At 40.9% G+C, this 576716-nt stretch overlaps 22 protein-coding genes and 1 long non-coding RNA gene across 50 annotated transcripts; 14 read left to right on the forward strand and 9 right to left on the reverse strand.

The window, feature by feature from the left end:
- Positions 1 to 859: 859 nt before the first annotated feature.
- Positions 860 to 17474, reverse strand: LOC147306948 (serine/threonine-protein kinase PAK 2-like). 5 transcript variants are annotated; one of them, XM_086274554.1, is made up of 15 exons: positions 17171 to 17474; positions 8721 to 8908; positions 8489 to 8592; positions 6840 to 6987; positions 6728 to 6744; positions 6518 to 6628; positions 6217 to 6337; positions 6049 to 6112; positions 5874 to 5922; positions 3927 to 4039; positions 3715 to 3832; positions 3524 to 3623; positions 3213 to 3409; positions 2080 to 2217; positions 860 to 1921 (listed from the first exon to the last, which is right to left on the reverse strand). In XM_086274554.1, the coding sequence occupies exons 2-15, from the start codon at positions 8890 to 8892 to the stop codon at positions 1835 to 1837; spliced, it is 1539 nt and encodes a 512-aa protein (XP_086130680.1). In that variant the 5' UTR covers positions 8893 to 8908; positions 17171 to 17474; the 3' UTR covers positions 860 to 1834. The 5 variants fall into 5 exon arrangements, with proteins under 5 accessions (XP_086130680.1, XP_086130675.1, XP_086130678.1 ...); XM_086274549.1 differs by having other exon boundaries at positions 8489 to 8595; XM_086274552.1 differs by lacking the exon at positions 17171 to 17474 and adding an exon at positions 13809 to 13931 and having other exon boundaries at positions 8489 to 8595.
- A 990-nt stretch (positions 17475 to 18464) lies between these two features.
- Positions 18465 to 29519, forward strand: hltf (helicase-like transcription factor). The gene is made up of 25 exons (XM_086274122.1): positions 18465 to 18590; positions 18890 to 19092; positions 19224 to 19390; positions 19774 to 19916; positions 20011 to 20096; positions 20306 to 20377; positions 20613 to 20804; positions 20907 to 20981; positions 21075 to 21135; positions 21207 to 21261; positions 22000 to 22067; positions 22173 to 22220; positions 22635 to 22745; positions 22868 to 22959; positions 23074 to 23217; positions 23383 to 23515; positions 24048 to 24183; positions 24761 to 24940; positions 25112 to 25227; positions 25581 to 25765; positions 25882 to 26004; positions 26455 to 26567; positions 27645 to 27825; positions 28704 to 28784; positions 28937 to 29519. The coding sequence occupies exons 2-25, from the start codon at positions 18892 to 18894 to the stop codon at positions 29078 to 29080; spliced, it is 2907 nt and encodes a 968-aa protein (XP_086130248.1). The 5' UTR covers positions 18465 to 18590; positions 18890 to 18891; the 3' UTR covers positions 29081 to 29519.
- Positions 29520 to 29902: 383 nt separating this feature from the next.
- Positions 29903 to 40279, reverse strand: gyg1a (glycogenin 1a). The gene is made up of 7 exons (XM_086274123.1): positions 40123 to 40279; positions 37237 to 37372; positions 36979 to 37153; positions 36661 to 36823; positions 35283 to 35409; positions 33403 to 33637; positions 29903 to 32129 (listed from the first exon to the last, which is right to left on the reverse strand). The coding sequence occupies exons 1-7, from the start codon at positions 40262 to 40264 to the stop codon at positions 31959 to 31961; spliced, it is 1149 nt and encodes a 382-aa protein (XP_086130249.1). The 5' UTR covers positions 40265 to 40279; the 3' UTR covers positions 29903 to 31958.
- A 7901-nt stretch (positions 40280 to 48180) lies between these two features.
- pls1 (plastin 1 (I isoform)) lies at positions 48181 to 75435 on the forward strand. Of its 2 annotated transcripts, none has more exons than XM_086273806.1 (16): positions 48181 to 48288; positions 48594 to 48684; positions 49423 to 49583; positions 49669 to 49798; positions 50676 to 50808; positions 51239 to 51320; positions 52052 to 52217; positions 52698 to 52840; positions 52917 to 53012; positions 53183 to 53378; positions 73705 to 73783; positions 74202 to 74316; positions 74412 to 74545; positions 74678 to 74801; positions 74879 to 75012; positions 75107 to 75435. In XM_086273806.1, exons 2-16 carry the CDS (start codon positions 48615 to 48617, stop codon positions 75243 to 75245), a joined length of 1902 nt encoding a protein of 633 aa, XP_086129932.1. In that variant the 5' UTR covers positions 48181 to 48288; positions 48594 to 48614; the 3' UTR covers positions 75246 to 75435. The 2 variants fall into 2 exon arrangements, with proteins under 2 accessions (XP_086129932.1, XP_086129934.1); XM_086273808.1 differs by having other exon boundaries at positions 48186 to 48277.
- A 1113-nt stretch (positions 75436 to 76548) lies between these two features.
- atr (ATR checkpoint kinase) lies at positions 76549 to 94063 on the forward strand. Of its 3 annotated transcripts, none has more exons than XM_086274912.1 (48): positions 76549 to 76758; positions 76909 to 77000; positions 78022 to 78174; positions 78299 to 79206; positions 79304 to 79446; positions 79557 to 79733; positions 79938 to 80104; positions 80274 to 80426; positions 80513 to 80711; positions 80825 to 81081; positions 81177 to 81373; positions 81529 to 81629; positions 81890 to 82061; positions 82274 to 82429; positions 82523 to 82717; positions 82829 to 82924; positions 83091 to 83180; positions 83420 to 83515; positions 83620 to 83750; positions 83887 to 84030; positions 84427 to 84520; positions 84634 to 84759; positions 85157 to 85363; positions 85492 to 85605; positions 85715 to 85830; positions 86047 to 86167; positions 86253 to 86390; positions 86729 to 86897; positions 87222 to 87388; positions 87575 to 87739; positions 88090 to 88181; positions 88286 to 88377; positions 88480 to 88657; positions 88738 to 88923; positions 89075 to 89234; positions 89425 to 89604; positions 89783 to 89925; positions 90273 to 90370; positions 90491 to 90720; positions 91320 to 91454; positions 91557 to 91757; positions 91861 to 92004; positions 92346 to 92496; positions 92598 to 92754; positions 92948 to 93101; positions 93245 to 93396; positions 93483 to 93588; positions 93746 to 94063. In XM_086274912.1, exons 1-48 carry the CDS (start codon positions 76706 to 76708, stop codon positions 93917 to 93919), a joined length of 7830 nt encoding a protein of 2609 aa, XP_086131038.1. In that variant the 5' UTR covers positions 76549 to 76705; the 3' UTR covers positions 93920 to 94063. The 3 variants fall into 3 exon arrangements, with proteins under 3 accessions (XP_086131038.1, XP_086131039.1, XP_086131037.1); XM_086274913.1 differs by having other exon boundaries at positions 79941 to 80104; XM_086274911.1 differs by having other exon boundaries at positions 91320 to 91757.
- Positions 94064 to 95250: 1187 nt separating this feature from the next.
- LOC147306953 (uncharacterized) lies at positions 95251 to 151132 on the reverse strand. The gene is made up of 4 exons (XM_086273767.1): positions 151059 to 151132; position 151022; positions 148914 to 150546; positions 95251 to 96005 (listed from the first exon to the last, which is right to left on the reverse strand). The coding sequence occupies exons 1-4, from the start codon at positions 151115 to 151117 to the stop codon at positions 95251 to 95253; spliced, it is 2448 nt and encodes an 815-aa protein (XP_086129893.1). The 5' UTR covers positions 151118 to 151132.
- On the reverse strand, positions 144920 to 148628 carry LOC147306954 (uncharacterized). 2 transcript variants are annotated; one of them, XR_015126313.1, is made up of 5 exons: positions 148546 to 148607; positions 147781 to 147846; positions 147275 to 147430; positions 146730 to 146822; positions 144920 to 146431 (listed from the first exon to the last, which is right to left on the reverse strand). It is a non-coding gene; the product is annotated as an uncharacterized LOC147306954 (long non-coding RNA). The 2 variants fall into 2 exon arrangements; XR_015126314.1 differs by lacking the exon at positions 147781 to 147846 and having other exon boundaries at positions 148546 to 148628.
- A 4375-nt stretch (positions 151133 to 155507) lies between the features above and the next one.
- LOC147306955 (endophilin-B1-like) lies at positions 155508 to 165125 on the forward strand. Its single transcript, XM_086273768.1, has 11 exons — positions 155508 to 155900; positions 156114 to 156504; positions 156663 to 156804; positions 158125 to 158253; positions 158499 to 158632; positions 158781 to 158873; positions 158987 to 159070; positions 159177 to 159200; positions 159481 to 159570; positions 159709 to 159809; positions 160764 to 165125. The coding sequence occupies exons 2-11, from the start codon at positions 156448 to 156450 to the stop codon at positions 161332 to 161334; spliced, it is 1425 nt and encodes a 474-aa protein (XP_086129894.1). The 5' UTR covers positions 155508 to 155900; positions 156114 to 156447; the 3' UTR covers positions 161335 to 165125.
- Positions 165126 to 166384: 1259 nt separating this feature from the next.
- Positions 166385 to 170394, forward strand: LOC147306956 (uncharacterized). 2 transcript variants are annotated; one of them, XM_086274662.1, is made up of 3 exons: positions 166385 to 166616; positions 167968 to 168147; positions 169085 to 170393. In XM_086274662.1, the coding sequence occupies exons 2-3, from the start codon at positions 168006 to 168008 to the stop codon at positions 169687 to 169689; spliced, it is 747 nt and encodes a 248-aa protein (XP_086130788.1). In that variant the 5' UTR covers positions 166385 to 166616; positions 167968 to 168005; the 3' UTR covers positions 169690 to 170393. The 2 variants fall into 2 exon arrangements, with proteins under 2 accessions (XP_086130788.1, XP_086130789.1); XM_086274663.1 differs by lacking the exon at positions 166385 to 166616 and having other exon boundaries at positions 167958 to 168147; positions 169085 to 170394.
- Positions 170395 to 171585: 1191 nt separating this feature from the next.
- slc35g2a (solute carrier family 35 member G2a) lies at positions 171586 to 176957 on the reverse strand. The gene is made up of 2 exons (XM_086275683.1): positions 176662 to 176957; positions 171586 to 173446 (listed from the first exon to the last, which is right to left on the reverse strand). Exon 2 carries the CDS (start codon positions 173422 to 173424, stop codon positions 172063 to 172065), a length of 1362 nt encoding a protein of 453 aa, XP_086131809.1. The 5' UTR covers positions 173425 to 173446; positions 176662 to 176957; the 3' UTR covers positions 171586 to 172062.
- A 6916-nt stretch (positions 176958 to 183873) lies between these two features.
- stag1a (STAG1 cohesin complex component a) lies at positions 183874 to 222409 on the forward strand. Its single transcript, XM_086274694.1, has 32 exons — positions 183874 to 184087; positions 208960 to 209154; positions 209635 to 209755; positions 209962 to 210117; positions 210271 to 210367; positions 210454 to 210530; positions 210773 to 210977; positions 211322 to 211473; positions 211594 to 211667; positions 211759 to 211882; positions 212059 to 212157; positions 212321 to 212400; positions 212809 to 212916; positions 213008 to 213122; positions 213253 to 213370; positions 213607 to 213710; positions 214753 to 214845; positions 215188 to 215481; positions 215579 to 215649; positions 215918 to 216086; positions 216542 to 216634; positions 216804 to 216978; positions 217107 to 217246; positions 217590 to 217691; positions 217802 to 217950; positions 218419 to 218547; positions 218746 to 218948; positions 219073 to 219241; positions 219358 to 219474; positions 219615 to 219729; positions 219830 to 219910; positions 220897 to 222409. The coding sequence occupies exons 2-32, from the start codon at positions 209126 to 209128 to the stop codon at positions 220918 to 220920; spliced, it is 3783 nt and encodes a 1260-aa protein (XP_086130820.1). The 5' UTR covers positions 183874 to 184087; positions 208960 to 209125; the 3' UTR covers positions 220921 to 222409.
- A 1033-nt stretch (positions 222410 to 223442) lies between these two features.
- pccb (propionyl-CoA carboxylase subunit beta) lies at positions 223443 to 230260 on the reverse strand. Its single transcript, XM_086275236.1, has 15 exons — positions 229974 to 230260; positions 229310 to 229429; positions 229149 to 229217; positions 229000 to 229056; positions 227725 to 227838; positions 227401 to 227511; positions 227109 to 227217; positions 225775 to 225895; positions 225615 to 225696; positions 225397 to 225520; positions 225204 to 225311; positions 224895 to 224995; positions 224479 to 224577; positions 224294 to 224393; positions 223443 to 224183 (listed from the first exon to the last, which is right to left on the reverse strand). Exons 1-15 carry the CDS (start codon positions 230217 to 230219, stop codon positions 224062 to 224064), a joined length of 1683 nt encoding a protein of 560 aa, XP_086131362.1. The 5' UTR covers positions 230220 to 230260; the 3' UTR covers positions 223443 to 224061.
- Positions 230261 to 232691: 2431 nt separating this feature from the next.
- On the forward strand, positions 232692 to 238663 carry msl2a (MSL complex subunit 2a). The gene is made up of 3 exons (XM_086274714.1): positions 232692 to 233749; positions 234961 to 236366; positions 236735 to 238663. The coding sequence occupies exons 1-3, from the start codon at positions 233608 to 233610 to the stop codon at positions 237035 to 237037; spliced, it is 1851 nt and encodes a 616-aa protein (XP_086130840.1). The 5' UTR covers positions 232692 to 233607; the 3' UTR covers positions 237038 to 238663.
- A 1492-nt stretch (positions 238664 to 240155) lies between these two features.
- Positions 240156 to 244336, reverse strand: LOC147306961 (tumor necrosis factor ligand superfamily member 10-like). Of its 5 annotated transcripts, none has more exons than XM_086274718.1 (6): positions 244051 to 244336; positions 242990 to 243100; positions 242653 to 242689; positions 242478 to 242549; positions 241126 to 241367; positions 240156 to 240587 (listed from the first exon to the last, which is right to left on the reverse strand). In XM_086274718.1, the coding sequence occupies exons 1-6, from the start codon at positions 244162 to 244164 to the stop codon at positions 240378 to 240380; spliced, it is 786 nt and encodes a 261-aa protein (XP_086130844.1). In that variant the 5' UTR covers positions 244165 to 244336; the 3' UTR covers positions 240156 to 240377. The 5 variants fall into 5 exon arrangements, with proteins under 5 accessions (XP_086130844.1, XP_086130843.1, XP_086130842.1 ...); XM_086274717.1 differs by having other exon boundaries at positions 242653 to 242692; XM_086274716.1 differs by having other exon boundaries at positions 242969 to 243100.
- A 3815-nt stretch (positions 244337 to 248151) lies between these two features.
- nceh1a (neutral cholesterol ester hydrolase 1a) lies at positions 248152 to 255112 on the reverse strand. Of its 2 annotated transcripts, none has more exons than XM_086274825.1 (5): positions 254877 to 255112; positions 252269 to 252524; positions 252012 to 252081; positions 251713 to 251884; positions 248152 to 250205 (listed from the first exon to the last, which is right to left on the reverse strand). In XM_086274825.1, exons 1-5 carry the CDS (start codon positions 255015 to 255017, stop codon positions 249585 to 249587), a joined length of 1260 nt encoding a protein of 419 aa, XP_086130951.1. In that variant the 5' UTR covers positions 255018 to 255112; the 3' UTR covers positions 248152 to 249584. The 2 variants fall into 2 exon arrangements, with proteins under 2 accessions (XP_086130951.1, XP_086130950.1); XM_086274824.1 differs by lacking the exon at positions 254877 to 255112 and adding an exon at positions 253746 to 254846.
- Positions 255113 to 265890: 10778 nt separating this feature from the next.
- Positions 265891 to 327051, forward strand: ppp2r3a (protein phosphatase 2, regulatory subunit B'', alpha). 3 transcript variants are annotated; one of them, XM_086274729.1, is made up of 14 exons: positions 265891 to 266080; positions 297048 to 297464; positions 297655 to 300574; positions 319164 to 319448; positions 319709 to 319812; positions 319909 to 320011; positions 320120 to 320194; positions 322280 to 322523; positions 322749 to 322797; positions 322894 to 322983; positions 323095 to 323270; positions 323414 to 323532; positions 323797 to 323903; positions 324007 to 327051. In XM_086274729.1, exons 3-14 carry the CDS (start codon positions 297806 to 297808, stop codon positions 324098 to 324100), a joined length of 4215 nt encoding a protein of 1404 aa, XP_086130855.1. In that variant the 5' UTR covers positions 265891 to 266080; positions 297048 to 297464; positions 297655 to 297805; the 3' UTR covers positions 324101 to 327051. The 3 variants fall into 3 exon arrangements, with proteins under 3 accessions (XP_086130855.1, XP_086130854.1, XP_086130856.1); XM_086274728.1 differs by having other exon boundaries at positions 297048 to 300574; XM_086274730.1 differs by lacking the exon at positions 265891 to 266080 and adding an exon at positions 266339 to 266449 and having other exon boundaries at positions 297048 to 300574.
- An 8341-nt stretch (positions 327052 to 335392) lies between these two features.
- Positions 335393 to 428603, forward strand: fndc3ba (fibronectin type III domain containing 3Ba). 2 transcript variants are annotated; one of them, XM_086274316.1, is made up of 27 exons: positions 335393 to 335517; positions 357105 to 357250; positions 360725 to 360800; positions 385690 to 385766; positions 387893 to 388124; positions 388297 to 388456; positions 389129 to 389259; positions 400883 to 400941; positions 401945 to 402096; positions 402201 to 402260; positions 402385 to 402523; positions 402949 to 403002; positions 403292 to 403416; positions 404127 to 404301; positions 405140 to 405226; positions 406183 to 406318; positions 406715 to 406789; positions 407560 to 407678; positions 408243 to 408348; positions 409042 to 409208; positions 409838 to 409951; positions 410720 to 410869; positions 412508 to 412788; positions 415695 to 415913; positions 419682 to 419848; positions 421741 to 421868; positions 424021 to 428603. In XM_086274316.1, exons 2-27 carry the CDS (start codon positions 357134 to 357136, stop codon positions 424330 to 424332), a joined length of 3618 nt encoding a protein of 1205 aa, XP_086130442.1. In that variant the 5' UTR covers positions 335393 to 335517; positions 357105 to 357133; the 3' UTR covers positions 424333 to 428603. The 2 variants fall into 2 exon arrangements, with proteins under 2 accessions (XP_086130442.1, XP_086130443.1); XM_086274317.1 differs by lacking the exon at positions 335393 to 335517 and adding an exon at positions 335730 to 335916.
- On the forward strand, positions 371649 to 374529 carry LOC147306965 (uncharacterized). The gene has a single exon (XM_086274834.1). The coding sequence runs from the start codon at positions 373672 to 373674 to the stop codon at positions 374527 to 374529; it is 858 nt and encodes a 285-aa protein (XP_086130960.1). The 5' UTR covers positions 371649 to 373671.
- A 2180-nt stretch (positions 428604 to 430783) lies between the features above and the next one.
- On the reverse strand, positions 430784 to 435038 carry ghsra (growth hormone secretagogue receptor a). The gene is made up of 2 exons (XM_086274388.1): positions 433275 to 435038; positions 430784 to 433047 (listed from the first exon to the last, which is right to left on the reverse strand). Exons 1-2 carry the CDS (start codon positions 434188 to 434190, stop codon positions 432734 to 432736), a joined length of 1230 nt encoding a protein of 409 aa, XP_086130514.1. The 5' UTR covers positions 434191 to 435038; the 3' UTR covers positions 430784 to 432733.
- A 2585-nt stretch (positions 435039 to 437623) lies between these two features.
- pld1a (phospholipase D1a) lies at positions 437624 to 471508 on the forward strand. Of its 3 annotated transcripts, none has more exons than XM_086274483.1 (26): positions 437624 to 437686; positions 450881 to 451096; positions 453118 to 453287; positions 453475 to 453617; positions 454237 to 454348; positions 454588 to 454653; positions 455129 to 455187; positions 455361 to 455453; positions 456207 to 456359; positions 456829 to 456978; positions 457760 to 457843; positions 460478 to 460559; positions 460973 to 461083; positions 461256 to 461447; positions 462077 to 462290; positions 462504 to 462632; positions 462931 to 463049; positions 463407 to 463520; positions 465566 to 465676; positions 466006 to 466094; positions 466434 to 466547; positions 466716 to 466765; positions 466891 to 467025; positions 467544 to 467697; positions 468892 to 469009; positions 469329 to 471508. In XM_086274483.1, the coding sequence occupies exons 2-26, from the start codon at positions 450913 to 450915 to the stop codon at positions 469551 to 469553; spliced, it is 3171 nt and encodes a 1056-aa protein (XP_086130609.1). In that variant the 5' UTR covers positions 437624 to 437686; positions 450881 to 450912; the 3' UTR covers positions 469554 to 471508. The 3 variants fall into 3 exon arrangements, with proteins under 3 accessions (XP_086130609.1, XP_086130610.1, XP_086130608.1); XM_086274484.1 differs by lacking the exon at positions 437624 to 437686 and adding an exon at positions 438633 to 438649; XM_086274482.1 differs by lacking the exon at positions 437624 to 437686 and adding an exon at positions 440452 to 440615.
- A 2066-nt stretch (positions 471509 to 473574) lies between these two features.
- Positions 473575 to 533222, forward strand: LOC147306968 (traf2 and NCK-interacting protein kinase-like). Of its 5 annotated transcripts, XM_086275269.1 has the most exons (35): positions 473575 to 473984; positions 484276 to 484341; positions 504645 to 504701; positions 505685 to 505810; positions 507133 to 507243; positions 508178 to 508268; positions 508618 to 508748; positions 508834 to 508888; positions 509362 to 509440; positions 509572 to 509747; positions 511366 to 511432; positions 511530 to 511728; positions 513329 to 513445; positions 514614 to 514700; positions 515700 to 515909; positions 516249 to 516791; positions 519660 to 519824; positions 519982 to 520248; positions 520587 to 520693; positions 520853 to 520968; positions 521533 to 521630; positions 522664 to 522732; positions 523700 to 523797; positions 523938 to 524040; positions 524183 to 524332; positions 524437 to 524533; positions 524686 to 524856; positions 524964 to 525107; positions 525372 to 525506; positions 526143 to 526243; positions 526472 to 526621; positions 527355 to 527372; positions 528263 to 528422; positions 529533 to 529672; positions 530379 to 533222. In XM_086275269.1, the coding sequence occupies exons 1-35, from the start codon at positions 473928 to 473930 to the stop codon at positions 530460 to 530462; spliced, it is 4545 nt and encodes a 1514-aa protein (XP_086131395.1). In that variant the 5' UTR covers positions 473575 to 473927; the 3' UTR covers positions 530463 to 533222. The 5 variants fall into 5 exon arrangements, with proteins under 5 accessions (XP_086131395.1, XP_086131392.1, XP_086131393.1 ...); XM_086275266.1 differs by lacking the exon at positions 516249 to 516791; XM_086275267.1 differs by lacking the exons at positions 516249 to 516791; positions 527355 to 527372.
- A 453-nt stretch (positions 533223 to 533675) lies between these two features.
- slc2a2 (solute carrier family 2 member 2) lies at positions 533676 to 544722 on the forward strand. The gene is made up of 12 exons (XM_086273868.1): positions 533676 to 533815; positions 538419 to 538514; positions 539382 to 539578; positions 539747 to 539871; positions 540085 to 540200; positions 540294 to 540456; positions 540956 to 541062; positions 541384 to 541464; positions 541623 to 541727; positions 541940 to 542041; positions 542462 to 542665; positions 542786 to 544722. The coding sequence occupies exons 1-12, from the start codon at positions 533801 to 533803 to the stop codon at positions 542975 to 542977; spliced, it is 1503 nt and encodes a 500-aa protein (XP_086129994.1). The 5' UTR covers positions 533676 to 533800; the 3' UTR covers positions 542978 to 544722.
- A 1007-nt stretch (positions 544723 to 545729) lies between these two features.
- Positions 545730 to 554249, forward strand: LOC147306970 (eukaryotic translation initiation factor 5A-1-like). 5 transcript variants are annotated; one of them, XM_086274837.1, is made up of 5 exons: positions 545730 to 545889; positions 546920 to 547100; positions 547231 to 547335; positions 550715 to 550846; positions 551235 to 554249. In XM_086274837.1, the coding sequence occupies exons 2-5, from the start codon at positions 546939 to 546941 to the stop codon at positions 551295 to 551297; spliced, it is 462 nt and encodes a 153-aa protein (XP_086130963.1). In that variant the 5' UTR covers positions 545730 to 545889; positions 546920 to 546938; the 3' UTR covers positions 551298 to 554249. The 5 variants fall into 5 exon arrangements, with proteins under 5 accessions (XP_086130963.1, XP_086130967.1, XP_086130962.1 ...); XM_086274841.1 differs by having other exon boundaries at positions 545751 to 545889; positions 546946 to 547100; XM_086274836.1 differs by lacking the exon at positions 545730 to 545889 and adding an exon at positions 546018 to 546179 and having other exon boundaries at positions 546946 to 547100.
- Positions 554250 to 576716: the final 22467 nt, after the last annotated feature.

Consider the following 576716-nt stretch of genomic DNA (forward strand, 5'->3'; position numbering starts at 1 on the left):
ACTACTTTTCAAAATTACGTTTGAACAGTTTTTGTGAGAAAAAAAAGACTTCATCATCGAGCTTACATAAGCCTGCAATTATTGATGGTATTTATTTTTTCTTGCAAGTTGGTAAGGGAGAACAGTTCTCATCACATGTATTTTGGTAAAATAAAAGGATAATAGAACATCCATCATGCAACATCAACATAATGAATATTAAATAAGGATGTAAAAAGGCAAGATTAATCCACTCTATAATACGGCCCCACCATGAAAAGTACGATGGGGAATCGCTGTTTGTCAAATTGCACACTGCCTAAACTTAATTATTTAACAATTTCTTTGTTTCTTGTAAAATTCTGACTGATTGCCCTCATATTCCAGCCTACCAAGCTATCTGGATCCAACTATAAGTATTTTTAGGTAAATAGAATTATATTGTAATTTCAAATAAAAAACACTAAAATTCCTTTTAATTACAGGTGAAAGACACCTTTAAATCGTGGGCCGTATTATATAGTGTTACTAATTTCTGAGCTCATAATTGCACAGTTCAGGAAACCAATGATGAGTTGATAAACAAGAAAAAAATTCTGGAAAAAACCCCCCTGAAATGCTCTTCTGTTATGTTAGTTACAAATATAAAACAATGTACATACTAAAAGCTGTTCACAATACAAGACACTACACAAATATACAAAATGTAAAAATAAAAAAAATCCTCCAGTTTAACGTTGTCAAACAACTGCATACAGCATTTCTGTTGCACTACTACCAACAATAAGGCATCAATTAGAAAAGACAAAGAGAAACAAAGAAAAAATGACGACAAAGCTTTCTGAGAAAAAGTGTGGCTGAACTGATAAGCTAAAAAGTATTGGTGATGCAGTAAACAGTGTTCAGATCCATAATCTGTAGGAGATCCTGCAGATGTGTTTTCATGGCAAAGCTGTATGCGTAATTTTGTTTTTTGGTGCCTGCAATACCCCCAACTACCAACAGAGGGCCGAAACATGAAGTGTGGACATTATTCATCTTCCAATTTAAGATAATTTAAAAAAGCAGACTGCAAACAAAAATATATAACAAAGACCCGACTTTACTGGAATGGGAATATTTTCATTCAGATACAGTACACTGGCCTTGTTTTTCACTCCATAAAGACTGCATTGTCCCATCCTCGGCCACAGTTTTAGCACACCATGATTTTTAAATGTCACATTTAAAAGTTTTGGATCCAGTTAGTCACAACGCACATGTGCAACCACAGCAGAAATAACCACAGAAACCAGCTGCATGGTCACATGGTAGAATGATAAACAAAACCATGTTGTGCTCCTGTCATAACACTGAGATCTAAAGAGAAGAAAATAATTTAAACGTGAAGCTCCTGGCATTTATTTTTCCATTTTAATTAGGATATGTCACTTTACTGACACAGTGTTCACAAATAAAAAGATCAATGTAAAGATAGCAATTTTATTAATTAAGCGTAAGGTTCACCTCTGTTCTGTTCTGGGCTTTTTAGTTGAACAAGTCGTAAACCAAGATTCTTTACGAATATGGCCCTCGGTGTCTAAATTAACAATGATAATGCATCGGTTATGCACAGATAACCAGTTTCAACATCACTTACATACAAACACAAAACAAATGGATAACATATTATGGCTATATGCAGCTTTAGAACAAGGCACAAAGGTAAGATAAATATCTGTGTGGAAACACCGGGAAGAGTGGAGCAGCATTTTATGCCCTTTTGGAAAAAAATCATTAACACTAACACACTGCAGATAGTCGTCATATGTGGACCAGCAGGAGATGCTGGCTTGGAGTCTTTGCAGGCCAGGATTTAGCGATTGCTCCTGATGGCTTCCTTGGCTGCCAGGATGAGCGGGGTGAGGCTGGATAGAGGCTTCGCCACCTTCAGGAATGGATGCTGAATGGAAAAAAGTGGATATGTGAAATTTTATAAGTTAGGGGGTGAACTTAGATAACGGTGTACATAATTCACTGAAATGCATAAGAAAAAAAAAAATCTAGATTCAACATTTAAAGACATCTTGAATTTGGGTCGGATGAATAGGTCTTTTCTACCTGCAGCAGCTGTCTGCCTGACCCTCGTTTCTCCACGTCCATCTCCAGACAAAGGTTAAGGAAAGATCTGAACACAGGAGACAGCTTCTCTGGGTTCTGTAGCTCAGGGGTCCCATTGGTGGCGATTAAATACAATGCCTAAAACCAGGATAATGGCAAAGTAAGAAATGTAGGGCAAAATATTTTTAAGCACTAGTCTTTAAACACAAATGTAATTTCTTATAAATTGGATTGGGACAGTCAAAACACCAGATTTTTACCTTCACGGTTATTGTGATAAATTTCACATTATTGAGGTTTTTTTAAAGCAATAATGCTATCAGTTCAGTTATTTCCTATCTTTGCTTACTGTGTGTAATCTTTTGTGGAAAATCAGTAAAAACTGCCATAACTGCACAGAGCTGGATTGGATAGAAGCCAGACTCCAGTCATTACAGCCCTGCTATGAGCTCTGTAAGCCTTTCATATTTGACCAAAACTGCAACAATAACATGCTTGCGCTGACACATGCTTAGTGATAAGAAGGTGTAATGTTCCCCATGTTCATCATTTTACTTTAGGAAAGATTTTCCCATAAATTACTGTGCAAACAAAGAGAATCATCAACCTCAAGGTGGTGCTATAGGAAAAGTCAGAATTCTTCATTAAGGAATTGTTTTAAAAAAAATGTTCCTGTCCATCTAGTAGATGCTGTCATATTTTTAGGTTTAAGTGAAGTGAAAAAGCGAACATCTATCCAAAAATAGAGGATCGCAAATGTCATCAGGGTTCAGCGTCTCAGCCACGAGGTTATAATGTAATGGTTTTCCATTCGGTAGTTGCTGAGGTATTTTAGCCTGGATCAACACGGTTGACGTACTGACCAGCAGAATGTGCACATTTCCATCCACAGAGCTGTGACACATGTTCTATTTCCAACATCTTAAATGTCAGGATTTTCTCCTTTTTCTGCATTATTTCATTCTGAAAAAAATAGACTAACATTTCCTTTTTTATGATTTTCAAGATAAAACTTTAACAAAAAACTTGCAGCTTAAATCTCAGGTTCACATATTGAACCTGTAGTGGAGGTATTAGTGTAGGTAACTGTACAAACATCACAACAGGCATTGCTGCTCCTAACACACACTCACCCTGAGAGGATTTTCATTTAGGTATGGAGGCTCTCCCTCCACCATCTCTATGGCCATAATCCCCAGAGACCAAATATCCACTTTGGGTCCATAGGCTTTCCGGGTTACTACCTCTGGAGCCATCCAGTAGGGTGTACCCACCATGGTGCTGCGCTTGCTCTGCTCTGGGGTAATCTGAGCACAGAAACCGAAGTCAGCTGCAAAGAGAGAGAAAAATAAATTGAGATTAGAAGAAAAAGCAGTGTGTTGTTCTGTTCGAAGTATATTATCAATCCGTGGATGTGTACACATCTGCGTGCGTTCTCACTCACTGAGTTTGACTGATCCGTCCATCCCAAGGAGAACGTTGTCACTCTTGATGTCCCTGTGGATGACCTGGTTTGCATGGAGAAACTCCAGGGCCTGAAGGACCTGAACGTATGTAGGTAGGAAGATTATAATCCACCAAAATTGCAATAGACAAACTGTTTTCATTAGCTCGGCTGTCTGAGAAAGATCCTACCTCTCTGCAGACAGCAGCAATTTGAGCTTCATCCATACAGGTCTCTGTCACAACATCGGTTAGCGACCCGCCGGCCAGGTATTCCATTACCACGAAAAGCTCGTCTCCAACAAGGAAACTATAAACACGCACAGACGGTCGGATTTACAGAGCGGTCCACTCACAGCTGGTGTTGTGAGGTGTATTGTATGTTTTTCTGTGCAGCATGTTACCTGTCTACGAAGTTGACAATGTTGGGGTTCTTCAGCTCCTTCATGACCAGGATCTCATTGATAATTAGCTCCTTCTTTGGCTGCTTCTGCAAGTTGATTTGTTTGATGGCAACCTGCAGAAGACAAGATATTGTACATTTGCTTCAAAACACACACAAAACCTATCTGAGCAATCACAAGGTGCAACTAATTTTTTCCTGAATTTGGACAGTCAAATCTAGGAGATGTAAAATTGTAAAAACAAAAGAAAAAATAAACTGCTTTGTCAGCCATAACTGCAATATGAAAAATGTATATTCTTCTGATAAGGACTAAATGCTGGGGTTTGAAGTCTTGGCACAGACCCGGTAGTGTACTTGTACTATTAAAACACAGATTAAACAAATTTCATTAGCGATGGCTCATTTTTATCAAATCTCTCAGCTAGCAATGAGTGCGACAGCCAGCACGCCCAAGACTCGGCAGCATAAACCGCTGTAGGCAAGGACAAGATTAAAAGTATGATAAGCTTTCTGGTTTCCAGCTGTAGTCTGAGATTGATTGATTAATCACAAGATTCACAAGTTGCAAATGTTATTTGCAACTTTTTACATCAGAAATCTCTATAAGCTAATTCAGCAGAATGCCAGAATCATGAAATTCGATATCGAAATTAAACAAACTAAGTTTAATACAGTCAGTGAAGTACCACGTGTGGCTTTTGTGATAAGGCATATCAAAGTGTGTGCTGTGAAAAAAAGCATTTTTTTCCACTGTGATCTCCTAATATCTTCTTGGGGAAAAACCTACAGGGTGACGGAAACAAAACAGCAATATTGCAACATAGTTTAGTGCTTCTAACATATTAAAACTAGTGCTGTCAAAATTATCGCGTTAATTGTTAAGATCAACGCGAAATGTTTAATGCATTAAAAAAATTTAACGCTGATTTTGTTTTTTTATTAATTTCCTGTAATCTAAGACCTTTAAATTCATGAGCACCTCTGGAGGAGGGGGCAACAGTGTGCTATGCTGGCGTTTGGCCTGACAGAAATGATTAGAAGAAGAAGAAGAAGTGACACCATGCTACTATCTAGCTAACACTAGCTAACACACGCAAGCATGGACGAGGGCGGACTTTTGGGTGGAAAGTTTCTCTTTAAGAAGTTGCCTGATGGCTTGTTGGACAAAACGAGAGTAAGATGCACAATTTGCAACGCTGAATTCAAGTACCACAGAAGCAGTTCATCACTAGCGTATCACCTGAGAGCAAAACACCCAACTGAATCCACCTCTACGGGACCTCGCCAGTCTACGCTTCAGGAGTATGGTGCTTGTGGACGAATAACAAAAAATGTGAGAGAAAAGGTAACCAATTCCTTGGTTGTTTGGATAGCTAAAAACTGCCGACCAGTTAGCATAGTAGAAGATGATGGACTGAGAGAAGTCATTCGTGCTGCATCAGGAGATGAGTGTTACAATCTGCCCTCGAGAGGAACCATTGTGTCGAGACTGCACACTTTGTATGGGGACCAGAGGGCTCAGCAGTCCAGCAAGCTTGTGCAAGTAAGGAATGTCGCTCTCACCGGAGACCACTGGACTTCGGTGAACAACGATAATTACTTAAAATATAAAGAATAAAAAAATATAATTGGAGCCAGGCTATTAATAAAGTAATTGAGATTAATCGCAATTAATAACAGAAAATTGTGAGATTAGTTAGTTAATTTTTTTTAATCTATTGACAGCACTAATTAAAACCACTGAAACTAAAGTGAGTATGTGCTGCGATTGTGTTTCTCTCACCTCAAGTAACTTCATGAACTAAAAAAACCCCACCAGAATGTGTTTCATAATATATTAATAACTTGTAAATAAATAATTAAATAAATAAATCCCAATCCAACTTCATTCTGAAAACTGAGGTAAATGTGAGGTAGACATTTTGGTAGTGGCTCCAACACTTACCTCTTGCCCTGTGGCAACATCGATGGCTGTGTAAACTGTGCCAGACGCTCTAGAAGTGAAAATTTCAACAATTACTGTACATAATTTATTCTACTAAACTTGTCATTTTGAACCAGCAACTTGCTACACATTCTCACATTTTTCAGTATACACAGTGGCCAGAATTAAAACTCACCCCTGACCGATCTTGTCATAGCGAGTGTATTTCTTCTTAGGATCTCCAATGCTCACAATCGTTCCTGAGAATCAGGAAAAAATAAATAAAGTGAATAGTGCTTCACCAGAGCCAAAAATACTGTTGGGCTGTGATTCATGATTTTTAGTGTGTGGGTGCTTTGCATACTTAGTTTTTCCATGATTTCATCATCAGTCATCTTTCTTGGCGTATTGTTCTGCTTGTCAGCTGCCTTAGAGGTGGCATTTCCAACTGGAGCTGGGATTGGTTCAACTGTCTTCGTGTACATCTGACACACACACAAAAAAATAAATAAATAAATAAAACAAACAAAAAAAACCCCATGAGTCCTGAATAAATACTAAACTTCGACTGAACCTGCTAGCAATTTTGACTATTAAATTCTTACAATATATTTATTTTAATTTACTGTCTAGTTTTAGTTGTGAAAACAAAACATCAAACTCACTGATTTCGTGTGTTCTGGCCGTGGTGCCACGATTGGTGGCGGCGAATCAGCTTCATCGTCGTCGTCGTCATCCTTGCCTGATGGGGAGGTTGCAGTACCCTGCTTGCCTGGCTGCAACAATAAACGCATAAATAGCACTTTAGTCTGAATTTGCTGATGCAAATAAAGGCAGTGAATAAAAGTAGGAAAAAAATGAATGGAGCTACTCACCGACTGTGATCCTTTGTCTGAAAGAGACAAAATAATTCAAAGTTTAAGAACAGAAAAGTGAGCCTGCACCAAACCGTGCTTTTATTTATCTGCTGAGAAAAAGAAAACTAACCCGCGCCAGAAAAACTGAGGTATTTCTGTTTTCCACTGGTGGAGTCGAAGAACTTGAGAACATCAAGGACGGCCTGAGGATTTTGTTTCTGTTCTGATTTACTGATGTTGGAAGTTTGAAGGAGACGGGCCCACTGCTCTGGCATGCCCTGCACAAAAAGACCCACAGATACAATTTTTTACAGTGAAGAGTATTTCATGCAGCTGGACATCCATTCTTTTTTAGCCAGTAGTTCCTTTCTCTCACTCTTACTTCCTTTAGCTTATGTCAATAATCTCTTTTTGAATAAAACAAGAACAAAAAACAAAAAAAAAGTCACCCGTCTTCTGACTTCCAGTTTTCAAGGGTTAAAGAATATAATACTTATGCTGACTCCACACAGAGGAGGGCATGAAATATTGCACGCCTGACCAAGAAATCTTACAGCAGCACAACAGGAAATTCCTGGGACTTTCCATGGCTCGTCACAGTGGAATCACTGGATCAACTTCTCTGGAAGCTCAGCTCCAGCTCTAGTTACACATGAGTGCACCAACCACCAAAAAACATCTAGAACATTTCTGAGTGAAGCTCCATGTGCAGGGGTCTTACAGTCAAATGCATGCTACAAATTCGTCTTCTTTTTTTAAAAATCTCAGACAGCTGCAGCGATCTCATCTTGTCCCAGCAAGCACTGCAGCTGACAATCTCACAAGTTATCTTATTTACAGCAAGTATTTCCTAAGTGGAGATTTACATGGTAAACAAAGCTAGTCCAAATAAACCAGATCTTACAGAGATTAACAGTAATAACTTTTGCATACCACACTGAACTAACTGACAAATCTGAAGTTAGATTGCTGACATACCTAACCTATAATGGACTGCAAGTAAAAGATGTAATGCGATAATTGCATCTTTTACACAGCGACAGTAACTTTTAACTGCTTGCCTAGTATAAATCAGAAATCACTCCAATTATTAGATACTGAACCTGTAATTAACATGCTATAATAGGATTAATGCCTAAAATGTTTACATTAACAAAATGAATCAGGTAATTTAGTTTCTGCTCATACTACTGACTCTGAATCCACATAAGCACATATTAATAAACCAACTATGTTTAGAAATTATTTACTATTAAAATTTGCCTGTTCAACCTGCTCACGTCAAAATGCCTCTCGATGGAAAATCATAAACTGATAAACAATTAGACCAAATAAATATATGATGTGGCACTGAGGAATGTAAAAAGATGACAGCATGCAGAGATCTCAGCTGTCTAATTAAGGGCTTTTTGCAGTGCTGGTGAAACTGGCACTGCAAAACCCGTCTCGCTTTGTTAGCCCTGTGACTGACTGCTAAGTGCCAACGATGGACGGATGGATGAAAAAAAAATTGACAACACAAACGTGTTTATTTTATTTTCATCTCATCATTTAACATTTTATCAATGAATAAGAAAAGCCATATTTTAATCAAGCCTGATGTTTACTCAAACATAAAAGAAGCATTCCCAGACTCTTCCTTAAAGATATGATTACAGTTCATTAATTTAACACTCGATGTACTCTGAAGATACCTTAAGCCAAGGTATCAGTGAGATCAGTGCATGAATTAAAATCTCATTTTGCAAGTGAACACTGGTCATTGTTTAAGGTACTTACCGTGAATTCTCCAGTAACAGCATCAAAACCCACATGGATGGTGTGTTCAAAGTCTGATGGGGAGGAGATTTCAGGTCTGTCCTTATCCCGGTCCTTTTTCTTGCCTGCTGCAGACAAAGGTCAGAGGTCAAAGTTACATTCTTCCATGGCCACTCGTGTGGTCTTTTATTGTGGTACTGTGCAGTATATTAAATGTCTGGGTTTACTTATGTGTGTGTGCTCCACGTCTCACCTTTCTCTCCAAAGATGGAGATGATCTTGTTTCTAGGCTTCTTCTCCTCTGGTGCAGACGGAAGTGGCCGAGAGTTGTGATTGGTCGATTGGGCGTCTTTGACTCCTCCTTGGCTGCTCATCCTGACAGGGGGGGCGGGGGGCTTATCCTCACACACTCCGCTGTCACACATCTACACTCACCTCGACCTGCAGAATCAGGGTCCACAAATTTAACAGACATCCAGAAAAATCCACAAATTTCACAAACATCCAAAAAGCGCAGTGCACACTAAAACTGCGGTCCTCTTCTTCCTGTTTTTTCACATGTCGCAATACTTCTATTGCACGTTAGGCCAAGCTGTTAGAGAGAAATGGTTGCTGCTTCGAATAAAGCTTAGCATACGCCACACACAGAAAAAGAAGTAGCCAAACAATACATTTAGAAAGAAAAAAAAAAAACTCACACAGACATAACTAATCCATCCATGCTGCAATGTGAGAATCGGCTCTGACTGTTGGAGCGAAGGGAACCAGCCAAATGTGAACAGGAAGCAACGCTGAACGGCAAAGTGACGTGCTGAGTCGGTTACAAATGAATGAGGAAGGAAAGCAGACAGAAAGAGAATAAGAGTGCGCAAATGAGTGTGACGCCAAATGGTATGACAAGTGTATAACAGGGGAAAAGACCAGCCCTAAAAAAGGGCCTGATCAGGGTAGTAGGGCCTAAAAACAGTGTTCAGACTGAACTTTAGAAGTTTGTTATTCCTTTCCTTATTTAGTTATATACTAGTCAAAAAAATAAATACATTTTATGTCATGAAATGTGTTTTCAACCTTTGTTTTGGTATGTCATTATAATCTCATAGAGAACCCAAACATATTCTGTTAGTTTGTTGTTTCAGTCAATTGGGTTTTTACTTTTTACCAAACACAAATGAACTCACTTGTGCAATTCAGAACTGGGTCAGTTTAGCACTTTATGTTGTCTTCAGTGCCACTGTGACTGACTCACATTAAAATCTGGTATTGGCATGTTGGCATGCTCAGACCGTTGCTGGTGGAATTCTGACTGGACAAAGCTACTGGGACGAGGTCTTCTAACCTATACTTCTGCCATTCATTCTGGATGACAAGCACATCCAGACACTTCCTGGCTAGCATTTAGTCTTGATATACCTCCTACTGAACACGCCTGAGATATGGCATGATGATATGTTCATTAGGGGCAGCCACGGCCCACGCCCACTGAACAGCTGCAGGTTGCATTCATCCAGTAATGGAGAGAAATTTGAGGAGTCCATGCACAGATAAAAGACAGTTTGGATCACATTCAGAAGAGGCTATACCATATATTTTCCATCATCAATATTTGAATAATATAGTGTCTATTTATAAAATCCATTTAAAACACAAACATGTTTCTTTTACATGTTGGATGGTCAAATTAACGACTGCCAAAGTCTCAAATGTTCAAGTACCTCCAGTGAGGCAAAAGCTCAGGATTCAGACTGTTCTAAGCACACCGTTTCAGACAGTTTCTGTACTCTTAGATCTGCATGATGTCAATGAAAGCACATGTCCTTATATGGTCATCTCAGACACACAAGTTGTCAGCACAGAAACCTTCTATTTGCAAGAAGCAGCCAATCAGAATAACGTTTAATGCTTCAGACAGAAGATGACCAAGGCTGTATATAATATAGATTAGCATTATTTTTAACTGTGAGTGATGCACTCAGAAAGTTATGCTGTTGAAGAATTCAAGAATATTAGTATTATAGAAAATGGGAGTAAGCAGAGGTACTGTACTTGTTAGGGCTGTTACGCTATGACAAAATATATCGGATGACGATATGGTAACATCCGTCGTTTCAAATTATACATTATCGTTTGCTTTGTTGTGTTGCAAAATACACTGTTTATGGCAATATTTTTTCACCAGGGCACAGAGAATACCAGCATAACCAGTGAAGAGGAGGCAGAACCAAGTAGCTCCAAACAGAAGGAACAGTGAAAACAAATCAAGGCCCTTATTCCTAAACGAGGGGCTACCTCTGTAGCATTGACATGGTTTGGTTATGAAAAGTCTGACACAAACCAGAAAACTCTACTATGCAAATTATGCCGCAAACCAGTCCCCACCAGACTCAAACATGACAAACCTCTTCTACCAGCTACGCAAGAATTACGTGAAAGACTATGGAGAGAGTTTACAGATGAGAAAGAAAAAAAACAGCCATCAGGTGCTCAAAATAAACCTTAGACTCAAATGTTAGAACAGGCTTTTCCTCGCAGCAGTTTCATGCATCGGTCAAAACACTCGACTCCGGGTACACGACGCCCAGCTGAAAACACTTCACACAAGTTGAGTTGCACGAGATGCACAGAATTTGGTCATATCGCACAGCCCTAGTACTTGTTTATACATCCATGTTTCAGTTTTCAGGGAACCTCAGAAAAAAATTAACTTTTCTTACACCACCACATCTGAAATGCACTGTTATTAGATACTTTTAAGATCAATATTTTGCATAAAAGACCATCTCTTTAGAAATAGTGTGCAATAACAAACAAACAGGGACTAGAAATTGATGTAAGAAACTTTGTTTTGCTTCTTTATTGGCATGTACAGCATGATCATTAATCATTAAGCATCTCTTAATCTGTTGCATGAATAAAGTCCCAAACTATATAAAGCAACAACCAATGTCCGTATTTAACATGTGGCAAGTGCAAATTGCAGCTGTATTTTCTGTCCACCCCCCAAGTACATCTGACACATTGGTGCATTCATGCGTGTACCTAAATAGTCTTTTCACTCACCCACACATGCACAGACACATGTATATCATGAGGAGGCACTCCTAACCATCTAACCATAAAGAAGTGGCAAAAAACTAGCCAATCCAAGGCACAGTAGTAGCCGGCGAGAAAAATGTTTGCTTGGAGAATCACAAAAGGTCATTTCAAACGCTGGCTACAAGAGTAAAAAGTTTCTTAGTCATCTCTGAATTGTATTAACAACATAAAATTGTCTTATATATTAAGATATTTATCGTAGGGCCAATCTTCTTATGCTCAAAATAGTCAATTATTTTGGTCCCAATTTAAACACTACCACTTCTTACTTCCCCATAGGTACACATACTTGGGTTTATCCTAATATGGTGAAAACTGAGATTGCAGACAGACACGCGCAAACACAGAAACCCTGAACCTCAAAAGCACCTTTTAGGCTCTTGCAAAGCAAGAAGTTCGATCGGCTCTGAGCTGCTGCTTGCATTCTTGATGACATCACAGACAGGAAATAGGAAGCAAACAGAGGTTTCCTCACTTCCTGCGTCTGACCGCAGATGACACAGCTCGTACTAAAACAATATAACAAACGTGGCTCAGCTAGGTATACCTATGACCTCTTCTTTACACAGAAACCCTCCCCCTTGCCATAGAAGCTCTGCAGACTTGACTCGGTTGTAAAGTAAAATCAAAACACAGAAACTAAATCACTGGATTTCAACACTGATCCATTTCCATGATACATTAATCAGAGCCTTTGTGGGTATAAAATTAGTTCTATGTAACAGCCAAGCCCTCAGGCCCCAACATGGATACAGGCTAACATTTAACTGTCAAGGCTAAATACTTCCCTTTCTGCATAATGTCTGAATCACTGTACTGTAGGTGAGAGGCTTTCTCCTCTTCAGAGTGACTCAATGGATGGCTGTGTGTTAACTCTAGTTGGTTTTCACACTTTAGGTCAAGCTTTCTATTGTGGCAAGAGTAACATCAGCAACAAAGTCCACAAAAGTCCACCCACTCAAAATGAGGCACCCCCCTTATGCTCTTTAAGCCCTGAAATCTCTTTAAGCTGTGAGCACTAACCTGTTTTGTGCTTCTTCTGCCCCTCAGAGAAGACCAGGTAAACAATAAAAACTGCTGTACTCCTAGTGGATCTGTGCACCTCTTTCTCTGGTGCTCATTTATCTACTTAGCTCTCGCCCTTTTCCTTATACCCCTCTCTCTATCTTTTCACCCTCACAGGGCAGGTCTTAGCAGGCTGCCTCATTCCTCAGTTATCCTAAAGTGGACAAGTGTATTCTTGCCCAAGCGGGAAAAACTAGACTCCATCCATCGTTGATATCCAATTCCACAGAAAATGTGTGTGTGTGTGTGTGTGTGTGTGTGTGTGTGTGTGTGTGTGTGTGTGTGTGTGTGTGTGTGTGTTGGGATGAATTTTGGGAGCAGGCTGTTCAGGCTGAGACACGTTGTCTCTCTGTAGGAATTCCATAGCCTGCAGGGCTGCAGCAGGAGCTGGGTGTGTTGCCCTGTTCATCACAAACACACAAGCCTTGTGCATACCTCACACACACACATTCCCTGCCCTAAAACACACCCTCCTTCTGCCAATAGACGCTTCAATAGAGCATTTGATCGTGTTTCATGTAGCTTTGGGGTAAAACATAATAGGGTGGAGGTAAAATATCAATATGTCAGTATCACACTGCTTCCTCTTGCGGTACAATAATAAAACACAATGGTTAGGAAGGACAGCCACTATAAACCCAACAATCTGACGTACTAGAGTTACTGCTCATTCGTGGTGGAACTTCTCAAATGAAAAAGAAAGTGAAAAAGTGAAAAGAAGTTCTAGTACAAAAAACTCACAAGGGGAAAGATATCAGCGGAAAACAAATCAGCATACTAATAATCTGACATCTTTTCTTCCTGCCTAGCAGCTCCATTTTCAGCATTCCTTTATCCAGTATATCGCCTACCTTTGCACATGTATAAACCCTCTCACCCTTCCCTCTTTAACTTAATCTTCAAACCATTAAACCTGAGCTATACCTCTGATGCACTCATTTCTAATCCTGTCCATACCGGTCCCTCCCAGGAAAATTAGCATCTTTCGGTTAATCTCACCATCTCTAAGCAATCGTATTGATCGCATCATAGCAGGCCGCGCTACCATCTTGTAAATCAACCCTTTCACTCTTGCTTCTTTCCTTCTGTCATAAATCACTCTCAATTCTTGTCTCAACCTGCGCTTTCTTCTTCACTGTCCATTGCTTTGCATGGTTAAACCCAGGCATTTAAACTCACCCACCTTCACTACCTCTTCTGCTTGACCTCAACTGTCAACGTGTCCATCACCATCGCAAACAAGAAAGGGCTCAGTGCAGATCCCACCTCGACCTTAAACCCATCTGTCACTCCTCACCACTGTCTCGCTGTTCTCCTACATGTCCTGCACCACCCTCGCAAACTTCTCTGCCACTTCCTGATATAGTAATACAGTTCCTCTCTTGGCACCTTACCATATGCTTTCTCTAGCTCTATAAAGCGCAACCCCTGACCTTTTCTATACATTTCTATCAACACTTTCAAAGTAAACATTGAAGTTACAATCACAGAATGGCTGTATTACAATACCAACACTATTGTGGGCAACATGCAGTGACATTGTGGTGAGTCTCACTCCTAGCATAAACTGTGTTTGCATTTAGCTTTAAGCCTTTCAGCATAGCTTCAGGTAGCTGCTATTAGCATTTGCATTGTGCAGACTACTGAAACACACGGTGCACTTGTGTGTTTTTTACATGGCGGCATTGAGTACTGTAGAAATAATAATTTTAGACAACAGCCCAGGATCTAATGGTATTGAGCTTGCAATGATGTGAAACTGAAACAAAGAGAAAACTTTCACATTTAAGAAGCTAGACCCAATTGTTTTGCTTTTATGCTTTAAAAAAAAAAATACAAAATTATTAAAACTAGTCAGGTTTTCTTTCACCCAATCACCTAAGTTTTTAATTGAGCAGTTATTTCAGCTCTATTGAAATATGTTGCCTTTAAAATCCCGCCAAGCCAGCAACATGCCTGTGCCTATACCATTTCTATTCCTCATTCCCCACTCTCTCACTACATCAGGGTACTTTCTATTCTCTGTGGTTGGCTGTGATCAAGGGAAGCCTACTTCCTCATCCTGGAACTCCCTGAGCCACAAAGGGTCACAGGATCACTCTAGCCAACCAGAGAGCGGAGAACGCGGCCAGCAAGATGTTTACAGGAAGTGGACAACAAGTCTTTTGTATTCAGCTTCTATAAAAGGAAATTCTGTGGAGTACTTCCTGGAAGGAGTGATAATGAGTGATGGAAGGAGTGATGAAGCCATGCACACACACACAGCTTTCTTCCATCTTCCTTTCATTCAGTGACATAAATATGCAGAAACATACAGTTAGATGAGAAATCACACATTTATGTGCACCACACAGACACACACACACACACACACACACACACACTGCATTTACGTTCTTCCTCTTCCCATTTACGTTCCTTCCCTGACCGTAAGTCTGACAGTAAATGAAGCATATACCCACATATGCCCAGCTGCACACCCACAATGAACACCTTATCCTGTTTTTCCAAACAGCTACTTCACCCCCGTGTCAACAGTTTAATGGCTCAAAATAATCAACCTGCAAGCAATCTGAGGGCTTTAGGCTTTGTATCAGGTACAGAACTAAACTCACAAATCAAAGTCGCAATGTTTTAGCTTCCTGCTCGACTACAAAAGTCAGTGTGGATGGAGAAATGACAGGCACAGATTTACAGATGTATAACACTTTTTGGCAAGCCCGGGTCACGTGACGCCCACATTGCTCCGATTTTCCAGGATGAAAGTTGTTTTGGCAAACACCTTTTAGAAAAAGTCATGTTTAGCTCTTGTTTTAAAAAAATGTCTAGAACTGACTATTTATAATTATCTGATTCATTTTTATACAGTCAGAATTGATCACGTGCTGGTTTACAGTGCAATGTCTACAAGTTTGTTAGAAAACTACTAAATTCGTGATTGTTCTTTATCAATTTTAATTAGAAACAACAACAAAAATACGTTTAAATGTCACAAAAATGCACTAATTAGGTTTAAATTTGACTTAAGTGTGTGATTTCTCTGCAAGTACAGGCTGTATTCATTTAAAGTAGGGCTGCCACAAACGATTATTTTGATAGTCGACTAGTCACCGATTATTTATGCGATTAGTCGACTAATCAGATCATCATCCACTGGACATAAAACTACAGCTTATTGCACCAGCAGCATCTGCTCTTATATAACTATCATTAGCTTACAGCTTTAAGCTTTTAAGGTGCTAATTAAAAATAAAGACAAGATGATAGTTTATTCAATTTTAATGAAATTTGCAGATTGTTTCGGTAAAGTTGAATAAACTCCTTGCTATCTAAAATATAACAGGACACCGGAGTATATTCTCCAGCATCTCACACTTCTGATAATCAGCTGTCTGCTTGACGTTTATTCAGCTGTGTAAAAACTATAACTTTAATCTCAGCCAAACCGATTTACTCAGGAACAAATAAAATACTAAAAAAAAAAAAAAAGCCAAACAACAACATTTTTAATTTATCTAAGTGACTCATATATATTTAACCTGAGTCGCGAAAGACAACGGTGGGTTTGAAAACAATTTGCCGGGAGTCCGGTGTTCTCACGGCGCTAGTGACCTAGCCCCCGGCTAGCTATCGAGCTAGTGGGTAACAGACGTCTCCGAAAACGTCGGAGCGCTTTTGAAAATATGTGGTGTCCTGATAAACTGAGCCGATATTTGAGGTTTACACAGCTACATTCTCGCCTGAAAATATGTTAAACGTTTATTTTGTGACCCAGAAAGAATAATAAGAGTAATATTAAAACTAACTAGCTACCGCCATTGTTGGAAACTAAGCTGGGCCGCGCTATGAATTCTGGGACACAGCTGCTTCTTCTTCTTCGGGGTTTAACGGCAGCTGGCATCCTTGTACATGCAGTGCTGCCATCTTCTGTTTCAGTCCGTTATTACACTCTTAAATCCTGCTATTATTCCTGCGTCTTTTGCGATCTTACAAAGCTTCAAACGACACGTCGACTATTAAATCAGTCGTCGACGATTTTGATAGTCGACGTAATCGTGACTAGTCGACAAATCGTGGCAGCCCTAATTTAAAGTCCATCTTACTTAAGTTAAAAATGTGGTCCTACAGATATAAACCACATTCAAGAGTGCAACTTCAACACCTCACTCTCGGTACCGTCATTACTAAAGCAGGTTTTGCTTATTTATAGACTCATTTTTGTAGAATACATTCCAGCGGTTTGTGTGAACACAGTCCCTGTAGACTGACATCACTTGGGTTAATTATTATATTGCTCTGACAATATGACAATGTGGCGAAGCCAGCCACAAACCCAATTCACACTGGTATTTTGCCTCCTGTACTTTATTACAGTTTTTTTTCAATCTCATCTAGTGATCAGTATGATCTAGTGCCTTCTCAGTAATTATGGAAGGAGATGCTATCCGGTTTGGGTGCTTCCTGTGCCAGAAAAAGATCTAACCGAAGCAAAAATGTTTAAGACAAGTGTTGCACTGACTAGTGAATGAAGAAGTCTTAACTTACCGGTTGCTCTCAACCGCAAAACTCAACCGCACTCCGGCCAAAACTACCGAAACTCCGCCCCGTGTCTGTTTGTTTTCAGTCCGTTTAAAGCCCCGATTTGACGCTGAGATTTCACGACAGTCCTCGCGGGTGCGAAAAACGAAGCCGTCTTTTATCACGCTACAGTTTGCCTTCTTTTCTCTCCCCGAGTGTTTTCAACTTGACTCCGTGCTCGGGCCGGGGAGGAACCTGACGGAGAGGAAGCGAAACAAACCGAGCAATCGGAACCACGCGGCTTCCGTAGTGTTTTTAGGGCAAAACTCAAAGGCGCGTAAACGCAGCTCCTGCGCAACATCCGTGGCAACCACACCGGAAACAACAGATCTTTAATTTTCAGAATAATACCAAAAAGGGCTGTTCTGATGATATAAACGTATTAATTTCTTTTTTTTAAAAAGGTGTTGATTAACTCATTCATAATTCTAAAACCTGGCACAATGATCAAAAACAAGAATTAGAATTTATTTTGTGGTTTTTGAAAAAAATGAACCCAAAATATACTGTCATTTGTTGTATTTTCTATGGTTAATAAAATATATTGGACTAAAATTATGATGAGATATTGAGCTGTCACATTAACAGTAAACGGATGTGTAAAGTAAAGTACTGTCTAGATCAAAGATTCAGGTTTTGATCCATCCCCCATTTTTTCATATTGTAAGAAAAAGGTGAAATGGTTTCTTTTAATTTCTTTAAAAATGCCATCAGGAATCGTTCTCCATGTTTCTTGAAGGACTTTCATGGCTCCTCTTTGGATAGTGGTAGATGATCCCACACTTTTTCAATAATGTTCTGGTCCAGGCTCTGGGGAGGCCAGCCCATGCTTTCTAGATGGTATTATTTGGTGGCTTAAAATCGGTTTGCACTTTTTTGTGTATCATAATTCTATAAATTTTGACAAGATCACCTGTACCACTGGGGACCAACACGCAGATCCTCCACTGTATTTTGCTGGTTTCGTTTCTGATTTCCTCTGTAGAAGTAGAGGGAAAAGAAAATATGTAGGCCCCAAAGCATGGTGGAACCTGTCAAGTGATGTGTATTATTTGGGTGTTTGGTTTTGGTGGTGGTAAAGCAGGATGTTGATACAGGATGAGAGGTGTCTTGAATAAGGTTATCGCTGTCTAATCGCTGTCTAATCTCTTTTTATTTTACAACTCATTTGATGACTAAACGTGAATGCTCTCATATAAAAATGTCTATTTATTGGGCGATCTTTTTAAACGAAATAATAATTTATTTTGAAAATTAGTACCGGATGTTATAGAGCAACTAAATCCGTTTTTACTTTTTGAATAAGCAGCGGATGAAAGTAGCTCAAACGTCAACAAAATACGTCAAAAACAACAAACTACAGTCTTCGCCGAGAGGAAGTTAAACAGTATGAACGATTTGTTTCATGTCGACACTCTGTAACAGTCTTTTATTTGTATGGACACACTACACATGCTAACTCTTAATAGCTTATAAGTCTGTGTGTAGGTATAGGTTGAGAAGCTAACTTTATTATATTGTTATTTATATTATAGTTTAATCCCACTGTTTACGTGCTATTTCTGCGTCTGCGTGTCTTCGAATTTAGAATGCGTATTTTCTGTCGTTACAGTCTGCAGCTTATCTTATCACATCAGTCCAGAGTACTCTGTTATCTAAACTCATGTTCTTTCATCTCTGCTGCAGTCATGCAGTTCAACCGCAGGTGGAAGTTTGGTTGGGGCAGGTTCAGTGAGGTGGACCTCTTCACAGATCGCCATGAATCCAATGCAGAGACTCTCTCACAGGCCATCAGAGCTGCAGCGTCTGAGGAGCCCGATGCAGACGGCAGCGTGCTGTTTGGTCAGCTCAAGGGAACCGTGGTCGGCCTCAGATATTACTCAGGGGTGGTGAGGATCAGTCAGGGTCTTTTTTTATTCCTCTAGTGGACAGAGGAGACAACACAGATCAGTTCTACCACACAGGTCAGAAACATGTGGAGAAACCTGAAAAGCAAAAGGTGTTTTTACTCTCTGGACAGGTGAACCAAGGGGAGATGGTCGGTTTAGTGCGGCAGCCTCAGAATCCATATGACCGCAACGCAGTGATGGTTGCCAACATTTATGGAAATCAAGTCGGACACATCAAGAAGGAGCTGGCAGCAGCAATGGCTTACATCATGGACAACAACTTAGCTAAAGTAGAAGGGTGAGCTGCTATGTGCCCGAAACTATTCTCCCTTTCAGAAAATAGGACTATCATTACTTGAACCCCTAAACAAAAGTACTCAGGTGTTGCAGACCACTAAAATCACATTATTAATCAAACCATTTACTCCTTTTTTTGTACATATATTCCTTATAGTGTACTGTTTTGGATAACAAATGTAGGATCCCTGGTTTGCTTCCAAGAGAAGAGACAAATCCCTTTGGGGTTGTGCAGGAAGGGCATCTTCCTGCAAAAATCTGCAAAACCAGACATGACATCGTCAAAGTGACATTGAGCTGAGGCGCATGTTCATTATTAGAGGATTAATGTTGGCAAATTGTAATTTCCTACATGTACTAGTAGACTTCTCATTACTTTTTCAGGGTGGTATTCTCAGGGACGAAAAACACCTACACCATGCCGGTGATGCTGTCCTTCTGGGGGAAAGAAGAGAGTAAAAATTCTGTACTGGAACAAATGTCACGCCGAGGATATAAGCTGAACACAGAGGGAGGCAAACTGAAAGGTACGCCCTGCACAATCGCTGGACTTAATTTACTCAAATTTAATGTGTGTGTATGCTCGTGGTTCTTCATTTACCTGCATGCGTTGGATTTCAGGCGACAATCAGCAGTGGTATAATAGTCAAGATGCTCGGGCATTTTCATCCAAAAAAGGTGTGACCACTGCACTAACTGCCGACGAGGTAAATAAATTACATTAAACGTTTTAGTAGTACTCTGTAAGCCTTTATAGCTTATAATAAAATAATAATAATAATTATACATTTTATTTATAGGTCCGAAAACACTCAAGGACACCTTACAAGCAAATAAATAACAAACTCATGGGATGGACCAACATGTATCTGTGTTGAAAACAATGTTTTTTTACTTATATTTTTTTTCCTTTCAGCTAAAAAATGCATTTGATAACCTTTTCGAAGGGTTGATGGAGAGTAAGGATGGAGAGAAAGAAGCTGCTGTGGTAGGTACTTAATCTGTTTATCTGTTTTTATTTATTACCTGCTTTTGTCTGCAATATGTTTGTTTTTAAACTTCATAAACAACAGTTAAATGCAATGATTGAGATCCATTTATTTTTTTTATACTGGAGTTAAGGAAAGAGTTTTGTATTTCTCTCCAAGCTGTCACTACATTTTGCTTTTCTTTATATGGGAGTGCAGCTTTAGTGTTTAACATACAACCGTCTCTCTTTCCAGTCTGTGGCTACTCCCCTCCTGCTCCATCAGAAGCAGGCGCTGTCCTGGATGTGCGCTCGGGAAAACAAAGCTGCCCTGCCGCCGTTCTGGGAGAAGAGAGGCGAGCTATACTACAACACCCTCACGTGTTTCTCTGCCAAAGAGCTACCAGAGAGGGTTCGTGGAGGCATACTGGCAGATGACATGGGGCTGGTAGGTGACACACAGATAGACATATTAAACTGCACACATCACATGATCATATTCTAACAGCATCCACAGTCAGCGTATATTGCACTGTTTCCTTTCTTTTAGGGTAAAACACTGACTGTAATTGCACTGATTCTCACCAATTTTCACAAAGGAAAGCCGCTGCCTGTGGAGAAATGTGTAAGTAGGCGTGTGTTGCAGTCTTTTCAGGCAATATGCTTCATGAGTAACTTGTTTTCACCAATTACAAAATGTGTGTTTATATGTGTGCAGGTTGAGAAGGTTTCGCCCATTAAAGCTAAAACGACGTCACAAATGGCCCTAACACTGGAAGGTACTGAAAACTTTTAACACATTTTATGATTTTGTCGAAATTAAATAAAAGATGTGGTGTGTTTGCTTCAGGAAGCAGCAGTGCAGTTGGAGCTGGAGTGAGTGGCACATCAAGTGGTTCTAACCTGTGAGTGTATTATTGATGTACATTTCACTCAAATTATACAACCTCAATTCCAAAAAAGTTGGGACTCAGCGTAAAATACATGTCTCAAAAATAAACTGGGACAGTGGGACAGGGCCATGTTTACCACTGTGGAGCATCCCCTCTACAGAACTGTAAACATCCATACACCTTTCAAATTAATGATGCCTTTCCCAATGTGCACGCTTCCAATTCCACAGGCACTAAATCTTACCCAAGTCCATGCATTGATTATAGTGGGAAAATAATGTCTGTTTTAATGCAGTGCCAGCTGAGGACCCAAAGATCACAGACTTCAATAACGATTTTTAGCCTGTGCACAGAGATTTCTCCAGATTCTCTGAATTTTTTGATGATATTATGTACTGCAGATAATGAGGTATTTAAAGTCTTCACAATTTTGCATTGAGGAACACTATTTTGAAGTTGTTCCACAATTTGTAGACAGTTTTTACAGATTGGTGACCCTCTGCCTCCCTAAGATGCTCTTTTTATGCCCAGTCATGTTACTGATGTTTTGCTAATTAACATAATTAGCTGCTAAATATTCCCCCAGCTTTCTTTTTAGTACCACTTGCTTTTCCAGAGATTTGCAAGTCATTGCATTGTGTTTTTATATACATTTTACACAGTGTCACAACCTTTTTGGAATTGGGAATCTATTTTCTGCACTATTATATTCTGTGTTAGCTCATGACCCAATTCCCCTGTGTGAATCAGTACCCAGGAGGAGGTGATCTGTGTTGATGAACCACATGCAGTGAAGGCAGCAGATAAGTCAGAGAAAAGTAAGAATTGTCATCTCCACATGTTTATTTTAAAACTTTTGTTTGTGCATTTGTGACTCACTTGCATTTTTAACCTGACTTAACCTTAACCTGACCACTTAACAGGTAAGAGCAAAGAGAAGATGAAAGCAACCAAGAGAAAACCAAGCAAAGGTATAACTGTAACCTGTAGAACTGTGTACTTGTGATGTGGCTCAGGAGGTATAGAACATCATCTGCTAAGTTGGTGGTTCGATCTATGGCTGCTCCAGTCTGCATGCAAAATTATCCTTGGTGTAGATACTGAACTCCAAGATACACAGATTTACAGACAGTGTATGTGAATCTGTGCAATGAGTGTGAATGTACGATAGAAAGAACTTTGGTAGAATGAATGGGCGAATGAGGCATGTTGTATAACTGTGAGTGCTCAGATAGAGTAGAAAAATGCTTTAAAAGAACCAGTCCATTTACTGGTGAGAAAGTAGATGCATGATTGCACTGAACTGATTTCTTGTTTTGCTTCTAAACACTCTTAATAATCATTTCTTGTGAGTAAAATTATTGACTTGTATGCTCTTGGTGCAGAGGGATCGGTGTTGTTTGAGGATCTGGACTTTGCTGCTGCTCTGAGTGGCTCAACATCTGGCACAGGCTCAAAGAAGAAGAAAACAGACAAGAAGTCCAGTCTCACTCAGAGTGAGTTCCAACAGTGCATTTTTATTGAGTGTTTTATGTTTCTGTTTCTGTTTAAAGAAATAGAACTTGGACAGTCATTTAATATTTGATTTGGGCTTCTCTTTATTTTTTTACATGTGCAGTTGCTGAATCCTCCATCGCTGAAAGCCCAGATGACTTAAAAGCAAGAACAACTCTCATCATCTGCCCCCTCTCTGTGCTCAGTAACTGGCTGGTAAGAAGGCACACTTTGAAAGAACTGTATTTTTGCATGCCATAATAATTGGCTACAATTAAAGTTAAGAAATGTGTAGTTTTTTTCATCATTTTCCTCTCTTCTTTTATGCAGGACCAGTTTGAGCAGCACATGGACCCTAATGTGAAGCTGAATGTGTATTTGTATTACGGTCCAGAGAGAAACAGGAGTAAAAAGTTTCTGTCCTCTCAGGATGTGGTGATCACCACGTACAATGTCCTCTCTTCTGATTTTGGGGTGAGTATATACACAAATGTGTTGCAGTGTGGACTGAAATATTCACACAAATTAAAACTGAAGATAATCCAGCCATTGGGTACATTTTTTTAAATAATTCATAAGTAACTGGACTGGATTTTTCTCCTAGGAGATCCCTAATGTACTATAATGATTTCCTTTCAGAATAAGAGTCCCCTCCATGGGATCAGCTGGCTGAGGGTTGTGCTAGATGAGGGACACATCATAAGAAACCCAAATGCACAGATGAGTAAAGCTGTACTTGACCTGAAAGCTCAGAGACGCTGGATTCTTTCAGGTATCCCATGTCTAAATACACACACAGATTTCAATAGATGACAGCGATGGTATTGCAGGGTTTCTACCGGTCATTTAAAAGTCTGAAATGAAACTCAAGGAGATACAAGTTTTAAAATATTTAATATTTTCTGTAAATTTGTTATAGGTATAACATTTGAAGATGAACTGTTTCAGACTCATAAAAATATAAACTTTGTTAAACCAGTTTTTAAAGTGTCTACTTGCATTTATTTGTAATGCATTTATTTTAATGTGTATTTTTGTAGACTGGCACAGTAGACAGCTCTAAACTAATACCATAATTGTGACTATTCTGTGCTGTTTCATTAGCGTCTTCATCTACAGAATGAAAATAACAGAAATTATGGTAATTTCTGTTACATCACAGAATGATATTGGTTTGATAGATCTTAATACCACAACTGTAAATACCCAAATAAACAAATCCTCGACGACATCACAGTACGCCATTATGTTTTTTGAATATGTAGTAAACAGGCACACTCATTCCTCTTCCTCCTTCTCTTCAGGTACTCCCATCCAGAACAGTGTGAGGGATCTGTGGATGCTGGTGGCCTTCTTGGGTCTGAAGCCCTTTGATACGAGAGAGTGGTGGAACAGAGTGATCCAGAGACCCGTTACGCAAGGAGACAGGGCCGGCCTGCAGTGAGTGCTCAGAGAGCCTTTAACTTCTAGACTGCAGCACCGCATCAATCCTGCAGAGGGTGCCATTCACTTAAGAGTAGCAATAATCTTTCTGTTTAAAGCCTATTTGCTTTGCTTGCGTCTCCTTACTTTAATTTTAATATTGTTTGTGTTCCCTACTCCTTGCTCATTGTTGCATTTCTTGACTTTTAAAGTTTTTCTTTGTCTAAAAAAAAGCTTAAAGCTCAAGGGTCTAATCTCTTGTACAGAGAGCCTCGTATCCAAGTTTTTAATCAGAATCACTTTGCCAGAATCACTTTCACGTTACTGTGAAAGATCCACGACAGACCTGACCACTCGTTCATGCTTTTCAGCATACTTTTACTATAGCTCTGCAGCTCACTGCTGGACATATACCAACAACAGTCACTCAGCACAGACTTTAAGCCGGCCTGGCGTGATTGCGGTTGCCATGCAGGTGCGCCCGCCTCCCCTGCAGTGGCACCGCAGATCATGCCCCGCATTTTATGTGAGGGTATGATAAAGTTGTTTTTTGTTTTTTACAGTATTAGTCTGTGATACTTGCTACTGTGTGCAGACACCTTCAGACACTAGTGAAGTGCATCACCCTGAGACGGACCAAGAACAGTGAGGTGAACGGGCGGCCTCTGGTGTCACTGCCTGAGAAGAAAGTCTACGTGGAGCAGGTAGAGCTCAGCCAACCAGAAAGGGAGGAGTACGAGCTGGCACGCACTGAAGGAAAAAACACCATTGGCAGGTACGTGTGGAGCGTGTCAGTGTACTTGCGCAAGCATGCTTGAGAGTGACGAGTGTTTTTGCTAAGACAGAAAGTACCTGTGTGAGATTATTTGACGGGACATGTGACTGTTGATTCATCCATTCATGTCAAATGTTATAATAAAATACGATTTTACGTTCATTTTTGCAGATATGTAGCTGAAGGTACAGTCTTGAGGAATTATGCTGATGTGCTTGCCATTCTCATGAGGCTCCGACAGCACTGCTGCCACCCTGACCTGCTGGCAAAGATGTCCTCAGATTTAGGTAAAATCTGAAATTTGTGAATTAACGAGATCAAAACTTTTGAAAACACCCGATGATCAACCTTATCAATGAGGAAACTCATTAGTGGGGATTTTGTTGTTTTTTGCTTGATAATTAGGATGTTTTTTACTTTGTTCTGCTGCTATCTTGAGCTCTAACGTGTTGAGTTAAAATATAAAGATACTTTAGGCAAACAGTTGACTTTGCTGGTAAAACCTTTTTCTTAACACTACCTGTTCTGAGATAATCAGTCAAACAAGTACTTGTATAATACAAACATTAGAAATGTTTCTCCTTTTTCCAATTACTTTGTTTGCTTATTTCTTTCCCTCCTCATCACTTTCTGGCTTTAGGTGCTGCAGCAACACCGGCAGAGCTGCGGGAGCGTCTCATAGAAAAGCTGCGGTTGGTGCTGGCCAGCGGCTCTGATGAGGAGTGCTCCGTGTGTCTGGACTCGGTCCGTCTGCCCGTCATTACACACTGCGCCCACGTATACTGCCGGCCATGCATCGCACAGGTCATCAGCACTTCGGGACAGGTATATGTGCATCAGGCATTTGTAAATTAGCTGTCATTCTACATAAAACAAATACATATTCAGTTTAATTTAAATTCATATTCCTCTCTTTGCTGATGCTCCATATGTTGGCACAGGAGGTGGCGCACTGTCCTCTGTGTCGAGGTGAAATCAAGACCAGTGAACTGGTGGAGTTTCCACAAGAGGAAATGGAAGAAGAGAATATTACAAAGCCTGAGAGGTGGAGGACAAGCTCAAAGGTACTCACTTTAAGTAGGAGAAAATAACAAACGCACTCAGTAGACCCTAAAACAGGAGCCATCCCTTAAGCTTAATTTTCAACACATGGTAAAGCTTCAGCTAGTCTTCGCTTGCTTTTGGTACTGGGTACTTTTATATCAAACAGAACATGAACACAAACACTGGAATATAACCAAGGTTAAGGTTTTTCTGATTCTCAGCATGTGGCTGTTCATCACACCTTGTGTCATTAAGCCCATGGTGCACACATGGAAACTCAAGTGACTGCTAATCTCTAAGCAATCAGTGGTCTGATATTTTGTATATAATAGAGCAGATTAGTTCTCTTTCACAACTTTAGCTGAGGTGGTGCCAAAAACTTAAAGCAAGCAGGTAGCTCCACGGTTTTGATTTGGCAGGGGTGGAAAATGGGTTTGTTCTGTGCCGTGTGAAAATCTGTGTGTTTGCAGGTGCAAGCGCTCATGGGAAATCTGCTCAGGTTGCGATCTAAAGACAGCAGCATAAAGTGTTTGGTCGTCTCTCAGTTTACACGCTTCCTCACCATCCTGGAGACTCCACTCAGGTAAACAACACTAAGATCATAGATTCAGGATTTGCAGTGATTGCTGTGGCTTTGATGGAGGACGGCAAGACAATAATGACGTAAGCAGTATGAGTGACAGATGGGATTAAGTTGGAGAGGGGCTTACATCAGGGATCAGCACTGAGCGCCATCTTGTTTGTTTGGTGATGAGCAGGTTGACAGATGAGATCAGGCGGGAGTATCCGTGGACTATGATGTTTGGACATTGTGATCTTAAGTGAGAGCAGGTAGCTGGTGGATTGAAAGTCAATGGAAGCAAAAAAGAATACATGTTCGTATTCTCGTATTAGAGGGAGGCTGGAGGAATGGTGAAGATGCAAGGAGCAGAGGTAGTAAAGATGGATGAGTTTAAATACCTGGGATCAACCCTCCACATCAACGCACTGCACATAAGAGAGTGTAAGAGTGAAAACAGTAGTGAGACATGCTTTAATGTATGGTTTGGTGACATTGGTACTAACAAAAAGCAGTAGGCTGAGCTAAAAAATGCCAAGATTTATATTGGCAGTGACCATAATGAACAAGAAATGGTTATATGAGAGCAGTTTGGAGACAAAGTTAGAGAAGTACAGTTCAGGTACTTTGGACATGTAGCTTAGTGGAGGGTTAGTGGATAAATTAAACAAAGGATGATGGATATGGAAGCAGGAAGAAAAAAGGAAGACCTGCAGAGGACATGCAGAGAGTTGGTGTGACAGAAGAGGATGCTGGGGTAGGATGAAAATGAGGCGGATGATCTGCTGTGGCGACCCCTAAAGGGAGCAGCCGAAACAAAAAGGAGTAGGAGCAGCTGTGGCTTTGATGACCAGGGAAAAAATACAGTGCAATAAATAAAATTTATGAAGGAAGCTCTAAATGTGTCTTCTATTTCAGTAAAATTCAGCTAATCATTTCAGTTACTTTTACTATTATTAATGATTGCTTTAAAGCCTATTGATTTATCTGCTACAAGACAGAAACTAGCACTGAAAACATACAGACTGTGGTGTAAATGTAATTGATTGTATTAAATATTTTATTTGATTGGTCATCATGGAAGTGTTTCCTCCTCACCAGAGAGCATGGCTTCAGTTTTGTGCGTTTGGACGGCACCATGACCCAGAAGAAAAGGACTCAAGTCATCCAGGAGTTTCAGAGCTCAGCGGCCGACAGCCCCACCATCATGCTCCTGTCACTCAAAGCCGGAGGAGTGGGGCTTAACTTGACCGCTGCCTCTCACGTTTTTCTCATGGACCCCGTAAGTACAAAGCCTGGTGGAAGCAGACATTCAACCACATAGGTTGGTGGCCAAAGACTAAGTTATGTAACAAATTGATAACATCTAGGAATCATGTTATCAAAGATTGAGATTTTCTTTGGTGTATGTAGTGGAGGTAGACTGACTGGAATAGGCGAGGAACAGGTCTCTGAACATTAATTAAAGTTTGTTAATCTTTTTTTAATCATTAAAAAAAATGAAAGGAAAAAAGAAAACAACACAAATACCATACATGGCTGTGTGACTAGGTCAGGACTTGGGCTCTTATCTCATAACTAAACTGATAGAACTGGTATGCATCAGGATCTGGCTTGCTTTACCACCTAAGGATAATGTTGAGGTAATGCTCACCGGTCATTACTTGTGCAGATGCCAACACTGTGCCACAATCATGTATATTCACACCGGATGGATGCTTGACTCACTGAAGTTTATTAATGATCAGTTCTGCTGCTTAAAATAATCATTAGTTAACTGAAATAAAGTGATGGTAGATTTTCTGCAGAACATCTGATCTTTTTCAGCTGTTGCAGCGGGGAATCCCTGTGGCTGCATTGATGTTTCACAGACTGACCTACTTGCACATTTGTACCTCCAGCCTAGCCCAGCAAGCTGCATTGGTTGCACCGATGTAGCTAGCAATGTCATGGGGGTTGCATCACAAGTCAAAATGGCATCAGAGTGCACCACTACTCAGCATTCATTACATCCCGTTAGATGTTTGTGCACAAGGATGACAAAGACGATCTCTAAGGATCTCGAATCTCGAAATCTATCTTGTCATAGAAGGTTTTCAGGAATAAATATTGCATATTTTCAGTTACCGTGAACTCTCTCTCTCTGTGTTTGTGTCTTAGGCATGGAACCCAGCTACTGAAGAGCAGTGCATTGACCGCTGCCACCGTTTAGGCCAGAAAAGGAAAGTTGTAGTCACTAAGGTCAGTAATTTGGCTCTCACTATTTATAGTATTGGAGAGACATATTTTGCTTTTTTCTGATTAGTGATTTTTTTTTTTTTTTAATTTAAAAAAAGATGCTAGATTACTAGAGAACTAATCATGTGACCATGTTTGTGTTTTTTTTGCTGCAGTTCATTGTGAAGGATTCAGTGGAGGAGAATATGGTGAAGATCCAGAGGAAGAAACAGGACCTGATGGAGAAGGCATTCGGATCCACCAACACTGACAGGAAGACATCTCGCATCGATGACATCGTAGCTCTGATGGAGCTGTAGACGTCTGGTACTGGACTTGAACTGAAGCGTTAACACGAGTTACAAACAATGATTTGCATTTGAACCGTAACCATCAGTTATTGTGTATTCGTTCGCCATGGTCAGGCATAGTTTCTGTTGATGATAAATGTGCTCAACGGTTTTTAAGTCACCATTTTGATACAAAGATGCAGGACGTACCACTTGGCAAGCATTCATATTATTCAGCTGTGATGTTTAGCAACTGCTACTCTTGATTTACATGTTTTAACAAGCCAATACTGTGCTGATTACTGGAAGCGGCTGATAAAGAGATTAAGGTTAATAATTAAAGGAGGTGAAGGTTGGACAAACCTAACTACCTTGTAACAGTTAACTTTTCAGTTTTCCCCATGCAAAACTGAACAGTTGTGAGAGTGTTTTTTTTTTTATGACTCTAAAATTAAAGAAATGCACATGACTGATGTAGTACATCTGTATCTGCTATATATAACTAAATACAACAGCTTCCAGATGTTAAATGAAAACTTAAATGAAGAAAAAAGGATCTGTGACACATCTGTTGTCACACCACGTAAAAGAAAAGTAGAACAAATGATGGCAGCATGTTCAGTAAACGTCTGAACCATCTAACCAACCTCTAAAATGGATTAGTTTCCAAAATAAAATGCAGCTTTAAATAGTTTCCAAATCTCTTAGTCAATATAAAACCAGACATTTTGGCTGTTTACACTTGATTCTCCACAGCCTTGACATTTGACAGAAATCAAATAGCACAGTTGCAGCACGACATCCAATAACAAGTACAGTAAAAATTAAACAACACAAGAGGTGGATTAAAGGTGGGGTTTTTTTGTTTTTTTTATTTGAGCTTTCAGAGGGATGTACAGCTAACAGCTGGGAAACAGGACAGATGTGCACTAACTCACAACCTAGAAAGCTACATATGGACTTCTCCCATAACCTTGCCAGCTTGTTTTAGGAGTGTTTTACAGCTGTGGGTAACAGTTTTGAGGGGCACTCGGCAGGATTGAAGCAAAGCGGGTATTGGCAACAGCAAGGGATGGAGTCAACGTTCAATCTGTTGTGCCACTAGCAGCAGTTACAGTAAGTGAGGTTTTGTAAACAGTGAACAGCAATAAGGCAGCTGGTTACACTACAGAAAGGAAGTAAAGAAGTTAAACCCAGTTAATGGCACAGACGCACTGATGCAAGTTTGACAGGGACGTACATGCAGGAGACGGATGGACGGTAACAGATGTCTGACGAGTGCGCTGTGGTTCAATCCCACGAAAACACAAGACAAACCTGACTGTTAACAAGATGTGGGTGGAAGCACCTCATTACTGATCCATGTTTTAACTCTGTGCCATGCAAATACAACACAACACGTCTTGCTCTAATACGATACCAGACAACACAAAGCTGAAGTCACAGGGAGCTGGTGAGTGTCAGAGGCACAGACAGGAACGCTCATCTGTGCACTCCAGTGAGGTGAACTGTCATGTAAAGCGGGATTTTAATAACTGTCTGCATATCTGCTTTAAAGTGGTTTAGACATAGAGGTTTATTGCCAGTAGGATAGATGGAAAAATCCTGAAGCGACTGCATTTCTGCTGAGCTGCTCAGATTTTCCAAAGATCAGGAAGACTCGGAACTGTGAGTCCGTTTTCAACAGGTGCACTTAAAAGGAACAGACATTTTAGGAAGTAGCTACAGCTTTTTTCTTTCTTGTCAAGAGTTTGGTGAGAGGATTTGCTCCACACAGCTGGATAACCTCGCTTAGCATGAAGACTCGAACTGCAGAAACAGCCAGAGCACAACTGACCAACCAGCACCTGGAGGTCCATCGATTGCAGTTCATTTTCTCATCATAAAATTCATCTGTGAACGCTAAAGAAAAAATAAAAATCAGCGTTTATGTATATATGTGGCTCAAGGTGCTTGGCCAAGAAAATTGATACGTTACAGGTTATAAAACAGAACCGTTGTTTCTTTACACTTCTGCTTTTGTAGGGAGTTTCCAATCAATCGCTAGTCTTTGTTAACTTTGGACACAGACTAGCAGCTTCCACTCAATATTTTTGACCTCGATACATCACTTGGCGATTGGGTCACATAACCTTGGGCAGGGAAATAGGATGGAAAAGAAAGTTAAAATTTAATTTAATTTTTTTTTAATTTCAGTTGTAAAAAGCATCTCCAAAGATATTTTATACAAATTAATACATGTTCAGTCTCTACCCAGACTTTTAAAATGTTTGCATGGGGTGAAGCTGATGTCCACAACCTCTGTCTTTCATTGCTAATGTAAGGGATTAGTGAAAATACTGGATTAAGCTTTGTTTTTTTCAACATAACAAATACTCCATTATACTACTATACTGTAATACTCCAGATAGACAATACACATCTCTAGGATTCTTTAAAATATCTCTCTCTACATATTTTTTGTACCGTTAGCAATGCAACTAAATTACATCTCAGAATATACACAGCACTTAATAACGGGATAATAACGACTATTTGCAGTCTCTGTGCTAAGGGAGTTAGTTGGTCAGCTGCTGCTATAGCTTCACACTTACTATAAAACCATGTGAATCTTCTCCCCTAACTCTCAGCAAGAAAGTAATTTATCCTAAAATGTCCAATTTTTCCTTTAAGAGGAAAAAAAAGTGGAAGGTGGAGTGCATGGGAATTTTGTTTTAGTCACACTTAACCCTCTGCACACTAACAGGATGCAGAGGTGGAGACCGAAATTTGCTCAGAAGCATTCATCCAGTCACCTGCCAATCAAGCCCCTGTGATTCACTGAGTGGTGGTTTACACTCCCACCTTCCACCCCCACCCAACCTCACAGAGCTTCAACTAGTGTCCGTCACGCTCCCTCGGTCGCCCACTACTTTAGGAAAGAGTTAAGTTTTTCCTCGATGTTGGCAAACGAGTCGTCACCCATGTAGTCGATCTGGCCCGCTTCCCAACGCTGCTTCCGCTCCGACGATGAAATCTTCTGAGGCACAGAAGGAGGAGAGGACACCGACTCCTCTCTTACATCCTCGTGAAGCTTACCCTGCATGACATGGAGAGTGAATGAATGAATCATCAAGTGAAACTAGAGCAATACTTTATAAGGACTGCTTTCCTCAAGCCCGGCCATGCTCCGCTGGAATTACCGCACAGAGGAATTTGCTCTTTTCTGGCCTTGAGACACGTTTGGTACGTGCAGGCATTTCTTAAGGACAGTAAAAATATAAACGAGACATTTTGCAGGAGATAAGAGTAGCACTATTTTCTGAGATAATTTATCATAACACTATAAAAATAAACAGTTCTGGATGTGCACTTAATAAACTGCATCAGGTGGAAGAATCAGGTAGAATTTATAACTTAAACAAATATTTTAATACCAGAAGTTGTTTCCTGATTCACAACAGTCTCAAATCAGTTTATTCCCCTTAATTTAGTTTTTTTGTTTGTTTTTTTTTTACACATCATAATCCTTTCAGACTATCATACTCATAGATATACAATTATGAGTATGAAGAGAAAAATCTTCAAATATCAAACTTTAAACATGCACTTTTTTAGTGAGATTTCTTGATACTGTCATTAATGCAGCTGGATCAAAAATTATGTCGAATTTCTACTCATCATTTAAAGTCTTCTATAAAAATGCCAAATAAAACAGATCCGAGTCCAGATCTAAAGAACTACACCACTATAGTCTTAAAAAGTTAGTCATAGCAAATGGAAAATTACGTTTCTCCTCCTGCTTGTCTGTATAAACATGTAAGTGTGACACAACATGGCACAGTTTCAGGCTGTTGGGCAAAGCCACAGGCTTTTGGCAGCGCTCCTTTGTGACAGAGCTATTTCACTACAGTGCTGTGACTTACAGACTGCACGACAACTTCCTGCTATTCTGTGTTAAACAGTTGAAGGTCCCAGCACGGCTCACTGATGACAGTAAGCTATTCATGCAGTTGTGGCACTGCTGAGAGGAATGACACTAGCGACAGACATCGTCTGGTGCTGAGGAATGTGGAACCAATCAGCTCTTATTTACTATCACTATTATGACTAAACCTAGCATTTTAAATGCAGCTTTACAAGAAATTGAAACAATTTAAAGATTTGGTAATTGCTCAACATGACGGAATTTCACACTTAAAAGATATGTACAATATAAAGAAGAGTTGCTATGCAATTAGAAGTTTTGAAACAGTCAGGAAATGCTGATTATGCAACATGCTACAACACCTAAAATCACATACATTCATAGTCATTAATGTTTCATCACATTCCCACCAGCCACACCCGAGACCCACAAACCGTTAACATACCTCATCGCTCTGCTCTATAAAGCCGCTGAGGAAGGGAGTGTCTCCGTAGGCCTTCTGCAGTAAAGGCAGCACAGATTTGGTGTACACCTGCCACCACATCAGCAGATAGTCAGGGTGCAGCACGCAGGGGTCAAGTGAGGACTGACCTTTGACCTCGCCACTCTGAGCATCGTAGGAGTAGTTCCACGGTTTCACTTTGCCCAGGAAGTGCACCACCTTTGCACCTTGGCCGTACCTGTGCAAACAAACAGAAGACCGTGAGAGGGGGAAAGGAGAGCGAGAGAAACATGCAGTGAGAGGGCTCTAAACACTTCATCCATCCATCCATTCTCTTCCACTTATTCTTGGGAGTGCTGGAGACTATCCCAGTTGGGATGGAGTGTTGTGAGAGATCAGTAGTCTAACACAGAGAGACAGACAACCGTTGACACTCACATTCACACCTATGTCCAAATTAGAATGTTGCACCAAATTTGCAACACACAAACTACAGTTTACAGCATGAGATTATTTCCTGTCAATTCTGGAAATGACCAGAATGCACAAGATTACAGATGAGTACATCAGAGGAACAGCTCGAAATTAGAGAGGCATGTGCAGATGAGGGATAGTGGCTATACTGGACAAAGGATGATGGATATGGAGCTGCAATGCAGGAGGTAAAGAGGAAAATCTAAAAAGGAGTTAATGGATATAGTGAAGGAGGACATGCAGAGAATTGGTGTGGGAGAAGAGGATGCTAGGGATAAGATGTGGTGAACATAGAAACTGTGGCTTTGCTGACAAAGAAGGGGGACAAGAAGAAGACATTTATTTTGAAGGGCTGAATTAAAATTATCACTGTACTTTTGTCCAGAGAATTTGTGAACTCCAGTAGGATTTTTTAAAAGTGGGAATGATCCAGTTTAGTCATACTGCAAACCAGTTTGAGACAACCTCCATTTCTTTCTCTTTCTTTCTTTCTTTCTTTCTTTCTTTCTTTCTTTCTTTCTTTCTTTCTTTCTAACTATTTGGACATGAACACAGCTTTGCTTCTGTGTATTGCTTCAACAGTGGTTTTGAAATGACGCAATGAAGAAGTGACTTAAGGGTGCTCTTAATTCACTTTTCTTAAATTCAAGAGAAAAAAGTCCCTAATTATTTTCACAAGTTTAAAAGTCATTAAGCAACAGACTGACAGTTAGCTGTTCATGTAAACTCTCAACAGGGACCTAAAAAGTGAAAAAACATTATTGTAATCAGACCTCCTGATAGTGGAAACTCTAGAAGAGGAGAAAAAAATTGACTTGGATGAAAACAGGAGAAATATCAAGCAATGAGAGGGTTTACCCCAAGATTCAAACCAGCATGATGGAGTTATGTCGTGTTAGGACATCTATGGCTGCTAATAGAACTAGATGTTTATTGATGATGTGACTGCTGATCAAAGAATGACCAATGGATTCTAAAGTGTGTACTTAAAAAGCTGCATGACACACATCCTGCAACGGTTTCTTGCCACATTCCTATAAAACTCTACTAAACAGCAATTACATTTGTAAATCCAAAGATATGAATCATGACGACACACTACATCCACCGATCTCCTCCAAAAGGACACATACGGTTCCGATTTAAATAAAACGGCATATATAGCTGCTCTAGTTCCTCTTATTCGAGCCAGGTTTTGGTAAAACTAGCGATCTGTTTCAGTGGCTTCTTGTAATTTAACCCCCAACCACTGACACACACACAAACACAAGACCTTTGAACTGACCTTGATGAAGTTTTATGTCACCTTAACCACATAATGAGTGCATTGAGTATTTCCTCACATGTTCACATCTACTAGTTTCTGCAGTTTTCAAAGAGAAACTGTGCGCATGTGCTTGCATACTAACTGTTTGAAAGCCGGTAGGTAGGAGTAGATGGCAATGCTGCTGAGGTTGTAGATAAAGGGGAGGTGTTTGGAAATATCTGCCGTCGCCCAGGTGTTAAAGTAACTGTTGAGAACTCCCTGATCCCCACCTGAAGGCAAAGACAAGCAGACAAGCATTATCAAATACACTTCACGATATAACGCTTTTAATTTAGTGTCTTTCTAATAAAGGATAAAGATGTTATTCAGTTTCTGGCATTTTCACCTCATCTGACTGCTCTTCTCTCACTGCTGTAATCCACACACACACACACACACACACACACACACACACACACACACACACACACACACACACACACACACACACACACACACACACACTATGGTAGATACAAGAATACCCACCACCATTGCATTCTGTACATTCCCACAGGCTGTGTCCTATCTGACATGTAAAAATAGAAGCTGAAAGGGTGTGCTGACAACGCTGTGGGAAGATACAATGAGTAACAACATATGGCAAAAGCTTTTTTAGATTTCTATGATTTAGCTATTTACTGAGTCACAGAATCAATTCTGATCATAGAAGTAGCTTTGATCTTTCGTCCACTTGATTTCTTTTTGTTTTTAATTGATTTGGGAATTGCTTTGGTTGCTACCTTAGCTAAATCATTGATTTTGATATGGGACTTCCTGAAACGACATAGTAAAATAAAAGTAAAAAGGTTAACAAAAATCTCTTCGAACTTAAACTATGCTGAAAACACTTATTCTGGTGCCATTTTCCATCACGTTCATACACTGTCCAAATAGTGGACAGTGTACGCAAACAGTTTATTCAGATACTCAAACTTGTTTATTCAAAGAAACCCTCTGCAACGAGTCATTCTGCAGACAGATAAGTCTGAGTTCCTATTACTTTCGAGAGGTGAGAGTGTTTAGTGTTCACACTAAATACCACCAGCCATTCCCACAAAAGGCTGCCTACAAGGCCACTAAGGAGACATTTGGAAACCACTTTTCACTGAAAAATATAAATATTTTTCTCCATCATGGTGCCAGGAACAGTGATCTCAACCATATAAGTTGTTAACAGCTACTCGATATATTGCAGCAGTGATTTATACAGATATTCATGATTCCCAGAGATTTACTTCAGGAATGGCTTCCTTTTGCTTGATGAGCATATAACTACAGCAATGAGGAAATAGCTCTCGTCACCTTTACTGTTGTTATAATTTGCAGATGAGCAGGTTAAATAATGGAAATTGTAAACTTTTTATCTGCAGTTTAGCTGTTAGAGTTTAAGCACGATAAGACAAGAAGGACCACAGCTGGCCCTTACTTTTCACTGTAGACGATATTATGTTTGGATGTATTTACACAGATTCACTTGCCATCAAAGCTGCCATTTTCACCACAGAATGTGATGAGCTTCTCGTGGGTCTCATTGGATGGTCTGAAGACAAATACCCCAGAGTTGAAACAATCTGGCCAACCAGGATCTGGAGCAGCAGATAACTCCTCTCTCTCAAAGAGTTCATCTATGTTGGACAGCACCTGAATGCATAAATATAGACGTATTAAGAATCATTTATAAAAACGGGAGAGGTTCGACAAGGAAAGTATTTTAGATGTCCACTGTGTCTTTACATTGCTACAAAAAAGAGCCAGTGCTGTGTGGTTTTTGTGCTGTTAACAGATCTCTTTCTCACCAGTGTGTCAGCATCCATGAACACACACTTGCTGTACTGCGTGAGCGTCCAGCAGTGCAGTTTGGTGAACGTCACCCCCAGGTCCGGACGCTTCATCAAGGCCAGATGAGCTGAATCGCCTGAATCCATCACGTCCACCATATGCACCTCATCAAAAATGGAGCGCAGCACATCTCTATAGAGCAGACGGTATGATTTACATCAGCATGTATGTCACCTCTTATCCTCCGGTAATGGCTAAACAGCTGATGCTGTTACCTGCAAGGTTCTGCAACATGTGGCCCCACGAGAGCGACCAGCTTCCTGGTTGTGTTGTGGCTTCGTAACGACTGGCCGAGGACCATCGCTCCCTTTGCATAGCTGTCATTTGTGGCCAGTGTCACAAAAGCTTGGTCTGTTTGCGGAAACACACACATTCACACACTGAGCCAGAAGAATAATGCATCATAACATTACTGCCATAACTTCATGTGTCTTTCAGTCACAGGCTAAAAACCTTTATACATTCCGACAACTTTAAATATGAATGTCTTCAATACCATCTTTCTGCAAAAAGACAGGAAAAAGTGCATTTTATTATGTCAACAGCAGGTCCCACAGGTCTTTTCATTCAACTCTGTATTAAATTAAGTAAGAGGTGAATTATCCTTGAAGACTGCATTTGATTTCGTTTTATTTTCTTTAGTTTCTTAAGATTCTGTTTTCTTTTTTAGTGAAGGCCTTAAAAAGCTGCCCTTTTCACCACAACATTTACATAAATGTATATAAAAAGTATTACTGCTAATAGAAGCAGTATTACTAATTTTGAGTAAAACCAACTAAACCCGTGGCCCCGCTTCCACTTTTCCTCTAAAGCAGACATCAATTGAAGCCTCATGATCCCCTTCTGCAATTACGGTAATCTCCTGCATCAATACAATTCATTTTATCGAATTTTATTCATCCTAAAACCAGTTATGCAAAGGTCAGCGTATGATGAGTCCCTAGAGCATAAATTAGCAACCACAGGGGGCAAGCAATGTTGAGTGAAAGCAGGCCTGGAGCCAGCTGAGAGCATTTATCAAGCTGAACGTATGAGCTGTCGGGGGGCTTCTGGGAAACCTGACCCACGTGGCTGTGTTGTACAGTTGCTAAGATCTTATTCAAGGAATTCTAAGCGGACTGTTTCAGCGTACAAGAAAGGCTTCTCTCACCTACAGGGCAGTACAGGAAGCATGTGTTGCATTCTCACAGGGTTAAACGTGGCTACATGAAGCCTCGTGACCTCTAGGTATGATGTGAAGAATGGTGATTACCCAGTTCAAAATGTGAAGTCTGCTCAAAAGCCTCCTTTGTTTACGAAAATCACATTTGTCTTTATTTGATATAAACTAATCAGAACTGTTGCAATCAATGTGCAATGATTATATTAGATGAAAACAAGTATGGCTTTCTTTTAAAGAACACGTGATCCCAAACCTTTGTGTTGCAGTTGCTTGTTTCATGAGTAACCTGTACTGGAAGCAGACAATTGCATACATATGTAACTGTTAGTGTTACAGTGTTGTACACACATTATAATAGTAATTATATAACTATATGGTCCATATTAAATCGTTAGCCACATTAAGACTTTCACAGTAACACACAGAGAGACACTAAAGATGTTTTAGTGTACTGACAGGAAGGGGGAGGGGACAACTTCAAGCCTACATACAGCAGCGCACGTCCACATTGAGAGTTTACTGAACAAAAACAGGAAGTTAACAATGTATTTCTAAAAAAATAAAAGCACACGTAAGACGCTGAGGGATAAAGTCTAGAGAAAATTGTTACCTGTTTGAGTAGAGGGGAGGGCAAGCCACAAAACAATCAAAAACAGACTGAAAAGGTTTACACGGCTTCTAAACAAGTATTACATTTTGCTGTGCACACTGATTTTTACTGAAAAAGAAAAAAATATATCTAAAAATGCAAAAAGCAGATTTGCAGATCAAAACTTGTTCAGTTTTCTGGCTATAGACTAATCACTGCATGGATACAGCCTCATGCTTCTCTACAAGTAGTTGTACAAACTTTTGGTGAAAAATAAAATACCAAAACCACTCACATTTGTGTACTGTAAATATGCCACCAGCTGGCTTTCAGTCTTGGTCCTAGGCTCATCCAACTCACTACAGTTTGTATGATGAAATCATGACTGTGGGTGAGGTAACACAGGGAATTCCCACATGCCCACCCTGTGAAATCCAGATGTACTTATCAGCTATGGGCATACTAATTAACACTAATAAACATCCATGTAAGACTAAAAATGTTAGCTGATAGGGAGCAACTACAGTAGTAATTGTATTTAAGGCTATATTTTGGTCTAAGCACCTCACGTCTCAGTATTCAATATCCTTATATTTATGCTGCTTGTATATATAAAGTAGCATAACTTTGAAGACCGATTGTTTTTAAATGACTTTAAAATTACAGTAAAGCAATAATGAAAAAACTGCAGGTGTCTCATCTTTTTAAGAATCCTTTTCATGCCTTACTGAGGCATATGTACAAATTTATGTGGCGTTTGAATGAGTCAATAAATTCAACAGTAAGAGCTTTGACTGTTATAACACGTGGTGACACAAGGTACACCTCCCGCTTTTCTAAACATTGTAACAAGTGTCTGCATATTTTGTGATAGTTTCGTCTGCTTGAAGTTTTTGGGTTGGTTTTTTTTTTTTATATATGGACTAATGTTGCCTGAAATAAAGGTGAATTAAAAAAACAACAACAACAACAACGGTTTGTTAGATCCGTAGTTGTTTGTACGTTTGTACCTTTCTAATCGCTTAAAACTACTCCGATTTTGAAGCTTGTGACCGGATGTGCTGCTTTTCACCATCGCCAGCTTTACTTTGGTCCAAACCTCTGCAGAAACTCATCAAAGCAACTCTATGACTACACAACCATTTAAACCACTAAATCGCAACTTCTGTGCACCACATGAGCGTGGGAGCGGGTGCTGCAGCCACTCTAAAGCCCCAGAGTTTGACAAGTACGCGTTGATATTTCGGAGGATGCATGCAGTTCGTGCAGCTCAGCTCCGGACCGGTCCGATGCGGTGCGACCGGGTTCCGATGTCAGTGTAACGTCTGAGAGAGTCGGCCAGTCCCTTACCCGACATGGTGTGCTTAGGAGGGTCTACCCAAGGGTCGGGGGTCGTGATGGGGAAGACGAAGGGCTTGCACTGCGAAGGGCAGAAGCGCAGCAGCTGGGAGCAGTCCAACACAGGAATTAAGCCCCACATTTTCCGGGTCATGTGACCACTGACAGCCGACACGGCCCCCTACGTTTGTCTCTTTCCGTAAAACTTTATTTGTGATGGTCTTCATCACAGACAAAAGCCATCTTTTAAAAAAAATTTAAATCAGTTAGGTTATTAAGGATGGGTAAAAGCACAGCGCCATTAGTATAAAAATAGATTACAAATTAACAGATTAATAAAGACTAGATTAGTGTGTACTTAACAGTATTCTGTTGTTTAGGTCATTATAAGGGTCATATTTTATTTATTTTTTGTAAAAAATAAAAAAATGTATGAACTATTAATATAATAATAATTAAACGGAAATGCGTTATTAGCTAAAGTACGAATACAGCACGCTGATTTTTCCCGATGTTGAGTTACGTTTTTTCATATGTTTAAAATAAAAATGAAATTAGAGAATTCATTTAAAAAAAATCAAATTAAATGGGGCAAACTATATAAAGTTTACAGTCTGACATTAATATGCAAAGGTGAAAGTGTAAGTCCCAAACATCATAAGTATTCCCATACGTCATCCTAAAGGAAAATTTAGCGTCCGTTGTCATGGAAACGATGACGCTGCAGTCCTTCGGGTGATGTCCATGGAAGAGCACCACTTTCACTTTGACATAATGACACCATTATACTCCCCTGCTGAGGTTATAAATGGGAACTGGCTTTAGTCGAAGGGCAGAGTTATTTCTGCCGAAATTCTCAGAGACAAAACTTCTGCTGAAATCAGGAAGTAACAGAGTTTTTTTTTGTTTGTTTGTTTGTTTGTTTGTTTGTTTGTTTGTTTGTTTGTTTGTTTGTTTGTTTGTTTGTTTGTTTGTTTGTTTGTTTGTTTGTTTGTTTTAGGTATTTTGTTCTGCAGCCTAAAACGTAGATGGCTGTGAATTTAAGCATGCATTAATTTTACGAATTTTGTGGGAAATTATGTATTTTGTGTGTTATAAGAGTATTCACCTATATATGCATTATAATATGCAATAATTATACCACTACACATTTCTTTTGTTGCTTTTAAATAAGTATATAAATATGTTCTCCACTTCAGTAATGCAGACAGACATTTGTTTTGCTGGAATTCTACCCTTGAGTATGACATGCTTAAGACTACACTCAAATGAGCAACATTTCATTACATTTCATACCTTAATAGAGTAACATTCATTAAGTTTATATATATATATATATATATATATATATATATATATATATATATATATATATATATATATATATATATATATATATATATATATATATATATATACATACTCCAATATTGTCAGGGCTAATCATGCCTGATTGAACAAATTGACTCTTAAGTACATTTTGGTGATAATAGTTTCCAACACACAGCTTTTACAGGAAAGAATATCTGCAGTAATCTTACCTTTGCAGGAAAATGATCTGGTGATTTATATAATTCAAGGACACAGGGTAGTAACACAACCTAATTTAGGCTAAACTTTAATTTTCCTTACAGTCCTGACTACAATCCAGATTTTGTTCGAGGCCTAATAAGCCTTAGAGTGTCAGAAATGACCTTCGCTATATTTGTCCATCTTTCCAACAAAAACAGGGAGATCCTTTGTACTTCAGCTGCTAAGTAGTTGAGTGTCAGATGTCAGATCATTAAGACTGAAGCAGCACTGCCTCACCGTGGTAACACATCCTCATTACAATGGAACAAAGCATGAAAGGCTCAAACGCACACCTTTAATGGCGCTACTACTGTAAAATGAACAAAGTAAAGTTTCTGTCTGTTTTGATGCAATACATGTCTGCAATACATTCAATAAACATAAGTAACTGTCTCTTCTTTGTACTGGCGTTTGGGTGTTTTTCTAAATTTCCTTTATTCTTGAGTGCTTGAAAAAAAGACAGCTGGACAGATTTTTTGGCTGATGAAGACCGTCCACCTCCCTTTCACCTTCTAAGAGGCTTCTTCATTTCTAAAAACAGCTGATGCAGAGTCTCAGGCATTAGTGCAGTTGGCCCTTTAGAGGTGGTCCTGAGGGTTGTTGACCCACAACTAAGCACATGAGCTGTAACATGAGCCAAAGCCTTAAAACAAGTGTGGGTCAGTGACCCCCAGGACATTATCCTAGTCAGGTACAAAATGCATTCGAATGAAACTGATAGGAGGCTTAAAATATTGTTCTAAGCATGAAATACGCTGTGTGTTTCACTTGATTCTGTTTTCATGCTGGGCTTCAGTTCAAGCACCAGTAGCAGTGAACAGACCATTTAGAAAATATCCACTTAAATAACTATTTCAAGCTTTGATCAGTATGTGTTTTGCCCCACTTTAATTAAAAAACTGTTTCTGTGTACAAGAGACAATTATGGGGAGAATGGTTGCTCTAATATGTCATATAATAGTCACACAAGTCAGTAAGCTGTCTCATTAGTGATACTTTCACAGCAACACATAAAAGTTAGTTACATTAACCCTTATGAGCTAATAGTCCAAACATGTAAGAGTGCAGAATGTTGACTGCCAATGCACTAATTACTGAAGGGACATTTTCAAAATTTGGCCAAAGGGACTGAACTTGTTTGATATACACATTAACATGTGATAGATTGGCAACTATTTAAAAGAAAATGATGACAAATGATTAGACTAAGTCTACAAAAAGTGAGATTTGAATCTTTTAGTATTCTGATGAGCAAAAAATCTGGATTTTTATTGGATGTTGTCATGCCTGCATTCTGTGTAACAAATGAAAGTTTGATGATCTTTAAGAATTTGGGGCCTTAAAATCAAGTAATAATACACACGTAGCTCTTAATATCATTAGCAAAACAATAACAGCTGCTAAAGTAAAAGCAGCCTATAAGCCGCATGCTCAAATAATGCAAATAATTTGAATTTTAAATGTACCCTGTATTATAACTCCAAGCTATTTGAGTCTCTCTGTGTACTTTTGTATATCTGTGTGGCTTTTACTTGGTTCACCTTTTTGTGTATGTGCTTTTAGATAAAGTGAATAATGCAGGAGGCCCTTGAGAAAGTCTTTGATGGCTGGTACACTTTTACACTACCAACTAAACCAATACAGCAGCTCATACGTCAGCAGCTGACAGAGGAGTGCTTACCTGAGAGTAACCGGAGAGCACATCAGAGTCACCGAGTGAAAACAGGCCGATCAAGTGTCAGAGGAAGAAAAGACTCAAAGGGGAAACAGAATGATGGACTCCTTGGTCTGTGTGGATGCAGGGAGTAAATACTGTATCTTAGTGATCAGAGATAAAAATGCATTTAGTTCATCTTAGTCAAGAAGGGAAGATTTGTACAAACTTGTCTTTGTTCTGCCTGATTATGACACCGTATAAGTCTTTTTGACTGATACGATGGGAGAAATGGTAGAAGAACAAGCTCAGAGGTAAACAAAGAGAAAAGGAGAGAAGGAAAGTTTTTTAAAAAAAAGGTTGCAAGGACAGAACGAAAAGGGTTAATAAAAAAAACAGAGGGTGAAAAAAAGTGGTGTGGAAAGGAGAACACGGAAGAAAGGAGTACAGAACTGACCCTCAGCAAGCTGATTTTCAACTCTGGCTTTGCTCAGGATCTTAAGCCCTTCAGCCTGCATGGGACTGGGAGTAAGCTCATTATTTTTGGTCTTTTCTCACATTATAATTACAATATGCGACAACATTCTCAAGTAGTAGTCTCAAGTGAATTTTACTGTTAAAGAAGTGCAATTATCTCCAACACTAGGCTCATTTGAAATGTGAAGCGAGGAACATGTTTTTAAAAATTTGCAAGTGACTGAAAACTTTTGTAAAGCTAAAAAAGCACCTAGTTGAACATGATCATTAAGACTGTTCGAGTCTCACTGTTTGAGAATCTTAAAACAGTTCCCTGTATAAGTTGTGGACGTCACTGCAAGGGATCCGAATCCTTTGTCAGTGAAAACAGTTCGGGGCTAAATCAAAAGTGATCCAGAATCAGTGCAGACTTCACTGAGCTGGGTCGTTTGACCTCTGACTAAATATTGGTGCTTCTTGAGGTTAAAGACACGATTAATCCTGAATGATATTTGGAGCAACATTTGCTGTTATCCAGTTATCTTGGTCAGACAATCATTTTCTCACCCAGTGAGAGTCAGGGTGCTAAACTGGCCTACATGTATAGTCCAGACTGATAAACCAGTGGAAATATGGGGTAAGCTCAGAAAAACAGAAAAAACTGAGCCCAGCTGAAATCATGAAGCAAGTAACAGTGGGAAGATTTGGCTTTCAGAACGCTTACAGTGTTGGTAGCACGATAAACACCTGTCCCAACTTTTTTGAAATGTCCTTTGACAAGACAATTAATTTTCTCAGTTTTAATGTAATGTATTTTGCAAATTATTTCATTCTTTTTTATATGTCATTTTTACACAGTGTCTCGGGATGAAAAAACATTGACTGGACTATAGCAGGTTAAATTTCACAAATTCTGCAGCAATTTATTAATATATAAAAAAGAAAGCAGAGATCTAAAAAGATATAGATAACGATAAAAGTGGAATAAAGTTGGAATGAGGAGGAGGTAGCAGTGTTGTTGTGACGTGGACCATTTTAATCTAGGTGATGCAGTTGGCTCCGTGCCTCAGGTTACAAGGCATTGTGTGGCAATGAAGCAAGCTGTGCGAGCCTCATGTTTTAAACATGTCTAACTTAAATGCTAAATGTGATCCTGCCTCCTTAAAAAACAGCTGCAAATGCAAAATATAGTCAACATTAGGCACACATGTTTCACATTCTTTTCTTTTTAAACATGTGTTACAATTCAGTTCATTGTGTGGCTTCATGCTTGGTGGCTTTGTAAAATAGCCTTTGGTAATAAATATGCTGATTTGTGCAGCTGTTTCAATGTGACTAAATTTAATGTTTATCTCCTCCTTGAATCGCTACCTTATTGTGGTAGAGGGGTTTGTGTGTCCCAGGGATCCCAGGGGCTATGTTGTCTGGGGGCTTTTGCCCCCTGGTAGGGTCTCCCATGGCAAATTGGTCCTGGGTGAGGGACCAGACAAAGAGCGATTCAGAAGACCCTAATGAAAAGAACATCGAGGGAACAGTTTACCTTGCCCGGGATAGGGTTACCGGGGCCCCGCCCTGGAGCCAGGCCCGGGGAGGGTGCCCGAGGGCGAGCGTCTGGTGGCCGGGCCTTAGTCCATGGGGCCCGGCCAGGCACAGCCCGAAGAGGAGACATGGGCCCATCCTCCCGCAGGAAGCGCCATAGGGGTCGGGTGCATTGTGTGCCGGGTGGCGGCCAGGAGCGGAGGCCCTGGCGGAATGACCCCCGGCTGCCAAGACTGGCAATAGGGACATGGAATGTCACCTCTCTGGTGGGGAAGGAGCCTGAGTTAGTGCATGAGGTTGAGAGAAACCGGCTAGATATAGTCGGGCTCACCTCTACGCATGGCTTGGGCTCTGGAACCAGTCTCCTGGAGAGGGGTTGGACTCTGTCTCAGTCTGGAGTTGCCCCTGGTGAGAGGCGGTGGGCGGTGGTGGGTATTCTATTATCCCCTCGGCTTGCTGCCGGTACGTTGGGGTTTTTCCCGGCGCCTTAGGGTCGGGGAACGGGTCCTGACTGTCATCTGCGCTTATGCGCCGAGTGGCAGTTCGGTGCTGGAAGGTGCTCCACCTGGAGACTCTGTTGTCCTGCTGGGAGACCTCAATGCTCACGTGGGTAACGACAGCGAGACCTGGAGACGTGATTGGGAGGAACGGCCTCTCTGATCTGAACCCGAGTGGTGTTTTGTTATTGGACTTCTGTGCTAATCACAGTTTGGCCATAACGAACACCTTGTTCAAACATAAGAGTGTCCATAAATGCACGTGGCACCAGGACGCTCTAGGCCATAGGTCGATGATCGATTTTGTAATCGTATCACCAGACCTGCGACCATATGTTCTGGACACTCGGGTAAAGAGAGGGGCTGAGCTGTCAACTGATCACCACCTGGTGGTGAGTTGGATCAGGTGGCGGGGGAGGACGCTGGACAGACCTGATGCACCTAAACGCGTAGTGAGGGTGTGCTGGGAACGTCTAGCAGAGGCCCCAGTCCGCGAGATCTTCAACGCACACCTCCGGCAGAGCTTCAACAGCATTCCGAGGGAGACTGGGGACATTGAGTCCGAATGGACCATGTTCAGCGTCTCCATTGCCGAAGCTGCTGCATTGAGCTGTGGCCGCAAGGTGGTTGGTGCCTGCCGTGGTGGTAATCCCCGAACCAAATGGTGGACACCAGAGGTGAAGGGAGACACCAGGCTGAAGAAGGAGTCCTATCGGGCTTGGTTAGCCTGTGGGACTCCGGAGGCAGCCAACAGGTATCGACAGGCCAAGCGGAATGCGGCTCGGGCAGTGGCTGAAGCAAAAACTCGGGTGTGGGAGGAGTTCGGAGAGACCATGGAAAAAGACTTTCGGACTGCCTCGAAGAGATTCTGGCAAACCGTCAGGCGTCTCAGGAGGGGAAAGCGGTGCTCTACCTGCACTGTGTATAGTGCTGGCGGAGCGCTGCTGACTTCGACTGAGAAAATTGTCAGGCGGTGGAAGGAATACTTCGAGGACCTCCTTAGTCCCACTGACACATCTTCCGAGGAGGAAGCAGAGTCTGGGGATGAGGGGAATGTCCCGCCAATTTCCGGGGGCGAGGTCACTGAGGCAGTTAAACAATTCCTTGGTGGCAGAGCCCCTGGTGTTGATGAGGTCCACCCCGAGTTCCTGAAGGCTGATGAGAGTGATGTTGGGCTCTTCTGGTTGACACGCCTCTGCAATGTTGCGTGGAGATCAGGGGCAGTACCCGTGGACTGGCAGACCGGGGTGGTGGTCCCCATCTTTAAGAAGGGGACGCTGAGGTGGTTCGGGCATCTGACAAGGATGCCCCCTGGGCGCCTCCTGGGTGAGGTGTTCCAGGCATGTCCTACCGGGAGGAGGCCCCGGGGCAGACCCAGGACACGCTGGAGAGATTATATCTCTCGGCTGGCCTGGGAACGCCTTGGTGTTCCCCCGGATAGGCTGGGGGAGGTGGCTGGGGAGAGGGAGGTCTGGGCCTCTTTGCTTAGGCTGCTGCCCCCACGACCCGGCCTTGGATAAAGCGGATGAAGATGGATGGATAACTAAAAATTATATACTATCCTACAACTAATGGCTGCTTATTAACCAAAGCATTAAAAAGTTAAATGTTTATTTTTAGTGATGTGAGCCACAATGGTAGCAGTCATAGTTTAGGCATAGCTGCTAAAAAAAAGGCCAGCCAGCAATGTGTGAAAGATAAAATAAAACAGAGCTTCCAAGTTATTAAAAGTACTTGATATCACTCTAATCTGATCAATAAACTGAAGATGAAAAGTCCAAAGTATAAAAGCAACAAGTCATGGTTTTGCAAGGTGTGCGCCACATTATCTCTGTACTAGGATGAGCTGAAATGCTGGGCAACTGTGCCTGCATAAAGCCAAGCTAACTGTTTGCCCATGCGTCCTTTCTTTGTGCTTCATGCTACATTTAAAGTCTTGTGAATTGAGACTGGTATTCAATTTTATTCAGGTAATTTAAGCATGCTTATCTATCACTAAGCAAACGTCAGCTCTAACAGAGAAGTCAGGGTAAAAAAAAAAAGTAATATTTCTATTGTCAAACTGCAGGCTGTGCATTTGGAAAACATTTATTTATATATGCATGTGTTTACCTTTTTTTCAGCTTCCACTACTCTGGGATGCACTGTAAGACAGGTGTGCGTTGACTGCAAATCAATGGCCCAGAAGGGGCAAACATTTGAGCTTCCACGACAGAGAATAACAGGATGAGGTGTTAAATGTTAACTGTCAGAAGACGCTTGTCTCAGGGTCCAGGCAGGCCAAAGGTCCATCGTGTGCCTCCACCTACTGACTCCTCCTAAAAGACATAATCAGCTCTCCGGTGACTCTACGATCCAGCTTCCTCTCTGTTCCGGTTTGAAACCTTGCAGAGCTCTGGAAGACTAGAGAGGCTTACTGCTCGAGACTCGACTGAGAGGGGAAACACAGGTAATGTGAAGGTAATTGTCCTTGACTTGTCTCACTTTGCCTTTTTAGTCCCTTAAGCAAAGACTCGGAGATTAATGAGGAATCTTTAACGTATTTTGGATGCTGATATAGTTATGGTTTGGACAAAGAGAGATGTTAGTTCAAATGAAACCTACTTTTTTAAAATTTTGATTTAAAGTGTATAGTAATTATATGTCTTTGCAGTAATAAAGTGTTACAACTCTCGTGTTAAGTTGTCAGGTTGATCAGACTTTGTGTCCGTTGCTGAAAACTGCCCTTGTTGTGTGTGTTTTGGGGTGGTGGGCGTGTATTTCAGGTGCACAAAGCTGCAGCTACTATGGACAGTCACATTATACAGATTTCCCGAGATGACTTGGAAGATCTAAAAGAAGCCTTCAACAAAATCGGTCAGTTTCGCACAGAGCCACGAACATGCATACACAAACACACAAACACAACACACACGCAAACTCTAACATGACCCTATAAAGGTACTGACAGTAATTCTGAACAAAGTAAGAGTTTTACTGCCATCATAAAATAAAAGACTCTTATGTAAGCCAGTTTTACTGCTTGTGTTGTACTTGTGTTTCACGTGTAATAAACGGTGCCAAATTTTATCAGTAACAATCACAGCTGCAGAGTTGCAAAGATCTTGATAATAATGAGTGGTGTAACAAAACAGACATTATCTTCCCATTTCTGCATGGCATAAAAATATCAAGCACAAAGGACAACAGGTCAAAGGCATCAAACAGCAATTTGGAGCAATTTAAAAATTATTTCTAACACCGTTCATCCTGGTCAAAGTTCATCTCTGACACTCATGTTTCTTGGAACCTTGAATGTCTGAACAAAACGCGAGAGAAATCCATCCAGTAGCTCCTTAGTTTTGACATCATCAGTGAAAACAACAAGCACCCATAAAGTGCCACAAATAGTTTTTGCCTCATTTTAGTAACAAACCAGAAGCCCAGGGGCCACTGACATGCAGCCCCAGTGCAATGAAATTTGTCCACATGAAACAATAAAGTTTAGAATCTATAGAAAAGAAAGTTTACAATAATAAACTTGTAATATGAATCTTTATTCTTAATGAAGGAAATGATTTGCCGTTTTTGTATTTTCTGTGTCTCTGTGTCCAGATATTGATAACAGCGGCTATGTGAGTGAATGGGAGCTTCAGGAGCTGTTCAAAGAGGCAAGCTTCTCCCTTCCAGGCTACAAGGTGCGAGAGATCGTCGAGACCTTCATTGCTGGAGATACAAACAAAGATGGAAAGATCAGCTTTGAGGAATTTGTCTCTGTAAGTTTTGGTACAGCCTGGGAGTAAATACACAAGTTTACACACCCGATTAGACATGAAGTAATGCATCATGTTTTGCTTTCAGATCTACCAAGACCTGAAGAGTAGACAGATCAGCGAGACATTTAAAAAAATTGTGTCACGGAGGGATGGGATTCGTTCTTTTGGAGGAACATCAGGAATCTCTAGCGAGGGAACCCAGCATTCCTACGCTGGTGAGGGACAGCAAGCTCTGTGTGTGTTTGCGTGCTTGTGCGTGTCCGTGTGTGTTAGTGATGAATTTTATCGCACCGGTGAACGATTTTTGTGTGCATGATTAGCTCCAGCTTGTAAAGCAAAGATGTTACTAAAAGCAAATACCTCAAATCTTAAATGACACCAACTGCTCTTCTGAAGGATATATTATATTATATTATATTATATTATATTATATTATATTATATTATATTATATTATATTACTGATGAAATCTCATTTTAGGGCCGTGTGAGCAGGTCTTTAAATCCACTTATAAGATATCCTTAATTGATCCTTAATTTAAAAGAATTATATAAAACATAATATATCAGTTATTACTGGATAAAAGGGTTTATAAATGTTAGCAACTGGACCTAATTTACTAGGAATTTATTTTCACTATACGGATTATTTAATTTTTATTTATAGCTATTCTGTATCTCAAACCCTTGGTTAGTTAGTTAGTTAAATACAGCATATCAAAAAAAAAAAAACTAAAGAGGAAGTTCTTGAAAAAAATTGAATTTTTGGCTGTAATGTAGATTATTAAATGAATTATAATTTAATGTAACAGCATGATAATGTTTATTTGAGGTGGCACAAAACAACTGTAGGCTTCCCTTCGATTTTCCTAGCTGTTTAATTATTATTTTTTGTCTATTAAATATCAGATAATAGTGGAAAAGGCTTCCCTGAGGCCTGTAGAGAGTTAATAGTCCATCTTTGTGATTTAACCGTTCAATCTAACACCATAATTTATTATAATAAACATCATAAACAGTCTACTAACCAGCTGAGCAGCTAATTGTTTACGCTCCTACATTACTTACTGCAGAAATTTATATGTGTGTTTAGATGAGGAGAAGGTGGCTTTTGTAAATTGGATCAACAAATCTTTGGCAAAAGATCCAGACTGCCAACATCTGCTGCCCATGGACCCTGATGATGAAAGCCTCTTTACCTCTGTCCGTGATGGAATCCTCTTATGGTATTAACACAAGCTCATGCACACAGGCAACCAAGAATAAGCGCCTCTATAAACATTTTTATTTTGCACTTTTATGTTGTAGCAAAGGTTAAAAGAGAAACGGTGTAATCTTGTTTTACTATTGTTTTATAGTGTTTCAGAGCGCCTTCCTGCTCACATTTTCTCAGTGGGTTTCTCTTTATTTTACACTTGTCTGCACAAGTATTTTACACTTGTCTTTATTTTACACTTTCACAGACGAAAGATAGCAAGTGAACTATCAGATGGCAGTCATAAACAGTAAATGCTGGATATAAAAAGGGGGAACTGGGAGCACTAAAGGGTCAGGAATCAAACTTGTGACTACCCAGTGCCCAAATCTGGGTATCTTAGACTAGATTCAGAATCAATTCATTCTTTTACTTGTTTAAAAAACAAAAATCTCTTTCAGCAAGATGATCAACCATTCTCAGCCAGACACGATTGATGAAAGAGTCATCAACACTAGGAAACCCTCTACCTTTCATATGAGAGTAAGTAGCAGTTCTTAGTGAGTGGGTAAATACATATATTCATATCACCAATCCATGTTATTTGCAAAGAAAAAAATAGCTGCACAATTTCTGCCAAATTTTAGCTGAGAGCATCTGTAAAACTATATCATCAGCTTGTTAACTAAATGCGGACTCAGGTTGCCAGATTCTGTGCAGACTAAAAGAGTCTGCTGTTGTTTTTTTTATAAGAGGCCAGCTTATGACCTTTGCTGCACCTAAAAAGTAAAAAGAAAGAAGAAGGTAGTAAAGGGAAATTCTCATTTAAGACACGACTACTTTAAAAGACCTGAATGTATTCGGTTAGATGTACTGTAGCTGGCACATGATAAGTCCTCTACTGAACATATGGATGTCAACTGAGATGACGATAGGTAGTAAATGTGTTATTGTGTTATTCTGAATATACTGATTCTCCCGGAATGTTGGACTTTGCAAAAAAGCCTGTAATATATTAACTTTTTACTGCATCGTCCTCTTCTTTTTCTTCTGCTGTGTTATATCTCATGAACACTTCTTCCTGGATGATATTTGTCCATCAGCAGTTCCATTTTCAGCTTCTGCTGATTTCTGCTTAGTTTCTTATTATTTGCAGGGTTCAATCTGTAGTCTTTATTTTCGCTGAGCTTTTAAAACAACAGAAACACTGCTGTATGACATGAGAGTGTTTCAGACTTTGAATTAAAAAATCTTGATGCAACGTGTGTTTGTAGGAGAATCTGGTCTTGGCCCTGAATTCAGCCTCAGCTATCGGGTGCACGGTGGTGAGCATGGATGCCCATGACTTGATGGCTGGAAAGCCCCACCTGGTTCTGGGATTGCTCTGGCAGGTTATCAAGATTGGCCTCTTCGCTGACATAGAAATCAGCAGGAACGAAGGTCAGCGCACACCTGCATGCAAACACACAACTTCACTTTTACAGCGCTCACCAATATGTGATGTAGTTCATGCAGGAGAGGTTTGAAATGTAAAGGTTTAGGCAAAACAGTGGAGCTTGTTAGGTTAAAACTGTATAACAGAGTGCCCATAACAGTGTTCATGATTATGTTTCTTTTCTCTAAGCATTCTGTAAGCATTTGGTGCTTTATTTGATTTTATTTTTATATGTCATATTATATTATCTGTAATCATACAGCCTCTAGGTACAAAAATATGTTACAAATTTTTGATTTTTTTGTGCTTTTTTTGTAACAAATTAGTGAATTCTTTTGCGCGTCTTCTTTACTTTGACCAGCATAACCACAACTGTATTACTTTTAATTGAGAGTATCTTGCTGCTTCTAGGTAAAAATGCAGTTTTTTATTAATTTCCTCTTTCTTGCTTTAACAGTTGATTAACTGCTGTTATGTGTTTTCAGGTCTGATTGCCCTCCTAGCAGATGGAGAATCACTGGAGCACCTAATGTCTCTCTCCCCTGACGAGCTGCTGCTCCGCTGGGTCAACTATCATCTACGCAACGCTGGAACGGAAACAATCAGCAACTTCAGCGAAGACATCAAGGTACCGTGCAGAATAAATACACACACACGTGAATACAGAGTCATCAGTAACCTCATCTTGTACTCTCCCACCGAAGGACTCACGGGCCTATTTCCACCTGATGGATCAGATCACTTCCTGTGAGGAGGATGAATTCCAAATGAGGATAAAAATTGACATGAGCGGTCTCAATGTGAGCCACAAACTTTTCACATAACAATGAGAAACTAATAAATAAAGCTAAATGTAAAGATAAACATTTCTGTTTGTCATTTTAACCTGTTTTCTTCACATTCTCATATTTACATAGCGTCTATACCGTTCTTCTATGCATACATGTCTCTGTGTGTGTTTGTTGTGAAGGAGTGGGATTTGGAGAAAAGGGCGGAGCTGATGCTGGAGCAGGCAGCCAGACTGGAATGCAGGCAGTTTGTTACTCCTCATGATGTCACATCTGGAAACAGCAAACTGAACATGGCCTTTGTGGCCAACCTGTTCAACATGCACCCCGGTCTGCAGAAGCTTCTGATGAACGGAGGCGATTTAGAGCACATAGAGAGTGAGATACATCCACCACTACATCTTGGCCTTACAATTACACGACAGAGTCATAAAATGCTGAAATGTACAGTACATAGAGGCATATTAGCCATAAAATGAGCATGGAGAAAACAGACGTAATGCTATGCTAGTTATACATGCCTGTCGCGGGGTCCTCTCCTAAACTTCTCCCGAACAAATACAGGCGTAGTCGGAAAGCATTCAGTGTGGATAATTTATTTATTTTGCCGGCCTCCCAGGTGCACAAAAAGTTATTTACAAAGAAAATAGAACTGACTTAAGTCAGCACAAACAAACATCTATATACAAAACACAGTCTGCATGTTACCCTCTCTGTAACAGCTCACTGGACAAAAGACTACAGGTGGGCCCTGACCGCCTTCTCTTATACCCCATAGCCCCTCCCACTAGGCGTAATAGTCATCTCTTTATTATTTCTTTTATCAAACCGTCTTTCCCCCTCAGCTTATTTCCTGCTGTAGTCCTACAATACATATATGTATATGTGGCGAGACGAGGTTGGGATATAAAGTAAATACTCTTCAGTTTTAAAGAACGACAACGCCACCCTGGGAATTTCACCCAGAGAATACTGGAAATGACACTAAATCACCAAAAAGGCACTTAGGTTCGCTATACTCAGTCCAGAGACGAGGTTCAATGATCAACAAATTCACAATTTATTAATAATTATTTAAAACACCATATAAAAGCACAATCATAAATATTCAAGTACAAATATGCTTAAAAAGGTATTCAGAGCTGAGGCTTACCAGTGGAGGGGCAGGGATGCCACACACAAACTAAAGAAAGAAAACACACCCAAAACACAAGTGCAGCACACTATCACACACTCACACTAATAAACTAAACAAGGCAGGTGTGTACACTCAAGGGATCCCACCACCAAGGCACCCTAGTCTCCTCCACGTCGGCACTCCGCCTCTGAATAAAAGAAACAAAGAAAATTTTAATATATTACAACAAACTAATGTGTAGCACCGGGGGATAACCCAACTGCAAGACCACACTGGTGATCCACAGCTAGAAAAAGGGCCTCCCACCAGTGGTGTAACAGAAAATCCAAACTACAAATCAAAAAGCAATAAAACAACATACAATCTGGATAAAACTCTAAAATCTGGAGCAAACGGAATCGCCGTACTGCTCCAACTTGCCGTCCACACGACGATAAGTTAACAGTCAATCAATATGCACGCCAGCTGACTCCGATAACCGGCATGCATATGGCCGTTGTCCACGCCGACGTCCACTGTAAAAGCTGACAGCAGCAGGGAAAGAATTCTCACAACGGGAACAGACAGTAAAAGCACAGCAAGGCAAAACAGCAGCACTTCAGTTCACGTAGCTTGGCGCAAAAGGCCCACACTTCCAAGTAAGCCGGGTCACAGAACGTAAGCAGAATAGCTCAGAGGAGGCTTCTATAGCTACGACCAGCCGCGATGGAGACTTTAGAGGAGTAACCCACAAACGATCTCTACCACACCGAGGAAGTCAGGTGACCAAAAAGGAGATCACAGGCAAACGATGCAGAGACACTCAAATGGCCACTATTTATACCAGCGCCCCCTAATGGGCCAGGCTGAAAGTGGGTTGGACCGAGGGATAACATTCATCCTGCCACATTCTACCCCTCCTTCTTGCATCGTCGCCCCGACGATGAATTACAAAGACACCCAGATTAGTCCCAAGGCCTAAAAAATGCAGAGACAGCATGTACCCTAGGCTCAGAAATAGAGTTAGCAGCCCCTTGTGCCACCTCCCCTGTTGGTCTTGGGAGATGATGGATGTTTGAATGCTGGCCAGCTGTGGACCGGGTTGTTTTTCGCACCACCACATTTCTTGTATCAGAACTCGTAGAGGGAGCAGGAAGAGAGCTAGATGGAACTGGTGCTACACTCGGAGTAACTGTACAAGTGGCTGGAACATCGGAAGTTCGGTCTTCTGGTGGAAGCAACAACTCAGGGCTACTTGGAATCACTGCCACTGGGCTGTAAGATGGTGAAACATTTACTTGAGGAGCTCCTATGCTCAGGAATAACAGGTCACTGTCACGTGATGAGTCATGTCCTGGTTCTGGGGAGGATATTTCTGGGCCATGTGAGCTACTGCTTGGAGCAGGCCCTTCTGATGGTGTAGCTGCCGTTACCACAGCCTTCAACAAGGTACGATGAACATGCTTCACACTGCTGGGATCATCTGCAGGTGCAATGGTATATACTGCCCCACCTCCTTTAGGTGCCTTCAGGATTCTATATACCACGGGTTTCCATCGATCTTGGATTTTACATCTCCCTCTTCCACTCAGATCGCGCAGGAACACCAACTGGCCGTTGTTCAATGGTGCCTCTTTCACCTTTTTATCATGGTGCCTCTTTCTGCGGTCGGCAGCCAATTGCAATCGTTCCTTGGCTCCTTCATGTACAACCTGTAGCCGGGCTTGATGCTCCTGAATCCACTCGTGCACATCTCCACTGATGGGGTCCGGTACTCTGCCCAACAGAAAGTCCACTGGCAACCTGGGTTCTTGCCCAAACATCAATAAGAATGGGGTTTCCCCAGTAGCCTGATGGGGAGTGGTATTATAACAGTAGAGTAACTGGGGCAAACATACATTCCAGTCTCTTTTTCTGGATACTGGCAGGGTCCGCAACAAATTGTGCAAAGTCCTATTAAAACGTTCACACTGACCATTTCCAGCCGGATGATAAGGAGTAGTGTGGGACTTCTCGATACCATAAAACCTGCAGAGCTGCTGGATCAGGGAGCTTTCAAAGTTACGACCCTGATCGGAATGGATACGCGCTGGTACACCAAACTTCGAAAACCACTCAGTCACGAGAACCTGGGCCACTGTAGCAGCACATTGGTCACGAGTGGGGACAGCCAATGTATACTTGCTGAAAACATCAGTCATCACCAAAACGTTCTCCAGCCCATTCCGGGAAGGTTCGAGCAAGGTGTAATCAATGGCCAAGATTTCATTTGGTCGAGAAGCCAACAAATGTCCCATGAAACTTTGAGCTGCTGGTTGGGTGTCTTTTGCAACTTGGCAACGTTCGCATCTCTGACACCAACGAGCTACCTCAGCAGACATACCTGGCCAGTAGCACCGTGAGCGGAGAAGCGCTAGGGTCCTTTCCACACCTTGATGGCCGTGCTCCTGATGAACATGAGTCAACACCTGCTCAATTAGTGCACTAGGCAGCAAAAGCTGAAGTACCACCTCGGCACCGTCAGGGCGATGAACCTGACGATACAGAACTCCTTCCCTTTCAATCAGACGATCCCATTGTCGTAGCAGCACCAGGGCAAGTGGAGCAAGCTGCTGCCGCTCCTCAAAGCTGGGTCGCTGCTTCCGTCTCCAGAACACCAAGATTTCTTTTATCACTGGGTCGACCTGTTGGAGGGTATGAAGATCAGGAGTAGTGAGATGGGGCAAAACTGTAATGGCAGCTTGTGATACCTCAGCTGGTCCCAGCCGCAAGGCTTGTTGAAGAGGTCCAGGCAAGGCTGTACCAGGAACCATGGCTTTAATCTCCTGAGGATCAGGTGGATGCTGGCGAGATAAAGCGTCTGCGTTCTTATTACTCCTTCCTGACCTGTACTTTAAGTCGAAGTCGAACGAAGCGAGCTGAGCTGCCCAGCGCTGTTCAGTAGCCCCAAGTTTAGCAGAAGACAAGTGACTAAGAGGATTGTTGTCGGTGTAAACAATACACTTGTGGCCCAACAAGTACTCTCTAAATTTCTCAGTCATGGCCCACTTAAGTGCCAAAAATTCCAGCTTCATGGAGCTATAATTTAGCATATTGCGCTCAGGGGGCCTCAAACCCCGACTGGCATAGGCTATTGGCCTCACTTTACCTCCCTGCTCCTGGGAAAGCACTGCCCCTAGGCCGGCATGGCTGGCATCCACTTCTAAAATAAAAGGCAAAGAGAAATCTGCATAAGCGAGCACTGGTGCTGTTGTCAGTTTAGTCTTTAATGCCTCAAAACTTTGAGCACACTCTGCAGTCCAGTTCTCCACGACACCATGCTCTGACCTCTTCTTTGATTTTCTGCCTCCCCACTCTGCCACCAGTCTATGCAGAGGTGCCGCCAACTTGGCAAAACCCTCCACAAAACGGCGATAATAGCTGGCAAACCCAAGGAAGGAGCGTAGTTCCGAAACAGTCTTAGGAGGCTGCCAGTTAGCCACCACTTCCACCTTGCTAGGGTCCGTAGAGACACCTTGATCGGAGATGACATGGCCTAGGTAGCGAACCTCCCGCTGGAAAAAGGCACATTTGGCAAGCTTGGCTTTTAAACCTTCCTGCTGAAGCCGACCTAGCACCACATCCAGCCGCTCAAGATGTTGCGATACTGTTGATGAAAAGATTACAATGTCATCAAGATAGAGAAGCAGAGACTGGCACTGTTGATCACCAAAAAGGCGTTGCATTAGTCTCTGGAAGGTGCTAGGGGCATTACAGAGCCCAAATGGCATTCGGTTCCATTCAAATAGGCCGAAAGGAGTACAGAAGGCAGTCTTGGGCCTATCCTCTTCCGTAACTGGGACCTGATTATAGCCACTTGCTAAATCCATGGTGGAAAACCAACGGGCACCAGTCAGCGCATCTAAGGATTCTTCAATGCGCGGCAGGGGGAATGCATCTTTCCTTGTCTTGTTGTTCAGTTGCCGATAATCAACACACATGCGCGGGCTGCCATCCTTCTTCTTAACGAGCACAATGGGAGAAGCATAGGGGCTGCTACTCTCTCTAATCACCTCGGCCCCTAACAACTGGTTAATATGCTCTTTCACAACCTCGTACTCTGAAGGGGGGATGCGCCTATAACGCTGCCGCACGGGGATATCGTCTAAGACTGGAATGTCATGGGAGATCAAGTTAGTGCAACCCAAATCAGTGTCATGAGCAGAAAAGACCGAGCTGTATTTCTTAAGGAGAGACCTCACCTGTCCCTGTTCCTCTGCTGACAGTTTAGACAAATCAATCCCTTCCATCTGATCCTGCACAGTAGGAGTGGCGGTGTGAGATGCCATTGTGGCTACGTTAGGGAGTACTTCTGTCACACCAGCGGGCAAACTGACCACATGAACATCTTCCAGGGTCCCTATAACGGTCCTAGGGTAAAGCAAGACCGCCGTAGTCCCTACATTAACAACTGGTATGTATGCAGTACCTCTAACCACTCGAACCAATGCAGGGGACGCTAAAAGTCCAGCAGGCAAGTTAACATCAGTAGGTTCAAATAACACAGTGGCACCTGAATATTGCTCAGAACAGGTGGCGGCCACTACTTTCATTACACCACCTGGAATGCAACATGCTCGCTTACCCCTCACTCTCACATGGCCAGACAAATCCAGTGGGGCTCTTATACTAACGTCATGGCACTTTTGCAGCGCCTGCACGAGGGGTTTAGGGGCCTCTGTGACAAAGCCCAAACTAAACAATGCTTCACCGTGTTGCCCAAAAAGCTCGTGGTAACACTTCCGAATGACATTCATCCCCAATACACCCGGAACCGTGGAAGGTCCTGCACCTGGAGGATCTTTAACGACCAACACGCCACACTGTGGAAGAAACTTGTCACAGAGCTCTACACTTAGCTCGATATAGCCAAGGTAAGGAATGGACAACCCATTAGCCGCTTTAAGCTGCAACCAATGACAAGCTTGGAGACGCTCTTGACCCCAGGACTCAAAATGCTGGCGGAAAAAACTTTCAGTAATGGTAGAGACCATGGACCCCGTATCAACCAAACAAGGTACTTTTATACCGCCCATGTCCACATCTATATGAGGACAGGATGAAATTAATTTCGAGACTGCCTCTGGACCATTAGAAACAACCCTTGAGCCAATAGACACCCCACCCGAACTGTGGCTCGGCAATACGGAGGGTGCTAGTTTTCCGAAGCCGTATTTAAAGGAGAGTGCCTGCGATTATGCAGAGGGGCCTGCGAAGGAGGCCGGGAACGAGGAACGCGTTCCCCATCACACTCCCGAGCAAAATGTCCAGGTTGCTGACAACGACGGCATATAATGGAGTCGCCCCGTCCTGAGTGAGGCATTCGATGGGGGCCCTGCAATCGAGCAATGCTCTGAGTGAGCTGATTAAGTTGCTCCTGCTGGCACTTTAACAATTCCTTCATCTCGCTCATCTCAGACAAATGGGTAGACTGGGCTATTCCTGAAGGACCGCTATGGACCCCATACTGAATGCCATAAACAGAAGGGACAGAACTGCTTCTATGCCTAATGCCACTAGGCAACCCTTCACGTTCCCACCTAATAGCTTCCCCTCTAATCTCCAGCAATGTCAGTGTGGGCTGCCTCCTTACTAGCTGCTTTAACTCCCGCCGCAAGGTACTATCTAAGACCTGCTCAACAAATTGATCTCTTAATAAAACGTCAGCATTGGGCATGCCATTGGGGGCACTCGATTTAACTTTCTCCATAAGACCCAAGAGAGCGAGGGAAAACTCTTGCAGTGTCTCACTTTCCTGCTGTTTTCTAGAGAAGAAAGCTTCCTGCAATGCTACATAGGATTCTGAACAGCCATAAAGTTCTTGCAATATAGTAATTATCTTAGCAGGATCAGTCCTCTCTGCACTAGAGCGATATTTAATCTCCTCACGTGCTTCTCCTTCTAGGTGGTCAAACAGGAAAAATGCTTTATCAGCCAAAGACAAATGACGTGCTCTAGCACAACCTTCTATTTCCTCCAACCATTCATTCAACCCTATACCTGATTTTCCTCTAAACATAGGGCATTTTCTGTCACGGGGCACAAAAACTAGTCTCTCTGCTACAGAGACACCAGCCGTTGGGGGGGGTTCACAGATGATGCAGTTGAAGTAGAAGGTGTAGCACTAGTACCTGACCCAACAGCCCTCTCCTGACGCAGCCTCTCGTTGTCTGCTTTCAGCTGCACGATCAAGTCCCTGAGTTCCTGTAACTCTTCCTCCATCTCTGTAACACAGCTGTGAAATCCCACACCAAAGTAGCTGCTGCTTTGCCTTTATTCTGTACAAAATAATATAAAAAAACAATTTACGTTACACCAAACAAAAAAAGAAGAACACACGTCTCTGTTTTAAAGAGTATATCCTGTCGACAACAACGCCAAGTTTGTGGCGAGACGAGGTTGGGATATAAAGTAAATACTCTTCAGTTTTAAAGAACGACAACGCCACCCTGGGAATTTCACCCAGAGAATACTGGAAATGACACTAAATCACCAAAAAGGCACTTAGGTTCGCTATACTCAGTCCAGAGACGAGGTTCAATGATCAACAAATTCACAATTTATTAATAATTATTTAAAACACCATATAAAAGCACAATCATAAATATTCAAGTACAAATATGCTTAAAAAGGTATTCAGAGCTGAGGCTTACCAGTGGAGGGGCAGGGATGCCACACACAAACTAAAGAAAGAAAACACACCCAAAACACAAGTGCAGCACACTATCACACACACACACTAATAAACTAAACAAGGCAGGTGTGTACACTCAAGGGATCCCACCACCAAGGCACCCTAGTCTCCTCCACGTCGGCACTCCGCCTCTGAATAAAAGAAACAAAGAAAATTTTAATATATTACAACAAACTAATGTGTAGCACCGGGGGATAACCCAACTGCAAGACCACACTGGTGATCCACAGCTAGAAAAAGGGCCTCCCACCAGTGGTGTAACAGAAAATCCAAACTACAAATCAAAAAGCAATAAAACAACATACAATCTGGATAAAACTCTAAAATCTGGAGCAAACGGAATCGCCGTACTGCTCCAACTTGCCGTCCACACGACGATAAGTTAACAGTCAATCAATATGCACGCCAGCTGACTCCGATAACCGGCATGCATATGGCCGTTGTCCACGCCGACGTCCACTGTAAAAGCTGACAGCAGCAGGGAAAGAATTCTCACAACGGGAACAGACAGTAAAAGCACAGCAAGGCAAAACAGCAGCACTTCAGTTCACGTAGCTTGGTGCAAAAGGCCCACACTTCCAAGTAAGCCGGGTCACAGAACGTAAGCAGAATAGCTCAGAGGAGGCTTCTATAGCTACGACCAGCCGCGATGGAGACTTTAGAGGAGTAACCCACAAACGATCTCTACCACACCGAGGAAGTCAGGTGACCAAAAAGGAGATCACAGGCAAACGATGCAGAGACACTCAAATGGCCACTATTTATACCAGCGCCCCCTAATGGGCCAGGCTGAAAGTGGGTTGGACCGAGGGATAACATTCATCCTGCCACATTCTACCCCTCCTTCTTGCATCGTCGCCCCGACGATGAATTACAAAGACACCCAGATTAGTCCCAAGGCCTAAAAAATGCAGAGACAGCATGTACCCTAGGCTCAGAAATAGAGTTAGCAGCCCCTTGTGCCACCTCCCCTGTTGGTCTTGGGAGATGATGGATGTTTGAATGCTGGCCAGCTGTGGACCGGGTTGTTTTTCGCACCACCACATTTCTTGTATCAGAACTCGTAGAGGGAGCAGGAAGAGAGCTAGATGGAACTGGTGCTACACTCGGAGTAACTGTACAAGTGGCTGGAACATCGGAAGTTCGGTCTTCTGGTGGAAGCAACAACTCAGGGCTACTTGGAATCACTGCCACTGGGCTGTAAGATGGTGAAACATTTACTTGAGGAGCTCCTATGCTCAGGAATAACAGGTCACTGTCACGTGATGAGTCATGTCCTGGTTCTGGGGAGGATATTTCTGGGCCATGTGAGCTACTGCTTGGAGCAGGCCCTTCTGATGGTGTAGCTGCCGTTACCACAGCCTTCAACAAGGTACGATGAACATGCTTCACACTGCTGGGATCATCTGCAGGTGCAATGGTATATACTGCCCCACCTCCTTTAGGTGCCTTCAGGATTCTATATACCACGGGTTTCCATCGATCTTGGATTTTACATCTCCCTCTTCCACTCAGATCGCGCAGGAACACCAACTGGCCGTTGTTCAATGGTGCCTCTTTCACCTTTTTATCATGGTGCCTCTTTCTGCGGTCGGCAGCCAATTGCAATCGTTCCTTGGCTCCTTCATGTACAACCTGTAGCCGGGCTTGATGCTCCTGAATCCACTCGTGCACATCTCCACTGATGGGGTCCGGTACTCTGCCCAACAGAAAGTCCACTGGCAACCTGGGTTCTTGCCCAAACATCAATAAGAATGGGGTTTCCCCAGTAGCCTGATGGGGAGTGGTATTATAACAGTAGAGTAACTGGGGCAAACATACATTCCAGTCTCTTTTTCTGGATACTGGCAGGGTCCGCAACAAATTGTGCAAAGTCCTATTAAAACGTTCACACTGACCATTTCCAGCCGGATGATAAGGAGTAGTGTGGGACTTCTCGATACCATAAAACCTGCAGAGCTGCTGGATCAGGGAGCTTTCAAAGTTACGACCCTGATCGGAATGGATACGCGCTGGTACACCAAACTTCGAAAACCACTCAGTCACGAGAACCTGGGCCACTGTAGCAGCACATTGGTCACGAGTGGGGACAGCCAATGTATACTTGCTGAAAACATCAGTCATCACCAAAACGTTCTCCAGCCCATTCCGGGAAGGTTCGAGCAAGGTGTAATCAATGGCCAAGATTTCATTTGGTCGAGAAGCCAACAAATGTCCCATGAAACTTTGAGCTGCTGGTTGGGTGTCTTTTGCAACTTGGCAACGTTCGCATCTCTGACACCAACGAGCTACCTCAGCAGACATACCTGGCCAGTAGCACCGTGAGCGGAGAAGCGCTAGGGTCCTTTCCACACCTTGATGGCCGTGCTCCTGATGAACATGAGTCAACACCTGCTCAATTAGTGCACTAGGCAGCAAAAGCTGAAGTACCACCTCGGCACCGTCAGGGCGATGAACCTGACGATACAGAACTCCTTCCCTTTCAATCAGACGATCCCATTGTCGTAGCAGCACCAGGGCAAGTGGAGCAAGCTGCTGCCGCTCCTCAAAGCTGGGTCGCTGCTTCCGTCTCCAGAACACCAAGATTTCTTTTATCACTGGGTCGACCTGTTGGAGGGTATGAAGATCAGGAGTAGTGAGATGGGGCAAAACTGTAATGGCAGCTTGTGATACCTCAGCTGGTCCCAGCCGCAAGGCTTGTTGAAGAGGTCCAGGCAAGGCTGTACCAGGAACCATGGCTTTAATCTCCTGAGGATCAGGTGGATGCTGGCGAGATAAAGCGTCTGCGTTCTTATTACTCCTTCCTGACCTGTACTTTAAGTCGAAGTCGAACGAAGCGAGCTGAGCTGCCCAGCGCTGTTCAGTAGCCCCAAGTTTAGCAGAAGACAAGTGACTAAGAGGATTGTTGTCGGTGTAAACAATACACTTGTGGCCCAACAAGTACTCTCTAAATTTCTCAGTCATGGCCCACTTAAGTGCCAAAAATTCCAGCTTCATGGAGCTATAATTTAGCATATTGCGCTCAGGGGGCCTCAAACCCCGACTGGCATAGGCTATTGGCCTCACTTTACCTCCCTGCTCCTGGGAAAGCACTGCCCCTAGGCCGGCATGGCTGGCATCCACTTCTAAAATAAAAGGCAAAGAGAAATCTGCATAAGCGAGCACTGGTGCTGTTGTCAGTTTAGTCTTTAATGCCTCAAAACTTTGAGCACACTCTGCAGTCCAGTTCTCCACGACACCATGCTCTGACCTCTTCTTTGATTTTCTGCCTCCCCACTCTGCCACCAGTCTATGCAGAGGTGCCGCCAACTTGGCAAAACCCTCCACAAAACGGCGATAATAGCTGGCAAACCCAAGGAAGGAGCGTAGTTCCGAAACAGTCTTAGGAGGCTGCCAGTTAGCCACCACTTCCACCTTGCTAGGGTCCGTAGAGACACCTTGATCGGAGATGACATGGCCTAGGTAGCGAACCTCCCGCTGGAAAAAGGCACATTTGGCAAGCTTGGCTTTTAAACCTTCCTGCTGAAGCCGACCTAGCACCACATCCAGCCGCTCAAGATGTTGCGATACTGTTGATGAAAAGATTACAATGTCATCAAGATAGAGAAGCAGAGACTGGCACTGTTGATCACCAAAAAGGCGTTGCATTAGTCTCTGGAAGGTGCTAGGGGCATTACAGAGCCCAAATGGCATTCGGTTCCATTCAAATAGGCCGAAAGGAGTACAGAAGGCAGTCTTGGGCCTATCCTCTTCCGTAACTGGGACCTGATTATAGCCACTTGCTAAATCCATGGTGGAAAACCAACGGGCACCAGTCAGCGCATCTAAGGATTCTTCAATGCGCGGCAGGGGGAATGCATCTTTCCTTGTCTTGTTGTTCAGTTGCCGATAATCAACACACATGCGCGGGCTGCCATCCTTCTTCTTAACGAGCACAATGGGAGAAGCATAGGGGCTGCTACTCTCTCTAATCACCTCGGCCCCTAACAACTGGTTAATATGCTCTTTCACAACCTCGTACTCTGAAGGGGGGATGCGCCTATAACGCTGCCGCACGGGGATATCGTCTAAGACTGGAATGTCATGGGAGATCAAGTTAGTGCAACCCAAATCAGTGTCATGAGCAGAAAAGACCGAGCTGTATTTCTTAAGGAGAGACCTCACCTGTCCCTGTTCCTCTGCTGACAGTTTAGACAAATCAATCCCTTCCATCTGATCCTGCACAGTAGGAGTGGCGGTGTGAGATGCCATTGTGGCTACGTTAGGGAGTACTTCTGTCACACCAGCGGGCAAACTGACCACATGAACATCTTCCAGGGTCCCTATAACGGTCCTAGGGTAAAGCAAGACCGCCGTAGTCCCTACATTAACAACTGGTATGTATGCAGTACCTCTAACCACTCGAACCAATGCAGGGGACGCTAAAAGTCCAGCAGGCAAGTTAACATCAGTAGGTTCAAATAACACAGTGGCACCTGAATATTGCTCAGAACAGGTGGCGGCCACTACTTTCATTACACCACCTGGAATGCAACATGCTCGCTTACCCCTCACTCTCACATGGCCAGACAAATCCAGTGGGGCTCTTATACTAACGTCATGGCACTTTTGCAGCGCCTGCACGAGGGGTTTAGGGGCCTCTGTGACAAAGCCCAAACTAAACAATGCTTCACCGTGTTGCCCAAAAAGCTCGTGGTAACACTTCCGAATGACATTCATCCCCAATACACCCGGAACCGTGGAAGGTCCTGCACCTGGAGGATCTTTAACGACCAACACGCCACACTGTGGAAGAAACTTGTCACAGAGCTCTACACTTAGCTCGATATAGCCAAGGTAAGGAATGGACAACCCATTAGCCGCTTTAAGCTGCAACCAATGACAAGCTTGGAGACGCTCTTGACCCCAGGACTCAAAATGCTGGCGGAAAAAACTTTCAGTAATGGTAGAGACCATGGACCCCGTATCAACCAAACAAGGTACTTTTATACCGCCCATGTCCACATCTATATGAGGACAGGATGAAATTAATTTCGAGACTGCCTCTGGACCATTAGAAACAACCCTTGAGCCAATAGACACCCCACCCGAACTGTGGCTCGGCAATACGGAGGGTGCTAGTTTTCCGAAGCCGTATTTAAAGGAGAGTGCCTGCGATTATGCAGAGGGGCCTGCGAAGGAGGCCGGGAACGAGGAACGCGTTCCCCATCACACTCCCGAGCAAAATGTCCAGGTTGCTGACAACGACGGCATATAATGGAGTCGCCCCGTCCTGAGTGAGGCATTCGATGGGGGCCCTGCAATCGAGCAATGCTCTGAGTGAGCTGATTAAGTTGCTCCTGCTGGCACTTTAACAATTCCTTCATCTCGCTCATCTCAGACAAATGGGTAGACTGGGCTATTCCTGAAGGACCGCTATGGACCCCATACTGAATGCCATAAACAGAAGGGACAGAACTGCTTCTATGCCTAATGCCACTAGGCAACCCTTCACGTTCCCACCTAATAGCTTCCCCTCTAATCTCCAGCAATGTCAGTGTGGGCTGCCTCCTTACTAGCTGCTTTAACTCCCGCCGCAAGGTACTATCTAAGACCTGCTCAACAAATTGATCTCTTAATAAAACGTCAGCATTGGGCATGCCATTGGGGGCACTCGATTTAACTTTCTCCATAAGACCCAAGAGAGCGAGGGAAAACTCTTGCAGTGTCTCACTTTCCTGCTGTTTTCTAGAGAAGAAAGCTTCCTGCAATGCTACATAGGATTCTGAACAGCCATAAAGTTCTTGCAATATAGTAATTATCTTAGCAGGATCAGTCCTCTCTGCACTAGAGCGATATTTAATCTCCTCACGTGCTTCTCCTTCTAGGTGGTCAAACAGGAAAAATGCTTTATCAGCCAAAGACAAATGACGTGCTCTAGCACAACCTTCTATTTCCTCCAACCATTCATTCAACCCTATACCTGATTTTCCTCTAAACATAGGGCATTTTCTGTCACGGGGCACAAAAACTAGTCTCTCTGCTACAGAGACACCAGCCGTTGGGGGGGGTTCACAGATGATGCAGTTGAAGTAGAAGGTGTAGCACTAGTACCTGACCCAACAGCCCTCTCCTGACGCAGCCTCTCGTTGTCTGCTTTCAGCTGCACGATCAAGTCCCTGAGTTCCTGTAACTCTTCCTCCATCTCTGTAACACAGCTGTGAAATCCCACACCAAAGTAGCTGCTGCTTTGCCTTTATTCTGTACAAAATAATATAAAAAAACAATTTACGTTACACCAAACAAAAAAAGAAGAACACACGTCTCTGTTTTAAAGAGTATATCCTGTCGACAACAACGCCAAGTTTGTGGCGAGACGAGGTTGGGATATAAAGTAAATACTCTTCAGTTTTAAAGAACGACAACGCCACCCTGGGAATTTCACCCAGAGAATACTGGAAATGACACTAAATCACCAAAAAGGCACTTAGGTTCGCTATACTCAGTCCAGAGACGAGGTTCAATGATCAACAAATTCACAATTTATTAATAATTATTTAAAACACCATATAAAAGCACAATCATAAATATTCAAGTACAAATATGCTTAAAAAGGTATTCAGAGCTGAGGCTTACCAGTGGAGGGGCAGGGATGCCACACACAAACTAAAGAAAGAAAACACACCCAAAACACAAGTGCAGCACACTATCACACACACACACTAATAAACTAAACAAGGCAGGTGTGTACACTCAAGGGATCCCACCACCAAGGCACCCTAGTCTCCTCCACGTCGGCACTCCGCCTCTGAATAAAAGAAACAAAGAAAATTTTAATATATTACAACAAACTAATGTGTAGCACCGGGGGATAACCCAACTGCAAGACCACACTGGTGATCCACAGCTAGAAAAAGGGCCTCCCACCAGTGGTGTAACAGAAAATCCAAACTACAAATCAAAAAGCAATAAAACAACATACAATCTGGATAAAACTCTAAAATCTGGAGCAAACGGAATCGCCGTACTGCTCCAACTTGCCGTCCACACGACGATAAGTTAACAGTCAATCAATATGCACGCCAGCTGACTCCGATAACCGGCATGCATATGGCCGTTGTCCATGCCGACGTCCACTGTAAAAGCTGACAGCAGCAGGGAAAGAATTCTCACAACGGGAACAGACGGTAAAAGCACAGCAAGGCAAAACAGCAGCACTTCAGTTCACGTAGCTTGGCGCAAAAGGCCCACACTTCCAAGTAAGCCGGGTCACAGAACGTAAGCAGAATAGCTCAGAGGAGGCTTCTATAGCTACGACCAGCCGCGATGGAGACTTTAGAGGAGTAACCCACAAATGATCTCTACCACACCGAGGAAGTCAGGTGACCAAAAAGGAGATCACAGGCAAACGATGCAGAGACACTCAAATGGCCACTATTTATACCAGCGCCCCCTAATGGGCCAGGCTGAAAGTGGGTTGGACCGAGGGATAACATTCATCCTGCCACATATATACAGACATTTATGGCCACTTCCCGGCAGCCTACAGTGTTTCACAATAACACCAAACAAACCAAAAGAATAATGCAGTTCACGTGACTCTTCAAGCGCGCGCGAACCCACTATTTAAACCCCGGAACCCCATACCATCGGCTTGCATAACCCCCGTATAATTCGGCGATCATAGCGAGTCTCCGCGACCGGCTTTATGGAAGGTAAGTGGGAAAATACGTTGGCCACCTTCTGCGCTGCTCAAACTATACCTCTCACCCCTTTTTGTTTATCTGCCCGGTCGCCGAAAAGCCGCGCAGCCCCGGTAATTGTAAAAACTAATGGTGGTGGTGCGGGTATGCGCCCAGATCAGCTGTCGGCGGCTCGGGACGGGGTGACTCCGTCACATCATCCCCTTCCACCCGGAGGTTGGCGTTGTGCGGCAACCTGGAGAGATAATCTGCCACTACATTGAGCTTGCCTGGTCTGTGACGGATGATGAATCTGAAAGGCTGCAGTGAAAGGTACCAGCGTGTCAGTCGGCTGTTATGGTCCTTCATGGAATGGATCCAGGTGAGCGCTCGATGATCAGTTTCCAGCTCAAACTCTCTTCCAAGTAAATAATACCTGAGTTTCTCCAGTGCCCACTTAATGGCCAAAGCCTCCTTCTCCACCGTTGAGTAGTTGGTTTCCCGTGGCAGCAGCTTGCGGCTCAGGTATAGGACCGGATGCTCATCTCCCGGGTCCCCTTGGGCCAGCACTGCTCCCAGGCCACTTTTGGAGGCATCCACCTGGACCAGAAACTTCTTCCTGAAGTCGGGGCTCCTGAGAACTGGAGTCGTACACAGGCAGGTTTTCAGCCCGTTGAAGGCTTGTTCACATTCCGCTGTCCATATGACAGGATTCCGTTGGTCTTTGCTGGTCAATGCAGTAAGAGGGGCCGCAATAGTTGCAAACTGGGGCACAAATCTTCGGTACCAGCCAACCAGCCCCAGGAAAGACCGGACTTCCTTTTTTGTGCGAGGCCGAGGGCAGTTCTGGATAGCGTCCACTTTATCCATCTGCGGGCGCACCTCACCTCGGCCCACTTGGTAGCCAAGGTAGCGGGTCTCCTGCCGTGCCCACTCACATTTAGAGGGGTTGAGGGTCAATCCTGCCTTATGGATTCTTCCCAGGACTTCGGACAAGTGCTGCAGATGCTCCTCCCAGGTGTTGCTGAAGATCACTACATCATCCAGGTAGGCAGCACTATAGGGGTCACACCCCTGTAGTAATTTGTCCATCAGCCTTTGAAAGGTGGCCGGTGCCCCATGTAGGCCAAATGGCATCACTGTGAACTGGAACAGGCCGGCAGGGGTCCTGAAGGCGGTGTACGGTCGAGAAGACTCCTCCAGTGGCACTTGCCAGTACCCTTTACACAGATCCAAGGTGGTGATGTACCTGGCCGCTCCGATCTTCTCCAGCAAGTCCTCGATTCGAGGCATGGGGTAGGCATCAAACTCTGAAATAGAATTTAGCTTCCGGAAATCAATGCAGATGCGTAGGGAGCCATCCTTCTTGAAGATGATGACCACCGGGCTACACCACTCTGAGCAGGACGGCTCTATCACCCCAAGCTCCAGCATCTTCTCCACCTCCTGTCGCAGTTTCTCCACCAAGTGTTGTGGAATCCGGTATGGCCGTTGGCGGATGGGATGTCCCTCCTTTAGGCGTATCACATGTTCGACAAGGGTGGTCCTGCCGGGGTTAACTGAACACAAAGAGGGAGTCTCCCGAAGGATTTGGAGTAGCTCCGCCGCCTGCTGTAGGGGGAGATGAGTCAACACCGGAAACATCGGATCGGCTCCCTGCTCGGGTTCGGTCTTCCCTTCTCTTGGCACTTCTCTTGCCATCAGAGCTTTCGCAGGGGCCTGGTGGGGACGCTCTTCCCATTCTTTCAGGAGATTCACATGGTAAGTCTGCTTCTGTTTTCTCTTTTCAGGATGATGAATCTCATAGGTCACTGGCCCCATTCTGCGAAGAACTGTGTATGGCCCTTGCCATTTCGCCAGCAGTTTACTGTTGGCTGAGGGGAGAAGTAACAACACCTTTTGACCAGGTTGAAACTCACGTTGCCGGGCCTGTTGGTCATACCAGGTCTTCTGGCTTCGTTGAGCGTCTCGCAGGTTGACCTCGGCCTCTTCATGGTATCTCCCCAACCGATCTCTCATTTCCAGCACAAATTGCACCACTCCTTTCTCATTTGCAGCAGAAGCAGGAGACTCCCAACCCTTCTGGAGGAGATCCAACGGGCCCTGCACATCCCAACCATAGAGTAGCTCGAATGGTGAGAAACCAGTGGAAGCCTGGGGAACTTCTCTGTACGCAAACAGCAGGAAGGGTAGCCACTGGTCCCAGTCTTTCCCAGTGTCTGACACAAACTTCTGCAACATCCTCTTCAAAGTTTGGTTGAACCTCTCCACCAACCCATCTGTCTGTGGATGGTAAGGCGACGTCCTGATGGCAGAGATGCCTAGCTGATTGTGGAAGAGCTGCATCAACCTAGAGGTAAAGTTAGTCCCTTGGTCAGTCAAAATCTCATCTGGTATCCCCACCCGGGAGAACAGCTGTACCAGTGCACGCAGAACATTGGGTGCCGTGAGCGTACGCAGGGGGAAAGCTTCCGGGAAACGAGTCGCATAATCACACACCACCAAAATGTACTGATGACCCCGACTACTTTTTAGCAGAGGACCCACAATGTCCATAGCTATCCTACGGAAGGGGGTGGAGATGACTGGAAGTGGCTGTAGCAGAGCCCTGTCAGACTTGCGAGCTGGACATGTTTTCTGGCAGATAGGGCATGTACGGCAATATTTCTGTATGTCTGTGTACATTGACGGCCAAAAGAAACGTGAGCTAACTCGCATATAGGTTTTTTGGCGACCCAAATGACCTGCCCAGGGGAGGGTATGTGCTAGGTGCATAATGAGGGGTCTACAACTAGAAGGTATCACAAGCCATTGGTGGTCACCGTCAACTGCATACAACACATTTTTGTCAACAATGAACTTCTCTTTCCCTCCCCATTTCCCAGTTCCCCCTTCAGTCACATTAGCAAACAAAACTTTCAACGTTTCATCCTCCCTTTGCAACAAAGTGATATTTTCTGGCACATCCCATTTCATGTTCTTAGTGTCCGGCCCCTTTGACCATAGCTGCTTTTCAAAGCGGCGTTGGTGGGCTCCATTTCCAGCCGGGGTGCATAGCAGGCACCAGTGACTTTAGCCTTCCGGATAGGGCATACCGAGGCTTTATGACCTGGCTGCTGGCAATAATAACAAAGAAAGTCCTTACCCGGCCCTCGTACGTTGAATACCTTGGGGTTCCCGGGTGGCTCTGGGTTGCTCTCCCTCTTCAGAAGACCCGATGATGGGAGTGGTGGTCGCTGTGGCGTCCCAGATGAGCGTGCAGGTGGTGCTCCTTTACGCGCATTGAAGTACTGTGACACCAGCTTAGCGGCGGTCAGTCTATCTGCTGGCTCATGCTCCCTCACCCAGGTCCTCACCTCCCCTGGAAGTACGCGGATTAGCTGCTCCAAAATAATCGCTTCTCCCATCTCGTCCTTCGTATGCTGCTCTGGTCGAAGCCAGCGCCGGTACAGTCCTTTCAGCCGGTAGTACGTCTCGGTGGGGCTCTCCCCAGGTGGAATAATATTAGAGCGAAACCGCTGCCGATACGTCTCCGGGGAAATGTCAAATTTAACTAACAAGGCAGCTTTTAAATCCTCATAACAGTGGGCTCTTTCTTCATCCATTGCGGTATAGGCCTCCAACGCCTTCCCCGCTAGCAACGGAACTAGCCGACAGGCCCATTCATTCTCCGGTCATCTCCAGGTTCTGGCCACCCGCTCAAAGCGCAACAAATAGTTCTCAATATCTTCCCCCATCTGGTACGGTGGAATCTTTGGCCCCTCCGATCGCCTCCACTCTCCGCCCGTCTGGTCGAGGCTGCTTGTCGTTGCCAGGGACTGGCGAGCCGGTTCCTCCAGTAACGACGGCCGGTATTCTCGCTGCCGGGCCGGGGTAGGCAGCACCATCCTGGGGCTACTTGCTGTTGCCGTGCTTGGCGTAGCCGTTGCTGCCGTGGTGCTAGCTCCAGCTAGTGCGGGACCTGGGCTTTGCTGACCAGCCACATCTGCGGGCAGCGGCGCATTAGGAGGGGAAACGGTCCTCAGTCCCCTGAGTTCTGCCAATAACACCGTCTCTCTCCTTTGCTGTCCCGCCAGGAAGTCCCTCATCATCGCAATCAGTTCTCCATCACGTGCTGCAGTCGAGGTTGTAGGCAACTCCGGACCAATCCTGCCGGAAATCTCCTCCTCCTCTGCTGAAGAAGACGACGCCGGCACTGTGTCCCACGCCAGCTCCTCTGCTGTCTTCTCCCCCGGAAGCTCATGCTGCTGGGACCGCAGCCCTGTGCGCTTCGCTGGGAGGCGCGTTTTCCTCTTCCGACTAGCCATCCCACTTCTGACACCATATGTCGCGGGGTCCTCTCCTAAACTTCTCCCGAACAAATACAGGCGTAGTCGGAAAGCATTCAGTGTGGATAATTTATTTATTTTGCCGGCCTCCCAGGTGCACAAAAAGTTATTTACAAAGAAAATAGAACTGACTTAAGTCAGCACAAACAAACATCTATATACAAAACACAGTCTGCATGTTACCCTCTCTGTAACAGCTCACTGGACAAAAGACTACAGGTGTGCCCTGACCGCCTTCTCTTATACCCCATAGCCCCTCCCACTAGGCGTAATAGTCATCTCTTTATTATTTCTTTTATCAAACCGTCTTTCCCCCTCAGCTTATTTCCTGCTGTAGTCCTACAATACATATATGTATATACAGACATTTATGGCCACTTCCCGGCAGCCTACAGTGTTTCACAATAACACCAAACAAACCAAAAGAATAATGCAGTTCACGTGACTCTTCAAGCGCGCGCGAACCCACTATTTAAACCCCGGAACCCCATACCATCGGCTTGCATAACCCCCGTATAATTCGGCGATCATAGCGAGTCTCCGCGACCGGCTTTATGGAAGGTAAGTGGGAAAATACGTTGGCCACCTTCTGCGCTGCTCAAACTATACCTCTCACCCCTTTTTGTTTATCTGCCCGGTCGCCGAAAAGCCGCGCAGCCCCGGTAATTGTAAAAACTAATGGTGGTGGTGCGTGTATGCGCCCAGATCAGCTGTCGGCGGCTCGGGACGGGGTGACTCCGTCACAATGCCATAGACCAATAATAAGCCAGAGATGATAATAGGTGCTTGAGTTTGTGGCAGACGTCCAGACTATAGATGAAGTCAACTGTATGATAACATGTATGATGTCTTCATATCATTCTAGGGGAGACCAGAGAAGAAAAAACATTTCGCAACTGGATGAACTCTCTGGGTGTTTCTCCACATGTGCACCATCTTTACCAGTATGTCATCAGTTATAAATAATCATGTTGACCATATTAGTTATTTAGGGTGAATGGAGCTGTAAATCAAGATCACGGCTTCATTTAATGAGGGTGAGAATGGATTAGCATGTGTCCTCATTTATCATTTCACTGAAGACTCCACAAGAGTAAGATATGGGCTTAGATATCCTAAATTTTAACGCTTTCCTCATGCAGACAGCATTGAAAATAATAAATCCCTCATTTAATTATAAGTGTAATTATTACTATTTGTTAGCTTTAAAGCACAGTAAAACATGAACTCCCCCTAAGGCTGCTAAAAGTCCATATTTCAACAAAAATAGAGATGACATGCTCTAAGTGTTCTCAAAGGTGGTCTTTTTTTTTCCTTCTTCTTCTATTGAAATCCATTATCTGTGTCATTGTTTTTATCCAGTGACCTGTGTGACGGCTTGGTGATTCTGCAGCTTTATGATAAGGTCAATGTGTTTGTGAACTGGAAGAAAGTCAACCGCCCTCCTTATCCTGCTCTGGGGGCCAACATGAAGAAGGTACTAGACGCTAACAAGCAGAGCTGTCACAATGACAGGAAAAGCACAGCAGTGGGAAATATGAGAGATGTTTTGTTTTTTTCCCTGTATCCCAGCTGGAAAACTGTAACTATGCTGTGGAGCTGGGCAGGGATGTCGCCCGCTTCTCCCTGGTTGGAATTGGAGGAGTAAATCTAAACGAGGGGAGTCGTGTACACACCTTAGGGCTGGTCTGGCAGCTGATGAGGAGGTATGTGCACGCAGAGCTGCAGGATGTTTTGCTTGCTGTAGTATATTGTTTGGTGAAAACAGATAGTCCATGCTTTGGCGACTGCTGCTCCTTGTATAGTTTCAGTTACCTGTACTTCTTACAATCCGCCAGGTACACAATTCAAGTTTTGTCTGATTTGGGTGATGGAGAGAGGGTGGTAGATCAAATCATCCTGGACTGGGTCAACAAGATGCTGAGTCAGAATAGAAAGGACACACAAATCACCAGCTTCAAGGTGTGTATCTTTGTTTGTGAAATGGTATGATATCAAAAGACTGTGTGCTTTAAACCCCTTTTTCCTGTTTTCTGCAGGACAAGCTGATCAGCACCAGCCTGCCAGTGATTGACCTGATTGATGTAATTGCTCCGGGGATGGTCAAGTTCCCCGTGGTGGCAAGAGGAGAAAATGGAGTGCTGAAGAAAGATGATAAAATCAACAATGCCAAGTAAGAAAAAAAACGTTTTTAAACTCCCAACCTCTTTGGATTTTTCGCTCTTTTCTAATTTCCTTACTCCTCTCTCCTTTTTTGCTGCTCTTAGGTATGCAATTTCATTGGCTCGTAAGATTGGCGCTCGTGTCTACGCTCTGCCTGATGATTTGGTGGAGGTCAACCCCAAGATGGTGATGACTGTGTTTGCCTGCCTCATGGGGCATGGTATGAAGAAAGCCAAAAACTGAAGTAGGCACAAACAACACTGAATGAAGATGGAAAAATATATTTGTATTTTACTTTTAAAAATTTTCTTTAAGTTTTAACCTTGCCGTGCGTACAAAACAAAAACAGTCTAGCATTCTCTATTATTCGTTTGCAAGAAAAGAAAGCTGTAAATCTTTTTCCATCAATAAAGATTATTTTTTTTATACGTGATTTTATGGAAGATTGTTCTTTGCTTTAATAAACTTAACCAATTCTATTTACTTCTTCTGCAATATGAGCCAGAGATCCGGCAGAAGAAAAAGCAGAATTATACACACATCTGTTCTGTCAAATACATTTTATGTCTGTAAATGTTGTGCATTGAATATTGCTATTTAATTAATAAAGAGAATCTATCAAATGTACAAAGTACCTGTGAATTTTTTCTGTATCAAAACACAAGTAAAGAGCAAATTGGATATAACATGTATATTCAGAAGTGCATGAAATATAATTGAATCAAAAGCCATTAAAAGCAAAAATCTGGCTTTTCTACATAGCTTCTAAAATGAGCATAACTAAAAACTTTAAGGTTAAAAATACTTGAAAGATGGGAGGTGACAATAAACTGACATTACTTGATATTTATTTATTTATTTACTTATTACCCATTTTCAAATATGTTTCAGTCTCCCCTTTAGATAGGGGGGAGCATCTTATACATCTTAAGTGTTTTTAAAAAGCTGCATGGTGAATAAAGGGACTGAAACACTTGTGTTTCTCTTGTTCTGTTGTAGTTTCTTTACCTTACAATATAAAGTGTTTTAATGTGTCTTTTGTTGTGACTTTGTACTATATAAATGCCATTTAACTGATTTAAGGAATTCTACTGTAATTTTGAATTTAGCAACTTAATTAAGATATACATTAAATTCTAATCACAAAATACATACAAATGCCTCATGAATAGTTAAGTAACACATTTGTAGGTAGGCATACACAGTTTCACAAATATTTACATTGTACTATTTTGTATTATACCCTCTTGTTACATATTATTTACTACTGCAATTGCACTACTCTTTTGCACAGTCTCAATTAGATTTTTTATTTCACCTTTTTTACTTCTCCTTTAAAAAACATCACTGTTGTGTATATTTTTACCCTACCTACTTTTTAAGACCTTTACTATGGGCCTGTGGTACCTTTACTATTAACATTTTTTTAACAATTTTTAAAAACATTTTCCTGCCGTAAAACACATACTTTAACGTTACTTTAGCGACCAGAGGGAGCATTTACTAGTTTGCGTTTTGTTTGAGCTTATAGACCCTCGCTGGCTTCCGTATCAAAACAGAAACGTCATTTTGGAGCGAAAGTTTTGGAAAGACTTGACAGGCAGAAGGAGACGTGGAGATGTGTACTGGTTAAAATGATTAGACAGAGCTATATATTAATGTATTAAAGAGTTTTATCGAACAGCGACACAAAAAGTTTAAAAATGGAAGGTCTGGAAATGTCTGCGATGATACCGGCTCTTCAGGAGCTAGCTAGGTGAGTACACGGCTAAAGTTGGCTAAGAGCTAAGTAGTTAACAGTACCACTTATTTGGGCTAAAGTGAGTCCTCGTCTTTACTTATTGAAGTCGATAAAAACCTTTGCTTCGTCATGTCTCTGTGAATAACATCGTGCTGATATTTGCAGTGCGAGCGCTGCAGAGTACGGCCAGGTGGTACAGAAACCTCGACAGATTCTCTGCCAGTTCATCGACAGGATACTGACAGATGTGGATGTCGGTAAGCCGGGAATATCGACACATACTAGGGGTGGTCACCATAATAAAAGCCTCTGAAAGGACATCAATAAAAAACAAACAAACAGCTTTTTGGTGCACACTGTCAGACTTATCTGCTGAAACATTCCCTGAAGTTGTTGCTTACCATGACTACTATTCCCTCTTGTTAATATACTTCGCTGATTTCTTTTCCCTTTTTTTGTATATTTGTCAAACGTGCATGTTTTAGATCATTAGACAAATTTTAAAAATAGACAGAGATGGCCTAAGTAAATGTAACATGCAAATTATAAATTCCTGAAAAAATCCTGTTAAAAATAAATAAATAAAGATTGATGATGATGATGATAAAAATAGGAAAAAGAACCTATCTAAACCTGTGTGAAAAAGTAACTGCCCCCTAAACCTAATAACTGGTTGTGCCAACCTTAAAAGGAAGAACTGCAATCAAGTGTTGGTGATAAGTTGCAACAAGTCTTTCACATAACATCAGCCATAATGGAAGTTTTTCAAGCATGAGCGGTCTGTTTAAGGTCATGCCAAAGCATTTAAATTATATTTAAGCCTGTACTTTGACTAGGCCACTGCAGAACTTTCACTTTGATTTTTATGGGTTTTTTTTATGCATTTAAGACTTCCTGGTGGGTGTGGGATCACTGATCATTATTCGTGGTTCTTTTGTAACTTACTGGATGAGTTGTTGATACACTCTCTGAGCAATTTTGGTTGGCTGTCCACTCCTGGGAAGGTTTTCCACTGTTAAAAGCGTTCTCCATTTGTGGCTCATGGTTCTCGCTGTGGATCACTGGAGTCTCAAAGCCTTAGAAATGGTTTTGTAACCCTTTCAAGATCGATAGATGTCAATGACTTTCTCAGCAGATTCTTTAGATCTTGACATGATGTGTTGCTTTTTTAAGCTTTTTATCATTTAGTGACTTTTCAAGTTAATATTGCAAGAATATTTGACTTATCCTCTGTATGTGTACCAGCTCTTTTAACAAAGCAGTTGTCTTTTCTTCCAGTTGCTTTAGGGCTAAGTAAGAAGTCCACCTCAGAGCCAGCCTGTGTGATGCTGCTGGACTTTGTGCAGCACATAGTTAAATCTTCATCTCTGATGTTTGCCAACCCTGCCTGTCAGCCTGCTGAATACCCAGAAACAACACAGAGCTGCACTGGTAGGAAATTCTTCTCAAAATGCTGCCATAAGTGATTTCAGAAATTAGAGAAAATAAAGCTGAACATGTTTTGCCTTTTTAGTTTAGTCCTTTAATATCTTCTCATTCCTTGTCTTGATTTTAGACTTCAGTAAGTGGGTGGCGGTGCGTTTCCTTCGTGTGGCAGCAGCTCCAGGCTGTGATATCATCCATGGACGGGTCTCTGCTGTGTTGTGCTCTTTATTTCACACTCTGAGAGTCCGGGCACCATTTATCTTTAATTGCCTCATTCAGGAACTCATATTTCTGTCCCAGGAACTCAGCCATAACCTGTATGCACATATTTGCACACTTGCAGGACAGGGACATGTTTTGGACATTCACACAAAGAACCAGTGGCCTATAAACCTCAAGTGCTTCAGTTTATCCCCCCTCTGTGCCTCCTCATACCTCACCCCCTCTGCCCTTGTGCTCTCCTCACCTGCTGCCTTGGAGTCGCTGACACTTGTAACGATCAACATCATAACTGAGTCTCTGAGGGGAGTCATCTCCCGTCGTGACCTGAGTGTAGCCTGGGAAGCTGCATGCTTCATCCTGTCCAACGGGAACATCAGGCTGAGGAAAGCCTCCATGGTGATGCTGAGAACACTGGTGGAGCTCAGAGGATTTCCTGAGATGCAGGGCCACGAATTCTTTGCAGCCTACTTCCAGTTGCTGGAAACACATTCCTACTCTGCCACAGCAAACATAAATGAGAAGCAAGCTTACGAAGGAGAGCTGTTAAGCCTGACCCGCTGCGTGTTTCAGCAATCGTATGTTTCTCACTCACACTTTGAGCCCATCCACCTCTCACAGATGTTCGAGTGTGTTTGCACTCTTGCTGGAGCTGGTGTCAAGTTAGGTGTAGAAGTGACCGAGTCACTTTGCCTGCTGTTTAGCTTCTCGCTATCTGTAGCACCAGTTTATGAGAGCGCCGCGTTGCTTAGGAGGCAGCGGGTCACCGAAGTCTGCGGGACACTAGCATGCACCGTGGGGACAGCAAATCAAGCTGAAGTACAACTCTGTTCTTTGTGTTTCCTTTTAAATTATCCTTTTGATATCCATACAGTGTTTCCCTCTTTACAATATGTGCTATGCTTGTTGTTCGCAGTGTGCAGAAGGGTTTCTCCGAGCTGCCCTGAAGGCTGAGACAGCTTTAGTGCTGCAGGAGTGTAAAGATGGAGCAACACCTGCCAAGAAGTCTTGCAAATCTGCCACCAGTTCAGTCGGTAAAACTCCTAAAACATCCTCAAGGTGAGTGCATCAACATTTACTATTTGGCAATAACCATGAAAATCTCAAACAATTTTTTTAAAAATGTCTCATATGTCGTATTGAAGTAATGTCTGTGTCTCTATCTTAAGCAAAGTGGACATGCGTGTTCACAGTAAGGTTTGGGCTGCGTTAAACAGTCGGCTGGAGGAGCTGCTGATGCTTTTGGACTCCAGTTCTGCTAAGCCTGAGACCACCCAGAGTGCGTCTGCTCTGCAGGGACTGGCCCTCATTCTCCATCAGGCAGCCCTCTGCTCCTCACCCGTTAGGTAATTCCCAAACATACACCCGTGCTCTTACACAAGCCCTCTCCTTTTTATCTTTTTTCTGCCTCTCAGAAAAACTTTTTCTCTAGTTTTTTATTTTAATAGTGTTTAATATTAGAGATTGCTTACTTTCCTGGCTCCAGTTTGACATATGTCGTTCACAGTGATTAATAGCATATTATTCACCTCAACATCTCTTTGTTATAGCAGCTTGTCACCTCTCCTTTGGGTTCCCACTGAGACGCTGAGCAGGGCCCTGAAGAGCTGTCAGTCAGTGTTAGAAGGAGGATCTCAGCCTGTGTCAAATCAGAGCTACTTTCAGTCTGCTGTCCAGATCACTGTCAGGGTCCTCGACTCTATACTTTACCTGACAAGTAAGGATCTAAATACAAAAATACCAGATGTTTTTGGTTTAGTTTGTTGTCAAAATAAAAGTTGATGTATTTTCCATATTTGTTTGTGTTTAATTTGAAGATAGAAATCAAGCCAGATACACATCCTTTATTATAATCATAATCTTCTTTTTTTTCTTTTTTTTTTTAGTGAGCAGCCAGAATGATGACAGGCTCCAACAACATGTGTGTGCTCTGTTGTCTCTTCCTTGGGTGTGTGAGAACAAGTCTGTCTCAGCCTATAAGACTTCAGGCTTCCCTTCCTGGTTGCTAGCCTTGGCGCAGAGACTCGGTTTCTGCTACTGTGAGTGTTCCTGTGTGCTTCTTTTTCTTTTAATGAAAACCTAAACGACTGCTTTAAAAGTCATTTAAAGACGTCTTTCTTTCCAGCACCTGAGGTCCAGGCCGATTGCGTGTCGCTGCTGGCCTTTTTACATGGTGGTGTGTGCGAGACGTGGCGCGTGTGTGTGTTTTCAAAGGCGCTGCAGAGTCAGGAGGAGGTGGTGAGAGTAGCAGCAGTCAAGGCTTTCCCTCTTCTTCTCCACCATCTGGGAAACATGCACTACAACCTCATTGGCACTACTTTGCTGTATGGAAACTCATACATTACTTAGTACTTGACCACTGATATTTTCTGTCTTTCTTTCATTGATATCATCAGTTACTTTGTTATATTTCATGGCGTATGTTTGATAATTGTAGTTCCAAGCTGGAGGACAGTTCGGAGCAGGTGAAGAAGGAACTTGCCAGGATCATTGGTCAGCTGAGCTGCCTCCAATCAGAGCTCTCCAGCCTTAGTGACATCCACACAGACTCCACTTGTCTTCCCAAAATCCTTTGCCTCTCTTGTAGTCTTGAAACAGATCATGCTGGGAAAGCAGTGCCATCCCTCAAGGCATCTGTTGTTAGACCCTTCCTACCATTGCTCAGACCACAAGCTCCAAGCACCGTGAAACAAGGTACCTTTTAACCATAAGTTTTTCACAACAGCTGATGCATTGAAATCAGTTCACAGCTGCTGTTTTCTTAAACATTTTATACATTTCACTGCCAGCTTTCCTAGAAGCTCTTCCCCACCTGTGCCAGCATGTGAATCTCACTGGTGCAGACAGCGATTCCCAAGCCGTACTCTGTACCCTGATTGGTCTAATGGAGGATTCCGATCCTGTGGTTAGAACACGCTTCAGCCAATCAGTGCGTTTCCTGCTAGCAGAGACCACTAGAAACTCTGAGCAGGGCTCTTTGAATGAGGTGAGCAATTCTGACTCCAGTTTTTCTTATATTTTTATTATTATAACCTAATTATATTTTTATCAGGGTAAAATTTCACCATATTCCCCTCAATCAATATAGTTTAATGTTGCATGTTTACTTGTTTTTTGATGTGGTGTGTGTCACCATCACAGCTCCTGGTTGCACGTCTTAAAGAGGCATTCAGCACTGCTAAACTTAACAGAGATGATGACCTGCGTAACACTCTGATCCTCACCACTGGAGAGATCGGCAGGTATATAAACAGCTTTTTTTTTTATTCCACAAGCTGTATGAGTTATAGTAATTGTTTTTAATGAATAATATGTTATAAGATGGGAGATAAAATTATTGACCTTATATACAGAAATAAAATGTTGTGTTGCTAGTTGTTATTAGTTTGTATTATTTTCATATCCACTTAGATGTAGAAAACAGATGATTTCTTTTGTTAATACATTTAAAAAGACTACTTAATGAAGGAAATTTCTTCATTCCCCTTTCCTCTTCTGTCAGAGCCTCTCAGGGTAGTTTGGTGTCGTTCTCTCTGCTGCGTCTGCTCCACTGTCTCCTGTCCAAGTCGTCCCAGGTGTCTGTAGCTGCTTACACTCAAATTCGAGCCCTGGCCACCACTAAAGGCTTGAAACTGCAGACACTCTTCAGTCAGTACAAGAACCCTATCTGCCAGGTATCTAGTCTTTTGTTTAAATTGGACCAAACCCATCCTATTCACCTGCTTATTATGAGTTAGATGACTTGCTCTATAATACTGTTATTCATAGTATATATGTGGATTTAATGTTTGAAAATTGCATTGGTTTAGTTTTCATTTGGTCTGTTTTAGATACTGTTTTTTGTGGAAAATCTACAGTCCATTACTATATCTTCTTTGCCTTTTAGTTCCTGGTGGAGTCACTACATTCGCGCCATGCGTCAGCCCTGCGGAGCACACCAGATCAAGGAACCGAGTCAGCCAATCAGAGGGAGCTGGCTCTGGATATTCTTGCTCAGATCGCGCACGCTTTTGACTTTCCAGACCTCCACCGCTTCCTCACCGTATGTACAGTCATGCACACGCATCCACACACAGATAGTAAGCACTCTTTATGTGATGTACATTGGTGCTTTCTTGCATGTTTGTTTATGCAGCGGACCCTCCAGGTGTTGCTGCCTTACCTAGCAGCAAAAGCAAGCTCTACAGGCTCTGCTCTCATTCGAACTTTGGCCATTGAGTTGAAGGCAAACAGGAGAGAGATCCTGATCAACAACTTTAAGTACATCTTCAGCCATCTGGTCTGTTCTTGCACAAAGGAGGAGCTGGAGAGGGCCTTTCACTACCTACAAGTATGAACAACTTTACTTGCATTTTACAGCTGAAACATGATTTAGAGTCATGTACCTGAAGAGGTCATCTTAAAAACAAGTTTATTTTTCTTCTCCTTCATGTTCTTTCAGAGTGAGACAGAAATTGAACTGGGATCTCTGCTACGCCAAGACTTCCAGGGTCTTCATAATGAGCTGCTGCTGCGTCTTGGAGAGCACTACCAACAGGTTGACACACATATGTGGAAACAGATTTTCTAAACATTAAATCTATTTCAAAATATGTGGCTTTGAGGAAATTATTCTGCACAAGGCCTCCTCTTGAATAAAACTCACAAATGATCTAAAACACAGACTCTAGTTTCTGTTCTCATAAGTGTTTATTTCTTTGCAGGTATTCAATGGCTTGGCAATCCTGGCCTCCTTTGCATCCAGTGATGATCCGTACCAGGGACCCCGAGACATCACCACCTCAGAACTTATGGTACTTGGCATCCTCTGCATTTCATATCAGTGTTTTAGTTTCTTGTCTTTTTGACATTTGACTAGACAAAAATGCTTTATGAAACAATTTAGGCTTCAGAATCTGTGAGATATGTTTTATGTAATTAATTTAAAACAAAAATGTAATTTTTCTATGCAAAAAAAAAAAAATTAAAGAGATAATAAGCAACTAATCATCTGCTAATTATCCATTAATGAATGTCTTGTTTTTATCTTTAGGCTGACTACTTACAGCCAAAGCTGCTGGGGATTCTTGCCTTTTTCAACATGCAGCTGCTTAGCTCCAGTGCAGGAGAAAAAAACCGCAAGAAACTGGTAATTGATCCTCTAAAATACCAGAATTTTAAATCTGATTGGTTAATTGTCCAATAAAGATCTCCTTGGCTCAAAGTGAACATGTCTGCCTGTTCTTCGTGCAGGTTTTGACAAGTGTGATGGCTCTGATGCGACTGATGGGCTCCAAACACATCAGCTCTGTCAGAGTGAAGATGATGACGACATTACGCACCGGCCTGCGATACAGAGAGGACTTCCCTCTCCTCTGCTGCCAGTCAGTACTTGTATACTTGCACATAAAGTCACATATTGTGATGCATTTATCTTTATTATTCGTTGGCATTTGCTCAGACATCTGTTTCTAATTCGTTTTTTTTTTTTTTTTATACACTCCCTTTTCCTCTGGGTAGGACATGGGATTGTTTTGTGAGGAGTGTGGAGCCTGCACACCTGGGCCCCCTACTGAGTCACGTTATTGTTGCTTTGCTCCCCTTGATTCCACTGCAGCCCAAAGAAACTGCCGCCATCATCCGCTTCCTCATCCTGGACAACAGGTAGCAAACATAAGCACAAATGTGCACATTTGATCAGCGTGCAAACACAAAGACACATCTTTCGGTTACAGTTTTAACTTCCCTCATTAGTTAAACTGGTCAAAATGGTTTTAGAGTATGCAAAAGGATTGTGAATAATGTGGGAAAAGGATCTTATTCATTCCCATCTCATCCTCTTTTCAATCAACCAGATTTTTCTTGTGCACAACTGGTCTTATTTCCTTTTTGTGCTGAATGGACACTTGTGTAGACATACACAACAATGTGTAAAAGGGTACACATGGATGAGTATGTATGTATGCGTATGTAGGTACTTGAAAGAGTGTGTTTGTATATGTACATAGGTGTGGGTGTATGTGCGCTTTTAGATGCCTCACTTCTGTCATTTAATTACAGGGAAGAAGTCAGTGACTACCTCCATGAGATTTACTTTCTACCAGACCATCCAGAGCTAAAAGACATCCACACAGTAATGCAGGATTATAAAAAGGTCTGTATGAAGGGCACAACAGAAAGTAAAATGAATGTGAAACAAAAGGCTGGTTGACAGTGATCATACGTACAACACATTGTTGTGTTGTATTTTATCTTTTCTTCTTCCAGCTGGCGGCCAGCAGCAGTGACTTGGCTGCCGCACTGCAGCTCTCCATGAGAGCCGTCCAGCATGAGAACGTGGACGTGAGGATCCACGCGCTGACCAGCCTCAGGGACATGATGCACAGCAACCAGGTACACACTCAATGAAGTGCTACAGTGAAGTAACAGCTCCATGTTTGCAAAGAGAACTCAGAAAAGAATGCAAAATATATATAATGAAACCATTAGACTGCATCATTCCAAAATCACCGGCTGTGTTATCTTTTTCAAACGATTTGTTGTTGTGAAAGGTGTAAGCCTGAAAGTTGGGTCATTAGCATTAAGAATTATGTACAATGGATGTGTCCATAAATTAACATACTATAATACATCTTAGCACCTAAATTGGTGTTTCAGTTCTTAATTCTAATTCTTAGTTCAGTTCTTACTACACTTCTAGCATAGCCCATGTTAAATCCTCACCGTTACCCACAAATTTACTTTAACTTAACACATCTATAAATATGTTCCTCTGTTTTCTGGAGTGCAGGAGTGGCTGCTGCGGCAGGTTTGTGCGAGTGAAGCAGTGGAGCCGGTCATCTCCAACCTGGTATCAGTGCTGCTGAAAGGCTGCCAGGATTCATCCCCAGAGGCCAGGCTTCTCTGTGGGGAGTGTCTGGGGGAGCTGGGCGCCGTGGATCCGGGACGCTTGGATCTGTCGCAAACACACACCCACGGCAACCGCAACATCTTTGTGGTAAATAACTAACATAGATTGCAAATGTAATGATAATTATATATGTGTGTGTGTGTGTGTGTGTGTGTGTGTGTGTGTGAAGCAAAGATAACTGAACTGTATGTTTGTTTGTTTTTTCTCTGTGGCAGAGCGGAGTGGATGATCCTAACTTTGCCTATGATTTGCTGACCGAACTGACCAGAACATTTCTGGCGTACGCTGATGATGTGAGAGCCCAGGACTCTGCTGCTTATGCAATTCAGGTACGCAACAGCTTTAATTATTTGTGTTTGTTCCTCTATTGTATTTATTTATTTTTGCGGGGTGATGTTGAAATGTTTGTTTGTATTGGTGATTTTATATCCACTGTAGGAACTGCTTTCCATATTTGAGTGTCGCGAAGGTCGAACTGACTCAGCGGGCCGACGTCTGTGGAGAAGATTCCCCGAGCAAATTCAAGAAATACTGGAGCCTCACCTCAACAGCAGGTCTAAGTTTACACCTTCGTACACACATAGTCTCGTTTGTAATGGTCTCAGAATTCAGGACTTAAAAATCCCTCAGACGACAGTTATTTTTCCTCTTCTCTCCTCCCTTCTCCAACATTTTATCTTCTTGCCTGCAATCTTTTAGTACTCACTAAGTCCTTCCATTTTTTTAACTTCTCTTTTTGTAAATCTGTTATTTTCTACTCTTACCTGCAGATATAAGAGCAGTCAGAAGGAGGTGAACTGGTCTAAGCTGAAGAAACCTGTGTACCTCAGCAACAGAGGCAGCAAATTCTCTGACTGGTCAGCCACCTGGGCTGGATACCTCATCAGCAAGGTTAACCCATCTCTTTTTGAAGTTTTTCCCCAGCTTTATCTTGTTTTCCAAGCCAGAAGTTAAGGGAAGTTTCTTTGCTCTCCAGGTGAGACACGAGTTGGCCAGCAAAGTGTTCAGATGCTGTAGTTTCATCATCAAACACGACTACAAGGTCACAATCTACCTGCTGCCTCATATTCTGCTCTACATGCTGCTGGGCTGCACTCCTGCAGAGCAACAAGAGGTGAGGACACATCTGAACCACCACAGTAGTTCAGTTGCCTCCATCTCACCTGATCCCTACCATCCTCCTCTGTCACACCAGCCCCTCTGCATGGCCTCATTCACTGCATCCATGAATCCTCTAATTTACTTCTTTCCTCCTGCCTGGCAGCTTCATATTCAGCATCCTTTGTCCAGTATATCCACTATCCCTCCTCTGCATATGTCCAAAACCACCTCAGCCTTGCTTGTCTAACTTTGTCTTCAAACCGTTCAACCTGAGCTGTCCCTCTGATGTCTTCAGTTCTAATCTTGTTCTAATTCTCATTCCTTGTTGTTCCATTCTTGTTTCTGTCAAAGGTTACAGAGGAAATGCTGGCTGTGCTGACAGAGGGAGATGGACAAGCCGAGGGGCTTGCCCAGAAGACGGCCTCCAGCCTGTCACAGCTGAGCACTCAGACTGTGTTCAGCATGCTGTCACACCTTACACAGTGGAGTCGCCACATCCTCTACTCCAAACCCAAACATGGTAAGAATTCAGTTCAGTTCAATTCAGTTTTATTTATCCATAACAACAGTCGCTTCAAGGCACTGTATATTGTAAGGTAGACCCTACAATAATCTACGGACTAATGAAAAGATGCATAGCTTCAGTCACTGTTGAAAAAGATGTATTTACTCAGTCAACTCTATAGCAATTTATATTGCTATTATTTACATGATAATATTGAGGCTTTTATGCATTATTTGCATTGAACTGTATAAGAAAATAACTAAATAAAATTCAGTTCTCCTCATTGTTCACTCACCTTGTTGCTTTAATAAAGTAAAGAATTATAACATGATATTGCAGAGAGTGGGGATTATCAGCGCGTGGTGGCCTTCCTGAAAGATATCCCGCAGGATGTCCTGGCCAAGGCCTCTCTACGATCCAAAGCGTACACTCGTGCCCTCATGCACTTTGAAGCTTACATCCTGGAAAATAAAGAGAACATACAAGACCATCTCTCATTCCTGCAGGTCAGAAAACAATTTGGTTATTAACCATTAAATAAAAGATTGACTCAGGACTTTTGACTGCATTATAAAAGTTATCTTGACAGCAACGAGTCCAATAGTACAAGTGCACTTGTCTTTTAACCACTCATCCAATTAATCTCTGTGGTGAACTTTAAGCTCTGTGATGTACGTGATTGCTTGCCACAGACGCTGTACGCTGCAATGCACGAGCCGGATGGAGTGAGAGGTGTCAACGCTCTGAGGAGGGAGGAGCCATCACTCCAGGAACAGATACTTGAGCATGAAAGCATCGGCCTGCTCCGTGACGCCACCGCGTGCTATGACAGAGCCATACAGCTGGAGTCAGACCAGGTACCCAAACACATGTAGTCCATAAACATGTACACCCAGTTGGTGCGACTGAGTATTTCAGTGGTGTGTTCAAAGCCACTTTAATCACCTTTCTCCTTGATTCTGATACTTGGTTGGGTTGAAATTGATCTTGTGTACCTGTCTAAATGCATTGAGCTGCTACCATGTGATTGACTGATTAGTTATTTGCATTTAAAATAACTGACATGCTTAATAAACCGGTATGTGTACATATACTATGCCAGTTTTATATGTTTTCTTACAATATGTTATTTATGATATCGACATAAAAGATAATTAACTCACTGTTTTTTCTTTCTTGATCATTTCAATTATCGCTTTGTATAAAGATCGCTCACTATCATGGAGTGATGACCTCCATGCTCGGCCTGGGACAGCTGTCCACAGTCATCACGCAAGTCAATGGAGTACTGGCCAACAAGTAAGAAAAATACATATCAGTGTACATCTATTTCTTATTAAATGTAATTTTTAAAATTTAGGTTAATATAGGTTTGCCTAATGTAGCATTGTATGTCCATTTAGGCACCAGTGGAAGTCAGAACTCAACACCTACAGAGTAGAGGCAGCCTGGAAGCTTGGAAAATGGGACCTGCTGGAAGATTATTTGAGTTCAGGTAGTGCAGAAACACAGCATGTATTTGCAACATCTGAAATCACTGGTGACTACATGATGCATGGATCTTCTTAAAGCATAGTTTTCTATTCTGTGTCTCCAGACCAGCAGTCCAGCACATGGGGTGTGCGGCTCGGCCAGTTGCTGCTCTCAGCTAAGAAGCAGGATGCTGAAAATTTCTATGAGAAGCTGAAGCTGGTGAGGAAAGAACAGGTCGTCCCTCTGTCTGCTGCCAGTTATGAGTGTGGAACCTACCAGAGAGGATACGAGTATATTGTCAGGTCTGTGGATGTCAGCTCAGTTTGGAGTCAAGTGTGTTGTGTTTTAATAACTTTCTAAAAAAGCTTTTACGTGTGTTTAGACTCCACATGCTCAGTGAGTTGGAGCACACCTTCACTGAGCTGCTGAAACAGAGACAGGGATCCGGGTCCAACCTCAGCCAACTGCCTCCTCATTGGTCAGATCGGCTGGAGATGACGCAAAACTCTTTCAGGGCCAAGGAGCCAGTCCTGGCTCTCCGCCGTGCCCTGCTCAGTCTGGGAACGCAGTAAGGAAACATCACTTTTTAGTTGCACAGATTTTAACATGCTGTTTTTCTGAAACACACACATTAGAGAAATCAGTTTAAAATTTCTTCTTAATACAACATTTTCAAATCTTTCTGAACTCACATCTGCATGCATCATCTCACTCTGCAGACCTGTATGTCAGGAGCTGGTTGGGGAGTGCTGGTTACAAAGTGCCCGGGTTGCCAGGAAAGCAGGACACCATCAGACCGCCTTTAACGCCCTTCTCAATGCAGAAAATACAAATCTTGCTGAACTGGTCACAGAGAAGGCAAAGTGGCTTTGGTCTAAGGTATAACCAGGCTACAAATAAAACCAGCATTCAATATATGATGCAAAACTGTATGCAAATTATTCACATTTGTACAGGACCAGAAAACGTATTTTCTTTAGTGTCTTCCTATCTGCAAATTAGATTTTCATACATGTGCATAATCAAATTAAACTAATGTAGCCTAATTTGTCTGCCTGAATGTCATCAGGGCGATGTCCACCAAGCCCTGATTGTCCTGCAGAAGGGTGTGGCTCAGTGTTTCCCTGAAGATCAGCCCCTGACAGATCCTCGCAGTCTCCAGACTAAAGGCAAAGCCATGCTGCTGGTGGGGCGCTTCATGGAGGAGACGGCCAACTTCGAGTCTAATGCCATCATGAAGACATACAGGGTTGATATATCTACACACTTTTAAACTAGATTCTGAAAATGTTTCATAAAAAGACAAAAAAGTGAAAAATGCAATGATGCAAATGTCAGAGATCACCCTCACAGTGATGTGGCACCAAAGCAGATTTCTGCATCACTTGTCCTTACCTTATGTGTTTTTTGTTTTGTTTTGTTTTTAGGATGTGACTAACCTCCTACCAGAGTGGGAGGATGGTAACTTCTACTTAGCCAAATACTATGACAAAGTCATGCCAATGGTGACAGATAACAAGCTGGAGAAACAGGGTAATCTGATCCGTTACATCGTCACATTCTTCGGGAAGTAAGTTCTTGTTCTTTCTGCTGATTTGCAGCCCTGTAGACCCAGAGTCTCCAACTCCAGTTCTCGGTCCTGCAGCTTTAATATGCATCTCTACTCCAACACAGCTGAATCAAATGGTTGGATTAATTCTTCAGCATGCCATCAAGTTTGCCAAAGGCCTGATAACAAGCCATTCATTGATTCAGGTGTGTCGGAACAAAGATGCATCTAAAAGCTGCAGGACAGTAGCTCTCGGGGACTGGAGTTGCACACCCCTGCTGTAGACTACAATCAGAGCTTCTATTAGCTACTTCACAGCTGTTAATTTCTTCATCAAACAACACACTTATCAACTTTCTCCCTCCTAGTGCTCTGCAGTTTGGAAACCAGTATATCTACCAGGCCATGCCTCGCATGCTGTCTCTTTGGCTGGACTATGGAGCTAAAGTGTGTGAATGTGAGAAAGGTGGGCAAATCACACAGGGCAGGGAGATATTTCTAGTTTCAGTCTAATTAATTTGCAAATTTTTAGCATTTCATTGGCTTTTCATTAACACTTGATATTATACCTATTCCTTCACCTCAGCTGGGCGAGCAGACAGACAGATGCGACAGGAGCTGAGTAAAATCAACACAGTAGTGAGCGAGCACTGTGCTAAGCTGGCGCCGTACCAGTTCCTGACCGCATTTTCCCAGCTGATCTCCAGGGTGTGTCACTCCAGCGATGAGGTCTTCAATGTCCTCATGACCATTGTGGCCAAAGTGTTCCTCACATACCCCCAGCAAGCTATGTGGCTAATGACTGCGGTGTGCAAGGTGAGAGAAATGAGCCACCCCTCATTTAAGGTTGATGGTGATTTCTATAAACATGGAAATATAGCCTTTGTAATTCTAATGAGCTTGAAAGTCAGTATTTGATATGACCACTTTTATTCTTCAACACAGCCTGAACTCTCTTAGGCAAGTTGTTTTGTCATTTCATTAGGTAGGATTAGGAATATTCAGGAATAGTTCTCCAGGCTTCTTGGAGGACATTCAAAGCTTTTCCTCGGATGTTGGCTGCCTTCCATAACAGATAATAAATGCATCTCTTCTTTTGTCATCCACTTATGTAGTAGCCACTGTCCAAACAAACCCTTTGAAATCCCTCCAGAAAGCCTGGGGAACTATTGCTCAAGACCACTTTAAGAAATTACTAGAAGGTCTGGGTCTTTGGAAGCAAAATATAAACAAATGAGGGGTGACTATAAAGTTTAACATTTGCAAGTCTGTTTATGTGGGTTTTTTTTATTTGAAATGTTATTTAGCAGATCAGTTCAAATCAAAATTACAATTTCTCTGTTAGTTTTTGTAATCAACTGCTTCTGCGTCCAAAATACAGCATTTATTTATGTCTGCTTTTCTTTTCTTTCCAGTCATCCTACCCCATGCGCATGAATCGCTGTAATCAGATCCTTAAGAAAGCCGTCAGTCTTAAACAGTCCCTGGAAAAATTCATTGGAGATGCCAACAGACTGACAGACAAGCTTTTGGAGCTTTGTAATAAACCGGTATACACGCCCATGCACAAATACACTTCAATAGTCTATGACTTCTCAATCCTTAAATCATCTTTAGGCAGGAGTAGAGATGTTTCTATATGTGTCTTACAGGTGAATGGTAACAGCACCACCCTCAGTATGAGCATTCACTTCAAGCAGCTAAAACGTTTGGTGGAGGAGCCGACATTCAGTCAGATCCTGATCCCTCTGCAGTCTGTCCTCATCCCAACGCTGCCCTCCACAGGCGGGGAAAACACACAGCATGATGCTTTTCCTGGACACTGGGCATACCTGGATGGTTTTGAAGACAGTGTAAGAGAAAGAGGGTGTTAACTATTCTGACCGGCCGCCACGGTATGTTTAACATTCGGCAGGAGTTGATTGACAGTTACAGAAAATAATCTTGTTTGTGTAGGTGGAGATCCTGGCCTCTTTGCAGAAGCCAAAGAAGATAAGCCTGAAGGGTTCGGATGGTCGGGGTTACACCATGATGTGTAAACCTAAAGATGACCTGAGGAAGGACTGCAGACTTATGGAGTTCAACTGTCTCATCAATAAGGTATCTGGGAGATTTCATTCAAACTAAATGGATATATAGTGAGTTCTGGCCATAGAGCGACTTGCATGTTAGGTCAGAATAAACAAACTTACTAACTTTTAGAGGTTCAATCTTATTTTATGTGTTGTTCTGGCCTCAAAGTTAAAATGAAATATTAGCCTCTTCTCATAATGTGAATAAAAACTGAACCTTTTTTTTTTCTTTGCAGTTAGGAGCTCATTATGTAGCAGAGCTGTACTAAATCAATCAATATGTGTGCAAATTACATGACAATACTTGAGAAAATGTGAGAAGAACAGCATTTATATGTGCTTGTTTGTACTGTGTGTGTACTGTTGTAGTGCCTCCGTAAAGATGCTGAGTCCAGACGGAGGGAGCTACACATCCGGACTTATGCTGTGATTCCCCTCAATGAGGAGTGTGGCATCATTGAATGGGTTAACAACACTGCCGGGCTGCGGCACATTCTCACAAAGCTGTACAAAGAGAGAGGTATCCCTTACTTATAACACCTACAATCAAAAACCTTTTCTTTTTTTTTTAAGTGAATGTTAGGAAGTAATTAAGTTGTTCACCTTTTCTGTGTTTTTAAGGTATCTACCTATCAGGTAAAGAGCTCAGGAAGCTTATTCTTCCCAAGACAGCTCCCTTTGAGGAAAAACTGCGAATCCACAAGGAGGTGCTGTGTGCTCGACACCCCCCTGTCTTCTATGAATGGTTCCTCCGGACCTTTCCTGACCCCACGTCATGGTATGACTTTCACTACAACACTGCTATAATTATACTCCTGGAAGTCACTGCTTTACCAGAAATGTTAGTCATTTTCATTTAACATCTTGACCACATTTGAAAGAAGTTATTTCAATTCAGAATTTTTCAAAAATCTGCTTCAAGTGTAACTTAAATCCAAGAATAAATCTTTGGAGTATTTGTGTGTTTACAGGTACAGCAGTCGTTCAGCATACTGCCGCTCCACTGCTGTGATGTCCATGGTGGGCTACATCCTGGGTCTGGGAGATCGCCACGGAGAAAACATCCTCTTTGATTCCTTCACTGGAGAATGTGTTCATGTAGACTTCAACTGCCTCTTTAACAAGGTTTTATTTTATTTTTTGCCTTAGATTCAATAAAATATTATTTAGGAATATTCATATATTTATTATTTATTATATGTATCCTTAACACCAGTGCATGTTGTTGCTTTTAAGTTTGCCTGTGCTTTTCTCTCCTTTTCCACTAGGGGGAGACATTTGACGTGCCAGAGGTTGTTCCCTTTCGTCTGACTCGAAACATGGTGCATGCTATGGGGCCCATGGGCATCGAGGGCCTCTTTAGGCAAGCCTGTGAGGTTACGATAAGACTAATGAGAGACCAGAGAGAGCCACTCATGAGGTACATTCACATAAAAAGTATTAATGTCAAATTCAACCATTCATAAATATTAAAAATCTGTTTTTGTTTTTAATTTTTCCTGCAAGCGTGCTGAAGACCTTCCTTCATGACCCACTGGTGGAGTGGAGCAAACAAGCCAAAGGACTATCAAAAGCTCAGGCCAATGAGACAGGAGAGATTGTTAATGAAAAGGTGGGCATGTTTCTTGAATTTTTACCTCTTAAATTATATTTACTTGCAAATCTAAACCAGAGAGACTTTATTAATCCCAGAGGAAAACTGGGCTAAATACAGCACATTCAGGTTCAATAACACCTAATAATGTTTGTTCTTTACATTTCTCTGCTAGGCTAAAACCCACGTGTGTGACATTGAGCAGCGCCTGCAGGGAGTGATTAAGAGCAGGAATAAAGTGCTGGGTCTTCCTCTGTCAATTGAGGGGCACGTCCATTACCTCATACAAGAAGCCACGGATGATAAACTACTGTGTCAGATGTATTTAGGCTGGGGTCCTTACTTGTAGAAAGAAAAAGCACTCAATTCAGAAGATTATAATGCAATCCAAGCACTTTTGACTGTTTGTTCCTGAGCCTTTTTCCGTTTTGAAAACATTGAAAATGCAGCACTGTTGTACATTCCCTTGTAATAAATTATTTTGTTGGTTAAATGTGCTGTAGTGTGTATCTTCTAATCTCTTAACCCTCAAACTCTCAGAGCTAGACAGGCTTGTCAGCTGATTGTTTTAATCCCCTGTCTCCTGCTGCTTCTTCACTCCTGATTACAGCCAACTGGCCCAACTTTTTACATAAAAGCACCACTTAGAATTAAATGTCTGCTTAAAAAGCTGAAAGTGGACTGGGTGAAGGTGTGAGTAAGAAGTAGGTAGTAATTTGTTTTTGGCTAGCAATATTTTTCTTATCTAGTGATGAGTTCAGGTAGTCAGAAAATCACTGTATATGTAATTATTACTTTTCTTTTTTGTTAATGCTTGGTTGTTGTTGCAGCTGGCTTTGGGATAGATCAGGATGAACTTGGTTGTATTTATGTATTTGCATATTTTTAGTGGGAAAACACTTTCCAAGATAATTGCATGAGAATATACTTTTATTCGGAATAATCTGAAATGGAAATGTATTTGTGATAATATTTATTATCACTTGTAATCTGTTGCTGTTGTCAGAGACGACCGGTTTAGCTCGACGATGCTGTTATTTTCCACGGTTCTGGAAACTCATATTAAAGACATCCAGCTCGACAGAAGAAGCGCTCGGGATTGTGAGGAGGATAAACTGTCAACAGACTCTAACCCTATATCAAATTCTACACTAATACATTAAAATACCAGTACTGATGACCAGAGTACACACCTGCAACACTTTTTTTTCTTTCGTGGTTAACATCAAGAACAGACAACAAAAGTCAACGTGTTTTTAATTTGGATTTTTTATTTTTATTTCATTGTAATGACAATTAACTACAAAGTCTCCTGGAGGTGTTTTGAAATTTAAGGTGGAGGGCCTGCAGGACCTCTATCTTAAAGTTCAAAACACCAATTTTAGAAAATTCCAGCAATCAAATGATCCCTTATGAGCAAGCACAAGGCGACAGTGGGGAGGAAAAACTGCCATAAAAAGCAGAAACCTCCAGCAGAACCAGGCTCATGTAGGGGCAGCCATCTGCTGCGGCCGGCTGGACTCGATGGAAAACAAAAAGGAGACACAATGAAAATATAGTTTTTTAGGAAAACTATAAAGGAATTTGATTTGACACTATGATTGATGATTCAAGACCGTTTTTGGATCACTTCTGCTTCGAGATTTTGCGAGAAGCAAGGCAGTGGAAAAGTCAAGGTCTTTAGTCATCGCTGCCCATAAAACAGCATCTGAAGGGTTTCATTAAAGCTTTCTTCAATGCTGAAAAGAACCTGGAAACTCTGGACTTTTGGCGATAACTTGTGGGGACACCCAAATGGATTTTCAAGAGCTTCAAAATAGCCTCGTCAAATGAACTATCACATGCCAAAGCAGCATCCATGATCCTTTCTGGGGAGCCAAACTCCTTGATGAGTCCTTTAACCAGTTTTTTGGTCAATCCTCTCACGTCATTTTCCAGACGTGTTGTAGACTCCGCGCTGCTGATTTCTGGTTGCACCAAGTTTTTGAGACGCTCAATGATGTCAGCTAGTGTTACGCCATCTGGAGGAGTGAGACGGCCTTTTCGCCTGTTTTTGGACTTCTCGAGAAGTCCAATTAAAAGAAAGTAAACAAGGTTTTGGGATACTTCCTCCACTTGAGCAGATGACACTGACGCTTCTGAGAGCTTTTCCTCTACGTTTTCTGAGGGTTTGTCCTCAGAAACTCTGTCCTCTGACTTTTCAGACACTTTCTCATCTGTGGAGGGTTTCTCCTCAGACTTCTCAGAGGGTATGTCCTCATGTTCTTTGGAGAATCTGTCCTCTGACTTGTCAGACTGTTCCTCCTCATCCTTTTTGGAGAATTTGGCCTCTGATTTTTCAGGCAGTTCTTCCTCCCTCCTCTCGGGAACAGGTGTTGAACTTAAACGAGAGGATGTTGAGCATTTCTCTGGAGACTTGGCCTGCGTTTCCAATGCTTAATTAGTGTGTAAGAATATTGCAGAATCTGCTGTGCTGTGTACTTTGTAAAAACCATGAGAAGGGCTGGCTGAAGAAGAAATGATAAATGTCCTTTTTTTTTTCAAGCCTTCTCTCGGCCTGGCTTGGGGGGCAGGGAGACGTGCACTCGCCTTTCCCTTTTGCCTTTTCCTGCTCCAGCCAAGTCCTCCGCCTGCTCGACATCTCTCCTATTACCTTTTATTAGGCTTGCACTCATGCCTTTGCCTTTCACCACTTCAAAACTGCGCCTACTTCAATATTACCTTCATATGCTCTCTTTGCTTTTCGCCTTCCTCACTACACTAAGTACCATTTTTTAACGCTGTGTACTCACTCTTGCTAAGTACATGTGAACAGATCTTGAAGAAAAAAAACAAAACAAAACATACTTTTCTTTTCTCTTTAATTCAAACCACTTTACAGAAAGTACAATTGTTTACAATGAACAAAGAAGTAGGTAGGTTTCCAATGCTTAATTAGTGTGTAAGAATATTGCAGAATCTGCTGTGCTGTGTACTTTGTAAAAACCATGAGAAGGGCGGGCTGGCTGGCTGGCTGGCTGGCTGGAGAAGAAATGATAAATGTCCTTTTTTTTAACCGTTCTCTCGGCCGGCCGTTTGGCGTATGATGTGTGGCAGAGCACTCTGGTACAGAGCGCCGCCAGTTCGAACCCCCACGATCTCGCTGCCACGGCCCTGGCTTGGGGGGCGGGGATGCGCATTCGCGTTTCCCCTTTTGCCTTTTCCTGCTCCAGCCAAGTCCTCCGCCTGCTCGACATCTCTCCTATTACCTTTTATTAGCTTGCACTCATGCCTTTGCCTTTCACCACTTCAAAACTGCGCCTACTTCAATATTACCTTCATATGCTCTCTTTGCTTTTCGCCTTCCTCACTACACTAAGTACCATTTTTTAACGCTGTGTACTCACTCTTGCTAAGTACATGTGAACAGATCTTGAAGAAAAAAAACAAAACAAAACATACTTTTCTTTTCTCTTTAATTCAAACCACTTTACAGAAAGTACAACTGTTTACAATGAACAAAGAAGTAGGTAGGTTTCCAATGCTTAATTAGTGTGTAAGAATATTGCAGAATCTGCTGTGCTGTGTACTTTGTAAAAACCATGAGAAGGGCTGGCTGAAGAAGAAATGATAAATGTCCTTTTTTTTTTCAAGCCTTCTCTGGGCCTGGCTTGGGGGGCGGGGAGACGTGCACTCGCCTTTCCCTTTTGCCTTTTCCTGCTCCAGCCAAGTCCTCCGCCTGCTCGACATCTCTCCTATTACCTTTTATTAGGCTTGCACTCATGCCTTTGCCTTTCACCACTTCAAAACTGCGCCTACTTCAATATTACCTTCATATGCTCTCTTTGCTTTTCGCCTTCCTCACTACACTAAGTACCATTTTTTAACGCTGTGTACTCACTCTTGCTAAGTACATGTGAACAGATCTTGAAGAAAAAAAACAAAACAAAACATACTTTTCTTTTCTCTTTAATTCAAACCACTTTACAGAAAGTACAATTGTTTACAATGAACAAAGAAGTAGGTAGGTTTCCAATGCTTAATTAGTGTGTAAGAATATTGCAGAATCTGCTGTGCTGTGTACTTTGTAAAAACCATGAGAAGGGCTGGCTGAAGAAGAAATGATAAATGTCCTTTTTTTTTTCAAGCCTTCTCTGGGCCTGGCTTGGGGGGCGGGGAGACGTGCACTCGCCTTTCCCTTTTGCCTTTTCCTGCTCCAGCCAAGTCCTCCGTCTGCTCGACATCTCTCCTATTACCTTTTATTAGGCTTGCACTCATGCCTTTGCCTTTCACCACTTCAAAACTGCGCCTACTTCAATATTACCTTCATATGCTCTCTTTGCTTTTCGCCTTCCTCACTACACTAAGTACCATTTTTTAACGCTGTGTACTCACTCTTGCTAAGTACATGTGAACAGATCTTGAAGAAAAAAAACAAAACAAAACATACTTTTCTTTTCTCTTTAATTCAAACCACTTTACAGAAAGTACAATTGTTTACAATGAACAAAGAAGTAGGTAGGTTTCCAATGCTTAATTAGTGTGTAAGAATATTGCAGAATCTGCTGTGCTGTGTACTTTGTAAAAACCATGAGAAGGGCTGGCTGGCTGGCTGGCTGGAGAAGAAATGATAAATGTCCTTTTTTTTAACCGTTCTCTCGGCCGGCCGTTTGGCGTATGATGTGAGGCAGAGCACTCTGGTACAGAGCGCCGCCAGTTCGAACCCCCACGATCTCGCTGCCACGGCCCTGGCTTGGGGGGCGGGGATGCGCATTCGCGTTTCCCCTTTTGCCTTTTCCTGCTCCAGCCAAGTCCTCCGCCTGCTCGACATCTCTCCTATTACCTTTTATTACGCTTGCACTCATGCCTTTGCCTTTCACCACTTCAAAACTGCGCCTACTTCAATATTACCTTCATATGCTCTCTTTGCTTTTCGCCTTCCTCACTACACTAAGTACCATTTTTTAACGCTGTGTACTCACTCTTGCTAAGTACATGTGAACAGATCTTGAAGAAAAAAAACAAAACAAAACATACTTTTCTTTTCTCTTTAATTCAAACCACTTTACAGAAAGTACAATTGTTTACAATGAACAAAGAAGTAGGTAGGTTTCCAATGCTTAATTAGTGTGTAAGAATATTGCAGAATCTGCTGTGCTGTGTACTTTGTAAAAACCATGAGAAGGGCTGGCTGAAGAAGAAATGATAAATGTCCTTTTTTTTTTCAAGCCTTCTCTCGGCCTGGCTTGGGGGGCAGGGAGACGTGCACTCGCCTTTCCCTTTTGCCTTTTCCTGCTCCAGCCAAGTCCTCCGCCTGCTCGACATCTCTCCTATTACCTTTTATTACGCTTGCACTCATGCCTTTGCCTTTCACCACTTCAAAACTGCGCCTACTTCAATATTACCTTCATATGCTCTCTTTGCTTTTCGCCTTCCTCACTACACTAAGTACCATTTTTTAACGCTGTGTACTCACTCTTGCTAAGTACATGTGAACAGATCTTGAAGAAAAAAAACAAAACAAAACATACTTTTCTTTTCTCTTTAATTCAAACCACTTTACAGAAAGTACAATTGTTTACAATGAACAAAGAAGTAGGTAGGTTTCCAATGCTTAATTAGTGTGTAAGAATATTGCAGAATCTGCTGTGCTGTGTACTTTGTAAAAACCATGAGAAGGGCTGGCTGAAGAAGAAATGATAAATGTCCTTTTTTTTTTCAAGCCTTCTCTCGGCCTGGCTTGGGGGGCAGGGAGACGTGCACTCGCCTTTCCCTTTTGCCTTTTCCTGCTCCAGCCAAGTCCTCCGCCTGCTCGACATCTCTCCTATTACCTTTTATTACGCTTGCACTCATGCCTTTGCCTTTCACCACTTCAAAACTGCGCCTACTTCAATATTACCTTCATATGCTCTCTTTGCTTTTCGCCTTCCTCACTACACTAAGTACCATTTTTTAACGCTGTGTACTCACTCTTGCTAAGTACATGTGAACAGATCTTGAAGAAAAAAAACAAAACAAAACATACTTTTCTTTTCTCTTTAATTCAAACCACTTTACAGAAAGTACAACTGTTTACAATGAACAAAGAAGTAGGTAGGTTTCCAATGCTTAATTAGTGTGTAAGAATATTGCAGAATCTGCTGTGCTGTGTACTTTGTAAAAACCATGAGAAGGGCTGGCTGAAGAAGAAATGATAAATGTCCTTTTTTTTTTCAAGCCTTCTCTGGGCCTGGCTTGGGGGGCGGGGAGACGTGCACTCGCCTTTCCCTTTTGCCTTTTCCTGCTCCAGCCAAGTCCTCCGTCTGCTCGACATCTCTCCTATTACCTTTTATTAGGCTTGCACTCATGCCTTTGCCTTTCACCACTTCAAAACTGCGCCTACTTCAATATTACCTTCATATGCTCTCTTTGCTTTTCGCCTTCCTCACTACACTAAGTACCATTTTTTAACGCTGTGTACTCACTCTTGCTAAGTACATGTGAACAGATCTTGAAGAAAAAAAACAAAACAAAACATACTTTTCTTTTCTCTTTAATTCAAACCACTTTACAGAAAGTACAATTGTTTACAATGAACAAAGAAGTAGGTAGGTTTCCAATGCTTAATTAGTGTGTAAGAATATTGCAGAATCTGCTGTGCTGTGTACTTTGTAAAAACCATGAGAAGGGCTGGCTGGCTGGCTGGAGAAGAAATGATAAATGTCCTTTTTTTTAACCGTTCTCTCGGCCGGCCGTTTGGCGTATGATGTGAGGCAGAGCACTCTGGTACAGAGCGCCGCCAGTTCGAACCCCCACGATCTCGCTGCCACGGCCCTGGCTTGGGGGGCGGGGATGCGCATTCGCGTTTCCCCTTTTGCCTTTTCCTGCTCCAGCCAAGTCCTCCGCCTGCTCGACATCTCTCCTATTACCTTTTATTACGCTTGCACTCATGCCTTTGCCTTTCACCACTTCAAAACTGCGCCTACTTCAATATTACCTTCATATGCTCTCTTTGCTTTTCGCCTTCCTCACTACACTAAGTACCATTTTTTAACGCTGTGTACTCACTCTTGCTAAGTACATGTGAACAGATCTTGAAGAAAAAAAACAAAACAAAACATACTTTTCTTTTCTCTTTAATTCAAACCACTTTACAGAAAGTACAACTGTTTACAATGAACAAAGAAGTAGGTAGGTTTCCAATGCTTAATTAGTGTGTAAGAATATTGCAGAATCTGCTGTGCTGTGTACTTTGTAAAAACCATGAGAAGGGCTGGCTGAAGAAGAAATGATAAATGTCCTTTTTTTTTCAAGCCTTCTCTCGGCCTGGCTTGGGGGGCGGGGAGACGTGCACTCGCCTTTCCCTTTTGCCTTTTCCTGCTCCAGCCAAGTCCTCCGTCTGCTCGACATCTCTCCTATTACCTTTTATTAGGCTTGCACTCATGCCTTTGCCTTTCACCACTTCAAAACTGCGCCTACTTCAATATTACCTTCATATGCTCTCTTTGCTTTTCGCCTTCCTCACTACACTAAGTACCATTTTTTAACGCTGTGTACTCACTCTTGCTAAGTACATGTGAACAGATCTTGAAGAAAAAAAACAAAACAAAACATACTTTTCTTTTCTCTTTAATTCAAACCACTTTACAGAAAGTACAATTGTTTACAATGAACAAAGAAGTAGGTAGGTTTCCAATGCTTAATTAGTGTGTAAGAATATTGCAGAATCTGCTGTGCTGTGTACTTTGTAAAAACCATGAGAAGGGCTGGCTGGCTGGCTGGCTGGCTGGAGAAGAAATGATAAATGTCCTTTTTTTTAAACGTTCTCTCGGCCGGCCGTTTGGCGTATGATGTGAGGCAGAGCACTCTGGTACAGAGCGCCGCCAGTTCGAACCCCCACGATCTCGCTGCCACGGCCCTGGCTTGGGGGGCGGGGATGCGCATTCGCGTTTCCCCTTTTGCCTTTTCCTGCTCCAGCCAAGTCCTCCGCCTGCTCGACATCTCTCCTATTACCTTTTATTACGCTTGCACTCATGCCTTTGCCTTTCACCACTTCAAAACTGCGCCTACTTCAATATTACCTTCATATGCTCTCTTTGCTTTTCGCCTTCCTCACTACACTAAGTACCATTTTTTAACGCTGTGTACTCACTCTTGCTAAGTACATGTGAACAGATCTTGAAGAAAAAAAACAAAACAAAACATACTTTTCTTTTCTCTTTAATTCAAACCACTTTACAGAAAGTACAACTGTTTACAATGAACAAAGAAGTAGGTAGGTTTCCAATGCTTAATTAGTGTGTAAGAATATTGCAGAATCTGCTGTGCTGTGTACTTTGTAAAAACCATGAGAAGGGCTGGCTGAAGAAGAAATGATAAATGTCCTTTTTTTTTTCAAGCCTTCTCTCGGCCTGGCTTGGGGGGCGGGGAGACGTGCACTCGCCTTTCCCTTTTGCCTTTTCCTGCTCCAGCCAAGTCCTCCGTCTGCTCGACATCTCTCCTATTACCTTTTATTAGGCTTGCACTCATGCCTTTGCCTTTCACCACTTCAAAACTGCGCCTACTTCAATATTACCTTCATATGCTCTCTTTGCTTTTCGCCTTCCTCACTACACTAAGTACCATTTTTTAACGCTGTGTACTCACTCTTGCTAAGTACATGTGAACAGATCTTGAAGAAAAAAAACAAAACAAAACATACTTTTCTTTTCTCTTTAATTCAAACCACTTTACAGAAAGTACAATTGTTTACAATGAACAAAGAAGTAGGTAGGTTTCCAATGCTTAATTAGTGTGTAAGAATATTGCAGAATCTGCTGTGCTGTGTACTTTGTAAAAACCATGAGAAGGGCTGGCTGAAGAAGAAATGATAAATGTCCTTGTTTTTTTTCAAGCCTTCTCTCGGCCTGGCTTGGGGGGCGGGGAGACGTGCACTCGCCTTTCCCTTTTGCCTTTTCCTGCTCCAGCCAAGTCCTCCGCCTGCTCGACATCTCTCCTATTACCTTTTATTAGGCTTGCACTCATGCCTTTGCCTTTCACCACTTCAAAACTGCGCCTACTTCAATATTACCTTCATATGCTCTCTTTGCTTTTCGCCTTCCTCACTACACTAAGTACCATTTTTTAACGCTGTGTACTCACTCTTGCTAAGTACATGTGAACAGATCTTGAAGAAACAAAACAAAACAAAACATACTTTTCTTTTCTCTTTAATTCAAACCACTTTACAGAAAGTACAATTGTTTACAATGAACAAAGAAGTAGGTAGGTTTCCAATGCTTAATTAGTGTGTAAGAATATTGCAGAATCTGCTGTGCTGTGTACTTTGTAAAAACCATGAGAAGGGCTGGCTGGCTGGCTGGCTGGCTGGAGAAGAAATGATAAATGTCCTTTTTTTTAACCATTCTCTCGGCCGGCCGTTTGGCGTATGATGTGTGGCAGAGCACTCTGGTACAGAGCGCCGCCAGTTCGAACCCCCACGATCTCGCTGCCACGGCCCTGGCTTGGGGGGCGGGGATGCGCATTCGCGTTTCCCCTTTTGCCTTTTCCTGCTCCAGCCAAGTCCTCCGCCTGCTCGACATCTCTCCTATTACCTTTTATTACGCTTGCACTCATGCCTTTGCCTTTCACCACTTCAAAACTGCGCCTACTTCAATATTACCTTCATATGCTCTCTTTGCTTTTCGCCTTCCTCACTACACTAAGTACCATTTTTTAACGCTGTGTACTCACTCTTGCTAAGTACATGTGAACAGATCTTGAAGAAAAAAAACAAAACAAAACATACTTTTCTTTTCTCTTTAATTCAAACCACTTTACAGAAAGTACAATTGTTTACAATGAACAAAGAAGTAGGTAGGTTTCCAATGCTTAATTAGTGTGTAAGAATATTGCAGAATCTGCTGTGCTGTGTACTTTGTAAAAACCATGAGAAGGGCTGGCTGAAGAAGAAATGATAAATGTCCTTTTTTTTTTCAAGCCTTCTCTGGGCCTGGCTTGGGGGGCAGGGAGACGTGCACTCGCCTTTCCCTTTTGCCTTTTCCTGCTCCAGCCAAGTCCTCCGCCTGCTCGACATCTCTCCTATTACCTTTTATTACGCTTGCACTCATGCCTTTGCCTTTCACCACTTCAAAACTGCGCCTACTTCAATATTACCTTCATATGCTCTCTTTGCTTTTCGCCTTCCTCACTACACTAAGTACCATTTTTTAACGCTGTGTACTCACTCTTGCTAAGTACATGTGAACAGATCTTGAAGAAAAAAAACAAAACAAAACATACTTTTCTTTTCTCTTTAATTCAAACCACTTTACAGAAAGTACAACTGTTTACAATGAACAAAGAAGTAGGTAGGTTTCCAATGCTTAATTAGTGTGTAAGAATATTGCAGAATCTGCTGTGCTGTGTACTTTGTAAAAACCATGAGAAGGGCTGGCTGAAGAAGAAATGATAAATGTCCTTTTTTTTTTCAAGCCTTCTCTGGGCCTGGCTTGGGGGGCGGGGAGACGTGCACTCGCCTTTCCCTTTTGCCTTTTCCTGCTCCAGCCAAGTCCTCCGTCTGCTCGACATCTCTCCTATTACCTTTTATTAGGCTTGCACTCATGCCTTTGCCTTTCACCACTTCAAAACTGCGCCTACTTCAATATTACCTTCATATGCTCTCTTTGCTTTTCGCCTTCCTCACTACACTAAGTACCATTTTTTAACGCTGTGTACTCACTCTTGCTAAGTACATGTGAACAGATCTTGAAGAAAAAAAACAAAACAAAACATACTTTTCTTTTCTCTTTAATTCAAACCACTTTACAGAAAGTACAATTGTTTACAATGAACAAAGAAGTAGGTAGGTTTCCAATGCTTAATTAGTGTGTAAGAATATTGCAGAATCTGCTGTGCTGTGTACTTTGTAAAAACCATGAGAAGGGCTGGCTGGCTGGCTGGCTGGAGAAGAAATGATAAATGTCCTTTTTTTTAACCGTTCTCTCGGCCGGCCGTTTGGCGTATGATGTGAGGCAGAGCACTCTGGTACAGAGCGCCGCCAGTTCGAACCCCCACGATCTCGCTGCCACGGCCCTGGCTTGGGGGGCGGGGATGCGCATTCGCGTTTCCCCTTTTGCCTTTTCCTGCTCCAGCCAAGTCCTCCGCCTGCTCGACATCTCTCCTATTACCTTTTATTACGCTTGCACTCATGCCTTTGCCTTTCACCACTTCAAAACTGCGCCTACTTCAATATTACCTTCATATGCTCTCTTTGCTTTTCGCCTTCCTCACTACACTAAGTACCATTTTTTAACGCTGTGTACTCACTCTTGCTAAGTACATGTGAACAGATCTTGAAGAAAAAAAACAAAACAAAACATACTTTTCTTTTCTCTTTAATTCAAACCACTTTACAGAAAGTACAACTGTTTACAATGAACAAAGAAGTAGGTAGGTTTCCAATGCTTAATTAGTGTGTAAGAATATTGCAGAATCTGCTGTGCTGTGTACTTTGTAAAAACCATGAGAAGGGCTGGCTGAAGAAGAAATGATAAATGTCCTTTTTTTTTTCAAGCCTTCTCTGGGCCTGGCTTGGGGGGCGGGGAGACGTGCACTCGCCTTTCCCTTTTGCCTTTTCCTGCTCCAGCCAAGTCCTCCGTCTGCTCGACATCTCTCCTATTACCTTTTATTAGGCTTGCACTCATGCCTTTGCCTTTCACCACTTCAAAACTGCGCCTACTTCAATATTACCTTCATATGCTCTCTTTGCTTTTCGCCTTCCTCACTACACTAAGTACCATTTTTTAACGCTGTGTACTCACTCTTGCTAAGTACATGTGAACAGATCTTGAAGAAACAAAACAAAACAAAACATACTTTTCTTTTCTCTTTAATTCAAACCACTTTACAGAAAGTACAATTGTTTACAATGAACAAAGAAGTAGGTAGGTTTCCAATGCTTAATTAGTGTGTAAGAATATTGCAGAATCTGCTGTGCTGTGTACTTTGTAAAAACCATGAGAAGGGCTGGCTGAAGAAGAAATGATAAATGTCCTTTTTTTTTCAAGCCTTCTCTCGGCCTGGCTTGGGGGGCGGGGAGACGTGCACTCGCCTTTCCCTTTTGCCTTTTCCTGCTCCAGCCAAGTCCTCCGTCTGCTCGACATCTCTCCTATTACCTTTTATTAGGCTTGCACTCATGCCTTTGCCTTTCACCACTTCAAAACTGCGCCTACTTCAATATTACCTTCATATGCTCTCTTTGCTTTTCGCCTTCCTCACTACACTAAGTACCATTTTTTAACGCTGTGTACTCACTCTTGCTAAGTACATGTGAACAGATCTTGAAGAAAAAAAACAAAACAAAACATACTTTTCTTTTCTCTTTAATTCAAACCACTTTACAGAAAGTACAATTGTTTACAATGAACAAAGAAGTAGGTAGGTTTCCAATGCTTAATTAGTGTGTAAGAATATTGCAGAATCTGCTGTGCTGTGTACTTTGTAAAAACCATGAGAAGGGCTGGCTGGCTGGCTGGCTGGCTGGAGAAGAAATGATAAATGTCCTTTTTTTTAACCGTTCTCTCGGCCGGCCGTTTGGCGTATGATGTGAGGCAGAGCACTCTGGTACAGAGCGCCGCCAGTTCGAACCCCCACGATCTCGCTGCCACGGCCCTGGCTTGGGGGGCGGGGATGCGCATTCGCGTTTCCCCTTTTGCCTTTTCCTGCTCCAGCCAAGTCCTCCGCCTGCTCGACATCTCTCCTATTACCTTTTATTACGCTTGCACTCATGCCTTTGCCTTTCACCACTTCAAAACTGCGCCTACTTCAATATTACCTTCATATGCTCTCTTTGCTTTTCGCCTTCCTCACTACACTAAGTACCATTTTTTAACGCTGTGTACTCACTCTTGCTAAGTACATGTGAACAGATCTTGAAGAAAAAAAACAAAACAAAACATACTTTTCTTTTCTCTTTAATTCAAACCACTTTACAGAAAGTACAACTGTTTACAATGAACAAAGAAGTAGGTAGGTTTCCAATGCTTAATTAGTGTGTAAGAATATTGCAGAATCTGCTGTGCTGTGTACTTTGTAAAAACCATGAGAAGGGCTGGCTGAAGAAGAAATGATAAATGTCCTTTTTTTTTTCAAGCCTTCTCTGGGCCTGGCTTGGGGGGCGGGGAGACGTGCACTCGCCTTTCCCTTTTGCCTTTTCCTGCTCCAGCCAAGTCCTCCGTCTGCTCGACATCTCTCCTATTACCTTTTATTAGGCTTGCACTCATGCCTTTGCCTTTCACCACTTCAAAACTGCGCCTACTTCAATATTACCTTCATATGCTCTCTTTGCTTTTCGCCTTCCTCACTACACTAAGTACCATTTTTTAACGCTGTGTACTCACTCTTGCTAAGTACATGTGAACAGATCTTGAAGAAAAAAAACAAAACAAAACATACTTTTCTTTTCTCTTTAATTCAAACCACTTTACAGAAAGTACAATTGTTTACAATGAACAAAGAAGTAGGTAGGTTTCCAATGCTTAATTAGTGTGTAAGAATATTGCAGAATCTGCTGTGCTGTGTACTTTGTAAAAACCATGAGAAGGGCTGGCTGAAGAAGAAATGATAAATGTCCTTGTTTTTTTTCAAGCCTTCTCTCGGCCTGGCTTGGGGGGCGGGGAGACGTGCACTCGCCTTTCCCTTTTGCCTTTTCCTGCTCCAGCCAAGTCCTCCGCCTGCTCGACATCTCTCCTATTACCTTTTATTAGGCTTGCACTCATGCCTTTGCCTTTCACCACTTCAAAACTGCGCCTACTTCAATATTACCTTCATATGCTCTCTTTGCTTTTCGCCTTCCTCACTACACTAAGTACCATTTTTTAACGCTGTGTACTCACTCTTGCTAAGTACATGTGAACAGATCTTGAAGAAAAAAAACAAAACAAAACATACTTTTCTTTTCTCTTTAATTCAAACCACTTTACAGAAAGTACAATTGTTTACAATGAACAAAGAAGTAGGTAGGTTTCCAATGCTTAATTAGTGTGTAAGAATATTGCAGAATCTGCTGTGCTGTGTACTTTGTAAAAACCATGAGAAGGGCGGGCTGGCTGGCTGGCTGGCTGGCTGGCTGGCTGGAGAAGAAATGATAAATGTCCTTTTTTTTATCCGTTCTCTCGGCCGGCCGTTTGGCGTATGATGTGTGGCAGAGCACTCTGGTACAGAGCGCCGCCAGTTCGAACCCCCACGATCTCGCTGCCACGGCCCTGGCTTGGGGGGCGGGGATGCGCATTCGCGTTTCCCCTTTTGCCTTTTCCTGCTCCAGCCAAGTCCTCCGCCTGCTCGACATCTCTCCTATTACCTTTTATTACGCTTGCACTCATGCCTTTGCCTTTCACCACTTCAAAACTGCGCCTACTTCAATATTACCTTCATATGCTCTCTTTGCTTTTCGCCTTCCTCACTACACTAAGTACCATTTTTTAACGCTGTGTACTCACTCTTGCTAAGTACATGTGAACAGATCTTGAAGAAAAAAAACAAAACAAAACATACTTTTCTTTTCTCTTTAATTCAAACCACTTTACAGAAAGTACAACTGTTTACAATGAACAAAGAAGTAGGTAGGTTTCCAATGCTTAATTAGTGTGTAAGAATATTGCAGAATCTGCTGTGCTGTGTACTTTGTAAAAACCATGAGAAGGGCTGGCTGAAGAAGAAATGATAAATGTCCTTTTTTTTTTCAAGCCTTCTCTGGGCCTGGCTTGGGGGGCGGGGAGACGTGCACTCGCCTTTCCCTTTTGCCTTTTCCTGCTCCAGCCAAGTCCTCCGTCTGCTCGACATCTCTCCTATTACCTTTTATTAGGCTTGCACTCATGCCTTTGCCTTTCACCACTTCAAAACTGCGCCTACTTCAATATTACCTTCATATGCTCTCTTTGCTTTTCGCCTTCCTCACTACACTAAGTACCATTTTTTAACGCTGTGTACTCACTCTTGCTAAGTACATGTGAACAGATCTTGAAGAAAAAAAACAAAACAAAACATACTTTTCTTTTCTCTTTAATTCAAACCACTTTACAGAAAGTACAATTGTTTACAATGAACAAAGAAGTAGGTAGGTTTCCAATGCTTAATTAGTGTGTAAGAATATTGCAGAATCTGCTGTGCTGTGTACTTTGTAAAAACCATGAGAAGGGCTGGCTGGCTGGCTGGAGAAGAAATGATAAATGTCCTTTTTTTTAACCGTTCTCTCGGCCGGCCGTTTGGCGTATGATGTGAGGCAGAGCACTCTGGTACAGAGCGCCGCCAGTTCGAACCCCCACGATCTCGCTGCCACGGCCCTGGCTTGGGGGGCGGGGATGCGCATTCGCGTTTCCCCTTTTGCCTTTTCCTGCTCCAGCCAAGTCCTCCGCCTGCTCGACATCTCTCCTATTACCTTTTATTACGCTTGCACTCATGCCTTTGCCTTTCACCACTTCAAAACTGCGCCTACTTCAATATTACCTTCATATGCTCTCTTTGCTTTTCGCCTTCCTCACTACACTAAGTACCATTTTTTAACGCTGTGTACTCACTCTTGCTAAGTACATGTGAACAGATCTTGAAGAAAAAAAACAAAACAAAACATACTTTTCTTTTCTCTTTAATTCAAACCACTTTACAGAAAGTACAATTGTTTACAATGAACAAAGAAGTAGGTAGGTTTCCAATGCTTAATTAGTGTGTAAGAATATTGCAGAATCTGCTGTGCTGTGTACTTTGTAAAAACCATGAGAAGGGCTGGCTGGCTGGCTGGAGAAGAAATGATAAATGTCCTTTTTTTTAACCGTTCTCTCGGCCGGCCGTTTGGCGTATGATGTGAGGCAGAGCACTCTGGTACAGAGCGCCGCCAGTTCGAACCCCCACGATCTCGCTGCCACGGCCCTGGCTTGGGGGGCGGGGATGCGCATTCGCGTTTCCCCTTTTGCCTTTTCCTGCTCCAGCCAAGTCCTCCGCCTGCTCGACATCTCTCCTATTACCTTTTATTACGCTTGCACTCATGCCTTTGCCTTTCACCACTTCAAAACTGCGCCTACTTCAATATTACCTTCATATGCTCTCTTTGCTTTTCGCCTTCCTCACTACACTAAGTACCATTTTTTAACGCTGTGTACTCACTCTTGCTAAGTACATGTGAACAGATCTTGAAGAAAAAAAACAAAACAAAACATACTTTTCTTTTCTCTTTAATTCAAACCACTTTACAGAAAGTACAATTGTTTACAATGAACAAAGAAGTAGGTAGGTTTCCAATGCTTAATTAGTGTGTAAGAATATTGCAGAATCTGCTGTGCTGTGTACTTTGTAAAAACCATGAGAAGGGCTGGCTGAAGAAGAAATGATAAATGTCCTTTTTTTTTTCAAGCCTTCTCTGGGCCTGGCTTGGGGGGCAGGGAGACGTGCACTCGCCTTTCCCTTTTGCCTTTTCCTGCTCCAGCCAAGTCCTCCGCCTGCTCGACATCTCTCCTATTACCTTTTATTACGCTTGCACTCATGCCTTTGCCTTTCACCACTTCAAAACTGCGCCTACTTCAATATTACCTTCATATGCTCTCTTTGCTTTTCGCCTTCCTCACTACACTAAGTACCATTTTTTAACGCTGTGTACTCACTCTTGCTAAGTACATGTGAACAGATCTTGAAGAAAAAAAACAAAACAAAACATACTTTTCTTTTCTCTTTAATTCAAACCACTTTACAGAAAGTACAACTGTTTACAATGAACAAAGAAGTAGGTAGGTTTCCAATGCTTAATTAGTGTGTAAGAATATTGCAGAATCTGCTGTGCTGTGTACTTTGTAAAAACCATGAGAAGGGCTGGCTGAAGAAGAAATGATAAATGTCCTTTTTTTTTTCAAGCCTTCTCTGGGCCTGGCTTGGGGGGCGGGGAGACGTGCACTCGCCTTTCCCTTTTGCCTTTTCCTGCTCCAGCCAAGTCCTCCGTCTGCTCGACATGTCTCCTATTACCTTTTATTAGGCTTGCACTCATGCCTTTGCCTTTCACCACTTCAAAACTGCGCCTACTTCAATATTACCTTCATATGCTCTCTTTGCTTTTCGCCTTCCTCACTACACTAAGTACCATTTTTTAACGCTGTGTACTCACTCTTGCTAAGTACATGTGAACAGATCTTGAAGAAAAAAAACAAAACAAAACATACTTTTCTTTTCTCTTTAATTCAAACCACTTTACAGAAAGTACAATTGTTTACAATGAACAAAGAAGTAGGTAGGTTTCCAATGCTTAATTAGTGTGTAAGAATATTGCAGAATCTGCTGTGCTGTGTACTTTGTAAAAACCATGAGAAGGGCTGGCTGGCTGGCTGGAGAAGAAATGATAAATGTCCTTTTTTTTAACCGTTCTCTCGGCCGGCCGTTTGGCGTATGATGTGAGGCAGAGCACTCTGGTACAGAGCGCCGCCAGTTCGAACCCCCACGATCTCGCTGCCACGGCCCTGGCTTGGGGGGCGGGGATGCGCATTCGCGTTTCCCCTTTTGCCTTTTCCTGCTCCAGCCAAGTCCTCCGCCTGCTCGACATCTCTCCTATTACCTTTTATTACGCTTGCACTCATGCCTTTGCCTTTCACCACTTCAAAACTGCGCCTACTTCAATATTACCTTCATATGCTCTCTTTGCTTTTCGCCTTCCTCACTACACTAAGTACCATTTTTTAACGCTGTGTACTCACTCTTGCTAAGTACATGTGAACAGATCTTGAAGAAAAAAAACAAAACAAAACATACTTTTCTTTTCTCTTTAATTCAAACCACTTTACAGAAAGTACAACTGTTTACAATGAACAAAGAAGTAGGTAGGTTTCCAATGCTTAATTAGTGTGTAAGAATATTGCAGAATCTGCTGTGCTGTGTACTTTGTAAAAACCATGAGAAGGGCTGGCTGAAGAAGAAATGATAAATGTCCTTTTTTTTTCAAGCCTTCTCTCGGCCTGGCTTGGGGGGCGGGGAGACGTGCACTCGCCTTTCCCTTTTGCCTTTTCCTGCTCCAGCCAAGTCCTCCGTCTGCTCGACATCTCTCCTATTACCTTTTATTAGGCTTGCACTCATGCCTTTGCCTTTCACCACTTCAAAACTGCGCCTACTTCAATATTACCTTCATATGCTCTCTTTGCTTTTCGCCTTCCTCACTACACTAAGTACCATTTTTTAACGCTGTGTACTCACTCTTGCTAAGTACATGTGAACAGATCTTGAAGAAACAAAACAAAACAAAACATACTTTTCTTTTCTCTTTAATTCAAACCACTTTACAGAAAGTACAATTGTTTACAATGAACAAAGAAGTAGGTAGGTTTCCAATGCTTAATTAGTGTGTAAGAATATTGCAGAATCTGCTGTGCTGTGTACTTTGTAAAAACCATGAGAAGGGCTGGCTGGCTGGCTGGCTGGCTGGAGAAGAAATGATAAATGTCCTTTTTTTTAACCGTTCTCTCGGCCGGCCGTTTGGCGTATGATGTGAGGCAGAGCACTCTGGTACAGAGCGCCGCCAGTTCGAACCCCCACGATCTCGCTGCCACGGCCCTGGCTTGGGGGGCGGGGATGCGCATTCGCGTTTCCCCTTTTGCCTTTTCCTGCTCCAGCCAAGTCCTCCGCCTGCTCGACATCTCTCCTATTACCTTTTATTACGCTTGCACTCATGCCTTTGCCTTTCACCACTTCAAAACTGCGCCTACTTCAATATTACCTTCATATGCTCTCTTTGCTTTTCGCCTTCCTCACTACACTAAGTACCATTTTTTAACGCTGTGTACTCACTCTTGCTAAGTACATGTGAACAGATCTTGAAGAAAAAAAACAAAACAAAACATACTTTTCTTTTCTCTTTAATTCAAACCACTTTACAGAAAGTACAACTGTTTACAATGAACAAAGAAGTAGGTAGGTTTCCAATGCTTAATTAGTGTGTAAGAATATTGCAGAATCTGCTGTGCTGTGTACTTTGTAAAAACCATGAGAAGGGCTGGCTGAAGAAGAAATGATAAATGTCCTTTTTTTTTTCAAGCCTTCTCTCGGCCTGGCTTGGGGGGCGGGGAGACGTGCACTCGCCTTTCCCTTTTGCCTTTTCCTGCTCCAGCCAAGTCCTCCGTCTGCTCGACATCTCTCCTATTACCTTTTATTAGGCTTGCACTCATGCCTTTGCCTTTCACCACTTCAAAACTGCGCCTACTTCAATATTACCTTCATATGCTCTCTTTGCTTTTCGCCTTCCTCACTACACTAAGTACCATTTTTTAACGCTGTGTACTCACTCTTGCTAAGTACATGTGAACAGATCTTGAAGAAAAAAAACAAAACAAAACATACTTTTCTTTTCTCTTTAATTCAAACCACTTTACAGAAAGTACAATTGTTTACAATGAACAAAGAAGTAGGTAGGTTTCCAATGCTTAATTAGTGTGTAAGAATATTGCAGAATCTGCTGTGCTGTGTACTTTGTAAAAACCATGAGAAGGGCTGGCTGAAGAAGAAATGATAAATGTCCTTGTTTTTTTTCAAGCCTTCTCTCGGCCTGGCTTGGGGGGCGGGGAGACGTGCACTCGCCTTTCCCTTTTGCCTTTTCCTGCTCCAGCCAAGTCCTCCGCCTGCTCGACATCTCTCCTATTACCTTTTATTAGGCTTGCACTCATGCCTTTGCCTTTCACCACTTCAAAACTGCGCCTACTTCAATATTACCTTCATATGCTCTCTTTGCTTTTCGCCTTCCTCACTACACTAAGTACCATTTTTTAACGCTGTGTACTCACTCTTGCTAAGTACATGTGAACAGATCTTGAAGAAAAAAAACAAAACAAAACATACTTTTCTTTTCTCTTTAATTCAAACCACTTTACAGAAAGTACAATTGTTTACAATGAACAAAGAAGTAGGTAGGTTTCCAATGCTTAATTAGTGTGTAAGAATATTGCAGAATCTGCTGTGCTGTGTACTTTGTAAAAACCATGAGAAGGGCTGGCTGGCTGGCTGGCTGGCTGGAGAAGAAATGATAAATGTCCTTTTTTTTAACCATTCTCTCGGCCGGCCGTTTGGCGTATGATGTGTGGCAGAGCACTCTGGTACAGAGCGCCGCCAGTTCGAACCCCCACGATCTCGCTGCCACGGCCCTGGCTTGGGGGGCGGGGATGCGCATTCGCGTTTCCCCTTTTGCCTTTTCCTGCTCCAGCCAAGTCCTCCGCCTGCTCGACATCTCTCCTATTACCTTTTATTACGCTTGCACTCATGCCTTTGCCTTTCACCACTTCAAAACTGCGCCTACTTCAATATTACCTTCATATGCTCTCTTTGCTTTTCGCCTTCCTCACTACACTAAGTACCATTTTTTAACGCTGTGTACTCACTCTTGCTAAGTACATGTGAACAGATCTTGAAGAAAAAAAACAAAACAAAACATACTTTTCTTTTCTCTTTAATTCAAACCACTTTACAGAAAGTACAATTGTTTACAATGAACAAAGAAGTAGGTAGGTTTCCAATGCTTAATTAGTGTGTAAGAATATTGCAGAATCTGCTGTGCTGTGTACTTTGTAAAAACCATGAGAAGGGCTGGCTGAAGAAGAAATGATAAATGTCCTTTTTTTTTTCAAGCCTTCTCTGGGCCTGGCTTGGGGGGCAGGGAGACGTGCACTCGCCTTTCCCTTTTGCCTTTTCCTGCTCCAGCCAAGTCCTCCGCCTGCTCGACATCTCTCCTATTACCTTTTATTACGCTTGCACTCATGCCTTTGCCTTTCACCACTTCAAAACTGCGCCTACTTCAATATTACCTTCATATGCTCTCTTTGCTTTTCGCCTTCCTCACTACACTAAGTACCATTTTTTAACGCTGTGTACTCACTCTTGCTAAGTACATGTGAACAGATCTTGAAGAAAAAAAACAAAACAAAACATACTTTTCTTTTCTCTTTAATTCAAACCACTTTACAGAAAGTACAACTGTTTACAATGAACAAAGAAGTAGGTAGGTTTCCAATGCTTAATTAGTGTGTAAGAATATTGCAGAATCTGCTGTGCTGTGTACTTTGTAAAAACCATGAGAAGGGCTGGCTGAAGAAGAAATGATAAATGTCCTTTTTTTTTTCAAGCCTTCTCTGGGCCTGGCTTGGGGGGCGGGGAGACGTGCACTCGCCTTTCCCTTTTGCCTTTTCCTGCTCCAGCCAAGTCCTCCGTCTGCTCGACATCTCTCCTATTACCTTTTATTAGGCTTGCACTCATGCCTTTGCCTTTCACCACTTCAAAACTGCGCCTACTTCAATATTACCTTCATATGCTCTCTTTGCTTTTCGCCTTCCTCACTACACTAAGTACCATTTTTTAACGCTGTGTACTCACTCTTGCTAAGTACATGTGAACAGATCTTGAAGAAACAAAACAAAACAAAACATACTTTTCTTTTCTCTTTAATTCAAACCACTTTACAGAAAGTACAATTGTTTACAATGAACAAAGAAGTAGGTAGGTTTCCAATGCTTAATTAGTGTGTAAGAATATTGCAGAATCTGCTGTGCTGTGTACTTTGTAAAAACCATGAGAAGGGCTGGCTGGCTGGCTGGCTGGAGAAGAAATGATAAATGTCCTTTTTTTTAACCGTTCTCTCGGCCGGCCGTTTGGCGTATGATGTGAGGCAGAGCACTCTGGTACAGAGCGCCGCCAGTTCGAACCCCCACGATCTCGCTGCCACGGCCCTGGCTTGGGGGGCGGGGATGCGCATTCGCGTTTCCCCTTTTGCCTTTTCCTGCTCCAGCCAAGTCCTCCGCCTGCTCGACATCTCTCCTATTACCTTTTATTACGCTTGCACTCATGCCTTTGCCTTTCACCACTTCAAAACTGCGCCTACTTCAATATTACCTTCATATGCTCTCTTTGCTTTTCGCCTTCCTCACTACACTAAGTACCATTTTTTAACGCTGTGTACTCACTCTTGCTAAGTACATGTGAACAGATCTTGAAGAAAAAAAACAAAACAAAACATACTTTTCTTTTCTCTTTAATTCAAACCACTTTACAGAAAGTACAACTGTTTACAATGAACAAAGAAGTAGGTAGGTTTCCAATGCTTAATTAGTGTGTAAGAATATTGCAGAATCTGCTGTGCTGTGTACTTTGTAAAAACCATGAGAAGGGCTGGCTGAAGAAGAAATGATAAATGTCCTTTTTTTTTTCAAGCCTTCTCTGGGCCTGGCTTGGGGGGCGGGGAGACGTGCACTCGCCTTTCCCTTTTGCCTTTTCCTGCTCCAGCCAAGTCCTCCGTCTGCTCGACATCTCTCCTATTACCTTTTATTAGGCTTGCACTCATGCCTTTGCCTTTCACCACTTCAAAACTGCGCCTACTTCAATATTACCTTCATATGCTCTCTTTGCTTTTCGCCTTCCTCACTACACTAAGTACCATTTTTTAACGCTGTGTACTCACTCTTGCTAAGTACATGTGAACAGATCTTGAAGAAACAAAACAAAACAAAACATACTTTTCTTTTCTCTTTAATTCAAACCACTTTACAGAAAGTACAATTGTTTACAATGAACAAAGAAGTAGGTAGGTTTCCAATGCTTAATTAGTGTGTAAGAATATTGCAGAATCTGCTGTGCTGTGTACTTTGTAAAAACCATGAGAAGGGCTGGCTGGCTGGCTGGCTGGAGAAGAAATGATAAATGTCCTTTTTTTTAACCGTTCTCTCGGCCGGCCGTTTGGCGTATGATGTGAGGCAGAGCACTCTGGTACAGAGCGCCGCCAGTTCGAACCCCCACGATCTCGCTGCCACGGCCCTGGCTTGGGGGGCGGGGATGCGCATTCGCGTTTCCCCTTTTGCCTTTTCCTGCTCCAGCCAAGTCCTCCGCCTGCTCGACATCTCTCCTATTACCTTTTATTACGCTTGCACTCATGCCTTTGCCTTTCACCACTTCAAAACTGCGCCTACTTCAATATTACCTTCATATGCTCTCTTTGCTTTTCGCCTTCCTCACTACACTAAGTACCATTTTTTAACGCTGTGTACTCACTCTTGCTAAGTACATGTGAACAGATCTTGAAGAAAAAAAACAAAACAAAACATACTTTTCTTTTCTCTTTAATTCAAACCACTTTACAGAAAGTACAACTGTTTACAATGAACAAAGAAGTAGGTAGGTTTCCAATGCTTAATTAGTGTGTAAGAATATTGCAGAATCTGCTGTGCTGTGTACTTTGTAAAAACCATGAGAAGGGCTGGCTGAAGAAGAAATGATAAATGTCCTTTTTTTTTCAAGCCTTCTCTGGGCCTGGCTTGGGGGGCAGGGAGACGTGCACTCGCCTTTCCCTTTTGCCTTTTCCTGCTCCAGCCAAGTTCTCCGCCTGCTCGACATCTCTCCTATTACCTTTTATTAGGCTTGCACTCATGCCTTTGCCTTTCACCACTTCAAAACTGCGCCTACTTCAATATTACCTTCATATGCTCTCTTTGCTTTTCGCCTTCCTCACTACACTAAGTACCATTTTTTAACGCTGTGTACTCACTCTTGCTAAGTACATGTGAACAGATCTTGAAGAAAAAAAACAAAACAAAACATACTTTTCTTTTCTCTTTAATTCAAACCACTTTACAGAAAGTACAATTGTTTACAATGAACAAAGAAGTAGGTAGGTTTCCAATGCTTAATTAGTGTGTAAGAATATTGCAGAATCTGCTGTGCTGTGTACTTTGTAAAAACCATGAGAAGGGCTGGCTGGCTGGCTGGCTGGCTGGAGAAGAAATGATAAATGTCCTTTTTTTTAACCGTTCTCTCGGCCGGCCGTTTGGCGTATGATGTGAGGCAGAGCACTCTGGTACAGAGCGCCGCCAGTTCGAACCCCCACGATCTCGCTGCCACGGCCCTGGCTTGGGGGGCGGGGATGCGCATTCGCGTTTCCCCTTTTGCCTTTTCCTGCTCCAGCCAAGTCCTCCGCCTGCTCGACATCTCTCCTATTACCTTTTATTAGGCTTGCACTCATGCCTTTGCCTTTCACCACTTCAAAACTGCGCCTACTTCAATATTACCTTCATATGCTCTCTTTGCTTTTCGCCTTCCTCACTACACTAAGTACCATTTTTTAACGCTGTGTACTCACTCTTGCTAAGTACATGTGAACAGATCTTGAAGAAAAAAAACAAAACAAAACATACTTTTCTTTTCTCTTTAATTCAAACCACTTTACAGAAAGTACAATTGTTTACAATGAACAAAGAAGTAGGTAGGTTTCCAATGCTTAATTAGTGTGTAAGAATATTGCAGAATCTGCTGTGCTGTGTACTTTGTAAAAACCATGAGAAGGGCTGGCTGGCTGGCTGGCTGGCTGGAGAAGAAATGATAAATGTCCTTTTTTTTAACCGTTCTCTCGGCCGGCCGTTTGGCGTATGATGTGAGGCAGAGCACTCTGGTACAGAGCGCCGCCAGTTCGAACCCCCACGATCTCGCTGCCACGGCCCTGGTTTGGGGGGCGGGGATGCGCATTCGCGTTTCCCCTTTTGCCTTTTCCTGCTCCAGCCAAGTCCTCCGCCTGCTCGACATCTCTCCTATTACCTTTTATTACGCTTGCACTCATGCCTTTGCCTTTCACCACTTCAAAACTGCGCCTACTTCAATATTACCTTCATATGCTCTCTTTGCTTTTCGCCTTCCTCACTACACTAAGTACCATTTTTTAACGCTGTGTACTCACTCTTGCTAAGTACATGTGAACAGATCTTGAAGAAAAAAAACAAAACAAAACATACTTTTCTTTTCTCTTTAATTCAAACCACTTTACAGAAAGTACAACTGTTTACAATGAACAAAGAAGTAGGTAGGTTTCCAATGCTTAATTAGTGTGTAAGAATATTGCAGAATCTGCTGTGCTGTGTACTTTGTAAAAACCATGAGAAGGGCTGGCTGAAGAAGAAATGATAAATGTCCTTTTTTTTTTCAAGCCTTCTCTGGGCCTGGCTTGGGGGGCGGGGAGACGTGCACTCGCCTTTCCCTTTTGCCTTTTCCTGCTCCAGCCAAGTCCTCCGTCTGCTCGACATCTCTCCTATTACCTTTTATTAGGCTTGCACTCATGCCTTTGCCTTTCACCACTTCAAAACTGCGCCTACTTCAATATTACCTTCATATGCTCTCTTTGCTTTTCGCCTTCCTCACTACACTAAGTACCATTTTTTAACGCTGTGTACTCACTCTTGCTAAGTACATGTGAACAGATCTTGAAGAAAAAAAACAAAACAAAACATACTTTTCTTTTCTCTTTAATTCAAACCACTTTGCAGAAAGTACAATTGTTTACAATGAACAAAGAAGTAGGTAGGTTTCCAATGCTTAATTAGTGTGTAAGAATATTGCAGAATCTGCTGTGCTGTGTACTTTGTAAAAACCATGAGAAGGGCTGGCTGGCTGGCTGGCTGGCTGGAGAAGAAATGATAAATGTCCTTTTTTTTAACCGTTCTCTCGGCCGGCCGTTTGGCGTATGATGTGAGGCAGAGCACTCTGGTACAGAGCGCCGCCAGTTCGAACCCCCACGATCTCGCTGCCACGGCCCTGGCTTGGGGGGCGGGGATGCGCATTCGCGTTTCCCCTTTTGCCTTTTCCTGCTCCAGCCAAGTCCTCCGCCTGCTCGACATCTCTCCTATTACCTTTTATTACGCTTGCACTCATGCCTTTGCCTTTCACCACTTCAAAACTGCGCCTACTTCAATATTACCTTCATATGCTCTCTTTGCTTTTCGCCTTCCTCACTACACTAAGTACCATTTTTTAACGCTGTGTACTCACTCTTGCTAAGTACATGTGAACAGATCTTGAAGAAAAAAAACAAAACAAAACATACTTTTCTTTTCTCTTTAATTCAAACCACTTTACAGAAAGTACAACTGTTTACAATGAACAAAGAAGTAGGTAGGTTTCCAATGCTTAATTAGTGTGTAAGAATATTGCAGAATCTGCTGTGCTGTGTACTTTGTAAAAACCATGAGAAGGGCTGGCTGAAGAAGAAATGATAAATGTCCTTTTTTTTTTCAAGCCTTCTCTGGGCCTGGCTTGGGGGGCAGGGAGACGTGCACTCGCCTTTCCCTTTTGCCTTTTCCTGCTCCAGCCAAGTCCTCCGCCTGCTCGACATCTCTCCTATTACCTTTTATTAGGCTTGCACTCATGCCTTTGCCTTTCACCACTTCAAAACTGCGCCTACTTCAATATTACCTTCATATGCTCTCTTTGCTTTTCGCCTTCCTCACTACACTAAGTACCATTTTTTAACGCTGTGTACTCACTCTTGCTAAGTACATGTGAACAGATCTTGAAGAAAAAAAACAAAACAAAACATACTTTTCTTTTCTCTTTAATTCAAACCACTTTGCAGAAAGTACAATTGTTTACAATGAACAAAGAAGTAGGTAGGTTTCCAATGCTTAATTAGTGTGTAAGAATATTGCAGAATCTGCTGTGCTGTGTACTTTGTAAAAACCATGAGAAGGGCTGGCTGGCTGGCTGGCTGGCTGGAGAAGAAATGATAAATGTCCTTTTTTTTAACCGTTCTCTCGGCCGGCCGTTTGGCGTATGATGTGAGGCAGAGCACTCTGGTACAGAGCGCCGCCAGTTCGAACCCCCACGATTTCGCTGCCACGGCCCTGGCTTGGGGGGCGGGGATGCGCATTCGCGTTTCCCCTTTTGCCTTTTCCTGCTCCAGCCAAGTCCTCCGCCTGCTCGACATCTCTCCTATTACCTTTTATTACGCTTGCACTCATGCCTTTGCCTTTCACCACTTCAAAACTGCGCCTACTTCAATATTACCTTCATATGCTCTCTTTGCTTTTCGCCTTCCTCACTACACTAAGTACCATTTTTTAACGCTGTGTACTCACTCTTGCTAAGTACATGTGAACAGATCTTGAAGAAAAAAAACAAAACAAAACATACTTTTCTTTTCTCTTTAATTCAAACCACTTTACAGAAAGTACAACTGTTTACAATGAACAAAGAAGTAGGTAGGTTTCCAATGCTTAATTAGTGTGTAAGAATATTGCAGAATCTGCTGTGCTGTGTACTTTGTAAAAACCATGAGAAGGGCTGGCTGAAGAAGAAATGATAAATGTCCTTTTTTTTTTCAAGCCTTCTCTGGGCCTGGCTTGGGGGGCGGGGAGACGTGCACTCGCCTTTCCCTTTTGCCTTTTCCTGCTCCAGCCAAGTCCTCCGCCTGCTCGACATCTCTCCTATTACCTTTTATTACGCTTGCACTCATGCCTTTGCCTTTCACCACTTCAAAACTGCGCCTACTTCAATATTACCTTCATATGCTCTCTTTGCTTTTCGCCTTCCTCACTACACTAAGTACCATTTTTTAACGCTGTGTACTCACTCTTGCTAAGTACATGTGAACAGATCTTGAAGAAACAAAACAAAACAAAACATACTTTTCTTTTCTCTTTAATTCAAACCACTTTACAGAAAGTACAATTGTTTACAATGAACAAAGAAGTAGGTAGGTTTCCAATGCTTAATTAGTGTGTAAGAATATTGCAGAATCTGCTGTGCTGTGTACTTTGTAAAAACCATGAGAAGGGCTGGCTGGCTGGCTGGCTGGCTGGAGAAGAAATGATAAATGTCCTTTTTTTTAACCGTTCTCTCGGCCGGCCGTTTGGCGTATGATGTGAGGCAGAGCACTCTGGTACAGAGCGCCGCCAGTTCGAACCCCCACGATTTCGCTGCCACGGCCCTGGCTTGGGGGGCGGGGATGCGCATTCGCGTTTCCCCTTTTGCCTTTTCCTGCTCCAGCCAAGTCCTCCGCCTGCTCGACATCTCTCCTATTACCTTTTATTACGCTTGCACTCATGCCTTTGCCTTTCACCACTTCAAAACTGCGCCTACTTCAATATTACCTTCATATGCTCTCTTTGCTTTTCGCCTTCCTCACTACACTAAGTACCATTTTTTAACGCTGTGTACTCACTCTTGCTAAGTACATGTGAACAGATCTTGAAGAAAAAAAACAAAACAAAACATACTTTTCTTTTCTCTTTAATTCAAACCACTTTACAGAAAGTACAATTGTTTACAATGAACAAAGAAGTAGGTAGGTTTCCAATGCTTAATTAGTGTGTAAGAATATTGCAGAATCTGCTGTGCTGTGTACTTTGTAAAAACCATGAGAAGGGCTGGCTGAAGAAGAAATGATAAATGTCCTTGTTTTTTTTCAAGCCTTCTCTCGGCCTGGCTTGGGGGGCGGGGAGACGTGCACTCGCCTTTCCCTTTTGCCTTTTCCTGCTCCAGCCAAGTCCTCCGCCTGCTCGACATCTCTCCTATTACCTTTTATTAGGCTTGCACTCATGCCTTTGCCTTTCACCACTTCAAAACTGCGCCTACTTCAATATTACCTTCATATGCTCTCTTTGCTTTTCGCCTTCCTCACTACACTAAGTACCATTTTTTAACGCTGTGTACTCACTCTTGCTAAGTACATGTGAACAGATCTTGAAGAAAAAAAACAAAACAAAACATACTTTTCTTTTCTCTTTAATTCAAACCACTTTACAGAAAGTACAATTGTTTACAATGAACAAAGAAGTAGGTAGGTTTCCAATGCTTAATTAGTGTGTAAGAATATTGCAGAATCTGCTGTGCTGTGTACTTTGTAAAAACCATGAGAAGGGCTGGCTGAAGAAGAAATGATAAATGTCCTTTTTTTTTTCAAGCCTTCTCTGGGCCTGGCTTGGGGGGCAGGGAGACGTGCACTCGCCTTTCCCTTTTGCCTTTTCCTGCTCCAGCCAAGTCCTCCGCCTGCTCGACATCTCTCCTATTACCTTTTATTACGCTTGCACTCATGCCTTTGCCTTTCACCACTTCAAAACTGCGCCTACTTCAATATTACCTTCATATGCTCTCTTTGCTTTTCGCCTTCCTCACTACACTAAGTACCATTTTTTAACGCTGTGTACTCACTCTTGCTAAGTACATGTGAACAGATCTTGAAGAAAAAAAACAAAACAAAACATACTTTTCTTTTCTCTTTAATTCAAACCACTTTACAGAAAGTACAACTGTTTACAATGAACAAAGAAGTAGGTAGGTTTCCAATGCTTAATTAGTGTGTAAGAATATTGCAGAATCTGCTGTGCTGTGTACTTTGTAAAAACCATGAGAAGGGCTGGCTGAAGAAGAAATGATAAATGTCCTTTTTTTTTTCAAGCCTTCTCTGGGCCTGGCTTGGGGGGCGGGGAGACGTGCACTCGCCTTTCCCTTTTGCCTTTTCCTGCTCCAGCCAAGTCCTCCGCCTGCTCGACATCTCTCCTATTACCTTTTATTACGCTTGCACTCATGCCTTTGCCTTTCACCACTTCAAAACTGCACCTACTTCAATATTACCTTCATATGCTCTCTTTGCTTTTCGCCTTCCTCACTACACTAAGTACCATTTTTTAACGCTGTGTACTCACTCTTGCTAAGTACATGTGAACAGATCTTGAAGAAACAAAACAAAACAAAACATACTTTTCTTTTCTCTTTAATTCAAACCACTTTACAGAAAGTACAATTGTTTACAATGAACAAAGAAGTAGGTAGGTTTCCAATGCTTAATTAGTGTGTAAGAATATTGCAGAATCTGCTGTGCTGTGTACTTTGTAAAAACCATGAGAAGGGCTGGCTGGCTGGCTGGCTGGAGAAGAAATGATAAATGTCCTTTTTTTTAACCGTTCTCTCGGCCGGCCGTTTGGCGTATGATGTGTGGCAGAGCACTCTGGTACAGAGCGCCGCCAGTTCGAACCCCCACGATCTCGCTGCCACGGCCCTGGCTTGGGGGGCGGGGATGCGCATTCGCGTTTCCCCTTTTGCCTTTTCCTGCTCCAGCCAAGTCCTCCGCCTGCTCGACATCTCTCCTATTACCTTTTATTACGCTTGCACTCATGCCTTTGCCTTTCACCACTTCAAAACTGCGCCTACTTCAATATTACCTTCATATGCTCTCTTTGCTTTTCGCCTTCCTCACTACACTAAGTACCATTTTTTAACGCTGTGTACTCACTCTTGCTAAGTACATGTGAACAGATCTTGAAGAAAAAAAACAAAACAAAACATACTTTTCTTTTCTCTTTAATTCAAACCACTTTACAGAAAGTACAACTGTTTACAATGAACAAAGAAGTAGGTAGGTTTCCAATGCTTAATTAGTGTGTAAGAATATTGCAGAATCTGCTGTGCTGTGTACTTTGTAAAAACCATGAGAAGGGCTGGCTGAAGAAGAAATGATAAATGTCCTTTTTTTTTTCAAGCCTTCTCTGGGCCTGGCTTGGGGGGCGGGGAGACGTGCACTCGCCTTTCCCTTTTGCCTTTTCCTGCTCCAGCCAAGTCCTCCGTCTGCTCGACATCTCTCCTATTACCTTTTATTAGGCTTGCACTCATGCCTTTGCCTTTCACCACTTCAAAACTGCGCCTACTTCAATATTACCTTCATATGCTCTCTTTGCTTTTCGCCTTCCTCACTACACTAAGTACCATTTTTTAACGCTGTGTACTCACTCTTGCTAAGTACATGTGAACAGATCTTGAAGAAAAAAAACAAAACAAAACATACTTTTCTTTTCTCTTTAATTCAAACCACTTTACAGAAAGTACAATTGTTTACAATGAACAAAGAAGTAGGTAGGTTTCCAATGCTTAATTAGTGTGTAAGAATATTGCAGAATCTGCTGTGCTGTGTACTTTGTAAAAACCATGAGAAGGGCTGGCTGAAGAAGAAATGATAAATGTCCTTGTTTTTTTTCAAGCCTTCTCTCGGCCTGGCTTGGGGGGCGGGGAGACGTGCACTCGCCTTTCCCTTTTGCCTTTTCCTGCTCCAGCCAAGTCCTCCGCCTGCTCGACATCTCTCCTATTACCTTTTATTAGGCTTGCACTCATGCCTTTGCCTTTCACCACTTCAAAACTGCGCCTACTTCAATATTACCTTCATATGCTCTCTTTGCTTTTCGCCTTCCTCACTACACTAAGTACCATTTTTTAACGCTGTGTACTCACTCTTGCTAAGTACATGTGAACAGATCTTGAAGAAACAAAACAAAACAAAACATACTTTTCTTTTCTCTTTAATTCAAACCACTTTACAGAAAGTACAATTGTTTACAATGAACAAAGAAGTAGGTAGGTTTCCAATGCTTAATTAGTGTGTAAGAATATTGCAGAATCTGCTGTGCTGTGTACTTTGTAAAAACCATGAGAAGGGCTGGCTGGCTGGCTGGAGAAGAAATGATAAATGTCCTTTTTTTTAACCGTTCTCTCGGCCGGCCGTTTGGCGTATGATGTGTGGCAGAGCACTCTGGTACAGAGCGCCGCCAGTTCGAACCCCCACGATCTCGCTGCCACGGCCCTGGCTTGGGGGGCGGGGATGCGCATTCGCGTTTCCCCTTTTGCCTTTTCCTGCTCCAGCCAAGTCCTCCGCCTGCTCGACATCTCTCCTATTACCTTTTATTACGCTTGCACTCATGCCTTTGCCTTTCACCACTTCAAAACTGCGCCTACTTCAATATTACCTTCATATGCTCTCTTTGCTTTTCGCCTTCCTCACTACACTAAGTACCATTTTTTAACGCTGTGTACTCACTCTTGCTAAGTACATGTGAACAGATCTTGAAGAAAAAAAACAAAACAAAACATACTTTTCTTTTCTCTTTAATTCAAACCACTTTACAGAAAGTACAACTGTTTACAATGAACAAAGAAGTAGGTAGGTTTCCAATGCTTAATTAGTGTGTAAGAATATTGCAGAATCTGCTGTGCTGTGTACTTTGTAAAAACCATGAGAAGGGCTGGCTGAAGAAGAAATGATAAATGTCCTTTTTTTTTTCAAGCCTTCTCTGGGCCTGGCTTGGGGGGCGGGGAGACGTGCACTCGCCTTTCCCTTTTGCCTTTTCCTGCTCCAGCCAAGTCCTCCGTCTGCTCGACATCTCTCCTATTACCTTTTATTAGGCTTGCACTCATGCCTTTGCCTTTCACCACTTCAAAACTGCGCCTACTTCAATATTACCTTCATATGCTCTCTTTGCTTTTCGCCTTCCTCACTACACTAAGTACCATTTTTTAACGCTGTGTACTCACTCTTGCTAAGTACATGTGAACAGATCTTGAAGAAAAAAAACAAAACAAAACATACTTTTCTTTTCTCTTTAATTCAAACCACTTTACAGAAAGTACAATTGTTTACAATGAACAAAGAAGTAGGTAGGTTTCCAATGCTTAATTAGTGTGTAAGAATATTGCAGAATCTGCTGTGCTGTGTACTTTGTAAAAACCATGAGAAGGGCTGGCTGAAGAAGAAATGATAAATGTCCTTGTTTTTTTTCAAGCCTTCTCTCGGCCTGGCTTGGGGGGCGGGGAGACGTGCACTCGCCTTTCCCTTTTGCCTTTTCCTGCTCCAGCCAAGTCCTCCGCCTGCTCGACATCTCTCCTATTACCTTTTATTACGCTTGCACTCATGCCTTTGCCTTTCACCACTTCAAAACTGCGCCTACTTCAATATTACCTTCATATGCTCTCTTTGCTTTTCGCCTTCCTCACTACACTAAGTACCATTTTTTAACGCTGTGTACTCACTCTTGCTAAGTACATGTGAACAGATCTTGAAGAAACAAAACAAAACAAAACATACTTTTCTTTTCTCTTTAATTCAAACCACTTTACAGAAAGTACAATTGTTTACAATGAACAAAGAAGTAGGTAGGTTTCCAATGCTTAATTAGTGTGTAAGAATATTGCAGAATCTGCTGTGCTGTGTACTTTGTAAAAACCATGAGAAGGGCTGGCTGAAGAAGAAATGATAAATGTCCTTTTTTTTTTCAAGCCTTCTCTGGGCCTGGCTTGGGGGGCGGGGAGACGTGCACTCGCCTTTCCCTTTTGCCTTTTCCTGCTCCAGCCAAGTCCTCCGTCTGCTCGACATCTCTCCTATTACCTTTTATTAGGCTTGCACTCATGCCTTTGCCTTTCACCACTTCAAAACTGCGCCTACTTCAATATTACCTTCATATGCTCTCTTTGCTTTTCGCCTTCCTCACTACACTAAGTACCATTTTTTAACGCTGTGTACTCACTCTTGCTAAGTACATGTGAACAGATCTTGAAGAAAAAAAACAAAACAAAACATACTTTTCTTTTCTCTTTAATTCAAACCACTTTACAGAAAGTACAATTGTTTACAATGAACAAAGAAGTAGGTAGGTTTCCAATGCTTAATTAGTGTGTAAGAATATTGCAGAATCTGCTGTGCTGTGTACTTTGTAAAAACCATGAGAAGGGCTGGCTGAAGAAGAAATGATAAATGTCCTTGTTTTTTTTCAAGCCTTCTCTCGGCCTGGCTTGGGGGGCGGGGAGACGTGCACTCGCCTTTCCCTTTTGCCTTTTCCTGCTCCAGCCAAGTCCTCCGCCTGCTCGACATCTCTCCTATTACCTTTTATTAGGCTTGCACTCATGCCTTTGCCTTTCACCACTTCAAAACTGCGCCTACTTCAATATTACCTTCATATGCTCTCTTTGCTTTTCGCCTTCCTCACTACACTAAGTACCATTTTTTAACGCTGTGTACTCACTCTTGCTAAGTACATGTGAACAGATCTTGAAGAAAAAAAACAAAACAAAACATACTTTTCTTTTCTCTTTAATTCAAACCACTTTACAGAAAGTACAATTGTTTACAATGAACAAAGAAGTAGGTAGGTTTCCAATGCTTAATTAGTGTGTAAGAATATTGCAGAATCTGCTGTGCTGTGTACTTTGTAAAAACCATGAGAAGGGCTGGCTGGCTGGCTGGCTGGAGAAGAAATGATAAATGTCCTTTTTTTTAACCGTTCTCTCGGCCGGCCGTTTGGCGTATGATGTGAGGCAGAGCACTCTGGTACAGAGCGCCGCCAGTTCGAACCCCCACGATCTCGCTGCCACGGCCCTGGCTTGGGGGGCGGGGATGCGCATTCGCGTTTCCCCTTTTGCCTTTTCCTGCTCCAGCCAAGTCCTCCGCCTGCTCGACATCTCTCCTATTACCTTTTATTACGCTTGCACTCATGCCTTTGCCTTTCACCACTTCAAAACTGCGCCTACTTCAATATTACCTTCATATGCTCTCTTTGCTTTTCGCCTTCCTCACTACACTAAGTACCATTTTTTAACGCTGTGTACTCACTCTTGCTAAGTACATGTGAACAGATCTTGAAGAAAAAAAACAAAACAAAACATACTTTTCTTTTCTCTTTAATTCAAACCACTTTACAGAAAGTACAATTGTTTACAATGAACAAAGAAGTAGGTAGGTTTCCAATGCTTAATTAGTGTGTAAGAATATTGCAGAATCTGCTGTGCTGTGTACTTTGTAAAAACCATGAGAAGGGCTGGCTGAAGAAGAAATGATAAATGTCCTTTTTTTTTTCAAGCCTTCTCTGGGCCTGGCTTGGGGGGCAGGGAGACGTGCACTCGCCTTTCCCTTTTGCCTTTTCCTGCTCCAGCCAAGTCCTCCGCCTGCTCGACATCTCTCCTATTACCTTTTATTACGCTTGCACTCATGCCTTTGCCTTTCACCACTTCAAAACTGCGCCTACTTCAATATTACCTTCATATGCTCTCTTTGCTTTTCGCCTTCCTCACTACACTAAGTACCATTTTTTAACGCTGTGTACTCACTCTTGCTAAGTACATGTGAACAGATCTTGAAGAAAAAAAACAAAACAAAACATACTTTTCTTTTCTCTTTAATTCAAACCACTTTACAGAAAGTACAACTGTTTACAATGAACAAAGAAGTAGGTAGGTTTCCAATGCTTAATTAGTGTGTAAGAATATTGCAGAATCTGCTGTGCTGTGTACTTTGTAAAAACCATGAGAAGGGCTGGCTGAAGAAGAAATGATAAATGTCCTTTTTTTTTTCAAGCCTTCTCTGGGCCTGGCTTGGGGGGCGGGGAGACGTGCACTCGCCTTTCCCTTTTGCCTTTTCCTGCTCCAGCCAAGTCCTCCGCCTGCTCGACATCTCTCCTATTACCTTTTATTACGCTTGCACTCATGCCTTTGCCTTTCACCACTTCAAAACTGCGCCTACTTCAATATTACCTTCATATGCTCTCTTTGCTTTTCGCCTTCCTCACTACACTAAGTACCATTTTTTAACGCTGTGTACTCACTCTTGCTAAGTACATGTGAACAGATCTTGAAGAAACAAAACAAAACAAAACATACTTTTCTTTTCTCTTTAATTCAAACCACTTTACAGAAAGTACAATTGTTTACAATGAACAAAGAAGTAGGTAGGTTTCCAATGCTTAATTAGTGTGTAAGAATATTGCAGAATCTGCTGTGCTGTGTACTTTGTAAAAACCATGAGAAGGGCTGGCTGGCTGGCTGGCTGGAGAAGAAATGATAAATGTCCTTTTTTTTAACCGTTCTCTCGGCCGGCCGTTTGGCGTATGATGTGTGGCAGAGCACTCTGGTACAGAGCGCCGCCAGTTCGAACCCCCACGATCTCGCTGCCACGGCCCTGGCTTGGGGGGCGGGGATGCGCATTCGCGTTTCCCCTTTTGCCTTTTCCTGCTCCAGCCAAGTCCTCCGCCTGCTCGACATCTCTCCTATTACCTTTTATTACGCTTGCACTCATGCCTTTGCCTTTCACCACTTCAAAACTGCGCCTACTTCAATATTACCTTCATATGCTCTCTTTGCTTTTCGCCTTCCTCACTACACTAAGTACCATTTTTTAACGCTGTGTACTCACTCTTGCTAAGTACATGTGAACAGATCTTGAAGAAAAAAAACAAAACAAAACATACTTTTCTTTTCTCTTTAATTCAAACCACTTTACAGAAAGTACAACTGTTTACAATGAACAAAGAAGTAGGTAGGTTTCCAATGCTTAATTAGTGTGTAAGAATATTGCAGAATCTGCTGTGCTGTGTACTTTGTAAAAACCATGAGAAGGGCTGGCTGAAGAAGAAATGATAAATGTCCTTTTTTTTTTCAAGCCTTCTCTGGGCCTGGCTTGGGGGGCGGGGAGACGTGCACTCGCCTTTCCCTTTTGCCTTTTCCTGCTCCAGCCAAGTCCTCCGTCTGCTCGACATCTCTCCTATTACCTTTTATTAGGCTTGCACTCATGCCTTTGCCTTTCACCACTTCAAAACTGCGCCTACTTCAATATTACCTTCATATGCTCTCTTTGCTTTTCGCCTTCCTCACTACACTAAGTACCATTTTTTAACGCTGTGTACTCACTCTTGCTAAGTACATGTGAACAGATCTTGAAGAAAAAAAACAAAACAAAACATACTTTTCTTTTCTCTTTAATTCAAACCACTTTACAGAAAGTACAATTGTTTACAATGAACAAAGAAGTAGGTAGGTTTCCAATGCTTAATTAGTGTGTAAGAATATTGCAGAATCTGCTGTGCTGTGTACTTTGTAAAAACCATGAGAAGGGCTGGCTGAAGAAGAAATGATAAATGTCCTTGTTTTTTTTCAAGCCTTCTCTCGGCCTGGCTTGGGGGGCGGGGATGCGCATTCGCGTTTCCCCTTTTGCCTTTTCCTGCTCCAGCCAAGTCCTCCGCCTGCTCGACATCTCTCCTATTACCTTTTATTAGGCTTGCACTCATGCCTTTGCCTTTCACCACTTCAAAACTGCGCCTACTTCAATATTACCTTCATATGCTCTCTTTGCTTTTCGCCTTCCTCACTACACTAAGTACCATTTTTTAACGCTGTGTACTCACTCTTGCTAAGTACATGTGAACAGATCTTGAAGAAAAAAAACAAAACAAAACATACTTTTCTTTTCTCTTTAATTCAAACCACTTTACAGAAAGTACAATTGTTTACAATGAACAAAGAAGTAGGTAGGTTTCCAATGCTTAATTAGTGTGTAAGAATATTGCAGAATCTGCTGTGCTGTGTACTTTGTAAAAACCATGAGAAGGGCTGGCTGGCTGGCTGGCTGGAGAAGAAATGATAAATGTCCTTTTTTTTAACCGTTCTCTCGGCCGGCCGTTTGGCGTATGATGTGTGGCAGAGCACTCTGGTACAGAGCGCCGCCAGTTCGAACCCCCACGATCTCGCTGCCACGGCCCTGGCTTGGGGGGCGGGGATGCGCATTCGCGTTTCCCCTTTTGCCTGCTCCAGCCAAGTCCTCCGCCTGCTCGACATCTCTCCTATTACCTTTTATTAGGCTTGCACTCATGCCTTTGCCTTTCACCACTTCAAAACTGCGCCTACTTCAATATTACCTTCATATGCTCTCTTTGCTTTTCGCCTTCCTCACTACACTAAGTACCATTTTTTAACGCTGTGTACTCACTCTTGCTAAGTACATGTGAACAGATCTTGAAGAAACAAAACAAAACAAAACATACTTTTCTTTTCTCTTTAATTCAAACCACTTTACAGAAAGTACAATTGTTTACAATGAACAAAGAAGTAGGTAGGTTTCCAATGCTTAATTAGTGTGTAAGAATATTGCAGAATCTGCTGTGCTGTGTACTTTGTAAAAACCATGAGAAGGGCTGGCTGAAGAAGAAATGATAAATGTCCTTGTTTTTTTTCAAGCCTTCTCTCGGCCTGGCTTGGGGGGCGGGGATGCGCATTCGCGTTTCCCCTTTTGCCTTTTCCTGCTCCAGCCAAGTCCTCCGCCTGCTCGACATCTCTCCTATTACCTTTTATTACGCTTGCACTCATGCCTTTGCCTTTCACCACTTCAAAACTGCGCCTACTTCAATATTACCTTCATATGCTCTCTTTGCTTTTCGCCTTCCTCACTACACTAAGTACCATTTTTTAACGCTGTGTACTCACTCTTGCTAAGTACATGTGAACAGATCTTGAAGAAAAAAAACAAAACAAAACATACTTTTCTTTTCTCTTTAATTCAAACCACTTTACAGAAAGTACAATTGTTTACAATGAACAAAGAAGTAGGTAGGTTTCCAATGCTTAATTAGTGTGTAAGAATATTGCGGAATCTGCTGTGCTGTGTACTTTGTAAAAACCATGAGAAGGGCTGGCTGAAGAAGAAATGATAAATGTCCTTTTTTTTTTCAAGCCTTCTCTCGGCCTGGCTTGGGGGGCGGGGATGCGCATTCGCGTTTCCCCTTTTGCCTGCTCCAGCCAAGTCCTCCGCCTGCTCGACATCTCTCCTATTACCTTTTATTAGGCTTGCACTCATGCCTTTGCCTTTCACCACTTCAAAACTGCGCCTACTTCAATATTACCTTCATATGCTCTCTTTGCTTTTCGCCTTCCTCACTACACTAAGTACCATTTTTTAACGCTGTGTACTCACTCTTGCTAAGTACATGTGAACAGATCTTGAAGAAACAAAACAAAACAAAAAAAAATACTTTTCTTTTCTCTTTAATTCAAACCACTTTACAGAAAGTACAATTGTTTACAATGAACAAAGAAGTAGGTAGGTTTCCAATGCTTAATTAGTGTGTAAGAATATTGCAGAATCTGCTGTGCTGTGTACTTTGTAAAAACCATGAGAAGGGCTGGCTGGCTGGCTGGCTGGAGAAGAAATGATAAATGTCCTTTTTTTTAACCGTTCTCTCGGCCGGCCGTTTGGCGTATGATGTGTGGCAGAGCACTCTGGTACAGAGCGCCGCCAGTTCGAACCCCCACGATCTCGCTGCCACGGCCCTGGCTTGGGGGGCGGGGATGCGCATTCGCGTTTCCCCTTTTGCCTTTTCCTGCTCCAGCCAAGTCCTCCGCCTGCTCGACATCTCTCCTATTACCTTTTATTACGCTTGCACTCATGCCTTTGCCTTTCACCACTTCAAAACTGCGCCTACTTCAATATTACCTTCATATGCTCTCTTTGCTTTTCGCCTTCCTCACTACACTAAGTACCATTTTTTAACGCTGTGTACTCACTCTTGCTAAGTACATGTGAACAGATCTTGAAGAAACAAAACAAAACAAAACATACTTTTCTTTTCTCTTTAATTCAAACCACTTTACAGAAAGTACAATTGTTTACAATGAACAAAGAAGTAGGTAGGTTTCCAATGCTTAATTAGTGTGTAAGAATATTGCAGAATCTGCTGTGCTGTGTACTTTGTAAAAACCATGAGAAGGGCTGGCTGAAGAAGAAATGATAAATGTCCTTGTTTTTTTTCAAGCCTTCTCTCGGCCTGGCTTGGGGAGACGTGCACTCGCCTTTCCCTTTTGCCTTTTCCTGCTCCAGCCAAGTCCTCCGCCTGCTCGACATCTCTCCTATTACCTTTTATTAGGCTTGCACTCATGCCTTTGCCTTTCACCACTTCAAAACTGCGCCTACTTCAATATTACCTTCATATGCTCTCTTTGCTTTTCGCCTTCCTCACTACACTAAGTACCATTTTTTAACGCTGTGTACTCACTCTTGCTAAGTACATGTGAACAGATCTTGAAGAAAAAAAACAAAACAAAACATACTTTTCTTTTCTCTTTAATTCAAACCACTTTACAGAAAGTACAATTGTTTACAATGAACAAAGAAGTAGGTAGGTTTCCAATGCTTAATTAGTGTGTAAGAATATTGCAGAATCTGCTGTGCTGTGTACTTTGTAAAAACCATGAGAAGGGCTGGCTGGCTGGCTGGCTGGCTGGAGAAGAAATGATAAATGTCCTTTTTTTTAACCGTTCTCTCGGCCGGCCGTTTGGCGTATGATGTGTGGCAGAGCACTCTGGTACAGAGCGCCGCCAGTTCGAACCCCCACGATCTCGCTGCCACGGCCCTGGCTTGGGGGGCGGGGATGCGCATTCGCGTTTCCCCTTTTGCCTTTTCCTGCTCCAGCCAAGTCCTCCGCCTGCTCGACATCTCTCCTATTACCTTTTATTACGCTTGCACTCATGCCTTTGCCTTTCACCACTTCAAAACTGCGCCTACTTCAATATTACCTTCATATGCTCTCTTTGCTTTTCGCCTTCCTCACTACACTAAGTACCATTTTTTAACGCTGTGTACTCACTCTTGCTAAGTACATGTGAACAGATCTTGAAGAAACAAAACAAAACAAAACATACTTTTCTTTTCTCTTTAATTCAAACCACTTTACAGAAAGTACAATTGTTTACAATGAACAAAGAAGTAGGTAGGTTTCCAATGCTTAATTAGTGTGTAAGAATATTGCAGAATCTGCTGTGCTGTGTACTTTGTAAAAACCATGAGAAGGGCTGGCTGAAGAAGAAATGATAAATGTCCTTGTTTTTTTTCAAGCCTTCTCTCGGCCTGGCTTGGGGGGCGGGGATGCGCATTCGCGTTTCCCCTTTTGCCTTTTCCTGCTCCAGCCAAGTCCTCCGCCTGCTCGACATCTCTCCTATTACCTTTTATTATGCTTGCACTCATGCCTTTGCCTTTCACCACTTCAAAACTGCGCCTACTTCAATATTACCTTCATATGCTCTCTTTGCTTTTCGCCTTCCTCACTACACTAAGTACCATTTTTTAACGCTGTGTACTCACTCTTGCTAAGTACATGTGAACAGATCTTGAAGAAAAAAAACAAAACAAAACATACTTTTCTTTTCTCTTTAATTCAAACCACTTTACAGAAAGTACAATTGTTTACAATGAACAAAGAAGTAGGTAGGTTTCCAATGCTTAATTAGTGTGTAAGAATATTGCGGAATCTGCTGTGCTGTGTACTTTGTAAAAACCATGAGAAGGGCTGGCTGAAGAAGAAATGATAAATGTCCTTTTTTTTTTCAAGCCTTCTCTGGGCCTGGCTTGGGGGGCGGGGATGCGCATTCGCGTTTCCCCTTTTGCCTGCTCCAGCCAAGTCCTCCGCCTGCTCGACATCTCTCCTATTACCTTTTATTAGGCTTGCACTCATGCCTTTGCCTTTCACCACTTCAAAACTGCGCCTACTTCAATATTACCTTCATATGCTCTCTTTGCTTTTCGCCTTCCTCACTACACTAAGTACCATTTTTTAACGCTGTGTACTCACTCTTGCTAAGTACATGTGAACAGATCTTGAAGAAAAAAAACAAAACAAAACATACTTTTCTTTTCTCTTTAATTCAAACCACTTTACAGAAAGTACAATTGTTTACAATGAACAAAGAAGTAGGTAGGTTTCCAATGCTTAATTAGTGTGTAAGAATATTGCAGAATCTGCTGTGCTGTGTACTTTGTAAAAACCATGAGAAGGGCTGGCTGAAGAAGAAATGATAAATGTCCTTTTTTTTTTCAAGCCTTCTCTCGGCCTGGCTTGGGGGGCGGGGAGACGTGCACTCGCCTTTCCCTTTTGCCTTTTCCTGCTCCAGCCAAGTCCTCCGCCTGCTCGACATCTCTCCTATTACCTTTTATTAGGCTTGCACTCATGCCTTTGCCTTTCACCACTTCAAAACTGCGCCTACTTCAATATTACCTTCATATGCTCTCTTTGCTTTTCGCCTTCCTCACTACACTAAGTACCATTTTTTAACGCTGTGTACTCACTCTTGCTAAGTACATGTGAACAGATCTTGAAGAAAAAAAACAAAACAAAACATACTTTTCTTTTCTCTTTAATTCAAACCACTTTACAGAAAGTACAATTGTTTACAATGAACAAAGAAGTAGGTAGGTTTCCAATGCTTAATTAGTGTGTAAGAATATTGCAGAATCTGCTGTGCTGTGTACTTTGTAAAAACCATGAGAAGGGCTGGCTGAAGAAGAAATGATAAATGTCCTTGTTTTTTTTCAAGCCTTCTCTCGGCCTGGCTTGGGGGGCGGGGATGCGCATTCGCGTTTCCCCTTTTGCCTTTTCCTGCTCCAGCCAAGTCCTCCGCCTGCTCGACATCTCTCCTATTACCTTTTATTAGGCTTGCACTCATGCCTTTGCCTTTCACCACTTCAAAACTGCGCCTACTTCAATATTACCTTCATATGCTCTCTTTGCTTTTCGCCTTCCTCACTACACTAAGTACCATTTTTTAACGCTGTGTACTCACTCTTGCTAAGTACATGTGAACAGATCTTGAAGAAAAAAAACAAAACAAAACATACTTTTCTTTTCTCTTTAATTCAAACCACTTTACAGAAAGTACAATTGTTTACAATGAACAAAGAAGTAGGTAGGTTTCCAATGCTTAATTAGTGTGTAAGAATATTGCAGAATCTGCTGTGCTGTGTACTTTGTAAAAACCATGAGAAGGGCTGGCTGGCTGGCTGGCTGGCTGGAGAAGAAATGATAAATGTCCTTTTTTTTAACCGTTCTCTCGGCCGGCCGTTTGGCGTATGATGTGAGGCAGAGCACTCTGGTACAGAGCGCCGCCAGTTCGAACCCCCACGATCTCGCTGCCACGGCCCTGGCTTGGGGGGCGGGGATACGCATTCGCGTTTCCCCTTTTGCCTTTTCCTGCTCCAGCCAAGTCCTCCGCCTGCTCGACATCTCTCCTATTACCTTTTATTACGCTTGCACTCATGCCTTTGCCTTTCACCACTTCAAAACTGCGCCTACTTCAATATTACCTTCATATGCTCTCTTTGCTTTTCGCCTTCCTCACTACACTAAGTACCATTTTTTAACGCTGTGTACTCACTCTTGCTAAGTACATGTGAACAGATCTTGAAGAAAAAAAACAAAACAAAACATACTTTTCTTTTCTCTTTAATTCAAACCACTTTACAGAAAGTACAATTGTTTACAATGAACAAAGAAGTAGGTAGGTTTCCAATGCTTAATTAGTGTGTAAGAATATTGCGGAATCTGCTGTGCTGTGTACTTTGTAAAAACCATGAGAAGGGCTGGCTGAAGAAGAAATGATAAATGTCCTTTTTTTTTTCAAGCCTTCTCTCGGCCTGGCTTGGGGGGCGGGGATGCGCATTCGCGTTTCCCCTTTTGCCTGCTCCAGCCAAGTCCTCCGCCTGCTCGACATCTCTCCTATTACCTTTTATTAGGCTTGCACTCATGCCTTTGCCTTTCACCACTTCAAAACTGCGCCTACTTCAATATTACCTTCATATGCTCTCTTTGCTTTTCGCCTTCCTCACTACACTAAGTACCATTTTTTAACGCTGTGTACTCACTCTTGCTAAGTACATGTGAACAGATCTTGAAGAAAAAAAACAAAACAAAACATACTTTTCTTTTCTCTTTAATTCAAACCACTTTACAGAAAGTACAATTGTTTACAATGAACAAAGAAGTAGGTAGGTTTCCAATGCTTAATTAGTGTGTAAGAATATTGCAGAATCTGCTGTGCTGTGTACTTTGTAAAAACCATGAGAAGGGCTGGCTGAAGAAGAAATGATAAATGTCCTTGTTTTTTTTCAAGCCTTCTCTCGGCCTGGCTTGGGGGGCGGGGATGCGCATTCGCGTTTCCCCTTTTGCCTTTTCCTGCTCCAGCCAAGTCCTCCGCCTGCTCGACATCTCTCCTATTACCTTTTATTAGGCTTGCACTCATGCCTTTGCCTTTCACCACTTCAAAACTGCGCCTACTTCAATATTACCTTCATATGCTCTCTTTGCTTTTCGCCTTCCTCACTACACTAAGTACCATTTTTTAACGCTGTGTACTCACTCTTGCTAAGTACATGTGAACAGATCTTGAAGAAACAAAACAAAACAAAACATACTTTTCTTTTCTCTTTAATTCAAACCACTTTACAGAAAGTACAATTGTTTACAATGAACAAAGAAGTAGGTAGGTTTCCAATGCTTAATTAGTGTGTAAGAATATTGCAGAATCTGCTGTGCTGTGTACTTTGTAAAAACCATGAGAAGGGCTGGCTGAAGAAGAAATGATAAATGTCCTTGTTTTTTTTCAAGCCTTCTCTCGGCCTGGCTTGGGGGGCGGGGATGCGCATTCGCGTTTCCCCTTTTGCCTTTTCCTGCTCCAGCCAAGTCCTCCGCCTGCTCGACATCTCTCCTATTACCTTTTATTAGGCTTGCACTCATGCCTTTGCCTTTCACCACTTCAAAACTGCGCCTACTTCAATATTACCTTCATATGCTCTCTTTGCTTTTCGCCTTCCTCACTACACTAAGTACCATTTTTTAACGCTGTGTACTCACTCTTGCTAAGTACATGTGAACAGATCTTGAAGAAAAAAAAACAAAACAAAACATACTTTTCTTTTCTCTTTAATTCAAACCACTTTACAGAAAGTACAATTGTTTACAATGAACAAAGAAGTAGGTAGGTTTCCAATGCTTAATTAGTGTGTAAGAATATTGCAGAATCTGCTGTGCTGTGTACTTTGTAAAAACCATGAGAAGGGCTGGCTGGCTGGCTGGCTGGCTGGAGAAGAAATGATAAATGTCCTTTTTTTTAACCGTTCTCTCGGCCGGCCGTTTGGCGTATGATGTGTGGCAGAGCACTCTGGTACAGAACGCCGCCAGTTCGAACCCCCACGATCTCGCTGCCACGGCCCTGGCTTGGGGGGCGGGGATGCGCATTCGCGTTTCCCCTTTTGCCTTTTCCTGCTCCAGCCAAGTCCTCCGCCTGCTCGACATCTCTCCTATTACCTTTTATTACGCTTGCACTCATGCCTTTGCCTTTCACCACTTCAAAACTGCGCCTACTTCAATATTACCTTCATATGCTCTCTTTGCTTTTCGCCTTCCTCACTACACTAAGTACCATTTTTTAACGCTGTGTACTCACTCTTGCTAAGTACATGTGAACAGATCTTGAAGAAAAAAAACAAAACAAAACATACTTTTCTTTTCTCTTTAATTCAAACCACTTTACAGAAAGTACAATTGTTTACAATGAACAAAGAAGTAGGTAGGTTTCCAATGCTTAATTAGTGTGTAAGAATATTGCAGAATCTGCTGTGCTGTGTACTTTGTAAAAACCATGAGAAGGGCTGGCTGAAGAAGAAATGATAAATGTCCTTTTTTTTTTCAAGCCTTCTCTCGGCCTGGCTTGGGGGGCGGGGAGACGTGCACTCGCCTTTCCCTTTTGCCTTTTCCTGCTCCAGCCAAGTCCTCCGCCTGCTCGACATCTCTCCTATTACCTTTTATTAGGCTTGCACTCATGCCTTTGCCTTTCACCACTTCAAAACTGCGCCTACTTCAATATTACCTTCATATGCTCTCTTTGCTTTTCGCCTTCCTCACTACACTAAGTACCATTTTTTAACGCTGTGTACTCACTCTTGCTAAGTACATGTGAACAGATCTTGAAGAAAAAAAACAAAACAAAACATACTTTTCTTTTCTCTTTAATTCAAACCACTTTACAGAAAGTACAATTGTTTACAATGAACAAAGAAGTAGGTAGGTTTCCAATGCTTAATTAGTGTGTAAGAATATTGCAGAATCTGCTGTGCTGTGTACTTTGTAAAAACCATGAGAAGGGCTGGCTGAAGAAGAAATGATAAATGTCCTTGTTTTTTTTCAAGCCTTCTCTCGGCCTGGCTTGGGGGGCGGGGATGCGCATTCGCGTTTCCCCTTTTGCCTTTTCCTGCTCCAGCCAAGTCCTCCGCCTGCTCGACATCTCTCCTATTACCTTTTATTAGGCTTGCACTCATGCCTTTGCCTTTCACCACTTCAAAACTGCGCCTACTTCAATATTACCTTCATATGCTCTCTTTGCTTTTCGCCTTCCTCACTACACTAAGTACCATTTTTTAACGCTGTGTACTCACTCTTGCTAAGTACATGTGAACAGATCTTGAAGAAAAAAAACAAAACAAAACATACTTTTCTTTTCTCTTTAATTCAAACCACTTTACAGAAAGTACAATTGTTTACAATGAACAAAGAAGTAGGTAGGTTTCCAATGCTTAATTAGTGTGTAAGAATATTGCAGAATCTGCTGTGCTGTGTACTTTGTAAAAACCATGAGAAGGGCTGGCTGGCTGGCTGGCTGGCTGGAGAAGAAATGATAAATGTCCTTTTTTTTAACCGTTCTCTCGGCCGGCCGTTTGGCGTATGATGTGAGGCAGAGCACTCTGGTACAGAGCGCCGCCAGTTCGAACCCCCACGATCTCGCTGCCACGGCCCTGGCTTGGGGGGCGGGGATACGCATTCGCGTTTCCCCTTTTGCCTTTTCCTGCTCCAGCCAAGTCCTCCGCCTGCTCGACATCTCTCCTATTACCTTTTATTACGCTTGCACTCATGCCTTTGCCTTTCACCACTTCAAAACTGCGCCTACTTCAATATTACCTTCATATGCTCTCTTTGCTTTTCGCCTTCCTCACTACACTAAGTACCATTTTTTAACGCTGTGTACTCACTCTTGCTAAGTACATGTGAACAGATCTTGAAGAAAAAAAACAAAACAAAACATACTTTTCTTTTCTCTTTAATTCAAACCACTTTACAGAAAGTACAATTGTTTACAATGAACAAAGAAGTAGGTAGGTTTCCAATGCTTAATTAGTGTGTAAGAATATTGCGGAATCTGCTGTGCTGTGTACTTTGTAAAAACCATGAGAAGGGCTGGCTGAAGAAGAAATGATAAATGTCCTTTTTTTTTTCAAGCCTTCTCTCGGCCTGGCTTGGGGGGCGGGGATGCGCATTCGCGTTTCCCCTTTTGCCTGCTCCAGCCAAGTCCTCCGCCTGCTCGACATCTCTCCTATTACCTTTTATTAGGCTTGCACTCATGCCTTTGCCTTTCACCACTTCAAAACTGCGCCTACTTCAATATTACCTTCATATGCTCTCTTTGCTTTTCGCCTTCCTCACTACACTAAGTACCATTTTTTAACGCTGTGTACTCACTCTTGCTAAGTACATGTGAACAGATCTTGAAGAAAAAAAACAAAACAAAACATACTTTTCTTTTCTCTTTAATTCAAACCACTTTACAGAAAGTACAATTGTTTACAATGAACAAAGAAGTAGGTAGGTTTCCAATGCTTAATTAGTGTGTAAGAATATTGCAGAATCTGCTGTGCTGTGTACTTTGTAAAAACCATGAGAAGGGCTGGCTGAAGAAGAAATGATAAATGTCCTTGTTTTTTTTCAAGCCTTCTCTCGGCCTGGCTTGGGGGGCGGGGATGCGCATTCGCGTTTCCCCTTTTGCCTTTTCCTGCTCCAGCCAAGTCCTCCGCCTGCTCGACATCTCTCCTATTACCTTTTATTAGGCTTGCACTCATGCCTTTGCCTTTCACCACTTCAAAACTGCGCCTACTTCAATATTACCTTCATATGCTCTCTTTGCTTTTCGCCTTCCTCACTACACTAAGTACCATTTTTTAACGCTGTGTACTCACTCTTGCTAAGTACATGTGAACAGATCTTGAAGAAACAAAACAAAACAAAACATACTTTTCTTTTCTCTTTAATTCAAACCACTTTACAGAAAGTACAATTGTTTACAATGAACAAAGAAGTAGGTAGGTTTCCAATGCTTAATTAGTGTGTAAGAATATTGCAGAATCTGCTGTGCTGTGTACTTTGTAAAAACCATGAGAAGGGCTGGCTGAAGAAGAAATGATAAATGTCCTTGTTTTTTTTCAAGCCTTCTCTCGGCCTGGCTTGGGGGGCGGGGATGCGCATTCGCGTTTCCCCTTTTGCCTTTTCCTGCTCCAGCCAAGTCCTCCGCCTGCTCGACATCTCTCCTATTACCTTTTATTAGGCTTGCACTCATGCCTTTGCCTTTCACCACTTCAAAACTGCGCCTACTTCAATATTACCTTCATATGCTCTCTTTGCTTTTCGCCTTCCTCACTACACTAAGTACCATTTTTTAACGCTGTGTACTCACTCTTGCTAAGTACATGTGAACAGATCTTGAAGAAAAAAAAACAAAACAAAACATACTTTTCTTTTCTCTTTAATTCAAACCACTTTACAGAAAGTACAATTGTTTACAATGAACAAAGAAGTAGGTAGGTTTCCAATGCTTAATTAGTGTGTAAGAATATTGCAGAATCTGCTGTGCTGTGTACTTTGTAAAAACCATGAGAAGGGCTGGCTGGCTGGCTGGCTGGCTGGCTGGAGAAGAAATGATAAATGTCCTTTTTTTTAACCGTTCTCTCGGCCGGCCGTTTGGCGTATGATGTGTGGCAGAGCACTCTGGTACAGAACGCCGCCAGTTCGAACCCCCACGATCTCGCTGCCACGGCCCTGGCTTGGGGGGCGGGGATGCGCATTCGCGTTTCCCCTTTTGCCTTTTCCTGCTCCAGCCAAGTCCTCCGCCTGCTCGACATCTCTCCTATTACCTTTTATTACGCTTGCACTCATGCCTTTGCCTTTCACCACTTCAAAACTGCGCCTACTTCAATATTACCTTCATATGCTCTCTTTGCTTTTCGCCTTCCTCACTACACTAAGTACCATTTTTTAACGCTGTGTACTCACTCTTGCTAAGTACATGTGAACAGATCTTGAAGAAAAAAAACAAAACAAAACATACTTTTCTTTTCTCTTTAATTCAAACCACTTTACAGAAAGTACAATTGTTTACAATGAACAAAGAAGTAGGTAGGTTTCCAATGCTTAATTAGTGTGTAAGAATATTGCAGAATCTGCTGTGCTGTGTACTTTGTAAAAACCATGAGAAGGGCTGGCTGAAGAAGAAATGATAAATGTCCTTTTTTTTTTCAAGCCTTCTCTCGGCCTGGCTTGGGGGGCGGGGAGACGTGCACTCGCCTTTCCCTTTTGCCTTTTCCTGCTCCAGCCAAGTCCTCCGCCTGCTCGACATCTCTCCTATTACCTTTTATTAGGCTTGCACTCATGCCTTTGCCTTTCACCACTTCAAAACTGCGCCTACTTCAATATTACCTTCATATGCTCTCTTTGCTTTTCGCCTTCCTCACTACACTAAGTACCATTTTTTAACGCTGTGTACTCACTCTTGCTAAGTACATGTGAACAGATCTTGAAGAAAAAAAACAAAACAAAACATACTTTTCTTTTCTCTTTAATTCAAACCACTTTACAGAAAGTACAATTGTTTACAATGAACAAAGAAGTAGGTAGGTTTCCAATGCTTAATTAGTGTGTAAGAATATTGCAGAATCTGCTGTGCTGTGTACTTTGTAAAAACCATGAGAAGGGCTGGCTGAAGAAGAAATGATAAATGTCCTTGTTTTTTTTCAAGCCTTCTCTCGGCCTGGCTTGGGGGGCGGGGATGCGCATTCGCGTTTCCCCTTTTGCCTTTTCCTGCTCCAGCCAAGTCCTCCGCCTGCTCGACATCTCTCCTATTACCTTTTATTAGGCTTGCACTCATGCCTTTGCCTTTCACCACTTCAAAACTGCGCCTACTTCAATATTACCTTCATATGCTCTCTTTGCTTTTCGCCTTCCTCACTACACTAAGTACCATTTTTTAACGCTGTGTACTCACTCTTGCTAAGTACATGTGAACAGATCTTGAAGAAACAAAACAAAACAAAACATACTTTTCTTTTCTCTTTAATTCAAACCACTTTACAGAAAGTACAATTGTTTACAATGAACAAAGAAGTAGGTAGGTTTCCAATGCTTAATTAGTGTGTAAGAATATTGCAGAATCTGCTGTGCTGTGTACTTTGTAAAAACCATGAGAAGGGCTGGCTGGCTGGCTGGCTGGCTGGAGAAGAAATGATAAATGTCCTTTTTTTTAACCGTTCTCTCGGCCGGCCGTTTGGCGTATGATGTGAGGCAGAGCACTCTGGTACAGAGCGCCGCCAGTTCGAACCCCCACGATCTCGCTGCCACGGCCCTGGCTTGGGGGGCGGGGATGCGCATTCGCGTTTCCCCTTTTGCCTTTTCCTGCTCCAGCCAAGTCCTCCGCCTGCTCGACATCTCTCCTATTACCTTTTATTACGCTTGCACTCATGCCTTTGCCTTTCACCACTTCAAAACTGCGCCTACTTCAATATTACCTTCATATGCTCTCTTTGCTTTTCGCCTTCCTCACTACACTAAGTACCATTTTTTAACGCTGTGTACTCACTCTTGCTAAGTACATGTGAACAGATCTTGAAGAAAAAAAACAAAACAAAACATACTTTTCTTTTCTCTTTAATTCAAACCACTTTACAGAAAGTACAATTGTTTACAATGAACAAAGAAGTAGGTAGGTTTCCAATGCTTAATTAGTGTGTAAGAATATTGCGGAATCTGCTGTGCTGTGTACTTTGTAAAAACCATGAGAAGGGCTGGCTGAAGAAGAAATGATAAATGTCCTTTTTTTTTTCAAGCCTTCTCTCGGCCTGGCTTGGGGGGCGGGGAGACGTGCACTCGCCTTTCCCTTTTGCCTTTTCCTGCTCCAGCCAAGTCCTCCGCCTGCTCGACATCTCTCCTATTACCTTTTATTAGGCTTGCACTCATGCCTTTGCCTTTCACCACTTCAAAACTGCGCCTACTTCAATATTACCTTCATATGCTCTCTTTGCTTTTCGCCTTCCTCACTACACTAAGTACCATTTTTTAACGCTGTGTACTCACTCTTGCTAAGTACATGTGAACAGATCTTGAAGAAAAAAAACAAAACAAAACATACTTTTCTTTTCTCTTTAATTCAAACCACTTTACAGAAAGTACAATTGTTTACAATGAACAAAGAAGTAGGTAGGTTTCCAATGCTTAATTAGTGTGTAAGAATATTGCAGAATCTGCTGTGCTGTGTACTTTGTAAAAACCATGAGAAGGGCTGGCTGGCTGGCTGGCTGGAGAAGAAATGATAAATGTCCTTTTTTTTAACCGTTCTCTCGGCCGGCCGTTTGGCGTATGATGTGAGGCAGAGCACTCTGGTACAGAGCGCCGCCAGTTCGAACCCCCACGATCTCGCTGCCACGGCCCTGGCTTGGGGGGCGGGGATGCGCATTCACGTTTCCCCTTTTGCCTTTTCCTGCTCCAGCCAAGTCCTCCGCCTGCTCGACATCTCTCCTATTACCTTTTATTACGCTTGCACTCATGCCTTTGCCTTTCACCACTTCAAAACTGCGCCTACTTCAATATTACCTTCATATGCTCTCTTTGCTTTTCGCCTTCCTCACTACACTAAGTACCATTTTTTAACGCTGTGTACTCACTCTTGCTAAGTACATGTGAACAGATCTTGAAGAAACAAAACAAAACAAAACATACTTTTCTTTTCTCTTTAATTCAAACCACTTTACAGAAAGTACAATTGTTTACAATGAACAAAGAAGTAGGTACACTCAAAAAAATGAAACGTTGACTTTAATTAAAATTATTTTGTCAACAGGTTCCACGAAATTGAATTATGTTAGTTTAAAGCAAAAATCTTTAGTTCATCTAATTTAAAAAAACTACTTAAGATTAACAAGACATATTTAAGACTAACTAAATCAAGTTATGTTGTATGAACATAGATGATATATTTTCAGGTTAGATAGTTTAGATTAGTTACTTCAACACATTTCTTATTTGTGGCAGTAAAATGTTAAATTTAAGTTAGATTAATTCAAATATTATATTTTCAGCCACCTTGTGCTTTATTAATTAGTTTTACATAAATCTATTTTGTCAACAGGTTCCACACAAATGAATTAAGTACATCCAACTTATTTTTTAAAATTTATTTTATTGCCAACACATTCAGTGAGCATTTGTGTAAACCCAGTCCAAAATAAAACACAACAGCTCATTAGGGTTAGTAATTAACAGTATGTAGACAGATGCAACATCAAGACTTTAAATTAAATGTCTGTATCTACCAGAAATAGAAGAAAAAAAAAAAAACGCATTGAAGATCACATAACACATTGATAAGATGACACTTGAGTTATGCACATGTGATGCTAGTAAGGTCTGTGAGTGTTTTTTTTCTTTTAGTGTCTAAAATGGATAGCAAAGTTGCTATTTGCAATGATTGCTTAGGGTCAGTCCAGTAACACAATGCCAATGAAGTGCTTTCCTTTAACAATGCAAAGTGAAGTGTCCACCTCAACAGCCACAATTTAAAAAAAAAAAAAAATTATGTAACAACAACAACAACAATAATAATAATAAATAGTCCACTGATATTAGCAATCAAAGAAAATTACATCACCATCCCAAATAAAACTTTAACAAAACATGCCAAGATTATGGTCTAACAATAAAACAGCTTGTCAGCGTTCAGTTTTTTTGCAACAGCACAGCAGTAACCATTTAACACTTGCCACTGTCAACATTTATTTTACCAGTGTTTGGGCAAAAAACTTCAGATGTAAACATTTTAACATGGAAACAATTGTTCGTCTTTAAAAGTCCACAAAATATACATTCATCCTGCATTCCCAACTTGGATGATCTGATATCCTCGTGTTGGTGTTGTTCCCAGACCATCATGAAAATGTTGTTCCAGGTTCAACATTGCAAGTGACCAATCACATTGTTGTGACGTTATTCTATTCCAAGCCATTTGTGCATTTATGAAATTCCAATGTTGCAAGGACAATATCAATTCTGCTTACTGTTTATTAAAGGGTTAGGGTTAGGGTCAGTTGATCGGCGGACAGAGGCGGTTTCACGCAGCTTAAGTACAGTTTTTTGTTTTACGCTGGTTTTTCCCGAAGTCGCAAAAGTATGACGTCACAACATTCTGATTGGTCACTTGCAATGTTGATCCTGGAACAACATTTAGTATGATGATCTGGGAACAACACCAACACGGGGATATCAGATCAACCTCCTAACTTACCCTTATTTTTAGTATGTATTGCAATTACCTTTACAATGCACACAATGTAACACAAACTGAATATGAACATATTTCCACCTCATAACAATATGCCTTGAACGCTAATATACACACCACCCTTCAACATTTCTGGTGCAGTATCATCTCTCAATTAAATCCTTTAAATCTCAATACTTTTGATTGTCTCTTAGCTTTCAGTCTTGAGGTTAACTGAGATTCAGTGCATATATCCCACCCATTAAGAGTGCACATGCAGAGGCCAGGTCTTCCAGGTCATGCAGGACACACTAGATGGTTATACCCACATCGGCTGGAGGAGTGCTGGCATCAGCTCTTTCGATGGTAAAGATAGCAAGGGTAATTTGTTCCAGCTCCCTCTGAACAGCTGTAGCTTAGACACAAAAACATAGAAAAATGGCATCCAGTTTTAAAAAAAAGAAAGAAAAAGGGCCAAAGCTACCCTTTAATGACGTAAACACAATATTAGGAACATGCACCCCAGTGCGCCACTATTTCAGACTACAGATTCAACGATAAATATAAATAGTTTGGGTATACAAGAAGATTTCCCAAAACATTTAAACAGGTTCCATGCAAATTACAACAACAACAACATTACAACATGCAACAACATTAGTTATTCAAAATTAGTTTTTTATCTGTATTAAACCAAAACTAAAATTACCAACCAATTATTCTTTGAAGAGGATGCTTGGGTCTTCATTCAGGTAAAAAGGTAGTGCCCTGAGGACACACTCCCTCCCCTTTTCAATGGTTTCCTTCTGTAGAGAGTGGCAGAGATACAGGAAGAGAAAACAGAAATACTTTAGGATGACAGAAACTCACATTATACGCAAAATGAATGACATAGCCACTGCACAGATAGACATGTACACAAGACCAACTAATCATCACATGGACATGAATAGTTAACCTGTTGGGAAGGGTTTCCACCACATTATATATGTCCATAATGGAGGTAAAGACAAACTAATACATCATCTTTTTTGCATTCAAAACATAACATAAAAACATTCACTTCTGGTTTAACCTAAATCAAGGGATCAGATTTTACATATGTTTAGGTAATTTAAATTTTCCAACGTTTTGAGTACCAAACTTTGTCTTGCTTAATATAAATGTAAGTGCACTGTGCAGCTACCATACACTAGCTGTTTAAATTTGAAAATGATCTTATTAGCCATAATATTTTGCTACCAACAGAATAACGCACCTGTGTGGCTGGGGCCAAAGTTTGTCTAATTTTCTTCCCTGCAACGCCTCCTTTTTTCTTGAAGACTTTTATGAGCTGGTCAGTGTATTGGTCAAGTTGTGTAAAAAGCCTTGGAACATGTGCAGCAGTAGTAATCCTCACATATTCTGCTTCCACCTGAAAATATGTCAACAAACACAACATACTGTACTGTAAATATGCATACTATATGTACACATATACAAACTAAAACTAATGTAGAAAGACCTCATTAAAGCTATAATTTTAACACAAACATTTACACAAAATGCTAATAGAGCCATTACAGCTTTTATTGTTATTTATCAAGTTCCAAAAAATATTGATCACAGCTGATCTGAAAAGAATTTCATGCCTCAGGCCCTTGAACTGCAACCTTTACCATGGTTCAGATGTGGAGACGAAATAACAGGGGCATGGGATGGGTCACAAAAGAAAACTTAACTTATAAAACAGTTTTGTTTTTAAAAGTATAACAGTTCACATACCACATACAAGCTCAGCAGTACCACATACACCACATCAGTATAGGAGGGAGCAGGTAAAGGCAGGATCTGAGATTTATAAAGTAAAACAAGAAATTCATTACTTAATTTCAAGAAGCAAATTATTGTTTGAATTACAACTAAATAAAATACTACTCAGAAGAAAAGCAAGAGATTGACACTGCCATGTGCTAACTTTCTATAGAAGCAATTATCACCAGGTCTGTCGTCCTCCATTGTCTGTCCACTCATATGTCTTGAATAATTTTATTAAAAAAATTAAGTGTGTACTTTCACAAACTGTAATTTATAACTACATTGATATGTATAACTCCGCTAGGAAACATGCTGTATTTACAGACCATTTTTACATAATACAGATTACTGATAGAGCAGAACAATGGTGTCACAGTGGCTTTCGCCCTTGACTTTTTGGATTTTAAATGTCACTTTATGCTATCCTTGCTATCCTATTCGATATTTCCGACTCTCGGATTACAGAAAAGGAATCCCAAGAAAGCAAATGGAAAAATAACCCCTTGAAAGAATAACCCCATGAACCCCTGTAGCTAATCCCTTAATAAAACAAAAAACAATAAAAATGTTTCTTACACAGTCCACAAAATAAGCATGTCCAGGACCCAGTAAAACTAATGTAAAACAAGCACACGCAAACGATATAACATGTCTTGTAAGACAAACGCAAAATATAACCATGCTGGACATATAGATACTACACAACATAGTCAAAGAAAAAAGTGGTCTTACCTCTCAAAGAAACAGCAGCTTGGCGCCAAAACAGCCTTTTTCAGTTAAATTTGAAGTCTTGCGCATGAGCAGGCACAAGCCGTGAAACCTTCTTGTTCTGCGCGGTTTCATTACAACTGTTTTTGCATTACTGCCACCTTGTGGATATACAAGGTATATCGATCCTCATTGACTTAACTTAAATGTTATGCGATCAAGTAACACATTAGTATTATGTACGTTGAATAATAGACACAATTACGTAGACTTGATTAGAAAAACATATGTTAACTTAACAAAAACATATATTTTAAGTAAAATGAAAATAAATAATTAATATACACTGAACAATCCACCTCATTCATTTTTTTGAGTGTGTCTTTCTGGAGATGCTGGTCTAGAATGACAGGGTGTTCTAGATTCTCTGCCACTTTTTTGAGAAGAGTCTGACTCTGTATCTTTTGCCCGTGTCTGTGCTGTTGCAAGGAAGTTTTGGATATCTTTAATAGCATCGGACACTTTTTCGCTCTGAATAATTACATCAATTGCTTCATCATCAACCAAGAGCAGAATCTTTTGCAAAAACTTTGCAACTGCGTCTTCTATGATTACATAGAGGACTTCGGGAGAAAAGGAAACTCTTGATTCAGCTGCTGTCAGTGGTGTACTGGAGATAACAGAGTCTGATAGACTTCTACCCATAAAAGTATTGGGAATTTGGTATATACGACTTGTCATTAAATGGTCGTACATTTTCTCTGTTAATTCCCTTGAGAAATTTTTGATGTCCTCGCTTATTCTAATGTTCTCAAAGGTTTTTTGGATAATATAATGTTCTTCCTCTTTTGTGAACTTGTATATGTCAATAATTTCAGATCTGATGACATTAAAGTTAGCTGGAGTAGAACATTTTACCATGGTTTCCAGAGTAAATGAGCTTCTTGAAGGGGAACCCATTCCCTCAGTTTCAGGGGAGTGGCTTAGGTTTAACAGACTAATCAAATGTCTTTTGCTCTCCTCCACTGTGTTTTTCAGCCCCTCTTTCATCTTTTCATAATGTTTTTGTGCGAACTTCAAAAAATGGTGTTTGCGGGATTTTTCTGGTGCGCAAGGAGCACGTGAGTTGAAAAACTCTCTCACTTTATCGAAGATGGCTCCCATAAATCCAGATTTGGGTGAGATACATTTCTCACTGTGGGAAGAAGAATCAGTGTCAGAAGAAAGGAGATTGTCAAATATAATATTGACAATGTCAGCTGCAAATTTTTCTACTGTGGCATCAGGTTCCAAACGTGCCTGCCTTTCAGCTTCTGCACATTCCCCACTTTCTGAACTTTCTTTCTTTTCTGAAAGTTGCTCTATTTTAGCAGGTGACTCAGTTTCTATATCTTCGTCGTCATCTGATAATTCATCATCTGCAGAATATGATTCTCGACTATATCTGGTCAGAATATCACTAACCTCCCTGATGGCGAATTCGCGTGAGATGCCGGACTCACTGCTGTCTGTGCTGGATTCAGATTGACTTGAATCGCTTACCGATATAATGCGTGAGCTTCGCCGTTTTATTGCGTATAATTTCAAGCATGAGAGAGCAAGAGAAACCATGACACGGAGTCTTCCAATATTCGGAATTTTTCCGCTGATGTAAACAGCAGGGTTTAGCGGTAAATTGCTCTGCCTGACCACGGTGGCAATCGACTTTACCTTATCTGAAATCTCCCTCTCAATCATCATTGTCAGCTGTGTAACACTCACACAGTACTGCTCAGGGATGCTGAGCGCTTTAGCAAAAGTGACTGAGATGGAGTCACCAAGAAATGGATTTTTTTCTAAATCCGTAGATGCACCACGCTGAATGGCGGGAAGCGCAAGTATCAAGATTTTGGCTCTGGCGATCTGTATGATTTCAGAAATCATGTCGGCCAAAACTGCTTGAACATCAGAATCCAAAAGTCCATTTTCTATTAAGATCCACTGTTCGTCAGAGAGCTTGTTGAAGGCATTATTGATAGTCGGTAACTGTCATGGTCCTGCGGCCATGACTGAGTGACTTTGTGTTTGTGTCCCTTATTGTTATTATTCTCTTTATTATTCATGGGCTGTTTTGGGATGGTTTGTGTTTTGGGATTTTAGATACTGGGTTCTGGGTTTGTGCTCCCTCTGTTGGTCCCTGGTGTTAGTGTTCCCCTGTCTCGTCAGGTTAATCAGGTCCAGCTGTTTCCCCCACCTGTGTGGGATTTCCCAGTGTCTCTTTGTGTACTTATAGTGTGTGATTTCCTCTGCTCCTCGTCGCGTCGTCTGTGTTCATACCTGGTGTAATCCCCTGCGTGCTCTCCCTGCTGTTCTCCCTTCATGCTCAGGTTTGCTATTTCTTTGTGTAGTTTCTCCCAGTTAGTTCATCCTTAGTTCTGTTTTACCATCACTTTATATTTGATATTATCAATAAATCACCCTCACACCTGAATAAGTGCTGCGTTTTGAGTCCTCCTTCCACTCTCCACACGGCCGCTGCCCCGGACCGTGACAGTAACAGCTCATCTGGTGATAGGACCAGAGGAATATGAAAATTAGAATCCGGTGTTTGAGACATTGTTGTTCCACAGGGATTCCCTCTGTTAAAATCTTCCTGAAATGCTAAACTTTCTGATTTGAAAGACTGGGGAACGTTTCACGTGTATAAACTGCCAGGCGAACTCTGGAAGCTGTAACCTTTTGACTTAGCTTGGGTCCTATTTGAGGACTGTCCCGGATCAAAGGCAGATCAGACTTTTTTTTTTTTTTTTTTTTTTTTTTTTTTAATTAAACTTTATTTACAAACAACAGTTTAACATACAAGGCACCATCATTAATCCGATTATGTTACATCCTCGGTTGAGCATTATAGCAAAACAAACAAACAAACAAAACGAACAAAAAAAACAACAACAATAAGCACAAAGTTAAAAGAATTAGCACAAAAATAAAGAACAGTCATTGAAGGATTCGAACCAAAGGCAAAAACTAACGTGCAAAAAAAGGGCAGTCGTGATTATAAAATAGGGAGTTTTTTGTTTTTTTTTTAACATAGGTTAAACTCTTTAAATAAAACAACAAGTTTATGGGCTTTCTTGTTATTCACAAGTTTCAGCGATTTAGCCCAGAGTCTAAAGTCATTCAGCCATCTGTTTATACATGGTTTAGCTTTAAAGTATCTGCATTTGTGAATAAAAAATTTTCCCATTAACAAAATCGTCCTAATCAACAGGTCAAAATCTGCATTCTCAGCAAGTATTCCAAATTTTATTACTGTCACCGTCAAATGTGGTAACTGAATTCTCCTGGACTGTAGCCAGCTCCACATGTCAGTCCAGAAGGAGTGCACTGATTCACAGTTGAAAAACAAGTGATCCAGACTTTCAATATCATTTTCACAAAATGTGCAGGCGTTCACATCTAAATTAAATTTCCGTCTTAAGAATTCATTGGTTGGATAAACCTCATTAATGATTTTAAAGTGAACCTCTTTTGCTTTAGGGGAAAGAGGAAGTGAAATATACTTTTTTCTTATCAAAGGCAGATCAGACTTCTTCTGTGACGGCACTTGTTCGAATGCACGAATATTCACGCATGCGCAAAAGCACCCGAGTTCCAGACACGTCATAAAGGGTGCGCAATCTCGGCAGATCATCGCGCAAATAAATCTGCAACTGACAATGAAGTCCATTTTCTGAGAATGAGAAACTATGGTGCAGTGAGCTCTCAAGCCAGCCGCACTTTGGATTTTGTTGAATTTTTTTTTTCCTTAATACGGTATGCGAGTTACTCTGAAACTACGGAGCTCCGCAGGGGACATGGGAGAAAAAAAAATTAAGACGGACTTTTGCGAGATCCCGAGTTTGTTTTGCGAGATCTCGCAAAAGTCTGTCTTAATTTTTTTTTCTCCCATGTCCCCTGCGGGGCCCCGTATGTATGAAACACAGCAGAGGTCGTTTTTTTTTTTTTTTTTTTTTTTTTTTTTTTTATCCTGCAAGTCTTTTCCTTATTTACTCCGGAGTGCAGCAGATGTTTTGCTGTGTTAACAAACACAATAGACTATAACCCTTACTTTAAATATTATATATATTTAAAAAACTATGTTAAAAATTCTTTAAGAGGTGACACAAATTTCACATTTTTGTAACGTGGCAATATGCTGAGTGGCAGCTTTTTCCTTCATCACTTCCACAGTTTTTCTTAATAAGTTAGGACTGTAACAACTTCCAGAATAACCACTGCCAATTTTATCTATAAAAAAAGTAATGTCACATAAATCAATCTTTATTTGTATTTATTGACAACATCAAGTAATAAAACACAGCTTTAGTGGTTTGCTGTGGAAATTAAAACATTTTTGTCACTGTATACAGAAAACCAAACAAAATGCAGTCCTTTGCTCAAATTACTGCAGCAGTTCAGTACCGCAGCTGTACATGTGTTGAGTTTGTCGAGTATGCCTTTGTGCTTGTCCTTTTCTTTCCATCAAGTTTGCCAATACGAACACACACACACTTGATTTAAGATGGTGTGTGCTCAGTCTTCTAGCAGTATGTCCAGTTCTTCTAAAGGCAGTCGCACACTCTCACTTCTTTCTCTGTCAACAGGTCTACAAACCCCTCAGCTGATCGGGGAACAGCTGAATTGTATGTACCAGTATACATACATACTGATTTAGTTTGCAGAAGCGGTAACTACAGCAGGGTGATAAGTGTAATTGGTCAATTTGGTAAATATGTGCTGAGCAAGGCAGGATATTGATCAAGTGGCACCATCTTTATTTTTTATTTCTTTTATTTAACCAGGAAGATTCCAATGAGATTAAAAACCTATTTTTCAAGGGAGACATTTAATGAAATCATCTAACAAATAGTGTCGCCTACTGTGTGATTATTTGTTCTAATGTACCATCAAAGAAGTGCGTTTCAGTAAAAGTTTAAACCCTGTCTCATCTATAGTCTGTTCATCTTTTATATACAGGTTATCTTTTTACTGAATTGTAACCAAAAAAAAGATAAGGAGGAGTGGCTATCAGCTACTGATTCTTGTTATGCTCCTGTTTTCTCTTCACCTCTCTCAGTTGTCCGTCCCTAAGCTTAGTCCTTTCACAGGTTTCTTCCTCTCAACAGTCGCCAAGTGCTACTCACTAGGGATCCTCTCTAACACTGTTGAGATTTATACATATACACATTCAATGGTTGCACCCTTAACGGTTACTGGTATATGTAACATGACCACTTCTGTTTTCTTAAAAGTAAAATCATAGTCCTCAAAACACTAATGTTAAGGTTTCAAAGCCATTTCCTCTTTTTTACAAATCTGAGCACCCCTGTATAAAGTCAGTTGGTTGGTAAAACGAGCTGTTGTTCGTTATTAATTAGCTCAGTTTCTCTCGTATAACCGCACCTAATGAGTCTGCAGGGACTATAGCTATAAATTGAGTTTTGGGAAATATCACTTTCACAGTATGTGTGTGCCTCACCAGGGGACCAGGGGATATTCTGTAAGGCCTTGAAGAAGATTACTGTGGCTTTATCCACTTTTCCTTCAGACACCTACAAATTCAAACTTACACACTTTACATATACAATGTAATCACTGTGATATTTGTGTATCCACAGCCACAGAAGCTGTTCTACACTTCTGTCTCCATGTTCAATATTTGTAAACTGCGGACAATTCAGTCGTTATTCCTGAAATGCACATATTAATATTCTCCTTCTTTTTTAATGATACTGACGCTTTCAGAGGCATCATTTCTTTTTCTTATTTAAGCAAGATCAGGTCTCTACTTTCTTCCTAACAGGTTTAGTGCTCCAGAGCAGAAAACAGCATCAACGTGAGTTTGTATGACCGGTCTCAACTAGAAGGTGTACATCCTCCAAAGTAAAGAGCAAAGAGCCCCGGTTTCTGTTGCTATGGCATTTTCAAAAAGTCCACGGATGCGGTTGCTGAGGCCATTCTCTGGCCGGACAGATAAGGGATCATCATGGAAATGTGATCTATAAATATTGCAGACATGTACAGTAAGTGCTAAGTATCGTTTGATAATGTGCAACCCTGTTTCTATGAAAGCTGTATTAAGTAAAACTAAAAGCAAGACTGCAAATCACTTAAATCTGCATTTAAACAACATTAAACACTGGGACTTTTTGAGATGCTCATCTTTCATCATGCTACTAAATCTTATTTGTGTTGTGATGTTCCATCAGATGTATTTATTTAATGCTTTTGAGCATTAAACAACTTTTCCAATTTTTGTTGTCCCTCACTGGACTTTTCTGAAATGTAGTTTTTTGTAAATACTTTCGAAATCATCACCTTCTGTTTTTATTTGCAGTTTTTTGGGGAAACAAGGATGTAAATTATGTGAATTTTGATGTGATCCTGCTATCTGATGCTTGTGATTATCGTCTGTTACCTTACCTCTGAGCTGCATCTACCAGCTGCTTCCTTTGCTATTCAGCAACTATGGCAAAGAGGCGCGGCACCAACTGCTGCAGTCTCTGGTTACAGAGTGAAAAAAAACGGCGAGCCCAGCGAGCAGTATGGCAACGGTACTCCACCTGAAGCACACATCACATGGAGGTCAGCCAGACCAAAATAAACAAATAAGCTTAGGGCTCAAAAAGCTTTGAGAAACACATCTAGAGAAGAATGGGGAAAAGGAGCTTTTATTAGCCTGGCCTGTACATAAATGCTTCAAAGAAGGGCGCTGGTGGTCCAGACTGAGAGGGCCGATGGCAGTACTAACACCTCACACTGTGCCAATGAGACAGGAGAGATTGTTAATAAAAAAGTGGGCATGTTTCTTGAATTTGAGTTATCTAGAAAAACATTGAAAAACGCAGCACTGTTGTACATTCCCTTGTAATAAAGCCATTTAGTTGGTAAACGTGCCGTAGTGTGTATCTTCTAATCTCTTAACCCTCCTTAGACTCACAGAGCTAGACAGGCTTGTCAGCTGATTGTTTTAATCCCGTCTCCCGCTGCTTCTTCACTCCTGATTACAGCCAACTGGTTCAACTTTTTACATAAAAAGAAATCGCCACTAAGAAATGTCTGCTTAAAAGGCTGGGTGAAGGCGTGAGTATAGCAGTAGTTTCCTTTTCAGCTAGCAATATTTTTCTTATCTAGTAATGAGTTCAGGCAGTCAGAAAATCACTGTATTTGTAATTATTACTTTTCTTCTTTTTGTTAATGCTTGGCTGTTGTTTCAGCTGGCTTTGGGATAGATCAGGATGAGCTTGGTTGTATTTATGTATTTACTTATAGTGGGAAAGCAAGATAAATACATAGGAATATGCTTTTATTTTGAATGATCTGAACCGGAAGTGTGGATAAAGGCGCTCTCTTATCAGGTAAATCTTTTCTTTTTTTTTAATATACTAATAATTTTACTGAATTTTCGACACCTATAAATGTCCAGTTTAATTTATGTAAAAGCTTAATATTATTTAAACCTGTCGGTATTCAAAATAATCCGTTTTATCGTTGTAGTGAAGCTTTGAAAAAAAAATCAAAAACGCTAGCTAATATTTAATATCACTGTGAATCTGTTGCTGTTGTCAAAGCCGACCGTTTTGGATAGCCGATGCGATGCTGTTATTTTCCACGGTTCTGAAACACATGTTAAAGACATCCAACTCGACAGAAGACGCGCTCAGGATGCGGAGGAGGCTAAACGGTCAACATACGCACTTGCTTCGTCCTCTTGGGCTCGGCTGCTCGGTGTTAACGGACCGTAATCTTGCCAGCAGAAAGTGGGGCGGTTAGCCGGGAGGCTATGGCGAGGTCTTCCTCTTGTTGTTGGTTAGCTGTCTTTTCATAGCGTGGTTACCCCGGTCCTGCTTGGCCGCTGATTGTCAGTTGGTCCGCCGGAGACGACGCGACCTTGGGGACGCTGTCATGGATTTGACTCGGTTGGCCGTGGATGCTGGTCAGTTCATCAACCGCGCTGTTCAGGTAATAATAATAATAATAATAATAATAATAATAAAGGAAACTATTATGTGTTTTTCCTGGGCTTTAATCTCAACCCCAAATCAGCGACTGCCCTTACTAAAAGAAAAGTGCGCAGTTAAGCAGTTTGTTAATCAATGTTACCCTGAAATTCGCTCCAGTACACTGGAGAGAGTCTAGGACAGGCCGAGAGGACTGAGTTGGATCCCGGACTGGAGGAGCTTTTATCACGGGCGGACGCCACCAAGACGTGGACGGACCAGATAATCTCCCAGACTGAGGCTTTACTGCAGCCAAGCCTCGGTAGGAGAACATGAATTGATTTAATGAAGCTGCCCTGATTCATTGAGCAGTTACAGATGTATACATACCCACTTCACTAACAGTTGGTCCTGTTTTTGCCACAATTAGCCCTGTTTTTATGATCCTGAACTCTAACCTGTTCACTGTATCCAAATATATAAAAGGTGAGAAAAAAGATCTGAGCATTTACTCTTTTAAAGTAAAACATCATCTCATTAAGAGTAATGGAGATGGTTTCCCTCTTCCGAGGAAGGTATTCTATGGAGTATTTTTAAAGACATTTACAATGAAGATGAGAAATATTTAGATGACCTGTAAATATTTATGAAGAAAATGCATCTGGGATGATATCAAGCAATTTCCAGCTGCCAACATACAGATAAAAGCAGAGTCATCAAATCCCATCAACTTACTGTTGTGGTCCTGAGTTAGCTGAGAGTCTTTACCTCTGGGACCAATCGTTTCAGCTCTCTTTGTCCTCCCACAGTACATGCATACATCTTCCTTGATGTCTCTTGTTTACTTTGGTAGCAATTGGCCTGTTCGGATGAATAGAGATGCTAAAGTTATTTATTTCATATTCTGTATAGTTTTTCATATTTATATCCTGTTCATATCCTGTACATAGCTTGTACTCACTACAGCCTGTACATACTTATAGTTATAGAATATTCACAACATACTTCATACCGTGTACATTATAACATACCATAATAGACCCATTTCTGTAATATACTCACATATCTATATTATTGCTAATATATATTGTAATATATCTATATCACTAAAAGCACTTCTGGATGGATGCAAACTGCATTTCGTTGCCCTGTACCTGTGCATGTGCAATGACAATAAAGTTGAATTCTAATTCTATTCTATTATTCTTTAGCCTGTTTGAATCCAATTACGTTTTCTAATGGAGTTATGAGTGGATGTGGTCTGCAATCTATCAAATAAAAGGTACATTCAGCTGCCAGATGCATCCAGGATACATTTTCAGGTCATGTCTCGCTGAATTTATCTTCCAAGGGTTTATAGTCTTCTTGTAAAATCATTTTTACAATGATATTTATTATATGAAACATTATTTTAGGACCTTCTCCTTGTGGAAGAAACTATGAAACCAATGCATTACAGTTTAAATCACAGGGATGAACTATGTTTTGAGAGGTGTTGTGTGTGTATTGTTTATTACCATTTTTATTAATTGTATTGTCACAGGTGCATCCTTTAACAAATGTACATGATAAAAATTGTCACATGGTGTATAGAAAATGTAGCCACTGAATTTTGATGTGACCTTTGACCTCTGATACACAGGAGTGCGGTTAGAGGACCGGCTGTATCAGCATCTGGAGTGGAGCGTCCCACCCCGGCCTCGTGCCGTTGAGTTACTGGGAGATCAGATGACTCAGGCCGGGCTGGAGATTGGATCAAACACACCTTATGGTGAGTACACACTCACCAGCCATTTTATTAGGTACATGCAGTTTGCCAATACAGGGTTGGTTACCAAGCAGTTGAGCAGGAATACCTAATAAAGTGGCTAATGAGTACGTGCATTTTATTGATCTGCGAGAAGGATCTCAACTATTTTCACATGTTCATTTCTTTGCTTATTCTTGTCTTTTTTGTGTTATGAGTATATATTGAAAAGTTGTCACTGTGTTGTATTTTTATGTTTCTCTGCTCAGGTACTGGATTGATAAGGTGTGGAGAGGCTCAGAAGCAGCTCGGCGAGGCAGAGAGGAAGTTTGTCCAAAGCACTAACGTTCACTTTCTCACTCCCCTGCGGAGTTTCACTGAGGGGGAATACAAAGCCATACAGGTAAACACATGCCTCTGTATCACATGCACACAAACTCGCACCTTTATTGTGATTATCACAGCAGTGATTAGGTTATTTTACGCTGTCACCCAAAATAATATTTAGTTTATAGGTTATTTGTAAAGTAAACAAGATCGCTTGTTCCTAGAATGAACGCAAGATGTTGGTGAATAAACGTTTGGACTTGGATATCACTAAGGCCAGGCTGAGAAAAGCCCACGAGGCTGAGCAAGAGGCCAGAGTGAGTTACACCTTTACATTATTACATACTTTTCAGTTAGTCATACTCTGACTAAAAGCTAAACATGTTGATATTTGACATTACAGTTCTTGTATCTTCTGTCTTTTTGTCAGAACCTAAATGCCAACCCACTGGAAGATGACTACTTGTCTCATGTCTCCTACATGTTCAGCTTCCTGCGTGTTAAATGGCTAAAGGTCAGCAGTTCTGTGTAGGAACGTGCATATTAACAGACGCAGATGAAATTGTTGTTCAATCTTCAAATAAGGCATTGGTCTTCTTATGTCTCTTTCATGCAAACAGATCTGGGCTCAGGAAATCTCACAGGTGAGTTCCTTATCAGTTTAAAGAACACAGGATCTGAAATGGTCTTCATACAGTATATCAGTGAGGCTCTCAGCAGTAATTGATATGAATATGGAGCTGCTGTTAGCACAGACAATATTTCCTTTCTGTAGTTTTCTGTTTGTTTAGACTTGAGCTCATTTTAAATGTTGTATTATTTCGGCAGCCATTTTTAGAAAAATAAGAGAAAAACCATACAGATGTGTGTGTGTGTGTGTGTGTGTGTGTGTGTGTGTGTGTGTGTGTGGGTTTGTATGTGTAGGCAGAGATGGAGCTGAGGATTTGTCAGAGTCTTTACAATCGACAGTCAGAAATCACAAGAGCTGTTGTGGAAGGACTCAGCAACACACATGTACGTACACTTAACGAGTTCAAATTTGTGTTTGTTTTTTTTTACTATCTGTTTCTTAAAGGAACTGTTGCTTTTTATATTTAATGCTTGTGGCTCTTTACCTTGTTGGATATGTTTTCCTGCTATCTACCTCTACAGACCAACCATATGCGGAGCCTCACTGACTTTGTGGATGCTCAGGCTAGCTACTATGCTCAATGCAACCAACATGCTCAGGAGCTGCAAAAACAGCTGGCCAGGTCTGTGTAGTCTCATTTCCATCTTCAGAAGAGGAAGAAGAATAGCTTCATTTGTATAGCGCTTTTTAACACACAGTTCCAAAGTACTTCACAGTTCGAATTAAACCATACATGTACATGTTTCAGCATACAGACACACAGTCAGGCATACAGTCTTATGCCCGACTGGCCAAAAATAATGGGAGAAAGCTTAAGAAAAAGCAGTTTTTTAAAACAAATGACTCTTTTGCCTGACCTGACAGGGCGAGGAAGACTGTTCCAAAATTTAGGCTCTCCAACATCAGAAGTGTGGTCCCCTCTGGATTTAAAATAAGAGCAAGGAGCAGTTAAGATACATTGATAAGATGATTAGAGAGGCCAACTAAGGTTATAAGCTCTTGGTAGCTGAGCTGTATATACAGGAGCCTGGCCACGTAGGGCTCTGTATGTTATTTATTTCACTAGAAGCCAGTGAAGGAAAGCAGAAAGGTTGCATAAAAGGTTTCAAGATTTCATTTTTGCAGTGTTTCCTAGAAAAAAGATTGGATGAGCCTTCTGGTGTGAGATTAAATTTCTGTTTTTATTATATTTATACCTTGAGCTGTTTAGGTTTGTAATTTTTCATACAGCACAATGAATCTCCAAATCATGGCTGTCTAAGAAAACATGTATTTTCAGTTTTGGTGTTTAACAGTTATTTTATAACTACAGTGTGAATAAAACAGGTTATTTGCAAAATTTCTTTAAAAAAATACAGTTTGTAGTGAGATTTGGGTCAAATCCATTATATTTTTGTATCGTTTTTCTTTTAATTGAAACTGAATAAATTAGAAGTTTTAACGAGCAGATTATATAACTTCAGTACAAAGTAGAAAATATTCAGGACATTTGGTCTTCTAAAGAAACCAGGACTACAAAGAATACTTTATGATTTGAACATGAGTGGATTATATTTATGGTTTTATTTCTCTGCAGCATTCCAGCTGTCTTCTGTTCCAATAACTGGCAGTCTGCAATTAGTAATCCCGTTGGTCAGCCATCAACAAGCAACCACGAGGCGAATGAACCCATCAGTGCAAATCACGTCACTCCGTTACCTGTGCTCGTCCACCAGCTTCCAGATTTCGACCAGGACTCGTGGACTTTAAACTCACCACCCCAAACTGTGAAAACCACAGCAGATTCATCTTTCAGTGCACTTCTGACTCACCAGACAAATAACAACAATAACAACATCATCATCTCCACCACCAGACAAACACCCAGCAACCATGCACCAATCTACAGCCAGTCAACAACTGTTCGAGCGATTGATCGTGTCTCTACACCAAACCAAACGGATCAGCTCCAAGCACCCGGCAGGACGGCCAGGATGTCTGATGCTTCTCCTGCTTCTACCCAGGTACTAACATTCAATACAACATCTTCAATAAGCAATGGTGCAGCAACAGCAGCCTCCCCGCCTTTACAACCCAGTGCAACCTGTAGCATCAATGAAGGAGATGTCCAGGAGTCTTCGTCAGGCCATCAGGATGTGGGCCAGTAGAGACGGCAGGTTGGGAACATGGCATCAACCCAGAGTATTTCAGCTTTGACTTTAGGAATATACACAGTGATTATATCATGTTCCAGTTTAATTAATCCCTTAGGGATTATAATGTGAAGTTGTTGAAGTTGCTTATTTTTTAAAAGCGTAATATAGTGCCACAATCATTTTAGACTTGAGCTTTATCCATGTATTATTCATGCTGTGTGAACATGATGATGGTAGATGTAAAGTCTGTTCTGTGTGTAACATTTCTTGGTTTCAGGCTGGAAGACGAAGCTAACAGACTGTTATCATTTTGCAGTGTAAAGTTGTTTTCAGTTAGTGTCTGTGAAACTGATCTTTTTTTCTTTCTTTTTTTTACGTTCTGGTCAGTGAGAACTAAGCAAGCTCTGTGCCAAGTGTATGTGTTGGTGTGAATACATGAATTTTACTGTGTCTCAGTGACCGTGTGAACTTGTGGTAATACTTTGGCCCAAACATGTGACACCTTTAGAAAGAAGTGTATGTGCATATATGTGACTGCCACCTTCTGACTCTTGTTTGTTAAACATGAGGTCATTTTCCATACGAAACACAGTTTCACTTCTGTCTGAGCGCATTTGCATTGGGGAACCCAGAGGTGACTGGACCTTTGTGCTTCTTCATACGCGCGCTGGGTGTTTTCCCACGCATACACTCATTTTTCACCCTTTACCTTCTTAAAGCCCCCATTTGGTCAAATGGGTGGAAATTTCCACGTCCAGATGTTGTTAATTTTCTTCATGAGGGCAGACCTGCCTAACGTGGGTCTACTCTGGAGGGACTCTGGATGGAAACAAATATTAATGTAGCACTGGCTGTACTGAAATAATTGCCTACAAGCTCAATGCTTTTGTCCCAGTATGTAAAGATGTGTGTGGGTTTGTGTAGTCTTCATATCAGAGCTGCTGCCAGTTTCAAACTACACGCACGCAGTCATGATTCAGCCACGAGTCGTTGAGCTGACGTCAGTGTGGGTTTGAGTTTGCGCTTGATTCATGTGAAGATGTGGAAATAAATATGCAAACAGTGATGTCATGCCGGTCTAAATCAAGTGTGGCGTCTATCTTTGTTCTCCAGTCAAGGTGTTTCTGTAATTTCCTTGTTAAAACTACAGTTCATATAGCTCACTTTCCCATCATACCAGCCATCTGTCTTAGATTTACACGCAGTGACAATATTTTCAGACTGAGGTCTTGATCAAGCCTCCAAAAAATTCTGTTTGTTTCACTGTTTCTGACTCACTGCCAAGCTTGCAGTTAAGCTGGATTCGCTTCACTTTTTCTTTTTTACACAAGAGTGAGATCTCCTTTTGTTTTACATGAATCACAGCCTTTCAACACATGCACACAAGCTGTAATAGTTACCCAGAATTGCTGACAAAAGTGTGTATATGTGTGTCTGTTTTTCACTCCCACTTAACCTTTTTCCTGTCTAGAGCTGTCCAAATAGATTAGATCAATTAAGAGCAGTTGGTGTGATACTGATCAAAGCAGAGCCTGCGGTTCATTAACACTATAAACAGTTATATCTTACGTCTTTACAGGGGCTGAGGTGCAGCCATCGCTGAATGCAGATTCAGTTCTTGCTATTTTTTCCCCTACAACTCAGCAAGGAAAAATAAATCTGTCCCTAAATGTTCATGAGCGTTCTTCCTCTGCACCGACAAAACAAGTCCCTGTCACAATTCCAGCATATTTTTATATTTCCGGTTCGCACTTTGTCCTTGAGCAGATCTCTCATAAGTCTTGGTATGAATCTTTTGTTTGATACAGGAAGGAAAGGGACGCTTTGTTCATGATGAGTGAGTTGGGGAAATGGATAAAGGAAATTTTGATTTTTTTTTTTTTTTTTTAGCTTATTTGGTTTCTTCTGATGCTACCTGAGGGGCACATGTTACAGATGGGTGCAAACCCTCATAGTTTAGTCTGTAAAGGCCTCATGCTAATGCATTGTTATTCAAAAATATAATTGAAATTCACTAAAGATAAAGGCCAGATTTTCCTACCCATGCTTAATAAAATAACAATAAAAAGAAAACAATCTGCATAATACATTTATTATCTTGTTATTTCTATCACATGATTTGTCTTCCCTTAAAAATATAAATGTCCCCAGTGTCTGTAAGAGCCCTCCTTATCTACATTCACCACGAGTTTGATTGCGAGACCAAGCAGAGAAAAATAATGAAGGTGGACTGATGTTTATTAGAAGATGTACTGATATTCAAAGCATCATGTCATCTGTGCAGTAAGAAAATCTAAGTGGACTGAGCTCATAACCTGGAACTACTCACCCAAGTACAGTAAGGTGCTCTAATTACTTTGATATTATTTTTAAACTATCTTAGCTATAAAGAAGATTGTTAGATAACCTATACATTAAAAAAAAACCTTTTAAAACAAATTCTAATGAAACCCCATCTACCTTGTTTTACATTTAGATAACTACACCTTCAGGTGAACTACAAAACATGACATATTGTTCAGCCATTGTTTATCCAAAAAATAAGCCAAAATGCAGAAGCAGTGTGTGGAGAAACTAAGTACAGCCTTAAAGCTTACACAGCAATTAAGACCGTAAACAGCAGCCAGGTGCTGTTAATAAAATGCACTTGATTATCGATCATTAGCTGCTCTAGAAACGCAGACGTTTTGGCAGCTTGCATGTCTGAAACATTAAGGTCTGTGTCAACACGGTGCCATGAGGAAAGACATGAGCAGTGATCTTAGACATTTTTTGCCCGTTATTCTGGAAGAGTTATTTGAAGTCCATCATTCTATAGTAACAAAGATTATTCACAAGTGGAAAACATTCAACACAATTGCCACCATTCCTTGGAGTCGACCTCAGAGCAAATTCACCCTGAAGCCAGACCATGTAATGCTCAAAGAAATAAAATAAAAAAAATGAAATAAGAGTAACATCTCAGACTCTACTGGCCTCGGGTAGCATGTTAAATATTAAAGTTCATGACAGTACAATTAGATAAAGACCAAACAAGGATGGCTGTCAAGCGAAAACCTCTTCTCTTTTTAAAAAGAAGCAGCAGAACATCTGAAGTCTCCAAAGTTGCATCTGAAAAAAGACTTCTGTAACAATGATCTTTGGACAGACGGGACCAAAGAGGTCATAATGTACAAAAGCAAACACAGCACATATAAATGCTCTATCATGGTAGAGCAGGAAGGAATGCTGAGCGTGCTTTCTTTTTCATTCAATGCTTCTGTATTTTGGCTTAGTAAATATTAACATGGTGTAATATGTCGCATATTTTTGTTCACGCAAAATTGTATTTACCTAATTTTAAAACCCGCTAAGGACCAGATATTTTTTTATTATGTCCTGATATGTAAACCCTTGGATCTAGTTTATTTTTAGCATCACTGTATCCTGTGCGGTGTTTTATTAAATCATGCAATGATGACTAATGCAATCATTTTAAATGATTAGACACTATTATAAGTCTGCTATATGATTTCAAGGACTCTACTGTTTTACGGCATGCTCTATTTTAATAATAGCGCCATATTTGCATGTTTTCCTTCCCTCCCTGTCCCACATATTGGTAACAAAAAGCGTGTACACCCAATAATAACACTCAGTTCTCATAAAATGGTCTGTGTGATTTTGCACTGTTACCATGTGGTTTGCGCAACAGTGAAGTCCTGTTGCTGTTTTACATTGCCTGTTTAATGCAAGCTTAGCTGACAACACCCATTGTCCCATTTTCCCTAACAGCCCTGTTTCGTCAGAATGAGCCAAATCACAGGATCTGTTTTCTTCTAATTTCCCGGCTCTGAAAATTAGAGTCAGGAAAATTAGAGTGAGAAAAGCAAAAAAATGGGGGGAAAATGCTTTAGAAATCTAAGTCATCACCATCTTTCTCTCACTCTCTCCCTTCCTTTCCATCTTTTCCCACATCTCTGTATTTTTTGTCCTCCCTTCATCTCTCATCACCCCCCCCCCCCCCCCCCCCCCGTTGCCAGCTGGGAGTGTTTGCTGATAAATGTAACTCCTTTCTGATGATTCATGTGATGGCTTACATGGAAAGATGACCTATAAAGAGGAAAAAAGAAGTGGAAATCCTTTAGACGGGATCGAAGAAGGAAGATGAAAATAGCGACACTATCGGTTTCATAAAGCTCAGTTGTTAGTTCTAACATGTAACTCTTCCAGGGAGCTTATTCAGTTCTGTTTTACAGAAATGGGACAAGGAATTGCATACGCAATAATGACGAAAGACAAACCTGACCTTCTGTACGTTTCCTCGCCCACAACTCAAAGTCTTTCATCTTTTTCTAAATCTTCAATCCATCTTTTCCTGCAGGTTCTCTATTTTCCTGAAATAAATGTGCCAGCTTCACAGTTGTTGCTCCCACTGCTACAATTATAGCCGCCCAGACAGAGACTATCAGGAATAGAGACCGGCAGACGTGCTGACATGTGCAGTAAAGCGGTCACTCTGGAGGTCTGCAGGGAGAAGAGTCAGGGTTTTTCCTTTGACCTTGACCTGTCCTACTTCTGCTGTTTAGCCACAACACCTGTTGATCAGAGACCTGAACATGCAGCTGGTTTTACTAAGAATGCAATAATGCTATTTCACAAGCATATAATGAAATCCAGACCATTCAGTGTTGCAACTTTTCCACGTTAAGAGGTCTGATGGTTGTGCAAACTGTACATGGGGACTCAGTCTATCCATAAAAAAGGTACGTTTTACTAAAAAACACAGAGAAGCAAGTTTCTAGGAATGCCTTCTTCCACTTGCTCAAGGTCCCTGGGGGGGTTAACTCAGTGAGGCACTGAAAAAGGTTAGTCTCTGTGGAGCCTTGTTGGCTAAAATGACCTGTTCTACAGCCCAGCTGCTGTTGTAGACATGTTGTATATGCTTATCTGGACAGTTGTTATTGTGAGATTAAAATTTAATACATATGTTTATGTATTCATTGTTAATAGGATGTCCTTATAGGTCCCTGATGAGCTCCAAAATGCTGCAATGTTGGAATACTGACCGATCGCAAAGAGATCATGTTTGTCCAGTAGTAGTGTCTCTTCACCAGCTGCCTGAAAATCAAAATAGAATTTGCAATTTGTGGTCTTACATACAAAACTCTTATTGACAAAACTCTGTATTTCAGAGACATCATAGTACATTACCCTGATCTATGAACTGTTAAAGCACCAAGGGCAATAAGGGAGGCAGAATCCTCTTCAGTGAAATCGGTTTTCAATCTGTGTTCAGAAGATAGCTATTGGAGGTAATTTAAGATGAAAACTTTAGGCTTATCTTAGTTGACCCTGAATTCCCCCTTAGTCGTGCTGCTATAGATGTTCAGGCATCTGGATACCTGCGCTGAGCACCTTCCCTCTGCTCTGCTTTGCATTTATGTCTCACTACTGCACACTTTCATCTCTATGCTTTCTCTCTGATTGTACCTGATATTTACCATGCTGTGTTTACTACATTTAAGCCATTTAAATTTTGTTTTGCTAGTTTAGAAATATTTAAAAATATTATGCATGTAATATTTTTATTTCAATTTATACTTATTTGATTTTATTGTATTTATTTTGACTTCAGATGAGTTTTTCCTTATTAGGTAGTTATTATGTCATATGTACACATATGGCATTCTGCTTCTGCTTAACTTGTTATATTTTTGTTGTAAATATAACAATATGACAGCTGCCTAACTCTGGGAGATATAAAATATATCTTCTGCTGAGGCAGATAATTCACCTCTCTGATTTCTGCTTCATTGTTGTCACTGGGAGTTTGCTCAGTGAGGACCACTGAAGGTCTTTATATAATATGAGCGAAAGTCATGGTGCTACACATATAAAAGTGAATTAAATTAGAAGAGCATACAAATATCTCTTCAAATCAATTTAAATATAGCCATGATGATGTAATGTCGTTGTTAATGAATAAGAATTTGAAGGCTATGCATTTATCTGGCAATAATTACACTGAACCTGGACATTTATACACTTAGATATTTTATTATACTACTGGTCTGTTATATAGAAAAAATATATATCAGTAAGATATCTTCTCTATCTATAGATATATCTTATCTATAGATATCAGTAAAGATATCTTCCATATCAGACTTTGATTAAACAAATAATATGATATAATAATAATATAATAAATAATAAACTGAGTTGGGAGACAAATTTTAAAATGACACAACGTCTGCCAAATGGCGTAATTGGAGTTATGTTAAATGTCAAAGCTACTGCAACAGTGTAAACGTGTCATTACATCAGCAGACTGACTCAGAGTCTAGAGATGGCTTAACTTTAACAAGCGCACATAGCCTGTCCATCTCCATCGTGCATGCTTTTTGTCAGCCCCTGTGAATTATGACATATTACCTCCGCTGGAGCATTACTCACTCATTCAACAGAACCAGCTCTGCCCCACCCCTCCCCAGCTTGGTCCCCCCTCCTTCCTTCTCTCAGGGTTTATAACCCAGCAGCTCCAATAGTTGGCTAACTCAGAGGTGCTCTACATATAGTGAAGTAGGTGACTAAGTAAAGACAGAGCAGCTGGAGTGTGCAGGAGCAGGAAAACTTGCTGATAGAGGATTCTGATGTTTTCAGATATATGCGCTGCAACCCAACAAATCTTAAGAAAAAACATGCATAAGAACTCCATCATGCATGTGTTTTGGATCTGCCTGGTACTGTGTACGGGTCCATCGTTGTGTATAAATGACATCAAGTATGAAAGAATCTATGAAGACAGCTATGACAATGAGATCCCCCTGGACCAGCAGGAGGGTGAGTTTTATTTCTTTCTCTTTTTTTTCTCTTTTCTGCTCCCTGCTTGTTTGAACAGATAGATATTGTGATGAATTTCTCTTCAGTTTTACTACGCTTTACTAAACCGAGCTAATTAAAATTTTTACTGTTTAATTAAATTTTTAATAACACACTGATTTAGATATGTCTAAAGGTCAGCAGTTGTGTTTATTAAATTTGGTCTAGAGTATTTCTTGGTCCAGTTTACTATAATGCACCATATTTAAATATTTGATGTTGTAAAGTATATTTTTACTCAGATGATACCATCTTTGGCTTTCACAGTTTTATCAGGTGAGCATCAGACTTAATGAAACAGACTTACCAATAACTGGAACACATACCTCATACCGTGAACACAGAGCACAGGCAATAAGCAACCTCTGTGATTTGAGTCCACGTAAAGAATGCAAACTGGTAGCCTCAAATACCTACAGAAGGTGGACATTTCACAGTTTAAGCCCCCTCTGATGTTTGTCAGGTCCCTTTTGCATCGGTTTTCTTCGAGCGTCCAATCTCAAAGACTTCGTTGCTGTACCCCTAAATTAATGAGGTCCCCTGATGTCATTTTGGGATTGTAGCACGTGTATTTTATGTGTTCTTCATGACCTTTACATCTGTGTTGAATAACTCCCCAAAGCCATTTTCATACTTCACAGTGTGTCCAAACTTAAACTGGCATCATATCTGTGAAATACATCCAACTCTAATTACTGCTGTATGTTTAGCAGAAGTTCAGTTTTAACACCTTCTTGCCTTCTTTCCGTGTACTCGTTTCACTGATAAAGTCCAGTCAAATTATGACAATAAAGTAAATCTCCTTTTTTGGGGTTATATATGGCATGTGTTAATTCTATGTAATGCTTAAATTGCCTTTTGGAATGAATAATCGATGCATCTATGTGGTTGTGTGCAGGTGAGTCTCCAACTGCAGCATGCCAAACAGATTTCTCCCGCTGGGATAAACTTTTTATCGCTCTAGAGGACTCCAACATGAGACAAAACATGCTGCTGGAATCTGTGGAGCAGTGCTGCGGGGGAACGGCGTCTCTTAAGACCCAACTGGAGAAGCTGACGAAGGGGATGTGTCAGCAGTGTGCACCCAGCTTGGAAGCAGCTTGCAGGGTACATGCAGAGCAGGCAAGTCTTAGGCTGCAAAAGAGTTTGGTGGATCTCAGGGATGAGGAGGAAGAGAGGGAAAGAAGATTAAATGCAACCTTGCGGATGCTCCTACATGGTAGGCACCAGGACGATGCTTGGCTGAAGAGGCTAGAAGAAATCATTTCATCTGCATCTGCTGACAGCAGCATGAGAGACCAGCCAACACCAACACCTGACGGTTTGGGAATGAAGCTCTTCACATCTGGCCTGAAGGAGCAGGAAGTGACCTCGCCGGTGAACATAGTCACCGTGGAAAGTGCTCTGGCTGCCATAGCAACAGAGCTTCAGAGGATTCATAAGCAGCTGAACAAAGTGATAGAGCAGGTAGGCACGCTGGGAAAGGGCAGAGGAGACACATGAATTGCCCAAAGGAAAAATAAATAGTAAAAGCTTGACTGGAAAACTCCTATTGCAGATGATGATTTTGCACATGTTGTTTGTATTTCTACCGCTCTGCCTTTTTATAAAGCCTCTGTTACACATGAGATCGTTTTTGTCTGGTGACAATGAGTTTCAATGTACCATAAATGTCATGGGTTTGCTATAATGAATAAAAATTAACTAAACAACTGAGTCAGCCTCGTGGAAAGGTTTCCTCCCTCCTCCCACACAGTGTCACTTAATTTTAAACTGTGTATTTATGTTCACGTCCATGCCCACTCTTTCATTAGTCTAGGTTACTACATGTGCTTTATCTACAAGTGCCAAAGTTTGCACCACTTGCCTTGGTGTTTGTGTAGTTGTGGTGTGGTCTGCAAATCCCCAAACCCACAAGAAGGTGTGTCAGTGATTTGGGATTTTTATTTAATTCATAGCAGGTCTCTCCCACTCATTAACTGCTTTAAAAGTGTCTGAATAGAAAGAGGCCACGACTTACGATGCTCGGAGTGTTTATGATTTGTGAAACCCTGCCAGAAGTATTACACTGCCACCAGTGCCTCCTACAGCTTCATACACACACGTGAATGCGTGCTCATTATTAAAAACCACAAAGACTGACTGTTGTTATGGCTAAAGGGAGTTTCTGTATACTTTACAGTGTCTGTGTATCCGTTTTTGGTCTTAAATCCTATTTTCATTCATTTTTTTAATGTACTTGCACTTCTGTTTGGATGTTTTGTTAAGATGAAAGAGGAAATTAGGCAAAAGGTACATCAGTGCAAATTAAAGTCATACTAACCAAATACGTTTTATTGTTAGCTAAATTTATATTTAATTTATAGTCGGTGTGGTTCAAAAGCACTCCTAGGTGATAACAGCAGCATTTAAATTTGTAGGTGATCATTGAGCTTGAAATCCACCATCCATCGATGGATCAGTAGTAGGGCAAAACTAACTTGTTTCACAGTCCTCTTAATATGATATTTGTATATAAAATCACAGTCAGTCAAGTAAAAATTAAAGCTAGCAAATAAATTTAGCAGAACATGAAGCACTTTGTTTTTCTATGGTATTTACTAGTGTAGAATTAAAAGGCAGAAGAAGAATGTAAACATACGTTAAGTTTGTCCTTTACACAGTGCTTACTCACACTAAAGCACTGAGCAAAGTGCAGCAACAGAGTATTTTAATGAGGCCAACACACTGACATCACAGAAACATTTCACTAGTGAAACACTCATGAATGTCTTCAGATGCCTACTCCCGTTCCCAAGTGTTTGTGGGCATGAAAGCTTCTTTTTAAATCTACAGCTGCCTCGAGAACTAAATGCAGGATTAGACTGTTTTTGGGGGGCGTTTCCTTGGATACAACTAACAAGATGGAGAGGAGTGTAGAAGTTATATCTCCTATCAATTCTTTTACACCTGTTTCACAGCGGTACCTGGCATACGCACAGAGACACGCTGGTCTGTTCAGTGTGGAGGCACCTGTTTTAATTAAAAGTCTCCATCTGTGCGATGTGTGATGGGGGAGTTTGGTGAATGGAAGTTATATCGAGAGAAAAAGAGCAACAAAGAGGAAAGCAGGAGGTTAATGATGAGGAAAATAGACGAGGAACGACACAGAAATGTAGTGATGGTGCTTATGTGTCATGCAGATCGTTATTAGACATAATAACCGTTCCCCAACACACGAAACAGTGTTTTTATCAGCCAGCTGGCCAGACACGCCACAATAACCAACCACCATCAGCCCTGCTTGCTACCCTGACATCCTCTCATTCTGCTGCTTCCCTTTCATCTCTGCTTTGTCATCGGCCATCACCCCTCCACCGCCCACCCACCCGCTCCTTATCTGTATGCCAATCCCATCATCTTCTCTCCCTCTGTCCCCATTTGTTTTCCTCTGATTGTGTGTCTTGCCCCTCTCCCGAGCCTCCAATCTTCCAGGGTTTTTTCTGTTCTTTTCTCTAAGTCTTGCTGGCAGCCAAGAGGCAAATAGATGGCAGCAGTCCTTGGCCGAATCTCAGTTGGCAGCAAAAAGTGACTGACATCACATTGATTGTTAAATGTACTCAGTACACACACACACACGTGGGGTGGGGGGAAAAGAGGGTGATAGTGATTACAAGTGGCTACAGAAATGTGCTGTGTTCATCAGAGATTTTAATATCACATCACTTGGTCACTGTAACAGACAACACCATGTTGGCACTTTTCCAAAAGCAAAGAGGATGATACCAAAAAAAGCTTCAATAAACACTTAGAAGTCTCTCGTGTACACTGGAAACAATCTCATGAAGGAGCAAGTGAACGATAAGAGTGACAGTGCTGCAAGGTGAGAGGAGGTGTCTATTTGATGGGAGAGTCCAGAATCTCCTCATACTCCTCCCTCTGCCGACGCCCACCAACTCGAGAGGGGAGCAGCTTCATTGCTACCAGCCAACCGACACTCAGGATGACCATCACGCTCCCCACGACCTCTGGTGCAGTGGGAGCCAGTGGCAGTACAGCCAGATGCAGGAGCATGGCGATGGGTATCTCCAAGCTCTGAGAGGCGGAAACCAGAGCCGGGTGGAGTCGGGTGAGAGCGTGCGTCATTCCCAGGAAGGCTACGACCGAGCAGGCTGCGAGGCCCAAGACCAATAACCAGGCTTCAACACTCATTGGCCAGGACCAGCCCTCTTGTAGCAGGGCCAGAGAGGCTGGGGCAAGTAAGCAGCCTGTCCAGCTTACTGTGAACAAAGCAGTCCCAACTCCCACCCTCTCCTTCAGGGAACGATACCCAACCAACGCTAGTGCCATCCACAGCCCTGCAAGCGCTGAAAGAGACCATCCAAATGCACCCCTCCAGAACACAGCCGGATCAGTTGGCGAATCTGAATTGGTCTCATCTACTGCAGGAAGTAACACAAGCCCCAAGCCACACAGCCCTGCAGCTATGGTGATCCCATCAGCCAATCCCAGCCTCTCTTCTAAGAGCAGGAAGGCAAGGGTCGCTGATAGTGCTGTGGTCGCCAGACGCCAGGTTGTTGTAGCATTTCCAGGAGAGACGAATGTTAAGGAAGAGTAGGCGCAACAAAGGGAGAGGGAGTAGGCGATGCCGTAACAGAGTAGACGTAGTCGATAGCCCTCTGGCCCAAAAGGGTTCTCCCCCCTGTGCAGTGGTACAGCCAGAGACAGGAGCTGTACGATGGACCGAACCAAGAGTAGAAACAGGGGGCCGAGGCTGAAGCGTTCGGAGGCCACTCGAGTCAGAACAATCAAGCTGCCATGTGCCAGCGCCGCACCGAGCAGGCCCACCCAGGTGAGTCGAGATGCAGACACAGAAGCCTCACCGAAACTGGCTAGCTGTTCCCCAACCCCTTTCCCAGACCCCTTTGCTGCTTTGGCACTACCCTCACTCCCTTCTCCTCCCCCCACGGTTTGAAGTTTGTGGGCTGTATCTTTGTCGTTGTGTCTTGAGCCAAAAAGAGTCAGGGGCCACTTCCTGCTCTCTGTCAGTTGTTTCTTATCTGACGTCTCCTCCACGAATGAGCCAAAGTCCTCAAAAGACGGAGCATCGTCATAGCCATCATCCCCAGGTTGGGGAAAGTGTGTGTGTACTCCTGGCTGGGGGGCATAGGGTGTGTGGGTGGCATATTTGGCTGTAACAGTGTGAGGGTGGATCTTTACTCTCTTCTTAGAGCCACCCAAGAGGTGAGTGGACTCCATTTTGAAACTTTAGAGAAGACACCTGTAAGGAAAAACAAAACACTTTTAGCTCAGCACATAATATATAATTCACACGTGCACAAATCCTCTCTCCTCTTTCCCCTCTCACAACACCCCGCTGTGAGATTCTGCTTGATATCTCATATATCTTTAATATCCGAGATAATAATAGCAGTGACTCACATCTTCCCGTGTGCCTGCGTGTTTGGCAGGGAATGTACGTAAGCTCTACCCATGTGACCAATCATGACTTTATTGTTTTCTGTGTGGTGATACTTTGAATTATATAGAACAATTATGTCCTTGCAGCACTTCTACATCCTCATGGATAGCTCGACCTTCGTGGGGGCTCAGAGAGTGTTATGGCAATGACAGTTACATAAGCAAGTGCTTCCTGCCTCATTTGTCTTCAGTCTTTCTCTCTCTAATGACTTTTGCCTCATTCTGTCGCTTCCCATTGTCCTCCCTCACTCACTCTCGTTTGTCAATTTGTGAAAAATATTACGCTGGCATTTAAATAATGTTTGTTTATTTCCTTGTTCATAACATCATTTAACCACCCGCTTCGCCACCTTTTTATTTCTCCCTCTCTCTTTAACTCTCTCTCCAGGCTACACATATTTTTTTAGGGCTTTTTGGCATTTATTGTGTTAGGACAGTGGAGAGAAGACAGGACTGAGAAAAGAAAACAGGGGGCAGACATGCAGTAAATGCCCTCGGGGTGGATTTGAACCCAGGCCTGCCTGAGCGTTATGGTAAGCTCCACAGCCTCTTAAGTGTTGTGATTACTGTGGAACAATATTGCTATGCAAGTGCAAAAGCATAGAGAGCATATGGCTCAGTTATTTCCCAAGAGATATGATGCAATTGTCCCCAAGTAAGTTTACAGTAATAAAATGACTCTTTATTTTGGTGTATTTTATGAATAAAGCATCAGACAAGTATTACTAAGTATTACTGTACCCGCTCATTCAGCCTCAACCAGCTCATCTAACAAAAATGACTTGTGAGCACTGTTGACACAGACTGTAGGAGAATCACATTTCACAAATGACATTTTCCCTGCAAATTGCACATAAAATTGAAGTTGGCGCACGATTCACAGGTTTCTACAGCATCTGATTGCTTGGATGTGAAATATTATCAAAACTCTGATTTAAACAGTTGTTTGTTTTGTTATTTTTTATGGCAAAAAATAAGCAGTTTCTTTTAAAGAAATGAACTATATATGGACATATATATATATGATTATTTTTTCTTCATTATGTTAAATGTCATTTTATATCACTATATTACAATAATGATGTGTCGGAATGAAACAAAAAAGGCCATTTATTGATAAATTAACTTAAGATAATTGTGTTTGGTTTTTGGTTATTCTGGTAATTTCTCCCAAATCAAGCCGATTTTAACCCTCTGACTCTGGCACCAAACAGTCCTGCAGCAGATGACATAATTCACCAGGAGATGTCAAGAGGAAAACTACCATCGGGTAAACCACATGACAAAAGAACATCTCTTCAGACCAACACAAACTACATTTCTGCATGACAAACGTCCTGAGCTCAGACTATAAAAAACAGCATTTCACTATTATTATAATTTCCTACTAGCAGACGGACTCAAAGCCAGTCGTTTTGGCAGCTCGCTGTTGTTTCTCTCATCATCAGTGATGCAGTCATTTCAATTTGGTAGTAGCAGGGGGAATTTGTTAATTTGTGGTTATGTGCCCTTCGTGCACTCTCTCTTCATGTATACAGATTATTCCACAGAACCTAACATGAATTGGTGTGTTTTAAAAACAGCTGGGGGGTTAAGTAAGGGCTGTTTTTTTTAGCTGTTTGCATCTCTCTGGTTAATAGCAATTGCCCATAAATAATTGAATATAAAGTGCTTTGCATATACCTTTTTTTTAAAGATGATCTTTGGAGCTTGTATAACATAAGTAAACTATACTTTAGACAAGTCCCAGGAATATGGCGAGAATATAGACTGAAATGAATGATTTCATGATTTCCCTATGTACTTCACAGTTTGCTGAATCAGGCAAAAAGCCACATATGTAAAGTTGTTCTGCTGATATTTTAGAAGCTCTCTTATCATGTATGCTAACTGAAGGTTATCGGTAACCTGATCAGCTCCTCTGTGAAAACACAAAGAGCAAAAAGAGATCCGGATATATTCCTGTCTGCCTTTTCTCTTTTCAGTCAGTTAAATATACTCTGCTGGATGATGCAGCCAGCCACTGCAATGCTGCTGCTGCTCCTGCTGCTGCTACTCCCAAAACCTTGTTTTACACCTTACACAACCATTAAAGTGGTTCGCTGAAAGACCTGCAAAATCTGAGAAAGGAAGCAATTAAGCTTGCATTTCCAGAGAGAGAGAGAGAGCCCTTCTGATTCAGTCTGACGGAAAAGATAAATCGTGCACAGTCCTCTCTGTGCATCTTGTGTATTTCATTTGACATCATCATCTTCTAAGGGCTTAAAATCAATAGTATCTTTGAAACTGACTATTTATAGAACAATCACTTAATGGATGGCACTCTTATACTGTAACTAAACAGACTGGAAAGCATATGCAGCTGTCAAAGGTAATACAGTTAAAGTATGACTGATAGGCTGCTTAATATTATAGAGGAGGGAATAAATGGCTTTGTGTTATTTTCTTAAGGGTTCATGAATGCTGGACTCTCTGTAACCTATGCTTTTCTCAAGGTTAGGCTCATCGATGATGCGCCCCTGTGACGCCAGAAGGTTGAAAAAAAAAAAAAAAAACACGGGCGCGCACACACTCACACACACACGTACACAGAGTCATAGCGAAAAGCAGAGGGTTTGTGCTACCGCATTTAAAGCCACTTAACCAATTCCTTTCACACTATGAAACACTATGTCCCTGCTTGTTCCGACATCATAAGCTGCTGTCAGCAGCTCCAGGGACGACTGCTCGATTCTTGGACCTGACGCAAGGAGATATTTTGGCCTACATGCATCAAAAATCTCAGTCTACCTTACAATGACAGCCCGACCAGTGACCCACGGCCAATTCTTGAATGGGGAGAAGCGCGCGCTCGCTTACACACTCTGCGTGCGCTCGAGGATTGGCACAACACAACCGAATCGATGTCGACTTCCCAATTAGCGGTTTACTCTATTCCCGGTAATAATGGGCTATAATTAGTAACCACCAGGTGGGTTATGCGTATTTTAAAGCTTTAGAAACACCTCGACTCACCTGCTTTCCCTCAAGCCAGCTGACCACCAGGTTGAACTTCACTCTCGGGCAATCTCAGTCATTTACTGAGCACCTCCAACACTCCATCACCTCGTCTTGGCCATTTGTTCATCTGTTTCTTCCTCCCTCACCTCTCCTCTTCTTTCCCTTGGAGCAAACGGAATTTTCCGCAATGGCACCTGCGGTCCCTTCACCTCACTCTGCAAGCGGAAAACGCGTGTTTTATAACAACCTGCTGCCCTCCATCACTCTCTACACTGATACAGATGCTCCTCCTCGGCTTGTTCAAAGAGAGAGCGAGGGAGAGAGAGAAAGGTCTAATCATAACGTCTGAGCATGCGTGACATTCACCGCACATCTGATCAGTCTGTTACCCGTGAGAGATAGAGACTGGCAGGAAAATAATTTCATCGAGCACAATTATTATAAAGTTACGATTATGCTAATGATCGATTAATCGATTATTCAAGGCTATTTACATTGTAAGGTGAAGACCCTTCAATAATAGAGAGAAATTATCATCAGCTTCACCCATCTTTTCTGGCTGGATGAGAGTTATTCCCCGGAGCTCCATTAAAGCCTTCACAGACAAGCCTAGACTTTTAGCATATTAATGGATTTTGGAATAGTATGTCAACATTTATAGATGGGTGTCTGACCACATTTTTAAGGTCTTGTCACGCATTTTAAAATTTAAAGTAATGATGATGGTAATGAAGAAAAAAAGATTAAAGAAGGTCAGCACAGTTTTCCTCCCCGCCTTTTTAATTCAAACGTTGCACAACCTCGCACATTTTCATCTTTCTGCAACCTGACAGTAATTGCTTTGACATTTTGCTGCAGAAACACTTGTGTGCTCTGTTTTCTTTTGAGCTATATTAACCTTTAGCAAATGTAGCTGATGTTGTATTGGATCTTCGTATTGTTTAAGAAAAAAGCCTCCAGCTGCTGTTTCGTTACACGCAAGGAGGATCCACTGGGACTCTAGGGTCAATATTAAGGTCAAATACACTGTGTACCCTATCTCCATGTTCACTAATTGACTCAAATTTTTAGATTATGGACATGACGCAGCCCAAAATTGGTCTCTTTTCTACTTGCCTCATTTTGTTCCTTTACTTTGTGATGAGGATGTGTGCGAAGACTTAAACACTAGTCTGTATGGTGCTATTGGATAGCTGCAAAAATCTGTTAAACTGTGATGCAGATTATTCTCTACTATTCACTGTTGCTGTAATTAGTCCTTTATTGCAAAGCTGCGATAGACGTTACCTTCTATTTGGATGCTTTTCAACCACTTGACGAGTAACAAGAAAGCAAAAACAATGCCGTGAAGCTAAACGCTTCAGAGTTAATGATAGCAGATTCAATGTAGTTTGTTGCCACCAGCAACAGTAACCATATTACACAAATCATTTGATCCACAGTTATTTATATTCATGTGATTACTTTTAGTTTTATTTATGCATAACTGCAGACTCAAGGACAGTTTTTGTTGCGATTCACTGAGTGTGTCATGTATTTGATTGCACTGAAAGTTAAGGTTCAGTTTCTCAGACGTGGATTTAATGTAAAAAGAAATTTCACTGGACCTAGTCATTATATTTGTCTTTTAGTTTAGCACTAGGTTTAGCCAATGTCTTGGAAACTGGCTGTAAGAGCTTTGATTTCTTTCTCCTCAAAGAATGTTTTTGTTTTTAATTTAATGCACCCGCCCATGTGAAAAGCCAATTACCAGCGCAATATTTTGCCATGTAATAATTCATTTTTAAACATCATGTCTAGCTGGAACAAGCTGGACCGCACACAAAATTTTAGCTTGGTCTCACTGGCCCTGCTCACATTAAAAGTCATAAACAGCTCCATGAAAATCTAATCATTCAGACTGCAAATTTGTAATGTTTATTCATTAAAAAAAAAACAAAAATTATGCCCAGATAGCTCATTAAAATGAAAATAACAAAGCCAAATTGAGCCGTGGTTCTAAAAGTTAATTTTCTTTTACTGTTTTTTAAATTTTGAAATGTCTCTGTAACTGTTTTTATAGTGACCTCTTTTCTACTTTCTTTCTTTCTTTGACCCTCTCTTTCTCCTCACTCCTCTATGCATCTGGTTTAGGCTGTTTCACTGAGGATGAGGAGGACTATCTAGTGTTTCCATGGTTACAGTGAATAAGAGTGGATCGGACGCAGCTATTTGGGGCACTGTTTGAATCCAAAGGACTGCAGGTTTTGGGAAAAGGTTCATGATATCCAAAGACCTGCCCTCCAGGGAGGAGTTGGTGTGATGAGATGAGAATATGCTAAGAGAAGAAGAGCTGAGCTGACAGCAGGGAGAGCATAATGGGTGAGGGGTAGCTGGGTTTGGTGGGAGCAGTGAAGCAGAGAGAAAAATTTGGGGATGATAGAAGGATGGAAAGTACAGGAAAGGATATATATATATATATATATATATATATAGGGGCGTGCTGGGTGTTGTTTTTATATATATATATATATATATATATATATATATATATATATATATATATATATATATATATATATATATATATATATATATATATTAGAATTGATACACATGTGAGAGGCAGATTCAAGGAGCTCTGCACTGTCTGTCTCTCTTGCTCCATCTCTGGACAAGAAAAAATTAATTATAGAGTACAGGGAAGGAGTGGCAGCAGAGGACGGAAAGCTCACTTTGAGTGCACTAAACTTGGGTTTTGCATTCTGGAAGCAGTCTGTCTGCTGCTTCCTTCTATGTATTTTCCTGTGAGAGTGTCTTTTTTCTCAGTCTCCCTTTTGAACACATATTCTCTCCCTCTGCTTCTTTATTAGGCTCATACGCACTCTCACACACACATTTGCACATTATGCCACATGTCTGCCAATTTCACAGTTTGATTCTCAGTCAGTTATTCTCCTTGGTTATTCCACAGACATTACAGTTCCACTTTGTAACAGTTTAATCCACAACTCGCATCCACAGTAAACAAACAAAAAATACTTCAGCATTAATCCTTCTTCCTCTTTCTCTGTAGACTAGGGCTCTTTTTTTTTAGCCTTGGCTGTTAATCGGCATGTCATTATTCAAAGCTAGGTTTCTTCGATGTTTGACAGCTTCGTATTAAACCCCGGCCTAATAAGTGAAGCACATCACCAGACAGGACACATTCATCAGCAGACCCCTGGTGTAGAGAGGACAAATGGGGTAATTAAAAAGAAAAATGGGAAAAAATCTTCAACTGAGATTCAGATGGGGATAAGATGCAAGAAACTGGGAGCCTGGGCTGTTGGTGTATGACACACAGGCTGCAGCAAAAAACCTTGGCTGTGTCCACTACCATCTGTGTGTGTGTTCCAGCGACGGAGGTGGATGTGACGGACGATGACGGCCTGATTCACAAGCGCTGTTGTGATAGACTCAAATGTTTGCTTTTTCTACTCAGCAAATATAGCACTCAGCCTGTCATACATTTTGCATTACCACAGTGGCGATAGAAAGAAAAGAGTAAGGGAGGGTGGGGATGACATGAACATGATGAGATAAGGGGCAAAGGATGAGAGGCGTTTGGAGAGTCTGGAAATGGATGTCAGAGAGGCAGTGAGTTAAATAAAATAGCTTCAGGAGTGAGAACGCTACAAGCAAGGTCAGAGGAAATTAAAAATAGGACAGGCGTACAGGCAAAGAACAGCCATATAAAGCTTTTCTGTTAGTCAGCCGCCCTAGAGATGAGATGAGACAGAGCTAAGAGTAAAAAAATGTCTTTGCATAACTCAATACGTCAAATGATTACGTCTCGGTCTAAAAAACATTCACCCTTGAAGCGCTCGGATTTCCAAACAGATAGAGATGCTTGTCACTGCTATTGGATACTGGTGTCATAACCTGAGATTACCTTGACAGTCTAAAAGGGTTTTCTCAACCGATGCTGCACCACACAGCCTCTGTTTCCATGGTTACAGCCCCAGAAAAAGTTTATAGATTATGACGGATGCTGTTGTCGGGTGTGTTATGAGTGTGCATCCATGTCGTGTGCGCGTATAGATACTAGTTACCAGACGTCCGTTGGTTATGTAACACAACACTGCGCCATGCATACAAAGGTTTTTCTCAATGACACAGCTTAAATATGGCAAAGATTTGAACTGGAATAACCCTGGCAAACGTCTGCACAATATGTTGAGATTTCTAATGTTGAGGATTTGGGCGGCCCAGAGGAGGAAAAAAAACTTGAAAAGCCAACGAAAAGAAATGCAATACGGTGCAACACCCTTCTCATACAGATATAATGTGAGTTTTTTCTGAAAAAAAAAGAAAAGGCTTAATACTCAGGGCAAATCAGCCAGACAGTATCTCATTTGTGGTGTTATAGTGTGTTTATATGTGTGTGCTTGCTGCCTGGCCTAAGATAATGCAGGAAAAAAACATAAGTAAGACATTGAATATCAAATAATTAGATTTTGAATGTGGAAGACTGTCATTCATCACTTCCTGTGTTCATTCACATTGAGCCAGTGCTGAGAAAAATAAGCAGGTCAAAAGGCAATGATGGTCCTGAAACCTCCTAAAATTAAACACACATCAGTTGAAACAATTGTACTGATCATATGTAGATTATATGCAAACTCAAAATAAACAACACAGTGAGAACATAAATTTGTTTTCTTTGTGGGCATCCACTGAAAATCTGAAGTTAGCAAAAATATGACATAGTATGCTGCTTCGCATCTCAGAAGCAACTGAAGGAAATCTGGATAATGACTGCCCCTGATCTGAGAGTCTGAGCCTTTGTAAGCAAAGAGTCATACACAGCAATAGTGAATATTGTACTTGTGACCTTTGATTGGTGTTTAATGCATGCTTGGGGTTATTAGATATACTTTCTTGCATTTTTTTTCTCAAAATATGTGCACATATTTCAACATCTACACATTTATGAGTTTTATTTTGAAAAATCTGAAAAGCAATAGTTTGATTATTTGCATTGGCCTTTATCTTTGTACTCATTGTACCCCAGAGCAGCTTTATGATTGCATTGGCCTTTATCGTTGTACACACTGCACCCATGAAATTCCTCAAATTAAGAATAATAACAATAACTATGATGGGATGTTTGTGTGGGTGTACTTGTGTTCTTTATCTGTCTTTAGGAGCAAAGTTTTGGAGTGGAGAGTTTTTGGAAAAATAAACATCTTTTAGCTTCTTCCTTAGTTTTCACACTCCTTCAGTTGTTAGAATTAGCTTCTATCCATCCATGGATTGCACAAAAGATGGCATATACCCTGGAGAGGTTGCCAGTCTATCATAAGGCTAACAATAGCTTTATAAAGGCTGGTGTTTGTTTATCCTGATGCACACGAGTGTTCAAAGGTATTCTGTCTCATCTTTCCCAACCATACCTAATTTGTGTATTCATTCCTATCATAAAAAGTAATGTAAAAACAATCAGTGACAGGTCTATCAAAAACCATAAAGCCTGTGATGAAAACAGACATAATTCATTAAAAAAACAAATACGTGAATAAGCAAGACTGAAAAAACAGTGAGCTTGATTTAGAGAGAACAAGGTAGATGCAGTTATTTTGCCTGAAAGCAGTTAAGTGAAAGATTAAAGTCATGCGCCTTACCATCACCATTTTCATTTGGGTCAGCCTATAACTGATTTAGGTTATTTTTTAAATAAATACACAAAAGAAAAATGGTATTAAATTTATGTGTGGTTACATGAAAATGGAACTGATTTAAATTTGGAAGCCTAGAATGAAAAAATATATAAATGCATTAAAACATAGAGCGAATACGAGATATAAATGTAGCATGCTGTTGCACAGAATCTACAGAACGCTCTTTTTTTAGTCTGTTTGTTGAGTTTGGTGAGCCACATATGCAGAGCTTTCTTGCATTACCTGCTGGCCAGGGTTAGATTGTAGGCCTCTGATGATAAGAAGCTCCATAAAGTGCTGCAGTAATTCTGAAACAAAAGACACCCTTCCCAATGCATCCCAAGTGTTGTTAAGGTCTGAAAGAAAAACTGAGGCCTTTTGGGTTGGTTAAGGTTAGGGAATGTATTATGTCAGTGAATGAGCCACACAATCATGAGTGTGTGTATGTGTTTGTATGTGTGTGTCAAATAGCCCTGAGGGGAGGATCTTGCTACAGCTTTTATGGGCAAGATGTGGCGTTGCTATGGCAAACAGTGCATCCGTCAAATGAATAACCAGTTGGTCTGTTTGTGCGTGTGCTCTTGCGTCTATCTGTGCATTTGCAGACGCATCACTGCCCTATCTTAAAAGATGTAATAAAGGTTAAGCAGCCTTTCTTTTTGATTTATGCACTCACTCTCTAACTCTCACACACATGCAGTATGCACTGCTGGTGTTTGATATCCACTTAAAGACACTGATGTGGGAATAATATAATTAACTGAAGTAATTTCTTTTTCTGTCTGTGTGTCTCTATCACCCTCCCTTTCTGGCAATATCACGCCATGTTGAGCTGGAGTGAGTAATGTGAGTACATCCAGACTGTAATTGGGTTTATGCACATCCAATTTCAGCCCAAGGACCTGCTGTAGGAGTTCGGCCATGTGCACATGCACACTCTTATTTTTGTCACTCTCCATCTAGGATGTGAGTCTGAAAAGCATAAAAAAAATCTACAAGCCAAAGGTCATTAATGTAGAAGATTTATGCATGTGTGGCCTTGTCACACTTTGTCAACTTTAGAAACTAAGAAGTATCGTAGTCCCTTATCTATAGAGAATACACCCTAGAGTTTATCAGACTGCTTGTCAGCCAAAAAAAAGGATAGAAAAAAGGCTACTCTGGGCTCTGAAGAAAAAATGCCTGTCACTCACTTTTACTTAGGTGTACTGAATAACTCATATTTATTAAAAATAATTATAAGGAAGAAAGGAACTACATAAGGGTTTTGTGATGTAGCCTATTTGAACACAGAAAGGTGTAATGTATAGCTGTAATATTCCAGATGACAACCAGTAAGTGCTTGTAGTTTGTAGAATTTTAAATGGCTTCTTATATGCAATTCTCGCCAGACAAGCCCTTCAAAGTAGTAACTCAACTGGGAAAGAAGCGGGGAGTCTCGCTGCTCCTGTGCGCGTCCCCGTCAGCGATGTGTTGGCGGGGTCCCTCCCTTCTCCCCGCTCGCCCCCGGAGGCTCGTGTCCGCCGCAGCTCGGTGTGTCCGCCAGGGGGCAGCTGTGTCTCGGTCTGAGGCTGCGCCGCTCCCGCTGCATCACAGAGAGGAAAATACCACCAGATGGCGGTTTAGGATTGCTGCTCTTCTCTCAAGGCGCGGTTCCGCTCGCTCGGCCAACTTTCAATATTAAAATACGCACGATATTAAAACGAAAATCGATTTTTTAGTTCGGAAGGTGATAATCGATTTGGCGATGGTCGTTAAAGGTGAGTGTCTTGTGTTTTTGTCGTGTTTTGTGCGGTGGGAAGTGAGACGGAACACAGATTAAAGATGGTGGACACAGACAGGGAACACTGGTTGGTTGGGGGATGGGCGCTAGCGGCTAACAGAGGTGAATGTGCTTTCTCTCTCTTCCTCACTTACATTGTAGCCTAGCGGAGCCGTTAGCTTGCGAGCTAGCCCCAAAAATTTTCGGCAAGACAACTTGATGGAAGGGCAAGTGTGTGCCGCAGCACCGGCCTGTTTTGCCAACGATTTCCACCCGGCGGAGGAGTTTGGCTTGTCAACAAATAAAGAGCCATGCGGTGTGACGTGTTTTCATGGTCTTTGCAAGGCAGGATTCAGAGCATCACCTTCTCTCATTTGCAGAGCCGTATTATGATTGTACAGTATTGCCCTCCTGCCGTGCGCTGCTTTCTTTGCTTTGGTTTGTCACCAGCTCAAACGCTACTTGCCACGTTGTTGTTGACATCGTTGTTATCAACCAATTGGCAGTTTTTCCTTTTGCATACGCACAAGATACACAACGTGAGATATCCCAGTTTCTACTTTTTTCTTTTTCTTTCCCACCCCCTTGTGTCAACATCAGCATGCCTTCAAGTTCCTGGGAGTCGTGGTGACTTTCCAAGCAGCAAAATAAACATGTTGCTTTATTAGTCAGTGACAGCACATGCATGCTTTTCAGTGCAAACATGCAGGACGGACTCCTGCATGTTTTACATAATTATTATGGCGCTTCTTCCCCCCTTTCCTGCCCCCTTCTGTGCGGGAAGCAGGCAACATTGAGCGGGGAAACATGAGTCACATAAGGGGGGGGGGGGGGGGGGGGGGGATGGGCTCCACCAGCTACCCCTACAGGTTTAAACAGGCTTCGGTCCTAGCTTCCCTCCAACACTGACCCCTGTGCAGCTCACCCAGTGCAGTCTAGTTAGGCGATCGGTTATAGTGGGTCAGAGTGCCTGCTGGCAGTTTGCATGAATCTCAGATTGTTGCATAACTGCTTTGTTTACAGTCAACCATGTGATTTCTCATGCAGGCTGTGTTGGTTTGCTATCTGCAGCCTGCTTGCCTTCCATTATCACACTGCAGAAATATACACTACGAACAAATAAAACATGATGGGACCTGGAAAGGGTTTTAGCTGTTAGGCTCTTGACTCATTTTTCACAATAAACCAGTGTAACAAGTATATCATGGTCTGTTGTCATCTGCAGATGTTAGGCTAGTTTTATTTATTTGTCTAAAATCCAAGCACATTCTGGGTAGACATTTTAATAGCAAAACTCCATAATATTGTCTATATATGTGTATTTCATAAAATTGTCATGCATATCGTGCTGTATAGTTATAATAATCAGTCGCTAAAATATCTTATAAATCTTTTTTTTAGGACTAACCAACAAGTGAGTACCTGGGAGATTGTGTATATCATAGCATTAATGCAAAAATATTTCTGTAAGTGCTTCTTCCATTGATTTGAATCATTGTTAATCATCTATGTTTGGAGAGTTAGCCTTCAAGCAGTCTTACAAATATTATTAGATTGATATTAAACTAGATTTTTATTTGTGGCGGTGGGTGTTCTTTATCATTTTCATGCTGCCACCAGACAAGTGGAATAGGGAAACTACCACTTCTGTAAAAATGTATTTAGGCAATTTATACAAATGTACTACTTGAAATTTTGTGGGGAAATGCAGCTGACGGCTGCATTTATTTGACTCTGTGCTATGACTATATCTGCCTGACTGAAAATCTGTCCCAGCTCTGTTTGTGAAATCCTGAGTACATTCCCAATGAATGTCCTCACAAATTACCTCTTGATTACATTATTAGGTTGCAGTTTTGTGGTAATGTACATTGGGAGCAATTTTCTTTTAGTGAAATGCACATACCAGGGTTTTTCCTGTTTAAGAAAGGTCCATTGGGGTGTGATTTTGTGTGTAAGGTGAATTGGTCAGGACAGTTTTGGGTTTCTTGTTGTTGTTTTTAATGAATGTGCGATACCTTACCTAACATAAGTTGAAGGATTTTCCTGTGATTTATGGCTATTTAATAAACAAAAATGTCTTTTATCATTAAAAAAATGAACTTAAAAATGGTTACACATATTTCTATTACAATCCTAGAGATTTTCCTTCAGAGTGAGGCCCAAACCTGTTTGCCAAAATTAAACACACATGCACACGCATAACCACACACAATCACACTTCCCTGTAAGGCCTCACAGACAAAACATGTTTCAGTGGTATTTGCACTACAGAGTTTGTTTACTTTTCCAGCAGAAGAACCCATATAGGCTGTTGCCTGTTCCTGTACTATCCTAACACACTAAAACACATTGTAGCTGTAGTAGTAGTACAAGAGTGTTCCTAGAACGTAAATAGGAAAAACTGTTCTTATTTGATCCCAAATTACTGGTTAACTTGTATCCACCTTAATGGAATGTGTTTAAATGGTGTAATACTAGACACAGAGGTGCTCTGTTTAATAAAAAGTAAAATTTTAATGTCCATAAAATTGTCATTTCTATTTGCGGAATTCAGTGAGTGCTAAAATATATATCCTTCCCTATGGCTTCAGAATACAGCAATTCAAAGCTGACACTGGGTGACATTTCTTGAGCATGTCATTGTTTAAACCTTTAAATAACAGAAGATTAAGGGAAATGGTGAATAATCCTTCCTCTGTTCCTCGAAATCGCTTGGCTCTTTGCCCTAGCTAGAAAGCCAAAATAAAAAGGACTTGGATATTAGTTGTAATTAGTATTATGAACACATAATGCTGCTTGTTGTAATTTTTAAATTATGGCAAATGTGTTGCAGAACGATTTTACGTCTACACTGATCTTGACGATAAGATACTGTAATAATTCAAGCATATCAGAGTTTTGTTTTAGACCTTGAATCAAATTGTAAAGAGCAGACCTTGATTTATGTTATGAGCGCTTGATCATTTCTTAGCCAGAGGCTTTCACCACTCAAGTGCAGCGTGCTTTTTGTTAGAGCCATATTCCTATAATGTTACAGCTCAGGGGATTATTTAATGGCTTTGACATTTGTCAGAGCTTATTAAATGGTGACCTTGATTTAAGATGCTGGAAAAAAATGGCACTATCATTGAAAACCAGCTTTCAGTGGTTTGCAAGAGTCAAAAAAAAGAAGAAGAAAAACAAGTAGTATTGTCATATGTGCAAACTCTCAGCGATTAGCCATGTAACACCTGAGAAGTGAGAACAGCACTGATTTATCGTTTCACATTCACAACGATGTTTTACTGAAGATAATGGAAGATCTTTTATAGGTGTATTTGGTTCAAAGTTCTGAATGAATTCATCCTATCAGCAATCGCAGAAGTCTTTGTTTTATTACTTTTATTGCTATGGTGATAGTTGACATATTTACTGTAGTAGAATTCCACTGTGCACACGTTACACCTTATTTTTTGAAGCGTAAGTTGTGTCACTGTGGTTGTGCACTATAAGCCCTGCAGCTTGCTCCTGTCAATATGGAATAAACCTTTGGAAAGCTTTTGAAATAGTTTTGTCACTGCTGGTTCGTTGCAGGCGTTCCTTTTGCGGTTTGCTGGATTGTAATTAGCCTCATTGCTGTTGTCAGACCTGTTGACTGTCAAGTAGAATGATGTTCTTTCAAAGCCAAGCTGAATTTATAGCGTTATGGCACAAGGGTGCAGGCAATGTGGGCCTTTTGACTGGTTGGCAATAGACAATGCATATCTGTATTTTCTAAAAAGTAAGTAAGTAAAAAGATGATAAATGTTCAATTTCTAAGTAAAAGTAACAAAATGAGATGCAGACAGAGCAGAGTACACACATAGGATTACCTGTATTAAAAACACTTAGGCTTGCAGAGCAGCACAGGTGACTCCCTTTTAGCTTAGCATGCACCTAACAGTATACACTAGATATATTAGTTGGCCCTTTTTAACTCTATGACTAACTCTAAAAAATTGCAAAATTAACTAAAGTTAGTAAGTTAAAGGGTGGGGTCCATTTGGTTGGAAAAATGCATGCCTGTCAGTTTTCTGTCATGCCACATGGACTTGTCCATACAGACTTCAGTGCACCAACTCTGCTTGCACCCATCAGACAGACTTTAAATGAGTATAACAGGAATGACTAGTTGGCTCTGAAGTTTCCAGCTGTTCATATCCACAACAGAATATAATTGCCACTGTCACAGGCGGCGAGAGTAGGCGGGGTCATGCAGAGTGCGAAAGGGGAGAGATTTAAAAACTGGCATGGCTTTATAGAGGAACTGCTGTGTGTTTGTGGACATTTGTAGAGGTGGGGGGTATATGCATTTATTCACAAACTTTGACACATCAATTTTCCTTCAAAGATTTATTATGTAATATAGTTTATAAAGTGCTCGTCTGGAAATACTTAACAACCAAGGTCTCTTAGGGAAGTTTCTAGTTTAACCTGATCCAACCCTACACTAGTGTCTTGGCTTAGCATCACTGAGTTCATGGTGGCAACACATGAACTGGCTCTCTGCCTGCTGAGCCCTTAACATTGAGAACAGGAAAAGGAGTGATGTCACGAGTTGCAGTTCAAGACTGTGGCAATTGAATCTGTCCAACCAAGGGATGAAAGAGTTTTCGGTCAGGCAGCGGAATGACCCTCAATGACGGCCACAACGCGACCTGCACACCCAGCCAGTGGGGAAGTTCAAGACTGCAACGACCGGGTTGGCTGGTTAGCAGCAACTGAACTTTGAGGGAAGAGATTATGATTAGAAAACAATCCAGAGGGGAATAAAATAATTGTATTTGATTGTCTGTTAATATACAAAGTCTCCCACCCTAGTAAAGTTTATGTGAGCAATAAAATGTCTGTAATGTCCAAGTCTAATTTCAGCGTGGCTCTGGACATAAGATAGATAAGTAAACAAAGTGAAATCATGTTAATATTTGAATATACCAACTGGACTTAATATGTCAAATGGCACAGTGGGTTTTGTTTTTTGTTATAAAATTACTTACTGGAGTCTGGAAGTAACAGTGAGGAGTCTAAATAGGCTAGAGCATGATCATAAAGAACAACTGTACATCTTTTGTTATGGGTTATGTAATGCAATATACATGGACATGGAATGGCACTGCATCGATTGCCGGTTTGATTACCCATTACACATGCACAAGGAAAAATGTTTTGAAAGGGTCTTGCATTGCATAGTGTTTTCTTCTTGAATGAAATAACAAAGAATTGAGCTGCTGGCTAGGAGTAAGCTTTATTAACATAGAAGTGTGTGCTTGGGCATGCTGATGGCATTTTAAATAAAGATATAGAAGGCCATTAGTCGTTTCAATATTCAGGGAGCTGTAGAGATATCAAAGCCCACACTACAAGTGAGGAAATCTGGAAAAAAAAATTACAAGTCAAAGCACAGAAATATGTAAAGTATGTGTTTGCACTATCAACAAGAAACAAGAGATTTTTTTTGAAGAACTGTTGCTTTTGTTTGTTTGATTTTTAACTATCCTAGCTCACATTAAACCAAGATGTTACAATACCAGTCGATGTATATGTATATTAACCCAGTATTTTTCAGTATTATCTATTCCCTGATATAGTGCGTACAAAGGAATACTAGGCTGAGTATCATTGCTAGACTGTTTGAAAAGGAAAATGGCATGTTTTATAAATAATATAGTAATGCAATCTTGACATAATGATGGGTTTAATGAGATGATGTCAACTCATGAGGTCTTTACCATAAGGCAGCAAAATCTGTATTCAGAATCTATCTGTTAAAAGCTCCTCGGTTGTCAGGGTGAGCACTAATGAGAGGAGATGTGCTTTGCTCTGTGTATGCGTGAGAGAGAGTGTTTGTGTGTGTTTTTGGAGGGTTGTGATCTCTCACTGGTATTACTATATAGTGGCTCAGTGCTTGCTAGCCCGAACAAGCTGATTTTACCTCCTGACATGCAAGCGTGTTTGCTGACACAGCTCAGCTGTTTGGCTGGCACTGGCTGTCAAGAGTCAAGAGCACAGAAAATAGTATAAACCATTTATTTCCAAGAGTCAAGATCTTAATTTTTCTTTTCAGGAAGAAAAATTGTATTCCATCCTGGATCTGAAAGGTTTTCTTTGCAGTGTTTCAACATATATAACATATATTTAGGCTATTTTGACTCCCTGATATGGGACTATTATAGTTACCCTGACAGTGTTTCTACATCAAAGGTTTTTCAGCTGTGTTTTACCGTCATCGATGTCACAGCTTAAGTGATGGAACGACAGGCTGAGTAATAGTTTCCATTTTACTGGCACTACCTGCCTGCGACTTGACGGCTGTTTTTTGAGCTTCAAGTCAGTTTTTCTGATTTTTTATTTTTTTAAATTTTTTATGAATAAGCTATTCAGCTGTTAGCAGCTGTGACTCTGCTAATGTTCTAACAGGGCTAAGGCTTCTGATAGACTCAATTTTCCACTCTTAGTGAATAGTGGAATGTATTATTTTCTCAAATAGGTCACATTTTAATACTCATCTGTATCTTTTGCAGGTGACTCAAATATATTTGTATTCTATGACACTTGGTCTATTGTCGATAAAGGTTTTACAGTGCCGGACGTTGGTTGTTCTTTGTATTTCCTGTTTTAATTTGACATTTTAAATCACCTCAGATTTTCCATTCTGTTTCCTTCCAGACTTTTGTGCTTGGTCTCCCCAACCTTATTCATTTAACCTGTGTTCACATAGCTTGTTACAGTTGTAGCCTTTTTGTTTTTCAGTTTCTGCCCTTCACTCTTAAGTGTATTTTTGCATTAAAGTGTAATTATGCTTGCTACTTCTACTTACCTAATGGATTTAATAAAATTTAAATTGGTAAATAAACTGTAAAATATGAATAACCTTTTACTTTTGATACATAGAAGATTGTAGTAGATCACAAATATCAACTGCATGATTGCTTGCTTCCTTATTTTTCAGTCAAGCTCTATCAGTGATGTGAAAATCCATAGAAACATGAGACAACAACAGCATAACAATGTGCCCCCGAAGTTTCCTCTTGCTGGAGGCATAACAGGTGAAACATTGTTTTATTTCCATCATTTAAAAAAAATATCCAGCAACAAAGTGGGGGTGTTTTTGTCACCTTTTGCACATCTGCAGTAATAGTTTGAGATTATTTCTGTGGGGGCTGTTAAATATTAAAAGTTCATAAACATTAAACAGCTAGATGACATTTTCAATACGGGCCATATTTTGCAGGAGGAGTAAAGAGGAAATCAGTTTAAAACATCATCTAATTTCCCACTCTATCACCTAGAATTACACATTGTTTAAGTAGATGTTTTGGCGTGCGTCATCTGTCTTCTGCTGTTAGGGCAGACGATTTTGTTCCTGTCTGATTGGATTTCTTGCTCTGCTGAAACTGACAGCAGTTCATTTTACATCAGCAATGTAAAGTCGAGCTTTGTGGACTGGAACACCTTATTAAAAACCAAGCCTCTGACAGCCAGCTTGAAGAAATGCCTGCCCACAGCACTTCTTCTCTCTCTGAATGCAGCAGAGAGTTCAAGGTGGCATTAAAAAGTAGTGCAAGCAGTGATTTCTATATGGTGGCTATCTTATGAGTAAATTCCCCAAAATTATAATAAATAACTAATAATATGTAATAAAGAAAAGTTGTAAACATTTGCGTGACCTACCGATGCACAAACAAGCGTATGTTTGCTGGTCTACTAAAAAAGTAGGGCAACACTGTTATGTAATGGAGAAAAACGATATAGAAAACATCACAGTTCATAGTAAATTCTAGGTTAATATATTTGTAACAAGCTGCATATAATTGGAATATATTTTTTAAGAACATTTATTTTGTGCTTCTTTTTCTTCAAAAGAGGCATAGATTGTTTTCACACAAGTTGCTGGTAATCAAATTGCTTTATAAGTGACTGGCTAGTGATAATTAGGCTGTAAAAATAAATGATGCATGTATGAATAATAAATAAATCAACTTTTTAAAAATTAGCTTCCAATTTTATCTTAAAAAACATCACCAGGTTAAGCTATGTTCGTATCCCCCAGGCAGCTGTTTCCACAGCTCAGGGCATAAAAAACAAAAATAAAAAAGAAGAAAAGCTTGCTGCACCGAATAGTCTGCGTTTCTCAGTTCCCTAATCCCTGTGTGAAAGATTTCTTTTAAAGCAATAGCCAGCAGTATAATAAAGAGAAAGTCCTGGATGTGCATAAACATTGATTGAGAGGTGTGAAATGTATCTGCGGCTCCTCCAGGACTGTAGTCCATAAAATGAAAAGAGAGGTTATGATGCATTATTGACTCGTTTTGAGGCATTTAGTCTAACCTCTGTTTTGCTTCCTTGCTGTCCGGGACATGAGTAAATTCCCGCCTCGGCCCGGGGGGGGTATTTGATTTGTTATTTACATTCAGAGCAGTCCGATCTAAATTTGACACCAGACCAGACCTGCAAATCCTTAAGGTGTCATTTATACGACCGAGGTTAACAACCAGCTTCAAGCGAGAGCAAACACCACCTCCTCAGTATCAGCTGCGGAAGTGTTTGTCTCAGCGGTCAGTGCTATTTGTACACAGTCTTACTTAATATTGATTCCCTGGCTTGTGCCAAGTCAATTCTCTGACTGTAGAGGGGGAAATTAAATGGTCACTACAAGACAAGAATTGCAGCAACGTGAACTAATAGAGGGAGCTTTCCTGCAGGGTTGGAAGCTAAAACTAGTTTTAAAACCATGAAAAGTATTTTAGAACTTAAAAGTAAAAAAGTTATGGATTCATCCCTGCTTTAAACTCAACTGAGGCCTATAAAGAATCGAGATGTGACAGAAGATCTACTAATAGACGTTTGTTTGGTTTTGTTCTTAACTCTGCACTCATAATATTGGATTCCCATCTGCTCTGTGTGCTCTGGATTAGGAGCTGCCCTGCCCAATCTAGCTGATTATTTACAGATTATTTACCTGTAAACCTCTTTTTTTTTTTTTTTTTTATAAATTTCCCTGCACATTGTCTTCCCAGTGCTGTCCACATACAAACCAAACCATCCAGTTCAGGCTCAGACAAACATTTCATGAACTGTTTCCTTAAACTTTTCAAATTTGTACTTGGACATGCTTGGATTACTTTGTATCAGCCAAAATGTCCAGGTATGGTCAGTGTTTAGCTCAAAACTCAATGTCAGTGAGCCCAAAAAAACAACAATAACAAAGATTTTTGAGTATAAAATCTAGTTTTTAATCTTTGCATGTAAATACAATGACAGTATATTTCTGAGTTATTCATTTCTTTGTTGGTAACTTGGTGGTGTTTGAATTCTTAATCTATCCTTATTTAAAAACCACAGATAAGAAAACGTGGCTGTTTTAAGTTCTGAACAGCAAATCTTCACATTTGAGGACAGTATTTGCCAGCTTTGCTTGTTTAAGCATGTAACCTTTCAAAAATATTGCAGAATGTGATTTATCCAGAGGTTCACAACCCTGAGCTCTAGTTCTGATTTACCAGCATGTGTTTTTCAGTACACTTTGATTTTCATCCTGGGCTTCTTGAACAGGATTTACTGGGCGGTCTCCCTTACTTGGCTTTGTGCTCAGAGCCCAATCAGAGCTGCCAACCACTACTAACAGCAATACGTTGTATGGGAAGAGCAGTGTCCTGAGGAGAAATGCAGCTTTTCCTGAAGCGAGAACACAACTAGCAAATGCTTTTAATAAATGTTCATACAGTTATTGACACAGTTATTTTATAAATTCATTCACAAATCACTATATCTACTATAATTGTGGTCATTAGATAAAGAACAGGAAAATATCATATATATATATATATATACCGGGTATATATATATGAATGAGAGAGAGAGAGACTTTAAAGCTTTTCAGCTCTAAATCCAAGGGCTCTCTGAATGCATTATTATCTACTTAATCGTTTTCAAAACCACTGAAAAAACATCAACTGAAAGCCTGCACACTGTTTCTTTAAATAGTTTGTCGATGATTGCCACAAATACCAATGGCACAAAATGAAAAATCATTAGTTCTGCTCTTAGCAGTCATATAAACGAGCTATTGTCCAAATGTTGTCAGTAACGCGTGTCTGCAGTTTGACTTGCTGCCTAATGGACTTGGTGGCAGCACAGATATAAAGTAATGATCTCTTTATTATGTGTTTTCTAAAACACTCCACCGCTAGTAGAGAGAAAGCTTCTGTTCTTTTCTCAGCTAGTCTAAAAACATTATTGAATATACCACTGAGTACGAATCCAGCTAGCTGCTCTTTTCTTTGTGTTTTTGTTTTAAATGTCTATGTCTTGACATTTGTGTCAGACACCTGGCTGAGATTTACATACTCTACCTCCTTGAAGCTCTCTTTTAAATCGGCCATCTGCTTCAGTCAAAGCTCGCTAGCCTCTTCTTCTGAATCACTTAGCTGCAGTCTGTATCTGGGCAGTCATTTTCTCCTCAGCTGCCTGCACGTTATTGCAACATTACAGCATTTTTTTTCTTCCTTTTTTTTTTTTCTTTTTCTTTTTCTTCTTCTTATTTTTTTATTTGCTTTGACACACCTGCCTGCTTAGATTAGCAAGCTTCTCACTCCTGTGAAGTGTTCAACATGCCACTAGGATGATTAGGAAGTAATAATAGTTATCAGAACTAATAGCTTCCATAGGTTGTGTGTGTGTGCATGTGTGTGTGTCCTGCGCCTGTCCTGCTTTTCTTTCCCACTCCATCAGAATATGAAGTATAGACTGTAAATCTGGGCCAAGGTGAGAGAGGGTGCCCAGACAGATGAGAGAAGAACAAATTAGACACTGTGCTCCCCTCCCTCTCCCCCCTCAGCACTGCTGTCACACTGTCTCCTTTTTTTCCCACCTTACCCCCTCCTCCTGTTTGCCCCCTGATCTCCCCCACCCTCTGTCCTCAGTTTCGTGGCTCCATTTTGCGTCCGCTACAACCGAGCAGGCAGCCATTGCACGCACAGAGGGAGAAACATTTATTGCCTCTTCTCTGCTTCATCTGTCTCTCTTAAGCTGTTCCACTGCCATGCACCCTCCCCCCTCTTTTTTTTTCTTTTCTTATGATCGGTTTATCCTTTATTCACAGAGGTAGTTCTCAGGAGATTGGGAAAGAAAATCTATTTTTCAGCAGAGATCTTATCAGCGAGTGCTGTTCACACAGCATCCTTCCCCTCCCCTCCTCTTTGCTAGGTTTAATCTTTGTGTGCTGCAGAAAACGAGCATACAGTAGTTTGTGGCAATAACAGATGGCTGTGCATGTGTGTGCTTGGTGACTGTGTCTCTGTGTGTGTGCAGGAACATGACCATGACTTTCTATGTTGGATAATGTCTGGTAATCTCCCGTGTGACATAATCATAATCTGGTTAAACCAGACAGCCACAGTTGGCCTCAAGGCTGTTCCGCATTATAAGGCCATGGCTCCTTGCTCTCAGTATGTATGGAGCCTGGCAGCATGATAAAGTGCAGTTATTGTCCTGGCGTTTCAGCTTGTAGACGTGGCCCACGGGGACCAATTTTGGTTTAAGCTTAAAAGTCCGGGGCTGTTTGGCCATCACTGGAGAAGTTTTAAAGGCTTGGGAGCTGCTGCTTTTGTCTTTATTGTAGCTGAGAGCAATAAAAAAAAATCACTTTTTGTTTACTTCTTTGACACTGTGATTATATGCTGGGCCTTATTCCCACAATCCTTGAGAGAACAAAAGCAGAGAAAAATCAGTAGGTGAGAAACACACTTCTATTCATCACTGTAAATCAAAAGAATCTCAAGGTAGCTGTATTTGTTAAAAAAAAAAAAAAAAAGAAGATAGTTTTCTAAATCCAATGTACACTACCTGTCCTACAGTATAACAGATATGATTACCAATCCTCTGGTGACACTGTGGAACAGTATAGTCATATGGGACAAAACAAAAATGCTACAAAATTGGTTAAAATTTCATTAAATTTGATTAATCTACTAGTTTTACCTCAAGCACACCCACCTCTGTTAACAATTGTTTGATAATAGTAATGGCTCAAACATCAGCCTAATGTTTTTAAAATTAGGATGTGCTGTGCTTGTCAAATTTATTTGACCATCTGTCATGAAAATAAGAAAACACATGTTGTCAGAAATATGACAAAAATGTGTTTTTAACTGTTTGTACCTAAACTCAGAGAAGTCATAAATTGGTGTCATTTATTGATTTCAAAATGCAAACTCATAGCATACTGTTGAGTGTTAGTGAGGACACACTGTTTAGGTGCCAGCTCACATGAATTAAAAGTGTTGCTTGTACGCGTTGTACATGGTGTCGGCTTTTGCTTTGCTGAAACTACACATTTGTTGTTGGTTATTGGGTACGGCACGTACGGATCATGCAGGTTACTGCCTGCTGTTGTCATCCTTTGTTTATCTTCCTTGTTTTTCTTTTACAAGCATAGTTGTGTCTGGTCTGCCAGCGTACTTCCAGAAGAGTGGCTCTCTGTTTTATTTTCCATCTATCATAATTGTTTCTCGACTTTCGCTCTGGTGTTGTCTTGAATGCCGTGCAAGGTAGTAATTTAAATTGTAGAAAGCCAGCAAATTGGCATATTAAATCAAGGCGCAGCATTACTTTTTAAAAGATGAACTTTGTTTCTCTTTGCACCTCACACAGATAGATGTTTTCTGCTTTTGGTTCCTGTTTGAGGCCAGATTAATTTAGAAAATACCAAGGGAAATAAACGAAAAGTAATAGCTGTTGTAAAGTAGCCACAGTTACTTCAGTGCTTCCACAGTTCTATTTTTAGTGGTGGTAACTGCTACTTTTAATCACAATAAAAATACATAAACCTGGCTCTCTTTATATTTTTCATCTCATGTTTTATTATTAACATAACAGTTGCTGCAGAGTAGCACGTCTTTCTGTTGCTAATAAAGTATTAATCTGCTTTCTCCTTCTTCTGTCATAATTGTTTCTTGACTTCATCTTGTATTTCACACCTTAAGTGTGAGAAGCTGGCAGACTGGATTAAATTAAGACTTAGCTTTACTTATTACAAGGCGATGATGGCTTTAAGGTCTGTATTTATCACAGAAACTTGCACCTCACACAAAAAAGATCTCATTTGAAATCTGATAATATCATAAATTTAGAAAATACCAAGAGAAATAAAAGATGTTTATAATTTCCCAAAAGTATTTGAGCAAACCCAAACCCCAACTTTGTAACGGATGTTTGCAGAAATGAACAGTGAGCTGCTCTATTGCGATGAGGTACCAGGGTATAGAAGGACTCCTCTATCTGATGCTCACTGAAGCATTTTCAGTAACAAAAAATAACTATTGCTGGGTCTGACAAGTAGAAGAGGTCTGGGCTAACTAAAATATTTAAAGCTGACATGTTTTCCTAATCATAATGTTGCATGGGCTCACTGGCCCTGCAGCTGCAAAGTCTTAAAACTGAGGAGCTTATTCAGAGTTGAACTGTTGACTGGGTGTTGGCCACTCGCCAAAATGTTTTGTACAACAGAAAACACCTCGTATTTACCAGATTTCCTCCAGTGGTTTGTAATTGCAGGCAATATGACGTTCTGTTTAATTATCCATCATACAGTACGTCAGTTACAACCGCTTGTTGCCATTCACAGATGACGCAAGTCGTTCCTGTAAGTGCTTCTCTCTTAATTACATTTGGGCTGTGTCTCAAAGCTTCTCACTGATCGTTGCATGCATTAGTCTTATGACCTTAGCCAATTAATGATTTTCGTCACTGCAGCTACTTGTACAGTGAATCTGCACTTCAAAAAATGCTTGTTTTTGGAATGATTATATACGTATCCTCAGCGAAGTCCAGTGGACTTTGAAGCAAAGTGAGCTAGATCTGCGCTAATGTTATTTTAATGGGTTTTTCATTTACCCACATGTCATCTCTCCTCTAGGATTTATGAAATTTTCCATTATGGTTTTTGCTTAGTGTTTCTGATTAAAAATAAAGACTTCAGCTCCATGATAATGTCTTACTTGATGCAGAAGAATGAAAGATCAGAAAGAGCAAAAAATAAGAAGATAATAACAAGATTAAGCAACTGACAGCTGTGAGAAAACGGGCACTTCCTCATTCTCTTCTCCAACTTAGAATGAAGCTGTCTGACTTGATGCAGGCTATTTGTCTTACATTCACCTGCTGCAGTATACTTGACACGTGCATACTGTAGATGTTTGCAGTGCTTTATGACACCGTCCCAGATCATCTAGGCAATTTGTCTACCTTGTATATTTTCAGGTGCTTGTAGGCAACAGCTTAATCAGCTCAACAGACATCAGGAATTTGTTATAGCCCTTTGGTAAAATCAGCATTTCATCAGTTCGTAGTGCTGTATGCACATTTTGCTTAATTTAGCAAAAGTGTACACACATACAGCCAAGCTTGTGAATCACATTTCTCAGTATGTTAGGACGCTTGTGTTACTTTGGTGTGCCGTCTGGGGGATTGACCCTCTCATTTTCCCATCATTGGATGATCCCTCAGGCCACTAGGTCCACCAAGATTGAAGTTAATTGAATCCATTTAAACCCTGCCTGACTAAAGTAGACCAATATCCTTGAGCAGCCAGCATTCACCCTTGACACTGCTGTAGGACTCTTCAGGGATAAATCACGTATGACTAAAGAGCAGAGATACCTCACTGTGCCACTTTCTCTTTATAGCGTCTGCTGTCATAAAAAGTGGTGTCAAATGTATATTGTAGAGACCACATTCACGCAGAGAGGAGACACTGATGATGGTTTACAGTTAGAGATCACCGCTGAGGTGAATTTATAGGCCACATTCTTGCCCAAATTGAATCCTTTTTTTTTTTTTTTACAAAATAATTAAACTGCTAAACGGTCGTTGAGCAGAAAATTACTCTATTCCGAAAGCCATGTAGAGATCAGTGCTTTGCAGTCGTTGACAATTTGCATATACATAACAGTCCATTCAGTTTTAATAAGGCAGCATGCCCCACATTATTGTACAGACCAGTTTTGAACATAGTAACAGAAAGAAGTGTAAAAGCAAATCCATTTCAATCCGAGCTCTGTGTAACGGTTGCTCAGAAGATCAGTTGCTATAGTATACTGAAGAAACCAAGTTAAGCTGTTTGTCAGCCTGTTGCATAGTAGTGTGTTCGCTGAGCATTTGGCTGTAATATAAACAGAGAAAAACTCCTCTCCTGCTTCCTTCAGCTGGATTTTCTACTGTAAGGCTTAAACAAGATAGTTGACAGTCTTGTCTTGGCTTTGTCTTGTATACAGCATTTATTGATTCAAGAAGAGCAGTTTCTATTTTAATAGAAATTATGGCTTAAAATACGCCTAAATTGTTTATTAAAGTGATGTTAAATGCACCTTTTTACTTTTGTTTGTTTAGAAGTAGATGTGAGTTTGATTCGTTGAAGGCCACGGTCAAAAACGGAGGTAATAAAAGTCTTTTTAATTGGCTTGGTCCACTCTTGTCATCATAAGAGAGTCTAAAAATTGATCTAGAAGTGTCTGTGGTCATCATTTGTCCGGCTTTTTTATTTCATGGAGCTGGAATTATATATATATATATATATATCATTGTTTCTAATATTAGTGGATGAAATTGCTTAATGACACAAAGATTCTGTTTTAATGCTCTTGCCTTCGCTGCTCTCTTACAGCCATAGCAGAGGCATTTTACTCAGGTTCTGGTGCCCTGATAATAGTTCATATTAACTGTTTTACATTTAACTCATAAATAGTATAGCAGTTGAAATGTTAAAAGATGACTGAAAAGTACATGAAAGTACATTTTTGAAAGTACAAGTATGAATGGATTTTTTTAATCAGTAAGGACAAACAGGTTATAAGAAATGTCTAAGCTTTTGCAGAGCTTTCTACTTGTTGGTCAGCCAGGTGTAGTTTTGGAAGCACGAGGAATACCGATTATGTCAGGAGAAATTAAGCCATTATGAACTGATTCAAATGGCATGAGCTGGGAAGTAACCAGAGAGGAACTCTTAACTTCATACTCTGTACCTTTCAAATTGTTGTTTGACATCATTTAATGGCCCGGGCTTAATCTGTGAACACATGTCAACATAAAACGTAAACATTGTGATTGCAATCAGTCAGCTCAACAACCATTTTAAAATGCATTTTGTTGAGCTCCAGTGCCTTAAAGTAATTTCAGCCTAATCTTCATTCAAACATTCACCTCATCTCCAAAATATAAACTGTAACAGTACTTTTTCCATTGCTGCAATCCTGTGGATGTCTTCGTACTTTGACAAGCCACTTACTTTGTTTTGTTTCTTCCAGCTGTATATTTAAAGTGACAGAACCAAGATTTAAAAAAAAAAAAGGGGGGGGGGGGGGTATTATAGGTTTTATCTTAATTAAGGTGAGATTTAAACCCCATTGACTTGCAAAATACCTTGAATCGCTTTCTGTTCTAATCACTGAATTAACTTAAATTCTGTTCTATTCTACAAATTACCTGTTCTTTCTTTGTTTGCTAGTGATGCTAATCCTATTTGTGAAATTGACATATTTCTCTCATCAGTGGGCCCAGCGAGATGCGAGATGTGTTAATAACCTGCACCTCAATCCCTGAAATATCTCAGAAATTGTAATATTGACCTCGGCCGCTCACTCAACAAGTTGTTCTCCATGCCACATTAAAGCAGTATGTGAATCCTCCAGGACATTCATTTGTGGACTAGTCTCATGAACATATATATATTTATTTATTTATTTATTTTTGAGCATAGAGACAGAAATAGCATGCAAGGCTGGATTGGTTATATTGGCTATATTATATTGGTTATATTATATATTCAGGCACTGCTCACAGCTCACGAGCAGTGAGCAGTGCCTGACAAGCCAGCCTTTATTTCTTTCATCCTGATGTTAGTAGTAGGAATCCAGTCTTGCTTTTTAAGTCTCATTGTAGCCTAGAGTGTTGGAAACTTGTCACATTATGTCTCTGGAGATAATGGCCAATTATAGCAGACACAGTGCAGGTTTTAGCTGCCAGAAGAATCTCCCAGCAGGGACCACCGTGGCAGTAAGGTGTATGTAACGCTTCTTTAAGTTTTTGGAGAAATATTTAGACTCTCTCAGTTGAGGTAAAAGCAATGATGAACCCAACTGTTAAAAACGGTTTTAAAGGCCCATAAACAATTAAAAGTGTAAAGAAAAACTTTTTTTTTTTTTGGTTCTATGAAAATACTTTAAAGGAGCAACGGAGAAAATCATTATCATAGAACAGTTGGTGCATAACAGAAAAGAACCTTTGTATTTAGAGAAGTGTGAGTGCTTCTCAAATTAATATATGGAGCAAAATAGTGCCATATTTCTGTTGTAACATCTGGGTTGACTCGCATTGAAGCCTCAAGTGGCCTTTTGAGGAACTGCATTTTCTGACACATCATTGGCTTCCTTTACTTTTAAGCCCTGGAGGATTCCTACCAGATGTTTATCTGTGTGATAAGTGGAAGCACTTTTTCTTTTAGCTATTTTATGTGAACTTATTTAACATTTACATTTCATTTGTGTGGAAATTTTATACGCAGGTGGTAAAAGTGCTGACATCCACACTGCTGAGTGATCATTGTAACAAGTTATTACAAATCATTACCAGCTACACAGAGACTGGCCTTGCACTCTTTTATGTTGCTGTGGAGAAAACAGTTAAATGGAAGGACAAGTTTTCTCTCTCTCTCAACCCTTACATGCTGTTCATATGTCATGCTTTCACGGTATGGCCTTTACCAGTTTGGGCATGGGCCAACTGTTCCCTCATAACTGTCTATACCAAATTTTAAACTACAGATGTATTTAGAATATATAAATAGCACATCTAACATTAATACATGGATGATTAACCCTTAAAAACACTTCAGAGAGCAGGTAGAGTGCTTTGTTTGGCTTTGTTTTAGGCCGCACAAAACTCGTTTTTAGAGAAAATCTTCTACTGATGTGTAATAATATGACCCAAGACATGAAAACATAACCGCCATAATGATTCACATATTGTAAGTGAAAATGGCAAACTGCCTGGGTTTATTATGTAATGATTACAACTGTTAAACACTACTCTCACTTCTGCCTCATATAAAAATCCTCATTTTGATTATCTGTAATGAGCAATACTAGCATTAGCTAACATTAATTGACACTGAAAACACAAAACACACTTAAAAACAATTCATTAAAAAGTGATCTATGCAATCATAGCAGTGGTTGGAAAATTTCTGTGCGTGTATGTCCTGGACACGTGTTTCTCGCACTCAGTGTAATGGCAGCTGTAGTGCCTTTATTATATTATGACACCCACCCAAAAACCTCTTTATAAATCCTGTTTTAATGTCAGTGATCTCAGAATAAATAGATTCTTATTTGCTTATTTGGTTATCCACTGCAGGCGCTAACAGTTCTTGCATTTGTTTAGCACTTTTCTGGTCTTTCTAAGCTCTCAAAGTGTTAACAATGGATTCATAAACCCTCGCGGGCATCGAGAGAACATGCAGAGTTTACCTAAAAACAGCCAGTCAGGATTTAAACCAGGAAACTTCTTACAGTGAGTTAACGCTGCCAACCCCTGCACCACTGTGCCACCCTAATACAGAGAGTATGTGTGAGAACACCATCTGTTCCTTGTGTGCATCATGTATGATCACTCCTATGTTGTTTTACCATTTTATTGTTTAAAGATTCCCAAAGACCAATTGGTCCCTGTCCCCGTAGAAACCTGGCCAGATGTGGAGACACAGTCAGTTGAACTCTAGCAACACGGTCCCATTAAAAAAGACACACAGGCATGACCTGTACAGTTTCAGGATTGTTCTTGATTTGACCCAAACTAGTAACTTTAAAGTCCGTCTGAGTAGATACAAATTTAGCCTGGAACAGGCTGACTGTACAAAAATTTGTAGCACCTTTTACGACAGTATAAAATGTTTTAATCTTTTCCGTTTTTGTGTATTTGGGGGAAAGGTAATCGAATTTCATTCTAAAAGAATGACATTTATGATATTTTTACTGCTGTCAGATGTCGAACTGAACCACATTTCACCTGAAAAATATGTAAAGGTTAATTCTTCAAAGAACATAATAAGTTTTCTGTTGTCATGGTATTTCATAAGACACTCTTCTGATGTTATGTAACATTGGTCATAGTAAAAGTGTTAATTAAAAATAAAAATCTTTCCCAACAGGCAGGTAAAAAGTGACCTCGAAAAACATTAGTTTGGAGAAAACTGCTTTGTGAAGCTTTATTGATGCTTCTCTGTCAAGGTTTTCCTCGCTGTAGTAGTCTCTGGCACTGGAATTGATTTATTACTCTATAAATTATACTAATATGATTTCAGCCCATCACTCGCTGGATGGGCTGTACGTTTTCTGGTTAAATTGTGCATCTGTTATACTTGGTGTAGTTGTGTTTTATGTTCTTTTTTTTGTGCAAATCGTCTGTTTTTGTAAGTTACAGAAACAGTGGGACACAGATCCTGCTAATCTCATATTGGTAAGGTGGAAGGGACATCCTTACAAGCAGTTTGGACAGAGTAGAAAGCCAGTTTATCTGCGCCTTATCAGAGAAAACGGCTCAACTTGAGCCGTTTACATGCATGAGTGCTTCGGAGAGGGTGTATGGCTTCAGGCACCGAGATCATACAAAAAACCCAGTTAGATGTCAGAAATATGCTGTATTGTTTTTTTTCACATGCATTTTTTCTAATCATTTAAATTGCAGTCTCACCAAATCAACCTAAAAGTTTTATTAATAAGGAATTGTAAGGCCATGCTGTGGTTTCCACATCCACATATTTACAGCGTGGTCTGCTCTGTGCAAAAATAAACTTTTAATCGTTTGCCCAAGTCTTTGCTGCATTATGAATGAGACTGAAAGCTGCCCATGAGGAAGGAGACGTCAAGCTTATTTTATGTGTGCGAGGGTACTTCAAAGTAGATGTCCCAGGGAGGGAGAGGCTAATATCAGAACAACTTTAACCAACACTGGAAGAGTGCTGAAATAGTCTTTAAATCAGATTTCATGGAGCACTCACTGGATATGTAACTGGTCCCGTTCTATTCTGCTCTCCCCTCTTAACTATGGTCCCTCCTGTCTCCACGCAGCCAATCAAATATGCCATCACCGCCGGGCTTATGACCCACACTAGTTGCTATAGCAACGCCGGCCTGCCTCCTAGAGAACATGTCATGCATGTTAAGTGGTTCTCAGATGCTCGCTCGTTGTCTTTCTGTCTCACACTCACTCATAAGTTCACACACACACACACACACACACACACACACACACACACACACACACACACAGAGTGTTGCACACACACACAGAGTGTTGCGCGCACACTGAGGATAAAGTCACTTAACAGACCATAATTGTCTCTGGAGTAGAAGTCTTTACTTTATGGTTTTAGCGGCTTTACTTACATCCTGAATATGTTACATGTGTGTAGTTTTGTTTTGTTTGTTTTTGTTATTATTTTCCTTCTACGATAATTATACGTGATGTTCATGTTTGCCATGACGTCAATTTTTATTGTTTTTAAACTAGCATATTCTTATAGGGTGACCACCACCTTGTCCAGGAGCTCTGTAAGGGTTGTTCGGTACTTCTAAGCAGCAACTTTGAAAACCTCAACAAAAGTATTGTCAGACATTGTAATATTTAAGTTATTGTGTGGAAATACTTACAAAAGTTCATTACAAGAACTATGTTTATTGCAAAAAAAGAACAGTAAAAAATTGGCAACAATTTGTTCCCAGTTGTTGGGGGGTTACAATTTAAGGTTTTCATTGTCATGTGTACTGTCCAGTCCTGTAGACCTTGCACCACCTCTCACCTGTCCTGATGTCCTGCAATGGAAATCTGGCCACTTTTCCATTCCATGATCTTCCAGTTTACCACTAATACTTAAGGTCTCCTAGAAAATTTGTAAATGTCTAGTTTCCCCATTTTTGGAAGCTGTTTAATATATGCTCAACAGATCAAAACAAAGCTGTTCATACGTAATGCATTTTGAAAGGAGACGTCACTGTTATCTTGCATGGCTGTTATGGCTGGGTCAGAATTGCAGGTCGATTTGAAGTGGCTAGTAACTACCAAGTCTATTCCAAGCAAGGACAATCATTTAATGAGTAAATGACTTAAATCCGTTTAAGCTTCACCTCAAAAAAAAAAAAAAAATCCCCTTGGCAACATCTTCATATGGTTTGCAACACCCCCACAGAGGACCTTATCAGGCAGCTGGTTATAATGTGGTGGCTAAGTGGTGTTTGCAGAACACCAAGCGTCATGGGACTAATCAGTGCCACTATCTCCCTGTAGTTAGCCTGCAATGGAAAAAATACTCATAACAGTTCATGCTGCGTACATTTATACATTTATTGTCTAAGTGGATTTCAGGAGAGAGAGAGGGCGGGATGCTGTTGGCAGCTTCTTTCGCGTCCTCCAAAACAGAGTAGTTGAGGAGACTCGCTGCAAATTATTCATAGTCTACTGTTGAAGTGTCTGCACTCTTGGGTGCATCTGTGTTTGTGCGGGTGTGAGAGACAGAGTGCAGAGAAATTGAGGAGCAAATGTGCATTGAGGATTATTTAGTTGTTGGTCGATAGTGGGTCAGGCAGGCTCCCAGCTCTCAGTAACACACACACACACACACACACACACACACACACACACACACCCTTTTCCTCTTCCTGACTGTATAGCTCACTGAGAAAAAAACATGACAAGAGGATTGATTCAAATGAAGTTGGCTTCTGTCCCTTCGGAGGAAGATAATCTGATGATGAAAGGGAAGGAAAAGCATGTTGGGGTTTGGAAAAAAAAAAGAAGAAGAAGAACTAACAGCTGAGACATAACAGTCTGTGAAATTCAGAGGGACTGAGGTGGAGGTGGGGTTGGCGTCTCCGACTCTAGAGGGGAGAGTTGTTGGGTGGGGCAGCGGTGAAGTTACATAAGAGCAGTCCTGCTTTCTTTCTTCTATGCTCTGTCAGTCTGGATGTGGCTGCAGAGCTGTTACCTCGCTACATTTTGTGATCCCTTAGTAATAATAAGCTATATTTAGTTCCACTGATTACAAGTCTCAAGTGAAAAATAGCCTTTGCGGTGCACATCAGCGTTTTGATTATTTTCAGCTTCAGCTGGCACTCTGAATGATGTGAAGTGTTGTATTGAGATTAATCTGCAAATTAAAGTCACTCAAGATGATTGCGCTAAATTAAATAACAACTCATTAACGCCGCCGTCTTTGGTCAGTGCCCTGTCAATTACCGTCAGATTTACTGTCATACACCTCACACATGCCCATAAATGGTGGGGTTCCGTTTTTATTTTGCTCACAGCTTATTTTTTGCATTATTCCACTTGAAACCTTCAAGCACTTCATACCTAATGCTAAAGATTATAGGTGGAGATCGCCAGACAGCCCATGACATGAGGTTATCACAATACTTACAATACTCACAATATAATGTGATTTTTAACATTTAGTGATATGCTGAGTATTCATATAACATGTATTTATTTTCACCTGCAAAGTATATAACAAGATAAAGTCGTACTCTTAAGTTCTTTTTTGATGTTGAGTTGTCGTACATACCAACACTGTCATAAATGTTGCCATAAGATGGAGTTAGTATGACATCAGCAATTGAATAGGGTCAAGTTGGCAATTACGTGCAATCTGTTTCTGAAAATTCAGCAATTAACTGTTAAAACATTGAAAATCACATATCTGTTGCTGTCCGCATAGACAGAAATTCACATGGTAAGTGTATTGATCCTTATGTAGTGCTTTTCTACTCTCCCAGAGCACTTAAAGTACTTTACACAACATACCTCATTCACACACATTCATTGGCTGCATGGGAGAACAACTGGGTTTAGTATCTAGTCCAAGGATATTTGCAGACTGGACAGGGATTGAACCGCTGACCTTCCGTTCAGTAGATGACCTGCGCTACCTTCTGAGTTACAGCTGCCCCATTACAGCGCGTACACATGAATACAGATCATTTTATACTATTCCATTCTATCAGTTGAAAGCTTATGTGCATGCAAGTATATCGAATACATATTAATTTAAATCATTTTATGCTATTTAAATCTATGGAGAGGAAACATTTACTATTTTGTAAGTTTATAAGTACTCCTTTTTTGTATTTGCATGCAGCATCTGACTTTTGCACATTAATTATAAATTTACTTTTACAGGATTTGCTTATCTAGATTTTTTTCAGCGTTTGCGTGCAAAAAAACGTTCAGGTAATTTATATGCACAATGATATGAACAGAATTAGGCTTCTTTTGTTTTGCTGTTCTGCGCCTGTGCAGCAGGAACGCAGAAGGCCAGAATCAATTAAAAGCTTATGTGCATGCAAATGTGCATGTAAATTCCCAGCTGTTAAAAGGCTTTGCTCACTGCTGTCTTTTGAAGTGTTACTATGTGTATTATATTTTGCAGCTAATTAAGCTACTTGGAGGGTTACACATTATCCTTATTTAGTTATTAAAATCCTTATTTGGCTGATCTAAATCAGCTGGTCTGTTTCTTGCAATTGTACAGTTTGTTCAGATCAGTGTGTGTGTGTATGCGTGTGTAGTTCATCATGGGGAAAAAGGGGGCTCTCCTGCCCATGCTATTCCACAGTACAAACACTGTGTGGAAGACAGTATTTAAATACACACTCTCTTAGCCTGCCCCCTACTGTTGCCCAGACCTACTTTCAAACACACATGTATGCGTTCACACACACTCTAAGGAAAATAGATCACTAAAACACTCTGTAGATTAACTGAACTAGATTGGAACTGAGCTGTGACTTAAATGAGTGTCAGTTGATTTTTCTCAACCCACTTTTCCCAGTTTAAACACAGTCAGGCAGTCTGGAGATAGATGCTGGGCAGAGGACTTTGTGGATCATACTGCCTCTTCAGGTTGACAGTGGTATTGCTCACCCTCTGCTCTTTGCTCTCATTAGCATATGAACAGGTCAACAAATAATGTTATAATTCACTTAGCTGCCTTCCTTCTGAATGAGGATCTAGCTTAGCTGTCAGCTCATGAAAATGAAATGAAAAGCATTTTTGGATTATTTGTTTATCTCCATCATTCACTGAATCCCAGAGGTTTTTTTTTTTCCAATTTCTGCCATATTTTATTTGACATCATACTTTCCCCAGCTTTTGTCAAAAGACCATTTTTCTTTAACTAGAGGGTAATACATCATGTTTCTGCAGTGTTTTTAACATAACTCACAGAATTTAGGAGTTTATAAAGTTTTGAGCTGAGCTTTTCTTAAGTCAGTAGAAGATGTCCACTAAATTAATGAAATGCTCATTCTTTAAGTGTCAGTGGGTTGTGGTTAAATTGTTTGACAACAGCACTGTGTACAAATCTTTTCCACCCAACTTGAGATTTTGCTGTTGTTGTTCTCAAGTTGACCAGTTGGTGTCTTCCTCTCCCCGTTTCCACACTGACAGCTCATTTTCCACAGCAAGTGATTGAACAGCCTCTCTCAGGATTCAGTGACATTTTATAGTTGACTCTCTTTGGACAATGAACACTTAGACATCGTATAAAAGTATTCAGTGATTTAATATTCAAACCATTTAGATCCCGGTTCTATTTAATGAATCATAACTGAATGAAGCAATCACTTTAGGACCTCATCAGTATTGTGAGAGCTACCCTTGAATAATGCCTGAATGTTGCATATATGTATTTCTATATCTACACCAGAATGTCTGTCATTAATAGCGGTTACTGGTTAACAGGTTATCAAATCTGTATTATAACTATAACCATAATAAATCTCTCTTTCTCTTTCTTTTCAGGAGCTGAAGAAAGTTAACTTCAGTCCGTCCTGGAGCCTCTCCTCTCTGACCTTCCAGATCACCCCCCTTCCCTCCAACCAGTTTTGTCATATTGTACCACCTCCGTCACACCTGAAGAGACCCATAAGAAGAATTGCACGGGTCATCAGTCCCCCTACTGACCAGGATGATCACCTCAGAGCTCCCTGTCCTGCAGTGAGTTTTTATAAAGGGCAACTGTCAGTTTGGCAACAATCCAGCATTAAATTTGTTTTTTTAATTGGTTATTTTATCCATTCATCATCCACTCATCCAGAATCAGGCTAATTTAAAAGAATACAAGAGTAATTGTTTTAGATTTTTTTTAGGCTACCTGGCCTGGAAGTGAATAATGATTTCTTTTAGATTCCATGTTTTATCACATTTGGCCTTAAAGGTTTGTTTCCTGTAGCTGATGAAAGATATTTGTAGGACTGGATGCTACTTTAAAACGATCTTTGGGAAGACATGTTTTTGATTGACCTTTATAGTGTTCTAAACTCAAAGTGACAAGTGCATTAGTGGGTTTTTTTTGTTTGTTTTTAACTCACCCAATTCATTTGTTTGCCTGTCAGTGGAATTGAATATTTAATTTGACTAATGAATACAATCATTAAACGCTAATGAATGAAATGCATTTGTGATTTGCTCTTTCAGGGACTCATCCAATGAGTCTGGGGCAACAGACACTGTGGGAATAAGTATGAGCATAAGTGAGATGGAAGATCCAGAGATGAAAGGAAAAAAGAAGAGAGGGAGACCTGGCAAACAAGCACCGGTACAAGAGTTTGTTAAGAAAGGGGAAACTTGTGGAAAAAAATCTGGTTAACAGACAATGCATGTCTCTGATTTTGTCTGGTGGTTTTGAAGTGTGTGATGGGTGGTGTAGGAAGAAGCTGTTATATTTCCCATTGTGTGCAAGTCTGTGTTTGGGGATGGGTGTACATACAACGGTTTCTTTAACTGACATTTCCCTGATTTCAGACATCCAATAAGAAGCCACGGAAGTCGCCAACAGACAAGACTATGAGTGTGGCCAGAGGGCGAGGGAAAGCCAACGGTGTGGCTCAACATAACGGAGATGGGGGAGACCCAGTCACTCTATTTGAAGTGGTCAAATTGGGAAAGAGTGCCATGCAGGTCAGTGAACACAGGTTTGATTTCATAAGCACCAGTTTAAATAAAATATTTAAGTATGTAATCAGATATTATAATGTATTATATCTGTTTGAAGCTTTGTAAATTTATGTTTCTCACTGTCTTTGTCATTTGATTATTATTTTCTGTATACAGTCAGTAGTGGATGAGTGGATTGAGTCATATAAACAGGACAGAGACTTGGCGCTGCTAGACCTGATCAATTTTTTCATCCAGTGCTCAGGTTGCAAAGGTAGGCGTGTTTTACTTAAATCTGTCATCCTGTGTGCATGCATTATAGACAAGACTACCAAATCTGCTGTTTTTTGTTGTAACCAGGCACCGTGAGGATTGAGATGTTCAGGAACATGCAGAATGCAGAGATCATCCGTAAGATGACCGAGGAGTTTGATGAGGTAATTGTCTGCTAAAATAAGCAGAAATTAACATGATTTAAATAGTTGTGAGCGTGCTATTATTTAGTTATGCACATATATTACACTCTGTTGAAGACGTGTGGACAAATTTGATGATATCGAACTGACAGCTCAAATCAGTTTATTGTTGTATCGTGTTTCAGTTGAGCAAAAAAAATAAAGAACAAGAAGTTAAAATAACTGTAATCTGTCTGTTATTTGTTTTTGTCTTTTTTCAACAGGATAGTGGGGATTATCCTCTCACCATGCCAGGACCTATGTGGAAAAAGTTCCGTTACAACTTCTGCGAATTTATCAGCGTTTTGATCCGCCAGTGTCAGTATAGCATCATCTATGACGAGTACATGATGGACACTGTGATCTCCCTCCTCACTGGACTGTCTGACTCTCAAGTGCGAGCCTTCAGGCACACCTCCACGTTGGCGGGTACCAACAACATGATATTTGTTTGAACTGCAAGCAGTAATTGTTCCAAAAATACCTCCACATGGGCTGATAACACAAGTAATATTACAGTGGGAGATAATAATTACGTTTGCTTAACACCGATCAAAATAAGCTCGTTGTGGTGATAAAGACAGAAAAACAACTAATAATTTGCTGCGTCGAGGTCTGTTTTGTGTCTTGTACTAACAGTTATTTATTAACTTTCTGCTGCTTGACATTGCACAGCTTAATCTGGACTTGTGCACACTTTTGTTAGGTAGATTGAAAGTGTATTTCCTAGGACGAAATGTCTAAAGGTTTTGAATGCTGTTATCTCTCCATAGCAATGAAGCTGATGACAGCACTGGTAAATGTAGCGCTGAACCTGAGCATTCACCAGGACAACACCCAGAGACAGTACGAGGCTGAGAGGAACAAGATAGCTGGCAAACGTGCCAACGAGAAGCTGGAACTGCTGCTACAGAAGAGGAAGGAGGTGCGTTTGGGTTCGATATCACAGGATTTACTTTTTAAGTGTCTCAGATTATCATAGGTGGTTGTGTGGTACTACTTAGCTGTAAATCCGAGTGTTTAACTTAGAGTCTTTCTTGTACAGCTCCAGGAAAACCAAGATGAAATAGAGAACATGATGAACTCCATCTTCAAGGGCATCTTTGTGCATCGTTACAGGTACACACTCTAAATGTTCCCTTCCTTAGTGATGAGGATTTAAGAGCAATATTGAAAGTATTTTGGTGATTCTGTTTTTCTTACTTTGTAGGGATGCGATCGCTGAAATTCGGGCCATCTGTATTGAGGAAATCGGCGTGTGGATGAAGATGTACAGCGACGCATTTCTTAATGATAGTTACCTAAAATATGTTGGTTGGACTCTACATGATAGAGTAAGCAAATTTAGGAGTTTTTGTACAACCCTTGGCTGATATTTACCACTGGATTTAATGTAAGGGGATGAATGATATTTTCACAGATACAGAATGGTAGATGTGTAGTCCACCACAGCAGGATTTTATTTAAGATGTTTGGCCTGCTTGAACCAATTTATTTGTTTTTTTTCTAGCAAGGAGAAGTGCGTCTGAAGTGCCTGAAGGCTCTGCAGAACCTGTACACAAACCGAGAACTGTTCCCCAAACTAGAGCTTTTCACTAACCGCTTCAAGGTAACGCTAGCAGCGAGAACTGAGGCTGCTTTCTTATAGCTCCACAGTAGACATGGGCAGTGTTTAGATTTTTTTTTTAGTTTTCTGAATTCTCTTTTGTTTCTCCTTATTTATTCTAGTTCTCTGCAGTTGTTTCTCTGCTCAACTTTATCTGTTTTGGCAGGACCGAATAGTATCAATGACACTGGATAAGGAGTATGACGTGGCTGTAGAGGCCATTAGATTGGTCACACTCATTCTGCAGTGAGTAGCTTTGATCTTTCTCTGTATTTTTGCATGCCTACATATGAAACTCTTTTTTTCTTTTTAGATTCTGGTCAGCATTTTAGCATAAGATTATATTTTGGCTATCATCACATGCTTAAGACGAGGATTATCATGTACTGAACACTCAGTTCCTGGGTTACTTTAGCTGAGGAGAGGATCTCAGTCACACTCACAAATAGATTTGGTAGTTTACTGTGAACTAGTTTAATAGTTTTTGATTGCTATTTCCTTTGACTTCTTTTTATATGCAATATTTTGTTAATTTTTAATTATTGCTTTCATCCTCTGGGCGTTTTCAGTTATTTCCCGTGTTTAATATTGTTCTCACAACCAGCTCTGATTGATTTAAACTTGATTAACCTGTGTGCAAATTGTCTGCTGCAGGGGCAGTGAAGATGCTTTGTCCAACGAGGACTGTGAGAATGTGTACCACCTGGTGTACTCTGCTCACCGGCCGGTCGCTGTTGCTGCTGGAGAGTTTCTTCACAGAAAGTGAGTCTAATTAGGGCATTTATGGTGTAATAACATTGTTAGTCTTCAATTTGTAAAACTCTTATTCTGTCTGTTTCTCACTCGCTGACAGATTATTCAGTCGCCATGACCCGCAAGCAGAAGAAGCGCTGGCTAAACGCAGAGGGAGGAGCAGTCCCAATGGGAATCTCATCCGTATGCTAGTGCTGTTCTTTTTGGAGAGTGAGGTAACGCTCATGAAAACACACATCTTATCAGCATACTGTGTGTTTTAGATGTTGGGCACTCACAAACACAAAGTAGTTCCAGAATGATGCCTGCAGATTGAAGTCTCTTTCAATGTGATTTTGTGTGTAGCTCCACGAGCATGCAGCTTACCTTGTCGACTCTCTGTGGGAAAGCTCTCAAGAGTTGCTGAAAGACTGGGAGTGTATGACTGAACTGCTGCTGGAGGAGCCCGTGCAGGGAGAAGAGAGTAAGGCACACAGTATTTCACACTGATCTTATTTCCTTTGGGAGAAGCTGAATCAAATAAAATACAACCGCTGAGAACCAGAGAGACGAGATGATGTAATAAAATCTTGTTCCCTGAAACTCTTCGCTCCCTTAATCCTTTTCTCTGTTTCCGACCTTTGCTGTCATTCGGTTTCTCTTTTGTTTCCTGTGTCTTTGTCTCTCCTCTGCTCAAACGTCTTCTGTTTTTCCCTGTAGTGTTGTCTGACAGGCAGGAGAGTGCGCTGATCGAGCTGATGGTGTGCACCATCCGACAGGCAGCAGAGGCACACCCACCTGTTGGCAGAGGCACTGGCAAACGGGTGTGTAAAGTATACACATATCATACTCCAGAAACACTCAGAGTATTCACTTTGAATGTTGCAGATGAAACCTTATACAGTCATGTGATAACCTTTACTGCTTCCATATGAGTTAACGGGGAGAGTACGAGCCAGGTGCTATTAATCAGATCCACTTGATTAATGGGTCATCAGCAAGTTTGAGCACATCTATAAAAGCTGAACATCTGGTAGTTTGCAGGTCTGGAGAATATGAGGTGTGTGTTAACGCTGCTGCAGTCCTCCCAGGATTGGGCATTCCAGAAAATTCATCCCAAGGTCACAGCATTCAAATCTCAGAGAGATTTCAAAAATTGCAACTCTAGAAGTACATCACAGGCAAAAATCGACAACACAATATGTAAAGACGTCTACACCTCAACTTGAATGAAATCCTGTGGCAGGATCTCAAGAAAGCTGTGCATAAAGAAATACCCGCAAATGTTAATGAACTGAATAAAGATCGTAAAGACACGTGGGGCAAAATTCCCACACGGAAAATGATTGCTTCAAATTACAGCTGCTAAAAGTGTTTCTACAAGCTTTTGTATCACAAAGTGAACTTAGGGTTTCACAGGACTGTATGGAGTCCAGTAAAAACCTGCTTTTTCACATGACTGTACCTGCCAAGTGGGCATGTTGAAGAGGAATTCACTGTGATCTGAAATGTGATGATGTATTATACTTAAGTGTAAAAGCAGCCACCTTATTTACCAGAGTCTGTGTTAATGTGCTCATCTGTACTTTTGATTCTGTTGTATTGAACTTTTGTTGTTCTCCACTTTTTCAGATTTTTTTTAAAATATGTAATTATGTGCATAAAACTACAGCAAATAATTTTAGCAAGACGTTATGTGAATATGTTATGTTGTTAAACACAGAAATAGTAAGAATTTTCCTACTCATTAGTACCTTTTTTGGTCATATGAAGAGGGGAAAATAATTCAGTTTTTGGTCCCAACAAAAGAATCATTGATGTGTGTATGTATGTATGTGTATATATATATTTTTTTTTTTTGTCCAGGTGCTGACAGCAAAGGAGAGGAAGACCCAGATAGATGATAAGAACAAACTGACAGAGCACTTCATCATGGCTTTACCCATGCTGTTGTCCAAGGTAAGGCTTTTCTTAGCTTGCCCATGGCCATCAAGGGAGAGACCAGTGATAAATGACCTGGCTAGAAGACCGATCAGTTTGTCAAAATAAATGATCTGCTTGTGAGAATTGCTGCTGAATACTTTGCGCCCTCAATCTCTTAAGTCTGCTGGCTATATGTGTAAAATGTCACTCACTATTTCACTGAGAAACAGAAGCCAAGCGTTGCATGCTGATTGATGGGTCTTTCTTTCCCGTTTTAGTCCTTCTGTGCTAGTTTTGTAACTTTTTTTTCCCTCATACACTATTTTTTTTTTTTGTCATCTTTATTTAATTCTCATCTCTCCGTTACTTTGCCCAAAGTACCAGGCAGACTCAGAGAAGGTAGCCAACCTGCTGCAAATCCCCCAGTACTTTGACCTGGACGTGTACAGCGCTGGGCGTATGGAGAAGCACTTGGACGCCTTATTAAAGCAGATCCGTCTGGTTGTGGAGAAGCACATAGAGGCCGATGTGCTTGAGGCCTGCAGCAAGACATATAGCATCCTCTGCTCTGAAGAGTACACCATCATGAACCGTGTGGACATTGCCCGATCACAGCTTATTGACGAGATGACCGATCGTTTTGCACACTCGGTCGAAGAGCTGCTGCAAGAGGTATCGGGCAAAGTAGCTGGCTGGGTAGACTATTAGAAACCGGGCACTATTTGTGCCCATTTGAGTCTTGTATACTAACAGATGTTGGTTATTGCAGGCTGAGGAGGCAGACGATGACGATATCTACAATGTGTTATCTACACTCAAGCGACTCACAGCCTTCCACAAGTATGATCTGCAGCTGTTTCAAGATAAAAATATGGATTATTATCATTGGTTACTTTGGCTGACAATCATTACAGAATCTGAGATTATTAGCTTAGCATACCAGATAAGGTTTGTGTAAATCTGTAGGGAGACATTTAGTTCGCATTTTTGTATTGTAAGAATTATTATTCATTCATTCATTCATTCATTCATTCAGTGTTTTGGAAGAAATTTTCCACCAAATAAATGTGATCATTTCAGTGTGTGCTCTTCTCGTTTTCTCCTTCAGTGCCCATGATTTGACACGATGGGATTTGTTTGGGAATTGCTACCGGCTGCTGAAAGCGGGCATCGAGCAGGGCTCCATGCCAGAGCAGATAGCTGTCCAAGCCCTGCAGTGCTCCCACTACTCCATCCTGTGGCAGCTGGTCAAGATCACAGAGGGGGTTCCCAGCAAGGTGCTCAACCGGCCTCACTAACAGACCGCACTCAGAGTTTAGCTTTATCATTGGTCAGTGGCTCAGAGTGAATGCTGCCATGTCTAAGCATCAGTGGCCCAGAGGGACAAGAGCTTATCTGTATTTCTGCAGAGCGGGGTGGCTTAGTGTAGAAATCCATCTCACTGTCAGACAGCCCCAGTCCTCAGTCTGGGACTCACCCCAAATCTGTCTCATTTAACACTTAAACACCTTACCAAGACTTCAGCTCCCATTATAGGATATAACTTATCTGGAACATTGTTGAAAACATCAAAAGTGTTGCTGAATTATTATTCATAATATTCCTTCATTCATACTGATAGGATGACAAAGACAGCTAGCCTGACTGTCACAGCTGTTCATTAGCGACTCTTGCTAAAGTACTCATTATTTTGGCTGATTATCAATGTCTGTGTGATGTTCCCTGTGTGCAGGATGACCTGGTGGCTCTCAGGAGAGTGGTCAAGTCTTTCCTGGCAGTGTGTCAGCAGTGCCTGTCCAATGTCAACACACCGGTTAAAGAGCAGGTAACAGATGCTATTGTGTCACGAGTAACAGAAGAGCTTTGAAATCAACGTTGTCTCTCGATTTATGTAAAGGATGCATGTTTTCTGTTATCTCTACATATCATTATTTTGTTTTTTGAAATATTGACTCTTTGGTCAAGCTGTGACAATATTGCTGTTTCTTGTTTAGGCATTCATGCTTCTCTGTGACCTGTTGATGATCTTCAGTCACCAGCTGATTTCTGGTGGCAGAGAAGGCCTCCAGCCACTGGTGTTTAACCCAGACAGCACTCTGCAAAACGAGCTGCTAAACTTCGTCTTAGACCACGTCTTCATCGACCAGGATGATGAGAGTCAGAGCATGGGTGAGAGAGAAGTTAGATCGGATCATGTTGTGGTTTCTGTTTCAGATCCAAGAAGATTTTAACTGTTAAGGTTGAGAGAAGGTAGGGAGCTTTGTCATTGTTGTCCACTACTGTCTTTGTGCCTGCAGAGGGAGATGAGGAGGATGAAGCCAACAAGATCGAGGCTCTCCATAAGAGGAGAAACCTGCTTGCAGCTTTCTGTAAACTCATCATCTACGACATTGTAGACATGCCTGCTGCTGCTGACATCTTCAAACACTATATGAAGGTTTGTGTGTAGCATGCATGCTGAAAAATAATAACCAGCTGATAGTTTAAAAGAGAGAAAACTTTGGAAAAAAACAAATATGGTGAGATAAAAAGCCATCACAACAATTTCAGTATTAGTAACAATATCTTTGTTTCGCTCTGACACTTATGTTAATGTTAGCATTATGATATAAATGTGGCTACTTCTGAGACAACAATGGAGCTGATTTACTGTGGAATTGAAAAAAAATGGTTTTAATTCACCTAAATTTACCTTTGATGCAAATCTGAGTGTGATATGAGATTCAGTGCATTAATTCAGACAACTTGGGCGAATTAACAGTTTCGTTTCTCTGCCTCAGTATTATAATGACTATGGCGACATCATCAAGGAGACTCTCAGTAAAACCAGACAGACGGACAAAATCCTCTGTGCCAAGACACTCATCCTCAGTCTGCAGCAGGTGAGACAGTGATGGTGCTTTTTACACAGCTTCCTTCTGTGTACTTCTGTGTTACAAGTGCTCTCCTGTGCATACCCACTAACTCCTATGCACTCATATGTGTGTTGCAGCTGTTCAATGAGCTGCTGCAGGATCAGGGTCCCAACCTGGACCGAACGTCTTCTCACGTGAGCGGCATCAAGGAGCTCGCCCGGCGCTTTGCCCTCACCTTTGGCCTGGATCAGATCAAGACCAGAGAGGCTGTCGCCACGCTACACAAGTGAGATCACGAGCGCTGTGGTGTCTCTGTAAACGGAAGCTGTAGATTGATACTTGTAGCATAAATTAAAAGAGTATGAGTGATTCCAATTTGTCTTTACATTGAAATACCAATAATTGATGCAGGATTTTGGTTAATTCTTGCATGTTCGGGATGTGAAATTAAATAATTTTAACAACTTATTCAAGCCTGCGAGCAAAACGTTAAGTAAACTTTTACCGACCAGTTTTAGAATCACATAGGAAGCATAAAGCAGACACAAGTTTTTATTTGCTTTTAAAGTTACATGAATTAAGTTAGTACAAAAAATACACCGTTAATAATTAATCAGGGTAGATTGAGGTTAAAAGAGTCTTTGTTATATACACCAACTGTTTGTAAAGTTGTAGTACTCGTGTAACTTTGTGTTGCTTTCTTTATTGTCATCTCTCATTGTTTCTCCTCTCTGTTGTCTTTCCATTGTGTCAGGGATGGAATAGAGTTTGCATTTAAGTACCAGAATCCTCGAGGACCAGAGTTTCCTCCTATAAACTTGGCCTTCCTGGAAGTCCTGAGTGAATTCTCCTCGAAATTAATCCGCCAGGACAAAAAGACAGTGTAAGTACTTCAATCCAATTTATCATCAGCTAATACTCCAGCTTTTATATACCTATGTTGCCCTGCTCCACCACAGCTGGTAGCTCCACATGTTTGATTCGGCACAGTTTTTATGTTGGATGGCCTTCCTGACAAAACCCCAACGGGATTTGTGTCAAAGAAAAAGGATAATGCTATAAAATGCTGCTGCCTCCACAGCCACTCGTACCTGGAGAAGTTCATGTCAGAGTCGATGTCAGAGCGTCGGGAGGACGTGTGGCTGCCGCTGATTTCCTACAGAAACAGCCTGCTGACAGGAGGAGACGAGGACCACATGTCTGTTACGTCAGGCTCAAGCAGCAAGACCGGCTCAGTCCGCAGCAAGAAGGGTCGACCGCCACTCCACAAGAAACGTATTGAGGGTAAGCAGAGATGAAGGATTGCCCATTTTATTGGGGTGGCCTAACTGAACTTGATCTCTTAAAGGAGATGAGACACTTACTCCTGCTGCTGAAACTGAAATTACTCTGTTTGCTTCATATTCAGAGGAGAGTAGCGTAGAGGGCTCGTGGATGATGCGCAATGACACCCTGCAGACACCCGGGGCACTTCAGACTCCTCAGCTCACCTCAACAGTCCTCAGAGAGAACAGACCAGCAGAGCACATGCCTGACCCAGACTCAGAGCCAGGATCAGAGAACGATTACGTACACAAGTGGGTTCATGCACATGTTGTCCGTAGGTGCACATGCACATAGAAACGTTAGCCCAGTTTTTAAAGTTACAAGACAGCAGCAGAACTAATGGACATGTGTCTTCGTTTGTCCTCAGTCCTCAGATGCAGATGTCATGGCTCGGCCAGCAGAAGATAGAAGAGGTGAATAGGAAGGACCGAACAGGCATGAACTACATCAAGTCTCGCAGCAATCAGGGTGTCCGGCAGACTGTGTAAGTGTGTATTTTGCTCATAAACCGTAAGCGTACTGTGAAGATGTTGGGTAAAAGTGGAAACACAAATTCTGTCCAAACCTTTATCCACCCTAAAAGTCACAGTAACCAAAATATCGTAACCTGGCATTCCCTTTCAGGCGTGGGCTGATGGAGGATGACGCAGAGCCAATCTTTGAAGATGTGATGATGTCATCGCGGGGCCAGCTGGAGGACATGAACGAGGAGTTTGAAGACACCATGGTGATCGACCTGGTCAGTTATAAACTATTCATTTAGTTGATACGAGGTTTCAGGGGTTTTTTCTCGTTCTGGTTGTGACATGGCTTCTTACAAAATATTTGACCTTTTACAGCCACCTTCAAGGAACAGACGTGAAAGAGCGGAATTAAGACCGGACTTCTTTGACTCTGCAGCGATGATTGAAGACGAGTCGGTAAGTTATGATTTGCCAACTAAATATCGAAAAGAAAACTGAACAAAATAAAAATAAAATAGTAATAAGTTAGACTATAGGTAATGAAGGATAAGAGGAGAAATTAAGCATTCAAAAGCACAGAAAAACTGATTTAAAGAAGTCCTTTCTCTAACCAATTTCAGCTTCTGTTTAAAATATATCTGATTGGCTAACATTTCCAAGATATATAATTTTTTCATACGTTACACTCATGTGCATTAATCACAGATTATAAGCTTATGTCTTCTATGTCATCTGTTTATGGTTACTTGTTTTTTGTTTTTCTTTTACTTCAGCTGAGCACTTAAAGTTTTTTATGTAGTTTTATTAATTCAAACAAGGGCTTTCAATCTAACAATGCACACACAATATTATGACATATAGACATGCAGGTTTCACTTATAGATGTTCCACAAACAGACTATTTAATGATGAAAAGTATTATATTAGTATTTTTAAAAAATAAGTACTGTAAATTTGCACCAGCGGATTTCAGTTCCTGCTTCTAAGAAGGTCAAATCCAAAGCCAGAGTAGAGGTCAAATAGATGCATTTCATCAATCAGCACAATTGTTGGATGGATAGTTTCTGAAAAGTTGCCATTGGAACAATAACACCTGTTAACATTTGGAATATTTTTACCAAAATTCTGGCATCAAAGTGTATTTTAGTTAATTCTCGTGGTAATTAAGAACTTTTGATCTTAGAAATGGCTAAGCAAACCAACAATTTTAAGCATCAAAATCAGTTTCACTGATTAAAAATTAATTAAGTTATTCTGAAAGCATTTTGGCTTTTTCACAGTACAGACATAAAGGTGAGATTTTAAAGTCCCTGCATATAAAGTGAACTTCAGTAGCAAAAGAGCAAACACTGCCGCACTTTTTATATAGAGCATGTACTTTTTCTTCTTCTTCTTTTTTTGGGGGGGAAGGTTTTCTGACTTTCTCCTCTTCATTGTTCCAGGGATTCAGCATGCCCATGTTCTGATCTGGAAACTGGAAAAGATCCTAAGATCAGGATGCTAATCAGGAGTAAACGGAAGAGGAAGGTTTAGCCCAGATCACCTGCCAATCAAGACTCGTAAGATGAAGAAAAAAATCATTTTTGAAGTACTTTTCTTTCTCTGTAAGACATGATGGAAGGATGCTTTTCAAGAGGATCTTCTGAAACTGCAGGATCTCACCTGGAGGCAAGGATCCGCCCTCTTCAGTCAGGCGGATCGGAGGATCCACAGTGTAGTCTGAACTATTCAAGAGCCTTGTCCTGCTTGTATTCTTCCTCCTCTTCCTCTTCAGCCTGTTGGTTTAGCATTTGTTAGCAGTACCTCTGATGGCGCTCTGGCTGCATAATCCTGCAGCCGGCCGACAAGTACTCGCAGTTTTTACAGCCCTCCCCCCTCGCCTCCCCCCGTTACACACATGTACAGTTGTTTGCTTCGGCTCCCAGTCTGCAGCGTAACACTCTGTACAGCCCCCACCCCCCTCTTTTGGTGTTGCACTTCACCCCATCTTAAATCCAACTAAATGTTCTATATCTTTGCTCTTAATACCACCCACTGCCCCGTCTCCTCTCTCTGCCATCTCTGAGTCGTCGTATGTGTTGGTGCTGGTGCGTGATATGCGTGTGAAGTGTTGGTGGTGACCTCGGTTAGGCAGTGGGATGTGCACACAGAGGTCGACAGCTGTACACCGACCTGGAGGACGTGATGCAGCTGCCGTGTGTGCATGTGGTGTCAAAGCAAAGAGAGAGTTGTTATTTAACAGTGAAGATGCACATCTGACCGACCACGGAGAGAATCCACACCTTAAATCTTCTGCACACACAACCCTCCAACCCCTAAATAGCGGCTTTTTGAACTAATTTTAAAAAAGTTAAAAAAAAAAAAAGACATATTTTCAATTCTGTAGCTTTAGTACTAAAGTTTTAAATCAAGTGTGTTTTTGTTTTTGTCTGATGTTTGTACAGCTCTTTCTTGAATATGTACCTTGTTTGTTGCCAAATTGTGGCCTACATACTAAAAAGTATATTCTAGCCCCTCCCCTTCACACCTGTAAGTCATATCCAACGGATACCGATGATACCAGCTTCCAAGCGCTGTAGGTCTGATTGCAATCGTTTCGCAGTTCACTCTTCAGTTTGTTCATTTTACAGGTGAAAACATTTTGCTACCTGCAATCAGTGTTAACAGACTCAGAAGATGGAAAACTTGTTGTTCATATCCAGTGCAGTGATGGATCTTTATGTATGACAGATTTGTTTGAATGTGTTTTGAATGTGTTCAGCCATGCCGCCACCACCCCAGTTCAATATTTACAACCTTTATTCACTGGCTGGTTTGCAGTCCTGTAAAAATCAAAGACAATTGGATCTTTTCTGCAGTGCAGTTGACATCATTTGCCCCAAAATACTGTAAAAGCCTGTTTGTTTTTTTTCTGTGAACCTAAATTCTTTTTAATAAAATAAAATCTGTAATCAATTCATGGGCTGGTGTCTGTTGTTGTCAGATACAGTTTTCCACTTGTGTGTTTAATGTGAAGAATGAACAGTTAACCTTCCTTAAAACCACAATATGGATTTCTTTTTTTTAGATTATTGAATATATTAGGCCTTTGTCAGAGTCCTAGTTTTATATCTTATAGGTCTTCTGAATAGGCACACATTAACCGAAGGTACAATATATAGACAAGTCTTAAGCCACCTGAGCATGACTTTTTTGCCCATTCATCTAGAAGAGCATTTCCGAGGTTGGACCTGGATGTTAGACGAGACGTCCTGGCTGACGGTATCCATTCTAGTTCAAGCTGAAGGTGTTTGATGGGGGTTGAGGTCAGAGCTCTGCATGGGTCAGTCCGGTTCCTTCACATCAGACTCATCCAACTATGCCTTTATGGACCCTGCTTTGTTTAGTAGGTTACAGTCATGCTACAATAGAAAATGTGTCTCCTCAAACTGTCTACACAAAGTTGGAAGGATACAATTGTCCATAATGCCTTGGCAAGCTGAAACGCTAAGATTCACTGGAACATAGAGGCCAAAGCCAAAACGGTGACCAAGAGCAAGGTTATTATAGTTAACTAAAATTAGATTTAAAATATTTTAGCTAACCCATATCCTTAATTTTAGTATTTGATAGTTTAGTAAAAATGTTATAGTTTGCCTGATGAGGTATTGATGGACACAAAGTTGACTATGGAAACTGAAACTAAATTAAATAAAAAACAGAGTCAAAATGTATCGATTAAGTGTAGTTCATCAATTTTGTACACAGGCTGGCCCTCAGACTTTATGCCCTTTAAGTCGTTGAAAACTGTGACCGGTTCAGCTATGACCATTTACCCTTAAACTATGAGACTACACCAGCTCCATCCCATTGTGTGTCTGTTGTGGGAGCTGGATCTGATCATGCACACTTAAAAGAATGGCTGAGATTCCACTAGATATGATCCAGCGTCTCTGGCAATAATGACTTTTAAAACAAAGAAAATGAATAAACACGCAGAATATTGAGGCCATGATTTATTTTACAGATGACAGTACAGAGCCTGCCACAGAGAAAAGGCACAGTTCCTGTTGGTAAGGACGTCTCCTTGACCTAAATGGAGGACATCAAATGCTTTAGGTGCCTTTTGAAAGCACCGAACTGTAAAAAAACTGATATATAGTATATGAACAACTCTGAAAACATTGCACATGATAACAAACTTTAGTTTGTTTGCATTTGCTGCTAACACTAAATCTCTGGCCTCTTAGATAGCCATATCAACAGTAGTTGCCAATATGACCACTGTGTGTGACTACGGGGTCATTTATTTCAGATGTTTTTAGGGATTTAATATAAACTATAAAGTAGTAAAGATACACATTCTGATTTTGTTGCAAGTGCTCCAAATACAAAATCAATTATACTTAACAGAAATCAGGAGTGATCTTCACTTGCTGCTTTCAGTGGAGTGGTAAACTAAATCTAATAGACAGGCTCCCAATATCACGGGGTACCGTTAAAGGTGGGTGAGAGAAAACAGTGAAAACTGAGTTTGCTGATCTGCTGTCTGCAAAAACCCCCAATTTCATTTGAAATGTAAAAGTCAATACAAATGCCTTTCCATAGCGTTAGTGTGGAGAACATTTTCACAGAGGAATGTTGGCATGCTTCTTCCAGGGGTTGACCTGCTTCTTGCTGGCTAGCACCTCTAGATCTTGGCAGATCTTTTTGCGAGTTGTCGCTGGCTCGATGATGTCATCCACAAAACCTAAAACAAGCACAGTCGGATAAAGATGTACTCGGTTTGTTGCCGCATACACTGTCAGCAGATAAAGAGCAGGAACAGTCAAAAAAAAAAAAAAAAAAAAGCAGATTTACCTCTGACAGCAGCTGGGAAAGGGTTAGCAAACTTCTCCACGTATTCAGCCTCTGCTTCTGCCTGGTTCTCCTTTCCTCTGAAGATAATCTGAACGGCACCCTGAGGAAAAAAAAGAAATTAAAACTGTAAAAATAAAGGAAGCAGAGAGAAAGGGACAAACAAAAAACCTAGAGGTAATGTGTACCTTGGCACCCATGACGGCGACCTCAGCTGTAGGCCAGGCGTAGTTCACGTCTCCTCTCAAGTGTTTTGAGCTCATCACATCATAGGCTCCTCCGTACGCCTGGGATGCAAAGACCAAAATAAAAGGATTAATTCAGCAACAAGCAGCATTTCAGACAGTAAATGAATGCAGATGTAAAATAATCAAAACTGATAAAATGCTAAGTTAGCTGTTTGTTTTTTTGTAGCCGATTCAGACAAAAGATTCCAGTGAAATTATTACAGAGGCTTTTATTCTGAAAAAAAAAAAACACTGGGGTGTTGAGTTATCATCACTGCTCGCAGTTCAACGTGGCAGTGAACTTGGAGGTGCTTTTTGTAGGCAGGGCATTATACAACAAACAGCTGAGCCAGATGTGCAATAGAAACCTCACACACCTTTCTGGTAATGATGGTTATTTTTGGGACTGTGGCCTCTGCAAAAGCAAAAAGCAGTTTGGCTCCGTGTCGGATGATGCCTCCGTACTCCTGAGCTGTGCCTGTTGAGAGAAAACACAGCAGTTCTATTGGATAGGGGTTCAGACTATCAGATTTTCTACAGGTGGTCTGTTCAGTCTCATCCAACTCACCGGAGAATCACTGGTCGTTAAACTAAACCGATTAAATCATGAACTTCAGCATGGCAAACATGCCCTGCACATAACTGCAGCCTGTGTGTACATGCATGAGGATATTATCCAAGAATACCTGGCAGGAAGCCTGGCACATCCACAAACGTGATGATGGGAATGTTGAAAGCATCACAGAAGCGAACAAATCGGGCTCCCTTCACTGAGGAGTTGATGTCCAAACAGCCTGACAAACAAGACAAGTACAAAATGGATTGAATGGATTGAGGGTTTTTTTTTTTAACTGTTAGTTATTCACATATTTTTCTTACCTGAAGCTACTTTAGGCTGATTACCCACAATGCCCACAGTGCGTCCATTCATACGGGCAAATCCCACCACAATGTTTTTGGCGTAGTTGGGCATGATCTCAAAGAATTCCCTCTCATCTACTATCTGATTAAGAAAAAGAACTTTTTTTTTTAAACACACACAAAAAGGAAATGAGATGTTGTGGTACATATTAGAAGGTGTATGTTTGTGCGCATACTGCATGAATTATGTCCAACATGTCGTAGGCTTTAGTTGACTCTAAAGGGACGATGTTGTCCAATGATGGTACCAGACGGTCGCTGAAAAACAAATGAGACATCAGACAAAAAAGGATGGGATTTGTGATTAGTTCAATGAGGGCAAAGGTTACTGCCTACCTAGAGTCATGGGACTCCCTGATAGGTGCGGGATCCTGATTGCTAAGTGGCAGGAAGTTGAAAAACTCTCGCAGGTTGAGCAAAGCCTCAATATCATTCTCAAAAGCACGGTGAGCCACACCTACGAAAAAGCAATAAGACATTTTTACCAGAGTTTCTCTCAGACGAGTTAAACACCCTGACTTGAGCAGTAATGCTTGATTAGATTTCATTTGCTAAACAGATTTAAAAAGATGCTGTGAAAAAGTCTTAAACCACCCCTCATTTCTGTATATTGTGCTGGGAAAATAGGCAAAAGAAACATGCAAACAAGAATGAAAACTGCATAAAGCAAAAGCAGGTTTGCACAATTCTAACAAGCCTGAAAGTCAATATTTGGTATGACTACCTTTATTTTTCCAACACAGCATGAACTTAAGTAAGGTTTCTTTAAGTAGTCTTCAGAATTCCTGAAGGACATTCAAAGCTCTTCTTTGGATGTTGGCAGCTTTTTGTTCAATTCTCTGTCAACATTCTCCCATACTCCTTCAATAAGGTTGAGGTCCAGCTTCCATTGTGTGTTGGCAGGGATCACTGTTGTACTAAAAAATGAAGTTCATGCCAATCAGATGCTTTCCAGATGGTCATGTACGATGGATCATGAACTACATTCTTTTTCTGTGTTCATAATTCCATCAATCCAGACAAAATCTCCAAAACCACTGGCTGAAATTCATCCCCAAACCACGAAAGATCCTCCACTGTGTTTTACAGATGGCTGTAAACTGTGTCAGGTCTCTTTTTTCCAATTTCTTAATGACTTTCACATACAGTTTATTTGCAGCAAATAGTTTTTAGGCCTGTTATTTCTTGTTTTGTTCTACACTTATTCAGTTTTTGGAAATCACTTCTTAGTGCAAAACATAGAATTTTATGCATGCCAAAGTGTTTAAAAGTGTTTAAAAAATTCACACACACATTCACACACTGGTGATGGCAAGCTACATTGTAGCCACAGCCACCCTGGGGCGCACTGACAGAGGCGAGGCTGCCGGACACTGGCGCCACCGGGCCCTCTGACCACCGCCAGTAGGCAACGGGTGAAGTGTCTTGCCCAAGGACACAACGACCGAGACTGTCCAAGCCGGGGCTCGAACTGGCAACCTTCCGATTACAAGGCGAACTCCCAACTCTTGAGCCACAATCGCCCCAAAGGTGGAAATGAAGGGTGGCTCAAGACAGGCTCACACTGGTAAATATGACAAACCTAAAGCCAGTGCTGGTAAAGCACCAGTGATTGCTACAGCTTAGTTTACAAAACTCTTCAACATCCACACATCTAAAAAGAGTCTGACCGGACACGGTGGTATGAGTTTTGGCTCCACCAAGCTCCTCCTGAGTCACATCTTCATTGGTGACAGACTTGACAACATCAGGCCCTGTGATGAACAGGTATGACGTGTCCTAAACACACAAACACAAATGTTTCTGTGCTTATTGGAATTGAATGCATCTCTTCTCTAAACACAAAATAGCATTTGCGTGCCAGTTTGGAAATATTTCAGGACTTTTTCATATTTCTTGCAGCTTAAATAGCATAAAACTAATATTTTACCTACAGTGGATTTTACTGTGTCAGCTACATACCTTAACCATGAAGGTGAAATCTGTGAGAGCAGGAGAGTACACGGCTCCTCCTGCACACGGACCCATGATGAGGGAGATCTGAGGGATGACTCCTGAAGCCATCACGTTCCTCTGGAAACAAGAACACGTACAGTGTCAGAAATACGACACCAGCTGTTGATGATGAGTTTACGGACATGACTCCCGCCATTTATGTGGAATGTTAAACCGAAAAGAATTTAGGGCTTCAAGCTTCTGAGCTCAAAAAATCGTCAGGTGCAAAACTTGACATTTTAAAATTGATTTACATGAAAAGGTCTGCACAAAAATATATAAATGAAATACCAGGAATATATCTGCATATCCAGCTAGAGATTCCACTCCTTCCTGGATCCGAGCTCCTCCAGAGTCGTTCAGCCCGATTACCGGAGCCCCGACCGTCATGGCCTGGTCCATGATCTGACCACAGATTTAAAAGTGGCACATCAAATGAGGAAATGACCAAAGACAAACACACCCATACAGATGCTAACTTGCTCACAGCTGACAAACACGATGTTTAATGTTACTGTGAAACAGAGATGGGCAGTAACGCGTTACCTGTAACGCGTTACTGTAATCTTATTACTTTTTTCAAGAACGAGTAAAGTAAGGGATTACTATTGCAAAATCGGTAATTAGATTACCGTTACTTTCCCGTAGGAACGCTGCGTTACTGCGTTACTAAAACCGTGATTTTTTTTGCGAGAATGTCTCATGACAGTGACGTAAGCAAGTGCGACGTTGGTGACAGCAGCTGTGTGCAGATCAACAATGGATAATATATCGAGTGCGGGAGAGAGTATGAGCGTGCAGCGTTTAAAGTGTGGAAGTACTGACCTTACTTTGAGTTTGATTCCATAAAAAGTGACAAAAACATTAGCGTCCATCGTGCGTGGGAAGAAAACTTCTTTTTACAGCGAAAAAACCCCTAAACTTCCGAGCAAGCACCGAGTAGCTACGACGTGATGGGAAACTCACAGAGACACTCGCGCAGATTCTTCAACTGACCGCAGCACACCTACACCAGGGTAACCCTCCGCCTACCCTGCTCCTGCTTTACAGGTGAAAATAGAGCAAAAGGACCGCTGAGTCTTTGACTTTATTTATTTTCTGCTGTGTTTTACTTGCATCTGTTTGAAAGAGTGAGTGAAAATACAAAAAATATTTTATTTTATGTGCTGGAATGTGTAGAAAATAGGTTTAAATGTTAAACTAATTTATTCAAGTCAGAGAATGTTGCATAATTAAATGTTTTGCTTGATGCATAAAGTTAAAAGATTAAAACTGATAAAACAAGTTAAAAAAAGAGACTTTTCCATTTGATTACATTTTGTATGATGGATTATGTAGAAAAAGTAGAATTGGGCTGAAAGATCTATCACTTTATCACCTCTTCAGGTTGTAAATCGTGTTTTTAAAAAGTAACTAAGTAACTAAGTAACTAAGTAATTAATTACTTTTGAAAATAAGTAATCAGTAAAGTAACGGGATTACTTTTTGGGGGGAGTAATCAGTAATTAATTACTGATTACTTTTTTCAAGTAACTTGACCAACACTGCTGTGAAACATCTGTATACCTTACATATCTTCTGTGCGTGAGCTCCAGACAGACTTCCGCCAAAAACTGTGAAGTCCTGCAAAAAACACAGAGTGCAAGACAAAGAGATTGTCACATAAAATCGAGTTGCCACATATAGTTTTTCTGTACAATGAATGAACACTGTACCTGACTGAAAACATAAACGAGCCTGCCATTGATTCTACCTCGGCCTGTCACAACGCTGTCACCGGGGAACTATGAGAGAAAAAAAATGATCAAAATTCACTGAAAATGTCGCAAAATAAGAAACACGCTGCTGCAAGAGGTATTTGTGCACGACCTGATACCTTGTTTCTGTCCTGCTCCATGCCGAAGTCGGCGCAACGGTGTTCCACAAACATGTCCGTCTCTACAAAGGATTCAGGGTCAAGCAGTAGTTGCACTCGCTCCCTGGCTGTCAGCTTACCCTGGACCGCATCACAATGGTAAATTTATTACAGTCATGCATCAGATATGTCACCGATCAGAAAGTTTGCCTGCCACACTGCAAAAGCTATGGTTTTGAAATGTCTGGTTGCTTTAGATCAATGTTTCAAGTGTTGCATACCATAAGCAAAGCTGCCTCTTTATAGGAGTTTACTTCCCTAATTTGTCAGGTCTTATTATTTAATCCCTTACCAGTTTGTGAGCTGTTTAATTGTCAGAGGTTTATCCCAATCTCATAAAATAAATCATTACATATACCTTAAAAACATTTGTTATTGTGAAGTTTGTTGTTTAAATAAAATTAACCCTTTCAGGGCTAAAACAAATAATAACAATGATAATAATAAACTTTTGTTTAAGAGGTGTGAGAGAGACCAGCAAAACAAACAAGCCCCTGCGCCTGACATTTAAAGCACCAACCTCCTGGCTGCCAATGCATTTGAAGCATATGATATTATACAATTAAAAGAAATATGTGTTAATATATAAAACATAACAGCCTCGGTCTGCGATAGCTGATTTTACCCTTTTATGTTGTGCCTCTATCCTTTGCTGACCTCCCCCCTGCAGTGCCGCCTCTCGCTTCTGGTCAATCCTCTCTTTAACGGACAGGTGGCTGACGGAGTACCAGCGGCACGACCGATGCAAACTCGTCTGCGGTACTGTTACCGATACTGCGCCATATTTTACTCGCGCCACGCTCCTTAAGGACACCTTAAAACCATTTATCAGTCCGCAACTGCTTCGAGCAACACTGATGGCCGCCATCATTGCTGTTCGTGTAAGCTCTTCTTCTTTAGTGTTTAATGTCTGTTGACAAGCCAGCGTTGGGGCGCCACCAAGTGGAATGGAGTGTGGCTCGGGAGACGATCAATAAAGAGGGAGGAAAACCCCTTTCTGAGCTTAATTTTAAGTTAAACATGTTTTTTTTTTCACATCTTACTTGCTGTTTGTTATATCCGTTTACTTCAATAGAACTGTCAGGGGATATAGTGCATACTAACAAACGATCTGCTACACTGTTCTTATGTATTTCACTAAATTCATAGGAGCCATCTGTCAGTATCAAAACACTAGGCCTGCAGAATCTATATAGTTCTGAACTATGCACTAGAATCAGGAAAGACTGAAACCATTGAGCTATACTTGTAAATAGCACAGTTTTTGCTCTTTGCCTTTATATCACCCCAAACAAATGAGGTTTTATCTTAAGATGTGCCGAAGCCTTCAAATACTCCTGAGATGTGTCACAATAACATCTGGAATATAACTCAGTAATTCCATCATTTAATTTAAAGGATTCTTAAAGGGGCCTTTGTGTTTAGTTTGCATGTCTGAGTGACTCTGCAAGCCTCCAACTCCAGTTCAAAAATAGGCATGCTAGCTCAGCTGGTGTAGTTGTGGATGTGAAGGTGAATGGTTTCCTGTCTCTAAGCATCAGCCCTGCAATAGACTTACAAATGTCCTCTTGCTATAGATGTGTGGGAGAGAGTGTCCTGCTTTTCTGCATTATTGTGTGGCATGGGAGCTTCTCTGTGGTAGAGAGGAAGGCTCTGCTGAGGGTGGTGAAAGCTGCATAGACTATTGTTTGTAGCAGCTGCCCCCACCACCACCACCACAGACGTCACCAGCAGATGCAGGGAAATTGCTTCCTCTTTCTTGAAAGACTCCCCTTCAGGCAGGAAGCTGTGATCTAGAGCAGAACCACCAGACTAAGGAAGGATCTTTTTCCCAGAGGCTGTAAGACTTTTAAACTCTGCTGGTGCTCTGTAATCTCTGCTACAGCCAGAGGTAACAGATGTGATAAATCACTTGTGTCTTTGCACTACCCTCTTCACATGTTTGTTTTATGTCTTATTTGTACTTAATATTTCCTATTTAAAATAATAAAAAGAAAAACCTGACATGATTGCAAATTTTAATTTCAGCTCATGAGAATACATGTGCTGGAAATACAATGAAAACCCTATAAATCCTTAAATCCTTTGCCCGATAACAGCTGGGATAGACTCCAGCCCAGCTGCAATCCTGACCTGGATGAGCAGTAGAGAATGGCTTCTTAAAAGCTTCCCCCCCCTATTTCCAGGTGTATCCCTGAAACCCCAGAATAAAGTATATATTTTATATTTTGACATTTGTTCTCAGATTATTTATATAGTCCACTATATTAAATCATATGACACATAGATGTCTATACTTGCTCAAATGCTGTCCATGCCCCAAATAGGGAAATTTTTGTGATCTTCTGCTGCCTTGAAAAACAGATGACTTGAGGATTTTTGGTTTAGTTATTTCAGTTTAAATCCCCATTTGTGTGCATATTTTTTACTTCATCTACTGCAGCTGTGAGCTGATTTTTCTTTGTCGTGTTTTATACACTTTGCTCAACCTGGGAAAATAATGTAGTTGGTCATTATTTTCTGCAAGTTCTAGCACAACAGCGGGCGGGGAGTCAAATGATGAAATTTTGACCAATAGCGAAAGGAGGGCGAGCTCGTGCAGCCAATCAGAAAACAGAAAGTCCTCGCAACAGCTGGTGGGCAGGAGCTCTGCCCATCTTGGATGTCATGTTACAGGGAGTTTATATTGTAAAGCAGACCTTCCTGCCAGCTTTAGCGCTGTCACTCTACAATTGCAGGGTTATTTATGTCTCAACCACGAATTTGAAAATAATGAATTCACAAAATACATAAAAATTATACCTGCCCTAAACGTAGTTTTTAAGCGATTCCAAAATACGATTTAAATACAAAGTGGCATTTTTCTCTTACCCCCAACTTCATGATCACCAAATTGCATGTCAAGTATAACAGTTAAAATAAGTTGTAAATCCACCTTTTCTGTTTTTGTTTTGTTAATACATGTCTCTTCGAACAGTTACATACGTTTTTTTTAACATCTTCATATGCTCTGCACCTTGTGTATATGCGCATTCCCGTAAAACGAGGAGACAAAACAGTGAGATGGCACGACAAAGAAGAAGCAATTTGACATGAGTCTTGTGCTAACACCACGGGTGTACCAAAGGTCAGTCATCTTTGACATATTTTGTATTTTTAGCTATATCTTTTCTGACTCGACTGAGTGTGACACTCTAACCTTAAGGAAGTTTTTCCACCCTCTTATTAAAATAAAAATACATTTTAAGTAGCGTGTTGCTACGTAGTTTATGACCAATTATAATCGTTACAGTGAGGAAATAAAGCGATGGAGGACACGGGAAAGGCGCTGCGGTAACCACGGTAACTAGTGGAAATCTCGCGTGATGATCATGCCTGTCGATAGGGGTTTATGCGAGGAAAAGTGGAAAATCGAATGATTGATGCATTTGCAAAACGGCAAGTTAGCTATGTTTCGGTCACCTCTCTCCGAGCATTACAGCAAAACGTACCAAAATTGCAGAATTTTTCTTAGCCGGTCGCATTTTGCTCCTACGTGCGACGTATAAAGCCACCCAGGGGGGTTAGTGATACGGTTGACTCTTCGCTAGCTAAATCGACTAGCCATGCTAACGCTAGCTGGTTAGCTTTGTTTACATCAAGTGCGCGCCTGGAATCTGTTAACGGATTTCTGACCCGGCGAATTCATGATCTCGCCAGTCCGTTGTTCAGTTAAACATCGACGAGGATACTGGGTTGTAGAGTAGATTGGCTCTATGGCTATCATCGATGATCTCTTGTGCAAAACGTCCGGCTGATGCAGTAAGCTAATGTTAGCTACGTAATGCTAACCTTTTAATTATGGGTGATTTGCTCATTCGAGTCAGCGTTTGCCCTTAGACTTTGTTGGAGATGAGTATAATTATAACTCTAATAGGTCCGAATTAACAGGAACTGTAACTGCGATATGAAAGAGTTCGCTGGTTAAATGTAATGACTGCGAACCGGTGATGCTAACCTTAGGTAGCCACCTGCCAAGCTAGCTAACGTGCTCGTTTAGCGATAACCGCCTCACCATGGTCGTTGTTTCATATTGTATATATTACTGATTCATGATTAACATCTCTTTTGACACACTGGAGTGACTGATTGTTGCGTCGCTAGAACAATTTGCATCCCCTCCATCACCCTGAGGCTGGGCTCTCTTTACGTTGCGACGAGCCGCTGGATTTTTTTCCTTCCTCGGACCGTGTTTCCCTGAGGCTGCGGAGCACATCGCCATGAACCCGGTTAATGCAACCGCTCTCTACGTGTCTGCCAGCCGGGCCGTGCTGCAGTGCGACCCGCGGCAGCCTCATTCCTTCGCAGAGATGTACAAACTACTGCCCTTCTTCCGAAAGTCCCTCGCATGTCTTGTCTGTGGTAAGTGATTTGAGAATATTATAGCAACACAACACACTTTCAGTCCAGCTTTAATGTTATTTGCGACACTGTATTCAGTTTTGAGCCATACATTGGCTGAATTGTATTAAAAAATAATTACCATTAATATTGACTGAAGTGTCCGTGGGTGTGCGTGTGATCGCAGCAGTTGTGACACGATTTGTCGCTCTTGTCTCCGTGGTCTCCTTGGCAACCGAGGCTGGAGCACCAGTCATCCGTCCTCTTGACAAGACAGATGACTGCTCCGTTGTTGTGCCTGCTGCAGAGCCATGTGTTTCTTATTCATGCTTTATTTACCAGCCCGCTTAGCTAGTGGAATATATGAGCTGACACAGCTTGCACTGAGGAGACGGGCAATATTGACAGCTATGCGCGACAACATTTTTGACCTTTCCCTATTATTTGACAGTGGTTTTGCTATGCTTAATTCTCCTGTGAAATATTCAGTCAGAATTACATGTTTGGTTATGTAAGCAGTAAATATCAATAATATTTCTGTTAAGCTCATTTGGTTCTTATTTGCTTGGTGCAGATATGGTTCTGGCTAGTTCAGTTGATATCTAGATTCCGAACAAGTCGTTGATAAATTGGTAAAAGTTCATTAACTGAACTTTTTATCAAATATTTTGATACCAACTTAATCAATTAAGCACTTGTTCCAGGTTTTTCACCTTTATGAATTGCAGCTTTCTCTGATTCATTTCACTTTGACTGGATCATTTTTTTGGGTCCTTGACTGTTGATCAGACAGAGCAGGATATTTTCCATCTCTGTGATGTTGTGGTAGTGATATATCATTATAGGATATAATATATGCTTATGCTGCTCCCTTGTCACATTTTTAATTTGGCAAAGCCGGTGCCTTTCCTGACCCAACCCCAAAGGGATTTGACTTTCCAGCTGGAATTGAACTGGGGACCTTTTGCTTGCCAAGTGAAAATCCACTATGCTATAGTTGTTAGTTTATAGCTGTTGTTGCTTTAAAAAATCACAAATGTATCTGTAAGAATTATAATTAAGAAATGGTTATTGTAGCTAATTGAGAATACAGCTGTTTCTATAAAGCTATGATTACGTGAGGTGGAGCTGAGTATAAATGTCTCATGGCCAGCTATATACTGTGCCATAGTAACTGTGCCTTTGTTCAAAGGTACTAAACAGGTGGATTTTTTTTCTCATTTTTTTCTCAGGTAAACTGCTTCAGGATCCGATTTCTCAGACACATCCAGAGTGTCAGCATTATGTCTGCTTGGGCTGTAAAGGCCAGAAAATGCAGATAAGGCCATCATGCAGCCGTTGTAAGGACCACTCCTCCTTCCAGGAGAACAAACAGCTCTCTTTACTGGTGCAGTGTTACAGGAAGCTCTGCTTCTATGTAATTCATTCACCGTTGCTGTTGTGTGTCAGCAACCATGTAGGAGGGTCTCCAGAGGTAATGGCTTTGCTAGAAGAGGTGCTATTGTCGCACAAAGACGAGATGGAAGACCCAAGTCTAGTGCACGAAGATGTGAATCCCTCAGCTCCTGAGTCCCTTACGCCCACAGAGGCACCACCTGCTCCTGCAGAGCTCTCAGCTGTACCTCAGAGCTCTTCCTCTGATCCTCCCTGTTTCAACGGACCACAGGAATGCAATGGAGACGTGCTGGAGGATGTAGATCCCTCTTCTCCTGAGCTGGAGGTATGCGAGCTGGTAGAGGAGCAGGCACAGGCAGGCCTGTCTGTATCCAATACCGGTTGTGGAGGACTGGAACTGAGTCTGACCACTGGACGTTTAGCCCCAACACCAGGCACTGTGTGCTCACTCAGGGATGGGGATTCAAGTAGCAGGGAAGTGGAGGAGGGGGAGGTGTTGCTCCTCAGTGTGGAAGAGGTGTTACAGACATTGGATCCCCTTCAACCTGGTCGAGACTCTCTTCATACACAGCCGGTTAGGACACATACTCACACACACACAGCTATGGACAGAGCACACACTCAGATGTACATACAGCTGGATGCAGCTCACAACTACACACAGATTCAAACAGGCAGGACTAATACAGTGGCAGGCCATGGTGCTCACACACATACATCTTCCTTTGACCCTCCTTCAGCCTCCAAGCCCCCACCAGTCCGCCTTAACCGCAAACGATCTCATTCAGAGAGTGACAGGGAAAAAGTGAAACCTCTCCCGATTGCTTCTATCCTGCAGGGCTCTTCCTCAAACTCACACACTCCTAATCCCTCTCACACATTGCACACACATCCACCCACGCCTTCCCTAACAGTACCAGCACACACATACTCATCGCTTCCCAACGGAGCACCTCCTAAGCCCAGTCGACCTGCGCCGAACCACAATAAAGGTGCCAGGAAACATCCGGAGCCAAGCCCTAAGAAGCCACATGTCAAGGCTCGCACTGGTGGCGCTTCCAAGACAAAGGAAAGAAGCAAAGACCAGCGGTTGATGGCAGGCTGCCTGGTACCTCCAGCACCTGCGAGGCCTCCATATAAGAAGCCAGTGGAGAAGAAGGGCTGTAAATGTGGAAGAGCCACTCAGAATCCGTCTGTGTTGACCTGCAGGGGACAGCGTTGTCCCTGTTATTCAAACCGCAAGGTAAAACCATTAATCTATTAAATGAGCACATTATACGCTTAAAGATTAATGCTGTCATTATGTGAGTTTGTGTAGATTGTTCATGCTGCTATTTTATGTGTTAGTGTAAACATATGACAACGATGTTTTAGTACTTTTGTTTCTAACCCAAAGAAAACAAGTAATGGAAAAAATAGATGATGTATTAGTCTGCTGTTAGATGATATATTCATGATATATGATATATATAAATATTCAAACTTAGTAAAGGCAGGTTTTTGTATTCTTTTGTGACAGTATCAGAAACTGAGAGCTTTGCATCGTTTGTGCCACACTGGCCCTGTGTAGCTAGAGTAACGCTGTTGTCTGTTTTCTCTGATCTTTCGCAGGCATGCTTGGACTGCATCTGTCGAGGTTGCCAGAACTCCTACATGGCCAATGGTGAGAAAAAGCTCGAGGCCTTTGCAGTGCCAGAGAAGGCCTTAGAACAGACGCGGCTTACGCTTGGTATCAACCTCACCAGCATCACAGCAGCCGCCGCCCTCCGCAACCCGGCAACCACCAGCATCCGCGCAAACACCCTCCTCAATGTTGCCACCGCAACAGGGACCCCCGTTTCGACAGCTTTCCTGTCCCCCAGCCCCCCACAAGAGCCCAACTATGAGGAGAGCCTCGAGTTGCTGATCGGCTGAGAGGCTGGGACTCCAAAAATAGACAGCATGGTGCTGATAGAATGTGACAACTCATCATTGTCTGTCAGAAAACGTGTACCTACCCCATTGAGGGGAAGGAAATCTAAGGCAGCTATGGGTCTGTCCTGTCCTGTAATCTGCTTTCCTTCTGTGTCAGAAAATGCTGAGTAGTACGACTAGCATGGGTGTGCCAAAGCCTCCTGTATTGTGCCTGTGTGCCAGTGTTTATTGTTGCCTGTCTCTAGTTAACACTTAAACTCGGTTCTTAGGCTGTTCTGTACATCACAGGTGCTTTTTTTTTTTTTCCATTCATAGACCAGACATACTCTAAGAGGCAATAGAAACTTATCATAGGTTTTGTTTGTGTGTACACTCACAAGTATTCGAGTATCTGTGAATCCCCCCTACCCCCCACATTTGGTGCAACAACAACTACATCATCATCATATCAAGGTTACAGCATTTTTCATGTTTGAGTATTAGTCCTTAAGCTTTAGAAATACATAATTTGTGTCAGGACAGCCCTTACTAATCTTTAACCCTCTGTGTGTTCACACCATAATTGTGAAGGACTCTTGTGACTTATATATGTAGATCGTATGTCTCACACAAGACTGTATGCCTTTTCTAGCTCATTAATTCACTCAATCCAAGTACTGTCGGATGTTAACGAATTTGTCTTAATGAACTTGACTGATGCAGGCATTGTACAGGCAGCAAGATAATGTCAAAGCACTTGGCTGGTTCCACAGTTTGTGAGTGTAAGTGTGTGTGTGAGTGAGTGTGTGTAAGTGTTTGTGTGTATGTGCCTGGTGAGATTTACTGTAATGTCAGTGGGGAGGCGGTTGTTGGGTTGTGAGGACTTAGTCTGATTGATTGGCCAAATTACAACTAAAACCGTTCTTAGCATAGCAATAGGAGCACCAACACGGAGGTTCCCAGCTCCAGTGCACGCACACACAGTTGTTTACAGTATTGCCGTTTTAGACTTCAGCTGACTGTCTTCAAAAACAGTTACTGTTATGCTTTGGTTATGGGATTGTACATGACTCTGTGTGTATAGATAAACCGAAGCCATAGGTCGTCATTTACAAGATAAAATATGCTCTGTCCATGGATTTTTTTCCCCCACACACTTGTAGTGTTCAGACTGATCGGAGACCAACTCAGAGACTATTTTTGATACCAAGCGTTTAAGATTTGGTACCACTGTCTTTCCTTTTGGTTAAATCACAATGAAGCCCTCCCATAACTCAACATGCTGTGTTGTCCGCGTTTGTGTTTACTGTCTCGGCTGTAACTACAATATGTTTGTTAGTCCAGTCCAGTGACCAAAAAGAGACTGCAGGCCACCCACACACCTTGGTGGTTCTTTATTGGCAAGAAATTAGAAGGCGGATTATAATATGACCTATCTTCCTGTGTGTGTGTGTGTGTGTGTGTGTGTGTCAAAATGTATTTCTTTTGGGCATTACTTGAACCCTGATTAAGTTTTTGGTATTGATTTTTTTTTTAACTGTAAAAACTCTTGTTTGGGGAGTGACTATTATTGCTGAAACATTCACTGCCATATTATGGAAACATGTACTACAACATGAATTAAACGATAGTTTTTTACTTTTTCAGTATTGTCTTAAAATTTAATTAACCATGAACGTCTTCACTAACATTTATTGGCAATCCATCCAGTAGTTTTCAGGATACATGTAGTGATATAGTATGTGGGGATCACGATTTGTGTTTTACACTTTAGTGTAAAAATGTGTTGGAAAACACTTAAAATACAGTATAATCTGACACATCTCACATATTAGAATATCATGAAAATTCTTTTTAATGGTAATTTATTTTAATAGTGCGGGTTGCTACTAAAACTTGCTGCATCAGTGAATGAAGGGATTCATTTTTGTCACTGCTGAGGTGTTCCTGAAGATCAGGTTACTTTCATAGGAGCCTTCAGCTCATCTCTTGGGTATGCTATCTCCTACCGTTCTCTTCTTCCTTCTGACAATACCCCTGCGGGGTTTGGGTCAGGCAAGTTGGCTGACGAATAAGTCACAGCACTGACATGGTCAGCAAACTATTTTATAGTCATTTTGGAACTCTGGGAAGATAAGCCCTGCTGGAAATGAAAATCTGAAGCTCCATAAAGCTTGATTGAAGCATGAAGAGCGTTAAAATCTCCTGGTAGATCACCACCAGATCACTTTACACCCCAAATCGTCACAGACCACATAAAGTTTTGAGTGGACTTAGAGCACCTTGGATTTTTAGTTTTTCCAGACTTTAGGATCTTAATTTTCAAATAAAATGCAAATTTTACTTTTAGCTGAAAACTTTGGACCACTGAGCAACTTTTTAGCTCAGGTAAGTTCCTTTGATTCCGATGTGATTTGATATTAGGATTGAGAAAGCTGTAGTATCTTTCCAGAAGACACCTGCATGTAGTGGCTCTTGATGCAATTCCAGCCTCAGTCCAACACTTGAAGTTTTTTCACCGTTTTCCCTACTTTTTCCCTTACAATACACTTTCTATCAATAGGCTTTACTACAAAACTCTGTGAACCTCCAGTTTTTACAGGAATGACATCCTGGCTTATCCCTTTTGTAGAGAGTATCAATGATTATCAGATCATGACTGTCAAGTCAGCAGTTTTTCCCATGATTATTGTTGGGTGTACTAATTCTAAAGGGTGTTCTCATTTTCTGAGATACATCTGTGTTTTTGTTAAGGCATTGAGAACTTCAGAATCCCTTCATCTCTTTAATACCACATTGATTCGCTAGATTGCACAGCGATGACATAAACGAGTAGGAAGTTTCATTCATAATATTCAACATGTAAAATCTTGTCAGAATTTTTGATGTAAGACCTCTCATGTGCCCAACATCACTGCCCTTTCCAGTGACTGATAACTCAGCTGGGAACTGTTTCACCTGCAGGCAAAACGGATTGGTTCAATAGAGGGCATTCACGCGTGACATTTAAATCTCTATCTATTGAATGGTTCCAAGTGCACCTCTATCTATCCGAATGCAAAACATAATCCATGTTTGCTGCCGTACATCAAGCTTCCATGAAGTTTCTCAGGCTTGAAAACGGAATTCATATCCTGCGTTAGGTCGACCAATTAAAAGGCCACTGATGGATTTATTTCGATGACATTATTTCCGGAATGTCATACATGACCCGCGGTCCCGAAGAAGTCCTTTTGCTATCCTTACAGTCTTTTCTTCTCTTCCAGTCCTGTTCCATCCGACTGCCACTTATGTTATCAAGCAACATTCTGCTTCACCTCTGCTCATGCCTTTTTAAAATTTCAGTCCTGGATGCTTATTTTTAGCTCACGAGGAAGGCCCCAAAGTAGTTTGCCCGACCGTCCATCTCTATGACACTAGCATTGCTAACAGTAATGAAGAGGCGATCTGCAGGCTGTAGAAAGGCAGTGCCAGCCTGATGCAGAGAGAAGAGGCCAGGCTCCTGACCCCGGGGCCAGCAGACACTCCTAATCGATTTCATCAGTAAGATAGGTGCCGTGTAGGAACTCATCTGTGGGCAACACCAAAAAGAAAGAAAACATGAATAAAGCATGGCATTATATATCAGCACATATCACTGATTTGTAAGCGTTCTACCTTTCGGTTTAAATTTACAGGCTATACTGACTTAGTTTCATTTTATCCTGATTGACACTGAGGTTATTTAAACCAACTCAAACTCAAAGGAAATCCTGTAAGGATATATGCATCTCAAACAAGAGCAAATAAAGTAACTTAACACTTGAAGGCTGTGAGCTTTAAATGTTCTTTAATGTATTTGAAAGAAAAAGGAAGTGTGTACTTTTAAGAAGCCTTAAAGGACACAACACTACTTAAACGGAGGGACAGAGATATAGATATTGGAAGAAAACTAAGTAATATGGTTAATGATTTCTTGGATTAAAAGGTTTAGCTGCCTTTTTAATTCCATCTCTCACTTGAACATCATGAAACCATATTTATTCGCTAAAACACTAATAGTATAATTTCTAATTATAGCTATAGCTAACCATCACCAGTTATCCTTTAATAAGTAAAAAAGCTTTGACCTTCTTGTAGATATACTGGACAAGCTGAGCTCCTTGCTCCTCTCTTGTTTCCCCATCCATCTCCCCCATGGACGGGAGTTTGAAGTAGGTCTGGGCGTAGATGTAATAGAGGCCTGCTCTGGGTACCAGCAGCTCTCCTCCTCTCAGCTCTATGTTCTGCAAGAAGGACAGGCCTCTCTGGCCTTCCCACACTCTGATGCGCTCTCCCAGGTACCCCTTGCTGCTCTGTAAACCTGGAACAGCTACACGCGCATACAGAAAGTAAGACATAGTATATATGCATAGAAAAAGCACTGAAATACAAAAACACTTAAAGCTTCAAGACTGAGTTTTATTAAACACTGTTAAAACAGTAACTGCTAACCAAATTATAAACAAATGTTCATGACATGTACAGTGGGTAAGTAATGTTCACAGATGTGCCCACAGACCAGCAGCTATCCACAACTGCTTCTCTAATAGATTAAAATAATGTTCAGCCATGTATTGGTGCTGCATACTGTGGAACAATTATTTTTCCTCTAACATGGTGCCTAATCTAGAACTACTAAACCACTATTCAATAAATTAGACTGTCAAATAAGTCGTGCATCAGTCAGACACCTGCACCACATTTGAGTGGCTCCCTCTAGTGGTAGCATGGAAAAAAATAAGACAAAGTAATGCATGCTCCTAGCCTGTTTCCCCGTCCTCCCCACTTATTTACTGCGGAGATGTTGTTCAGCACAGTTATTAACATAAAGACCGCACCGGTTTTAATGCACCTTGCTGACCTAACATGCAAAAGTCCCTGGGTGGGCTGCATCCGGCGTAAAAGTCCACGCCAAATCAAAAACATGCAGATCCCTCCACTGTGGTTGAAAAAAAGAAGATGAGCTCGCCATTTTTAAAGTTGCTTTTTTGAAGAGTCACAATGAAGGTACAAATGTGATTCTACACATAGTACCTTTAAAGTGAATTCCTTTCGCATGCTTCAAAGCTTTCCTTTTACATGCTATTCCTCTCAGCGGGTCTGTGTACACTGGATCTATAGTCCATTGCATACAATGCTTGGAAAGTATCTACGTGGGCAATATATGAGCTTTTTTTCTTTTTCATTTCTCAGACAAAGACTAATGACTCATCTCAAAAACACCATAGGAAACTCCAGGGTATGAGAGAGCGGTTGTACAAGCCCTGACAGACATGTAGGTGTGAGGAGGTAACAAAATCTGAAAGGAGCCTCGGAAGCCTGGAAGCAAAATTCTTAACCTATGGCCTTGAAAAGGTAAAGCAGTGTGCACACGTGTTATGTGTTTCAGGTGTTTGTTATGCATTTCAGAATTAAATGTAACTGATAAAATGATCCTCACTCTCTGAATTTGGAGGCTCTGCTGATGAGACAACACCAGTCACATGTGCACCAACTTTGGGAAGAGAGACCCCTGTGAAAAATGAAACAGAATACACACACATACACACGGGACATTTTCAGTGTAAGAAGCCATGCGTGACAGTGTGATTGACATTGAATGGTATGGTTCTTACTTCTCTCTGGAGTAGGTATCTGGAATCTTTCAGCAATCTTCTGACAAAAACAAAACAAAACAGAGGAATAATAAGAGAGGAGGAAGTGAAAGAGATTACCAGTTATGTAAAATACAAACATACAGAATCACTAAACTAACGCAATCAGAATCAGCAAGGAAGTCACCACCGTGAACCCCTCAGTACACAGTCTGCTTTAACCCAGCTGCGATGGCAGATGTCCTTTTTAAGGACTTCCAAAAGTGAACAATCAAAACAGTCAAATTAGAAGTAACCAACTCTATCAAATTTCAGCTGAACAAAGATCAATAAAAACCTTCTTTAAGTAGTAGTGGACCTGTTGCGTGACCTGCCAGCAGGGGTCGCTCTTCTTTTCTGCCGCGTCCAGGAAGTTCAGATTCGGGTTTACAAGACAGGACATGCTGCTCCTGGAAAAACTCTCCTGCATCTATGAGAGTAAAACAACAAGTAGAACAGGGTGAAACTAATCAGACACATGTGCAAATTCTTCTTACCTACCAACTGATCTGTAAATATAAAAGTTGAGGCACTGGGTATTAGGTTACATGTTCTCCCGGTGTAAGTGTCTGTGGCATAACCATCATTGATATACATGGACTGCGCACATTGGCTTCAAAATACCTGTTTTGGACGCAGCTCCATGAGGTGAACAACAGTGCTTAGAAGGCTTTTTAAAAAATTAACAGCTTTAAGTCTGCTGTAATCACCATAAGACATACTGCGTGTGTATGTGCGTGCTTGACAATTTGCTGGAAACATCATTACAACTAAAAACATAATGTCAGCAGGCTGCCCTTGCGCCACAGGTGTGTCTGAGCGGAGACGTGTGTGTGATTCCCGTGATTATGATATTTTAGAGGCGTTTTCAGCTCGTCACAATGTCTACCCGTCTCTGAAATGCGTTGCTTTAGGGTGTCACAACCCATTTCCTCCAATTGTTTAATGTTATCTCGCCCCAACTTTCTTCGCTCTCATTGTCCGGCGCTGGGTGCAGAAATTCCCGCAGGGATTATTACGGGACTTTTAGGAGTAACCTAAATAACCTTTCTAAATTTCTCTTTAAAAATAGATATTCCCAGCGCATTTATTTCTATTCCTTGTTTATTTATGAGGCAATTAAATCAAAGTGGTAAAGCAATTTTAATGTTTTTCTGACTATATCTGCGGTCCACAGGTCATTTGGAGTTCATGTTTTAATATGCAGTTCCTCTGTCCTCGATCATACTTATCTTGTTCCACAGGTATGAGCCGCATGCCTCAATGAAGATCTGTGTTCTTAGTAAGCTTAGCTTGTTCCCATGAAGCATGTCAGGACACCATGTTTGACGCCTCTCACTCACTCTCATGCGTTCCACGCAAACCAAACGCATTTCTTACCGTGTTCAGGACTTTGTTGAAGTACATAAAACTGACGGCGACCGCGATGGTCTGGAGGAGGACTGCTGCGAGTAAGATGAGCCCCAGACTCTGGACAGAAATGGACATGGCCATATCACACAACGACTGAATTCACCAAGAAAAAAAGTTAAGGATCAAGAAAGCGCTTGAGTGAGGCAGATCAAGCTCTGTTGCATTTCTTCTGTGTAGGACAGAAAGAGAGAGGGAGGGAGGAAAAGTGTGCAGGCGTCTGTAGGTGGAGCAGAAGGGAGGTATGGAGCATTACAACAGCCTCAAGATGTCACTGTTATTAGATAGAAAGGGGCAGGGAGCTGCTGCACATGCAACTTTAGGATGCCTTCAGTCAGTGTCGGAAATGTCAAAACTTGCTTCCTTTTTTCAATAAAATCTCCTTTTTGTCCCACTTCAAACATTTTTTTTTTGCTACTAATAAAGTCACGTACTGTATATTATGATATAATAAAGAAGGTCACAATCACAGACAGAAAAGTATGTATATGCTTAAACCATATAAAACTATATGCAATCTTGAATTAGTTCAAAATAGAGCCTAAAAATTCTTTCTTTGCATGACTCAGAATAGCTTTACGACATTTAATCCCAGTGTCCTCAACTTCACCCATATTTCACAACTCAATAAATCTGTCACTGTGTCCAAGAAGCAACTAATCAGTGCATTTTTACAACTTAATTCCCCAAATGTGGGGATAATCGAGGACAACATGAAGGCCCTGGAAACAGTCAGCCGTAACATGTGTTGTGGTTTATGTAGCCATGAAGCAATTTTGTTTTGTCTCTCTTTTATGATAGAAATAAGTTATCCTGCGTGTCTAACTGTTAAACAGCTGCAGGTGAAGTCAGTTAAGGAACCTTGGTTTGCAGTTATCCTCTTGGCCTTGCTTGCGTGTTGCTTGATGAAGGAAATAAAGCGGTTATTGTTAAAACATGTGCTGTATGTCACATGTGTCGCAAGTAAGAGACTGTGCAAAGCAAATCAAAGCAGCAATAGGCTAACACTGTGAGATAGTTTTGGATAGAAGTACTGCGCAGGTAGCAGATCATCAGCATCTGAAAGTAATCTCCTTCCTGCTATTGTGTGGTGATCTGAGAGACTTCTATTTGATTAGTGCTGAATGACCTGCCATTTTTAGGGCTTCTGCGTACCCACATAGTATTTGTCACAGGGGAGTGATTTAATCGGGAGAATTTAACCTTGAGTAGTTCCCGTGCTTTCATTCCATCACCTCTAACCCTTGCTCTATTGTCAGTGTCAGGAAGTGAAAGTGGGGCTGAAGGAGTTCACAGCTCCAGGATGTGAGTGACCCTCCCAACAATCAAACGCTGAGGGAAAGCATGCAAAGCCCATTCAAAGCCGCACGCATGTAACTTTAATCTTCACACGTTTGCACATCACTGAATATTTCCCAGCAGGTTCACTAAAGCAGGCAGCACCAAAGTACATTCAAATATACTCAGAAGTTTAAATGAGGATCGCAGCAGAGATTAAAATATCAAAAATGCGGAAGGCAGAGTAAAGACTAATGTGATTCCCAGGCTTGTCAGAGAGAATGAATGGAAACGGTGAGTGATACCTGAAGACTATTTGGCCTCAGGCAAGCCAGACGACACCCTGAGAGACATACCTGTCAAAACTTCAACAGCAAACATGCATTTAAACACGCATTTTTATCAGCCTTTTTCCATTTGTCTTATTGTTATTTCTTCTCCTTACCTTGAGACATTTGGTGACCTTTGACCTGTGTCAGCTATTTTCTCATGCAGGTCTTGGCTAGCTTTAATCCTCTAGCAATTCGATGCCTAAAGGAATAGTCAGACATTGTGGGAAATATGCCCGTTTTCTTCAATGAGTGTAATCAGTAGTTTCACCTTCTTGTGATCTCTTTGTATTTCTATTCATGAAGGTAACTCTTGAGTGTAGACTTGGACAATGATACATCTACTTGCTCCAGCATGATCCTGACTTGGTTAGACTGTGGTAAGGAGTTTTTCTTAACCAACGAAAGAATTCAGCAATAATCCACTTAAGCTGTCTTCCTGGTCTTTTAGTGTTGTTGGTGGGGACAACTAAGCAGTAGAGTTTGCACAAACCAAACAGTAATAACAACTAATCACTGTGCAATCGACTGACAATAGCTGAAATACTGTGACATTTGGCTGCTATATCTCATTAATGAGTATATTTAATTGCTTATTTGGTGTATTTATATATGTATTATATGCTATATTTATGCTTATATTAATATTCAAGGCATATGAACAAGGAACTTGCTTTATCTGATCATGTAAATGTTTGTCAGTTAATTTTCTACTTCGGAAAAGCTCAACAATTAATGATCATGTGGAAGATGTATATTTATATATACTTGTACTTACTAACCTAATTTATATAAGTTACACTTCAACTATTGTATTTTTAGTCAGTTCTTTATATGACATTTGTTGCTGTATAATTAATTAATTTGCTCATTTGGATGTAATTAATTACTGGTATATTTTATTATATACTACCCAACGGTAAAGGTTAAATCAGGGACTTTACTTGTATTTACTGTTTTGCTAATTTAAGAGATTTACTATAATGGAAAAGCATATAGCATTTATCATATATCCTTTCTTAGTAACCAAATTTAAAAGATATTTGATCGTAACCCTTACACTCATTTATAGTCATAGTGATAGTGAATTGCATGTTAATCTGTGTATCAGCTCTGTGTCTTTGTTCTTATATTTAGATGCAGTAGGTTCTTGTGAGGGGAAACACCTTTCTACGGAAGCCAGCTAAATCACTGGTGTCTCGATGCATTGTTCGACACTTTGTTTTCTGAGCAGCTGTAGTCCTCAGATGGGAATTTAGGGAGATTCCATGACTTCACTGAGAGGAACGCAGGGAGGAGAAGCCTCAGGGGAGGGACAAGACAAGTAGAGTGCAGAAGGGAGTAGATGGAGTGTCCTTTAAATCTATAAGTCTAAGCTTTGCTTCAGAGCTTTGCCCCATTTTTCTCATAACTGTCACAGTTTTATAACACCATGTATTCCTCACAGAGAGACAGATGTTTTTTCCCTCAGTATTAACTAGTAGGTTCCATTTGAGGTATTTGAAGTTCAAATCCAGATGATTTTATTCAATTAATGTTTTTGCAGTTTATGGTCAAAATTTATTCAGCAATGCCATTTTCCTTTTAAAAAAAATTGTCATCAGACAAAACAAATGAGTAACATCATGTTAAATGGGTGCTACTACAGAAGAGAAAGATAGTCTTGTAGTCCAGCAGGGGGCAGGATCACACTGATTATTAGGGCTGTAACAAATTATTTGTGTGGCCACCCAAAATATTCACTCAGTTCTCTTGAAACTAATTAAGATGCATGCATAGGCCGTCTTACTCCTTGTATTAATCGCACGTCTGGATAAATGAAGAGGCTATGTCACGAGCGGCGTCTAGTATAAAATCTTTCCCAAATCAGACACGTGGATCCAGACAAGAGATGGAGCAAGAGGCAGAGAGATTTTAAGATTTCGCTGGAGGGACAGGATTAGAGGTTAGTATGTCAGAGGAACATCTGAGGTTCAGTCTGGAGACAAAGTAAGAGAGGCAAGGCTGAGATGGTCTGGAGATATGTAGAGGAGGGATAGTGGATAAATGGGGCAAAGAATGCTGAAGATGCAGCTGCCAGGCAGGGGGAAAAAGGACATCCACGAACCTTAGTCTATCCCAGAAGCAGGGTACACCCTGGACAGATCGCCAGTCTGTGGCAGGGCGAGGCTATCTCTTAAAGTACAGAATATTATATGAGTATGTAGACTGGTTGACCATTCACATAATATTTGTGATTTCCAGCTTATAGTTTTGGCAAAAGGAAACACAATGAGTACATTTAGTCAACCTGATAATGCCCCATGTTCAACAGAGAAGTTTTTTTTAATTATATATATATATTTGTTTTGGTTTTCTGCAATAATCAGTGCAGTTCAGTCCAATGATCAGAACTTATGTAACTCAAGCTGAACATTAAGTCATCCAGAAAAACAACAAATGTGAATAATGAGACACACGGAAGGAAAATGCACCAAAATCATACTGTATTTATTGCACATCACAGGCTGATGATGTATGCTGTAGCTGTGAGCTTTAATTTAAAAAAGAAAAAAGGTTTAAAAGAAGGAGAAAATTAGAACTCGAAGCCTGCAAATGCATTTTATATACAACAATCTGGTCAGGATCGTGATGCTATCCCTGCACCTGGCATACATGCAGCTGCTTTCGGTTAACTGCTTCTGACAGGCAAACAAAATACCTTTCAGTCATTTATATAAAACCAATGAATTACTGTAAAAATACAGGAAGATGAGTGTAAAAATAAACAGTCATCAGACTAAAAGGAAATGTGCATTTTGTTAGCGATTGTCAAGAGCCAGAACATGTCAGACATTGTGTTCTTATGGTGCAAGCTGAACTCAAGAAAGGCAGTGAATACCTACTGAATACCTTGCTACTTAGATACAGCTTTGCTTTGAACTTAATACTATGCAAGCAGGCTAATATGCACGATCAGATCAGATTCATTCTTCAGATGAATACAGTGAAATGCTCAGATTTCAAATTTGGTATAAAATACAACTGAGGCTAGAATTTTGTTAGCTTTGCAGGTATCTGACCCCAAACATGTAGGATTCTACAAATTTATTTGGTTATGGTGATGATACAAAATCTAAATATAGCATTGTTATTATAAAGTATTGTGAGGGAACATGACCGTCTATACAAAATACCTTAAATATTAATATTTAAGGAGACAGTTCATTCAAAACCCAAAAAGTAAACCCCATAAAATTGCCAGACTAATTTTTATCCTTTGGGGTGCATGACAGTTTAAAAAATTCATGGCAGTCACTTTGATAGTCATTGAGCAACTGCAATATGAATAAAAGCGGCAGATCTACTGTATACCAGCCAACAGGGTAAAATACTGAGCACTGCTGAAACTGCTGACCTGACCTTAGCTGTTTTTAGTGAGAGGGGAAAAAAACACCACAATTCAAATGATTGTTTTCGACTTTGGGGCCTAACTTGTGATGCTTTTGTTTTAATAGTGGAGTATAAATTAAAAAGATCTTGTGACATTTATTACTCATGTGTTTTTTGTGTCGCTACAAAACAGCACATGCACGATCCTCCGTATTGGAAACAGGCGATGAATGAATCCATTTAAGCAAAGCTATTGGCTGTCAAAGCACTTTAATGACTTTATAAAGTATCTTTATTAGTTGGTCACAGTGTTAGCTATGCTGATGTTGCCTGCAGATTAGACTGGTTCTAAGTATCACAAAACCTTCACATGTATTGAGCGTGTGCAGGTACACAAGGGCCCTGAGCTTAGATGTCAGATTTTTAAACAAAGAGTACATTTACTAGGCCTTCAGCCAAGCCTGTGATTCACAAAGACAAGGGCTTCCAACCATTACTCACTTGCAAAAACACACATACACACTTCTACAGGTTGTTCTGCAGCCAGCTGAGGTAACCCCTGAGTGCCTTCTTCCCAACGTCAAATTCAAGTGGCCAGGATGTTAAACTGAAACATCCATGGAAGCCATCCTCATAGTGGTCGCTGGTAACAGCGACCCCTGCATCCTGTAAGCGGCGAACATACATCAGCCCATCATCCCTCAACACGTCATGCTCACATGTTAGAATATATGCACGAGGGCATTTTGCCAACACTTCTGGCCCAGCCAGCAGTGGTACCGCTCGCACATCAAGCAGGCCTGGCACCCTCTTCAGAAACCCCTCAGATCCCTTTTCCACAATAACAGGCTTGTAGTTCTTCTTGTACTTCTGAGTAAGTAGCACATTCCAGTCAAGTCTTGACCTCAGCTCTGGGGTGAGTGAAGAGTGTTGCAAAGCGCTGTGGTTGTTCACTAAAAACTCGGGCATAAGAGAGAGGTCAATGTTCAGATACTGCAGCCAGAACTGGATCATGCTGGTCCGGTAAAGGACGGGGATATATTGGTTCTGCAAATAGGAGGGTGTATTGAAATCCAAAGCCTGGAGCACTGGATAGATCAAAGCCTGGACACTGAATTTCACACTCATGCTGTCATCTACAGAAATCTGAAAAAACAAACACACAATATGAGTAATGGCTGTGTACATTGCAATGCAGACTGTGTGGTGATGTCAAATGGTTGGTTCTCTCCTTTTCCTTACAGCAAGATGAACGTGTGTTTTTCTTCTTTCTTTCAACTCTAAATTACAACCAACAACAATGTGGTGTTGGACTTTTTTTTGTCATGTTGCATATTAGAGCCAGGTAGTTCAATTAAATTCATTTTGTTTATTTATTCGCCTCAAGGCACTTTATATTGTAAGGTAGACCCTACAATAATACATACAGGAAAAAAAACAACAATCATATGACCCCCTATGACCAAGCACTTTGGCGACAGTGGGAAGGAAAAACTCCCTTTTAACAGAAAGGAATCTCCAGCTGAACCAGACTCAGAGAGGGGCGGCCATCTGCTGCGACCGGTTGCAGTGAGGGGAGAAAGACAAGACATGGTGTGGAAATAACAGCTTTGTAAAGATAGCTTTGCAATGCAACTAATTTACAGTGCTGTGAAATAGCATGTGCACACATCCTGTTTTCAACTAGTTCTGTGTGAAAAACCAATGCTCCTCCCTTGTTAAATAATTAATTAAATATCATGGATAACTTTTTATAGAAAGCTGAGTTCAATTTCACCAGCCACACTCGGCTGCCAGACCTGTTGAATCAGACGAAATTACTTTAACAGAACCTGTCTGAGGTGAAGGGTTTTGAAGCCATTTCTAATTCTTTGGTGTTCCAGCAAACCATTGTGAGATCCATTATTATATTAATGGTGAGCCTTAAAAGGAGTGGACAGCTTACCAAAATTACTCGAATAGTGTATCGACAACTCATTCAGGAGGTCACAAAATAACCAGAACAACATCCAATGCCCTGCGAGCCTCACTTGTCTCAGTTAAGGTCAGAGTTCATGATTCAACAATAACACTGAGCAAAAGGGCTGCTTTGCTGCTTCAGGACCTGGATGACTGCCATAACTGATGGAACCATGAATTCTGTTCTCTGCCAGGATCAGTTTGTGTACTGAAGCTCAAGTTCACTTAGATTTACAGCATGACAATGATCTTGAACACACCAGCAAGTTCACCTCTGAATGGCTCAAAAAATTAGGGTTTTGCATCAGCCTGGTCGACTTAAATCCAATTGAGATGCTTTGGCATGAACTTAACCAAGCTGTTCATGTTTGAAAACCATTCAAAAACAATGCTGCAAAGAAGAGTGAGACAAAATTCCTCCACAGCAACTTTTTCCCTTAATAAATTAAAATCATGATTCATAAACTGCATTTTGTATTACCTTGGGTTATTTTTGTCTAGTATTAAAAACTGTCTGATCACTTAAAACATCTAAGAATGACAAATATGGAAAAACAAAGAAATCAGGATATATGTCATGATCCAGAGCATTATACTAGCAGTCGTGGAAGGCATTTTATGAATTAAAACATTTGGCATTTGAGCTTGATATACGAATTGTCGCATGCATGCAGAAAATAGCCTCTGCCTTTACCTCCTGAGCAACTGCAGCAGCAAGGTTTCCTCCAGCGCTGTCACCTGCCACAGCCACACGATCTGGGTCAATAGAATACTTGGCAAGAACCTCTGGAGACAAGAAGTGTTTGGCAGCAGCAATACAGTCTAAATATGGCACTGGAAAGTGCACATCTGGATACAGACGATACCTACACACACAGAGGGTTCAGATGTAATTTACTAGAGGTTTAGAAAGCTTTGGAGTATATAATTAAAGGGACACTCCACTGATGTTGTGAATGGAGACTACAGTTTTGCAAGAGGAAACACACTTACTCAACAGAGACCACAACAGTATTCAGCTCATCTGACACCATTCGGTTGGTAATATCATATGGCCCCTTCTCTGAGGAATTGAAAGAGTGAGAGACGGTTAGATATATGCCTATTGTGTTATTGACACTTAAGAAACTTTGCACCTAAAAAGCAAAGACAGCTATAATTATCACAAGTAATGTCTCAAAGTCTATGATTCTGTTTAAAGTAGGCATATTATTTTTATTTCTAACTAGAGAAAGCAGTTAGAGACTCACTGGTGGTGCCGAGGGCCCAGCCACCTCCGTGGAAATACATCAACCCTCTCCTCAGATGACCCTCCCCTCCAGCCGGGGGCTCGTAAACTCGCACTGGGATGCCAGCGAAAGAGATGTCACTGACCTTCACACCTGGAACGGCCCCTGCACTGGACTCAGTACTCAGAAATTCCTTTAATATCCCTTCAAAGCCAAATGTGAACTGCCTGAAAGATCTAGTGTGATGGTCAAATCCCAGCCATTGCTTCAAAGAGGCCTGAAGACAAGAGTAAACCAAACTCCAGCTCAAACCCCTTGATTGGTACTTGTTTGTTTCAGGACACACATTAAGAATTGAATACATAGATTGAAAGGAAATTAGTGGAAACAACAGAAAGTCATAGGGAATTTGGCAAAAGGCAAAAATGTAGTCATCTCTTGGCAGGATTTTGAGACACAATTTCTCACAGTCACCTTTCTCCTCCTACACTATGCATTACTGATATGTCTGCCCTTTCCCTCACTTAGAGTGTCACAACAGCAGTGCTGAAGACACTGTTGCACTGTCACATGTGCAGATATCACATTTTCACTCTAATGAAGGATAAAGTCAGTTTCTGTTATGCATCAGCACACTGTTCACTAGTGGGTTTTAAAACTATTTAACAATATCAGTCACACTTGAGCACGTTCTTGTGCATAACGTCTGCTGTAGAAACAATGAAGCAATGCAAAATTAATATTAGTGATGTTTTCTTAAACAGTGTCCTCAAACTAGATAATAATGACTGTTTTAAATCTTAAAATAACACAAAAAACCCCACAATAAATCCAGATTTTTAGTAAACTCTCGCTCTGAGGATTAGTCTCGGCCAGCGTGTTAATAATCTAGCCATCTATTGTCTGCCATTTTCAAAATGTAGAACACAGGTGAGGGTGTAAAGTTCATGATCCTCTCACAGCCCCAAAATAAAAGTCTCAATAACTTTTGAAATCACACAGTGGGATTACTAAATGAGCTCTTTCACAGACTTGGTGCATTTCAACCCTGCTGTGAAATCAGATTTCATGACACAAGCATGAAAAGTCCTCTGGATATCTGGTCATCCAGTAAAACTAAAAACTGGACTATAGATACCTTGAATCCATGACATCCGTATTTATTTCAACAGCATATCATTTTGCACTGTTACACTGAATATCAACACCAAACGTCATATTCTAGCAAAGAAAGATGGTACCTTTTTCCCCCCTCTAAATAAACACAAGGTTCAAAGTCCAAGTCTGTGTTTGACTATGTTTTGTTCAGAGCATGTTTTTAATAATGCAAGCTTTTCAAAGACACAGTGCATGCAGCCAACCTGTAATAACACATTTAATTAAAACTTTGCACATAGAAAAGTCAAGATTCTGTCTAATGCGATCCTTCTCATTCGTCTCTTTTTGATGCCTTACGTGCACCAGCTTTTCTTCCTAGTGAAAATATCTACTCTCTTACCACATGAAATGCTGTCCTTAAATAGGCATCCAGTATCATCAACTTCCACGGCTGCTGAATGGCATCAGGGAGCGGGATGTAAATATAATAAGCAAGTGCCAGCGTTAATGACACAGTAAGCAGTAAGCATTACTGATATGTCTGCCCTTTCCCTCACTTAGAGTGTCACAACAGCAGTGCTGAAGACACTGTTGCACTGTCACATGTGCAGATATCACATTTTCACTCTAATGAAGGATAAAGTCAGTTTCTGTTATGCATCAGCACACTGTTCACTAGTGGGTTTTAAAACTATTTAACAATATCAGTCACACTTGAGCACGTTCTTGTGCATAACGTCTGCTGTAGAAACAATGAAGCAATGCAAAATTAATATTAGTGATGTTTTCTTAAACAGTGTCCTCAAACTAGATAATAATGACTGTTTTAAATCTTAAAATAACACAAAAAAACCCACAATAAATCCAGATTTTTAGTAAACTCTCGCTCTGAGGATTAGTCTCGGCCAGCGTGTTAATAATCTAGCCATCTATTGTCTGCCATTTTCAAAATGTAGAACACAGGTGAGGGTGCAAAGTTCATGATCCTCTCACAGCCCCAAAATAAAAGTCTCAATAACTTTTGAAATCACACAGTGGGATTACTAAATGAGCTCTTTCACAGACTTGGTGCATTTCAACCCTGCTGTGAAATCAGATTTCATGACACAAGCATGAAAAGTCCTCTGGATATCTGGTCATCCAGTAAAACTAAAAACTGGACTATAGATACCTTGAATCCATGACATCCGTATTTATTTCAACAGCATATCATTTTGCACTGTTACACTGAATATCAACACCAAACGTCATATTCTAGCAAAGAAAGATGGTACCTTTTTCCCCCCTCTAAATAAACACAAGGTTCAAAGTCCAAGTCTGTGTTTGACTATGTTTTGTTCAGAGCATGTTTTTAATAATGCAAGCTTTTCAAAGACACAGTGCATGCAGCCAACCTGTAATAACACATTTAATTAAAACTTTGCACATAGAAAAGTCAAGATTCTGTCTAATGCGATCCTTCTCATTCGTCTCTTTTTGATGCCTTACGTGCACCAGCTTTTCTTCCTAGTGAAAATATCTACTCTCTTACCACATGAAATGCTGTCCTTAAATAGGCATCCAGTATCATCAACTTCCACGGCTGCTGAATGGCATCAGGGAGCGGGATGTAAATATAATAAGCAAGTGCCAGCGTTAATGACACAGTAAGCAGGAGTGACAGCAGCCTCATCTCGCAGCTGTGGGATGATGTTTCTTCAGTTACTGACTGGGCGGAAGACTGAGACAGACCCCGCCGCTTCAAGCTGTCTGATTCTTAATTTGTCACTGGCGCTTGGCACCAGAATACGTGGGCAATTAAGCACTTCCGCTGGAAATCTTCAAAATAAACCTACATTTTGAAAGTGACGTTTCTTTTAAAAATAAAACGTTTTGAATAAATCTATTTTAGTCACATAACTTTGAAATTGGAAAACATGAAATAGCCGTGGTTCATCTGGTCATATGCAGGCAGGTCGTATGAAAAATAAAACAAATAAACTAAAAAAACAACAACAACAAAACAAAACAAATACATTGAGGTAAAAATACCCTAGTAAAAATAAGGCATCACAGTATTTTTATTGCGCGATTTGCATGACTGGATTAGGGCTTTTATTTTGAAAGCTGGGTGAAAACAGCAGCGAATGGGCATCTGGGAAGTGGGAGGGTTTGTTTTGAACAGCTGTATGCGTGTGTAAGTTGTATTACATGTTTGTAACCACCGAGAGGCACAATGGAGCTGCAGTCCATTAGACATTAGATTAGTGTGGGCAGATTTTGGAATCACATTTTAAAGGATGACAAACAGAATGGTATTATATGAATTGCTTCTGTATTTTAGGCCTAATCAAACCAACTAGACGGAAACCGAGAAGAGAAAATAGCAAAAAGAACTAAATGCTTTTCTTCAGGAAACTCAGTGTTAATCCTTGAGATGTAATTTTTTTTTTAAATTCCTTTTGGATTTGGAAAGGGAGGATTTGCAGTTTGGGGTGGAGTCATGTTCCTGTTCAAACTAGGAGCTCCTTTCTCGCTGATTATTGATGCCTTTTTATCTGCAGACATCAGTGTTAGACCAAAGTCTCACTGGAAGGTATTAGTGGTGCAATTATGTTTAAGTTGGTATGAATCTTAGAATACCTAGGGTGCAGCTAAATCTGCATCAGATTGCCAGAAAGGCCCAGTACAGTCAACAGTGCCGCAGACTTCATTGCAGATTGGGGAAAGCGTCTTCTCCTGTCTCACTTTCTCTTTCTGTGCTATATAACTCTGTCTCTTCCCATGGTTTAATTTTAAATGGCCACTGTCTGTCCCTGGTGGCCCGGTGTGAGAATGTAAACAAACATCATGATGATGAGGATCTGACCTCTGCGCTGAGCTGATTTTCCAAAACATAGTAGCAAGACCACCTGACCGTGTCAGCTTAGTCTCTTGGAGGACCAGCGTGGGGTTGACAAGGTGGCTGCAGGAGGTGATACAGGAAAGCTGATTAGTAAACAGGGACACAGTAGATCAGCCTGCTTGTTCCTCCAAAGCTCATTAATTAACACGCTGTCGGAGCAAATTGAGAAAACGACAGGTTGTGGTTTTATTGCCTCACTATATTTTCATTCTACAGTGCTAATTATGACCTCTTTCTCACATTGTACACATGTTTTTGTTCCAAATGATAATTTGAGCAACTGGTGCATAATGAAATCACTACCTTATGCAAACCGCTTCATCTGTGCTTTACAAGCCTGCCTAACGGAAGGTATAGCCAGAGCACAAAATGTGATGCTTTTAATGCAGATTTCGTTGAACCATCACGCCAAAGATATGGATGAGCAGCAGAAAGCAGATTATACAGCAAAATCAGTTGCATATATATATTTTTTGCACATCATGGTAATTTGATACCTTTGCACCTAGTTAAGTGTAAATGCTTCTACTGTTACTTGTGATGGACTTTTTTTGCAGTCATCTTGACATCCTAAATCCTGCGGTGTCAGTGTTTCACACTCAAAAGAACACTTAAGCCAGACACAGATGCCACGCTTGCTTACTTTTCAAAAATCCCTCTGAATGAGAGTGTCAGCAGAAAGCTTAAATTGTATGTGTGACATATGCACTTTTGTGTGTGTATGTGTGTGTGTGTGTGCGTGCGTGCACACAAACGTGTGTGGTATAAAGCGTGTACATTAAAATTCCCTTTTACTGCCCCCTTCCTCCCTCCTGTGTGTTGGCTTGGCGTCTCCCACCAGTCTGTGGTATGGAGGGCAGAGAGAGGGCCCCTCTCTCATGTCACTGACTGGAATTACACTTATGGTCATATAACAAGACTAAATGCACGAGGCAGAAATTGAGGTTTTCCATTTCAGGCAATGCTGCCTCATTGCTCAGCCTGGGTCTGACATTGCCTTTAGATATATGTAGAAATTATGGTACTTGAGCGCTGGATCTAATATACTTAAAGTGTAGGAGTTAAAATTGAATTGCTTTGTTTAACAAGTTGTGTTTTAAAACAGAGATGTTTTTAAAGCAATCTGTTACAGGTACTTGAAACTCATATTAAGAAAGTGAGCAGGCAGTGATTTTCAGTCTGTCTGAAGCACAGATGCATGCATTATCTTGAACAGGATATTTTTAACTTCACTACTTTTGTTTTCTTTCATGATTCAAAAGAGGCTTAAGCACTCCTGCAATTTACAGGATGTGGCTGTGTGTTTGAAATCAGGAATGTTGTCCCTTTGATATGCCAGAAAGAGAAACAGTTCAGCAGTGATGCTGAAGGGACCCGGATGACACAAGTGAGTGGACACACATATGTAGGATTTGAAAACTGTTTCTGTGAGTGTGCATGTGTGCATTGCAGTAATGAGTAAAACATCAGGATCCAGGTAAAAAATCTAAATAAACAGCTTCTGTGAAAGCACTTGAGTTCATGACAAATTTTCCCAAGTGGGCAATAAAGTATCGTATCGTATCGTATCGTATCGTATCGTATCGTGTCGTGTCGTGTCGTGTCGTATCGTTCATTTATAGCAAGGGAATACACCAGAATTTCTCTGAATATAGCTCTTTTCACATTGAACTTGGGTGGAGTGTATTTCAGTTTCTCTTGAGACAAACAAACATTACAGTGAATGAAGACTGAATTCCATGTATCTGAGAAACTGTCATTGTTGACACCTGTGCTCTTTCTGCTAAGATAAGTCAGATCATCTGCTATGAAAGCTGAAATTTGGATGGATCGATAAGAACTGAGGATTTCCAAACAGGGTAACCTGCCACGAGTGGAAAGGTTTATAAGCAGTTTAAAGGAAATGATGTTGAACAACTTCAAAAATATTTAGACAGTAACCCATTTTAATTTGTCATTAAAAAAAAACTTTCCATACTTTTTAATTTCAATCATCTCACATAAGGAAACAATGAAGTGTGTGACTGGGCAAACACACTTACATGCAATGTCATTGTATGGTATTTAGGAATGTCATGGGGCCAGTTGGTGGTCGCGATGCTTCAGTTGCAACACAGACTATTTCTGAAATGACAAACAACAATCTGTTGTTATTATGTCTTCCCCAAAGCAAGGCGTCATATCAGAAAGAATGGCAACAGAAGCAGCAGGCTCGTGTTTTTGTTGGGCGGCATGCTGTCGTTGACATTAGGCGTTCAAGTACACAGTGTTCTTAATTGGCTGAATAACTGATTATTTTGCTCTGCTGGTGATGAAACGCTGGAATCATTTCAATCTCTTATTATAATTATTCATCTGTTGCTGTGCTTCTGCTCTTATCGGCACATGTCTTGAAATTGGGTTTATCTGGGTTTTCAGCTACATGAAGCAGTAGCGTGGTTCTTGACATGTTCTGCTACTTGGGTATTATTGTTGTAGCTTAAGAGTATATGTGGAACAGCTGCAATCCCTGCTGCAGATAGATAGATATCAGAACCACCTTTAGAGAGTGTATAACTTGAAGTTTTTTGTATTGTACTATATTAGTGGAGGAATTTTGACCACTCTTTTTTTTTCTTTTACAGCGTTGCTTCAGTTCATTGAGGTTTGCTGGCATTTATTTATTTGTTTTAAGGTCCTACTACAGCATTGCTGTTAGGTTGAAGTTTTCACTGGCAGAGTCCATTGCAACAACTTGAATCATTTTAGGCCATTCCTTTGTAGATTTGCTGGTGTGCTTGGGATCACCATTGTGTTGCATGACCCAACATGGACTAAGCTTTAACCGTCAGACAAAAGGACTCACATTTGACTCTAGAATATTTTGGTATTCAGAGAAGTTCATGGTCAACTCAAGGACTGCAAGGTGCACAGGTCCTTTGACTGAAAAATAAATCATCACCCCTCCACCACCTTGCCTGACAGTTGGTATGAAGTGTTTGTGCTGACATGCTGTTTGGTTTCTGCCACTCATGGTGCTATGCTTTATGGCAGAACATCTTGTCAAACACTTGGTCATATCTGTCCAAAGGATATTCTTTCAGAAGTCTTGTGGTTTGCTCAAATGCAACTTTGCAAACCTAAACTGTGCGACTGGTATCTGCTTAGAGAGAAGAGGATTTCTTCTGGCAACTCTTCCAAACAAGCCATATGTATTTAGTCTTTTTCTAATTGTATTGCCATGAACTTGCTAACTGAGCCCTGGAGAGTCGGAGAAGTAGCTCTTACAACCTTAGGATGAATTTGCTGGGAAGACTGTGGCATTGTAGTAGACTGTCACTTATACAGAACCTCTCTACTCAAACTTTTTAGTCATTCTTCCAATCAAACACAAATTTATATAGTATTTTTACCTATACCTAAGTACTTTTATCTAACATGAACACACAACAGATACATCAGAGATAAGTCAGGGTTTAATATGTTGCTCAAGAACTACTGCCTACCTTCATAGACGGCCTGCTCTACCACACGACCTGAATGCTCCAGACCAGTAAACTGCAAATACGTCTGCTTTAATAGATATGTTCACACACTTGCTGTTGATCCCTGAAATAAATGCATTTGATAAGCAGTATTTGGGTGCTACTTACTTTGTGAATTGCTATGAAAATAGTAAGTTTTTCCACAAACTGTGAAAACTTTTTTCTTCATATGCTTTTATACCTAAACAAGATCCAAACACATATATAAAGGTATTTAAAACACATTAACAAGTTAACAAACATAAGTAATTTTTGTATGAAAATAAAATTTTCCCTTACTAATTTCTTACTTCACTTATGTCTTAGTCATAGTTTAATGTACTGCATTAAATGGCCACACAAAAATTATGAACTAAGGATTTAATTAAAATCTTAGTAAACTGTAAATGATTGTTCATCTGATCCCTGCCAGGTAGGCATTTGTTGATTTATTAAATTGGAGGAGAAGAGATTAGATACTCACTCTAGTTTATAATTACTCATCTTTTTTTTTTCTCAGACCCCCTCCTTTCATTTTCAAGCAAGTCTTTCCACCCATTAATAGCCAGCTCATTTCTTGTTCCTGTCAGACTCAAGTTTTCCCCTGGTCTCCTGGGGATCTTGCACCGAAGAAGGCAGATGGTATAGTCCTTCCACTGCAGTCAGCAGGAGACAGCACATCAGTTTCCTCGATTTATGCTTCCCACAGTTTGGAAAAAGCATCAGGCTGGCAGCTGTCCTGGGCAGAGATGAGTCAAGGGTCAAGTGTCACACTGATGTGGGCAACTGCATGGCTCAGCCCTGACCTTTAACCTAGACCTGCACGTGGACAGCCTTGTACTGTTATGTAGAGGAGAAATGCAGCTGTGCAACCAAACAAAAAACCTCAGCATGGCTCTTTGATGGAAACAGCGGTGAATATAAGCAACCACATTAGAGACAATACAGCAGAGCAACAAGGCAGCAGGGATTAACATAGCATCTATGATTAAACAACCATTAGAACATGCAGATCAACATGAGCACACACATGACCTCCCACTTCCTCCCTGCCATATCCAGCCAACGCCCCATCAGACTCCCACGAGCCTGTCTCTGGTCTAAATGGGATCCTGATGTTCTGTTAAAGAAACCCCCACACCCACTCCCTGCCTTGCGTTCCCCTTAGCCAGAACCAAGGCTGTTAAATGCGGTTTTGCACTCCTCCCCTCGTTCTCAGCTGCTGCCGAGCGATGTTGACAAGAGGCAGCTGTTGTTGTGGTGAGAGGGTGCGAGTGATGCAGCAGGCAGCAACCAGAGGAGATACATAGATAAACCTGCAGATAACCAGACATATGGCCGGGGTCACCTTCAGCATGCGGGTATTAAATATGTGAGCGATTGCCTTTTTATCGGCACATAGGTCTGCGGTTGCGGCTTGTGGGGAATCTATTAGCTAATTAACATACGAGGATGAGAACATTTGGAAACAGGAGCTGCAGCTAAAGACCCTGACATGTTGAGAAGCTGCAGAATGTCTGCACACAAGCTGAGGAGCCTGCCTTAAAAGACAGGAAGGGGGTGTCTGGGTCGAGAGCTGGGAGCCAGTTTAGACAACTGGTATCTTGTAACGCTCTAATAAAACTCTTCCCTTTTTACTAATGTTTCCCCGTGGAGACAAGACCCAAACTGAGACCGAGAGTTTGGCAAGCTTGCTGATAATAAGCACACACAGACACACATACACACACACACAGACACACACACGGCCAGAAGTAATATGGAGACAGGTAGGCTCACAGAGTAAAATATCTGCAATATCTTTTTTTTTTTCAAACTCTCCTTGGTAATAATGATTAATAGCTGAACGTAGCATGTATGTGCTGGGGTGACCCCACTGTCCCTGGCTTTATATGTGACGCTGTATTTCTGGCATCTGTTGCTTTCAGCAGAAGCTCAGATCCAGGTGTCTTGTCCTTAAGGCAAAGTTCTCATGTGCAGCACGTATTTGTAGTTTATCTATGCTGGTGTATGAGGTGCTGAGTGACACTCCCTGTTCCATTTTGTCAGGATGTGTCAACACCCTCATTGCCTCTACTTTTTATCCCTCTACACCTCTCCCTCCTGACTCTTTTTTAGATGTGTGTTGCAGCTCTCACAAGGATGACACTTATTTTTTTTTCTTTTCTTAGTCAAGGTGTTATTCTATCTTCAAGGCGAAGGCTAACTGAGAATGAGTTGAGTGAATTTCATGGAGAACACAAGACTTCAAAGTGGGTAAAGGCCTAAATGGTCAAGTTACATGCACTCATACAAAACAGATTCCTTCATGTGTGAGTGATGGAATGCAACATTTTGATGCCCTTTACCCAAACCCTTTTGGATCCATTGTTGAAAACATGATAAGATTAAATAAATTATATCCATCTAAGGGCAGTCGCGGCTCAAAGAGTTGGCAGTTTGTCTTGTAACCGGAAGGTTGCCGGTTCGAGCCCCGGCTCGGAGTCTCAGCCGTTGTGTCCTTGCCGCCTACTGGTGATGGCCAGAGGGGCCGATGGCGCGATATGGCAGCCTCGCTTCTGTCAGTCTGCCCCAGGGCAGCTGTGGCTACAACTGTAGCTTGCCTCCACCAGTGTGTGAATGTGAGAGTGAATGAATTGTAAAGCGCTTTGAGGGTCCCGAAAAGCGTTATATAAAAATGCAATCCATTATTATTATCTATTTCTGAGAAAAGCCAACAGAAGGCTTTTTTCTCGTTTTAGTGGTAAGGAGTGGTGCTGAAGTAAATGCATCCAAACTACATGAAACAGATGCACAAATCCTGAGAAAATATCTTTTTTACAAAGTAGTTTTATAAATCACTGAAGCAACACATATGCCTCAGACACTTTTAGTGCAACTGCAACACATTCATTCGTTGCAAACATTTCAGATCATTCAGTCACAGGGGAATACGGTGTGGGTATGATTTCATTTATCACAAATCCATTGGCTCCTTCAGTGCAAAACAGGAATATAGCTGCAATAAATTTTCAAAAAATGGAAAACAGAGAATAGTCTGCACATGCAAACTATAGAAATTACACAAGAAATGGACTGAAAATCAGTAGCATGACGTCTTATGGAGTGATGAATCCAATTTGGAATTTTTTTTTTTATTAAAGTGAGTCTCTACAGCAGGGATGCCAATACTCTGGGCCACATCCAGCCCAACATGTTCAACATCTGTAAAACATGGTGGAGGCTCTGTCCTGATTTGGGGCTGCATTCTAGCCAGTGGTGTTGGAGATCTTGTCGAAATTGATGAAATTATGAACAAAAACAAGTATCATCAGCTTTCGATCCACCATGAAATATCTTCTAGAAAGAATCTGATTGTCAGCAGCCTAATTCAAACACACTGCCAATGCAGTAAAAGCATACCTGGCTAGAAGAACACATAATGGAACACCATCAGTCACTGACTGGCCTCCACATTACTGAAACAGTATGAGATCATCTTGACAGAGAACAGAACAAAAGGCAGCCAACATCCAAAGAAGAGCTTTGAATGTAATTCCAGAAGCCTGGAGAACTTTTCCTGAAGATTTCTTAAAGAAATGACAAGAAAGCTGAGTAAGAGTTAATTGTGGACATACCAAATAATAACATTCAACCCCATTAGATTTGTACAAATTCAGTTTTTTTCCTTTTATCCTGCACCTCCATTTTTGACATGTGTAAAAAAAAACAAACCTGCCGTACCTATTTCTCAATAAATAGAAGCTTTTGTGTAGCACTGCATATACTGCTAAAAAGCTGTTTCCTACTCTTTTTCTTATTTGTAATTTGGGTGAATTGAGATTTTTATATTTCACATTATTTTTTGTTGCTCACCGAGCATGAAAGATGTGTTAACCCAGATTTCCAAACACAGTAAACAAAATAAAAAGCATAAAAAAAAAACATAGACTGCCGCTAAAGCTACATTCTGCTCTATTCTTTTATCAGCGACTTACTGCCTAAGTTTCGTGACATGTTTAAGGGACTTACTGTTGTCTCTCTGGCTGTTCTTCTTCTGCTGTAATTCTGGACTGGCTCCTTCACTAATTGAGTGAGAGTACTTATTTGTATCCTGTTGGCCAAACAAGGTGCTGTCACACACACAAAGACTTGGAAATATATAGCTGTACACACACATGGACACACAAAGTGGCTCCACTTGTCATGTGATGCAAACCTTGTGATAGCTGATATTGTTACAGGAGACACATTCCAGTAGGACTTGTTGGGAGATCTTAGGTGTGAGCGTGTGTTTTTGTGTGTGTATGCAAAAAGATGAGCTCCTTTAAACCAGTTTGTCCATCAGCAGGTCTCAATGGCATAACTTCACACCTTCAGCAGCAAAACCACAGAATACATCCTATTACTGCTATTTTTTGCCCCTTTGAGTCATCTGCTAAAATTGTGGTTTCCACTATCAACTAGCGTCTGCAGCCTCATCAGCTCTTTTAACAGCAATGGAGGACACTGAAGTCCCATCAGCTGCTTTGACCATGTGGCTCTAATAACAGAGGTTTTTATATGTGGAGCTGGGGGAAGGGTCACTTGTTATCAAAAAAACAAGAAGTGTGGAAGGGCTGTGGGGAGAGTTCTCCGCTTAAATTTTCTGCATGGGTGTTACTGCCAGCCATCTGACTAACAAAAAAAATCTTCTTGTCTGCATTTATAAACTCGAATTGAGTCATAATCTGCAGTTCGTCATTGAAGCCGACTACCTGGTCTCCATAGAAACACAGATTTTGAGCATATTAATCTTGCACTTCACCAAATTAATTGTGTGGTTAATACCTGCTGCCTTATGTAAACACTATATTTCAGTTTTATCACTTATGAATTATTCAAAATGAAATGTATTATTAAAAGAGGCCCACAGAAAAAACATTCTTATACATTTAGACTCAGGCTGAACAACACTATCCCCAAATTATTCATGAAAAGGGGCCCTAAAAGCTCCACATTAGAGCTCATACACACAAATAATGCTGATATATTGTAAAATGGAAAAACTACCTTCCCTGCACTTGTGAGGAATAACAAAGAGAAAGGGATCTTTAAATCTAGTATATGATTATAATTCTTTGTGGATTCACTGTGAAGCCTCCCTCTCTGAGTACCAACCTTTTAGACTCCTATTTGTAAAAGGAAAGGGGGTTGGGGCTAATTTCTTGACTTCATTTTAGAAGTCTATCTTGGTTTGTTCAGTAGGTCTTAAGGAAACTGTTTTTTCATAGAATGTAGATACTAAAAAGTGAGGTTATTGACTCTAAACCCCACCCAGACTAATGCGTTATTCAATGTATCTTGAAATTTTATATGCTAGACCAGTGATGTCAAACTCATTTTAAATTGTGGGCCACATATAGGGGCCCACTCTGAAATTATGTGGGCCAGACACTATATGATAAATGTGTAAAATTACACTGCAATGACTGACCTGTAATTATAAAATATAAGGTTCTCATTAATTCACAGAAAATGTCCTTAAAGAAACAAAAAACAAAACACAACAAAAAACTGCAGTCTCACTGTAATAGTGGAAAAACAGAATTTTCCTGTTATTTAATTGTTTATCTGTTAGTTAATTACTTTGTTTAAAAGTTAAAAGTTCAAAATCTATGCACTCCCTCACATGAAGCTGTCCAGTGGACCGGATTGGAATCGTTGTCTGGCCCATTCTGGCCCTCGGGGCTTATGTTTGACTTTCCTGCGCTACCCCAAAGCATTAATCAGCTAAGAAACCTATCAGCATATGGATCATAAAAATACAGTGTGGTTTCAGCCCTGATTAAAAATGGGTATTATAATAATAATTTGTAATCTCATATGTTTTAACTATAGGTGCACATTAGATATGCAGAAAAGTGATAAAATACAGAAGAAAAAGAAATACGACGTAAAACAGCACACGTCAAAAGCAGATGCATGGATACTGCGTATACTTGGGTAAATACACGTATCCTGGCTACTTTTGAACGCTGGTAACCTGGGTTACTAATATCCTATCCAGGCTGCTAAAGAGCTGCAAACGTAAGCCAGCCGTCACTCTGCCGGAGCCTCCGCCCCGCCGGTATGTTCACGGGAACTCCCCCCTAAGTTCCCCGGCTCTCTTCTCTCTGCTCATTCTCTCCATGAGCGTTCACACACGCATACACACAATCCCTCTCTGTCACACACACGGAGCCTCTGCGTGTTGAAGCAAACCTCCGTATGCTTTCTCCGCTCTTCCCCGGCTACCCGAAAAGCGGCTGTTCGGTTTCGCAGTCTGCGTCGAGCCTTGTCGTGACAGAGTTTGGAAACGGCTGAAGGAGTTAAGGAGGGGAGACGAAGGTAAGCGATGCGGTCAGAATGAGCGCTTTCCCTTGTCCCTGTTTGGAAAACTTTACCGTGCGATTACCGCCGTCCCCGCTGCATTGTAAGGGTGGTGAGGGGGGGGGGGGGGGGGGGTCGCCTGTACCATCAGCTGCGGGGTTTTTCATAACTGGGGCGTGTTTATTGGGGTATTTGTCTTTGCGCGCGCGTAATGGTGCGTGCAAATTCGCACAAGTGCCCCTTCACTTCAGTGGGGGATCCTCCAGTCGTGTGAAAGGAAGTTTGGAGATTGGACGCGCAGATTGTAGCGGATCTTTGAACCTGCCCGCTGCAAACAGCACGGAAGCTGTGAGCGAAACCTTGCGGGAAAGCTGCTGAAGCGCTCAGGTAACTTGACTTTGTGGCGTAAATGAACTTAACGTCTGGATTTAAAAGCAATTCTGTAAGTTATTTTGATCGTATTTATGATGCTCTGGGTACTATAAACGATTTCCCCCACGTTGGGAGTCCAAGAGCCTCACAGAGAACGACTAATTAAAGGATTTATGTAAAATGCCTTTTTTCTGAGTGCACAGTGCATAATTGTTAAATAAATGTTTACTCCTATAGCACCTTCCACGCGGAAATACACGCGTGAAACATTTTTAAACCAAAAATTGCTGTTTATTACTATGTGTCTCCAATATGGAAACGACACTCCCATAACGTGTTTGTTTGTGCGCATATATGTTTGTGTGTCCGTGCCACTGCGGCGATATCCTGTCATATCGTGTGAGGTGGGGGTCAGTCACAGGGTCTCTCCCCCGGTATTCTCCTAGAATAGATGTGACACACACACACATGCACATAAGCACACACACTATGAGAGGCATCTTCTGTTATAATTCCTGCCTTTTCTTTTAGTGATGACCCGTAATGACCTCAGTTCTTAGATTTTTGTGCCCTTTGAAGCCCGCTGTAGCTTACACACCTGAAAGACACTTTATTTTAAAAACCCACAAATAGCACTTTCCCACCTGTGACATTGTCAGTGTGTTTTTTCTCATTGATGCTTTGCAGTACATGCGTCATCTCCTTGCATCTACTTCACCATTTGATTTCAGTCCCGGCTATGCACGAGTGTGTAATTGTATTATCTTGTTTTCTAAGTAGTTCTATAGGTGTTTATCAAAATACTGATTCAACTTATTGCTGGAAGTGAACAGCTTAGATATAAAAGTGAATTAGTCACAGCAGAAAAGCTTTTATTGTTATATTCCTTATTCCAGGCTTTGAAAATTATTATTTCTTCATCCCTATGAGCACAGAGATGCTCATAGGGATGCATTTCTGAAGGACTGTATAAGCAATCAACACAGTCCAGGGCTTGACATATAGCCTGTCAGTTGTATAGCTATTCCTTTTATTGTAGAGTGGAGAGTGGTAGGAATGAGTCAGAGAGGGGAGCAACAAACCAATTCTTTCTTGTGGCTCCCTGGCCTGTTCACTGGATGTGTCTGTAAGATGATGGATGTAAGAATTTGTGTTTGTGTCTGTTTGTGTGTGTGTGTCTGTTTGTGTGTGTGTGTGTGTGTGTGTGTGTGTGTGTGTGTTAGAGAGAGAAAGAGAGAGGGAGAAGGAATGAGAGGATCTTGTCTGCCGTAACTCGAGCCTGGCTGGACACACTGACTCTTTAAAGGCCACAAAGACTGCTCTGCTTGAACTCTTGGGAATGTGGATGTTTGGGTGTGTGTGTGTATGTGTTGCATCACCAGACCATGTCACATTTTCACATACTTATCTTGTTCTAATCATCAGTGACAGATGTAAAATATTTGTTTTTCATATATATCTTTTTAATTTAAGTTATTGTATTCAGTAAGTAATTGACTCCTTAAGAGTCTCAGGGCTTGGCTTTTCAAATGTAAAGATTTCCTGTTTTTTTTGTGTGTGTTGTGAATGGAAAGGAGGCACTAATTCAGCTTTTCCTTTCTATGCTCAAGCAGATTTCGAAACTCCTTTAATGATTTAGTAAGTTAAGGTGAAGAAACACTAGCCGACCGCAGTAAATTCAAAACAGAACCGCACAGCAATGTTGGACTCATAACGTTTGGCAAAAAAATGTGCAGTATATGCACGAGATTCCTTTTGTGTTCAAATTTAGTTGGCATAACTGTAACTAAGCAGACCGGGAACTAGCAAATTTAGAAAGGACATTGATTTTTTTTAATTTTAAATATGAATTGTTCTCGTCTGATACTTGATCTGTTTCAGAAAAGAAGAGTCTGACTATTTTTTAGGGAGTTAAAGTTTATCGATACATTGGCCGATGTACCTTTGAAACATGCATGCACGTTGTTATAGTTATATGTGAGAGAGAAAATTGTGGAGTCATTCTTTTACTTTACAGTAGTTTCTTTGTCATACTAATTAGCAGCTGTACACACTGAGATTGTGCAATAACATAAATTACTTCTAGTGTCTTTTCCTGCATCTTCTTTTGTTGAAAAGGTTCACAAACAGTTTTTATATTAGCATGCATTGGACAGCATATACATCAATACTATATATCTGTGACAGACCAGTGTATTAATTTAGGTCTAACTGGGACTGCAACAACGCATCACTTTGCTGATTTAATAAACAATATTTTTCATTTGTTTCAAATAATTGTTGAGTTCATTTTTAGAGCCAGCACATCAATTTATAACGTATCTCTTGTGTAAGCGTGTGTGTTAGAACACATTTAATAGAATGAATGCTATTGAGAGAACAAATAAAATTTGCATGTGCATGTTTTTCTTCTTGTCACCAGTGGGCTGAGCAATGCTTTCCCCTTGTGAAATGTGATGTTAAGTTAGCTCACGGCCTGAATCAATGGGTAAACTTACACTACATGCACAAAAGAACTGGGCCACCTACACATTACATGTACACGAGCTGCTTGGTCTTGAAAACCCGGAGATTTGGAGCTCTGTAGTTGTTGGGTCAGCAGTGATTTAATGACTTTTAGACACTATATGCCACACCACTCACTCTGAACCTGCTCTGCAACTTTACATGGGCTGCCACTTTGTGATTAAGTTGATCAGGCTTCTAATCACTTCCACCTTGTAATACCGCTTATTTTTGATCATAAAATATCTCGGAGGGAAGAAATTTCATGGACTATTACAATCTCTTTAGAATGGCCCTTCTTTCACAAATGTTTGTAAAGGCATTTATGATTTTATACAACTGAGGCAATGGGCCTGAAAACACCAACATTGGAAGATTAAGAGGTGTGGTCAAATACTTTTCAAATAGTGTGTCTGAGTCTCAACCCACAGGAGGATAATTAGTACATTCACACTTAACAGGGGAATAATACTTTATACATAACAGGTACTTTGTAACCACAGACCCTTTTGAAACCCTGCACTATAACCTGACATGTACCTCCCTAGAAATGTAGCTATATGTTAGCGTCAAAGCCTGCACAGGTATGGCATCAGAGTAAACTGCATCGCAGGCTCTACATATATTCACCACTAGTATAAAGTAAGTGTGAGAGCGTGAGAGAGGCCGAGCAGTTTGGGTTCTTCTCTCTTCACTGATTAGCGACGGTTGTTTCCTTTTATATTAAATGATTCCAAAGTGTTACAGTTCTTGATACTGAGAAGCTGAGATTTCCTGTCCTATTCTTAATCCATCATTTGAAAGTGTACATTTGATGATTATTCAAGTGAATACAGTCCTGGTCCCTTCCTCTTCTTTCCTTTCACCTGCATATTGCAAAGGAGATTGGTTTGGTTTGTTATTATTCTAACTATTAATTATTTTAACTTCTCTGTAAGTTGATCACCTACTTTGAGTGGAACGGTGGGCGGATAGGCGAGAGAGAGTTTGGAACTGTATTTATGCGATTTCTCACCTCACAGATGTGTGTCTTTTCGCAGGTGCCTGTGTGTGTGGATCTTTGCCCGTGTGTGTGTGTATGTATTTTTGTGCGCACTACTAAGGGTGTGTGATATTAATCTGGTTTTCGTCCAGCTCTCACATAGGCGTAGAAGGACAGTAAGTGCCTAGCAACAATATCCCCATTGGAGTACTTTGGGAGTGTCCTGATGTAATTTAGTAATGAATGTGGTTGTGGTGGGTTCACACAGACAGATGTAGCTTGGCTCAGTGGGCTGAGTCACAAACTGCAGACTCACACTGTCCTGTTTGATTCTTGTTCATGTTTGGTCTATTTATAGCTGTTTTAGGTATTAAGTACAACATCTCTTGTTACCAAGGCAAAGGCAACAAATAACAGATTAACTCTGAATATAAATCACCTGTGGGAATTTGACAAAGAGAGTTTGATGTGAGCATATGATGTTTATATATGATGCTAATATTCCATATGTCTGAAAAGCACAAATATGACTACTAATTGTGTGAATTCCTCTACTTTCATTGATTATGTCTGTGCTTTATGAGCGATGCAATTATTATTATTTTTTACAGTACCTTGTTTTTTTCCATTGTTAGAGAGGATTTTTGAGGAACTCGTCATTATCAAAGCTGAGGATGGAAGGTGCTATTTTTGCAATTTGTTGAAAACTCAGATTTGCATTTGGGGATTTGCGCTATATAAAAATATGCAACTTTATTTGATTAAACTTGTCTCCGGGGCTAGATTGGATTTTAGGATTGTTTATTTTCAGAGGTGTGGGATGTGAGTGGGGTGTTATATTACCTATAAGTGTGTGTGGTTTTTTTTTTTTGTTTTTTTTTTTTAACTTTCTTTTCATTTGACTTTTTTAACAATGCATTCAGTGGGAATGTCCATTAAACCTTCATCAGGTGTCATGCGCTGTTCTTGTGCTGTTACTCTAGGGTTATTTTTGCCTCTTTCAGCTCAGGAGGGAGATTTTAGAGCTCTGAGAAACTAACCTTACTAATTTCATCAAGATTTAACTGAATTAGGATTTGGAGGCCTCTGCTGCAAAGTAAGATTGTGGAATTTGAGTAGCTCAAGGCATTCAGTAACCAGAAAGGTCTAAATAAAGGTGCTCCTGCAGTTTGGGGAAGCCTTTGTATCCTGTGTTTTAAAGAGAAAAAGTAGAAGTGAGGGTCTTTCAGTCTTTTGACTCTGTTTTGACCACTGGTTCTTTAACCCATCCATCCATGCATTCATCCATCCATCCATGGACAGGCTGTGGGGTTTGAGTCAGAGTTATTCCTACACCACCCTAGGGATTTATTCTCCAGGTTGCCTCCTGACTGAGGTGAGTCCAACTGGGTGGAGACCCTGGGGGCAGAACCAGGACACGCCTGTTCTTTAATCTGTTTTTTATAACTTTGTGAAAATACAACACGTTAAAGCATATTTTTTTAAAAAGTAACAGTAACACTGATGGACATAAAAAAATGTGTATTGCACATTGCAGTTTTTCACTTTTGTTGTTTCTTCTCATGCAGAATTCTGTAAACCTACATCTCTTTTTAATTAGTGTTTTGTATTGTTAAATAGTGAAATTACCTCCAATAGTAGACACTGTTCTCTTAACAACATGCACTCAGTAAATGCATTTGTTTGGTGACTCTGTGAATGCTAAATCCTCACAAACATGCAAGATGGTATATAATAGGAGTCTAGTTGGTTATGTAACAGGAAAGAAATACAAAAGAAAACTGTGTTTGAACTAACATAGGCATGCAAAAACTTTTTTAAAAACGAGATCCTCATCCAGTGTTCGGCTCTCTGTCAGACAGCTGCTGTGTGCGAATCACAGTTTTTAAGCCATATAAAGAGAAGAAAGAATCCAGTGGCATGAAAATGTTAATCACATTTCATTTTTGGATTACTTTCATGCAAAATTATCCGTTGCATCACATCCACACCCAAACTCTCTGAGTGTTTGTGTCTGGCTTTAAGTCTAGATGTGTGTGAGTGTGTGCGCGCACGTGGTGGGATGGTGAGGGTGTGGTGTGTCTGTAGTCAAGCCAACATTAAACCGAGTACCAGGACACCGACTGCTGTTGGCCTTCTCACATTTATGCTTTCTAATTGATTCTGAGTGTGATTTATGTAGCTCTCTGCACCCACATGCGCTTGCCTGCCCTTGGTTGTGCAAGCACACACACCCACGTGCACACACACTAACACACAAAGCTGTGTAACTCATCATTGTAGCACAAGGCCGTATTGTATTGAGTGTCTTCATGGCCTTTTTTGTGACACATTCATTCACATTTCCCAGAAACATGTGTCTAGTGTGTGTGTGGGTAGGTGGGTGGTCGTCTCATATTCCGTGTAACACTGCCGGCTGCTAAAAATTAAGACATGACAGGGAAAGTGTGAGTGTGATAGTGAGAAGTGGGTGTGGGTGTTTTGGGGAAGCTGCATGTCAATAAGCTGAAGTTACTCAGTTTAGTAACCACAGCCTTTTGCCTTCAGGTGCTCAAGTGCCGCCCAAATAGTTAATTGTTTTTTGGGTTTTTTTTTGGAAGGCATACAATTATTTTATGGCTTGATTTCTGAAAGCTAGCAACTCAGAGAAATGAGGAAAGAGAAATCCAGATAGAAGCAACTGAGGAGATTGCAATCAAAGGGGTAAAGGTAGGGTTATACCAGCTACCGGCAGGTTTGTGTTATGGTGTAGTGTTTCCATGACAGTGGTCGTTATAATTAGACAACAGTATAATTACAAAGTTGATAACAATACTCGGTAAACCTTTGTGTGACTTAAAAAAAAGTCCTATATGCATGCAACTAGATTTTAACTTGGTCAATCTTGCGATACACATGGTGATATGCATTATTTACCTGTTTCTTATGACTGTTCAAACGGGGAACAACAATAAAAACAAAAACATAATTAGCATGTGGTTGTCAAAATAAGGCCAAACAGAAGAGTTCTAAAATTGAAAACAGCGTTAGGAATAGAGCACAGCCACAATGGAGTGATTCATGCACAAGCGAGTGGGAGGTGGACTGTGCCCAGTGGCCTCTCCTAGCTACCTTTAACCACTGAGAGATCCACCCTGGGAAAAAGGAAGTAGGACAAAATAAAAAGAGGTTGAGGGAGAGAGGATGAAGATTAGTGAGAAAGTGATGAAGATCCTGACACGGTAATTCAGAGATCTCCCACAATCACTCTACAGCCCCATTGACTGGCTCCATTGTAGCCGCAGTAAAGCACGCTTGTGCTCATTGGCTGGTTGGTTCTGAATGTCGCTGCTTCTCATCTGTGAACTCTGGAATTTGTGTGTGCGTTTGTGTGTGATGAGTTAATGGCTATCCATTGAGTGGTTGATTGTGTCCTGTTGTCCACACTGGAGCTCTTTGTCCAGACTCTATGCACTGTCACACATACGTGCATTTACACGCACATCTGAATACAAACCAGGCATTCCTCCAGTGGCAGGGCACTTGCCAAGCGAGAAAGTAAAAGAGAGACTAACAGGACCATTCATAGTCATGGTGGTGTGGTTCTTCTTGGCCCTAGTTCCAGACATGAATGGGTTTGAGGCTAAAAATATTTTATTGCAGCTTTTTATGCTTGTTTTGATTCTCCTGCTCTTTTCATTACCTCTCCTCTTTTAGGTTCTCTCACAGTGGAAACAATTGAAGCCTGTGCTGCATTAAGGTGCATTTATGAGAATTGTTTTGAGTTTATAGAGTGGTTGCACTCATTCAAGGTGTAAATTTGTTGAAATGACAGTCTTGGAAGGTAAACAAGACAGAGCAGGAAAAGACTGTCAAAATGTCATGAGGCACATCCGCGTCCGTGACATCATGAGGAGACTTTGTGCACCTTTGCCCCTTCATTCAGTGCGATGGCTTGGCCTGCGATACCCTGAGCTGTATAGCAGACAGGCTGACTAAGTGACAGAGGCAAAGGGGTGTTTAACTGGTCAGTGTGGGTAGACCATGCGTCTCACTGGCTACCACAGATGGACAAAGACAAGAGGGGAAAAAATGGAGAAATGGCGAGTTAGAAAGAGAAGCACAGAGACCTTAAGGAAAGGCTGCCAGAAAAACTCACAGGGTGAGGGAATTGGAAAGACAGAAATGTGGGTAAATAATTCGATCCACCATTGTGAATTTGCTTCCCCACTAAAATACCACCAGGGAACTAGGGGGAGAGATTATTTCAGGCTCTTGTTTATTATGCCAGCCTGTGTCTTGGGACAGAGTTAAGGTCCTGCAAGCTGTAAGTACATTAACATGCAAGTTTGGAAGAGAAGAAGGGGAGGAGGAGAAGGGCGGCAGTCTTTCTGAGGAAGAGACAACTCAAATGCACCAGTGCCCGCTCTTGTTTTTTCCCCTCAGTTTAATCTAAATCCATTCAAGAAGCTTTATTGGCAAGATAAGATCGCTCTGACATTGCCAAGGCTTAAGTGCACCTCTCCCTCTTTCTAGTTGTACGGAGGCGGAAGTAGGTTGGTGCTGAGAGAGGAATGACAGCCTTTATCCCGGTCAGTAAACACAAGCCAAGGGAGTCCCTATATTGTTTATAGTGTGTCTCTAACTCTCCACTCCCGTACATAGACACTTAGGACGCCAGCACAGTGACTCAGTCAGAGACACACACAGTAAATATAGATATCCAGGCCTGCGTACACACACAAATACGAGGTCGCATATACAGTAGGAGCGCATAGATAGACATGTACAGGCACACACACTTTGAGGTCGTGGTTGGATGAAGCAGGGGTATGTGTTTTAGTGTACGTGTGTGTGTGGTGGATTTTTGGCAGCCTGTATACGGTAAACTGGTCAAATCTCAGCACATTCAAGCTTCTTTCCTGCCTGCCAGTCTGACCACTAGTGGCTTTAAGTGTGTGTGTGTGTGTGTGTGTGTGTGTGTGTGTGTGTGTGTGTGTGTGTGTGTGTGTGTGTGTGTGTGTGTGTGTGTGTGTGTGTGTGTGTGAGAGAGAGAGAGAGAGAGAGAGTGAAACAGCTTCATAACAAAGTAATCTTTAGCAAACATTAGATAAACTCATGTAGATCTGCTGATTTTATGGCATTTAGAAAATATTTTACGTGACTTGATTTGCAGCAGCTGCGTTTCTGTGAGGAAAGGGTAAGCCTTCATTTCTAGACAGTGCTTGCATAATTTCCATCTGCTGGAATTTTTGCGTATATACAATTCAACTATAGCATCATGTTTTCCGTCTTATTTCACAATACAAAAAAGCTACTAGTGACTAAGGCTCCAAAATCCTCATTTATGTAAGCCATACGTCACATTTGTTGCTTAAAGTGTACCACTCATTTCCTGGCCTTTCTATGCCCGCTATATACTCTGACCACCTCTTTGCAACTTCAGCACTTAATTTGGTGCCTCCTTTTCTTCCTTTCTGTCTCACTTCTCACACTTCTGTCTTCCCTGTTGTTTTCACTGCTCTTATTGTCCTTAACCAAATCATTTTCCCACCTTCATAAAACCCTGTAGCTATTTTAATTTGACTGATTGACTCTTATACAGTATGTTGTGCAAAATGGTTTGTTTGCTACTAACAGAACTGTGTTGCCACAGCATTTCTGCTCTGTGAGGTAGAAGGTTATTACCTCTGTGGCTCATTTTTCTTGGCTGGGGTTCCCGGGGAGAAGTTTTTAAGGTTGGGTGGCTGTAGCTGTTGCTGTGGGTACATAACTACAAGTGAGCTGGTTTTAGAAAAGCAGGGGAAGACTGGGTGAGCAGAGTAAACAGCCATAAAGTAAACAGGTCAAGATGCCCTTGAGCTACTCGTTGAACTTGAACAACCCTTGTGGAGTTGCTTCTTTGCCAGCAACGGAGGACTCAGCACTTGCATCAATGTGAAGCAGAGCTGCAGGAGAAGCACGAGAGATCATCCTGCCATCCAAAACAAATATGGTTCTAAAGTTTCTTTTAATACAACAAGTAAAGCGGCAAAGTCGCAGCAGACTCTCGAGGACACAAAATGTGACTTCGCTGTTACTTTGATCATTGGATTTTCCTTGTGAGTGTGCGTACGTGGTTGGAGGGAGGGGGGCATCTGTATAATAGTGCTATGACTGTCAGTGCTACATCCTTGTGGTTTCCATGGCTACAGACAGTGCTGGATCCCCACTGTGAGACAGACTTGCACAGACACCAGACAGATGAGAGCAACTTCAACTGATAGTTAGAGCTGTGTCGTGCTGAGAGCTGAGACCCACAAAATCCTCAAATCCTTTTTTTGTTTTCCGTCTTCCTCTTTCTTTCTAATGTATTGGAAAGCCATCAGAAGCGCTTCCCCGACTCTGTTAAGCAGAGCTACAATTTGGATAAAATCTTACCAGTGGTGGAAAATATTTTTCAGACTTTAAGTGGATTCATTTTAAAAATTAGATGGTTTGGTGTGATGGGTAGCGCGGTAAGGCTCCGTTTTGCAAAAGCCCTGAAATTTCTTGTGATTTTTGCCTTTCACACTATTAAAAAAAAAACTCTGAGATGGGTCACACCTGTCGTTGCTTGCTTCTGTAAGTGTGCCTGGAAATGTGCCCTGGAGTTTCTTTGATTCTTAAACCTTTTTTCCTGAAATAATGAGTGACATTTACTGACAATAAAACACAATCTCAGCTTTTTTCTGTCCTTTTTACATTCAGGAAGCCTGTTTATTCGCTGGAGTCCATCTGTTGGGAATGAGGCATTTTAGCCTTACGGTCTACTTAAAATTCTCTTGGCAGCTGGATGATAGCTTGTCACTCCCATTTTTCTAGTTGGTTTACTGGTCTTGAAGCAGACTTAACAGATAAAAGGAAAGAGGACACACAAGTTTAACTGATTTCGACTCATTTTATATGAGTAACCATGTCTGCTATGCCCTTTGCTCTCTCACTCTTTCGCTCTCATTCTGTCTGTTTCCCCCCCTTTCTGTGCTTCCTCCTGCTTTTTTATTCTGTCTCCCACATCTCCATCATCTGTTTTCTGACTGAACACTGTTAGTCCATTTAAAAAAAAAAAAAATTCACCCCATATCTTCTTCCTTTTGACTTCTCATCTGTCTAGGCACAATCCCCTTAGGGAGATAAACAGCAGAGACCTTACAGTCACTGTCTTTGATCCAAGCTGAATAATGGTATGTGTGTATGTTACAATATCTGTCCATGTACAGTAGGGGATGTAAGAACTGCTGCACATACCTGCACCCATTCTCTTAATGCTGGTGTAAATATCTCCATGCTTTCACTTTTTTTTTCTCTAAGAACTCTCAGTTTATTGTGTGTGTGTGTGTGTGTGTGTGTGTGTGTGTGTGTGTGTGTGTGTGTGTCACACCTGGGAGAGCCAAGATGTGGTAGTTTGATATCACTGGCGCTCTTTCATCAGTGAGGTGATTCTCCTGCTATGTGTTTGAACTGCAGTGAATCAAAGCTTGTTGTACATCTGCAGCTGTGGCTGTATCACCTGCACACTCACTGTACAGCCTGTACAATCTTTCTTTGCTGCCCATCTTTCTTTCATTTTTTTTGATTTCTTTGTAGCTTCATTGGCTTTGTTCTTTGTTTTTTTTTTTTTCTTTTTAGGACGCATGATGTGGAAGCCAAATTCAAGCAGATCACCCTTTTATCTGTAGTCAGCCATTGTCACTCTTTGCACAGTTAACAGTACAGCTTGTAATATATCCAGTCCCAGCTGCAATGTGCAACAGAGAGTTTTGCAAACTCCCTCTTTGCTTAGTGTTTGCTTGCTGACTCATAGGGGAGGCATATTAACACAAAGGGAAGATTTTGTATCCACATCTGTTATTTGGAAGATAACCACTGGAGCTGTCTAACTGAGCTTTTTCCACACAAGACCTGACTTTATCAGTTTCTCACATCATTGTCAAGGAATTTTGGCCCACTCATCTTTACAGCACTGCTTCATTCCTTACAGTGGGCATTCGTTTATGCACGGCTCTCTTAAGGTCCCTTTACATTTCAGTCAGGCTGAGGTCTGGACTTTGACTGGGCTGTTGCAACACCTTAATTATTTTCTTTTTCAGCCAATCTTTTGTAGATTTCCTGGCCTGTTATGACCCGGTTGGGACAAAGCTTTTAAGCTGTCAGACAGATGCCTTCACATTTTATTCTAGAATACTTTGGTTTACAGAGAAATTCATGATTGACTCAATGACTGCAAGATGCTCGAGTACCGTGGCTGCAAAACAAACAGTCAGTTGTTGATTGGTATGAGGTTTTTATGCCGATATGCGGCGTTTGGTTTTCACCAAACATGGCACTGTGCATCTCTATTTTAGTGGTCATCTGTTCCTTCCAATCAAACCATAATTATTCAATCTTTTTCTGTATGCACTGTCATCAGCTTTTACATTTAACATGTGAACTCAGGCCTGTAGAGTCTAAGATGTAGTTCTTGATCAGTTTCTTTGAGCATTGCGCAGACTGACCTTGGCGTAAACTTCCTGTGACTCCTGGGAAGATTGTGACATTGTGTTAACACACACCTGAATGCTTCAGACCAGCAAAACGCCAAATCTGTATTGCTGATGACGTTTTTCTGGATCCCACTTACCCTTTTAATTCCTGTAGAGGCAGCAGAGGTGTAGAGAAGCATATGAAAACTTTCTTTTTCACATGTTGATAATTAATTTATATGTGCTCACAATATTCATGGAGCATGAAGGTTACAGCAGTAATATACACTAAGTATTTTCTCTGTTGTTATCAACCCTTCAGTATATCACCTGGTATTAAATACTAATTCAAAGTGAGGGCTCTAATTTACCCTAATTTAAATACTTCTGCCACATTTTGTGACACTAAAAGCTTGCTGTCCCTCGCAGCTGTTTGTAGCCATTAATAAAGGGAATTAGTGGCATTTACAGAGGCTTTTAATGTTGGACAAATGTGCGCACTGATCCTTTAGGAACAATAGACCTATTTCACAGCATGAAATTATAGGTAAAGACAGATGTGGCTAATCACATTAGCAGGGTTTTGTACCTAAATGGAACAGATCCTACATTAATGTCATTAGTAACACCTGCGTTTACCAATTTTTCATGCCAGCATGGCTGCAGCGAAATAGTTCTTTAAGGCTAGCAAAGGTTTTGTGTTTGTGGTTAATTAGCAACAGCTTCTTGATTGAAAACATCTAGATTTAGTTTTAGCCGTACTTGTTTTATGCAATAGTGTGCACATAAAATGGCTCTGTTTTTGATCAGTCATGTTTAGTGCCTTTTAGTTTAGTGCACAGACCCACTGCGGTAATTTGTAAAGCTAGATTGCAAAAGTATGTTTATAAGTCACAGAGAGTGTGGCATGCATACATACTAAACATTAAAATGACCTACAATTAGAATAATAATACAACCCCATGTACTGGCTTTGCCAGTCTCTACTTTCTCATTGCAACCTGATTAAAGACTGAGTTCTGAAGCGTTCATCTCAGAAACACTGAAGTGCATGTTGACTACATTGATGTGGCCCGTGTGTGTAATTACTCTGCAATTTCGTCATGGTAACGTTGTGATTAAGCAGTGATATATGGGTTTATTTGTAGCAACATTGTATAGAGTTTCACAATAGAAACCAACACAATCTAGTGACAGTATGCGTGGGCAGAGTGCTCATGGGAACCAGAGTGGCTTTTAACATTCATTTCCTCAGGGAGGGCTTGGATTGCCTCGTCGTTGTTGTTGTTGTTGATAAACTCATTCCCATAGTTCAAGGCCAAAACACACAAATACACAAAGAAAGAAAGTTCCTACTTTCCCTCGCATGCACTGTACTCATACAAGATGACTCATCATAATGTAAACTGTAAAGATGCTTAAAAATTGTTTCGGCGTTTAAAATTCAGGCTCCTTCACATAATTCGTACAGTTTGTGTTCACATGCCCTGGAGTTCAGACAGTGTATGTTTAAGCACACGCATGCATATATGAATACAGCCAAACAAATGAAAGCTGAACTTTATTGTTAGGGGTCGGAGCGAAGAAACAGTCGAAACAGAAGATAGAGCCTTCTCATTTTCCGGCTCGTCTCCATCAACTTTCAGATCATCATTTCAGTTGAAAAGGGAATTTCTTTTGCTCTGCAGGTTGAAGGTGTTTTCTCAGTGTTGTATGTTGAATTTTTGTAAGATCACTCAAAACTATCTGGGTGAATTTGTATGTGTTTCTAATCCTTAGGAGTATAAATGTGTGTGAATGGGTGAATGAGGCAAGTTGCGAAAGTGCTTTGAGTACTCAGAGTAGAAAAGAGCTATATAAGAACCAGTGCATTTACCACTTACAAGGAAAATTAATTAAGCACTCAGCATTTTTATGCATTATTACTATTTACAAAGCCCAGAGGCAACATTAAAACTGCAGCCTAACTAGTCAAACCCACTGGAGTCTGTACACAAGTTGTCTGGGGGGCCCAGCGGTGTCTGGCACTAGGATGTAGCATATCTTTCATCAGACTTTCTCCAGCACATCCAGGATCCTCGATCAGATTGGGATCTGTGGAGCCTTGAGGCCAGGTTAATGCCTTTGGCAGACTTGCTAGCTGCTACCTTGCATGCCAATACATAGTCCTCGATTCACAGCAATACACTTCAACCCCACATCCAATTTTCAAAAGACAGGTGGACAATAACTGCAGAGGCAGACTGTTTTTATATTTAATGTGCGTGTCTTTGATGCTGTGAAATCATCAGAGTGGATTTTAATGGTGAAAAAAAACCTACCAGCTAGAGATCAATTTTGCATGCAGTGCTGAGGACACAGAGCAGCTAAAACTTGCCGTAGTCATTGTTGCTGGTCGAGAAAATCATCAACGGATAAACTTACAACAAGAGCAGTTATTAGTTTCAATCCTGATTTGTGTACCCAGCTGTGTAACACGTCGTGAATATGACCTAAACTAGAAAATAAACAAGATGAACAAGAAAATATTCTTATTTTTCCTTTGTTTTTTAAATAATTGAAGAAAAGAATTGACAGTCTGTGCAATGGGGAAAATCCATTGTATCTCTTTGTTTCTGTTGCATGTCTAGAAGAATGGGAATCGAACTGTATATTTTCTGGCTTGCATGGGTTTGAAGGGGCAAAGGAGGTGAGGATAGAAGTTGAGTGTTAAGATTCCCCCTCTGGCAAGGCAAGCTGTTAAGAAGTAGAGACCATGACACTGAGTGTAGGTATCTAAGATATCCATCATTTAAGCTGCATCAGTGGAATGCAGACCACTTTACCCCCAGGCATCACAGCTTTTATTTATATATATATATATATATATATATATATATAAAATATGAATATGAGGCTGAGCACTTGAGGATGCCGACGCTGCCCTCTGGATGCCCTCCTTTTCCTCAGCCTCCAATGGATGTGACATAAACTTAGAGCATATTAATCACACCCTAGCGCACTGTCAGACTCTTTTCTCATAAGTCATGTTATAGTGGCTTGCACACAAAGTCTTCTGTCTTTGTTGTTGTCTGTCTCCGGGAATCCAAAACCTTCCCTTTTTAGTCAAGATGAATGATTATAGATTGCCTCTGTTTAGCCAGTGGGTTCTCTTTTCATCCCTTCTAATTTTGCAATCTTTAGAGGTAAAGAAAAATAAACTGCATTGCTTTCTTTCTTTCTTTCTTTCTTTCTTGCATTTGCAGCTGTTTCTGAAGGGATATATGAATACATTAGGAACTGAGTAGCTATGACAAAAAGAACTGCATGTGTCGTTTTTTCCCCCTCAAAATGTCAGAGTACCTCTCCTTTCCTTTCTGTTTCTCTAAGCATGATGGACTACCTCTATTTCGCAGTCGGAATATCTCTTTTTGCTAAAACCCAGTCTTAATCCCAAACAGTGCAGTGTGTCATAGGGAGAAAGAGCTGAAATGATGGGAAGCTTTTATAGACTGAAACGAATGACTGATGCTTTTGAAGTGAGCCAGTATTTCCTAAAAGAAGATGAAATCTTTGGACTTAACTTGACACAAAGGCCCAAGGCCTTTTTGAATAGATCACTTTAACTAGAAGTTCCCCTCTTGACTTTATAATGAGGCTTTTTGGAAAGCTTCTCTGTAGTTGCAAAGTGAGGGGTGGAGACTGAGCGAGAATCGAAGCCAGTTTCCCAGAGGTTTACTGACTCCTGACTTCAAAGGCTAAAACAGTCACACTGTAACTGTTGCTCAAAGAGCCAAATCCTGAGGGACCAGAAGTGTGCGTTTGTGACTATACATTTCCAGTAGTGAGAAATTACACCTCAAGACTGTTAATGTATAAGGGAAAATGTGTAGAGTGTATACCTTTGTTTCCTGTTTACATGAATTTGAATACAAAGAAATATATATAAAACTTGTCATTCTGCCTGATTAATTTGCTTTTTTATACTTCTAAAACTCAGAAGTAGACACAACTTCAGCTGGGAGGTCGAGTCTTCTCCTCGATTTTAAGTGTTCAAAATTCATTTTCAAACTCCTTATTATATTTATTTGTAAATATTCACGCTCTTTTCTTACTTGCAGCTTTGGTCCATGAACTTGTGCGGGCGGTTTATGTGGGGTTTGCAGACCTCTCTTGCAACAAACTGTGCAAGTGTAGGTGTCAGTGTGTGCTTGTGCCTTTCGTACGGTCCGCTGCTTTGTCTGCGTGTGCTTGCATACGTGTAACAGCAAACAGATGTGAAGCATGCACTTGGAAGACTTGGCAGTATACTCACAGGATGACTGTGTGTCTGCCTCCAGTGTCTGTCTGGAGCTTAGGAACACTGACTGGAAATTTCGGAATCATAGTTCTCACTGCCTGTTCATGTTATATGGAAAGGTAACACGGACTCATTTACATTTATAGCATTTACTGGCAGCTAATATTTTGGGAAAGACAGGGATACGCCTACTTGACATATTGCATTTACTGCCTTCTCAACTTTTATGGGAACATGCGCACACACTTGCACATGTTGAAGCATTGAGGCATAAACCAACAACACGTCTTTGTAGTAGTGCACAAGGAGAGGACTTGACTTAGCTGTTAGAAACATTTGCTACTTGTGTGTGCTGCACTACTCCGGATAAGGGAGAGTTAACAAGTCTTCAGTGTGGTTAGTCGTTCTCTGACCTACCTTACGCAGTAGCTGCACACTGCAGAGCACGTCATTCCTCATAGTGATTCCAAATAGTGACACTTACTTCATACTCTTTGAGGTTTATATTTCAGTCCTTCTTTTTGTAGATTTTATTGCCAATTAAAAGCAGTAGAGTCGTCAAATAATGTTAAGAATTTAATGGTAAAATCTATTGATTTAATTCATAAATAATTGGTACAGTAGTGCAATAAAGTACTGCACGTGCAACCTCGTACATATTCACATTTTAGTCTGTGGTTGGTTAATCATCAGAGTTTTAAGTTTCACAGAGACTGGAAGGCTTCTTCCTTTGGGGAATGTGAGGTCTCTATATATAATTTAATCTTAGTGTCCTAGTTGCTGGAAGATCGGTCAAGGAGATCATTAAAATGATTAGGATTCATCCGTTGCCTATGATTATCCACAGCCCTGCTGAAAGACTCTTGGATGGATAGGATGGACCAGCACTGACAGTTCAGCCGGGGATTCAAGTGTGTTACGCCAGTAAATGCTAATGTAGCCTCTAGCTGCTCCCTCAAGCGAGGGGCTACAGAGGTCTGGTAAGCTCACACCTTTCTCCATACCCAGTCTAATTCTAAATTCAATTAAAAATACTGTCTGTCACTTTCAGAGCTGTACATGCTGGTGCTACATTTTACTGCATGTTACCTAGTTACTACAGCTCTATTGTGGTACAGTGCTCTGAGAAAGGTTTGCAGGGGGTTTAACTTTATAGACTTGAAAATAGAGTTGGTGAGCTTTTGAGGTCGGTAACTCACTCCTACTTCACTTAAAAGAATCTGCTCAAGAGAAGCTAATTTACATGTATGTATATATTTTTTGCATTAGCTTTCTGTCTGCAGTTTAATGTTATTTTCATCTCTTATGGGTTTTTTTTGTCTAAAAAGATCTGCAAATCAACTTTTTATCTGAGCTCACTAAGCTCATGACTTGACACAGTCGCTTGCTGATGATCCACCGAGGCTATTCTATAATTGACATCACTGTTGGCAGGCAATGTGACTGTGTGCATGACTGTGTTGCTGGGCTGTTGGTCAGCGTGTAAGTATGATGAATTGTGACAGTAGTCACTGTGATGACACAGGCTTTAAGCCAGTTAGAGCCATAGTAACAGGACAGCGTTCCCACTTTGCCTTTGAACTACTGCTATGCTGCTATAATGAGGGAATTTTCTTTTCGGAGCCTAACCCAAGGGAGGTTGTCTGTGTGTGTGCATGTGAGTCACACATGCTGTAGCCATTGTCTTTATGTCTTGCTGGCCCATAACCAGAGGCTTTGTTGTTTTCTTCAGCCTCCAGGTGACAGTAAGAAACAGGAAGTGTGTGTGAGTGTGTGTGAGTTGCCCTTGATGCTGAACTTTTCTCATGTACAGAGTAGTCTCACATGAAATGACCTCAACTTTGTGAGCCTTTGCCTGCAGGACTGGGTAGCCTGTCAAAAAATTGTGTTTGTGAACACTTGTATGTCCGTGCGTGTGTGTATGTGTGCCTGAGGACAGCAGAGGCAGGTAGCGTCCCTCCTTAGCTCTATTTTAAGTCCTGGTTTGACATTGTTGAGGTGTAATAAGCCATAGTCAAGTCAGCTCATGTAGTAAATCTTTGCTTATTGTGCAGCCATATTACAACTAGATATGCACACACATGCACAAACCTACGCACACATGCGTGCGCTCGTACACACACACACACACACACACACACACGCACATACACTAGTGATACACATAAATGCAGTCTGCAGCTATATTAGGAAGACAGGAAAAATAGCGCTCTCAGCCTCTCCTTTTCTTATGTTTACTCTGAATCTTTGGTGTGACCAACCCAGTTTTCTAAACTGGTTGGACAAACAAGCTCATTGTGTGTTATTATATTATCTTTGTGTGTTTTCTTTGTGTGGGTGGGTGGGTGGGTGTTGGGGTTTTATTCTCTGTTTCTATTCTGCTTCAACCTTCTTGCTTTGAGGCACAGTTTTGCCTCTTTTACTTATTTGTTTACTCACCTGTAAGAAAAATCACAGTACTTATAACATTAATTTTCCTTGAAAGTAAAGAAATGTTTATGTAACGTTGAGGAAATGATCTAATGAAAAGCAAAAACGTGATACGTGCTTATATTTTGCAATTTCTGCTGATAATTGCCAAAGATTGCAAATAAAAGTGGCAAAAATTATTTTTTAATCTTCATTTTGAATGAATGTGCAGTATACGTCCCTCTGTGTTTCTCTCTGCATAAATGAAAGTACAGTTAATATGTCCAGTCAGTTTTCACCGTCGAAAATGGGGATCTATGTATAAAAATGGAAGCTATTTGTAAACAGTTTTTGTAAAACCCCCTGAATTACAGCTTAAAGTCTGCATTTCAATCACATCTTGATTGTTTAATGTAAAACCCACTGTGGTGGCGTCTATGCCCAGCATGATTCAAACTGAGTTGTATATTTATACCGTGGCAAATGCAATGTACAGTAAAGGAGGAGCTGCTTCTGAAGTCTAGACCTAAACCCTGAGCTTTGCCTCAGCAGCTCAACCACATGCTCAGATAAAGCCATATTCCAGCCAGCATGTGTTCCACTTGGCAGCCACTGAGGGTTCAGGGGTAAGTGAATGAAAAGCCCTGCTGCTGGTGTGCGGCTTCCAAGCAGATGAAATAAAATATCAAGTAAGGCCCCAGAAAAACATGAAGGAAGAGTGGACAGAAATGGAAAGATACTTTAGATTTTTAAGTTGTCTTTAAGGACTTTAAAGGATAGATAACACTAAAGAGAGGTTTATATGACAAGTAAAGGAGAAGGAGCGAGAAGGAAGTGGAGGTAGTAAGCAGGAGCTGGGAAGAAAAAGGGAACATTTTTATGTAGCTGTGAATGACGATTTTGAAAATTTATATGGATTTAAATGCATAAACATGGCCTTGTTTTTGCTTGATGCACTTACGTACAGAAAAACTCACAAACATGCGCTCTTGAGATGAAAAGGCATTCGGAGGGGTCACATACACAAACATGACTCCAAGAATAGACTCTAAACACTAGGGAAGAAAATAACCTGGTAACAGCGGATGTGGCGTGCATGTGTGTGTGTGGCTGTGTGTCTGTGTGTGAGACGGAGGCAGATTTGGAATTTTTTTTTATGTGTGTTTGTGCCAAAACATTTATTTTTAGGGTTAATTCCTTATAAAAGAGCAGTTCAGTTGCTTTGGTCCTACTTTCATCTCCAGCTGTAATGAATCCTGTAAGCTGTTTAATATCTGTTAATTCCTCATGTAGTGTCTTTATTGCTCCCACTACATGCACTAATTTCTTTTTTCTGTCTGTTGAGGTTTTGCACAACCGCTGGTTTAATAGAAAGGAGGGAGAAGGGTTGAGAGAGAGGTGAAGAGAGTCCAGTTTTATAGTCTCGCTTGTGTGTCGGGTTGTAAATACCCCCCTCCCTCCTAACAGGCTTAAAGTGACAGCTTGCCACTTGGCGCTAGATTCTGGTTGTGCTGAAAATGTGCAGCTAAACACTTTTTGGCACACCATAGATGTGGAAAAACAGCTGGACGTTACATCTTTGTGGAGGATTTACTGTAAGTCTGAAGATTTTTTTTATTAATCCAAAGAACAGCAATCCCTTTAGCTAATAGGTCAGTTTATTAATGACTCTTATGTAGAGCGGTTAGTCAGGGTCCTACCGGCTGACATAATCCACTAAATGATAAATTAGAGGATCATTTATATAATTTATACCACATTTGCCTTCCAAGTATGCATCATGGAAATCTTGATTATAGGTTTGGTAAAGTATTGTGAGGTGTGTTTAAAAAGGAAACCTTAGCCATCCTGTCCAAGCCAAAGACTCATTTGAGTTTTCATCTTGGGCTCATAGTATTTGGAAGGCTTCACAGTAAGATACCAAATTCCCTTCAGACATAAAATTATACATTTTTAGAAAATTAGACTACATCATAATTTTTTATTTGTGTATTTAATTATTAATGTGTCTGATGGTTCTTTCTACAGAGTTGGTCACTTACTAAATGGTGAATAACTTTAAACAAATGAAACAATGCCTATACAGAATAATAAAAATGGGAGAATCGGGCCAGGATGCTGTTCGAGGTGCTCCTTTCTCACATGTAGCGCAGTGCGGGAGAAAGTCCACATCCAATGCGATCTCACCATTGGGAATACTCTGTTTGATTTAAGAGAGGGTATTAGCTGGCTAACACAGGAGACATATTGGCCACTCGCTCGATGTGAATTCACTAGACAGTTCCCATGAGCACAATCGGGCATTGTACAGGCTTTTTGCTCTAGAGCGGACATAGCAAAGGGTTGCAATGCATGCATGAAAACAGTTTTAGTTGTAGTCATACTTTAACTAATGGCAGTCATCAGTTCTGGCTCAAATCGACTTGTTGAAATGTTGGTCTTGCCGAATGGTTGACGAACATGGGTTGTACCACTAAGTCCTGATTTAGATGTGGGGTTTTCTGTGTGTGCGTATTGGTGTGCATGTAGCGAGATGAGGAGGGGTGAGTCACCGGTGGTTCGGAACACGATGACTCCTCGCTGACTCGTGACGTCGGGGTTGTGGCGACAGGGATTTGCGGTTAGAAACCCTAATCTGCTCCTCATATGACCCTCTGATGGACAGGGACAGCAGTCAACACACACATACACACACATAAGCGCACATACCTACACACATAGACAACCCTCAGACTAGTTAGTCTAACTCTGGCTCTTCAGTCTAAACATGCACTTATATGGATTTCTGTTAAAATCTGGAGATCTCTACTCTTTCTCTCATTATAAACACAGTCGTGCTGCCTGCATGTATCGACCTAGATGAGCGCACAAATGTCTCAAAGACATTATGTTTGGACATCCAGAAGATGTCTTGAGGAAAGTGAGAATATATTGTTTTGTTTTGTTTTTTTAAATTATTTTTTATGTCTGCCTGTGAAATTATATACTTATATATATAATTATATACTTTACACCACTGATTTTATGCCTTTAAGATCCTTTTTTTGAGTCTATACTATATTTCCATGAAAGTCATAATGACAGATGTGAACTCTTTTGAAGGCTTTTTAAAGAGATTTGCAATTAACATTTAATATTTTGTGATTTTTAAAAAGCCGTGGGGTGAGCTTTAAAATGAATTCTAAGAACGTATTTAGTGAAAACATAAAATTTTTATTTCATTCTCTAATAAATCCACATTTTTTAAAAGCCAACTGATTTCAGTGAATTAGAACATCTAACACTATTGATAGTATGTTACTACTAAGTTTTAGGTGAATATAAAAGAGAAGACACTTATGTAAAGGGGGAAAAATAAATAAAAAATGAAAGGTGGTTTTATGTGGTTTGTAGCTTTTGCCTTTTGTTCACTGAATAATGGCGAAAATGATTGGAAATCAAATACCTGGCAGGATTTGAAAGTCTGCTTTTGCCTCTCCCTCACTTTCTCCTCTCTCAAGTCTGATTCACACTCACTAATGTGTGTGCTAATGTACAAACATGTCATTTCAGAAGCGCTAAAGGCACACCTCTCCACAACACCTATCACCGTAAGTCTATACTCAGCAATGGGTCATGCTGACCTCGTCACAATTAGCCAGTTTGCAGTTTAAGCTTTGGACTCTCATATGATGGTTTTGAGCTGTGTGTGCCTGCTGTGGCTTATTTGGAGAGATTTGGTCATTGTGTCGTTGTTGAATGATATTTGTTATTGTAGAAACACTCTGGTATTTGGGGAATGTCTGAGTTCAGATGTTTCTTGAACAAGAAATTTATATCCAACCAGCGTTGGGTCTGGGAATGGGCTTGGGACTGGCTCCATGATGTGTAGTTTTGGACTGCTCCAAATATATATGAACACTCAGCTCCTCTTAATGACTGGCTATTTTTGTAGTGGTCTAGCTTTGATAATGCTTTACTGCATAGTAACACAGTCTCCATCAAGGTCGGCTAAAGCCTCTGTAAGCAAATAAAGATTGTTTGAGGCCAGTTAACTGTTCATAACAACTTCCTGAACACAGAATATTCATGCTGGATATCCTTGAGCTAGTACAAGAGTACTGAGTTTAACTACAAAACATTTAAACATTGATACTGAATTTGTAAACTTGATATATTTGGTATATATAAGCCTATTCTTTGGACCATTTGGGCTCTAAAAAGTTAAAAAGTTGCAAACTGAAATAACTAAATATGTTCACTAAGTGTTGCTTAACAAATTTTAATGACACATAATAACCTGAAAAACTGCAGTGCAAATGCATTGGGTTTTCTAATTTTACATTAAGCTTACTTTTTGGTATTATTGGGGAGTATATCAATAATCAATGACAAGAGGAACCTGGGCGATTCTGGCATTACGTTCACTGGCAACGTTTCAAAGCTTTACAAAAGAAAGAAGGAAAAAAGGGACGCAGAGACAAAAGGAAAAAGGAGAAAAAAGCAAAAACAGTGATCCAGCTGTGTGTGAGATTGTAATAAACAAACTACTTCACTTGGATGCTGTTTTCCCACTTTACACCGACACTCCTACACAGATGGAATGAATTTGGTTTGAGAAGTCGCTTCATGTGTAAGGAATAAGCCAGAGATACATTACAGTGTGTTGTGTATTACTGTATTATTATTAGTAATAAGGGTAAAATGTGCAGTTTGGTTAGGATATATTCATGTTTTAAGTAAGTGATTTTAAGTCCTGTTGCTCCAAATGCAAAACATTTTCCTTTTCATATTATTTCCTTTGGTTTGTGTGTGATTGATGTTTGTGTTCAGCTGCCAGATTTCTTGTTGGAAGTAGGTGGTGTAAGCTAGTTGCCGTTGGGTCTTGGGCTGCAGGTGGTAGCAGGAATAAACTGACGACTAGTGAAATCCAGGTCAGCTGTCTTGGCACATTACATTACATTTATTTATGTGTCCTTTGTCTTTTTATCGTGTGTGTGTGTGTGTGTGTGTGTGTGTGTGTGCGTGCGTGCATGCCTAATGTCTGATTTATGTGACTCCTTGTGCATTAGCAAAATCCAGCCAAAAGTGTGACATCACTACAAATGTGTTTGTTAAATAAGTGGCTATACAAGGACTGGGTCATTATGGGTTGCAGGCAAGGCATAATGGACAGGTGCGTGCGTGTGTGTGTGTGGTGGTCTATGTGCATCTATGCATGGATGTATTTGTTTGTTTGCATCTATTTTACACAGGTATATTTGACTGTGTTTGTTGGTATCTGCAGTTTTTGGTGTTTTGAAGCTGATGCCAGCTTTCATCATCTTCTCATGTGGGCTACAGTGTTGAATATTTACAGCTTGTTTTTTCTGCCCTCTGCAGTGGAACAGTAAGGTGTTCTTGTGTGTGTTTGTGTGAGAGAGAGATCAAGACTGTGTGTCTTAGCCTTATAAGGTCAAGCTGTTTTAACCAGGAAACATGTAAGGATAAGAGAAGATGTGAGTCACCGTTTTCCTTCATCTGCTCAGAAGCACAAAAACATCCTCTCCTCTGCCCTCAACACCTTCCCTAAGGGGCTATACAGTGCATGTGTGTATGTGTGTGTGTGTGTGTGTGTGTCCGCGTGTCCTGGGGTCCTAGTCGTTTCTGTTTTGTTCCTAATGAGGCGTCAAGCTATTCACATATCCCCCTTTCATGAGAGATGCAGCTGGCAACAGCCGGTGCAGCACTGGAAGAGTCGGTGGAAGACTGGAGTGGAGTGAACCTTGCAGTACTATTGGACTTGATTGAGTATTTATCTCCTTAGTTGTATATGGTGGATTGATCAGAAAAAAAATAGTTACGTTTCAAATAATGTTATTCAGATAATTTATTTATTATGAATATTAGAATAACTAATGTCTTAAGTAAAATCAGATTGTATGACTCTGTGTACCTATGTGCGTGCTTCTATAAGGAACTGGCCAAAATCTTGTCTTTAGTGGTCTCAGACAATCAGCAATGACTCTGCAGAGAAAACTATCCAACCCTTACATGTTCATTAAATCTTATTTAATCTGCATTAACTATACAAACATGCTTCACAAAAGAAAGATGTTGGAGTACATACTGCCATGATATTATTCAAACCTATGAGTCAGCTGGTTATTGAACAACTAATATTTACTATTTCAAGCTCATGCCAGGACTTAAAGCTGTGTGTCTATGGTAAGAACACCAAGTAAGACCCTCTCGCAGCCGTCCATACTCTTACCTGCTTATCCCATTCAGGGTGGTAAGGGGTGGCTGGAGCCTATCCCAGCTCTTATTGAGTGTGGGTTTATTCTGTGCCTTTACCTTACAATATAAAGTGACTTTAGGCAGCTGTTGGCATCCAACAAATCCAGACATCCCTTCAGTTGATCCATCTACTGTTCACTGAAACTTAACCAGAAATGGTCTCAGTGTAGGGGTGGCTACCAAAAAGAAAGGGAAATGGGGAGAAAAGGTGGAATTACGCAAGAACTGACTGAAAATAAGTGGCAACAGGTCTTATGGAGTGGAAGAGAGTGAGAAATTCTTTTGTTTGAATCATTAATATTTACAGAGGAGGTCAGGAGAGAGGTAAAACAGCGAGTGCATGCAGCCATCTGTAAAACACTGTGGAGGCTCTGTCACGTCTGCACGCCAATGGTGTGGAAGATCTTGTCAAAGTTGGTGGAATTGTAAATGCAGAAACACAGATTTTAATCCAGCATGCAAAACCATCTGGAAAGCATCTGATTGGCAGTGGATTCATTTTTCAGCATGAGTTATCGCAAACACACTGCTAATGAGGTAAAAGCATACCTTGATAGAAAACAGTGGAGAACAAAAAGTCATCGATCGGCCTCCCCAGAGCCCCGAACTCAACATTACTGAAGGAATCGACTGTAATCTTAATATAGAAAAGAACAAAAGACAGCCAACATCCATAGAAGAAATTTTCTTCAAGATGCCTGGAGAACTATTTCTGAAAACTATGTGAAGCAATTACTTGGGAAAAAGTAAAGAAATGAGGGGTGGCTCAAGTTTTGCACAGTAGTATACTCTGGAACGATCTACTTTTTTTCTTAGTCTTGCTCCTTGTCTACACAATCAAACATTATATATATATATATACTAGATACACTACCAAGTGTTGGAAAAAGTTATCTTGGTAAATATTTGGTCCTTAGAATTTGTTACCTAGTAGGTCAAAGTAATCGAAAGCAAATTGATCAACTTTTGTCATATTATTAAGATGAATGGCATTATGTAACTATAAACCAAAGTATAACCAAACTATAAGCCTTTCTTTGTGCTCCATTTCCGCTCCCCGTTGAGGAAAAAATACGCATTCACAATGGAAACTCCCCCTACCTGAACCTGAGCAGGATCTTCTTGCATGCAGCTTACTTCTTTTCAGCTCTAGCTGCTGTTTTGACCTGTAAAAACCAATGCTGTTATTCTGGGACATGCTGTATCAAGCCTGCAGATGCGGTTTCGTATTGACAGCTGTATGTGCGTTTTTGTTTGTCTAGAGTGCAGTGATTTGTGCTGTAAGCCTGGTTCTCATCCAGACAATAATTTCGGCAGACATAACAAGAGAACCATCAAGTCTCTGCCAGATAGCACATACCACTTTACTCCTTCAAATTAATTATATACAATGTTGAAAATGAACACATGCTCTTTACGTGGTTCCTTTTCCATTTTCTCCTTTAAGAGCCTCAACTGTGTTGTGTAGGAGCGTTGGAAAATTTCACAAACTTTCTCCACAAATTAAAAAGCATCTCTGTGTTTGTCTGAGTTATTCCTTATACATAAATGTATGAAAACACTATCTTTTATTTAAACAAGCAGATATATTCTTTCTAACTTGAGGGCTTTGGACGCAAATACCTTAACTGTCCCTTAATCATTTATTGTCTCAGATATCCTCGGATTCTTCCCCTGTGTTTTGGCTTGTTTACAGACATCTGGTTTACATAGTATATCTTTTTTACAGCAACGAACTGGATCATTTTTTTTCTCCATGCTCTAGACCATCAAAACACCAGCTTTTCTCAAGCTAATGGTCTTATGCTTCTGGCACAATCAGCAGAAATCTCCTGCTGTGTTTTACATATCTATATGTCACATTTAAAACATGCAGTATAAGTTACTGTAGATTTTCTTATTAGAGAAAAGAGTTTAAAGTTTATTTCAGCTTTAATTAATACATGATGTCCCATTCTTTGCAGCTGACACAGAAAATGATAACTGAAAATGTAGCCAAGACTTTACATGGGCACTGCTGTCTGCCAGAGTATCTATTTGTCTCCACCTTTGTGCTCTTGCCAGAACATTACAGTTCAACAGTTGACTGACGCAGAGCTGATGAACAAATGTGGATACAGAATAAGTTTGATTCTCTTTTCAAAGACATGACTCTGTAACTTGTGTGTGTGGATTCAAAGAGTTAGAGTAAATAATTTATGTGAGGATTACAGAGGGAGGCAAAGAAGTGGGTCAGAACTGCATTTAGTTTATTAGACATTTGCAAAGATCAAACAGTGAGTGAAATAGATGGAGACAGAAATTACAAAACAGGGAGTGGAGCAGGGGGTGTTTAAAACTGACACTTTGAACAATTAATCACATGTATTTATGCATGTGTTTGTCATCTTTGCATCTTTGTGTGTTTATGTTTCTGTGTATCTCATAGGGAAGTTATATTTTAAAAAATTCCAGTAACTCCTCTTTATTAGGCAACTGTTGTTCCTCATGGGGCAGAAGTCAGTACCCACACTAATCTGTCTCTCTCTCTTGTGTTTAGTATGAGTGTGGCATACCAGAGGTCTGTTCTCGCTGTGTGATCTCAATAACAACACTGAAATTGTGCCTCAGGATGTGTATGTGTGTCTGTGTAAGACCCACTCCCCCAGGAGGCCCCTCGGGCCTATTGCTGTGACAGCCAATGACAGCACATGCACCCACACAGACAGAAAACAGTGGTATATTACACATGGGATAACAAATGAGGATTAGAGAGTGTGACAAGAGATTTAATGCTTCCTGGTGAAGGTCAAGTTGAAAAAATAACTATGTTAGGTGGAAGAAGGAGATGGGAGGAAGAGCCAAAGAAAGTCAGAGAGGATGGGAGAGAGAAAAGTGGAAAAAGGCAACAGGTTGCCACAAACATAAGGACTCAAGTTCATTACTTTCTACTTGTTGTGCTTTTTAATGCATAGGCCAAACAAACACAACAATCTAATCTCAGAAAACTTAAACTTGAGGGTTGTTCTTACCCTCAACTGAAAACATCATCCGGACTAAGATATTTCTCTATTTATAGATTTAGCATGGAAAAATAAAGCACCTACTTGCATTTGGTTAATATTTTGTAATCTTGTTTTTTTCCCCCTCAAGATGTTCAAGACACTTTAAAAACAAACCCACACTTTTCCTGTACAGATTTTGACTCGGAGCTTTGGCTTGTTGATTTTGAGCTGGAAGCTGGCAGTGTACCTCTGTGCATCCTCTGCTACCTTGCCTCTAAAATATGTGCAACAGAAAAAAAATATTTAGCTAGTGATAAATCAGAGCAGGCCTCGAAAAAAACTAACACAGAGTGTGTGTGTGTGTGTGTGTGTGTGTGTGTGTGTGTGTGTGTGTGTGTGAGAAAATCCTCTTTTTCTGAAATATGTGTCAGTGAGGCATGTGAGGACACTTGTGGGTGGGTGTATTCACATCCATGTATGTGTGCGCGTAGGCTGGTCAGTGTTATAAACACCAGCGGAGTTTGTTTACATGCTCAGTATCAGTTTGGGAAGCTGTCATTTACCAAGCTATACACACAGATATTTAACACAGTGTGCACAGTAAGGAGTGTGAGTGGACATGTTTGTGTGGATGTGTGTGTGTGTGTGATTGTCATCCTGTAATCATGTTTTTCTAACTGACTGTCCACATTTCAAGAGCAGCTTGCCAGGAAATGTAACTTCCTGCCCAAGAGACTGATTCAGCAGCATCCAGCTGTTGCATGTGTATGGTTAGAAACACAGGAGAGGAAAAAGTAAGACAGAGGTGTGTGTGTGTGTGTGTGTGTGTGTGTGTGTGTGTGTGTGTGTGTGTGTGGAAAGGGGTGGAAGGGGATTGCCTGTTTTTGTTTTTTGTTTTTCCCATACAGTTTCTTAATTGTTGTTTACCCAGACACCGAACACCCCCTCCCCCACTCTCCCCTACACAGAAGCCCACCTCCTTCTCTTTCAGTTGTTGTTGTTGTTGTTGTTGTTTTTGTTTTTGTTTTTTGTTTTTGACAGATTTAAGTAGGAAACTCCATCTCCTTAAGAACCCATTAAATATCATGTGTCTGCACACTCAGTCTAAGTTATTCTAACCTTTCTGTGCTTTTCCCCTCCTGTGGTCATTCTGAAAATCTTGAATCCCACAAGTATGCAGTCCTGAATTCACAAACGTGGGGTTTTGAGACACTGTTTTCATGTATGCTACGAATGCTTGTGGTTGTGACTGCAGCAGCACTATACTACTATTAAATTTTATGTCCGGACCATACAATATGTATGAGTACATATGTGTAAGATGTAATGCCTCTAAGCGATGTTCTTCTAGCACGGGAAAGAAAATGGAGAAATAGAAATTTGTGCATTAAATACAGAAACTAAGACATCTAAAACTAGAAAAGCGGAATGTAGAAAATGGAGTGGAGAGACAGAAATAATACTGAGCTGGGTCTTCACATGCCAAGTTATTTTCACTCTTGTGCATAGTCTTCAAATGATTTTAACAATCAGCCTTGTTTGCCATCCTACTACACAGTATGTTTGCTTTCTGAGACTGGTATTTATTGCTTGACTTCCTTTACTGTACAGATCAATGTCTCCAGTAGCTCTCAAATGCAGAGATGAGCTGAGTTGGGTTTTTTTTGTTTTGTTTTGGGGTTTTTTTAAGAAATGTTCCCAAGCAAATATGTTGAATATGAAGCAGGGAAACGGAGAACATAACATCCCATTTTCAGGAAGATGATGAAATGAGCATATCACATAAAATATATGTGAAAATTAAAAAAAATGGTGTATATATATCTATATCTATCTATATCTAGCTATCTATCTAGCTATCTGTAGAGATATCTGTCTATAAAATAAATGTTTTTAAAAACATATGTGTTAATAGTTTCTGTATGTGTGACCATGCAAACTTTTGCTCATTATTTAAGGAGAAGAAATGGTGCATACAGATATATGTGTGGATATATACATGCATAATTAAGATTACCAAGATGTATATCTTAGTTTAAAGAGTTCAACCTTTATTATTATTTCATATTTAATATTTCACTGTAAGGTTTAAATAAACAGTTATAGTCACTAAAATAAATCAGTCTGTCCTGTTTTATTTTTTTCATTTTAAACTCCTTATTAATTGTAAATATCCTCTGGAAATGCAGTGGTGCGTCTTTATTTCCTTGACAAACATGCAATTTGTGCCCAAGAATGGAGAAAAACAGCAATGGAAACATGAAAGCGCCAGGTGTTTTCTCCCCCGTACAACACCTGCTTCTCTTTAGCGGAGTTGTGATTTCTCAGCAGGGTCATAGTAAAGTCTTTGTTGATCTTCTCTGACGAAACAGGGAGTCACGACTGTCTGCTTTAACATTCTGCCCTACTTTTAACTTGGGTATGTCTGGTACCTTTCTGCACCGTTATTTTAGAATGGCGCTTCAGTTCAGATTTTACTGATATAGCCAATTCACGACAAGAATTATTATATTACCTTATTTTAAAGCAAAGATGCTACAGCTGGATACTAACTGGAAATTGTAGCATCTTGCACACACAAAACACCTAATATGTGCACATGTATGGAAACACTCAAATACACAGTTGTCTACTTCTTGATTATTGTCGTAATAATTTACTTTTTCTCATGTTTTCCCTTTCTCACCCTGACTCCTTTCTCCTCCCTCTTCCCCCTCTTCTCTTTGTTTACTCACAGGTGGTGTCCTCCTATCCAAAACACATGCTCATCCTAACAAATTGCTGACAGAACAAGACGGACGGGGTAAGGGAGTACGGGAAAGAGAGATCTCCCAGACGCACACTCATAAAGAGAAAGGGGCCATTGGCCATCTGTGGTCAGTCCCCTGCTATTTTGCAGCTGCGTTGGAGTCAGCGAATGGTCCTGAGCTCTGATAGGAAAAAGAGTTTTTTCTCCAACGTTGCCCAGGGGATGAGCCCAGGCTAGGGCAATGTTAAAGCCTCGCTGGCCTTGGATTAAGCCCCTTGGGCTATTTTGTGTAGGGATGGGTGATACCCCAGCTGGATCCTCTGCTGTCACTATTCTCCACAGCTATCATTAGTGGCTAATGAGCTGCTGCTAGAGAGGAAACGGGGAAGGTGCCTGCGGAGAGAGGTGAAACATTACAGCTCTTATTAAGAGGCCCACAGAGAATTCTTTGCCTATTTAAAGCTTTGACTAGCATGACTTTGCCATTTATTATTGTAGGCATTTCTTTATATATTTTGATAGCCTTTTTTGTTACAGCATAAAAATGGCACCTAGAAGTTGAAAGACTTTTTTTTTTTTTTTTTTTTTTTTCCAGGAAGATGATTCAGTGTTTGGACATAAATTATTTTTCTCATGAAGCAGTTTCAAAAATATATTTTTATTCAGGAGGAATTTTGGTAGATTGTTTTTGTTTTACTCTTCCCGATAATTTTGACCTTCCTATTCCCTGAAGATCATTGGTCACCATGGCAGCAGCCTATCGTGTTGTTGTGAGCAGCGTGAGCTGTTACAACAGTGTGGTAGTAGACCGACGCACTCACTCCCATGCAGTACACTACTGCTCAGGGCCATGTGGAGCACTGTCCCAGGGCTTGGACTGCACTGTTGCACACCGTGGCACCTGTTCTGAGCTCCTTGTTGCACCTGACCCTCAATACAATGACCTTAACAGCTCGCCCATACACTCCCGCAACATTATTGCTCAGCAGCTTCCTAACCATGCTAAAGTTTGTCTTGCCATGGATAGTACTCATAATGGGAGCCTAGAGAGGGCAGGCAGCAGTGGCAATTTATCTTTAGGAGAAGAGAGCCCAACATGGCGTGGTAAGAAGACCTCTGGTGGTGGAGCATCGACTGGGAGTATGACCTCCTCTGGCAGTCTGAAGGATATTACCGAAGAAGCCATCAACCTGGCCAGTGGTAAACTCAAGGAGTTTTCATTTGATAAGCTCCGCCTCTCATCCTCCAGCCACATCACCTTCCGGAAAGGCCGTAAAGTCCGTCCTGACTCTTTTAGTCGTCGCTCCACCGACCTGGAGATTATTTATGGCCACTTCAGCTCCAACCTTACCACAAATGCAACTACTAACGGTATGACAAATGGCACGGCTTCTTCTAATGATGAGAACCTGCCACCATTTGTGCAAGGGAAAGGAACGGTGCTAGAGGAAACGAAGATTAAGGGCAACCCAGGCACCATGTCGTCCATCACCAAAGTTGCTGGTGGCTCAACAAACAGCCTCACGAGTATTGGGTCATTAGACCAAAGTCTGAACACAGTGGCCTCCCTGTACCGCAACACCCTAGGAGAAGAGAACTTAATTGCCCGTCTGCTGGAGAAGACGCGAGCGGAGGCAGCTACTGGCGGAGCAGGTGGCGAAGACATACGTGCCTGCCTTGATATTCTGCTTAAATGTTCTGAAGACCTTAAGAAATGCACTGACATAATCAAACAGTGCATCAAACACAAAGCTGGTGGAGGCCCAGAGGATGGGGAAGCAAGCCCTGACAGTGTGTATCGGGCTGTGATGACTCGTCTCAGTTCCTATCTTAAGAGATTGCCTCTGGAGCTGGAAGGAATTGGAGGTTTTGGAGGCTGTGGACAGGGTGCACCTGGAAGCGGGCACAGTGATTTGGCTGAACTGGTTAACACTCTTCACTCCATCCAGCAGGGACCTTATTCGCCGATATTTGGCAATGAACAACCTCCTCGCTATGAAGATGTGGTGCTCTCTCCTCCAATCCCAAAGACTGTTCCACATTCTGTTTCTGCTCCATCCTCTGTCTCATCTACTTCTTTATCTCTAAAATCAGATTCCATCCATACCAAACCAGTTCAGAGCTCAGCCCAGCTTAGAGCTACCCCACTTACTAATGGAGTTATCCAACATCCACATACTTCTTCTTATACACAACATACTCTCTCTCCTCCAACCATTATATCCTCTTCATCCAGCTCCTCTCCAACACACTCCTCCTCCCCTCTTCGTAACTCCCCGACCCCAGCTTATACACACACTCCCCCAGCATCTCCCATGGAGGCTCTTTATATTGAGGAGGAGGAAGCAGATATGGGAAAGACACCAGAACAAATCTCACAGCAGACACACACTCCATCTAGAGGGATGAACAGCAGCCAGAGCAAAAGTGGGACTATGATGGGGCAACACATGCACCTGTCCCAAACACACACGCTCTATAACTCTTCAAATAATTTGCCAGTCAGCTCTGGCTATGGCTCAAATTGGCCTTCCTCTGCGTCACTAACAGTCTCTGCACCCAAAGCTGCTGCACACAGGAATGATGACATTGACAAGCTGCTCATGGACTTGGAGAATCTCTCTCAAAGTATGACTCATCCCAGAAAGACAGAGCCTCCACTTCCAGCCAAAACCAGGAAGAGAGATGGGAGCCAGGGGATCACCTCCAGTGAGTCCTTCACTCAACCCAAAATGGCTCTGTTCCAAGTCTCAAAGCCAGACAGCCACTTAACCATGAACGGCATTAGCTCCAGAACTCCCCAGAGTTTCACTCCTCCTAAAGAAGAGAGGAGTGAAAATGTGGCAGGAGAGGAGGAGGATGGGGCATTGTTGCTGAGAATCCTTGAGAGCATTGAGAGTTTTGCCCAAGAACTGGTGGATTCCGGAGCAGGGAGCACAGGGAGTGCTGAGAGGAACAGTGGAAAGGAGCGGGAGGTGATGAGGCTCCTGCAGGATACACTGGCCACCGCTGGCAGGGCTGATACTCCTCTGGAGAGCACAAACCCACCAGCTGCTCCCACCGCTCCAACTGTACATACAGATGCAATCTCAGATACACTGATAAAACACACCTTGGCAAATACACCTGAAGTTTCACCTGCCCCAACACCTGCAGTATCTGATTCTGAAAGCAGTGCTTCAGCTGAACAAGCACCTAAATCTACACCTGAAAGTGCTCCCCAACCTTTGCCTACACCTACACCTGACCCTCCAGTCGAGTCTGTGGATAAAATTCCAGAAGCGTCTACAGATGAGGATGACTCAAAACCAGTCTCTGTCCCGATATCCTCTGCACCTGCAAACTTGCATTCCTCTACGCTTTCCGATGAAACCATACCTGTGGCCGCACCTGAAACTCCAGCTCCTGTTGCTACGCCAACAACAGCAAGTGCTACCGTTGCTGTTGGTGAACATACTGCTTTGAGAGATGCTGGCTCAACCCTTCTTATCCAGCAGACTCCAGAGGTCATTAAAGTAAGTGTTCCAAAGTCACACTCACAAATGCATAATCTAACAGACAATCAAAGACATGAACATTTCAGAAAATAGTTTATTGGTGCTGTGAGATTTGTTTTATTATTATTGCATTTCAAGCTGCTGCTAGGAAATAAAGAAATGGGTGTTTCAAGGGCTTGAGTAATATGAAGTACTTATTCCAAGACGGTGCCATTACAGGTGCAGTCCACTGATTGGGAATTTGTCATGTTGGAAAGATTGCTACATGCAGTGCAACTCTGGGTTAATTTATGTTCATTGATGTATATAAAAATGTGCCATCTGTGCTTTTAAATGTTACTGTTGATCCATTTAGGTGCAGTATGAGGGCGCCTGACTGAGGGATAGACATAGAGGGACCACACAGGCTGATTAGCATTAGACTGAAAATAAACTGAGGATTTCATTGCTGTGGCACAACCGGACTGATGCTGCTGTAATTGGTGGTATTAATTAGCTCTAATTAACATGCTGTTACAGTTACTCTATCTTGGCTTGAATCAAAAAAGTTGAGGCTTTGGATCACAGAACAGAATAGCTCCTTGTTGTGGAGTGGCTCTTTGTTGGCTTTTCCTGGTTTTGAACTTGTTTTGTTCTGTAATTGTATGTGTGTGCAGGCGTATGCATGTGTGTAGACTTTGTTTTTCTTACTGTGGAAAATGTAACGGTAAATTGCAGTTGTGCTACAGAGGAAAAGAGAAGGGAACTAGAACTTGATAATTTTTTTGTCTGTGTCTGCGCGTAAGCTGGAGTTAATGATGATAAAAAGGCAGTGTTACCTCAGCCAGTCCCTAATGTGGATGTTCTACTGCAAATTGTAGATTTAGGTAATTATGCATGCCAGACAAACGCACATTATCATCAACACAGAGGAATCAAATCATTGTTGTCATTTATTCCCCTCTATATTTGACATTTTTCTCTTACTAATTTATTTTTCCTCTCTCGCTCCAACCATCCTTCTCCTCATCACGCTTCCTCTGCTGTTTATGTGTGTTTATTTACTGAGCTGTGTAACCTTATGCCCTGCTGATATGTAGGGCACCTATTTATGAGGTTACCATGGTAGCTGCCACAGTAAGAACGGAACAGCCAGCACCCGAACACATCATTACACAATCTCCTTCCTCCTCCATCTTCTGTGTCCCTATCCATCCCTTTTTTGTTTTTGTTTTTTCTGCTTATCTGCTTCCACATTTCTTGCAGTTAAACTCTCTCCGTTTTTCATTTTTCTGGCTTATAGGTCTACTTTTGTTTCTCTTCTCAGTGTCCTTCTTTCACCTGCGGTCAAGGATTATGTCCGTACTGATCACTTCTTGTCTTCCAACCCTGTGATTGGCTGTTGTTTTATTTTGGGAGAGGTGAATAACTGTTGTTGCTGCGTGGAGAGCAGAGAAACCCAATGGGAGGTGCTCATTGGAGCACTGGAGGAAGTGGGGGGAGGGTTGGGTTGTTGGCACAGCAAGCGTTAATGGTATCATTACCCTACAACCCCCTCCACCCCTGGCACAGCTAGGTGTGAGGGAGACCTAAATCTGTCCACCCCTCTGTACTATGGCATCCCGTTAACAGACTCACTGTCGCCACAGTGTAAATGGACCGGCATACGTGCATGTGTGTGCATGTTTGTGTGCGTGTAAGCATGTGAGCATGTGTTATGCACACCTAGGCTTTATTACATGTCCAGATGTTCATACATGTGTGCATTTACATGTGTGTTCATGCATGCATTAAATTTGTTTGAGTTAAACGTGATGAATATTGGAGTCTGATCAACTGTGCGTGTGTGCATCTGTCTGGCTGTCTGTTTGTTGGCCCATGGGTAAGATGACCCGGTGCTACTGTGGGTCACAGCTGAGTTTGGAATAGCTCTTCGACACCCAATACCAATTCTGGCACTCTGGGAATTATGTTAATATTCCTCAGCGCCAACCCCGCCCTGCAATGCATTAAACTGCCAATCAAACTGTAAACAAGACAAGCCCCCTCATGCACAAGTGAGAAAATGCACTCACACAACTGCAATGAACCACACACTCCACGTTGAACATTTGTAGCTTTGTTTCGCTTGGCACTGCCATAGCTTCACTGGGAAGTTCTGCTAAGCCCTCTATGGTGACGCAGGCCCCAGGCAGTAGTATCTTCATCTCTGCTTTACGCATGTTTATTGTTGATTCTGCTGCTGACAGACTAATACAGGGCTTTCTGCACCTGTCAGAACACACCCATTAATCTCCATCATGACAGGAAAGCTGACTGATATAAATCAGAGGCAAAGCCGTAACACTCATAGTGGGGAGATGTGATGGTGAGAGTCAATTAACTTTAAGGGCAATGGGCTTTGAATGGGCTTTCTTTCTATTCCTGTCTCTCTGTTTTTAGGTAATATAATAAAAGCTGCTTTCGGCTCCTCCCTTGTTCACAATGGGTTGGCCACAGTGAACGTTTGATTTGGCAGATTTTTACACTGGAAGCCCTTTGTTTCTCCTCCCATATTTAAACCAGAGGTCTTTTGCTTGTTAGGCATATAAGTAAACCACTACAGTATGGAGCCAAATTTTAGGTAACATGGTAAGATGTATTTTAAAATGAGACAACATTCACTGGTGGGTAAATGTAACCTAATTTTTGTTCTAGTGGCATTGCTTCAGTACAGTTAATGGTGGAATTGCTTGCAGACACTGACTGGATCTATAGCTGCCACTCTGATAGTTTAATTAACACACTGCTGGTTTAAGTAGTTTTACCAACTTCTGCAGATGTGTCACAGATTAACAAGATTAACATTGGTCTTTAGCTCATTTTAAATTTGATGGCAACAGTATGTCTCAAAAGAGTTGGGACAGAGCAATTTACCACTGTGTAGCTTCCCCATTCAGTTCAGACTTCTGGGAACTGAGATCAGCTGCTAGACTTTTTAAATAGGAATATTGTCCCATTGTCCCACTCTGCTATAGGATTTTGGCTGCTCAACAGTCCTAGATCTTCTTTGTCCTATTTTTTGTTTCATGATGTGCAGAATTTTTCAACATGGTCTGGACAGCACCTGGACTCTTCTACCATGAAGCCTTATTGTTGTAATAGTGCATTATGTGGTTTAGTATTGTCTTGCTGAAATTTGCAAGGCCTTCCCCGAGAAAGGCATCATCTGGATGGAATTCCAGTATTTCAGGATTGGCATGCTGCCAATTCCATAGCCATTAATACATCCTCATATCATCACAGATCCAGGCTTTTGAACTAGGCACTGATAACAAGCTGGGTGGTCCCTTTCCTGAGTATGGAGGATGCTAGATCCAAAAGGAATATTAAATTTCGATTAGTCTGACCACAGAACAGTTTTCCACTTTTCCTCAGTTCATTTTAAATATAGTTTGCAGGAAAAGACTGGACATTTCTTTGCTAATGGAGCTTTAACCTGGATTTCCTTATGGCACAGTGAACTGTGTTCACAGACAGTGAATTCTGGAAGTGCTCCTGAGCCCATGCAGTAATTTCCATGACAGAATCATTCTTGTTTTTCCGTGCAGTATTGTGTGAGGGCCTGAACATCCCAGGCATGTGCACAGAGTTTTCTTTCAATACTTGGTATCTTTTGAAAATATTACATACGGTAGAAATATTCAAAGTCTTCACAGGTTTTTAATTTTTTTAATGCACCTTTGGTCTGAGCTATATGTCTCCCTATGTATACAGTAGTTCCCAAAAGAAAAATCAGTGGGTCTAATGGGGTAAGATTTGATCGGTTTCTTCTTGACCCTTTTCGAGAGTCCTTTGATTACTGGACAGTCTCAAAAAATATGTGAGTGGTCTGGTTTTCCCACATTTCCTCCAACACAGTTCCACTTTAATTTCTTTCACATATGATGAGATTATGAGAGGTGTATTTAAATACCACATTTTTAGTTTAAAGTCAAATTCTTTCCATAGTAGACTATTACTTTCTCTATGCCAGATTGTACACACCTCTTCCCATACTTTGTAGAATTTAGTCATTTTCCCTTAATATTTGCCATGTTTTGCATGGTTTCATTTATAATCTATATTCTTTGTGATTTTTACTGACCATTTACTGACTTTCTTTATGACTTGAATTGTAAAACGTCTTATCTGAATGAATCCATTTCACAATTTATAAATGCAGATTTTGCAGATTTGTGAACTTGTGCTTAACTCTCTAAGATGCTCGTTTCATACCCAGTCATGTTACTAATCTGTTGCCAATTAAGCTAATAGTCGCACAATGTTCCTCCAGCTGTTTCTTTTTAGTATCACTTAAATTTCCAGACAATAGTTGCCTCCATCCCAACTTTTTGAGTTGTCTCACTCCTGTCAAAATGAGCTAACATTTTTAATGGAAGAGTATTGTGGATAAAATATGGCTTTATGACACTTGTGAATCCTTGCATTCTGTTTTAATTTACATTATACATAAAATGTAAAATGTCCATCCATCCATCTTCATCCGCTTTATCCGGGGCCGGGTCGCGGGGACAGCAGCCTAAGCAGAGAAGCCCAGACCTCCCTCTCCCCAGCCACCTCCTCCAGCTTATCCGTGGGAACACCAAAGTGTTCCCAGGCCAGCTGAGAGATATAATCTCTCCAGCGTGTCCTGGGTCTGCCCCGGGGGGCCTCCTCCCGGCGGAACATGCCTGGAACACCAACCCCAGGAGGCACCCAGGAGGCATCCTTGTCAGATGCCCGAATCACCTCAGCTGGCTCCTTTCGATGTGGAGGAGCAGCAGCTCTACTCTGAGCCCCTCCCGGATGGCCAGACTTCTCACCCTATATCTAAGGGAGAGGCCAGCCACCATTCGGAGGAAGCGGCGGACCGGTGCAGCGTCCGCATTACTGCAGCTGCAGCCCCAATCCGTCTGTCGATCTCCGGCTCCCTTCTCCCATCACTCACGAACAAGACCCCGAGATACTTGAACTCCTCCACTTGGGGCAGGAACTCATCCCCGACCTGGAGTGGGCACTCCACCCTTTTCCAGCTGAGAACCATGGCCTCAGATTTGGAGGTGCTGATCCTCATTCCCGCTGCTTCACACTCGGCTGCGAACCATTCCAGTGCGAGCTGGAGGCCCCCACCCGATGAAGCCAACAGAACCACATCATCCGCGAAAAGCAGAGATGAGATTCTGAGACCACTGAAGTGAAAGCCCTCCGCCACTTGGCTGCGCCTAGAAATCCTGTCCATAAAAATTATGAAAAGAATCGGTGACAAAGGGCAGCCCTGGCGGAGCCCATCACCCACCGGGAACGAGTCCGACTTATTGCCGGCAATGCGAACCAAGCTCTTGCAACGGTTGTATAGGGATCGAATGGCCCGTAGCAATGGGCCAGACACCCCATACTCCCGCAGCACCTCCCACAGGTCACCCCAAGGGACACGGTCGAATGCCTTTTCCAAGTCCACAAAACACATGTAGACTGGTTGGGCAAACTCCCAACTCTCCTTTCCAGCACCCTGGCATAGACTTTCCCAGGGAGGCTGAGGAGTGTGATCCCCCTGTAGTTGGAACACACCCTCCGGTCCCCCTTCTTAAAGATGGGGACCACCACCCCGGTCTGCCAGTCCAGGGGTACTGCCACGCAACATTGTAGAGGCGTGTCAACCAGGACAGCCCTACAACGTCCAGAGCCTTCAGGAACTCGGGGCGGACCTCATCAACACCAGGGGCTCTGCCAACAAGGAGTTGTTTAACTGCCTCAGTGACCTCGCCTCTGGAAATTGGCGGATCATTCCCCTCATCCCCAGACTCTGCTTCCTCCTCGGAAGACGTGTCAGTGGGATTAAGGAAGTCCTCGAAGTATTCCTTCCACCGCCTGACAATTTTCTCAGTCGAAGTCAGCAGCGCTCCGCCAGCACTATACACAGTGCAGGTAGCGCACCGCTTTCCCCGCCTGAGACGCCTGACGGTTTGCCAGAATCTCTTCGCGGCAGTCTGAAAGTCTTTTTCCATGGCCTCTCTGAACTCCTCCCACACCCGAGTTTTTGCTTCAGCCACTGCCCGAGCCGCATTCCGCTTGGCCTGTCGATACCTGTCGGCTGCCTCCGGAGTCCCACAGGCTAACCAAGCCCGATAGGACTCCTTCTTCAGTCTGGTGGCTTACCACCACGGCAGGCACCAACCACCTTGCAGCCACAGCTCAATGCAGCAGCTTTGGCAATGGAGACGCTGAACATGGTCCACTCGGACTCAATGTCCCCAGTCTCCCTCGGAATGCTGTTGAAGCTCTGCCGGAGGTGTGCGTTGAAGATCTCGCGGACTGGGGCCTCTGCTAGACATTCTCAGCACACCCTCACTACGCGTTTAGGTGTACCAGGTCTGTCCAGCGACCTCCCCCGCCACCTGATCCAACTCACCACCAGGTGGTGATCAGTTGACAGCTCAGCCCCTCTCTTTACCCGAATGTCCAGAACATATGGTCGCATGTCTGGTGATACGATTACAAAATCGAACATCGACCTGCGGCCTAGAGCGTCCTGGTGCCACGTGCAGTTATGGACACTCTTATGTTCAAACAAGGTGTTTGTTATGGCCAAACTGTGATTTGCACAGAAGTCCAATAACAAAACACCACTCGGGTTCAGATCAGGGAGGCCGTTCTTCCCAATCCCGCCCCTCCAGGTCTCGCTGTCATTACCCACGTGAGCATTGAAGTCACCCAGCAGGACAACAGAGTCTCAAGGTGGAGCACCTTCCAGCACCCCACCCAGGGACTCTAAGAAGGCTGGGTACTCTGAACTGCCACTCGGCGCATAAGCGCAGATGACAGTCAAGACCCGTTCCCCGACCCTAAGGCGCAGGGAACAAACCCTCTCATCCACCGGGAAAAACCCCAACGTACCGGCAGCAAGCCGAGGGGATATTAGAATACCCACCCCAGCCCGCCGCCTCTCACCAGGGGCAACTACAGACTAAGACAGAGTCCAGCCCCTCTCCAGGAGACTCGTTTCATTGCCCAAGCCATGCGTAGAGGTGAGCCCGACTATATCTAGCCGGTACCTCTCAACCTCACGCACTAACTCAGGCTCCTTCCCCACCAGAGAGGTGACATTCCATGTCCCAATTGCCAGTCTTGGCACCCGGGGATCAGTCCGCCAGGGCCTCCGCTCCTGGCCGCCGCCCGGCACACAATGCATCCGACCCCTATGGCACCTCCTGCGGGTGGTGGGCCTGCGGGAGGATGGGCCCATGTCCCCTTTTCGGGCTGTGCCAGACGCTCGCCCTCGGGCACCCTCCCCGGGCCTGGCTCCAGGGTGGGGCCCCAGTAACCCTATCCTGGGCAGGGTAAACTGTTCCCTCGATGTTTTCTTCATAAGGGTCTTCTGAATCGCTCTTTGTCTGGTCCCTCACCCAGGACCAATTTACCATGGGAGACCCTACCGGGGGCAAAAGCCCCCAGACAACATAGCCCCTGGGATCCCTGGGACACACAAACCCCTCCACCACAATAAGGCAGCGATTCACGGAGAGGAATGTAAAATGTGTTTTTGGAATTGGGGGTTGTATATAAACTCATTCGCTGACAGCACAGTTAACATACTTAAAATAGGCTTGTGATTAGACTGGTGTTATGAGTACTCAGCTCAGTGTATGCAGATGGGAAGTAAAAATGCAATATTGCCTGCTATTCAGAGCCTTTGTGAAAGTATTCATCAGAGTACCGCTCAATGGTGATTCACCATATATCAGCTTATTATAAAGAGATGGCTGAGTGTTCCTATCTGACTTTTTAGCCAGAAGAGGAAAGTGCACTGTTGACCTTTTAAAACAGAAATCGGCAACTTCTTTTGGTTCAGACAGTTTTGAAAGAGTATGGAAGGAACGATAAGGAGAAGCATGGAGATATAAAGTAAATTATTTTTTGGTTTCCTGAGCAGTTGGCTTTGGGAAGGAGAAATGCAAAGTGCATCTAAAGTGGGGGGGAGGGGGATCTGCAGCTCCCAGTTGTTGACTCTGGGTCAGCAGAGAGTGACATCATTCCTCAGCTCCTTCCACAGGAAATAAGGTCACAGCGGGGACCTTGGCCAAGGTGCACAAGCACACAGTTGAATGCTTTCATTTAAGCACGCATACAGTGCTCTTGAAAGACAGGATAATAGGTTGCTATGTGTAGGAAGAGTTTTCCCAATACAGTTCATACCACCAAGGTATAGACAATGGAATCAGATCATGTTCATACTATCAACTTGGTGGAGCTCATTTGGCTGGATGATCCTTTTTTTTAGTGCGCACATATGCACAGGCATACACACACTTGCACAGAGAGCACTTTTAAGCATCTGACATCATAATTCACCACTCCCTAGTGCAAGGTTGGCTGTGATCCAAGTGCTTTTGTCAGTGTGATGTCCTCAGCTGCAGTGTGCGTGTTCATTTGCACACATACGCACCAATCCACACGCCTGACTTTTTTAAGGAACTGTACTTATTCATCTGAAAGGTTTTAATCTCAGCAAGAGTCACCAGTGTGCAAGTTTTTGGGCCTCCTGCCGGGTCACCATGAAAACCAGCACAACATGTTTATTAGTATTAGGTAGGCGGTGGGATTCCCCTACCCCAGAATATCAGTTCTGCAGTGCGATTGGCTAATGGGGACTCCCTCTTAGAATCATGGCACCAGGGGGAGATTTAGGTTTATGTGACTGTGTTGATGTGGGTGTGACCGTGTGTGTGTGTGTGTGTGTGTGTGTGTGTGTGTGTGTGTGTGTGTTTCTTTCCTCTTGAAAGAGTTTGCCAATGTTCCAGAACACCATGACTCGGTGGGAGCTTGGGTGTCACCTACCCCCACCCATCTACTTCCAGTCTACCTATTTAGCCCCCACTCTTCCCCTCCCTCATTTTCCTTTGAACTCACCCTTCACCCAATTCCACCCAGAATGTCCTGTGGGATTTCTCCAGAAAACTCCCTCAGCGCTAAAATACTCTCACCGCTTGGCCAAAACAAACATGTTTGGATGTCTTCACTGAAAATGTATGTGTGCTTGTTAAGTCAGGAGGCACAGAAGGAATTCAAAAAGAGTGGAATGCAACCCAGAGATGTGTAGTATAACTGAGTTATTGGACTCCTTTTTCTTCATCCTGACCTCTAACTCCATCGGGTCATTTCACACATTTTGAAGCAGAGCCAAGAAGGTCAATGGCAGCAGAAACAAGCATCTTCTGTCAGGTGCATGGTCACAGTCTAATTTAAGTGACAAACTGCTCACAAGTGATAACCGTTAGACAGCTGCTACCCCCTAGTGACTGTAAGGCCCAACCATACCATAAAGTACTTTGTAAGCTTGCAGTCTGATTTCACCCTGGTTTGTTGAAATTAATAAGGCCTATAGCATCATCTACAGGAGGATCTGTGAACTAACTGATATATACAACTAGAAAATTAATTTACCAATGAAACTGCTATACTTAACTATTTTTGTTGCAATATTGCTTCTTTTTTAGAGAAAACTGCTCCATGTTTAAACATAATCTCCACTGATTGCGACATTTTCACAGTTATACAGTTGGAAGGACAGTGGTGCAATATACTTGGTATGAGAGAAATGTTACCTTTTGTCTGATATTATGTCGACACAGACTGATATATATATTTTCTTATGTTGCATGTTAGAAGAAAGCAGTTTCCTTTTCGCTAATGTTTCTTTGTTGGTTTTTAAATGAGCTGCAATTTAGGATTATATCCGTTGTGTGCATGCTATAGTGCTATCTGAGTGTCATGTACAGAGTTTTGTTTTTAATATTCCAAAATATTATATATTTAAATAATTATAGAGGAAGCAGGACTGATCTTCTCTGGTATTGGTGGTTTGAGGTCTCTTGCTGCACTCTAGTGACAGCTCCCTCACTGTAGCTCCATGCTGAGGACCAAAACTATTGCTGATGTAGGATTAGCTCACTTGCTCTAAATCCTAAGATAGCCATGGGAAATGTAATGCAAAACCTGCCCTGTTAGCCATATGTATAAAAATAAATGCCAGTGAAGGACTGGAGTTTGTTGTTATTAAGCATTAGTTGTTGACAGGCGGTTTTCCCAGATAAGGGAAATGGTTCACTGTGTAATTTTTCAGATGTAGCTTGTGTCTGGCAAGTTTCCCAGAAATAAGTAAAAAATTGACACTAAACCTCTATAAATATTTTCGTAACATTAGGAGTCCCCTTCTGTGACCACTCGGGCAGTTTATATTGAGTTAAAATTGCATGCTAATGTTTTACATTTCCATGCCATGTAACCATTTAGCGAGAAAGTGCATATAAGCATCACAGATCTAACACGTGGAAAATTATCTCTTTGTATCTTCTTTAATATCTGTTTATGAAGATTTGTAGACACTCAGAATAGAAAATATAGGGCTCTATTTAGTTTATAGGTAATCTCAGACATATCCAAATCTTATAAATACAAGTCCCTGTTATGTACGTATTAGGATTTATTATTTTTTTTTGTTGACAAAAAATAACTGGACTTTTAGCTGTGTAATATCAGTGTCAGTGTCTGATTCCAGTCAGACAATTAGAGCAGCTGTGTTTTTAACTGCTCCCATGTTGCCTTCCTGTGATTGGGATGTGAGTTAGACCGTAGCCAGCACTGATTAACTTTGTCTATCACAGAAGCGGGAGTTTAACTCGGTTCATTCTTCCAAGTTTAGAGAGGAGGTTCCCAAGGTAACTGTATGTGTGGGCGCGCATGTATCAGTGTGTTTGTATGCATGCGTGTGTGTTCTTCTTGAGAGGAAGAGAGAATGGGTGTAAAGAATAGAGCAGCGATGTGAACTCTGCTTTCCACTGTTGGCACGGGAACCCTGGGAGCATTCCTCCCTACACTCGATCCAGGGAAAGGGTTGTCACCATGGAGATGGCATTTGGCAGGCCTGGTCTAAAGTGAGTGTGTGTGTGTATAATCAGATGGATGGAGAGGCGATAGTAGCCTGTTCCATGTGTATCGGGTTCAAGTTGAAACTTTATTTGTCCTAGTTGGTTTCATTGCAAGAATTAGAAATAACATTACATAAAATTATGAGACTGGTATGCATAACTGTGCACACTTGCCAATGATAAAATAATTGCTTTAATTCTCCTATGTACTTAAAAGTGTGCATGGATATTTCAGTAATTTAAGCCTTTTTTTAAATGCTGTATAAAGAACTATAAGGTCATTATCACATTATTATTATGATAGTAGTAAATTGTGTCAGAACATTTCCATATTAGAATATCTAAGCAGTCCAGTTAAACAGTAAATGGTTGGCTATAGCTTTACAAGTAAATTTAATTTTGACTTGACAAACATGTCTTTCTCAATGTTTGTTGTCGTGTGTGTGTGTGTGTTAAGTCTGCCTGGTGCCTGAAGCAGAAATAAACGTGAAATCGGTGGCTATATTTACACAGATAATTTTACACAGCGGACAGGCAGTTTCATAGAGCAGGTGTGTGTGTGTTTAGGAAGTTGTCATGTTCACACTATTAAGCTGCTCTGAAAGACTTGGTTCCTGTTAAGTGAACACATCAAGGCGCACGTCCACACCCGCACACAACCACATGTGTAATATGCCCTGACAAATTAGAGACATGTATCAATGCACTAGTAAAGACTGCAGGAGCACACGTGTGCGTGTCAAGTGTGCCAACAGTCGGATGAAGGCGGCAGTTGTTGTTCGACAGCTGACCTGCTGTGCTTCCCATCGTGCATTTATTTGATCAGTGTTGTGAAGGCTGCTGACTCACCTGTTTCTGTGGCTGTGTGGCTGGATTAGATCTGAGGGGTGGGCAGAGAAAAGCTTGCAGACATAACACACACACACACACACACACACACCCACACACACCTGTTACGTTGCCTTTTGTTCCTGTTAAACTTCCATCAGCCGCCAGTTTTTCTTCACTATTATGCTTCTTTTTCTCCTGTCTGTGTAAGAAAAAGTAGGTTCGAACCAAATATATTCAGGAAGGATGCAGGATGCTCAACAACAACAAATCCTTTTTTTACAACTTAGAACATATTCAAAGTGACATGTAAGGGGCTATGAGTAGATTGCTGATGTGCAACATACTTGATAAGATGACCAAATAGTCTTTCCCAATGGATCATCCTGTTGTCAGAGCAGTCTGTCTGATCTAACTGGTCCCACTGTTTGAGTTCAGAACCAGGTGGATACATTCTCTATTATTGCATTCATCTGATATTGAGTCAGTGTCAGAAGGATACATCTGATATATAGTCGGTATCAGATGTTTTGGTCCAACATGAGGGAAACATTTGCTTGTTTAGCTCCTTAATACTCAATTAAGTTCACCAGCTATTTGTTTAGAATATTGTGGTGTAATGAATACAATTTAGCTGTTCCTTTTTTAATTAAAACAACTAAATTAAAAGATGTTGACATGCTTGGAAAGAGAAACTACACAAGCACATTGTCTTGTCTATGCTCAGTTATCAGATCCATTTCATATAGATTTTCATATTCAAGCTGATTATAAGTACAGCTTGAATATGAAATTCTACGCTATTTAATTATTTAATTTAAGTTGAGTAATTAACTAGTCAAAATTCTGCCTTGACGTTGCATTTCTGTTGGCCTCATGTGTCCCTTCTTGTAGGAACAGTTTGTCCCAGTGAGTGTTTTCATGTCACCTGAGCTCACTAACTTCATACGTACTGCCATGGACCGTCACTGGAGTTTTACAGTTTGTATAGCTTAGTAAATTGGTTGTTTTTATTCATTTTTTCTGTTATTTTTTTTTAATCTTTAATAGCAGGCTAATCATCACAGAACATTCAAGATTCCAGGAGGAAAATTGAAGATTTAAGAACAAGGGTTTTAGGACCAAACGGAGCAATTTTGACAGGGCAGGGTTACACTGACTGTCAGTCACAGGAAAAGAGCACACAGCTGCCTGGTGGCATTCCTTTCTGGCTCCCATTACACTCTCACACAAGTACTGTAACTCTTTATACAGAGATTTATGATAACACAAGCTCATTGCTACAGCTGAAGAGGTTGTGCAGAGGAAGTGGAGAGAATGAACTCCCTTTCATTGACCAGGATGAAAGAAAGTAGAAAAAAAAAAAGAAGAAAGGGTCAAAAAGCAGGGTGGGATTTCACATGAGATAATAGGCTGGTGAGACTCTAGTGCACATTTGTTGAGTGATACAATATATTTGCTGTATAATGTTTCCCTCTGAAGAATGGAGGTAATAGGTAGCTAGCATTAGACAATGTGTGCATGTGACAGTATCTGTATCTGTGTGTGGGATCGGTATGCAACCCTGGCTTCAGTATGGATCCCAGCTGTTCCAAAGAATTCAGCAGGGCACACAGGGATCTGAGAGGAGTTACCCTAAAATACAAGGTGACTCATTTATTTTTCTGGAAAGCTACTCACACACATGCATGCACACTGAACCTTTCTGTATGCAGTATGGCTCAAACTGGAAGAAACAATAGTGTCACAAATGGAACAAATACAATAGTAGAAAAACGGTTAGTGGCAGTCATGATGCATCAAGTACAGTATGTGCAGATATCTTGTGTACTGTCCTAGACTTCTAGGTATTTGAGCTGGACAGATTTAAAATGGGTCACCCTGTACATCCTGAGGGATCCCCTCTGTGTTCGGCTTCAGATTGGTGTTGCTTGGCATCGAAAGGGTTTTAGCTCAGCCTTGGTAAATTTAAGGGAAGCCTTTCAGGGAGCATTCGAGGACACACTGCTGACAGTTTATGCTCTATTTATTCTCACTGTTAATTAGCTATTACCATCCGAGGAAATTTGTCTGTACTGTCCATGTATCTATTCAATCGCCATTCAGGAGCAGTAATGTGGTTTGATATTTCACATTTGGATATTGCTACTAACCGTTGGTGTCCATACATTAAAGAGCATAGAAACAGACAGCAGTAAATCTATTACTTCCAAAAATTCAACTGCTACTTCTGCATTATTGATTGCAGAAAACTAGATGCAGAGGTGATTACTTTAATACAATTTGATAACTGAAATCTTGGTTCCTTGTTTTTACTACTTCTCAAATGTAAGGATTTACTGTTTTGTTTTTTTTATATTAATAATTCATCTATTCTGAGAATCTGTAAGTCGAGTAAAAATGCCGAACGGTTCCTTTTTCATCCTCTCAGTTCTTAAGAGGAGCTACTGTTTGTTCTTTCTTTCATGTGACAGTAAGCTGATGATTTTGTTTGAGAAACTTAGCGGGATAACCACATCACCTTGTATTATGGAAGATTGTCAGTAGTTGCTTTGGATTTGTGATTTTGTTTTACTGACAAAGGGCTGGATGAATGATTTAAACTCAGAGCAGTCGTGCTGTTAAGAGGGAATGTCGGAGGTGGAAAAAGGATAAACTGCATGTATCATTTCAAATTCTAAAAGACTGCTGGCATCGCTACCAGAACACTGTTAAAGAGGCAAAAAGGGAATATTTTGCAAATATTATTTCTTCCAACTGTCATAACCCACATGTGTTATTTAGGACCATTGACACTGTTCTTAATACTCTTTTGAATGCCTGTTTGGAAGTTTCTCCTGAGATTTGCAATGATTTTCTGAACTTTTTTTATTGAAAAGGTTGTCACCACCAGGGCTCTTATCACAGCTCCTGACTCTGACCCCTCTGTCTCTGTCCCTTGCGCTGCTGTTTTCACTCAGTTTGAGCTTGTGACGCTCTCCACTTTAGAGGATGTGGTTCACCATATTAAGCCCACAGGTTCCCCACGGGATCCTGTCCCTCCACAATTCTTTAAAGAAATTTTTTCTAGTATACAACAGTATGTCCTTGACATTATTAACAGCAGTCTGTCTTCTGGTATGGTTCCTGCAAATTTCAAACATGCAGTAGTACAGCCACTGCTTAAGAAACCTGGCCTTGATCACAGTTTTAGCGAACTATAGGCCTATTTCCAAGCGGCCTTTAGTCTCCAAGGTTTTAGAGAAAATTGTTTTTAGTTAACTGAAAGATTTTCTAGATGAAAATGGAATCTTTGAGGTTTTTCAATCAGGTTTTAAAACCCTTCACAGCACAGAATCTGCATTATTAAGGGTTTTTAATGACATCCTTCTGGCATGTGATTCTGGTAACCATGTTGTTCTTGTCTTGCTTGACCTAACTGCTGCCTTTGACACTGTAGACCACAATATTCTAATTTCTCGATTACATGATGTAGTGGGTATTGGTGGCACTGCACTTAATTGGTTTAGGTCTTATTTGTCAGATAGAACTTTCTCTGTCAGCCTTCTCTGTTACGAATCGTCTTCTGCTCCTCTGTCATGCGGCGTCCCACAGGGCTCAATTTTAGGGCCACTGCTCTTTTCACTGTATCTATTGCCTCTGGGTTCTATCCTTAGAAGGCATGGGATCTCATTTCATTGTTATGCCAATGACTGCCAAATTTATTTGCCACTAAAACACAAGGATGGCATCTCCATAAAACCTCTCTTGACATGTCTAGATGACATTAAAGCTTGGTTGGCTCTAAACTTTTTAAATTTTAATGAAAAGTAAACAGAAGTGTTGGTGTTTGGACCCAGTGGTACCTCTGAGTCCTCCTCTGTTGTTTCAGGATCCCTGGAATTCTATTTTAAATCTGTTGTTACTGACCTTGGTTTTAAGTTGGACAGTGATTTTAAATTGGACAACCAAATCAGAGCAGTGGTGAAGTCCAGTTTTTATCATTTAAGGCGACTAGCAAGAGTAAAATCTTTTCTTTCGAGGCAGCACCTTGAAACAGTGATCCATGCTTTTATTTCTTCCCGCCTGGACTACTGTAACTCACTTTATGTGGGGGTCAGTCAGTCATTGCTCTCACGTCTGCAGCTGGTTCAAAATGCGGCTGCACGACTCCTAACAGGAACTCGAAAAGGAGAGCATATAACCCCCGTGCTAGCCTCTCTGCACTGGCTGCCTGTGTCTTTTAGAGTTAATTTTAAAATTCTTATGTTTGTTTTTAAATGCCTTCACAGTCTTGCCCCGCCTTACCTCTCTGAGCTTCTTCATCCCCACACACCCTGTCGGTCTCTCAGGTCAGCTGACCAGCTGCTCCTGGAGGTACCGAGATCCAGGAGGAAGCTCAGAGGGGACAGGGCCTTCTCTATTGTGGCTCCAAAATTATGGAATAATTTGCCCATGCATGTTAGAGAGGCCCCTTCACTGTCCACTTTTAAATCACGTCTTAAAACCCACTTTTATTCCTTGGCTTTTAACCTCAGTGAGACTTAGTTTCTCTTTTAATTGAAGTAGTTATTTAATTAATGATTTCACTCTTCTTTTATTTGGTTTTTATTTATATCTCATGTAATTTTATTTTACAGTTCCAATGTACAGCACTTTGTGTCAGCTGTGGTTGTTTTAAAGTGCTTTATAAATAAAGTTGATGATGATGATGATGATGATAAACTCTTTTTATTTAAAAAAAAACACACCGACTGGCTCTGAAGCAGGGTGACACTTGTGGATTTTCATTATGTTCAAAAGGGAATGCTGCTTTGAGTCTTTGAGCTAGCCCAGTGGAAATTCTGTCAACAGATATAACGACAGGTGTCCCGCCCGCTGATTCAACACTGCCTCCCAAATTACCGCTATGAAAATATTTCAGCTTGCTTGTCCAACCCACTCACCCTGAAGCACCAACTTAAGCTTCCTGTCTGCAGTGAAATTATTTCAATCACAGTCACTTTGAGTTGTAACTTCCCACTGGCTAACTTTAGTCGGCAGGAGGAGGCAGGAACAGAGGAGGGCTCATATCCTGCAAAGCACTACGCCAAGATATGCGACATGGTTGCACTTCCCCGCCTCCCACCACCCTAATGCTCAGGACAGCCGGTTTGTTATATGTGTGTGCTTTGCCAGGCATGGCTCATGTTTCTCAGTGCAGTTTGTCAGAGCCCAGCTTGGAACAGCAGGCACCAGTGAGGCTACATCAAATACATACATTCAGAGCTGACAGGGGGACACCACAATGTTTCTTCCCCAGAAAGAAGCTACGATTTGGGATTGCATTGGGCCATAAAACAGCCCGGTACCATGTTTTTGCCTCCCGTCCTGCACTGTAGCACAGGACGTCTAAGGATCATCTTTTTACATAGAAACACTGCTGGATTACTGCCCCACAGGACAAAGTGTTGGGAGCATGAGTATAAATGTGAAGTTTGAAGGAGACCGATTTTGAGTGCAAATAATTCCTAAGGGACACTTTGCATGAAATGCCACACGTGCTGGATATTCTTTGTTTTCCTGAAGTGGTTTTCCAGTTTTGGCTCCTGGATATCTGAGCTGTTGGGTAAACCTATCATAGTCAATCCCTTTTCTTATCACTTGCTGGGCAAGCTGGTGAATCTGTAGTCGCCCTGTCGTTAGCCACATCAGTGTCCGTGTCTGGTGGGGTGTTGTGAGCCTCAGCCTCCACCATGATGATCAAGGAGGCATCGTTACGGAGGGACCCTGACCTCAGGGGGGAGCTGGCCTTTCTGGCCAAGGGGTGTGACTTTGTCCTCCCCTCACGGTTCAAGAAAAGAATCAAGTCTTTCCAGCAACAACAGGTCAGTCAGTTCAACAAGCAAGACAGGCAGGGTACAAGTGTGCATGCAATAATAATAAATAATAATTATAAGCGCATAAAGATGTGCAGATGCAAATGTATATCTGTGTACACACACATATATTAGATGCATCTGGTTCTCTAACACACACAGAGTGACATGCCAGGGACGACAAACTATTCTGAGGCAGATACCAGCTGGGTATTAATAGGCCAGGAGGTGCAGGAATAGAGTGACAGAATGAACGGTGTGAAGGAGAAGACTGCTACAGCTGTCCTGCTCAATACACAGAGTATGAAGGCCCAAGAGAAGAGACCAGGAAGTCCCTATGGGAACACAATGACTTTTGATTTAAGATGCAGTGTTGATTAAGCTCCAGTTTTGGTCTTCATATTTTAATAAGTAGCTCTGGAAAATTGGTTGCGTATCACATTTAGGATGTAGTCTAATATTGGGGTCTTGGGGTAAATTTGACCATGTAAGTTATTTGGTAATAAATTTTTTTCTGAGGACTGACTGTATGGATGTGTCTTCTGCCACCTGGAACTTTTCTTGCCAAAGGTTAAAATAAAAGTGCACTTGTGACCGCTTTTTACTCATCTATGACTAACAGAATGGCAGGAAAAAATAGTCTCTTGTGTGTTGTTTATGAGTCACTTTGAGTTTCCAGTTCAACCTTTTACGTAGGTTCTCTATCATACTACAGTGAAGTTGTATCTTATCTACAGCTCTGGGGAAAGTTATCTATGACAGTGATTAAATTCTTCATTCTTATTTGTGCTTTTCATTAAAATGCATACAAAGTTAAGGAAGCAAGGTACGTTTTACATCTAGACTAAGACAGGTAGTTTGAATCAGTAAGCCACCAAGACTGCAGTGTTTCAGTCATTGGAACATTGTCTCAAAAAAAGCTGAAATATGATGTTTAAAGTTAGGACCACAAACAGCTAATTAACACCCATCCATGCTTGTCCTTTCCCACACATGATCTCCCTTCTCTCTTTTCAGATCCAGTCGAAACCAGAAAAGAAACCCGGAACGCCTCCTCCCGCTCCAGTTGCAACCACAGCCACACCAGCCCCCACGCCACGCTCACCCAGCCCTCCTCCAGCTCCGGTGATAGTCACCCCTCCTCCTCCTGCCATTAACATTCCCAGGTTCTACTACCCTCGTGGGCTTCCTGCCCTGGGCCCGGCTGCCAACCACGATGCAGAAATTGCTGCCATTGAGACAGTCTTCACCGAGTTTGAGGAGGAGAAGGCTGATATTTATGAAATGGGCAAGGTCGCGAAGGTAAAATCACACCTTTCCCCCAACCTGTTTTTCAGAATAGAACAATCTACATTTAATTCCAGTAAGGCAGTTGAAATGCCAACGTCCATATTGAGACTTGAGACTTCTTTACATTTCCCAGAAGGCTTTTGTTTTTCCTGAGAAATCACTGTATGTAGTGGCCTTGTTAAAACAGTGCTCTTTCTAAGCAATGCAACTCTAGGAAGCAAACATGTTGTTCAGAGTAAGGTCATACAGGCAGTTGTTGTGTTTCCATTCAGGCATGCGGGTGTCCACTTTACTGGAAAGCACCCATGTTCTACGCAGCAGGTGGTGAGAGGACAGGCTTTGTGTCTGTTCACTCGTTCATTGCAACTTGGAGGAAGTAAGACACGTGCATATTCTTTAAAGCCTTACAAATAGAATAAAACAGATGCAACTGGGCTTTGATATCATACGTCTCTCCTCTCCTTTCTTGCAGGTTGTTGCACAGTTGCCATGACGATGCCTCAAAGTTTGTTTACTTGCTGGCTAAACCTGGCTGTAACTACTTGGAGCAGGAAGACTTTATTCCTCTACTGCAGGTAAATATCGTACCAATATAAATGAAATAAGCAACTCTGTTATTTCTGTGCTACACTATATTGTTATGACAACTCTATATACTAATTTTTTCCTGTTTGCCTTATTAGGACATTGTAGATACACATCCTGGGCTCACGTTTCTGAAGGATGCACCTGAATTCCATTCACGCTACATAACAACGGTAAATGGCAAAAACCAATGAGATCAGCTGTGTTTTTTAAAAAATATATTTATTTGTAAGATTGTGTTTTAGCGAATCTCACAAGCTCTGTTAACTGAAAAGGAATAGCAGTTCTAGACTAAGCGCCACAGTAATGAGGAAGCTCTTTATGGCCACATGTATCAATGACCTTGTTTGTTCAATAAATGTCCAAAGCTCATGACCAAAGGCAAGTAATGGAAACTAGATTAACTGGCTTCAAGATGAGAAAACTTCAAAAGTACAAGCACATTACCAGTGAATAACAGAAACATTTAAAACGTGACTGTAACAGTGAACAGCAATTAACTCTCTCAAGATCTTTTCTGTTTAATGACACTTTAATATTCTGTCCTAGGGGTGCCATTATAGTTCACCTGATTGAGTTATAATGACCCTTATACTGAAGGCTAAAGTCCTTCCTGCAGCAGCCTGAATTCACGTCTGTGCCAGACTCTGCTGTGAATACTATTCTTCCCACCTTACTATCTAGCCTCCTCTTTCATGCCAAATAAAAGCTAAAACATGCCCCAAATAAAATAATATTTTTCCATAACTACCATTTGGTCTAAAAATGATCCAATTATCCAAAAGAAATCGCTTGATGAGGTTATAAAATACAAAAAAAACCCAACAAATCATATATTCTTCCTTCACCTGCTCCTTTTCCTTATTCTTATGCCTCTGAGCAGCCCATATAGGGGTTGCCACAGTGGACATTTGCCTCCAACTCACACTAGCCTTAGCATCTTCCTCCATTATGTCAACCCTCTGCATGACCTTGATCTTTTCTGTGGTTTTTGTCTCATCTTCAACATCCTTTGACTAATATATCCACTCACCCTCCTCTGTACATGTCCCGACCATATCAGCCTTGTCTGTCTAACTTTGTCTCTTAACCACTCAATCTGATTAGCATTATAGTCTTATCCATTCTGGTGACTCTCAGCCAAAATCTTAGGTATTTGAGCCCTGGTATTTGAACTCATCTGTCTTCACTATCTCTGCTCCTTGCAGGTTCACTGTTCCACCTGCCACCCTCTTCTGTCTTGCTTCTACTGGCTTTCATTTCTCTTATCTCTAGAACATACCTCCACCTCTCCACACTCTCTTCCACCTGCTTCCTACTCTCACTATAGAACAGTATCCATAATCTCCTCTTAAGTTGTCAGCAAAACAGCTTCTGTGTGCCTCAGCTGTGGAATATTAACAGTAGAGCATGTGAGTCTTTGAATGTAGACGGGGACAGCTGTGCAAGCTGAGGGTTTGCTTTTTAAAACTACTGAGATTTCACTGCACCGATGCGTCAGCCTACGGTGACTTCACGGAAACACTGATGCATTCCCTACCATCCCTTTCCATAGAGACACCCCCTGCATTCCCATTTTATGACACTTCCTATTCAGTTTAGACCAGCTGACGTGCTACTGTATGAGACGTTAGTAACCCATGGAGGTCCATGTACCAGAAAATGGATGATAATCCAGTGTTGTGGGTCTTCCTCTTGGCTAGATGGGGAATATTTTTAATATATCTGGATGACGGGGCTTGTACAGACCTCGTGAAAATGTCATCAGTTTTATTTTTAGTTTGACAGTTTCAGTTTTAGACCTTGCCTTGATTTTAACTTTTTAGAATCACCAATACAAAAACCACCAGATGTCAAATACATAAATTAAATTGGACAAATTAAGTTTCTATGATTAATTGAAGACAGCAAAGGCGATTGTAATTACTAAATAGGTTTATTAATAATTCTGTTAAAAGCCTTATCAAGAATTAATAATTCTCTACTCCACTGTTAAGGATATATTAATCATTCTTTGGTTAAAAGTTAATGTAAAAATTTCAGAAATTATGAAAGATGTCTCTCATAATTTAATAAACTCACCTCCTTTAGAAATATAGTGAGGTCTTGTTATTTGGAAGATATTGAATTATAGGATTAATCATGAAAAGTTTTCACATTAATCATGAGGCTTTACTTTCGTTTTATTAGCGCATTTTATGAAAACTATTATATAATAGAATTGTCTTTGTCGCTATTCTACTATAATGTCATCACAGGTGATCCAGCGGATATACTATGTAGTGAACCGGTCATGGAAAGGTCGTATCACAATGATGGAGCTACGCCGGAGTAATTTCCTTCAAACTCTGGCCCTGCTGGAAGAAGAGGACGACATCAACCAGATCACTGACTACTTCTCCTACGAACACTTTTACGTCATCTACTGCAAGTTTTGGGAGCTGGACACTGATCATGATCTGTACATTGACCCCAAAGATCTGGGGAGATACAACAACCACGGTAAGAAAACAAATCTCAGTTAAGGATTTACTTCCCCCAGCTGAAAGAGCTCCATAGCAGTTCAATTGGGGTTTTTCTAATCCTTTATATGAGCACTGAGCCAAAAATCTAATTGTCTGAATCAGTACTTAAGTGTTTGATTTTAATGTGCTTTCACTGATTTACAAATAGTGTCATCTTGTTTCTGTGTATTTACTTCGTCTTTTTATTCTCCCATTTTAACAGCATCCTCAAACAGAATCATTGAGAGATTATTTTCAGGGGCTGTTACTCGGTGAGTAAAACCCACACGTGAACAAGCATACGTAGCCAATTACTTTACTGTAATAACTGTAGAGCATCTAAATGGTTCTGCCTCTTTTCTTTCCAGGGGTAACGCTGTGCAGAGAGAAGGCAGGATGAGCTACGCTGAGTTTGTCTGGTTTCTGATATCTGAGGAAGACAAAAAAAATCCCACCAGGTATTTCAAAAGTTGTTCCGATATGTGTGTGATTGTTTAGATTAGTACACTGCAGGTATGCAACAAGTAATCTGAGTCTGTGCGTAACACATTTGTTACCTGTCTTTCCAGTATAGAGTACTGGTTCCGCTGCATGGACGTGGATGGTGATGGTGTCCTTTCCATGTTTGAGTTGGAGTATTTTTATGAAGAACAGTGTGAGAGGATGGAAAGAATGGGCATCGAGCCTCTACCCTTTCAGGATTTGCTCTGCCAGATGCTCGACCTGGTCAAACCTGAGAACCCAGGTTAGTGCTCAAACTTTCTTGCCCTTAGTCTTTTTTTTTTTTTCTTATTTCACAATTACGTTTTAATCAGTAGACGGCCAAACACAACCCATTGTGCTTTTGAGACATTACACCTGCATGTGTGTTTGTTTTATTTCCTTTAGGTAAGATAACTCTGAGTGACTTGAAACGCTGCCGGATGGCTCACATATTCTTTGACACTTTCTTCAACCTGGAGAAGTACCTGGACCATGAACAGAGAGACCCATTTGCTGTGCAAAAGGTGCAAATCTTCAAAATGTATTTATAATATTCAACTATAACTGTGGATCTTCTTGATATTGTGATGATCCACTCGAAGGCATGCTTGTTAGGTTATTAGTGATTCGAAATTGTGACTCCCCACAGTGTATAATCTGGCTGGATTTTTTTCTAGTGCCATATAGCTTCTTCGCTTCTTCTTCTTATTATTATTATTTTTTTTAGTTTTATGTATTTTATCTAAAGCTATAAAACACCAATATGTATTGTGTTTGTGGCGCTCCAGGACATTGATAGTGAAGGTCCAGAACCATCTGACTGGGATAAATATGCCTCAGAGGAGTATGAGATACTAGTGGCAGAGGAGACTGCAAATGAACAGCTGCACGAGGGGTAAGGCGTAGACACGTTCACACTCATTCACGTTATTAACTAAAAGTTTATCATTTTTATTAAGAATAAAGGTGTATATTGGTTCTCTCTGTTGTGTTCCCAGGTCATTTGATGATGACTATGAATCTGAGGAGCTTCAAGTTCCTGGAGAAATTGGGAAAATGGAAAAACTGGTCATATCAGACCTGTCTGCATAAAACTTGGAATTCTTGGGCTTCTCTTTCTGGTAAACAGAAAGCAGCAAGGTGATGGAGAGCCACTCTGGATATATGCATCCATACATGGATCGAAAGACAGACAGAGAAAGGAATTCTGGCTCCTGTCTCATGATTTCTCTGTGGAGTTATTGTATTGTATGTGTGTGTGAGTATGGCCATAAACCAGTATTGTTCTGGTGTCTGGTGCAATAATGCATCTGTATTCACACAAAAAAGAATGTCCCTGCCTCCAGCTTTTTGCTCCACAGAAGCCAAAGACAGAAGTTTGGTAAGCTCAAGAAGGACTCAAAGAAAAACACTTAACTGTAAAATAATGTAATTATTGTGAATTCTCTACTGACAATCCTGCCAAAGGACAATCTTTTTAAGAATTTTGCTAAGCTCAAGTTAGACTGACGGGAAGCCTGCCATGCACACAAGTAGGCATCTAGTGGGAGAAACTGGCAGGTAGAAAAAATAATGACAATGATAGACACTGCCATTGAAGAGCAACAGTCCACTGCTTAAAAATATGACACACACTGCCTTGAGAAACCTGCTGTGTGAGCATCTTGTCACCATGTTTCTCGTAAAGGAAGCTGTTAGTCCCTTTAACTAGAGGTCATAGAACAGCTTGAGCGGTTATATCAGCACCTCCACTTAGTGGCCAGTATGTGGTACTGCATGCCATCTGTGGCCTGCACAGTGCTTGATGGCTGGCTGTCATTTCTGTGAAGGAGTTTAGTTCACCGCACAGCCTGAGCTGTTCTTTATTGTTGCAGCACTATCAGCGCTCCACCTCTGGACGCTCTCTGGAGTCATGGACAGTTATTTTCAAGCTCTACAATTTCAATGTATTAATTCTCAATCAGATAATGGTGAAAGATATGGGATATGCACATCAAGTGATGCACAATGCCAGTCATATCAAACTCTCCGGTAGAGTTGCCCAAACATTTTTAATGAAACAATAGATGTGCCTACGATTTGTAAGTTGTTCCTGCCAGTCTCATGCAACATCTCACTGTATGTTTTCCCACATCCTTCTTTTCTTTTCTTTTCTTTTCTTTGTTAAACCTTTATTTTTTTTATGGAATTTTCAATTTGACAAGCAGAAGTGTAGAACAAAAACATTGGGCTTGAGTAAGCTCAGCGCACATCCAAGACAGACGCACCGATACAGTACATTACACAGAAAGCTGAGCTTTATTGTTTTAAGTTAAAAAGAGAGAACTGGGAAAAGTCATTCTGTCTTTTCATCATCAGAGTTATCTTCTCCGTTTATTCTCTCACATCCTTTTTTGAATTTGTGCACTGCCTTCTAATTCATGTGAACTGTTACTGTCGTTTAGTCTCTGCAAAAGTATCCCCTTTTTACATACCTGTTTACATCTCATCACTATTGATCATTTGTTTATCAGCGTTTCTGAAGTCCACTCTACCTATAACACACAAAAACACACCACTAAAGATGCCTTTTAATAAGTAGGTTGCCTAAAGCAAATTTTAAACTCACATATGTAGTGGTATCATGCCGGCAAACCATTACGTAGATACGTTTGAGATTTCAAACAGCACTTCACTACAGTGTTTGTGGCTTTTAGAAAAAATGATTCTCTGAGCACGTGTCCGTGTTATTCAAACAACAGAAGACATGCTGAAGAGTTTCCAGTAGAACTCTCTGTAGTGTACATTGTCCTGACACTACAGTTTGTGCTTTATAGAGACTAAGATGCATAGATGTGTCACTGCTCAATTGCTGTATAGATATTCAGAAATGTCCATTCTGTACTGATATGAAGCCTTTTTTTTTTTTTTTCAGGCACATTTTTCTTAAAATCTCTTAAAACCAGTTGTTATAGTACAACCCAATCAATGTTTATGGTTAGATGCCACTATGTGAGTTTGGTCTGTGAACCCTTTAACTCCTTTATTTACTGTAATAGCTAGGAGTGTGTTTGCACTGATAGAAGAGTGTGCTTTAGGAGCCTGTGTTGTGTAGCTCTGTTTCAAGCCGTTTTGTTGCCATGGGGATTGTGCTCCAGGATCGGTGGATGTGTGTGCCCTTGTATAACTCTGTAATTAGTAGTAGTCCTCAGTGGCTTTAAATTCACCGATATATATACATCCTTTTCTGGCATTTGCTGTACAGACTCACCATAGTATAGTTGCAGTTGAAGGGTAAAAAAGACAGCTTGCGGATGCTGCAAGGTTTTAAGGACCTTGATCACCCCACTTCTGCTTTATATTTGTTGTAAATCTCTCTAGCTTTGTAAGAAGCAATATTATAATATTATTAACAGTAATAATGAGCCATTATGGACATAACAACTGTAATATGATGGTTTGTATTACTGTGCCACTGTGTGGCTTTGGGATGGGGGGTAAATTATGTTAGCTGTGTGTATGCTTGTGTTAGACGTGCAGTGGATTTTATCAGCAGAAGTGGGTGAAATCCTCTTTTCTACCCAACCTGACAATCACAAAATTTGTAGATACAAGATATCATCTAATATAGAAACTGTTGAGACAGATTTTTCACTGCTGTGATCACATTCATTCACTCTTAAAGAGATTTCTTCACCTATACGGTATACAAGAAAGAACTAATTATGGTGATGAGACATCAAGTCTGGACGACGACTTTTTGGTTCTATGCAAAGTATCCTGGTGCTCACGCTCCAAGCATCAGGCAAGGAGCAAAGCCATGCAGGAGTTTTACTTTACTTTTAGAGGTAGAGAAAAGAGTTTATTTTTGATCTGTGCACAGAAAACTTGAGTAGGCTGAGATGTGATGCAAAGTCTGGTGGTTATTGTATTGGCATGGTTTTCCCTCTTTACATCCATCAATTCTTTCTTTTAGTCTTTCAATCTTTCTTTCTTTTTTCTGTCCTGTCTCCTGTTATTTGTTGCTTTCATTTTAAGTTTAAAAGTTTAAATAAAGATGTTTAAAAAAATATTTCCTCTTTGCTCTTTATGGTCTTATTCCATGACACACGTGTCACATTCAGACATCGTTATTCCCTCCTGTGTACACACACTTTGTGCTCTTAACGTGTTTGCATGCACTGGTGCTCAATTTTTTCATGTTGTTGTTTAATTTCATCTGTTGTAGTTATTTTTAACAAATAACATTTGACCCTATATGGCTTGTATGACGCTGCAGTGAATCAATATGCTAGCATCGGAGCCTCCATGACAAGAGCAGGAGCTAAACAGGAAGTCTGTGGTCAATGAGTCACATTGTTGAGGTTTTTTTTGTTTTGTTTTTTTCTTTTTGGATATTTATGAGATTCCCAAATTGGCAACAACCAAAAATCTAGGGTTTATTGTGATTGTAGATTACATCAGCTGAGCTGTTTTCCAAGCATACTGTTTTTGCTGCCCCAGCTTAGAGGCATGATTATACAGGTGACAAGTAAGCCAATGAGCTACACAACCTTTTTTTAATCTGTAGTAGCAAAGACAATCTCCATTGAGCTTACAGTGTCATTGTTTCTGCTCTCAGCGAGTGTTGCATTGGCTCAAATGTGTCTAAAATACTGTAAGCAATACCTAATTTTATACAATAGAACAATGGTAAGAAATGCATTCCATGAATCAAAATTAGAATACTTTATTAATTCCTTAGGAAATTATGTGACTTACAGTTACTCCAAGACAGTAACAGATTAAACTATTTAAATAATACAATATGTTACAGAGTTTACAAATTTAATAAATGGCATTAATATATACAAATCGCTCAACTAAAAATATAAAGAATATGCAGGGTGGAATATATATGATTGACATTTGACTCTAACCTGTGAACTTTCTCATTTGCTATTTTACAGTAGCGCATGTGTAGGTATTGCATTGTTTACAGTGTATTAGATGAATAAGGGTGTGCAAATGAGTATGAAAAGAATATGGGTCTCTCTCTCTCTCTATGTTGGCGCTATGGTGGCCCCCAGCAACACTGAACTGGATAAGTGGTTAAAAAGATGGATGGAAAATGACATATATAAATGACATAGGCTTTGAACCCCTTGAATGCCATTTTGACAGTTATATTTTCATCAATTAAAAATTTAATAAACTAAAGTTTCTACAGTGATGCCAATCGCAGTGTTTGAGTTACAATGGTAACCAGCTCCTTAGCATGTTTGATGGCACTGTTGAAAAATGAGGTCAGCAAGGTTATTTTGTCATCCTTTGTGCTATATAGGTCTGTACCATGGCTCTCAAGTTGTCATGATATTGGACAAATCAGCAAAGTGACTGAAGATGAAGATGCATTTGAGAATGCAAGTATTTCATGCATCCCACTGAACATTGAAGGGTCTTTACCCTGCCAACTTCCTACTACACAGACTGATCTCTGATTGCAACCTTGTGTGAAAAAGATGGAGTTGTATCTCCTGGACATCCTACCTACCCAGTTAGGTTGCCTAAAACAGCGGTCCACAACCCCCGGGCCTCGGACCGGTACCGGTCCGTGAGTCGTTTGGTACCGGGCCGTGAGAGTTGAGGCTCAGGTGTGAAATGTATGGTTTTCAGGGTTTTTATCGGTTTTCAGCGTTATTTTGTTATCGTTTTTATCGTTAACTCTGTTTTCCTGGGTCGCAAAAAAGGTTGGAGACCGCTGGCCTAAAACGCACGAGAAAAGACATTTTTGGACTATTCCATGTACCCAATTCTTCTAATGTTTTTAAAAGTTTGTGAAAATGTCAGGAGGCTTCATCTTGTGGGGACCATAACTTTTAATTATAATATTGTTTTAATTCACAAGTTGTGATCACACAAATTAATTGCTTCAGCTAACTGTGCTTTTAGATGAAACTGTTTTTACAGTGTTTTAGTTCCACCCCTCTGTTTTCACCCATCTTGATAAAACTGATTTGTGTAAATAGCACTTAAGAAAACGTATGTTATATATTTCTGTGGGGATGTAATTCTTGGCAAAATGAGGGTGATTGCAGGCACCGTTTCTTCTGGGGGTTTATTGTTCTGAATGCACTGATTGTTCGAACAATGGTGTAATAGCTGGCACGGTGTCACATTGTGATTTGCTCACGAGCAATTGGCCTCCCAGCGAAGGTCAGAGTGGACTGGTCATTGTTTAAAATGGCACTCTGCTTGTTTTCCACAAATGTCAGGGACAAAGAAATTAGCCAACCAGATCGCTGGCCCACCTTCTTGAGTCACAGACATTCCATGGCTGTGATTGCCAACGCCCACCACCCTATGGTGGGGTGACCCAGCCAGTGTGAAATCCCCACCGTGATGTCATGACTGGAAGGTATTCTTTAAGATGGAACATATGACATGATTGGCAAAGATGGAACAAATACAAATCTCATCTAAACACTGTGTGGGGATAAAGCTGACTGGGAAACCCACAAAATGGTGAGGCGACAACTGGAACCAATTGATCTCATCAACGAGAAGTGCATGGGCACTGTAAGGCCTTGATTAATGTAGAGTGCGGTACTTGTTCCATGCATACCAGTGATGCCAGAAACATAAGCTTTGGATAAAGCTGTCTGAGAAAGTCCTGAAAAGAGGAAGGAAACAACTGGAAGCAATTCATCTTATCAAAGCGAGACAAAGAGATGAGCTTGGGCAAAGAAAGCCTTTGAAATCGCTTCTTGTTCCAGATGCTCCAGAGATACTAAATAGAATATTAATACTATCTATTTCAAGCCAAAAGACCCCCAAAACAAGCCTAAAATGGTAAAAGAGTCCAAATAAGAGAAAAGATATAATTTGTTTTAACATTATCAAATCAAATCACTTTTATTGTCACATCACATGTGCAGGTACATTGGTACAGCACATGTGAGTGAAATTCTTGTGTGTGAGCTTCACAAGCAACAGAGTTGTGCAAAATACAATAATGTAAACAAGCAAAATACAAGAATGGCTACATCTGAAACTAATAAATATATGTACAATATATAATAGTATATGCATTTCTGGATGTGTATACTAAATATTTTTCTACGTGTGTGTGTGTGTGTGTGTGTGTGTGTGTGTGTACACATATTTTACAAATTAAATAGAGTAAGCAATAAATAAAATATATAAAATAAAATATACAGAGTGAGACATGTGCAAAACAGTGGCATTACTGTACAGTATGGAGTGCATAATGTTAAAGTTCCAGTAGTGAAGCTGAGGTGTCTATGACGTGTTCAGTAGTCTGATGGCCTGATGGAAAAAGCTGTCTCTCAGTCTGCTGGTACGGGACCGGATGCTGCAGAACCTCCTTCCTGATGGAAGTAGTCTGAACAGTTTATGGCTGGGGTGACTGGAGTCCTTGATGATCCTCCCCGCTTTCCTCAGGCACCGCTTCCTGTAGATGTCTTGGAGGGAGGGAAGCTCACCTCCAATTATCCGTTCAGAGCACCGCACTACTCGCTGGAGAGCTTTGCAGTTGTAGGCAGTGCTGTTGCCATACCAGGTGGTGATGCATCCAGTGAGGATGCTCTCAATGGCACAGTGATAGAAGGTCCTGAGGATGCGGGGGCTCATGCCGAATCTTTTCAGTCTCCTGAGAAAGAAGAGGCGCTGCTGCGCCTTCTTCACTGTTTTGTTTGTGTGTACTGACCACGTAAGATCCTCAGCCAGATGTACGCCAAGGAACCGGAAGCTGCTCACTCTCTCCACAGCAGCGCCGTTGATGGTGATGGGGGTGTGTACTTCTCTGCACCTCCGGAAGTCCACTATCAACTCCTTTGTCTTTGCGACGTTGAGGGTGAGATGGTTGTCTTGACACCAGTGGGTCAGGGCGCTGACCTCCTCCCTGTAAGCCGTCTCATCACTGTTGGTGATAAGACCCACCACTGTAGTGTCGTCCGCAAACTTCACAATGATGTTGAAGTTGTTAGTGGCCGTGCAGTCGTAGGTGTAGAGTGAGTACAGGAGAGGGCTCAGTACACACCCCATTAGTTTCTCTTTCTAGCATGTCATGTTGGTAAATTTGTATTTAAATTCTCACTGCATTACATATATATCCTGATGTAATGCAGTGAATTAAAAACCATAGATTAAACAGTGTCATGTGTACAAATAAGAAGTTAGCAAAGAACCAATTGTAGAACCAGCTGCATTTCTTTAGTTGAAATTATAAATAATCCCAAAGATTACGCAGTTTGACACACAGGTATTAGCCAAAAAATGTTATATCTCACCATGGCATGCATTGTTTCCTTAAAACATTGAGGAAACTGGACAAGTGAAAAACAAAAGGAGATGAACGTCGTGTCCTTAAAAAAACAGGACAAAAACATCCAGCAAACACCTAACACGTGACCTGGGAGATGCATCTCACCATTCCATTTATCCACACACTCTTCACTCAAACCTCATCAGGAATGGTCTCAGTGGAAGGCTGCCTGTCAGGAAGTCATTCTTAAGGACGGGAAGCAGGAGGGAAAGACTGAGGTATGCCAAGTTACACAAGAACTGCAATGATAATCAGTATCATAAAATTGTCATCTGTGTGTATGGACGAAGTCAGGAGGCTTTTGATTGATCGTGGAATACCATCTGAAAAGAATGATCGCAAACAAAAAGGCCAATGCAGCAAAAGCATACACAATGGAACACGATTGGCTGAAGAATAAAGGTGGCAATATCAAATATTGATTTAAAAGGTCATTAGAAGTCTAAAAAGTCTGTTTTTGCCTTGTATACTATATTTCCATGTATTTTTGCACATCTTTTAATAAATCACTGCAACTATTACTCATTCGCCTTGCAAAATATGAAGAGCTCAGAGGTAGTTCAAGATTTTTGCACAGTACTATATTCCAATTAAATGCACAATTTAGGTCATGGAGGTACAAACACATGTCAGAGAAATCATTTTAGTATATAACGGTCCAACCAGCTGCCCTGCATACTGAAAAAGGAGGAAAAAAAGGTTTGGAGGGGGCAGAGAGAGGTGGGAGACATGTCTGCACTTGCTGGTTTGCTGAGAGCCTTGGGTTGACTCTTTTGAACTCATGATGAGGTAAATTCCATCCTCACATCTTTGGAAAGAAGTACCTCACATGCACACACACATGCACGCGCCATCATATTGCACCTCTCTGTTCCAAGGCGCCGATTATCAGCCCATTACCCGCTCTTAGACCAGCATTTCTGATAATGTGTACACAAACACTACATATGTACACGCAACATACACCCATAAATGCATACATAAACACACACACGTGCAAGATCTAAGAGTGGAGTGAGGGCATAATTAACATCTAGAAAACCACACTAAAGAGCTGGCTGCTGTCCAATAATCTCATTTCCTGCTTTCCCTTCTTTACTTTCTATCTGTTATAAGAATATAGAGTGCATATTATCATATGGCTGGACACATTCCACTTACTTCAAAGCCCTTTGGTGAGTGTGCATGATTACAGGGTGGGCTTGGTTTAAAGAGAATCAGAGAGAGAAAAAATCTGAGGAGGAGAGATGAGGAGAAAGAAGGCAAGAGAGAAAGCAGCTGGGTTGGTGGTAAACATCTGGCAGTTGTGGAGGCCTGGCCCTGACATACAGGGGAAATAGTTGTGTTGCTGTTCCAAGATCTGCTCCCTCCAGTCTTTCCTCATCCGCTCTCCTCCACAGATCTAATCTAATGTGACTAAATGTCTGTAATGGTCCAACACGTCACTGGAGGTTGGCCTACTTTGGCTTTGTTAGCAGAATTATTTAAATCAAGAAGGTATTTTTTTAAAATTCACAGACTGATTGTCTCCGACTACTATACATTGTTTCCACAGCTCAAAATTGTGGGAACAGCTTCTTGATTCTGAGTTACAGCCCCTGTTGCACAATTCATTTCTCTCTTGTTTTAAAGCTAAGCCCTTCCCTAACTCATCTGCTTCTCTTTATCTACATCCCCCCTTGTGAGGATGCATTTAAGACAGAGGAGCTTAGTGTGGTGTAAGGACGTAAACTCACAAGTCATTGGTGTTCATAAAATTGTATTTGTATTTGCTATTATATTTAAAAGGTACAAGAGAAGCGAGAACGAGATATGCTTAATGGGCTCAGAAAGCAGCATCCATATTTCCATGACAACTGTGCCAACTTGGTCTGCTTTGAAAAAGAACCTGATGTGATCAAAATGTCAAGAAGACCATTTAATGTGTTCTTGATGGTTTCTGGGAAGGATTCAATACCTAAAAGAACACACAAATATTTATTTTGATATGGCTTTACACAGTTTAAGTATTATTTTATATTGCATTATGGCTTGTACATTTAGGACATTATTTTTTGTGGGGGATTTACTATAGGAGCTACATAACAATATTTGTATCAAAACATCTAATAAGGTATATGAGGCAAAGAATTTTGTGTGTACAAGGCACAATAGTCAAAAGGGTGTCAAGTTTTTAGGGAACACTGTGAAATCTAAAGTGTTTTTGTGGAAATAACCTACATGAAAGCAGAAAAAGCTGAGCCGACATCTTATAAGGAGAGGAGTTCTCTCACATTGATCATCAGTCGTATTTTTGGTGGGCAAGTATGATTTGTCTTTTTTGCCATATCAGTTGCCCCCTTGGGTTGATTTGTGTTCACTGAATTGAATCAAATTCCATTTAATTCCTCACAGGCACATTGTCCTGGTAAAGGACCATATTTCTTTTGCTGGATTCGAATTACACTGGTGACTATTTTCTAAGTGTCGTTGCTGGAATGTGTTTGTCTGTGCCAGCTGAGAGAAATGAAGAGCTCAGGGGCAACGAGTGTATTTGGCTCTGAGTGCCGGTTTGAAAATACAGTAAGAATTATCAATGTGGACAAAGATATACAAAACACAGACGTAACGAATTGAACGGCCTGTTTTTTGTTGTTGCACGTGCCAGGGTTAAATGAAACAATGTCATTCTGGTTTTCTGCAGTGTTGAATTTTCTGTGATCGAAGCCAATGAGTGGCTCAAAGTGCAGTAAAAATTTGTTGTGGATTTCAATTTAACAACAATTTTTGATCTGTGATTTTACTCCCATTTTTTTATTGTCAGAGTAAAGTTACTGTTTTCATCAAATGATGGATTTATAGGTTTGTATTGAATCTATACAAATTATGTTTTTGGCCCTGAGACACGTTTTGTGTTCTAATTGTGACATGCACTTGTTGGCAATGATGTCTTAATTTCAAGCGCGAACATGCACATTTGTATATGTGTGGAAGTCTGCTATAATGAACCCCGGGGGAAGAAGGTGAATGCATGCACAGATGCAATATGGTATTGTGTAGCATATCATACACCGATCAGTATTGGAAAAGTCTTATTCTTTTTAAAACCTGTAGCAAATTCACCACATATGTTTTAGAAAATAAATCAGACCATTAATCGATGTCAGGTATCAATGCTGAACCTAAAACCCTTGAAACTGTGGGCTCTTGGTGGGCTAAATGATGCCGAGTTCAGCCACCAGAGGGACTTTGGTCTGTGGTTAAAGATGTTTTAGAGGCGCTGGAACAGAGCTTTGACCCACTTGACACTCTCAAAAATCTGCTATGGGTGAATTAGTTTGAATGTATGGTATAAGAAATTATTGTATATTACTTGAGAAGTTTATTTTATTTATTTACATTTATTGTTGAGTTCTTGGTGATTTTTTTTTTAATTTAATTGTAGTTTTTTAAAATTTATTTTTAACTTAAAAAATGTGAAATGACAAGAAACATGACACAGGTACTGGGTACTGGAATTAATATATTCTGTAGCATTATGACACATAAAATCAATTCAGCCTTGGGTTTGTTTGCCTTAGAGTTCACCCACCTGTTTGGGCTTACATAACCTATTAACGCAGATGTCTTAGGAGTCAACAACCAATAAAAAGCATAAAAGGATCTCATATTTTATGCGTAGAATATTTTTTCATGTTCTGTGTTTAGTTTGAATCTTTTTCGTTGAATCACAAAGAGAATAAACTATAACTCAGTATTTGTGAATTTTGTATACAAAATGTTCTGATTACTGAGCTCTATCGGAATAAATAATTCATTAAAGGCACTTCAAAATTGTAGTCTACTTGATAGGCAAATTTGGCATTTAATAGCTTTAAAGTAACTAAAATATTCCTTTAAAACTTTTATTTCTTTAAAAAATGATCGTGCCCTAGTTTTTTTTTTTTGTTTTTCTTTTCTTTTTCTTCATGACTGTAAACCGCTGTCCGCCCTCATTTATTCTATGCTGTGAGAGAAGCGCGCTATAGCGTTCTGTTTTGGCTTTCTCACTGCGCACTGTGCATTACGGTAGAGGCGGGATCTCGCTCCATGTGGGTCGGCTATGATTGACATGGCGGAGTCTCCCAGTACTCGTAGCGTCGAGCCAGCAGACAGGCAAGACCCGGCCCAGGGAATTAAAAATCGCGCAGCCACGTCTGTTTGAAGATTATTTTATTGCAGCGAGGTGAGTCCTTTTACAGTTTTTAAGCAGCATTCCCCACAAAGTGGGGGAATCGAGGCAACTGGAGTGGATGTTGAAAAAGTTTTAGAAGTGCGTGTGTCTGTGTGTGAGTTTGGAGAGCTGAGCGCTGACGCCGGCAGTCTGGGCCACTTGGCCAACGCAAAGGAAAAAGGAAAATTGCTTTGCCACTGCGGAGGAGGGTGAAACGAAACTTTTTTTTGTTGCTCAAAAATTCCTTTTATTTTGAAACAATAAGGCAAAGCAGAGGGGATAGTCGTGCTAATTCATCACACTAGTCGCGTGAATGTGTCGGACTGTGCGTTTTGGAGTCTGCTCTTTGTGGTCCCGATTTCTCAGCTTTCACCAAAGAATGTGTTTTTGTCTCCGAGGACTTCAGATGGAGTGAGTGCGCAACAGAAGAAAACCGTTGTCTCCGTGGCTTGTTTCTAATAATCAACTGTTGGTGCGCTGTGACTTGCATTGTGGAAATCGTCGTTTTTGTTGTTGCTGCTTAAAATCAGGAAATGAGCACTTTTATAGCTGGAAAATAACTTGGAAAGGAAGATGCTGAGGCAGCCAGATTTGACAGAGGGGGTTGCGAAATCATTGAATTGACACTATAGGGGATTCTGTTGTGTTGGATAACTGTCGAGAAGCGTTGAAGGGGCCGTTTAAGATCGACTTTCCGTTGACTTTGTGTGCGTTTGCAGAATGCAGTGAAAAGCTTTGGAGGAGGAAAAAAAAATCCCAACTCCAGCATATCCTAGCATTCCTTCCAGCCAGCCAGTCTCTCTCTCTCACCCTCTCTCTCCCCCAGAAACGACTACGTGTCTGTTTATGCAGGAGACAAATTTTTCTCTCAGCCTCTCTGATGCAGACGTGGAAATCAAACATTGGTCTTCTGCTCGACACGATCGATTATCTGACGTCCACGTAGTTACAGAAAGACTATAGGCCCTTGTCCCACCGCATTAGGAGAAAACTTCAGATGAGTTGGGCTGCAGGATCGTTGGTAGCTTGTCAGGTTTTTCTTTTTTTTCTCCCCTTGTTTAATAACGGGACTCAATAGTTGTCATTAAAATGTCATTACTGGTGGTGGCAGTATTGGTGAGGTGTAATTGGAGCATTGATTTGGGGGTTGCATATCTCCCCGTGTTGTGCGCTTCAGGTCCACGTCGGATGATATTGGTTACGGGCTTGGGGGGATTACCCAACGCATCACACACATGTACGCTTCTTCTACTTTTTCATGGGAGAAAGTGAAGGAAAGGGAGACGGAGAAATCCGATCCCAAATAGATGACGTCACGTGACATTCCTTTGGTGAAAGGCTGATGTGGCCATGATTTTTTTCCCTTTCTTTACCCCCCCCGGAAAAAAAAGAAAAAGATATCTGACTTTTCTTTGAGGGGGATGAATGAGGTCGGCTTCCAGCTGAAAAGGTGTATTTGGGTTTAGAGTGTGAAGGAATTCTCCCTGTGCTGCTTGAATGAGCAATTTATCTTGCTTCCATGAGAGCATCAAAAACTTTTAGCATCAGACAGTTAAGTTGTGGACAGTAAGCTGAGAGGTGGACAGCTGGATGCAGGTAAAGCTTTAATCAAAGTGTGGCACTCTAACATGATTAAAAGCCTTTTCTGCTGAAAGTAGCATCTGTTGGCTCTAACTCAGATCCCAAGAGGAATCAGGTTAAAAGGTAAGATAGGCTTTCAGATTTGGGACCATCCTGCTTTACAGCTCCAGCATTATTCTTTGTGTTTCACTGGTGTCAGATTCAGCACAGCTTGTTACCTGAAGCTTGTATTAAATGTGCAACATTGTACACAGCTGAAACTCCTAGGATATATGTAGCAAGGATTTGCCTTAAAACTGATGCAACTTTATATCAAATGATCCTTATCTTCTCATTTTCACATTTTCTCTGTGTGTCTTTAAGCAGACACAGTCAGGTTGGGGTTATACTGGAGTCACATTGATGGAGGGTAACCATTGTTGCTTTAGCTTTCCATGTATTTTGCACAAACAGAGAAAGAACAGAGGTTGAATAACACTTTATGTAAGTTTTAAATTTGTCACACAGGTGCAGCCCACACCTTTGTGCCACTAACTGTGATGGTGCGTCACTGCCTACACATGGGGTGATTTTTAACATTGCAGCTTCTGTGATCCAATTAATTAGTTTTTGCATGAGTGACAACCAAAATAATGAGGAAAAGGGAGGCTAAAATATCTTATATGTCAATTCACTGGTAAGTTCTTTTTATATGGCATACATTTTTCTTCTCTACTTCTCCAGCATCTACACAGAAAGCATACATGATATTAAAACAAGAAGCTTTGGGTCCAATATTCAGAATGTGGTTATTCTAAGAACAATAAGGAAGTTAGTTTCATGTTACATGTGATTTCAGGATGCCAGGAGGATTCTCTTTGTCTTAGTACTCTGGTTCGCTACTGGCCTAATAAAACTCTTTGGTATGCCTGGTTGAAATGGGGTCAGGGAATGGGCAGCCTGGATGATGCTAGCCATTGTATGTGTGTACTTATGTGTCTGACTGGTAACCTAGAACACGCTATCAAATGGGTAGTGTTACCAAGTAGCTCTTGTTTTTCAGGAACACAGGCAGATGCAGCTATAGAGTTACATAGACAAAACAATGCTGCCCTGGAATGTGTGTGTGTGTGTGAGCATGTGAAACAGAGGCAAACATGAAGAAACTTATGATAAAACTCCTCATGAATTCCTGTTACTGTAGTTTTTCAGGCATTAGACTTTTTTTTTTATAGTTTTTATATAGTTGTAGACATTTTATCGACCAAATAAGCAAGATTAGATTTGAAAATAATTGTTGCTTTGCTGAATTAGTCGTTGCAGCACAGTGGTGATTTAGTTCAAGAGACAAGTGTGTCAGCTTCAAAGGCTTTAGAAAAGAAGAAAAACATGCACAGTCTGTGCAAATTTAAATTTGTTACATTTATGATCTGCAGTTCTTGTCATGTCTGCATATAATCAGTAGTAATTATTATTTATAGTACTGATTCCGACCATTTAAATACATCAGTTTGCTCTGAATATTTCCTTCTAGTAACTGGTGTGTGTTTGCTGTGCACTGTGCTTCACCGCTCTACTGTATGTCTGCAGTTTCTATGTATCCTGCTGTCTCTTCTGCCATCTGGTTCTCCGAATGCAACAGGTGTGCTTCCCAGAAAAATTGCTACCTTCACTGTTACTGTTTCGGAGGTGCATTTCCTTGACAGTGATGAGAGGTTATCTTATTTGTAAGTTGGATGTGATTAGGAGTTCCTCTACTGTGAGGTCAAAAGGTCAACACTTAAAGTGCAAAAGCAGGATTTCTGTAGATTATCTCCTTGCTGCCTCTCTGGTTTTTTAATTACTGTAAGTAACACTGTCTTTTTGTTCAAGATAACGTACGAGTGTGGAGTAATGATGTCCTACAGGATGAATTTGTAGTGCAGGTTTAGTGTCCTGCATCTCTTGATTTGTTTCATGAAGTGTGTATGCAAATATACAGTTACATTAAGTTACAAATGACTCATCTGATTCATGAGGTTAAACCCCGTGTTTGCTGCAGGATATTGTGCAAACAGACACTGAGAAAGAGATGCATGGATGTGTTATGAGAAAAAAACGCTTTGTCCTATTTAACAACAGCAGCTGTTTGTCTGACGCTCCATGCTTTCACTTTCCATTTCCCAGCTTTTGACTGGGTGTCTCTGCTTGTTGCCACACACTCGCATCTTCGCCCACTCTTTCTCTCTTGCTCCATCTTCTTCTCTCCCAAATGAACGGTGGCTTTTTGTTGAAGTATCCCAGCATCTAATGTTTGCTTGGCATAGAACTGTAATGTTTACCCTTCTCGGCCCTTTCTTTCGTCCTCCTTGCCTTCCTCCCTGCCCCTCTTGCTCTCCAGAATCCCGTCTCCCTTCTTTTTTTTTTTTTGTCTCCCTCGATAATTTCCTGTATTGTTGACAGTTGATTCAGATGTAGATGAAAGAAGCCTTTCAACTTCTCTTCCCCCATCTCCTCCCTCCCATTCCCTTTTCCATTGCATTTTTCTTTCCTCTTCTCTTGGCTTCTTCTTTTGCTAATCGTAGTGTTTGATAAAATAATTCAAACAATCTCAGTCTCAGAGTTTCAGTCTAAAATAAGACAGACAGGATTTCTCAAATGTGATGCAACTGAATGAATATTTTTGGAAATAAATATTTACAAAGACTGTCATGAAAGGTCATTGAACTTCCTCTTAATGCTTTTTTGCAAAGAAAATAGTAACAGTGTTCATTCACTTTTAAGTAAACATCTTTATAATGACTAAACTAAACAACCTAATAGGGCATTTAAAAAATGAAAACAAACTGCTGTTCTTATGCAGCAGATTTATTACATTTTGACAGTTAAAAGAAACGAGGAGCTCGTTAATGAATTAAATGATTGATGGTTATTTTCTTGTCAGTAATTTAAATAATAGGTTACCCTGGGTCATTTTCAGAACCCCTTTAGACTCCTGGTTAGGCAAAAGCTATTTCAAGGCATATACCTGGAAACTATACAAGTAATTTCCCCTTTGTTTTGATGTTTTACACACTGAATGTTGTGTGTTGGTGTCTGCCAATGTGCTGCATGGAATACACTCTAGCTTGACCCTTACACCAGTCACTTAAAGAAAGTTATAATGGTTAATTAAGATTTTGTACCATTTTAGTAACTTAGCAAAATTTGACCTGTTCTGTTGATATCCAAGCATCACTGCACATGAACAATGTTAAACATGATTCACTTCTCTCTTTGTTTAAGCAGAGCTAATGAATATAATCATTAGTTGCAGCCATATTTCTATATGAGGGTAAGCATAAGCTGGAACAGTACTTAAAGTCGAGCCACAAGCAGAAATTTGAGCCACGTATATTCGAATACCTTACGTGCATTTCAATGCACAGCAATACTGGCACATGATTCAACTTGTGCCCTCGCTTAAATCTTTGATTTTACCAACTGGTGCTATTGAAACATCTCACCTGCTGAGACACAGACTAATAGTTAACGTGATAGAGTCAAAGAATTTTGACAAAGAGGTAAAAGTTTCACAACAAGAAGGCCGGCTGCCAAATTTATCATCAACTTAGTATCTAAGGTAAAAAAAAAAAAAAAAGGTTTGAATGATTCAAATGAGGTGTGTATCTCTCGGTCACCCTGCCCTCCTTTTGCCCTTTCACAGGCCCTAGGCGGTATCATCCATAGAAATGGCTTGTTGAAGAGATGCCTCTGTGTGAGCATGCACAGTCAGCTGGCCAAAGACATTAATTGTGCATATATATATAATATATATATGCACACAAAGACACAGACACAGCCTTGATTTAACACATATGCATGAAATGTACACACTCAGTTAACTTTATGTGCTTGTATTAGCATGCCAGGCGTGTTGGTGTTGCTGGTTGGCAGGCCCATGGAAAGTTCCGCCAGTCGTTAATGGCTGTTTTTATGCCTGGCTGTGAGCATTTTGAGTGTTTATCTCAAGTGTCTTAAATCTGCAGTTGGCTAAGTCTGTCTTGTGTGTGTGTGTGTGTGTGTGCACTGAAGTGGGGAACTGAATCTGTAACTAGTTATTTTCAGTTTCTTTTATGTTGTGAACCAAAATTAGAACTCATATAAGACTTCTTAGTATGCCTGTCTCTCTGTATGTGACCATCATTATTTGTATGTATGATTAATGCAACTGTGCATGTGTGTGTGGCAGTGCTTCACATGTTGTCACTTCACATGGAGGATATATTTGGGCCAGATTTAAGGGTGAAGGGGAGGAATCTTAATTTGACTTCCGATCCGTTTCTTAGAGGATCCTGTCATTAAAACTAACAAAGAAACAGCCCCGTCCAAACTATCACATGAACTAAGCAAACTGATTGGTTGTGACACATTGGATGAATTATTTATATCGGAAGTGTCAGAAGTTATTTTTTAAACGGAAGAAAACATTGTGGTTGGAGTAATGGAAAGTGGAAAGCATCGTGAAATAACATGTTTAGTCAGCAGAATGAAATCATAGCAAAACCATGAAGCAGGGATTTGTGCGACTAGAAATGCCAGGCTTTGTATCCAAATAGCCATATGCACACTGTAGATTGTGACCTTAAAGAGTGATCTTACCCCAAAAGGTCATCGTGTGCAAGGTTTCTGCCAAGAAAGTTTTCGATCGGGCGGTTCCTTAAACTTCAGACAGAACAGTGGAGCTGCATATGTGCAACAACAGCAAAAGGAAAGAGACGGCGATGAACGATTTTAAGCTGAACTCGTAAATCAGTATTAGTTAATAACACTTTCCTGGCTCCTTATTCCCTGTTTTTGAACTTCTTTATAGTTTTTTTTCTCAAGCCGATTTATATGTGTAAAAATGCCTAACACGAGCAGAAGGCTAATAACTTACAGTGGCTACCTTGAGAGTTGCAGCTATTCTCCTTAAAGGAAAAGAAAATCCTGGCGCTCATCAACACCTGAGCTCGACGTAAGCTTAAATGGCCACACTGCTTGTAAAACACTGATGTTATCATTATGATCTTTTGGCCATGTTGCTCACCATTAGTTTGGGGCTCAGCAAAAGGAGGAAATAAATGCTCAGTAAAAAATATTAGATTTATCAGCGAAATGTAAAAATGATGAATCTCAAAGCCTCAAGCTACGGATGCTAACGTAGCCTGCTAACACCCACAGGTTAGCCTGTCTTTTTAACACGATCTGTCATGTTGAATGCTGAGCTGTGATATTTCCTGCTCCAAGGTGCACACTTGACTTTTTGACCGTTTGTTTTAATAAATTAAAATAACCGTGACAACTTATTTGACATGGCACCAGTTATTTTGAAGCTCGATCTGACTAAATGTTTAGTGAACGGGGACGAGAAGGGGAATGTCTCTTTCCATTTTTCATAGCAGGCCTCTTCCTCTTGCTTTCAAATGTGAAAGATTAATCCTCGAAAGCTACTGATGATGCAGCAGTAAGACCTGCTACTGCCTGACCAGTGAGAAACTGATCAGAGGAGAGCATATTGGCCATTGACATATCCGTGAAAACAACTCTAGTTTTCATTATGTGTTACAAATGGCACCTGTAAATTGTAACAATGAGAAATCCTTAACTGCTTGGCCTAGTTACCTTAATAACTTATAAGTAATTAAGAGGGTGTTTTTAAAAAAAGATTGAAAAGTGTATCTTCAAATTATTTAAGCTTTGTGCACACATGGCCTCAGACCTCTGTTTTCTTGAACTTTTCTTCCCCTTACCTGCAAGCAGGATCACACACAAATCAATAAAATATTCCATACTGAAATCCACAGACACAGCACCCCCTCCCCTCCATCCCCTCTCTCCCCTCCCCAAAGTAGTGTGTGAAATCCTGAGGCTGATTGAAGAGAAGGAATGTGACCCTGTGACCCCAAGCTGTAGGGAGGGGTGTTATAAGTGTGTGTGTGTTTGATCGTAGGGAGCAAGTGATTGTATGTACACCTTCAACTGGCTTGCGATTCCCAGAAGTGTCTTCTCTCATTTTTCAGCCCAATTCAGTTTTCCTCTAATGGATTTAACACTGATGCGTGCACTCGCTCCCTCCTCTCTCTCTTTCACACACTCACACACATGCACATTCATAAACACAAGTACACAACAGGTTTCTCGTGTAGGTGTGACTAAATGATTTTTCTATCTCAGCGCCCACACAGGCATCTACACACTACTCACTGAGCAAGCTTTTCCTGACCCATAAAATCCGAGTCTCTCTTGGTGGTTTGTCTGCATCTACACACTCATCCATCTGCAAATGAGAGTTTGGGCTTCTCTGTGTGTGTGTGTGTGTGTGTGTCTGTGTGTGTGTGTGTGTGTGTCTGTGTGTGTGTGTGTGTGTGTGATAGGGGGATGGTGGTGGTTGGTTGGGGAGTAGAATTATTCACTTCTTGACTTTGCATGGCTGTCTTAATTAAGACTCATGGCATCCAGCCTCGATGGAGATCAGCATTAGTGGCTAAGACATGCTGTGTGTGCAGGTCTGGATGGCAGCAGGTCCACTGGCATTGAATGTGCGCTCTTTGTCTGGACTCTGCGGTTGTCCTCCTTCACCTCTCTTCATAGGCCGTTTGTAATGCAGAGCTAATTACAATGATTGTAGGTCACTTCATTGAAATACATAGTCTTTAAGAGGTCTTTAAGACAGAGAAGTTAGGTCTTTGGTAAAAGAAGAAAAAGTGATTTTTACTTGTCTAAATACAATTATGTTAATACTCATGTTTAAACACTCAGCGTGTTTAAATATCACAACTAACTCGTTTTTTTTTTAAAATTGAGGTATTTTGCCATTGACATCATCAGACATCCAGACCAAACTCACTAAATATGAAAAACATGGGAAAGAAAAATTGAGAAATCAATACATTTTTGCTGTGCTTTAGCCTTGAGGCAAGTGTTATGGTGAACTCCTGCTATATGAATGAAATATGAATTGAAATAAAATGGAAAAATCTTTTGAATAATTGATTGCCAAAGTAGCCAAGTAAGTAATATTTAGTTAGTAATATTGGTCATAAGGTATAAATATGCACAGGTGCTCTAAAAGCAGTTTTTAACACATTCCCAAATGTGCTGGTTTTAATGTAATTTTTTTTTTGTCTTTTCTGGCTGGAGTTTTAGAATAAGAGTATTGTCTGCTGCTTGCTAGGGTATACAATGTATTATGTTCATGTGTGCCCATGCTGTGTATACTGGAGTTTAAGCATGCCTGTGCACCCTGTTGGTGTGTATTGTGCGTGTGTGTGTATGTACATGCTCGCTTGTCTGTGTGCTCGATGTGTGCAGTGAGGAGGAAGTGGCTGTGTTTGTTTAAACTAAGCACGCTCAGCCATGTGGGACAATTTAGCGGGAATCAGAGACCTATACCCCGCCCCCCACACCTCCCTCCCACCCACCATTCAAACTTCCACAAGTCTGTGCTGCTCTCCTCCCCCATTCTAACCCAAAACCTTCTGAATGGGCGGCTGTCTTTTGAAGGCTGAGGGGTTGTTTGAGAAGTTGAGCCAATAGTGTGGGGAGGTAAGAATGGAGGGGGAGGAACAGGGGCAGGGGAGAGCTGCAATAGGTTAAAGCTGAAAGTAGGGCCCAGGATGAGATGAGAAGATGAGGGAGGGAGTACATGGTGCACGGAAATCAAAGTTTAACTGTTCATTAGCTGCTGATTCTTTCGTGCGAATCAGCAGCTGAGCCTCAAAAAGCATGCAACCGCAAAAGTTGTATACAACACACACCCAGCCCTATCTAATCCGTCAACTTGAAGAAGATCCAGCTCTGCAGGCAAAGAATCTGATTTATGCTAAAGCACTGTATTACATGGATCCAACTGCATTACATGGCAATAACCTGGAAAAATGAGAGGAGGTAGTGGATGAGAGATGAATGAGAATGTGGAGCTAGTGTCCTATAATGGCATGCTAGCATAATATTTGGCCGATCTGAGATGTAAATGAAATGCAAATAGTGTGTTTATCAGTTTTGCTGAAAGTCTGCAATGTGGATAATTTTATAAAACGCATGTCGGTTATTGACTCCAGCGCTATCTTGCTTTGTTTCATTATTCTGTCACTTTTTCGACTTTGTCTTTCTCTTGTAGTCTTTGCGTTTAGAACTGTTTGACAAAGTAAAACACTTCTGAAAATGGCATGCAGTCTTACCTAAAGGTAAAGATCAATAAGGTTTAGTGATTACTTGCTTGCAAAACCTGGACTTGAGACTTAAGACATACAAGAATTTCTTAACCTTTAATAATCTTTGGGTTTTAGGAGTAGATGGACTTTAATCTGCTGATTTCCATTTAACTTGGGCATTAGCAGGTTAGCCATGTTAAGCCAGCGCCCAGACGGCCTCTGTGTGTATGACGCCTGTCATGCCCACCAGTCAGACCAATTCAGCCTTTAGTCTCCTGGCCTGTAGGTTGGCCTTCCCCGGCGTGGCCAGACTGAGCCTTGGAGATCCAAGGTGTTAGGAAAGAGATTGCTGTGAGCTGTCCTTGAGCTGAGTTCTCAATCCTCAGCTTCTTTGGATCTGATGGGGAAAAGTCTTAACTGTTGTGGGATGGGAGGAAGACGGCAGAGAGGGAGGGATGATAGAGGGAAAGAGAGATGAGGAGTAAGGGGAGAAAAGGACAAATGGAGAAGAAAAATCTGGAAGCGCTGGCATGAAGAAGAGTGAGTCATGTTCATGTGCTTGTGGGAGAATAGCCACTTCCTCTGTAACACACAAAAACACCAACAAAATACAGAATGTTCTTATAAGACGTCCGCCAATATGTTTTATTTTTCCAGGGCTCATGATGATTATTTGTAATCAAGGAGACTGATGTATTTTAAACTGATCTACGTTTACAGTTTTTAAATGTCTCAATGTCATTATTTAGGACAAAAAAAACTTTTTTCAAATGCTCTGGTTTAATTATGTTATTGGTAAATTATTATATATGTCAGCATATTATTTCATTGTGTTTATTTTATATTGAGGCAAAAAGGAAACTGCTAATTACGTATTTTTAGTATAAGTGGGAAACTGGTTGTTTTTGACATCATATGACAATTTGGCACATGAACTTTGGCCAATTTTGGGATAATCAGGTTGGAAAATATTCCACACTTTTCCTTGAAACAGTTCGCTTCGAATGGGTTTGCAGGGAGCGTGAAGGAGGTGGTATACATTCATGCCCACTCCATAGCGGTGGGTGTATCAGACTTATTAGATGCACTATTTGCACAGTGATATATTACAACATCACCCTTTTATTTTGTACTAATAAGTCGATGGGCTATATGTACAAGCTAATGTCCTGTCACTTTTGCATTTAACTGTTGTGCTCTCATTTGTCGAGGGATGCCTGAGCAAGTCCAGGGCTGCAGGGCTGCTTGGATACAGCTATGAAAATGGATCATATGTAACACTGGCCAATTACATTTCTGCGCTCTCAAAAAAATCTTGTCACTGGGTTTCAAAATTCTTAGTTTCAGTTTCAGGCCACTAACACCTTTAAGTTAAAGGAGCTCTCAGCAGGAAGACAAGAGCGAGAGATTGGCGGTCTTGGGTGATGTAATTGATGGAAACATCTGACTGGGATGAATGGTATCACAGAGTCACTTTGTCTTTCTGTGTATGGCTATCTGCAATGCCTCTGTTTATACTCAGACTCTCAGACAATGACCCACATTATTTCATTTATTAGTTCCTTTCTTACGCATACACCTTTTTTCTCACACACAGGAGAGTTTTTGGATATAGATCTTCTCTCCTCTGAAGTTACGTCGGTGCTACGTGGCAGGCGTTGGACTGTCAGGCCTCTACTGTGGGTTTACTGCCTACTGGCCAAGCACACAAACACACACACAAAATCACACACACAAGGCCAACTCACAGCCGTACAGCTGCAAGAGGGAGGGCTTGCAGGCAGATGCACACATCTGCTGGAGCGGGCTGTGCTGTGCTAAAGCTAGCAGCAAACACATAACTCCCAGAGCAACACAGAGCTGATTGTAAACACTCTGCCTTCATAAATAGCCGGGGAAAAAGGGGAGAGCCTGTCTGAAACTCTTGGCTTGACCCTTAATTTACCGGATTCATTCAATTTTCTCTCCCTCTCCATCTCTTTCACTCACACAGTCTCTCACAGCCTGCTGTCTGCGGAATGACAGGCAGGACTAATGTTTGTTCTGCAGCAATAACACAATTAGAATTCCACACATTTCTCTCACCACACACTCAACCCTCGTCTCTCCTTGTTTTTACCCATCCCCATTCAGTCTCCTCGTCTCTCCCCTCTCTGGTCTTATCACTACCCCCACCCCTTCTTCTTTAACACCGCCTGTGCTGCCCTTCTCTACTTTAACAGATTACTATCAATACCTCCCTTTGTAAACAAGCAACAGATTATATGTATTTAATAACACCAAAATTGCTATTTTTTTCATTAAACTCCAGGCCTGTCTCAGCTGTTTGTGTGTGTGTTTGTCGGTGTGCTCTATTCTTGGCATAGTTCTCTTCATTCCACTGCTTTGCCACTTACGGCTTGATGCAAGTGATGTTCCACCATCCACCAATTAACCTTTCTCTGTCTTGCTCAGAGACACACAAACACACACGCACACACACCCTGGCTGGAAGTCCTCTCCCACAGCTCCTGACCTGAGTGTAAAATAGCCGTTTCCTCTTGATTTTGTTCCCAAGGAAAAATGATGCCTCACCTACACCCTCCCTCCCTCTCCCCCCTTCTTGTCATTCTCAGCTTCTCTCCTGTCTGTCTTTTTCGGCACTACCTCCTATGCTTCTTCACCTCTCTTTCTCTTAGACACTTTTTTGTGTTCCACTGTGTGTTGAGGGTGCTCTCCTGACATTGTGTGTGCTAATGTGCACAGTTATGTAACTGAATTCTCTCCTTGGGAATGGGCTGCCGCTTCTTGGAGATCAGCTTTTACTTCCCCGCCCAGTGCTCCGGCAACAGCCTATAAGGAGAGCTAATAGCTTCCCATCAGCCAGTTGGAAACATCGGTCGTATTTTGACAGGGTCGTGGAATGCGAGGAAGGCGGGGTCTTTCCAGGAAGCGCCTAGCAAAAGAGTCAAATCCTGGACTCCTGGGCTGAGCTACTTCTTAGGAACCCAAGTAGTCTGTGTGGCAACATGCAGATTAAAGGTGTAAGGATTTAGTTTGTGGTGCATTAGCTCTTAAAAGAAGTAGATGAGTTTAGGCAAAAACATTACATATCTTGCAATTCAAGTTATCTGAAGTTGGTCAGCATGCACACTGTCAACTTGAGTGACCATGTAAGAACTCCTTCCATTAACCCTTTTATTGAGGAACCATATATGGCTGCTTGGTTTGTAACATAAGACCATGAAAAAAGTTTAAAAAATCTTGTGTTAGAGTTGGCAATTTATTAAGAGTTAAAAAGCCTCAGTTTATGAGGGCACATGGGAGGAGAGTGAAGACTAACCTAAAGTCACTGAGTCATTAGTTTGCTGCCTATTTTACTGGCCTTATATGTGCATTGGGTATGTGGGTACATGGATGAGAGGATGACACAAGAGAAAGGCTTCGCTCAGGATGCTCAGTGTGTGTGTGTGTGTGAGAGAGAGAGAGAGAGAGTGTGAGTGCGAGTGAGGGAATGGGGAAAGAAGTGCTGAGGCCATCATTTACCAGGCTCCAAGTCTTGACTTGCCTACACTCTGGCTGCACGGTGATCTGCAGTATGCCTGGCATTCAGAGGAAACAGAAATAAATACAGGCAGACAGAAAATGAAAGAGAAAGAATGATTTTATTCAAGGTTTGAAACGGTGACAAGCATGTGATGTTTTTATGCAACATAGTAATAAAGTCCAAGATTTCCTCAGACACTGACATTAAGAGGAGCAGCATTCCTGCATTTCACATGAATAACTGCAAACTGTTAATAGTTTCTCATCTGCCTCTTGTTATGAGCAATCTGAAGCCAGTGACCGCAGTATAACCTTGGACACTTTTTTGGTATTCTCTAGGACTGCTTAAATGCACATCCTTTTGGGGATGTGGCAAGAAAAATTGCAGAAATTGCAAAGAAAAAGTGTTGCAGTAGAGACAGTAAAAGCCTGTACTGGTGAAGCTGAAGAAAGCTTTCAGGTCAGCATTAAAATTCAAGTTCTTCTCTACAGTTAGTCCTAGTTTTATTTTATTTCTTGTAGTTGAGGAAGACAGCTGCTAAATGCACACATTTTGGAAATGGCTACTTTCTCTCTACTTTCATTGGGTTGCGTTGTGTAGCAGACACATTTTTTCACCTAAAACATTGTTATTTGTCATGATTTCTAAAGCCAACACTGTTTATAGCAATGTCTACGTATGTTGTGGCATTGAGGTAAATTTTGCCTGATTTAGGGTTTTAAAAGAGACTCGTTAAAAGTGAAATGCAGCATCTGGCTGGTTTAGCTTGCCATTAGATGTGGTTTCTCTAGGTGCCGGATCTCATCTGTTCTGAAGGAAAAAGGGTGCCCTAAAGGTTTAAGTTTAGGTAGTTTGGAGAGGAGCTTGTTCATACACGGTATGAAGTGCAGCACGTGTGTGCGCTTGTATGTGTCCATTGCATTCCAATCCACCCGTTCAGAGTTCTTCTGCGTGGATGACATGTCATTACTGCAATTATAGGGCAAGAGGACTTCAGCTATAAGAGCACGCACGCACGCACACACGCACACACACACACACACACACACACGCACACATGCAAGCCAAATGCATGCAGTCAGATTGAAGAACAAGCTGAAACTCTGAATTTTGTTTGTCTGCTGCTCCCTCCCTCACATAAGCACACTGTCTGCATATGTGCAGCAAGCTGTCGGCCAATGTGGGACCCAAAAGAGGTTTCATCTTTTATAAATCCCCTCTCTGTCCTTCCCAAGTGTGTGTTCCTGTGTGTGTGTTTGTGTGTGTAAGCACAATCACAGCATTCCTTTTTGCCGTCCTCTCCACATTTTCTTTCTTTCTGCCCTCTGCTTCTCTCCTTCCCTGCACCCCCCTTCACTGTGTGTGTGTGTGTGTGTGTGTGTGTGTGTGTGTGTGTGTGTGTGTGTGTGTGTGTTAGAAAGAGGGTGAAAGAGAGAGAGAGCAGGTTTCTCCTAGACTGAATACCTTTTGTAAAATGAGCTGGGGTTGAATGGGAGTGGTGTTTGTGGCAGTTTCCCACCATATGTAGAAGTCTCCCCCCCCTTGCCCAAACGCACAAACGTGTATCAATGCATCTGTGTGTGTGTGTATTAAAAACCAGCACAGATTCAACTGATAAGATTGGTTTTAAAAGGCTTGGACCAATCCCAGTTGTGGTGGCTGTTTTGTGTGCATGTGTGATCCTGTGTGTGCACTGCGGTGAACACTCATTCATTTAGTTTCTAAGTACTGACACCTGAGTGCATTCCTCAGTTTAACACACCCAGCATGAGAAATAAGATACCAGGTCTGTGCGTCTCTTTTTCTTTCTTATCTACTCTTCATTATCACATTTACATACACATCTAGATGTAGATATGCTTGTGCTGTACTAAGCAAATGAATAGCACAATCTATGTTTTGTTTATATAGGAAACTTGTGAAAAAAGCATATACAAGACGTTTAGAGCTCACGTATTACACCCACCTATGAAACTATTGTCACAGGTTGATTTCTGGGTCATCACTGATACCTTTCTGCAAATGTAACATTTCCAAATGTAACAAGCACAGCTAAGTTTCAGTTCTTCCTCTCGATATTTCATGTTCAACTTTTTTTTTTTTTTTTTGTTGTCCTCTCCACCTTAAATAAAATTCCCATCCCTAATAGAAACACAGAAGTGAGGCAGCAGCTGATGTTTAGAAAGTTAGGTCACATGATGTCTATTTATATATTTAGACACACACAGCAAGGACAAACCTGACATTGGTTGTTAACGGAACTGTTGTTGTGAATGTACAGTCAATATGCACGCCACATTTTAACACCTTTGTCACGAGGAAGAAAAATCAAAAAAAGATTTGATGAGGTTTTTAAACTTCAGCAACATGAAAATCAGTTGAAATTTGTAAAACCTGGTTTATGTTTGTTTTGCCTCTACACACAAGGAGGACTTAAAGAATGAAGTGCGCAATAGTAGGGCAGGGTGATATGGAGAGAAAAAAAGCCTAACACATTATTTTTTTCAATATCGGTTGATATTGAGATATACCACAATATAAATGAGATGTGAATATAAAAGGTGAATTTTGGTTTAAATATTATTTTCTGTCAAAACTAGAACATGATAAATGTACTGTTGAATATTGTAAGACCCTATTTTAAATAAATAACATAGTTATTACTATTATTACAAAACAAAATCTCAAAAAAAAAAAAAAAACCCCAGACAGTTCAGTACATTTTCTCGTTATTTGGTATTTTTGATAAGTGTGTCAGACAGTTTCATAGTTCAGATTCCTGCTCAGTATTTTGCAGTTTGGTGAGAACTGCTACTTTGGCTGGAGGACACTTTTTGCACAAATAATCAAAACACCAAAATCCTGAATCAGCTTGAACTGTCTGAGACCCTGAAAGAGTTGTTCTGGATAATAGTGCTGAGATTCCATTTTTCTTTCTTTTGGGGAATACTGTGCAAAACTAGTTTGTGTGACAAACCGTTATCCAGGTCAGCACAAATGCTGGTTACTTTTAGTGTTCTTATCATAGCTGTTGGGCCATGATTGTTTAAACTGAGATAATCTAAAAATAAGTAGGGGTGTAACAAGTTTTGTAACCAGCACAAACTGTGATCAGTCGTAAGAATGATAGAAAATCTCTTTCTGGCCATGTTGTAACTGTTCATGCGAAACGTCTCTTAAAAGTCAACCTGCTTCCTGCCCAAGTGTCTTGACTTGTAGATTGCCTTCTCCCCCACTGCCTGTCCCATGATGATAGTAGTTTGGGGAACTGTGGGATTGCATCTGAAATCACTACTTATCTCTTTTTGTCATTCACGTCTAAAAAAGACTTGTGGTGTCAGTCATGTGTCACTGCGCGTCATGTGCTTTTAAAAAGACTGACTAAAAGCTGAACCTTTAGTTAATTTTAGAAGAAACCCATTTGTAGTGCATTACATCTATCAGTATGCTGTGACTTACATTGAGGCCAATGCCAAATTTCTGATTATACTTTTGATAAATTAATCTGGATGTTTGGGACAGAACTGAGTTGAAGGCAAATAAAAAGATAACAAGCCGGAACTTCCGACTGATTATATCTTAGTGTGTAAAAGAGTATAGAGCAAGGTTGTTTTGCTCAAGGTAATGTGCAAATTTACTTACAGTTAGTCAAAATATTCATTTCTTTGGTTACACAAAGCTCAACTTTTATTAAGACTAAAGGTTTTTACAACATTAACCTCTTTTACTATATAAGGCTGGGGATGTGTCTGGTAAGTTTCATTAACAGCTGATGAGTCAGGCACACTGATTTAGCGTTGCTGTGCAAGATGACTACCGGGACAAGGATGACATTGATTCTCTTCCCCCAGCTGGAGGAATAAAAGTGTCAGTTTGTGCAGCAGAAGTAGTAGATATTTACAGTCAGGAAGTGAATGTAGGTCCTGTGGCTTCTTTTACTTTCCTGGAGAAACCCCTTTTAGTCCCGCTGCTTTATTTTCTTTGCATCATAAACAAATGCGGTTCGGGAAGATGGAGAAGTAGAGCTGATCAGTTTCATCATGTCTTTTTAAATTCTTGTTTATAGGCAATTCATTCATAGAAGGAAAAAGAGAAGTGGAAGTTGGTGGTCTACTTTCTGCTGACAGGAAAAGTTCTCCGTTGGACTCTTTGAATGGCGTTTATTTTTTGCTTAATGTGATGACTTCAGTAGCTGTTTTCAAGACAAGATTTAATGCCAGGCTCTGGAGATTTTACCTGCGTCTGTTACACAAATGTGTGTGTATGTGTGTTTATATTTCCTTGGCTGTGTAAGTGATGGTAGGGAGAATGAGGTGTGAAGCAGACGACTGGAAGTAAATCAGACAGTCTGTTAGGTGGTTGTGAATATCCATTATGCTTCATCAGGATGGACAAACTGGAGTCATTGGGCGTGTGTGTGAATGATGAATGACTGTATGAGTAACGACTGAAGTTATGAGGTCAGTGCTGCCCCTGAATATCTGGGGTTTTACTGTGTGAGTGTGTATATATCTCAGCTCAGAGTATGTTTTACTCTATGCATCTTTATGTTGGAGAGGCAGTTTCCATGCTTACACAAGGCTTTCTGCCATACTGACACACGCGCACACATACATACACACAAACACGCATACACACGGACAAGTGGTTGATTGTTTTCTGGATTCAAGATGGAATTTTTCAATTTAACATTTTATCCCCGCTGGGAATCAACACCTTATTCCTCCTGCATTCCTTTGGGGAACAGAAACCACCGACTGTGTTTGTATAACTGTGCATGAGTGTGAGCACAGTGATGTCTGAAGCTGTCAGCAGCTAAATGCGCCTGGTAATGATTCCACTGTATAACAAAGGGTATTATTCATTCATCATTGCATTAGATTTCCAAATATGTACATGGGATTTGTTCGACAACATGCAAAAGTTGCAAAACAAAGTGCGTATTCCCTCTCTTGTGTGTCTGAGGCGATTTTTACAGAATCAACAATGAAGCCTGCATCACAGTGGAAATAGTTTTGAGTTTTTTATTTTTTTCATAAAGTTGCTTCTACACTATGTAATTTTACACATCACTTCCTCCAAATTGCAGCAAAAAGGTTGTGTTTAAATTTGGAGAACGTCAATGCCAAGAAATGATATAAGACATCTGTAAGCTGGATAAAACACCATTGTATTTGTTTCCAGGCTGCTCTGTGAACGAAAGGTAATAATTTGACATTTTGGAAAATAAACTAACGGCATCTTTTTCAACAAGAGGAGGAATTTAATACCTTTGATATCGTATTTCTACCTCCAAAGGTGTCTAAAAAATGACCCTCACATGGACTTAATGTAGGGATCCTGTTATTGCTGATCATAAACCATAACAAGATCTTTTTTTTTTTTAGTTTTACAGTCTATAAGGAATAAATATGTCAGTTTTGAATTTTGTTACTCAATTTTTGTTACATTTGGTTTCTGTGTTTCCACCTTCTTTCGGTTTTTTATGCTAAGCTAATAAGTCTTATGGCCCCAGATCGAGACAGAAACGTGAAATTGGTATTCACCTTCTCATCTTAATCTCAGGAAGATTTTTTTTAAAAAGTTCTCAAACACTCTTTGTGTTTGTATTTTTTTTTTTTTTAAACAATGTGGATTTTCCAGCTGAAAATTCTACTATTATGCAGAAAACACTTCCTGCAAGTGATACCCAACGCCAGGTTTCTATTTGCATCGTTCACATAATGCACATTAGAATCTCATTTCTGCATGCGATGAATTTCCTTGGGAACTTTGAGTTTGTTTTAGGAACACAAGGTCATGTACTGGAATGTACTTCACCTAGTTTGCTCTCTATTTATTATCTGTGCTGATCTTACAGTTGCTTATCCCCTCTCTTCCTCTCTGCTAGCTTCTGTGTCTCGCTCTTCTTTTTCCTGGCAGAGCCGACAGTGGTGTTGCCATCTGTCTGTGATGTGTCCTGGACAAAACTCTGTGTGTGTGTGTGTGTGTGTGTGTGTGTGTGTGTGTGTGTGTGTGTGTGTGTGTGTGTGTGTGTGTTTTCAACGCAGGATGGCCAGGCTGAGCTGGGAACGGGGCTCAGATGGAGTCAGAAAGACAGTTAAAGACAGACAAAGAAAAAAAATAAGAATAATAAGAAGAGAAAGATTGAAAACTGTTAAAACTGTGTTCAAAGAGTGGTGTGAGTGTGTTTTTAATGATGCGACAGTATGAGCCACAGCTGTATGATCCACTAACCCTTCTTGTGACCTTGTCTGTGCTAGAAGACGACCAGCTGAAAGAGAAGTCGCACACTAACATGCAGCTGTTTTCTCTACAGTCCTTTTAGCGAGCTTGTGAGTGAGTGCAATGGATATCTCATAAGTTTCCTTCACTTAAAGTATTTGATCCTGTATGTGTATCATATGTGTGCTAATAGCAGCTTAGAGCCATTAGTCAGTAGCTCCTTAGCTGCGATTTCACTCAGCAGCCTTAAATTTAAACCTGTACGTCACTGAGAAATCCACCTCTGGCAATGAACCTGTGCACGTCTGTATGTGTGTGCTTATGTATGTGTTTATGTGTGAGCTTCGGTTGCTCTTGCAGAATATTTTGGCCGGGGTTCCTGGATTTACCTGTTGTATATGCGTGGGTCTGTATATATTTCCCCCATCTGCATGAGTTACATGGGTGATGTAACTGTACCTCAGTGGTACACTTGTGTGTTTATCTACGTGGTTTTCGCTGTGTGTACGTAGAAGTACATACATTTTGACTGTTAAGGTTAGGGTTTGCCACTTGGTTTTCAGCCCTAATGAAGACCACGTGCGCGGCTGACACATGTCGCTTGGCTTCCTTTAAATTCTCCCCCTGTAGCCATTTAGGTGATGCCATGTTATTTTCCACTTAAGATGAATGGCACTGGTTGTTGTTTTTATTTTTTTCATAGTTATGCTTTTTGGTTTTACTGCTACCGCTTTATTATGCAAGCAAAGAAACCATCTCCAGATTTAGCTCCCAGTTACTCTGCAAAGAGTGCCAGCACAGCTGACCTCAGAAGACCTGAAAAGACTTCCCATTCCTGCAGCCTCTTTGCATGTTTACATGTAATGCTCGTCTTCTGTGTTATATTTTCAAAGCTACGAGCAGGTGCAGTTATCCTTATTCACCTATAAGAGCCAGACCATATTCATTTAGTGTTTCTTTCATAAAAATTAATCCTCCAAACAGGATATAATCTCTCCTCTATTTTACCAGACTATTGCTGGTGGGAAGAGCTTTGAATTAGTCTCTCACTCTAATCTCCATTTTCCTTTGCCTCTTTAATCTTTTACCTTTATATTGACATGATATGACTTGTTGTATTTTATGAAAGCTGATATGCCTGTGCAAATTCATTGTGAGCTGAAACAGTGGAATAATGCCCCTTTTCTATGTGTTTTCTCTTATGCAAAACTGTATTTTTTTGTTATACTTGCTAAAATCAATCTTGCTTTATCTCTGCGTTTGTCTGCAAACTTTTTAAATTCTTTGCTGTAGCTCATTCTAGTTTTATTCTTTTGAGTATATGTCGTTGTATCATTTTTCACCTCTACCTCTGTTATTAGAAATATAACACTTAAAAAAAAATCCAAGATCTTATCCACATAGGAATGAAAACTGTTTTGGCTACAGTTAAACAAAGCAGACAAATTTAATAAAAGTGCCTCAAGAAGGTTTTCACGCTCACATGAAGTGGAAAATTGCTTTGTTAATCAGGAATCTGCACAGTAAACACTAATGCAAACACACTGGGAGGCTGGCAAAATACAGGTGGGGCACAGTCTAGATTTAATTTTAATTGCAAAATGGTTAAATATTTGTTACCGAGAGTTTAGTAGAAAGTCAATGTCTTTTTAGTGTCTGCCCATTCAGAATGAAGCTACATCCAGCAGCTCATAAGTTTACTTTAACATAAAAAACTCAAAGCCTTTTTTTATAACTCAGTTTATGTGAAAATTAAACAAACTAGACTTAATTTGTGACTTGGGGAGCTTTGTCGGTGGATTGTGTTACATTAAAATGGAGCCTATCTAGCTGCTTCAACCCGCTCCCAGTCATTGTGGCTAAGTCAGGCTAGCTGTCCTCTTGGTCCAGGTCAATATAAAAAGGAAAGACATTTTGCCAAGATGGACATAAGCATATTTCCCAAAAATGTCCAACAATTCCTTCCAAAAAGTAGGTTTGATGGTCTGAAACTAAAAATCTGGTCAGACAAGAAATGTGTTTGAAATATAGCCAACAGTAGCTTCAAAGGAAATCATTCAGCACAAGGAAGTTTCAGACTTTTAAATGAATGAATGCTCGTAACTAATGTATTTCTTATTTCTGTACTTTCCCAGGTAGGGCAGTTCAGTCAATTTCTCCATGAATGTACGTCACAATGATGATGACAGACCAGATTCCGCTGGACTTGGCTCCGCCCCCCCTCCTGAACGGGGAGGTCCCTCTCATGCCTCACATGGTTAACGGCGATGCGACACAGCAGGTAAATACTCGCTCACGCTGACACGAACAAACGCACACGCATGTCTGCAATGTGCATTTCCTGTACATCAAACAGTACAGCGCACACTTCTCTGTTGTCAGTTGAGCACCTACCACACGGATTGTTGCCATAAAAATTGCTAGAGAAAAGCCCTCGTGTGTCACAGAAGATAAACTACTAAATACATACAGGTATATTCAAATGCATTACTTATTCCTTTGGCGCAGCTTTAAAGGCAATATTTAAAACACTGAATGGCTTTATTGATAGATTTCAAACCTTTACGTGTGCAAACTTGCAATAGTTTGCACACGGACATCTGCTTCTCTGTGACAGACCGATCTTATCAGGTGCTGTAGAGCCAACTGGATCACCTTCAGAGTACAAAACCGCACCCGGGCTTTGCACAGGCAAAAGGAAGCGATCGGCGTAATGAAAAGCATCACAGTTAATTCACCTCGGTCTAATCTTGTTGTCACACACACACTTTTTTTTTCTTTTTTTCCCCCACACTGTGTGTTTTTGGTATATGAAGGATAATGATGTTTATGCACCATCCCCAGCCTGTTCCCTCACAGTCCAGAGGAAGCATCGTGGGAGTGTTTTGGCTGCAACACATAACAGTTATGGGGGGGTTTTGGCTGCGGCACACAGCAGTTAGGGCTCTCTTTTTATTCTAACACCCTGCAGTTTAAAACTTGGTTCCCAGTATGGAATCAGTGATCTAGACCGATGATTATATAGATTTGACTCTGCGTGTGTGTGTCTATTTGTTTGTTTCTTGGTCTGTCTGCGTGTACGTGTGTGTATTCGTTTCTGTGTGGGCACGCAAGTGTCTGTGTTGAGTCTGAATACATACTTACGTGTTTGTCGGCTTGCTTCAGTTTCAGCTTCCTTGTTTCTTTATCCACCTACCTTCACCTGTTTATGATTGTGGTTATCAGTCAGTGGCTTTGGTACATGCAACGAGATCATGTATACATACATGCCTGTTTTTGTATAAGAGCGTTCTGTCATAATTTGTCTGTAAAAACAAAATTCACTATGGAGGCTCTCTCATCACATCAAATCCAACAGTGTGTTCAAATTCTTAGTTATATTTTAGAAAAATTAGTTACTATCTAATTATCTATTGTGATTAAAACAAATATCAAAATACTTTTAATTGTCCTACTGTAATAGTATTTAAATATATAGAAACCTGAAGTAGCTGAATAATAATGTGCATCAATGTAGTCAATGAGAGGCTCCAGTTACAACCTTCTATTAGCTATATTATTGGGATCTACAGTATTGGTCACATTTCTTTGTTGTAGGACGGTCAGTTAGTTTTACATGCCGAAGAAATGCCTATAAATCATTTTATTCAGTTTCAATTGGAGTGCTGGTCCTTCTGAGAGTTTGTAACCACATAATGGACTTAGGCACGCTAATTTATTATTGACTATTATTGCTTAAGCTATGAAATCCATCTGCAATCTGATTAAAGACATTTATTTTAGTTATTATCTGTAAAGCACTGTCCAAAACATTTGCAATATTCAGACATTCATATCCATTTCCATATCTGGCCACTGTTGTGCATGAGACTTGTAAGCCATAGTGGAAGGGGTCTGTTTAAACCTGAAAGCCTAAACACAAATGTATTTGTGTTTAGGCTGTCTACTTCTTTAGTTTATGATCAGTGCATCAGAATTATGGGTCAGAGACTAGTGAGTAAAAGGGAAGGACACGCTTCCCTTCAATATTTCTGAGGAATTTTCTTGTTAACCTATGGCAGTGATAGTAGTGAGGAAATGGTGCAAAGCTTCTCCGCTGTACTTGTTATAGGTGCCTTTCCAGATAAATATCTAAAGAGAGAAAGAAACACTAAAAGTGGACCGAAGACAGTTCAAAACATAAAAGATTTAGTGACAACCATGTTGGTGTGAAACCAGTGTACTGTACAAGATCTTAATGAACATATTCACAACAGCTCAGAATCACTTCAGACCTTAAGGAACATGAGAGCAAAGATGGTAACCCATGCAGTTAATGATATAGCTCAACAACATCACACTACCACTTTCACACCAAAGAGTTCCATTTGCATTCAAAACTATAAGGTGATGTAATTGCACTAGTTGTAATCCTGTTTCAGTTACTCTTTTGCAGAGAAAGTCTATGGAAGTGAAAATAGACCCTAAAACCTAGAACTGTGAATGATATCCTGTGGTCCAAAAGTGCCCATAGAAACATTGAGTGAAATGTTTTCAATATGCCACTTTTTATGTAAAATGTTGAATAATGTCAGTATGGGTTTGCTAATTTAACTTCCCGTGTTTAATAAAGAGCCCTGCTCTTGCACTTTTGTAATTTGTAATTGATGCCTTTTAAAAGGAGCTTTTAAATCATAAATCACAAGTGGTTACACTTAGAAGCCTTTTCTGGTTTTAATCTTAAAAAATATGTTTGTTTTCTATAATCCTAACTAAAGGTAGAAGAATTGGGTCACTTTGACTTAATCACTACTGACTGAGTCATTATAGTCTCATTAATCAGTCATAATATCAAAACAAATGTGCTACATGATTATTTTGCGCATTGAGTGATCTTGACATGTGATGGTATAACAGTACACAGACACACACACATACACACCTACATGGTCTAATGCAGGGGTTTTCTCAATCCTTGGGAAACATGGGTCACCCTGTGCTGGGGGTTCCCATAGCAACAGCAGCCGCTGCAGCAGACAGAGCAGGAAGTGTGTGAGTGTGTGTGACTGAGGGAGAGGAGCAGGTTAGCGCTGAGATGGGAGAAGATGCAGTCACTACAGAAGGAACGTAGGATATGAGGATTTTACAGCGGCACACCTGTAGAGCATAGACAGGGCTGTGCCTGTGTGTGCATGCGTGTGTGCCTGAATACGTGTATGTGTGTGTGTGTGTGTGTGTTTGTGTGCAATGGAGGGGCACCTGTTTCATGTGTACAGCCACGTGTACACTCTGAACAATCTGTATGCGGAAAATATGACGGTAAGGTGCATGCGTTCTCCCCTCAGGCACATTAGGTAGAAGCGCTGAGAAATCGAAACGATGTCATGTGTTTTGAATTCATTTGTGTGCGCTCACCTGTCTGTGTGTGCGTCCATCTGTCTGTTAGATGTATTTGTGCATACTTGTTTTATTCTTGTAAGAGTGGTTAAAAGATGAAGGCTTTTCTTAAATAAGAGTCTGTGAGATGGCAGCAATAGTGTCACCATTAGCTTTTCTAACACCTCATTCATATGTGTGAACTCTCTGCCGAACTATGAGAGCCGATGGTTATTGTGTTATGTCACTGCTGCAAGCTCTGCCTAGCTGAGTATCTGTCCTGTTCTGTGATTGCTAAAGAAAAATGTTTAATACATGTTTTTCCCCTTAAATTATAGATATTTTTGTCACAAAGTTTGATTCTTTTTTTGTTGTTGTTTTTTTTTATGTGTTTGTGCAGGTAATCCTGGTGCAGGTGAACCCGGGGGAGACGTTTACTATCCGGGCAGAGGACGGCTCACTGCAATGCATCCAGGGTCAGTCCTCTACGATATTATTACGTTATCATATTAACATGTAGCCTGGTGGCCGCTCTGATGTTTGTCACTGTGAGACAGAGTATTACCCATCATTTTAATTATATCCTGGCTGAACAAGATTTAAATGAGATCTTTGGGCTGACTCCTAAAAGTTAAAAACATTTACGGAAAAACAAATAATGTTAATGCAGTCTATGCTTAGAAATCTTTGATTGGTAAATGTGAAAGCAAATAATCGACTTTTACTTTGAGTATTATCCATTACCAGAGAAAACCATAGCAATGTCAAAGGAGTAGCTGTCCAATAAAGTCTCAGAGAGTTTTCAAAAGTCTTCCTTTCTACCTGGTCAGACTTAAATCCCAGACAGTCTGCCAGTACATGGTAGAGCCAACACAGAGAGACAGACATTTCAGTTCTCATGTGTTTGCACATGCAGACCAGTAAGTTACTTATTTTTAAACAGTCCATATTAGTGTGACTGTATCATTAACCACCACAATGGCTAATGGTTTAATGGTTTATTTTTCTAACCAGAAAGCCTGGAAATGAAGTGTTTTCAGCTGGATTTCAACCCTTTTGAAATTCCGAGTGTATATATAAGACTACAAATGCAGAAAATGCAGAAACTCCAGAAACGGTGAGACCTTTTAGTAGACTGGTCAATAATGCAGGAAGAACTTTGGAAGAGGAAACGGAAAGCAAGTGGAATGGGATCTAAGGGTGTTATCTCCAAATGAAGTACAGCTAATTGAAAGCATAGTCTACACAATGACAGATTTAGACAGAGTGGGCAGCCATGGCTTCACTGTGGTTGCATCTGATAGCAGTGCATGAAAAGACTGGAAATACAAGCCACTTAGGATCGCTCAAAGACGGAAGGAGGTGGCAGTAACACAACTCTGCTGAAATTGTGTCTCACTTTGATGATGTCAGAAATGTAACTTTGAAAGGACATCTTTGTTTTCTTCTCAGTCTTTTTCAATCTGCATCTTCTTCACTCGCTCCTTCTTTTTTTTTTTTTCAGCCTTTGAATTTTTTTTCTGTAAGAAAGAAAGACAGACAGCAGTCTCGACTCAGTCACTGTCGCCCATTTATTAAAAAAACAAAACAAAAAAGACGCATTACCACAACACTGTGTTGTAACAAATGGCATCCCACCACCTTTTCCTCCACCCGCCTTGTAATTCAATTTTCCCCTCAAATCAGAGAGACTGCTCCAGGCAGAGCTATGGGCACAGATAAAGCCAGATAGAAACGGTGCATGATTTAATGGATGTATGCAAAGATGGGAAGATACAGTTGCCAGATAAGATAAGTGAATTAGTGACTTGTAGAAAAACAGCTAAACGACAGACGAAAGAATGGTTTAATGTAGAAAGTGGATATATGAGAGGGATACCAGACAGTGATTTGCAAAAAGACACAGTACTGATGTAGCTGGGATCTGCCATCTTTCTGTTTGTTTGTGTGGTTGCGTGTTTGTACTTGAAAATTTGGCATCGAAGGCACAATGTGTGTCTTTGTGCACCTTTTTGGTGCCTTTTACTACAGTCGCAGACAGCAAATTAGGTGGAACATTACAGACTTTGAGCCCTCTTTGAATGCAGATATTATTAATGTGAAGGACCACACACGCACAAACACACATACGCACAAACTTTCTCTCTATCTTAGTCGGCAAGAGGTCACTGAGTTTAATGAAAGCTGGAGTGTGGCAGTGTGTTCCGAAGGATAACTGAGTTGCACTTTAGAGAGACTCAGTGTGATTAGTGAGACCTCAGAGGTTCGTGTTCGCGCATGCTTGTGTATTTGTGGCCCTGCTTGTGTGTTTGCATTGCAGTGTACTTGTGTGCAAGTGTGTGCGACAGAGCAAGATTACAGAGACCTCAGGGCACAGCCAGGAACCAGCTTTTATATAAAGTAACCTCTGTTTAGCTGCTGCAGTGTGGTACGTGCATGCATGCAAACATGCATATACGTACACACGCAGACATGGATGCTCTGCCAAGGCAGGACCAGCCTGAAGACGTCAACGCAGCAGCCAGAAAAGATTCTTTCATATGAACCACAAGACCTTCCTTCTCCTCTCCTCACTTCTCTTCCCTTCCTTCCTCTCATCATCTTTTCCTGCTACCTCCCTCCCTTTTCCTTTTTATTCCTCTCGTTCATCTGTCTTGACCTTAAGGCAAACCTGGAGCAGAGAAGAGGCTATTGTATTTGCCGGATTGATGTTAAGTACTGCTCATTAACCACACCCCTGCTAACTGCTACAGGCTCAATTATGTTCTTTTATTTTAGCTGAAAGTGTACATAAAATCTTACTAAGGTCCACGAATCCCATAACCTCAGGGCGTATGAAATCCTTTCAGAGCTTTTTTTGTGCATATTGAAATAATTCACAATGCTCTAAAATATATATTTAAAGCCATTTTTTTTTTACCACTTTTCAGATATGTTAGAGATCTGTCTTTACCGTCTCTTTTTTTGTGTCCCTTTCCTTCATTGATCCAGTGAAAGACTGTATCTTGACCTGAAATCCTTTCCAGCAACTTATTAGCATCATTTCTGCATGTGTATGACTGCATGTCTCCATCCCTTGTTGAAGCAGCATGACCCTTCAGTGATCCAGGGGCCAGATTCATCTGACCCCCCACACACACTCCTACCCTCTCACTGTTCCCACCTTCCCCCTCCTCCCTTTTGCCCCCCACCCCCGTCCGTCCCCCTGTCTGTCCCCCTCCCCCACTAAGACAATTCCCCTGAGCTTTCCCACACTCACATCAAAGGACAAGACTCGAGGGTGTGTTAGAGCACCCTGCTCTGGAATGTGAGTGTGTTAATATGCGTTGTGTGCGCGTGTGTGTCTGTGTGTGTTTTACAAGGCTGTGTTGGTTTACTGTGTTGTTTGGTCTTTGTTGGACTTTTACGAGGGATGATGAGGCCAGAGGGTGAAGAGCAGGAAGCTGTGCCCTGCCTGGGAGAATATGACATCATGAAGTTTGGGTGGCACCAGCTTAATTTCTTCTGAAATTTAGGGCGTAGTTGATAATAACCACAAGGTTTAGTTGATTAGTTTTCTAGTTAATGAGCAGTAATCCTGTAAGTCCTCAGTTTACTGGCTGCAGTGTTTTTAAAATGCATTTCAGTATAATACATGGGGTTTGTTTGCCTTGGTCTTCTGTGGACATTTGGAATTATTCTCTGTTGTAATATAATAAATGTATATGTGAGGCTGAGAAGTATGAGTAGTAACTGTTAGTGTGTCCTTCACAGTGAATGGAGAACTTTCACCTCTTGTATTGCTTAACGCTATGATTTTGTTTTGTTTTTTAATTGACTGTGCTTGGTGGAGCATGTGTGCTAAGGCTTGTTGTGTTGCTGCATGACCCGCTACCAAAGAACCAAACCGAACATGTTAAAAAGCCAGAGCCATCACCAATGTTCCCTCTAAGCTGAGCACGTGAGCAATCGCGCACTGCTGACACGGGGGAACAGTGGCCAGCACCATGGAACACCGCTCCTCTGATTGAGCATGCTTTGCAGAATGAGACACTCAAGATCCATTTCACCAGGTTGGTGGCAGTACAAACAAGCAAATGTATCATAAAGAAAGCCTTTAAAGTGGAATATCTGTGAAAAAAAGTCTAATAGCCCCACAACCAGGATGTCTTGTTTCCACAGAAACTTTTTTTTGGCACATTGGTACTGCAACGGGATTTCAATCGGTAAATTCTTTCTTTAACACAAGAATGGTTGGTTTAGAGCAACAAGAATGGTTGGTTTAGAGAAATAAAAGGCCTGTGGGCCAGAATCAGCCTGATGAAGACTTGAATCTGGTGTAGTTTAAAGATTTGGAAAATGTGAAGGTGTACAAAGATTTTGGACTTTCGGCGGTGTTTTACAGTAGTAGCAGTAGTACTTCCCTATTGGCATTCATACTACATGAGTAGTTAAGTAGTAGTAAAATAGTTAAGCAATAGGATGACAATTAAATGACAGAAATGTTCTTGTTTTTAGAATCTACTATAAAAATGTTGGTTAGATAAAAGGAATTAACCAAAACTTTCTGTTTTATAAATACTGGACAGTCTGGACAATGAGCTGCCAAAATCTTTTCTGTAATTTACACACAGATCATGTAGAACATAGGTGTCAAACTCTGGCCCGCGGGCCAAATTTGGCCCGCAGCCTAATTACATTTGGCCCGCGAAGCCATACCAAATTACTATTAGATCTGGCCTACTGGTATTATACAGCTAATATATATATTGTTTAGTATTAAGCTTTGCTTGTTCCATATTCAGTTTTCCAGCAAAACTTATTTGAGTCCATAAGAAAAGATTCATTCTTATATCTGAAGGAAATTTTTTTTTTCAATAAATATTAATGTTAGCCCGCGACTTTGTTCCAGTTTTGAATTTTGGCCCACTGTGTATTTGAGTTTGACACCCCTGATGTAAAAAACTGGGACGTACTGCTGAAATTGCACTTCGTTTTCTGATATTAAGACATCTCAGGGATCAAATGTTCAGTTAAGTGTTCTTACAGTGAAGGAAAGTGGAGTTTCACTGGTCCAACCCACTTAAGAACAAACTGGGCTGCATGTGGCCCGTGATGTAAAGTGAGTTTGACATCCCTGGTTTAGAACATTCTCTGTGTTTTCAATTACATTTCTTTTCTGTCTGTGTTACATAATGCAATTCGGAGAGGTCTATGTGCAAAGTATATTTCACTTCCAACTTTTGGTTTGTGGAATTTTTTTATCTTGAAGGTATAGAACCCAAAGATTATCCTGCGATTCCACATGCTCTTATTTTGTCTTGTCCCTTGAGAGTAGAGAAAGCTCAAATCACACATTTTGTTCTTTTCTTTATTGCTTTTTCTTCCAATTTTAATGGGCCACAAAAAGATTAATGAAACAATTCTTCATATAAGAAATATAATCAAATATAAATGCAGGCTGTTGGGACTTCATATTAAGCCAAAAGAATTGGTTGATGTTTCTCCTTTTACGCTGATTTCTGAATTTGGAATGGATGAATTGCATGCAGTCCACTCTCATTGCTGTTATATTGCAGTGGCATAATGGAAAATGTGTTTCTGGTCTCTGCTGAGGCCTTGTTAGCCCAGGCATTTTTTCTTCTCTGAGAAACAATGGTTATGGTGGACCCTGCCAGTGTTTCTCTGCATCTGGACACAGCAGGGTACTGTATGAATCATGGCAAGATCTGCTGTCTTTTGCCATTAGAGGTGTGCGCTCTGCTCATACCTAATCTTTTTGGATCCCCCCGATTGTTACTCTCTTCCCCTGTTCCTTGCTTTTGTCTGTTGTCTTGGATCCAGTTTTGTAAAATTCGATGATTATATTTGTGGAAAAAATGTCGATTGATCATATTGTTATTTTAAACATGGTTTTGTCCTCAAATTTAACAAACCTAAACTGATATGGAAAAAAAGGGTTGATGGAGGAAATTTAGGTGTACCTCCTCTGTGTTTGTTCTTTGTCTGACTACTCTCTTCATTTATCTCTCCATTTTCCTCAGTTTCAACTTCAGCTTTTTGCTCAGTCTCTTACTGGCTTCACTGTGTCGCTACATGGGGTTATCAAGGTTTTCTTTGACCGGCCTTCTGCACAGAGTGCACACTTCTACACTGCAAACCCTTTGATGTAAATGGAAATAGCTGGTTGAGAGAAATACGGTGGAAAGTCTCAGTCTGTGTTTACACCTTGCCAGATGGTTCTAAACAAGCTGGTGGAGAACACACAAATACATTTTTCACTGAAATCCTTAATTTACGGTACTGTTTCGGACCATCCTGGTGCTGCTTGTAAGCAGGTGTGGTTGTTCGAGGAACTTTTAACAAGCCTTCCTTGAAATCGGAATACTCAATTTTGTGACAGTAGACTGAATGAAAATTGCTGTGCAATGATAGGTTTGACTGATGTCTGTTATCTAGCTGAACTGTCAGCTAAAAGGATTTATTGTGTTTTTATGCCTTATTTTTGTAAATCTGATCAAATGGAAAGTGTTCATGCAAGTGTTTCTCAATCTGTTTGCCTTTTTGTCTGTGTGTGATTTGACAAATGAATGCATTTTTTAATTAATATTGCATTTGCATTTTGCCCAAAGTATAATTAATCCAATAGCCAATTTCCTGTACAGTATATTAATGCCCTAAATTCCCATTTTCTCTGCCTGTGCAGCCTTTCGAGACACTTGCATCCACAGCTTTAAATTTCCTAATGTACTTTTTTGAATTGTTAATCTGTCCCAAGAAAACAATATCTATATATAAGATCACAGCTTCTCACAGGGTAGAGCGATATGGCTTCTGTTCAACATTGCAAGAATGCTTTTTCTGGAAAATCCAGTGGTTTAAAAATGTTTAATGGAATCAAATATATGCTTCACTAATTAATTCTTCTTCTTCCTCTTCTGTTTAAAGATGTTTTTACTAAATAACGACTAAATCTGTATTGTTGTAGTATGCTTCATATTTCACTGAAAAGAATAAGGATAATGGGTTTGGTCATAAGGCCCCATGGTGCAGAGGGATCTAATAATAGAGAGCTCTTGTGTGTTTGGGTGTGTGCATGCCTTTGTATGCATTTCATTTTATTATTTTTACCTTGACAGCTGGGCAAAGGAAGACCTTTTTACCTCCAAGACTGTATGCCCTTAGGCAAGGTGTAAAACTAATTCTAGAGGTATGTTTAGTGTATGTATGTCTTAACTTGGTGTTAATTCCTCCTGGTTTTGGGAAACTGGTCGCCATGGGAACGGACTCTCCCTCCAGGTGGTGTGTAATGGAATGCGATCTCTTTGTGCCTAGAGAGATCACATTTGTGTGTGTGTGTGTGCGTGTGGGGGGGATACCTGCTTTTTTTCAGCATTTTGCACTGCAAAGTACTTTGTAAGTATCAAAAGGACAGAGATAATTGGTTTGGTTCATTTGATACACGGTGGCTAAAAGCTTGACTTTTCTGTGCGTGGTTTAGATAGAGGCAGAGAGGGAGAGAGAAAAAGAGACTTAATTGTGTATGCCCTGCCCAGTCCTCACTTATAAACTCAATGCCCTCATACAGTAGGGCATGAAAAGGCAGAGGAAAGGAGGGAGGGAGAGATACAGCTGAAATAAAATAGAATGAAGCAAAGTAAATAAAGGAAGACAGGCAGAATGAAAACGAGGCGCAGAGGGAGACCGAGAGAATCACATGCTGCATGTTTGGTCGTGCCTGCTACCATCCATTCTGGGTGAGGCCACTTCCTCTATGACCCCAGCCACCCCTGTGCTGCTGCTGACTTGGTCTGGTCTGCCAGCTCTGGAGAAGGCTGCATTAGGGGAAAGAGAAGGGTGACGAAAACTCTTGAGAATACTGGTTTGTCTTTATATGTAAGACACTGTGAAAGCTGATGCGTGGGCAAACAGCAGCTGAGTACTCACAGATTTTTTCCGGAGAAATGGAGAAAAAGAAATATCTTTTCCAGGGATGAAATTCTTGGCTCTCTTGAAGCTCAGGGTACAGCTGGAGCACTTCTCCCACTCTCCAACCTTATTCCCTCCTTCTCCTCCTCTTCCCTCTCTTTTCAGGCTCGGTCACTTCCTCCCTTCTCTCTCTCTGATTCTTGCTGTGTTTCTATATTTTCTTTTTAATTTTAGTCTCATCTTCACAACAATGACACAAGTTTGCTGATTTGCATGTTTTTTATGTAAATAAAACCAATCATAACACTATTAGGAACATTAAAGATATTGCATCTTCTCCACGGGTTGCACATGCTGCTTTTCAGATTGGATTCAGTTAGTGTGAAAAGCACTGCACAGCTGCGGAAATTCCACATGTGAATGTTTACATCATGGTTTTTTTTTAATTTTGTAGGGAAACCCCTCTTTTTTCCCCTCCTTGATCTGGTGTTATTGGGCAAAAGTACATGTTAGTTAGTGGGACTTCCATTTAGGAATATAAGGAATAACCAGTTAAGTAATAACTTTTTTTTAAAAGATGCTTTTCAGTATTTTTCTTTCCTATGTACAGGTTATAAACAAAGTACCAACCATATCTTCACCTCTTTGGTTGTTTGATCAACTAACAGCCAGGGGACATACCCACCCTTGCACCACAAACACAGAAACAGTGGAATTCAGCGATGGAGAGCAGGGGAAAGTCCCTGCTAATCTAGGCCTTCCAGTCTCGGCTTCTTTCTTTCCATTGACATTCACACAACTTCTCTTCTCTTCTCTTCTCTTCTCTTCTCTTCTCTTCTCTTCTCTTCTCTTCTCTTCTCTTCTCTTCTCTTCCACACTTTCTCTGCTCTCTGTGGTGGACACAAACTTGGTGCTGTTCAGACTGTGACTCATACAGTAGGAATGCCCGACATTAACATGTGGAGAGATAGGAGGAGGAAAGTGAGGGGAGGATGGGAGAGGAGTACAGCCGGGTACAAACGTAGCAGGTTGTGTACAGCAGGAGAAAAAATGGAAAAAAATATGACTCTTAGTGGGTCAAGGTTTAAGGCTTTGATGCATCATGAGTATTCAAGTGAGTGAGAATAAGAAAGAAGCAGGGAACCAGAGCAGGAAATGATTATTTGACGCTGTTTACACACAAGCAGCTGTTGCATTTCTCTTTTCTCTCTCTCACTCGCTCTCTCCTTAGAGAGAGCAGACATGTAGAGTTGATTAGAGAATGGATATAATGAGTCATCAGTGTCTGGATTGTGTATATTTGTGTGTGCACATGTATTATTGCTTATGCACATCAGAAGTGTTTGTGCGTGTCTACAAGCATGTATACTTCCGTGCACGACCGGACAAGTGATAAGTGAAGTATGCTGGACCCATGCAGTGTGTTGCATGGTTACCAGTCCCAAAACAATTGTATCTAAAGGCATGCGAATAGTCTCGTGATAAAACTGGAAAAAGCAAGATTGGTGTGCGTGTTTGTTTGTTATTATGTCTGGCTTTGAATTAATGCATGTATGTCTTATTTTGTTGTTTGTTGCGTGTGCCAAGGTGACCGTGGTTTTGTCAGTGTGCACTATCCAAATGTCAGTGTGTTCTACAAATTAGTTGCGTATGAGCAATCATGTCTTTATGCGCAGTGCCCAGGTGGGTATCTGGCCACTTGCGTGCTGTTGTTAAGATGTGTTTGCCATAGTTTATGAGGGCTTTTGCGTGTTTGTGCACATTTGGGTGACTGTGAGTGTGTGCACAGCTGCAAGGGTGTGTGTTTGCACATGTTAAGATCTTGAGAACAAAGCGTGGCTGGGCTCAGTGTCCCTCCAGACATTACGTTGCTCTCCTTTGGAGCAGACCCAGCAGCAGAAGTAGGTCGGCCGACGGCGCTCCTCCTCTAGGTGGGGGAGAACTGGCAAGAGATCTGGGTTGGGTGGAGGTATGGGCTGGCACACAGGCTACATACTCAACACTACACAGATTTAGGCTTGTATGCTTAGAGGCTGTTTACACAGTTATCAGGACAGGATAAGACGTAGATGTTAACATTATTTTGAAAAATGTAACCCTTGGGATAAATTGGGGGCCATTTCCCCCCCCCCAACATGTTATCACACTCAAGAAGATTTGGTCTTTAAAAGTTAAAATTGTCCCAGAGCTATTGTTCACGTTAAAAAATAAATTTTTTTGTCAAAGGAGCAGTATATAAGATTTGATAACAAAGCTGAAAATTTGGAAAGTTGGAATAATAAAAAAAAGGACTATTTGATTTATAATAACGCACATACACTCAACAAAAATATAAACGCAACACCTTTGTTACTGCTCCCATTCCCCATGGGATGGACGTAGAGACCTAAAATTCATTCCAGATACACAATATAACCATCCCTCCCAAACAGTGGTCACAAATCAGTCCAAATGTGTGGTAGTGGGCACATCTGCTATATTGAGATAATCCATCCCACCTCACAGGTGTGCCACATCAGGATGCTGATCTGACATCATGAGTAGTGCACAGGTGTACCTCAGACTGCCCACAACAAAAGGCCACCCTGGAATGTGCAGTTTTGTCTCACAGCAAAATGCCACAGATGCCACAAGCAATGAGGGAGCGTGCAATTGGCATGCTGACAGCAGGAATGTCAACCAGATCTGTCGCCCGTGCATTGAATGTTCATTTCTCAACCATAAGCCGTCTCCACAGGCGTTTCAGAGAATATGGCAGCACATCCAACTGGCCTCACAACCGCAGACCTCGTGTAACCACACCAGCCCAGGACCTCCACATCCAGCAGGTTCACCTCCAAGATCGTCTGAGACCAGCCACCCAGACAGCTGCTGGAACAATTGGTTTGCACAACCAAACAATTTCTGCACAAACTGTCAGAAACCGTCTCAGGGACGCTCAACTGCATGCCCGTCGTCCTCATCGGGGTCTTCACCTGACTCCAGCTCGTCGCCGTAACAGACTTGTGTGGGCAAATGCTCACATTCGATGGCGTCTGGCACGTTGGAGAGGTGTGCGCTTCACGGATGAATCATGGTTCACATTGTTCAGGGCAGTTGGCAGCTGAGTTGGCAGCTCCCAGTTCTTGCATGGCCAGCATACTCACCGGACATGTCACCCATTGAGCATGTTCGGGATGTGCTTGACCGGCGTATACGACAGCGTGTACCAGTTCCCACGAATATCCAACAACCTCGCACAGACATTGAAGTGGAGTGGACCAACATTCCACAGGCCACAATTGACAATCTGATAGACTCCATGCGACGATGTGTTGCACTGCATGAGGCAAATGGTGGTCACACCAGATACTGACCGGTTCTGGGTCCCCAGACCCCCAATAGCGCAAAAAACTGCACATTCCAGGGTGGCCTTTTGTTGTGGGCAGTCTGAGGTACACCTGTGCACTACTCATGATGTCAGATCAGCATCCTGATGTGGCATACCTGTGAGGTGGGATGGATTATCTCAATATAGCAGATGTGCCCACTACCACACATTTGGACTGATTTGTGACCACTGTTTGGGAGGGATGGTTATATTGTGTATCTGGAATGAATTTTAGGTCTCTACGTCCATCCCATGGGGAATGGGAGCAGTAACAAAGGTGTTGCGTTTATATTTTTGTTGAGTGTATGTTTTCTATTGCTTTGGGGCTCTTGGGTGTTAAACACTTAAATTGCTGCTGCTGTCTTGGCAGGTACTCACCGACACTTGAGCTCATTGAAACTAATCTGCATAAGTAAAAGCTACATAACTAAAAAAAAGAAAAGGAAAAAAAAAAGCCAAAGTTTCTCAAAAGTCTTAGGAAAACGTAGAATAGTTTCAGTCGCAAAGTACCACTATGGAATATTTTAAATACATGCATGAAATTAGGGGTGCAGCCACAGAAATTATTTTGTCCATGAAACCATAAAGCTGCACTTTCTTTTTGCCTTATAGTCTGATTTGTCATAACTTTTCCGTTTTGTGGTAAGCTTTTCTTTGGCTGTCACTTCTTCACCCTGACCTGTCTTATTTGGCTCAGCAGAACTAAAATATATATCGTGCTGCTTTTACACACGCACTCACATAAGCTCAGCGATTCTCTGCGCGATCAACCTCTTACATGTTTAAGCTTGCTGCGGGAGATTTCACTTGTCATGTTTGCGCAGTAAGTTAACGATTAATAAGACGATGTCAGAGGAATTGGTGCACAAATTATCACCACTCACAGATCAGTGCTGTCGCTCTCTATACACAGTTCGCGCGATTGCAAAGTGAAAGCAAAAAAACAAGCGCAAATTCAAACGCGATTTCAATATGTCACATATTGACAGTGGCTCACCGATGCCAATGACATAATTACCCAGCTACATTTCCGAAAGAATGCAAAAGCATTGACATATATTTTTCCTTCCTACAATACCCCGACGGGCAGGGCAGAGATAGATTTTGGTAGCCCGACTGGAAAAATCGCTAGCCCCGGGACGTCGGGCTAGCGATATTGCGAGCCCTGTATCTGATTGAGGAATCACTCATCTTTGGAAAAGAGAGTTTATTACAGAGAAATGTCTCTTTCCAAAATAAAAGCTATACTATACGCTTCTTCTGGGCTATATTCTCAGCAGCATATTAAACATATCAGGTCCCCATAAGGAGAATCATGTGCCAACGGCTGTCTAAATGACTCGGGTAAAGTTTGTAGCATGCATGCTTGTCGTTTTTGTCTGCTTCCACTTGTCTTTGCACTAGGATGATGTAAATGTGCAGTCATATTCGTTGTGTTCCCACTAGTGCTTTCAGGTTAATCTCGTTGAAATGACCTTAACGCCACAACACGGCAAATCTCCGTTAACGAGCTACTAGGGCTGGGCGATATGACCCAAAATTCATATCTCGATATTTTTTAGCTGGATGGCGATATAAGATATATATCTCGATTTTTTTTTTTTAAAGCCATAAGTTAAGAACAAAAAGAGAGTTCTTAGTCACACTGTGTCCCAGATGTCACACGGGCATTTTCTTTACATACAGCGTAGATGTACATGAAGAAATTACTCAAAAATAAATTATCAGCATTTATTAAATAATCATGGTCCATAAATAAAAGAAAACAATGTTGTTTTTGTGCATAACAAAAAGCTCACAATTGTGCAGTCAAAATGTAAACTAATAGACGCTGAGCATAATAACAAAGAGACAGATTTCACAGCTGCACCACGTCTCTGAACAGGTGCCATTTGTGGTCTGTGGTGGGGCGTGGTCTGCGGGGCCGTGCGGACGCACCTGCACGGCATCCGCAATCACGCCCGCCGTGTTAAAACACGGGGACTCAGGGGTTGGTGGTGGTGTGGTGTGACGTGAATCAAATAAAGTTGGCTCTGAACGTCGCTCCGTGGTCCCGCCGTGCCTTATTCATGCCACATTGGTGCCGAAACCCAGGAGGCGGCATGGCGGGTACCTACCAGAGCCAGGAAAGGAAAGAGCTGGCCGAGAGGGTGGCCGAAATAGCGGCCACCCAGCGGAAGCAGGCGGCGGAGGTGCGTCGCCAACAGGAAGAGCTGCGGAAGGAGAGCGAACGCCACCTGGGGAAGATGGCAGAGCTGGCAGCGCTGCTCTGGGCCTGGGCGCCACCCCCACAAGTGTGTCCCGAGGACAGTGAAGCGGTGGAGGAGCCGTGTGGGTCACCTCGGCAGCCGGAGGTGGTGGACGAGCCACGCGGGGGTCCGAGCCTGCCGGAGGAGGAGGAGCAGCCGGGTGAAGGGCTGCTCCTGCCGGGAGCGGTGGAGGAGCCGCTCCAATCGGAGGCCGAGGACGAGGCGGGCGAGGGTCTACACCTGCCGGAGGCAGAGGAGTCGCTCCACCCAGAGGTGGGCGAGGGGCTGAGCCTGCTGGGGGCGGAGGCGCAGTGCGGGGAGCCGCTCCAAACGGGAGTGGCAGAGGCGGTGGCGGAGCAGCTGTGCGGGGAGACGGAGGTCCCTGCTCCAGGGCAGCCTGTGCAGCCGGAGTTGGAGGCAGAGGAGCGGGACAGCCCCGCTAGGCCGGGGATCGGCGGGCTGGCTAGTCCAGCCTCGCTGCCACCAGTCGATTCTGCGCGCCTGACGTCTGCCCAGCCGCCTGTGTGCAGGAGCGCACGGCCATGCCTGTGGGGCCGTGTCCGCTTGCTACGCGGCCGACCTCCGGACCAGCTTCGCCGTTGCCGCTGGATGCGCGGGCGGCCACCAGAACGGACGCGTCCCCGTCGCTTGGTCAGGGGCTGGGGCGCCGATGTGTAGGCAATGGCGTGTCCAGCGGGGTGGCCTGGGGGGGCACAGGCCACCCCCCCAACCAGACTGGCCACCCCAGGTGCCACCCCAAAGGCAAAATAATAAAATTCAATCAAATATCAAATGTCCGATTATGTTTTCACGGTGACGCTCAGATATCCGAGTGTAAGTGAATGCAGCATCGGCTTCTGCGCTATGCGCATCACGTTAGCAAAGGTAGGAGAGCCAAGCACGAAAGACGCACTGCAGGAAACAATTTTTCGGTGAAAGAAAATGAGGACAGAATAAATGTCCCGGTAAGTAATATTAAGTTTGTTGAGTTTAGTAAACTTCGGTGAAATTAGAATACCAAGGAAAAAATAACACTTAAAGAATTATTGCAGCCGTCGAATATTTCAGACAGTATGCTACTGAGGGCAGCTAACATAAGAGTTATGAGTTATAAGATGTAATCTAAGTCGTAACATTGCTGTATGGAGCTGCAGATTTGGTTGCAGGTTAACATCGCTGGACTGGCCATCGGGCTTATTTGACTTATTTTTTATTTTTTTTGTAACGGCATGAACAATGAGAGGTGGTGGATTGGCCAGATGCAGGTCGATGTGTAGAAATAACTCCGTTGTTTGGTGGTGGCTATGGCGGGGCTTCCACAGAGGCAGCAGGTGGATGAGGGAAGGGGAGGCAGGAGGAGAGCCCCGAAGCAGCCACCAGTCCGAGTGTCAGGTGAACTGAACTTCAGGTAAGAAGTTATGACCTGCAGTCTATCTGGGTCAGATATGAACCAAGTTTAGGTGGAGTTTATTTTCATGTTGCTGACTTTTTACTGTCAGTTGCAATAACTCATACTGCGTTTTAGCCAGCTGGGTGGGTGCTATGATGTTACTGATAGTGAACTTTATTTTATTCATAAGGTTAGTTAGTAGAGTTGCCAACGGCTCCTTAAAAAAATGGAATGGTCCCTCATTCAGAGAAAATATTACACGTTTCGTATTGAGCTGAGAAGAGACGCAGTTTGTCCCGAACTTTAGCTAGAATGGAAAAAAGACACAAAGCTGGATTTATTCTGTCTTTATGCTGCACAGCTGCCTCTTCTCCTCTCATTCTCTCCTCTCCTGTTGCTACTTCAATCATGAAACTGATCAATGATCAGCTGATCGGCTTTTCTCTCTTGTTTATTTATCGCCCACTTTGCACCAGAAAGAGGAAACCAGCGGATGTCGCGCTAAACAACAGCAGCACGTTTAAGCTTGATCAGCTGTTGTTAGAATTTATTTAATATTAATTTCTAGTATCAGCTGTTGTTTGCTGGAGCCACAGCTGTAAAGCTGCTGGTCATGATATCGGTTTGGATATGTGGTGAGAGGGAAACATGAAACCAGGAGATGTCCTTACTGAACCATCAGAGCTGAACAGGTGATGGAGAAACAGGTTTACCTTTTAGGTCACATGAATGAGTTGAAGGGAAGTTATGAACTGTTTCTGAGAGACAAATAACCCCAGGATCCTTTTTTATGTAGCTGACAGCTGGTAACTGTGCAGGGGCGGGTCTAGGAAAGTTTTGCCAGGGGGGCATGTAGGGCATTAACAGGGAAAGGCACAAAGAAATACTTTTCTTTCTTATTCTCATTTAAAATACCTAGCTTTTATTAAATAATTATCTAAATCTTACAACCAAAGTTTTTATCTGACGTAAAATGTATAGAAATCATACATATACCAACAAGACTATACATCACTGTCACAACAGGGTTTGTTTTCAGTCAAAGTCTTTATGGCTTTAATACCTGGTGGGTCGGTCTGTAGTGAAAATGCCCAATTTTTTTGTCCCAGTCCAGCCCTGCAGGTTAATACTGGCAGTGTCACCATGCCAGCTGACTGTATTTCATCATCAGCCAGTGTTGTTCTTTATCAATATTACTAAAGTTTACCATAAGGCAGCATAGAAAGTATTTACTTGCTTTCAGGTTTTATTCAAATGTTAGTCTTTTCATTTGTTTCCCCACTTTTTTCCTGTTTCAAAATCAAACACCAGTTTGTGAGAAGATTATCTTCTTTTTTTAATAAGCAGATAAAGTTTTACATTGGCTAATTTGTCAATTGTATGTTAAAAATGTTCGTATTTTAATATTCAAAAATGTTTTTGCCCAAAACATATGTGCACTATATGTCAGTAAAAATACTATGTAAATATTGATGTCCTTGACTGGTGAGTAAACACTGACAAAGCACTGATTGTATCTCTTGTACTTTATCAACGCAGTATCTAAAAACTTTGCACCGTAGTGGTTAAAATCTCATTCTAATAAGAGTTAAAAGTGCATTTGGTTATTAGGTTTATAGGATTATTGAATTATGGTTAAGGGTTGGTAGAATTTTTTTTTTTAAACATTATCTGCCAATTAAATCTGCCACCCTTCTCCAAATCTGTGCCCCTACCTGGCCCCCCCAACAAAAATTTTCTAGACACGCCACTGTGTGTAGGGGCCGAGTCTCGCCCCAGTTCGCGGGGGGGGAGTAGGTTCGGCCAGATTGCTCCCCGGCCTCAATCGGGCGATGGGGGTCTGCGGGGCCGTGCGGACGCACCTGCACGGCATCCGCAATCACGCCCGCCGTGTTAAAACACGGGGACTCAGGGGTTGGTGGTGGTGTGGTGTGACGTGAATCAAATAAAGTTGGCTCTGAACGTCGCTCCGTGGTCCCGCCGTGCCTTATTCATGCCACATGGTCCTTATACACACACAGTACGTATCACTCCGCGAGGCTCCTCCTCGGTAGCCGTAATCCTCCGACAATCCATCAAGCGGTGCAGCTCCGTAGCTTAGCAAAGTCATATTAAAACATTTTTTGACAGATTGCCGAGCGCTGTGTACCACATAAAATCGGTTTGCGGTCAGTAAGCACAACCAGAATTCATACATAAGGCGCACTGTCGAGTTTTGAGAAAATGAAAGGATTTTAGGCCGTGCAGCTCCTCCGGGCTGCATGTTGTTAGCGCGGTTAGCTCGTTAGCGCGGTTAGCTCGCTAACACGTTGACGCCGTCCAGCCCCACGCACGGTAACTCGCTAACGGAGATTTTCCGCTTTCATCTTGTCATTGCCTGCAGGTGAAGCTATGGGGGAGGCGGAGTTGTGTTCAGTGAAGGAGAGGCGAGGCCGAGTAACGTTGCGTAGCGACAAAAGTGGACGAAAGAGAGGCAAACCTGCGGCTCCACAAGTATAATTATAACGTAACATAGACTATATCGATATAAACGATATTGTCACATCTTATATCTCGTATGAAAATATATCGATATTTTTAAAAAACTCGATATATCGCCCAGCTCTACGAGCTACCCCTGATCGCCCCGTGCATGGGGCTAGACGGCCAACACGTTAACGAGCTAACTGCGCTAATACACTAGCTCCCACCCATGTAATTGAGCATTGCGTGGCACATCCAACATACTGTTTTACTTTAGTCCATGACGCGCTTACCTTCAGGGTCATACGTCACATGAAAACCAAAATAATTCCAAACGCCAGATCTGAATGAGGGTGGGAGAGGTTCAATTTGCCATGTTGCAAGGAGAGCTTAACTTCTGTCTCGCTAGCTTGCCCTGCGCTCTTCCTTCTGACGATGCTGTCTGTGTTGAAGCTCAGTGGATCTGCGCTCGACAGTGCAGCCTAGGCGGAGTAGTCGAACACAGATTCACTGAGCGCTCAACACAGGCAGCATCGTCAGAAGGAAAGTTGATAAAATAAATTACAAATTTTGTATTGTTCGATGCGTACCGAACCGAAAGCACTGTATCGAACGGTTCAATAATGATACAAATATCGTTGCACCCCTACATGATAGATATATATATATATATATATGTTTTTTTTTACAAATTATACATAGATTACTATTTAGATATAGCTGTGGATATATGTGAATTAGGGCTGCCACAAACGATTATTTTGATAGTCGACTAGTCACCGATTATTTATGCGATTAGTCGACTAATCAGATCATCATCCACTGGACGTAAAACTACAGCTTATTGCACCAGCAGCATCTGCGCTTATATAACTATCATTAGCTTACAGCTTTAAGCTTTTAAGGTGCTAACTAAAAATAAAGACAAGATGATAGTTTATTAAATTTTAATGAAATTTGCAGATTGTTTCGGTGAAGTTTAATAAACTCCTTGCTATCTAAAATATAACAGGACACCGGAGTAAATTCTCCAGCATCTCACACTTCTGATAATCAGCTGTCTGCTTGACGTTTATTCAGCTGTGTAAAAACTATAACTTTAATCTCAGACAAACCGATTTACTCAGGAACAAATAAAATACTAAAAAAAAAAAGCCAAACAACAACATTTTTAATTTATCTAAGTGACTCATATATATTTAACCTGAGTAGCGAAAGACGGCGGTGGGTTTGAAAACAATTTGCCGGGAGTCCGGTGTTCTCACAACGCTAGTGACCTAGCCCCCGGCTAGCTATCGAGCTAGTGGGTAACAGACGTCTCCGAAAACGTCGGAGCGCTTTTGAAAATATGTGGTGTCCTGATAAACTGAGCCGATATTTGAGGTTTACACAGCTACATTCTCGCCTGAAAATATGTTAAACGTTTATTTTGTGACCCAGAAAGAATAATAAGAGTAATATTAAAACTAACTAGCTACCGCCATTGTTGGAAACTAAGCTGGGCGGCGCTATGAATTCTGGGACACAGCTGCTTCTCTTCTTCTTCTTCTTCGGGGTTTAACGGCAGCTGGCATCCTTGTACATGCAGTGCTGCCATCTTCTGTTTCAGTCCGTTATTACACTCTTAAATCCTGCTACTTTATTCCTGCGTGTTTTGCGATCTTACAAACCTTCAAACGACGTGTCGACTATTAAATTTGTCGTCGACGATTTTGATAGTCGACGTAATCGTGACTAGTCGACAAATCGTGGCAGCCCTAATGTGAATATATTTTTGACATGTATGTTATTCTTATTACTGTCAGATTAGCGTTTATCTATTGAGTCGGATGCAGCATTAATCTTAAAAAAATCTAAGAATTGAAGCTGGATATGAGCACAGCCATAGGGTTAACTGGAGAGACAAAACTGAAAAAGCAGAAGGTTATACTTGGACTTCAATATTATCACAAATAGAGACAAGGATGACAACCTCAGCTAGTGCCTATGGGCAGGCAACCACAGGTGGAGCTGAAGAGCTCAGTGCACAAGTCTGGCTCTTTTGTTTCGCAGGAAATGTTCAAGCCATCAGATTCCAAAACCATTTAAATGAAAGCTTTGATAGGATTTTTTTTTGTGTGTGTGTGGGGTGGAAACTTATTGGTTTATTATTTTATTTTTCCTATGTACGGACAGGAGAAACATGAGCTTGAGCCAATGGACTAATAAAATATAGTGCTGGTTTTACAAGCCTTATTGCTTCTACTTTAGCTCATAATGTGCTGATGTCAGATCCTAATGAAGTCATCATGGCACTGATATTCATCAGCTGGCATAAGCGATAATACTTTCTGCTTGTTTTCTTATGATGCCATTATGCAACTTTGAGTTTAGAAGTTCAAAGAAGCTCAGTCATAATAAGGAATGTGCTTACACGTACCTGCATACACACTACAGTATGTACTTAAGATATGACCCAGTGTTCAAATGTAGAAACTGCCCAACTTTTGATTTACATTCCACAGCAAATCAGCAGCTTGCTTAAATTACAGTCTGTGCTGCAAACACAGAACATGGGCTCAGGATCAGAAGTGTGAATATGTGCTTCTTTATACTCGTTTGTAGAGGACTTTTTGGGGAGGGGTTTGACATGCAAAGCTAGTTTTTCTGTCACACTGTAGTGTGTAAGTGTCATGAGGGCAGAGGACTTGGGGCAGAGCAGCACAGGAAGTTCTGACTTCCTCCTCCATCACTGAGAAACCCTCCCCATGGCAAAGATGTCCGGTGGAGTTGACTCACCGGAGATTTATTTTAGGGCTGTAACTTGTGTATTAGTGTGTATCTTTGTACACAGTGTATATGTAGTACACTGTGTAGTTCTGAATCTTTCTCCCATGTTTCCACCTTAAGCAATCTCTCTCTTACTCTTCTTATTGTCTTATATTTTTTATTACACTTCCCATCACGGTCCAGGTTTCGATCCATCTTTCTCAGAGTCCTTTCCACTGTGGAAGCTTCTAGTACCCATATCAGCTGACTACAAAACATCTTTGGGCAGCTGCTGCTTGCTTTTGTGTGTTTTTTCTTTTTAATGCATAAATTAGCATTCAGCGTTGACATGACAATTGGCTCTTTAGTGTTCATGCATGTGTGTATTTTGTGTGCGCATGGATTGGCCAGGCAGTAGAGGAAGCTGTCGTGGGAGTGTCTTTTGCAGCTCCTAGGACAGATAACATTACCCCGCTGATGCTTACATAACTTCCAGGCAATGCCACGTCACAAGTGACCCAGACACACATACACAGTTGCTCCCACATAAACATACACACAAACTGGTACATTTGTACCCATGTAGATAAAACAGCTGCCTCCATGAGGCTCTGATTGTGATACAAAGGTTGTGTGTCTGTGACTGTGATGTACTTTTAAGATAAAGGAAAAGCATTCTAGAAATCTTTCTAGAAATGATTTGTGTGTGTGTGTGTGTGTGTGTGTGTGTGTGTGTGTGTGTGTGTGTGTGTGTGTGTGTGTGTGTGTGTGTGTGTGTGTGTCTCTGTTATCGGGAAATCCATTTGTGGCTAGTTGTTCTCTATGTAGGTCATGTTGCAAACAAGCTCCATCGGTTTAATACCAGTATCACAGACACACACACACACACACACACACACACACACACACACACACACACACACACACACACACACACACACTCGTGCACATATGCTTTCCCATGAGGGTCTGTGTTTCCTTCCAATGTGGTAACCACATGTTTAGTGATGAAGGGAAAGAGAGAAAGTGGTTCGCTTATTTCTAGAAGCTGATTATTGCTTCATTCTGCTGGAATAAGCAAGATGCTAATACACACTGTTGGGTTACACTAACTGTGAGCAGTGTTGGCCCATCAACAAATGTGTGTTTATTCAGTGTGTATAAGTTATTTCGTTACTACAGAGATAAGTAATTGATCGTGTGTCAGGCCACATTTTTGTCTTGCAGCATTTTTGTTGTGTTTAGGGGGCCCTGCCACAGCTGTTAAAGACAGCTGTAACATGGTAAACATCTGAAGTGTTGCATCATCTTCTTAGTCTGTGGCTACGTCCACACGTACACGGGTATTTTTGAAAATGGAGATTTTCCGTTTTCGTTTTAAAAAATAATCCCGTCCACACGTAAAGGCAAAAATGAAGGAAAACGCTGCTATGAACATGCCAAAGCAACAGGTGGCGCTATCCGGTTGGTCAGTCTGACGTCACTAGCCGTGTGTGGGTCTAAACTCCGCTGCAGGTCCATATATCAAACGATCACTATGGCATTACTGAGAGTTGAAAAACTGTCTAAAGTCTTTCATCTTTAATAAAATGATCAGCGTTCTGCTCTACCAGGTGTAACAATTGAGTTTAACATCCAGGCATCCATGAAAACGGAATTTAACAGTGATCACTGGCTGTTTTAGGAGCTTTTTGAGATCAAATAGAAGAAAATACACAACATTAAACATGTTAACAACACAAAAGCCATATTAAACGCAGACTACTTTAGACCCGGAAGTAGGATTCGTCGTGTCATCACTGAACAACCGGATATTCCTAACCGTGTAGAAATGTTGGCCAATCAGAAGTCTAGAAGCCTCGGTGGGAAAAAGTAAACAAAGCTGGGGCATAGAAGCAGAACCAAGTCGTCTGTGTGGAGGGACAGTAACTGTGTGTGTATATGTAAGCATTTAAACACTGCAGAGAGTACAATTAACAGTAACAGTATTGTAGAAATTCATTTCACCGAAACAATAACGTGGCGCACACTGTGACGTCAAAAAATGCGCACATCTTTGTAGCTGCGTTTTCTCCGTTTTTCTTGTCCACACATAAATGCAAAAACGGAGTTTTAGAAAATATCCACCCTGGCCGGAGTTTTTAAAAATCTCCGTTTTCAGTGACCAAAAACGCCGTTTACGTGTGGACGAAAGGTGCAAACGCATAGAAAAATCTGTGTTTTCAAAAATACCCGGGTACGTGTGGACGTAGCCTCAGTCTGTGTATGTATATGAATGTATGTATGAGGAGCTGCGCAAAAACACAAGTGTGTGTGTGTGTGTGTGTGTGTGTGTGTGTGTTTGTTTGTCTACATGTGTCTTTGTGAATGAGACTGTTTGTTGTGTGTGTGTGGATGAGACAGGATGCTTATTATGGGCATGTGTATATATTTTCACGTGTAATTCTTCAGTGACAAATACTAGACTTTTGAAGGTGGCACTTTAAAAATAAAGTCTCTAAATGTGTTTTAGACAGAATTAATTTAGTGATCTGAATATGTTCTGCTTTTTCAGTAAGCTTGAGTTTTTTTCGCTATGAATTTTTTATTTTCATTGCTTTTTTCTGTGTCATTAAATGTAATTATTTTGTGTTTCACTTCACTACACTTGTTGCTCATGATGACATTGTGTTTTGGGGGTTTTTTCTAACCATTCCTCTGTATTGCCCCGAGTGTGTCATGGTTGTGCTATTTCTATCTCTGTTCTGTGCAATACAAAACATACTTTGTATTAATTCCTGTGGTCCTCTTTGATTTCTTGAAGCAGAGTCTGTCAAACTAGAATATGTCATTGACCACCAGATGAACCCCCACATTAGACCACAGACCTCAGATTTATTTCATTAACCCTTCCAGTCAGGACTGCTTAGTTCCTGCTGTGGAAGCAACTTGTGTGCAGTGTTCTTTATCAGCAAACATAAGTAAGATATAAACCTACCCTCAGACACTGCTTTCCATTATGTGATGGCTTCTGAACTTGTTGGCTTCATGTCAGAATGACGACCATTGTCACAAAGTGGCAACTGCAGTCTGACTAGGTTGGGCATAGTAACATTTATGTCAATGAGCCAGAAATGTTACATATCACATTCCTGATTGCCTTGTATACATCAAAAATGTTAAGCTTTGCCCAACAGAGCAATATTTCCTCAGAGGAATTAAACTAGTCTTTGCAGCTCTGATTGTCTCTTGTTGTGGTTCATTACACGTGCTGATTCCTTGCTGTGGTGCAGGCAGAGTCATATGCATGCTATCTAGGATATGACTTGATATCTCATCTCTGCCCTGACCTCTTTTTAACTCAGAGGCGGAAGAAGCAACAGATGGAAGATGAGAAGCGGAAAAGCAAAGGGGAGCGGGGTTGGTTAGCTGTGTTGTCTAGGATTCCAGTAGGATTAGGTAGAGGAAGTTGTGACTCTATTCGTGGTGCTTAAAGGGTAGAGCTGGGGGTGAGACCAGAGAGTGACGTTACCACAGTGTGAATCAAGGACCACAGTGACTTATTTGTACATTTGCGCACAAACAAACACGATTGAAAGCTTTTTGATGGACACATACAAACGTGTGATTATCTCGGGCTTTTGTGAATGAAAGTCAGTCTAATATTGTATGACTTGACAGCTCTGTGTGTGTGTGTGTGTGTGTGTGTGTGTGTGTGTGTGTGTGTGTGTGTGTGTGTGTGTGTGTGTGTGTTGAATAGCAGGACAAAGAGTGTCTTGTATTTTGGCAATGGTTTGGGAGGTAGTTAGGCTTGTTGGGTCCAGTCCTGGGGGCCAGGGATGGGAATGTTCAGTGTGTGTGTGACTGGAAGAATGTTGCTGTTTGCTGAGTGAAGAGCACAGAGGCAGCAGAGACTGTCCAAACACACGTCTGTTTGCCAAGTGTGTGTGCGTGTCTGAGTGACGATGCCTGAGATAGAGTGTGTGTGTGTGTGTGTGTGATTGGGGCAGTGTGTGAGTAAGAGGGGAAAGTGTGCTATGAGCAGTGGTGGAAAGAGGTGTAGAGCAGCTCTGTGTGTGTTTCCCCATGCTATGACCTTCTATTCAATGGAGACTTTCATATGCAGTTCTAGTCTCCATGGTAGGGGAGCAGACTAGACTGAAAGAGGCCTGTCTCTTCATACCTGTGACCTACTCACCGCACACACAAACAGACACACATACACATTAATCCACATTGCAGACTTTGCTCAGGTTGTTTTTCTGTGTGTAGGTGGGTGTGTGTTTACTGTACTGTTACCTGTTTGCTTGGCTGATGAGAGGTCAGTAAAGTGGGTGAGTAATGGAGGGCTGATGTGAAGGACGGAGAAAAGATGATAAAGATCATTGATGAAGTATGGAAAGGATAAACTTAGTAAGGAAGGCAAGGATCAGATGAGTAATATTGGAGGGAAGAAAGGATGTGAGTAATAACAGAAGCTGGGGAAAGAGGAGAAATCCCTGAAAACAGTCTGTGAAGTATGGAGTTAGAGGGTAAAGCAGCTGAAAAGATGAAAAATAGCCCTTTAACGGAGACTAGATTTTAGAATAGTCAACAAGTATGTAAGTGTTGTCAACTTGGGAAAAAAATGTTAATGTGTCTTCATAGTAGCATGTGTGCTTGGAGGTAGTGAAGGCCTCTGTGCAGTGTGATTTATTCTGAGGCTAGGTCTGCTTCCAGCTGTCCCGACGGGGTCCCAATGACTTTAACAGGCGCAGACCTCCATCACAGAAAGACAGAGGAAGAGGGAGACGGGAGATTTTTTTTGGAGGGGGGTATTTAGACAGTGGAAAAGTCAACATCATTTTCAGTCTGCTAATTCTATTTAGATTCGCATACTTCTCCTTCAGTGTAGAAACCTCATTTCTCAGTAAGCAGCCATGTACCCTTATTTTTTATACCTATAATTATCATAATAGTACTGCTGAATAGCCAGTAACAACGAAAAGGCTTGCTTATATTTATGTGTGAGCTGTTTGAGATTATACAAGCAGATTTGAAGGGAAGAGACTCTTATTTTTAAGTGGTTAATTACCTTTATTTCCTAGTATCTTCATACTGTGGGACTAAGTAACTATATAAAATAACACAGCCCAACCTTCAGCGTATCTGTCTACTTTATGTCCCCGCATGTGAACTGCCAACTGATGAATGTAAATGAGAATTTATCTAAGCATTAGTTGCCTGGTTGAGTAAATAATTCTTCTCCTTCCTCACAGGTCCTGCTGAGGTTCCCATGATGTCCCCAAATGGGTCGATCCCTCCCATCCACGTCCCCCCAGGCTACATCTCACAGGTTAGTTTATTTTTGTGTGTATTTTTCCTCAGTTTAATACTCTTTGACTTATTTTTTATGTTTATCGTGTTTGGGTTGTGTGGGAGCGTTTGAGTAAAGAAAAAAAAAATGGACTCAGGGGGAGATTTGTGCATGCACGACTACACTAAATTAGCTAGTGCTTCTCATTTCTCCACCAAAAAGAGGCTTCTTTTAAGTAATAAAAATGCAGATATTTCTTAATTTAATATATTTCAAGGTAAATTTACCCAGTGTTCATTTATTTTTTCAGTTCACTCAATTAGTCTGTCTGAAGACTGTTTCAGCATGTTGGTTCTTGTCACTGGAAAATTGTTATGATGCTGTAAATGGAAATAAATCCATAAATCAAACTCATGTGTTAACAGTAAAAAGTAGTTGCGTTAGTGTCCAAAACTGGAGAATATAGCAGCATAGCATATTTCTATGCACTGGCTGGTTGATAGACTAAGCAATTTGTACTTGTATAATGTTTTATTGAACAGCTATCAGAAGTGGGTCTAGTAGTCATTATTAAAGGATGCAGATGATAGGTTTTTTTTTTTTAGCCTGTGCTTGACTCCCACAAAAGTCACTTATTCTGTCTGTCATAGAGAAGCAACCACGCTGGTCTTCTTGACCCAACAGAGCACCAAGAATTTGGAGTATTAGGTTCAATTAATATTTGAGTCCTCTACAGGAAATGTGTATGCGCTTTCTCTATTAGATAACAACACCAGGACAATGAGAAAAAGAAGTCAATAAACTATCCTCACAAGATTTCAAAAAAATCCTGTGGTTTGTCTGTTGGCGAGATTGTGCTCTTACCCAACGGAGGTCGGGTCATTGGCTCACCGTGGGTGTATGTTTGTGTGTGTGTGAGTGGGGACTGAGCCAAGCCTGAGCGGGAAACACTGTCACTGTTAGATAAACAAGCATGATACGGGAGACAGGCATTCATTGGGCAAAATTTTTTTTTGGAAGGGGGGGATTAGGGTTGCACGAAGGGGTGAAAGGAGAAAGAGCACTGCTGTGGTGGACAGTAGTGTGTTGAAGTAGTTGTGTCTTATGTGTCTAAAGTGCTCATGTGTATGTGTGTCCTCTGGGAGTTTTCACTAATGCCTGCAATGTGATGCCATGTGTGTTTGTGGGTGCTTCATATTTGGAATGTGCGTGTCCTTGCCAATAAATGTGTGCGCTTGTAGGCCTGGTCTGCACATACTCCTGCAGAGACTTTGCCCTTGTTTTTCTGTAAACACATCGTTTTTTCATGTGCAGCAGAGGGGATGAAAGGGCAGAGAGCGGGCCTCCTCCTCTGCATCTATTTGCTCCCTCTCAAGGTTTTTCTCACATCAGATTAGTTTTGTAACTCTCTTCCTCCCCTCCTGACCCTCTTTCATTCCCCACCATCTTTCTTTGTGTGGTGTCTGTTGCTTCTCAGTTTGTGTGGGGATTTCACGGTGGTGTTATTTAGTGTATGTGTGTGTGTGAGAGACAGTGTGCGGTGTTGTTGTTGTTAGGCACCAGCAGATGACTTCCCCCTCTCTGCAGGGAGTGTGTGTTTGCGCTCTTCTCGGAATGCAGGCCTGTGAAAGTATCTGAATAGTTGGAATGTGTGTGTCTGTATCTGTGTCCGAGTGAAAATGAATACAAGTATGGGATCTATGCTAATTTCAGGCAGTTCTCTGAAGCTTGTTGCCAGAAAAATGTGCAGGCCATCTAAGGACACATTTGTTTTTCATTGCTTTAAGGGACCGCACATCCTGTTGGTACACGCTCAGCTGTCAGATAAATCATGCAGTTAATTCTTTTATTAAATATCCACCATTTAACAGACAGAGCACCTGCTCTTGTAAAATAATGGGCAGTGAAGTACTCTTGGCATGATGGGCAATTCACTCAGTTCTCTGAATCACTTGACTTAAATTAAAGCCAGCACTATCTGAGGAACCTTTACTCAACAGTATATAAAGCAGTCAAAGGCAGTGTGCACTTTTCAAGTCTTGCGTGATTTGTAGGTACTAAAATTCAGGCGCACAGATGCACATTTCTTAGTCTTTTAGGCTTTTTAAAAATGTTATTTTCATGTTCTGTGAACCCATACTTAGCTTTTCTCCTCTCTCCCACAGGTGCTGGAAGATACCACAGGGGTCCGCCGAGTGGTTGTGACCCCCCAGTCTCCGGAGTGCTACCCTCCCTCCTACTCTCCAGCTCTCTCCCCCACACATCACCTGCCGCCATACCTGCCTCACCCTCACTTCATCCCCAACTCTCACTCTTTCTATCCTCCCGTCAGCCCCGGGGAGCTGCCTCCCCATCAGTACTACCAACACCACCTTCCCCCCATGTACGGCGATCCAGGTACTCGTGCTGACTGAACACAGGCCATCTGCAAAAACAAAAAAGAAAGCAAAAAAACAAAACCAAATCAGATTTTGACATTGAGTTAAAATTCAGTTACGAATATGCGTCACGCAACCTGCACGGTACGAAATTTAACATGAAATATTTTCTATGCTCTTCTTCCTTGCAGAAATCATCCCAGTTTATGGGATGTCAAACTTCATAGGGAGGGAGGATACATACAGTAAGCCACAACCTAAAAAGTTAAAGGAACCGAGACAGAATCGAGTCAATTCTCCTCCCTCTACTCCCTATAAGGGCAGCCTTGGGCCAGCACACAATGGATACAGGTGATCATCATTTATGAGATGCACTTTAAGATTAGCCAACTCATTAATGGTTAGACTTCTGAAGGCACGATGTTGATGATTTATATATTCATTTCATTTTTTATGTCATTATATGGAGGTAATATAAAAATCAGTTAACTAAGCTGTGTAAAATTTTAATGTATTAGCTGTTCATTTGGAATAAGAATGGACCTGTTTTCACATGTATGCCTGAGTGCTAGTAATTACATGCTGCAGCTGCAAATGTCCAAATAAGTGAACTCTACCCACACCTTTCCTAACACAAAGTTAGAGCACACAGTTATTTGAAGCATTCACAGGGATTACATAGGCATCATGTGTTAACCTCAGCTGCAAAAAGTACACCCAATATTAGTGTGAAAATCCATAAACACAAACACAACCTTGCTAAATGTTGTTCTGTCGATTTTGCCCATGTGTGAAAACAGCTCATGTGAAGGAATCTTTTGCTAGGAATTTTTTTCTTTCTTTTGATCTATTTTCCACACCTTATTTAGTTAGTATTTTTATTGAAGAGAAAGGTGAACAGCTCATTTGGTCACTGCAGCTTTTGGTTGCAACTGAGCAAAGGGTGTATGATTTATATACTTCTTGTTTTATGTCTTTTATGTAAATACAATGAATTCTGTTGTGATTTTCTTCGGGATGCAGCAACAAATCACACGGCCCAACGCTCGGGTCAGCGGGGTCTGGTGGTGGAGTTGGCAGTCCAGGAGGGAAGAAGCCAGAGAGACGGCTCCGCAGCAGTCCGCGAAACAGTGAACCAGACACACACACACAAGGTAGGACTTGCACAAACACAAGGGCATGAGAGAGACTAGTACCCACTGTCAATGAATATTTTTCTGTCTTAAATGTATACGTCGATATAGTTCAAATAGTTTCAAATAGAAAAAAAATGACACTCAATAAGTAACATTAAACACGGATGTTGACATGAATGAGTCCTGACACAAACCTGCATCACAGACATACAGACAAGTATAAAAGAGTTAAATCAAAATATCATATTTCAGTGTATCCGCTTATCGCAAGATCCGAGACACCAAATCAAAAGAAAGGAGACAGTCTCAATGTGAGCGTTTTAAAGTTTAAATATCTGCTCAACAGAAAATGTCACTACAGTCTCTTTATTTTCCAAATAATAGACATGTCACCATGCAACAAGATCATCTTTTATATGTGAATAATTTGTGTTCTCTGTGACATTTCTGTCTTGCTCTGTGTGACTTACTTTGTCCTCTTTAACCTCAGTGCCCCTCTGCATTCAATTAAATCAAATAAAACAACCTTTGCTCCTCTCTTTCTATCACTGTCCTTTTTTTGTCACACAGAAAGAAATGAATGGATGAATGCAGCCTCACTGAGTTGAAGGGATAGGGGGGTGTGGGCAGGGAGGTGGAGAAAGGGGGTAAGGGTTGTCTGGGTAAGCACATAGCTGAATCTGTCCCTGAGCACTATCATTTTACCCTTGCTACAATACCGGCCTTGTTGGTGAAGGCTTAGCCGTGGGGGGGATGGTTGAGAGAGGGGTGAGAGAGATGGGGGAGGGTGGAGTCACATACCTGTAGAGCCCTGCTTGAGATGAAGGAAACCTTTGAGCGCTGAGATTTAGATACCGCAGCTTAGCCTTATCGCTCAGACACACATGAACATCAGCACATGTGCAAAGACATTAAGGCACACACACACGTGCGGTTCTTCTTTAATGGCAGGTCTTTTGACGCATAAGATGAATGTCTGAGCTGTTAAAAATGACAGAATATTTCATTATACACACACACACACACACACACACACACACACACACACACACACACACACACACAGTGATGTTTTTGAAGGTGATGACAGAAACAAAGTGAGACGTAAATTGATTGACTGTACTTGTCAGGCTCTTTTAAATTTACCCTCCCCATAAAACTTTGGCTTAGTCACTCACAGCATGGTGCAGGATCACAGGGATCTTCCAGCTAGGTTTGGTGTGGAGATGCTGATCAGGCACAACATTAAAACCACTTGTCCAATATTATGTGGGCTTCTTTTGTCATGGCAAAACAGCTCTGGCTTGTCAGGGAGTGAACACTGGATCACTTAAGGAAAGGGAGGGGGTGCCTTCAGAACAGATCTGGGATGTCAGATTTATTTTTACATTTTGTGCCACATGTAATCCATTGTGATTTTAAGTGGGCTAGATGAGCAAAACTCCACTTTCTGTCAGTGTAAAGATATTTATATACTCATTTAATCCTTGAGATATCTTAACATAAAATGAGAAAGTGCAATTTCAGCAGCACATCTCAGTTTTTCTACACAAGTAAATTAAAATTTGTTATTGCAAGTGTGTTTTTTTTTACACATGTATTGTAATTAAATGTGTAGTTTTACAATTTGCATGTGTGAAATTGCAGAGAAAGTTCCGGTAGCTCACTGCCCAGAGTTTCACATATTTATAAAAAAGTTTTTGTTTATTGATGACTTTATTTATTTTTTTTAAAGCCAAATTTCTATTGTAGACAATGAAAAACAGGAACGTTGCTCTCATTTAATTTTTTATCTATTACTTAGCTCCTTTGGTATGTAGTATGAATGGCTTTGGATAGGTCTTTATCAGTGCAAAAAGCTGTACAAATTCTAAAAATAGAGTCCAAAAATTTATGCTTTTCCAAAGTCGTCCACCAGGCCACACTGGATGTCTTTGCTGGGGATGATTTTGGCTCCAGGCCCTTATGTTTGACACTCCTGTTTTAGATAGATCAGTTGCATCCTACTCATGCTCGATCCAATTGGGAATTGGGGAGTTTAGAGGCTTGGTCAACAACTTGAATCCTTGTTTGTGTTTCTGAGCCAATTTTTGGGGGGAAGACGTTGTCTGCTGAGATGACCACTACCATTGGTTAGTTCATTTAATAAACACAGATCTGCAGCATTGCTTAGGCAGGTGCTGTGTTTCAAAGAACCATGTTAGGAATATAAATTTACTGTCAGAATATTGCATTGAATATTGAGTTAGTTTTCCACATCCATGCAATGTTGGTGACTAGAATTTTGTTTTTGTTGCTCACAGCTCTGAAAAAATGATCTTTAAAAAAATGTAACAGCACCACCAACTCCATCCAGGAAAATGTCCACATAACGCAATCAAATGTGTACACTGGACTTAATCAGTATGGAAACTACTTCCTTTTTACATTTTTTCACAATAATAGTCATTATAATAATTAAGAAAAGTGAAAAAAGTAAAAAAACGTACACACTAAAGTAAAGAGCTAACACATCTGTACACATGCAAGTTGACATCTGCAAATGCAAACCAAAACCAAACATCTTATTGCACTGCAACAAAAGGGAGATTGCACAGCTTACAGTACACACACACGTGTGCGCGCACACACTAGAGGGAATTAGCTAAAATCAGCCACAGGATGAAAAGGGAAGTGAGATCAACATCTCAGCTTATGGGATTCATAGTTTCATGTGCCACATACTGTACAACTCAAACAACCATAACACTCTTGACAGATAGGAGCATGTCAGCGTGTCATTTGTTGTTTGGTCTACCAGGGTCTCAGTACAGGGCTGGAGATCAGGCTGAGTCAGCTGGATATATCACACAACACACTTGCACACCAACACACAACCACACATATGCTCAAACACCCCGTGACTGAGCTTCCTGTAAAACAATCAGACCATGAGGCTCCAGAGGATAGGGGGGCAAACGGTGAGAAAGGGGGTGGAATGCTGGATTTGAAGGACAGATGCGAGAGGACAGAGATGGATGCAAAGTTTTCTTTATCGCAGAGAAGGCAGAGATGGAAAGACAGAGAGGCGCAAAGTTAAAGAGCAGAGTACAAACATTCCAACAAAGTTGCTCCTTGGCCCGATGCATCCAAGTCAAGTCCAATCCAGAATACCACACACACACACACCACACATAGCCGCCTACGCTTTGCCCTTGATGCCCTTGCTTTATATGTGTGTGTGTGTGTGTGTGTGTGTGTGTGTGTGTGGCTGTTGCCCCAGTGCCAGCAAGGCAGCAGGCTTACTTGGCCAGCAGAGCGTCCATTCTCTAGTAAAGCCAGCTCTACAGGCCCTGTTCCTCAGAACTGAGCTGCTTGCTGAGCAGAAACAGATGTGGGCTCCGTCCCTTCTGTTCCTCCATCTTGCTTCTGCATCATCACCACCACAGATCCTGTCTCTCACTCAAAAAAACCTGGGATTTCAGCAGAAACAGATGGACCAGTTCCCTCAGCTCCTCCATCTTTTTCTTCTACGTCACTGCTAAGCACTGTGAAAGCAGGAGAAACCAGATGTGTGCAGTGGCTGCTTTGTCCACTATGTCGTCTCTGTGAATGAGGTGTGGAAAATAAGAAGGGTTCACAGTCATAGATATGGAAGTGGTCTGTTATCTTAAGGTATGTCTGTTATCTCAAGGTATGAGAGGTATGGAAACCCACCTTCTCTATTATGTGAAGAGATTTTTATAGGCTACCAATCACGACAGTGTTCCAAGAAAGACGTTTTAAAAGCAAAAAAAGCATGAGTGTAATTCAGCGTTTAACCATTTCTTTGCTTCATAACTGAAGAACATTTCTAAAATATTTACTTGAAAAATATTCTCCTTACATGTTCTACAGTGGCCTCCTTTTTCAGACTTTCGCCATGCATTTTTCAGGTTATAAAAGTATCAACAGTAGCGACTGAGCTTTATCATGGCCACTTCACTTTGCATGGAAAATTCACTCAAGTAAGCATTTTCACTTGACCTTCAGATATTACTGTCTCTGCGAAGTCAAAGCATGGCTATTTTTTAAGTAAACTGTACGAGAAGTTAGAATTATAGCATAATTTAAATGCTAAAACATTTATTACAAGAAACACTAGTAGAGAGAGTTAATAAGGCAAAGTATTAGCAATGTCCTTTGCAAAATAATCATTAAGTTTACATAAAGCAGAATTTTACCCCTGATGCAAGTCCCAGGACTCTTTCTCTTGTTAGACAAATATAAACCACTGCACTAAGTAGCCATCCTATCTAATTAAGTTAAAATGCCAATTAGTGAGAAATTCATAGCACTAGTACTGGTAAAATGAGGCATGTACTGCAGTTTTTTGTAAGGTTTTATAAGCTCGTGTGTCCTTTGACCGAGTCCAGTCGTGACTCATCAATTATGTATGTTAACCATCCAGCTCCTTCCAGCTTCTCCTGCTGTGATTGCAGAAGCGGGCCTGAAAATGTGTGAATACACACCCAGCCTTTCCTTACTGGATTGTTTTTGTGAGTTGCCATGGCAATAATCTCAGGCCCCCACCCTCCCACAGACACACAGAAAAACTCCTACCCCTTCCCACAAACCCAAATATGGCCATGTTTGTAGGGCAACCTGGAGGCCAGAGAGGTGGAAGAAAGAGACTAGAAGGTGAAAGTTGAGATAATAAAAACAGAAAATGCACAAGAAAAAAAATGAGAGTTGGAAATAAGAGTCAAAAGGAGACATGTACAGAAAACAGAAAGCGAGTGTGGGATGGCTTTATCAGCAGAGGAATGTCTTTCCCGCTAATATCGTGTAACAGGACTAATGGGATTAGAAGGGGAGGGTATTCTTGTTAGTCACAATGGGTACACCAGATATTTCACCATTCAGTTGAATGAATCTTGTGATACAAGTGATAAACTATAGCACCTAGTCATTCTACACTGACCAGACTTGTGCAAGTCTTGCTTAGAAAAACAAAATTATAGTTGATTTAAACTTGCTAAGTAATTTAGTGTCCTTGGTCGTCAGTTTTAGGAAAGGGAAAGACCTGACGCTGCTTCCCTTTAGATATTTTTTTCCATTTTATGTCACTCAGGTGGCCTTTATACCACTTACCCAGGAAACTTAAACGTAATAATTAAAGCTAAAAATGCAGAGTATAAAGCAGCGATCCATATAAGATGAAAGCAAGGTTGGTTAGCAAGCAAACACACTGTCTGGCAGCACTAGTTAAACACAGAAACCTGCTGTTAAGTGCTAAATAATATACAAACTCTGCATCTCACCCACCAAAACTGAAGACCAGACTGTAGGTGTTTGTACAATCAGCCACTCATAAGACAAATGCATTTAAAATTGTTTCAAAAAGTCCCAACGCTACAAACACTTTCAAGAGCTCTGAAATGAGCACAGTTAGAAGACACGTGGCAATTACAGTCACCTGTGTTGGCTTCCATCTCTCTGTTAGAGCAGACATGTCTGTAATTGTGTAAACTTTGATTGACCCCTGGTCTTAGGGGATTGATTTGTGTTTGACCTCAAGTGGCCAGTTGAGGAACTGCAGGCCAGTGTGGCTACCTGTAATTTTGCTTGGTAGGTTTTGAATTTCTTCGACCATGTCTTACGAAATAATAAATCTAAAAGGGCTTCTTTAAAAAATATGTGAGAAGAGGCATGATTTAACAAACCAACATGAAACACATGAAAAAGGTCATTTGGGAATCTTGGGATAATTTTAACGTTTCATCAAAACCTAAAATTTCATTTTTGAAATTCACACACATGAAACCTCCAGTAACTCACAAATAAACTGGGATTTAGTGAGTTGTTGTTGTTTTTGTTTTTTTAATGGATGTTGCCAGTTTGTTTACACAAATTGCTTTTGGGAAATGAGTCACAAAAAACCATCAGATTTAAGTAAAACTATACAAATGACTGATATTGGAGCATGGACAGCTATCACCTTGCTTATTAATGTACTTATTGGTGCCATCAAATGCATGCACAGTATGCACAGTGGGTAAAGACAATTTCTGTCATTACTAAAAACAGCTTAACAACAGCCTAAGGCATTTAAATTTAAATTGAGGTATTTATTTTTAATTTGCCTTTGCAGTAAAGGAGACATTGCATTGATTAGTCTCCAACTATCTACCACTTTGTTGTTTGCCTTTTTGTCGCTGTTCCTGTTTTTAACCAGCCCTGCTATCTGTGGATTGTATAATTCCCTCCCGCTGTCTGCCAGTCTGCACTCACTCCCTCAAACTTTTTTTTTTTTTGGCTGAGCAGGGTCAAATGGGGTCAGGGTTCTGAGAAACGCATCCCCCATAATCCCTCACTGCTTAGCCAGGTTGCTTTGTCACTCACAGCACGTACATTCTTTTATAAACACATGTGCATGCATGTGCAAATGGTATGAAAACGTGGATAGACTTTTTTGTGTCAGCTGGCAGTTGAAGTGTTCATTTTCTTCCTTAGTGAGAGGGTTGCAGTGGAAAAGGTCTCTGTGTCTACATTGGCATGCATGCATGCATATTAAGAGATAACAGGTTAGGAAAGGGAGTCAAAAAATGTGATTTTGAGTATAAGAGTATAAGAAGGCCTTTGTATTCCAATATTTGCAACACATGAGCTTTTATATATTATTTTTATGGTCTGGTAGCTTACCCTTCATTTTGCATAGTCTTTATCATTTACATGCACTCTTTCTAAACGGTTATTAATGACCAAGAGATTAGGTTGCGTATGCAGACATCCAGCAGTAGTAACCAAATTCTTCCCCAGGATGACCCCTTACCCTATTCTTATTTTTGTGAAGTCCATTAAGCAGGTTACAAGAGAAAGTGAGTCATAATCAAGATTCTTATTTGCAAGTGTCACTTCATCTGTGTTTTGATATTTGATTCTTGAATATACTTCTTGCTTCTTTACTTTCCACTCACCTTATTTGCTGCCTTTTTCTTTTTTACTCTCCAACTTTTCCACGTTACTCTGGACCAGTCCCTCTGTCCGTCTGTCCTTTTCTAATCCCTTTTATAAACCATAACGGCTCTGGCCATGAGAACCAAACCTTCACCATGACAACCATAAATTCAGGCATGTCCCAACAACTTCTTCACTTTGTGTGTGTGTGTGTGTGTGTTTGTGCGCTAGTGTGTGTAGCCCAGCTGTTGAACAGATGGAATGCTTGCTATGCAGTAGATGATAATAGTGTGGAATCTGAGGTCTATGCCCCTCTCTACCTCTATTTGCCTCTTTCCTCTCCGCTCTCACTTCTGAACCCACTCCTTCCCTTCTGGTCTTTCTCTGATCTCCACACCTCTCCCTGCTACAGATTGAGCGTCCATCACTTTGCTTTGTTCTCTCTGATTAGAGGCTTCTAAAGATGGGTATCATAGCTCACTTTGTTCCTTTTGAGCGACACACCACACGCACCCTGTGGCCCAGTACGTGTGTGGAGCGGGGGCTGAGTGAGCGGCCGTTGGCACATTTTTCACATTTTTTTTCTCCAGGCCTTAAAGGTCTTTTTCTGTCCCAGTGCAGACAGACTGTGTCTACGAGCCATAGGCCATCATGCAGGAGGAATGCAGTCTCCTGAATGTCAAAGTGACTCACATTTTACTGAAACGCTCTTTGCAAGTGACATAACTAATTTTGAAGTCTCTGGATGTGTAACATTTAAACATTTAGGAAAATGCTGTAAACAGGGAGGGAGAAAGCGGTACAATTTACAGCGCAAAGACAGGAATGAAGAGAGTCAAGCTTACTCTTTGCTTTTAAGTCGACTTCAATATATTTAAGAAAGAAACATCCAGTCATGAAGCTTCAAATTATATAGTGGGAAGTGCTTAGACTAATCTGAGGTTTTGTTAGTCAGAATAAAATGATGAGACTAACCAAGGCCATTACCACCAGGTGGGAATTCTGGTGGTCACTTTCTTAGCATGACTGTCTTCTCTCCTACGTTTATGACTTAACGGAAGTTTTAAGCTAAAATAGTTCCCTGTTTATTACATCAATTTACTCCAGGTCTCCATCGGTCCTAGTAGTTTGCAGTTGCTGTTGTGCCAGAAAGGCATGTTGCACCATGAGAAGAAGGTATGCGAGTGGTTATTAATCTCCCTAGGAGGCATATTGCTAGCATCTGGAAGAAACTGTCAATGCCTTTTGTCTGCTTCACAGGCAAAAATGATGCTATTAATGATTCAACTGTTTCTTTGTTTTTTACTATTCTTATTAATAAAGGGGAAAAATATTCAGATTGGACCAAAAACAAACAAACAAACAAACAAACAAAAGAAATCCAAGCGATGATCACAGTTAGTTATTTTAATAACATACCTACATTATCATTGCTTCTGTAGAATGTCTCATACCACTACAGAGCGCTGTTATAACAAAATAAAAACATGTACATACACTATATACTTCTGCTGTATTTTTGTAACTTTTAGGAAAAGCCAACCTGGATTTGTAAGTGAGTCATTACTTTATTTATCCGGCTGTTGAGATCAATGGTGTGCATCTGCTCTGCACCTACTGATGATGTCAGTAAAGTTTCTGTAATCCTTTCCTGACATCATCCTAATCCTTTTTCCCTCTTTCCACTTTCATCCCCCCTTTGTCCTCCTCTCCGTTGATCCCTGGCTTGCTCTTTGTCTCTCAATTTCCTTGTGTTTTTATACCTAATCTCTTACCCAGACTCATCTTTCCCATCCTTTCCCCTCTCTTTGCACTCTGTCTTTTAGTGTCTCTCTTTCTTCCTATAAAATCTGCCCGTCGCCTGGTCCCCTCCCCCCATCATTTTCCCTTATTCCTCTTCTTCCTGCTGTCCGTTGTGCTCCGTCTGACTGTTCTCGGTAATCAAACACAGTCGGTCAGACACAGACGGGATGTGAGGTCAGACGAGAATAGGAAGTTATGGTGCGTGGGCAGCGCCAAAAACAGAAGAGAGAGGAACAGTAAGGACACAGGAGGGTGTGGAGTAACACCGAGTAGAGGTTCCGTTTCAGATTTCAGCTGTCAGCATCATCTCCTGGTTCATCTCGGTATTAAACACTTAACCAGATGGACTCGCCAACGACCGCCAGTCATAACACTCAGTGGTGAGGTAAAGAAGTAGTGTTTTTCAAACGTTATTACACGTCTTCTGAAATATTAAATAAGTTCTCTTCTTATGTCAGAAGTTGAATTTGTTGAGACCACCTCTTAACTTTATGCTCTTGGTTACATGAGACCAGTACTGTAAATGTGGGGCAAAATCACTGAGCAGGCCATACTCCTGTCTTTTTTTCACTCGACGGCTGATCCGATAAGCTGGGTCAGCCTGTTTGATGGAGCTCTTCATGTCTGGAGCTGTGCTGTAATTCCATAAAAGAGAAAAAGTTCGGTTTTGTCCCAATGGAAGAATGGAAAGATAAGTGTATGTATAAAAAAAGGAGAGAAAAGAGCACTAATGAGCTAATGTGTCTAGCAGTGCATCTGTTGAACTCTATCCGTGCTGCCAGCCCCAACACACACATGTACAAACAGTAGCTTAAACTTCCCCCCCACTGCCCATCAGCAATCTCCTGTGACCTAATACTGAGACGCACACACACAGTCTCTCTTTTGCTCTTGCCCTTTTTTTCTCACACACAGGGAGGGCAAGTAGAGGTTGTGCTTCCATGACATCACTGTTGCCATGACTCATAAGTGTACCCCAGGCACATTAAGGCGCTCTCCTCCATAACCCGTCAGAGGAACCGACATACATGCACACACACACATGCACACTCCATCATTTGTGCCAAATATACATCGATCTTTGAAACCCAAACTGCGTTTTACACAAATATACTGCGCTTGTGTGTAAGGTCTCCATTCACGTGCATGCACGCATGCTTGCATGTTTGACAGTTTCCTCGCTCCTGTAGCACGAGCATCAATCAATCTTGGTTTCATGCAGGTCTAGCTGTTGCTTACCTTCACGCAAAGATTCATAGAGACATCCTGTGTGATCTCGAGTGGTCACACTGAAATGGAGAAAACAGATTCCCTTCAATCAGGAAAAACCTCAACTTCGGGGATCACACGGGGTGGGGGTTGGCGGCAGCGGTGGGGGAGTGGGAAGTTCCCACACGTGTGCGCACACATTCACTTGCGCTCACCCTCATAACAACCTCGAGCGTCTACTAAATCACCTTTACATGTGTCGGTGGACCAGTTTTTATATGCATGTGTTTATGCTGCTCACTTTCAAAGAGGCTGTGCAGAACCAGTGACACACTCAGAAGGGACAGTAAAAACAACAGCTCCACTCACACCCTGAAATGCTTTCTAAGTAGCCTTTATCTTCATGTGGGTTACAAATATTCTCATTATAATTATTTTGAACAGATTATATTTGAGAAATGAAAGAAGTCATTGAAAAATGTTTCCCGCTATCTGTTAGAGACAGCTTCATATTCTAGGTCAAAATCGAAACTTTGATTTGTAATAGATGAAAAACTGCAAAATCTCAGTTCTAATAAATGGGAAATGTGCTTTTGTGATTTTTGCTTAATAAACGATTGAATGAATAATTGATTGTCAAAATAGCTACATGTGAAATGTCTAATTCTAAGCTTCAGAATTACTTTTCATATGAATATCACATGTCACTTCCAAGCTAAATCTGCTTAACTGCGTTTTAAAGAATGCACGAAACACAGTCATCATATACACATGTATTCAGTAGAAGTCGCGCAATAAAGTCAACAAACTGGGCTGCAACAACAGCCAAACTGATGTCAGACCTTCCTGGGAACAATTACTCACAGATGTAGATATAGTTGATGTGAAAATGGTGCATCATAATGATTAGAATTATTATTTCTATGAACTGTTTAATCTGAAAACCATCATCAGTTTTTATGTACAAAGCAGAGTAGCCATTGTGGAATATGAGTCATGTTTATTTATTTATTTATTTGTTTGTTTTGGTGATCCCCATATTGTTTCATAGGTCAGAAATTTATGAGTAGTCCTTTCTGTGGAATGCATTTAGGTTTTTCCTCTCCTCCTCCCCAACAGCTGTGTAACGACTTGATGAGATGAAATAGGCACTTACTGAAGAAAACAAGTGTTGCATCACACACCATTTGGCAACAGAATTTCTAAAGAATTGATGGGGGTTTTTTATTTTATTTTGGGCTATTTTTGTTTCATTTTTCCACAGATGGTTGAATTATTTGCTGGACTGAAAATGCCACAGAAAACATTACAGTTGATTAGGGAATGTAAATGCTTTTTGGTGACATTTTCAACCTTAATTCCCCCTTTTAAACGCAAACCTTGGCCGACCTTGTGTAATAATGAGCCCTCGATTACTACATTTGACAGTACCGGTAACATCTGGGAGCTGAAAATGTTCTCATTGTCTCATTTTCAGCCATGCAGCCAATGTGGATGTGATTTGAAAGTTAGAATTTTCACTGGCAATCAAACTCACATTAAGAAAGGTAGAAACAGTTTTCATAGATTGTAATTATGGCCTGACATGTGGGGGAAAATGCCCTTGGGAATTCTCACCCCAGTTTATACACAGAGCCTCTCTTTTATGATGGAATATTTATTATGTCATTCTTGATAATTACTGTCTTTTTTTGTCTGTCTTTCTCCTCAGATCATGATTCAGAGGGGAAGCGTGTTCAAGACATGCTGTCTGCAATCGAAAAACCACAGGTTGGCATACCTCTTCCCACAACTGCACGCACACACACATTCAAACCGCTCTCATCAATCACTTCCCTGTCCGATGCAGTCACAGCTGGCTTAAGCAGTGATGACTTTTCCGTATGTTTATTTGGTCTCTTTGAGTCACATGAAAATGAAATGCTTACGTTTAGAATAATATCTATACTGACTTGTATATGCAGCACATTCCTCATTTTCAATGTTTTTTGGGGGGCTTGAGCAGCAGGGAGAGTAATTATAATTTACGCTGTGCTAATGCTGGCCACCTGAGGGCAGCATCTGCTCACCCAAGCTGCACACTCTGTAATAGCTTTTTTCCTTCCCTGAGGGGAATGTGATTGAATGAATGAGCTGCTTCCGTGCAGACATGGTTTACTAGAGAGGAACTGCTCATTCCAAGTTAAAACAGTTTGGTCAGCATGCTGTGCCCATTTAACATCTTTGAGTTTACGCCGCGGCTTGAGACTGTGACAACTGAGTGATGATACAAAGAGGATATTTAGTATAACTACAGATGGAGATGCTGAGAAATACATGAAATAGATTTTTGATTGATGTCCAGTAGTAGTGATTTATCTATGCTTAAAACCTCAGATAACTTATAAACTGATCAAGTTTATTATAGTTGAGAATGAGAAGTAATACAATTCGGAGGTTTCCTTGTGACACTGTCTATTTTTTCAGTGCCGATGCATGATGCATGTTCGATGTCCTATAACTTAAAGCGTTTATGATGAATGCAGTAGTCTGTTGCAAATGTACACATAGAGTTATATAAACAGCATAAATTCACCTGGATGGATGGATTCAGCTTTTTTTCAAACAGGCATTTAAACCACAAGATGTTGTGGTTTAAAATATTTAAAAATGACTACTATTGGTAACATTGTATGCAAATCCAACAGTCATTTGTACAGTGGCTTTTAACTACCTGTTATTGACTTCACTAGCAATGCGGCTATAACTATGTGTATTCCTTTGTGTCCTGAAGGTTTCCAATATTCAGGCACGGACTGCACGGCTGTCCTGGGCCCCCCCAGCAGGGCTGGTGAACAGGCATAGTAACGGGATACCTGTGTCTTGCTCCTATGAGGTATCTCTCTCAGATAAGGGAAGAGATGGGAAATATCGCCTCATATACAGGTAGGAAACTTAGAAGTTGGGGGGAAAAAATACAGCGTCCAAATTTAATCCTTAAGGTCATCCAAAGGACACTGGTGACTTTGTATGTCTTGTCTGTGTTTCAGTGGTGAAGAATTGGAGTATCATCTGAAAGATCTCAGGCCAGCTACAGACTACCACGTACGGTAAGGCCTCAATCCTTTTAATATTAACTACTTGTGTGTTGCAGCGTATGGGGGTCCAGGAATCCCTGAAATGTTGGATAAAAACATCCTTTAACTGTTTGTTTCGTTTGTCTTTCTGTATCAGGGTGTCGGCAATGTACAATTTGGTTCGAGGCTCGTGTTCAGAGGCCGGCTCGTTTACCACAGAATCCACGGTCCCTGATGTCCCGTCACCACCAAAACTCACAAATCGTGCCAAGACCAGCCTCACCCTACAGTGGAAGGTACAGCTACTGACATCTTCTTGTCCAGATACTCCTCCATGAAGTATTTTCACTCCCAAGAAACATCACAGTGATTTGTCATTGTGACACATTTAATGATATTTTAAATTAAATATATTACAACTCCGATGCGTTAATAGTTTGAGTGCATCAGCCGTGCAGCACCGACAAGTAGTTGTACAACTCTGTTAGAATGCACCCCTGTGTCCTCTCTGACCTGTTATTTTAGTATTTTTTTATATCCTTGCACACTGTCATTCATAAAGAGTAACATCAGTCACCCAGACAGGATATAAGGCCAATCATGAAAACACAGCCGGTATTCTGTCTGTCTCATTGTCAGAGTCTTTTATCCTTAGCTAATCTCTCAATCTCTCTCTTCTCTCTTCTCTGCTTCCCTCGGTCCATTTCACTGTCACCCATAGCCCCCGGGTGACAACGGATCCAAAATTACAAACTACCTGCTCGAGTGGGATGAGGTAAGTCTGTCATCTGTCATGCTCTACCCTTACCTCAAAGCAGCACTTACACCTATCACCAGTGTCCCTAAACACATGTCAACATTGGGCTCTTCAGACAAGATGGAATAAAACTGTGAATTATGCTCTTGCAATGAATGTCTGGCTTTTCTTCCCATCTTCTATTTATACTTCTTTACTTTGTCGTGCTATTTTTTTCTTCACATTTAACATTTTGTTGTAGGTGAGCTTATCAATCCTAATGTCCGTTCTTGTGTTTATGTCTTTTCTGTATACGTCTTCTCTGCAGGGAAAGAAGAACAGCGTTTTCAGACAATGTTACTTTGGGAACCAGAGGCACCATAAGGTCACACGACTCTACCCCGCCTGTGACTACACATTCAGGTTGGCTGCACACAACGACATAGGCAGAAGGTAAAGTTCTGTTATTGAATGTGTATATATACGTTTTATATACGCACACCTGCATGAATACAGTGTCATGGGAGGCATATTGCATGTTTTTTTGTTGTTGTTCTTCATTGTATACCACTATGGCAGCAGGCAAGCACCGAACTGCTATTCTCCATGTAACATCAGTTACATACAGAAGAATAGACTTCCTCTTTTCCCATTTCCCTCTATTTCCACTCTTCTCTTGCCTCCTCTTGTCATTATAGCGTGGACCATCTCGCGTGCAGTTATTAGGGTGAAAGGGAGCAGAGAGGTCATAGAGGGGACTGAGAGTGAGGGAGGAGATATTAGCTCTGTGAACGAACTCAAAACAGCTTTAATGCATCCTTCAGTTTGGCAGATTTGAAGCTGGGTTACTTGCTTTTATTCTAACTTGAATATTTTTCCCCCCACTACAAATCATCCATCCTCCCTATGCGCTCCTTTTTTCTCTGTTTAACATCCTCTTCGGAACTCATATAACGTCTTCACTCCCAACGCCACGCACCTCTGTGATTAATCACCAATGCACTTCTGTCAGTGTCCTTTTCCTTTTCCTTTTCGCTGATTTTTCTCCACCTTTCACTTTGAAAAATATTCATGTCTCCATCTCAGCTGAAATTGAAACCCATGGCAATCATTTCTTCAGCGTTTTGAAGGAAAGCTTAAAATGGAAATTTCTTTTTCGGCAGTGGCTTCAGTTCAGAGGTGGTGTATATCACCATGGGCACCCTGCCTGCTCTGCCTCTGGCACCACGGCTTGTCAGGGCAGGGGTGTCCTGGGTGACCCTGGAGTGGGGGCGTCCTGAGGGCAGTCCCAATGTGGAGCAGCTCAAATACACACTTGAGATCCAGGAGGACAACAGCGTGAGTACCGTCCATGTACAAAAACATTTGTAACTTTTATTTTTCTTTACATTAAAAATAGACCTCAAAGACTCTAGAACATCTTTTGTCTGTTTGTTAGTTTGTGCCCAGTTTACGAGTTTTATAAATCAGCATCAGGGTGTGTTGTACTACAGCAGTCAGTCAACCGAAGACTAAAAGATCTCAGTTTGAAAGTTATGGATATACACATGAAAATAACAAATGAAAAAGACAGTATAAAGGAATATCGAAGCTTATATTCATAATCTCATGAAAAAGATTTAGGGTAAGTGCCACTGATGCACAGCCGTAAATCCAAATATGCAATACAGACATAAACTCTGAGCATGTACAGCAGGGGCCCCCGATCCCAGTCCACGAGGGCCGGTATCCCTGCAGGTTTTAGATGTGTCCTTGATCCATCACAGCTGATTTAAATGGATAAATTACCTTCTCAACATGTCTTGAAGTTCTCCAGAGGCCTGGTAATGAACTAATCATGTGATTCAGGTGTGTTGACCCAGGGTGAGATCTAAAACCTGCAGGGACACCGGCCCTCGTGGACTGGGATTGGGGACCCCCGATGTACAGCATTCTTTGTTTACAGCATTTTCTACAACATTTTTCCACACCTGCCTAAAACCTTTGCACAGTACTGTACATATAAACCACACTATATGTTCCCACAGGTTCTCTGCTCTCTTTCTACTGTATCCATATATATATCTATATACAATAAAATGTGAGCTAAAAGTCAGCATTTATTGCATCCATAAACTCAATAATTTATGCCGATCCTAATGCACCCTGAGAGAATCAAACACTGTACCTCCCACAGGGAACAGACTTTCATCCAAAGTACACTGGAGAAAACTTGAGCTGTACTGTACAAGGCCTGAAGAGGAGTACACAGTATAAATTCAGGGTAAGCATTTGTGTTTTGGTTTCTGCACTTGTGTCCTACTTGTTGAAAATCAGAAGCTTTTTTACTAAGAGAGAATATGCAAAATATGTCATTTTGGCTATAGTTTAACGAGTTGTCTAACACTGCAAATCACTAACCATTTGTCAAGTACACAACATTCAGCTGTGGTTTTTGTGCCTGTTCATAATTCGAGGACATTGTACAAATCTATCAAAATCCTCTTGCGCGTACCTCACCAGGTGAGTTTGTGTTTATTTTGGGTTTTTCTACCTTGCCTCATGCACATTGTTTGATAAAGCTTTGCATCTTCGAAAACACAAAACACATGAATACACACAAAGAATCAAGTCTTTCTGCTGTCCCTGTGCTATCCATCTGGTGTAGACATAATGTAACAAAGCAAAATTATCTATTGGATGTAGCGACAGAATTAGATAATAGAAAAGAGAAGAAGGCAGAGAAGCCAAAACAACAACACGTGAAGGGGCAGAGACTAATGGCTCCTATTTATCACGACAATTGATTTAAGTTTTCAGAAATTCTTTTGTGTGTCTCTGCTTGGCTTGCTGTGGCTCTTTTCTCAGTTTTCCACTCTGTCTATATTCTTTTCGCCTTTTCTTCTTTCCTCTTTTTCTCTTCCCCTTCGTTTCATCCTTTATCTACTTTTTGGATTTTTCTGACTAGTATTAGACAAATTTAAGTAAAAAGAGAAAGGAAAGCAGGGAGAATGGGAGCAGTGATGATGTGCAGCAAAGGGCCTTGGGTTGGAATTGAACCCAGGCTAGTACAGTTTGGCCTTGCAGCATGCAGTCGCCTGTTCAATCACTGAGCCTAATTTAGGCCTTTCTATCAACCTATTCTCGATTTCTGATCTCCCACTACACTCTTTGTCTTTTTACCTTTGTTACGTGCTCTGTGTCTCTAATTGTCCCTTCTGTCCACCTCTCTTCCTGCAGCTCATAGCATCAAACATGGAGGGAAAGAGCAGTCCAAGTGAAGTTTTGGTTTGCACCACCAATCCAGACAAACCGGGCCCTCCATCTGCACCCTGTGTCACAGAGGCAACACCCTATGGATTTACTGTCACATGGGGTAAAGAGGCACACATCCATGCGCATATTTCATATCATATACATACAGATACTCATTGAGATGCTTTCATACAAAATTGATTTGGTACAGACTTTTCAGCATTATCCAAGCCAAGACTACATGTGTGCAAGTTGACTTGATCCAGATCAAACTGAATCCTGACACTGTTTGCTGTTAGTGTGTTTCACACTTTCAGAAGAATTGCAAAAATACATAAGACTGCAACAGATAGATTTTTTTGGTATTGATATTAATGTCCCAGAGAAAATAATTTAGCTAACTAAAGTAACTAAAATAATAACAATTATTTTCTACATGTTGTCTCCTGCGAATTGGAATATTGTTTATGTGCAATAATATTCCAAACTAAAATCAGTTCATCAATTGTTTTGACAGATCCTCCAATGGACAATGGGGGATCTGAAGCTCTTACGTACCTGCTTGAGATCATCTCAGAGGGATGTTCTGAAGGTACCTGTGTTATATCTGTCTGTCACTGTATCTATTCAAACATACCATGAAAGATTTTCCAGCATCTTAGGACAGACCTTTTTCTCTTCGTGTGCTGTTTAACTTTTCTCAACTACCAGCCTAAAAAAAATAGAAGCCATAATTGAGTCTTTCTTAGCATCAAATTAAGATATTGAAGCACACAGCGTTGCTCACACCTGCCCTACAGGAAACCTAATCTTGTCTAGTTCCTTTCAATCTATAGTAAAAGATTGCTGTTGAGTGTCAGTGTACAGAAGAAGAGAATATCAAAAGCCTTTGTTCTTTTGTCAATAGAATCGACCTAAAAAGTCATCTGGATGATTTTATCTAGCTTGTATTTACACTGTCCTGTGATATCAAGACAGGCTTTTTAAAACCTTTTTCTTCTTAAAAAGATGTGGTCATTGAAACGAATGACTCTGCCATATTAGGTTTATTCAAACTTCACTTTTAGGTACATTCAGTCTGTAGAGATAACATAGTATTATGCATTACAGAAACACAATACACTTCTGCTAGGAAATTTACGCTGTGATGTAAACAAGGCCTATATTTGCACGGCATAGTGCTGCTTCACAGGGAGAGTATTATATTTCACAGGCATACGCAATCCATCAACAGCAGAACAGAAACAAAGCGTTGTCAGTGGGATTCTGTTTCTGGAAACTGCAGAAATACGTACAAAACAGCAGCTGATTATGTGTATGTGCTTTAGTGTAATTCCTTGTTTTGTGTGTGTGTGTGTGCAGCAAACCAATGGGAAGTAGCGTACAGTGGTCCGGCAACACAGTGTGTGTGTGAGCGACTGAGACCAGGGACCGTTTATCACCTACGTGTGTGTAGTATCACCACCGGAGGACACAGCCCAGTAAGATTCACATACATGCATGCATACACAAATTTCAGCAATACACACACACACACATAGATATACATATATATACATACATATGTTTCTTTTTTCTTTAAGGCAATGGGGGCAGTTTCAGGCCCATCTAAGTTCAGTTGTGTGTTTTTGCACGTCCAATAATAAATTGTAGTCAATTTTTTTGAGTGAGTGTTGTAAACTGTCAGTCTGAGGTTACACTAATATGTACAGTTGTATGTCATCTGCATAACAATAATACAAAAATAGCAATATTCTATAATCTAAGTTAAAAAAAAAAAAAGTCTGTTTGATAGGAGAGGTCCAAGAATAAAGCCCCGAGGAACTCCACAAACTTTTTGTTCATTCAACTCCATAGGTACCAAGGGACATGAAGTACCCGCTCACTAAATATGATGGGAATTTCAAAAGATATTTTGCACTGAAAAATATAGTTGTTGTTGTCAAACAATCTTTTCAGTAATCTTTCCTAAAATTATACATGTACACCAATAATTAAGCCTATCTGTAATTGTCTTTTGTACCTTTTATTTTTTGCTCTTTAAGTGCACTGGTAGTGTTACAGTCCGTACATTAAGTGTCCCACCAGGGCCCTGCCAGCCGCCAAGGATTGTCGGTAAAGCCAAACACAAGGAGGTGCAGTTAGAATGGGGTGAGTTCAGGCATACACGCACCCTGTTTACTTTTATTTACTAGAATATATTCGAATTATTTTCGTATAAGGCAGCTAAATCACCTTCTGGCCGTTTAATATGTTTCCCTGGCCAATTCTAATGTAAGCTGAGTCAACCACGTTTCAGCCTAATTGAGCCCTAATTTAGCTCATTAAATGCCTAACCTAGCCTCATATTTGACTTAACTCTCCTAATGTCAGCCTATTATTGTAGATTAGTACTGTTATCTCTTGGCAGGAAAAGGTCTTCCAGCCTGCCATGCTGAGGAAGTTCTTTCTTTTACCAGTTTAATACAGCTGGTCATGTCTCTAATCAGCTCACATTCAGGCACTGCTGCAGCTGCAATTACTGGCTCGAGCTGAAGGTCAAACATAAAGTATTGGAGGGTTTTCCCCACTGTCACCATTATTTATTACTTTTGTCTTTCTGCAAGCAGAGAATAGCACCAGGTTTATGGGGAAAAACCCCTAGAAAGTATTCAAAATATACCCTGTGTATTAATCTGTAAGCAGTATAAAAAGCTTGTGAAATACTGAATACATCATTAAGAATTTATGTGTAACAAGATATCGTGACATATGTATTGTGTATTTTCATCACAATTCATGTATTGTGGTTAGTTTCACTGTAAATGTTTCTTCTTATCGCTCTCTCTTATTTGATCTTCTTAGACTCCCCTGAGGGAGTGTGTGAGGAGTGTGTGTACAGTCTGGAGATGAGTGAGGGAGACGCCAAGCCAACGGAGGTGTATCATGGCTCGGAGCTACAGTGCACTGTCGCTAGTTTGCTTCCTGGTGCAACATATAGCTTCAGACTGAGGGCTGCCAATGAGGCTGGGGTAAGAAACTGTCTGGCTTTTCAAAGCAAGAGTGTGATCAATAATAAAAATGAAAATAAATAAATGAAAGCCATGACGATCTGGTAATTCACCAGGCTAGACCATAAAACTTATTAAAGAACAACAGAAAAGCGTAGCTGAAACCTTTTGAAGCTTGATCCAGCCACTTTAATAGGTCAGCCTATAAAAGAAGGGATGTTTTATAACAGCTAAGCATGAAATATTGAATTAAATAGCATTTGTTTACTTATGGCTTTGAAATTTGCTCTGCATATTGAGCACACAAACTTGGGAGCTCTTAATACACATCCAATATTAAGCAACAAGCAGAAAATTCAACTTAAAACCGTAGGTGTAGACACAGACACTGAGTAGTTGGATCAGTGTCCCCTAGAAAATTAACTTAATATTATAAGATTTGATTGTTTTGATTATCCGGTCACCTGAAAGTGAATTAGATGGCGCCAAAACCAACCACTGTTGCTTATTGAACAAGATGACTGTGTCTATATTTCACAGCTTTTCAGTTTGGGATTAGAATTTGATTTTCAGCTTTTGTAAACTTTTTACTGTCTAAATGATTCAACTTTCTCATTTATTTTGTGTCAATCGATCTGTGTCTCCCTTAGTACGGACCATACTCTGAGCCTACAGAGGTGACGACTGCAGCGGGTCCTCCTGCGCAGTGTGGAGTTCCCATAATCACACTCACCAGTAACACCTGTGTAACACTCAACTGGGAGGTGAGGCAAACCAAAAACACAGCTGCATTTATCAAAGGAAATAAACAGTGTATGGAAGGAACAAAAAACAGACAAGCAAATATAAAAAGACAGGCCACATTTTTTAACACTGCTAAAGAGCTCTAGCTCCCTTTTACTGTTTAAAATAAAAAAAAGTAGTAAAGTCATCTTTTGGGCCTTTTGGTGTTGCTTAGCAGGCTCATTCCTTCTTAAGAATATACCAGCTTGCTGATTTGGCCACTCCTAAAGTTTTTTTCCTATCACTTTAAAGGGTATCTTTTTTTGTTTTTCAGACTAACAGTCACATTCATCATTTTTTGGTCCCCATACTCCACATATTCCACTGAAAATATACCAAATGAAGGTTGCACACTTTTGATTTATATACCTAATTTGTCATTGGAAAATTAAGGAACAGGCCTCACCTGGCCAGTAACTATGCAACCATGGTATAACTATCAGACTATGCATGGTTATAATGGCTTTAATTTCTAAACAGTTAATGCTGTACTTTTGTTAAAACCTTTGAATTTAGTCTGCACTTTAATCAGATCTTGATCATTTGATTTCAAATCTGCTGTGGTGATTTACCAAGGTTAAATGACAATAAATGTGGGTCCAAATACTTACCTACCTCAATAGACTTAAGTTTAGATGGAAAAAAAATAAATCTTGTTTTTCATTTTGGGTTTGCAAAACAAGACCTGAATCCATTAACTTTCAGGTATCTGTTAATTCCATTGAGCTGATTTTGTGTTTCTATTGCAGAGCCCTGAGGGTTCGGGTACAGACATCTCTGAATATCGTTTGGAGTGGGCGAGGGAAGATGAACCCATGGAGCTCATCTACTGCGGATCTGCCACGCAGTGTGAACTGTCAGATTTGACACCTGCCACAAATTACTGCTGCAGGCTACAGGTAGTGCACACACTACTAGATATCCCTACAGTGGATTTAGATGAACATAGACAGGCATACAACATTCACTTTTGTTGAAGCCATGCATAGTTAAACTGACAATGAGAAAAGAAGAACGTACTAGTTTATGGAACATAAGCACTTCCAGAAACAAAAGAAATAACTGAATTGTGAGCGCGACAAAAATTCAGCCTGGAAACATGAAACCAAGATGCTGCAACACAAACACTCAGACTCCAGGGAAAGATTAATGGTCATTGATTCAGTTTGTATTCTGACCCTCAATGTGGTGCATAAATAAGTGCCGTCTTTCTCCTTCTCCTTCTGTTTGTCTAACTCTCTCCCTTACTCCCTTTCTGTCTTGTACCCTCTGAAGCTATGAATCCAATAACAACATGCTTTATGGCTCACATCTCTATAGGACTATTTATAATCGGTTAATAGTTAATAGGTTGACAATCCAAGGTCAACCTACCATCCTAATAATTGCTTTTCTACATGTATGTGATTTCTCTTTGTCTCTGTGCACTAGAAGTGTACGCCTGTGTGTTCATATCTGTACACCTTAAGAAGATTGCAGGAATGGATCACACCAGAGGCGCTGACTTGGTTGAAGTCTGTGTGACTCCATACGTTCTATACCTGAATGAACTTGTACTGGTTCATCTTCTGTAGCAGTGTTTCAAATCTGCACAACCTGACACGCACTTGTTTTATGAGAATGCTTTGAATGGGGGGACGCCAACGTAAGGATAAGTTAAATCAGTTTCTATGTGTTTTTCTAGCCTCTGCAAAATGAATTTGACAGCTGAGGATAAATCCGAGAAACTACTGAAGTATAACTTTTCTTGCTGGACCCAGAGTTATCTAGATAGTTTAATGCTGAGATAAACCGTCAATGATTTATATATAAGTGCACATTGTAGATTCCTTCTCCTTGGTATCTACTCGTGAATGGTGCTTGGCTGTTTTTGGAAAGTGGCTACAGTGCATTTTTACAAGAAAACAAACACTGCTCATCTGCTTGGATTTGCTAAGTACATTTAATCCATGAATGTTGCTTTTTACATGTAACTATTACAAGGCTCAAAAATGGATGGAAGGAAGCAATTTATCTACATTTTTTATTTTTAGTTCAAGCTTTCCGAATGGACAAGATGTATATAAAATACCAATTTTGTCCTTCCTTCCTCCTCTCGAAGTCTGTAAGAGGCAATGAAGGTGACTATTACAACGAGCGATTGAAAGGCATTTAATAGTGGATACTTGAGCTGAATATTAATGTGTTTGACAGCACAAGTAAAGGATTAATGCTCTTTCAAACTAATTTGAATTCATGTCTTTCTGCTAGTTTTCTTGTCTATTCAGTTTTCTATATCAGTCCCTCCCATTTAACGTTGTCTTGCTCTTTGTCCTGTGCTTATTAATAAATCCCTTCATATTTATCTTCTTCCCTTCTTATTGTTAACCATCATCTGTCTGCCTTGGTTTTAGTCTTCACTTATCCCTTTCTTTTTATCCCTCTCCTCACCTCTGTTCTATCACCGGGATCCTCTATCTCAGCACTATCAATCACAGCAGTTTCCCCCCCTCTTCAATCTCTCTCACCCCCTCTGTGTTTCTGTGTCTCCCACTCAGGCGGTCAATCAGGCAGGTGCTGGTCCATATAGTGAGCAGAGCAGTTTCCAGACCCCAGCTACAAATCCTGACCAGGTATCATCCCTTACCCCCCTGGATCTCCCGACCTCCTCAGAGACAGGCCACTCCCCGTCTACCTGCCTCCACCTGAAGTGGGAGGAGCCAAACTGTAACGGGGCCGAGATTACCTCCTACGTCATCACCCTGGACGACCAAACCATCACTGTGGATTCACGGACAACTCACCTTGTCACAGGCCTGCAGCCAGACAGTGAATACAGGTAATGATAGCTAAACCAAAGCATTTATGCTTGTGTGTGGTGCATTACATGTTAATTACCGTGTGGTTGTGTCCCATTTTTTCATATGCGGTGCCAGCCCATAGAAAGAAATAAAATGCTGGTGCAAACATATTTGGCGCTCTAATTTTTCCACTTCTTTGTACCTTCCCTCACATCAGTTCCAATAGTTTCATTGATATCCTTCTACGAATTTGCTAATATTTATAATTCGTTATAGTGATCCTATAATTATCTATTATACTGGGGGGATGATTGCTATTTTATCACTGATGAATTCAAAAATCACAGCAGAAAAGTAGTGAGAATAGAGGACAGTTAGATTTGTCGGGAGGTCAACATCAAGTTATGTTGGAGATTACGGCATTGGGTTCAGAGGGGTTTACAGTTATGTCTTAGGCTATGATGTAAATTTCCCACTGAAGCATAAATTGGGTGTAAGAAGCGGGTTCATTAGCTCATTTTACACAATCTGTCTCCTTTGGCCATTTGGAGAATGCAGGTTTTACAGCTTCTGCATTGGCTTCTTTTCATACAGACAAGCAGGCTACATCTATTTTTTTATACACATTCTGTATTTAAATAGGGGTAAAATGTTTGATGATTGCATGAGCTTGGATCTCAAACATGTACTCAAGTAGCAGTAAACAGCCCCTTAATCATCTTTATGCACAGCGTTGTTGTGATCCCGCTTGTCTGTGATTGCTTGTAATTGTGTTTGTGAGCATGCATATGATTGTGCAGCAAGTTCTTTGAATTCTAATTAAAAAAGACAAACAGGGAGAGGTTATCCAAGGTAAGGTGACATGTGCAGAGGCAGGGTGATCTCGCACCATTGTTTTCATTCTGAGGTTGTTTTTGACCCGGTGTCACTGTGCTCTGTTGCATAATGGCTGCCAGTGAGACAGAACATGTGTGAGCCCGTGCGTGTGTTTGTGTGCATTTGAGAGAATCTGTGGGAGTTTTTGTGTGACCAAATAGCTATAATTCTGGTTGTTATTTACGACAGGAATTGTACTTCAGATATTCTTTGACTGTGTGGCCTTGTAAAGGACCACAGTAAACATTTGTGTGTTTTTGTGGCTGTTTGTGTGTGTGCGCACCCACATTTGTACAATTTTTTTTGCAGCTTGGAGGTTAAACACACTATTGTTATGTATTAGTATTTAGACTTCAGTTTTTGTTCTAAACCGATGAAAAAGGAAACATATGTTTGTTTTTTAAAACAAAGAAATTCGTTTTTAGTTTTTTCCCGCCAACAATACAATACGCTAAATTATAAAACATTAAATATAGTTACATTAAATATTTGTAAATTAAATATCTATATAGATTTAAGATGACTTGCGTTTTCTGTCAATGGAGTTTAAAATATTTCCTTCAAAATACAAGATTTGAAAATCTTTCCTGCATCTTTGCCCCAAATAAATAACAAAACCATATTAAAGTAAAAAGAAAACCCCAAAGAAAACCCTTAAGTGTATACTTGTGGTCTAGTCATCAATGACAGAATACACATTAAGTAAAGCTGCAGTGCAAAGAAGGTGCATTCTGTATTATCAACAATGTCAACCTTAACTTCAAGTAAAGGAGAGAGTTCAATTTGTCCTCTAAAATTAGATGTGTATTTTCACTTTAGTCATTGAGGTGAGATTTAAATAATTTACCAGTCAGAGGTTCTTGCACTGGTGAAATTATAGTCTCAAGATTATTCAATTACTTGTCCCCTAGTTTTTTTCTCTTGACAGTGTAAAAAAAATAAATCATAAATTAAAAATAAATAAATAAACTGCATCTGTTCTGAGCCTAAGATGAAAGTTTGTTAAGGTACAACACGAAGAGGTTGCCTGTCCATCACAGGGCTAACAAATAAACATTCACGTTCACTCTCATCATATCTAAATGTAGCCCCACCTATCATCAAAAGCTAAGCCTTATCTTTACGTTGTTCACAATCTCTTATTATCTTTTATCCATATCCTTAATTATCCACTGGATAGATACATGTTGCCCTTTACCTCACAGACACAAACACAAAAATGTTTACCTAAGCTGCATGAATTATAATGAAAGGTTGCAGTTACAAAGAATCAGTGGTTAAATGTCAGAAGAAGGATACCAACTAGCTGAGGACCTCTGATATTGATGCTAATAAGCTGATCAGACACTGACAGAAAAACCGCGAAGAACAGAGGGGGGGCTTCCTGGAAGAAAGGCGGCAGGGGAGTTTGAAAAACAGAAATCCATTTCTCCCAATTCTCTTTAATTAGCAGCTGTGTGTGTCTTTGTGTCCAGTTGAGTCCATATATTTTTGGCATACGAGTTCAAATGCATGTGCTTAAAATGATGTTTCTCTGTCATTTATAATCTTTATAATTATGTTTTAGGGAATACATTGTAGTATTTAAGTTCTCTCTTTAGCACAAATAGTCTAAAACACCCTGTAGCAGTGATAGCAGTTACCTAACTTGGTACACATTTAGGGAAAATGTGGACCAGGAAGTCTGACAAATTTAAGGCTTATCATGCAGAGTACGTAGGAGAATGGTAACAGGCAAAAGGATCCACAAACATCCAAGGTCAAAGCTAATATACCACATTAGTGTCCAGCATTGGACAGATAGGTCTGCAAATACATGGAGAGCATTCAAGGTTGCATGGTACAGCACTTTCACGGTCACGTACTTTGGCTTGTGATCTTAAATCAGTGCACACATGCTCAAGTAAAATTTAAATGCTGGCTTGTTTGGCTCTCATCTCTAGAGGCATTTCCACAAAAATCCAATCAATATAAGATGATAAATAATAAAATAATAATAAACATTTTTACAGTGCAATATTCAACAAATAAATTCTATCTCTTTCTCGCTCTCTCCCATGATTTTTAGTGTGCAGATCCAGGCAGTGAATGCCATTGGCTCCAGTCCCAACAGTTTACCACTGATCGTGAGGACACGCCCTCTCCCGCCACCGCCGCCCCCACTCGAATGCTCAGCGGCTGGCCCTCAAAGCCTGAAGCTCAAGTGGGGCGAAAACACCAGCCACACACGTGCTCTGCTTGCTGATGACATGGTCTACACACTACAGATGGAGGACAAGAACCACAGGTGGAGTATACATGGACCAGTTTATACTGCTCCATCATCATTGTTTACTTGAGGGAATGGGCTGAGTCCAGCTTATTTAAACAACACATTAAAATCTTGGACTTGAAGCTTATATTTACCCATTTATAAACAAAAAGTGGAACACCGAATTAACCTACTAATCCTGTCTCTATGACAGCAATAGACAGAACGATAGTCTGCATTTATCTATGGAACCTCATGTGTAACAAGGGATTGAAACTATGATGTTGCCCTCAGAGGACTTCTCACCCTATAACTAGTCAATTGATCAAATTAGAACCCAGGTTAAAAATATGCACATCATTGAGAAGAACACACAAATACTAGGAGGACAAAACCAGAGCAGCTGAGGGGAGCCGAGGGAGTGTGTGCATTTAACATTAAAGGTACTTGTGGGGATCTGTGCCTTTTCCTCTGTGTGCAGTAACTAGATGTACCTGGGAGTAGTCATGTTGAGTGGAGCTGGACACAGCAGGGATGCAGCCCCCAACAATCAAGCCTTCATTGAATTGACTGGTCAGACAGCAGCGATAAAAAGAGAAATGGAAAGATAGTGTTAGCAGACTGAGGAGGAGAGGATGGAAAATAATCATGGACAGGGAGTCAAATACACATCTGGGGGCAAAAAAAGTTCAGGAGGAGGGAATTTTTGCAAGTAGCTAGAGCTAAGAGTATCTGTAATGCATCGCACCAGCCCGTCTGCCCAACTGTCAGTTTGTTTAGCTCCCTCCTTTATCCTTCTGGTTGGCCCTTATCAGTGTTTGAATTAAGGGTTGGCTGTATCAAGCTGGCACCTTGACACCCTTGGAATGGGTACCATAACTGACAGATGGGTCCCTAACTGGCAGGCTGTGGTCTGTTAGCTTCTGTGACACACATACACATAAACAAACATAGAGGTATGCGATCGCTCTCTGCCATACCAAATGCAAACAGCTTTCACAGTTTTGTTTACCCTTTTCTAACTGCCACAGTAATGTTTGTGCATATTTATGTACATTTTTCTTTCTTTGTAATCACGCTTGGATGCAGTTAGGTATATTATGCATGTGTCTGTATGCACCCGATGAAGTTATAGGAGTTGGAGTATTAAACATAGTTGGCAACTAAACTCAAGGTTAATTTGTCTTTTTTTCCCCCAAGTGTTTATGCTGTAGACTTAGGGATGAGGAGTGGCTCATTTAAATGAAAGAATGTGTATGTGTTAGTCCCCATAGGGAAAATACTTTTCTGCATTTAACCCATTCACCCAGTGAGGCAGTGGGCAGCCACCAGTGCAGCTCTCGGGGAGCAGTGTGTGGGGAGGGTACCTTGCGATCACTGGCATCTATATTTTAAATGTGTTTTTAAAAAAAGGTGGTATAAGTGGTTAGTGGTGCATCACAGTTTCTTGTACACTGTGTATTTGTGTGCAAAGGCATATAAAATTAAGAATGGACGTAGAAGATTTACAGGGCACTCCTCCTACGCTGCTCTGCTTTCCCCTTTTCTTTCTCATCACGCTCTGTTAAAATGAATTAGAAGGGTTTTTATTTTTTAGTATGAGTTAGCCATGGCAACCAGAAGCTTCACTGCTGACATAATAAGCGAGATTGGAAGGGCACATTGAAAGCAGGGAACTAATGAAATCTTGAAGTATTTAGCTTTGTAAACAAACATATTGAATAGCCAGCAATAATCTGTGCAAATATCATTTCTGATATTACACTTGTGTTTTTGACCTTGACTCCTCCCCTCCTCTGTCTCTTGCTGTCCTCTGATTTAATTCATGTTTATTAATCGGGGTTTATTGTTAGACAGGTGACTGCGAATGTGGAGATTCTGACAATGAATGTGTGCTTCCTTTCAGGAATTATTTCCCCTGCATTGGCATTTTTTACCCTTCCTTTATTTTTTAGTAAACCCAAGCATTCCTCTATTTTATGATGATAAAGAAAGTGTTCTCCGGTTCCCATTATTGTTGCCATTATTTATTTCTCATCCTTGTACCTTCCCATCCTCCTTTCCCTTGCTTGCTCAGACTAATTTTTCTTTTTCTTATCTCCCTGTTTGCAGACTTGTTGCTCATGCGCTGTCCTCCCTGAGTCAGGGCTTTTTATTTTCACTTGTTTCCTGTGCTCCATTCATTTCTCCCTCTTCTCATCCATGTTACCCACTGACATGCCTTGTGTCAAATCTGAGAGTTGCAAGAATGTCATGACAACACGGGGCAGTGTAGTTCAAGGGCTTTATTCTTCTTACACGATGACGTCTGCAGTAGAACAATAACAGATTGTTTCATTACATTCTGACCTCTCTCATCCTGCCCTCTGCTCTGCCATGTTGTAGTTAATTGGTCAGCACCAGGGCAATTCATCTCATTAACTATGTCCTAGTGATTTTTTTGTGCAAGGGTATTTATTGTTTGTTTGTGCTGTGCTAAATGTTAATTATTTTGATATCTTACCATTTATGTCTGGTCGACTGCGAAGAGGTCATAGCTCCTGATGATGGAAAAGTTAATGCATTAGTTGTTTTTTTTTTTTAAGCCATGCAGTTGATCGCTGCACGTGTTAACTGTATGGCCCACCAGTAAGGCCAAGGTTTAATAACATCATATATCAGCCAGAGAAACACATCACTTCTGTAGTGCAGCTACATAAAGAGCTCATCTGGAGTTATAGCTTTCCACTAAACCGTGACCTCTCTCCTCTCCTCTTTGTCTCGCACTCTCTTTTCTCTCTTCAACATTATCATCATCTCCTTTAATTCTCAATCACCTATCCTTCTGCTTTAACTTCTCTCTCCCTTGCATCCTCCTGCGACTTTACTCTTCTATTACTGCCTCTTCTCTTGTTCATTAACCATTTCCCTTTGTCTTTCTTTTCTCATTCCTCTGCTTCATGGCTTCCTTTGCCACCTAGACATTTACCTTATTTTGCTGCAAAGCTGATTGCTGAGATAAATAACCCCTCTTCGGCTCACATTCACTTATCTCCCAGACTTTTCCTGCTTTTATCTCTCCCACTCCATGAATCTGTCCATCGAGCCAGCCAGGAATGCTTTTGGTGCTCATTTTCATCAGATTTGTGACTATAGCCTGCCACTGTTTGTCCTGCGTGTTCATCAATCATCTCTATCTTTTTTTTTAAGGTGCTTTCTTTTCTTCTGCTGCTCCTCTTGCTTTTCAAGGTCCCCACATTTTATTTCTGAAGTTAATCTTACCTCAGGTTAACATATAATTGTGTTAAAATATTCACATTCACCGCTGAGCTGCTCATCATTTTTCTTGTGACGCCTGCTGTGCTGAGTTAAACTATATCAAGTCACAAACATGGTCTATCAGTCCTTATAACTAAGTTAGTGATTAGTGGGTATCTAAGTGTTTGTGCCTTACTTTTTACTGTTCTTGTTTGACCGTGCTCTGCAATAAGATGGCAACATGATCAGGCTGTAACCTGCCTCAGCCGTATTGACAGCTGGGATCGGCTCCAGCCCCCAACGACCTTGAATTAGATGGATAGATGGATGGATGTTTAACCATGTTTTTCTCTATTATCATAACTCTTCCCTTCTTATACCCATTCATAACACCATCACCTTCACTTCCCTTCACCATTTCTCCTTTATCTCTGATGGAGTGATCCTTCATGCCTAGGCCTGTCAGTGCTCCCTCTGTCACATTGAACCGTCCTTCCTTTTTAAAAATTTTTTCTAGATTTACATCTTATTGTTTATTTCTCCTTCTTCATTATGTTCCCTGTTTAGGTTTGTGACAATCTACCGTGGTCCCAGCCACACCTACAAGGTTCAGCGATTGACCGAGTCCAGCAGCTACAGCTTCAGAATACAGGCCATCAGTGATGCTGGGGAGGGTCCTTTTTCTGACACACATACGTTCTGCACCACCAAGTCTATACCCCCTGCCCTGAAAGGTAAACCGAAGCGGAGAAAATGTCTTTGTGCACAAACACATTTCACACAAAGAAGTCCTGTCTTCATCACTAGCTATACACCAGCTGCCTTTTCAGATCGTACAGTTGTGCCGTAGGGATATTAGTGGGGAATTATCAGACATATTAAAACGCACAGTCCTCTATTTAGGTAAATCTAACTTTAAATATCTTCAGGGGTCAGATCATGTGAAGATGTCCTACCAGTCCACCAGTGTCAGCTCAATTTCACATATGATGGCAGAGCAACGCAAACACACCAGTGCACGAGTATCCATGCATACAGTAATGTTTGCCACTTCTACGTGGATTAAATCAAGCTTTACGCATGCAACAAATGCATCTGTTTTTGGCTTTTAGTGATGAATTTTACTGTCGCCTGCCTGATTATTGCCTCCAGCATCTGATTGTTACTGTAAGAGAGGGGGTGGCTTATTACAGCTCCAATAATTGCAGTAAGGGGTAACCTCTCTGGATATATCTCTGCACCTCACTGTACAATACCTTGTGCAATACTTTTTGTAAATAGTCAACAGTGCAATAGACTCAATACTTGAAATGTGCAATTCACTTGTATTTTTATTTTTTATTCCTATTTATTCTATTTATCCCCTTTGTATATTTTATTTATATTTGTCTCTGTATTTATATATGTGTGTGTGTGTGTGTGTGTGTATATATATATATATAACAGTTCTGTAACTGTAACTTCGGTCGTTGCTGTGCTTTTTTTGGAAGTCGAATTTCCCAGAGGAACCCACCCGAGGGATTAATAAAGTTCTATCTTATCTTAAAGTATGATGGTAGCTGTGCCGCATAGCATTGATATATCCATAAACCCACTCGAGGGACCGAATAGCTTCTGTAAAGCTCATAGCAGTGTACGCCATCTAAAAGGGTCAGGCATTCATTTGAAACTATAAAGAGCAGGTGATGTTGAGATGAATCAACATATAGATACTTGGTTATCAAAGCAGTTAGTAAAATGTGTTTTGTATTTAATGCAGCAGTTTATTGCAGTCAAAATGACATCGTTGTTGTTAACATTGTAATTTACAGTGTAAAATGACATTAATCCCCAAGGATTTGATTGCAGTGCATAACAAATGTTACAACTGAAAAACAAAATGAATTTCATGACTCACTTTGTTGTAGCTGATGTTCACTATTTATATTCATATATATGTTTCTCAGTTTCCTATTTTTGATTGATAGATTTCAGTTGTTTCTTCTGCTTTGTTTTAGTTAATCCTAAATGAACATTGGCCCTAAGATAAGCCTTACATTTATATGATGTATTTTTTCTATTATACATTATAATATCCCCAAAGTCGTTGCAGTTCCATATTGAAAAATGTTGTTCTTCAATCATAAGTGTTTTGCTGCACTGTTTCACGGAAGAATGAACCTTCTTGGGTATGCTCTTTTTATACCCAGTTTTATACCACTTTTTCTATATGCTGAATCAAGTTTCAGCTCTGGATAAGTTATCTTCTTAATGTTTTCAGTTAAATATAGGCTTTAAGTGTTTGGCAAATCACTGAACTGTGAGTTTATCTACACTTTACTGTTTACAACCTCTGTCAGTGCGTCCCAGGGCAGCTGTGGCTACAATGTAGCTTGCCATCGCCAGTGTGTGAATGGGTGAATGACTGAATGTAGTGTGAAGCGCTTTGGGGTCCTTAGGGACTAGAAAAGCGCTATACAAATGCAGGCCATTTACAACATTTTAAATGTTGTAAAATGATAAACACCATTTCTTGACTTCACAAGAGATGGTGTTCTAATTATACTCTTCATCTGTTTGCAAGCGTCTTTTAACGATATGCAGTCATGTATATGAGATAATGATTTGTTATTATTAATTCCAACAGCTCCCAGAGTGCACCAGCTGGAGGGGAACATGTGTGAGATAACATGGGAAACTATTCCACCAATGAGGGGGGACCCTGTGAGCTATGTGCTCCAGGTGCTGGTGGGACGTGAGTCAGAATACAAACAGGTTTGTAACACACACATGTAAACGGGTCTTACATGAGAGCTGTCCAGTTCATCTAAACACTAGGAAGCTGCTGGAATTAATTAATTCAATTTTCTTTTGACATTTGATAGAAGAGTAAAATACCCATGTGTGAACACTTCCCTCATATACATCCCCCCTGCTGAGAGGTATTAAATACTTTTAATGAAAATTACAAAACAGAAGTATCTCAGGAAGAGTCTGCTGCACCTGGAAATATAGGATTTGATTGCTCACAGCTGCAGCGGTGGGCAGGCAGGTAGACAAAAAGTTATTTGTCTTCAGGGCCATTTCAACTTCTGTTATTGAATTACAGAATGGTTGGTGGGAAGAACTGCACTCTCATAAGTAGATAAAACCTGTGCAGACATATGTTATCAGATGCTGCTTTTAACATTTTGTGTTCTTTTTTGGGGGGGTTGTTTTTCCTTATTTTTGTTGGGTTTTTTTATTTCTTTATGAGAAGACCAGTAAATGCACTCAGTTATATTTACCTCTCGTCAGTTTGAGAGTCTAACAGCTAAAGTTCAGTGCACCTTTATCAAACCATTTCTTCTACTGCAGCACTAAAAATTAAATGGTGTTTTTTGTCTACACACATTCTCCTTTGACACAAACACCACTTACCTTTCTACAAGTTCAATTCCAAAGAAACTCTACCCTGTAAAATGCAAAGAAAAACACAAGGTGGTCATTTAAATGTCTTAAACATGTTTTTTAATCACAATAGAACATAGGAGACATGAAATTTTAAACGGAGACATTTTACTATTTCATCAAAAAATATTAGTTCATTTTGAAGTTGACGGCAGCAACAGGTCTCAAAAGAGTTGGGTGGAGATAACAAAAGACCGAAAAAACTAAGTGGTGCTAAAAAGAAACAGCTGGAGGAACATTTTGCAACTAGTTAGGTTTATTGGCAAAATGTCAGTAACATGACATCTTAGAGGGGCAGAGTTTCTCAGAAGCAAAGCTAGAAGGAGAATTCACCAGTCTGCGAATACACCCCCTCCCCCCCAAAAAAAACAAAACAAAAAAAACGCATCATCAAATCGTGGAACAGTTTCATAATAATGTTCTTCAATATAAAATGGTGAAAACTTTTAGTATCCAATCATCTACAGTACATAATATTTTGAAATGATTCTGAGAATCTGGAGGATCTCGGTGTGATCCTTGCCTGTGATCTTTCGGCTCTCAAGCAGCACTGCAGTAACATCAATTACACTGTAAGGACTCAGGAACTCTTCCAGAAATCATTGTGAACACAGTTCCAATGCAGATTAAAACTCTATCGTGCAAAGAAAAAGCAAAATGTAAAAATGTTGTTAACATGAAAGTAGAAAACTGTTCTGTGGGAGGACAAATTTGAAATTCTTTTCAGGAAACTTGAATGATACTATGATACGTCCTCCACACTACAGAAGCGAGGGACCATTTGGCTTGTTATCAGCGCTTAGTTCAAAATCCTGTATGCCTGAGGGTATGGGAGCCCAATAATGCCTAGGGAAACTGGCACTTTGCTCATCTGGAAAGACAACATTAATGCTGAAAGGTGTATATATAGGTTTTAGAGCAACATATGCTCCCATCCAGGAGACATCTTTTTAAGGGTGGTCATTAAAAAGATGTCTCCTGGACAGCTTCTTGTAGAAGAGTCCGGGTGCTGAACTGGCCTGCCTCTTCACCAGACCTTTCACCAGCTGAAAACGTCTGGCACATCATGAGAAACAAAATACACCAAAGAAGACCTTAATGAGGACTGTTGCACACCTAGAAACCTATCAAATAAGAATGATAGGAAGAACATTCCTCTCCCAAAAATTGAGCAACAAATCTACTAAGTTGGTAAAAGAGGATTAAATGTTGCTACCATTAAATTCCAAATTTCTTAAAATTTTCACAGTTTAAACATCTAATTTGTTTTGTTTTTCTGTGTTCTTTGAATAAAATATGAGTTTACGTGAGCATGCATGTCTGTTTTCTAGCTAAAATGATTTCACTCAGGAGCATGTTATGCTTTTTAGTTGGATGAAAATCTGCGTCCTTTGCGCTTATCTTATTTCTTTCTTAAAATGTCTTTCTTATCCAAGTCAGCTGTAAAACTTTTTTCACCTCTTTCCTGCCTTCAAAGGTTTTCAAGGGAGAGGAGGGTGTGTTTCAAATCTCCGGTCTCCAGAGCAACACAGACTACCGTTTCCGTGTGGGTGCCTGCCGCCGTTGCCAGGATACGTGCCAGGAGCTGTGTGGACCACTGAGCCCTTCCTCTTTGTTCACGCTGCGTCGCCAGGAGGCAGCATCATCAGGAGAGCAGTGTGCCGTGGAAGCAGGCAAAGGAGCGGGCCTGATCTCGAGCGACGAGCGCTTTGCGGCGCTGATTGTGTGTGTGTTTGCAGGCTTCTCCATCCTCATGGCCTGCTTGCTACAGTACTTCTTCATGAAGTGAGGGAATTTTTAATTATAGGATAGAAAGAGAAAGCAAAATCGCAGAAAAAAAACTTTAAAAAACATCTATGAAAGAACCGAATGAAATCAAAACAAACACTTGAGATGTACATTCAACGCTATCTATGATTTTTTTGGTTATTTTTTGATTCAGGCTTTTCCCACCTTGTTCCTGTTGTCTTTTGCCTTCACTCACTTTGGACTTTTTCCCTCTCCGTCTCTGTTGTCTTCATACCATTGTCCGTCTCATTTGTTAAGGATTTCTGTCGAGGGAAGCCTTGTCTGAGTTGTACCTCGTTTGGGAAAGAAAGCTGATAATCAAGCCTTAAAATAGCTGTGAGCAAAACAGTTGCTCTCCAGACTGACTTGCATGTTTTTATTTTGTATCTTTTTAAAACATATTCACTTAGAGAACATATATTTCTTGATGGTCATTGCCTTACTTTTTTGGTTTATTTTTCAGTGTTTAATTTGCATTTTTTTTGCTGTAGTCTTTATTCATTCAGCCATATTCCAGTGTAGGCCTTCAAAGCTTTAGTTGTTCTTACTTACCCAGTTTGTTACAACTCTACAGGCTGTCAGACATTTCACGCAATCTGCACCCGTTCTCACATGCAGACTGACAAATACCCAGTGCACAGACAAAGGTGCAGACTTACATGCATAACCTTGCACACATATCCAATTACACTAATGCAATGACAATGACAAAGACATTTCATCCTAAGAAGTAAATCACATATCTGCTTAGCTTTTTACATTCACTCATTCACTCTTTCCGCTACCAAAGTGATGCAATCCATGTATGGTTTAAGATGCTGCTATCCTTTGATTTTATTATATCTACAAAAGAATGGAAAACCAGTAATCTAATATATGAACTCTATATATAGATATGTATATTATAGCAAATACTATGATGCTATAAATTGATGTAATATAAGTGATGGCAATGTAAGGTCTGAAGTACAGTGTAAAAGGGGGAATAGTGGACTCTAGGTGCTCATAGACGGCAGCTCTGAGGTCAGCTCAGCAGCTTGCACATTTAGTTGAAGGAGCCCTTAAACACTTGTCTTGGTTCAGAATATGAGCCCTTGAAGGTATTGGTTTGTGAGGCTTAAACTGGCTTTGGGGAGCCGGGCTGTGGTTGTGATCGGCTGCAGCAGACAAGGAAAGGGCTGGGCTGAGCATATTTTGGGCCATTGGTCAGTTCTTCTTTAATCTACCATCTCAAATACCATTGCTCCAGCCTATTTATCTGTAGCTTTACTAGCGATATGTACGTAGCTCCACTGACCCAGAGGTGCTAACAGTCTGCCAGCTAACCGGCCTTCTCAGAGCTGTATGGGTGTTAACTAGGAAAGCCATTAGGAGTTAGCTTGTGCTTTAGCCCCCACTAAGAATTAGCCAGCCAGAGCAATGCTAAAGCTGTTTCTCCTTCCGGCTAGCCTGTCAATTGATGCATTTAAAGTCTATTCTCCTCTTTTCTCATTTCCCACCCGTGATTATCTGTAATTACCCTTTTTGCTCTGGCCACTTTTCTCTTGCTTTCGATCCATCCCATCTGTCTGCCCATGCACTACTCTCACTTTCCCTCTCTTCTCTCTCGCTCTCTCTATTAAAAGGTGCTTTATTGATATGTAATCAGAGCAGTAGCAAGTCTGTGGTCTCTCCTCAGACGGACATGTTCTCTGAGGACTTGAACTAATGTTCACTAACCAAACAAGCCTTTGACAGGACACAACTCATCAGAACAGGGCATTCTAACACACATAACAGCCCCTCACCTCCCACCCAAGTCCCCAAAACCCTTTTTAACCCCAACCCGAAGCAACAAAGCCAAGGTACAACCCAATACATGCCCCGATAATCCAAAGAAGTCACCCTGACCTGCGTAATTAATGTGTGACATGTTTGTCGGATGGGGTGCAGGGAGTAAAAGGGATTGGATGGGAGACGGAGGTAATGATTAGCTCTGATTGGCAGCCTGTAATGTACCTCAGGGATAAGGCCTCACAGAGGGGAGATCTAATCTTGTCATCCCTATTGCTGTCATCATGATAATTTATCATTTTAGCTTCTTTTCTTCTTTTTTTCTCTCTTCCTTCCCTTTGTTCTCTCATTTTTGATGCTGTATCTTGTGCTCTGTCTGTGCTGTGCCTTGCTCCTGTTTGTGTCAGTAAGTAAAGTGGTTTACTAGCTTAAAAAACCTTTGCCAAAGTTGGTGGGAAAGTAAAGGTAGAGTTCTTTTCTAGGTTTTATTTATACTATATATTTGCATACAGTACTTTACATGCCAATTACAGTGCAATCTTCATTTATTTATTGTTAAAAGATTAAGAGACAAGTGTAGTTATATACTAATTTTTTCTTGTAGCATGTTTTTTTTTCTTTTGTTTTAATGGATGTATGTTAGATTGTATGATTAAGGCCAGCATTCCTTATCTCAGTAACCCTTTAAGTATTTTTCTTACAGCTGTTGGGAACCTGTAGCTCATCAGTCCATGAATTGCAGTTATCATTGCCGTTTCAAACATTTAACCAAATTGCCTATGTATTTTTATTTTATTTTATTTTATTTTTTACATTTCCTGTTTTGGCTGTGCACAGGCAAGCAGTTCTTGAAACGCTTAGAGAAACATGTAGCAAGCCAGGTCTTATGGTCAATTCAAGTCATCTGTTTTGGGATAAACGTTGCTGCCTTTGGCTTTTGTTCTGATTAGTGTTATAATGAAGCTTCTGATATCTATTTTTACTGTTTTAATGCCAAAGTGCAAACTTTTTATGTCCACTAGTTTTTGCGTTTTGAATCGTCTAAAGGGTTCTGAGATGTTCTTCTGCAGCGACACAGCATTACGACTATTATCATTATTCTTTCTAAAGGAAAAAAAAACATTAACTTGATCTGTGATATTTCTTCTTTTCATATTATCTTTTATTGTTTTGTTTTGTAAAGCAAAATGTGCCATTATGAAATGTGTAGCCCCTTTCGGTGGAGTTTTTTTTCCCGTTTTTTAATTTTTACACAACCTGATTTCACACTGAAAGGTAAAGAAAGCAAAAACAATCATACGATGGTTTCCGGCAGATGATGAAAATAATAATATTGATAAATCCTTTTTCAGGCTTGTGCTGGTATAACAGTAGTGAGCTTTTTTGTGTCCGTACATTGCTAAGAGATGATATACAGAGATATCTATAGAGCTATAGAAGAAGAGGGTAAATTCATTATGACTAACAGAGTTGAAGCACTTTTTTATGCCAAGCATTAGGCTTGATGAGGTAAATATGAGCAATAGGAAACGCGATCCTTTGCTCTATTCCAAACTCTACTGCCAACACTGTCTGTTACTTTTATTGGCATTATTCTGTTATTGGCATCACTGTGACATTGGCATTACTGGGGCGCTCTCTGCAGAATGCACAGTGCAGCCACAAAGAAAGGAAAGTTTATAGGGAGTATGGTGCCTTTGTCTGATGTGTTCATCTTGTGTCTGCCTGTTGCATTGTAATTGACAGGTGACTTGTGAGGTGTCCTTTCCTTAAACTCCTGATGTTATGTTGCCCAACACTACCCCCTTTTAAGCCTTAATTCCCCAGTGGAAGAGCAGAGGTTTGCTTGGTGTATGGTCATTGTCAGGCCAGTTATGCTAGTGTTAAATAGTCCAAGGTTAGCACAGTGTTAACAAAAAGGCACTGTGTTTGTGGGCAGGGTACTCCCTTGATGTGCATTGTTGGGGGTTTTTTTGCGTTTTTTTCCCCTCAAATACAGGTGATTTTATAGAACCCCAGCCTCCCTACTCACCACCCTGCAGGTCCTGTACATTTGGCGGGTATGTCAAGAGTGAGAGACAATGTTTTGCCCAGCAACCCCACGTCTGTGCCTTCTGATCATTTTTTTTTTTTGAATGTTTTGTACATGTAGAGATTTTGACTGAGAGATTGGCGATTTGACAAACATACAGAGACTCACAGGTATTTAACTATTTTTTAAGTAAGACAAAAACAGAAACATATTTTTACCTCACAATTAAAAAATAAACATTCCAACGTTGTCATGGTCTACGAATTGAGGAAAAAAAGAAATTCATGCATTTCTTCTTGTATTGTAAATGTTAGACAATTTCATATGCATTATATAAAAGAAACTGCCATATCAATTTTAATGTATAGATTTTTGCAAATACTACCCTATGTATGTAAGACGTAACTGTATCGGTAGCGTATATATAATATATTTATGCCCAATAAATGTTTTAATTTTTTTCTGTCTTTAATTGCACTGTTTATTGAATGTCAACATTACGCTTCAACACAATGATGCTCTGCAGTTTGTTGGTTTGTTCTTTTTTTGGATAGGACTTCCCAAACCAGCTGAATACATCAATATAGGGTGGAGAAACAAGTATAAACACACTTCTGACATTCTCTGTGGCAGTATTGATTTGTATCTTTCAGATTTAATAAGAGGGTCATTATTGTCATTTCATCTGCATCATCTTTGTGTACTGTTGTAAACATAGAGGACTGATAATCAATATTTATAATATTAGGGTTTAAATTAGAATTACTCAGCTGGAGAGCTCATCTTACGAGCACTGTAATTCATTTGAAATTTCACCGCAAATCATTAATATAATAGTTTTTGCCTTTAATTTGTCACTTAGGGTTCAAGGATTTGAGGTGAGTGTAAATGTGTGTCTGTGAAGGTTTGTCATGTTGAGATTTACTCTCTGGTGGCCTTAATACTGTTTAACCAGAAAGCTGTGACAAGACTAAATCACAGACTTTATGCCCTGCTGGCCCTGAAAGCAGCCGGACAGAAACTGCAGCACTGCAAGGTCAATATTCCTCAATCACAGGCAATCCAAGGGCATCAGAGGAACATTAGTCTTTTTGTCTTAACAAAAAGACCATAGATTACATTTATGAAAGAAAATCAAACATTTATTTTCCTAGTCAAACTACAAATCCTTTTTTTAAGTGCACTGCAGTAGCTTTTGTTGAACAATACCGTTCTATAGGTTAATATGGTATAAGTCTAGTGACTGGAAGTGGTAGGATTTCACTGTCGGGTGTTCCAGTTTTCACATTTTTAATGCAGGAACCTTTTTCCAAAGATTCCCGAGAAACAAAACAAAAAGTGTCACTTTGTGGCTTTCAAATGTTTGGGTCAAAATTGATAGCTTAATAATTAACAGTCCAGACTGCTAATACACTGATAGGGTTATGTACGTATTCCTCATGGGGAAAATCAACATTTCATATTCATTTCATGTTCAAAAGTCTATACTGAACTATTTAGACTTAAATTTTTAAGCAATTGTTTTTGTATTAACAAAAAACTGCAGGCTGGGGTTCTTTTGTACAGACTGATGTTTATAATGATGCCTTTAATGTTTTCACTTGACTATCGAATTAAATGTAAAATTTAGCACAGACACAGGGTGCTTGTCCCAACCAGGATGAAGGAGATTGACAATAACTTTAGGTGCCACTAGTGTGGACACAGATGCCTAATCTTATTTGAACGAAAGCTTCTTGGAGGATTCTTTTTGTCGTCATCATCAGGAGACTGATGAAAAAATATAGCTGCGTTTGTCCTGGTCTGAACCATCTGCACTATCCCATTTGCAGATGACTTCATTTTTGGTCCACCCCTGTGAGTGTACTTGTAAACAGTCAGTGTGTTGGTATACCAGCAAACATTAGCTTGTCTGAACTGGTATCAAAATAATAAAAAAAAAGGTGCTGCATTTTTAAAAATACTTATTTAATTCCACTCTCATCCTAATTGTGTAATGTTCATTTATCCACACTCACAACCTTCATTTAAACAAGCTCTTGTGATTTCTGATTCACTGTTTGAGCCTCTTCTCTTTCACCTTGTGTTTTATTGTCCATTTCCACTGAGGTATTTCATGTGGACTTTTGTGTTTCAGATCTCTTCTTCTCTCCACCTTTCATCCACCCACTTCTCCTGTGAGTTACCAACTCAACTTTGAGCTTTAATTCCCTGTGAATCCTTCATTACCTTTCATAGTCATTCTAATTTTCAATCTGCTGAACATTTTTGCACTCAAAGGCTTTTGCTGACTCCCCTGTAAGTGTTTTGATCAAGTACCTGAGGGGAATTTAGTGATGAATGAGTGCTCTTTTGAGGTCTGCTTCATATTGGCAGCACCTGCTGTCTTATAAGCTATCTAATGTGATAGAATGGAGCCTGGTGGCACCAAGAAAATCCTGTCAGCTGAGATGGGAGAGGCACATTGCAGTGTCCCTTCGGCCAGTGTTAAACCCCTTTGAGGCCAACATTATATAGTGGGGTACTGCTGGGCCACATGGAGAAATGACTGCATACCCTATTGTTATCTTTTGTTATTTTTTAATGTGACTGAGAAGGTGTTTACTGGTGTTTGTTGGTTTAATAACCCTGATTGCAGTTTGCATCTCATATCTGCTGAGGGCAACTTTCTGACTGTCGAGTCGGTTACACAAAGAATATGAATACTGTGTACAAAAGAGGAGGAAACTTTTTGTTTCTTTTACAAGACATTATCATAGACATACACATTAACTAAGTGAAGATAGTCACATAGATTAATAAAAAAAAAAAAAGCAATAAATTTTGACTGTTAATAAGTATGGATTGATAAAAGCATGTCATGTTATCAGTATATGGTCATAAACATTCATTTAACAGATACATTCTTCAAAGTCATGAGGCCATGTTTTAAATCAAGGAAGCTGCTGTGGTGATTTGGACTGCGTAAACCACCTGAGTGTACTGCATTACAAAGCATCTATATACAAATTATAGCAAAGATCTTTTCGACAAGGCTCTTTACAAATCACTTTACAAAATGTACCACTTTTACATTTCCACCTGTTGTGTTATCTTACACAAGCTCAAAGGAAAATCTATTTTAAAACTTTCTTATACATTGTTGTAGCACTTCATCAGACTGGAAAACATTTAAAATCACTTTACATGCCATGATCTGCTGTTTAATCACCCATGAAGACTTTTCATCTTCCAGGCTTTAGTAAATTGTTAAATGAGAAAAAGAAGACACATATTATACAGTTTACATCGTGTGAGAACTCACTTCTCTCGTTTGTCAGTGGAAAACCATGTCTCCTAAAGATAAGTGTGAAGCCTTGGGCTAGCTTACAGTGGAAGCTACTTGTATAGAAGCAGGACTAGTGAAAATGAATGTTTTTGTTGCCATAAATATGGCTGCAAAAAGCATGATTGCTATTGGTAAATTAGACAAATTTATAATAACGTTTTGTGTTTACAGCCACAGCAAAAGATAGCATTGTATGCTTAATCAGTGCAACATATGTAACTATAGCTGGTGACTGAAAACATGTGGATAACACTGCTGGAAAATGGTGCACAGTTCACATGGCCCAGAAAGTGACTGCTAACATGTTTATTTATACATTAACAGGCAGCTTTCTTTGTGTATGCACCAGACCTAAACTTGCAGAGTCATAAGACCTGTAAAAACCTTTTGCGTTGCTACCTTATAGGACCCCCCCCACACCCCCTAATACACATTTCTGATGGTCCTACAGATTAAACAGTGCTGATCATTTAACAGTGAAATACATTCAACAAGATCAGAGACTGATACATATTTTGGAAATATAAATTGTCTCACAATCACAAAAAAAAGCAAAGGCTGTGCACCACAAAGATTCACAAGAATACTCACAGGGACTGTTGACTCACCCCATTGATCCCAAACACAGCATTGATTTGAATATAAAAGTGCCCACTGGGAATTTTGACAACTTATAACAGTAACCCACGACATCTTCATGTAACGTGACTAAAAGCATACCCAAAAGCATGACATTTGGCCTGCATAGCACATGCAAAAATCTCTTCCACACACATGCACATACACACTGCACCTCTGCCTCTGTCTTAATGAGTACAGAGCTGTGCCGCAAATTCTACAGTGCTTTCTTTGTCATCCAGAATATAAATGCAGTATAAGGCATTTGTAGATGTGCGTGACATTTATACGTGAGCACACAGGCGTGCGTGTCTGTTTTTGATTGATATCCTGTAAGCATTTCAGGCCAGTGACTTTTGCACTTCACCAGTTTTGCTTTTCAATTGTTTTCTATGAATAGTGTGTGGCACTTGCTGAAATAACCGAACAAGACAAGTAACTGAGCAAATTGTATTTAAAAGAAAGCGTTTTATGCATATGGAGCGTTTATGGCTCGTGCTTTTTTAATCATCCTTTTTGATTCCAGTCAAATAAAGGCAAGTGCTCACCACAATTTTGCATCGCCCTGACAGAAATTATGGCCTTTACGTGAGTAATGTAGATCCACGACTAATAGCTTTATTCATTACGCCAGCCATTTAGGCCATGCATTCAAAAGCTGATTGTAGACTCTGTCCAGCCGTTTGAGCCATCTCCCTTCACAGTGCTCGCTGTGCGACCCCGTGGCGGCAGGCTGTCGGTCAGGCCGAAGAGGCGCGCCGCTGCACCCCGGTATTTCCACGACATGGTGTTATAGAGGATGGGATTGATGGCAGCACTCAAGTAAAAGAGAACCACTGACACCAAGCTACAGTACTCGGATAACAACGACAGCAACGGGGAAGGAGCATCCAGAGAGCGGAACTGCAAGTAGCGACCCACATGGAAAGGCAACCAACACAGGACAAAGGCCAGCACAACAACCACTTTTGGAAAAAAAAAACATAAAAAGGAGCAGGGGTTAGTCAAAGGAGATGCTGATTAACATTTTCTACCTAAACATATATATCTTTATTTGGACATTTGAACTGATATCACTTTAATATGAACACAGTTTAAAGCCCTAAGGTGTCTTTCATGTGTCGACAACTCAAACTCGAATCATGTAAGAACTTTAGAATTTTTGCATAATTTGCGCGTTCTAGAAACTTACCCAGCATCTTTATGGTCTGCCTGTTGCTCTTATCCCTGTGAGACACGCGGTTGCTCATGTTCGTCTCCCGGTGCCTTTGCCACAGCCGACGGCCTATCAGGCCGTAGAGCACTGTCAGACAGAACACGGGCATGAAGAAGAAAACGGAGCTCAGCCACACCATGGCCCCCATCAGACCGGATTGCACAGCATAGTGCGTCATCTTACACTCTCGGGTGTCCTCAGCCTCCAGGAATAAGTTAGACTCATTCATCCACGAACTGAAGTTTAGTGGCCCCATGGTGTCCTGCTCTACTCCCACCATGACAAACACAGGGCCTGCGCTCAAAAGGGACACTGTCCATAACAGACAAATCAAGGCTCTTACGCGCCTTTTGGTTACCAGAGCCTTGGCGCGCAATGGGAAACAGATCGCCAGGTAGCGCTCTACTGACAGGGCGGTGATGCTGAGGATGGTGGAGTAAGTGCTTGATTCTGACACAAACTGAAAGAGTTTGCAGAGCGCGTCTCCAAAGCGCCAGGGCCTGTATCTCCACATGCGGTAGAGGTCAAGTGGCATGCAAAGGAAAATGAGTAGATCGGATACCGCCATGCTGCACAGGTACAGATTGGTGGTCGTGCGCATGTCCCGGTACTTGCTGACCACCAAAATGGTCATAACATTCCCGGCCACCCCTATCAGAAACAGCAGTGTGCAGGCGACGGTGATGGCCGTTAGGAGAGGAATTGAATAATAATTGAGAGGGGGCGGGGAAGGGTCAGCTTTCCTTATGGTATTGTTGGTCTCCTCCCAGGTGCAGTTATGGTGGAGGCACTCCAGTTGGCTGGGCCAGGAGGGCATTGTTGCCTCTGGGTTATTCTCCCGGCCGCACCTGACCCTGACTGCTGATGTCACCCTGGATCTGGGACTCCTCATGCCCCTCGATGCCGCACTCACCTGCGTTATTCATTGTTTGATTTCCGGAGTTAAGAAAAACGTGTAACGGAGGAGATCAGGCGTGAACACAAGTAATATCCTTAGTGGTGCAAGCAATCCTGTGTAGCCTAACACTTCTTTACTTTGAAGATCAAACACGACATAGACGGTGTTGAACAGACTATAACAGAAATATGAGGCCATCTCAGATCGATCCGAATTATCCACCCCATCTTCATAACGCACACTAAAGTGTTCCAAAAGTACCTGAAGAGTAGGAGTGATGGTTACAAAATGCATTACATCCGGATATTCGCAAGCTATAAATCGCCAGCCGAAATTTTTGGGGATGTATACTCCAATAAAAACGGATATGACAGAAAATAAAAACAGATCTAGTATTTAAAAATCTAACATTTAAGCGCATCTTATCTTCTCCATCTTTAAAAAAAATATTTGTGAAACCCACCAGAAGCCTGAGGTCCTTCATGCGCTAAGAAGCCCCAAAGAGTCCCCATCAGCGGCAGCAAGTCCCCGCGTTTTCACAAAATAAAAAGCAAAATATTGGATCGGTTGACGAGTTGCATCTGGCAGCATGTGATGGTGAGTCAGACTCAGGGTCATAATGATGCGGCAGCAGCAAAAAAACATCTGTCCTGCAAATGACAGTGGCGCTCAAACTCAGCCAAACACAAACGGGCAAATAACAACTAGCGTGAAAACAATCACTGTCTGACGGAAGGGAGACAGTTTAATAAAACTCACAAACACCACGAAAGAACGATGCATTGTCAATGGAATAAAAAATCTAAGAGTCCAAATGGTTAAAGAAGAAATATCAGTCAAGACCGATGAAAAAAATCCACCTTAACACCAGACTTCTGTTCTGCTCCTGTAGTTATGGTGCATATCCAGTGTGTGGATCATGATTCCCGGTGCGCAAAACATCTTACCCAAGTGAAGTGGTTGTGTTGTGGGGGTCTGCTCTGAGTGTGATGCTGCAACACCACCTACCGGTACTGTTGCAGTGATTGGTAGCGGTTTCAGCATTTTAAGCAATTATGCCTTTTGTGTTTACCACCAGCCAATGAGAAAGAGTATTCCTCATTAGCATTTGGAGAATAAGTCGACTCTCTCTCTGTTTTATGATGTGATGGACCAAGAAGACAAGGAAAGTCAGGCAAGGGTTAAAGTCCATAAAACAAACTTGGTTAAATTATACAAAAAATAAAATAAAATAAATAAAAATACAATAAATATTGAGCCCATAAAAGAGGTCAAAGTAACAGAACTCTACTCAAAAGCTGGCAACAAACACTAACCTACCTAAATGAGACAAAAGGGAAACTTAAAAAGTGGCTGATCAGCCCACAAAGACACAAAAAGGGTTAGAACGCGCCAAAACCTAACTGAAACTAACATAATAAATTCCATTTCCCACCCATGATCCAGAGTTGTCGTGTGATCCAATTTTCAAGTCTTCACATAGGCTTTCTCCGCCCGTTTTCCACCTCTTAGCTCATCAACCAAGGGCCTGGAAGCAGCTGCTGCTGAGGTCTCAAAGGCTACGTTCACACTGCGCATCAAATCCGATTTTTTGGACCCTATGCGACCCATATCCGATCATGGTATGACAGTGTGAACGGCACAAATTCGATATTTTCAAATCCGATCTGGGTCACTTTCGTATGTGGTACTGATTCCGATACATATCCGATGTTTTAGAAAGCGACTGCTGTTTGAACGGTCATGTCGCATTAAATCCGTCTTTTACGTCACTGACACAAGACAGACGCCAATTATCAGTTCTGGAGAAGACATCGCGAACGCTTCCTGGCCAATAAGTGTAGATGTTAGTGAAACTGTTGGGAAGACAACGTTGGGGAAACGTGAACATTTTACTTTCACGTATATTTTATGTACTGTATAATCTGATTAGTTTAATTCTAAAGTCCGAAGTCTTTATATTAAGGCCCATCAGTCAAACAATATGGTTTGCTCTGGGTGTACAGAGCGTGTTGTGTGTGACGTCTTCTTTTGCGCATGCGGGCCGCTTTGAGCGTTCACACTAGAGCGCGTTTGCTGTCGCATTTTATTTGTAGTGTGAACAAGCAGACACAAAAATCGGATTTGATCAAAAAATCGGAATTGAGCATTAACACCTGCAGTGTGAACGTAGCCAAATTGTCATGCGCCCTAGAAATATGGATTATAATGAATGACCCCTTTGCACAAAGCAGAAAAAGACACTTTCTTTTCTGGTTGCCCATTACCTATTTAACTTTCACAATATATTATATGTTGCCCTAAGAACTGGCACGATAACTGGCCATTCTGCCTTATATTAAAATACAATAAACAAAACAAAAACGCAGGTAACACTAACAGAATAATTGATAACGATCTTGTGCATTTTCAGATTGCCATTAAAAATTTACCCCCTGATATGTTCAGTGCTGTATAAACATTCTCTAGTTTGGACAACAATGTACATTATACCATTTCCCACAACGAAATAACATCTATTTCTTCACTGAAATGTTCAGAATCTAAGAATACATGAATTTGAATAAACATGTGTTACTTTACAACAATCTCACCTACAAACCTACTTTGCAAAAACAATTTAAAGCTTATACTTAATTGCTACTTCTTAAATGGTTAAGAAAATAGATGGATAGATAAATAATATTTCTCAGTTTACTATATTCAGTTAAATATAGGAAACAAGTAATTTGCAAACCATTGCATTCTGTCTTTATTTACAGAAGTAACTTAGAATTTTGGGTTGTAGATCAATATACACTATGAATGGACTTCAAGTTGCCAAATCACATTTGTATAAGTTGCCTATTGGAACCAAAATGACCTCCAAACTTGTGGGGCTTGTCACAAAAAGCCCAACAACATAACTTAGCCTTCACCATAATTTCTGGGCACGTTCTGGCATCTCTGCTCTACTAACTAACAATGGAGAGTGTAAGTCAGCAGTATAAGAAATGCAGTGAGTGAATGTATGTGTGCAAACGCCCAAAAAGGTGGATGGAAGGCAGACCAATCACCACAATGCAGTTTTTCCGGCCCCGGCCCCACTGAACTGGTTGGTCTAAACTAATTACATAATTACTCTAGGGTAGGTTAGGATTGCCTCGATAAGAGTGAGAGGCTTATCACCATTTTTAATGACATATAATTAAGATATATCAGATTATTTTCCTTTTGTCTTAAGCAAAAACAAAAATAAAATAGCAAAAATCACACCTTTGACTGGCAGCATAGTTCTGTTTTTCCTGCACGGATGAGATTCTCATGTTTCAATTGGTGTTATCTCTCTGCCCTTTGCTCAGTGCTTACCAGCTGACACCGTTTATGACCACTGAATTATGATGTGTGTGTGTTTAAGCGAGGAGATGAAGCCGGTTAGTTAGAAATGACTTGAGAAAGACTGATCTTGCTGTCGTTAGCTTTCGGGACAGCCGTGCTTTGAAGGTTTCCGGTATGTATCTGTCATCATTTGATATAGATGTGTGTACAGACCATTGGATGCGTGTGTTTACACATGCAAGTGCGTATTTGTACAATGGTCTAAAGCACAACTTTAGACATTTGTACTGCACAGTCAAACGTCGTGGTTTGGTGTGCCCATAACAACTGAAGTAATGCCAAATAACAGACTGACTCACTATTTACATGGACAAAATTGGATTGTTTCTAAGACAACACGAGTTAACAGCAAAACTGGTTGTATTACCTGTTATGTCATGTTTTTATTTTAGTGTCGGGATCGATTTAATTTCTCAGATGCGTTTCTTTTTAGTAGAGTTGAAAATGTGTGTTATTTATTTAGAAAAAGACAGTTCTCATCTATTTTTATTTGAAAATGAAGCACATTTAGCATCCTTCCAGAGGTGTGGACTCGAGTCACATGACTTGGACTCGAGTCAGACTCGAGTCATTAATTTTATGACTTTAGACTTGACTTGAAAAAATGTTCTAAGACTTGTGACTTGACTTGGACTTTTACACCAATGACTTGGGACTTGAATTGGACTTGAACCGGTTTACTTGAAAAGACTTGATATTTTACCCCAAATACAAAATTTAACATGCATATTATATAGAGATTGAAAATGTGACGTCATTCACGGGTAGAACCGCAAAGGATTCTGGGAACTCGTGGCAAGAGGTACTAGCCACGCAGGCTTTCAATTAAAATCAGTCACACAGCAATAAAAAGAAACACAAAAATGTCAAGAAGCTGTTGTATTATTAACTGCAATAGCCGGTCGCATGACAGCCACGGGAAGCCGACGGGTAAAGAGATTGGTTGTTATTGGATTACATCGTTGAAGAGAAATTGTTTGAGCCATGTTTCCAAAGTAACAAAGACGCGACGGGTGGCCTGGATTGCAGCCATTCAAAGATCAAATATAACGTCCCAGAACACTCCAGCTCACAGGTTAGTCTGCTCCAAGCATTTACACAAAGGTCAGTCTGCTGTTGTAGTTAACATAATTGGTGATATAGGTTACAAGCAAGTCTGGCGCTGAACAGAAATGGTCGCGCTATGCTCCTGTGTTTATTGTGCATAAATAGTGAATTGTCCTGACACAATATTGCGTTTCGCTTCTGTTATTATGGTACATTGACAAAAACACATACTTTTATTCACAGGATAAAACAGGTTTTTTGTATCACTAATTGCCCAGTACGATTACAGCATACAGTATTATTGTCACTGCTACATTTCTGTGATGGGTACCAGAAATTATTTCCACTACTAATTAATTACCGTTGAGCTCAAAGGTCCTATTAATAAACGGTTAAGGAATGTGTATTTATGACAACAATTTGTGAGACTGGTAAACTTATGATACGTACGATGGTCTTTCGTTCTACACGGTGCATTTCAAGGTCCTGCACCCATCCGTCGGTAAACTGTACCTGGGCTTGTTGCAGTGACCTGAAGTTACTAAACTTCATGAGTGTATGCACTCACTCCAAGAACCGTATGATTATAAATATGCATATAAATATGCTACGATGAGATAGCTGACTTCATCTAACTAGCAAATGTTTTCAAGGCTACGTTGGTGATGCAGTTTTTTTTAAAATGATATTTTAAAAAAATATATCATTTATTTATGTATGATATTTTTGTCATGCGATTTCAAAGCCGGTCTTACAACCGCATCCAAGAATAACATGCAGCTTATCTCAGAACTGTCGGTGAAAATTATTCTTGGAGCTAGGTTTAATTGAGCTGCATTTTAAAGAGGTGCAATTTCACAATTTGTGTATATTTTCTAAGTTCACTATTTTGTCATGTGTTGAGAAAAACACAGATTAAAAAATTACATGGTCTAATATTTACATTTAGCATAACTGCAACATGCTTTTTTTCGTTTTTTTTTTAAAGACTCGAAAGGACTTGAAATTCAAAGTTTCAGACTTGTGACTTGACTCGGACTTTTACACCAGTGACTTGAGACTCGACTCTGACTTGCCTGACATTACTTGAGACTTGACTTGAGACTTGAGGATAAAGACTTGAGACTTACTTGAGACTTGCAAAACAATGACTTGGTCCCACCTCTGCATCCTTCATGTGTCAAGTGCACGTGGTAAATGTGGTAAAGGTTTGTGGTTACATTTTTATCTGCAATGTTAACTGAGAAAGTGTTTCCAGGGTGTGGTCGATTTCAGGTTAAAGTCCCTATCAAACCCATAATATACACTCTCGAGAACTACTGGCTTTACTCGGCCTGCACAGAGGTGCAGTACATCAATTATTCCACTAGATGGAAGAAGAGATCGCTTTCCTTTTAGTTTGAAGGCAAAACATACGGAGTATAAGTTGTATTTATACACCAAGTTTAAGTGAAGACACAGCCAAATCAAATGCCTAACTATTTTTCTTTTTTTTTCTTCTTATTTTTAAATATTTAGTATAACACCCAAGTGACATGTGCAATGATACACAGAGAGATGAGCTATAAATAATGGAAAGCAAGAAAAATAAACAAATAACAGAGAATGAGTAAAAGTGAGAAGTGATGAGATAATAGGCAGAGTCAGTGTCAAAGAATTTCCCAAGTGTACTCCTCCTACTTCAGCACAAGTCCAGCACTATTTTTTATCCAATGAGAAAAGGCTATGGGAAGAGTCTCTTTTTGTGATTGGCCTAGAGTTTGTGTGACCCCTCCCTTCCTGAGGAGTTGGAGAGAGTTCACTGTTAGTTTTTTTTCCCAGCCACACTTACAGAAGTGCAGACTAGAAGGAGCTGTCTGCTGTCGCCGCTGCTGCTGCTGTGCAATTCTTTGTCTGCTTAGGCGTCTTAGTTGCTTTAGTTTTGCCCAACATTGAGTAAAGCCAGGTGGATCAGACTAAGCAACATGTGGACTGCACGTCCACAGAAAGAGCAGGTTGGTAATGTGTCCCTCTGACTCTCTGTTTGTTTTTGTGTCTGCTCTGTTCTATTTGCGTCCAGGGGCTTTGGGAGATATGTGTCTGTGACACTCTTTGGCTTTGGGTTATCACTGGAATCATGGACAAGAAATGTACAGTGGATTATACTGGAGTACTGCTGAACAAGTTGGATTAGTTCTTTTTGAGCTGCAGCAGAGGAAATACGTGGTTAATGTGCATCACTGTTTCTGTTCCTTGTCACAAAATGATATATGCTGTACTAAGATTTAGTCACAAGTAAAGTGTAAAATGTAAAGAGTGGCTGCTATAGTGAGGTGTGAAGATGAATCTCCTGATCTTTTTGTTGGTTACTTTGTACCAGTGTAATGCTGTGACAAATAATGTTTTACCTGTTGCATAAGACTTCACAGGTGTGCGTGTGTGCATGTCTGTTTGTGTGTTGGCCTGATGTCCCCTTTCTCATGCCTTGTGGGAAAACTGGTTGCTGCAGCTGGAATGTCATGGGAAGACTGCAGATATTTTTTTTTCCTGCTGTTCGCCCATAGAAAACCAGCCCCCTCCCCTCTGCAGTTCTTCTGTTGTCTTTGCAACAGATATACTGGATACTGACCTCTGGCATTCAATGACCTCAATACTTTTTGTTGTGGTGCCAGCATTATTAAACAGTAAACTTTATTACTGTTATTCCTGCCTGAGGCTTTAAATGCATGCGTTTAAGTTTATCGACCTAAGTCTATGTGTTTTCTTGCTGTGCTTGCTGTGTGATGTATTTGTTATTAAATATTTGTTGGACAGTAAGAAAAATACTGAGCTGACGATTTCTTGGGTACGATCTTTGCTATAACCACCCACCATTCTTTTAAAGTAAAAAAGTAGCATAATAAGTTTTGCATCATTGCAGTTTGCTGCTTAGAAGAGACAGGGGGGATCAGTGTTGTTAGCAAGGTTCTCAGATTTAGTACTACAAATTAAATCCAGATGTGAACTTCTGGCTTGTGTAATACCAGACAATGTGCCACCATCAAATATTATTTTGGGCTTTCCAACTACGATTTAAAATATATCTCTATAATTAAAGCATTATATATATATATATATATATATATATTCTTTTCCAAATTCTCACAGTTTTCATTGACTTTTCAAGAGCAAGTCTGTAGACGAGCTATTTCAATGTATTTGAAATGAACCAGGAGACCAACCTGTTGCTGCTGTTCTCCACGATGTACATTTCCCCGCGTTCACTGGGCCATTTGACACTCATACTACATCATACAGTACAACACATCTGCACCTAAGATGTTTGCATTCATATTGTGTCTATTTTTGAACATAGTGCTTCCTTTCTAAAGCACTAAATTATATTTTGCATGCACCAACCCTTCAATTCAAGAACTTAGAGATCCTCTATACTTTTTTCCTACCACTGTAATCATGAGTCACTTCAGTGGTCTGGCGCAAGTTAAACTTTAGTAGTTTCCAGCCTCGGACTTGGCCACACTGGTCGAGCCGAATCAGGCTTGGCTGAAACAGAGAGAGGGAGCAGTTCTCTCACTCCCTCAGTACAATGATGCCTTGTGTTACCATCAGCCGAACGACACTCTGGCAATGATGACGATTGCTCGCTCTCTTTTTCTGGCATCTACTGTATGTCTTGCTTTCTCTGCCGCTCTGACCATCCCAATCCCCCTATCCATGGTGTTAAGGATTAGATAATAGGCAGCTTTAGTGTGGGCAGAGAAAAAGAGGTGTCACAGACCTCTCTCATTGCTTCCCTCCCTCCCTTCTTCTCTCTATCTTTGTACCATCTGTGCCACGAGGAGCTTGGCACTGTTCAGTCTATAAATGCCAAGCTACATTTATGTTACCTTTGTTGCGCTGCTATATACGTACCATGGCGTGTGACTTGTAGTCTCTAATGCAAAAATGCCGTTTACATGCATTGTATATTTAAAAAAGTTTCAGTCAATCACTGTGTTTGCCACAGCACTTCATAAATGTCAGACTGGCTATCGCACAGGAATCTAGGATAGATGGTACATTTCACAAACTACCTATTTTTCCTCACACTTAATGGATAATCCGTGACAGCACCTCTGCTGAGGTTGACATGTTCAGTCCGCCTCCAGTGTTCCTTTCAATGATTTGACACTTTAAAACATGTATTGCAAGCGGATTTATTATAGAGGGAGAAAAGTAGGAGTACTGGATGCCAATGTAAGGTGGACAAATATGCTGAGGTCAACTGGTAGAAATGCATTTTTAAGTAGTGCTTCTGGATTCAAGAAGCAGCTCTGAAAATGATTTTTTTTATCAACACATATATGCAGACATCAGAGTCCGTTTTAGAGGTGATTAAGAAAAGTTTTTACAGTAAAATTGTAAATAAGCAGTGATGATCGTAGTCATAGAGTTTGTTATTGTGTCAAAAACATATAATCAGCGTGTGTCATATGTCATATCTTAGTCTGCCTGAGAAGGTGATTTCCCACAATCTCCAATCTGTTTGAGGGATAGATAATATACTGATGTTTTTATACTGATTACTTTATTTCTTTATCGTAATCTACAAAACAATAATCTGTTTTCTACCACAATGCAATGGCACAGACCATAAACGGGAAATCTGTCTAAACAAAAGGTTGAATAGCAACTTTTATTCATTTTTAATTCCATGTTGCTCAGAAATCTTCATAAATACAACAAAAATGTGCAAAAAATTATATCATGATGATATTAATCTTCTTTTATAATTTGGTAGACATTAGATGAACGTGTTTTTGCATGACATTTTTGTTTTTTGTGCAAAAAGACAGGATGCATCGATTGCACTGAGCGTAATTAGTGAATGTATCAGAGAGAAGTGGGGCGCTGTATTTTTGTCTTTTGATGTGTTTAGCAGTTTCTGGTATGAACTGTGTATGTGGCTGCCCTGAAAACACAGTGTAATGGCTTTATATTGTCTTTGCTTGACCTATAATGTAAACAAAAGTGCAGTTAAGAGTCACTAATGCAAGTACCGTTCGCTGTTGAAGATTTAAAGTTTAATGAGCTATTATTAAAGCATCTTTTTGCTTCTTCAAAGCTGTTAGACACCTTAAAAGGTGATGACTTAGAGATACAATGGAGAAGTGAAAACACAAGATTTTAGAACTGGTGCATGAAATCTCCTTTGATGGTTTAAAAAATGTTTGTGTTGCATATCTAAGTCCCTTTTGCCAACAGGATGCCCTGAAGCAGCAGAATATTTTCTTTTTAGCATATTTGAACAGACGGCTCTGTTCAAAATATTTAGGTTTTGGTTTAAGCTTCATGCCGAGAACACAACCCATTTCCCAGAAGTAACCACTGCAGTGTGAGCTCCCACCCAAAACAGCACGTTGCTGTGTAAATTAGAATCATGTTTCCAGATGTGAGACACCTTAGAAAATAAGGTCTCGCTGCTTTCTGTTTCTTTTATAAGAACTTATGCACTGTATAGACCTCAAAACTGTAATCTGAAAAGGGCACTCAACACGATTTGCTCGAAAGTATCTTATTTGTAGTTATATGTAAAAGGCAAGTATCTATGTTGATTTGTCTTTCTGCAAAATATTAGGAGTGAGCCAAACTTTTAGCTGCAAAATATACAAAATATATACTTCTTGGCTGAACTTGATTTGGGACACCAGCAGCCACAGAACTGATATGGGATGCAGATATATATATATATTTTTTCTGGTTGCAGATACACGTCCGCTGTGACCTTGTCTTCTTTCCCATGTGTCTCTCGTGGGTCGTTGCACTGTTACAGGAACAGGGCTGCTAGAGGCTCTGGTGCAAAGACGCTCATAAATATCTCATTTTTGCTTGTTATAAAACCACAGAGAGAAGTAAGTCATAGGTTTGTATATTTGAGCAAACTTTATGGGGCCAAATTAGGGATTGTAAATGCAACGTGTGCACACAGTAGAGAAAAATGAACCATTGTTGCTCTGTGAATGAATCAATAGTACAGTATTGATAATGGATTAAATAGTTAACTATTAGTACCACTTTCTCATAACACTCTTTCAGTTTGTAGCTTATCGATTTATTAATTTTAATAAATTATTAATCTAACTATTACGGTACTTATTGAACAGGAATCTTTTGCCGCTGGCCATTTAGCTTGGATTATCAGAACCATGCGTTGTCTTGGCTGCCTTTTAGCTAGAGTAGTAACCTCTCCAAGTCTCAGCTTGAAATTGGTCATTAGACGTGGCGGCGTTGGTAGTGTTGGATAGAGGCACTTATAAAAAGGCAAACTGTCATGCATGTAACACCTCTGCGGATCATTACGACTGACTCGAGTGTGGCATCATATCTCTAATAACAAGTGTATTTTCCCCCAAAAATGTCCAATTATTTATTTCACACAATTGGGAAGAATTTTGCTATATGTTGGTTCAGATGCTCTGCAGCCCTTTTCCAGAAGGTGAGAAAAATTCTTCATTGGAGAACTTTATCTGACGAACAAAGTATTACAGACCAAGCAAGCTGTAGCTGACAATCCCACATAGCAGACGGGTCTGGCCTGGATCTGATGTCAAGCCGGCACTGCTGTTCTGACTGGTGTCATGGTAAGTGGTATGTCATCCAGATATGGCCAGGTCTCGCAATGATGGCACTGTTTATGTGATGGCATGCCACATCTGGCCCGATTGTGGTTTGGTTTTTGTGGCCCAGGCTAATTGAAAACAAGTCTGGCCCGGATCTGGCATGAAGTTGGCACTTCTGACAGATCCAGGCCATACCAATTTTGCTATGTGGGATATACACGTATATCACAAAATCTTTAGTTAAAAATTACTTTAAATTTCACATCCCCAGTAATGGATTTAGCCCTTTTTAGAATGCAAGACAGCTGATTCCTGCATGGCAAGTAAAGCGATATGTATTTAATGACTTTGTGTCACATGGTGAGAGATCAAATTTCCCATGTGTCTCATTGAAAAGATTGATGAGCGGCAACTTTACTTGTAATTCCTCTTTTTTTTCTGACTCTCTGACACACTCCTACTAATTGACATTTAAGAGGGATGCTAGCACACGATGGGAGAGGCGGGTGCACTTCTGTTGATATTTATATATAAGCAGCTCTAGCTGCTCAAGCTATCACCATGACAACAGGACAGGAAGCAGGAAGTTGGCATTTTTTTATTACAATGGAGTAGAGAGATAACTCTCAGGTTGCATATTGTAGACACAGATAACACAGACTGTGCTTTTTACATCTCAGTCTACACACACACTTTTTGACATTCTTGTTAACCTCTCTGTGGGTCAAGGTTTTTGGGAGGTCATGGACATTCTCAGAGCAGGAAATACAGCTATAGGCAGCATAAAATATTTAATCATAAAAAAGTACTACTTTCTAACAGATATACAGTGCTGTGAAAAAGGTATTTGCCCCTTCCTGATTCATTTGTTTTGTACATTTCCCACACTTAAAGTTTTGTGATGAAACAAATTTTAATGTTAAACAAAGATAACCCAGTAAATGTAGTTTGTCTCTCAAATTGAATAGCTGGTTGTGCTATTCCTGGTAGCAAGAAGTACGGTCATAAATTTTTGTGACTGGCAATGACTCCTCCACCTCACAGTTGAGGAATTTTGGCCTCTCTTCTTGACAGAAATGCTTTAATTTATCCCCGCTGGTTTATGAGTGTGAATGTGCTGTGTAATCAGATTTAAGTCTGGTTTTTGACTAGGCCATTCCAAAACCTTTATTTTCTTTCTCCTTCCTGGTGTATTTAGGACTATTATTCTGCAGTATAACCCAAGTATGCTATAGCTTCGGGGCATGAACCGACGGCCGGACATTCTCCTTCAGGATTTTCTGATAGAGAGCAGAATTCGTGGTTAGTCAATTATGGCAATTCGTGACATACAAGATGAGTCATTGATGCACTCTTGGAATAATTTTGGTTGGCCAGCCTTTCCTGGGAAGGTTCATTATTGTTCATAGTTTTGTCCATTTGTTGGTGTTGATCTTTTAGCATACTACATTTGGTCAGACAAGTTGTATATAAGTAATTTCTTAATTCAACAGGACTGACAGTAACTATAGCTGGATGTGGTTAGTGAAACTGAACCTAGCTTTCCAAAAAATGTGGTTAATTCATGATTTAACACAGGGAGCAATTACTTTTTAACAAGGAATTTTATTGTGTTTATAATAATCGTGAAACAGTGGGCACAGTTTACACTATACACTTATCTATAGTCGATGCTTTGTAGATGTAAAACCATTCATGTCGGTGGGCTATTTCTCATTCCACACTGTTGCTTTGTGCAGAATGAAGCCATGCAAAGTGAGCTTTTTATAGCCAGTGCTGACTCAGTTAACATGCTTTGCGTAGTAATGTGAGTTCAAATGAATATTGGGGCAATGTGTGTCAAGATACTGGGTCTGTGATTCAGTGCTGTGTTTTTTGATTAGTCTGTATTCTTTGAGTTAGTGTTATTCATGGGTTTGGTTCTTCTTATTGTTCTCTGTGTGTGTTATATCCTTAGTTTCTAGTCTTTAGGTTTCTGTTACGAAGCCTTCCCGTGTTCCACGTTTAATGTCATCTATGTTTGTGCATCTCCTGTGTCTCTCCAGTCATTCGTATCTCCAGGCCTCAGTGTCAAGTCTGTGTCTTTGTGAATGTCTCATGTTTCCTGTTTGACTTTGACAATCTTGCGTCCTATGTGTTTTCAGTTTTGCCTTCTCCCGGCCTCATATGGGATTACTCCCAGCTGTGCTCTCCTCCTGTGTCTCATTCCTTCATTATCTCTCTGTGTATTTAAGCCCTTTATCTTCCTCTTTTTGTTGCTGGATCGTCTGTGTGTCATTCACCGCAGTTCTCCATGTTCCACTTCTCCAAGCCCCAGGTTCTCAGGTCTTTAGTTTCTTTATACTTGTTTGTAGTTTTTTTTAGCTTAGTCATTCTCTCCTTTGCTTTTGTTTGTATTTTGCTTGGCTGTAATAAAGGCTCACTTTAAGTCCATCACTTTCTGCGTCAGCATTTGGGTCCACACTCTCTCTCCACTCCACACATCTGTCACAGCAGACGTGACAATGTGACAGTCAATGAAAATTTAAGTAGCTATAATAGTAACCAAACTGAACCAAATCAAGCCCAAATATCAAAGAAATTATTTTTAATAGGAATAGCTTTATTTTAAATAGGAAACTAATCAAAACTCATTCATTCACTTTTATGAATAAATGGAGCGAATAAAAGTTCACAAGGACAACAGAAGCCAAGCAGACAAACAGTCACTTGAGGCAGTTGGTGACTCTTTTGATGCTTCGAGCATGTTGGATCTTGTTCTCTAGAGTGGGAATGTTTACTGTCATCTCTTTATCTCTTAGCGTACGTGCTAGTGGCATTTTAAGTAGTTTTTGCTCTGGAAGAATTTGGTGCTAGTCAGAAGAAAGTCAGAAGATCATTTCCTCTTTCAAACTTGACCACATAGTTGTCAGTCTAATGCTAAACTGCAGTTAATTGTGGGAGATTAAAAAGACTCATACACAGTTTCTATCTTTTCTTTTTTTTAATGAAATGCAGGAAGTGGTTTCATTTTTTCTCACATGCTCTAAAGAACCAGTTGACGTTATTCTGTTTCTCTGGGCGTGTGTGTTTTGAGTGTTGTTACCAACACTGCTGAATCATGAAAAGCCATAGGCAAAACAGATTCTGTCCTATTTTCTTCTGTTTGAACTTTTATTTTTATTGTTTTTCAGTCATTGTTGTTTAACTGCTGTCTCTCGAAACTTTGTTTCTGTAAAACCAAATCAGGTTTTCTGTCTGGATGTTTTTCAGATTAATGATGACTTTTTACCTGCCCTTAATGAAAAAAATCAAAATGTCAACACATTTTCTTGTCTTTTTTATGGCAGGGGCATCTGTTGTCTGAAACTAACAGGCCTCCTTACAAAGCTCTTGAGCAAACTGTATCACATTCTAGTGAAGATCATTTTTTAAAAAGAACCAAATACTTTTGTTTCTATCTAGAAATATAAAGGAAGATATTTTATACCTTAAGAGCAAATATTGGATTTACAGTGAAGCAAAGTGTAGCAAAAGTGAGAAATAATGTTTGTGACGGGTTTAGCAGGTTTTGGTGTCTCAATAATTGTTTGGTACACAAAACTGTGTCAGAACTCTCTGTGTTGAGGTAAAGTTGAAAGTAAAAGAGAGACCTGAGCACAATATCTACATAATTATTAGTCTAAACTAATTATTAGTCTTTAATACTATTCTATACTATATTTTTATAGTCTACCAAAACCTACCTGTTTTTGAACTGCACTGCCTTTGACTTCAGCAGATTCTGAGCTTTTGTATATTTATCACAAAAAACATCAATTTCCACAAATTTTTACATAAAAATCTGGTTTGCCTGCTTTTGATAATTCAGTGTATTTTGTTTTGCTTTATTTCAGAAACATTTTATTAGAAAATATTTGTTTGTAGCCCATTCAGTGAATTAAATATTTTTTTTCTGTGCAGAGTAGTGTGCAAGTGTATCATATATGACCAATATATGATAAGTGACCAATAATTTAGAAATATGAGCATATTTTCTGATTTTGATGGAATGAAAGGCATCAGCTGATTTTTTTTTTTTCATTTGATGATTGTGTCTGATTCAAAGTTGATTTCTACTCACAAGGTCTCTGAAGTCACAAACCACAACATGACTACACATGTTTTATTTCGCATGAATCTTTTAAAGGAGTAGTTTAGGGAGTGGAAGGGTGTTTTTTTTTGTTTTTTTCTACATTAACTTATTGGTCCCATTGAACTAATTCAGGCAGAACTTTACAAGTGATTTCCTTAATAGGACCTGGCGTCCACATATGTGGACATCACATTTTGGGTTATTTAGATCAAAATACAAAATTTTGCTCTACAAGGGCCTGATATCCACTTATATCACTATACTGCTACTGTTCTATCAAATTTTTAAACGAATATCCTCATATGTGGCTCTTATTTTTCTTAAAAACAAAAATAAGGTAAAAAAAAAAGTCTGGTAATTCTTTGTTTTAACATTCATCGGGCCCCAATATGCCCAAATATCAAAGAGAAATTAAATGCATGCTGTGGAAGAGTTCGGGTCTTAGGAGGTTAAAGAAAAAAACAATAGTAGTTTAAGTGCTATACCCCGTCCTGAAAAAAAAACAAACATTCAAAATACACAATCTTATTACTGTATTGCTGAAAAATTAGGTCATTTGTTGTGCACGTTTCATTAAAATATAAAAACTAAATTTTTTTATAGTCTCCAGGAGTAGTGACCAGCAGGTGACCAGCAGGTTGTATAATAAACAGATGGAGAAACATCGCAAATGTTGACTCTTCCAAAAAGGTCATTAGAGGTGACTAAATAGTGCTGTGAGTAGGACTGCACATACAGTAAAAGTATAGATATGGTATTGTGCAGAAGTCTGCCTCTCATTTCTTTGTGTTTCTTTATATTTATATATTTTTAATTGTATCGTTTGGCACTTTATATAGAATAGAAGAGTATTTCTGCAGCAAAAATGTGATTCCCAAAGAGATATAAGCCATGTCAGTCATATAACACTGCATGTGTGATGTGTTCTTAAAATATCTAGGAAACTGGACGGGTGGAGGACAAATGAAGTGACAGGCAATAAAAAAATTCTCTAGCAGATTAAGAGTATGTGAAAATCATGTCTTTAAGAAAAAGGAACCTCTGACCCCTCAGTTGTTCACTGAAAGCTCATTGGAAAGGGTTAGGTATGAAGGGCTTAGAAGAGGCTGGTGTATGCCAAATAACACAAGAACTGCACTGAAAATTAGTGGACACAGGTCTTATAGAGTGAGTCTAAATAATGATTTATTATCATTATTTTATTTAGAGGAGTTCAGGAGAGAAGTGAACAGTAAATGTCTACCTGCGGTGCTCAAAAGCTGCTAAGACACTAAGATACATTGGTGTTCGCTTGGACATGATTTACGCTTCTTCTAAAGCTTAGCTGTTGGTAAATAAGAATACATTTATTTACCTTTCTGTTGATTTTCAGCACAAGCTGAAATACACATTTACATTATATGTGTCTGTTTTGGGGTTTGTATTCCTTGCAGTTCTTATCTGATTCACATGATAAAAAGGAAAGTCACAGTAAGGTCACTGGAAGATTAAATGTCACAAGACTGTCCTGCTCTGTGGGAGTACATATACTCTCAGGAAATGGTCATACATCTGATCTCTCTTCTAGGTGTGCCCTGCTCCAGGGTCTGACTGCTAAGCATGAGGAGTAAGGCTCAGACTGCTACCAGTAACCTCAACCTGGTGAACTCTGTAGATTCTGACAGCAGAGCGGCTCAAGACATACACGACGGTATTAAGATGGCAGATCTGGTGGAAAGCCTGGATACCCGAGAGCTGGACATAGGGGAGGGAGAAGATGTGGATTATGATGGAAACAACATAGGTAAGTTTATGGAAATGAGGAAATATATGTGCTTACCTACTGTAATTACTTATTATGTACCTGTTGCTCTCAAAATTTACAGTATTACAATAATTTCTTGTAAAGAAATCTCAAAAGCAAGAAGAAAATATTGACATAACCTACTAATTGTGGGCTCAGATAGTCTGATGGACACTCAGCAAATGTGGGGTAGGTGGTGTTAGATGAGAATGTAGCTAGGCAGCATAGAATGGTAGTCTGTAGGATGACTCTGGAAATCAAGTAGAGGAAGCGAATGAAGTGCTAGCTAAAGTGTTGAGGGAAACTCAAAAGAAGGTGTTTGTTGTATCCTCAGAAAACCAGGAGACTTGGTGGTGGAATGAGGAAGTACAGGAAAAAGTTCAAAGTATGCTAAGAAAAAGTGGGTCAGGGAGATAAAGAACGTAGACACAGATACTGGCAGTACAACAGAGAGAGAGAGAGGTGGCAGAGGCTGGTTGATATTACTTGTATTTGAAGTACTAAGAAAAATAAGGAAGCACAAATGTTTGTATCGATTGGCTGTGTCAAAGAGATTGGAAAGGATGTGCAGCAGGTTAGGATGATTAAGGTCACTAATGAGTGAAGAGTGTGTTGAGAAGAGGTATGGAGGTATGGAAAGGTATAGGAGAGAGGGCACTGGACTTTTTAGCCAGATTGTTTACCACAGAGTGAGAGGATGCCTGAAGAACAGAGAAGAAGTGTACTGATACAGATTTTCAAAAACAAGGGTGCCGTGCTGAGCTGTGGCAACTACAGAGGGATAAAGTTGATGAAGCTAGGTTAAGAATAGAGGATTATGGGTTCATGCAAAGAGACCACTACATATGCAATATTTATTTTATATGGAGAGTTGATGGAGAGGTACAGAGAAGGGTCAAAGGAGTTGCTCTGTGTCTTTGTGGATCCACAGAAAATATATGATAGGGTGCCAAGAGAAGAACTGTGGCAAATAGCAGATACTGTAGGAGTCGGGAGAGGAAGAGAAGTATTTGAGGGTGATGCAGGATCTGTATGGGGACACCGAGGTCAGATGTGCGGTATGAGTGATAGATGGTGGAGGTGCGATTACACAAGGAGACAGTTCTGAGACATTTCTTCCTACATTATTCATAATTTCCTTAATAAATTATTCAGATTCTGATTCTTTGCAGGGGGGGTGAAAAGGTTGACAGCCAGGTCAGGCAGGTGATGTTTGCAGACAATAATGTGATCTGTAGCAAGCAGGTGGAAGAGAGCCTGGAGAGGTGGAAGTATGCTCTGGAGAGAAGAGAAATAAAGTCAGTCAAGCAAAACGTGTGTGAACGAGAAGGAGACAGGTGTAACAGTGACATGAAGGAAGAAAGTCAGAGCGGCAGGGTTGAGATGTGGAGTAGAAGGATAGTGGCTATAATGGATGATGGATGTTGAATATGGAGCTGCTGAAGTGAACAATCATGGTTGTAGTGAAGGAGGATATGGAGCTGACTGGTATGACAGAAGAAGCTGTGATAACCCTTAAGTGAGCTGAAGAGGAGGAAGACCTAGCAAAGTAGCAGAGTTCAAAAGCAAGTGGTCAAGTCAGTTACCTCACTATTAAATGTTATTAGTCTTAACTTGTCAGAATATGAGCTTAAATATACACATGCAAAAAAAAAGTCTGTAACGATCCTGTTCTCAAGACCTCTACTAATTTAATGACCGTCAAACTAATTCAAAGTGGGATCACAGTGTATTAACATAATTCAATTAGTCAAAAAAGCAACTTACTACATGGAGGCTCCAAACCACTATCTAACGGTGCCAGCACATGAGGGTGGATGGTTGCACTTTTGAAGTCTTGCAAACTTTACCAGAAAATATACGGTAACATTTGCCCTAACACTGCAAACTCGCGAACTACAACGGTCTTGAACAAAGGCTGAGTTTTCACTGATGCATCCTACTCGCTCCTACAGCCTGAGCAACTCCTACATGTACAAGCAGAAAGATCACACTAAACACCCGCCTCGTCTCTGTCCCAGGGGACTGTCGTATCCCATTTTCAGCAGTGTATGCCACAGTGGGCTTTAAAGAAGCCAATGCAAAAGTGTACCTCCCCACTGTACCCATTACTGCCCGAATCCTGGAGGTGGAGAGGTTCACCACTGCACAGGACCGCTTCAATGCGTCACACCAAAGGAGTGTCAACAAGGTACTGCACACACCTCTCTATAAACTATATGGTCCTGATTGTTGCGCTTGCTGTTTACTTATGCCACAGATTTTTCCATTTTCTATTGTATCGATTGTTTTTCTTTTTTATTAAATGTTGAACATTTTTAATGTTATTGATGACATTACCATGATTACAGGTGTTAAGCATGTGCATGTTTCTGTAGTCTCTGCCAGCAGTTTTTAAGATTGAGCTGAAACATGGGGAATTTACCTGGGTGGTTAAGAGGAAGGAGAAGCATTTCATGGAGCTGCACAGAGAGCTGAGGACGTACAAAACCTTCATGAGGATACCACTGCCATCACGCAGGTTGGCATGCAATCTATACAGTAAAAGATAAATTTGCAGTCTCACATGGACCTAAGTGCTTGTTTTACCTTAAGCTTTTTGTCCTTAAATGGGAGATATATGTCCATGATGTGACAAAAGTATACTTACCCAAATGCATAGACACAATTGTCATACTAGTATATTTAATAGATCAAGAGAGTATTGTATTTACTTTATGTAGATGATATAATCAGCACTTTTCTTCTCATAAGCACAGATGTAAAAACAACAAATTTATTGCCAGCAGGGAGATGTTTTTTTTTTTTTTTAGCTTGAATGCTAAGTGTTGACATACTGTCCTTCAGTGCAACTGAAATTTATGAACTTTTCACATTCACGTTTTTGGTGCAGTCTATTATAATCATAGATTCTTTTTTGAAGTAAACAATAGGCTTAAAATTCAGTGAACACTTTTACTCCCTTTGGCATTCTCTGAAGTCTGACACACCTGTGAAATATACAGATTTTTTATTTCTGATCCGCCACTTAAACAGTGTTTTTAAAGCTCTGGACCTTTGTTCTTTCTTCTATCTTATACTTTAAGGACCAAGGATATTCTGTCTTTAAAGTATTACATTTCCCACATTCTGTTTTTCAGCCACACAGTGAGGAGAAAGACGGTGAGGAAGAGTGAAGTGAGAGAGATGCCCTCCCTGCCAAGGGGAGGAGGAGAGGAGCTAGTGCGAGATGAGCAGGTCTCCAGCAGGAAGGTATGTTGGAGCGCTGTCTTTGTCCTCTTTGGCCTTGTTTTCAGGGCCATGAAATTGATTCTTGTGATATTTCAACTTTATTGCAGGGAGCTCTCCTGGCACTCACTTGTTGCCATGGCACTTAACTCCTTGCCAGCAAATCTATCCTCTGAACTACTGTTTCACATTGTTTTGCACATCTCGGTGTTTATATGCATGGGCTTTGTCAGTGTCCAAATATAGTGTTTGTGTTCCCACAGAGACAGCTAGAAGACTATTTGAACAAGCTGCTGAGGATGGCCATGTACCGAAAATATCACCATACTGTGAGTAAATACAAAACACTCCAAAGGGTCACACTTAAACATAATGTTATACCACTTGTGTTTATGCCTCATTTCTATTAGCCACTATAGATAATGTACAATAAAAGCAAATAATTATTAGTCTTTTTCTACATGTTTTAATTCAGTACCTTTATTGTGGAATTTGGCAAAGCCTCAAGTTGTTCTGTTTTGCTTTTTTCTTATAAAGTGAAGGGAAATTGTCTTTATGCTGTGCCTCTTCTTAAATAACTCCTTCACACTTAAAACATATTTTAGGCAGAAAACTTGCTGTTATGCATTTAAAGTTATTATGAGAGATGACAACACACAATTTAAGATGAGTCATATTAACTCTACGTATGTGGACTAACACTTTCTAGTTCCCATGATGATATATTACACAATGAGTGGTGTGTCTGTCTATACAAGAATCATTATGTGAAGTCTCTTGTTTGTGCTTGCCCTCTTTACACAGATGGAGTTCATTGACGTCAGCCAGATGAGTTTCATTCATGACTTAGGGCCCAAAGGACTGTGAGCATTTTCTTAGTGCCTATATCTCTGGGGATCAGGGTCAAATATCCCATGTCAAAGTTGTTCTTTCCTTAGGTGTATTTATTTTAAACTTGCAATCTTCTTTTACACTCTTCTTAAGCCCCATGATACAGTTTTTGGAAAATATTCACCAGTTATTCTCCCTCCTCCAGGGAAGGGATGATTTATAAACGCTCAGGCGGACATCGTATCCCTGGAATGAACTGCTGTGGTCAGAGCCAGGCCTGCTATCGCTGGTCCAAACGGTGTGTGAATGTTGCAGTTTTTCTCCAGCTATCTCTGTCTGTCCAATTTATTTCTCTCTGTGCATCTTCTAGTCAATCCCACTGCTTTAGCTGCCGTGTTAACTAGTTGTTTTTTTTCTTGTAATTAAGCTGTCTAAGCCAGCAGTTTAAATATACTGTGCAGTTTATTTTGGAAGGCGAGAAACATGGTGACATGTAGGAGTTGCTCAGGCTGTTGATCAACTCCTGAATGTCTTATGGTAAACACAAGAAGGAGGATTTCTTGAACATTCATTCTCAAATTTCTGGCAGGGAGCTGTCAGAGTGTGGGTGTCAAAGAATAGTGAACATCTATTACACAACTGTGCATTACACATTTACAAACATAATAATTGTGACATCTTAATAGGCGGTCATTTTTGCTGTCATGCAACATTTTTCATTTTTTCTATATTTATAAGAAAGTCTCAGTCTGACGGCAGTGGTATTCACTCACATCTGACTTTGTCTTTCTCTTCCACTTTACATCATCCAAATTATGATGTGATCAGTTTATGTTGTTATTATTTCTTTAAACACAACACAAAAAATAATCCCACACGTTTGAAACGCTCAGCCCGTCCACCTACATCCTCATGATGATTTTCTTCCTACACCCTTTCCTCCAAACGAGAAACATAAGAAATGGTCCACAGGAGTCAGCAGAAAGCTGCAAAACTTTACATCTACACAGAAGTCATTAATGTTGCGACGACCACTTTGTGTGTGTTGTAGCTGGCTTGTGGTGAAAGACTCATTCTTGCTGTACATGAAGCCAGACACGGGAGCCATCTCCTTCGTCTTGCTGGTGGATAAAGAGTTCACCATCAAGATGGACTCCAAAGACACGGAGACCAAACACGGAGTCCGGATTGATAGCCTCTCCAGGTGTGTGTGTGTGTATTTGTGTTTGTCATGGTTGAACAGTTGATCTTTGCAGCAGATTACCCAGAGAGTGATCATATACTAGTGCTTAACTATCTAGATACAAGTTAAACAGTGAATCCCCTCTGAGACGTTCTCAAGATAAAATCAGTGTGATGAATAATACCTGGACCAGAAGATGAACTCTTCATCAGATCTTAGCAAAAAGAAAAATATTAACCAAAACAATCATGGGTGGGCCCAAAAACCACAAATCCAAGACTCTTAATCAGTGCTGCTTTTATTTTAGGAATTACTGACTAGGTCTCATATATCTCAGAAAGACAACAGATACCTCTGCCTTGATCAGCTAATGTGCATATATATACATATGAAACGATACGACTACCTCGCTCTCACGTAGGCTTTAGACTATATGTATAATCTTGTTTTCCTCTGGTTATGTTTGTATCTATAAATATCCCACCGGCAGGACCCTCGTGTTTAAGTGCAGCAGTTACAGACACGCACGCTGGTGGGGTCAGAGCATTGAAAGCTTCGTGAGGAATCATGGGAAGGCTTTCCTCCGAGATCACCGCTTTGGATCTTTTGCACAAGAACAGGAAAACATCCCTGCCAAATGGTAACTACACTGGGAGAGAACACAGCTGGCTGCGCTTGTTTTGTCGGGAAGTTTGTGTGGGATTAGAAATGCTTAATTCCAACAATGTTTGCATCAGTTTCAGACTGAAACATTTGTTTCTGTGGAACGGACAAATGCAATGTTATACATTTAAGATGTGTTGTATCTATTATACTTATTGGATTTGGAAAAATACAACTGTAACCAAATGTGTTATTTAGAAAAATGATTTATGGCTTCTTATTACAAGAAACCTACACATTCTGGGGAAAGATGCAGTAAATCAAAAAGAAAAACTCAAATTGGGCAAATCTTCAGGACATATTCTATTTGTTAGTGTTTCACTGGTAACTATGGAAATGTATTGGACTCTCTCTCTTCTGGCTGTGCTGTTCTTTATCTGCATTCTCTCCCCCTCAGCTGGCACTTTCTGCGAGACTGAATCATCAGTGTAATAAAGTCGTTACATTGTCTATGTACTCAGCATGGAGTCGGAAGGATAAGACGTGTTGGGAGGTGAAAGCTGAGAATGTTTAAAGACGGTTACGTCATGGTGACATGTCTATGGGTGTAGACTTAAGTTTGTAAGGCTGTTAAAGTGCAATGACAGTCGGGCCAATGAACTGAAAGGCGCCATCATTCAGCTTGTGTGTGTGTTTGTTTGTTTTTTTTAAATACCACACAACGTGAACTATTTTATTTTTTCATATGTATGTTTGTATCATCCCAAGCTCAAGTGACAAAATGTTCTCCCAAGTGTGACTGCAATATATCTTTGCAGGTATGTGAATGGAAAGACCTACATGGAGGATGTGGCCGATGCTTTGGAGGAGGCTAAAGAGGAAATCTTCATCACTGACTGGTGGTGAGTTCTAGTGTCCTTTGTGTAAACATACAGGATGCCAAATGATGTGGTTAAGTAGTGTTTGCTGTCAGCACTGAAGTGTGAAAGCCCAGAGTAAACAAGTTAACAATAAAGGTCTTATACATGTGCCCCGTTTGCATACACTTTACAACCGTAACATCCAAACCTGATAGAATAATAATCCTGCAGACATAAAATAACAGAGAAAAATGTGCCAGTGCTATAAACGGCCTTTACTGACGCCGTTTATTGCAAACCATATTTATCTCAGTCTAGCCCTCCGTGAGTAATCTGAGCTTAACTCGGGTATTGTTAGGTAATGAAATACAAATATGTAAACTGGCTTAAGGGGCTCTAGATTTCTGATTCAAGTAAGAGCCTGTTCATGCGAGAGAGACGAGGTTTATGGCTAGAAGGAGAAACAACAAAACCATGAATATGCAGAAAAGCAATCAATGATATTCAGTGAGGGAGAAAAAGGTATTCATTATGGGTGCACTTTATGAGAAGTACTGTGGAAACTGTTTAAATGAAGTTAGTAAACAGCTGAGTAAACAGTACTTCTAAAGAATGCACATGATGCACTGCATGCAGTGATTTTTTTTATGCAAGCAGTTAAAATGTGTGATGTATGCAAACTATGGAGGAAAAGTAAGGACAGCGAAACTATTTTAAATTCTTGCAGAAAAGAAATAATTTCTTCTCTAGTATCTCGATAAGAAAAAAACAAAAACCCAACACAAATGCTAAAAACCATCAAATAGACGATAATATAAATATAATAATATATAATATTATATAGGGTGGAATGAGAGCCTTGAAAGTTGTTATCAGTACAAGTTTTTTAGTATGTGGTGAGGCTGGATGAGGTTGATGGAGGCCATAGCTGAAGGGAAAAAGCTGTTTCTTGGTGTTTCGTGTTCCTTTACTGAAAAATCCTAATTGACCTGATTTGATTGGTTTGTTTGTTGCTTAGTAATTAAGCCGTTGACACATTCTGATTTGACCCTCTGCAGTAAACCTTGGATTAGCATAGTTTGTGGCATCCACCTTGCTTAAAAGACATTGTTATAACAAAAGCCACAAGAAACAGGTCAGTCCACAGCTTCATGTTTCATTCTCTGTATTAGCCTACTAACATGCTAGAGAATTGTTTTTTGAAGTTGTTATTTTGGTTAAGAACTGGTACATTTTTGGAGGAAAGAACATATTTTTTTTGCATCAGTACCAGGGTAATGTCATAGATTTTCCACTCCCACTATATGCTGAAGTCTTCTTGTTTTGCGAACTTTAAAGGTCAGGCCCAGTGGAAAATTTTGCACCATATTGACACCAACTACTCAACATCCTTTGTTTTGCCCTCACTGAGGCCCTCAGCAGCTGCCTAGCTGCTTGGAAACACAGTTAATACATCTCTAAAATAATAGTACCTATATATTTTAAAGTGCATATCCACGTCTCCTGAACATGAAGAAACTCCGTTCTCGGTGATGTTTCCATAGCAATTGATGGCTCTGAACTAGATAAAGATAATATACAGATTAATAGTAATGGCTTTTTTGAGCTGCTTCCAAGGAACGAAACAACAGATTGATATTTTGGTACCTGTGAGAGTAATAAATGCAGTTAAACATTACATTATAACCAACAACTCTGTACTATAGAGCCATGACATGTTGTTAACTTTAATTATTATCTCCTTGCTTCAGGCAAAGAAATACAGTGACACAAAGATACAATCTCCATATCAGTTTATCCTTCTGCCCCACCCCTTTTATCCCTGTCTTGTCTATCATCACCTGAGAAATTATTAAGTATTATGTTTTTATTATCGGCTATGAAATATATGTGTAGATAAACCATGTCATGGCGTGAGAGGCACCCTGGTACATGGAACATCCAGGACAGATTGCCAGTCTGTCCCAGCACTCTATAAAAAGATAGATAAATAATTAGATGAAAATATATGGAAATTAATATATGAAAATAAAACTGAAATGTTTCTTTCTTTCTCTTGTGATACCTTAGTCAGTATGACATCCTACATTGCATTATATCCCGGGGGGGTTACAGTATCCTGGAAACGTATGCTACAAAGATGGAAATCTTATCTCAGATACAACTAGCTTGGTTAGTTTGCATGGTAAAGAAAATTGCCCATGACCTGTTACATTTTTCCAAATCAAATAAGTTTTCCAACTTATTTGTCTCTGCTAACAGAGGTGTAATATTCTTGACATTGTAATTTAAAATATAATAGTTTATGATCCCACAGAGCCAAATGCACCACTGTCTGGACGTGGCTGAAATCCCTGTGTTCTAAAGCAGTAATCACTAGGCTTATGGTCTTAACCAATGAGGTGTCACCCTGTGCAATATGAGCCAATGGTATTGTAGACATGTAAGCTCAGGATGCCAATGTGAATGACTCATGAGACTATATCATTATGTCATGTCTGTCACACTCTATGAGGAAATGTGCCGCGAGCTCTGACTGGTGAAGGCAAACATTACTTTTAATCTGTCTTAATGAGTGAGAATGCATCATTTATTCATCTGTTCGCCCGTCTTATTGTCTTATTGTCCTTCTTTAGTGTTGAATTTTATTCCTCTCTGTCGCTCTTGTTTTGTCAGGCTGAGTCCAGAGATCTTCCTTAAAAGACCTGTTGTAGAAGGAAACAGGTGGAGGCTTGACTGCATCCTCAAGCGCAAAGCAGTATGTACACATTAGACTGCCAGCATTATTCATTAAGAAATACACATCAGACCAAGTACTGAGCACTCAGTGTAAATGTTTCCCTGTACTTTCCTTTTAATAATTTTTTTTAATGTAACCATTTGTAGTGAAAAGTTGCTGTTTTTAGTTGGATAAAGCTCTTCTCCCAGTATTCACAAGGTTTATGTTTACTAAACTTCTCATAATGAACTGAACATAAGAGTACATCCTGTCTATATCTGTAGATGGTATAAATCAAAGGCCTTTTTATCGTAGCCAAAGAAATTAGTGATACTGGAATTTGTGACTTTAAGTGCACATATTCCACATCCTTATCTGTTCCCATTGCTTTTATAGCTGAATTAGATACAGACTTTTGGAGAATAACCGAATTTATTTGCCCTTTGAAACAGCAACAGGGAGTCCGAATTTTTGTAATGTTGTATAAAGAGGTGGAGCTCGCTCTGGGCATCAACTCAGGCTACAGCAAAAGAACCCTTTTGCACCTGAACCCGAACATTAAGGTAAGTGACATGATATTAAGGTTTGATAAACAATGCAGTGCCACATTTCCCAAATTATTCAATGTCATATCCAGGACCAGATTAACCGTGAGAATAAATAAAATAATAGATTTTTGTTCATATTACAATGTATACAAGTGTACTGCATATGTGCTGTGTGTTTATGCTCCAGGTGATGCGCCATCCGGATCACGTCTCCTCCTCTGTCTATCTGTGGGCACATCATGAGAAGATCGTAGTTATTGACCAATCAGTGGCCTTTGTGGGCGGTATTGACCTGGCGTACGGGCGCTGGGACGACAGAGAGCATCGGCTGACGGATGTGGGAAGTGTGACACGTTCAGATGAGAGCAGACTGAGAAAAGTACTCCATTTACACACAGCTGCATGTGGGGAATGAAGTATAACAATGCAAGCTGGCAACCTCTTAATTTTATTGAACTGAATTCCTATACACAAGTACTCAATCGCATTATGCTCTGCTGACCATAAAATATTTATTCTCTGTAACTCTCATACAGCATTACAGCTACAGAGCTGCTACCAGCAAGAAGTTTCATAATATCAAGTATCTATTTTTTTTAATCACCTTTCCAACTGCATTGACACTTTGGACTCCTCACATGATTTACATCATTGAGAACAAGTCTTTATGTGTTGTTAATACCCGTGATGACAGTTTCCAATTTGGAGAACGCCATTCAGACCAGAAAGCAAATGAAACCTTTTGAATTGTTCTACTTTTGGCTGGACAAAAAAAAAACCAAAAAAAAAAAAACAGATCGCAAATATCCACATAAAAGCAAATGTCTCTCTAGCTTGTGACTTCAACCTTTTCTTATAAACCTTATTTGGCTCTATTAAATATTAGCAACACCCCTAGGCAATGTAATGGAGCATGAATCAACAGCACCTATTAAAACTGCTGTGTCCATTATAACCTTATAGTTTAAGGTAAAAAACTGCAGTTATAGATCGTTTTCATGTTCCTAGACTGGCTCCACCAACACTCCATCCAGTAAGGGCTTGTCCTCTGTTGATGGCGTCTCTCAGAGCAATGGACGAGGGACACCGCCCAGTGATCCAGCGGATTTACCTAAGCTGAAGGGAATCGGTCGCAACAGGATGGCTCGCTTCAGTCTGCGCACACTGAGGCACAAACACACTCTGCAGCATGTGGACAGTGTCAGCAGTGTTGATAGCGCAGGTATGTTAAGGCAGAGGAAAAAAAATCGTGCTTTGCTATTTTGGCAGTGAGATGCTCTGTTACGCCACCTCTCACGACAGCGGGGGTGTTTGTGTGGGTGAGAATGTGAATGTGAGTGAATGAGAGGCGCGTTGTAAAAGGTTGTACTTTCAAATGCAGTCGATATTTTAAAGGCTGTAGATTCATTTGTTCTGTATATGTGCACATGTGTAGGGAGCGGTTCGGTACGAAGCCTGAAGACAGGTGTGGGAGAATTACAAGGAAACACTCGCTTTTGGCATGGAAAGGACTACTGCAACTTTGTGTACAAGGACTGGATCCAGCTGGAGAAACCTTTTGATGGTCGGTCACACACATGGACACACCCAGCAGTTTGATGGAAACATATAATCATCTGGAAAACTAAATAGAGTCGATCTGAGTCACATTGGCAACATTTGTTCCACTTTTTTCACTCAAACCCTCTCCACTAAAATATCTGACCTCACTGTACGTTATGTCTTCTTACTGTTTCAGCTGGTCTCACTATTTATTTTTTATCACTGTATATTTCTCCATATTTTTGCAGCCATTCTTTTCTTTTACATTTTTAAGTTCTTCATCTAAAAAATCCTTTTTGGATCTGTTCCTCTTTTTGCAGACTTCATCGACAGGTACACCACTTCCAGAATGCCCTGGCATGACATTGCCTCAGTGGTTCATGGTAGAGCTGCCCGGGATGTGGCAAGACACTTTATTCAGCGTTGGAACTTCACTAAGGCATGCAGTGTACTTTGGCCAAAAACACAAAGAGTTGTAGAGCAGGAGCAAAGCTTAAAATTTAACTTCTTTAACTGGGAATTTATAGCCACTTTTTAGTGGTTTGTTAGTTAATAATTAAATACTTTAATTATTATTATAAGTTGTGGAAAGATGGTGTTAACTTCAAATCATGACTCACTTTCATAAAAAGCAGGATAATAGGAGACATGGAAAATATAATGTAATCCTCATCGTGGTGCTCAGGCTTTCCATGCCACCAACTTTTTTCCCCTGTTTATTCAAAAAAGAATGCTTCCTCTATAGAGACTGTATTTACCGTCTCCTGCCTAAATTCTCCACATGTCTTTTCTGCAGATCATGAAGCCAAAGTATCGCTCCCTGTCTTATCCATTCCTGCTGCCTAAATCTCACTCCACTACCAATGAGCTCAGATACCAAGTTCCTGAATGTGTTAATGCTAAAGTTCAGGTAAGGCAACATTTTAGGCATAAAAGAAAGCATATTGTGAATGTCATATTTATATGAAGTACAAACTGAAACAAAAACAAGCCAAAACATGTACATAATGCAAACAAATGATAAAAAAAATCAACTGTCTATGGGCCAGAAAGTTATATAACCACAAAGCTTGTCTTGCGTTGATACTCAAGGGTTTTTACCCAAAAGGAACCGACCTCTGAGAGAAATTGTTGCCTAACATAAGAAGTGGACAAACAAACCATCATGACTCCATTACTTGTGTTTGTTTATGTCGTTTATTTTGTTAGCCACTTTTCTGAAGGGACGTCTCTAAGAACATAATGTGCAAGCTTTCCATTTGTGTCTATTAATATACATTTAACTTACTCATATGCTGAATTAGTTAACTTTAACTATATATTTTAACCATTGACAAAATATGTAAACTGTACTTGATCAGGAATATTGTGAGAACCACAGTTGGAAATCCCATTATTTTTCTTGCATGTAGTTCTCATTTGCAGTCAGAAGTTTACAAATACATCATTGTCCATCATCATGGCTTTTAATGATTTCTTTGAACAGTTCCTTTTCCGGGTGGAATTACTGTACAACATACATCTTCAATGACTTTAAAAAATTTGGTTGCACACGTTTGAATTTATTTAGGATTTTTGTAATTCCCACAGGGTTAAAAGTATACAAATAGGGCTGTTCGATATAACGATATAAAAACGTCTATCGTTTCATTTTACGCTATCGTTTGTTTCGTGGTGTCGCAAAATAAACTGTTTACGGCAATATTTTTTCATTATTTCACTGTAGTGGCTATATTAATTTCTTAAAGTTCTCACTTTCTCTTATATTTAATATAACCACACTACAGACAGACAAGCGTTTGTTTTTATGCCTTGTCGTTAGCAACAACGACGTAAAACCACCGCGTGTCCGCTTGTTCCGCATAAACCTTTCACAATAAAGCTCAAGATCCTGTTGAGACTTTTCAAAATAAACTGAATCACGTGAAAGATGCAGAGTGTTTACGGATGAGAAGCAAAAAAGAGCCGCCAGGTGCTAAAAAAATAAACCTTAGACTCAAACGTTAGAACATACTTTTCCCCGCAGCATGCCGTGTAATGAATACGCACAAAGAAAACTGCGCCGTTACAACTGTCTAAAAATGTTTCACGCATCAGTTAAAACACTCGACTCCAGGTACGCGACGCCCAGCTGGAAACACTTCACGCAAGTCGAGCTGACCGAGATTCGCAGAATTTATAGAAAATGTTACATTTTTGTGATTTATATCGTTATCGGATGATAGATGTCTTAATATCGGGATATGAGATTTTGGTAATATCGCACAGCCCTATATACAAACAGACTCAAACATATGCATATATCCCCACTGACACTTCAGCAAGTTGCACCTCTACCAGACACTTGATAGCTGTCAATAAACTTCTAACATAATTCTGATTGGATATTTAAGTGGTCTTTTTGGCAGAATTGGTGCAGTCCCCCAAACAGATCTCTTGCCATTGTAGTCAAACAGCTCAGTCTTTGTCTGCCATGTCCATAAAACCAAAAAACTTTTCTCTAGAAGGCATTTGGCTTGTCCATGAGGGTAGCTGCAAATTTCAATTAAGCTTGAAGGTTTTGATTTTAAAGCAGGAGTTTCTTTCTTGGTTGGCAGCCTCTCAATATATAGCGATGCAAAACTTGCCACCATTCTCCAGTTCATGGCAGTCTTGGTGGTTCCTCAACATCCTAACAAATTTTCTCTCATCTAAGGGTGACAGATTGGGCGTTCTTCCAAATGACAAAGTGGAGACACATCAGAATAACATGTGCAATTGTTTGAAATGATGTTCTAAGAATCTTTGTTTAGAAATGGCTCTTAGAGAGCTTCCAAACTTCTGTAAATCTGCAATTTTTACAAGCCCATGACATCCACAGCTATGATTAGTGTGTGTAAACTTCTAAACACAACTGTATGTGTGAAACATTAAATGAATCAACACACACATTTGTACTCTGTCTGTGTGTAAAAGGTGTTACGGTCATCTGCAGACTGGTCGGCAGGCATAAAATACCACGAGGAGTCCATCCACAATGCCTACATCCAAGTCATCGCCAAGAGCAAGCACTACATCTACATAGAGGTAAAACAACAGAGAGAGTCAGATATAAAAATAAAAGAGAAATACTGCATTTTGAAGCTGATATTCAAACTTTATTATCAAAGCACTGATGTTTGACTTTGATGCAAAACAACACATGTCTCTTCTGAAATGTGTTAATATTCCCAGTACAGAGATGACTCCTTTTATTATATGTCAGCCAAAATGCTTTCTCACATCGTGAAATTAAAGTCAGAAACATAAAACTATAATTATTTTAGGGGGAATCAAAACCTGGGAGCCATAACTGTTGTTGCTTTTGCACTTTGGGTTTGTGTCATTCCTCCCTTTCTTTTCTCTGTCTCACTCAGAATCAGTTTTTCATTAGTTGTGCTGACAACAGGACGGTCTACAACAAGATTGGAGACGCCATCATTGAAAGGATCATCAGGGCAGACAAGTACTTCCCTTTATTGAAGCAGCTTGTTTGCTTAAGAAGTGGTTTTGATTGTACTAGGGTGGCTGTAGCTCAGGTGGTAGAGCAGGTCATCTACTGATCGGAAGGTTGGTGGTGATGCATCCATCGGAGTATGAATGTGTGTGAATGTTAGCTATAAAGGACTTAGAAAAATGTGCTTGTGTGAATGGGTGAATGCACAAGTTGTGTAAAGTGCTTTGAGTGCTCAGATGAGTAGAAAAGCGCTATATAAGAACCAGTCCATTTACTGTAATGAAGATGTAAAATGTAATGCATATGCTTCTGGGCCTAAGTCTAAAAATCATGTATGTTTGTGTACAGAGAGCGTAAGAAATACCGTGTGTATGTGGTCACCCCACTGCTGCCTGGGTTTGAGGGAGACATCACCACTGGTGGAGGGAATGCCATCCAGGCTGTCATGCACTTTAACTACAGGTAGATCACATGACTTTTTCAGAAGAATTGAATGTTGTATTGAACTTTGTATTGAACGTATTGAAAGAGGAAGGGGGAAGGGAAATGAGAAAGCACATCACAAAACTAGGATTTTCTCATGTGACGTTTACATGCGCTGTGGTGAGATTTAATCTCTTGTCCCCTCAGAACCATGATCAGAGGAGAGTACTCTATCATCTCCCAGTTGAAAAAGGAGAGTAAGTTGAGAGATAAGCTATAAAATTAAGTATTCTGAGACCCAAAAAACTTCTGATATTCTTTCAGATTCACCTGCCGCCATAATGTTATCTAAATTCTAGTTTTGATCTCTTCTATTTCCCAGTGGGCGATCAGTGGATGAACTACATCTCCTTTGCTGGACTTCGGACTCATGCTGAGCTAGCAGGACGCCTCGTCACAGAGCTCATCTACGTCCACAGCAAGATGCTCATCGCTGACGACAATACAGTCATCATTGGTTAGTCTTTCTCTCATCTCACCTTCTGCCACTTTCTCTTCTTATGCTGTTTTCACCAGCTACTATTGGAAGAAACTGGCTTCTCTGGCTCGACACCATCAAAATGTGATAATGCTAAAAATCTGGTTCTATTTCCTCGTTTTATCACCATGTGAATGGCTAAAACATTTGCATAATAATGCTGTTGTGTCAATGTGTGTGGAGTGGTACGTTGCTCTGTTGTGCCACCTGCTGGTGTATAAAGTGCAGCTCACCCTTTCGACAAAAGGAAAAGCACTCCATGTCTTCTTATTAATATTCCTCTTCTTTTCTCTCATTAAATCTGTTCTCTTGTAAATACAAATCAATGTAAATAAGGTGAAAAGTTATTGTTTATGACAGTATATGTAAATCAGTCCCTAGCAGGATACCGCCACTTTGAATCTGTCAAAATAATAAAAAAACAGGGTTACATACCAACAGCAGAAGTTAGCTCAAGTCATAGACTACATTTAACCAGCTCTGTGTGTCTGTTGCAGGCTCTGCGAACATCAATGACAGAAGTATGCTGGGTAAACGTGACAGCGAGGTGGCAGTGATCGTTGAAGACTCCGAAAAGGTTCCCTCAGTAATGGATGGAGAGGAGTATGAAGCTGGGCATTACGCTCTTCAACTGCGCCTCGAATGCTTCAGGTGCTTGTCTGTTTCTATGTGTGTATGAGATGACAACGTTAAAAGCACATTGCTATTTTGTGATATGTTGTTATTTTTTAAGTGCTTGACATTTTATATATTGAAATTTTTGTTTATCATGCCGAAAATCCCACTACATGCCTACATGTAAATAACAGCTAATGTACATGTGGCTTTGAAACAATAAAGAAAGAAAGAATGCAAAAGAAATACACTCACCAGCTGCCTTGTTAGGAACACATTGCTAGTACTGGGATGGACTCAATTTCGCTTTAGAGCTGACATAGATTTAACAAGGTGCTGGGTGTATTAATCATGGATTTTGGTCTATTAATATGATCACATCACACAGTTTTTCCAGAATTGTTTTTTAATCCTATTCCAATCCCATAGGATTGAGATCTGGTAACCGTGGAAGCCATTTGAATATAATTAAGACAGTATTAGATGATTTCAGCTTTGTGACATGGGGAACGGTCTTCATGGAAGCCGTCAGGCTCAGTGAAACACTGCCCAGTTTATACTACGGGGCACAAAGAGGGGCAAGAAAATATCACACAGATAACTACACTACCAGTAGTTGTTTGAGTTGTTGATAGAAGGCAAGATGAATCAATTTTGGTGAGCCTGTGTGAACTGTAGCCTCAGTTTCTTGTTCCTAGCTGACAGGACAGGCACCTGGTGTGGTCTTCTGCTGCTGTAGCCCATCTGTTTCAAGGTTTGATGTGTTGTGTGTGTTCAGAGATGCTCTTCTAGATACCTTGGTTATCACTAGTGGTTATTTGAGTTGCCTGAGAGATGGTTGCCTTGCTATCAGCTTGAAATAGTCTTGCCTTACTCCTCTGACCTCTGGCATGTACAGCCTCAGAGAACTGCCAGTCAGCTGTATATCTTCCCTTTTGTGGACCATTCTCTGTAAGCCCTAGATGCGGTTTTATGGAATAATCCCAGTAGATTAGCAACATCTGAAATACTCAGAACAGCCTGGCTGGTGCCAACAACCATCCCACTTTTAAAGTCACATAAATGACCTTTCTTCCCTTTCTGATGTTCATTTTGAGCTTCAGCAGGCTTACATGCCTAAATACAAAGTGTTGCTGCCCTGTGACTGCCTAGTTAGATAGTTGCAATAATAAGCAGTGATTTCTGTAATCACTAAAACATTTTCTCTATCTGTCTTTCCCTTCTGAACAGAACTATTCTTGGAGGACACTCTGACACCAGCATTGACCTTTCTGACCCCATCAGTGACCGTTTCTACAAGGAGGTGTGGATGACAACAGCTGGCCGCAACGCCACCATTTACGAGAAGGTAGAGTGAACATTAACATTTCACATGTGGAAAGAAAACATTCAGTTTAGTGAATGGCAGGTAATCATTTTGAGTTTGTGCCTTTAAGAAAGAGATAATTCAGAGATAAACCATGTTTTAAACTCAGCACAGACCATATTTTAGCTAAAGTTTTATCTGAACACAGCACTACCTTGGCCCATTTTGTAACTGCCCACGAGTTTGTCTTTCACTCTCAGAGAAACTCGTGGACAGAACAGTTAACTAAAATCTCACGGTCCACTCAGATAGACTGCCACAAACCTGGACTTAAGTTAATGAGGCATATGTTTGGTTGCAGGTGTTTCGCTGCCTTCCTTCATCCCTTGTTAGAAATATGTCGGAGTTGGAGCAGTACCAGTCCAAGCCAGGTTTGGCCCAGACTGATCTTGCCCGAGCTCAGGAGGAGCTGCGCAAAATCCGTGGCTTCCTAGTGCAATTTCCTCTGGACTTCCTGTCTGAGCAAAATCTCATGCCCTCTGTTGGGACAAAGGAAGCCATGGTTCCAACTGAGATCTGGACATGAAGGGTTTCAGCCCATTACTCACAAAATGAAATGGACTGTTCCTTGAGAAGGCCTCTTGTGGGAAGCCTCTGGGTGGTTTTTTACAGTTTAATGATGATAAATGTTCAGTACTGGAGTTGCAAGAGATCACTTCTGAATAATAGATTTCTGAGATGAAAGTCAGATTAAAACTTTCTCTTTTTGCTTGATACGATTGCTAAGCAATGACAAATCTCTGAGATCTATTGCTACTGGAAAACACTAGACAGTAGTTATAGCATGTTAGTGTTTGGATGTACTATGTGAAGAAGATGGGCACCTATGATAGCAGTGTGACTGCATTCAATATGTGGAAAGACAACATGAAGACTGGGTTTTGGGAATCACTTTATCTTGAATTCTAGATGCTTAGACCTTTGAACTGTGCAAAAGGCTCATAAGATGGCAGAAGCTTGTATGGGACCATGATGATGAAGTCTATAACCAATTTATGACACTAACAGATATTCAGCTCTGTTTAGAAATCACACAATCTAAACATTAGATGGTAAAATGTGATTAACTGAGTTCGTTATGTATGCCCGTAACATGCATTAGTGCCATGTATGCTGTTTATGAGCTCACGGAAGAGTTGTCTGTTAAGTATGTGCTGCTTTTGATAAATTATTTAAATTTACAAGCATGTAATCTCAGAGGTGTTTTGAAGATTTTGTTTGTGTAAGAAATTGAAGTTATGCTTGGTCTTTACTTTGTTGCCAACTGCACAGAGACAATGTTACCGTTTCGAGAGCAGTGCACAGTTTACTAACTATGCTGAAATCTGATTGCCGTGATGCTTGTACCAATCGCACCTCTGAGAAAAAAAACAAAACTTCATCACTGACATTTTATTTGTTGTTGAAGATGTTTTGTGACCTGTTAAAATGATTCAGTGGCTTTTTAAGACAATCGGCGAACCCATTGAGAAGAGAAATTTCTTCTTTGTTCAGCAGATGGTGCTAGCTTCCTAAAAATCAGTTGCAAAATTAGAAAATAAGATCTCCAGGATCTTTAAGGTCCTCTTGGTGAGTGAAAATGGATTTTGAACATTGTAACAAAAGAAACCCAGCAAAACTACAGCAATTATGTTTGTCATTAAGCATGCAGATGAAGCTGGATGTAAAGCTTTCGTATGAAGTCAGGCTTTGAAATTGCTTCGTTCCAGCTTCTGTGTAGTTCCAGATTGAAAACAGCATTTCAAAGTCTTTATTTTTTTGTTTTGTTTTTATTGTAATGTAACAGTTCAGAGTAAAATTACCTTTTATCGAGATACTTGCGATAGGTGATCCACGAGCAGTTTATATATTTTGTAAATGTGAAAGTATGGACTCGTGTTACCCAGTTTGTTTTAATTTTTAATATTTTCCACATTGTCTTGTTTGAGCATCACCATCCCCTAAATGTGAAGATAAAAAAAAACACTTCTTTAGAAACGAATCGCACAGCCGGTAATTATGACACATTGGAGTCGCAATGTATTTTACAAATCAAGCACATAATTACTTTGACCTGGCATAGAGCTCCAGTTTTGTCATGAAAAGGCAGAACCCTTTGTCTACCCAATGTGTGAATCATTGCCATTTATGTAAGAGAAAATGACTGGGACCACAAAATTGGCAGATGTAAAATAAAGTGCTTAAAACACTTTTACTTTTTTAACTGTTTTGAATTTGACATTATCGTCTGCCCTGTTTATTATTTATGGATTTTAAAGAATCGAGCATTCTTTAAGATTTATTTTTAAATGTATGTCACGTTCACACTGATGATTTTGGACTTTTTTCTTTTTCATACCCACCTTGAAGCTGTTGTTTCTGTAAACTCTCTGGACCTCTTGCCTTCATTCAGTTTATGCACAATAACCTTTTTGTACAGTTAAAGATTTCCGATATCTATTTGTTCATTTGAAACTATGTAATTAAAATGACTAACAAATACGCATATCTTTGGACTTTTTGTTTCCTTTTCACATGAAAGTAGACACAGCTGTGAAACTTGATCATTTCTAAGATATATGGCTTGACAGACCAGCTTTAATAACAGGCTCCTGCATAATACGTTTTTATAATTTCTGTGTGACTACATTCCCATCTCTAGTACACATCAATATGAGTAAAACAACGGCTTTTCGCTCCAACTATGAACAAACAGGTAGGTTCTTGCATAAGAAATAAGAACTGTTGAACCTGTTAACTCCCAGAAAACAGCAAACTTGTATTTCTTTTCTCATGAAGCAGTGAAATCAGCAGCATTTGCAATAATCAATATGTTTAATTAACTTTGTGAATAAAAGTTGGGTGCAAAAGCTAGGCTGAAGGACATCTTATATTATTTGGGAATCTGGTAGGAAAGACTATACTGTTGTATAAAAGACCCACTGTGTTTATGAACCAAACATTAAAATTTATATGGAGAATTACAAATTGCAAACATATATAGTGGAAAGTGGAGAATAATATGCTAAACGAATGGGTTTTTTTTATTGTGAAAAATCACCGGGGCGTTGGCCACTTGTACATGTGTGCAATCAGCTCTGCTATAGCAAAAGAAGTACTAACAAACCCAAACGAGGGGATTTCATAGGAAGCACATAAGGAGCATAAAAGAAACAGCAAAACATAAAGAGCATAAATGCTAAAGGCTTAGTTTTTTTTTTTGTCCTTCCATTTGAAGGCAGTTGATTACATAACGCTCCTCCCTTCTCTGGAAAATGACACTCCATAAAACTCAGGAGGCCTTATTCAGTAGAATGTCGTTGGCTGCATGTTATGGCATGTGAGATGGCCTAGTTGCTTGCTGGTTTAGAAACATAAGGATATAAAGCTACCTCTGATCTGCTTGAGTGTCTAAATTCTCTAAAATAAAATCTGTTTGAAATTAATTGTGTAAAGCCAAAAACACACAGCTGGGAAATAATTAATTTTCCATTTTTTCTTCCTGAAAACAGCCCTCCTTCCTTGTTCTTATTTTTGTTTGGCACTTTATGGAAAAAAAAAACAAAACATGTCAAACCCAAATAAACTTTCTTCCTTAGAAATCTCTTCAGTTAAGGGCATGATGAAAACCCCTGAAAAGGAAGTTCCTTTCACAGGTATGTCAGTGTGGAATTTTGTGTTTTGATGTCTTGATGTTTCCATCTGTTTTCTACTGGCATGGCTTTGCTTGCCTCGCCTAGTGCTAATAATATTAAACTCTACACTGACTGAACTTGGATGGAAGTCAATGCTATTTTTACGATGTTCTGTAACGTAAATACTTGGAAACTTTTTTACTTCCTCCACACTAAACTAACTCATAAAATATCTTGGCACATCTTATGTTGCTGGTTTGGTTAATAATGATAAACAAAATCCAAGGTTCTTGTTTGACAGAATCAGCAGAGTCCACTTTGGGACAGCCTCGCTTAGCCTCTATCAGGTGACCTATTCTGATATTTGTTTAAAACAACTGCTGAATACACATTTTTATAAGCTTTCCCTTAATTTCCCTCTTTGCTTTGGGCTATACTTTACAACTATTTGCGTGTATGGAAGTGTGTATGTTGGAATGAATGTCTGACCGTACTGTTGATTTAGTGTCCATTAATGTGTCTGTATGTTTGAACAGGCATACTTAACTTTAATCTGTGGCTTCTATTGACACTGTGAAGCACTTTGTAGAAAAGTACTATACAAATAAAATAATAATAATAATAAGAATAAGAATAAGAATAATAATAAGAATTATTATTATTATAAAAATAAAGAAAGAAAGAAAATATACATAGTTGTTCTATTTAATCAAAAGTACACAGGGAAATATAAGCAAAAATCAGAAAGTATATCTTCACTCAGTTTCTTTTCTTTTCCTTTCTTTTCTTTTCTTTTGTACAAGGACATTGCTATTAAACATGAGGAAGAAAAAAGTTTGGAAGTCCTCGCTGCCTCAGTAAACCCCGCCCGGTAACAGGCGTGGTTTGCTGAGGGAAAGCGGCTCCCACCTCCCTCCTTCTCTATATTTACTGGCTGGCTGTCACAGCAGCTTCTGTACCAGAAACAAATCAGTCTCCGTATTGCTTCACCTTACTCTGTATGGTCTACATCCCGCAGACATGGACTTCCAAGTGTTGATGTACACGGTGCTATCGCTTTCTATCATCCGCGCGTTTGCGCTCTAGCTGTGCGCTCCAGGCCCGAGGAGCGTCCAGCTGCTGACGAGAAAGGGACTGATATTATTTTCTCATCCATTGACACATCACTGTGCAAGAGAGAGGGGGAATAGTAGAGACCTAGCAGCAGAGGAGACCACACAGTCGTGACAGCTAAGACCGTTTCTGGATATCGGACAACAGACAGTCGCTTTTTTGTGTCCTCCATCATGGCGAGTGACTCTCCAGCACGGAGCCTGGACGAAATCGACCTATCTACTTTGAGAGTAAGATTAATTTACGTTTAATTTCTGTTAAAGAAAAAAAAGAAAAAGTGTGTGTGTGCGTGTCTGTGTGTAAGAAAATTGATGTGTGCACTCGCGCGTTCCTCCTTCTCTTGCACCTGACAGTGCTCCCTGAATAACAACCGGCACAGAGCAGAGGAGGCTGCAAAAGGCGGATGTGCGGGAGACGGGCCGCCACAGTGTGTCAAATTATAGATCAAATTATATATAGACATTAACTAACATTACAGCTGGCTCGCACATCTGAAGGCTTATTTTCATTCAAGTCAGTTACAGGAAGGTCGGTGTTGTGTGTGATGCTGAATTGAGGTTGAGGCTGTGATTTTGCTGACCTGGATAGGGGGTGTTGTGTATCTTCTTTCAGTGGGCCAGCCTATTATAGCCTCATCAGAATTGATTCAGAGTGGAATTTAACCTATTTCAACCACACGCTGCTGATTCTCTTGGCTTGTGTATTGTAAGAACACGACAGAAACTGCTTTTAAGTCAAACTCATATTCATCCAGATTTCCTCTCTTTTGCTGTTCATCATGGTATTTACTCAGTGTATGTGTGCGCGTGTGTGTGCAAGAGAGAGAGGGAAGTGTGCCAACCTACCTGTAGTCACTGTAACCTACTCAAAGTCACAACTGAAGCCTTGCATGCTGCAATAGCCAGTTCTTTTGTTCATCCAGTATGTGCTGTAAGCCATAATACACACAAACACGCACACACACATGTGCACACAAACAGACAGGCATACACAAACAGCCGGTGTTTATGTGTGCAGACCCGTATTTTCACTTCATTGGGCAGTACGTGTGTTTCTAATGTGTAGGTGTCTGCCAAGCTGATAGTCAACTGCATAAAGCAGTAAGGGATGCTTCAGCTAAAGACCCGTTTGCCGCTTTGAGAAACAAAACCACATCCCTCTTGCTTTGTCTCTCTCACACAGCGCAGTTGTCGTCTGTTTGTGCCCACATGCCATTTTTGTCTCCGGTTCTGTCTTTGCTGGTCTCTTGCTTGCTTCATGGTTTCTCGCCTACTTGTTTCTGCTCCACTAACACCAACTCATCCATCTACCTCCATTCCATTTCTTTTCTATCAATTTCATCACCTGTTTTTCTATCACCTTGACTATCTGACTGAGTGAATGTACCTCCCTGTCTCTCTGCCAGTCGCTCTGTCTCCTAGCATTATGTCTCTGCGCCCACCTCCTTGCACTGCTTGAAAGAAGAATAACATTTCCAAGGAATTGTGAATCAAGTGTTTAGGAAAATAAGTGCTACTTTTCAGGTTTACACCTAGCAAAATTTCATCAGCGGGACAAGCTCTATTAAAGACAGAATGGAAAGAGAAATCTGAAAGAAGAAGAGGAGTAGAACAAAACAGACAGAGAAACACTGAAAGAGGAATGAGGAGGCGAGTGGGAGTTCAGCCATGGATGCCTTATTCTTTAGGAGGCAGGATTTCAAGTGTCTGTCACTGTGACTTAGAGGCAGCTTACATTGATGTGCAGATGCGCATGTTTGCCTTTACATAGAAGTGCATTTAGGAGTATCGGAATATTTAATTTTGTCAAATGATTACTACTATCTTAAAAGTAGTGATGATTTCAAAACACTAAGAGGCTTAAAGGTTTTTGGCAAGAGCAGAATCCTATGTTACATATTTCATTTGATGAAGTGGTGCAGCTCTAAAAAAAGTTTTCATATTTTTCATAAAAATAGTACTTGAGTCAAAAGATGGAAGTGGACAAAATAGAACAGAAAAAATAGAATAGAGATTTCCTACCACCATAATGCTACATTAAGGGAAGCCAAAACTTTTATTTTAATATTTTTCCCCAACACTATACTCCAGCTATTTCCTTGTAATATTATGTTGTGAATGTCTTATGTGATTTCCTCCGTAACCAAGTTACACAACCTGAACAACATGTTTTACAAGCTGAAATAAACAATGATTTCCAGAGAAGTCTTAAACAAACCAAGGTTTGTCCATTCAACATGTACGAACAATACCTATCTTCCCGAGCAATACATACGTGCGCGCACACACACATAGACAGACACACACATGGTCTAAGATGAAGTTACAGTCATCCACTGCTGGACTGGCTAGACAGGAAGTAGGTCAGCTGGCTCTGACGAGGTGGGGAGGGTTGAGTGGGGGCTTATAAATACTGGGCTTGGTGAAGATGGTGGGGCATTGTGTTTTAGTCTATATGAGTGTATGGTTGGGGGGGGGTGGGGGGCTGTTCCAGGGCTAGAGCTTCCTTATAGGCACAATGAGCATCACACAGACACACACACTTACAAGAGACAGACAGAATTGAGTGGGAAGTAAAGTGGAAAAAGAAGTGGTTTTTCATGTTTGCTGCCTCTGCATTTTTTCCTCTCTTGCTTTGTTTTCATATGCCTTGTCAGGTCTCTGCAACATCTGCTGGTGTGACACATCAACCCTGCGGCACCTGCATAGATGCATCATGTTTTATTTTAGTGGGGAAGGCCAGACTTACTAGAGGCATTCACAGAAATGTTGCTGCTCTGGCCCATCCTACCATGACCCGCAATAACCATAAAAAAATATCATACAAGGTTGAATACTTTAAAAATTCTTTAAATACAGACAGTGGTTTTTATGCAAAGTGATGCGAACACACACAGGTCAGAGGTGTCAGGAGCACAAGCTCATCTAGTCAGCTGACTAGAGCAACAGATGGCAAACCAGCAGGAAGTCCAGCCAGAGTAATACACACACAGACACACACACCACACACTAATACTGGCAGTAGACTAATGTGCTGTGCTGGGAGTCAGGTGTGAAAGCTGAGATGAAAGCGAGAAAAGGTGAAAGGATGAAGGGATAGTGACATGGTCAGAGAAAGACTAAGAGAAAACGCAGAGGGAGAAAGCTGGATTGAAGATGAAGGCAGCTTAGAGAGATTTACAGGAACATTGAGAGACAGTGAGAGAACCCAAGAAGGGAAGAAGAAAATGACAAGAGGGCTGAGCTCGGGGTAAAGGTGGAGATGTGACCAGTGACTAAAGTAGTTCAAGGCAAAGACCCATCTCTAGAGCCTCTCCCTCTCAATCCCTGTTGCCCAGTAAGGCCACATTCCTCTGCCCCTCACTATGGACTCCATAGTAACGGGGCCACAGCAGTGCCCAAGGCTTACACAGAGCTTATTCATGAATAGTCTATATACTGTATGGCAGACTGTCGCTGAGAAATGCCCCTCTCCCTCCCACCCTCCCTTCCACTGTGCCTGCCTGCTTCTAGTTGACCTATTTTTTCCCCCTCAAGTCACTAATGGAGTTAGATTAAAGCTTTAATTCCCTGCCATAAGTATTAAAATGTATAAGTAGTTGTGGTCTGCATGCATGTTTTACTTATTTAAGCCCTCCAGTGTAGCTTTTATTATTATTATAGTTAATTAATTATTTATAACATACCATAATATATTTGTAAGCATCTATAAGGATTGATGGGCACATTTTAATTATTGTACTTTATTAGATCTATAAAAACCATCACTTGATATGGTACCTGAAAGAGTTGTTGTAAACAGTTATGTGCCTTTAACTATTTTAGTGTTGTAAACTATGTATTACACATTTTGTGTGTGTTTATGAATGATTAAAATCCTTTAAAAATGTAATAATCAGTATATAAAACTATGATATCAAATTAATAAATGCTGGTATTTTGCTTCTTGCAACTTGCTAGCTCATTTCAGGAAAAAAGTAAGTGAGCCAAGAAAAGATGTAGGAAAGGATTCCTTGGCAAACCTCACATGAGTAGTTTGTTGTGTATAAGCACTGACCGCACTGTCTGCTTTCTAAACGACTTCTTAGAAGTGCTTGACAAAAACCAAATGTAGACTGTATAAAAAAGATGCACGTAGCCACCTTGATGTCCTCCGTGAGTTTGTAAACTCCTGGTTTGCATTATGCATGGCAAACATCATGAAAAACATCAAGAGCTCCAGTTCCATGACTTAAAACAGTCAAAGTGCAACATATCGAATGCGTTCTATTCCAGCATGTTTGAAAGTATGCACTGCACCACATACTAGCTTCCTTTTTCACCCCTCTCATTCAGTGACGCACAAGTGCACACTTACACTTGATCTGAAGTGTTTGAAGGAATCATGTGCATGCAGACAAGTCCATAATAGGAGTGATCCCTCCATTGTGTCACACTCACATTGTGCAGGGCAGCAAGGAAAGAAAAATGTATTGAAATGACAGAGGGATGTAGAAAAGCAATTCATGCAGAAGGGGAGGAGTGATGGGCAAATGGGGATAGGGAAAGGTGTGAGATTGCAAGTTGGCAGAATCGGGTGGCGAGAGGTTCTGTTGCATTGCAGAACAAACCCTGCAGCGTGTACCCTCTTCAGTGGCCTGTTAATCTGTGATTAGAAGTGGACTCCTGCTAATGTACTGTACATGTCTGGGTGAGATGTACTGGGAATTGGGCTACAACGACATCTCCTTGTAAAAACAAGCAGTGTTGAGCTGTGTTGTTAAGTGTAAGTGGTTTTATAAGAGGCAAAGCTGGCCCCAGCATGACTCCTATCATCCTCTTAGAGTCCCTAATTCAATCCACCTCACATCTCTGAAAATCACTTTCTACAAAAATTAACTGCACTCACCTGGTCACTGGCTAATGCACAGAAAGATATACTACAGATATACAATAGGTAAATATGAGCTTGGCAAAAATCTTGATCTTGGTGAGTGTAAAAAGTAACATTTTGAGTTTAACTTTTACTGCATAAAGGCTGGTGATATAATGCTAAAGTACTGTTGTGCGATACAAAACTATACATAAGCCATGTTATAGTAACTCAGGGTGCATTGGGATTATTTGATAAGTTTTAAGCACAATATGGATGTACTGTCAGCTTATATGGTATACACATTTTGGCCATCTGGAGTCAACCTCTTGAGCTCTTTGTCGCAATCCTTAAGACTTTCTAGAGCAATTTTGCGGTATAGGGGTGTGGGCTGTATATTGGGCCAGTAGTATTGCCATGTGGGTTTTTTTTTTTAGTTTACAGTTGTATCATGAAAGATTCAAATAATTGCCAGAATCCAAAAGTTCAAAACACAGCATTGCAACAGGATGATCAATAGTATTCACATCAACTGCCAGTTGTCTTAGTCATGTGGTTTGTTAGTTTGACCCACATCACATTACGCGTAACGTTATACAAGTTTAGCAATTGTCTATGTGAAAATAGAGATTTGTGCAATTTTAATTTTATTTCCTCAGCTTTCGTTGCAAAGCTTGCACAACTCACTGCTGGGTCTGGTTGAAATAATCATGACTGTTATGACTATAAAGACACTTCAAAGTCTTACTTTTTAGCAGCAGGAATGTACAATAAAAATATGCTAAAAGACCTGAAAGAATTTGTTATTTTCTGATAAGCCAATTTTTTTTAAACAAATAATTTGAGAAGTGGTTTTGTAAATCGTCATCTTAATCAGAATACTCATAGCTTATCTTCTCAGATGTGATGATTTAACCTTAATAGACCTTCTGTCTTTCTCTGCTATATTATAAATATATGACTCTAAACTTTGCATTGAATAAGCTATCTGCTGTTGGTCTGTCATTCACAAAGATAAAGATAGCTGGTAAAATGTAGCGTGATTGGGATGTAGCTGCAAACTGATTCACTAAACCGGAAGAATAATTGTTTGTGTCACCATGTAAATGTACTGTCATAGATTAGATTTCCAGCATCTGCAGTGATTATTTTCAATTTCATCGGGACTCTAATGTTCACTTATTGTACTGCTGTTTTTGTGTGTTAAATGTGTTGCCTCTGTCTTAATTTTATTTTTCATTTTTCCTCTCCACTTTTAATTTGAAGTCACATGTCACTTGAGCATATTTTTAAAGTATGTAACTGTGTTGTGTGATTGATATGAATACTAATGTTTGGAGCTGAACTCATAAGAGAAATCAGAACTAAGTAAAATCTCATACAAAGACCTTAGTGACTACTCTCTAGTGCAATGTGATCTTTAGATTTAGTATTGGTTTAATTCATAACACAGCTGATATATGGCTGATACAATGAACAAACAGACACAGCATTAGAGAGTAAAAGTGGCTTTGGTTAGACTTTACACAATGGCATCGAGGTGTGGTTTTGTCAAAGGAATTCACATACCTCGAATGCATCAAAATGTGTCAGGCAACAAAGCATTGAGTCATACATTACTTCTCAAGAAGGGTGAGTCTACTTTGTAAGTAACAGTTGATTCGTTGTTAATAGCTCTACTGAAAATCTTTAATTACCTTGTTTACACATGGCCCTCTCAGCCTTGTAATCCGCTGGAGCAAGCAATATATATTTAAGAGTCAGCTGCATTTCTTATGGCCTTTGCATGCAACTTGTTCTGATCAGATTGATTATGTTTCCATGTGTATTCAGCCATGCTTAGATCACCTGATAGCGATTTTATGTGAGTAATTTGCTCTGGTTTTAACATTAGTTTTAAGGTTAAAGCTAGGATTAGCTTTTGGTTAGATAGGAGTTAAAGTTAGGAATGTAGTGGAGAGAATTAAGGTTAGGCTGTAGAATGAAAGAATGAATGCAGTCAGTAAAAGTCCTCACACATGTCGTAAAGTGGCTTTCACAAGGGCTGCAGGCCTGCTCTTAAAAATCCATTATTAATGGACTCTGCTGCTCATGGGCCAATATTCTCTGTCTGGAGCAAAAGAGACAAGCCATTACTGTATTCATCTCATGTACCAAAAGTTAATACAATGTACTTGTGACTAGAGCCTGACTGATATAGGATTTTTAAGACTGATACTGCTACCGATATTTGGTGCTTTAAAAATCTGCTATTACATATAACGACCGATATGTTTTTTTTCTGTAACTTTTGTTATGTGTAGTTATTGAATTGCTCATTACTTTTTACATTTTAATTTGTCAGCTGTTATAAATACTGATAGTGATAGATTTGCAGATAGCTATTGGCCAATAAAATCATCGCTGACAATTGGTCAATTAGCTGTTACCTACATTAACTTATTAGAAAAGCTGTATGAAGTACAATAAAGGTTATCGGTGACCAGTCAGTGTCATGCTTCTATCATGTTGCAACGGCTTATAGAAAATAAAGGAAGTCGTGTTCTTTTGTGGCTTTGAAAAATTCTTAGAGAAGCGTCTGAACTGGAATAAAGCTAAGTAAGAAAAAAAACTGCACCGTCATCAGACAGAAGCCTCTGCTCAAAAGTTGTCTGTGGGTGTCTTTACATCTGTTGGTGGATCCTCATTCTTCTTTCTCTGAGCACTTTTTTTAATGTATCACAAGCTATTTTTAATGTACTGTTATTCAGCAGCTTTATAGAGACGCACAGCATGATTAATTGGCCACCAATGGGGTCATATGGCTGTCATGTGACCCTGGCAAAGACTCAGCAGGAAAACAAAATGAAAAAAAAAAAACCCCCAAAACAAAACAAGGAAGTAGGCCGAATTGTTTCAGTTACAGGGAACTCCAACCCACAGACGCACAGACGCAGATGCAGTCTTAGAGGTGGCCACGTGCCGAGAGCTGATTCTGCAAGTGGCCTCTAAAATATGAATGATATTGTACTATATTTTTGTGGGTAAGCCTAAAGATATGTATGAACTGAAGCATTGCCTTTGTACCTATATGTATTTTCTTTTCTTTTTTTTGCACGTGAACGTTTCTGTTGTGTGTAAACAAAAAAGGAAACGAGAAGGCATCCTTCGATGAATCTCGAGACAGACTGTCAGAACTTTGTTTGCGGCTCTGAGAGTTGATTCACACAGCTGTCAAGCACACACATGGAGATGCACACACAGAAGTAGTGAGAGATAAAGAAAGTAAACGGTGAAATAATCTACCTCTATAAGCTGGCAACACCGGTCACATGCACACTCAGAATGCCCATGTTAGCACTGTTAAAAGCAACTAGCAGTCTCTCTCTAACTTTCTCTCTTTCACGTGCACAAGCATTTACTTAGACATACACTCATCATTTTGTGCCCACTCATACTTGTTAGAACATTTGAACACTATCCCTGTGTAGGAGTGTGTTATTGGCACAGTGTGTGTGTTTTTGTGTGCATGTAGTTTTGAGAGTGTGAGAGAGCTAGACAGCGGGAGGATGTACTTGAGACAGAAAGTGAGAGAATGAGTTTTGCGATGTGTGCGCGTGCGTTTGTGTACGAGGAAAAGCGCATGTGTGTGCTGGCGTCTGCAGAACACAACGGAGGGGTGAAAAACGACAGAAAACAGGAAGAAGGGAACAAGAAAAGCGCAAGGCCCTGTCTTCAGAAACAGCTGACAGGTTGACAGGTCTGCTGAGACCAACAGAAACAAACATATGGAGACAGAGTGAGAGAGACAAAGGGAGGGATGGGGAAAGGCAGAGACACTGAGAAGGAAGAGGGGGAAGTTGAGACAGAAGAACAGAAGAAGGAGAAAATGCATTTTAGAAGTCTTAACATTTATGCAAACCCCTTAAAATAGGCTATAGCGTTACCTGTTTAACATCAGAGGAAAATCTTTTTTCATCTGTGGTATGTGGTTCACTAGCACTGTGGTAGCGCACGTGTCATGCCAGCAAAGTTAGCTGCAAGTTCAATTGAAAATTCACAGACATGATATGAATGTGAAGTGCAAACAGTGAGAAAGAGAAAGTACGTGATAAAAAAAAAAAAAATAGATGAACTGCGAATGCAAGACGGGAGGAAAGTGATAAGGTTAGAAAAGAGGGACAAGGATGCAAATAGAATACATGTGTGGCTGTTCAGAATAGAAATTAAAAAAAAGATGTATTATTGAGAGGGGAATTGTCTGTGAGAAAGGAGTATTGTGTAAAACTCTCTGTTCTTTAGGTTTGTATGAGTCCCAGTGTAGATCTACATAATAGTGCAGTTTATTTTTGGTGAATCAGCAATGAAATAAGCCTTTAGCTTTGCCCCCAGTTGAAGAATCACATTTTTAAACATCTTCTTTTGCTCTAAAAGAAGAATGGAATATAAAAAACGGATCAAAGATTTATTTGAATACCCAGTAGAGTTGGCTGTAACATACTGTAATCCACATTCCAGTGAGCTGGTAATGACATTTTCAAAAGTCTGAACTATCATTGTAAGATTACATGCTTTATTGTGTTGTCATCATGAACATGTCGAGTGAATAAAACCTCAAGAATAGCTCCAGCGTTCTGGTTGAGGACAGTTGATGTATTGATGAATGATGGCCACATTTATCAAACTTGTGAATGACAGCGGCGGGGAGAAAAGCTGGTAAAGCTGGTAAAAGGACCTCAGTGTTTCTGGAACTCTGAACCTCATTCACTGTTGGAATGAGAGCAAAGTGCAGATAAAAGAGTGAGACAGACATAGATGGACTTCAGCTGGTTGGAAAACAGAAGCTGGAGGAGCAGAGAGAGTGTGAAAGAGACAGGGAGAAAGAAAGAGAGAGAGAAGGAAGGAGAGGGTAAATGCCAGCTATTGTTGGAATGCCGTAGCAACGTGCAGCAGAAAGGAAGGGGGAGGTGTGTGTGTGTGTGTGTGTGTGTGTGTGTGTGTGCACAGGGTCAGTGGGTTTTATGCTCAGTTCAAGCTGCTCCTTTTCAAAGATGCGTTGAGTTGTGTTGGCAACCTAGCGACCGTGGGCTTAAATTATTAGCTAGTCTGGATGCATGCCTAAAGCAATCCAGCACTGCATTTCAGAATAGTGTATCAACACTCTGGGAGCTTTACTGAGACATTACTGCTCATTTAAACTACCTGCACTGTTTAGAATACATGCCCACTGTTGTAATATGGATTAAAAGACTCAACGCTGCATGCAACATCAACATGCTAGCATGCTCAGAATTACAGTGTGTTGATGTTAAGTAGATATAATTTGTCTGTTAACATGCTAACATTTATCACTGAGCAATAAACATAAGATGAAGCTAAGGCTGGAGGGAATGTAATCCTTTTTTTGATGATGGCGCTGGATGTAAAGTTACTTAAACCCCCATATCACCGCTCATTTGCTTCTCTTTAGACTCATCTCTGATCACCATCTGATTAAAATTTCTAGACAATTCATCTGGCAGCTGTGAAGCTGTCTCTTCCTGTACCTAAGACTTAGACCAGCTGAAGGCTTTTCTGTGCAAACATATGCCATACCTTATTGCATTCAAACAATCTGAGTTTGTTTTAAGGTTATGTAGAGCTGAGTGTCTGTATTCTAACCATTCCACTGTCTTTTCTTTGAATTTACAGGATCCCGTCGGCATCTTTGAGCTGGTTGAGCTGGTGGGAAATGGCACATATGGGCAGGTGTACAAGGTGAGACTTATATACACTAAGAATGTCGTTCTGATAGCATGCTCCTCATTCTTATCAGTTTTTTATTTAGCCTCTGCAAGTAGCCCGCGTGAAACAAAGAAAGACAATGTAAATGAAGGAGCATAGGAAATAATACAGGAGATAAAAGAAACCCCACAGCTGTGGTGAAACTGTAGATGTGTAAAAGTACGATAACCTGCTAATTTTTCTTGTCCCTTTAAATAACACTTTACTCTCTTTACTGTTTTTAGACCTCTCTTATCTCAGCAATGCTTTAACCTTTTGAGGTTTTTCTGGGACACAGGAAGTACTCGTGCTAAGTCGGTCTGCATTTGTGACATCACTGTGGTTTGTGCTTTTTGTTGTCAGATGGGCTCAGCTGTTTCCCACAGTTATTTAAACAGAATCTCTCAGTCCATGTCACTGTCTGAGCTTCCTCTTCTCTTCATGACAGCCTGTCGTTCTCTGTTCCTTGCTTCCTTTTCCTGATTCTGCTGCTTTATTTTGCCTCTCTGCAGGATAGGGAAGCAGCCTGTGTCACTCTGTTTAATGACCCCTAGTTGGAATAAATATGTTTAAATATATGGACCGATAAAATATGTGGACAGCCTCTGACTCTGAAAGCCTTCAGTGCATGTATTTTGCATGCTTGAGGATGTGTCTAATGAACCAGAGACTTACGGTCAGGTGGTGATGGAGAGGAGCCTATTTAACCAAATGAAAGGTCAGACAAAGGTCAGACATACTTATCCACACTTCTAAAAATATGTGTGTGTGTGGTTGTTTGTAAGATCCAGAAAGGACGAAAAACAGAAATAATAATAACCAGTAGAATCTTTATTTTTTTAGTCTACAAATAAATAAATAATAATATTGTTTGAAACTTCAGGCCCAGGTTGGTCTTAAACTTTTTCAGTCACTTGACCAAGAAATTTTCCATGACACACACACACACACACATGCCGCTTTCTCCCCTCTGATACACATTTACCTCACACAATGTGAGTGCTTTGTTAAGGCTATACTTTACAGTCCCACTCACCCGTATTTATTTAACAATTAAGCTGATTTGATAAATTAGCTTATTTTTGTGGCTAAAAAAAGAATCATAGGCTCAGTGCCAGACTGGAATATGATGATTAGGAAAAAGGGCTTGCTAGTCATTCCTCTTTGTTACTGTATGGAAGTGGGGGAATGCAAATTTAATGACAAATGGCTTGAGAATAATGGTTACTCTTGGTGGTACAAGTATGTGCCTGGAAATGCTTACAAAGCAAACTGTGCTGCGTGTTGAAAACTGTAACAATGGGATCAAATTTAGGATGATAATGAGGTTTGAAGTGTTGTTTCTCTTCTCAGAATGGTAATTGGCTGTTGGGTTTTCCGGTTTCTTTTTTCATATGTGATATGAATCCTCATATATTTAGATTTTGGACTGCCAGTTTAATTTTAATGAAAAAAATGAAGGCCTATCTGTCATAATAGCTGTATGAAAGGGACAAACATAGCAGAAAAAAAGATTAAACTTCAAATATCATCCTGTTCAGTGCTCTATAAATACAGCTTAAACTAGGAAAGATCAGTCTCAGACACAGAGATAAGCAGCAGAGTCACTTGAGCAAAAATGTCATCTATTTTAAATTTCTCACACAGCTGAGGTTCCTCTTTCAGGCAGGCTGCCTGAAGAGGATCAACGTTTTTTGAGCAGGTGAACCTCTGACTCACTGAGATGATAAACTGACCTTCAGCCTGGCGGGTATTAGTGAAGTGGAATTGCTCTGGCTCGTTCTGAATCATTTTAAACACTTGTTATATGAGAAAAATAACACAGGACAATATCATTCTTTAGAGCTGTGGTATCTCTGTTCTGCATCAGTGAATCCTTGTCAGCGTGCTGTGCAGTTTGCCTTTTTTCGCTCAGATGAAAAGAGCAGAAGGAGATAAGAGTCAGACAGACTGCAAAAATGATTTGACTCTTTGTTTTGATTCCCAAAATATATTCAAGTTGCTCAGGGGCCAGTTTTTCTGATGTTTATGTGATCACAGAGTACAAGTTAACAAGTTATGCCTTGATTTGTGGTGTGCTACAGTTTCAAATAAACCATAAATAACAAGTAAAAAAAATCATATGGATGAAAAAAAAAATTAAAGCTAGCTTTGAGGTTATTAAAACTTTAATAAGTTTTAATTTTTAATAAGTTTTAAGGCATTTTTACATCTACACTTTAACTGAATAGAAAGATTATAAGAAAAAGTAAAAAAAAAAAGTGTTTTCTCAATTCTATTCCTACAGCAGGAAAAACACAAAATGAGTTTGCCTTATTCTGCTGTAGTAAATTGCACTCGGTGAACTATGTGTATAGTGAAGCTATAGGTTTACTATGCATGCATGGTTTTGTGCATCCATTTGTGTGTGATAGCAGCATTGTTTTATATTATTGGTTAAAGAAGGGCACTAATGTGCCACATAGTTCCACGTTTGTGTGCCTGTGAGCAAGAGATAACAGGTTTATCAGCAATTCCATTACTCCATCTAGTTAAATGATACAGATCTGGCTCTCAGTTCTCTTTCCACCATCTCTCTTTCACTCCTTTCCTTCTTATATATGCCTAAAATCTTATCACAATAAAAAACTATCTATCCACATTATCATTTTTGTTGTAGTTTCTTTGACAGCAGAAATAGTTCAGAGACGTAGCCAATGATGGAAAATATTTTTACCCTGCCTTCACTCCTCTCACATGAGAGATCCATGGTGGTTATGTTGCTAGTTCTTCCTCCTCTGCCTGCACATCCTCTTACTTTTCATCCTTTTGCTTTTGTGGATTTCTCTTATCAATATATAATCACGTTCATTCTTTTGTTTCCTCTGTTTTCTGTATTGAAACATCCCCAGTGAACTCTACTTAAGGGGGGACAGTGTGCCTACAGTATGTGCATATATATATATATAGCTTCTACTGCCAGGTTTAAAAGGGCCATAAATAGAGAACATGGGTAATGCTGAATAATTAAATACCTTCTCTCTCCACTTCCCTCTCTCTTCATCTTCCACTCTCTCGGCTTCCTCCTTTAGATTTCACTGTTGTCCCTGTGCCTCATCTGTATTCCCCACTTTTATTCCCTTTATTTAGCCATCACCTCCACTCACTCTCTTGTTATACTTATAATACTTCTGTTATGTCCGTCTTCCTTTCTTTCTTCCTGATGCCTGTGAATATTTTATGTCAGCTGTACTTCTCCAAATGAGGAAAGACTCCTCACCTCTTTTGGCACTATAGGACATAGGAAGAAACTGACAGGTTGCCTTATTGACTGACAGGGTTATTGATCTGCTAATTGATTAATCACAGTTTCTTGCCATTCCCGTGGGAGAAGTGATTTTTCAGCTTGATGGGCAAAAAGACAACTAGAGATGGCAACTAATCATATCATGGTCACAGGAGTGCAAACTGATACACGCATTCACACACATGGATGGATGTGTGACACCCATATACATCATCTCATCAACTGTCTCCTTGGCCTTCACAGCAATAAACCATTTTATACTTTTGCGTGTGTTTGTGTGTGTGTTGTTTGCACATATCGGCCCCTCCCCTCTCTGTGACTTTGCTGTCTTCACACAGTGAGGAAGCAGTAAAAATAAGTGGAAAGAAGGCGACCAGTCTTTTTCTCTCTGGTGGCAGAACACATCCACTCTGCTGCTGCTGCTGCTGCTTACTGCACCCTCTTTAAATATTCACTAGTCAGTCTGAAAGACACACACACACACACACACACACACACACACACACACACACACACAGTGAAGAAGACGTGACAGTTGAGGACCTGGGCCGTGTGGGCTTTTCTAGTGTATGCTCACCCACTGTGACAGTGATGCTGTAAAGAGAGCACCTGCATGGTTTCCGGTTATTGCACTGGTGTACGTGTGTCTAAATCAATGTGTATACAAGGATCGTGCAGTGTCTGACATTTCCTCTTGTCACTGTGTATGCTCCTTTCATGTGTTCAGCAGTCAAGGTCGTGTGTATTCTTCTGAAAATGTCATGGGTTTCACTTATCCTGAAAATGATGTTTTTGTTGTGTTTTTTTGTTGTTGTTGTTTTTTTACCTGCAGTGCTCTGCCTGTCTTGCTCCCCTCCCCAGTTCTTCTCCTCCTCCTCCTCCCTCCCTGCCCTCTTAAGGAACTGAATAAAACTTCAAAGGTGTTTCTTTTTTATCTTCCTTATCTGCTGGAAGTCACGCAGCAAAGGACCATGGGAGATTTTTCCCTCTGCACGCTTGCCACAGACTCCTTTTTAACACACACACACGCAGACACGGAACACACGAACACACATATCTCAGAGAAGCAGCATGAAGTAAGAAAGTCTGGCATAAAAGACTTCAAAACAGTATGATAGATAGAGTGACTTCATTTACTCCTCTTGTTTGATGTTCTAAACTCCGCCAGCTAGTGTTTCACAGCAGGAAAGAAGATCAAGCAAAAGCAAGCATATACACATATACAGTTTGTATCTCTTTGAAACTAGTCATTCTTGGATCGTGCTAAAATTGGCAACACGACATATGAGTGGTTGGCATTACGTGTTGTGAGGAATGTGCCTTCCGCTCCATTTCAGTTGATTTTTAACAAAGGTTAACTATCAAGTATTGATTGTGAAGTTAACAGGTTTGTAATTTGAATGCCAAATATTTGGGTTAATTGAAGATTTATGGATTTCCTTCTAATACTAGTCACATCGAAAACACTTTCACTGGCGCGGTTGGAGATAGAATGAAGTCTAAAATATATGGCCTTTTTTTAAAAAATTTTTTTATTTTGCACATTCTGCAAATGGTGATTTTTTTTGGTTTTGGGGTATAATGGTAAGTAACGTCAGAGAGCTCAAGATAATGTCTAGAGCTTGTTTTGCCAAGCCCAAATCATAAAAACAAAGAAAAAGCACAAATCCCCTTTAAGAAGCTGGAACCAGCCTTGTTGCTGAATCAGGAAAACCTATTTCCATGTTTGTTTTCACCATTGTGACAGTGTATTCTTACAAGATTTAAATTCATTTTATTTTATCTAAAGGAATATGTAAAAACTGAATGATTGATCAATAATTACACTTTACCGTGACATGTTCTAGTTTGACTAGATGCCAGGCAGCTTAGTATAATACAATATTTTTGTAATGTGAGTGTTTTATTTGGGTATAAATGTAATTCTTTTGCAAATCACACTGTAGATGTTCATAGATTTAGCATCCACCATAAGCACAGTGGTAATGAGAAATTATAATCATTCTCTGACTCCCCTAAAAGATGTATAGGCTACAGTCATGTTTTATAAGCTGCTGGTAGTGTGATAACAGGCTGACATGTGCAACTACAGAGTGACATGTAAATGTAAAAGAATGTCGTGCTGAATGGCAGGATTAGTGTCCATACTGCTCGCAGAGGGTCGCAGCTGGAAGCACATGCAGCTCAGGTGTAATTTGTTTTTTTTTTTGTGTACACTACTTGAATATGTGTGTGTTTGTGTCTGCCTGTTGCCATATATAACACATGTCCCTGGTGGTGGTGTTGTTGTGGTTTCCATTGTCACTCTGTTTCAATATAACTGTTTTACTGTAATTTCTGCTGTTTTTCCACACACACACACACACTCTCACACACACACACACACACACGTGCTTCAGTCTCTGGAGTCATTATGAATGAACTGTGAACCGTGACTGAGGTGGATGTTACTGTGGGGCCAGCAGATGTGCTTGTTTTTACCATATACAGAGATACACTCACGCACACACAAACTCACACCTGGCAGTGTTTTCATTAGCCTACATCCTCTCTCTATCTTCCCCAAGGCCACACGTCCCACTTACCCACAATGCACTCCTGCCGCCCAGACCAGAGTCAATTAGCCATAGCTGATGTCAATAACAATCTCTCGTTCTGTCTTTGCTTTTCTTTCCCAGTCTGTCTCTTTCTACTGTATATTTCCCAGTTATAGAGCAGCCTCTTTTTCACTGATACTGTCATTGAGCTTAAAACAACTTTTTCGCCACTTGAAATGTTCATCAATAGGTAATTCAATAAGCTATACCAGCCCTCACTCTCTATTATCCTTCATTTGCTGTGTCTTCTCTTTTTTTATGGCCTTTAGCTGCATTTTCTTTGTTTTTCCACTCTAACTGCTTTTCATCTAAAATGCTTTTTCTCTTCATGTGTTCTGTCCTCCATACCCTCGCTCATCTGTTTCTTCCTATCTCTCTTTCACCTTCATCCTGCACAGTAAATCAGCTTGGCTGTTCGTTTGACCTCCAGAGCTGCTGGAGCGTGATGCCGAAGTGCTGAACCTGCCGCTTTTCCTCTTCACAGCAGCCCTTCTCCCTCGCTTGGGCACATTGCGAATCACTTACTCTCTCTTTTCTTGCCTGTTTGACAGCAGTTGCATTTAGAGGGAGAAGTGTTTCCTTCCAAATTTAAAAAAATTTCAGCAGTTTTATTTGAAATGAGAGATAAGGTCAAAGTAATGAGCAAATGGATCAATGAATTCATGTTTGATTAAGATCGGATCGTTTTAGATCCGTTTCAGAGACAAGGTCAAGCAGTTATTTGGTTGGATTTTAACAACAGAAAGCTAAATAAAGCATTTGTGTACATTACATTTGTGTATGTGGGAGATTGTGTTTCAGTCAATTTGAGTCTGTCTACCATAAACAAGCTCCAGTAACAGATTATTCTGTTAGTGTTTACCTAGTTCGTCACATCAAAGCAGGTATTATGATAAGGCTAAGCTTTGACTATTTTCTGACATGTATGCACAGATACCAAAATAAATATACACACTCACAGGTCATAGGCAGTGTCAGATATGTTTGCGATCATTTTAAACTATTTAGTGTGATTGTATTTGTCATTATGAGGCAGTATGAATCCTTTCCCTGAACCCAGATTAGGTTGTTTTTTGTGTGTTTGTTTCTACTAGCTTGTTAATTAGCTGGCTGTACTGTGAGCAGGCAGGTTAATAAGCGGCTATATTTCAGACTACTGATAAATTATTGCTTCAGTAGGCTTTAGATGTTAACAGTGGTTCATTCAGAATGAAATCAACACTTGCAGGATTTCTAACGCAAAATTCAAATTAGCTGTATTCCACCACCCATCAATAATAGCTTCTAAACTATTCTACAGATCGTTGCGCTCATCTTTCTTTTCCCTCATCACCTTCACCTTAGTTCCTTTAATAATTGTTCTCTACAAAATCTGTGCTGGTGTATGTTTTCCTCACATTTGCTGGCTCTTGTTATGGCTTCTCTTTAAATCTTCTTTCATCTCAGTCTGTCTTCCTCTTTTTCTTTCTCATGCCTGAGCGTGAGCACAGCCTCGGGGTGCTTCTGTATTTCCTGGCTAGTGCAGGAGTAGATTGGAATGGAGGCCTTTGTCACTTTTATTTACTGCCTCACTGATTTCACGACACCGTCTTCTGCGCGTTGTGTGTATGCGAGATGCTTCTGTGTGTGTGTTTCTGTGTGATCACGTGTGAATGCGGAATGATTGCAGGTGTTTGAACTGCAATGAGGTGTGTCTGGGAGTATTGCCCCTTTATTTCTTTGGGAGCCTTCCAGCAGAACTGTGTTTGTAGTGTTCGTTAGCCAAAAGTGGCTTTTAGTCTGCCTCATAGCTCCAGCACCTTCTGCTGAACAGGATGGGTTTGTAATAAAACCGGTGGGCGTTGATATAGAGGTACAGACTGAAACACTGGTTATCTGAAATCCTTCAACCCTGAGACTGCCTCACTTTGGTATGTGTGTGTGTGCGTGTGAAGTGGGGGGCACCTCTACGTCAGACAAAACAAGCACAAAAAAACATGCACACGGTGATAGTCCTGGTGCACACCATTCAGACCTTCTCCCCTAAGATGCTGTTACTATGCAAACAGGCCCTGCGCTATGACACAATGCATTGCTGAAGCTGAAGCAATTCCTAAAGTCTGTGTTTATTTGTGTGGATTACTATAATGGCACAGATTAGGATTATGGCCTGACCCATTTCCTTGTTACAAAGAGACGGCAACACAATCTGGCAGTCTGTTTCCTGTTTAGTGTGCATGCATTCGAATGCTTTAGCATATGCAGAATGTTTACTTATTTATATACCTTGGAAGAAAATGACAGATCCAGGTTGTAGAACCATGGCGGCCTCACCTTTCATTACTCAGTCTTTCAAAAAATGTGTTAAGTTGTGTGAAATATCAGTGAGCAAAGTAAAAAACAAACAAAACAGGCATAAAGATTGGTTAATATCCATCTGGTAACCACTGGTTGAAATATGTATATTCTGTGAGTGGTTGGCTGGGGGGTTTTGGAGGTTGATTGCATTCGCTGTTGTGGAATTGATCACAAAGAGGTACATGGTGCTGCACATAAAACTTCTTTGGGAAATCTTTGGTTCCTGGAAGGTTGCTGCGGTTATCTGTAATGTCAACGCTCACAAACTACCCACCAACCTGTAGTGAAACTGTGAAAAGTGTAATGCAGAACAAAAACAGAGACAGTTTGTCTTCCAAGTAAAGGTTTTTGAAATGTGGGCAATGCAGTGGTAAGGCATAACTTTTACTTTGAAGGTGAACATTCTCCATTTCTCATTTGCGTTGCATTTTTCAAGTTAAAGAGGAAGTGAAGACTCAGATGATGAATGTTTGCAGAGAAGTTAATGTCTTTCAAGCAAACTTTTTCATCTAGCACCTTTTTTCTTTTACCAATTTCACCCAGCGACAGACAGCAACCTCCAGCAACCACTCAGAAAATACACATTTTTCCCTCTGACCCGTGGTTGCTGGATGGTCACTAACTGTCTGTTCCTATGTGGTTTTAGTGTACACAGGACCAAAGTATACAAAATAAACAGTTTTGTATTCATTAAAAATTAGAACTAGCAGTTTGGTCCGTACTGTAAGCTCATTAGAAAACTGTTTTCTCGGGTCATAGATGGCGTGAACAGGACGGTTGTTTTTTCATGCTCTCATTCAGAAAACATCTGCACAAGTGGATTTCTTTTTGCAACCAGAAGGAATGGAGCTTTAAGGAATATTGGCTTCACTTTTCACATCCAAAGGCTACACTCTATAGTCACAATATTAAACGTGCCAACAGCCTCCTTAAGTAGCTGTCAAGTGTCCAAGTTGATTTTTATTTTTTCTGAAATAAATGAAAGTTTGCAACTGCATTGAAAGTATTAATATAAATGTTAAATAATAATCATTTGGAAAAATATAGCCTTATTTTTTAAAAATATCACATAGCTCATTTTGTCATCAAAAAGAAAATCTGGATGCCTTCTCCTGACCTTGCAGCTTGGCCACAGGGACAGAGGCAGCATGAAATGTCGCTCTCTCACCGAACGTGTCTTCAGCACGTCCTCTTCCACTCTCTCTCCCTCACGCTTTATCCCACCTGAACTCTTCTTCTAAAAAAACAATCTCCCGGAACAGGACTGTCTTTGTATTTGAGCATGCGAGTGTCTCCGTATATTTTAGTATCGTGTTCACTTTATTTGTGCCAACTTAGACCGTTGCTAGGCTACGACAGGAAGTGTCCTGCATAGTAAATGTGTCCTGAGTTGTAGAGGTGTTTGTGTATGTGTGTGTGTGTGTGTGTGTGTGTGTGTGAGTCTCGTCTGTGTGATTGACTTGGCAAGGGCAGAGATGCACACACAAAGAAATAAAATATACACGTGCACACACAGTCTCAAACACACATGTCTTGGGCATCACAAGATTCAGTATCGGGCTGTGTTTTGGCATTAGCTAGCAGGTTTGTGTCCCCTCGCTGAGGCTGCAAACTAAAACCGGTGAAGAAATACTTCCTTTTGCAGTATCTGCATTTGTGCTTGTCAACATTCAGCTACTTATAACAGCAAAAAAATATAAAGAGAATCCTAACACACAAACATACACATAAGATCTTTCTCCATACGCTGCAAGTCCTTCACTACGTTTTACCATTACTTGGCAGCAGTAAGTAATTATAATTATGTGTTGATGATAATTACTGGAATTGGTGTGCTCTGTCAGGCTGACACCTCCCCGGTGCTGCACATGAACATGGAAAATAAAGCCCAAGAGATGAGAAAGCGATGAGTTATCAGACGTATGATTGGTTGGGAGTTTTTTCCTTTTTTGTGACAGTATGAACTTAAAGACAGCATGGTGAATGGTTAGCCAAATCAGTCCATTATAATTCTCAGCAGCTACAAAAAATTAGGACACAGACAAAGAGTGTTCTCAGGTGGAAGTGGAATTTCATTCCCAGAAACATGGGAGGATCTTTTGGAGTGCTTAAACCTGCCTGGGCTAAGTCAGCATCACCGTTTACCACCAGTAATTGTCTTGTATGTATTGTATTTGACATATTGATGTGGTTCATAATGTCATGCTGATGGAATTTTAAGTACTGCACTGTTTTATGTTTTATGAGTTTTTTAGTTATGTGGTTGCATCTTGTCTATTTGGGACAACAGATTAAATTTGAAAAATTCACATTAAAGAAAATAACAGTGTTGTTAAGTAAAGATGCTAAAACATATAAGGATAAGATGCTTTTATGTACACCGGATTATACTAGTCCTGATATTGAAAACCAAGTTGCTGAAAAACAAGAAGCTTTTCCTTATGAGGTGCATTTTCCACTACGAATGGAAGAAGATGGTTGAAGGGAGGGATGGATGGAGGGATGGATGGGTTAACAAAGAATTTTCCTAGTCTGAGTAAGCATGCAGTTTAGTTTAGTCTTGGGCTGCAGTTGTTGTGGTTGGCATTTAAAAAAAAAAGCCAAATCAATGATTTGAAAAATCATTATTGTTTGCAGCATAATTTACTTAAATTTACCTCGTCTCTCAGTTGTTCTAGAGGCATTTTCCAACTTTTTCGCCAAAATGAATCATGATCTGTGCTGCTGTCATAGGAGATGACAAACAGTTTTACAAATTGACACAAATTAAGAGTAAGAGGCTTTGATTTTTAAAATTATTCCCTCAGTTTGTTTGGTCGATCCGTCAAAAAGAACAGTCACCCCATTTTGAATTTCCAGCTTATACAATAGTTCATCAACTCCTGACCTGGAGGGATGATGCCAAGTCCTTCATCATGTGACCACCTAAAGGCTGATTGGAGATCAGTTTGGTATCAGTTTGCTGTCTCCATCACAGCGCGGTCATCCAAGCGGAATAAACGTAGTCGATTTAGGCTGTTATCGCTCAAACACACCTGGCCTAGCGGCATCACAGCTCCATGTGGATTTGTGTGTGAGTGACAGATGTTTTGCTTTCATATGTGGTCAAAATAGCTCCACAGGATTGAAAAAGGAAGAAAAATGTGTTATGGACATACTGAGCAAAGTAAAGATACTTTCCTGTCTAATTTAGATGAATAATGTATTCAGTTTAAGTTCATTATCCCGTATTCTCTGTATTATGACTGAATAGATCAACTAGATGAAAGTGTTTGTGTGCAGAAGCAGCGGTATATCCTCATTTTACATGCACACCCAGGCCCACCTCAGTGAACTACCTCCTGTGGTTTGAAGAAGGTTCTATATGCATTAGCAAGGTTCTGCTCTTGTCATATTTGCCTGTCAGATTCAAAACTGAATGGTATTTTGTTCCCATTACCGTTCAGCTCAGTCATGCTCATGTTCAACCTGCTTTTCATAGGTCACTAGGCTGAGCTGTGAGGCATGAAAGAGAACAAAATCCAAGAAACATACAAAGGAAAAATAAGCGACAAATTTACAGGAAGGAAGTGAAAAATAATGAAAGGCATAAAGAGGAGATTGTGAGAAGTTAAGCGGGTAAGATAATGAGAGAGAGAGAGCCACAGGGATAAAACAGAGTGAGGTAGATAGAGCGAGAAACTGTAGATCTAGGTCAGAAAAGAAAAGCAGTCAACACATGAGTGGAGGAAGGGATGAACAAGCCTCTCGGGCTCAGCGCTTGTCTTTCTGAATGGGACAGATCAGAGAGAGAGTGGGCCATCCCTCTGAGAAAGAAAGAGGAAGAAGGATAAAAACATCATTTTAATACTGTGTGAAATTCTTTTTCCAATATTTATCATCGTAAGGGCTGCAGCTGCTGATTATCAAAGCTCAAAAAAGCTTAATCTCCAATGTGACATCCATTGGATGCACCAGCACCCCAAACCAAGCATTGTAAACAGAATGTTGCTCCGACGACATCAGTGACAGTGAAGTCAGACACCACATAAAAAAGAGGAGCTGGGGTGGAGGTGGGTTGCATAATGGTTTGCAGATGTGCAGCAACCGTAGGCAGACTAAAGCATGTATGCGTGCCATTTAAGAGATTTGCTAGGTGGATATGTTGGTATCATCTGAAACATCAACTGAGGCGGGCTTGCATCAAGATCAACTGATGCCCTGGAATTACATTTGAGCTTGAAGTAGTGGCCTGCTTAAATGAATGCTATGCTTCACAGTACATAATGAAAGGATATCTTGCATAACCAACATTCACATGACAGCTTCGAGAACAACACATCAAATACTCGATAATTAAATTTTTGTGTCTTCTGTGTTTTATGCACGCAACCAGAAATGCGAAACCAATAATCTGTGGTTTTACATTGTACTGGCTAATATGTCGCTAATATTCTACTAAGTAATTAACGCACAGACATGTTGGACTGATTATTAATTTTTACACAGCTTATAAATATATTTTAGGTCTAATAGCCAAGCTAACTGTTCCCTCCATTTCAAGTTGTTAAATTAAGTTAGCCTGGCTCCTAGCTTTGATTCTAAATTTAATGTACAGGCATGAGAATGGCACACATCTTCTCATCAAATTCTTGGCAAGAAAGCAAATAAGTAATATATCATAATGTTCAAATACTGCTTTAACCCGTCTCTCTCGGAAGTTCCCAGAACTTAAGATACTGTCACGGAGCGCTGTGCGGCAGGCAGGAGTAGGACCCAAAATGCAGGACTCACAGGCACGAGGGAATGAACTCAAAACTCAGCTTTATTCGCTGGCAGAACAGACATATAAACTAAACCAAACTGGGAAACCATAAACTAAGAACTCACAGAGAGACACACAGGGAGATCCACACAGCAAGAGGGACGACGTCACGCTGAACAGAGGGAGACGCAGACAGAAATACACAGAGGGTTAACGAGGGGAGTGGGAACACACGGGGAACACAGGTGACACTGATAATCATAACGAGACAGGGCGGGGTGAACTGAACACTGACGGGAGAGGTGAAACAGGAAGTACAGGAGGAGAGAGAGCACGAGTAGAACACCAACGTAACAGGCAGGGGAGACATGGAATAAAATACAAACATACAAGGAAACTAAGAACACTGGGCCAACATGGCCCAGGACCATGACAGTACCCCCCCCTCAAGGGCTGGCTCCAGACAGCCCAAACACAGAAAAACAAAACCAAACAGAAAACAACCCAGGGCGGGCGGCGGGGGCCCAGGACGGAGGGCTCGGAACAGAAAACAAAGAGCACAGAAAACACCGGAGCCCAAGAAAACAACCCAAAACACAGAGCAGTTCAGGGGGCCGACCGTGCGGAAGGCAACGGCGGAGACGCGGAAACAGTTCAGGAGGCCGACCGTGCGCAAGGCAACGGCGGAGACGCGGAAACAGTTCAGGAGGCCGACCGTGCGCAAGGCAACGGCGGCGACGCGGAAACAGTTCAGGAGGCCGGCCGCGCGGAAGGCAGCGGCGGCCCTCCAGTCCCAGGCGTGCCGGCCATGGCCCGGTGGGCGCAGGGCCAGACGAGGCAGCTGATGAGGATGCTGGACCAGACGAGGCAGCTGATGAGGATGCTGGACCAGACGAGGCAGCTGATGAGGATGCTGGACCAGACGAGGCAGCTGATGAGGATGCTGGACCAGACGAGGCAGCTGATGAGGATGCTGGACCAGACGAGGCAGCTGATGAGGATGCTGGACCAGACGAGGCAGCTGATGAGGATGCTGGACCAGACGAGGCAGCTGATGAGGATGCTGGACCAGACGAGGCAGCTGATGAGGATGCTGGACCAGACGAGGCAGCTGATGAGGATGCTGGACCAGACGAGGCAGCTGATGAGGATGCTGGACCAGACGAGGCAGCTGATGAGGATGCTGGACCAGACGAGGCAGCTGATGAGGATGCTGGACCAGACGAGGCAGCTGATGAGGATGCTGGACCAGACGAGGCAGCTGATGAGGATGCTGGACCAGACGAGGCATCTGATGAGGATGCTGGACCAGACGAAGGCTCTGAAGAGGAGGCTGCGGCAGACGAAGGCTCTGAAGAGGAGGCTGCGGCAGACGAAGGCTCTGAAGAGGAGGCTGCGGCAGACGAAGGCTCTGAAGAGGAGGCTGCGGCAGACGAAGGCTCTGAAGAGGAGGCTGCGGCAGACGAAGGCTCTGAAGAGGAGGCTGCGGCAGACGAAGGCTCTGAAGAGGAGGCTGCGGCAGACGAAGGCTCTGAAGAGGAGGCTGCGGCAGACGAAGGCTCTGAAGAGGAGGCTGCGGCAGACGAAGGCTCTGAAGAGGAGGCTGCGGCAGACGAAGGCTCTGAAGAGGAGGCTGCGGCAGACGAAGGCTCTGAAGAGGAGGCTGCGGCAGACGAAGGCTCTGAAGAGGAGGCTGCGGCAGACGAAGGCTCTGAAGAGGAGGCTGCGGCAGACGAAGGCTCTGAAGAGGAGGCTGCGGCAGACGAAGGCTCTGAAGAGGAGGCTGCGGCAGACGAAGGCTCTGAAGAGGAGGCTGCGGCAGACGAAGGCTCTGAAGAGGAGGCTGCGGCAGACGAAGGCTCTGAAGAGGAGGCTGCGGCAGACGAAGGCTCTGAAGAGGAGGCTGCGGCAGACGAAGGCTCTGAAGAGGAGGCTGCGGCAGACGAAGGCTCTGAAGAGGAGGCTGCGGCAGACGAAGGCTCTGAAGAGGAGGCTGCGGCAGACGAAGGCTCTGAAGAGGAGGCTGCGGCAGACGAAGGCTCTGAAGAGGAGGCTGCGGCAGACGAAGGCTCTGAAGAGGAGGCTGCGGCAGACGAAGGCTCGGAGGCCGGGCCAGGCGAGGTTGCAGAGGCTGAGGCCGGGCCAGGCGAGGTTGCAGAGGCTGAGGCCGGGCCAGGCGAGGTTGCAGAGGCCGGGCCAGGCGAGGTTGCAGAGGCTGAGGCCGGGCCAGGCGAGGTTGCAGAGGCCGGGCCAGGCGAGGTTGCAGAGGCTGAGGCCGGGCCAGGCGAGGTTGCAGAGGCTGAGGCCGGGCCAGGCGAGGTTGCAGAGGCTGAGGCCGGGCCAGGCGTAGCAGAAGCACAGGCGGATGTAGCCGGGCCAGGTGATGACGAGGCGGTCGCAGATGGCGGCTGGACAGGCTCCTCGGGCCCTCCAGCTGATGCGGCGTGAGGCTGAACGGGCCCCTCGGACCCTCCAGCGGAGACAGGAGGCTGAACGGGCCCCTCGGACCCTCCAGCGGAGACAGGAGGCTGAACGGGCCCCTCGGACCCTCCAGCGGAGACAGGAGGCTGAACGGGCCCCTCGGACCCTCCAGCGGAGACAGGAGGCTGAACGGGCCCCTCGGACCCTCCAGCGGAGACAGGAGGCTGAACGGGCCTCTCGGACCCTCCAGCGGAGACAGGGAGGTGCTGGCCGGGCTCACTGGAACCCCCAGCGGACGAGGTAGATGGCGGCGTGGGAGCCGCGGAGTCCTGGATGAGCTCATCCGAGCTTCCAGCAGGAGCTGAAGTAGAGCCAGAGAGGATTGGGACCCCGGGCTCAATGTTAAGCTGGCTAGAAAACCGCACTGCTACGGGGAACTGGGCCAAAGGTTCAGGTGCGAGCTGAGCTGCTGGACACACGGGGACCTGAGCTGCTGGACACACGGGGACCTGAGCTGCTGGACACACGGGGACCTGAGCTGCTGGACACACGGGGACCTGAGCTGCTGGACACACGGGGACCTGAGCTGCTGGACACACGGGGACCTGAGCTGCTAACGGTGGAGAAGTAAATGACTGCACAGGGGACTGAACTGATGTCTGTAGTAACGGTGGTGGTGAGGGTGGAGTAGGTGGTGGAGTTAATGACTTCACAGGGGAATGAACTAGAGGTAGTGACGGTTGTGGTGCTGGTGGTTGAGTGGGTGACTGTGCTAAAGGAGGCTGCACTGGAGACACCGGAGACTGCACTGGGGACACCGGAGACTGCACTGGGGACACCGGAGACTGCACTGGGGACACTGGAGACTGCACTGATGGTTGTAGTGGAGGTGTAACGGGTGAAGGAGTGGCTGAAGTGGCTGTGGGTCGGACGGCTAGTGGCTCAGCTACAGGGTATGGCAACGGCAGGGCTATGGGTTGAATGACTGGCTGAGTAGCAGCCTGAGTGGCTGGGTGTAGTGACGGTTGTGGTGGAAGAGAAACAGGTGGCAGTGTGGATGATGGAGCTAAGGGCGACTGAGTGGCAGACCGAACTGATGACTGAAGCGATGGTAGAGGTGAAAATGGAGCTTGTGGTGGAGTTAATGGCTGAGCTAACGGGGACACAGGAGACTGAACTGAGGGTGGCTGCGAGGGAGCTAACGGAGCTGTGAAGGACTGCGAGGGAGCTAACGGAGCTGTGAAGGACTGCGAGGGAGCTAACGGAGCTGTGAAGGACTGCGAGGGAGCTAACGGAGCTGTGAAGGGCTGCGAGGGAGCTAACGGAGCTGTGAAGGGCTGCGAGAGAGCCGACTGAGCTTCTGGTAGCACAACAGGTGAATTAGAAGGCTGAATGTCCGGCTGTGGGGTGGCGCGTCGGCGGCGTGAATGCCGTTTTCTTCGGGAAGCCGGAGGTGCGGTGATGGAGGAAACCGGCAACGACGGAGAGATCGCGGCCGGCTCCTCATCCTCCGACCACATTGCTGCGAGAAAAGCAGCGGGTGAGTGACAGTCAGAGTGGAGGGTGGATGGAGAGGAGTCCAGTGGCAGCAGCGTGGAAACGTTTCCTGATTGTGGCGGTCGCTGTTGCGGTATGACGAGCTCGCGAATTTGTACTGTCTCCTTGGCTTTCTGCAGGTTGGACAGTAGGCCCGAAAATCCTGAGAGCTCGTGGAGATGGGGATTCCCTTTGAGAATAGCCTCGATGGCGTTTATCCCAATGGACATGGCTTTAATGTCCGAGGCGTGGGAAACTCGCTCCCACAGGCCGAAGATGCGGGCCAAATCGCTTTCCCGGGAGGAGCCTGCTGGGTCCATGTCTGGTGACGTCGTACTGTCACGGAGCGCTGTGCGGCAGGCAGGAGTAGGACCCAAAATGCAGGACTCACAGGCACGAGGGAATGAACTCAAAACTCAGCTTTATTCGCTGGCAGAACAGACATATAAACTAAACCAAACTGGGAAACCATAAACTAAGAACTCACAGAGAGACACACAGGGAGATCCACACAGCAAGAGGGACGACGTCACGCTGAACAGAGGGAGACGCAGACAGAAATACACAGAGGGTTAACGAGGGGAGTGGGAACACACGGGGAACACAGGTGACACTGATAATCATAACGAGACAGGGCGGGGTGAACTGAACACTGACGGGAGAGGTGAAACAGGAAGTACAGGAGGAGAGAGAGCACGAGTAGAACACCAACGTAACAGGCAGGGGAGACATGGAATAAAATACAAACATACAAGGAAACTAAGAACACTGGGCCAACATGGCCCAGGACCATGACAGATACTTTAATTGCACGTGGTGCAACTAGCAGTTCAAAACCCAAATTATATAAAACAGAAAAGAGGAGAAAAAAAGGAATCGGCAACTATTTATATGCCTGGCATGTTGTTGATGAAACAGCCAATTAACTAATGGTTTTATTACTTTACCTTTGTCTTTCCTTATTCTTTAGATAATGTTATTCACACATCGTCATGTTACCTAATTTGGTAATATTATTATAGCCCAGCCCCAGCCTATTTCTGAATTGGCAAATAAATGAACGGGAGAGGACAAAGACAGAGCAGGAGATGAAGATGAACAGGCCGTGCTAATTCTTTTCTGTTGCTCCTTTCACACTAGGTCATTTAATAAGGCTGGATGGCATTACTGCTGCAGGAAAAAGGAGAAGTGGAGGGAGGGAGGCTGTCAAGGTGGCTCGGAGTAATGAATCTTTATCCAGCTCTGATGATATCCATGTCCACTATGTATTTGACACGTTCTCTCTCTTGCCCTCTCAGCCACTTCGTAACTCCCTCAATCATTCTCTCTCCCGCACTCACCATGTCTTTGTGTGCACATGTGTGGGTGTTTGCAAGAGTTTTTCTGTCAGTGTGAGTAGTAGAAAAAAGGGAGCTCTTATTATGCTTTCTGTGTGTGTCGAAGTGCACGTGTGTGAGCGTGTGAGAGAGGGTTTCTGGTTTGTAAGTGGCTGTAATTCCTTTGTTGGTCTTCAACAAAGCCAGTCCTTGTGCTTGTGGAATTGGGGCAGTCTGATCCTAATGAGAAATCCCTGGTCAATCTTTCCAGCTCTTTTACTCTCACAGAATCTGAACTGCATATTTATGTATGAGTGTGTGTGTGTGTGTGTGTGTGTGTGTGTGTGTGTGTGTGTGTGTGTGTGTGTGTGTGTGTGTGTGTGAAAGTGAGAAAAAGAGGCCGATCACAGTGTTCAACCATCCAGTGGTGCTTAGTTTGCATTGTGTGGTGCTGAATTGTGACAAAATGAATTATCATATTCAAATCCCAACTTTCTTTTCAGCAATAAATCAGCAAGTTTAAAAGAGTTTTTTCCAGTCCCAGAATAGTTGTGTAATAAAAAATTCAACTCCTGGAATTAATATTCCCTCGTTCAGGGACCTCAGCTGATAGCATATAATAATGTTAACAATATTGGCTGTCATCTTGTGGGATCCCATAAAATGTACCAGCGTTTTGTTGCCACATATAGCTCTTAATATCACTTTCTCAAATGGAAACATACTGCGGTGCCCTTTGAAGTGGTGACAGAAATGATCTGTGAATGATTATATATTATATTATATAACACTGATATCATACTTTCATCCTTAGATCAGTCTTTAGCAGAAGTTTATTTGGAATCCACCTAAACATCAGTTGACCTATTGAGTAACACAACTTTATTTATACGCCTTTTGTTGACCATCAACATTATTTCACTGTTGAATAACATCCAAATCTCATTCAAACAGTGAAAGCTCTCAAGATTTTAATCAGGTAAAGTGAGTTTTGGCGAGCCAGTGGATGCAACTGATCTGCTAAAACAACACGAAAATACAATGTGAGGCAGTGAGAGTGACTAATGACCAATAACAGGGTGCAGAGACTGTAAAATCACTCCTGCAAATGAACTGCAAAGCAATGCAAGCACCAACTTTAAGCTATAATTTGGCACTACTCTTACCAAAGCATTGCTAGCCTGTGTATTTGCTACAGCTTGTTATCAGAATGACCCTTCGATTAAAGCCCTCAGGAGGTGCTTTAGAGCCAGGCCCTGAATGCCATCTGGTTTATAACAATTCTACCAGCAGAACAGTCCTGCCCTTGTTTTGTGTGTGTGTGTGTATGTGTGTGTGTGTGTGTGTGTTTGGGCTAGCGCTGCTAGGCATTTGGGCAGACAATAACATTCTAATCAGCTGAGTTAAGATAGGTGAAAGTAATAGCCATCAGTGGTTTTAGCATCTTTAGCCCTGTTAGCTTCATTAGTTAATCACAGCCACAGATGCTCTGTTGCAAACAAACCACTTGGGCCTTTCATTTGCCCCTCAGCTTCCAATCTCCTGTTTTCATGCCTCGTAGCTCCCCCAGGCCTCTGCCTAGCCTTGATATTCGGCAACATTCAAGGTCTGCTGATTGGCAGTCTTTATTTCTCTCAGAAACAGATTTGTGTTGTTGACCATTATTTGCAATTCCCTTGGCTAGAGTGACAGCAAGGATGATTTCTGATATGTCTTTCCATTTCTGTCGCTTCAACTTCCCAGACTCCACTGTTAAAAGATAATAAATATGCTAGACCTGCAAATTATAACGAGCAAATTTCTTCCTATTATATGGAATTGTTTGTCACAGATTTCATCAAGATAACGCACGGATTGTATCTTTACAGAAATTACAGATTTTCCTTTTAAACAATGCTATTTCTTGTTTGATCTAAATGTTTTAAGTTCAGTGTGATGACTGAAAGCAAAGGAGGAAGCAAATGTGCTAATGTGCTGCGTTCTTGGAAAAAGTTGCATTAAATGAACATTCACATTTCTGCCTTTTTTCTTGTACTTACTTCCTTTGCTTCTTCCACCAGGGCTGCCATGTTAAGACGGGGCAGTTGGCAGCAATCAAGGTCATGGATGTCACAGGGGTAAGACACACATACATGCACTTTGGCATTTGCTCACACACCCACACGTACCCACACACAGAATATCATCTCAAGTGATTATACCAGTGTTGGGCATGTCATCTAATTATGAGCGATGAGTCAGTGCTAGTGTGTGTGTGTGTACGTGCACGTGTGTTTGTCTGATGTGGCAGAGAGGAAATGAGGACAGGCCTATTGCCATGGTAATATTAGCTGGAAGTATTAGGACAGCAGTGTGGTCTCAGGCGTGTCTGTAAAGCAGGAGGGAATCTCAGCTATATTTAGAGAGCCTCCCTGTCAGCACTTAGCTGCCAGCAAAACAATAAAGCACTGCAGGAATTAAGCAACAATGGAAGTGATAAATGAATGAATCAGTCAATAAAATCCTGAATGAATGATTAAGGGAAAAGGGTGCAAGGTATATGAAGGATGAACAAAAGAGTAAAAAGGGGAAAAGAACAGATGTTAAAAATAAAGCATGAAGACATGACTAAAACTATATGAATGGCTGCATATGTGTAAATCTGTGGCAATAAATGAATGACCGTGTTAATTACTAATGACAATTAAATGGAAGCAAAAACCAAATTGATAACTTAATGATCTGCTGTTGTAGAAAAAAATCCGCTTAGTGAAACAAATGTCTTTGTTTTTTCACCAGTGAGCACTAAAAGGAATTAATCAAGGCACAATTTTCTGACGTTGTAAATAATAAGCAAGTCAATAAGTGACACATTCTTATAAACAACTGGCTTTGTGGCAGTAGCTCCCTGAAATGAAAGTAATTAAAAGTTAATGCTGTTATTGTGGATAATTTAGGGCCCAGCTGTGTGCTTTGCAACAACACTTTTCAGACTTTTAATGGATTCAAAATGAAAATCCATCAGCAGCTTCACTCTCTGTCCATATCACATTGAGCTATTTGATGGGTTGCAAATGGAGACTGTGGTCTAATTGCTTTTAATTTTTCTGTGTGGTAAAAGGATGAGGAAGAGGAGATTAAGGCAGAAATTAACATGCTGAAGAAGTACAGTCACCATCGGAACATCGCTACCTACTACGGAGCTTTCATCAAGAAAAATCCCCCTGGCATAGATGACCAGCTATGGGTACGGCATTATTTGAGTGTGTTTTGTTTTTTCTGTGTGTTTGGATGGTCATTCATGTGTGCATCACAGGAGGAGAGGATGACAGGTCTGGAAAAAGTCGCGGTCCATTTCTTGCTTTTCTGCTATATGAATGCATGCACTCATGCGTGCAGTGAACGTGGGTTTGTGTGAATTGGAAATGCATATATGGTATATATACTTAATGTATCAGTGAAAGCTATAAGCTATAAGTAGCTAAATCAATGTGAGGCTGGCTGGCTGCTGCTGCGATAAATCATCTGTTAACGCCATCTAAGGGAGCTCTCTCATCTCTAATCCCTCAGCATTCATCACACAACAGTTGGAGCAGACACACACAAACATATGTAGATACACAAAGCAGCCAAATGTATTGCCTCCATAATTCTCCCTGACTCAACATCGGCCCGTTTTTCCTCGAGTATGTTAGTGATCATAACAGTATCTTAGTGGGCTTTCACATGTGTCATCCTCATGCATTCCTGAGTGTGTTCCTTTGTGTGTCTGAATACATGGGGACAGCCATGAAGAGAGGAGTTCTGTTGTCTGTTCAGTCCAGCATGATGATGATGACGATGAGGCTTGAAGCGCAGCCAGAGCTGACCAACTGAACTTTTGCCTGCTACTCTCCACAGATGTAGAGAGGAGAGGAGAGAATAGACACATTGTGTTTGGGTCAAGAGATGGACTTGATTCATTCCTGTGATCTCATGACCCCATCGAGTCAGTTTATGCCTGTAGTTTCTGCAGTCTGTGTGGGGTGTGTGTTTGTAAGGAGTGACAGAGACAGAAAGTCTGCAACACTGTTGGCTGTTTGTGTCAGTGTGTGTGAGCTACACGTGTACTGCTCTATTACTAGAGCTGGTAAAGTGGGACATGGCTCTTTGATTGTATGCACATGTGTTAGTACTGGACTATAAATGTTATATGAACACATCAAAGAGAGTGTCGCCAAGGTTTTCTTACTTTCCAGCCAAAAATGTGATTCCTTAATCTCCACATGCACAGAATTACTTGGCTTTGCTACAGTTTCCTCCCAACAGGCTTGGAACTATTGATGCACATTTATTAATGACCTGACTGTATAATATTGGCTCTCTCGTACTTTGATAATAAGGAAAAAAGAAAAGTGTTATTGGTCAGTTAAGCAGAATACAGAAGAAAAGATTACATTCATAAGTAAACAATTGGTATTGGAGGTTGCTTTATGAGAGTTACTGGGTTAGAAAAGATAAAGACAAGGTCGCTTGCTTCCAGTCAGTAATTGACCTTGTATCTGCATATGTGTGCATGTGTGCATGTAGCTGGTCATGGAGTTCTGTGGAGCTGGCTCAGTGACAGACTTGATCAAGAACACCAAGGGCAACTCTCTGAAAGAGGAATGGACTGCTTACATCTGCAGAGAGATTCTCAGGGTAAGTAACCTTGTTGGCAGCTTTCTCTTTCAGAGAAATGAAATATTTTTTTTCTGGATTCTCTGATTTTGTTTGTTTTCTTTGTTCTCAAAGACTGATGCAAGAGCAAGTGAGCCTGCCGACAGTCATTGAAAACCGCATCAATCTGTCACTATAGTGGAAAATCAGAGAGTAATTTCAAAAGGGCTGATTCTTGAAAGGGCATAATCCAAACTGAAAAAACCCCACATTGTCTTAAACTCATAAAGTACGCACGGGGATAGTTATATGCGACAATTCTTGGTTCAAAACCTTTATACTTCTTTTAAATGACTGTGTGTTAAATTATCGATGCCCAGCCTGTTATTTGAGAGCAATCAGACGCTGATTGGTTTCTATGATGTCTCTGTTATGAACTGTTCTTCTTGGGAAATAGTACCCATTCTACCACATCTTGTCTCTGCTATCTGTTATGGTACGTTTTAGCTGCCGAGGGCTGATGTCTCCAACAGAAAACAGCAGTATCACTGCATCTTGTCAGTTAAGCACAGTGCTGCTCTGAACAATGATTTCTTTTTATTCACTTTTTTTCTTTCTTTTTTTTCCCAACCCTCATTTCTCGCCTCATGTTGTGTTTTCTGTTTTCGCTCTTTCTGCTGCCTCTGCCCCGTCACATTTTTTTCTTTCTTCTTCTTTCATCCCTCAGTGCTTTTAACATTTTTTCCCCGCAGTTTCTACCAATTTCTCCATCTTACAGCTTGATTTCAAATCAATGCAACAATGCAACTTTTTAGAAGTACAGATCACGTTTAGTTCCATAGCTCTAACCCAAGAGCTGATAGTCTTGCTCAAGGACACTTCCTTTTGGAAATGAGTGTTTTATGTAATAATTGTCACGATTTGGCTCATTGTTACAGAGCTTTCCTTCACTTTGTGTCTCTGTCATTGTCTGCAGGGTCTGACTCATCTCCATCAGCACAAGGTCATCCACAGAGACATCAAGGGACAGAACGTCCTGCTGACTGAGAATGCAGAGGTCAAGCTAGGTCAGTCTGTCATCTAACTCCACTTCACAAAACTGCTTCAGGATTGGGAGGGCAGTATGGAGTATAAAGTTTCAGATGGTTCAGATGTGTGTGTGTGTGTGTGTGTCTTTGTCTTTCCTGCTTCTTTTATGCTGGATGCCAAATTACAAAACCGTTTGTAGCTCTGCCACTGTCCATGATGCAAACTGCTGAAGACATGACTTGCTCTCTCTCTTATTAAAACCAAGATGGGATCTGTATGTGTGCATTTGTAAACTGGGCTATCTATTGTAGGGTATGTTCTCTCTCATGGAATTCAGTAAAGCTCACTGGTTTTGTCTGTGTGTGTATTTGTGTCATGACTTTCTAGTGGACTTTGGGGTTTCAGCCCAGTTGGACAGAACAGTAGGAAGGAGAAACACATTTATTGGGACACCATATTGGATGGCGCCAGAGGTTATTGCCTGTGACGAGAACCCTGAGGCCACATATGACTTCAAGGTGATTTTTCAATCACCTTTCCTCTAAAGATTCGTAAACCCACTAAGGATTTCGATGACTTGTGCTATTTGTGTTTCTTTTGCAGAGTGATTTATGGTCACTGGGAATCACCGCAATAGAGATGGCTGAGGGAGCACCACGTACGTACCCAAAGAATAACCTATGTCTCTGTTACACATCATTTCTTAGTGCTTCCACAGTAGATCACTGTAATCAGGAGTCAGATCATTATTCAGTCCAGGATACTCCAACCCATTTTAAGTCATAATTTTAACGAAGGCAAAGGAGTGGATATAAAATCATGTGTCACATTGTTGGGCCGCTGCCCAGAGTTTGGTCTGTTATGCGTTATTTTCCTCTTTGAGGTATTTGAACACAGTTGTCATCATTAAGGTGACAGGCCTTGTATCCACCCTTCAGTTAATTTTGGTTCAGTAAAAAATAACTTATTTTCAAGCTACAGTTTATAACTGATCACAATCTGCAGAAAGGACCTAATTTTGTTTTGATATAGTTGAGCGATTATTAGCATGCTGGCTCTGACTATATGCCATGATAATGTTTAATACAAATACCTAAAAGCATTCGCATCTCTCTTATTTTGAACCTTTAGCACTCTGTGACATGCATCCAATGAGAGCCCTCTTCCTCATTCCACGCAACCCTGCCCCCAGACTCAAGTCAAAGAAGTGGTGAGTGTGTATCACATAATTGCAGTTCGTGTTTGCAGATACTTCAGAGCAGCAGTGCCAGTAGCAGAGAAACAGCGAAAGGTTTTTTTTTTTTTTCATTTTTGCTGAGACGTGTGTGTACGTGTGTTCAGGTCAAAGAAGTTCCAGTCATTCATAGAGAGCTGTCTAGTAAAGAGCCACAGCCAGAGACCCAGCACAGAGCAGCTCCTCAAACACCCATTCATCAAGGACCTGCCCAATGAGAGGCAAATTCGCATCCAGCTGAAGGATCACATCGACCGCACCAAGAAGAAGAGAGGAGAGAGGGGTGAGCGACAAACTGTGTTGTAGATGTGTGCATGTTTGGATTCTGCATGCAGACAACAAAGTGAAAGTTATGCTTACACTAATTGGAGTGACATACTAGGATATTAAAATGTTTTCTCTGAATTATGCCCCACTGTGACTCATCCCTCCAAGCTGTAGTTTCTATTCATTTGGACACACCTGTGCTTTCTAGTATTTTCAAAGTGTAATTCTTGGCACATGCTCCAAATATATTTTGGCACAAGTAGTTAAGATCAATAAAGATTTGGTTATCTTGCTTTATTTTTAATTGAGCATTACTTCAGGCGTAACTAAACGTCAGACTTAACCTGCCATCTTGGTTCCTTAGCTGATGACAACATGTCAGTGCCAGCACACATACGCTGATAGGTTAGCTGATACATCCTATCATCCTATTGGCAAATCTTTTAAATAACACACTATTTAACTTGTTTTAGCCTGGATACAGTCATGTTTGCCACTACAAGCTGCTTTTCAGCCTGGCCTCCCTCTGATTCTACATTTTAATAAATGCAGTGAACCACATGTTGGTTGAAACTGACAGCCCTGCTTAAGCGAGTCTCACTACTGGTTTCCATATATGTGGGAAGGGTGGGGTGGCTTCAAGTTATTAGTATCAAAAATAAACTACTAGAGATGGAAATAGCAATCTTTCTTTGACCAAAGTTGTTGTAAGTGAAATGTGAAGCAGCAGTATAGTGCGTTCACATGGACTTATTACATGTCTATTATGCCTAGTAAGTAAAAAGAAATCAGGCTCATTTGACTGCAGCACAATGAACACCGCCACTAATATAGACCAGTAACAGCAAGATTTAAGCATATTAAATCTTTCCAGCTGAAAAACAGCAAGCACACAGATTTAGTGTATGACTGAGATACTTTCTCAGAGATACGCAGTCACATTATGAATAATGTTTCACTTTAAGGATGAGCTGTTAAACACTTTCAGACAAATGCACAAATTCTCACTTATGCCGTTGATTTCATGGTTTTCAACAAGGCAGAAAATAAAAGTGACAGACTTCCATTAAACTCCATTATGACACAAACACACACTGGCGAGTGTCGGAGTGATAGACTGGCACTCGCATAAAGTACTGCACCAGAAAGAACGACATTAACCGCTTCAGGAAACAACACACTGCAGAGCGGACGTCGGGATGATGTATCGAAATATCTTGCCATTGTAGAGGCTGTGACTTCTCCAGCTGTCACTTTGTCACATTCAGAGGACCAGTCCATGTGCATGCGTCTGAGGAAGAGCTGGGCCTTTTATATGACTGCTGTTTTTTAAGGCCCTTTTTGACTGAAGGAGCTCTGAGCTAATGTTCTCCACCCCACCGCACACAGTAAAATGACAATTTATACTCTTATTCAGTGGCTAAGAGAATGTGCCTTGAAGTGACGATGATCTGGGAATGGCAAAAACGTGAGCAATTTGTTATGAACAGAGGTAGTTAAAGTGAAAAATTCAGAACGTGAAGTGCCTTTGCTCTGTGCTGCTTATTACCTTACTAAGGTTTTATTGTTTTTACTCTTTGCTGCTTCTTTTTTATTCATTCTTACTTGCCTCACTCTATCTCCCTGCCTACCAGATGAAACAGAATATGAGTATAGTGGCAGTGAAGAGGAGGATGAAGACAGAGACAGTTGTGACCCGAGGTCAGTGTTTTTACAAATGCGCAGATATGAACATTAACATGTTCTGCCCAACTTCACCCAACATAGACTTAGTCTTTTTCACTGTCCACCTTTCCAGCTCCATCATCAACATCCCCGGGGAGTCAACCCTGAGGCGAGACTTCCTGCGCCTACAGCTCGCCAATAAGGAGCGTTCAGAGGCCCAACGGCGGCAACAGCTGGAGCAACAGCAGAATGAGGAGCACAAGCGCTTACTGTTGGCTGAGAGACAGAAACGCATCGAAGAGCAAAAGGAGCAGAGGAGGCGACTGGAAGAAGTAAGAGAGAATGAAGTGAAGGCAAGGCTTTGAAAGTATACTGTAGCTTTTCAAACAACAAAAGCTACAAAGATACACATGCATAAAAATTTTAAACTACAAAATATAGTAGGTCATAAACCAACAAAAAAAGAAGGAGAAGAAGAAAAAAAACGATCCAAAATTCATTGGAAAGTCTAAGGAATGTCAGCTTTTAATTGTTCTTGTTTTGCAGCATCTGTTAATCAGACACTGTTAGTCAGTGTCCAGTTTAATTACAAACAGAATGCAAAAACTTGTTTGGATATTTGCATATAAATGGTAATAATCAATGCTTATCAATACCCATCACTGAAGTTTTCCAAAACAGGATTTCAAAGGGACTGAAAATGATTGAAGGCCAGTCTCTTCGTAATATTTAATGGCTTCTGTTTCAATGGATGCTTCTCTTGTTTCATGGCTCCTCCACTAGCTGGATGAAAGAACAATGATGTGTTAAGTCCAAGCCTAGCTGTCTGACAGCTATACTTACAAATTGTGAACAATTATCAACTTTTGTGGGAGTTACCCATCTGGGAACGACCTCTATCAACAGTGCTTTTGCTATGACATCTTTGTTTCATGTTGCGAAGGCCTCCACCCAGATATAACGTCTCAGCCATAATAAGACAATATTTCTTACCAACACTGGGAGCGAGCTTTATGAAATCAGTCGTGACAGGTTTAAATAGTGTGGCTCTGGGTGTGCCACTTGGAGCGGTTTTATGAATGTATTGCTGGGGCATGCGTGCAAATATTGAAATTTTGAAGATATGCTACAAACTGAATGAGTACACAAAAATGGCAAAAATGCTATTTATTAAATCAAACGTGAATATAGAACTACTTGGAAGTGGTGCAAATAGAGTAGTTGGTTTAATTACAACCTTTGGGCCCCACCTCAGCTGAATTACATTTATCTACAGAAAATATGTAAGCATGTTACCATCAATAACCTAGTTTACTTATTAGCAATACATCTGACAAAGTCAGGTATTTTTTTCTAAATTAACAGTCACCACAAATTAACATCACTACTATGTAAATAATGTTTCTAATTGAACCATTTTCAATAATGTTTGTGTCCTCTGTCAAATAGTTTATTATCTATAGGAAAGAATATTTGGTTCCACATATTTAAATTTGCAAAACACAATTTTGGTAGAGAAAGAATGACATTTATACACACACTTACACAGACACAGTCAGAGCTTGTTCCCCAATGTCCCTTTCTTAGTTCCAGAGAGCAGGCTTACAGAAGGAAATCCTTAGCCCATAATCTGTGTGCTCTCTGTGGGTTTCTCCAAGGATTTGCCTTCCAATGCACCTCTAAGCACCATGACTAGACTTAACTTACATGAACCCACCACTTCAATGGTGTCTGTGTCTTTGTACGCGTGACCAAATACACACATTAGTTAGAATTTGAGCCCGCATATGTTTGTATACTCATTTCCTGTGTTATTATCCTAGAAGTTGTAACACGTACCCAAAAAAAGTGTGCCAAACAAACATGATTTCCTGATTTGTGTTCACTGTGATGATCCTTAATCTTTGTGCGTTCCTGCTTTCCTGACAACAGCAACAGCAGCGTGAGCGTGAGCTGAGGAAACAGCAAGAGAGGGAACAGAGAAGACGTTATGAGGAAATGGAGCAGCTCCGTAGAGAAGAGGAGAGGAGGCATGCAGAAAGAGAACAGGTCCATACTTGTACTGCAAAACATGTATTTGTCGTGCGAAAATGTAATGCAACAGATATGTGAACCACGATGTTGGGAGTTAGCCTAGAATTCCTCAAACTAATTACACATTGGTATAATACAGTTACATAATAGGAAAGGACATTTCTTTCTTTATTTGTACATTTGTAATGCTGTTTTAAATTAATCTTTATTTTTAATCTGGCTTCATCACTTGCTAATATAAAATTATATAATTATATATAGAAGCTCAATGTTTGAGTCATGAATCAAAATTAAAAGTGCAGAACTAAAAGCACTGTTACATTACACAGAGGTTGCTTAAAGCCTTGGTGGAAACTCATCCCCGGAGTTTCTTTCTCTAAATCCACAGCTTGTCCCTCAGTGTTTTGTTTTTCTTCAGTATTTGTTATGTCAAAATTAATATTTATTTTTTTCTAGCTTCATCAGCTGCATGCCATTGTTTTGATAAAAAACCTCAAAAAGTAAAAGTATAGAACATAAAAGCACTAAAAGTTGTTACATTGGATAGAGGTGCCAAAAACCTTGGTGGAAACTCTAAATCCACGGCTTGTTTGTGTGGCAAAAATATAAATATTGCATAACAAAATTGTAGAGCCCCTCCCATGAGATATTACTTTGCACCTTTTTTTTAGAATGCAAAGAAAGCTGTTGCGGCATTTTCAGCATAGAAATTTTTGCAGCGTTATAGGGATGGACAATTTTAGAGTTTTTTATAGATGCATGCAGTTTGATTGTTCTGTATCTTTCCTCTTACTTGTCTCTTTCTCTCTTTTAACATCTTTTTCTCTTGTCCTCTCTGTGAACCTGAACTGCAGTTCAGCCTTGTATTTTTTGTCTATCCTACTCAATGTTTATCACTCTGCTGCTCTCCCGCCACGCTTCTCAAGTCTTTTGAAAAGATAACTTCAATCTCTTTTTTTTCTCATTTTCCCTTTGTAACACATTAAAATTGTTTGAGGATATAATATCTTTTATTATTATCTTTTCTCCTCATTGAAAAGAACCACAGGAGATTATATTCTCTATTCTATTCTGTTCCCCCCTTTCTGTCTTTAGCTTTCTTCTCTGCCTGTATATAAATGTTCAGATCTCCAGATTTTTCTCTCAATCTATTTCTATCTCCTTGTGCCGTCGTGCTGCTCAGGAGTATATCCGTAGACAGCTGGAAGAGGAACAGAGGCAGTTAGAGATTCTCCAGCAGCAGCTACTGCAGGAACAGGCATTACTGCTGGTAACCACAGCCCTCCCACGTGCTACAACTGCTCCCCAACTGTGCTGTGTGATCCCTGTCCCCACTGCATGCACCTGAATGGAATATATATTCTTTGGCCTATTAGCTACGGATTTGAGCAAAAACATTTTCCTCTGAAATTGATTCGGATCACTGAACGCATGTGCAGTATCATTTAGTTGGCTGGATCTCAAAGGATTTTACAGAAAAAAAGACTTCTGTTTTGACTGCCCTGTTATGTCATGCAAAGAAAATGTAGGACACTGTTGTTTTCCTCAGTGCCCTGCTCTTTTTTTAAGAGTATTTCCTTTTAGTATTTGTATACTGCATCACTCATTCACTTTAGAGCTAAAAATTGAAGACTGACAAGTTTGAAAGGAAACCTTTTGAGATCCAAAGGCCACAAAAATGACCCTAGTGCCAAAATCCAGTGCTGTGCTATGTCATTATTCTTGTGCCCATCGCTCCAATACTTACATTCCTCTTCCCTGTTTTTCCTGCAGATTTTGTTTGGTTTTTTGCCAGAGCTATATGTAGAAAGTCTGTTTGTGTTCCATATTGGGTTAATCCAATGGTCAGTTTGTATGTTTGTCAGGTCTGTTATGTGAATGCATGACTCAAATCTGACACTATGTGGAAGACTGTGTCACACAAAAAGTATTTTCAAATACAATCAAAAGGGAAATATTGTGTATGGACTTTCCTCCCATTTATTCAAGCCATTCTGAACCCTTAAATTCTGCACATGTAGGGAGGGATAATGATCATTAGAATACGCATCCACTGTTTTTCTACCTGACTTTATAAATGCACTGAAAGTTCCGTAATACCTATTGACCTAAATTTTGTGTCGATATCTACTGGTACCTCATCTGCCTCAGCCCTTTTCCCTTGTGCTAATTTGTCTTTGTGTCTTTGCTCCCATATAAAATAGTTTCCTCTTTTTTGTTTCTCATCTCTTTCCTTCTTGCCATTCACCCTCTACCTTTCTTTCTTCAGGAGTACAAGCGCAAGCAGATTGAGGAGCAGCGGCAGGCAGAGCGGCTACAGAGGCAGCTCCAGCAGGAGAGAGCCTACCTGGTGTCTTTACAGCAGCAGCAGCAACAACAGCAGCAGCAGCAGCAGGAGGGAAGACAAGCAGAGAAGAAACCGCTTTACCACTATAAGGATGTCGTTAATCCTAACGACAAGCCTGCCTGGGCTAAAGAGGTAATATACATGGCATGCAAAGCTATGCATGGTCTTTTGAACTTGCTTGTCTTCCATGAAGAAAGGTTCTGAGCACCAGGTCTGTGTACTAAATGTTTTTATGCTGATGTCAATAATGTATTTAAAGTGAACCTCAACCAGTTGCCTTCTTGCATTGTGGTTATCTTATTTAGCAGGTTGTACTAGAAGCAGGAACTTTGTGAGGAGAGTAGTGGAGAAACTTTGCTTTTTGAATCGAAACACCCTTTTAAAATGAATTCTGTTTCTTTAATAATTACGCTGTGAAGTGTGCTTTGTGTGTGTCTGTGTTGCTTAATGTCCTCTGACTGTGACCCCTAGGTCCCGAAGCAGCAGCAGCATGCTCATGGTAACCCACCTCGTTCCCGCCTTCGACATCATCAGTCATTCAACCAGCCTCAAACTTCTAGCTCTCACAGCCAATCTAGACCTCAGGCGCCTAAGCGTACTCTGTCTCATTCTCCCCAGCTTCTCTCCAGCCAGCTTCCCCATATATGTATTTCAGTAGACCCTGGTGAACCCCTAGATCCAGAGTTGAAGCTGGAGATAAGCCAGCAGGTCAAAGAACTTAGAGCTCAGAAACACAATCGAAGGGGGCGTAGCCCAGGGTATGTCCTAGAGCACAGTAAGTCTGTTGACCAAGGGCTCAATAAAGGTCCTGTCAAGAGCCCCAAACAAGGCTTGTGTTATCTACCAGAGCCTAGCAGTCAAAATGGGAAGCGTAGAGATAGATGTCTATCTGTCACAAGTCAGCCAACCATTAAGGAGCTAATGTCTCAAGAGTCACAGCTTAAGGCTCGACCTCATCCGATATCTCCAGGACAGACCCAGAATCCCACGCCTTCCAAACCCGTGTCCTTAATGGTTAGTGCCCATCGACGTGGCAGGTCACACTCACCCTGCAATAGAATAGATGTAGACATAGAGCTTTATAATCCGGGAGGATGGCACAAATCGTTGAGGCAAAGCGTGAGCCATGACAGCCTTACAATGCACTTGGACTCAAAGGCAGTTGACCAAACTGACCTACTCTCTCAGTCCTTCCCTGCAAATGCTCTCTGTTCTGCCCTATCTAAACACAGGAACTCCTACTCACCTGCTCCCAGCAGTAGCAATCTTCTCCAAGTCCCTGATAACAATCACTTACTTTCCCCTCTTTCCGATAGGGGCATGACCTCTGAGACATGGAGGGAACATGCAATTAGAGGTAGTTCCTCTATGTGTGATCTTAGTGCTTCTGCCCCTGCAGGGTTACTAAAAAGAAGCATGAATAATATTATTTCAATGAGTTCAAACTCTCCATCCCCTTGGTTGTGCCTTTCTCCTCGCAACTCTTCTCAAATTTTCCGCACACAGTCCTCCACATCCTTAGTGTCGCCGTCCACATCCCCAGTATCGCCATCCAGCAGTTTCTTCTCTCCTCCATTCTCCCCTGAGAGCCCTGGGTTCAACACAGAATCTCCTTATTACCCCACCTTAGTCTTGCCTAACCAAACGTCATTTCCTAACAGTTCACCTCACTGCTCCCCACAAGGCTCTCCCTTTGGATCCCAATCCCAGATCGCCAGGTCTGTTGGAGCAACAGAGTGCTAGACTCTGCTCCAGCACATGTATATAAGACCACACACACACACACGCACACACACGCACGCGCACTTGTACTTCTATATTTGTGATTACATAAATGCTCCACTCTACTCATTTTAACTACTGGAGCATATCAAGTTTTTGTATTACTTCTATGGCTCAGATATGACCTTGATAAATTTCTAAAACACTGCTTGACATAACAGTCAAAAGTACCAAATTTCCCACAAAGACAGAGGTACAATTGGATACATGCAGAATGTTCATACTCAAGCATACAGACAGTAAAAGGTACATTTCCACTTTTGTCCCTATAAAGCTTATATATATATTCTTCTTACTGTTAGTAACACATTTAATTATTCATTTTATATAGCTCGTATTATTTATGGGCTTAAGATCAAGGGGAGAGGTGCCTGTGTTCAGTTATAGTTTAATACCACTTTGTAGATACAGTAGGCTAGTTAGCTAGACCACTCATTCCCCCCTGCCTGCCCCCTCAATGCCCCTGCCACCCAGTTTCCCAGAGGGCACCGTGATGAGCCTACTTCTAGATATCTTGGATTTGATGGCATCAGGGAAAACCCACCCATCTCATCTTCCAGTTAGGTCAGTCAACCAGTAAATCATATCCTAGCCTGGTGATGGGTGCTGGCCAAGTGGTGGTGGGATCCTTTTAATAAACCCGAGATGCCTTTCTGGCGACCTATTCTTCTTCCTCATCTCATACAGTATTTTTTTCTGTATGTAGATGCAACATTGCCAACAGCTAACCTCCAATATTCTCTTCTCTCTGTAATAGAAAGAGTTTTTGGGTGGTAAACTTATGACAAACACAAAAAAATGAAATATGCACTACCCAAAAGGTTTTTCTTCATCTTTTTCTAATCTCTCTTTTCTTGTTGTTTAGTCAATATACTAACCTTGATTACACTCCACAGATCAAACTTCGATCTCAGCAGTACTTCGCCTAAACCACTGAATGTTTTTCTTTCAGTTATTTGCAGACTGTTTGTCTAAATCTGATTCCATCATCCGTAGTTGCATTTCATTCAAGGAACTAACAAAAGCTGTTTGATGCTGTAGATGTCAAAGTTGCAACGTTGTAGTTGACCTTGTAGCAGGCACCTAACAGATTTGAGGAATGGCTCGGTATCGCATAGTTGTTTTGAACCAGGTCATAATCTGAAATAATCCTGCTAGATTATGTGAGCTCCTGTGGATTTAGAGAAAGCTTTTAAAGAGAAAGGCACTCTTGTTTACCTTGGGGCTGTTGAAACTAGAACCCGCTGAGCCATCACTCAACCCTGAAACTACAGATGGGTAGAGTGTTTAGAGTGGAAAAGTGTGATTTTGGCAGCTGGGCGTATCCCTTGGAACATTCTCCTATTGCACAGCAGATAATCTGATAATCAGATTACACTGGCAAGAGGAGCTTCCTGCCCCTTTCACACACAGATCTATTTACTTTGACACACGTGAGCACAGTTCAGTGGAAACGGACTGGAATGACACAAACACTTCAACATTGCGTTGTGCTTACGTGGTTCTTTTATTCTGTTTTGAATGTGGCATCTGATAAAGCAGATTAGAAGCTATACTTAAACTTTCACTACAGCCATCAGACACTCTTACTCCTCAACATGGAGAAACGACACCACAAACAACTTAATTGAGACATAAATTAGTCAGGCGCCCAATCTGTTTGTGAATAAAAAACCTATTCTTTGTGCAAAACAAAATCTTTGTGTTATTGTTGGCCTGCTGGTTTACCCTGATAAGGGCTTCTGTGGAAGTCTGGCATGGCTCACCTGTGTTATTATTGCATAGAAGAGACGGTTAAGACTGGTTTTAACTCGAAAAACAAGACTTCACTTAGTCACGCAGAGTCCTATCATGTCATTAAAACAATGTGCAATATAAAGAGAGGCTCTCGTAAATTTCTTATGTAATATCCATCAATCCATCAGTCGCACACTTCTACATTGCGGTTGTTGTCACCGCAGAGAAGAGTGATGTTTAAGATTGTCTAGTGGCTTGTAGAGGTGCATGGGTGTGTGGGTGGTGCCCATTGTGGATCATACATGGTGACTGGCTGTGTTGTGTGCTTCACTGTGAGTAACAGTCGTATGTGACCTGCCTCAGGTGGAGGAGCGATCTAAGCTGAACAGGCAGAGCTCTCCAGCACTGCAGCACAAAGTGTCCAACCGCATCTCCGACCCCTCCCTCCCACCCCGCTCCGAGTCCTTCAGCAGTGGGGGCATGCAGCCTGCCCGCACCCCACCCATCCACCGTTCCAACGAACCACAGGTGTGTGTGTGTGTGCGCGCGCGCGCGCGCAAAAAGAGGCACTTTCACCTTTCGTGCCTTCTCTCACATATTGTTGTCCACCTCACCCTTAACCATCCTTTGTCCATTTCACTCACACTGTTAAACTCTGACTTCATCAATGTGTTTATCCCCACAGATGGCTCACCTGGTTCCTGTGAAAACCCACACTAGCTCCATGTCTGGCTCTCAGTCTCTGCAGGACCAGAAAGACTCAGCTCTCAGTGAGAGTGTGAGTGTGGGCTCCCCCAGGCCTGAGATGCCTCGTCAGAACTCAGACCCCACTTCTGACACCCCGGGACCTCCACAGCGCAATGCTGGCAGGGAGGAACGGGACCGTGACAGGGATCGAGATCGGGATCGGGACAGAACCGCTTGGCTGAGAGAGGAGGACATCCCACCCAAGGTTGAGATTCATAATCAGAAATGAAGGCTAAGAATATTTGGTATCTTTTATTAACCTGTGTTTATGCTTTTTATTTATTGTTTCAGCATTTTTTGAACTCTGTGTTTAAATATTGCATAGTGTAGTATACTTGCAATTTTATTAATAATCCTGTTTTAAATGAATGTTGGCCTCTCCAGCTGCTTGACAAAATTCATGCTATACTGTACATCATGGTGTTTTACCATTTCCCTCTTTGCCATGGATCGGTAGTGTACTTTACAAAGACGAGGATACATGTTTTGAACATTTTTCCAGGAGAAAAAGCAAAGTTTTATCTTGTTTCTGTGTTTGTCCAGGTACCCCAACGGACCACTTCCATCTCCCCAGCCTTGGTCAGGAAAAACTCTCCTAATGGAGGAGTAGGTCTGGGTCCTCGGACAGGTTCTCAGCTTATAAGGGCAAGGTAATGGGCAAAGTAGCAAACTGATTTTGAATTACTTTCTGTAACATTTCCCATGTGTTATTCCTTAGTGTGTTTAAACAGAAATAAAAACTTGTATTTATTTGTACTTTTGTATGAGGATACTGCGTATTTAAAAGGTCTGCTTTCATCCTTTTTCAGCAACCCTGACCTGCGGCGCTCTGAACTCTCTTTGGACGCTATGCTGCAAAGAACCTCTTCCAACTCATCATCTTCCTCGTCCCCTTCATCTCAGGGGGGTTCAGCTGAGAGGAGAGGTATAAAACCTCAAGCTCTTAAACACATAATACAGGCTCATAAGACACATACAAAACCTAATCTGGCAAACATCAACATCAAGTGAATGCTTGTAAGTAAACCAGAAAAAAACCAATGTGTAGGCAGAGGATCACACATACTGTGTATGCGTACCTCCACATACATTGACATGGATTTCGAGTCTATCAGCAGGACATTGCAGTTCTGCACCGATCAACCTGTCTGATGTGCCCTGTTACTCTGGGCCTCTGGAGAGGTTGAAGAGAGGAAATGAGAGAGGGAGATAGAGAGAAGCGCAGAGCGAGGTGTCAAACAACAGGCCAGAGGGATATCTAAGATATGCATGGATTTCCCTCTGACAAACACATAGAAAGGTTGAAGTACCTTGATATTAGTTGGATTTATTTTTCAACTCTGTTGACAGAAAACAGTCTTAAAGATGGAATAAATACAGATGGAGAAAAATAAAAAAAATTCTAATGAACGAGTTTCGCAGTGAATTAATATCTAGATTTGAGTTAAACTGCTAATTTTCTTTTAATCGCCATTTTTTGTTTTGGTAGGTCAAAGCAAGCAGGAGGGATCCCCTCTAGGAGCCAATCAAGAAGCAAAGCTCAAGCAGGAGGAGGGACGTGAGTCAACAAGACCCAGCAGACCTGCCGTGAGTCAAACAACACAGACACACAAAGAACCTCTTTCTGTCACAGGCATCTCCTCTCTGGGAATCTTTTACAGGCCTCCTCCTCTCTTTTTCTACTATTCACTTGATCTTTCTTTCTCTTCCCATCTCTTTCTTCTTCTATTCTTCAGAGCTATAAGAAAGCCATAGATGAGGTTAGTGAATATTGCGCCCCCCCTCCCGTTTCCTTTATTCTGGTTTTCCTTTGATCTTCAGAGGCCCTTTTCTTCCCCTGGCATGATGGAGTTAGTGGGTTTCACAAGAAGATGATGTTTCCTTTTTACGCTGACATATCAGGGTGTAATGGCAATAGCAGTGCATGTGTGCTTCTACACACATACCTGAGAGAGTGTATATTTGGATGCGTGCCTGTGTGGGTTTGCATGTGTTGGGTGGGGGCGTGTGTGAATATGTGTGTACTGCAAAGCACCTGAACAGTCTTTGAATTTCTTTTCCTGTTTCTCCATTATCACGGTTACTGGTCAGGAGGAGCTGGTAAGCGCACCGTGTGTAATAATCCTCCCCCTGTCTGCATGATTTGGTCTGATCCATCTTCTTGGGTGATGGGGAGGCGAGGGAGGGGAGGAACCATGGGCCAGTTGGCATGGGGGCGATTGGTAGAGTGGAGTAATTCTGCACTCCAGTAGTTTATAAAGCTTGATTATATGTCTTTCTCTGTTCTTATGACTTGTGTTCTCAAGGGTCGTACTTGCTTGTGAGTGAATGAAAGTGCTGATTTTGATCAATCCTCATGTTGAAAGTTAGAATTTAACTGTTAAGATTTTTTTAAAGTGTACTGCCAGATCAGCACTCTTGTTCCACGGCTCTTGTGTACAGGCTCGGATTGCTATGTGACAACAATTAAGTTGGCCTTTAGTCTTGATGGTCATTATTTGTCTGAATCTTTGACCCTCTCCGTTTCCTTTGCCCGTTGTGTGTGATTTGGTCTCTCAGTCTTGAGGTTCTGAGACTGAATGAAATCACCTTTTCTCTCCTCTTTTGCCTTTGTTCACAGGACTTAAGTGCATTAGCTAAGGAACTCAGAGAACTAAGGGTAGAGGAGGGAAGCAGACCTCCAGTGAAGGTAAAATGACAACTGTAAATTCTCTAAATTCAAACATAAATAAAAAGTTGAGGATGGAAAATAGACAAAGCTAAAAGCCTGTTTATGTTGTGACGTTAATCAGGTAGAATGGTAGTGACAAATCTTCATGTAGAGATAACGGGCAAAACAAAGTTCTCGTTCGTTATTAAACAGTGCAAATTTAAATTAGACTCTGTCATGTTAGATATCTCTGACCACTGCTACAATACAATTTTAAATTGTAATTAGCCGATGGGATTCAGTCTAAAAGAAACATTGCTTTAAATATATTTTTGCTTATTTATAGTAATCTCAGGTTAATCGTAAAGCTACAAGTTGTTTGAATTGCTTAACATTTTTTTTAGGTTCCACCTAACTTAAAAGTGACTGTTATTTTGTGTTAAAAATGTTTTTATATATATTAAAAAGAACAGAATATGTGTATCTATGAGATCTAACAATTGTGTTTGCAGTGCAATTTCTTCTTCACAAAAATCCTTAATTTGTTTCTATTAAAAAAGGGGAAAAAAGATCTTGCTAGGCAAAACAACTTATAATAATAACTGACCTATAATGACTTTCTTCAGCCTTCACTGACACTGCTGACTGCACCACTCTGCCCCACTTCTCTTTACACGGCTGAGCAGAAACCATACCCCACTACCACACTTGCATCCATATCTGCTATTTTGCAGTCTATTTCATTTTTGCTGTTGTTGCCAAAATTGATGATGCATTTGTGCAATAGTGCCACCAACTGCACATTAGCAGAACAGCATGAAAGATCTGTGTTCTCTTTCCCACATTCTTCACTGATCGCACAATATAAACCAAACCGTATATATCTGGTGCAGTCTAAATGACTTCTAGAGGGAATCAGATACAACCGTAAATCTTCTCTCATCAGTGTTTCTTCTCAGTGGTTCGAAAGTAAATTTTTCTCTCTACGTCTTGTTCATTGACACAGGTGACAGACTACTCGTCTTCCAGTGAAGAATCAGAGAGCAGCGATGAAGATGGGGAGACAGATGGAACTGTTGCTGTGAGCGATATTCCCCGCATAATGTACGTTTTCGCCTTCATGTTTCCTCTCTTTTGCTCTGACATGCTAGTGTTCGTAGGTTTGGGATTAGCACAATGCCAGTAGCATAGTAGTTGGTTTAATTTTAAATGTAAATATTTAAGTCTCTGTATTTTTCTTGCAGGCCAGCAGTGCAGAGTAGTGGAGAGTCATATGGAGGGTTGACAGAAGACTCTCTGGGAGATGCCTATAACAGCTCGAAGGACAGTACTCTAGTAATGAGAGAGGTGACGAATATGCATGCACACACTCAAACATGCTTACACACTTACAAAACTGTTATTGCTGTAGAGCAATATATTCTTTTGTGCTCATCTTTCTGTTCTCCTAACTTCTCTTGATATTTATATGTCTTTATTTGTCACACAGGCAGAGGAGAGGAGGAGAGGAGGTCATAGTGAGAGCAATGGGTTTGGAAATCATGGTAACCATGGTAACCTCCCTGACCTGGTGCAACAGAGCAACTCCCCGTCAGCGACACCCACCACAGCCCTGCAGGAGCTCAGCGACATGGCTGAGGTGAGACACGGGCACAAATTGCACACTTTAACAATGATTCCTGTGTGTTTATGTCACACTAGGTAGACTGTTGTTGGACTTACTGATTGTTTTGTGTCTTACAGTTTGGTGTTGGTGGGTCCAAAGCATCATTTACTCCATTCGTTGATCCACGGGTCTATCAGACCTCCCCAAGTGATGACAATGAGAACTCAGCAGCAGGTAGTTGGATAGTGTAGAGTTTTAGTTAAATGTCAGTCAGTGAACTCCATCTTTGAAATCAGCTGTTAGTGGAAAAAGGCATTTCTTATCTGTCATCATTGTTGCCAAAATCACATATTCCCTTCTGTCTTTGTTCGTCTTTGTCTTGGCAGCCATGTTTGCCAATGAGCTGCTGAGGCAGGAGCAGGCACGACTAAATGAAGCCAGGAAGATCTCTGTGGTAAATGTCAACCCCACCAACATCAGACCCCACAGTGACACGCCAGAGATCCGCAAATACAAGAAACGCTTTAACTCCGAGATCCTTTGTGCTGCACTCTGGGGTAGGACGGTGTAGCCTTTATCTTACCCACTACAGAAAGCAAAATATTCTATTTGTGTGCTTTTGTTTGCTTTTCTCTGACTCCAACTCTTATCCGTACACGTTTAGGTGTGAATCTACTAGTGGGGACAGAAAATGGTCTCATGCTGCTCGACCGAAGTGGACAGGGAAAAGTTTATAACCTGATCACCAGAAGGCGTTTCCTACAGATGGATGTACTAGAGGGCCTCAATGTGTTGGTCACCATATCTGGTAGGTTTAATATGCATACAGTATGCACAACTCGCTCATACCTGTACCTTAAGTTACACTTTCTGTAACAGACATTAAGGTAGTAAAAGACATGTTGACAAAATCTGTTTCGTAAGTAGCTTTTTATCTCATTTTTTACAGAAAGAGGTCATTTGTTTTTGATTCTTTCATTAATTTATTTTTTGTTTTACAAAAAATTTGATTATTATCATTTTAATACTAATTTGATCGATTTTATTTTCCTGTTTGCCCCTACCTTCACAGGGAAAAAGAATAAGTTGCGTGTCTACTATTTATCCTGGCTGAGGAACAGAATATTACATAATGACCCAGAAGTAGAGAAAAAGCAGGGTTGGATTACCGTAGGAGAACTGGAAGGCTGTGTGCATTATAAAGTTGGTAAGTGTCTGTTTGTATGAATAAAAATAAAGTTTAATTTGAAGGGCCATTGTAGTTAAAGTGGTATTATCTAACCTGTTGTGAAATTTATAAACCAAAATTAAAATGGGTAATATAATTTGCTGCTGATTTTGACGAATACCTTGGAATTTTCTCAAACCCCAACTTGGTGAAGGAGCTGATGTGCAAGAGCTTTCTTGAGAATTTTAGAAATTAGTCAGTGCTTGGAAATGAATCCATTGTATCTATGGTGAGAGTTTTAAGAAGTTATGAACCACATGAAAGAGTCAATTTGATAACAGACCAAAGCAAAGGGTGCGATCTTAGCCAGAATCTTCTCAAGGAACCTGGCAGGAATCATATCAGATGGCCAAGAAAAGGTGTGCATAGGAGATATTTGGGAGATCTGCCATGCAAATAGCTGGGACAAGGATTAAGCAATACTTAGAAGGTAAAATCTAACAACATAAGTCTCTTAAGAAATCCCAACCAGCAAATGCTGTGGGAGCACGAACCTAAATAAAGAGTTCCTTGATACTAAATAAATAAAACTGAGTGTTCATTATATACACTGGGCCAATGTAAGGCCACTTCTAATTTCTTGTTGTCTTAAATGTGTCTTTGTCATGTTTGCAGTCAAATATGAGAGGATCAAGTTCCTGGTGATTGCTCTGAAAAATTCCGTGGAAATCTATGCCTGGGCTCCAAAACCCTACCACAAGTTCATGGCCTTTAAGGTAAAGAAGTAAAAACTGAAATGACATCAGTGCTCAAAAACATACTGGACACACGCATAAGTAGAATGCATGTCTACTGCGTGCACAGCATGTGTATAAATTTATATGAAGTTTATATACTATATATGACTGCTGGCCTTGTAAATTACAGTTTCATGGATTGACTTTATGATTTTATTTCTGTTTCTTTGATCGCGCCTCCCTTGACTATGTGTCATTCTCTTTCAGTCATTTACAGACCTACAGCATCGTCCCCAGCTGGTTGACCTGACGGTAGAAGAAGGTCAGAGGTTAAAGGTCATCTATGGCTCCAGCGTGGGCTTCCATGTCATTGATGTGGACTCAGGCAACCCTTACGACATATACATTCCCTCACATGTAAGTACAAGACTACTTTCTAAATATGTCTAAACATGTTTTATCAATGGGACTCTTTCTGTAACCATCCACATCTCACTCCTAAGTTTTTTCAACCGTTACCTGCTTATTGCCGCTTGAGACAACGCTGACTCATCTGTTGTTTCATGAGGATTGACTCATGTTGGTTCTGGCAATACAATTTACTTGGATGATTGAATGTCATTTTTTGTAGTTTGCTTCACTTGGTGTATAGTACTTGGATTATCTTTGTTAAGAAATCAGGTTGTTCATGTAAACTGCTTGCTTTTATCACAGAGCATAAAGAAGGAACACCTACTTCCAAATGTGACTTTAGAATTGCTATCAAAAATCAGCTTGTTCATTTTAACCACTCCACTCTTTGAAGGTTGGGAGACAGTCACTAATTTTCCTCTTGTATGCTTGAGTGAAAAATTAAATCTGGTTCTTGCATGCAGATTAGTTTGTTCCATAGTGGATGCAAATCTCAGGTTTTAATGCAAATCCAGGTCAAAGACAGTTCAGCCCAAATCTTAACTTCTTGGCAATATTTTAGTAGACATGATGAACCACAGATGAGACATGTTATTCTTGAGCTGTTGTACCGTGCAGTAATGCATACTGTACATGGGGATAAATACCCGAATATTCTTAATCACTGGCATGTTTTGCTATTTCAACCTTTCACCCATGCTTCTTTTTTCTCTCCTTCCCTGACAACTTCCTCCTCCAGTGTGCCAAACAGATGAAGGTGACATCCTGCTATCCACCTTTTAGATTAGATCAATAGTTCTTTAGTAAAACCCCTGTAGTGGATACACAGCAGCTACATGTGCCTATATGCAGTTCACTAGTGTAGATATTAGATAACCAGAAACTGGTGAACAAATTTGTCTTACCCACAGCAGACAGCACAAGGCTCTCGAAACATGTACTTACTTCCAACAAGAACAAGAACACACAATTTAAACTTAAAAAATAAAAAAGCTGACATGCAAGAAAATTATTTGTATTACAGTCAAACAGCGTTTCCATTGACTGTATTGCAGTCAGGTTTTGGGCATACCTGATGGTATGCACTTGACTTTCACAGATCAGTACCACCACAATTTGATAGCTTGTGTACAGTAATTGAATTCATTAATACATGAAAGCTAGTTTGTGTTTTGAGTGCCTTTGTAAATGTATGTGCATATTCCTGTGGGGGTAAGATGAGTTTTTTCACTGCTTGCCTTTCTCCTGAATTGTTGTCTTAGAGTTCATCTGGCTGCCACAAACTGCTTTCAGGTAACTACCATGAAATAGCATGCTGACACAAGTAACAACACTTACTGTATTCTGAGGCACCACAAATGGAAAGTATACAGGTTCAAGCAACCCAAAGACTTTCATGGTCTGAGGCTCCAGATACTTGAGCAGGTTGTTTGAGGATTATAGAATATAGTCCAACCCCCCCCCCCCCCCCCCCCCCCAAAAAAAATAAAAAAATAAAAAAAAATAAAAAAATGAACCCACGCCAGTCCACAGCTTAAATTCTAGTGATGAAAGCTCTATAATATTTTAATCTAATGTAGATTATGATTAAAGTTGACAGATTTGATTAAACCCTCTGAAATGCTTGCGTGTGTTTATCTGTATTAGATCCAGAGCCAGGTGACACCCCATGCCATCGTGGTGCTGCCAAAGACTGATGGAATGGAGATGCTGCTGTGTTACGAGGACGAGGGTGTCTATGTCAATACCTATGGTCGAATCACCAAGGACGTGGTGCTACAGTGGGGAGAGATGCCTACCTCTGTTGGTAAGCCCCACCTACATATGGATTTATTAATGCTTTTGATTAAAATAGATTTCTGTTAAAATTGATGTAATTATAGAGTAATTCAGTCCAGACCTTAAAGCAGCACAGAGAAATAGCCAGATCAAAGATCTAAATTAAATTAGCAAAATATGAAATAAAGAAATATTAATATGCATTTCAGCTCCTACATGTGTGTGCATGCGTGTGTGTTGTGATATGAGGTCTCTCAGAACTGTGCTAAAAACATAAAAACTCATTAGTACAACCATGAAAGAGGCTGTCAAAAATGAGGAATCATAAATAGGAACCACTAGCTCTTATAGTGAAGCAGTTCACTGATATGGTTTGCGTTAAATTGTAATAGTAGGCAGGTCCACTGTAAACCAATGCAAACTTGTTCTGAGTTTTGAGTAGACCTATGCGGTTTAACATAGCTCTTAACCACCATCATCTGAACACAAAAGGTTGATATATATTTTTGCAAGCTAGTTGTTCCATCCCTATATTCCACATGATGCTCCTTCCCACTTGGAGAATTGATGTCAAGGCCCATTGAAACTGTTGTGACAGTATGTGGTGTCCCAGAACCCTAATAAGACACTTAATGTTGCTTGCTGTGTTTGCCATGCATCTGTATGTTTGAGAACTCCAGAAAAGACTCTAAAAATACTGTTTCTTTCTTGTGTTGTAGAAAGTATTATCATGGGGTGGCTAGTAGTGTTACATTAGTACAATAATGCTAGTTCTACCTGGATTATTAAAATCTGTCCCGTGAGCTCAACTGGCAAGGTTTAAGAACTGCCATGTTGGCGAGGAATTGTTCATGAAATATATTTTATTTCAGTTGAACTGCTCAATAGTCGCCTCTGACCTCTTACTTCTGTGCAGTGTGGAAAAAGTACAAAGAATAGGTCAGCACATGTAAAACATTGCATCACTGCATAACTTGCTAGTTAAGTTTTCAAGAAAAGAAAATATGCGAGTAATAAAGTTATAAAGTCTTTCTACACTGTGGTCTGTTGAGTTTTTATATATACAAGGAAATGAACTGTATGTAAATCTGATTATACACTGTTTTACATATTTTTTTAATGTTTTTCTATTTTTCAGCCTATATTCATTCTAATCAGATTATGGGCTGGGGTGAGAAAGCCATAGAGATCCGTTCTGTAGAAACGGGTCACCTGGATGGAGTTTTTATGCACAAGAGAGCCCAGAGACTAAAATTCCTGTGTGAGCGGAATGACAAGGTAATATGCTGACTTACTGCTTTGGACTAGTGTGGCACTAGTCACATACTGTAAAATTACCTAACACTACTTGCTCTAGTTTTGACCTATCTCGAGTGTTTTGCGGTTGCAGTGCTTTTCTGTATGGATAGAGCAGAGCCCACATTTGCATATGGAAGCTTTTAAAACATGAATTCTAAGAACTAAGTTTATTATACGGTGCACCCGAAACATAACCAAACAACAAAGTTTGAATGAACTGCCACGCATAATTTTAGCGTTTTGGGAATAATACTGCTGTATTTCAAGAGTGGGACCATATCTCATACACTCCCCTTTCAGTCCCATGGTTTATATATGCCTCCCTGCACTCCAGGCAGTTTATTATCTCCTTCTCCTTTCTAATTTCCCACACTTCTCATTAGTACTGTGGATCTGCTCAGCCCAGGAGCTGCTGCCAGTCCTCATTAATGCCTTCTTCAGGCTATATGGATATATGCTTATCTTTCAATAAATGTCGCCTAGCCTAACTCCGGATGTGGTCCCTTCTAGTGAAAAAGAGTTTTAGATGCAGGTTGGACATACCTATACATATGTCACAGTTTGTAGGTGGTGATGTCTCGAGTACACTTAACATATTATTTGATAAAAGTAAATTCAATTGCATCATTGCTAATAATAATTGTGCTTTTTGAGAACACATGCTTTTCATGTTTTTTTTATCCAGGTATTCTTTGCATCCGTGCGCTCAGGAGGTAGCAGCCAAGTTTTCTTCATGACGCTCAACAGAAACTCTATGATGAACTGGTGATGTCTCCCCTTACTCACTCTGCCTCACTCTCCCACTGGTGGCAGCCGACCTTGACCCACCACACATCTCACAAGTGAACCCGACTCACCGAGATGCCACAAATGAACTGTTGCAACACTGGAGAGGCTAACAAAGTGTAGAGAGAGAGAAAAAGAAGTTATTTTAGTGGAAAAAAAAAAATCTAAATAAAGACAGAAGTTATTCTAGATTAAACCGGGTCATTCAGAAGCCATCCAGCTGACTGGCAAACTGGTGCCACCGACTTTCCAAACAATCTCTTCTTCCCTGTTTCTCTGCAACTCTTCTTTTTATGTAGCTCAATTTTTCTCTTTATTCCCTCAAAACTGACCAGTGCATCCAAGTGTTTGACAAATGTAGAAATACACTTTTGACCTTTCTTAACCCCCCTCCCTTCACTCCTGTCCATCTTGGTAGCTCAAACTCATTTTCAGTCCTTTGAGACCCATATTCATCAATTTCTTTACTTCCTACCCACTGTGTGTGGAATACTACTACACCTCAGAGATTGGAGAAGCAATATATGAATACAATTTAATCTAAATTTAAATATACTTCTAATAGAACGGTGCAGGGAGAGCAGCTGAGAGATGACAAATCCTCTTTGAATGTCAGCGATGAAAGCAGACAGCCTGATTGATTTTCTTTCTCCTTTGACACTCCCTTCCTCCTCCACTTCCTCCCCTCACTATCTTTTGGTTTCTGAGAAAACCGAGTTGTGATTTAACGTTCGATCGCATGCCACCGATAGAGATGCGGTGAGACATTCTGCCGTCAGGTGGGTCTTAACAGTATGCAAAGATGATATCTGTGTCCCTTTAAAATGAAAATCACTGGTCCATCCTGTCCTCTTCCCTTCTTTGTTTTCCTTTCATTCCTCACCTCACCCCTTTCCGCCAACATCGTGATGATGATCTCTTCACTTTTACGTCTTTAAACTCTGAAGGTGCTGCATCAGATATACTGTAATATTAAACGAGCAATGGGAGTGGGTTTTTTTTTTGTTTTTGTTTATTTCTGTTCTTTTATTTTTCTGTGGGACAGTTTTGAGTCAGACAGTCTTTGAAGTTTGATGAAATGTACAGCACATCTGTGTCTCTGAAATCAGGAGTGTATTTTAGTGTGTACGTATGCGTGCGTGTGAATTTGTGTATCTCAATCAAAGTTGGACATTGAAATCAATGTCCGGCGAGAATAAAGTAATTCATGTCTTTGTGTGTAAACTTACCTTAATCTGATCAAAGCAACACTGAGTGTGTTTACATGCAGATTTATAATTTTATCTTCGTAGTATGAAGTTTATGAGTTGGTGTCTGAACACCATACGTTTAAAATAGGCAATATTAATGGCTGATTTTGGGGTGGGAGGGGGGTGTTTTGTGTGTTTCCATGAACACAGTAGTGTCTTGGCTGTTCACTCTTACAGCCGCTTAGCTGCAGAAATATGACAATGCATATAAAGAGCTCATAGCCTCAACAGGATATGAGCTACTATCCCAAATACTGTGTGCATGTGAAAGCACTCGTTGTTAACAACTGTGGGGTCGTCTTGAATCATGCTCCTCCTTGGTTGGTTCTTCTGATTTTTGGCTCCTAACTGTTTGTACAGTGCCTAGCATGATGTAAGCAAAACTTAATCAGAGGCCAAAAGATTACTGCTTTTTTTTTGGCCGATATGGTTACATTACAGGTTTGTTTTTGGTTGTTCTTTTTTTAATCTCTGTGAAGGTTATTATCTAACGTAACTGACTGGCGATGTTATTTTTCTCCACTTATGGAGATGTACATTAACAAATTTAAGAGTTTGATTATTCTTTGAAAGGAGCAACTAATTATGACGAAACTTTGCCATATATGTCCAAATACTTTGCACAGCTCAATCATCAAAATTATGAAATCGATTTTACTTGTCAAAATTGAGGCGATTTTGGCTTTACATTAAAACCGTCATCATCCCACCACCTGGAGACAAGCTTCGGGAAGCTCATGTAGAACTCAGTTACTGTAACTATGAAAATATGAAGACTTTGCATGAGCAGTAAATTAAAACCACTAAAGACCTAAAACTCACACCTTTAACAGAAATGCAACCAGCTGGCACACCTGCCACATATAATAGTCCTGGTGATGGTTTAAATTTAAAGTCAGAGCTTAAAAAGATGGACTCCTGTTTTGTAATAACTTTGCTCTTAGATTTCTCAGTAAATTGGTTCTCTGGTTCACAAAAAATGGACATGTTTCTCAAAGTAATGATCCTCTGATTGAAGTTCTTATTTTCTGTTAAATTGTTGAATGTTTTCTGTTGTATTTTCAAGGATTTTTTACACATCCATATACAGTAGTAGCTGTTACTGTGCACCTGTAACTTAGGGTTACCGATCTCTGTTAGGGGGAGCAGGCTCTAACATTATAGCAATAAAGAGCTTAGCTGCAGAAACCACTGTCTTCCGTGTGTGTGTGTGTATGTGTGCACACATGCATTTCTGTGTCTGATTAATGATCATGTGGGAATGGGGCATTATTGAGGTGTTTGTTAATCATTTAATTCGCTCCCCTCATTGGAAAATGCTGACTGTCATTACACTGAGGTTTCTCCTTTCAAAGACGAAACCACTTTATTCTTTATTCAATTTAATTCTTGTTTTCTTTATTTTAAAAGAGCATTACTAATGTCCTGTTTTGGGATTTATTTGTTTTGTAAAAGAGATGCTGTAAGAGAGAAATAAATGAAACTAGCATTACTCTTCTCGAGTTGTGTGCTTTCTAAACATGTTTATGAGAGAGTCAGTTGTTTTTTGCAAGTTTGCACATTCGTATCACGTCTGATCCTCAGACTTTGTCCAGTCCAGCACTCAAGTATATCATTAACAGCAAATGTGTGTGTGTGTGTGTGTGTGTGTGTGTGTGTGTGTGTAAGAGTGAGAGGAAGAGAAAGATAATGTCATTGCTCCTATCAAGAAAAGCATTTTTTAGCAACAATATGCTAACTTTGGATTCCATATTTAATTGCAATATAAACGTCATGTTTCATAATAATCAAGTGGAAGCACCACACAGAAGATCTTTAGATCAGAACTTTTCAACGTAAATTCTTCATTGTCTCATTATACTTGCCATAAATATGATATACTATAGTAGTATGTAGGTTTGTGCATTGAAATCAGGAATATTATTGCTTCATTTATTTGTAAAAGGTCTTCCTGGGATGTGTGTGCATCTATGTGCATGTGCCATGTGTGTGTTTGTCTTTAGTCAGTGGACACAGTGTAATCAGGCATGCTGCTTGATCATTGCTAAACTCCTGACACTTTGGACCCAGCATGAAGACGGGAAAGGTAAGCGTATTTGGACATGTACATTCTTTACATTCTTTGCGCTTTATAAATGGCTACATATCTATCTCCTTTTACTGGCTCATGGAAAGCAGTGTTTGAAAGCAGGTGTCGTTGGCGTAAAGATGCTTAAAGCTTAGAGACTGTTAAATGAGAGGACACTGGCTTTTAATCATCAGGGCGTCCTGCTTGCATTATTACCTTGCTTAAGACACTCTCGTGATTAAAATTATGTGTCTGCTTCAAAGAGACCTTAAACTTGTTTAATTACTTTTGTGTGAAAGCATTTATTTACAGAAATGGTGAATAAAGGAGTAACTCTTTGAGCCACCCCTCATTTCTTTACATTTTGCCTCTTTTGTGTGCCTTTCTCTTTTTTTGTATGTCCTCCTCTTGTCTGTATATATTTCTGCTGTTTGGTGTTTATTCCTGCTGCCTGGATACCTCAGGAGCTAGACCTTCTTCAATTTTATTCTTCTTCTTCAGGAATACATGACAGTATTCATGTTTTTATTTATTTTGTTATTCACTGTACATGTGGGTGTAGCATTTTCACTCATCCAAGTGACTTCTTCAGTCTCAGCTGACTGCAAGTTTCCCAACCTTGTACATTTGCATAATGATTGAAACTAGCACCGTTAATGTACAATGGGTCATAAAGTCAGTTATCAATGATCAGTATTATATAAATTGTAATGGGATCAAAGGGTATCAATATCTGTCTGTCATTTTAAAGAAGAAGGACTCCACTGCTGCATTCATCCCAGACTGGAGGTTATCTGAAATTTGGAGATGTCCTGCCTACTAGAGAGAGCCATTTGGGTGTCATGGAGCAATGTAGCAGTAACAGCCTAAGCAGGTAGAGCGAATAATGCTCTACCTGTTGATCTGACTGTCTAACGCTCAGCTGGAAAATGTACTTGAAAAAAAAATGTTACCTTTCCTCCCCCAAAAGGTAGGAAAGCAGCAATTGTTTACTCCTCCTGTCCCATGCCAGCATGCCCTGAGCTTATCATTAGGCAAATGTTTGCGCTATAACTGTCTGTACTGTGTTCAGCTGCACTCTGTCCTCTCACACCTGGACAACAACAACACCTACGCCAGAATGCTGTTTATAGACTTCAGTTCAGCATTCAATACAATCCACCCCTCACAACTCATCAGGAAACTGACAGACCTGGGTATCAGTTCCCTCATCTGCAAATGGTTACTGGACTTCCTGACCAACCGCCCCCAACATGTCCGGCTGGATAACCGCTGCTCATCTACCATCACAATGAACACCGGTGTACCACAAGGCTGTGTGATGAGCCCTTTCCTCTACTCCCTCTTCACCCACGACTGCAGACCTGCTGATGGTTCCAACACCATCATTAAGTTTGCAGATGACACCACGGTGATTGGCCTCATCAGTGACAACGATGAGGCCGCCTACAGGGAGGAGGTGGATCGTCTGGCTGATTGGTGCGACAGAAACAACCTGCTGCTTAACACCGAGAAGACCAAGGAGCTCATCGTGGACTACAGGAGGAATGCTGACCCACATCCACCCATCCACATTAAGGGGACGGCTGTGGAGCGTGTGAGCAGCTTCAAGTTCCTGGGAGTCCACATCTCCGAGGATCTCACCTGGACGACCAACTGCTCCAAGCTGGTCAAGAAGGCTCACCAGCGCCTCTTCTTCTTGAGGACTCTGAGGAAGAACCACCTGTCCTCAGACATCCTGGTGAACTTCTATCGCTGCACCATCGAGAGCATCCTGACCAACTGTATAACAGTCTGGTACGGGAACTGCTCTGCCTCGGACCGGAAGGCGTTGCAGAGGGTCGTGAAAACTGCCCAGCGCATCGCCGGAGCACCACTTCCTGCCATAAAAGACATCTACAGGAAGCGGTGTCTGAAAAGGGCTGGGAAAATCATCAAAGACCCCAGTCACCCATCACATGGACTCTTCACCCTCCTGCCCTCTGGGAGGCGCCACAGGAGCCTCCGGACTAAGACCACCAGGTACCGGAACAGCTTCTTCCCCACAGCTGTCAGACTCCTGAACTCTGCCTCCTGACATCTGACCCACGTTAAACTCATGGACTGAACATACACACACCCACAATGGACAACTGTACCCTCAAACACAATAATAACATGGACTGAACCACCACTCACAACCACTAGCACTTTATATAGCCTCTGTAGAAACTATCTACACCCTCACTTATCTTAACTGCACTACTGTATAGCTCTGTGTAAATAATCATTCTGTACATTCGATAATCTTTAATCCTACAACTGTTTACAACTTGCATAGTTCCCATTTCTGTATAGCTGTATATCCCAGATTCTGTAAAGTTATTTATTTCATTTCATATTCTGTATAGTTTTTCATATTTATATCCTGTTCATAGCCTGTACATAGTTTGTACTCACTACAGCCTGTACATACTTATAGTTATAGAATATTCACAACATACTTCATACCGTGTACATTATAACATACCATAATAGACCCATTTCTGTAATATACTCACATATCTATATTATTGCTAATATATATTGTAATATATCTATATCACTAAAGCACTTCTGGATGGATGCAAACTGCATTTCGTTGCCCTGTACCTGTGCATGTGCAATGACAATAAAGTTGAATTCTATTCTAATTCTATTCTATTCTGTTGTTTTTAGTTGCTTCTGTTCCCGTAGAGGGGGTCAGATTTCATGGACTCTGGATATTAGCTCTGCTTTTTCCAGATTAGTTGGTTCTCTTACTGTTTTGTGTAGTATATAATGAGAATATTAAAAGGATATTTCAAAGTCATATGGGATGCAGGTTTTTGGGGCCCTCTTCTTTGGAACCAGCTCCCAGTTTGTTTATGGGAGACAGATATTTACTTGTAAGATTAGGCATAAAATTTTCTTTTTTGATAAAAGATATAGATTAGGTGACCATGAATACTCCCTTAGTTATGCTGCAAAAAGCCTGAGCTGCTGGGGCCTGAATGTTTCTCATTCGCTCCCCTTTTTTAATCACTGGGTGTTCAAACACCACTCTGTCTGAGATTAGTAATTATTATTCTCTGGGTCTCTTTCACAATGTGTCTTTTGTGCTGTCTTCCTCCCCTCACCCTTGGCCAGTCATGGCAGATGACTGCCCCTTCCTAAGCCTGGTTCTGCCAGAGTTTTCTTCCTTTTAAATTTGAATTTTCCATTCCCACTGTTGCCATCTTTTTCACAGGAGGTCATTTGTTTTTGAGATTTTCTCTGCTACTGTACACTCTTTACCTTACAATGCAAAGGGCCTTGAAGTGCCTGCTGTTGTGTTGTGGTGCTATATACATCAATCTGAATTGAACTTGAACTTGAACATTCAGGAAGTTACATCCAGCTTGTGTTAGAGCAGTTTGGAGCTGAATGTGAAGTGACTGGCAGGAAATGGGAATTAGCACCTCCAAGTGCAAAGCCATGGCTCTCGGTTAATGGTAGACTGCCCACTTTGGGTCAGAGATGAGTTCCTGCCCCAAATTGAGTAGTTTAAAGATCTCTGAGTCTTGTTCACAAGTGAGGGGAGAATGGAGCAGGAGTTCGACAGAGAGCTGAGTTAAAGGAGCTGAGCTTAAAAGCAAATCTCAAGCTTTATAGGTTGATCTAGGGTCCTACTCCCACCTGTGGCCATGAGCTGTGGCCAGTGACCAACAAAATAAAATTGTGGATACAAGCAGCAGGAATGAGTTTTCTCTTCTCTGAAGGGTGTCTTTGCTTAGCCTTAGCCATAGGGTGTCGAGCTTGGTCATGTGGGAGAGGCTCAGAGTAGAGTTGCTATTCCTCTTCACTGAAAGGCGGCTGCTGAGGTGGCATTGGCATCAGACCAGGATGCCTCCCAAATGCCTCTTTTTTGGGTATGACCTACAAGCTCAGGACATGCTGGAGAGATTATATATTTTGGCTGACTGAGATTGCAGTGAATCTCTGTAAAGACTGCTATGTAACCAATGTAAGTGGCCAGTGCTCTCACTGGCATTCATGCTTATCTGTATATTAATTGACCTGTGGTTGTGTCTTGGTGCCAGCCACAATAAAAAAATATATAAAAGGGTGGGGCATTTTCCCTCCTGGGTCCCCACTTGTCCCCCACCCCCTTCTTCTTGAATCCATTCCAGTAGTTTCTACAATCTCCTTCAGCAATTTCCTGACATCAGGGAATTTATATCTTGATAGTTACTCCTGTTGAGATGCTACGTAATAGGCTAATCACAGTAGTTGTCAGTGTGACATGTAATTACATTTCCGGGGAGGTCCACCACAGCTTATGACATGGGTTATATAAGGGTGGTCATACCAAATATTCACTTTCAAGTTTATTGGAGTTGTATAAACTTTATTTTTGCTTTATAGATTGTATTTCCATGTATATTTGCATGTTTCAATAACTGGCTGTTATTGGGTTAGCCATAGTGTTGTATAAAGAACTGAGAGGTGGCTCCAGACCTTCGCACAGCACTGTATTTTTATTTCTACTGTGAAATAACACTGAGTTTATTATAAATAAAGCAGCTTGTGTTTGTTCGTCTATTAATTTCTGTGGACTCATCATTACTGTTCACTTCTGCAGCAGCTAACAGGCACTCTAGCTCTGGCTGTGTTCACAGCCACTCTGGGATCCCTACAGTTTGGATACAGTCTTGGAGTCATCAACGCACCCCAAAAGGTAGACTACTTCACCCTTACTAAGCTACCCAATTGTCCCTGCCAGCCAGGGTGAACAAGAGGGATGTAAAATTCTGTAGCAATTTGGTGCTTTTTGATTACATTGTTAGGTAAGGTAAGGTTTATATTTAGCACTAGACTGGATGACTGGGAAGTAGAGATTGACTGATATAGGATTTTTAAATAATGAAATGACAGTGAAGTTTGAAAATAATCTTATTGTCCATTGTTGCAAGTTTACATTCTGTCCAATTTAGTCATGGACTGTAAGAGATGATAAAAATGACCTTCTGATTACTATAGCACACATATACACACTTGGGAAGATCCTCTACACGCTCAGTACATTTAACTTTCAGTGTAGTGTTAGTGCTTGAGTGGGCGTATTTGAAACCGAACAATAATCTTTTCCTAAATCTAACTGAATAGTTTTAGCAGGTAAAACATCACCGAATAGTGAACCAGAATCTGCCAGGTTCCACTACCACCTCACTACAGAAGATTTGAAATTTAAAAACTTTTATATTTATCAGTATATCATCAATATTGCAACTTTGTAATGAACATCAAAAAGTTAAGAAAATGATTAAATGAATGAAGAAAAAATTAACTAATGTACTGTCTGTGCTTTGATGAAACTTCTTTGTACACTGTTATGAAATGTGGTGAAAAAACAAAATCTGTCTATACATTTGTATAAACTGTGTATACTGAGGGATGTTCATGGTGGATTTTCTCCCTATAGGACTTCACGTTTGGATGCAACATATTTGTATTTATTTGTGCAAGCAAATTTTGAGTCAAGTCTATCTCTATGTTTGCAGCCTTCCTCGTACTGTTTCATAACATGTCTGTGTCTGTATTGTAGATCATTGAAAAGAGTTATGGCCAGTCCCTGGGTGTGTGGACAGAAAGGGCTGCTGGTTCATCAGAAAACATCACAGAAGAAGACCCAGGTCACCACCCTTCTGTGATCATGTATTGGTCATTGTCAGTGGCAATCTTCTCCATCGGTGGCATGGTATCCTCCTTCTTGGTTGGATTTGTGGGTGATCTGAAAGGGAGGTAAGAAAAGAAAAATGAATTAAAATGGCACAAGTGAAACAAATTTGGTTAAAAAACTAAAAGCTAGAGTATGGAAAATGATTAGACTAACGACAGGAGTGATGTAGCAAGTTTAGGGAGGAACATTTTTTGTATTAAACTGTCAGTTTACTTTCTCTTGTTTTGCAGGGTAAAAGGGATGTTAATGGTCAATGTTCTGGCTGTAGCAGCTGGACTGCTGATGGGTCTTTGTAAGATGTGGAAGCCACACATCATGGTCATCTCAGGCCGCGCTGTTATGGGTTTCTATTGTGGTACATTAACGAACATCTTACAGTCTTCAATCAACACTCACATAATGAAATCACAGTGTTTAAGGGTTTTATGGAAACACTGCGCTGGGATTTCTAAATGAACAAGAGTTCCTAAATTGCACATGGACATTAAACAACAGTCTTGTTATACTGTCGTATCTGTAACTGCAAATGTATTAATTTAAATGGTTTCACTTATAATGCATATTTAAGGTCTGGCATCTGGGCTAGTCCCTATGTACATTGGGGAGATTGCACCAAAAGCTTACAGAGGGGCTCTGGGAGCATTACACCAGCTCGCTGTTGTCATTGGCATTCTAATCAGCCAGGTGAGCTACAGTCATCCACGCACATGTACATGCACATCATCTTTGCTCAAGAGCACATGGAGGATATAATCTGAAATGTATATGTTGATGCAGGTAATAGGTTTGGATTTTGTGCTTGGTAATGATAAAATGTGGCCCCTGTTGCTTGGTCTGTCTGGAGCTCCAGCAATATTACAATCCCTTCTGCTGCCTCTTTGTCCTGAGAGTCCACGATACCTTTACATCCTATTGGGCAAGGAGCAAGAGGCTCGACAAAGTAAGTACAGAAACTTACTCCTCATCGTGGAACTTTCAAATGTATATTTTGGCAGTACGCTTGGGTAAATTATTGCACATGAGAGGTATTAGACACACTGTTGGCAGCTGGTTTGTTTAGCTTAGAACAAAGAGTAAAAATAGAGGATAACAAAAACAAAAAGACCAAAAAACAGGACACCGGGGAAGTGTTTTTATTATTTTTGGAGACCTTGATAGGTCTCCAACTGGCAACTCCTGGCAATATGGCGAATAACTGAATTTCCAAGATTCCTAAATAGCTTTTACTTTTCTCTGGCAATACTTTTTGGCACATTTACTGATTCTTTTATAGTGCTTTTCTGCTCTCCAGGAACACTCAAACAATTAACGCCAGCATTTTGCCTCCCATATTAAAGCCATTTTTAAAAGCATGTTTTTAACTGTACAGGACATTTTAAATTATAGTCCTACAACAGTTATTTAAGTAAGGAATTGGAAAATTTTATGATTTGTTTCAGGTCTGTGTCGTCTAAAGGGGCCGTATGATCCAACTATGGATCTGGAAGAGATGAGAAGGGAAAAAGAAGAGGCAAACAAAGAGGCCAGAGTCTCTATCTTTTCTTTGGTAGGTGTCTGTGCAGTTTTATTGTTTATACACCGTTTACCATTCATTTTCACAAAATGTCAATATTTCAGCAGCACCTCAAAAGAAAAGTTCAGGTTTTATGGCTTTAAAACAGTTATTTTTGTATTTCAAATAGCCTGAGCCACTAGAAATAATATTGCAACCAGAATATTTCTGAGTGTATAATACAGCATTCTGGTATTTCCACTGAATTCCCCAAAGATAGGGAGAAAAAAAAACACCATTCACACAAATTTATCAAAAAAAAAAAAGTTGTTTTTTTTTTAAAACAATATTTCACTTTTGTCTGTTCTCTCCCAGATCTGCTCTTCTGTATACAGAAAACAGCTGGTTGTTGCCCTCATGATGCACCTCTCCCAGCAGTTGTCTGGCATCAATGCTGTGAGTGGAAAAAGCAGTTTTAACTCTGTCTGAGTTAACTGACTACAGACCTGTGACTTTTGACGCTCTATTCGCGTCCATCGCGTTCGGTGTGAACACACCGTAAGTATGCAACCACTCAGAGTGTCAAGAAAACCTTTGCTTGTTTTCTCTTTAAGATCTTTTACTACTCTACGGCTATCTTCTCTCGAGCTGGTGTCAGTCATCCAGTTTATGCCACTATAGGAGTCGGGGTCATCAACATGATCTTCACTATGGTGTCTGTGAGTAGCAATATGAATACAAAACACACATAAACTTGCAAAAAATGTAAAACAGGAACCATGTACTGGCATAGTATTGTTTCTTCAATCTACACACTGTTACATACATGTAAACACACACACACACACACACACACACACACACACACACACACACACACACACACACACACACACACACACACACATTTATATGTATATATGTGTTCCAGGTGGCACTGGTGGACAGGGCTGGCAGACGCACCCTAACTCTGGTTGGTCTTGGGGGAATGTGTTGCTGTGCTGTTGCCATGACAGTGGGCCTCAAATTGCAGGTTTGTCACTTCAGATTCACACCTTCAGTCTTTTTGCAATGCTTTGATCATATTATGTAGTGCAGAAAAGTTACATCACTGTTGATATCTTGATCAACTTGTTTATCAGTCTGTATTTTAAAAGTAAAGCAAACAAAAAGACTGTATAAAACAGGCAATTGCATAATTACATTTAAAGATAATTATAGAATATTATTATGTGTTAAGTTCAGATGTCATTTTGAGTCGGGAATAAAGCCAGAAAAAATAGCTGGAAGGTTGGGTTCTGCAGAGAGAGCTCCTACATTTCTTGTGCATACTCAGTGAGACACGCATATGAACAGAAAGTAACAAAAAGTGCTCAAAGCGCATTTTTTCCTTTTTAATGTCCATAAATTTGAATAAAAATGTTTTTCTTGATTGATGTGCTCTTTCCTCCAGAATGAATATTCGTGGATGAGCTACGTCAGCATGTCAGCTATCTTCCTCTTTGTAAGTTTCTTTGAGATTGGGCCTGGTCCCATTCCGTGGTTCATAGTGGCTGAACTGTTCAGCCAGGGACCTCGACCTGCTGCTATTGCTCTAGCTGGCTGCTGTAACTGGACCTGCAACTTCATCATAGCCATGACCTTTCAGTATATACAGGTGAGGGGGAAAAGACACACATAGGCAATGTAAACTTGTGCTTCTCGTGAACCCAAATAGGTTGACATATCTCAGCTTCACTAATAATTCCTGATTTGTGTTTTTAATATTTCTCATCAGGATTGGTTGGGTTCTTACGTGTTCATCCTGTTTGCCGTGCTGCTTCTTGGCTTCGTACTATTTATTTATTTTCGGGTGCCGGAAACCAAGGGCAAATCCTTTGAAGAGATTGCTGCTATCTTCCACAAGGGACGTTGGATCCCTACAGATAATAGTGAACTGCAAGAGCTTAAATCATCCACAAATGCCTAAAACAAAAGCTGTTTGCTTTTGAAGTCTTATTCTATGATATACAAGTGTATATTCGATATTATTTCCTAGATGCTCGTTTATCACACACTTATCAATTTAGCGTTATAACGACCACCTGATTTGTTAAAGAGAAATTTTTTAAGGCTTGTGAACTACACAAAAACCAACGCTGAAATGTTGGAAAGTGTCATGTTTCCGTTATGCATGGAGAAAGGTTTACATTTTATCAAAATATGAGGGAAACTTTCAAAGAAGCTACAATCATTTTACACTGACAACAAATAACATGACATGACTGACTACAGAAAATTACAACCCAACTCTGCAGTTCACCTCAGCTCTACGAAACTTAGTTTATATGTGTAGCATCGTTAGTTTCCAGGATACTTACTACTGTTTTGGTTCTCTTTTATCATCCTCATAGTGATATTTACAGCCACTGCACATTATTATTTTTAAGTATATAAACTAAATGTAAACTACCTACTCAAGACCAAAACTGAATAGAGACTGGCTTATGAATACTGACATATTTAGGAGCTAAAGAGCTAGATGTCGGCATATGAACAAGGGGAGAGCAAAAAATAGAGCAAAAAGGAGAATGAATATTGGATTTGAATTCATCCTGGGTTTCAAATTAATACTAATTTTGCTCTTTGTGCTAGTGTGTAAAATACTCAGCTTATCAGCTTTAATCTTCTGCCCCCAAGTGGTTATAAAAAATAGTGCTGGCTATTGGCATTAAAGCATGAAAAAACTTAAAACTTAATGAATGAGCTAATGAAACAGCACTGAAGTTAAAACTTGAAACACAAGAGACAACAAACTATTAAAGTGTATGACTATGCTGTATGAATGTTTAGCTGCCACCACCGGATATTATTGACTTACAGGAGCATGTCACCTTTAATCTGCAGAATAATGTATGTATATCCATGTATGTGTCTTACACAAATGAAGTTACCCAGTGATTATATTAATAGTGAGTGCAAGCCTTTGTTTACTTTGTAAAACTGATCAGTGCTTTGAAAGCTAATCATGGTGTAGTCCCTGTTGTGATGTTAAATTACGTGAATTTGAAAGAACATTTATTTATACTCAGTTTAGATTGAAGTGACGTATTAGATGTGATTTTAAAGACTGATAAAGATTTATATTATAATTATTATTATTAATTTCTGCATCATCTTACAAAGTGCACCTGTAAAAAAAAAAAAAAAAAAGAAAAACGGAAAAATGGAGGAACTTTGTGTGTTTACAGTATGTAGCAACACACAAAAAAGACCATTCACTTTGGAAATTCCATGCAAAGAGTCAAGGAGTTCAGAGAACAGATGGTTGGAGATGGGTGTTTAACTGATAATAGAAGAAATTTACTTTGCTTTCAGACACATCTGCTTACCCTGAAACACAATCTGTTTTACGCAGCCCCCAGCAACACCCAGGGAATAATTCAAGACCAATTTGCAGTTGTCAGTGTCATCACTTCACTGTATAAGCACCACTGTTGTGTTGTAAATTAAAATCATCATGGGTTAATGCACACATGGAAACACAGGATGGTGCTTTCTCTATCTATGTTTATCTTTAACCACAACAATAACAACCTTTGCCCTAGAGAAATATATATAAATTTTAATGTTCACATTACAAGTTAACAGGCCATATATGTTATGCTTTTAAGAAAATATATTGTCTGATTTTCTTTGTACAAGAAAAAATAAAAGAAGTATTTTAAATCACAATTTTCATTTCGCTGTTTTATTACATTTCACTGATGGACAAACGGCAAATGAAGACATCATGGAAACCCTGGACTGAATTTATCTGCCTGCACTGATTAGCTCAGCAACACCAAAAGACCCGAAAAGGGGTCAAATAACATGGATCATCATAAATTCTATCTTTGGAATAAAAAAAAACAACTTCACAACATCTAACCATGTCAAGAACACTCTCAAGGAGGTATATAATTGTCAAGGTCTACATTCAAGAGATGTCTTCATGAACAGAAATACAGAGGGTGTACAAAACACAAAACAAGAAGGCCAGATTAGACAGAAAACATCTCAAAAAGCCTGAACAGCTCTGAAAAAGCAATCTCTTATCAATCTCTTTTCCTAATCTCTCCAGTAGAGTATGCTTTTCAATTAGGGAAAAGAAAATTAAAGACAGAGATACCCATAAACAAGCAGTAAGGTGGCTGCAATAAAGGCCTATCAGAGCATTTCAAAGGAGGAAATGCAACATTTAGTGATGTCCATGCCCTCTAGACTTCATACACTGCATGCAAAGTATATTTAAAAATATTTATTTTAAAAAAGTTTATCAAATTAATTTTGAGCCTCTAGTGGACCATGCATAAAAATAGCTGTAATTTCTAAACAGTAATGCACTATTTTCATTAAACCCAGTGAATTAAACCTGAAGGTCTGAACTTCAAGCACATCATGTCTTGACTGTTTGATTTAAAAACCATTCTGATGGTGTACAGAATCAAAACTACAAAAAACTGTGCTTTGCCCAAAAATGTGGACCTGGGTGTACTTATTATGTAGGGGTCCCTGTTTTACATGATTTGATTTGAAGATTCGAATTAAATGAGCTCATAAATGCTTTAAAACACTTCACTAGTTTTCATATAGCCTACTGTTGATGCAGGGGGACTTTAAAAAAAAAAAGGCTTTTTTGGATAGGTCTGTACAGGTGTGCAAGGCAGGGCGGAAGTTACCTCCAGGAAGCCACTGCGCTCCAGCGCATAACGTTGCAACGTTTATATGAGCGCCCCCACCCTCCTCCTACTAACACGTCACACATGCCACCGGAGCCCGTACCTGCCCTCTCCGCTTCTCATGCGGTACAAAAGCTCCACGCATGCGAAGTGACTCTCCCTTTTCTCTTTAAGATATAAGGTAAGCTAAATGTTCAGGCTCAAGTTTAATATTTTTGACAGTAGCGCTGACGTTATGTGCAGCGCTTGTTTGCGGTGTAATGAAAACTCACCTCATCTCTAACACTGTGATGCATTCGTTATCTCGACAGTTTGTCGGTAACTTGGAATTAGTGGGCGCTCGTTGAGGTTTTTATTTAGCACTGTTGTCAAGCTAACATTAGCAGCAGTATCGTTATCCAGTGTCAGTGGATGTAGGTTGGGTTAGCGAGCTAACGTGGCTAACTATGACAGAAAAGGGACAGGATGAAGGTGCGGTTAGCGTACTGTTTTAAAGCTGTAGTGGCGGATGATCATCTGGCCCAGCTGCCACGTAACCTGCTAGGTCGTTAATGGGGCTTGTCTAACCTTAGCAGCCTAGCCAGTGTGAGAAAAACGCGACCTTTTGTTTTGACCCAGTGAACGAAAAGGGTGGCTGACAAGTTACCGTGTTGGAGTATTATTTTTTTCCACTTAGTAGTGTTTATGGGAACATTTGGGAACCCAACAGCTTGGTGTCCAAATAGATTTAGCACATTCACGTATGACGTTAGCCGTTAGCTTTTCGGGTGGATAGCAGGCAGCTTGGATACCAGGCAGCTTGGATACCGTGTATGGGTGCAACGCCTAGAAATGTTTACACTAGTTTGAGGAATGCATGTTAAAATTATAGCTTTATTGAACTTTTAGAATAATGCAATAATTATTTTAAAACAAATGCAAAGTAAACAAACTCAAAGTAATTCGAAAGGGATGGCTGACATTAGATCAAGTATTGAATTGTGATAGATTGAGCTAAGTTGTCATGTTTATAATCTGGAAATCTGTGCTGATTACTCACTTTTTAATGTCACTTATATAATTCCTCTTGTAAACTTGCAATGGGCCATTGGTTTTTGACACTATACAAATCATATTAACCAAATTCTTTGTTAAATCATCATCTTATTATCATTGTTATTTTTTATTGTATATATTTTTTTAATTTAAAAAAATGTATCCTGGTGATACAGTACAACCTGTGGATCCACTATGGCAGATGATGATTTCTCCACTGCTGATGCTGGGGCCTCTACAACATACCCAATGCAGTGCTCTGCACTGAGGAAGAATGGCTATGTCATGCTGAAAGGACGTCCCTGTAAGATAGTTGACATGTCTACCTCCAAGACTGGCAAGCATGGACATGCAAAGGTAAAACCACTTTGAGACCCATCAGGCTAAAGTTCCTTAAGCGCTGAATTCTAAAGTATAGACAGTTGTACAAGTAATACAGAATGCTTCTTTGGCACAAGGTAAGCTCTAATCAGTTCATTGTTCCCAGGTTCACCTTACTGGACTTGACATCTTTACACAGAAAAAGTATGAAGATATCTGCCCATCTACCCACAACATGGATGTTCCAAATATAACAAGGAAAGACTATCAGGTGAATGTTTCTTTTGGACATATCTTGCAATATTGCTTGCTGTGCAGGTTAAACAATTTAGTACTAAAGGGTAGTAACTGTTTGGAAATTTGTTTAAAGCGTGAAAGGAATGAATGGTTTGACTGCTGAAGGGGTGTGTCTCATTTATCAGAGCTGAAGTGTTGCTTCAGTATGTTTAAAAAAATATATACAGGCATCAGACTGGTCGGTCAGGTTTTGGATTGACCAATAAGCAGTCTTCTCTAACTGTTGGGCTATTTAGAGGCCGTAGTTTTCAGAAAATGCATCTTTTTCTTCGTATAATGAAATCTTCTATGTAGCAAATGAGTCTTATAATTTGCATTTTCCTGGTGGTGGTTTATTATGTTACGTTCTACCTATGGATGTATAGAGGCCCACGTGACAGATTTCAGGCTTTGTATAGATGTGCCACCCAGACCATACACTTCACAACTTCTTTGGTGTCTGCGGTTGTCTAGGTGCTTTTCCACGTAGTGTGCACTTTTTTTTTTTTGGTAATGGTTTAGAATTAAAGACTGTACATGACACTGTCCCTGATAGGCACATGCACAACAAAGAATGACAGAGCACATTGCTAGACTGCTAAGTTTAAATTTGAATGAGAAATGATAATTGCTGTAACTGCAAATGCAGCAGATACTGGGGATGTTAAACAATAGACCCAAAACCTAAGACGGGGGCTTGATCTATACTGAGTTCAAAGTGAGTAATCAGCCATCTTGCACTGTTTGGGAATTGCATCATCTGGATCTTGTAGCAACATCAAATGATACACAGATGTAAAAATTATACTACTGTTACCTTAAATTAGAGCTGGGCGATATAAGATTTTTTTCATATCACGATATGTTTTTTCATTTCAGGCGATAACGATATCTATCACGATATAAGCCAAATAACTATATTTGTAAGATTTAAATGTGCCGTTGCTCACAAGTAAAATGTGAAATAATCAGCAGCTTGTTTTGATTTAAATATTTATTTCCCATAATAAGTTCAACAGGGTAGATGTACTTAAGGAACATGAGACTTTTTCAGATAAATAAAGGCAAATCTTGCAAACTACACAAAAGGCAGCCGCTAAAGCGTTTAAGTTTCAAAATAGAACAAACAAAACAGACTACTAAATTGTCAATTCCACTTAGAAACAAAATATTAATTCTAAAAATAAATCTTAGTTTGTTTTACAGAAGAACAGACAAAATTGACTAACTTTTGTCAATATCAAATAAACTGAGAACTAAAAGGAAATTCTCAAGCTCTCCTTGTTGTATAGCTTAGCTTTTCAAACAGTTTTAACAGTTACTTTAGTCTGACAAAAGCCGAATGACGAATTAGCGCTTCCAGTCAGAGATTGAGCATGCACCGGTTTATTGTATTTCCAGACTTGCTTTCGGCACAATTTACAGTGCGCGCTACTGTTTTTTTTTCTCAGACTTGAAATGGCCGAAATACCTTCACACTACGGAACTTCTATGGCTCTTCCGTTCGACAATCTCTCCGGCATTGGAACCATCATCTGTGTTCTCTTCAGTAACCTTCGGTCACGCTCTCGGTTGATTTTTCTCTAGTCGGCACACTCATTTCCTCCATTACCCGGGCGGCAAAGCGGCTGGCTGCTTCCCAAACAAATACACATGTGCGGCTTGGCACTTGTGCTATACGTAACAAGTCACGCGACGTGATGCTGAGGCTGTGATTGGTTCGGTTCTGCGCTACTTAATTTGGATTGGCTGTTTTTTTTTTTTTTTTTTTTTTTAAGAGGACAAGAGCGGCGAGGCCTATCGCAATAGTTTAATTTTTCTATCGAGAAAAAGTTATTTCGCAATACATATCGTTATCGTTCTATCGCCCAGCTCTACCTTAATTTGGTGTCACTAACTTAATAATCTCGTAAATTCCATGTAATTGGCATCAGGTACTAGTTCCTTCTGGTTGTAGTATGTATAAAATAATAGGGTTTTTCCTCTAGCCCAGAATACCACTGTGCAATATATAACCCACACGGTAAATGCATAAAAATTAGAAATGAAGTGTTATTTTTTCCCAATATTTGTATTAGGGCTGTGCGATATGACGAAATATATCAGATGTTGAAATTAAAATGTCTATCGTTTCATATTATACGCTGTCGTTAGTTTCGTGATGTTGCAAAGTACAATGTTTACGGCAAGATCTTTTCCTTGTTTGGATGGTCACCACAGAGAATACCAACATAGCCAGTGGAGATGAGGAAGAACCAGGTAGGTCCAAACAGAAAAACCAGTCAAAACAAATCACGGATCTTATTCCTAAACGAGGGGCTACCTCTGTAGCATGGATATAGTTTGGTTATGAAAAGTCTGACACGAACCAGAAAACTGTACTATGCAAATTATGCCGCAAACCAGTCCCCACCACAGACTCAAACACGACAAACCACTTCTACTAGCTACGCAAGACTCATGTGTAAGAGTGTGGAGAGTTTACAGATGAGAAGCAAAAAAAAAAAAAAAGAGTCATTAGGTGCTCAAAATAAACCTTAGACTCAAACTTGAGAAAAGGCTTTTCCCCGCAGCAGTTTCATGGATCAGTCAAAACACTCGACTCCAGGTACACGATGGCCAACTGAAAACACTTCACACAAATAGAATTCCCCGAGATTCGCAGAATTTACAGAAAATGCACTATTTTGTGGTATGTCGCTATCGGGATGAGAAATGTCTTATATCGGGATATGAGATTTTGGGACATATTGCACAGCCCTAATTTGTATATTTGTATAATGGATATTTTTTTGAATTAGGACTGTTCATATGTATATAGTGCCCCCCCCCCCCCTTCTTCTTTTCCCACATGTCTGCACTGGGTAGGAGAATCTCATGTGTATAGTGACAAAAGACATTCTTTTAATATTTTAGGTGAAACCACTGCAATATACAGCTACAACACTTAGAGGCACAGTTATAATAGTGTAAAAAATTCTCCCAGCTTTAGTAGTTCAACATATTTACATATAAAATAATCATTCATGAATTAGAATGAGGGTAAAATGTTCAATTAATTTGTGATTTTTGATTTGAGGTCATATTGCCAGTCTTAACCTAAAGTCAAGTTACAATATATACTGCCTCCTTTTAATTTTATTTTTATAAACGTTTTCTTGTTTTTAGGGCTTTGTTATTGATCTAAACCACAATGTTCTGTGTATTGCTGCTTCACAGTAAATGCTTTCTGTTGGTGTGAATCACCACAGTGTTATGAAGAAAGCATTAAAATGAATGTTTACAGCAATTGCAATAGGAAAAAGTACTTGAATCACTCTTATGATTTCCTAAACTATTAACCTCTTCCATTCTGTTTACAATGGCAAATTTAGGTAATTGATGTGGCTGATGGTTTCTTGGCTCTGATGGATGACAACGGAGAAACCAGAGAGGACCTTAAATTGCCAGATAATGACCTGGGAAAAGAGATTGAGAGGAGGTTCACTAACGGGGACCAGTTTATGGTGAGTTCCTGTGTCCTGAAAAAAAAAAAGTTCTAAAATCCAAATAAATTTTAGAAGCAAATTTATTTGGATATTTTCTGATATATTGCATTTCATTTAGTCATAAATGAACTCTGCTGTCTTCACTATATTTACTTAGTGTCCATTTTAATAATGTAATAATTAAGAAAAATTCCTTACGTTAGTCTAGAACACTTGTATTCTTATGTGCTATTTTAAAGTGTACTAGTGTACTTTAACATGTTTTAGTGGTAGAAATGTCCTGGCCTATCAATTTGAGAAGTCATCATGCCATACTGGATCAAACATATTTGCATAAAATATATACATAAAAATCAAGGTGATGTGAGAATACTGGACCCAGATCTTAATTCCTTTCCATTTTCAGGTCTCTGTGTTAAAAGCTATAGATGAAGAGCATGTAGTGGGCACGAAGACCATGACTTCCTAATAAGTCAAGGACAACGCTGGAGACCTCACAATCCTATCCTCCATTATGGTTTTGGAGCCTCACCAAAGCTACTGGCCTTTGCCCCACACCGCCACCAGATTTGCTGCTGTCAGCTAAAATCCAGAAACTGGACGTGGTCAGCTTCTTCTCTATCTAAAGCTCAGACGTGACTGGCATTCTCTCTAAACAGTCATCTTCCCCTTGCCATCACAGCATAACTTTGCAGTGGGTGCTGATATTATTCCAGTATTTCCTACAAATATTTCAGCACTCCATAACATTCCTGTTTGAGTACTCGTTACGTGTATTTGCTTTTAAATTACGTTTTATTTTTAAAAAAGTTAAACATTTTCAGATGCCTGTAAACATGGCTTATGTTTACAGGGTTAGATGCTGTACCTGATTTATTCTCTTTAATGTTTCCCGTAAAATAATTCAAATTCAGCTGGCTGATATTTGCTCCAGCTATAATCATTGCACAGTTAAGAGACCCTAAAGCATTAACGTTATTAGTAGCTTGACTATATCTGCCTGCCTTTACAAGTGACGCACAGTCATCTGCATGCACATTCATGACTAGTATACTCATGCCTTAGCAGCTATGAATTTATGTAAATGAGAATTTTACTTACTCATGGCAGGATTTCTATAGCTCATAGCCAGGACTCAAGATGGGCCTTTTTTTTTTTTTTTTTTTTTTTTTTAATTTTTTTTTTTTTTGCAGTCTCAGCTGTTATGAAGCTGAACAGGCCATAATGGGGTGATTGGGTGGGGCCATATTCTCCTCTATGCTATAAAACTTTCCTTTCACTTGAGGCCTTTACAAGCTGTCAGATGTATAGAAACTGATTTTAAAAGAACAAAACACTTAAAAACATGTGCTATTTAGTCTTAAACTCTTTATTTTAATTCCAACAGTTTTGTCTCTATTGACAAGTACATTTCGCATTCTCAGAATGCTACTGATATCATTTTTCTTTTTTTTTTTTTTCTTTTTTTGGCAGAAATTGTCAAAATATTGTATGATGTAGCAAAATCTGTGGAAGTTATACTTTGAGTTATCCAATTCTTGTTGTGACATTCATGACGAGCAGAAATTAGAAAAGTGGGAAAATGGTAGTTACAGAGTAGTTGAGTAAGCAGGTCTATTTTCTAGTCTAAAATGCCTCACAAGGAGTTTTATTACATATTGCTTAGGTTAATTACTTCTCCATTCACAAACTGTTCCTCGGAGACATCAGGTAATGGCAGGAAATCAGAATGTGTTTACATGCACTGCATCAATGTTGCTGGAGAACCTGCATTTATATGCTGGTATTGTTGGTTTTCTCCCCTACCTCCTAATGGAAAATAAAAACTGTAGTGTTTTGAGAGTATTAGCATTGCTAACTAAATTTAAAGCATTGCAGTCAGTTTTTTCTTTTTTCTTGTTTTGTTTTTTGAGCTGAGCATTTGGATACTGTTTCAAGAGTGTACAAAAACCCTCCTGTTTAGCTTGTGTAGATGAATTAATCAGACTGGTTAGAGGTTTTAGTCTGCCTTTTGGTTTTTGGTTACAAGTGTCCATGTGTGTATACATTCTAACACTAGCTATTCATTTTTAGTCATGAATCTTTGTTGTTGTACAAACCCTGTTCAAACCTCAGTTAAGCAAATGCATTTAAAACTGTAGCTTTCTGTAGCCGAAGTCCCCCAGTCCCTTACACCATGTAGAGAAAATGTTTACATGATGGTTATGACGTTAGGTCATTGCTAAAAATCTACAACAACCAGACTTCTTACATTTATGTGAACACAGGTTGTAATAAACATTGGAAGATATTCTTTTTCCTTTGCACAACAACAGCTGCTCTGTAATGTTATTATTTTATTATTGTTTTGTGTTTTTGTTGCTTGGACTTGAATCTAAGCTTAATATTCCATTACATCTGTCAGCAAATTGTGTGTTTTGTAATAATTGTATTCATACTGTACCTATTCAGTGTGCAACCTGGTCTTCTAAAAACCTTTGTTCCCTTACAGCTAAACTGGAATGGACAACTTAAAATTTCTCCAACAAGACACTGTGCAGTTTTGCAAGATGTTCAAAGTTGGCATAAGGAGGCAGGCTGGCAAGTGGGAAAATTATATCCAGGAGTTAGTCAGTGAAAGCAGGGTCTTTCCACTTAGTTACCTATTAAGATTTGTTGTTATTCAGTGGTTGGTTGTAGGTGCAAATACTACTTGGTTTTGTTTACAAAAAAGAGATGTTTTGCTTTACAACTGATTTTGATTGATGGTCTGAAAATGAAAAGATGTTTTCAAAGGCTTTACAAAATGCAATTGCAAATTAATTTTACTTGTATGGGAACATAATTTCAGGAGCCAAAACCATATTGTGTGATGCTTTGGCAGAGTTTTATGCCAGATTTCCTTCCTGACACAACCCCAAAGGGATTTGTCTCTCCTCATGGAGCTTTGGCATTATAACAGTGGCTTCCAACTACCCCCCACCCCCCCCCCCCCCTTTTTTTTTTTTTTTTTTTTTTTTTTTTGGTGTGTGTGTGTGATCTGAAACACCGTAACAGCAGTACCCTGGAATGCAAAAAGCAAAGGCTACTGCCTTAAGACCTTACTAAATAGACTAATGCTACATTTCAAAGTGAGAAGTAACTTCTTCATGGAGGTGGAAGAACTAGCAGATGAAAGCTCAAAAAGCAGGAGGAGCCTGTGTAATGAAGTTATTAGGCAGACTTTGACAAACAAGGGCCCATGCTCGACAGCTTGAAGCCCCTGCTTGCCTTCTCAAGCACACAAATCTGCTCACAGCTAAAGCCTGCAGAACCTTAACCTGATTTTTACTCTACTTTAAAAGCAATAAACTGAAAAAATGTGGTGAAAATGTAACCTGTCCATTACAAACCACAGTAAACATTCTTTTGCAGAAATAAAACTATAAATGTTAAACTAGAATACACCGTAGTATTGTGCTGCTTCTTTTTTCTTTTCATTTTTTTGGTGGGTTAAATTGTCATTGCACCTATGAAGAGATGGCTACACTACCATCATGGCCCAAACAGAAGATGTGCATTCCTTAAGCCCCTCTGTTACATTTGTTTCTAAAGTTGAACCCAGGATAATGGACTCCAAACATCCTACAGCTGATGAGCTACACAAATTGGTATTTCACATCATGCCATTTATCCTCTGTTTAGCAGTCTTGGATGTGTCTCTCACAGAGACTTAGGTAGCAGTATTAATCCGATTCTGTTCAAGGAAATGTTTCCGCTGTATATGAGATGGCCCTGTGCTGTGCTTGTAAATGAGCACTGATAAGACTGTGTCATCAGTGAGGATAATAAATGACTTTAATTAGCATGTCTTCTATTGCGAATAATCTTTCTTTATCATGTATTATTCTGGGGGAATCTATCTTTTTCTCCATCAAAAGTATGCACTTTACTATATAATTTTGACTCTTCTGGTGTATCTTCATTTGTATATGGACCAAAGGTACATTGTAGCATCTTAAAACTGGAAATGAGATGCATGTACTTGCTAATGTCTGGCTACTGTTTTGTTTCTGAAATAACAGCTCATTAAGATGTTACTGGCTATAAAACCTCATTACTATAACCATAAGTTATATCCTTAATGTACAGTATTATTTTGGCTATTTAAATATTCATGATTGACATCTCAGAGGTGTGGCTAAGTTTGAACATGTATTGCAATCTCTAATATCTTATATGTTTTTGAATTGGAGGTGGGAGCAGTGTTCATTTGGGCAATGTCACAATTTCACTATTCCAGATGTGACTGAAATTCAGAATAAAATGTCATTGACATGTTTCATAGCCAGATGAAACCTGTTCGCTTGATGAATTAAGCAGATGAAGGATATGGAGTTGATTCTAAATGCTGAACATTTATTTGGTAGGAGTTCACTGGAACTCTCAGTATAGGGTCCAAAGATATGTTGGCGCACATGAAGGAAAAACTAAAATAAACTTGTCACAAAGACAGAAAAAAACCCCTAAACTTCAGGAACAGTCATATCTAAGATACGTGCATTCTTACAAAGAAGAAATGCACTGGCCAGTAAACACCAAAGAGCCTAAAAGATTACTGAATGCAGCTGAAGTGGTTTCATGTCTGCACTTTAATCCTATCTTGATTGTTTCCTTTAAAATCCAGTGTGGTGGTGTACAGAGGCTAATTTTCAAGACAGCAGTATGTTGATGGGGATGTATGAGATGGCGCTGTAATCCTTTCATCATGTAACGTTACATGTAAATTTGAAAGCTCAGAGTTATGAATCTAAAGTGTTTAGTTGTAAGTAAATTTAAATTCACGGCAGTTAAAATCTTCATATTCAACGGCTAGTTCCAGTAATGTTTGTTTTTCATTGTAAAAGATCAACGAACATTTAAAAAGTCAGACAGAAACAATGGGGTTAAAGGTTTTTACCTAAACTGCTCAGCAGATGGCAGTCCAACATCAGAGATGTTCGTATTGCTTTTGAACTGTGTGCATGATAGCACAGGGACAACAAGGGAAAGTACTTTTTTTTTCAAGTTTATTCAAGTTATCCAGAAATTATACCTTTTCCCCCACAGATGAAGAATTCACTCTGTGTTTTACGTATTCTCTGATGTCTAAGTTCTTTAATTCAGGATGAACAGTGTGAATAGCCAAACTGAACCTATTCAATCGAAGCCACCCCAACGTGTCTCAGCCCTATTCTTGAAAAATGCAGTAGCCTTGGTAAATAGATTTTGTAGAAACTACATCCGTATCACTGTGCAGATTTTATACTGTTTTATACAAAAACAAAAATCGACACAGAGAAGTCTTCTGTGATCTTCAAGAATTCTTTACAGGGAAATGCCAAACTCTTTCAAAACTCATGTGGGGAGCAAAGCAGGGATTGTAGAGGGGATTGGCAAAGGTTTTATGAGCCATTCCACAGTGCTCCGAACCTGTTTATCCAGACAGTGAAGCAGCTGGATTCCTGGTTGACTTTGAGTGGAGATGAACCAGTTTCAAATTATTAGAGATTTGATAGAGTTCTGGGATAGAGGGCTTGCCTTGTAAGTCAGGGTAAACAGTACTCACACACACATAGGGTACATACATCAGCAGTGGGGTATGGTCAAACACAGAAAGTACGTTTATGTAACTTTGGGACCCATTTCTCAAAACAGCATGAGATGGGGAGAGAAGAGATCAAAGCATTAGTGCGAACCATGTGCTTTTATTGAAACTGCATGGGATTAACTGTGCCTGTGTGCGAAAAAGCTGAGTAAAAATATAGAGCTATCTTCAGCTTTTAGTGCCACACATAGGGTAAGAGCGATATCACACTGTAAAAACACAAAAATGTTTATAAAAGTGAATCAGAGCTGCATCACCCTGGTACAAAACAAAGTCTAAAGGAGCACTAGTGGGTGTAAATGTTCATGTTAGATTAAAAACTACCCAGTTACCACTAATCTTATCATACAAGGCCATCACTATGCTGAAACAGGCTTTCAAGTTCAAAAAACTACCTAGTCTATGCAACAGACCATTTCAGTTGAGCCGACACAGATTTGCATCTAACCAATGAATAAATGAATAAATCAAAATCACAGAGACACATGGTAGTGTCAGGTGAGATGCTTACCTTAGATTTTAAAGTGTGTTTCATCCATTAAAGCTGAAAAGTCAAGTTGAAGTTACGTTGCACTGGTTCTTTTATTCATAGAAGATCACATAAACACTGCTGGAAGTCCTTACAGGAATATTAAACATGGCACGGAGGCAGGCAGGCATGAAAAGATCAAAGAGCAAAAATCTCTTTATTAAAATGTATCAATAAATAATCTAGGAGGTGAAAAAGTGCTACGCAACATTAATAAGTTGAAAATCACTTCCCAAACACCATCTCATCTTCGTATCTGGAAAAGAAATAACACCTGAAGTTTTTTAAACTACTGCAGATAAATATGACTTCTCCAACTTAAACATGTAAAAACAGTAAAGGTTTAGCATAATTAATTAGTATTAATAACTTTATATTTTGTATTTATTCATTTACAGATAATGTGACTTGTTTTAAAGTGTGTTATATATTACTTTTTATGTTTTTAGCATGTGGTAGTGGTGAAGTGTTTTTGAAAATAAGGAAAGTTTTACTGCAGGCTCCAGATTATGAAGTAAGGAAAGAACTGAGTGAAGGAACGCTTTATCTAAGGATCTGAAGTCCATAAGAAGGTATTTGTTCTCCTTTTAGTTCCTCAGTCCTAAAACGTGAGAAACACCAGGTAAGGTTTCTGTACAGCTGTGGTGTCTGAGTTTGTGTGTGCAGCCATCTTTGCAAAAATACAGTTAAAAGTACTGCAATATAATGAAGTGACCATCTCTTCTTAAATTAATAGAGTATTTTCTTTTGTTAGGAAAAGCAGTGACTGCGGAGATGGTAATGTACATCCGTTGGCCTCCCATATTTCTCAGCAAGTCTTGGATGGATTGCAATATCATTTTGGACACATGTTCCTGAACCACAAAGGATAAGTCCTAATGACTTTGTTAATTCCCTGACTTTTTCTAGTCTGGCTCTGAGGCTGAACATTTGTGGTATTTAAAGATGGATTTATTTTTCTTTGTATTTATTGAAGCAGATAATGAGACTAGAACAGAGACTGGACAGCTAGAGGCGTCAGCTTTCAATTCGAGACTTCATCTCTTATGTGCTATTTGGTGTTAGATGTTTGTGGGGGAAAATCTGTGATTTTGAGCTCTGCAGTGAGCCTTTCCACATTTGTAAGGAGCTGCGATTAATACCAGAAGGGCAAGGGAGTGTTTTTTCTTCAGGAATAGTTATGCTAACAGATGTGTTCATCTGAGAATCAAGCTCACAGCATGTACCTTCTATTTTAGCTGACACCCTTCTGTACACTCATACTGCTGAGAAGACCCATCTGTTTTTGAAAAAGAACAACTTCCATGGAAGAATTAGTCAGTGACTTCACAGGCAAAATATTCACAGTAGTCTTGTTTTTATGGAATGAAAGATTGAATCTTTCTTCTCATCAATGGACTACAAGCACATGCTGTTCACAAACCACAAACCACCAAAACAAATAAATGACTAAACACAAACTATTTTATTGTTCTTCTTATGCTCAAACTGTGATTGAACTTCCAGGACTTAGTAGGCAGCTCACAAGCTGTTTCTCAACTATAACACAACTCTCACCTGACAAAACTCGCACATATTCACAAGTGTAAAAACAAACATGCATCCAACAATTTCAAGATAGAAAATGAAATTACACTAAATAGCATTACTTTCATTACATTGGCACATCTTAACATTAGGAAATGCATAAGTATAGTAAATGCTAACAAAAAAGAGCCTCTGGCCTTCAACTTTTGGCAAAGTATATTCAGGTCTGGTGTCTCTCAGTGTGTTTACAATGTTTCTACATTTATTAGGAGAGACACAGTATCCATATGGAAACAGATATACACATACTATGTTAAATTGCTAAATAAATGCTTTTAATGCTTTTAACTTTTTAAGTTTTGAGAATTTATACAAGCAGTGCGAAGATGTCTGTGAGCACTGAAATAAATATTTATTATGTACAAAATAACTAACCTAATGTACAGTACATATAGTCAGTAGTTTTAGTATATATACATGCTTGCCTGCATGAACAGATATTTGGCATTGACATGCATTTGAAAGTGACAGGAAAGTTTGCTGTTAGGGTAGCTGTGAGAGGAAAAACAGATTTCCTTTGGTGTTTTGGTGTGTGTGTGTGTGTATGTGTGTGTGTGTGTGTGTGTGTGGTGGTCTGCAATGATTTTCTCTTCTTGTTTCCTGATTGTCTTTGCGCTAGTCATGAATGATGGACAAGTTCGTACCAATAATTGCTTCTGCAAACCTGACCCTGTATCCATCAATAACAACAATAACAAAATAAAAGCATATATGGATTTATGTGCAACAATTTTACAATTACATGGGGTTACTTCAAAATAACAATAGAATTTCTGTTTTCTGCAATTCCTTTCTATGGACGATTAGACTTTGAATATTCAGACTGCAGGCTTTAGAACTGTTTAGATGCAGTGTGTTGTTTCTGGCCACCTGCTCCCCTCTGGCACAGCTTTGAACTTCCTTGTGTGTGTGCAACCTACAAAGTATGTGTGTATATTTGTAAGGGCAGTTAGCAGACTAGTAGTAGGAATGTTGAAAGGTTTCGTCCAACATCTGGAGGTTGACTCCTGCAGCAAAGAAGAGTATGTGGGTTGGGTGCGTCATTATTCAAACCAGATGAGAGTAGCTTTTCATAGCCGAAGAATAAAAACACTGCCTTTCTGTACATTAGGTTGAATTTATTTTAAGTATATTTATTTTCATTTTGACACCATTTACTTTATTACCAGATAATTCATTTTCAAGATTGTTTTTACATAAGTTTGCATCTTTACCTTGCAGTACTTTGTATCCAGGGATCATTTTACTCAATTATATACTTTGAAGAGTCTAACACACAGAAATGTAAATCAGTAAGAGCATTAAACCACCTTTTCAATAACAAAACTTACGTCTTGTTTTTTCATAACCTAGTATGAAAAGTTTTAGGGTAGGGGACATCTGTGTCTGTGTCCAGGGACGGAAGTCTCATAATCTGTCTGTGACTGTTTTTTTAGATAAAAAACAGCAGCAATGTATTGATATTACATTATTCAAAGTTGCTGATTTGTTACTGTATGTATAATGTATTTTTGTTAAAGAACAAGATGTTTGTCTTCTAGTTTTATTTGTCCTACCACTAACAGGGTTACATAACATAGCACCAAAGACACACCGGCTGTTCTTTCCTGCAAAATCTCTGATTTATTTTCCCCTTTAAAGGTTCTGGTTTCAGATTACTGGAATCAGCTGAATTTATGGAAAATAAAAGCTGGTACACAACACGTGTCAAGGTGAAAATAATACTGACTGTCAGCAACTTCTGTCTTAAATGTTTCTGTTTGTGCTATTACTCATTCTCAATTACTAAGGGAGATGGAGTAAAGGGATATTATGGGAGGCGGAAAAGAAATTAGGCAATGCTATCATACTAATAAACAGATGTCCATTCACTCTCCTCAAACTCTTATCAATCCCCAGGCCATAGCTAGAGCCACCACACAGCTGCTCATTGAGTATGTTATATAAGATGAAACTAACACAGCACCATGGTGACATCAATTGGAGTGGATGTCTGGCTATAAAGTGGTTTCAGAGATTGTCAAGTGACCAACGAGGCTTATGTTTGGCATAAAAATGCCAAGGTTGAGATTTTGAGAGGGGTACCATTATACTGGTATCTAGAAAAAAAGAAAAAATAATGATCCAAAGAAAGCAAAGATTGATATTTAAAGTGCATTGTCAGCTATGTGCTTCAAAGCTCTCATGTGGAGAGATAAGGGGCTTAAGATGTGTGTAATATTTGTTTGAACCAAAAATAAAGTGAACTTTGTGTCCTTAAATTGCTCCAACTTCTGTCTGAATGTATGAACGTTATCTGTTCACAGTGCCCTGGAAACAATCTCAAGGACATGCAGACAGAGCCACTTTGCCAGTATGTTGTGTTCCCTGTTCCCGCAGGCTGTTTGTGAAACAGCTCAGTCATATTTTGTCTCGCCTCTGAGGAGAAAGGCATGAGAAAAAGGCATGCTGCCGGTGCAGATGTCCTATCTCTTTTCATTGAAGTGACTAGCACTATATAGTGATCCACATATGCACACATCCACAGCAGCTGTGCATTGCACTGTTGCTGAACCGACTTGATACTGATGAAGAAACTTGATAATGCTATACAGACACACACATGCACATGGGTCTGTTATACAGTGCACTATTAAATGTCTGGCTTATTAGCTTAAATTTCCTGGAATTAATAGCGGTTGACCCCAAAACACTAACGTAGCAGGAAAGTCTGTGAAGCTTTCCACATTTGTATGTTTGTAGACCCTGTCAATGTGAGTGTGTGTGCATGAGTATGTAATGTGCTACATATGTTCTGTGGTTCTGTGTGTTTGTGGACTGACTGGGAGTGGTTATGAAAACAGTGTTACCCAGAGTACAGTTCTCCTGGATCACAGGTTACAGCCCCAGGGGGTTGTGGGATAGGCTGGGACACTGTAGGGAGCGGATAAACCTCTCAGAGAGTCAGTGTGTGTGAGTCCGTGCGTTTTTCAAACCCCCAAAAAGCGGGACGAGGAGACTGATGTAAGTGACATCATGCTAAAACAGAACAAGCTGTTTTCAGCTTAACGTTATATTCACCACTGACAGTCGTATGTGTACGTGCAGGTACGTGAGTGAGCGTGGTGTGTCCAAACCAAACCATATGTAACTGAAATGCATACCTAGGCAAAGCTGTAGTTGGAAATATGTCATTTAGAATTAGTAGTAGTTTTAAGAATCTTAAGTATCCCATAAATGTCCCATTTTATTTAACAGCTTTTCAACATGAGGTCAAAATAAAATATAATAAAAATGTTCTGTTGACACTATAAGCCTAGAAGGTGCATGTGAAAGTCACCTATTGTAAATTTTAGAATAGTAGTCCTATCCAAGTAGATACAACTACAATGTTATAAAATGGTAGATATGCAGTCTTGTTTTCATACACCAGGTGGTGCCAAAGTGTCTAAGAAACCGGCGAAGACGTAGCACAACACCACCCATCTGTTATTGTTTTAAAGTTAAAAGGGGAAATTCTGAAATACTAACGGCATGAAGAAACACAAAAAGCACCACAACAACTATGAATGTCAATCTGTATATGCCGATTCATGCAACAAGCTGCATAATTGGAAAATAATAGGAAAACACCAGGAAAAATAGGTCATTTTTTGTCATAAGTACACTTTGCAATACAATACAGAAATGTATTTTCCCTGCACTTTTGTGGAATTTACTTAGTTCGTGATTCACTCAGAAAATCCACAATATGCCCCCAAACTGACCTTTATGACTGAGCTTCCACCTGCAGTTTCCCTTTTCTTTTTCTTCACCATACAAAACGTTTTGTCCTTATTTTCATAAATCCACTGTACTCTGCCTCATTGTTTCCCCTGTCTTCTGTTTTTTTTTTCTTTTTTCTCCAAGACCTCTAGTAGTATCACAGTTCCTCACATCTGGGATGCACCTGTCACGGTGAGAAGTCCGTTTTCCCATGAGAATCCAGTTCTTGTGAAGTTAAAAATTCTACCAAGCCTACTTGGATGACTTATAATGTTTAGGGTCTAGAGCTGTGGTTTCATTTCAGTCTTAGGTTTTTATTATCCCAGAAGAGAAAAATTGGTGTAGAACAGTGTGGACACATTTTATTTTGCTAAAAGGATATAAAAAGAAAAATAAACCCTTTCGCACAAAAGAATAAAACTATAACCCCTACTATCCCATCCCTCAGCAGAATTTGTGGCTTTGATACATGAATGTAAATATTCAGTATGTAAGTCTCAGAAATATATAAAGCTTCACAATTCCAATTGGTGGTGCTTTTTTATTTTTTTGCGTCTGTTGTCAGAAGTCCAACTGCTGCTATATAAAACATTTGTAAGATGAGATCGGTTAAGGCAGGGATGTCAAGCTCATTTTATACTGCAGGCCACATACAGGCTACTTTGATCTTAAGGAAGCCAGACCAGTAAAACTTTCCCTTTTGTGTTTATAAAGAACTTTAACTACAAGTTTAATAAAAAAGAAGTAAAAAAAAGAAGTAAAATTTAAACAATATGCCTCCGTTTTTTCTCCATGATAAAGAAATGCTGCTGTAGTAAACAAAAGATGCCAGTCAGCACAACTGTAAGAAATAACTTTTCACTTGCTGGGCCCACATCCTCTTTTTAGGTTAGACAGCATTTTAGTAGGTGAAGGTGAATGCTTGGACATGAACTGAGCTGCGGTTTGGGGAAGGCCTCGAATGGGACTGGCGACGGCTCCCGGGCCTGGCAGATCCCTATGTACTAAATAGAAGTGAAGAAGTTAAAGAATTGAAAAGGGGAGGGAGGGAGGGTGGGGCGCGTAAACGAGAATGAACAGCTTGCAGAACTGGGGGAACCTATATAGATGACAACCGGAAGGAGCGTGTTTGGAGGCGTGGTCCCGCTCCTGAAATTCTGATGCATAATCTCCAATATAAAACAGTCATTTCTATAGGAATCATTAAATTGTTTATCTACTACTTATTTACTTTGACGTAGTGTGAATGGGCATGGGGAGGTCTTTATGTGTAAGAGAAGCTGCAAAATACAGTTAAAAGTCCAAGGTTTTCATCCTCCTTCGCATTTCTCTTGTTGCGCCAAATCTGGCCTTATGATTGACACCCATGAATTAAGGGCTTCTTATTTAAGAGAGCCCAATGGCTTGCAAAGCCATGCTCCCTACTACATGACCTTTTCTGCATTTGTGACTGTAAACAGCTGGCTACTTTATGGTTGGCACCAGCTTGTGGTCTTCTTCTTCTTTTTTTTTTTTTGTGTCCCGTTTGGATCTTTAGCCATCAGAATTGTTGTCTTAAGGCCAAGAAAGATGCCAAGCAGATTTATTTTACCAAGTGGATCATCATGGCCTTGCCATATTGGTCCATTTGATTGACCTTTATTATAATTATGAATTTATTTTATTTTCAGTTGCTACAAACGGGACAGACATGACTGGGGGATAGGACAGGGAGAAAGAATGAAAGAAAGAGAGGGAGAGAAAGAAAATCAAAGGGGAGAAGAGACGGTGAGAAGGGGGGGGAAGAAAGAAAAACAAACAAACAAAAAAAACAAAACACCTGGGTCACCTGTATGGAGAAAAAAAACAGAAGAGAAAGCAAACAACAAAGAGCAACATAATAAAAAAAAACAGCACCATCACAATAAACTAGCTAGCAGTAAATATCAGTAGATACTAAGTAATAAACGATATTGTGCAGCACGCAAGATAGACAGCGCACAATATGCTTTGAGGCAGCAGCCAAGAAAGCTGTAGTCCGCGTCTGTGAATACCCATGTGTACACCTGTGTGCATACCTGTGTGGATCAGCATGCTTGCATTCCAAAGGTTTCTCCATGTAACGATCTGCTAGGGAGTGTGGGGAGCCACAGCCCCGTCCTCCAGGGTATGAAGCAGGTATGGAGGAGATCAAAACTCCAGACATCCAGAGGCCCCCAAAACACAAGAGACCAAGGAAGACCAACAGAGGGGCAGCCGCGCCACTGTCCCAGTAAGAGCTGAGGAGAGTCCCAGATGAGGGCTCACTCAGCAGCCGCAGAGCAGAAGCCAGGGGGAGTTGCAGTGACGCGCCCGTGAGCTCCGCCGGCAGCCAGCTGTGCCTGAGTGACCGAGCCCCAGGCCGAGAGGCCGGGGGCACCCCACCTCCGAAGTGGCCCGAGCGAGCCCCAGGCTCCAGGCCCTGATAAGCGGCCGCCAAGGAGTGAGCCGGTGTGTACCCGGACGCCCACCCCCAGACACAAAGAACCACCAACGCACCGACACCTGAGGGAGTCCGCCACTGGCAGGGGAAGTGGTGGTGGGTGGAGATAGGCCTCCAAACCTTGGAGGGCCTGAGATGTCCCCAGAGAGGTGGCGTCTGATACCCAACCTGACATATAGACACAGACATACAGGCACACACAGATACAAACATCCATTCCCACCCTCATGCTCTCATATGCACTTACTCCACACTCAACCAACGTGGAGACAGACATAAAGAGACTCTGTACACACGATCACACTCCCCAAGCGTACTCTACGAACCGGGTCTAGGTACCCTTGCCCCTGGAGGGGGGAACTGCACCCAGACCCAGGTGGTGTTACCCTTTTCCCTGCGGTGGGGAGAGGCAGACCGCCCCGACTCCGCAGCAGCAGGGAGGCCCCACACTCCAGACCGCAGTCGGACGGCCAACTCCTCCTAGCCTCCCCCGCTCCAGTAGGCCGCAGAGAACGGGGGTGAGAGAAGACTCCAAACCTCCCTCCACCCGCTCATTGTAGTGTTGATGCATGTGTGTTCTAAGGTGCAATTAAAACGCAGGAGGGCATGGAGCTACCTGCCAGAGAGCAGCAGGTAAGCGCATAGTCCCTCCTGCTAGCCCTCAATGTCTACGTGTATTCAAAATTGAGAGGTGGGCAACGACGCCAGGGGTGAGGTGTACACCCTGATGGTAATTTGGACTCCGTGTATCGTGCCCACCCCCAAGATTCTATATGTATGTGTAATGAGAGTGTGAGTAATGTGAATGTCTAAGTTGTGGGATAAAATTGAGGCAGAGGCAGCCAGAAGGGGACGGGGGGGGGGGGGGGGGGGGGGGGGGGTAGCCTCCTCTGCACCCTGGTGACATACCCCTACTCCAAGGCCCTGCATGTGTGGGTGGTTGTGGTGGAGCGGGAGGAGGGAGGCAGCTGGAGATGGGGAGGGAAGGAAGGGAGGGGCAGGTAACCCCTCCCTGGGGCCAGCTCCCCCGCTGACCCCAGTAGGCACCCCCATACTCCACGACCCGCCAAGGAAAGGGGGCCCAGGCCCATCCAGACCGGGGCCCAGCGCAGCAGCGCCCCCCGGCCCCACAGAGCCCGGGACAGTCCACCCAACCCCACCACAGAGAAAACTGCACCCACCCCACCATCCACTCATCTTCCAGACTACATGAGACAATAGACGCCCAGGCTGAGATCTTCCTCCACCTCTCCTGTATCTCCCCCTCCTGCAGAGAGTTCCTGGGGAGAGGAAAGCTCCTGCTAGGTGTGACAATCTCCCCCACCAGTTGAAGAAACCCCCAGGTGGCTCGACGCACCGGCGGCACCCTGCGCCAGGGATGGGCCCCGATGCACCCACCCGCCCACAACCCCAGCAACACACAAACCAGGACCCAAGGCCCCGAGGCCCGGCCAGGGCCCCAGCCCAGAGACGGAGCGCCCTAGAACCTCACACCCACCCAGGGGCAGACAGGCTACCAGGTCAGTAACCCACATCCGTCAGCACAGACTTGTGGTCTTCAAGTTGAAGTGAGAAGAGATGTGAACAACACTGGGAACTAGGAAATTGTTAGCAAGCATAAACTAGGAATGCAAAACTGAATTTCAGGTTTATAACTATACAGCCTTAGTATGGTTATTTTTTTTTTCATGTGTATAATTGATAATTGTTGCTGTACATTTCTGCAGAATCGTGTGCGTTATGCTTCCCTCCGTATGGCATTATCATTACTATCGGCTTTGTATTTTTTTCTGTGTATCAGGTAAAATGATACACGGTGTGCAGTGAGTGTTTATAATGTATTCCAGCGCATGTGCATGGGAGACTTGGCTGCTTTCTGTGTGTTAGGCTGGATCATCCTTAGAGCGGCTCAGAATCATTGTTTCCAAAACCTGTTGCCGTGGCAGCAAGAAGACTTAGGGATCTGACCAACACAAGATCACATAAATCTGCACTTAAAAGGAAGCTGCCCCATGGCTCCTCTTTCTATGTAATTGTGTGTGTGTGCGCGCGCGTATATGTGTTCAGAAACCAGCCTTAAATACGATGTCTACACTGTGTGAGTGGTGCCAGTGAACTGATAAAGAACCGTTTGTGTTCTTTATCAGTTCAAACTTCTTTTCATCTCAAATAATTTCATGGCATATAGCTTCAGAACATGCTGTAAATCTGAGAACAATGAAAACAGAGTGGGTCAAATGGGGAGGGGCAGGTGCAACAACTTGTTTCTATTAAGTCAGGATGGAAAGGAAAGATCCAACACAAGATGCCATATTGATGAGCAAACTCTCCCATGTCCATTTTTTCTTTGTGTGTGTGTGTGTGTGTGTTTGTTTGTAAGGGCATGTGTTTTTGTGCATGTGCTTGCATTCACCTGTGTCCTAATTTAAAAAAAAAAAAAAGCAATACTCTGTGATCACAATGGAAAAGGTGGAAGTTACACATTGATTGAAAATTTGCTCTCTGCCCTCTCTATTGTCTAACTGCCAATCAGTCTGCATTTAATAATAAACACCAGAGTGTGTGTCTCTGGGTGAACTGGAGGTCATTAAGCAGCTTCTCCTCCTCAGTGTTCAATAATAAACATTAAAGAATGTGCTCTAAGAATTCAAGACACAAAGACATGACACATGTTCAAAGTTCAGCGTTCTGTGCCATTTTGCCATTTTCCCACCACTCGCAGTGCTGGAAAACTGGAACTGGGACAGGGTTGAACTCACTGAACAAACTGGATAAACATGCTTACATCATCATGACTAATGTCAACAGTTTCATACTGTATCTTGTCCTTCAGGATAAATGATGTCGTTTATGAACAACTTTGGCCCGACAGCATACATAAAGTATAGAGCTGGATTTCTGCTCTCTTGTTGACCATGTGTCAAGCTTAAAATGGGACATGCTGAATGAATCTTCACAATCCTCAAGATGTCATTAGACGATGATGTGGAAAGGCTCAAAGGGGGAAACAGGAACTGTGTTACAATGATGCCAAACTAATTTAATATTGTAGTTCCATAAAACTGGGATGCTCACAAGGGACAGATTTAAAAAACCTCGTAAAAATACAGATGAGAACAAAGGCCGTGGTTTTTTTTTTCTCTGACTGAAAAACAGTTATTTAGTCCATAGTTTTTCAAACAATGTATAAAAGACCAAATCAGTCTTTTCATAGTAAGGTATATGGGTTGAAATGCTGTCTGCAAAGAGGGACAGCTGCACATAAGGCCTTAAATATCAGTTCATGATCCTTGGCAACTTAAACAAGTTTATTCTGGATTTTTTTCTAATCCACACAGGGATAAAAGTGTATATACAGCCGTAAATATATACATACTTGGGTTAAACGTCCCTTAGCAAGTTGCGCCTCGACCAGACAGTTTTGGCAGCAATCAACAAGCTTCTGACATAATCCTGTCTGGATATTTGACCATTCGTCTTGCCACACTTGGTAGATTTCATTTAAATGGGTTGGTTTCCTGGCATGGAGCCAGTTGCAAGTGTAAGCAACAGATTTTCAATTTTAGTCGAGGGTTTGGGAAGGCAATTCTAGAAGCACAATGTTGGCCTGATTCATTCATTTCATACCACACGATTTGAGAATCGGAGGTAGACATCCTCCAGTCAATATTTCAACTATTTTGTGCAATTCCACTGTCAACTGGCTGCAACTTTACTCCTCAAAACATACGTCTTATAAATGTGACCAACAAATTCTAGTTTTGTCTTTTTTCACCACAAGGCTTTCGATTTGTCCACATGGGCCACAAATAACAGCATCAAATAGCACCAATCATTGGTGTTGATATTGCTTTTAATATAATTTGCATCATAAAACATTTTGCCCAGAGATTCACTCTTACATTTCCTTCTTATATAGAAAGTGGGAAAGATATGCAATGCAGCTAGAAGAAACTGGATGAATTATAACAGCTCTTTCATGAGCTTGATCCTCTCATGGCTGCAGTTAATTTTTTTTATCTTCTGCTTTGGAGGCATTTTCTCCTACTGTTCTAATGTTGGATCATCAAAGTGCTCACTGAATTTTACTTGGAGATGAGGCGTGAGAGAAGACCATATCCCAAACAATGTGAGGGATTTAGTATGACCAAGATAAAATGGGTAGGGCGGTGAAAGAGAGCGCTGAGACGTGAGAGTGGGAGTCTGAAGGATGAAAGAATGTCAAAGGGCTTGACTCGTGGTGTGTGAGAAACCTAATTGAGTTAATAGACATCAGACATATAAGAAGTAGAAATGCAAGAGACAATACACCACTCACTTTCTGTTACGAGACTGCTCTACTTTTGAAAGATGGTACTTACAAAGTATACTCTTCAAAATGTAAATAAAGAAAGAATCTGATGACTTACAAATCTCACAAGTCCATAATAGTAAAATGTAAAATTCAAAACCTCATTTTGAATTTGATAGCAGTAACATGTCTAAGAAGAAAGTTGGGCAAGGGCAACGAAAGGCTGAAAAAGTAAATGGTACTAAAAAGAAACAGCTCGAAGAACATTTTGCAGCTAATTGGGTTAACTGGCAAAAGGTCAGTAACATGATCGTTCACAGAAAGAACATCTTAGACAAGCAGGAATTTCCGTGTAATGAGCATTAATATCTCTTCATCTGCAGTACATAATATGATCAAAATAATCTGAGAATCTGGAGAAACGCAAATGTGCAAATGACAAGGTCAAAAATCAAGACTGTATACCAGTGAGCTTCAGGCCCTCAAGACACATTAAAAAACTAATTCTTCCATAAAATCCCTGCATGGACTCAGGAACTCAGAATTGTGAGCACAGTGTATGATGCCATCCACAAATGCAGTTTAAAGCTCTATCATTCAAAGAATAAACCTTATTTGATCACATGATTCAGAAACACTGCATTCTTCTCTGAGCCAAAGCGCATTTAAAATGGCAAAGTGGAAAAATCTTCTCTGATGAGAAAAATTGATATTTTACAATTTTTTTGGGAAAAGCTACATCGTTGAGACTAAAGAGGAGAGGGCTTAGATAAAAAGGTTTCATCTTCGATCGTAGGGGAAACATTAGTGGTTATGGAATTGGTAGCTTGTGCATCTTCAATGGCACCATCAATGGTCAAAGGTACTACACACAGGTTTAAGAGCAGCATATGTCTCATCCAGATGATATTTTTCAGGGAAGGGTTTGCATATTTCAGCATGATTTGATGCTAAACCAAACATACAACAACATAACTTCCTTTCCTTTTCCAAAAGTCCAACAACTGGCCTCCTCAGTTCATAGATGATTACAGACTGCTACAAAGTTTAAAGATGGCCCTTTTTTGTGGTGTGTTTCTCCCATCAAAGCTTTTTCTTTTTTTTTTAAACTTCAGAATGGTATTATTATCTACATTTAAACATCTGATATGTTTTCTATGTTATATTATGAATAAATGATGGGTTAATGAGATTTGAAAATGACTGCATTCTGTTGCTTTTTTCATTTTACGGTGCATCCCAGCTTTTTTGGAATTGGGGTTGTATTTTTCACTAGGTGTAGCAATTAAATGCTAAATGATAAAATTTTGAGCAGGGATACATACTTTTTCTTTTCAAAGTATTTGCATTGCCAGGCACAGAGTCAAATATATCAACACTTTAACAGAAAAGCAGAAGATATGTTAGACTGATTAGATTTTTAAGTTTAAATGGACACGTAGAAGAACTATAAAAACTGTGGACAAAACAAAGCAATTTGGCTGTAGACCATCACTAATATAAAAAATGTTTTTGTTTGAAGAACAGTGCACTGCACCAGGATTTGGAGCCCTGCTCACAGCATCCATTTCAGGGATTTTATTTGTGGATCAGAGCTATCGCTGTGTGTGTATGTTAGTGGAACAGCATGTACGTGCATGCGCATGTGTGCTTATCTTAACATTCTCACTATGAACATACTGTAACAATCCAAAACATGTTTCCCACTACTGTGCACAGGACACACAATAGGGACAGGGACAGAAAGCACACACTTTTGCACACTCCCACACACACCCACACACTATGGATGTCGGTTAGATAATAAACCAATAGTCCTGCTTACTTTGGCCCCCATGTCTTTTTCTCTCTCCATTCCTTCACTTGGTCCATCTTCTCTCTTTACCCAATGTCTTGCTGCATGATCAAAGACAGACCTCCTTCCTAAGAACACTCATTTTCTCACACCATTTTGTCACCAAACATTTGCAGTCAATTAGTCATAGAACACTCAATCCTTTATTTTGAGTATGTTTTGTAATGTACCGTCTAGCTCTACAGCTTCAATCAGCAGACAGAGTAATGATTCCCTGGAGAGTAAAAAGTTGTCTTCAAATGATAATTTTTGTACTTTGTCCGTCTTTTTTTCCAAGTAGCCAGCCTTGAGCTTAGACCTATGTCCGACTCACTCTATGAAACCAAAACCTTTTGGCTAGTCAAATCCTCACCATCTGTTCTGCAATCCCTTCAAAATTTCCAACCTTGCCATGTTTCACTATCCCTGGTAATTTGATGAAAGTAGTGTACCACACTTGCACAATAACTAAGGATGTCCTTTCTGCAGTGCAGGCCTGTGACGAAATATAAAGATGATTTAGTTCCTCACATTGCTGGTGCAGCTATAATTTTTAATCCAAGCGGCTGACACACAACACACAAAATTCAGACTTCAAAGTTAAAGCATAAAATGTATCATTGGATTTTGTTCACACTGACACTTAGTCTGTGTTCCAGTGTGTCCACAAGGCCTTGCATATACACTAAATGCATATATGCATTAAAATGTTCTAATCAATATAAGCTATTTAAGCTGATACTTTGGAGATGTTTTGTCCATTTAATTAGTTTCAGCTTAAATGCTCTTAGCAACCTTGATTCAATGAAAGGATTAAAAACCTGCTGCCCTGAGCAGGCAGTATGCAGGAAAGTGAATCCATTGCAGATCTATATAGCTTAGTTTTAACACAGAACAAAATCCCACCTACTCAGTGGTCATTCATCAAGTACATGCTATCCACTGCTCTGAATGTGTGAGCAGCAACATGAAACAGGGGCTGAATTTCTTGGAAAAACACCATAAAAACTGATCAAATGTTATGTTTTATTGAGTAGATAGATAGATAGATAGATAGATAGATAGATAGATAGATAGATAGATAGATAGATAGATAGATAGATAGATAGATAGATAGATGTGAAAGGAGGAACATTAAAATACTAAAATTAGTTGAGCCCTATTAATCTAATTTAGTGTAATATTTTAAGTTGCTACAGGTCATAAGCCAGGGTACTTCTGGTGCAGTCAGGGTGAATAGCAGAGCAGGAGATTGATATCTAGCCCTGCTTTTCTTAAATTATTATTTTCTTATTATTTGTGCTGTCTTATTATTAGCATGTCATCCATGTGTGAACCACTTTAAATTCCACTGAACTGCACAAAAGGTGCTGTACAGGAAATGTTTTGTCCAGTTTTCCCATTGTGAGGCTTAGCACAGAAATCTGAAAAGTCAAAATTCTAGTCTCATAACTACTGAAATAAATATTTTAAAAGCTATATTTGTATAATGTAAAAACCATGAAAAGAGGATATATACTTTATATAAACCAAAAGATTGCAAATAAAATCAAGTTATGAGAATGGGTACATAGTTTTAAAGCAGTGTTTTTCAACAAAAAGCAGCTCAGATTCTTACTTACGTGCTACCAGATTGTCTTGCTTGGATGTGCACTTTGTCTATGAGACACAGTATATGAGTTTCCATAACCAGCACCTCTCCACAGTTCAGCATGTGCAGCTGCAGAAATGTCTTTTCTTCTTAATCAGATAAATACTACACTTCGTACCCGAGTTTAAATAAACCAACCACATTCTAATCAGACTGAGCAATCATAGCGCTGAGGCAGACAGGTATGTGCTAACACAGCAGTGAATCTGAGAAGACATGTAAAAGCGTATTCTCCCATAACTACTGCGTATCATTTTCATATGGTTAACGCACTCACTGCAGATGAAAAAATTAAGAAAAAAGCAAGACACCCATGTTCACATGTACCTGCTTTAACTTGTGCTTGTGTTCTCTGCATGTTCCCTAAACACAACTGTGCTTTACTAGCTCTAAACCCAACGACAAAACTAAAATAAAGGACTACAGCTCCTTGTTCCACTATCACGTAGTAAATGTTTTTGGGTGGTTTCATAAGCTTTCTTTAGGGAAACTTCTGGTGAAACGTGCTGAAAGTTGAGACAGCTTGATTCGCGGCCAAGGTCTTAGGACTCAGGAATAGCGAAGCGAGCAATTTGAACTTAACACAGTAAATGATGCCATGATCCTGATAAGCAATCATGAGATCAAGTCCTTTGCTGCAGTTTAATAAAGCTCCTTTTGTCTGAAGCATGTGTGTGAAGAATCTAGCACTCAGTAGCTGTGATAGCATCTAAACTTGGCAGTGTCTTTCTTGGTGTCATTGCCATGCAAGTGTAGTTTAATGATTTTTATCCATTTATATATTAGTCTAAGTGTGCATTTTGCTTCAGGAGACAGCATATAAATAATTCGTGCCCCCCCCCCCTTGGCATGTGAGTGTATGTGCATATCAAGTGTGTGTGGTTATGTTGGCAGGATGTGTGCTGTGCTAGTCTGGGCTCAGTGGTTTTACGATGTATATCAGGCAACTGCTTGGTCTAGCATCTAAAAGATCAAACATAAAAGCTGTTAGTCTATAAAAATGGCAACTGTGAGATACTATTTCACAATCGGACACCCACATAAATGTGTGTGTGTACATACAAGTACACACCAGCGGTCGCTTCTGTTTTCAACCCCTTTTCCTGGCATTCCTAAGCCTGTGTTGACCTTTAAACTGGGAGGTCAGATAACATCTCAGGAGATGTACTCTACCGGCTGAATTGTTGACTTAGCAACAGTAATTGGTTTGAATTGAACTTCATGGAGGCATTTCAGGGAAAGGTATTCACCACAGATATTTCTGGCTTTGAGGCTTGGGGGGGATTTTACTTCCCCATATTTTGGATTTATTCACTGCCTCAGGCTTTCTAAAGGAGGAATAAACATACCTTATATTCATGAAAATTTAGAATTAGTTATATGAAGTCCTGTGACCTAGGTCCGCCTGTTTGCTTTTAGAGATAAATTCAAATCAGTGGAGAACCCTTTTTTCTCCTTTATTTCTTTAGGGAAATAAACACATACTGTGAATTTTATCCAGAAAAAGCAATATTTTGCAAACAGGGCAAAGAGAGAGACACTCATACGTGGACACATTCACACTGGGCTGCAAGTCATGTCTCAATCAATGTAAGCTGATCCTTGTCATCTGGTTCTGGTTTAGATAGACCCCATTTCGAGACTGATTTGATCTAAGTTCACCCTCTGGTGTTTCTGTTCTTCCAAGTGACTCATTCAGTCATTGCTTTTCTAGCTGTACATCACACACATGCACACGCACAAGCACCCATACACACATTGCTTGCACCGGTAGTGAGAGAAAACGATATTTCCTGCACAGTCTTCTCACTTGACCCTGTGTTCCAATATGTTAATCATTTCCTGCTGTATAATCCAATGAAACGGTTGAATCCACTGACTTATTAGATTAGTCAAACTGGTTTCTACATTGGAGAAGCAGCAGCATAACTGGATCTGGACTCACCTGAGTGTGATTTTATTACAAAGACTTTTTGTATGATTCATAAAACATAAAGCATTCTTTCTGCTGGCTTTAAGCATTCTGATGTACTGTTTTCAAATCTTTCCAAAGTGGTGTTATTGGTGTGGTGGTGTTTCTATTACAACATGATTAATATAAGATAACGGTAATGGTCCCAGTGAAGTGTATAGTCATAGTGAAAGAAAAACCCTAGTCATAGGAAATGAATGCATAAAAGGATTTTTTATAGCAACATTGAGACTAAAACTAGACAAAAATGTTGGGGATTTATAAGGAATGTAACCCACAAGACAATCAAAATACTGAAAAACAAGAAAATACTGATAGTACAAAATTCAATGCAAAATGCTATGGGGGGAGTAAAGAGTCCAACGTCAGCAGAGTAATGAAAACCTTCATATCAAAGTTCAGATGCTTCTAATTTAACTTTTGACCCCCAAAGCGCCTTCCTTTATCCACAGGAGCAGCCCTAAATGTCTTCCTCCTGTTCGCTTTGTCCAAACAGTAGAGGCCTGTAGTTCTGGTGACCCCTCTCTCAAGGCTACTTCATGGACATGTGGCCATAGTTTAACATTGCATGGCACAGCTGTTGTTAAATGCAGTTATCCTTCATGTTTCTTTAAATTGTTATACTGGAGAAGAAAATACAGACACCTCCCGTTTTCTAGGCAGTAAATGCCTGCTTTCATTTCCCTTTCCTTTTTTCTCTGACTTATGGTGTGTGACTTACTTTAACTTCATTCCAGCTCCAGTTAAAATACTTCATGGCATCATTTATTTATGACCCGCTTGAAGCACTGGGAGGTGATTGGCTTGCTGTCATTTTGGGGGTCTGGTGGTTAAAGCTCTTTCCTAGGGCTGCATTTCTTTTCTATCTTTACTGTACTTTGAGTGCACGTCTTTTTGGAGTGATGTATCTGTGTATTTTGGTTATGAACAAACAGCGTTAAAGCAAATAAAAGAAAAAAAAATCAATCAGAAATGGCCAAAGCTAGGACTTAAATAAAACAGAACTAGAGAAATGGGGATTGCTATATAGCTCTTTCTCTTTGTAATCAGATCCTAACAGCTCTCTTTGTTCTAATGCTGGGGGCTATAAGTAGGCCGGAGAGACATGTGTTGAATGAGTCCATCCCTTTGTGTTATTACATGTCTGTGTGTGTTTAATCATTGAGCAGTGCTTTGAAAATGATGCTTCAAGCTTGTGATGTATTTTAAAACCTATGATAATGACACTGATACTGATATTGTAGGTCAGGGGTTAATAAAGCAAGTGAGTATGTGTTAGGGCAGATGTGCATGTTTGCTCAAGTCTTAGACCTCTCATTAGCTCCCCATTGTGTGCTTTGAAAAACAAATATAAGCAACATGAACAGATGAAAATCACACAGCAGCGAGTAGGTCAACATTTACTACTGTTATTCTTAGGAAAACAGAGGTCTTTTAAAATCAGGCGTTTTAAAATTAAAATGCTCATTTAAAATAGGAAGGTAACGAAAGGCCACTGACCCAACCTAAACCCCATGACACCTGCACATTTCTTCAAACTGAATACATAGTCCCTCATAGAAGCTCTTTTATATACAGAGTTGGGAAAACTAACAATTATAAACTCGCCAGCTACTTTATTATGGACACTTTTTTAGTACCAGGTTGGAGGGATGGCTGTGGCAAGCAACAATAATCAGGTACACTGTGACATTTAAAAGACACTCAATTGGTACTAAGGGGTCCAATCTGTGCCAAGAAAACAATATTCATAATATTACACCACCAGCAGCCTAAACCTAATATGATGTAGGATGAAGCCTTGCCTTAATATCATTTAGACAAAATTCTAACCCTACTATCTAAATGTCACAGCAGAGATTCTAACTCATTATGCCAGACAATATTTTTCCAGTCTTCCATTATTCAACCTTGATGAGCCCTTGCAAATTGGAGCCTCAGTTTCTGTTCTTAGCTGACAGGAATGACACCCAGTGTGGTTTTCTGTTGCTACAGGCCATCTGCTTCAAGCTTTGATATGCTGTCTTATGCTCTTCTGCATATACTGGTTTTAATAAGTGGTTATTTAAATCACTGATGCCTTTCTATACTCCTCTGACCTCTGGCATCAAAAGGCATTTTTGTCCAAAAAATTGTTAGTCCAAAAACTGGATATTTTCTCTTTTTTGGACCATTCTCAGAAGAACCTGTGTGGCACCAACAGCAATCACTTAA

Source organism: Aulonocara sp. 'chitande type north' Nkhata Bay, linkage group LG19 (assembly GCF_057382095.1).
Source record: "Aulonocara sp. 'chitande type north' Nkhata Bay isolate Kocher_YH1m ecotype deep benthic linkage group LG19, A_spYH_male_GT1.1, whole genome shotgun sequence".
In the NCBI taxonomy this organism is placed as follows: Eukaryota; Metazoa; Chordata; class Actinopteri; order Cichliformes; family Cichlidae; genus Aulonocara; species Aulonocara sp. 'chitande type north' Nkhata Bay.

Coding starts and splice junctions, on each gene's coding strand:
- LOC147306965 (XM_086274834.1), top strand. CDS start 373,672: ATGCCACATTGGTGCCGAAACCCAGGAGGCGGCATGGCGGGTACCTAC.
- msl2a (XM_086274714.1), top strand. CDS start 233,608: ATGAACCCGGTTAATGCAACCGCTCTCTACGTGTCTGCCAGCCGGGCC. Junction 233,750..234,960: donor CCTCGCATGTCTTGTCTGTG/GTAAGTGATTTG, acceptor TTTTTTTCTCAG/GTAAACTGCTTCAGGATCCG. Junction 236,367..236,734: donor CCTGTTATTCAAACCGCAAG/GTAAAACCATTA, acceptor GATCTTTCGCAG/GCATGCTTGGACTGCATCTG.
- LOC147306956 (XM_086274663.1), top strand. CDS start 167,958: ATGTTTTCAGATATATGCGCTGCAACCCAACAAATCTTAAGAAAAAAC. Junction 168,148..169,084: donor CCCCCTGGACCAGCAGGAGG/GTGAGTTTTATT, acceptor GGTTGTGTGCAG/GTGAGTCTCCAACTGCAGCA.
- nceh1a (XM_086274825.1), bottom strand. CDS start 255,017: ATGAGGCTGCTGTCACTCCTGCTTACTGTGTCATTAACGCTGGCACTT. Junction 252,082..252,268: donor CTGGGCCCTCGGCACCACCA/GTGAGTCTCTAA, acceptor TCAATTCCTCAG/AGAAGGGGCCATATGATATT. Junction 251,885..252,011: donor ACTGTTGTGGTCTCTGTTGA/GTAAGTGTGTTT, acceptor CTGTGTGTGTAG/GTATCGTCTGTATCCAGATG.
- hltf (XM_086274122.1), top strand. CDS start 18,892: ATGCAGTTCAACCGCAGGTGGAAGTTTGGTTGGGGCAGGTTCAGTGAG. Junction 20,378..20,612: donor GAGAGAAAGAAGCTGCTGTG/GTAGGTACTTAA, acceptor CTCTCTTTCCAG/TCTGTGGCTACTCCCCTCCT. Junction 22,960..23,073: donor CTGTGCTCAGTAACTGGCTG/GTAAGAAGGCAC, acceptor TCTTTTATGCAG/GACCAGTTTGAGCAGCACAT.
- LOC147306968 (XM_086275269.1), top strand. CDS start 473,928: ATGGCGAGTGACTCTCCAGCACGGAGCCTGGACGAAATCGACCTATCT. Junction 520,249..520,586: donor AGGAGGACATCCCACCCAAG/GTTGAGATTCAT, acceptor GTGTTTGTCCAG/GTACCCCAACGGACCACTTC. Junction 524,534..524,685: donor CAATGAGAACTCAGCAGCAG/GTAGTTGGATAG, acceptor TTGTCTTGGCAG/CCATGTTTGCCAATGAGCTG.
- pls1 (XM_086273806.1), top strand. CDS start 48,615: ATGGACAGTCACATTATACAGATTTCCCGAGATGACTTGGAAGATCTA. Junction 53,013..53,182: donor TTGACATGAGCGGTCTCAAT/GTGAGCCACAAA, acceptor TTTGTTGTGAAG/GAGTGGGATTTGGAGAAAAG. Junction 75,013..75,106: donor GATAAAATCAACAATGCCAA/GTAAGAAAAAAA, acceptor TGCTGCTCTTAG/GTATGCAATTTCATTGGCTC.
- LOC147306948 (XM_086274549.1), bottom strand. CDS start 8,892: ATGTGTGACAGCGGAGTGTGTGAGGATAAGCCCCCCGCCCCCCCTGTC. Junction 8,596..8,720: donor CTCCATCTTTGGAGAGAAAG/GTGAGACGTGGA, acceptor CTTTGTCTGCAG/CAGGCAAGAAAAAGGACCGG. Junction 5,923..6,048: donor TATGACAAGATCGGTCAGGG/GTGAGTTTTAAT, acceptor TTTCACTTCTAG/AGCGTCTGGCACAGTTTACA.
- ppp2r3a (XM_086274728.1), top strand. CDS start 297,806: ATGGCAGCAGCCTATCGTGTTGTTGTGAGCAGCGTGAGCTGTTACAAC. Junction 319,813..319,908: donor TTCATTGCAACTTGGAGGAA/GTAAGACACGTG, acceptor CCTTTCTTGCAG/GTTGTTGCACAGTTGCCATG. Junction 320,195..322,279: donor ATTCACGCTACATAACAACG/GTAAATGGCAAA, acceptor ATGTCATCACAG/GTGATCCAGCGGATATACTA.
- ghsra (XM_086274388.1), bottom strand. CDS start 434,190: ATGAGGAGTCCCAGATCCAGGGTGACATCAGCAGTCAGGGTCAGGTGC. Junction 433,048..433,274: donor GCAGACCATAAAGATGCTGG/GTAAGTTTCTAG, acceptor TTTTTCCAAAAG/TGGTTGTTGTGCTGGCCTTT.
- LOC147306953 (XM_086273767.1), bottom strand. CDS start 151,117: ATGTCTCAAACACCGGATTCTAATTTTCATATTCCTCTGGTCCTATCA. Junction 96,006..148,913: donor CTGTCATTCTAGACCAGCAT/CTCCAGAAAGAC, acceptor ACACTAATTAAG/CATTGGAAACGCAGGCCAAG.
- gyg1a (XM_086274123.1), bottom strand. CDS start 40,264: ATGACCCGGAAAATGTGGGGCTTAATTCCTGTGTTGGACTGCTCCCAG. Junction 35,410..36,660: donor TGAAAATGGCAGCTTTGATG/GCAAGTGAATCT, acceptor CTTTGCCTTCAG/GTGGGGATCAGGGAGTTCTC. Junction 32,130..33,402: donor TTATAGAGCAGAGCGATGAG/GTATGTTAACGG, acceptor CATGTCATGCAG/GGTAAGCTTCACGAGGATGT.
- slc35g2a (XM_086275683.1), bottom strand. CDS start 173,424: ATGGAGTCCACTCACCTCTTGGGTGGCTCTAAGAAGAGAGTAAAGATC.
- LOC147306970 (XM_086274836.1), top strand. CDS start 546,155: ATGACAGAAAAGGGACAGGATGAAG. Junction 546,180..546,945: donor AGAAAAGGGACAGGATGAAG/GTGCGGTTAGCG, acceptor CCACTATGGCAG/ATGATGATTTCTCCACTGCT. Junction 547,101..547,230: donor GCAAGCATGGACATGCAAAG/GTAAAACCACTT, acceptor CATTGTTCCCAG/GTTCACCTTACTGGACTTGA.
- slc2a2 (XM_086273868.1), top strand. Junction 540,201..540,293: donor TTGGCATTCTAATCAGCCAG/GTGAGCTACAGT, acceptor ATGTTGATGCAG/GTAATAGGTTTGGATTTTGT. Junction 541,063..541,383: donor GAGTCTCTATCTTTTCTTTG/GTAGGTGTCTGT, acceptor GTTCTCTCCCAG/ATCTGCTCTTCTGTATACAG.
- fndc3ba (XM_086274316.1), top strand. CDS start 357,134: ATGTACGTCACAATGATGATGACAGACCAGATTCCGCTGGACTTGGCT. Junction 385,767..387,892: donor CCCCAGGCTACATCTCACAG/GTTAGTTTATTT, acceptor TCTCTCCCACAG/GTGCTGGAAGATACCACAGG. Junction 409,209..409,837: donor GGGCTGCCAATGAGGCTGGG/GTAAGAAACTGT, acceptor TGTCTCCCTTAG/TACGGACCATACTCTGAGCC.
- LOC147306961 (XM_086274719.1), bottom strand. CDS start 243,450: ATGTTTTTAGTTGTAATGATGTTTCCAGCAAATTGTCAAGCACGCACA. Junction 242,550..242,652: donor GATACCTACTCCAGAGAGAA/GTAAGAACCATA, acceptor CATTTTTCACAG/GGGTCTCTCTTCCCAAAGTT. Junction 241,368..242,477: donor AGAGCCTCCAAATTCAGAGA/GTGAGGATCATT, acceptor ATGCGCGTGTAG/CTGTTCCAGGTTTACAGAGC.
- stag1a (XM_086274694.1), top strand. CDS start 209,126: ATGATCACCTCAGAGCTCCCTGTCCTGCA. Junction 217,247..217,589: donor TCTTCAAACACTATATGAAG/GTTTGTGTGTAG, acceptor TCTCTGCCTCAG/TATTATAATGACTATGGCGA. Junction 219,475..219,614: donor CAGGGTGTCCGGCAGACTGT/GTAAGTGTGTAT, acceptor ATTCCCTTTCAG/GCGTGGGCTGATGGAGGATG.
- pccb (XM_086275236.1), bottom strand. CDS start 230,219: ATGATGGCGGCCATCAGTGTTGCTCGAAGCAGTTGCGGACTGATAAAT. Junction 227,512..227,724: donor GATATGCAGATATATTCCTG/GTATTTCATTTA, acceptor TCTTGTTTCCAG/AGGAACGTGATGGCTTCAGG. Junction 225,521..225,614: donor TGTTGGACATAATTCATGCA/GTATGCGCACAA, acceptor TTTCTTAATCAG/ATAGTAGATGAGAGGGAATT.
- pld1a (XM_086274483.1), top strand. CDS start 450,913: ATGAGGAGTAAGGCTCAGACTGCTACCAGTAACCTCAACCTGGTGAAC. Junction 465,677..466,005: donor AGCACTACATCTACATAGAG/GTAAAACAACAG, acceptor TGTCTCACTCAG/AATCAGTTTTTCATTAGTTG. Junction 467,698..468,891: donor CTGCGCCTCGAATGCTTCAG/GTGCTTGTCTGT, acceptor CCTTCTGAACAG/AACTATTCTTGGAGGACACT.
- LOC147306955 (XM_086273768.1), top strand. CDS start 156,448: ATGGATTTGACTCGGTTGGCCGTGGATGCTGGTCAGTTCATCAACCGC. Junction 156,505..156,662: donor TCATCAACCGCGCTGTTCAG/GTAATAATAATA, acceptor AATTCGCTCCAG/TACACTGGAGAGAGTCTAGG. Junction 158,874..158,986: donor AGGCTGAGCAAGAGGCCAGA/GTGAGTTACACC, acceptor TCTTTTTGTCAG/AACCTAAATGCCAACCCACT.
- atr (XM_086274911.1), top strand. CDS start 76,706: ATGGAAGGTCTGGAAATGTCTGCGATGATACCGGCTCTTCAGGAGCTA. Junction 83,516..83,619: donor AAAAAAACCGCAAGAAACTG/GTAATTGATCCT, acceptor TTCTTCGTGCAG/GTTTTGACAAGTGTGATGGC. Junction 84,031..84,426: donor TTCCTCATCCTGGACAACAG/GTAGCAAACATA, acceptor ATTTAATTACAG/GGAAGAAGTCAGTGACTACC.